General features: G+C 37.6%; 3 protein-coding genes across 14 annotated transcripts; 1 reads left to right on the top strand and 2 right to left on the bottom strand.

Moving 5' to 3' along the window:
• Nucleotides 1-36,656: 36,656 nt before the first annotated feature.
• On the bottom strand, nucleotides 36,657-51,408 carry UCHL1 (ubiquitin C-terminal hydrolase L1). The gene is made up of 9 exons (XM_051964471.1): nucleotides 51,273-51,408; nucleotides 51,135-51,146; nucleotides 50,430-50,558; nucleotides 46,639-46,789; nucleotides 43,804-43,889; nucleotides 43,679-43,726; nucleotides 42,910-42,976; nucleotides 41,800-41,858; nucleotides 36,657-37,140 (listed from the first exon to the last, which is right to left on the bottom strand). The coding sequence occupies exons 1-9, from the start codon at nucleotides 51,303-51,305 to the stop codon at nucleotides 37,054-37,056; spliced, it is 672 nt and encodes a 223-aa protein (XP_051820431.1). The 5' UTR covers nucleotides 51,306-51,408; the 3' UTR covers nucleotides 36,657-37,053.
• A 55,511-nt stretch (nucleotides 51,409-106,919) lies between these two features.
• Nucleotides 106,920-481,553, top strand: APBB2 (amyloid beta precursor protein binding family B member 2). 9 transcript variants are annotated; one of them, XM_051964457.1, is made up of 18 exons: nucleotides 106,920-107,284; nucleotides 175,247-175,365; nucleotides 210,246-210,354; nucleotides 272,325-272,393; nucleotides 286,764-286,826; nucleotides 287,470-288,288; nucleotides 355,704-355,912; nucleotides 360,891-360,953; nucleotides 361,357-361,442; nucleotides 361,530-361,590; nucleotides 399,143-399,289; nucleotides 409,436-409,563; nucleotides 470,518-470,632; nucleotides 473,123-473,210; nucleotides 474,569-474,652; nucleotides 476,300-476,415; nucleotides 478,733-478,912; nucleotides 481,263-481,553. In XM_051964457.1, exons 4-18 carry the CDS (start codon nucleotides 272,375-272,377, stop codon nucleotides 481,428-481,430), a joined length of 2,346 nt encoding a protein of 781 aa, XP_051820417.1. In that variant the 5' UTR covers nucleotides 106,920-107,284; nucleotides 175,247-175,365; nucleotides 210,246-210,354; nucleotides 272,325-272,374; the 3' UTR covers nucleotides 481,431-481,553. The 9 variants fall into 9 exon arrangements, with proteins under 9 accessions (XP_051820417.1, XP_051820419.1, XP_051820420.1 ...); XM_051964459.1 differs by lacking the exons at nucleotides 272,325-272,393; nucleotides 286,764-286,826 and adding an exon at nucleotides 244,318-244,435 and having other exon boundaries at nucleotides 106,923-107,284; XM_051964460.1 differs by lacking the exon at nucleotides 360,891-360,953 and having other exon boundaries at nucleotides 106,924-107,284.
• Nucleotides 481,554-481,642: 89 nt separating this feature from the next.
• NSUN7 (NOP2/Sun RNA methyltransferase family member 7) lies at nucleotides 481,643-554,702 on the bottom strand. 4 transcript variants are annotated; one of them, XM_051964470.1, is made up of 13 exons: nucleotides 554,558-554,700; nucleotides 553,813-554,329; nucleotides 532,153-532,211; nucleotides 531,665-531,795; nucleotides 520,486-520,638; nucleotides 519,096-519,279; nucleotides 517,234-517,444; nucleotides 509,425-509,568; nucleotides 507,082-507,183; nucleotides 502,531-502,648; nucleotides 492,334-492,457; nucleotides 482,777-482,963; nucleotides 481,643-482,098 (listed from the first exon to the last, which is right to left on the bottom strand). In XM_051964470.1, exons 2-13 carry the CDS (start codon nucleotides 554,168-554,170, stop codon nucleotides 482,094-482,096), a joined length of 1,776 nt encoding a protein of 591 aa, XP_051820430.1. In that variant the 5' UTR covers nucleotides 554,171-554,329; nucleotides 554,558-554,700; the 3' UTR covers nucleotides 481,643-482,093. The 4 variants fall into 4 exon arrangements, 3 of the variants coding, with proteins under 3 accessions (XP_051820430.1, XP_051820429.1, XP_051820428.1); XM_051964468.1 differs by lacking the exon at nucleotides 481,643-482,098 and adding an exon at nucleotides 489,224-489,752 and having other exon boundaries at nucleotides 482,865-482,963; nucleotides 554,558-554,702; XR_007948074.1 differs by lacking the exon at nucleotides 481,643-482,098 and adding an exon at nucleotides 489,050-489,752 and having other exon boundaries at nucleotides 482,879-482,963; nucleotides 554,558-554,702.
• Between the last annotated feature and the right edge of the window lie 18,714 nt (nucleotides 554,703-573,416).

Below are 573,416 nucleotides of genomic sequence, written 5' to 3'. Positions count from 1 at the left end.
ATTTGCTCATAGCAGGTCCTCAATAAATACTCCTCACATAGTTAAAGTTAGGTCTGTTGTTAAATTTATCACACAGTCTTCTTATAATTACAATTTTTCACCATGTGGAACCTTTCCATTTATGATCCTCAGTTTGCTCATCTATGAAATCAGCTTTATATGATGAAATTGATTATGCTCCATCAATCAACAATTCAGCAGCAATCATCCAATAGACAATGACATTTATGAGGATAATATTATGTCCTATTAAAATGGAAAAAAACAAAGGAAGATGAATCAAGATGTTATATTCCAAGAGATAAAAGCATTGATAATTTTGGTGAACTATAGATAGTTTCCAAGGCCCACTCTAGCTCTAAAACTTGATCTCACATACACACATCTCTTTCAAAACAATTCCTTTAGTCACACATGACTACTATTGTGCACATGGCAGAAAACAAACAAAACCTCTTTATATATACAGTTTTCATATTTCACAAGTTTCAGTATGATGTTATGGATGAGACAGAGAAGAGAGGCACATTTGTCCACCTAACATGTTTTTATATGATGTTGATTTTCCAAGTACAATAATGAAAATCTTGAATCTTCAGGTTTTTGTTGAATAAAATAGTAACTTTGCCTGTGTTCTGTTTCCTTTGGTTAAAAAACAAGTTGGGGACTAAGGGTGCAAACTGAAGAAGAAAAGGACAAACTACTTTAGCATCCTTGTCAAGAAGACCCCAATCAGGGTCATGAAGAATCAGCATGACTTAAGCGACTGAACAACAACAATGTGGGTATAAGCTATGTATGCTGTTAGAGGTAATGGCTGTGCCATAAGATCACCGATTTAGCGATGAGAAAGATTAGATTAAGGGGTCTAATTAATTTATTTTATAGATGAAAAAACCAAAGTTTAGAGAGTTGAGGGCTATGGTCACACAGTTAGCAAATAGCACAGCCAAGATTTGAATACATATCTTCTGATTCCAAATTCAACATTCTATTCCCTAAAAGGCTGGTTTTACTTAATGATGTAGTCCATATAAGACCGAAGGACCCTTATCCCAACTCCCACTCTCACAGAAAGCTGACCAACTAAAGAAGGCTATATCCTTCCTAAGGAACCTGGATCTTTAGGTTCTAAGAGTTCTAAGAATCTAGAGTTCTAAAAGTTACTTCTAAATGTATCTTTCTCTAAGGTTATTGATTCAAACTCCATGCAAGTTATGTTCTCTCCAATATCAATTGCCAGTTATAGTTAGTACCTCCTTTATTAATACTCCTCAGTAATTAGCATCTAAATGTCATCTAAAAAATTGACAGTCATTAACTTTTAGAAGGGGATATTTGCTAAAGATGTAAAAAGAACAGCTGAACATTTACCCCCCAATGCCTGGAGACATTATATGCTAATACCACGTATGTTTGTGGGAAGAGTGGGATCAAACTTACAGTTTCTACAAGTCATTTGTCCCATCAAATTCACTTCCAAAATGAGACGTGGTGGATTGATGAAATTACATAAATTGGCATTCCAATTGCCAGTCAAATTCAATGGGAGGCTAGGTAATTTAGGTCATTCCTTGGAGGTGTGCTGGTTACAAACTCTGTTTTTTTGTTTTATTTTGGGTTTTTTTGCTGAGGCAATTGGGGTTAAGTGACTTGCCCAGAGTCACACAGCTAAGGCGTGTTAAGTATCTGAGACCAAATTTGAATTCAGGTCCTCCTGACTTCAGGGCCGCTGCTCTATCCACTGTACCACCTAGCTTCCCCTGGTTACAAACTCCAACATGGACTTTCATCCTTGGACTTTTGATATTTCACAAGATCATAATGCAGTATGTTCCATTTTCAAAATCCCTTCATCTAAGATAAAAATAATAGACACAATAGAGATAGAAGCAAAGGATATGAAACTCAACTTGGAGGAAAAGAAAATTGTTGCTACTAACCATCTCCACCTGGAGGCTTACAGCCTCCTCTTAAATGCAGAAAAGCAGGAAAATAGGTCGGAGACATCTAGTTAGTGCTTTTTGATTGAGGGTATTCTCAATTTCTGCTCAGAAGCCCCTCTCAAAACTCCTCTTCCTCATTTAGTAAAGCTAAAGGAAACGATACTTGTTCTCGCTCCAAAGTCCCCAAATTTCACCTTGCTAGAGCACATTACCTTGACTCATAAGGGCTGGGCTTACCGGCCATTCCTCTCTCTTAAAATTGTTTTTCTACAAAGGAAAGCTTCTTTATAGGGAATGAGATAAAGAGGGGAAAGGAAAAGTTTTAACAGTAAAACTTCAAAATTTTTCAAAGTGTACTTTGAAATGTATATGGAGCATATATGCTTTATAAAGCAGAGAATAAACCATATTTAACCCTGTGTCAACCATGTTTATTTAGAATTTTTGCTAATGTTGATATGATTCATTCAGGAATATAACTCAGGTTTAGGTTCAGGTAGACATAATTTGTCTACAAAATCTGCACTCTGTGAGTTGCTCATACAACAAGACAAGAAAATAAACTGATATTATAACATAAAATTAATTAAACATTAATATATCTAAGGGCTACAAATAATATTTTTGAAAGCACGAAATAATGAAAGATAACCTCGTTCTTGCAAACAACTTCTTACCCCACAAGGCTTTGACCAATAGTCAAAAAGAGATATTAAAACGGATAACACAAAGATTATAGTGATAGTCTTTAAAAATCTTCCCCAGCTTTTCAAAATCAATTAAACTCAGCCCATGTAGTCAGTGCCACATTAATCCCAACCAAAAAGCCCTTTTCTATTTTGAAAGTGACAATATTCTTTTGTGACATTATATATAACATAAAATCATAAAGCATCTATCTTTTTTTAGCCCGGGGACTGACAATATTTCTTTTGTTAATTAAATTATTTTTTTCAAATAACCAAAATATATTTTCTTTTCTTCTCAACCCTTCCCAATGGGGAAAAAATAAAAATAAAATTCATGTAATAATGTACATAATCAACATAACAAAATTTCACATTAGCTATATCCAAAAAGTATGTCTCATTATTCACTTAAGTAAGAAAGCTTCATAATCATTCTTCTAAGGATCTTTCAAACCCTAATTCCTTTGTGTCAATAAAATGGAAATTTGATGAATTTCACAAATCTCCCTTCTCCAAAATTTCATCAGGATTTGGACACTAAACCGATACGAGGCTCATTAAAGGACCTGCTCTAACCACATTTAGAATGTGTACTTTAAGGTTACTCCTTGAGTAGTATGTATTTATGGTACTTTATAAATCTAAGATTTGATTCAAAATCAAGCTTTGGCTACATCTCTTAAAATATAGAAAAATTGATCCATGGCATAGTTATGAGATGAGCATAATTTTATTTTTTTTCATTAAAGCTTTTTCTTTTCAAAACATATGCATGGATAATTTTTCAATATTAATCCTTGCAAAAACTTGTGTTCCAATTTTACTCTCTCTTCTCCTATCTCCTCCCCTACATGGCAAGTCATCCAATATATGTTTAACATGATAACCATAATCTTACCTTTTCCAAAACCTCAGCACTGGCACTATGGGAATTCCTGCCTATTGGCTGAAACAACCAGATGGAGTTTCCCACATCAGAGGCCTAAAACTTTCTATACCACCCTGGATGCCCTCTAAGATAGTAGAATTAGACTGTTCAAACAGAACAGGAAAGCAATTTCTGCGGGTTCCTGTGCCAGGAAACAGAGCCCTGAGCCAAGACTGATACTCCAGTGCCAAGATACTAGTCATATGAAGTTCCAAATTTTGGGTCTGATCTCACTGCTATTAAAGGAACAATAGGGTAGCTGGTATGTTGCTCTGGGTAACTGCAAATCTAAAATATATTCTGTTTTTGCTAAAATCCTTGAATCAGAACTTTTGTCTGCTTTTTTATATCACATGGCAGGCTATAAGTTTCCACGAAGAAATCCTCATAACACAGTTATTCCAAATCCATTTTAAAAACTGCCAAGAACTTAAAAAATATCACATTGGATCAGAACAATTCCACGGAACTTGGTATTCTGCCTCTGACAATTACAGAAAGGCACAATTATCTTTGAAAATACTAACATGGGACAAGTAGAAATGCAAGCCTAGGGTTTTTTCTAATTGCTTTTAATAACCTGGATCAGTCACTCACAAATTATTTTAAATCTGTCTTGGACTTCTTTTTCTTTGTAGCCCATTTCCCTTTTCCGTATAATGTTTGATAATTTTGCTATCCATTCTATAAATGCTCTTAATTACTGAATCAACCACTTAGCCTGAACGATGTCTAAAATGAAGGATGGAGAAATTGGGCAATTTTAAGCATTTCTTTCACTACCCTACTTAATCAATTAAAGTCCAGTTTGAAGAAGGGGGTGCATCCTGATAACTTACTCATTTCCAGGAAGTTTGTGGCTAAAGGTAAAAAAAATCTCACTGATTTTTACAATCCCACATACTGGGATGCAAGACAGGGTGAGGGTTGACTTTAGAGAGAGCCTTTACTGAGATGGAGTTTGGGGGAAGGGTTCTGAGCTTTGTCTCAGGGCTATATTTCAAGTGTGCTGAGGGAAACTGCATTTAAAACCTAGTTAGCAAGAATAATTAGTTAAATGGCTCAGAAACTTCTTTACCCCAGGTCATGGGCTTAGTGAGCTCCTTCCCAGCCCATCCTACCAACCACATCCCTCCCTCTTCATGTGGCTTATTCCATGCTTTGACTTCAGACAAAGCAAAATGTGGTTCCCAGGACCTCTTGCTGATTGCTAGAGTGCTTCCTGTTCTCTGAACCAACTCCCACACAATGGTGTGGACTACACCATCCATGGCCCCGACCTAGAAAGCACCTTTTGTTTTGTTGTTCGGTCATTTCGATCTGACTCTTCATGACCTCCTTTGGGATTTTCTTGGCAAAGATACTGGAGGGGTTTGCCATTTCCTTCTCCCTCTCATTTTACAGATGAGGAAACTGAGGCAAGCAGAGTGAAGTGACTTACTGGGGTCTTTCTGACTTCGGGCCCCCCTGTGCTCTATCCACTGTGCTACCTAGCTACCCCTGCACCTTCTCCAGGTAACTGAGCTGTGGTAGCCCTGGGAATACAGATTTCTCAGCCCGGGACCACCCACAAGACTCTGCTTGAGTTATTGTGGCTACTTCCTTTTCTTCCTCCTTTTGCCAATCCGGGGCCTAAAAACAGGAATTCCTCCCAATCCTTTCATACTCAGCACAACCCTGTTAAAAGGAGTTCCATTCCAATGTCAGGAGATTCATTCTGGAAAGTATCACTGCAATGAACTGAGTCAGGCAAGCTAATAACTGGATTTCTAGAAGATGATTCATGTCCAGACTCTTTTGGCATTAACCTACATGTTTGCAAATCTAATATCTGTATTAAATGTTATCGATTTCTTTTATTTTTGAGAAAAGACCCATAACCTCTAACAGGTGATCGATCCATCCCCAGCCAGACATCTATTGTCCTCCTCCCCATAGCTGAGATTTTTTTAGTAGCTTTGTTCAAAGTCCTTCAGTTCACTGGCTTTGAAGACTAGAACTGTATTGGGGGAATTATTCATCATGTCTTCTGCTTTCATCTCAGCAGGGTACACTTCCACCTCGAGCTCTGTGTCTGGATGTTCCTGGGGCTCCGTTTCTGAAACTCTCGATTCATTGAAATCAATATCTAAATCTTACATTAAAAATGATGATGACCCTAAGGTTTGAAAGCCTGTTTTCTTTTCTTTTTCTTTTTCTTTTTTTAAGTCTGTTTTACATGGTAAGGGAGGTCAGAAAATAAAGAATGCTATTCACCAAAGAAAGAATTTTCAGAGGGCATTATTAAGATGTTGATGCTGGTGAGGAAGAAAATGATTCACAGATTTTTTTTTTCTAGCAATAATTTTAAAAGATCTTCCAGAAAGAAAGTAGATGTCTCCAGAGTAGCCTATGTGAATACTGGCACATTGCTCTGAGACAATTATCTACTGAAACCAAGTCATAACACTAAAATTCTAATTTCCTAAGATACTCATTTCAGAAACTCTTGTTGTGTTGTATACAGGGAGTTTCCTGTAGATGATTAAGCTGATCGTATATTCCTTGATTCATTTGTTCTCTTATTCATTCATTGGTTTACTCACACAATGGGAATTTACTGGGTAACTTCTACCTTCAAAGCCCTGCAGTAGGTGCTGTCTTATTTTTATTGATAAAATTCCCTGGCTTCTCCCACTGAAAGGCTACTTAGAATTGACTTAGTGGCCCTTTTGATAATAAAAATATTGTAGACTTAGAAACAGTGACAGTCTGGCTCACTGTGTTAATATGATCTGAGCTAAAGCACAAGTAGAATGGACAGAAAGAATAAGTGAGACAATCTGAAACATCATGCTACTCAAACCAAAGCAGAGATGAATGTGACAAAGTCCTTTGCCCGTGAGAAGGAAGGACTCGGAGAGGCAGCTCTGTTATTCAGTTATATCAGTACTGTCCAACTCTTCATGACCCTATCTGGAGTTTTCTTGGAAGTGGTTGGCCATTTCCTTCTTCAGCTCATTTTACACATGAGGACACTGAGACTTTCTCAGAGTCACACAACTTCTAAGTGTCTAAGGCCAGATTTGAACACAGGAAGAATAAGTCTTCCAGCATTTCATCCACTGCACTCCCCTCGCTCTTCTCAGGGAGAACTCTAGTTACTGCTAAGCAGGGCCAGCCTATTAGACAATTGGGACTGAGGAGATTTTCTCTGGAACCTCTTGCCTTTCCTTTCCGTGCTTTGTCCACTTGTCAGCAATGCTGGTATCTCTTCCTTTCAATGTATTCCTGTTCTCTCTCCCTCACCTCGATCTGTTCTGGATCTAATTGATCCATTCACATTAAAAAGTGCTCTTTATTGTTGGTGATTTTGTGTGTGTGTGTGTGTGTGTGTGTGTGTGTGTGCTTAATTACACATCAATAATTCCATACTCTGGAAATCACAGATTTGGATCCAACTGACAAATACCTAACACACTCATTATACATATTCATAGCAATGAGTGTCTGTTTGTTTAAATTTGTGTGTGTATATACATATACATTTATATATGTGTGTGTGTTTACTAGGAGAAAGAAGCCCCTTCTCCTCCCCTTATGTCCTGAGAGAATTGTCCAGAGCACTGAGGGGTTAAAAAAAAAACCTGTCTCTGAGTTGCCCCAAATGGTGTTTGAGCCAGGAGGGTCTGAAGCTCCTCTTGGTAGTTTTCAGTATATTGGGAAGGTACATCAGCTGCACACACTTTGAGTTCCTGAAGCCAGTGAAGCCTCAAGGAGAGTTTTAATCCCTATTAGGACAACCTAGCTTTCCTTGCCTGAGAGTTTGGGTTCAGGAAGCTCCAGTTCCTCTTCTTTCTTCCAGCCTCAGTTAAAAAAAGATCTCTCTTTCCACAGAGAAACTGAGTTTCAAAGTTGCATGGGAAAAGAGGGATGGCTTTGTGACATGATGAGGGCATAAGGCTAGTCTTATAAGATATAGAGCATTTTGTATTTTGAAATTTTCTTTCACATTTTCTTCCAGAGCTCTTAAACATCCTTCTAGGAGGGAAGAAAAAATGGAGAAGAAAAGGGAGGAGAGGAGGAAAAAAGATGTACACAATAATGGGGATGAACTAGGTGGAAGAGCAAAAGGGCTTGGTATTAAGGGTAGCAGGATGTTGTGAGAAGGATCCTGAGTTGGAAATTTGGACACACCGGGCTTGAGTCTGACTCCACTACTAATATAAAGCAATAGCTCTCAAAGTGTGGTCCAGAGAATCCTGGGCATCTCTGCAATCCTTTCAGAAGGTCTACAAATTCAAAATTAGTTTTTATTTCTAATTTCTATAAATTTAACTTACATAAAAGCTTTTTGGACAGAGCCTCAACAGTTTTTAATAATATAAAGGGATACCGATTACAAAAGTTTGAGAACCACTGCTATATAGGACTATAACATTCACATGGAGGCAATCACAACGCCTTGCACATACATACATTCAAGAAGCATCCATGATTAATAGATGGAGTTCTAGGCTTATAGTTTCTCATTTCTTGTCTTTTACTATACTAAGGACTTGATTTGGGTTATTCTTTTCTCCTAACAAATTATGCTTGGGTCTGTGGTTGTTTCTTTGCATAAGTCAATTCATTTCAGGAGAGAAGAATATCAGATCATGTCCAAGTGAATAATAAAACAAAAACAAACAAACAAACCTATTAACCAAGGGAGCAAAGAAGATTGTGGAGCCAAAAGTAAAAAGTAATATGATGAGAAATACTAGAAAATAGATGGGGGAAATTCAAAGTTGGAAGAAAGGAAGGAAGGAGGGAAGGAAGGAAGGAAGGAAGGAGGGAGGAAGGAAGGAAGGAAGGAAGAAGGAGAGAAGGAAGGAAGGAAGAAAGGAGGGAAGGAAGGAAGGAGAGAAGGAAGGAAGGAGAGAAGGAAGGAAGGAAGGAGGAAGGAAGGAAGGAAGAAAGGAGGAAGGAAGGAAGGAGGAAGGAAGGAAGGAGGGAAGGAAGGAAAGAGGGAAGGAAGGAAGGAAGGAAGGAAGAAGGAAGGAAGGAGGAAGGAAGAAGGAAGGAAGGAAGGAAGAAGGGAGGGAGGGAGGAAGAGAGGGAGGGAGGGAGAGAGGAAGGAAGAAAGGAAGGAAGGAGGGAGGGAAAGAAGGAAGGAAGGAAGGAGGGAAGAAGGGAGGAAGGAGGGAGGGAGGGAAGGAAGGAAGGAAGGAAGGAAGGAAGGAAGGAGGGAAGGAGATAAGGAAGGAGGAAGGAGGGAGGGAGAGAGAGAGGAAGGAAGGAAGGAAGGAAGAAGGAAGGAAGGAAGGAAGGAAGGAAGGAAGAAGGAAGGAAGGACAGAAGAAGGAAGAAGGAAGGAGGAAGGAGGAAGGAGGGAAGGAGGGAAGGAAGGAAGAAAGGAAGGAAGGAGAGAAGGAAGGAAGGAAGGAGGGAAGGAAGGAAGGAGGGAAGGAAGGAAGAGAGAGAGAGGCAGGGAAGGAGGGAAGGAGGGAGGGAAGGAGGGAGGGAAGGAAGGAGGGAAGGAAGGAAGAGAGAGAGAGGCAGGGAAGGAGGGAAGGAGGGAGGGAAGGAGGGAGGTAAGGAAGGAGGGAAGGAAGGAAGAGAGAGAGAGAAGCAGGGAGGGAGGGAAGGAGGGAGGGAAGGAGGGAGGGAAGGAAGGAGGAAGGAGGGAGGAAGGAGGGAAGGAAGGAAAAGAGAGAGAGAGAGAGAGGCAGGGAGGGAGGGAAGAGGGACAGAAGGAAGGAAAGGAAGGAAGAAAAAAGTATTTACTAAGTACTTACTATGAGTCAAACATTGTGTTAAGTGATGGAGATACAAAGAGAAGAAAGAAAAAAGGAAGATTAAGAAATCCAAAGAAAAGGAAATCATGGGAGACAAGGGAAAGAAAGCATGCATTTAAGAGAAACAGAAGACTAAGACTCAGAAGAGTAACTCAGAAGAGAACCAAGATCAGGTAAGGTTGATCACTGAGAGAAAAACAGTCATGGGATCCAGAGACACTGCCTGGATAAGCTAGAATTCAGCATAGAATGGAAGCATCCTTCCTTTAATTATTTTCCTTAGTTCTCAGACCATCGCCCTGACTCATTTTTTACACCAGCCTTTAAGATTTCATAGAAAAGGGCAGAATGCTTTGATGTCACGCTTGCTCAATAGCACCGATTTTCTCAGACTCGGGCAGGGATACCAGATTTCTAGATTTCATTGGCTCATGGAGGTGCCAGATTGGGCATCAGCCTTGCTATGACTAATGTTTTCAATGCCATAGCAACAAGCATCCTTATCTCCCATGATAAACTGGAGACATTTCCTAAGCACTGGGAGAATATATGTGTTTGTGGTGGAGGCCAGCATCTGGTGCTGTTCCCAGGAATTCTGTGTTTTCCTTGGTCAAAACTTCCCAAAGGCTTTCTTTTTTGATCTTCTTGTTGTTGTTGTGAAGACATGTCATTTATGTTGGGAAAGGGTCAATGCTTGCCCTAGAGATCTTTCTGCCTGAGCCTTGGAGCCTCCTCTGGAAGAGGTGTTTGGGGGCACCTCTGGAAGAAAGCATTAATGGAAAAGAATCCACCAAGCTCAGGGGTGACCTGAAAGGTTCAGATAAAAGAGGTCCAAATTTACCCGGCAGATATTACCCATAGATACTGACCATGTTGAATCTGTAGCAGAGTAGAATCATTTCTAAGGTTACATCAGTAAAGTAAAATTCATGTAGACTATCATCCCCACTGGACTGCTTTTCTTCAGTTCATTATTTCTTAGATCTAGAACTGTAAAACACCTCAGGACCATATAGTTCATCTCTTTTCACTTTAGAAATGGGGAAACTGAGGCACTAGTAACTTGCCTAACACTACAGAGATGATGAGTATAAGAGGTAAAATTTTTGAAGTCATTCTCTGGCTCCAGAGATAGTAAGTACACTTAACTCTATTTTAAGACTAAGCAGGATAGTCTTCAGGAGTAGAACTCACCATGTAGATTCTGGCTACCTTCAGGTAAAAGATGATTTCTTTAAGTCAGTCACTGAACAGTAAGTTTCCTTCAGAGTCATTTGTACAGGTAACCTGACCAGTTTATCTTCTCTTACCAACTGAAAATTCTTCTTTTACTTTGTACAGCCTGTAAGTCAAGCCCCTAATCTTGTTCATTTGTCTTCCAGCTCTGCTGCAATCTCAGTTTATAATGATTATGTCCATAGCCTGGGTCTTGCCAGTGACCTCAACATATATGGAGTGAATGTGGACCCAAACCAACTACATTTTCATCAACATTCCAAGTATTCCCCATTTCTGCCTAGACTGTGATCCATTGAGTCAGCCTGAAAGTAGCATCATTGAAAAGAAAAGAGAAGAGAAGAAAAGAGAAGAGAAGAAATAGAGAGTAAGGAGAAGGAAGGAGAAGAGATAGAGGAGAGGAGAGGAGAGTAAAGAGGAAAGGAGGGAAAGAAGAGAAGGGGAGGGGAGGAAAGGAGAAAGGAAGGGAGGAGAGGAAAGCCTACCCTAACACTTCCCCACATTCCCATGAGAATGCTTAGTATATTCAATCTATCACTCTCCAAATGTCTTTCAGTGAATATTAGTGAATTGGCTTTCACTCACATTTCACCTAGCTATCACCAAGTAATTAACTTTTCCCAAGATTTACCTGATTAAAAAGAGAAAAAAAAAATTGCATTAGTTCATCCTTGAAGATCAAGACATCTGGAAGCAAGACGTCTTGCTCTCCCCACTGTCTCTTTACTATTTTTTTTCTTCTTCTTTCCTTTTATATAACTTTGTACTAGGATCCAAAATAAGAAAAATCGAGCATCTTTTCATACTACCTTCTTTGAAATTCCCCTCATTACTACTTTCCTAATAATATACGCTTGTCCTGGCTACAGTTCTTATATACCAATGGCTACCTACATCCATGGTAGGAAGAATGGCTTAGTGAGATAGTGAGAGAAGAGAAAGCAGGAAAGGTCTTCAGGATCATTGAGTCTAATCCTCTCAGTTTATGGGTGAGGAAATTGATATCCAGAGAAATTAAATTATTTCCTCAAGGTCACAAACATACTAAATATTAGGGGATTGAATTACTCTTATTCAAGAGTTATTGTCTTGTACATAATACTAAAACTGATAGTGATTGAGAAACTACAAGTCATGGAGGATATAGAGTTGTTCTTAAAGCCAGGAAGATCTGGATTCAAATTCCTCCTCTGACGTATTCTGATTATATAACCCTGTGCTAGTTGCTTGAATTCTCATTGTTTTGAAAAACTTATACTCGATTTGCTTTGGTAGAAATTTCCTTATTCAAGAGTTCCCTATGCCAATGAAATCCAAAATCTAATCCCCATCCTTACTAAATAGACTGTTCCATTTAGTAATCCAATTATTGTCTCTAAAGCCATTCATTCCTTTCTAGTGGGACAGTTCGTGGGCTTACTAGTATTAGGAAGGGACAAAGTGGGTTCAACCCATGGCAATTCCAACACATTCATATAAAACAGGAACACGGAAGGCAAATACCCACCATTAAAGACAAAAGTTTTGGAAAGAGTTTAATTCATACAAATGATCATCTCCTTTGACACACTGTCATATCTTGCCTTGACCAAATATTAACAACTCAGTCTGAATTTCTTCCTTTGTTGAAACCATTTCCTCACTCCATCTCAGCCCTTTAAATTCTGGCACTGTGTAGAAAACCTGGTATCAAGACAATCTGCCTTTTTGGTTTATACTCGCTCAGATCCAATTCAACTTTTGCTCCCTTTCTCAGCCTTCTCCCACCTGAGTCTTATCTCATCAGTGACATATTTTGGCCTTAAGATCATAACTAGATTCAATGATTTCAGCCAGCTTCTTTATTTTTATCTCACTCCCATTAGAACCTGCATTTTACTCCTAGAACCCTGGACCCTGAAACACCTGAAAAGTGAACCTGTTTTTGCCTGAAACAATCCAAGTCATGTTGCTGTTCATGTACCAGCCACTTGTCCCCGTCTCTATTTCTGACTTCTTTTTAGAGGTTGTCTTCCCTCATTAAAATGAAAGCATCTTGAGGGCAGGGACTGACTTGTATATCGCCAACATTTGGCATAGTGCCATTACTAAATGCTTTTTCTTTCATCCATCCATTCATTAATTTGTACATTAATTTAGTGAGTTGAGGCCTTTGTGGCCAAAAAAAGAAAGAAGGGTTAAACCAGTTCTAAAGATTTGTAGCTCTTGCCCACATAACTTGTACACTGTTTCACTGGAGAAAGAACACTGGCAAAGAAATAAGACAATGAGAGGTTATATTGTATACTGCTAACTATAAATTCAATAGGAGTTCAGAGAAAGGGACATCAGTATAGGTCCCAGAATTGAGCAAGATTTCTTAACAGAGAAGACAGTTGTGGAAAGGGAATTGGAGAAAAATAAGAGAGGGAAAAAGTGGCTAAGCAAGGAGAAACACCAGAAATGGGAAATACTTTAATCATTAGAATACTCTACTTCCTGACCATATTGGATAATAGAGTTTTAAACACCCAAAGCTAGAGAAATTACTATTAATACCTTTTTTGTGGCAATTACTTTTTTGCATAACAAAGAAAAATATTCATATATTTGAAGTTTAGGCACAAGTAGGTCAAGAAAAATTTAAAACTAAAAACATATTCTATATCAAAGATAACATTATAATATATCCAAGATAGCATAAAGAAAGAAATTGCTTCTATTAGCATAGACCCTCTCATGTCTTCTTACAAGATTCTATCCTAAGATGATTTGAGGTAATATTTATAGAAATCTTGAAGAAGGAAAGAACAAAATATGGTAATATGAAGTCTGGAAATAGTTATTACTCAGTTTTTCCTGGACCACTTCACTTAAGGACTGAAAAGATTCTCTTTCCATCCATTCCCCTCACTCCCATCAATACCTTAACCAAGGAAAAGATGATCCAGTCCTTAGGTGAGTCTTGGTGCCAATCATTTCAGACAATAACCTCGTCCAGACAAGAGTTAATTATTTGTTTTATTACAGGATGATAATTGAGTTTGGTTAGACTCTTAATCCATTTAATCCCGAGAAAGGTCTTAGCTTTTGTTCTACCCACTCCCCTCAAATGAAAAACCCGAAAAGAGTTTTAGGATGGGGAAGTATTATTTCTTAATGTTTTCCATACAATTGAAAAGGAAATTTTAAATGTTCTTCGACATCCATTAATCAATGAAAGCAAAAACTAGACAAACGATACCAGCCAGTGCCATGTAAATACAAAATTGTATGGAATTGCTTAAAAAATCACTACTAATCCCATAAAATAGGTACTGAAACACCCTTCCCTCATTCTGGCAGAATATTGTATATATTATCACATATGGCCACCTCATGGAGGTTAGTCTTTAACTGTTTTTTTGTTTGTTTGTTTTGTACTTGTTTTTGTTTTTCACAAGAGAGAGTTCCATATTAGAGGAGAGGGGAGGATTATATTTATAGAAATGACTAAAATTTGTAAAAACAAAAGGCATCAATAAAACATCTTAATGATATATATTCTTTTTTTAAAAAAGCTAAGCAAGCAAACCAAATCTTAATTATTTGGTTCCTGTGGTCTTTTAGCTTAGAATATAGTGAAAATGAAACCATGGTCTTGGGTTGAATCTATGAGAATTTGTTCCAAGAGCATGGATAGAAATTGCATTCCTCAGTGAATCTGATTTGTCACCAATGTTGCCATTAATTGGCAAGAAGACTAGGTGAAAAGATATGGATAGGTCTGTACAGCCAAAACCACTGATAGAAAAACAGTCCTGACACTTAACACCTGTATGGCTTGGGCCAAATCACTTAATGTCTCCTGGTCTCAGTTTCCTAATCTGTAAAATGAGATAATTGATGATTCTTGTGGTTCTTTCCATTTCTAGATTTATGATCTTACAATACATGAGCTCAAGTATAATGCATCAAAGCTGCATCAAAATCATTTTATCTGTATGTGGAGGTTTCATACACTCTGTCTTTCCTTTGAAATGATAATGAAGACATCAAATCAGATAACAGATTCAGCTGAATCCATTCAATGAGTATGTATTGAGAACCTACTGAGAACAAAGCTAAGTACTGCGAACTAAGGATGTAAAAATGAAAATAATCCCTTGGAAGCAGCTAGGTGGCTCAAGGATAGAGCACCAGCCGTGGCTTCAGAAGGACCTACTAGTTGTTCCCAGAGATCAAGTCATTAATCCCAATTGCCTCCAAAAGAAAAGAGGAAAAAAAATAGAAAATAACCCCCGGCCAGAAGAAATTTAAACTTAAATTCCACAGATGAACTAAACAATAACAACACCTTTGAAGAAAATGCAATTGACTGGAGGGGCCAGAGAGGACTTTGTGGAGGAGGTAGGATCTGTAGAGCCTTGAAGGAAGATGAAGATTCAGATAAGTTGAGGGAACACTTTGCAGATGCTAGAAGACAGGCACTAACAGAAAAGATGAGAGATAGCATTCTAATTTAATTCAAAGGATATTGATTAAGCATCTATTGTATAAGGTCCTGTGCCAGCCGCTGGGGAGGTGGGAGGAAAACTACTGCAATCTGGCTGAAAATGAAAGGGCAGAAAGGGAAGTTATTCAGAAATAAGACTGATGAAGTAGGCTGGAGCCTGCTCCTGGAGGGCTTCAAATGATAGGGTGAAGGATTTGAATTTTACTCAACAGACAAAAAGGAACTGCTAGCCAAAAAAAAAAAAAAAAGAAAGAAAGAAAGAAACATAGACGTATAAATCATTTGAATACTTTTAGGACACTGGAAATCCCTCCGTAAATATCCTATGCAAGTTTATTGTTTTTGATTTATAAGCTGCCATTAATAATTACATAATAGGGGAAAATAAAAAAATTGCATCCAAAGCTCATCTTAAAAATTAATAATAGCACCCATTGGCACAATGTTTTAAGGTTTACCTATTATTTTCCTCACAGCACCCTTATAGCTATTTATTTGGTTCAAACTATGGAGTACAGAGTTCCAGGAAGAAGAAAGTCTATCTACCAATGAGAATGGGCAGTTTAGGGGTTTTGAAAGCAGCCTGGGGAAGCGACAATTAAAGGACTCAATGCAGAATCTCTGGATCAATTGAAGTCAATGGGGGAATATAAAGCCCCATCATCTTAACACCTGGCCCTTTCCTTAAGCTACTGAGTCCTTCACTGATTCATTAGAACTGTCATTCTACAGATGAAGCAACGAGCCTCTTAGAGCTGAGACTAAGGACAAGCAGCTGTGATGAAAATGAAAGACCCTCTCATAAAAGAGGGGAAAAGACCTACATGAGCAAAAATGTCTGTGGCAGCCCTTTTCGTAGTGGCCAGAAACTGGAAACTGAGTGGATGCCCCTCAGTGGGAGAATGGCTGAATAAGTTTTGGTTTATGAATGTTATGGAATACTATTGTTCTATAAGAAATGAGCAGCAGGATGAATACAGAGAGGCCTGGAGAGGCTTGCATGAACTGATGCTGAGTGAAGTGAATAGAACCCAAAGAACATTGTACTTAGCAACAAGATTACGCGACGATCAATTCTGATGGATGTATTCTTTTCAGCAATTAGGTGATTCAAGGCAATTCCAGTAGACTTGTGATAGAGACAGCCATCTGCATCTAGAGAGAACTATGGAGATTGAATGTGGATGAAAAAGTAGTATTTTTACCTTTTTTCCTGTTGTTTGTTTGCTTGGTTTTTTTCCCTTTCTCATTTTTTTTTTATTTTTATAATTTTTTTTCTTTTTCTTTCTTTTTTTCCACAGAATGACAAATGGAGAAATATGTTTAGAGGAATTGAATGTTTAACCTGTATCAGATTGTTTGCTGTCTTGGGGAGGGGGAAGAAGGGAGGAGAAGGAGGAAAAAAAATGAAATACAAGTTTTGCAGAGCTAAATGCTGAAAACTATCTTTGTATGTATTTGGAAAAACAAAACACCATTAAAAGAATAAAGAAAGAAAAGAACCATTCTCCTCTTTCAAAATAGTGGAAATAGCTGACACCTGAATGCTATAAAGATACTAGGATTGAGCCTCTGGCTTTTAGGTAGCAATGTGATGGGAATCTAGCATGTCCTTGGGCAAAAACAAACCCTTCCGGGAGCATCCCTCAAAGAAAGTCTTGCTCTTCAGCATATTTTTAAGTCATTTCAGCATTTAAAGACCTCTGACCAGGGATGTTTATTCTCTGCCTCTCAGTCTGCCTATTTTGGTTTTCTAAGAATTAGAGAGCCTCTTATCTTTAGCCTCTTAAATGATTTCTATGATGCTTTCAGGAGTATTTTTTTTTTCAACTGAAGCTGCAGTGAAAAGAAAATCTTCTTTTCCTTATTGTTTTTCCTTACAGGGCTGACTTAAATTCTCAACTGCCAAGTTTTCTGAGCTTTTCCCTCTCTCCTAAAGCTTTCCACATGTGACAGAGAAGATGCAAGGTGAGACATCTGTGGCAATTTCAGAGAAAAGCAGACCAAGATCTCCTCATGCCCTGGCATTTTAAGAGATGTCAGGCCTTTTAAATGTTATCCAGCAGATATCTGGGCTTGCTTGTTTAGGTATGTTTGAGGCAGAGGGCTTCAACATCATCTGTTCCCCCCTCCCCAATCAAAATCAAATTACTGAAAGCCCCCGGGAGAGGAGGAGATTGGGGAGGAACGAATAGCCAAGGTAGACCTGGTGAAACAGAAGTGACCCCAGCACAAGCTTCCTTTGAAAATGAGCATTTCTGTAGAGTGCTGACTCAGGTGCTCTGTCAGAAGCATGCAGGCGCACACAATGGCCTGCCTCTGCATTAACTAGGTCACAGACTGTAATTCTAGTGGGTACTAACATTTGCAACTGATTTTTTTTTCCTCCTGGGTACAAAGAACTGTGTTTCCATTCAACCTGATCATGTTATGGGCTTGTGAAATTCTTCACAAAGTAATTGTAGTTTTAGGTCCAAAACGATGCTGTACCAGGTAGGTTCATTGGAAGGGCCACACAAGGGCATAAGCTGTCCAAATTCGAAGAGCAAGGGAGAAATTGCATTCTGGATCTAGAGATACCAGAAGAGTCCATGACCCAACAAGAGATGGGGAGGAAAACGGAACGGAAAATCAACAAATTTGATTACATACAATTTTAAAAGTTTTTGTATCACACAGATTTTCACATGAATAAATCAAAATGCCTATGAAATGGTTCTTTCACTTGCAAAGTAGAGAAATTCAAAGAGTCATGAAGTTCAAAGTCAGTATAAAGATTATAATGCCATACTTGATGAAAATTTAAAATAACCAGGAGTATAAATAGAATTTGATACTTGCATATAAATTAAGTGTGATGTAAGTAAAGGGCATTTCAGTGTTGAAGGACCATGGAAAGATAGAATTACATAAGAAAATTCACTCAGCTGTTCATACTCTTTGGCTGGCTATGCTGTTAATGGGCCTGATGGGGAAAATCCCAAGGAAGTCAAAGAAAGAATAGTCTGGTGTATATACCAAAATATCCACATAGCAGCTCTTTATGTAGTAGCAAAAGAAATAGAATAAAATTGGATACACATCAACTGGGAAATGACTGAATAAATTGGGATATGAATGTAAAAGAATATTATTGTCACATAAGAAACAAGGACCTAGGAGGATACAGGGAAACGTCAGCAAACTTATATGAACTGATGTGGGGAGAAGAAAGGAGATCAGGTATTCAGTCAACTTATAAGAATTTATTAAGGCACTGTGTCATTTTGGGCATTATTCTACTCCCCCTCCAAGCCCCCGCCAAAAAAAAAAAAAAAAAAAAAAAGGTTTCCCTCCTTTAAAGGAGAACATATTCTAAAGGCAAAGGCAACGTGTGTATATATGCATATATATGTGTGTATAAAAGGAATAGAGATACACACATATGAATGTACGTACATACATTGTTGTTTTGTGATTATTTACCTTTTGTTCTCAAAGAGGACCCTGACATCCAGGAGATGACGCCATGACAAGCAAGTGAGTTGGATTTAAACAAGAGCTGGGCAAGGTCACCTGCCTCACTTTCCCCTCCAGAACCATCTGGGACCAGTGGCAAGATAGAGATCAGGAGGAAGAAGATGGCCCCAGATGCAATGGGAGACTTTTTAAGCTAAGATCTGTGATAGGTCTCAGTTTGTCTGAGGGAACACCCATTAAATGATTAAGGTTAGACAATAACTGAGGTAGAGAATGGCTTTTTAAAAAAATATATCTAATCAATCAATGAATCAATAAAGGGGGATAAATCTGGGAGGGGAAACCTTTCCAGGGTTTCTGGCCATAAAAACAACTGCTATTTGCAGCCAAAACAAAGACAAGTGATTTAGACTTAAGGTGTGGTCCTTAAGAAAGAAATTAGCCAAAAAAGGATTGTAGAAGGGAAGAAGGAGAAAAGGAGGAAAGGAGAGAGGAAGGAAGAAAGAAAGGGAGGGAGGGAGGAGGGAAGGAAGCTACATTATAGAGAGTAAATAAAGATAATTTAAAAGGGGAAAAGTAGCTAATCAGGGTGTGGAGGAAATTGGGAAAGGCTTCCTGCAGGGGTGAAAAATAATCTGCCTCACTACATACAAATGTTCCCATGTATACCTCATATTCATCTCCCAAATCTGTGCCTTTATATTTGTTCCCGTGCCTGAAATGCTCTGCCCCTCCTCTGCCTCTTAGTTTTCCTGATTTCTTTAAGAATTGTTAAGCACTATATGAAATGGAGCTATTATTATTATTAATTCAGAACAGCTAGGTAGTGCCGTAGATCATAGAGTACCATGCCTAGAACAAGATTTGAATTCCAATATGGCCTCAGATACTGGCAAGTGACTTAGCAGTAGCATCACTATGTTAAAGTTAACACCATTTAATAACTTCTGAACCATAGTTTCAAGTTGCTTTCCAGAATGACTGAACTAATTCATAGTTCCACCAACAATAGTCATTTGCCCATTTCCCCTCAGTTACAATAGTTGTCATTTTACTTTTTGGATCAACTTTGTCAGTCGGATAGTTATAAAGTAGAACCTCAGAATTATTTCAGTTTCAATTTTTTCTGAGTATTAGTGAATTGGAACATTAACAAAATTAAATAAAGTATTGACAAATGCTTCCACTAAAAGTTATACTCTGAAGCTTTATTGTGTCGTAGAGGTGACTGGTTTAATAAAGACTGTGCTAAGTGAAAATACTGGTGGGTCTTGCTAATCTGGAAAGACTTCAAGAATCACCTCCAAGACACAATAAGGCATCAGAGCATAACTTTTAGTGAAGGCATTTTTCAATAGTCCAGTGGTCCTCAAATTTTTGTTCTCAATATTTTTATCCTATTAAAAATGATTGAGGGTCTGTCCAAAGAGTTTTTGTTTATGTGGATTATAGTTATAGATATTGGTCACATTAAAAATAAAAACCAATTATGAATTTGTAGAAAGAAAGGATTTCAGAGACTCCGAGAATGCTCTAGACCAGACTTTGAGAACCACCGGTCAATACTTTTTAAAGTTTTGTTCTGATGATCTATCCTCTGCGTTGTGAAAGTCTAGAGATACAACATGGTATAGCTTAGACTCTTCCATAGCACAATCGGAATGTCTTCAGGATTTTGGTCCCATGAATTTGTTATCTTATAGGAAGGAAACATCTGTGGTGGTAAGAGAAGTAAGACCTGTCTGGAGACTAGGTTAGTATAATTATTGTTCATAAGAAGTCAGTGGGACCAATGGAACAAGCAGAATCAAGGGTCTCAAGTGAAACTGAAGGACAGAAAACTGGATTCCATAAAGATCAAAGGAACAGAACTTAGTCTGAGTGACAAATTTATACGAAGTAATTTGCTCAGTAACATGATTGCACCTGGGCAATTTTAAACTAGGGTGTATAAAACTAATCCCTTCTCTTTTTTACCTTCCTGACTTTGTTCTACCAGATGAGCTGCAGCTGTGGACAGCTCCTGCATACTATTACTATCTCATGAAGAGGCGGCAGTTGTATCAGAGTGGTAGTGGACTTCAAAAAACTGTAAAATCCTCAAAGACAATGATCATACCTATGATTTCCATATGCCCAGTGCAATCTTCATCAAAATAGCAATTCCTCAATTCTGATGGACGTGGCTCTTTCCAACAATGAGATGATTCAGGCCAGTTCCAATGATCTTGTGATGAAGAGAGCCAGAGAGAGGACTGTGGGAACTGAAAGTGAATCACAATATAGCGTTCTCACACTTTTTGTTGTCGTTTGTTTGCATTTTGTTTTCTTTCTCATTTTTGCCTTTTAGATCTGATTTTTCTTGTGCAGCAAGATATTTGTGGGAATATGTATAGAAGGACTGCGCATGTTTAACATATATTGGATCGCTTGCCATCTAGGGGAGGGGATGGGGGAAAGAGAGGGAAAAATTAGAACATAAGGTTTTGTAAGGGTGAATGTTGAAAATTATCCCTGTATATATTTTGAAAATAAAAAGCTTTAATTTAAAAAAATAGCAATTCCTCATTATATGAATAAATCAACTGAAGGTAACTATAGATGCATTTATAATAATGCTAGCTTATGTTGGTATGGTCTTGTACATAGTGGTCACGTACTGAATTTGTCTTGATTATAGTATTTAATTTTTTGAAGCAATTTTATATCAATTATCTAATTTTCTCTTCATGGTGACCTTATGAGGTAGAGGCTTTGCAATGAGGAAAATGAGGTCTAGATTAAATGGCTTGTGTAAAATCACAAAATTAGCATCTGCAATACAAATTCATTGCAGTGAACAACAGGAAAATGCTCTGGGGCTCTTAGAAACAAGTCCTTGGCAGGAAGTTAACTGACAGGCAGGCTCAGGCAACTGAGCTACTCATTATCCTGCAGAACCAACACAGATCACAGATACAGTCACGTGGCAAGGGAAAAGTAGCCATGGAATTGGCCCAACTAAATTATATTCTCATTAGTGGCTGCCCTTTTGGAGGTGGGTAGCTTGAGCTTATATTTGCCAGCATGAAGGATCCCTCTAATGCTGATGATCTGATCAGCCATCTTTCCAAACTGGCTGAGAAAAGTTATTACTGATAATGATTTTTTTTGCACAAATGCCCATACAAGTCTATGTCCATATACTCTGGCGTCTTCCTTTCCTATTAAATTTAAGGCCCTTTCCTCAAAAGATCTTTTGTGGAAGTTTGTAATTCCTTTTTCATTAACCCACTTAATATCCTATCCTTATAAGACAGTGGAAATTTCTGGGAAGAGATACAATGAGTCTGGTTTTGTTCATGGGTATAATAAGGACAAAGACTAGGAGGTAAAAGGGAGCACAAAGGTTACCATGTGAAATGTTCCCTAGACTACTCTTAGGAGTAATTTAAGGGAATAGAAAATGATGGTATTACACTAAGGAATGGATGATTTAATTTTAATATGCTAATATCACACTTACAGAATGGATGGCTTAATTTTGGCATATTAGTTTTGTACAATATTTACTATAATCAAAGATAAAATTAAGGATGCAAAAATATGGAAGGACTTCTACGAAGACATAATATGTGAAAATAGAATCAGAATGTCTTAAATAATTGGCTATGGTTATATATAAAAAATAACAAAGTTGAAAAATATATAGAAGAAAAAAGGGAATGCAGAAGTAAATCATGTGCTTTATTATTATTTTGTGAAAGTACAAGTTTACATATGTACATCATATGTATTATGTATACATGTACATACATACACATATCATATCTATATGTGTATAAAATATATGATTAGAAAGGCCCTTGCGGTATCCATCCTTTCCTGCCTAATCTCCAGTTTTTGGAGAAAGAGGAATACTAAAATGAGGTCTCCCATGTGATTGTCTGACCATGTCCTTTTATCTCATACTGCATTTGTCTCCAGCCCAATCACTAACCTCCTTTAGGAATAATAAATATTTTCACACTTGGTCATACCCTACACATGCTGATGTTTCAGAACCCCTACAGATCATCATCCAAATCCCATTCTCCATATTTCACCAACCAGTTCTTTATTCTCATCCCCTTCAAATCTCTTCCTACAAAATTCTAATCAAACACTCTTCACCCCTTTCCGTTGTGCCCCTTGGAATGCTTGCTCCATCAGCAACAAACTTTCCTTAAATATTTTCCTTGTCTGTTCTATCTACTAGCTACTGCTGAAAACTGGCTCCCTCCATGACACAACTTCTCTGGGAACGCTTCCCAATATTGGCTACATCTTCATTCATTCCTTTCAGCTTACTGGTTGAAGTGGGAGAGTTGTAACACTCCTGCTCCCCATTCCAAGTCCTATCTCTATTTCCATCACTCATTAATCTCTCCTTGTTTGAGATTCATGCAATCCATATCCTTTGCCCAAAATCTTGATAGGTGTTGTCTACGTACCTCCAGTTCATTTCTATTTCTTTTTCAATAAGTTCACAGTCTTTTTCTTTTCTTCTATATTGTTCTTCCCTTTTGAATCCCAACTTCCCCTAATTGTGTCATTAATTGCTCTGTCAAGCCTCAGTCTTGGATCACACCCTCCATATGAGACCTTAGCTCCAAGCTGTTGAATGAAGTTGGAGAAAATCATGTAACTGTTTTGACTAGGTCCATGCAACCTCAAATGGGCCCCATCTACTGCCAGACAATCCTTCTACATGTACCCTATTGACTATCCCACTCTCCATAGCAGATCTTCCAAACCTTTTATCTCTCCTTAAATTTCCTCTCATAGATTTTCCTCCCCACCCCACTCCCTTTGAGGTGATAACTTTGCCTCATTTTTTTTTCTTCAAGGTTTTAAAAAGTAATTTTGTTTACAAAAACTTTTTCTTTATCAAAAAATCCTTTCATGTATTAAATGGTTTTTAAATAATAATAGCTTTTTTATTTTTTAAAATACATGCAAAGATAGTTTTCAACATTCACTCTTGCAAAACCTTGTGTTCCAAGTTATTCTCCCTTGCTTCCCACCACTTCTCTTCCCTAGATAGCAAGTAATCCAATTCAGATTAAAAATGTCTTGTTCCATATTTAATTTTTTTTTTTTTTGCTGAGGCATTTGGGATAAAGTAACTTGCTCAGGATCACACAGCTAGGAAGTATTAAGTGTCTGAGGCTGGATTTGAACTCAGAGCCACCACTCTATCCACTGTACCACTCTATCTAGCTGCCCGTTGCTTCACATTTTATTTATTTTATTTTTTTAAAATAACTTTTTATTGACAGAGCCCATGCCAGGGTAATTTTTTACAACATTATCCCTTGCACTCACTTCTGTTCCGATTTTTCCCCTCCTTTCCTCCCCCCCCCAGATGGCAAGCAGTCCTTTACATGTTAAATAGGTTACAGTATATCCTAGATACAATATATGTTTGCAGAACCAAACAGTTCTCTTGTCGCACAGGGAGAATTGGATTCAGAAGGTATAAATAACCCGGGAAGAAAAACAAAAATGCAAGCAGTTTATATTCATTTCCCAGTGTTCTTTCTTTGGGTGTAGTTGCTTCTGTCCATCCTTGATCAATTGAAACTGAATGAGCTCTCTTTATCGAAGAGATCCACTTCCATCAGAATACATCCTCATACAGTATCTTTGTTGAGGTATATAATGATCTCCTGGTTCTGCTCATTTCACTTGTTGCTTCACATTTTAAAGAAACATCAAGGTCCTTTACTATGAACTTCTTATTTTCCCATCTTCCTCATCTCAAATCACCAAAACGTCTTCTGCCACTATCTCCTCTCTCATCTTTGTTTCACCTGAAAAACTAACATTTCTCCCATTTATTGACTGACTACAATTGATCTCAGAGTAATATGATTTAGATAGATATCAAGCCATTTTCTTTACAGGCCCATTTCTTATTGACTATTTTTACATGTTCTGTGAGACAATATTCTTCTCGGTTCTCTATGGACATATGGTCACAACCCTTTTGGTAACTCCTTAGTATTTTATAAGTAAGCTTGTATCCTGAAAGAAGTTGCCCAAAGCTTTTGTGGTTTTATGTTGGCCAAAGTACTGAAGAAAGGACTGGAACAGGCAGAACAATGATTGCCAGTTGGACTCCGCCACTCTGGAGCTACTTAATAAATATTTCTTGAGTCGAAGCTTATTCCATATGCTCTTTGTTATTATTTCCTTCAAAGAAGCAAAATGAACTTAACAATTTTCTTAAAATAATTATAATAGTTTATGCAGGTTAGATTTTAAAAAAAATTGTTCTTTTTGTATTTTTTTCTGTTTCTGTTTCACATCAATTGCAGAGATTAAGAAAGAGCCTGAGTTAAACTTATATTAAGTTACTTGTGACAACTGCAGGCTGATCATGAGGACACACTAGATAGAATGTAAGCTTCTTGAGGGTAGCATGCATTAAATTTTTTGAGTAGCACAATGCTTGTCATATATAGTAGGAGCTTACTTAATAAATGCTTGATGATTGATGAAAATTTGAGGAAAGTAGCTTATATGAAAGAAATTTCAATTATTTAAAGACAAGTTTAAGTTCAGTTTCCATAGTTTATCATATTATCCTATTCATAGTTCCTATGAATAAGGTAAATAGTCACCTATGCATGGCTATAAGACATTTAGATTGATTTATAACCTTGAGTTGTAGAAACCATTGGCAGTACTATGTAACCAAAGCATGGAAACTTGAAAGGGATCAGAAAAGCCGATCGAAATAAAAAGAAGGCACTGGTTAAAATGTAAATATCTTTTTTTTTAAATATATATTATATTTATTTATTTTTCTTATAATAACTTTTTATTGACAGAACCCATGCCAGGGTGATTTTTTACAACATTATCCCTTGCACTCACTTCTGTTCCGATTTTTCCTCTCTCTCCCTCTACCCCCTCCCCTAGATGGAAAGCAGTCTTATACATGTTAAATACGTTGCAGTATATCCTAGGTACAATATATGTGTGCAGAACCGAACAGTTCTCTTGTTGCACAGGGAGAATTGGATTCAAAAGGTAGAAATAACCCGGGAAGAAAAACAAAAATGCAAGCAGTTTATATTCATTTCCCAGTGTTCTTTCTTTGGGTGCAGCTGCTTCTGTCCATCCTTGATCAATTGAAACTGAATTTGCTCTCTTTATCGAAGAGATCCACTTCTATCAGAATACATCCTTATACAGTATCGTTGTTAAGTATATAATGATCTCCTAGTTCTGCTCATTTCACTTAGCATCAGTTCATGTAAGTCTCGCCAGTCCTCTCTGTATTCATCCTGCTGGTCATTCCTTACAGAACAACAATATTCCATAACGTTCATATACCACAATTTACCCAGCCATTCTCCAATTGATGGGCATCCATTCAAAATGTAAATATCTAACCTTGGAGGATTGACACACAAACTACCATTATTAGTAGTATTATGGGATCTAGAGTGCTAAGTCTGAAGTCAGGAAAGCTCTTCTTCCTGAGTTCAAATATGGCCTCGACCCTGAGCAAGTCACTTAACCCAATTTGCCTCAGTTCCCTCATCTGTCAGATGAACTGGAGAAGGAAATGGCAAACCACTCCAATCTTTGCCAAGAACATTCCAAACAGGATCACGAAGAGTCAACACAACTGAAAAATGACTAAGCAATAACCATTAGTTTATCAGTTTTATAATAGAAAATGGAGCCTTGAGGGAATGGGACACAGAAAAAGGCATATTTTTGTGAGAAGGATGTGGGATCGGGAATAACCAGAGAATGGAGCATAGTTCAGGTAGATTGCCTAATGAACGGGATTCTGAAGAGCCAAGTCGAAGCAGGAGAACAACGGACACCTTTCTGAGTAGAGGAATACACTCAACCAGGAGCTGAGTTTAAAGGGCTATTCCTCCTCATTCATACTAGCAAGATAGCTTATTCTTATTACATTATAATGGAGATTGGGCACATTCCCAAATCATCCAAGAAGAAGTGAGATTTATACCGGGGCTGATTTAATATCAGGAAAACTATCAGTATAATTGGCTTATCAATAACAAATTATCTACGAAGGAGTCAGCCCCTTGGGATATACTGGGGATCTGTTTCTGGGAAACAGAACTGGCACATTCATGGACACTGGCCCATCATATGCTAGAGTGCTTTTCCATTGACCAAGTGAGCCTAAACTGTCTTTTAATTTGCCTGACTGAGCACAGTGCCTCAATTTCTGACATTCATATCGAAGGATGAAAAACTCATCCACTCATTGCAAGTTATTCCATGCACTAAGAGAGGAAGATCTAAAAGTTTCCTCCTCCTGAACCCCTTTGTTTAGGTCATGTGGGACCAAGAAACAGGTTTGGGGTTTTTCAGTTGTTCTTTTTCAGCTGGAGGTACAATGAAGGGAAATTTTGAGCCAGGAGACTGAGCCGTGGAGATCCCAGATCTGAGAGTCCAGGTCTGATGTTCTAGCCAGACTAGCAGGGAATCTCGAAGAAGCAAGAACCAAAGATGCTAGCCCAGGTGGACTTCGGACTTAAACCTGGTGAGACAAAGGCTATATAGGAGCTGCATTAACCTGCATTAAACCTCTCTCTTCCCCAAAGAGTGTTGATTTCTATGTTTGTCCTAGCTGTATTTTTTGGAATCAATATTACTTTGTAAAATCTAATCTGATGTCAAATTGTTAAATGGAAATGGTATTAATCACTGACCCTTAAAAAAAGGGAGGGACACAAGCAATGGATGCTTAAGCCAAGAACAAGAGAAGAGAGACAAAGAAAGGCTAAAGAAGAGTGATGGAGTGGGGGTAACAGAGAGGACAAGCTTTTGGAGGAATCAGGATGAAATAAGATCACTCATGCAGATAGAAAGGTTAGCCTTGGAAAGGAGTTACATCATCTCTTCATGTGAGGAGATAGTGATAAAAAGCCATTTGGGTGACATGAGATGAGGAAATAATGAAAGATCTTTTTTTTCCTGTAAAATATAAGATAAAGTTCTTAGCCTAGAGAGTGGAAGAGGGAGAGCTATGGGAGACTGGAAGAGGGATGACTTGTATAGAGCACAAATTGTTCTCCTGTTTCTACCCACTTCACTTTGCATCTGTTTGTACAAGTTTATGAGATCTCTCTGAAATCATCCCTTTCTTCATTTTTTATGACAAAATAATACATATTACATTTATATTTTGTAATTTGTTCTATTATTCTCCAATTGTCCTTTAGTTTCTAGTTCTTTGCCATCACAAAAAGAAGGGTGAGCTCTTGTGGTAGCAAAGAATTGGAAATTGAGGAGATGCTCCTCAGCTGGGCAATGGTTGAAGAAATTGTGGTGTATGATTGTGATGGGATACTATTGTGCTATGGGATATGATGAGCAGGAGGATTTCAGAAAAACCTGGAAAGATTTTTGAATGAATAGAACCAGAAGAATATTGTATATAATATCAGTGATGATCAACTATGATTGACTTAGCTATGCTCAGCAATACAATGATCCAAAACAATTCCAAAAGACTCATGATAAAAAATGCTATCTATATTTAGAGAAAGAACTGATAAGAGTCTGAATATAGATGAAAGCATACTATTTTCACTCTTTATGGTTTTTCATGTTTTTTTTTCCCTTTGGTTTCTTTTTTCACAACATGACTACAGTGGAAATATGTTTTACATGATTATATATGTATAAAATATCATATTGCTTGCTGTCTTGGGAGGGGAAAGGGAAGGAAGGAAGGCAGACACATTGGGAACTCAAAATCTTTCCAAAAATCAATGTTGAAAATTGTATTTATGTGTAATTGGAAACAATAAAATATAAAAATAAAACCCAAAAAGTTACTATAAAATGAATCATGAAGTAGGAAGGGGGAAAGAAATAAGAGAATCAGTACATAAATTTATTTTCAAGTCACTACCATCTTTGGACAATTCTCTTAACCTTTCTGGATTTTAGCATCTTCACATAAAAAAAAAAATTAAGATTCACATCACCTTCAAGGTCCATCCTCACTGTAATAACCCACGTTTCAATTATTTCTTTCAATTCCTTTTTGAATGAACTGATACATATCTTCCCAAATGAATGACAGTGGAATCAGAACTAATTTATCTAGTTTAAGAACTATTACTAATATGAAACTGTTTTTAATTTTTATAATGTCAATTTTCTGACGAACAGGAATACTGCAGAAAATATGTATTTTCCTGATGACGAACCTCAGAGTTTGGTACCCCCCTACTGGTGGGAAGCATAATCCATTTTCCCCATTCAGGATTCAATTATTAATAGTTTTTCATCTGGTTCATTTTTTAAAAATATTTTTTATCTTTACCAGTATAAATATTGTACCAATACAAAATTGTACATTGATGTTAATGAAACATTTTCTGGTGTAATTCTTAACAATTTAACTCAAAGAAAATGAATTCGCCCAATTCTAGTTTGTGTCAACAAGAACTTGAAAATTTGCCCGAACACTATTTGGATATCTTAATTCCTTTATCTCTCTTGGCACTGTGTATGTAATTATCCATCAGCAGTGGGAACACGTGTTTGCATTTGTTCTGATGTATGATTTGCATTCATTGCTATTGATTTTCCCCCAATTTTGGACAGGCACAAATCAGTCATTTTTAATTCTGGTGCCTAAAATTAGCTATAAAAAGAAGCTGACTTCACAAACTAGGTAAAACTAATGAGATTTCTGAATAACTTAAGACCAATATACAATCAATGTGTATTTAAGGGTTATGGCTTTTTGTAGTTACTAGCTGTTACCAAAAGTTTTCCAATGCTGCCACCTACAGAATATAGTTGGTATAGATAATAAGTAAATGAATTACAAATTTTAAATTGTTAACAACAGTAATATTACATCTGTACACTTATCCAACTGTAGGGAACAATTCTGTGGATAATCCGATTACTTGGATATCTAAATATCCAAGACAATGAGACAAATCGAAGACACTTGTCATCTAGATTTAGGGTCATTGTAAATCTCCGCATCGACAGAAAGGATAGGTAGTGTCCCATTGCCTAAAATTCTAGATTTGAAATAGGTCATAAAGGGAAGGGATGCTCTGAAGAACAAAATTCTGAAGACCCAAACAAGTAGCATAGATACTCTTGAAAACTTTTGTAAGTCATAAATCGTATCAATATCCATTTTTTGTTCTTTTCTATTTATTTTCTTATTTAATATTTGTTTTTTTAATTACATGTAAAAACAATTTTTCACTTGAGCATACATATTTATTCAGTATCAACTATATTAAAGACTGTAGCTCCTATTTATAAGTTTTACAGTTTACAAAAAAGTTTTCCTAACAACTCAGAAAGGTAGACAATGCAAACATTTTACAAGTGAAGAAATTGAAACTGTGAGAGCGTCTTGCCCATGGTCACATCACTAACAAGTGACAAAACTAGAAACAGATTTCCTGGTTTAACATCCTGTGTCTTTCAGCACATTACAAGGGAAAGTAGAATGCAACTAAAATTATTCTATTGATCTAAAACCTAGCTCTGCCCCTCAGAGCCAGGGGGAACAGTGATGAAATTCTAGGCCCGCGGCAAGAAAAACCTGAGGTCAATTTTAGCCTCAGAAATCCACAACTTGTGTGACCCTGAGGAAGTCACAGTCTCCGTTTGCCGCAGTTTCCCCATCCAAAAATGAGAAAAATAACAATACTACATACCTTCCAGGATTGTTGTGAGGATCAAATAAGATGATATGCACAGTTCCTGATACATAGCAGGTGTGATATAAATATTGTTGTTACTACTACTACTGCTTCTTCTTCATCTTCTACTGCTTCTTCTTGCTTCTTCTTCTTCTTCTTCTTCTTCTTCTTCTTCTTCTTCTTCTCTTCTTCTTCTCTTCTTCTTCTTCTTCTTCTTCTTCTTCTTCTTCTTCTCTTCTTCTTCTTCTTCTCTTCTTCTTCTTCTTCTTCTTCTTCTTCTCTTCTTCTTCTTCTTCTTCTTCTTCTTCTTCTTCTTCTTCTTCTTCTTCTTCTTCTTCTCCTTCTTCTTTTTCTTGTTTCATCTTTTCCTCCTCCTCCTCTTCCTTCTCCTCCTTCTTCTCCTTTTCCTCCTCCTCCTCCTCCTCCTTCTCCTTCTTCTTCTCCTTCTTCTCCAACACTACCTCTACTGCTACGTGACAATTTACATGTACATTAACGATATCCTTGCTGTAAATATGACAAGGGAACAGGCAACCTTTCTTTTTTCTCTAGGGGTGGGGAAGAGTAGTTCCCAAAATTACTAGAGAGAAAGCAATGACATATAGCTCTTTTTTCCTTTTTTCCTGAAATCTGATGGCTATAATTCTCTGTTCAGATGAGTGACATCTCACAATCTTCTTGAAGAGTTTCTGACGGACGATGGTAGCCAAAGAAACACTCAAAGATTTGTTTATGTGGAAATCATCTTCAGGAAAGTATAATACTTTTTGTTAATAGTCTTAATCTAGGCCTGGATGTGATTCATGTTGGCTTCAGGAGCAGAAAATTAGGAAACCTTTCACAAATGATGTTCTAAAGCTAAATAGGTCTTTGTAGTCACACAATTGATAGGAAGGTACCAAGAATACAAAATCACTCTTTTATTATTGACAGTGGCAGAAGACTTAAAATAGGATTCCATAAATAATTATTTTTATATTCTCCTGGAAGAATTAATATAAAAATACAAACTCAACAAACAAGTATTTATTATGTTCACTATGTGTTAGACACTGGAGTTACAAAGAAAGACAAAAAAATATGGTTTCTGCCCTGAAGACATTCATTCTAATAGTGGAGAAAGTATTAAAAAAAAAAAAAAAACTATGTACATATACTAGATACAGAATAAATGAAACGTAATCTCAGTGGGAAGGTAATAGCAGGAAAGCATTTGAGGGATTGCAAAATCAGCATTTCCTATTTCATCTTGACTCTGCATTGTCCAAAGTATTTCCTCCAGATGCATCTTTTGGCAAGCCAAACTAGGTATTGAGCTTCTCTAGCTACCAGTGAAGGAACAAAGAAGTCCGCCCCAAACAAGGGACCCAGCCAGCCTCTCAATTGACAAGGAGGCCTTCAGAGCTGGAAGCATCTATCTCAGGATCACTGCTCTCTCCTTTACAGCAGCCAGCTGAGATTCTAAAATACAATCACAGGTTCATGCAAGCAGAACGTGGCTTTACCTACTCTCTGCTCATAAGTGCAGGGTCAAAAAAGAGTGAAGTTCTCTCAACCCTTATGGAAGAGGTTCAAATATATATATGATTAATAAACATTTATTAAGCCCTACTATGTGCCAAGTACTGTACTAAGTATTGGGGATACAAAGAATTGGAAAAGAAGTCACAATCCAATGGTGAGACAACCTATAAACAACTATGTATAGACAAGATTCTTACAGGATAAAATGGCAATAATCAACAAAAGTAAGACAGTATTATTAAGAAAAGTTAGGAAAAGGCTTCTTGTAAAGGGTAGGATTTTATCTCATGATGGAAAATGCTCTCCACATCCAGAGAAAGAACTGATGGAGCCTGAATGCAAATCAAAGCATGCTATTTTCAGTTTCTATATGTGTATATGATTCTTTTTGTCTGTTTCTTCTTTCACATGACTAATGTGCAATATGTTTTACATGATGGCACATATATGATTTATATCACTTATATCTGCTTGCTGTTTTAAGGAGGAGAAGAGAGAAAAAAATGAAACACAAAATCTTATAAAAATTTAATATTGAAAATTGTCCTTACATGTAATTGGGAAAAGTAAAATGCTATTTGCATTTTAAAAAGACTTTTAACTGAAATTTGGAGGAAGGCAGGAAAACCAGGAGGTAGCAATGAATAGGAAGAGAATTCCAAGTGTAGCGGACTGCCAGGGAAAATGCCTGTCGTGAGAGATGGAGCATCTTATTTGAAAAGCACGTAAGCCGACTTACATGAACTGATGCTGAGTGAAATGAGCAGAACCAGGAGATCATTATACACGGTAACAGCGAGACTATAGGATGATCATTTCTGAGTGATTCAGTGAGGTGATTCAGTTCCAATGGTCTTGTGAAGGAGAGAATCATCTGCACACAGAGCAAGGACAATGGGAACTGAATGTGGATCACAGCAGTGTTTTCACTCTTTGTTGTTGCTTGTTTGCATTTGTTTTCTTTTTCATTTTTCCCCCTTTGATCTGATTTTTCTTGTGCAGCCTGATAATTGTGGAAATATGTACAGAGGAATTGGACATGTTTAACATATATTGGATCACTTGCCAACTGGTGGGAAGGAAGGGGAAAACTAGAACACAGGGTTTGTAAGTAAGGGTGAATGCAAAAAATTATCCATGTATATATTTTTGAAAATAAAAAGCCATGATTAAAATAAAGAATGAAGAAGATCTAAATTTGAACCCTGCCAAGAAAGAAAAGAAAAGAAAAGCACGTAAGTCAGTGACTGGATTGCAGAGTACTTGATGGAGAAGGTAGGGGACCCCTGGAAGGAAGCTTTAAGTTGGAACTGGGAGCGAGGCAGGTTATGAAGGGTTTTGAATTCCAGAGAGGGTTTTTGGGTTGATCCTAGAGGTTTATCAGCATTGGAATTTTTTCCTAGTGATATGATCAGATCTGCCCTTTAGGAAACAGCTGAGTGGAGATGGATTGAAGTGGAGAGAGATTTGTGTCAGGCAGACCCACCAGCAGATTATTACCATAAACTAGGAAAATATTTATATCAAATAAGACAGAAATCATGCTTGTATGTGCTTCTCATAGGTCTTTGTCATGGACTTACCCATTTGTAGGAAGAATTCCTTATAAACTGAGGGCTTGATTCTCCATTTTGTAGATAGCATTATTGTTTATTGATCGTATTAAGCATCAGAACATATTCTAAATGAGATTTATACCCATTTAAAAGAGATTAGTCAAATTATCTGCAAAGAAATAACCAAGTAAATGAATGTTTACAGCTCAGACTATGAAATCTGGATACACAAATCATCAAATTGGCTCATCACTATATGTGTGTGTATGTGTATATGTGTGTGTGTGTGTGTGTACACACACACACACACACACACATATATATGTATGTATGTATGTATGTATCTACCTAGCATCAGAAGTTAGAAAGTGGAGAAATTATCAAAGGACATGGAGTAGTGTTTCATGGTGTGAATGGGTTGTGATCTGCATCACTGGCCATACAATCTTAATTTATCAGACCATAAAGCTGCTAAAATAGCAACATATGAATTTCCAGAATTAGTTTCTCTTAATTATTCTTTCAGGAAATTTGAAATTATCCTATGGAATCAAGTGTCAAGCAGATTCATATTCTTTGACCAGAGTTCTTACTGTTAGATATATATCTTTAAAAGGTAAGGACAAAATAGTCAAGGCAACACTTCTGTGGTAGCAAAGGACTGACAAAAAAGGGAGGGTGCCCAAGAATTGGCAATGGCTCAACAAATTGTGCCACGTTAGTGGAATATTACTGACAGAAACTCATGCGAATTCAGAGAAGCCTAAAAAAAATAGTGATGAATAATAACATAGAGCCAAGAAAACATGACTATGGATAGATATTAAAAACAAAGGCATGTATCACTGTTGTGATCAATAGTCATTCCAGCGAAGCAACAAGAACTGGACCTCCCTTCTTGTCTACAAGAGCTATGGGATTTAGGGTACAGAGCATGGGATACAATGTCAGACATGGTTGCTGTGTCAGTTGATTTTATGTAAATATTTTTGTTACAAGGGGAAGCCATGGGAGGAGGAGGAGGTACTATGAAGTGAGATGGTAAATCTAGAAATGTGTTTAAAAATATAAAAATAAATCATTATTAAGAGCCGGTCTGCTTTGTTCTCTTTGGGATTTTCATCTCATAATTGGTTTTATCTTTCAGATATGCTATTCATTAAGAATCATGATAAGAAAGTAATACCATTATAGAAGAGGAATAATTTTGGATTAATTAAGTGAGTGGTCTACTTTCTTAGGAAATTGGAATCTCTCTAGTGCATATTTTGCTTATGATCATTGTAGAGAAACAGCATCGGTGAAAGTGATAGATCCAATAATGTAGATATTCTCTAACTTCATTTTTTTTTGGTCAGGAGAAAAATCTCCCACTTTATTCTCTTCCTTGGGTTTTTCCACACATTGTGCTCCTTATTCAAAGAGCATAAAATTAGAAAACCTTCTACCAGTGGAAATACTAAATCACAGTGCAAAGTGAATCCTAAACATGTCATATAATTGAGTCTTTCTCTTAAGTTTAGAACATGTTAATACACCTACATGGATAGATATTAGCTCATTCTTTCTAAACCTGTTGCTTTTCCTGATTTATTATTTTGTCTTTGGGATCACCATTGATTCACCTTATCTCCAATGAAAGTGTTTTATTTTTCCCCTTCCTTCATATAACAATGATGATAACTGGCAGTAGCAGAAAAAACTTCAGGTCAAGAAGACCTGAATTCAAATCTGAACTCAGATGTTTACTAGCTGGGTAACTTTGGGGAAGTCTCAAACTGTCTGCTTCAGTTTCTTCATCTAGAAAAAAAAGGAATATTTTATTTAATTTTTAATTTTTATTAAAAAGGAATATTTTAGCATCTATTTCCTAGAGTTGGTAAGAGGATAAAAAGAGCTATTTGTGCAGCACTTTACCAATCTTAAAGTAGCACATGAATTTAGCTACCACTATCTATTGTACCTATCATTTAACGTTGCCAATTCTTCTACAATCTCTCCTGAGTCCCCTGAAGTCCTTTCTATTTCTACCCTACATAACCCAGAAAAGAGACTGCTCCTTACCATCCATTTGGACTGTTAAGGAACAGTCTTTTTGCCATCTCCAATTTAAAATGTAACTGATAGTTACATGGCACATTTAATTTTGCAAACATATTAGCCCCATTTTACAAATCAGTTTAATTAGGTAAATTTTCTTCAGGAAGGAATTTGGCAATCTAGGAACCAGAAATTAAACGGTGCAGGACACGTAGGGATTAATCACCAAGCACTTATTAAGCATTCACTACATGCTAGGCACTGGCACAAGAACAAAGACCAGCAGGTTAGAATGCAACAAGGAATCCTAGGGTAGTTAAGCCAGTGTAATGGAATTAAACCTAGGGTTGAGGTTGGATACAGAGATAAGGGGAGGTAAAGTAGAAAAGATGGGGACCCACGACCAAAATGAGACCGATATTGGGTAGACATGGACAATGATTTTTAGGTTTATCTTTATATGGCACGATACCACAAGATGAGATCCCAAGAATGATTGCCTACCTGTAAGTGAAGTGACGTGAAAAAATGGATCATTGGAATCGAATATGAACAGTGTAGGTTATGATTGTGATGCGGGCAATCAGGATGATAGGGAAGATCATAAGGGACGAAAATCACATGGGTGGTTGAAACAATCACCTGTAGGTGGGATGGGGAAAAAAGTGGCACCTACTTAAAAGTATTTCAAAATTAATATGCAATACAATGAACCATCCCTCAAACCATCCTGGGGAATAAGGGATTCCCGATTCTTCTCTTTGCTGCATCAAAAATGGCCTTCAATGAGAGAAAATCAGATTTCAGTTCAAAGGGATAGATGGGAATGCTAGTTGTAAAGTTTTAGAATATTTGGAAGCTGGTGAATATATAAAGACATATTAAATAGGCATAGGGGGATGGGTGCAATAGTTGGAAGTAGGGCCTTTTACAATCATCTCTCCATTTTTTTCATAGATCATAAGTATGGCTTAGAAGGAACCTCGGATTAGTCTACTGCTACTACTTGTCTATAAGTGATGCAGTGACTTGCCCAACTTACCCAATTCACCTGTCAGAAAAGTGATTTTTAAACTTTCAACTAAAATGCAACTGTTTTCTTATTCTCACCAGGAAGTACTTATCTGAGAGTTCCAGAAGAAGAATAAAATGCTTATGACAAAAAAAAGATTGTTGATTTCAATGGAGAAATACTTAAAATATAGAGTCAATCTAAACTGACCAGATATGACAACATAACACAAATTATATAACTTTATATCTTAACACCTATTAATTATCCAATAAGGGTTCTCAGTGTAGTCCATTATGCTAGTTTTAGAGGGAATCACCAAGACTTTTTTTTTTTAATCAGCAGAAAACTTTTATTCTTTTTTATCAGGTACATGTAAACCACAACCAGGGGCTTAAGTTACAGGCACAAGTTAAACTAGCTATAGAAAGCATGAGATATTCCTAGGGCACAAGACATCACAATATTGAGCCCAGGGAAGGGGGAGAAGGGAAATTCCCTCAGACATATGCTGCGTCTTAAGAGTTCCTATCAAACTTTGCTCAAAAACTTAAAAAGTTAACCTCTGACATTACTTGGGTGTGGTTGGGGCAGGAGCAATTCTGCAGAACCAAAAAGATACAACAGCTGTGCCATAAGTATTGAAGCATCTTTGACTGCACTGTTAGGCATGTGCTTTAAAGCTGAGGAAAGGAGTGAATTAAATCCTTCCTGTGAGGACATTAGGCGGCCTTGCAGAGGGCCACGGCAGAAAAACGCACTTCTCCTTCCTCACGTTCTGTGAACTGTCTACAGATTTCAGCAGCTCCCTGCAACAAACAAATGCAGAGTTAAGATTCAGCAGCAGAGCAGATAAATCATCAAAACACTACCCTGCAGTTATCAGTAGGAGAAAACAATATTAACGGGATCTACTAATGTCTCAAACACAATACAGGATTTATTAATTTCTCAAACATTCTACCAATTGGAAGTTTAGATTGTTTTCCAATGAACAAACCTTACAAGCTGAGCTCAAGATGAAACCATATAGTATTTTAAGCTTCTTTAAGGAAGTTCGTACCACTTGTCAGATCAAAAGGTTCCTTCTCCTATTCCCCTTTGTATTTTACACCTACATCTACATTTATAATTTGAAGTTTTTGTGGTGTTCCTATGGATAAGGTGAGAAAAGAGAGTAGCAATGTCTCCACTTTTCAGCTTTATAACAATAATAAATGGCAAAATTAGCTTCTCTCTCTCGAGATGCTAATAAACAAGAGGCCTAGGAGACAAGTGACTAAATACCGTTTTCCAGTTTGTCTAGATCAAGATTTCTCTAACTCTCTCAAATTACAAGTCTTCTAAGTATCTCAGTTTTAGAGCAAGAAGGGACCTTTGCAAGAGAATATAATCCTGTCAAATCAAAGGATGAGGAAAATGAAGACTAGAAAAGTTATCATTTAATTATGCACTTGAGTAACTTATGTGCTAGACATTACAGAGTAAAAAGATGAACAGAACAAACCCACCCATTTTAAAGACCTTATCTGGTACAAGAGAGAAACAATATAAGACATGGGACAATGTGCTGTTAAGAGAAATTTAGAAGGAAAATTTACTTAGTGACATTACAATAAAGGTGGTAGGTAGGCTGCAGCTGGAAATTAGAAATGGTAGGACCTTCACCAAGTAGAAATATTAAGAAGGAATTAAGTTACTTTCCTAAATATGTAACCAGTCCATTATTCTTATGATTTCTTTTCTGTGTCATAATTTGGTCAAGTGTTGTAAGAGAAAACTTACTACTTCCTCCCTAACTAATCTGGATGTGTATTGATTATTCTGGTTGGAATCACCATGCTTGAAGTTAGGAAGACCTGAACTTGATTCCTGCCTCAGACACTTACTAGTCATATGACCTTAGACAAATCACATCCTCTCTGCTTCAGTTTCTTCATCTGTAAAATGGGATAATAATAACAATATCTACCTTAACAGGGTTGTTGAGGATAAAATGAAATAACATTAAAAGTATTTTGCAAATATTAAGCTCTGTATAAATGCTGGCCATTATTATTTTTGAGTAATAAGATATCAGTAAAATATATTTAAAACAATAATGAACTGATTTAAACTCACTTCAAGATGTATAACAATAATAGATATGATATATAGTAATAATAGATACATAAGAATCACTACACTTAAGTCACAGTTGTAAGTAAAGTAGTGCAGATTTAAGGAAGCAATTACATCTTGTGTCCTCCACGGGACTATAGTAGATTGGAGGAAAATAAGTGCATCTATTGTTGGACAATTCTTTTGTTTATACATTACTTCTTAAAGTTAAAATCTTCCTCCTCGCATCCCCCATCCCTATTTTCCAAAATTCTTTTAACTCTACCCTCCAGGGTTAAAAGAACAAGTCTGCAGAGAATGATCCCTGCCATGTGAAGGACCATCAGCTATTTGAAATCTCATCACTGCAGTTTTTCTGGATTTCCATGTCTAAAACAGCAAGGGAGGGGGGGAGAAGGAAAAGGTTGGAGTCCTTTTCCGCTCTAAAGTTATAAAATATTGCCAGCTGACATAAGCACAAGCATGGTTAAAAATCAGTGATGAGATTAACTATTTCTGATTTTGTCCTTGAATATGTAACATTCTGGATATTCCATTTTACAGAACTAATTTATAATTTGTTCTATTTCAGTGATTAAACGCTTTCTTCCCCATTCCATCTTGGTTTTATTTACTCTGACCATTAAATTCTTTATAGCAAATAGTTAATATTTCAGTGATTAACCTCTTTTATCTTCTTTGTATGTAATCTATTTATACTGTATTTTTCCTGAGTTAGCAAAGTAGATGGACACTCACCGAATCTGTACTTTAAATAAAATATCTAACTTTTTCAATAAAAGAACAACTTCCTAAATGAGCCAATATACAAATATTCCAAATTTTTAACTAATTAATTGTGCTGGGTAATGAATTAGTACACAACTTGTTAAATAATCTTTTTACTAATTATAGAGTGCTCTCTTATTTAGGATGATAATTTTCACCGAGACTTTTTGGTTTTCTTCAACTCTAGACTAATCATTTTTGTAATAAATTTATTCCATTGAGTCTAGAGAAGCTTACATAGCAGCATTTGGTATTCTATTACTAAAGGAATGATTATTTTAATAAGAGACAATCCATAGAGTTCAACAAATGAGCCTTTAAATAAAATGTTCTCCCATTCCATAAAATTGTATGTAATGTTTCAGCTAAAGTATAGCCAGAGATTTATTACTAAAAAGCCTACGTACAATGAAATCCAAACATGTCTTTTTTGAACTGGGCTATCAGTTCATAAATTACAAGATTTCAAAATAGGAAATCATCTGAATATCCATTCTAGTACAAATGATGAAAAGAATATCACTTTTAATATCTACTCTTAATCCAAATTATTACAATGACTCAATACTAAACATTTTTAGAATGTAAGAATGAATAGGGTGGAAAACAGGAAAGAGGACATCTTTACCTGTTTATTTTTTCTAATAAAAGTGAACCATTAGTGGGGGTATGTATCAAAGAATACAGTGAGGCAGCTAAGTAGAGCAGTATAAACAATGTCAGCTGAGTCAGAAGGAACTGAGTTCAAATGTGGCCTCAGATATTTACTAGCGATATGATCCTGGGCAAGTCTCTTAGCCCTGTTTTCTTCAATTTCCTCATCTATAAAATGAGCTGGAGAAGAAAACTCAAACCATTCTATTATACTTGCTAAGAAAACCCCAAATGGCGTTATAGAGTCAGACATGACTGAAAAACAATGTATTCAAGGAAGAAATCTCATCCAGAAAAAATCAGAAATAGACTGTGATATTTATTATTAAAGCGTAGACAGTTTTAATTTTCAGGCTTTGTTTCAAGTTTTATTTCAACTGATTTATTTCTTTTAATATTTGTTAAGAATAAAATAAAAATTAAAATAGATTAAAATAGTCTATAGTGATTGGGAAGAGTTAATATCTAGATGATTTCTAAACTTAGCATCACCATGTTGTGGTATATTCATAAATTTCAACATATTAGAATCATACTATAGTCTTAAAAGTCTATGGCAGGGGTCCTCAAACTTTTTAAATAGGGGGCCAGTTCACTGTCCCTCAGACTGTTGGAGGGCCAGACTATAGTAAAAACAAAAACTTTGTTTTGTGGGCCTTTAAATAAAGAAACTTCATAGCCCTGGGTGAGGGGGATAAACGTCCTCAGCTGCCAAATCTGGCCCACGGGCCGTAGTTTGAGGACCCCTGGTCTATGCCATAAGTTATAAACCTTCACAACTTGATGTCTTTAAATAATCCCCTTAAAAGTGAATGGATGCCCCTCAGTTGGGGAAATGGCTGAATAAGTTATGGTATATGAATGTAATGGAATATTATTGTTCTATAAGAAATGATCAGGAGGCTGATTTCAGAAAAGCCTACAAAGACTTACATGAATTGATGCTAAGTGGAGCAAGTAGAACCAAGAAAACATTGTATTCAGTCATAACAAGATTATATGATGACCAACTATGATGGACTTGGCTCTTTCCAGCAGTAAGGTGATTCAAAGCAATTCCAACAGACTTGTTTTGGAACGAGCCATCTGCATCCAGAGAGAGAACTATGGAGACTGAATGTGAATCAAAGCATAGTATTTTCACCTTTGTTGTTGTTTGTTTGTTTGTTCCCCCTTTGATCTAATTTTTCTTGAGCAACGTGACAAATATGGAAATATGTTTAGAAGAATTGCACATGTCTAATTTATATCAGATTACTTTCTGTCTAGGAGATGTAGGGAGGAAGGGAGAGAAATTTGGAATACAAGGTTTTTCATGGACAAATGTTGAAAATTATCTTTTGCATGTATTTGGGAAAAATAAAAAGCTATTATTATTTTTTAAATGGTTCCCTTAATCTCATAGGGAAGCAGACAGATAATTTTCACATCAACACTATCTTTAGGTTGTGGATACAGTACGATAAGCTACTAACCATTTAATAAATGCTCATCTTTATATATTCAAGCGATGTCATAGTCCTGCTACTATGGTGTAGTTCAGTTCGGATAGTGACAGAGTTCCTTCAAGACTTCTTCTATAAGTAAGCAAGCTCAGTCTCAAAGGCTAGAAAAATCAAGTAGACTTCCCAAAACTGAAGTGGAACCAGAGGGAATGCTGCACTCATGCTGACGGCCAGGGTCAGCAGAGTGTTAAGTTGTTTTTGTGTTGTTTGTTTTTTTTTTAAACAAGGGACAGTTTAAATAATGACTATGGCATTAAAAAAATTCAATAGAACTTTTTTTAAAAAAGACCTAATGTAAAATAAATGTTTTTCTAGACTTCTACCCTAATGTGGTCCCTAATCCATAAAATGTTATTCTCTTTTCCATGTGAAAAATTCTATTGAAGGTAATTTTGGAGTCTGGAATAGCTTAGGACATACCTTCAGTACTGAGTCATCTGAAGTGGACCCATGCTTTATAGGAAATGGCATCCGTCCATCTAAAAGGAAAAAAAAACAGCCAAGTTAATTTGTCATATATATTAACATATTGTGTGACCACAGGCACAATTCTTAGTCTTATAGTTGCCTGGCTTCCCTGAAATGTTAAGTCTAATTACCATCTGCATCAGTAAAGGGAGCCGACTATATCAATGAAGTATCCAGGTATATGAAGGCTCTTCTTAAAAAGCAATCATTTACTAAAAAAGGAAAGGGACCTGTATGTGCCAAAATGCTTGTAGCAGCCCTGTTTGTAGTGGCTAGAAACTGGAAATTGAATGGATGCCCATCAATTGGAGAATGACTGGGTAAATTGTGGTATATGAATGTTATGGAATATTATTGCTCTGTAAGGAATGACCAGCAGGATGAATACAGAGAGGCTTGGAGAGACCTACATGGACTGATGCTAAGTGAGATGAGCAGAACCAGGAGATCATTATACACTTCGACAATGATATTGTATGAGGATGTATTCTGATGGAAGTGGATTTCTTTGACAAGAGACCTAACTGAGTTTCAATGGATAAATGATGGACAGAAACAGCTACACCCAAAGAAGGAATACTGGGAAATGAATGTGAACTATTTGCATTTTTGATTTTCTTCCCGAGTTATTTTTACCTTCTGAATCCAATTCTCCCTGTGCAGCGGGAGAACTGTTCGGTTCTGCAAATATGTATTATATCTAGGATAGACTGCAACATACTTAACATATATAGGACTGCTTGCCATCTTGGGGGGGGGGGGTGGAGGGAGGGAGGGGAAAAAAACGAAACATAAGCGAGTGCAAGGGATAATGTTGTAAAAAAATTATCCTGGCATGGATTCTGTCAATACAAAGTTATTATTAAATAAAATAAAATTTAAAATTAATAAAAAAAAGCAATCATTACCTTCATTTCATTAATATGAAGCATAGTACTAATCAAATACTATAATAGGATTAAATCAGTCCACACAAATAAAGCTTCATTTCAGGGGCAGCTTACGTCATCAACACTTAGTCCTCAATTTTTTAAAAGAAGCCTATTCTTCTGTAAGACGTACCAAGTTCATAAAGATGGCCATCCACATTGTTGAAAAGAATGAAATGGAAGTTCACTTCATCATCTACCTAAACAAGTAACAGATAAAAATGAGAATTTCACAATTTAGGCTTAAGTTTTGATTTTTAACCAACAGATTTTCTATATCATCCAACAGAATTCTGGTCAAAACAACTGCAAATATGTTAAGATATTTCAATATCACCAAAATTGAAGGGTTTTGTTTGTTTTTAGCAAAGGTGTGCTTTTGAAAAAAAAAAAAAAAGCAAAAAATAATCTTAGGAGCAAATTAAATTTTACCTGATCTTGTTTTAAAGCTATGTTGTGTCTAATCTCTTTATAAAATGGCATTTCTTCTTATACTATGATTAAAGGCTTTACTGCAGGGACAGTCTTGTTGGATATCACATTAAGGCTGATATTTGAAAAGATTAAATTCTAAGCAAAGTATTCTACTAAGTAAATTTGCTAAGTTCCTTCTACAAGGAACTATACTGTTTACTATTCAGAAACTAGTAGTTCCTAGTAGTACTACAATTCTAGAAACTCTACCTAGACTTTGAATTAAAGTTCTCATTTTTAAAAATGTGCAACTTTTTTTTTTTAGACTTTTCCCCCTCTCTTAATTTGCTTTGGATGAAAATTAAAACTGCCTAGGAGACATGTAAAAATGTTTTGAACACAGATTCCCATGAATTACATAATTGCAGTGGAAACATAAGTAGAATCTGGGTAGCCTAGAGATTCTTGATTTGCAGATCTGAGTTTACCCGACATTGGCCTTCCTGGGCAACAGCATCATGGGCTGCCTGGATTGCCTGCAAAAGGAAAAATTCTATTAGCTCAGCAAATAATCAAAATTCACATGCAGAAGTTGTTGTTTAGTTTCTCCTACCTCGTTCTTTTCAAAGCATTTTGCTTTATCTTCAGGAGATAGCTTTGCTGTTTCAGAAATAAACTGTTTCAAGACCGACCCATCATCTAAAAATATATAGAGATACACGTTAGTGCTTAGTAAGAGAGCAGAAAATGTGCTAGTCATAACAGAAACACTAATTTTTATATCAGCCCTTTGATGAACCTGCTGAGGCTTAGAAACATTAATTAGTAATGTACTGCCTGGGTCAAGTGCTGAAGTCTAGCAAAGCGCCAACCACAGTAAAGATAACATAAGACTGGATTTTCTTCATTGACAATTAAACTTCAGTTTAGTTACCACAGAGTAGAGTCCGACTAAAAGGCCACATCGGCTAGCTGTTCAGTTAATGACCTCAGATGTCTCCCCTGTCCTAGGACTTATTTGGGCTGTAACACATTGATTCTCCAATTGGAGAAGGCCGGGCTTGCAGCTTCAAAGCGTCTTCCTTTTATATGCTTTAATCTAATGCATTCTCTCTACCACTACAACAGTCTCAGGAACATCATATGCTCAGTCTATTAGAACTTCAGAAATGGAAGGAATCATAAAAGTTGGAAAGATTCTCCCTTTCCCTGAAGAAATTTCTATAGAGCTCAGCTCCCTTGTTACCCAGGTCTCAACTTCTAGAACACTTCCAGAAAAAGGGAACTCAGTACCTGGAGGCAGTCCATAATTCCCAGACACCTCTAAAAGCTATGTGCTGAGAACTGGAGAATGCATGCAGCCAGAGGAGGTTAGGGAAACTGTTAAACCTAAAGGACTTACTCTGGAAAACAAATGGTGCCAAACTATAGCTTTTTGTTCTGTTGATAAGCATTTATTAAACACTGTGCTAAGCATTGGGTATGCAAAGAAAAACAGCCATCAATCTAGAGCTTATAGTATAATGGGGAGATAATATGCAAATAGGAGAGACATCAAGAGGGAAGGCAGTTACATTAAGGGGGGGGATTACATAAGGATTCTCGTTTAAGGTGGGATTCTAGGTGGGATTAGAAGCAAGCCCCGGATCCAGGCGGTAGAGGAGGGAGAAAATTCCAGACACGGAAATCAGAAATAGGAGTGTCTTATGTAAGAATCAGCAAGGTGGCCAATATCATTGGATCATGGGGGGCTTGGTGGCTTAGGAAGGGCTTTAGAGGCCAAACAATGGATTTTTCTGTTTTATCCTGGCAGTTTCAGGGACTCACTGCAGTTTACTGAATAGAGGGTGACTTGGTTAGATCTTTTGAGAAGACTGAATTGTGAGCTAAGTGAAGGACAGACTGAGAGAAGAACATTGAGGCAGGAACACTTAGAGTAGATTACTGTATTAGTGCAGGAGTGAGATAAGGGTTTTTACCACAATAAAGGCAACGTCAAAGGAGAAGATTGGGTGTAAAGGAAATAAAACCGATAGGATTTGACAAATGATCGACTATTCAGGGGCTTGTGATTTGGCTTGTGATTTAAGAGTTAACAGTGACACTTGAGTTGGAAGCCTATATGACTTGGATGGTTGTAGTGCTCTTGAGAATAAAAGGAAAATGACAAAAGGGAGAAAGCAATAATGAGTTTGCTTGTGGACTAGTAAAAGTTCCACTTTTTAATCTGTTAAGAGAGCTTTGGGATCAAACTATTCGTTTACAAGATGAACCATTTGTCCCAGTATTTCCAAAGTTATAACATGGATTATACTTACCAGCAATAGCTAGCAGCACCATAAATGAGTAACCTAAAACACAGGATTAATGGCTTTCATTCCTGTATCTCCAATGCATAGCACTGTTCCCATGCACAAAGCAGGTGATCAATATTCAACTTGCCAAATTTTGTTTGAAAGCCTTCCATTATGAAATTCTGCTCAGCTCTTGTTAGTTTTGAATCTCCAACTGCAGCAAGCTCAAGATAAAGGACTGGGTCATGCTTCATATTCCAACCCTGGCCCAAGACAGTATGGTGAAGATGGGATTGCAGTGTCAGAAGGAAGCAGTTAACAAGTATTGACTGTGCTCAAAGCTTAAAACCTTTCAAAACTTGGACCCAAAATAGCTTGCAAAGCCATTACTGAAGAACAAGAGCTTTTAGTCCTATATGGATCAGGGCTATTTTACTTTCATTAAATTTAGTTTAAAGCTTCTGTGTTGCTATTTCCCTAAGTCCCCAAAGAGGAGTTGGTATACTAAGATAATGCATTACCTCATCCAGCTTTTATTTTTTCTATATTTCCTCAGCTAGTTACTATGGTTACTAGCAGCCAAGTCAGTTTTACTGGGGAGTATAAAACATCTCTCTTGCCCACTTCAGTCTTTAACAGCGTCTTCTATCTTAATTACCTTTCACTATCTCTTGATGCCCCTCGCCTAAACTCCTCAGCCTAGGCCCCCAAAATGCCAAATAATGTTTACATTAAAGCCGAGTTTTTGAAGGAATAAGCTACAAGCTCTCATTTGTAGACTGTGCCAAGGCTAGCACTAGTTACCAATAAATTCTATACTGGAATCAAATGCACTATAGAGGTCACAGATTAGTTGCCAAGTCATGGGCCTTCTTGAACAGACCTTGGGAGTTCATACACAAGATTTCTGGTCAGTAAATTTAAAAAACATAAATAAAATATGCTCGTAGTCTTTGTTTCAGAGGTTCTTAACCATGTTTTAATGTCATGGATTTTTTTGATAGTCTTATGAAATTGCTTTATGTGTACAAAATAAAATGTAAGATTACAGAAAACCCAATTATATTTAAATTATTAACATTTAAAAATGCATGGATGCCAGGCTAATTCTTCTAGATTAAGGAAGAAATATTTTGAGGGTGAGCCCCACTTACCAAAGTTGAGTTTGTCTTGATTATTAGCAACTGCATGTATGAGGCCAACGGTACCACAGGAGTTGCCTACAGTCTGCTTCATGAAGTACACCTTAGAACTAACTTCTTGCCCCTTCAGCTCTTCAATCTGTTTTTTCCTGAAGTTTTCATGCTATTAAACACATTAAAATCAACATCTGTTCTTTGTGCACTAAATATTTCAAAATTAAGTCACAGGTAATGGTATTCAGACTTAAACTTGGAATTTTATTCAAAGCCTTTGTTTTAAAGGCTGGGTAGGGCCTTGGGAAATGGATTGTCTCGAGTTAATCCCCACATCAGCCCTCTCCTCAGCCCAGATTTGACAGCATCACTCAGAGCCCCACCCTGATACTGCAGTGCACCATCTGCGTTAGACAGAAGCCCAAGGTTTTGTCTAGACACCACTGCCACCTTTGGCCTGGAATTTTAGCTACATCATGAACTCAGAGTAGAGTAATTCCTAAATTCCTAAAGATCTCTCTTCACAATTAAAATCCTATGCATATCTTTAATTCAGTTTTAAATATATATTTTCTATTTGATGTAAAGTTATTAATTTTGACAAGTGAATAGATAGAAATATTACCTATTAGAAACATGCTAATTCTAGGAGACAACATTGTATGAGATGGCAGCCCATGAAAAATTGCAATTTTTACATTAAAACCTTTGATGTAAGATGATTTTTTCCCCTTCTCTACCCACATCATTTGTCTTAGACCACTTGGAATTCAGAATTAAATTAAACAAAACTCAGAATTTTTGAGTGTTTTTTTTGGGGGAAGGAGTAGAATGGAATTGAAGAAATTTACTCTACCTCCATGTAGAACTCTAAAGTGAAAGTTATCTATTCATTAACTATTGCTTTTAATTTTTTATCAATAGATGATAGATTTTGCTGTCTGGATCTGTGATTTCTTTGTTGGGGGAGCTTCTGGTGAGAAGATACTTCTCTATAGTCTTAGAAATATTTCTGGAGGCATCAAGAAAGTGACTTCCCTAGACTCAGACACCAAGTGTGGGATAGAAGCAGCCCGTGAACACAGGTCTTTGTGCCTAAGTGGTCAGGTTAGCTCTCCATCAACCATGCTATATACCACCCTCTCAAATAGACAGACTATATCACTTGTCTCAGAAGTTTTAGGCTATTAAAGATAAAAAAATATACTGACTTGTCTACATGCATATATGGGTATCTACACGCTTATAAAAGTACATATTTTACTAAATCAGTAAATCACATTCATAACAAAATGGATTTTCCAAGAACAAAACATTCTTCCAATGTTTCAAGTTTACAACTTGTACCAGAAACATTTAGCCTTATTTTGTGAGATAAGGACAAGCTATTTCTGCAACCAAGTTAATATTTGTTATCTGTTTCTTGGTTAAAATTACAGGACTAGGAATTGGCTTTAAGAGTTTCTCATAGTAAGCAAGAGTTTCTCTTTCTAAGATTCAGGCTTAAAAATCCTCATGGATAACCTGAAAGTCAAGAGTATACCAATTAATATTTTGTCACTGATTCACATGAACTTAATTTTAGAGGATTTTGGATAACACCATCCTATTTTGACTTTTTGAAGTTTTGCAGCAGACAGGATCACTTAGGGACAATATGCACGGTGTTATTTCCATTTTCTAAGTTGATATCAAAGTACATGGATCATAAATTTCCATTTACAAGTGATCGAATCCTAGTCTAAAAACTAAACTTTTATCACATTTCATAACAGAATCATTACTATTTTTAGAACCGAAAAGATTCTTAAGAGTTAAAATCTGACCCCATCATGGAGAAGAAGTGAAGGCCTACAAATGGGATGTTGCTCATTTAAGATCTAAGTGGATCCAAGACAAATCCCTATCTCGAATTTAAAATTTCACTTTCTGCTGAAAGGTAGATTGAAAGCTTTTGAGTAATAGAGGAATCCATGCCTTTGAAGAGAAAAGTTGTACCCCTAAGGTGTATCTCTGAAGTACTTACCAAAAACCATGAGTCATTACAGTATCATTGATCTAAGGCCTAAAAGTTATACCGCCATATTGAAAGGGCAAGTTACAGTTTTGTGTTTCAAAAATCAACTCAGAATTTGTATTTGGCAAGCTCCTTTTTACTTTAGTTTTGCATCTGGCAAGAAACACTGTTTTAGCAGTACCACAAAAAATTCTCCATAAGGCTATCTTATCTTCACAATGTGCCAATAATAGTAACTTTGTGTAATCAGAAACACTATTTGATGCGACCATTTCTCAGGCAGTTAGTACAGCAAGTTTGGTGATGCTGAATTTGTAAAGGCTCTACACGTTTACCCTTGCTATCAGATTAGGAGAGGTTTGAGTGTGGACCCACATCAGAAGGTTGACTTAAGGATTGTCACAAGAAGCTTGTAACTGCAAGTCTGACCAGCAAATAACATACCGAGGCCACAGCCACCCTACAAGCCAAACAAGCATGGAACGGCTGCATGCACATGTGTAGATTATCCACACAAATGAAAATTACGGACCCTTAATGGCTCACCCATTGATTATAGTGAGGCAGCAAGAGAGTCACTACAAGTTTCATGCAAACTAGTTTATTCTAAGTTTTTTTTTTTTTTTTTGGGGGGGGGGATTATTCTGAAATCTTTTATTCCACTATCAGGACCTGTAGAAAGTAAGCCGTAACAAGATAAACTGCAGTACATAATGAGAGTGCACATTTTCCTATGCTATGAAACAACATTATTCAAAAAGTGCCTTTTCAGCCTAAACCGTCAGGTGACAAGTTTATGTGGGAAAGAAGATAATCAAGACCTCAACATTGAGGGAGCAAGAGAATTTCAGACACAAAGAGGTACAGTTGAGAGCTTATATATGAAGCTGAGATCTCACACTAAGACTATTTACCCCTTTGGTAATCTAGTGAGACCTGTGGATCCCTTCTGAAAATCATATTTTTAAATCTATAAAATCCATAGAATTTCAAAATTATATTGAAATAGTTACTTTCAAAGTATTTTTTTAAAAAAATGTTCATGGACCTCAGGTTAAAAACCACGGTTTCAAGCTGAGTTCTGAGAATCGGCCCTATGATTCACCTATCTTGATTTTGCTAAGTAATGACCTTCCATTTTGTAGAAAGAGAAAGCCGTTCCATTCACAGAGCCAGCTAGCAATTATGTTAGCATAGACATTTTCTTTATTCATTGGACCACTGGAATTAAAGAAGATGGTTTCCCCTTCCATCTGGGGAGGGTTACAAAAATCAGAAACAGACCTGAGTGATGTTACAAGCTTTAAGACAAAACTAGTCAATATAGATTTTGAAAGAATGGGGCAAAACTACTTTGAACAAGTTATTTTTCTGGGTTGGCCCTCGCATTTTAGAGTTGATGATGCACCTCGGAGACAGAATTGTTAGACATTGAAGGCTTTGATCTAGTTCGACCCTTTTATGTGACAGAAGGGGGAAACTGAGGCTCAAAAAGTGGGCTTGCATTTCTCACTCTTGCTAAGGAAGCTCTTGATTCTGGGCTAGCTTACCTTTTAGGAATGAGGAGCTAAGCAAGCCCTTCTTCCCTGGGAAGGCCAGGCTCCTCCCACCCCAGTCCCCCTTCTCGAGCTGCTCCCTCCCCCCAGGGCACACCCTTTGTTTTCGCCAGCCTCGGGATGACAGCTTCTCCTTCTCTGAGTTTCTAAGACCACCACCATCCTTTCATTGGCTAGGACCCCCGCCCCCCTGCCCAATAGTCCTCACTTAGAACCTCGGCTCCCCCATTTCCTACCTGGGCCGTGAGGGGGAAGAGCAGAAGCAGCGCACAGGCCGGGGAAGGCACGGAGTTCAGAGATTCCTCTTCCAGCCCCAGCACATCCACGAATTTCCAGTCCCCCCCGACCCCGAGGCGGGTCAGCACCTGTGGGATACGAGACCAGAAACCAGCCCAAGAGCCCAGGCCGGCTTAGGGGCTGGAGCGGAGCCAGAGAGCCCAGGGCTCCCTCTCATCTTCCCTCCTCACCCACTGCCGCCCCCCCAAGTCCAGGCTGGAAGGAGGGCCCCGCCCTGCTCCGCTCCCGGGGCGCAATGACACAGCACAAAGCTCCGCGCTTCCCACACGTGTCCTGCTCCAAGCTGTTGCATCCCAAGCGCCCCGGAAGATTCCGGAGTGCATCTTGGGGGAGGGCGTCGGCCGGCCCCAGGAGGGTCCTCCCCCGCTAAGCCCTCCGCCCCGTTCGGCTGCCCCACCTTCCCCTCTCCTAGGCCGTGACATCGCAGTTACCACCTGGGGTCACGGGGAGCCGGGCGGGAGGGGGGAGGGCGGACCTCGGTGGGGCCGGGAGGGGAATAGCAGAGGGGCGCCCCCCTTCGCCCACCTCCGGAACGGACAGGGCGGGGCAGATTGCGGCTATTCTGCGAAAATAGCCAGACCCAGGGTACCGAGATGACTGCCCAAGATGGAGGAGGAAGAACCATAACGGGAATCACCACTCACTTTGTTCAGCATCTGAAACGCACAAGAAAGAGAATGGGAATGGGAGAGGGCAGGGAGCGACGGCCGAGAGAGCGGGGCGCCCCACCCCGCCAGCCCGCCCCTCTCCCCGGCCCGAGACGCTGTGCACCTGCCGCTAACCTCGGGGTTAATCTCCATCGGCTTCAGCTGCATCTTTGCACGTTCCGGCCCGAGTCTCGAGCGCCAGCTGAGCGCAGAGAACAACAGCCAAGTGCGAGCGAGCGAGGAGCGAGCGGACCCGCCCGGCTGCGCCTCTTTATATCCCGCTGGCCGGACTCATTGTGGGCTACTGCGGAGGGGGGGAGCAGGGGCAGCCCGACCGGTGGGACACGGGCGCGCCGCGGCGGACGGCGAACGCACCCCCCAGCGACGCAATGGTACGGCCGGCCCCCCCAAAACCGTGCTCTGTCTGTCTCGGCTGGTGAGAGAGCATGAAAGCGGAGGAGCATCCCCGAGGGGCTTAGTGCTGCTGGGGGCGGCCTCCCCTCATCTCGGAGAAAGACATGAGCGCGTCCGGGTACCATCGTCTCAGATACGGGTTCGGACGGTCACATGCCCTCATGCTGCCGGCAAAGGTTCAGAGTCAACAGGTATTTACTTCTTTTTGTAAAGCCAGCCGGCGGCGCGGCGAGATGGCGCAGCGGGTGGAACCCGGGGCCTGCAGGCCAGAACACCTGAGTTCAAATCCGCCCTCGGACCCTTTGCGGGGCTGCGTCCCCTTGGACGAGTCGGTTAATAATCTGTCTCTGTTCCTCCAACTGTAAAGCGGGCTGATAAGGGCACCTACGATCCAAGCCTGAGGGCTGGACACATCGGTTAATCTGTTTGCCTCAGTTCCCCCGCCTGTAAAATGGGGATAACAACGACACCTCCTTCCCAGAGTGAACTTGGACAAGTCAGTTAATTTCTTTGCCTCAGTTCCTCTAATTGTAAAGGGGATAAAAACGACACCCATTTCCCAGGATTGTTGTTGTTAATCTGTTTGCCTCAGTTTCCCCAACTGTAAAATGGGACTGATAATAACAGCACCTAATTCCCAGGGTTGATGTTGGACAAGCCAGTTCATCTGTTTGTTTGCCTCAGTTCCCCTAACTGTAAAGGGGATAATAATGATACCTACTTCCCAAAATTGATTTGGACAAGTCAATCTGTTTGCCTCAGTTCCCCCACCTGTAAAATGGGGATAATCATGACAACTACTTCCCAGGATTGATGCTGGACAAGTCAGTTAATAATCTGTTTGCCTACAGTAAAATGGGGATAATAATAATAGCACCACAGGAGATATTTGTAAAGTACCTGGCTCATATAGATGCCATATAAATACTAGCTTTTATCATCATTATTATTAATTATTGTTACATGTTTTCTTTTCCCACCCTCCCAATTGTAAAGCCATTTCCACTACCTACTCCACATTCAAGAAGAAAGTACCTGGTATCTCCTGAAGTGCTCTTGGTTTTCTAAAAAAAATTCTCATATTCTTAGGTATCTCAAAGATAAAAGTGTGGATCTCTTCCTACAATTGAAACTGAATTGCTCCTCTACTGTATTTCCCAAACTGAACTGATAATGACATTTTTAATCCCTCAATCCTGCTTTAAAGAACAAATGAAAAGTACATTGCTGTCTTAGCATTGAAATGTCAACTAAACCGAAGGATCTCAAAGTGCTCCCTATAGGTGCCATTTGGTGATGAATATTAATAAACTTATTTTACATGTGAAGCAAGAGAGTAGGAAGATGCTGAAAGGTTTACCCTCCAGTCTTCCTGATTTTTTTTTTTTAGAAGCTCTTAGAGTTGATGATTGGAGGAAGAAGACCTTAGAGCCTGTGATTCTCTATCCCCTTTTGATCCCTTGGATGGAAGAGATTTTCTAGGAAAAGAGAATATTATAAGCAAAGGTATAGAGAAGGGAACATTTATTGTGGATTACAGATGGCAAAAGACCTATTTGAATAGAGAAATTTACACGGGAGTGGAGAGGAGGGAATGGTGGGAAATGAAATGGGAAAGACTGTGAAGGGACTGGTTTGTCTAATGTGTGGAATATTTTACCCTGTAGATAGTTGGGAAGGTTTCTTGGTCATATGGTGTTTCAGGAAGATTCATTTGAAAATGTTTACAAAATGTGTTGTTGGGGAGATAAAATGGACCAGAAAAAGGTAGAATGCAGTTGAAATTGTCCAGCTGAGGTAATAAGAACTTGTAATGGGGCAGTCAACGTGGAAATGGAAAAGGACAGATTCATGAGACATTATGAAAAAAGAATCAATAGGATTTGCTGCCTGGTTGGATACTGGGGGTGAGGGTGACAGAGTAGTAAAAGAGGATTAAATTTTATGAGTCTGAGTCGCTGGAGCAGTGGTGGAATCATTGATGGAAAATGGGAGGGAAATCCATAGTCCTTGATATCTGTGCATTTTTTCCCCCTTGTATTACAATAATTCTTTAAGGTTAGATCCTTTGAAGTTAAAGGGTTTTTTTCCCCCTTAAAGGTCCAGTTTTTTACTTTACCTCATAAGCTTTTTCAGGACAGGAATTCATTTGTACCTTGTTTATAACTCTTCATGAATCTAGTGTATTGCTGTTTACATGATGAGAAAGGTGATGGTGAAGTGAAGGAAGAAACAATCAGCAGATATGAGTTTGATCCCTCAAGCTGGAAGACACATTGCTGGGGATGACTTGACTAGGAGTAGGTTTAGTCAGAATCTCGTAATAGTCTAGTAACTCATCAGATCCAAACTCTCTATCTCTAGGCGAATAATTAATGGCGAAATGTTTTGACTTGATACCCTTCTCAGTCCAAATAAAGTGATATTTGAAAAAAAATCTTTGAAACAAAAAATCCTATAGATATATGACAAACATTATTTTTTTTTGTTTTTTTTTCATTGCATACCCTTATTTGTTTTTTTGTTTTTTTTTAATTTTTTATTTAATAATTACATTATATTGACACTCGTTTCTGTTCCGATTTTTTCCCCCTCCCTCCCTCCACCCCCTCCCCTAGATGGCAAGCAGTCCTTTATATGTTGGATATGTTGCAGTATATCCTAGATACAATATATGTTTGCAGAACCGAACAGTTCTCTCAAACATTATTTTTTAGAGGGTAATACCTTGGTAATTTTTTTTTTTTTGCAAATTATAATGGGAGTTCTGGATTTTTTAAACCTCCCTAACATGTTGAGTACAGCAGTATGCTGTAGTGAAAAGACATTGGCTCTGTAATCAAAAGATCTGGATTTTAATCGCAAATCCATTATATTATTATTTGACCATCGAGTAAGCCATTTGATCAACATATTGGTTTCCTCTAGTCATTTCTTAGTTTCCTCATGTATAAAATGGGTTGGAATAGATGAAATCTAAATTCTCTTCCAATTTTAGCAGTGTAAATTGTCCCCAAATAAAGAATAATTGACTTTCATTTTCCATTGTCCAGGAAGGAGCATGCTAGGCGAAGAGAGAGGGGTTTATTTTGGGAAAGGACCTAGAGCTGAGATTGACAATACATCCCCTAGATACTTGACAGAAACTAAAATACTCTTTGCTCATGCAAATGGTTTTAATATCCTCCTTACACTCCTACATTTATTGCTGTCTTCTCAAAATCACTAATGTTCTACTCAATCTGCCTTGATAAATGTTGTCTATGTAGTAAGCATTTATGTGAACGAACAACCAGGGTATAGTTCTTCATTGCTATTTTGTGAATCTTGTGAACTAAATAGGGCATTACACAAACTGGGATTCGTCAGATTGTTTGATCCTCGGCAGAAAGGGAAGGAATTTTTCTGGTAATTTGGAGGAATATCAATATGACTTATGTAATGCTTTAAGTTTTACAAAGCATCTTCCAAATATATCATTTAACTTTTGCAACAACCTTAGGAGATAGGAGCTATTAATTTGCCCATTTTAAGATGAGGAAGCTGGGGCAAAGTAGTTCACCCATTATCGCACAATTAGAAAGCCAAAATAAGAGTGGGCTTGAAAGATTTACGTGGAATAAAGATACGGGAGGGCCATAGAGAAGGAAGCACTGGGTACAGGTGAATGATAAATTCTCTCATGTCAGTCTCCACTGGAGACAACATGGATGCTAGTGCGTTAGACTGGCTCTTTCCTTAGTCATTTGTGGCTGTTCTGCCATTGACCTAGTAATATTGTGGCCTAGTAATATTGACATCAAGGCTTTAAAAATTGTAGAAGTGATTACTAAAGCTTAATCATTAGGAATCAGTGTAGGTAGTGAAAGGAAAACTATACTGAGAAAAAGAAAACCTGGATTCACAACCCATCTCTGCTACTTACATATCTTTGTATCTTTTTACAAATCTCCACCTAGCTGGACCTCAGTTTCCTCAGCAGTACAATGGGGAATTTGACTTGATCTCTGAGGAATCTCCCAACCGATAAGCCTTTTATCCTAAAGGAAGAACAATACTTTTCTTATTTAAATAATGTAATAAATTAATAAATCAAAATTTCTTAGTTTCAGGCAAATGTTTGAAAAGGCTTTTTGTCCACTGTGGCTTAAAGAAATCTCTTTTCTAGAACAATAATTATGCCAACAGCAGAGGGAACTATCTAGTGCTGGGGGGAAGATGGAAATTGGGGAAAACTCAGAAGTAGGGCTGACTTCTTATGCTCTGGCATTAAAAATATGTGTATACCTATGAAATGGCATAAAATAGCCTTGGACTTTTTGTAGAACTAGAACTTCTCTTCCAATTTCTTAAATCTTTGCTTAATCTAGAACACCCTATCTCCCAAATCATGTGGCTCCCATGGCCTACCTTGAGCTCCTTTGTATAGAAATCCATACCTTGGATAACTTGCCCCTGGCTTGGCATTATTATGTTCCTGGCTCTTCCTTGAGTAGGGGTCTCGAAGTGGTGATCTTTTGTTCCTGATGCAAAAAGCATCACAGGGGATCCCTAATTCCAATCCATGGTCTTTTCTGTTCCTCGGTTTATCTAGAGATGATCAATGTTATACCCAAGATATCCTTGCATTCAAGATGGAGAAGTGACAATAATTCAACTGGGTAGATGAATGGCTGATAGAGTACCAATGCATTTAATGGATTTATAATAAGTGTTAAAGTACAAGAGACCTGTCATTTGTCCTCCCTCCAACCTGCTTGCTAGCACCTTTCTTCTTGTGTGTATATCTTGTATATGCATTATTGTCTCCTATTTTAAGAATATAAACACCCTGAAGGCAGAAACTATTTTTTAAGAAACATGTCTTTGTACCTCAACATTTACCACTGTACTTACCACACAGTAAGCAAGAAATAAATGCTTGTTGGTTGATTATAATCTATTTACTACTTAGTTCACCCATGATTTTGCAGAAGAGGAAACCGAAGTCCAGAAATATAAAGTGTGACCTTGCCCAAAGTCACAGAAATAATAAATGGTGCAGTTAAGATTAGAACTTAAGTCTTGCAACTCCAAATCCAATGCTTTTCCTCCTATACCTATTAAGGACCTTTGAAAAAGGTCAAGGTCTCCCACTGCATCGGGGGCCATCTCTGTTGTCCTGATCTGTATCTGGCCACTGGATCCAGCTGGCTCTGAGGGAAAATGGGGTTGGTGACCTTGCACAGCCCTCCCTCACTTAAATCCGAATCACTTGCATGTCATGGTATTTCTCCCCACTTTGGTCCTCCTTGAGAAGGAAGGACAAACAACAACCTATGGGAAGTCTTCCGTAGCATGCCACGAGGCTCCTTTTCCGGCCTTGTTAAAGACACATCACAGTCTCGTACAAAAGAATTTCACGATTCACAACTTCTCCCCAAATGAGAATTCGGCAAACCTTTCACATGCTGTTTCTTCACAGCTTACCAAAATGAAGTTTTGGATCCGAGTTCCGGGGAGACGCCGCCTGTTTCAGTGTCTGGATCAGATAAATCCCAATCCCAAGATAGCAGTAGCTAATTTTCCCTTTCCCAGCAAAGCTCTTCAGAATCAATATTGCACCACAATGACTTTTCCAGTCTGCATGTCCATTGCTGCCGCAGAAATGGTGCCCAGTTGGGGGCTATTCCTGGGGAGGGGAAGCCCACGCTTACCCGCCGAGGCCATCAAAACCCTAGCCATTGTCCCAGCCTGGCAGATCTTTAAATAGCCAACAGGAAGAGAGGTTGCTTCAGGGCTGTTTCTAGTTCCATTATAAGTGAAACAGGCAAGAAGGATGCTTGTTAGGAATAGATGTCAGCTAAAAAGCTATGGCTGGGTGAAAAATACTGCCTATAGAGAGTTTCTTTAATTAATAAATATACTGGAGGAATGTGGTTTCCAGTAAAACTCTTCTGAATCCTGATACCCTCCGAAGCAATTAATAGAATAGTTAGTGCAGGAGCCATTAGCCAGAAATTATTTCAGGCGATTTGTGCACTTGGATTAGGGGGAAATTACATCTTTATTTTCAATAATCTTTAACTGAAATTGATCATCTCTTTCACATATGAATTTAATTTTAAAAGATCTTAATTTCGAGAAGAGATGATAGATTCCACCAGATTGCCAAAGAAGTCCAGGGTACAAACAAGGTTATAAACTCCTGACTTGGAGGGAATCCCTTCCCAAAATCCTTTTCTAATACCCCAGACAGGCCTAGAGGTGACCTTAGATTTTCAAAGCCTGTGCCAGCAAAACCCAAACTCTGTTAGCTCCTACCACACTGGAACAGCTTTGATTAAGGTCCCGACTACAGCTTGTGGTGTTAAGGAATGAGTCTGGCCAAATAGGATGAGATCCATCCTTGGCAGAGGGGTGACTGGAGGTGAATGGGACAAGATGTAGATACTTGCATATGTCTTGGGCCCTTTAAAGTAACCTGTGATAGACGAATTCTGTCTTGCAATTCTAGGAAAACTTCTTGATGAAAAAATAAAATTAGCAAAAGTAGAACAAATGAAAACAAACCAACCACAACAACAAGAACAGATTTCAGGTCTTGAAGGGGGTTTCTACTGACTCCTAGCTAATTTTTCAGTTCATCTGCTCAGGAGGGAGAAAAATGATTCTTTGGTCTGTGTAAGCAGTATAAGTTGATTGATTTCCTTCCCATTTTAAACAAGTTATTTTTGTATCAGCTAAATGGACATAGGACCAGCTTTGAAGTCCAAGAAGACCCACCTCTGCTGAGTATAGCCGAGGGCAAATCATTTAATTAACCTCTTGGTGTGCTGGGAAGTTTTCTGAGATGTTTTTCACAGCGGAAGTTCTCTCCATCAATGAAACACCAACTCCAGACATTTTGAGGGGCTATCTCCATTAATGAAACTCCAACTCCAGAGTTTTTTGGGGGGTTATCTCATAGACATCTCCAGAGCTTAGAGGTTTGTTGGAAGATCATTAACTTCTCACCTACTTGTTTTTGTGAACGGTACCAAACCTTAAGGACGACGTTTCCTTGAAAGCAGTGGGTCTGTCTGTAATGCTCATGTAAGGCCTTTGGCCACAATTTTCCTGGGAGGTAATGCACACTTTGCTTGTGTCAGGCGGTTAAGGTAAATGCTGGTTCTAATGTGTTTCCCTACACACTGAATTTTGCTCTAGACTCACTGGCTGGGATACTATGTGAGTCACTCCATCCCTAACTTGTGTCCGGATTTTAACAAATAGGTTTCATATTACCTGTTCGTACTTTACAGGGATTTTGAAGGATTAACGAAACAATGTCCATCAGGTGTTCCAAAGTCTTTGCATGAGAGAGGCTTTCTGTAGTACAAAGCAATATTATTTTAAAGTGAAGTGTACTTAGGTATATGAATACCTAAAGAGCAGGAATAGCATGATGATAACTTAAGGCAGGATTACAAGATGGTCTCATTCATACCTTTCCTTTTAGAGTTGAGAAAACAGAATAAGAGAGATTGAGTGGTTTATCTCAGGTTACCTAGGGAGTAAATAGAAGAGGTGACAGTGAATGGAGGCTCTCTAATGCCAGAGCGAGTACTCTGTCTCTACCACACTGCCTTTCATTTCTAAATTTCCAAAAATATGACAATAACTGGATTGTATATTTTTGTATGACTCCACAAAATGTATATATATACATATATGTGTATATATATATATATTTAAAGTTGTAAAGCTTAAACAAAAAGATAAGTCTGTCCACTACCACACTGCCTTTCATTTCTATTACAAAAATGTGATAATAACTCAATTGTATACATTCTTATGACTCCACAAAATGTATTTTTTTAACTTATAAAGCTTAAACAAAAAAGATAGAGTGGGAGGAAATAGCTATGTTTGCCTTTTTATTATGGACTGTGGCCAGCAAGAGGCCAGAGCTGGCCAGGAATCAATCAACAAGCATGTGGAAACTCCAGGAAGCACGCATTTGAGAGTTACGCCAGGCAAGAGGAAGAGGAAGAGTCTAATGTCTAAGCTCTAGGTTGGCATGAGCTTCAGAATTCAAATGCAAACAGAAAACCCAGGCAGCTGTTCTGGGTGTAGGTGAGTAGATGGAATCGAGAACTCAGTAGATCACAATCGAGAAAGGCAACACTGATGGGTTGCTGGGTTCATGCCTTTCTGGCCATTGATGATGATTGCTCAAGAAGAATCAGTGGTTGAATATGGCAGCTCTTTTATTTTGCTCCAACACTAGGTATACCTTTTCTCCCCAAAATTCTTTTTTATGGCTACACAAAATTATTTGAAAGATATAGAAGTTATTTTTTATTTCTTTAAAGTAAGCTATAAGATTTTGATAGAAAATATAATACATTTAGCTTTTAGGAAAATTATGCCTTTTGACTCAATTAAAAAAAATGTTTTTTAAACTGTCTTTTAATTCCTGGAGGAATTAGGTACTATAGTGGTTAAAATACCAAGTCTAAATTTAGGAAGATTCATCTTCTGTGAGTTCAAATACAACCTCAAGTACTTACCAACTGTGTGACCCCAGGCAAGTCACTTAACCCTATTTGCCTCAGTTTCCTCATCTGTAAAATGAGCTGGAGTGGGAAATGGCAAATCCTTCCAGTATCTCTGCCAAGAAAACTGCAAAGGGGATCCCCGAGAGTTGGACATGACTGAATGACAGCAACTTTTATTTCCATTTAAAATAATGTTCTTTAAAAGAGAATGTGGGGGCAACTTGGTGACTCAGTAGATCAGAGTTTTAGAGTCAGGAGGAGTTGAATTCAAATTAATCTCAGATGTTTCCTAGCTGTGTGACCCTGGACAGATCACTTAACCCCAGCTGCGCACGTACACACACACACACACACACACACACACACACACGCAGAAAGACAGACAGACACACAAGTAAAGAAAGATGAGACATTCATACAGAGAGACCAAGACACACCCGCAGAGACACACCCACACAGAGACAGACCCACAGATACACCACACACACACACTCACGCAGAAAGACAGACAGACACACAGATAGAGATAAGACACATACACACAGACAGACGGATCTATAGATACACACACACACGCACGCACACACACATTACTAAGCAAAGGAGAACTGACAGATTCCTGTTGCTTTATTTCTTTTGGAGACAGATTCCCTCTTGTTAGAAGAAAAGCCCCTCTGCTTTTCCATGTCCCCTATTACACTAGGTCTCCGGACGACTTAGCTCAGAAGAAAAGATCGATTCTTACTGTTAGAGTCTTACCGAATTCTTGGTTTGCGGCTAATTGTGTTTAAGTGTAATGATGAGGAAAGTCTTGCCATACCGCCTTTCTTTACTTTAAAAAAAGTTTAGGGGCAGCCCGGTGGTGCAGCGGATAGAGCACCAGCCCTGAAATCGGGAGGATCCGATGTCTCAGACACTTAACACTTCCTGGCTGTGTGACCCTGGGCAAGTCACTTAAACTTTTCAGCAATATTTATGCATGCATACACACACACACACACACACACACACACACACACACACACACACACACTTTTTGAAATTTTAATCTCAATAGACTCCTCACTGACTCCTCTCTGGCAATAATGACTAGCAAAACTGACCACAAGGGATGGTGTAGGCAACACTGAATAAATTAGACTTTATCTTCTCTGCTGAGAAAAAAGAATTATGTTTGATGTTTTACTGCCCAAAACCTATATTGGTGGTTGCAATTCATCTGAATCCAGTTGCCTATTAGTGTTAGTTCCTTTTACATTGTTATAGTCAGTATATATTATAATCTTAATTATGCTGATTTCCTTTACAATCAGTTCATCCAAGGCTTCTTATTTTTCTCTGAATTCTTCATATTCCTTATTTCTTTTGGCTGGGTAATTTCCCATTCTGTTCTTTTACTCCCATATGAACAACTACCCCCAGTTGGCAGACACATACTTTCCCCCTCTGGTTTTTTGCTTCCACAATGCAGTGAATATTTGGGCATACGTGAGATCTTTCTTGGAATATATGCCCAGGAGAGTCACCTTTTTTCTCATGAATATATTTATATGGTTTACATAAAACCTCTCCTCCCAAGAGTTCATATAGTACTTTAAACTAGGGTCTTTTCTTATTTTCCAGTGTTTCCTTGGAGGGTCTCTGATCTTAGCTATATAGAAATATAAAAACCAATGAATATAAAATATATAAATATAAAACCAATGAAAAATAAAATTCTGTATCTACTAGCAAAAAGGCTATAAGAATATACAGGAAAGGACTGACTACAGTTTCATGGAGGATAGAACACTGAGTGTGGGGTGGAGGCAGGAAGGGAAGAAGGATGGAATGTTAACGTGTGCATTCATTGATGCAAGAGACAGATTATGAAACTGCAAAATAAAAAAGGAAATCATTCCTAGAGTTTGTCTACATGTGTCTCATATTTCAGGATTTATGTCTGGCAACTCGGCAAATAAGGGAAATACTAAACAAGATACAGAATAATTATAGTGAGAGAGTAAAAGCCTGTGGTAGCATTCCCAGTGAAGTTATTATAAATTCTAGGTAGGGCTTTTTTTTTCCTTAATTTTTTGATTCAAATTTTTTTTAGATCCAAATAAATATAGGCACACAACTGAAATTTTTTTCTTTTAGGAAAAATCAAGTTTTAAAATGATACTTATTGATATATTTTTTGGCTAAATATTGTCTATTAAGCTTTATAGTAGCTTCAAGGTCATTTTTAATCTTTTCTTTGTTCTCTCTTAAATATGCCATGTCATTATTGCTTTATTATGCTATACCAGTTCTAAATAAAAAAGTTTTTTTTTACCAGGTGGTAGAAACATTTTCTGAGTATTATGCCAAATTGAAAATTAGATAAAATTAAGAAAAGTAAACATAAGAAATGAATTCACGGGATTATAACTTGAATCAGCCAAAGTTTTAGATCTCTTTTGATTCAAAATATATTTTCCCTATAGATGTAGTTTCGGCCTTTGTTTTTCTTTCAGATTTTTTTGTGTTTCTATTAAGCAGACTTGTGATTCCATTAATGGAAAGAACTCCTGATATGGAAATTCCCAATACAAATGCAGCTCAGTAACTAGTTTCTAGTCTGGCAGTTTCTAATGATGTGCCGGGGTTTTATTTTTCATATATCCCCTTTATGTTCCAATGCTCCTTTCCACTCCTGAATATTAACTTGTATCAAAGCAAAATAAACCAATTCAGTGACCATTATATTAATCTTAAATATGTTGCTTTTTAATTTTGATTAATTAAGGTTACAGAAAATTCAGGACAAACCATGATCCCTCTAGATATAAAGATGATGGATTTGGGGTATATTATTAAAACAAAGATAGAGGTAGATAAGACAGGATATGACCATGCAGAACTTTATTTTACCTGACTATGTACATTTACTTTTAAGATTTTGGTTGGTCTTTTTCCATTGAATAGGGAGAGTAGTGGAGATCAGGAATGAAAGGAATAAAAAGGTAAAATTTTTCATAGAAAAAATCAGTATAGCTTTTTTTTAAAAGTGGTGTTTTCCTTTACATTATTGTGGTTATTTCTTATTCATTATTTTTATGGCACAATAATATTCCATCATATTCATTGCTACTATTTGTTTTTATTCATTTTGTTTTTAATTAAATTACATTAAAATTTTTAGTTTGAATTTAATAGGCGACTCATACAAAGAACAAAAAATTTAGACGAATCTTTGAATTTCTATTTAATAGTTTGTTTTTTTAAGTATGCATTAATTTAAATTTAATGAAACTAACAAAATTGCCCTTGTTTGCATCTCTGTTGTGATATGGGAGCCACCTGCCAGTGGCTGCTGGAGGTCTAATTCAGACCTGTAGAAGGGATCTCTTCATTGACAGGAGGAGGAGGAGGAGGAGGAGGATGATGATAGTGATAGTGGTAGTGATAGTGATACAAGGAAACTGAGAAGCAGTAGTTCTCTGACCTCTGGACCAGAGGCCGTTGCGTTGTCTGACCTCTCTCCTCTTCCCTCTGCCTCCAGTTTATTTCACTCCCAGTCCACAAGCAACACCTGTGTCAGCAAAGGCAGCTTTGCAACTCTTTCAGGTGTTATGATCCACAGCTGTGGAGGCTCTTAGAGAATTGACCTGTCCCTTCATTTAGGCATGGTGCTTAACACATCTCCTTGTGATTTTTTTTTTGTTTTCTTCTGTGTATTTTTACATTTCCTTCCCTTTAATTTCTTTTTCTTTACTGATACAGTTTTGTTTTTTTTTGTTTTTTTTGAGACTCTTATTACTTCTCATCCTGCAACAGATTGAAGTATAATTAAGAGAAACAGATTTAGACCATGTCTGAAAACATATGTCTCATTCTGTCCCTCTGGGTTATGGGCTTCACCCCATTTATGTCACTATGGGGCATATACTGCAAGGAGATTAAAGGCATAGAGAATGTATATGTATACACCAAAGTACTCAAAGCATTGCCTTTTGTGGTATCACCAAAACTTGGAAATAAAGTGAAGAAATGCACTCTTGCTAGAGCTATGAGTTGGTGAAACCATATTAGAAAACAATTTAATACTATATTCTAAAGTCCTTAAACTGCACCATTAACTCACCAATACTATTGCCAAATACATGCACCAAGGAGATGAAAAAGAAAGGGAAGGCATCCATCCATATACAAAATTTACAGAAGTACTTTGGATTGTAGTAAAAATTACAAACATATTGGGTAAACCTTAGTTGGGGAATGACTGAGCAATTTGTGGTATATGAATGTAATAAAAACTTATTGTACTATAAGAACTGATGAATTTAAAAGATTCAGAGAAACTTGGGAAGAATTGTTATAAACTGGAAAAGCAAGAAATGAGCTGAATAAGGAAAACGATTTAACTGATCTTAACAATAAAAATAAAAATGTATTTCAAAAGACTTTTTGAACTCTGATTAATGCAGACATCAGTCATAACTTTGAACATATGATGATGAAGTATACTTTCTATTTCTTGGTAGAATAGTGAAGGCCCACAGATACAGAGTGAGACAGAAATTTTTCAGACATAGTCAATATCTAGATCTATTTTTCTAAAATATACTTACTTGTTGGAAGACTATTTTCATATGGTGACAATAGCTAGAAACAATTCACATCTCCATGTTACAAGAAAAAGCTACAGTTATGGAATAAGGTGTGAATTAACCACCCCCCCCCTTTTTAGGAGAAGACATATAAGACCAAAATGATGGTAAGTCTTGCTGGAAAGGATTGCCATTGTAGGTTAAAGTGTTAAGCTAGAACAAGATTTTAATTAGAAAATCAAGCCACTGAGATGCTCTAGTTGTTCCAAGGATGACTTAGACTACCTACATAGTAATATAACCTTTTCCCATCTAGTCCATATACATTGAACCATCAATAAACCAATATATTAAAATTTTTCCTCCCATTGTATTATCATAGTTCATTTTTTAAACACGCTTCTTTTTGAACATGCTAATCACAAAAGATTTGTGATGTAGGGGATAGGGAGGCTTATCTATATATCCAGTGTTTAATTTTTAATTTGAGCATGTGATAACAGGCGACATTCTCATTTCTTGCCAGTTGTGGTCCTTAAACCACTTCAAAAGTCTTAGTGCAGTTTTAAGCTATTAAAGCTATTAAAAGCTTATTTATGGTATTGATGCTTAAAACTGCTAAGCAGGCTGACTTCTGAAAGGCCTGGGAAAATCTACATGAACTGAAGCTGAATGAAGTGAGCAGAACCAGGAAAACATTGTACACAGCAACAAGATTATGTAATGATCAACTATGATGGACTTGGCTCTTCCCAACAATGTGGTGATTCAAGGCAATTCCGAAGACTTGGAATGGAAAATGTCAGTCATCTCCAGAGAGAGAATGAATGTGGATAGAAGCATAGTATTTTCATCTTTTTGTTAGTTTGATTTTTCTTTCGGTCTTATTTTTCTTGTATAACATGACAGATATGGAAATGTTTAAAAGGATTGGACATATTTAGCCCATATCAGACTGCTTACTATCTTGGGGAGGAAGGAGGTAAGGAAGGGAGAGAGAAAAATTTAGAATGCAAAGCTTTACAAAAATGTATGTTGAAAACTATATTTTATATATATTTAGAAAAATAAAATGCTCTTTTTGAAAAAGGAAAAAAATTGTGCTAAGACTGAGCATTTATAGTGTGTATATATAAATGAATACTTACATACATTAAGTACAATGCCCAGATTACTTATTGAGCATGACTAAATCTTTTCTTGCACTATTTATTTGATTTTTAGCATGTTCCATATTAGATATGTGTGTGTATTTGTGTGTGTGTGTGTGTGTGTTGTGTGTGTGTGTGTCTGTTTGTACATCTATAAATGATTTTCCCATTTAAACTGTAAATTATTTGAGGGAGGGGTCAAGTTTGTTTCTATGAATCACTTCCTCTGGTTCAATGTCTTGTACAGAGCAGATACTCAAATATTTGTTGATTTAATGATGAATGTTTCTTTTTTCCTCCTGAGACTTATCATTATTTATGTCTTATATCTTTTCTCCTTAAAAAATGAGCTTAATTACAACCTGTTCCATAATTGTCATTTTTCTGGTAACATGAAGATGTAAAATTGTTCTAGCTACTGTCATCACATGAAAATAAGTTGAAGGGTAGGAGAGGTTATCTAAGAAGGCTGACATTTTTATGTTATTAGTGGAAATCTGAATTGGTCCAGCTGTTCTGGAAAATAATTTGGGAACAATTTAAAAAAAAGCAATTGCTCATACCTTTTGATCCAATGATCCATCAAATGGAATCAATGACAGGCATAAAGGTCCTTCATGGACCCAGTTGCTCACATTAGTACTTTTTCTAGTAATGCAGAATTGTAAACAAAGTGAACACCCATTAGTTGGATAATGGCTGAAGAAACTGTGGTTCATAAATATAATGGAATACCATCGCACCATAAGAAATAATACATGTGAACACTTCAGATAAACATGGGAAAGCATATGTGAGATGATACAGTCAAGGAAGCAGATCTGAGAGCATAATATGCATGATGACTCTGAGAACATAAATGAAAACAATGAAAGGCAACTGAATTAAGAATGTATTATTTTGTTAGGCTTTAATACTTTTATTTATTACAAAGGAGGGTTTCATGGAGCTAGAAAATGACTTATGTAACAAAAAATGAAATAAAAGGCATCAATTACAATGGAAACAGAAGTAAATGAATTGAAGTAGACTGGTTGAACTGTTAAAAAGGATAAACTTTTGTTTAAATTGCCTGCCAGCTTAATTTTCTTAAATATCTATTCTTGCTGGGTCATGCACAGGCTTCTAAATATCTATTCTTGCTGGGTCATGCACAGGCTTAGATGGTTGTTCTTGAAAAAATAAGTAATATAGTAGTGTAGGACATAGATTCAATATTATACGTTTGAGGGATGTTTAATTATCCACAATTTATTCTAAAGCACATCTGGTTAGAAGCTCACCTTTTAATAAGACTGAACTTATTTCCCACTCCAGCCAAAGAGCATGGATTGCCCTGTAAAAATAGATTACATTATGCAGCCTATACCGCTGAGAGATGACATTCAGCAAACCTTAAGATATTTACTGTGCTCATTTTGTGACTACAAATCATATTTGTAGACTTCATTCATCAAATTTGCTTTGCATTCTGCATATATGACAGAATCAATACCAAAATAAAACGGGGTGAAATAAGCCTCCATACATAACTTAGGAGTTTTCCCAGTGTCATCAAAATGTCATCCTGTAGTCAAAACTAAAAGATGACATTGCTTACCACCCTTTTGGACTTCACCAACTTTTTACCTTTGCTATGCACTTTGAAGCTTGATGAAATTACTTGGACTTATAGAATGCTGCTTAAAATATTTGTATTCAACAGAGATTTCACATGCTATATCTCTCTTATTATAACATATACCTACTTTCAAGGGAAATGTGCCTAAAATAGAACTGCATCTCACAAAATGATATCTTTGAGGCAGCAAGTTAAATGTCAAGGTTGCCACATGAGTTTGTGGGCCTGAAAAACAGAACTGGTTATAAAATAGCTAGCTCTGCCTCAGTGTTATGAGACTGGGGATGCTTGCTCCCCAAAGTCCATTTTTAATATTAGAGAAAGGAAAACTGAGCAGGTAAATATTCTTCTGAAAAACATGAGCCATTCCATTCCATGATGGGGTGGTTTCCTATCCCCAAAGGAAGCTGGAAATATAAATTCACAGAACACTTTGTCATCTTGCTTTGTTATGCTCATGAGAAGCAGGAACAAAAGACCACTGTGCAGATTAATTGCAGCTTCTGTGCCAACATCTGTTGCAGAGGATAGAGAAGTAGAGAACTTTTATTTCATATTTGCCAAGATTTGTCAGACTAAATCAACCTGTACCTTAATGTCTTGTGGCTTTAATATGAATGTGAACAAAGGAGAAGGTAGGAAGAAAATAAGGGGGGAAATGAGATTCAAGGCTTTTTCATTATTGGAGCTGTAGAGGGACCTCCCACAATGAGGAACCTCCTGCTGCCAGTGGTCCCCATGCAGACTGGCAGCTTTTCTTTATTGGAGACTCGCTGATTTGCCCAGCGGTCATGGAGCCAGTCTCTGAGCTCAGATCGTCCTGGTTCTGTGGCCAGCTCTGGATCCATTACATCAATGTGAATGGCCAGAGATTTCCAGACCCCGCAGATAACACATACCCATGTGGTAACAATAGGAAGACTTGCTTGAAATGTTGCTGAGCAATGAAAATGGAACAGAGAGAATATGCAAGATGACCACGATAATTATGAGGAATATCTCATGGCAAGAGGTAGACGATGAGTGCACAGTGAATAATATGCTGTCAGATATGACCAATGTATTAGGGCTTTTTTGTGCTTTACAATATACTTCCTTGTTATGAGAGGATTCTATGTCAGGAGGAAGGAAAGTGAATACTGGGAAATGACATTGCTTTTTTTTTTTTTTTTTAAGCTAAGAATAAATAAATATTTTTAAGAGTTACAGAGAAGGATCAATAACTATTGATCCGTAGGCCTACATTCTCATCTATATAAAATCTTTATGAAAATGGTCTCTGTGTATATGGAACCATGCCATGTGCAATCTAGTTCTCAGATTCATTCCCCTCCTTCCCCTCCACCTAGAACCTGGACTCTATCCCTCGGACTGTCTTAGGCTATGATAAGAGCACTTTGGCTTTATACTTCTTGGAATCGGGTCTCATTTCTAAACAATATTCCCTCAGTCATAACATTCCATTTCTATATCGCACTTCCCATTAAAATGTGAGCTCCTTGAGGGCTTACTTTCATGTATTTGTATTCGCAATGCTTAGCGCAATACTTGGCGAAAAGTAAGCTATTAGTAGATGCTTTATCATTCATTTAGAAAGGGTATCTTGATCAGAGTAAGAGAAAATAACAGGAACACTATCACATATATTTTTCTTGTTTTAATAATAGCTTTTTATTTTCAAAATAAAAGCAAAGATAGTTTTCAACATTCACCCTTGCAAAACCTTGTGTTACAGATTTTTCTCCCTCCCCACCTCACCTTCCCTTAGATAGCAAGTAATCCAATATAGGTTTAACACGTGCAGTTCTTCTCAACATATTTCCACATTTATCATGCTACATAAGAAAAATCAGAGCAAAAAAAAAAAAAAACAAGAAAGGAAAAAACACAAGCAAATAACAATAACAAAGTGAAAATATTATGTTGTGATTATATTCAGTCTCCATAGTCCTCTCTCTGGATGCAGATGGCTCTTTCCATCACAGATCTATTAGAATTGGCCTGAATCTCCTCATTGTTGAAAAGAGCCAAGTCCATGAGAGTTGATCATCACATAATTTTATAGTTGCTGTGTACAATGTTCTCTTAATTCTACTCACTTCACTTAGCATCAGTTCATGTAAAACTTTCCAGACTTTTCTGGAATCAGGCTGCTAATCATTTCTTACAGAAAAATAATATTCTATAACATTCATATACTATAACTTACCCAGACATTCTCCAACTGATGATCATCCACTCAGTTTCCAGTTCCCTGCCACTACAAAAAGGGCTGCTACAAACATTTTTGCACATGTGGGATCCTTTCCCTTTTTTATGATTTCTTTGAGACTTTCACATATATTTTTCTACAATGGATCACAATCACGCAGCTGACTGAGAGGCACAGAATATATAACATCAAACTGTGTTTATTCCTTATTTAGTAGAAAAAAGTCATTTGATCTGGTAGAACTAAAATCAACCCTGTGGCTTTTTTCAAAGAATCACCCATTAAAATGTTAAGCTCATAGCATAATCCATGACAGAACTATAGAGATGTTTAATCATCTTCTGAATATCATTCTTACAAGAAACATATAAGGGGGAAGTAGTGCTTTCCTAAAGTGTATGATGGCATCATGGAAGATAAAATGTGTACAGTCCAGATACAAGAGTGATTAGAAAAGATGTTGAAATTCCCTAGATAACAGCTTTTTTGAGGATAATATTATGCTTATAGCATCAAGTTTCAGGACACTGTTGGAAGTCATTAGTGAAATTCACAGTCACTCAAAAGAGTTTGGGTTAGTAAAGGAAAACCCCAAAGAAAAAACCTGTGTTTTGCTCAGATAAGAAAGAGTTGAATGGACAAGCTCGTGAGCGAGTCTAAAGCAGATGAATGAGGCTGAGTTTAATGAGAAGAGATTGGGCAGTACCTTGTAAAACTTAAAGATCCTTCCCAATTCAACAACTCACTTTTTTAATTTTGATTTTTCCAAGTAGTAATGCCGTGGGGCTGAGAATATGGAAAAGCTAGTCTTAGAAAAACCACAATTGGAGGTAGCTCAAAAACCAAGGAAGTGATAGATGATAGCATTAGTAGTTCTTAGTGTATTGCCAGTGATTTGTTGCATGAGAAATGGCAGAAAAGATATTGAAACTATGCATTGTGGTCTAGTGGAAAGTCCATTGTTTGGGGAGAAGATCCATGTTGGAATACTAACTCAGCTGCTTATTGCTTGTGTGATTTATCTCTTTTCTTTGGTTTCCTTGTCCTTTGAACAAGGAGTTTGAAATAAAATAAGATCTAAAGTCTTATTTTCAATCCTTAGTTGAGGCAAGTCCTTCTGTATATCTAGAAAAGAAGGTGATTCAGCCATGAAATTAGAGAGATGACCTCATAATAGCAATAGAATTCACAACATCTTAAAGAATTGGTGTAAGGTCTCAAGTGTTACAGATGTATGGAAGATTTGTGGGAGGCTTTTTCTGATTTTTCTCTGTTTTTAGTCACTTCCCTCAAAATAAATATATATTTGTTTGGCATGAAATCATAATTACATACTTGTGATTATATTATATACCTTGACTATTAATAAAATATAAACTCTTTGATGCAAGAACTCTCTTACCCCTATGAGAATAAATGAGATCACTGAATCATTGAATAAAAATACTATCAATTGTTTTAGATTATTTGCACTCTTGTATTTCTGTAGCACTTCCATATTTCTAGGCTCTATGATTTAATCATTGTGGCTGATCCAGGTCACACTCCTTTACATCTTAGTAAATGGTCTTTATGAGTTCTTGTGACAAAAACAAAAGAAAATAAAACCAAAAAATCCTACATATCCTCGGGTGGCTAATTCTTTGGTGAAGAGCCTCTCTTAACTTACCTTGGATGGTTGTCAGACAACATCACCAGGATTTATTTCTAAATTTTCCAACTTTGTAGGAGCTACCAGAGATTGTTCTCACTGGCATAGTGTTCAGAACTCCAAGATGGATTCCTAACCATGATGAGGCAAAAGAGTGATTAAGAAAGCAGCAAGGATTTATCAAGTACCTTCTATGGGCTGGGCAAAGTAAAATTAAAGTAAAGCCAAAATTTGACCCCAGAGAAGATCTCAGAAAATGCCTGTCCATGCCCTCTTTGCACTTGTGGGGAGCTGTGATTATGGATTGCTACAAATGCTGTCAGATGCGGTTGATATTATTTGATTTTTGCTAAATTTATTTTCTTCCTCTTAAAATCTTGTAATAAGGTGTGCCTCACTGGTGGGGGCAATATCCAGAAATTAAGGTAATATAAAAATAAAAGTAAGACTAAAAAAAGAAAAGAACTATGCTTTTAAAAAACTTCTTGTAATATAAAATTGAATGATTTTCCTATTGATCATTCTTCATATGAAATATTCCTTCCTCAATTCTTTCTCCATCACATGCCCCCTCATTTTTTTATTTTCTCTCATTAATTGCTTTTGTAAAATACTGTTTTTCATACATAAAAATTTTTTGAGGATCTTACATTGTATTGGTATATTTAGTGGATGTTACAGGTTCTTTTTTTTAATAATTTATTTTCTTTTTTTTAATTTAAATTTTATTTTATTTAATAATAACTTTGTATTGACAGAATCCATGCCAGGGTAATTTTTTACAACATTATCCCTTGCACTCACTTATGTTTCGTTTTTTCCCCTCCCTCCCTCCACCCCCCCCAAGATGGCAAGCAGTCCTATATATGTTAAATATGTTGCAGTATATCCTAGATACAATACATATTTGCAGAACCGAACAGTTCTGTTGCACAGGGAGAATTGGATTCAGAAGGTAAAGATAACTTGGGAAGAAAATCAGAAATGCAAATAGTTCACATTCGTTTCCCAGTGTTCCTTCTTTGGGTGTAGCTGTTTCTGTCCATCATTTATCCATTGAAACTCAGTTAGGTCTCTTTGTCATAGAAATCCACTTCCAACAGAATACATCCTCATACAATATCATTGTCGAAGTGTGTAATGATCTCCTGGTTCTGCTCATCTCACTTAGCATCAGTCCATGTAAGTCTCTCCAAGCCTCTCTGTATTCATCCTGCTGGTCATTCCTTACAGAGCAATAATATTCCATAACATTCATATACGATGTTACAGGTTCTTAAGATCAACAGGAATATTGTTTAGGTGATGAGGATGATTAATAAAGCTTTTATATTTAATTGACTCTTACCTAATTCTATTTTATAGTCAGTAGACTTCTTGCTTCTATTTTCAAAAAAAAAAAAAAACAATGAAGAGACTGATGTTACTAGTTTAGTGAATATATTTTTAATATAATGTATTTAATTTTCTTGATGGGGGAAAGGTTTAGTCCTTTCTGTTCATCTTTATTAACTTTCTTTAATGTGTTTAACTGAGGAGCTGAAGAAATGCCCACAAGAATAGCCCTCTCCTGTAATTATAGTACTTAAAATGATTTCAGTACCAGGGAAAGCTCCAAGCCAGCATACAACAACAAATTTAAGTGAAGTTGGCAAATACTGTTACAACTGATGAAAGTAAATAAAATTGTGCTCTCACCGTTAAGATTTCTTGTCTTAGTTGTGTGTGTGTGTGTGTGTTAACAATAATGCAGACAAGGCAATCATTTGTAGTAAATGGTTATTTTAAAACTTTTAAGTGACAATGCAGAACAATTGAAAGTTGAAAATGTCTCAACTTAACATCACAGGTAGAGTCCTCCAGGTTAGCTAGTCACATTTTGGAAATTGGCTGTGAACTTCCAGAACTATTAGTTCTGTCTTTATTTTCTTCTTACTTTCTGACTTATTTACTGCCAGTTGATGTATTACACTGACATTTTTTATAAGGACAATGTTATGATTTATGATTCCATCAATCATTGCTGTAAATTTTCTTTTATGCCAATAATGGCTCTTTTAATCTATTTCTGAAAAATGACTTGTGTTCATAAGCATTATGGAAGCTTAAGTTATGCCATAGTTGCACTATTTAAAAAGTGTCGACACTGCTCTTATTTTTAACTTTATTTCCTCTGTCTAAAAATAAAGTCACACAATTGTCTCATCAAAAATGTTAGACCACCTTTTTTTTTAATTGCTCAATCACAGAATTTTGATTAGAAGGAATTCAACAGCTGCTGAGTCCAACTCAAAAAAGTTTTCCAACTAAGCACTCCTTCTCTCTCCCTCCTTCCCTTCCCCTCTTCTCTCTCTTTCTTTCTTTCCCTCCCTCTCTCCTTCCCTCCTTTTCCCCCTCCCTTTCTCTCTCTCATTCTCCCTCTTTCCTCCCTCCCTTCCTCCCTTTCTACCTCCCTCTCTATTTCCCTTCTTCTCTCCCTCCCTCCCTTCCTCCTTCTCTCCTTTCTTACCTCTCTTTTCTCCTTCCTCCCTTCTTTCTCTTCTTCCCTCTCTCTTTCCTTTCCTCCCTCTCTCTCCTCTTTCTCTCTCCCTCCCTCCCTTCTTCTTTTGCTCCCTCCCTCCTTCTCTCTCTTCTTCCCTTTCTCCTTCCTTCCTTCTCTCCCTCCCTCCTCCTCTTTTCTTTCCTTTCTCCTTCCTTCCCTCTCTCCCTTCCTCCTCTTTTCTTCCTTCTCTCCTCCTTCCTTTTCTCACTTTTTCCTTCTCTCCCTCTTTCTCTTCCTCCTTCCCTCCCTTCCCCCTTCTCTCTCTTCTTCCATCTCTCCCTCTTTCCTTCCCCCCTCTCTCTTTCATTTACTTCTTACACACATAAAACATCTACTAACTGGTCGTCTGGCCTGTCCTTTCAGATCTCCAAGAAGAGGGAACTCACTACTCCCTATACTACCTCACTCAACTCTTGAGAACACTCCTATTATTAGTATTTCCTGATGTCAATCTGAAATTTGTCTCTTTGCAATTTTCAAATCTTGTTTCCACTTCTGTACTTGGAGCCAGACAACTAATTCCTGACCAATATGATTACCCTTTAAATACTTAAAGACAGCCATGATTTCCCTTTTGAGTCTTCTCTTCTCTAGTCTAAGCCATACTAATTGTTATTTTATTTTTTTATGTACCTTTTTTTTTTCTTTCAGAAAATCTTTAAACAATCATTGAGCAAATGATAGATAACTTTGCATTTCCTACTGTTCCTTCTATACTTTTAGTTATAGAGATTCTATTATTAGCATTATTTTTAAACAACAGTACTACACTACACTGATTACTTTGGGCTTAAAATTTATATCTTCTTTATCTCCCATACTACTTCCCATGACATTTCTTTTATTATAACTTTGTCATCAATGGTATTTTAAAATTCAATTTCAATTCATATCTATAAAATAAATTCTTTCTCATACTCTCAGGTTGGCATCTTTATCAATTTTGTGTTATTATTCACATAATACTTTTCTTACAATTCATACAATAATTCCAATGATATCGTCCCTCTTTTATGAATGGGTCCAAAGAAATGTAGTGAATTGTATACTTGTAGTCACATAGATGCATGTGATAAATTTAATCTTCTGAGTCATTAACAAAAATATTAAATAATATGGGGCCCAGATATGACAACTAGAGAATACCACATGTAGTACATACTAAATAAACATTTCATATTGATTGAACTGATGTATGACTTTCCACCTGATACAAAGTCATTGTTGACACAATTTTGAGCATAATACTATAACTAGTTGTATAAGCAACTGATGGTTGTTGGTCTATAGTAAATCACATTTCCCCAATTTATTGATGTCATTCATTACAGAAAAGTTAGTCTTGCTTGAGTCAATTGACATAATTTTCATTTACTTCTTACACATAAGATTTATTACATTATAGATCTCCTCAATCAGTCAGGATTCTGTGTCATATATTAATTTAGGGCTGCTCCATAAATCAATCTTTTGTCTAACAATTTTGGTACTTAGCATAATATCTTGCATGTAGACATTTTTCCCTCAGATTTATCCATTATCATTACAAGTTATTAAATATCTGTATTTATTCAATACCAATATCATAATGATTGACATTTATATAACACCTTAAGATTTCACAAAACACTTTATATATATATAGTTCATTTGACACCCCCACAATAATAAATCATTATTATAATTCTCACTTCATTTACATTTAAAAATTAAATTTCATTTTTTCCATTAATCAAAATCTTCCTTTTTTGTCCCATTTACCAATTTCAAAGGAAAACAAAATTCTTGTAACAGATATGTCAATTCAAGCAAAACAAACTCATGTTGCCCTCTCATATGAGTCTTTTTAACAAATGTTTTCAGAACTTGGCTCTCATTAACCAGTACTATATTATACTTTGAGCCTACAAGACAGAAAATAGGAATATTGACAGTTAAAAAGAGATATAGATTCTTGGACAATTTTACAATGAAAAAAGTTAAATAAAATATTTGCATCGTATGAAAATGTTTCTAGTGAGTCTAATTTTTCTCTTGATCATCAGAGCAGAAATCAAACTCTCTAAAGGGGGAAGGTGGGTCCATACTCACCTCAAAACAATGACCCTATACTTGATTCCACAATCAGGCATATCCCTGGATATATGCCTGGGGTTGGAAGTTATGCATTGCTCTTCCCCACTCCCTCTCCTAACTCCTTCCTCAGTCCTTTGCAAAGTACTCACTATTTTTTATCCATACAGATATTCCTTGGGCTGATTACACAAGCATGCAAGCCTGCATCCCAAAGACCTGAATTTCTGGGGAGAATCCAGAAAGAAGAAGAAATGAGTCTTTCTAAAACTATCTGGCACTAGTTAAGAAATTGAAAGGCAGATTAGTGGAACAGATTAGATATATAAAACACAGTAGCAAATGAATATAGTAACTTTATATTTCACAAATGTAAAGATTTAAATTGGGGGGATAAGAATTCATTATCTGGTAAAAATTGTTGAGAAAGCTGGAAAGCAGTCTAGCAGAAATTAGGCATAGACCAATATCTTACACACTTACCAAGATAACATCAAAATAGATACAATGTCTAGTTGTAAAGTGAGATCACAAGAAAATTAGAAGAATATGCCACATATTACCTATCAGTCTTATAGACAGGAAAAGTTTCTCAGATAAAAGTCTCATGTCTCAAATATATTTAAAAAGTTGACAAATCTTTAAGAATATAAGTCATTCCTCGATTAATAAATGGTCAAAGCATGTGAACAGTCAGTTTTTCAATGAAGAAACCAAAACTATATATATATATATAGATATATATATATATAGTTCTCTAAATGGAAAAATTCTCTAAATCACTATATATTAGAGAAATGCAAATTAAAATAATTCTAAGCTACCACTTCACATGTATCAGATTGGCTGTAATGATAAAATACAAAAGAGACAAATGTTGGGGCGCATATGGAAAAACTGGGATGCTAATTCACTATTGATAGAACTATGAACTGATTCAACTATTTTTGAGAACAATTTGTAATTATGTCCAAAGAGCATCAAACTATACAAACAATTTTATCCGAAACTACCAATAATGGGTCTGTTCTGGGGAAAAAGAAAAATAACTTATGTTCTAAAATATTAAGAGCAACTCTTTTTATGATGGAAAAAAACTGGAAATTGAGAGACTCTCCTTCAGTTGTGGAATGACTAAACAAGTTGTGGCAGATGATTATGATGTAATACTACTGTGCTATAAGGAATAAAGAAGTGGTTGATTTTTAAACAAATATGGAAAGACTTACATGAAATAATGAAAATGAAATGACCAGAATCAAAAGTACATCATACACAATAACAAGTGTTGTCATAAGAACAATTTTGAATGATTAATTCATTTTGAGAGTTGTAAATACTTAAATCAACTACAGAGGACCTAGGATGGAAGATGTTACCTACCTCCAGAGAAAGAACTGATAAATGGAAGTATATATAAAATGATTTTACACATACACACACACACACGTACACAAAACCACATACATTTGTGTTGAATGGTAGCGTATCTAGGATGGGGTAAGGAGGGATGGAGGAAAAAAGTGCACAGCAGAGAACAAAAGAAAATTTAGAAGGGAGCACAGAATAGCAGGGTAGCTTTAAAAAATAATGAGTAGTATTTATTACATAATTTTTAAAAAACAAATATTGTGAAATGGAAATTCATGGTTTTATATAGAATACTCTTTCTATGTTGAGCTGTGTATGTGGAAATGTTTGTGTGTATTCATTTTTAAGTTCAAAATATTTTTTAAAAGAAATCTTTCTTTTGTCTATGACCAGGATAAAAGTAAGTAACATGCTTTCTGGACCCAAATGGGAGAGTGGACAATGATATAAGTGCATTCATAAAGGAGCTGAACAAAAAAAAAAAAAAAGGGTCAAGTTAATTGGAAGTCCAGGTGAAAATGGGGCAAATCATCACTTTCCATGAGGCATTGCCTTCAAACAATAGCAGTTTTTTCATATAATTTTAGTAAAACTCCTCATGATGCAAGGAAAAACATTCTGCCTGACATTTTGGTAATGTGAAAAATTAATTGTAATCTTAAATTAATTCCCTAATTGACTTTTGGGATGTTCCTTTATAGTTAATAGAGTTAGTATAGAAGGAAAGGTGCCTATTTGTACATCATGTTTTTCCCTTTGCAAAATCCTAGCTGGATTCACTTGTATTAAATTTCAGAGTTCTCTCTTGATACCTCAAACTTTTTTTTTTTTTTTTGATATGTAGAATTTTTTTATTTCCAAGGCACAAATGCTAACTACAACATTGGTTCTTTTTTTTTTTCTTTGTAGAATTTTATTTTATTTATTTATTTTTTTAAAATAATTTTTTATTGATAGAACGCATGCCAGGGTAATTTTTTACAGCATTATCCCTTGCATTCATTTCTGTTCCGATTTTTCCCCTCCCTCCCTCCACCCCTTCCCCCAAATGGCAAGAGTCCTTTACATGTTGAATGGGTTGCAGTATATCCTAGATACAATATATGTGTGCAGAACCGAACAGTTTTCTTGTTGCACAGGGAGAATTGAATTCAGAAGGTATAAATAACCCGGGAGGAAAAACATAAATGCAAGCAGTTTATATTCATTTCCAGTGTTCTTTCTCTGGGTGTAGCTGCTTCTGTCCATCTTTGATCAATTAAGGCTCTCTTTATCAACGAGGTCCACTTCCATCAGAATACATCCTCAAACAGTATCGTTGTTGAGGTATATAATGATCTCCTGGTTCTGCTCATTTCACTCAGCATCAGTTCATATAAGTCTCGCCAGTCCTCTCTGCATTCATCCTGCTGGTCGTTCCTTACAGAACAATAATATTCCATAACGTTCATATACCACAATTTACTCAACCATTCTCCAATTGATGGACATCTGCTCAGTTCCCAGCTTCTAGCCACTACAAACAGGGCTGCCACAAACATTTTGGCACATACAGGTCCCTTTCCTTTCTTTAGTATCTCTTTGGGGTATAAGCCCAGTAGAGACACTGCTGGATCAAAGGGTATGCACAGCTTGATAACTTTTTGAGCATAGTTCCAAACTGCTCTCCAGAATGGCTGGATGTGTTCACAATTCCACCAACAATGTATCAGTGTCCCTGTTTTCCCACATCCCCTCCAACATTCCCCATTATCTTTCCCTGTCATTCTAGCCAATCTGACAGGTGTGTAGTGGTATCTCAGAGTTGTCTTAATTTGCATTTCTCTGATTAATAATGATTTGGATACCTCAAACTTTTACAGTGAGTAAAATGAGCAAGCATTCTGACAAAGGGCACTCTGCTCCTCTAACTGCTCAAGTTACTGATTTTTTTTGAAGTCTAGACTGATAACTATTAAGGGTGGAGTTGGAAAATTAATGGAATCTTATTAAGGATTGTAAGAACAGTCAACCTAGTAATGTACGTAGGATAAGATGAAAGAAGTCCTCTCTCCATCTTCCATGACTCACGTGTGCTTTTTTGGCACTTAATGCAATATCATTCTTTTCCATTGAATAATAGCACTTAGTTATTGCTACAAAACTATGAATAAATAAACCTACCAGAATGGTATATAAAATGAATTTGCATTAGGGAAGAGTCAGGCTGGTCAATATTTTAGTTACATAATCTTAGGGAAGTCATTTAAACTCTTTGGTCCTTGGTTTTTCTACCTGTAAGAGAGGGATGGTGATATTCACAGTTCCCATCCCACAGGGTCCTTGTGAGACAAGCACTTCGTATCCATTAAAATGATTGTAAATCTGAGTTGTGATCTAGAAAAGTAGGTAAGATTCACCTTTATTCTTTTAACATTATAAATATGAATTCTGATTACTAATCAGAGGCATAGCATAAGAGAAAGGCGGTGGAATAAATCACTCTAGTGAATGATGTCAGACAATTAGTCTTTTTTTTTAATTTTTTATTTAATAATTACATTAAATTGACACTCGTTTCTGTTCCGATTTTTTTCCCCCTCCCTCCCTCCACCCCCTCCTCTAGATGGCAAGCAGTCCTTTATATGTTGGATATGTTGCAGTATATCCTAGATACAATATATGTTTGCAGAACCGAACAGTTCTCTTGTTGCGTAGGGAGAATTGGATTCAGAAGGTATAAATAATCCGGGAAGAAAAACAAAAATGCAGATAGTTTACAGTCGTTTCCCAGTGTTCTTTCTTTGGGTGTAGCTGCTTTTGTCCGTCATTTATCAATTGAAACTCAGGTCTCTTTGTCAAAGAAATCCACTTCCATCAAAATATGTCCTCATACAATATCGTTGTCGAAGTGTATAATGATCTCCTGGTTCTGCTCATTTCACTTAGCATCAGCTCATGTAGGTCTCTCCAAGCCTCTCTGTATTCATCCTGCTGGTCATTTCTTACAGAACAATAATATTCCATAACATTCATATACCACAATTTACCCAGCCATTCTCCAATTGATGGGCATCCATTCATTTTCCAGTTTCTAGCCACTACAAACAGGGCTGCTACAAACATTTTGGCACATACAGCAGACAATTAGTCTTAATGGAATGTGGATTCCCTATATATGCTCAGACCCCTTTTGAGAATGCCATTGTATTGATTCTATCAAGCCTGGCAAGAAATAGACACACACACACTCTCACACTCACATTAGTGGATGATGATGATCTGTCGCCCACTTTTAAAAATATATGTAACTTTTATTTTATTTTTGTCAATTAAGAAACATTTATTTTCTCTTCCTTTCACTTCCCCCACTTAAAAAAAAACTTTTGCCATATGTGCACACTAAAACAAAAGAAATTCTCACAATGACTATATCCTGTATTTCTCATTTTGCTCACTTTTCTGTCAGAGGTTGGGGAACATGCTTTGTTATTATACCTCTGGAATTATGATTGATAATTATATTGATAATATGTTTAAGCATAATAGATTTTGCTCCTACCTCTTATTTTTAATGCTGTAAATTTTTATGTTTGCATGTTTCTTTTTTTAATAGCTTTTTATTTTTCCAAATAAATGATAGTTTTCAACATTCACCTTTGCAAAACCTTGCATTCTAAAATTTTCTCTTTCCTTCCCTGCACTCTCTCCTCTAGACAGCAAAAAAATCTGATATAGGTTAAACATGTGCAATTTTTCCAAACATATTTCCATATTTATTGTTCTGTGCAAGAAAAATCAGATCAAAAAAGAGAGGGGGGAAAGCATGAGAGGGAAAAAAAACCAAGTAAACAACAATAAAAATCGGTGAGAATACTTTGTTTTAATCCACATTCAATCTACATAGTTCTTTCTCTGGATGTGGATGGCCCTTTTCATCTCAAATATATTGGAAATGTCTTGAAATCACCTCATAGTTTAAAAGAATCAAGATCATCTCAGTTGATTATCACATAATCTTGTTTTTGCTGTGTATGATGTTCTCTTGGTTCTTCTCACTTCACTTAGCATCAGTTCATAATAAGTCTCTCCAGGCTTTTCTAAAATCAGCCTGCTCATCATTTCTTATAGAACAATAATATTCCATTACATTCATATACCATAACTTATTCAGACATTCCCTCACTGAGGGGCATCCACTCAATTTCCAGTTCCTTGCCACTACAAAAAGGGCTGCTACCACATTTTTTGCATATGTGAGTTCTTTCCCCTTTTTTATGAGCTCTTTGAGTTACAAAACCCAGAAAAGGTACTGCTGGATCAAAGGGTATATAGTTTTATAGCCCTTTGGGCATGTTCCAAATTGCTCTCTGGAATGTTTGAATCATTTCACAATTCCACCAACAATGCATTAGTGTAGTTTTCCCACCTCCTCTTCAACATTTATTATCTTTTCCTGTCCTCTTCCAATCTGAGAGGTATAAAGTACTACCTCAGAGTTGTCTTAATTTGCATTTCTCTAATCCATAGTGATTTAGAACTTTTTTTTCATATGATTAGAAATGGCCTTAATTTCATTGAACTTGTCTTTTAACCATTTATCTATTGGGAAATGGCTCATATTCTTATAAATTTAAGTCAGTTCTCTATATATTTTAGAAATGAAGCCTTTATTAAAAACACTGGATATAAAATTCCCCCCTCCCCAGCTTTTGGCTTCCCTTGTAATCTTGGCTGCATTGACTTTGTTTGTGCAAAATCTTTTTAATTTAATGTAATCAAAATTATCCCTTTTGTATTTCCTATTGTTCCCTAGTTGTTCTTTGGCCATAAATTCCCTTCTCTACAGATTTGAGTGATAGATTATCCTTAATTCTCTTAATTATTCTCCTAATTCTTCCAATCCTTATAGCATCATTCTTTATATCTAAATCATGAACCCATTTCACCTTAACTTGATAAAGGATGTTAGGTGTTGGTCAGTGCCCAGTTTCTGTCATTAAGTGTGTTTCTTGTAAACAACATACTGTTGGATTCTATTTTCTCATTCATTTTGCTATCCTCTTATGGGTGAATCCATGCCTTTTATTACTTATATTTATGATTATTAATTGGGTATTTCCCTCTCTCCCATATTCTTATGTTTTTCTTTCTCTTTGTTTCTCTCTCTCTTTATAAAGAAAAAAAGGACAGTGAGAGAGAGAGAGAAAGAGAGAAAGAGAGAGAGAGTGTGTGTGAGTGAGTGTGTGTGTGTATGTGTGTGTGTGTGTGTGTGTGTGTGTGTGTGTGTGTGTGTGCTTAGTAATAGTATCTAAGTTTGGTTCAATCTGCTCCTTTTTTTCTATCCAGAATCTAATTACAGAATCTTAAACTCTTCTTTGTTAGTTAACTCTCCTTGGAGTTTTCTTTGCTTACAATAAATCTCTCTCCTAACTTTTTCTCTTTCTTCTTTCTTTGACTTGCCTTTCCCTTTAGCTTTGCAATTGAATGAAATGTGTTTCTGAATCTGGTTCACATATTTCCTAGGGCAGTTATAAAGATCATACCATAAAATATTTGTGGATACATTGTGTAAATTGTAAAGCACAATATAGATGTGAAATGTTATTAATATTATTGTTAAGAGAAAAGGAAGGGTTAGCATTTATTTAATACTATATATCAGATATATATAATGCCCTTTACAATTATTATTTGTTAATCAGTCATCAAGCTTTATTAAGCACCTATTATGTTCCAGACACAGTACTAATTAAGCTCTACAAATATAAAAAAAGTCACCAATAGTGGGACTCACATTCTAATGAGAAAACATACAAATAATTATGAAGTGCTGGATCTATGCAGTGTAGATGGAATGCAATTTTAGAGGGAAAGCATTATCAGTAAGGATTAGGGGGAAGAGAAGACCTGAAAAGGTCTCCTACAAATGGTGATCAAAAATCAAAGAGTGGAGAGGAGGAGAGAGAATATTCCAGGCAAAGACTTATAGTACTTGATAATTTTTCCAAGACATTAAAGGGCATTGGACAAACTTCTCCACATTTCTCTAGTTGTCTTTTTGTGATGAAATAAGACATCATTAAATGTATCCTCAAACTTAAAGTCATCATAAGAAATTTAAAGGGGGTTCAAAAAAGAATTTTAAAAGACCAGTAAAGCAAGAAGTCTTTACAGAAAAAAGCACTATGATTATAAGAACAAAGCTTCATGCTAGAAAAATGTTATATGAGAAAATTTACCTGCCTCTACTCTTTCAGAAGTAGGTAACTCTGAACATGTAATATTACATGTTATTGATATGTCATGTGATTTTCCTAAACTGCCTTTCTTCCCCCTTTTAAAATTTTTGTTAAAAGAAATGTTACAAGGATAGGAAAGGGGAGGGGCACATATTTAGAAATGAAGATGATATTGAAAACAATATATCAGTAAAAACAAGATTAAAAAGTAATAGGTCTTTTTTCATTAAATTTTTTTTCAATTACCAAGCATTGATTTTTTTCTTCCTTCCACTCCACTGAAAAAAGAAAAATAAAACCCTTGTAGCAAATATGCATAGTTATACAAAACAAATCCACACAATAAATATTCATTTCATCGATCAGAGTTTTCAAGACTACCACAATTGTTTATTTTTTAATCCGTGTTGATATTATAATATAAATTCTTCTCTATGATCTACTCTCAATAGTTCTTTTATTTTGATAAATATAACTCATAAAAGGGGAGACTCAGGGGAAGATACAGAGCAAAGATGAAAGGTTTTAGGAGAAAGGATACAGCTAGGAGGCAGTTACTAGACCCCTATGTGTGATGATTTTCAGCCTATGACAGGACCAAGGGAATCATCAATGTTCCATCACTGACAGTCTCACAAGGTCTCCCTTATTCCTGCTATCTAACTTTTAAAATTACACTCACCTACCCATCAAGGCAGGTCAATAAGTCAGATGAAAGTTATCTACTTTATAGGAAAGATGGGTTCAATATTAGACCAGTCTGCTATCACAGATAGGTTTCTGCTAGGCAGTGACAGGGAGAGCCCAGCTGTGAGTGAATACACATATGGGGTATGAGAGTTTCCAGAAAATGGCAAATGAGAGCATTAGGCACAAAGAGTTCAGTGTCTGGAGCAGAGACAGCCTGCCACAAACAAATCTTGCAGGTCCCAAGGTGACCCATTATAAGTTAAATTTATCTAAGATTTTTTCTCATAAAATGGTATGACTCACTTCCCTCCCATCCCAAATGACTGCTCTAACTTGGAGGGATTGACTTTAATATGCTAACATGTTGACTAACTTTCTTTATCCTTGTGTGTTTTTGAAACACAAGATCCCTGAGGTGAGAATTTGCATTCTATTTGCTGATCCCACTTTCTCCATATAGTTGTTTTTGGAATGTGTCATTACTCCTGTGTTCCTCTGTAATATTTAATCCTAAATATCTTGGCAGTGTTAAAACAGGTTGTGATTTATCATGTTTACTAATGTAAGGGCATTGATTTTTAATTTTTGTAGAATATATCAGTTAGAAATATTACTTGCAAAGTCACTGGTTTGGAAACTACTTCCAAGAGAAGGTACTCATATCTCATTTGGCCAAAATATAGACAGAAAATTCATTTTCTACAGGAAACCAATTTGTCTTCTAAGAATAGCATTTCAGAGAATCAAAGAAATTAGAGGTGGAAGAAATCAATTAGAGCTAATCTACTACTTGTCAGAAAGGGATTGCTTTCTGTGGAATATTTTCTAGTTTTTTGTCCACTTTAATTTTAAATGTCCCAGGAGACAGAGTCTGTGTTACATCCCATTGAAGTCTCTCCTTTAATCTAATTAACCTCTTCTGAATTCTTTTTTTGTCATGCTGAGCTTTCATTCTGTCTTTCTTAAATCTGTACCATTACTTTTAATCAGGCTCCCTTTTCATACTAAATAATTCTTTTTCTGGCTGCTGTACTTATACTCTGAGAAATTTTAAAGAAGTTAGCTTTTATATAATGAAGCTATGTATGTTTAATTCTTATAAATTTTATTTCCTTCTGGTGCTTTAATGCTTTCTCTTAACAATCAAGTTTTTAAAAGAGTAAATGTTTTATTTTTTAATAATAGTTTTTTTAATATATATGTAATATATATGTATATTATATATATGTGTAGTTTTCAGCATTCATCCTTGCAAAATCTTGTATTCCAAATTTTTCCCTCTCTTTTCCCCTTCCCCTTCCTCTAGATAGCAAGCAATCCAATATGTGTTAAAACATGTGCAGTTCTTCTCATAGTCCCACATTTATCCTGCATAAGAAAAATCAGATTAAAAAGGGAAAAAATGAGAAAGAAAACAAGAAGCAAGCAAACAGTAACAAAAAAGGTGAAAATCCTATGTTGTGAGCCACTTTCAGTCCCCATAGTCCTCTCTCTGGATGCAGATGGCTCTCTAATCTAATGGAATTGGCCTGAATCACCTCATTGTTGAAAAGAGCCACGTCCATCAGAATTTGATCATCACATAATTTTGTGGCTGCTGTGGACAATGTTCTCTTGATTCTACTCATTTCTCTCAGCATCAGTTCCTATAAGTCTCTCCAAACCTTTCTGAAATCATCCTGCTGATCATTTCTTATACAACAATACCATTCCATAGCATTCATATACTATAACTTAATTCAGTCATTCCCTAACTGATGGGCAGCCACTCACTTTCCAGTTCTTTGCCACTACAAAAAGGGTTGCCACAAACATTTTTACACATGTGAGTCCTAAGTTTATATTTTAATAAAAAAGAAAACTTTTAAAGGCATCATGAATATAAGCAATTTCAAGTGCTTAATAACTATTTACATTTGAAGTAATTAATATTATTTCATCATATTTGTATACTATAGCTTCTTTTTTTTTTTAATACTATAGCTTCTTTAGCCATTCCCCAATTGATAGGCAGGATCATTCTAGGAAAAAAAACCTAGAAAGACTTATATGAACTGATTCAAAGTGAGTCGAATAGAACAAGGAAAACATTGTATACAGTAGCAGCATTAACGTTCAATGAAGAACTGTGAATGACCTAGCTATTCTCAACAATACAATAATCCAAAATCACCCCCAAAAATCAGAGTAAATCATCCTGCCCATCACTCGTCTGCTGGTAATCAGGATTCTTTGTCCATATACCATATCATCATTCACTTTTCCTCCTGTATGATTACATTTACTTTGAGTTTTGTTCTTGTGATTGTTATTTTTAAATTTGTATTATTTCACAAAGTTCTTTACAGATTTATTTGCATCCCCCATACTTGTTAGGTTTCACTGCAATATTATATTCTTTTTTTTTTTAATCCAGACCTGTGATTTTACTTATATAGGGAACTCCCATCGAGGAAAACTTCCTCTCCCAAGGTAGAACAGCACCAATCCTAGAACTGTCCAAGAACATTGCATAGAAATTCCAAAAGATGGATGACTAGCCCTATGAACACATAACTAGAAGATTTGTGACTTGAACTCAGGCTAATGACAACAAAATTCAGCCCTTTATCTACTATGTGACAATGTTTAGATTCATGATTCCCAATTCATTTACTCATTCCCCTATTATTGGACAGAGTATATTCTGAACAATGGAAAATTTCAGTTAAAGGATAGGATTATTTTTTACAACTTTTACTCTATTACTTCCAGATTTCTCTCCATTCAGATTCTGCAACTTTGTAATTTTGCTAGTAATGAATGACTATATCTTTTCTTCTACAACTCTACCAGAATTGATTTTTATTGCTTTTAATCTTTTTTTTTTTTTGGCCAATTTGATGGGTGTGAAGTATCTCAAAGCTATTTAAATTTGCACTTATTTGAATAATGGTGAAGTTGAGCATTTGAATGTGATTACTTACAATTGGTGTTTCATCTTAGGAAACTGAGTTATTTGTAAAGTGCTTAACACATGCTTGGAACATAGTAGGCAGTTAATAAATGTTCCCTTCCTGTTCTTCTCTTATGTTTTAACTATCCATTATAAAGAAGGAATTATCTCTGAAATATACTTTTCTTATATTATTTTAATGTAACAACAGCTGAGCACTAGCCTGCGGCACGTAGTTTCCATCTTTCATAAAGAGTACCCTGTGGTTCTGATATTACATGCAGAGTGGGTTAAATAGGGGAGAAAAATTGGCCTCTAAGAAGAGAGGTCACTCTCATTGTCAATCAGTAAGCATTTATTAAATGTTTATATGCAAGTCATTATGCTAGATATCGGAGATAAAAAGAAAGACAGAACACAGAGTCCCTACAAACTCACAATCTAGTGGAAAAAAACAATACTAAAACAATTATGAACAATAAGATATAAATGGGATAAATTGAAGATAATCAAAAGAGGGAAGGCATTAAAATTAAGGGTCATCAGAAAAGGCTTCTTGTCGAAGATGGAATTTTAACTAGGATTTGAAGAAAAACAAGGAAGCCCAAGAGGCAAAGATCATGAGAGAAAGAATTCCATGTAGAGGGCACAGCCAAGGAAATTACCTGAAGTACAAAAATGCAGTGTCTTGTGGGAAAAACAGGCAGGAAATGAGTGTCTCTGAGTTGCTGGGTGTGTGGTGGGGAGTAAGGTGCAAAAAAGACTGGAAAGGTAGAAGAGGAACAAGTTGCAAAGGGGTTTGAATGCCAAAAAAATTTTATATTTCATCTTAGAGGTAATAGGGAAATAATAGAGTTTATTGAACAGGAGAACTGCATTTTAGGAAGATTAATTTGACAGATGAGTAGAGGTTAGACTGGAGTGGGGAGAGATTTGTGGCAAGGAGACCACCCAGCAGACCATGGCAATAGTCCAGGCATGAGTTATCTCCTGGCTTTTTAAGCCTTTTCCAGAGCACTAGAGAAAAATCACTCCAAAAAATCTTAGGGTTGGGTGATATTTAGGGTCTCTCCAAAAAGCAACAGGAAGATATTCAGTGCAGAATACAGGTAAAGCATTGGAAAGTTATCTATTTCCATGCCAAAGAAATCACCAAAAACTCATCAGCGTGCATTGATGGTGATTTAAAACTTGAAACAGTAACATGACTCCTTGTGAGGGAACTAATATTCTAGTAATGCAAATTAGCCTATTCCTTAGGACTTGAAGGTTACAGGGGTCGAAAACTCAAGCTGCCCCTCTCCAAATGCAACTTCTTGGTATTGTCGAACTTTATTAGTGGGGAAATCCATTGTGAAGTGCAGAAATCTGTCATCACCCAACTCAGGAACTAGACTGTTGAGATGGAGAGGAAAAGCTTGAGATTTCTATGTTTGGTTCTCGTCAGTGTTTTTTGGCCACTTTTTTTGGAAAGAGACATGAAAATCTTCTGTGTTGGTGGTTTTGTTTTTCCTATCTTTTTAGCCCAGTTTTCTTTTCCCCCCTCCTTTGTACTGCTTGTGCCAGACTCCTTGAAAGATTAAGATTGCTCAGTCACAGTCCTATGATCATTCAAGTGATAGAAAGTCCTCCAGAAGATCTGAAGATATAAGAATCGTACATATCTTTCTGTCAAGAAGTATTACTGGTAGAAGCCATATCCTAGCCCTTTCCCCATTGCAATATAGAGTGGTTTTCCTTGGAAAGCAAAAACTCCATTCCTGAGACTTGATTGGCCAGGGTCTGAGGCCCAAGTTGTACGGAGAGGAAGCTGCATCTTTTACTGTCTTCTAAGAGGACTGCTTTTCCTGGCTCACTGATTAGTCCTCTTAGATGTAGCCTCCTCCCCACGTCATTGTCACTTGGGCCATTCCAAAGTCATTCAACACCGTCCCTGAAAGTGGGCAGAGAAGGAGTTCAGCACCACATATGCTCCAGTTCTCACCAGAGGAGAAGAGGGGAGAGAGCAATCGCCCGCATTATATTGGTGCCCAGTTGCAAGATACCTGTTAGCTTACTTGTGCAGAATAAGGAGATGCTCTATTTCATATGCATAGACATATGTAGTCAGTGTAATTCGTGCGTGATTTTGGGGAGAAATTCAGCACTCTAATTTTCATTTTAGGTTTGCCTTCTTCATTTAATTGTTTCTTCAATATTTTAAATATGTATTTTTCCGGATTAAATTTATTCATTGTTTGATACTTTTTTATTTTTTTTTTTTGCTGAAGCAATTGAACTCAGGTCCTCCTGACTTCGGGGCTGGTGCTCTATCCACTGCACCACCTAGCTGCCCCTGTTCAATACCCTTTTATGTGAAGCTGAAACTGCTGATTGCAAAAATTAAATTGTCTGCTTGTAGCAGTAACTGAGAGACACAATCCAAATGATCTGTAAACTTCTGTCTCATAATGAGCAAAGCAAGACATTTGAAAGGAGTTTTAAAAAGTTAGTTATCATTACTCGGATAGTATATATTGATGGAAGGTTTGTAATTGAGTGGATGAGTTAAGATGATTCTTGAAAATGTAAAATTACACCAGCCCTGAAGTCAGGAACACCCGAGTTCAAATGTGATCTCAGACACTTAACACTTCCTGGCTGTATGACCCTGGGCAAATCACTTAACCCCAGTTGCTTCAGCAAAAAATAAAATAAAATAAAATTAGTAGAGAGGTAAAATGGATAAAGAAAGAATAACATAAAAATCTAGAAGGGTATAAAAATCTTGAGGGGACAGGATAAGGGAAGGACTTTTAGAAGGCAATGCAGATTGAGAAGTAGGAGGATGGGGAATGTGCATTAGGGAGATATTGATTAGAAATAAAATTGTGAGAAGGTATAGGGTAAAAAGAGAGGGAGAGAAAAATAAACAGTGATGAAAAATAGGATGAAGGAAAATGCACCACTAATAATTATAAAATTTAAATGTGAATGGGATGATCTCACTCATCAAATGGAAATGGACAGAAGAATGAATTTTAAAAATGAGAATAAAAACAATATTTTGTTTACAAGAAACACATTCAAAATGAGAAATATGGAATTAATAGGTTAGAGTAGAATTTACTATGCTCCAGTTAATGTAAAAAAAAAAAGCAGAGATAATGCAATAAAAATTATATTCAATAAAGAACCATGGAAACATAGATTAAAAACTAATCTAATCTGTTTTGTTTTGTTTTCCCATTTAACTCAAAATCTTACAAAAATGAATGATGAAAACTATCTTTACATATAATATTTTATTTTTATTTTTCCTGATTATATTTTATTATTTATTATATCATATTTTATTCCTCCTCTCTCAGAAAAGAAAAAGAAATCAGAGGAATCAAAATGGGCAGTAAGATATTAAACTATCTCTTTTTACAAATGCTATGATAATATACTTGGGAAAAAGATTCAATTAAAAAATTAATGGAAACAATAATTTTTACCAAAGTAGCCCAATATAAAATAAACTCATATGAATAATTAGCATTTCTGTATGCTACCAACAAAATTCTGCAAGAAGCGGTAGAAAGAGAAACTCCATTTAAAATACCTATAGCCAGTATAAAATACCTAGGAGTATATCAAAACAAATCCAAGAACTACATGAGCATAATTATAAAACACTTTTTATACAAATAAAGTCAGATTAAAATATTTGAAGAAATATTAATAGTTTATGGATAAGCAGAACCAATATAATAAAAGGGACAATTTTACCTATGCTAATCTATTTATACAATGCTATTTCAATTAAATTACCAAAAAATTATAATAAAATTCATTTGGAAGAACAGTCAAGAATACTAAAGGAATTAATGAAAAAACTAAAGGAAGGAGATTTAGGAGTACCAGATTTTAAATTATGCCATAAGGAAGTACTCATTGAAACTTCCTGCAACTGGCCAAAAAAAAAAAAAAAAAAAATAGAAAGGTAAATCAATGAAACAGAGGAAACATAAACATACACTGCAGAATAGCAAATGATTATAGTAAACTTGTGTTTGAAAATATAAAGATTTAAACTTGTGGGATAAGCATTCAGTTTTTGATTAAATATGTGCACATATAATGACAGACATAAATAATTGAAGAAACATTCATTGTTCCTGTGAAGGTTAAACCAATATAATAAAAATCATAATATTACTTAAATTAATTTACATATTCGGTATCCCCAAACTTCCAAAGGAATGTTTAATGGATCTAGAAAAAATAAAATCCATATGGAGGAACAAATAATCAAGAATTTTAGAAGTAATAACTGAAAAAATGAGAAGGAAGAGGATCTATCAGTACTAAATTTCAAGCTATTCTGAAAAGCAGTAATCAGTAAAATGATTTGGTACTGTTTAAAAAAGGAAGAAAGTTTTGTCAGTAGAACAGATTAGCTATACAACATACAGAACCAAATTGAATCTTATTTGATAAACTCAAATATGTGCATCACTTGGAGTATAAAAATATTCCTTTGTGAACGGATCCAACCATTCTGGAGAACAATTTGGAACTATGCTCAAAGGGCTCCCAAACTGTGCATTCCCTTTGATACAGCAGTGTCTCTACTGGGTTTATATCCCAGAGATTTTGTTGTTGTTGTTGTTGTTGACTTTGTTGAGGCTGTTGGGGTTAAGTGACTTGCCCAGGATCACACAGCCAGGAAGTGTTAAGTGTCTGAGGTGAGATTTGAACTCAGGTGCTCCTGACTTCAGGGCTGGTGCTCTATTCATTGCACCACCTACTGCCTCCCAAAGAGATCTTAAAAGAGGGAAAGGGACCCACATGTGCAAGAATGTTTGTGGCAGCGCTGTTTGTAGTGGCCAGAAACTGGAAAATGAAAGGATGTCCATCAATTGTAGAATGGCTGGGTAAATTGTGGTATATGAATGTTATGGAATATTATTGTTCTGTAAGGAATGACCAGCAGGATGAATACAGAGAGGACTGGCGAGACTTACATGAACTGATGCTGAGTGAGATGAGCAGGACCAGGAGATGACTGTACACGGCAACATCAATTCTGATGGACTTGGCTCTCTTCAGCAATGAGATGATTCAGGCCAGTTCCAATGGTCTTGTGATAGAGAGAGCCATCTGCACCCAGAGAGAGGCCTGTGAGAGCTGAGGGTGGACCACAACATAGCATTTTCACTTCTTTTGTTATTGTTTGTTTGAATTTTATTTTTTTGTTTTTCTTTTTGATCAGATTTTCTCATACAGCAAGATATTGTATAAATACATATGCCTATGTTGGATTTAACATATGTTTTTATCATGCTTAACATGTAGTGAATTGCCATCTAGGGGCGGGGGTGGGAGGAAGGAGGAGAAAAATTGAAACACAAAGTTTTGCAAGAGTCAGTGTTGAAAAATTTTCTTTATATATGTTTTGAAAATAAAAAGTTTCAATAAAGACATTCCTATTAATTGGGAGCCTTACTATTTTACAAAAGCTACTCAGAAAATTGGAAAGAGTATGGCAAAATTTAAGTTTAGATCAATCCCTCATGCCCATAAACTAAAATAAGCTTTTATTTTTACATTAATTCATACTTATGGAATAAAACAAACATTTCCATAAAATAGTAAAATAAAAAGATAATTGTACATGAAAGTGCAAAGCATGCTATGTGGAACTTGTTATTTCTTTCAAATAAACAAAATTTATTGTGTATATTTTTCTCCTTTTTTTCTACCCTATTCCTACCTTGCCCTAGATATGGCTACCTTTAGACACAAACACACACACATACCCACACATATATATGGAAAATTATTCCATACTTCTATTTCTCTGGATGCAGATAGTGTCTTTCTTCTTATATCAATAAGAAGATATTTGTTATTTTAATATTTATAATAGTCAAAATAACCTTTTCATTCAAAGTTATTCTTAAAAATAATATTGCTGTTACTGTATACAATATTTTCCTGGTTCTGTTCATTTCACGCTTCATTATTTCATGCAAATCTTTCCACATTTTTTAAAGATCATTGAGCTCATCATCTTATAGCACAATAGTATTCTATCATAATCATATACCATAATTTGTTCACTTATTCCCCAATTAATAGACATTCTTGAAATTTCCAGTTCTTTGTTAAAGAGAACCTTTGCACAAAGAGAGCTGCTATAAACGTTTTAGACATATAATCATGTTTGAAAATAGAACTAGTAGAAGCATTATTGGGTAAAGGGGTAGAAATAGTTTAATAACTCTTTGAGCATAATTCCCAATTGTTCTTCAAAATGTTTGGATCAACCAACAATGAATTAATGTCCCAGTTTTTCTCCATCTCCTTCAACATTTGCTTTCCTTTTCAGTTATTTTGGCCAGTCTGATAGGAGTAAAGTGATATTTCAAGGTTGTTTTAATTTGCATTTCTGTTATCAATAACAGTTTAGAGCATTTTTTCACATGTCTGTAAATAGTTTTGATTTTTTCATTGGAAGAAATAAGCCTTAAATGGATATATGACATAGAGGTCATATCATAAACCAATTTTAGGAGCAAGAAAGAGAATATCTTTCAGATTTATGAATGAGAAGAGTTCCTGAATAAACAAATGATAAAGAGGATTATATGAGATAAAATGGACAATTTGGTTATCTAAAAGCTAAAAGTATTTGCACAGGGGCAGCTAGATGGTGCAGTGGATAAAGCACCAGCCCTGAAGTCAGGAGGGGACTTGAGTTCAAATCTAGTCTCAAACACTTAACATTTCCTAGCTGTGTGATCCTGGACAAGTCACTTAACCTCAGTTGTCTCAGAAAAAAAAAAAAAAGATTTTGCACAAAGAAATCTAATGTAAAATAAAAAGTGAAACAGGTAACTGGGGTAGGCAGGTGGATTGGCGGGGAGGAGGAGGAGAAGTAATGCAGTAATTTTCCCTGATAAAAGGCCTTATATCTAGGATATATTCAAATTTCTAGAGCCAGTTCTCAACAGATAAAGGATCAAAGGATATGAATAGGTAAATTTTAAAGAAAGCAATCCAAGCTATCAAGAAGCATATAAAAATACTCCAAACATCACTAACAATTAGAGAAATGAAAACTAAAGCAACACAAAATCCACTTTACATCCATCAGATTAACAAAGAATAAAAGAGGAAAATGGCAAATGTTGAAGAGATTCAAGGAAAACAGATCCCCAAATGCATTCTGGTGGAGCTGTGAACTGATTCTGCCATTCTAGAAAACAGTTTGGAACGATGTCTCCAAAACTTTATTAAACCTTCATATCCTTTGCCCAGTTAAATCAAGCCTATACCTATATATCTACACACACACACACACACACACACACACACACACACACACACACACACACACATTCCTCTATACATGAACGAAATGAGACACTGCTGGATCAAATGGTATGTCTTTTAGATACAGTTCCAAATTGCTCTCCAAAATGGTTGGATCAGTTCACAACTCCATCAACACTGCATTAGTGTAGTTTTCCCACATGCCCTCCAACATTTATCATTATCTTTTCCTATCGTCTTAACCAAGCTAAGAGGTATGAAGTGGTACCTCAGAATTGTCTTAATTTGCATTTCTCTCCTTGATAGTGATTTAGATCATTTTTTCATGTGACTAGAAATGGCTTTAATTTCTTCATCTGAAAATTGTCTGTTCGTATGCTCAAAGGTCTTTCAAACTGTGGACACCTTTTGATCCAGCGGTGTCTCTATTGGGTCTGTATCCCAAAGAAATCATAAAAACGGGGAAAGGACTCAAGAAAATGTTTGTAGCAGCCTTTTTGGAAGTGACAAGGAATTGAGAACTGAGTGAATGCCCACCAATTGGAATAAGTTATGGTATAGAAATAGAATCTTAGTCTTCTATAAGAAACAATCAGCAGGATGATTTCAGAAAGACCTGGAGAGACTTTCATGAACTGATGCCGAGTGAAGTAAATAGAACCAAAAGAACATTTTCACAGCAATAACAAGATTATGTAATGATCAATTGTGATGAACTTGAACCTTTTCAACAATGAGGTGATTCAAGACAATTCCAACAGATTTGTGGAGAGAATCATCTGCATCAAGAGGGAGATTTGTGGGGATTAAATTCAGATCACAACAGAGTATTTTCACTTTTCTTTTTTTGTTGTTGTTTGCTTGGTTTTTTCCTTTCATTTTGTTTTTTCTTTTTGATCTGCGTTTTCTTGTACAGTATGATAAATGTGGAAATATGTTTAGAAGAATTGCACATGTTTAACCTATATTGGGTTATTTGCTTTCTAAGGGGGAGGGAGAAGGGAGAAGAGAGGGAGAAAAATATGGAACGCAAGGTTTTGCAAGGGCAAATGTTGAAAGCTTTTTTGAAAATTATCTGTTTATATCCTTTGAGCAGAATGGACAATTTCCAAGGAAACTGGAAAGATCTTTAAGAATTGATGGAGAGTGAAGTAAAAGGAACTAGGACAATTATTTCTATAGTGATAACATCACAAAGAAAAATCATTTAGAAAGACTTCAGAAATCTAGACTACCTGATGATAAACCACAGGAATCAAAGAAAGACCTCCTAATGATATTCTTAAATGTGGGAAAAGACATAACTTTTTGAACATGACCAATGTGGAAATTTTTTTTCTTGGACTATGAGTTATGTGATTAATATTTTTTAACTTTAAAAATTGATTCTATAAAGGGGCATTGACAGGAACAGATTATTGGAAAAATCAAAATAAAAAAGATTTTTTATGATTAAATGTCATTTATTTCAAATTAATTTACTTCTTTGCAGTGGAAGGGTAAAAATGAAAATAAAAACTCTCCTGGTACCTTGAACAAATATCATGTAGGTCACTGTCTTTTCAAGTATTCATAAGCTCAGTTCTAAGCTTTGGGAATAGAAATCTGGACTGAAACATAATGTATGAATCTCTGAAAGCTATTTTTCTTTGCTGTGGATGTTAGTAGGCAGATGATATATGACCCTTTGGACAAAAATAGATTAGTTTCACAAAATCTTGACACCTTAGCAGGATAAGGAGGAATATAATATGTTTCCTTTTTCAGGATTCAAATCTTGAGAAATCACTTTTCTTCAACTTCAAGACTTAAAATTAATTTTCATTCATAATGAATACCAAGAAGATTTTTTTTCACCGTGGAAGGTGGAAGGGGGATGGAGAAGTTTTCATGAGACGAAAACAAAAGGAGGGTGCTAGGCAAAGTTGTCCCCAAGGCAAGGTAATAGTAGTTCCAAGGAAATAAATGTCACACTTTGTTAAGATAAGTGTAAGAACTGAACTAATGTCTTAAATTTGTAAGCCTCATCCTTATTATTTTGCCAGACTAAGAAGATCTTTAAAAAAAGTTCTAGGTCCTATAACAAAACCATGCTTTATTCTCTGTAAACTTGTTACATTTTTATCTTTGTGGTAAAATAATTTTTTGAAAAATTTTATTTCTGAGTATCAAAACGAATTTATCCATTCTTTTAAAAAGTTGCAAAGTTAATAGATCAGAAAATATCATGAATTTCTAGTTTATTTAGATTTCATCCTGGCATTTGACAACTGGAGTATATTTGTTGGCAAAGTGAATAGATTTAGATGAGATATAATGTAGTTAGAAGGATTTAGAACTGTTTGAGTATTGATTAATATATGGAGTGAATTAGTTACTAGAACTCTATGTGATTTAAAAAATCAGCATTTTAATTAATGATTTAGAGCAACAATTTAGAACTTTTTTTGTGTCATGGCTGCCTTTGGCAGCTTGTAAACTCCTTCTCAGAATAATATTCTTAAACATGAAACAAAATGTAAAGAAAATCAATTCTGTTGAAATAGTTATAAAAATATTTTTATAAGTTTCCAGGTTAAGAACTCCTAATTTAAATGGAGATATATCAAACTTATCAAATTTGTAAATGGCACACACCTGGGTGATATTTCTGATACACTGACTGATAGAATTGAAACCAAAAAGATCTCCCTAGATTAGTGCTGTGTACTGAAGCTAAGTGGATGAAATATAGATAGAAACTAGACTGGTGATACACTGATTCATGACCCATTCGGTCATCTTGGCAAAGTTACAGGAGTGGTTTGCCATTTCCTTCTTCAAGTGTTTTTATAGGATGAGGAAATGAGACAGAGTTAAGTGACTAGTCCAGGATCACACGGCTAATAAATCTCTGAGGCCATATTTGAACTCAAGAATATGAATCTTCCTGACTCCAGGACCAGCACTCTGTGCAGTATGGCAATATCTAGCTGCCCATTTTCTTTGATATAGGAAAACTCCAAATGAAGAAACTCATCAATGCAGGGTAACACATTATAGTCTTAGACAGTTGCCTAGATCTACCCAGGATATAGATTCAGTATGTGTGAAAGGTGTAACTTGAATCCACATCTTCTTATGGAAAAAAGATTGAAATGTCATAGGAATAAATGTAAAGTCTTGCTTAGAGGGTTTAAAAATGATCAATTTTATATTCACAAGATATAGAAGAAGACAATTCAGAAAACATTTTGTATGGAAAAGACATAGGGGTCCAAATATAATGAAAACTAGTAAGAGTCAACAGTTTAACATGGAAGCCCAAACTAAAAATAACCCAAGAATATGTTTTCAGCTGGAATTGAGGATCAGTTGATCCTTCTGTATGATGCCGTCATCAGAAATTAATGTTGAATATGTTGGATTACTTGCCATCTAGAGGAGGGTGTATTGGGAAGGAAGGGAAAAAATTTGGAACACAATGTTTTGCATGGGTGAATGTTGAAAATTATCCATGCATATATTTTGAAAATAAAAGGGTTAATTTTTTAAAAAAGAAGTTAATGTTTAGTCCTGAACACTACATGTTAGGAAGAAAATTGAGAAATTGAATTGCATCCATAGGAGATCAGAATAATGAAAATTAGTGTAAGGCATAGAGGGGAGGGAAGGGAGATGGTTAATCTCGAGAAAAGATAAAGCATATATGTTCATTATGCCTCGTGGAATTGGGGTTAAAATTGTTCTATTTCATCTTAAATTGCAGAATTAAGAATATTAGGTGCAAACTTCAGAGGCAGATTTAGACTCTGTGTGAGAATAAACAACAAATAAAGCTATCCAAGAATGGAATGGGATGTCTTGGGTAGGCAGATGGGTAGGTGATAGGTAGATCAAGCAATAGATAAGTTAGAACATTTGCTAAGCATAACTTTATGCCAGACATTGTGATAAGTAGTAGGAATATACATTTTAAAACCCCAACAATTTGGTTAGTCCTGGCTCTCAAGGAGCTTTCCCCCCCTAATTATAGAAGACATCCCCAAAAGGGGAAAGATGTAGAAGAGACACATTATGGCAGCGTGACATGGACTTGGTTAGAAAATGTCGTAGAAGACTGATTATTGGCAGAAAAAAAAATAAGAAAGATCAATGTTCAGAGCTGGGAGACTAAGGAACGGAGTCTGACTTTTTGTCTTCTTGCTCTCTTTTTCCCCTATCCACAAACATACGTGTATATGAATACCCATGCACACATACACATTACATGCAGACACAAATGTGTGTGGAGGTTTCCTTTTCCAGCATGGCTAAGTGCTCTCCAGCTTTTAATCTCCTATATTTCCAGAAAATTATATGCATATAAATTATACAGACATATATTATGCCACATTATAGATAGATTCTATATATATACATATATATGTACATACATATATATTTGTGTGTGCGCATGTGTGTGTAAATTTTGGTCTAGACCTGTAATGGCTAATGAAAACTGTCCTCCTTCTGGAGAAGGAAATAGCAACCCCTGCAGTGTCTTTGCCCAGAAACTCCACGAACGGCCCGGTGTGCTACAGGCCGTGAGTCACGGAGAGCTGGATGCGACTGAGGGAGCAGCAGACCTGTCCCTAAGCGGCTGTCGGGTGCACTAGACGGGAGTTAGAAAATCTAGCTCCTTGTCCTACTTCTGACCCAACTAGCTCTGCTGTCACATCCAGGGCGCTGAGATAAAGACGTTTAAAGTTACCATGGCGGGTCTGAACCAAATTAGCCCCCACTCCTCCCCTAACACCCCCAGACATGTGTATCTGTATGTATGTACACCTAATATGTATATATGTGGAATACTAGTTTGATAATCCATCGACTGGCCTCTAGGGGGCACAGTGCACAAAGTGAAAGGCAGGAAACTTCTTGAGTTCAAATTTGGCCAAAGACACTTAACTAGCTGTGTGACTCTAGTTTGCCTCAGTTACCTCATTTGTAAAATGAACTGGAGAAGGAAATGGTAAACCACTTTAGTATATTTATCAAGAAAACCCCAAATGGGGTTGTAAAGAATTAGACGAGTCCTTCGGTCGCCATGTCGGAAAAATGAAATTCTAGAAATAAACTGTGGTTTGAACCTGGCAAATTTTGCACAGAATTGGGGTCATATCCTTTCCATGCTTAAGCAGAAGAGTAATGTAAGATATTATTATCTCTTCAGAAATATTCTTTTTCATTCATTATTCACTGGGAGATGGTGTGACATAATTGAAAAAGTGTCAGACTTGGGATTTTTAGCACTGGGAGCCAGCCTTTAATATTTAACTAGATGTGTGGCCCTGGACAAATTACTTAACTTTTTTTTTTTTTTTTTTTTTTTTTTTTTTTTTTTTACCAAAAGACTCCGTGGAACTCAGTAGGGTTGGGGAATAAGCCAGGGTGAGCTGCCTACCAATTCCCCAGTGGCAAGTAGGTCTAGTAGTGTTATAACCAATGCTCTTTTTAGGGTGAGAGACCATTCAGCAGTTCTCATGAAAGGTGGATTTGCTCACTGACAAGACTCACACCGAATCACTGAATGCTAGCTCAGGATCAAGCTTTATACTCTTAGTTCTGTTCCTTATCTCTCCCTTCAAGGTTCAGATTGGTTGGATTTTTAACCCGAGGTAGTTACAATTGGTCAGATTTACAATCATCTTTATTTGTCCATTCCATAAGTCAAAAGGTTTGTGCCCTGTCAGTTCCTAGCCAGTTTGGGCATCCTGGATCCCTTTGTCAGGAATTTTGTTGGTTAGCCAGTTCCTTGACTAACACGGTGATTGGTTGGAGATATATTAACAAAATATTTCACTCCTCTGTTCATCGTGTTTTAACAATATCTGTGGAAACCTGATTTTTTCTTACTCCTCACAGCTTCTTTGGCCCTCCCTTACAGTTTCTTATCAGTAAAATTCGGATTGTAATCGCACCCACCTGACTGTATTGTGTCAAATGAGAAAATGTATAAAAAGCACTCTGCAAATTTTAAAACTCTATGTAAATGTTAGCTATTAATATTTTAGCATTTCATTTTTGTGGTTTCTGTTTTCTTAACATGAATTAAGTCAACATTGAGCTAAGCCATGATTTTCTTACGTTTATTCAGACTTTCTACTTTATAGAATCTTAAGCTAAGGTTCTATACCATGTGATCTAAAGGGAAAAATATGTAGCTTTCAAAAAAAAGAAAGAAAGAAAGAAAGAAAAACCTAACATCACATGCTAAAAAATTTTCTTTAATGGTTTACAATTAGCCTGAATTTCAAAATGGTTTTAAATGAAAATCAGTCTTTCTTTTTTTGAATAGTGGGACAAATCCTAACTTGAATTTCCTCATACTGGCTACAAAATCTCAATTTCCCTGTACCATCACTCCGTATATGGAGATTCTACATCTTTCTCCTGGCAATAGATGTCGGATGACCCTAGCAAAATTTCAAGTGACCACAAGTGACTTAAAGAGTAGGAATAGGACCTATCATATACCTTTTACTTTTGGATTGTAAAGTACGGTAATAGTGGGACTAGTGCTGCCTACTTTTCCCACAGAATTTTAGAGCTCATAGTGACCCTATAACAAGTAAACTAGTCATCATATCTTCATTCCAGTTCTGGGCTTTATAAATGCTTAGAGAGATTTGGAAAGACCAACTAGTTGTGCTGATCTTAGGCAAGGCACTAAACTTCCTGACCTCTATTGTCTCCTCTTTAAAATGAATTTAATAATAGTTCTTATCTTATAGTTGTTACAATAACCCTGAGGAAATTGAAGGTAAAAGCTTAAATGGTTCAACACTACACAGCTCATGCTTTGTAAAAACCTTAAAGAACTACATAAATGATAACTATTATTATTATTATAACACATTTAATTTCTCATTAGAATATGACTTTTCCAGAGTAAAATAATCCAAGAGTTAGACTAGGGGAAAAAGTACAGACACTTCAAGAATGAATGAAAGGCATTGCCCATGTCATATTGATGAGGTTCTGGGTATCAATCAAGTTGGGGTTCGCAGAGAAAGCCTATAGTACTATTAGGATTATAATCCCTGAGGCAAGCAGGGAAGGGCTCCGATTGGATCATCTCAGGCCTTTTGTTCTTAAATAGGCCTTTTGTTCATGTGGACTTTTGAGCATAGTCCCACTCCAGAGATCTCTAATAAACCCATCTTACTGTATGCAACCAGACAGCCAAGTTAAACCCCAAAGGTTCTATTTCCCCTATAAAAAGATCTTTTCATACTGTAGATCCTTGCTAATTTTTTTATGAATTTAGTCTGTTAGTCAACGATGGCACCTTCCCCCTTATTGGCATTTTTTTTTCCTCTGGTTGCTCTAGGGAACTTGTCTCCCTTGTGAATTGCTAACCTCCCTTTTCCTTGCTAAAGACCATTGTGGATTTGGCCCTCTAACAGCCTAATAAAGTCTTTATTTGGAGGATGAATAAACCTACACATTCTTTTGAGAAAACCCATGACACTGGCCCGTAACCCCCAAACAGTATTTTGGGGAGTATCCCATCGTTTTGGTGGTCTGGTACAGGACACTGGCTGTACCCCATAACTTCAACACTGTTCTCCTGGTTCTGCTCACTTCACTTTGCAGCAGTTCACGTAAATCTATCCAGGCTTTTCTGAAATCCTGCCGCCTGCTCATCATTTCTTATAACACAATAGTACTCCATTACATTCATAAGTCACAGCTGGTTGAATTTCTCCCTTGGAGGGCATCCCCTCCCACTGCAAAAAGAGCTGCTCTAAATGTGCACGTAGGTGCTTTCCCTTTTGGATGATCTTTGGGTTACAGACCCGGTACTGGTGTTGCTGGATCGAAGGGTAGGCGAAGTTGTATAGCCCCTTGGGCATAGTTCTCCAGAAAGGTTGCATCCGCTCACAACTCTTCCAGGAAGGCCCTAGTGTTCCGATTTTCCCACTCCCAGCATTTATCGTTTTCCTTTTCTGTCATATTGGCCAATCTGACAGGTACGAGGTGATGTCCAGAAAGGTTGCATCCGCTCACAACTCTTCCAGGAAGGCCCTAGTGTTCCGATTTTCCCACTCTCCCAGCATTTATCGTTTTCCTTTTCTGTCATGTTGGCCAATCTGACAGGTACGAGGTCCTTTTAATCTGCATTTCTTTAATAATGATTTCAGCATTTTTTTCAAATGACCATGTAAATAGTTTTAATTTCTTCACCTGAAAACTGCCTGTTCATATCCTTTGAGCATTTATCAGTTGGGGAATGATTTGTGGAATCACTTTGTAAAAATAAATGATGAAGCAAAGAGAACCCGACTATTTGTCAGCCGCATATGAGCGGGGCGGGGGCGGGGCGGAGATAGGAGGGGGGGGACGGTGTTGAGCCTGGCTGCCTGCGCTTAGGTGGTCCTTAGCGGGGGAGAACAGCCAGATAATGTCCTGAATTAGGTGGATTCCGGCCTCATTCAGGCAGTAGCCTGGCCGGGAGGAAGGAAGGCTGGGCGGGGGAGCAGGGGATTAGATCTCCGTCCGTCCGTCCGCCCGTCCTCCCCACACCTTGCATCTCTACATCTCTAAAGGGATCAGCTCCTGGCCGCGGTCCCTCGGTGACAGCTTCCTCCCCGAGCTGCCAAGCCGAGGTCGGAAGCTTGGCCCTGGCGCTGCGGCTTGGCCCCGGCTGGCCTGGCACGGGGGGTGGGACCTGCCCTCCTGCCCACAGCCCCCTTGCAGAACTTCCAGTGAACGCAGGACGTCGCTCTCCCTCCCGGGCGAGCTCCCCGGGCACCGGCGCCACGCCTGGCTCCCCCCCTGCTCCCGGCCCGGCTCCGCGGTGGGGTGGGGGCGAGGAGCGGGAGCAAGACTGGCAGGAGGAGGGGGAGTGGGAGTCGGGAATTGTTTCCTGGGGTAAGCGTAACAATGTGGGAAAGCGTTTCCGGAAGGCAGATTGCATCAGGTGTAGAAGCCGAGGCTTCCTCGTCTCCACCAAACCTGCGCTGCCTCCGGAGCATGCCCAGTGCGCGAGGAGGGAGCCCCGGCGGATCTGGGCCCGGAGAGCTCCACTTCAGGTTTTAGCGGTGGTCTGGGAGGAAGAAGGCGGCCGGGACCGAGCCGAGCCTCTCCCGGCCCCGAGCGTTCCGGAGCCAAAGCTTCGGGGACCCCGGAGACCCCCCAGGCCGACCCCCTCGCTTCCCGGCAGAGTTAACAGACAGCTGCCTCCCGGTGGCCGGAGCCGAGACGGGGTCCCGGGGGGTCGGCCCCGCGGCCGCACTGCGTCCTCCTCCAAGTCGGAGACTGGCAATTTACTCGGAATCGGGCGGGAAGCGGCCCGGGAAGCAGCCGGAGCGGGCTGCGGGGCTCCGCCAGGTCCGAGCCTCGGACTGCTGCTTGCCGGGACGTTTGGTTAGGGGGCGGCGTCCCCAGCGACAACAGCATCTGTCATAGCAGGTCTCCTGCAAGCAAGGAATAAGGCTACTTCCAAAACCAGGGTCCTCTCCTAGCCCCATGGGGAAAGCCGGAGTGGAATTCTGGGTTTTTAAAAGCAGAAAGAAGTTTCCAGCAAGCATGTTCCCCCTTCCCCCCCCCCCCCCATAATACCTCGGGGAAGGGGGAGAAAATGAAACACCTAGCAGTTATAAAGATTTATTCACATTTATTGGGAAGGGGAAGGGGCAGTATTGGAGTCCCCCATGGGAAAGCCTGTCTCTTGAATCGGTACAAATTAGCAATTGCTCAGAGATTTGTGGTCTCTGGGTGTGTGAGTATGAGAGCGAGAGAGAGGAGGGAAAGGGAGAGATGGGAGGGGGAGGGAGTACTGAAAAGTTTAAATAGCTTGCCTAGAGTCACGTAGTCAGCGTGGCTAGACCGAGGCAAGTTGGTGGCGGGAGTGAAATAATCCTGCCTCAGACATTGGCCAGCATTGTGATCCCGGCCACTTCTCTCTCTGTGCCTTAGTTTCTCCATCTGAAAAAGGAGGAGGGCTGGACGAAGCTACCTCTTTTCCAGCTCTAAATCTAAGATTCTGTGAAGGGCACAGGTTCTTCTACATCATTTGCTTCTTAGATGTTCAATTTAACTTTCACTCTCCACCCTCCCTCCCCAACTAGTAATTCTTTTTCTCCCTTTTAAACGTTTTATTGATTGTCATTTTCCTTTTTTTGATGTCATTATTATTTGCCATGACTCTCTCTAGTTGTCCCCCTACCCCAGTCATAGGAATAGAATGCATTTAAGGAAAACAAATCAACATATTGTCCGATAATTCACCTCTCTGCCACGAGTCGAGAGGCTTGGGTTTTCAACAACTCTAAAAGGCACAATTGAGCAACAGCTAAGTGACAAAGTACATAGAATGCCAGGCCTAGAATCAGGAAGATTCGTCTGCCCTCAGACACTTTAGTTCTGTGAACCTGCGATAGTCACTCAACCATGCTTGCCTCAATTTCCTCATCTGTAAATGATCTGGAGAAGGAAGAGGAAATCACTCCAATAGTTCTGCCCACATGGGTTTGAGAAGTCAGACATGACTGAACAATAACAAATTGATGCATGTCCTGAAGAATTTTGATACTCTTTTTCTTTTTTCTAATTGTCCACTAGTTCTTAATAAAGATCACCAGGAATAGGATTGGATTAGATACCCATTAAACTGGGGTTGGAGAAATAATTCTTCACAGAAAATGGCACTTTTCATCGATCAGGAAAAGGAGAAAGTCAGTGTTAATTTCATTAATTCAACATTTATTTATTCAATAGTGGAAGTACTGCCTGCATTAAACCTCCAAAAGAAAGTAAAAAACTTAAGATTTAAGATGCTAAAAAACATTCTCCTCCCCTCCCCCCCCCAAGAAGACATATTTTGAAAGAGAAAAGGTGGGGAAGAGAGGACCAAAAGCAAGGTCAATAAGATGTTTGATTTTAAAATGTCTTTATTCACTTGTTTCTAGAAGCCATTTTGGCATGCTCCAATAAATAGGATTCTCTTTATAGAGAGAACTGCAACAGTTATTGTTGTTGATAGGAATGCTGCCCCCTAATAGAATGTCTTAAGAGCACTGGAAATCACAGTGGTGTAGTTCAGGGCTTCTTAAACTTGTTCCACTTGAAACTCCTTTTGGCCCAAGAAATGTTTACACACCCTGGGTATATAGGTATATAAATAAATCAAACAGTTACTGATAATAAGTCATAATTTGGTGATCCTCACTTAGAGTCTCCAATCACAGTTTAAGCAGCTGGGCTGCAGCGGGGGAAAACCAAACAAACCAAGTCTTTTTTTAGATTCTAAACAAGTTTGCATTTATGGTCACTAGTTATGTGACCATGGACAAATCACTTAACAGCTCTGAGCCTCAATTTCTTCACCTGTGAAATATATTAATACCTATGTGATTTGCCTCCGAGTGTTCTGAGGTAGAGCTTTATAATCCTAATAGAGCAATAATAGGTACCAATGATATGCAGTTTGCTCGAAATGTATGTTATTTCACTTGGTCCTCATCACAACAACCCAGGGAAATTGGTATTATGATTATCCCCTGAGGCTGAGATTGATTTACTCAAAGGTTACACAGCTGCTGAGTGTTTGAGGGAAGATTTGAACTTCGGGTCTTCTGGTTTCAAGCTCGTTTTACTCACCCTACCACCTATCAGTCCATATACAATAAAACTGATAAACATAAATACTATTGGTATTTATTTAAAACTTGGCTTGTATTGCCAGAGTGCCTGGCAGGCAGCAGTTATTCATTGATTTTTGAATGTTATTCATTCTGTAGTTAGGTGGCACCCTGGAATTAATTCTAATTTCAAATCCTACTTGAGACACTTTACTAGTTGTGCAAGTACACCTGGGCAAGTTACCTCTCAGCATCATTTTCTTTATCTGTAAAATGGGATTAATAATAGCATTTACTTCCTAGAGTTGTTGTGGGGATAAAAATTTGCCCAGTGGGTTTTTTTTTTTAAATAAACTTTAAAGTTCTTTATAAATGGTAGCTGTTAGTAAGAGCTAATCTTTTGAAAACTTGTTTATTTCAAAACTGCTACGTTACATTTCATGAAACTTAGGTTGCGTTTGAATGAGAATATTCCTGTTTTTTCTTTACTCCTCGGGTAATCTTTTTCTCTCCTTGTTTTGTGATTGGCCGCAGAAGGAAAAGGAAAATAGGATAAGGAAAATGTATGGTCACTGAACCTTGGAAGGATTGAGTGGTCAAGGTGGAGAAGAGACTTAGGGCTGATGGGATGTACACTCTGGGAACGATTTCTCTTAGAAAGTAGAGACATCAAAGAGAAGAGATTGATGGCAATTAAAAAGTAACAAAAAGATTTGCTCCCCAGCCTCCTGGGCAACAAATCGCAAAGGAAAACACTTTTTCTTTTCTTCTGGTAAAGGCAAAGCGCTGGTCTGGGCGGGGTCAGGAGTCCGTGGCTGGGCCGGTCCACTAGCCCAGAGGCAGTCCCTCCGAGCCCGGAGTGGCCTCCGGCGCATGGGGGACCGGCCGAAGGGGGCTGTGAATGGCAGACTTTCTCCCGGCGCCTTCCCACTCGGCTCCCGGCCCCTCCCTCTTCCGTGCTCGCTCTCTGCCTCCGCCTTTCTCCAGTTCCATCCCAGCTCTGTCCGGCTCCCTCTATCCTCCCCTTCCCCAGCTGCCGCCAAATCCTGGAGAAGTGGAATTGCGGCCCCGAGGCTCCCGAAAGGAGAGTCCGGGAGCGGAACCGGGCATGCTCAGTCGGCAGAGCCCGTTTTGGTCGCAAGTAGGAAGCTTTGGCGCTACACCCCGCAGCTGATCTCGGCGCTGCTCGTTGGGAGACCGGCTAGAGTGGCCAGCGGGGTGCAGGAGCGAGAGGCTGCAGCCGCATGCCGAGCTGGGTGAGCCCCGCCGCTTTCTTCTCCCCGCCTTTCTGCCCCCCACCCCCGTCCTTCCTCCCTTTTCGTGAGTAGGGGGTTGAGGAAGGAGTGAGTGCTCGCGGGGAGAGCCCCAGGAAAGCTGCCCGTACGTCTGCGCTCCCGCCCGGCGGGGCTGCTGGCTACTCCCGGGCTCTGGCACTGCTGCCGCGGGCAGCCCAGCCGCAGTCACAGCTGCAGCAGCTGCCGCCGCATCTGCAGCGGGGCTCCCTGCCCCGACTCCGGACTTGGGGAGCTACGTGCCCGGCTCCGCTCGCCCCTTCCCCTAGCCGCCGGCGCCACTGCAGAGCCTGAAGCCTCAGAGTGGGCACACACACATACACACCCCACACAGACACACGCGCGCGCGCGCACACACACACTCACACACGCACACACACACACTCACACACACACACACGCACACACACACGCACACACACACACACACACACACACACTCTGCTCCAGGGTTCAGAGCCATCGGCTGCCCCCCCACCCCTTTTCCTCTTTCCCCCGGCAGCCCGAGCTTTGCGGAGAGATGGGGCGGTGGGGGGTGGAGGGGTGGGGGAGGAGGGCTGGGCAGAGAGGGGAGAGAATGCTCTGGGGGGTGGGGGCTGGGGCAGGGAAAAGTGATGGTGAGCCGGAGCGCAGCCCCGCGCCCCCTGCCCCCCGCCCGGCCCCGGCCTCCGCTGTGTCCCCCGGATGCCTCCCCCTCGCGGTGCGCACGGCAGCGCTGTCCTTGCCGGGAGTTGGGTTGCGGGGCTGGGTTGGGTTGGAAGGAAACGAATGCGCCGGCTCCGGTTAGCCCTGACCCCGAGCCACGCGAAAGGCTGAGGGGGAAAGTTCATCCTCCCCCCGGAGGCATTTCAAACTAGAAAATGGCCGAGTGAAAGGGAGCAGATTGGAGAAGCCGCCACCTGGCTGGAATTACCTTTTGATCCCAGCCGGGGAAGACGGGGGCGGAGGCAGAAGTGGAGATGTGACATTGGGGGGATCAATCCAGCAGCGATAGCCGCGGAAGGGAGAGATTGTCTGGCCCGCCGCGGGGCCCGCCCCTGACAAGGCGAGGTAGCCTCGATGCCCGTGGAAAGCGGGAAAGAGCTTGGACTTCGGTCGGGTTTCCACGGTTTGGATGGGGGTGGGGAATGAGCCTTTAAAGTTGGGGCAGCTGAACAGTCAAGTGTCAAGTCATCTTGGAGACGGGGCTGCCGCGAAGGTCTTTGGCTTCTGGGTAAAAATATAAAAAATGAAGTGGGGGAGGGAGATGGGGAGACCCGCGGTGGGGGGATTGTGAGAGGGTGGGAGAGTGGATTGGGCACCCGAGAGAATTTGCTTGAGAGACCCATCCTAGCCGTGATGATTCGTTTCTTGGAGATGCATCAGGGCAGCTACCCGCAGCATTGCCCAGACTGATGCCAGAAGTGTCACTTCCCTGAAATGGGGCAACTGTTCGTGCCAGCTGGCAGTGCTTTGTAGCCACTTCCTTTTTTTTCTCACATGGACCGATTTTTAAACTCCACAGGGGTTGCTGTTGGATTTGGGATCTTTGAGTCTTTCTTTTTCTTGGTGATTGGTACTTCACATGCTTCCCCAGAGTGCCTGGGATACAGGGCTTCTTGAGACTGGTCAAGATGCATCGAGTGGGCGGCCTTCCAGGAGTGGGAGCCCTTCCCAGTTTGGGCTTTTCGGTGCTGCTGCGTTTTAGCCTCTGATTCCAAAGCCAGCTCCTCATGATAGACCACGAGGGGCGAGGAGACATAGAAGAGGTGCAGTTTTTCATTAGGTGAAACTTAGCAAAAACACAAGAAGAGGTTGGAGAAAACGGGTATTGGGGAAACTTCGAGGAAACACAGGTGGCAGTAGCATACAAAGGTCTATGAGCACTCGCCAAGTGCTTCATTGAGGCAGGAGGCTTGACTTCCCATTATTCTCTCATTATTATTGTTTTTACTCACTGTGACCTGAGAGAATCACTCAATCTCATCATAAACTGAGGATGATTCTGCTGAAGAGATACCTCAAAATGTTCTTTACTTTCAGCTTTTGAGAAAAGTCTCAAAGTTGCTTCCCCCTCTCCCCCAGGAAACTCACTTTCAGTATATTTCTTTATAAGTTAACAAATCATTCTTATTGTATCCCTCAATTCTCTTGATTTCTCAGAAGCAAGTATACAGTTCTTGCTAGCTGGATGGATGGTACAATGTTTAGAATGTTGGTGTTGGAAGAAAAAAGGCCTGATTTCAAATTCAGGCCCACATTATTTCCTAGCTGAGTGACCCTGCACAAGTCACTTAACCTATTTGGGTCTGTTTCTGGATCTAAATAAGAGAGGATCACTTGGGATGGTCTCTAAAGTCGATTTTAATCTGTCTGTACTGGATTTAAGATTTAGAGTTATAAGGAAAGTAATACTCTAGTACTGATCCTTGATGGTGATCTAGGATCTAAGCCCTCTTTTTTCTGAGGCTCCAAAATATGAAATGATTTATCTAAAACCTTATTAGCAAATGGTAGATACGGGTTTGAAATCGGGGTCCTCTTACTCCCAGAACTGTGTGCTTTCGGGTAACAAGGACAAACCAAGCTATTCCTTTTAAGTGAAACTTAAATTAAATTAAAGTAATTCCAACCTTGACCCTACAAAATTGTCTAAAAAAGACTTCATACTTTCAATGCAGAAGCCTTCAAGACAAACTATATGGCTAAACCCCAGATCTAATGCATAGTAATGCCTTTTATTCACACCAGCTTATGTTAAGGGAGGTTTTTACCTAACCTAGTGCTCCAGCACACACATTTACTTATAGATAGATATTTTTTACATACACACACGTATATACCTATATATTTAAAGATTAAATCTTTTTTTTTTTTTTTTTTTTTTTGCTCTGACAGCAAATAAGGCTGAAAGCCTATTTTACCATAGTGTTACATTGATACCATTGATTGTGGATTATGTAAAAAGATTAGATTTTCTAAAAGGTGAACCTCTTTAACTTGTTGTTTGTTTCATGAGGACAGTGTACATTTGCTGTAACATTGTTTTCCAGGACTTAGGAAAAACTAAAACAAAATACTCTCCCAGGATCTCTTGTATAAGAAGATGTGCAGTGTGGCTATAAAGTAATAACTCCTTAAAAACCAAACATACATCCTACAGTCTTCTCATTAAGAGAGATGGTATAATTCAAAGTTGTCATTTTGGGAAGCTATATGTTATTCCATTGCTCCAAACAATTTTTGGAGCTCCTTTGGAATCGTGTACAATTTCATAAGAAATGAGAATAATCCATCTGATTTGGTTTGTCTCACTATTTAAAAAACCCAACAATCCCAAATTGGTCTTATTTATGACTTACTTTTAGAAGCCTTTTGGTCTGTCCCCTCACCCAAAGAACTTGTTCTCAAAAGAAAAGAATTTTCTTTTATTGAAGATGTTCCAAAAAATGTCTTGAATCCCCAAAGCAATTATCAAAAAAGAATTAGATCCACGACTGTTCTGAGCAATGATGGTATCATTGGAATGAAGGTAAAGATGATTCTTTAACAGAAGTTAGCTTTTATTTAGATATCTAATCTGTGTTTTGCATGTGCTGGCTCTAGTAAATCAATTATTCTTTCACTTTTGTATCAAGGATATGTGAAAATCTTCTAAACAGATTTTACCATCATTGAACTCCCCCCCCCTCCCACCACCACCACCCCCACCACTTTTTTTAAACAATTTGCTTTGATTTCCTTTGTTTCGGGTTAAATTTGAAACATCAGATCTTCAAAAGGATTTGAATACTTTGGGGTTAAAAAAAAAAGCTACATTTCAGGCAAGAAATCTACTTTGTTTTCAATTGCTCAGCAACACTGTTGTATTACAAACAGGGAAGAGTATTTAAAGTAAATTCGAATGATTCTTTCAAATATTTCTGTTATTATTATTAGATTGAAAGATTTTTAAGGGTAAGAGCAAAATCATTTTAGTCTTCCTGTTACTTCTATGCCCAGGACAGTGCTCTGTATGGAATAGATGATAATGAATGTTGGTTGGATTGAGTTGAATTTTGGGTGTTCTGCACTTAAATATATGTTGGTGGAGGCTTCATTTTCTGTGTTCTGCATGCCCTAGGACAAGCCACTTATTCTTTGTGGACCCAAATTTGCCATGAATAATACCCAGAGGAGTTAGAATAGCTAATCCCTTAAATTGTCCTCCCACCCCCACCCCCCCAGCTCTAGATCTGTGATCTTTCTGGGAGTGAGTGACAAGGAAGAAAAATTAAGAGTTCAAATAGTGTTGAATAGAGAGATTTTCTAGAGCAAATGAAGAAATATTCCAGATTTCCACATTGGAATGATCATTTCTTTATTCAAAGACTTAGACCTGCAAGGGACTTTAGAAATCATCCAGCCCAAGCCACCTAATTTAAGGATTAGGAAACTGAGGCCCAAAGAGGTCAAATAATTTATGTGAAGTCACGAAAATTATAAGTGACAGCCAAAATCGAATATAAATTCTATGATTGCTCTTTTCCACGGAACATCATCCCTGACCTCGGTCATCTTAGCAAATGCCCTTCTGTTGGCTAATAACACATATACAGTTATTTAAGCAGAATGACATTTGCAAAATTAATTTTTACTGGGTCAGATGGTCAGATTTGGGTTATATTTCACTGAGTGGTATTTTCCTTAGATTTTTCTGGAGATCACAGCAAAAGAGAGAGTTTTCTGCTGTTTGAAATGTTGCTAAATAGAAAAGGAAATTCTTCTACCAACAATGCAGAGGAGTTTGTATGTAGGTTGTTTTAGGACATGGGGGACTTTTAAAGATTCTGTCTCTTCTTTTCTTTTCTCTCCTTTCTCCAGCATGTCTGAAAATGCAATGATTAACTTCTGAAATGCAACTATTAGTAGTATTGTTTCACATGAATTCATTCCCCATTGCATGTAGGGCTTCTTCCCCAAAGGCTCTGTTTTACTGTATTCTGCTGCAGCAATGGTAGTTCTTGCCATGGGAATTTGCCTACTCATCACTGGCAAGAGGAGGTATTCCCCCCCTCCCCCAAAGCTATGATGATGGGGCAGAGTAAAGGAAAGTGATCCTGTTTTCATATTTTTAGATCACTTTGCTTTCAAGAAGTACATGTTCTTTTTAGCTCATTAACCTTCAATGAGGCAGGCTGATGACGAGTTCTTTTCCCCATCTAAAATATTTAGACAGTAAATGAAATAAAATTTTGGACTCCTGATGGGTCCTAGAACTTAGAATATACCTGGTTTCTGTAAGGAAAAGTGCCTCTGTAAGAAAAGTTTTCATGGACTGTGAAAATATATAAGGAAAAGTTTTCATGGACAGGAAAATTATTGAGAGGGTCAAACCTTTAAAAGTGAAGTCACTGTCTTAAAAAAAATTTTTTTTAACAAGAGACCTAGAAGGACTCCATCACCTGGGACTGTTATCTTTTCCTGGCGGATAACTCTATGTAGAGCTTCCTCTAGCACCTCAGAGTTGACATATTTAAAGCTAAATTCATCATTTTTATCCACCCCCCAAAAAACTTGATGCTTATTCCTATTTCTGTTGAAGATATCACTATAATTTTCTGTCATTCACATTCCAACTTCAAAGTCATCTTTCACTCTTCCTGTCTTTTCCCTCCAATAACAATTCCAACAAATTGAAATAAATCCGTATTGAACTCAATCAGCTTCTAAATCCTGCTAATTTCACCATCACAACTGGTTTCTCACTTTGACTTCCCTTTTCTAATTTATTATTATCTTGGTTGAGAAAAAAGAATTCCCGATATCCTAATACAGAAGCACTGACTTAGACACTGATTGGATTATTTGGGGCAAAAAATGAAAGGACAACATAGTTCCTGCCCTTAACCTGCTTACTTTCTGAGGGGTAACAAACAAGGGATCAGATTTTATATTATCTACAGTTATTTTTAAAGGGATTTCTCTTTGTATCTCTTTGCCCAATTTTGATGGTCACATAAGAAAAACAGATGATTTCTATGGATTTACTTTGTATCCTACAACTTTGCTAAAGTTGTTGATTGTTTTAGTAGTTCTTTTTACTTGATTCTGTAGGATTCTCTAAGTATAACATCATATCATCTGCAGAGTTATAATAATTTTGTTTCATGAGGAATCAAATTGTATGTAAATAAATACAAAACATATGCAAAATATGTGGCTGAAACAGTGACTAAAATATTGAATCCATGGATCAGTAGGACCTGATTTCAAATCCTATCTTAGAAACTTCCTTAGCAATTTGATCCGGGGCAAGTTTTATAACCACACTGGGCTTTAAGTTCTACATCTAGAAAATGAGGAGCTTGAGCTCAGTGGGGGCTAGGGGCATCCCTACCTCTGAATCTATAATTCTTGTATGATGTCGTTTCCAAAGGGAGAGAATACTAAGTGGTACCATCATGAAATGCCTTGGATAAGGGGTGGTATCTCAGCTGTGCTTGGAAAGAAGTTGTTTTTTTGTGATATGGAACTGAAGAAAGAGTGCATCTAAAGTATGATACTATGTGGGCAAAAGCCCAAAGGCCAGAGAGGAAATGTTTTGCATCAGGAAGTTGCACGTGATCCAATTTAATTGGAACAGCCAATGTGGAAAGGGAAGAAAAAGAACTAAGACCAGAAAGGTCTGTTGGGCACCAGATTGTGAAGGACAGCTTACAAAAATGCCCACATCTCCTATCCTGGGACACAAGAACACCACCACAAAAATCCTTCCCTTTATCCGTCCATCCCTTCTGGCCATTATCCTTTAGCTTTCCTTTTATAGTTAAATTCTTCACTTTCTTTCTTCTCACTCATTTTAACTCTTTGCTATCCTCTTTCCAACATCATCATTCAACTGAATATTGTCTCTCTGAAGTTACTAATGTCCTCTCAATTGCAAATTGAATGGTCTCCCTCAGTCATCATTTTCAACTTTTCTCCAGCCTTGGACCTTATTGATCCCCTTCTTCTCCTTGATCCTCATTTCTCTTTAGGTTTCTGTGGCACTGCTCTCTCCTGCCTGACTGCTCCTTCTCTGTCTCTTTTGTTTGATTTTCACCTGAGTCACGTTTCCTAATGATGGGTATTCTCCTAAGACTCTGTCCCTGGGCTTTCCTCTGTTCTTCCTTTATCTTATTTCCCTTGGTGATCTCATCAGCTCTGGGGATTCTAGTATCATTTCTATGCCAATGGAATTTCTTAGATCTCTCCTTAGCCTTAACCTTTTTCTCAACCTCCAATCTTGTGTCTTCAATGACCTGAGGGATATCTATAACTAGATTTCCTGTAGACCTCCTAAACTCAACCTGTCTAAAACTCAACCTCCTGTCTCCTTTTCTCTCCTCTCCCCCAAACCTTTCCCTCTTCCTAATTTCCTATTACTGTTGAGGATACCACTGTGCTCCCAGCTTCCCATACCCAGTTGGTTATCAAGTCTTACCATTTCTATCTTCATAATTCTCTGGTATAATTCCCTCCTTTGACACAACAATCACCCCACTGCAGATCCTTATCACCTCCTATTACTGCAGAAGTCTCTGATTGGTCTACCTGCCCCAAGTCCCTCAGGAGAGTCCATGTAGATGTCAAATGGATTTTCTTAAACTTCAGGTCTGATCATGTCATTTCCCTGTTTGATAAACTCAAGCTTGTTATTGCTTCAGGATCAAATATAAAATCCGGTTTTGTAATTTCTTCTTTGGATCCTCAGAGCCTAGCACAAGCTATAAGTAGATAGATAGTATATGGTAAAATTAGATGGAACAGTGGCTAGTGCTTGGAGTCCAAAGTCAGGAAGACCTGAGTTCTAATTAGCCTGGGACATTTACCAGCCGGGTGACTCTGGGCAAGCCACTGAACCTCTGTTAATTAGTTTTAGTTTCCTCAGCTGTAAAATGGGGATAATTACACCTACTTACCAGGGCTATTGTGAGGATCAGATAAGACAGTAATTGTAAATTGCTTAGCATTATCTAGCACATAATACAATATAAACTTTGGCTACTGCTGCTTCTGCTTCTCTTCCCCTTCCTAGTTCCTTCTTCTTCCTTTTCTTTGTCCCTATAGTCCTCCTCTTCCTCATCCCCATTTTATATTTAATGCATTTGCTGTATTGGACAATTTTGCAGAATTAGACACCAGATAGGAACTCGGGCTTTGGAAGTATAATGCTCCCAATGATTTTTCCCTGAGGAATGCTGAGACTGAGGTGGTTCATTTATTCAGGAGGCCTTTATTAATTGCCTAGTCATATTCCCAGGATGATGCTTTATCTAGAGACAGACATTAGTATAAAATACTCCCTGCCCTCAAGGACCTGACATTTTGTTTGGAGGAAACAATTACACATAAATAAATAAAAATAGACATAGAAGTAATTTTGGGGTGGAGATGAGAGAAAATCAGGATAGGTCTCCTGGGGTTGATAGCACATGAGTGGAGCCTTCAGGAATCACAGAAATTCTGAGACAGATGAAGAGAAATTAATCTTTGTTTCTGTTCAAAGATGCGGAGGTGAGCTATGAAGCACTCTGTATAGAAATAAGCCAGGGATTGTCTGTTCAAAGGAAAGGCAAAGGTTTGGGGAGAGATACAATGAGGAGTCTTATATCATGGGTCCAGGGGGGTGAGAGTAGAGAGGAATAGGGGGGAAAAAAGCCATAGTAAGGGCTAGATCTCTCCTCCAATGTCAGGAGCCTCTTGGGTGTCCTCGATTCCAGACTGGCACTTGTGAGGTACCTGGCTAGACTCTTTGCTGTTTTAAAGGCATTGAAATTGGAAGATCATTGGAATAGACTCATCATTTTAAGAGCTGAATAGATATGTTTGGGAGTGAAGGCAGAATTTGCTTCAGGATGAAAGTAATTTTCTAAGTGCTTTGGGAACAAGAGAGCACTTACGTGGGATGAACTCTAGCCAAGGAGAACCAGGAAGGTCTTCAGTGTTTAGAATGGGAAGTCTGAAATGTGAATGAGGATTTTACTAGAGTTCAGGTCCACGCAATGGTAGCTCCTGGCATTTGTTTTGTCTGAGGCAGCCATTGACTGTATTGTCTTGCTCAGAACATCCTTGAGATGAGTTTGTGATTCCAGGAATTGCTCAGGAATTCCCAGCCAGGGAACTGAGAGCTGTGTACTCTGTAGTACCACAAACATGTCATTATGTAAAATATCACATCCAGGGTGAGCCTTCGCATAACCAGGGAAAACTAACTGGATCATGGAAGGCTTTGTCATGGATCTGTGATTGTTTTGATCCTGTCTTTTTTTTTTTTAAAGGTCAGAATCAGCAAAAGAAAAAAGAACTGGTATTAGACTTAAAAGGACAGCAATATGTAACATGGTAATGATGTGGAATCACTTTTTATGGACTGAGAAGTGCAAAATGCACTTGTTTTGGCATCTAAAATGATCTAGATTCAAGTCTAAGCTCTGCTAGTTATTTTCCACATGCCCATAGGAAAATCCGATCACTTTTCTGACCAATAATTTCCTCTTCTGTGAAATTACAGGGTGGGCTAGATCAGGGCTTCTTAAATTTTTTCCACTGATGGATAACTCCTTTTTGCCTGGGAAGTTTTTACACAAGCCTGGGTATATAGATGTATAAAAGAAGTATAGAAGTCAAACATTTATTGATAATAAATTGTAATTTTGTAACCTCCCTCACATTGTTACAAGTCACCATATGGGATCTTGAACCATAATTTAAGAAGCTAGGGACTAGATGATTTTGATATTCAGTTGCTTTTTAAAAGAATTGGCCAAATTAGGGCAGATAAATGGTGCAGTGGATAAAGCAGCAGCCCTGAAGTCAGGAGGACCTGAGTTCAAATCTGGCCTCAGATATTTAACACTTTCTAGCTTGAGACCCTGGGCAAGTCACTTAACCCCAATTGCCACAGGGGGAAAAAATTGGCCAAGTCTTTTCACATTGTCCATTAGAGACTACCCAATTAGAGAATTTTGGCAGAAAGTTGCAGATGAAACTCTTGAAATAGAAACTAACAAATCAACAGTGAGAGTGAGATTGATTAAATTCCAATTTTAGTATATATGCTCCCAAAGCAAGCACGAGATTGATCTCCTTGTATCTGGGGACAACTAGGAGCATTGGACTTGAAGTGAGGAAGGCTCATCTTCATGAGTTCAAATTTGATCTCAGACCCTTACTAACTATGTGATCCTGGGCAAGCCATTTAACCCTTTTTGCCTCAGTTTCTTCATCTGTAAAATGACATAAAGAAGGAAAAGATAACCTTTCCTGTATCTTTGCCAAGAAAACCCCAAAAGGGGTCATGAAGCTCCTCATGAAGAATCAGGCATCCTTGAACTACAGTGCCTTACCCGGGTTTTATAAGTTCCAGAGAGTATGAGGGCTTCCAAATCTCACAGACTGAGTGTTTCCCTTAAATCTCATAATCAAGAAGAAAATCATCTTTTGCTGAACTGCTTTTTAAAATTTTATTTTTCATTCTTTGTTACAAGGGATCGTGGAAGGGGTGGCTATATTTACTCTCACATTTGCTATCTTGGGCAAATCAGTTACCTTTCCTAAACCTTGATTTCCTCATTTATCAATTTAAAGGCTTTTGGATCAGGAGTTCTTAACCTTGGATCCATGGAACAGTTTGTGTGTTAAATTTTAGAAAGAGAAAAATGACATCTTTATTTTCACAGACCTAATTGAAATTTGGCCTTTCTTTTGATTATTAATTTAAAAAATTAACAAACAAAATATCACTCTGAAAATATTATATGCTTTCCTCAGACTGCCAAAAAGGATCATGATATTAAAAAAAATGCTTGGACTACAATTATTTCAGAAGTCCTTTCTCATTTTAAATCCATGATCTTTTGAAAGTAATAACTCCCAAGCCTCATCTTGTTTTGATCAACTATATTCTAAATCCTAGAAGTTTACTTTCTTCCTCTAGGTTTTCATGTTCAATTCTCATTAAGGATAATCTCTGAAGAAATTCAAAGCCTCATGAATGTAGCTAGCCACTGCCCCAGGGTAGAAGTTTTTAGCTGCTCACTAGGAGCTTGGGAGAAGGGAGTTAGTTTTGGAAAAGCTAGAGGAGGAGGAGCTTTATTTATTTATTTATTTAAAGCTTTTTATTTTTCAAAACATAGGCGTGGACAATTCTTCAACATTAACCCTTGCAAAACCCTGTATTACAATTTCTCCCCCTTCCCCCATGCCCTCCTCTAGATGGCAAGTAGTCCAATATATGTTAAACATGGTAGAAATAGGTTAGATACAATGTATATATACATATTTATACAATTATTGTGCTGCACAAGAAAAAAAAAGAGAAGCAAAATAAAATTCAAGCAAACAACAACAAAAGAAGTGAAAATGCTATGTTGTGGTCCACCCACAGTTCCCACAGTTCTTTCTCTGGGTGTAGATAACTCTCTTCATCCTGAGACCATTGGAACTGGTCTGAATCATCTCATTGCCGAAGAGAGCCACGTCCATCAGAATTGATCATTGTATAGTCTTCTTGTTGCTGTGTACAATGATCTCCTGGTCCTGCTCATTTCATTCAGCATCAGTTCATGTGAGTCTCTCCAGGCCTTTCTAAAATCGTCCTGCTGGTTATTTCTTTCAGAACAATAATATTCCATAATATTCATATACCATAATTTATTCAGCCATTCTCCAATCGATGGGCATCCACTCAGTTCCTAGTTCCTTACCACTACTAAAAGGGCTGCCACAAACATTTTTGCACATGTGGATCCTTTTCCCTTTCCTTTTAAGGTCTCTTTGGGATATAAGCCCAGTAGGAACACTGCTGGGTCAAAGGGGATGCACAGTTTTATAGTCCTTTGAGCATAGTTCCAAACTGCTCTTCATAATGGCTGTATGTATTCATAATTCCACCAATAATGTATCAGTGCCCCAGTTTCCCCACATCCCCATCAACATTCAGCATTATCTTTTTCTGTCATCTTAACCAATCTGACAGGTGTGTAGTGGTACCTCAGAGTTGTCTTAATTTGCATTTCTTTGATCAATAGTGATTTAGAATACTTTTTCATATGACTAGAAATGGTTTCAATTTCTTCATCTGAAAATTGTTCATATCTTTTGACCATTTATCAATTGTAGTATGGCTTGAATTCTTATAATTTTGAGTCAATTCTCTATATTTTAGAAATGAGGCCTTTATCAGAACCTTTAAATTAAAAATATTTTCCCAATTTATTGTGGGAAGGAGCTTTGGAAGGAGTAGGAGCTTCAGAAATCTGAGGGAGGACCCTCAGGAAAGTTCTCCAGGAAAACACCTGAACTTCTGCCGGATACTCAATATATGGTTCAGAAAATGTTCTGGTCAGGCTTGCCCATTTCTCTCTTTATGCCTTTATACGTAATTCTTTTAGATCCTTTTATAGAATATTATTGACAGTAATTTCGTCTCAATTCTACTCAAGGTTGAGAACTGATATCCTATGGCAAGGTGCTACCTTTTTTTTTAAAAACTGAAAAATTGGTCATGTCCTACATTTGTGGGGCTAAATAAATTGTTGTAGCTTTGTTCTAATTAATTGTACCCTAAGTTCATAGGATATAGTGTGGGAAGAGACTTTGTAATTATTTCTTTTGGCCCTATTCAATGTTTTGGTAGGGCACTAAATAAGTAAATTAATTCAGTTATGAATGAAGTGAATTGTGAAAGCTATCTCACAAAATGGACAGTGTTGTAAAAATTGAGTGAAGGTCGGCTATGTCCAGGGCCAGGTTTCTTTCTCCAGAAATCACGTAGTTTACAAGGAGTGGGACTTTTCTTTGGGAGACCAAGTTGGGGCCATCTTAGCACTGAAACTCCCATAGAAGATAATTTAGTAATCCTGAACATGTGGTTGGGTTGCAAGTTTTTCCTCATTTATGACTTAGAATGTGAGGTCATTTGTTCCAACTAATCAGGGCAAAGATCCAGCCTATAGGGAGTGTTAGCCCAGGCCCCTATATAATTTTTGTCTGGTAACCGGGCTTAACCTTTCCTTGCCTAACAGCTTGGGGAGAGAGAGACACCCTTCTTGCGAGATCCTAATAAAATTCCTTTCGGCTTTTGCATTGAGAAATCTCCTTAATTTATTTGATTTATTATTATTATATTGATTTATGCTGATTTATTTTATTTATTTGACTATTTATTTGTGGTCTTGTCCCACAAAGATAGAATTGTTATTTTTGATTATATTAGCTCTGCCTACCCATGAGCAATTGATATTTTTTTAGATTCAACTTTATTTGTGTGAAGAGTTTTGTGATTGTGTTACTATGGTCAGGAAGGGACTTTGAAGAGAAGCTGCAAAGTGCTGAGGAAGACCTTGATCCAGATTCTGCCTCTGACATTTACTAGCTGTGTGACTAGGAACAAGTCACTTAATTCCCCTGAGCATCTGCTTCCTCTTTTATAAAATTGAAGAGCCGGGTTAGCTGACCTCAAAGGTTCCTTTCAGTTTGAAGTCTATGATCTTATAACCATATAAAGACCATCTAATCCAGCTGCCTGGTTTTACCAAGGACGTAGTCATCATGCAGTTATGTTGTATTTGTCTTTATGGGTTTTAGAAAACTGAGTCATTAAACTTGACGTGAGACAAAAATATGGATTTGACTCATTTTCGATGAAAGAAGTTTGAGTCTCAAATGATCTAGCTTCTTCATCTGAATTTTCGATATCATTTTGCACTTAGCTACAAATGGTGTGTGTGTAGAGAGACAGTATCGTGCAATGGAACAAACACTGGATATGAAATCAAATTCTAGTGCTTTCATTTTTCTGACTCTGGGCCTCAGTTTACTCACCTATAAAATAAACTGAGTTTATTCAATTGCAAAAAGTGTCCTCTGTGGACACTTCTAGTTCTAAATATGTGATCCAATAAGCAGAACTCAATTGAAACAGAAGGAGAGATTAACCTCTTGAATCAGTTAGTGACACTTCCTTTAAGAAACCTTTTTGACTGATAAACTCTGAGTGTAGAGTGAAGCATACTTTTAAAACTTTCTTTTTTTTTTAATGTGTTTTCTTTTGCAATATGGCTAATAGGAAATATGTTTTGCATGACTTCATGTGCATAATAGATTGCTTGTCTTCTGAATGGGTGAGGAGAGGTATGAGGGAAAGAGAATTTGGAACTCAAAATGTTAAAAAATGAATTAAAATGTTTTATATATAATTAGGAAATTTTAAATGAAATACATGAAAATATATTTTTTGAAAAAATACACTTATTGATTCCAGTAGTTTCTGGTTTCTCTTAGGCCCAGTCACTGGACATTTATTTATTTATTTATCTCGTATTCACTTATTTGTGAATATTTAGATGTTCCTTTCATTTGGAATGTAAGCTCCTTCAGGACCATCTCATTTAAAAAAATTTTAACCTCCATGTCCAATGCAAAGTTGGGCACAAAGTAATAATAATAACAACAATAGCATATTACGTATTATTGCTGCTCTCTTAGAAGCTTGCTTTAAGCACGATGCCAGTGATTGAGAATAGTGTGCCTCAGTTTCTGTATTTCTAAAATGGGGATTAAAATAATGATAGTGACTTCTGTTTACCAGCACAGTATCTTAAACATCACGGGCAGTGAATAAATGTTTGTTGAATTAAATTTAATGAAACTGCAAATAATATTGTAAAGTAATTTTTAAAAAAACAAGCACTTCTTTAGATATAGGAAAGATCATTCAAGTAGATTTAAATTGGCACATAGCTGTGTACAGATTGCTGATTAAGCAAAATAAATAATAAACATATTGAGCCAACATGGCCTTGTTTGTAAATCTGGTAAACCACCTGTATCATTAAACAATCAATTTAAAGACCATTTTGGTTTGAAGGTAATTGTCTCCAAATTATCCAGTGACATCAGTCTATGTTCTGAACCAACATCCTGCCCAATTATAGTCTTTACAAAATGCTTGAAAGCCGTGATGGGCTTTCATGGCTAGTACTGTTGGACAAAATGCAGGAGATGTTAGTTAAAACAGAGGCGGGCATCTCCTGAGTGCTCCAAAAAGGATGGTTTGTGTGACTGCTGCTGCTGCAGACTCAGGGCTCTAACACACGGGGAATATTCCAACCCGTCCTTTCTTAGATGGAGAGCCAACTACGACCAGTGGAGTAGCTTCGAAGCTGGGGAGGATCCTGGGTAGCTTTTGGAGACATGCTGGGAAAAAAGTTCAGTCTGTCACTTATAGATAAAAAGAGTATTAACTCACGTATTCAAATGCTTTAAAGTGCTTTTTTTTTTTTCAATTAATGCAATGAAAACTTTTTAATGTAATTTAAAAAAGGAAGAGGGCCTCCCAGATGGGACATTGGTATCTCCCTGACACTAAAGGCACAAAATGGAGCCTTGAGTGCATTGAATAAGTTTTCTCTGGATGATTTATGGGCAATTTCCTAAGATAAGAAAGTATGGAAGGCTGTGATCTGTCTTACAGTGGGGATGGGGAGGGAGAATACCCTTTTCAGTGACATCAAAGAAAAGATCTTTCAGAGTGTTGAAGTAATGGAGAGGAAGTCCCCTGTAAATCTGTGTAAATATAAATAAACATTCTATACATCAATAAAATGCATATGCATCAAATTGAATTTCCCAACATTACATGTTGTTGGGATAGCATTTGAATGTTGCTATATGTAGTTCAGAATTGTATTTCTTTGAAGACTTCAAAGATTATTCCATGGTTTTTCTATTTAAAAAAAAAAATTCATCTTCACAGAGTCTCTTTGCAGTTGGTAATACCATATTGCCTTGTGTAATTTTCCCTCTCTCTTAACTTTGACGAGGAAGTAAATCATCCTCTCCCCTCCCAGGCACCTCTCCCACACTATCTTTTAGGGATGCTGGGCCTGTAGCAGTCTTTAGCAGAGGAAATGGAGACCCTGGATTCCATGGGAGGAATGTGAAAGTCTTCCCCTGAGCAGAGTCCCCCCATAAGAAATCTGCCACACAGCGGCTAGTTTGGGGAGCAAAGGGATTCCTAGGCAGTATCCCAGAAGTCTTGGTGCAGCTTTAAATGATTAAAACTTCAGTAAGACTTGTAGTACATTCTATGCTTAAAGAGACTAGATCTGCCACTATAAGGAGACAGCTGGACTGTTTTAATTTTTAAAAATATTGGTTAAAAAATGAGAATGGAAAAAAATTATGTGGATAAATATAGTACCCTGTGTGAAAAATGGGGAAACTAGGAGATATTCATGGAATGTTGTGGTTGACTTGTGACTGGAGTTCTGTTCTGATATCCAGCCCGAGTTTTTCTGTTAATAACACATTCAGGTCCTGCAGCTAAGACAATCCCTTTCTCCCAGCCTTGAGTTTTGTGGAGAGGATAATGATTTGACCTTTTTAAAAATCACAACAGCATCTTATTTGCCTTGTGTACATTAATTCAATTCAATAACATATTAAGTGTCCACCATATGCTAGTGACTATGCTTGGCTCTAAAATACAATTGCCCCCCCCCCAAAAAAAAAGGAAATGGTCCTTTCCCTCTGGAAGTATATTCTACTTGGAGTAACGTATTGTTATGTATAATACATGGTGATTTTAGGATGGAGAAAGTGCTAACAACTTGGGGGAATCAGTAGACCAACAAGCATTTTTGGAGGGGCTTTGGAGGGGGAATTGAGTATTTTCTGTGTGTCAGGCAATCTAAGAAAAGGGAAATGACAACATCAAATTATTCCCTGGCCCTCCTCTCTCCCAATAATGGCCTTACATTCACTGAGAATAAAAATAAAAAATGAAAAATGAAAAAAAGGCAGATATCGGGGAACTTTAGCCTTTGGAAAGGGGTGAGAAATAGACTGTGTCATCAAAAGCCTTTTGTTTGAGACATTTGAGCTAAATCCTATAAAAACTCATAAGTAGAACTGATTGTAAGGAAAAAGCACATTTCAGACATAAGGGACAGCAAATGTCAGGGGATAAGAGATGTGTCCTATATACAGCGACAAGGAGGCCATTAGGGCTGGATCATGGAGGAAGGGCCAGGTTGGTAACTGATTTTAATGCCCAAGTACTTTCTTTATATGTAAGTGTAGAATGTTGGAATATATTGAGTAGCAGGGAGGCATGTCAGACCTGGCTTTAGGAAAGTCACTTCAGTATCTATGGAGGGTGGACTGGAAAGAAAAAAGCCTTGAGCAACTGGGATGCTATTTCAGCACTCCGCCAATGGTGACAAAGCCCTCCATTAGTGGAGAGAAGGGGATGTACATGAGACATGGTGGGAAGATGGATCTGTAGGATGAACACAAGTGGGGGTTCAAAGATGACGCCAAAATTGGCTGGTGGTGGTTCTTTGTTCTTCAAGATGTCACCAAAATGACATCCCTGTGTTAGAATCAACTTAGCGTGTGTCTGACTGTGGTAATCAGACCAACATGAACTCAGAATGCTGTGCCACAGTAGACAGAAACGGTCCGCAGGATGTTGGGGGTGAATTATCTAAATCTGTGCGCCCCGCGTTGCTTCTGAGCGGCTTCGATTCTGTTTTGCTCCTGAGCACAGCGCCTTCTCTGATAGGGGCACGCCATGCTGGGCAGCCCAAGATTATTGATTACTTCGCACTAGATATTTCAAATTCAGCATATCGAATGCATTTGTAATGTAGGACTGGAGCCCAGGAGAGAGACTGAGCTTGGATACATAGGTCTGTGTAGAGTCATGCTCATAGAGATGACAGTTGAACCGTGGGAATTGATTCCATCATCGAGTGAGAGAGAATATATGGGGAGAAAAGAGAAAGCCATTAAAAGAGACTTGGGGTAAATCCAGGTATAGGGTGTGATGGGGATGAAGATCCAGCAAAGGACACAAAAACCTAAAAAGTATTCAGGAGAATGTGATCGATAATATCAAAGGCTGCAGAGATTGAGAAAAGACTTTTACATTTGACAATTAAGAGATTATTGGTAACTTTGAAAGGGCCAGTTTCAGTGGAATGATGAGGTCAGACACAGCTGCAGAGCTGAGACACTGAGTGTTGTAGATGACAGCCAGGGAGTTTAGATAGTTCAAATGAGTAGTTTTTTATTAAAGCTTTTTATTTTCAAAACATGTGTATGCATAATTTTTCAACATTGATCCTTGTAAAACCTTGTGTTCCAAATTTCTCCTCCTTCCCTTTATCCCCTCCCCTAAATGACAAGTAATCCAAAATATGTTTAACATGTACAATTCTTCTATACATATTTCTACTTATCTTGCTGCACAAGAAGAACCAGATCAAAAAGGAAAAAAAAAGTTAAAAACAAAACAAAATGCAAGCAAACAACAACACAAAGTGAAAATGCTATGTTTTGATTCACACTCAGTTCCCACAGTCCTCTCTCTGGATGCAGATGGCTCTCTTCATCACAAGACCATTGGAACTGGTCTGAATCATCTCATTGTTGAAAAGAGCCCCGTCCATCAGAATTGATCATCACATAATCTTGTTGTTGCCGTGTACAATCAAATGGGGATTTTTAAAGGGTGGAAGAGATGTGCGTTGGCAATGGAGAAAACGCTGTTCTATAGGAGAGAAACTGAAGATTGTAGTGAATTGGAGATATGTGGGAGAAGGAATAAGCATTTATAGAATATCTACTATGTGCCAGGCACTGTGCTAAGCACTTTATAGATATCTAATTTGATTCTCACAGCCCTTTGAGGTAGGTGCTGTTCTCTCCATTTTGCATCTGAATAAACTGAGGCAAACAAGTTGTGATTTGCCCAGGGGTCATGCAGCTAATAAGTATCTGAGGCTGTGTTTGAACTCAGGTCTTCATTACTCCAGGACCAGTGCTGTGTCCACTGGCCACCCTGTTGGTAGGAGCAGTTTACTAGAGATGACAAGAAGGGGAACCTTGGGAAGAAGAAGGGCTACCTCTTCATCAGAGAATGGGGTCAGTGAGATGGGGGGATTGGAGTTGAGAAGACAGAGCTCTCAGTAACTGATATCAAATTTTTTTGGGGGGGTTGAAGTATGAGGTGAAATGCTCAACTCATGGGTTTGTGGAAAGGAGACGAATGAGAGGTTTCAAGGGAGGAGTTTGGAGTAGTCTCTGGGGTGAATCAGAGAGAGAGTTAGGGAGGGAGAGAACAGAATGATTGTTTTGCTGCACTGAGAGCCCAACTGAGCTTAGAATATCACATTTTTCGGGGATGTAGGCAGCAAGATTTCATTATTTCTTCCAGCTTCATGTAACAGCAGTAGGAGCAAAGGGCATAGATGCTACAAGTAACCCAGGGTTGAGATTTAACTCGGGATGAAAATGAACAAGTCAAGGGCCCAAGGGATTCAAGAATTTGAGGATAGTGTGGGGTCAGACATGTTTCCTAAGGGGTCAAGATTGAGAAGTAAGGAAGTATATAAGCAGAGCGATGGTGATACCTTCCTAGAAAGTATGAAGAGGTGGTGGGATTAGAGATGAGAATGTAGATGAAAACTGGATTTAAAAGCAGCAAGGGATGGGGGGGGGGAATGGAATGCTAAAATATTATGATGGGATAAAGGAATTTCAGAGTTCTGGAAAAAGGAATTATGACCATTACTAATCTGTGCCCCCAATGCCATCCATGTGTGTTGTTGTTCTGTCTTCATTCTGGAAGAGGACTGATGATATCACAATAGTGATGTCTTGACGTGTGTGAATTTGAATTTATGGCTTTTGTCTTGTTGTTGGACTCTGTTGTATATATAGCTATATCTACATATAGCTCTCTCTGTCTCTGTCTCTGTATCTTTCCTCTCTCTCTGTGTCTCTGTCTCTCTCTCTGTCTCTGTCTCTCTCTCTCTGTCTCTTTCCTCTCTCTATGTCTCTGTCTTTCTCTCTGTCTCTTTCCTCTCTCTGTGTCTCTGTCTCTTTCCTCTCTCTGTCTCTCTCTCTCTATTTCTCTCTCTCTTCCTCTCTCTGTTTCTCTTTCTCTCTCTCTCTCTCTCTCTCTCTCTTCTCTCTCTCTCTCTCTCTCTCTCTGTCTCTGTCTCTCTCTCTGTTTCTCTCTCTCTCTCTCTGTTTCTCTGTTTCTCTCTCTCTGTCTCTCTCTGTCTCTGTCTCTCTGTCTCTCTGTCTCTCTGTCTCTCTGTCTCTGTCTCTCTGTCTCTCTCTCTCTCTCTCTCTCTCTCTCTCTCTCTGTCTCTCTACACACACACACACACACACAGCTACATAGAGCTATAGCTAAGGTGGAGTGGAGAAACTGAAGAACAAGAGTATCAAAGTCTTTGAGGAACATCAACATGTCTGTCAGTGCAGTAGTCAGGCTGAACTCTGGATCAGGAAGGGGTTAATGTTCCTCTTGGGTAAAGGGAGCAAAGTCTCAAAAATCTCGAGGGTATCCAGGAGAAGATGATGATCATCCTGTCAAAGGACTGAAGGGCTCGAAGAAAGGCCATTACATTTGGTTAGCAAGGGATCATTGGTAGCCTTGGAGAGAGCAATTTCAGTTGAGTAACAAGGTCAGAAGCCAGGTTGCAGAGAGTGTAGAAGAGACGGAGACAAGTTAAGACCAAATCTTTCAGTCAGTTGCCAAATTTTGTCATTTCTACATCCACATCTTTTGCAATTTTGTGTGGCCACCACATTAGGGCAAATCTCCTCAGCTTTCCCATTGGTCTTTCTGCTTCATTTCTCCCCTCCCCAGTTCATCCTCCTCAAAGCCGCTAAAATAATTTGTCCTGAATCCCTGATGGACCGGGTCACTTTCCAATTCAGTAAATTTTGTTGGCTCTCTGTTGTCTTTAAGATATTTGTTGTTGTTGTTGTTGTTGAGAAAATTGGGATTAAGTGACTTGCCAGGATCACAGCTAGGAAGTGTTAAGAATCTAAGGACAGATTTGAACTCAAGGCTCTCCTGACTTCAGGGTTGGTGCTTCTATCCATTAGCCACCTGTCTGCCCCTGTCTTTAAGATCTTAATAGAAACTCCTTTCTTGACATGTAAAACCTCTGACCACCTGGTCTCTATCTCCATCTGCAGCTGCCTTCCCTATCCATGATTTTCCTTTCCCCATCTTGCCTTTGCTGCTCCTTAGCCCCGAAGCTCCATCATTGCCCAGGCTTCTCACTCTTGCTTCCTGGAATCTCTAGTGTCCTTCAAAACTCAGTGCTAGCACCATCTTTCCTGCTCTTTTTTAGTTTTCTCCAGAAATTACCTTGAGTTTACTCTGTGCCTTCTTATAAACTCTGTTTCCCCCATAGGATAAGTTCCTCTGTGGCAGAAATTACTTTCCTTTCATTGTTGCATCCCCATGACTTGGCACAGCATCTACTTTGCTGATTGCTGAGGGTAAAGGTAGAGAATTGGAAAAACCTTGTAAACCATCCAGTCCAACCTCTTCATCTTGCAGAGAAGGAGACAGGCATTGAGTGAATTGCCAGAGATGACATGGAATTTGAAGTCATGCCCTCTGATCGCAAATCCAATACCGTTTCTCTGTGAGATCCAAGATTGATAACTTGTGGTCTGTGAACTTGTCTTCTTGCTGTATATGAAGTTTTTAAAATCTGTTGGTGACTGCTGTATAATCCTATATGGTTCATATTAAGCATTTAAAAACCTTATTCCGAAAAAATATCCATCACTGGATTATGGACAAAGGGTTTTATGACCCCAAAAGTTAAGGACCCTTGGATTAGATATTAAGTAGTGTGGTTCCAGCTGTCATCATTGGATCACTCTGCCCGTTGACACTAGATGTGGTTGGGGAGCAGATAAGTAATGGCGGCCACTGAAATAGACTGGCCGAAAGGCAGGGAAATTGTTTCCTTCATTTTAGGCTGTTTGTTAGTCACCTAGTATTTAACAATGAGGCTTTGGACTCTCCCTTCTTTAGATAAGGGAACTAAAGTAATTAGGAGATTGACTCAAAAAGCAGAGGCATTCCAGTGGCTGAGGCAAGAGGCAACTCGGCTCTGTTGGGAACGCTCCCATCAGTCAGCTAACCCCATGTCAGCCCAGCCTCCTTCCCTCCGATTGCATCTGGCAACTGACTTGTCTTTTGTATTTAGCTTTGCTAAAGGAAGCCTGGGAAATAGGAAGGAAGGATGTCTCAGGCAAGTTCCCCTAAATTCTTTTTGAAATTGGGAAGTGACTGTATTAGTGGGATCTTCCAAGTGAATCATGCTGAGTTGTAGGGTGTTGAACAAGTTGAGTAATAGCTCCATTTTGTAAAGGATAGTTGAATAGGTTTAGAGTCGGAAGGGACAAATTAATTCAACCACATATTACAGTTGAGGAAACTGAAGTTCACACAGAAGCTGAGTTTCTTGTAGCTAAGTGGTGAAGTGCAGAGACTGCTGGACCCAGAGTCAGGAAAAACCGAGTTCAAATACTGCCTTAGATACTTATGGACTATGTGAGTCTGCCTGCCTTGATTTCTTTATCTGTAAAATGAGGACTTTAATAGCACCTCCCCAGATTGTTAGGATGATAAAATTACTTGCTATTTATGAGGAAGAGGCTTACAAAAACTTATGTAAATGCTAGTTTTATTATTATTTTTATTTGTTATCATGCACAAAGGAGTTTCAGTTCAATTCAGCACAATTAACACAGTGAATCATACTCTTTGCTTGGGGTTCAAAGATAAATCTTGCCTTTGGAGGAACTTGCAGTCTAATAAACAAAATGGTAAAAGTAAAAGTGAGTGGCAAAGAATTAGATAAAGAATATTTACAAAAGAATTATGAAGGCCTTGAGGTTGGCATTTTTTGGTGACCATACCATTCAAGAAACACAAATTTAAAACATTCAGTGTGTGTTGAGGTGTCCTGAGTGCATTATTTTATCATTATTTATCATTTTATAGAAAAGAGCCCCACTGAGTCCTAAGACCCTCCCCAAATATGCTGGTTGAGACATATTAGTTGTTTCTGTTGAGTCCTGCTGACTCTTCATTACCCCATTTGGGATTTTCTTGGCAAAAAATACTCGAATCATTTGCCATTTCCAGTTAGAGGGAGAAGATCTATTTTCCTAACTTATGTTTCGTGGGATTCAGAATTTATATTTATATACAGATGCTCTATACCAAACATAACAATTAGAGACAACCTATAGAGTTAATAGTTTAGTCATAGACCTCAGAGAGCCTGAGGAATTTAACCTGTTTCTGTGAATCTGAAAGGTTTATATTTGGTTAAATTTTATATCCATTATTGTTGAACTCTTTTCCCCCTTCCCCTAAAATGTTTGCTTTCTTTCTTGGAGGGGTGGATAGAGAGCTGATCTCAAGATTCAAAGCCAGCTTCTCTGACACTTTCTGTCCCTCATTCCCTTGAAAGGCAAGTCATTTAATCCCCAAATGCTCTAAGTATCCAAAACGGGATTCAAACTCAGCTCTTCCTGCTATCTTGATATTTATAGCCAGTTCATCCAACTATTGACTTGAACTTTGGATATTCTTGGGTGGTTTTAGTTAGCAGACCAACCAGTCGCAGGGATTTCATCAACCTCATTGTACTTTGAATTTACATTTTCTCAGTGGTGCCAGTTCCAATTTCTGTCTTCAAAAGGGGGAAAAAAAATACTGATTGGTCATAGGTTCCACTTCTGGTTTAATCAAGGTTTTATTGCACTCAGGTGGCTGGACTGTGACATCCTCAGGTTAAGTAGTTTTGCACAAATGGTATCAACCAGGAATATGGCCACATTCAGGGGACTAAGGGCAAAATTTCTAGTGCTAATGAAAAAGAATGCTTTGTTAACTTTGCCTTTACAACTTAAACAAATGAATACAAAATCCACTATTATGGAGTCATTAAATTTTTACATTTGATTTGCTGTCCCACAGGCTCATGAATCTCAAATTATGAAGCAATTTGTTATTACTGTTGTGCTTTTCCTACTACAAGAAAGGGCTAGTGAGGTCACAAGTGGACAAAACATGGCTTTTCCCCAGTAAATCTGCAATCTTGCTTTAGTGAGAAATGAACAACCGGAGGGAGAGGGAAGGGATGTTTTTTGAGGATTGTAACTTTTAGTTCAGTATATTTGAAAGCTGCATAATTAATCTGTCATTAGACTTCAATATCAACAGGGTGCAGCTTGGACTCTCCTCTCTTCTCCTTTACGCCTGTCAAGAAAACTTGATTTTTAATAGACCTGGCTTCAGCTGCCAGCTGCCACCAGTCATGAGACATTAAATAGAATATACCAAAGTTAATTTCACTGTTCAACTGAGCAGCCAAGAAGTAGTGATGAATTTGGTCATCTTTTTCTATTTATTGTGAGATGTCCTTATCCTCTATCCTATTATATCCAATTCACCATTTGATAAATAGGGTGATTAAGAAGTATTCCTAGAGTTGATAATGGCTCTTTGTTGGAGCAAATAAAGTTTTATGCTAATGTTGAAAATTTCAAGTCGGCTGATATCAACTTAGAAATCTTTTGCAAGGGCAAATATTGGAGCTGTGATGGCTTATGGTGCCTCTGTGATTAGGAAGGATTTGTGGACAGTTATAAAGAATTTTTAATAAATTGCTTTAAAGCATATTTGATGCATAAAATGCAATGTATGTGTTAAAAAGGCTGTAGGGAGAAGACCGCATTGTATTGGATAGAAATAAAGAAGGTGTTTTTGGGCTGCCAAAACCAAAATTGGTAAGAATAGGAGGATTGTATCTTGAAAGATTACATAAATTCATAGATTGGGACATGGAAAGGACTTTAGAGATCATTTAATCTGAACCACCCTTGATTCCCCTCAAACTAAGTGATCTTGTAATCTCTTAGTCATGGATTCATAGCTAAGGAAACTGTGTTAGAAGCAGGATTTGATCTCAAAGCTTCCTGGTTTCCTGACTATATTATACCATTTTGCCTTTCTTATGAGATTAAAAAAAATTCTTTTGTAATTAAGACCTCTCCCCCCACCCCAGTTAAGTTCCCTGCACAAATACCCAATGAACATTTGTTTTGATGAGAACATTTGTTTTCATGAATGAACAAGAAAGGAATTACGTTTCTCTTGGTCTTTAAGGTTTACAAAATGACCCGATGAGGCAGGTAATACAATAATTGGGAATTTGGGCATCTCGGGAAAATTGGAGGTGGACTCATGGGAATTGGGGAGATGGAGCACTGCCCTCCAAAGCTAGCCCTCTTAGTGGCAGCAGGACTGGGGGAGGGGGAAGACTGGGTGGGAGGAGAAAGTCATGGCAAGTTGGGAGTCTCAGGGTGATGATGGCTGTGTCAGTATGGTTCATTTTATTTTCTTAATAGCAAAAAAGGTAGTAGTCTGTTCTTCATTCTGGAACAGGACCCTGGTACCCGGGAGGTGATACCATGACTTGCAAGTGAATTGGATTTGGGCAGTCACTAGCCTCCCTTCCTCCTGCAGAACCACCTGGGTCCAGTGGCCAGGTATAGGTCAGAACCATTGGAGATGGCCCTGGGGGCAGTGGGGAGACCTGGACCTTCTTAAGCCAAGGTTTTTCCCAGGTCTCCATTTGGCTGGGGTAACACCCATTCAGTGCTTAAGGTAGAGCAAAAGGAACAGAGGTTATCTGGGCTAGTCATCTGAACTTCTCAGTGCCCTGGGCACTTCTGTAAGTGGCAGGAGTCTCCTGTGTCAGGGCTGGTTGTTATCCTCTTCCTGAAGAGGGAGGACCAAAGTGATAACTGTGTTAGACACAGTTACAGGGTGTCCCCCTGTGGCTGACCAGACATTGTGAGCTCCGAGTGCTCTGCCACAGGTCGGGCACAAACAAACATTTGGGGCGGCCTCTCTAACTTTGTGCATCCCCCATTTCTTCTGGGCCCAGCCCCTTCTCTGAGGAGGGCTCCCCACGCCGGGCGGTCCTGTGCCAGCGTCTCCCATGTCCCACAACCCATTCTAACATCCTTGAGAGAGCATCCTTGTATCACTTTTTGTGGCCACCTCGTGAGCTCTTGCCCTGTGTGAGTTCTCCATAAAGTAATTTTTTGGGCAAGCTGCATTTGAACAGTGTGTCTGGCCCAGCAGAGTTGGAACGCTTGGCGGGTTAGTTCCAGAAAGCACCTCGGGGTCTGGTAGCTTATCCCTCTGATGATCTTTGTGATCTTCCTCAGACAAGTCAAGTGGAAGAGGTTCAGTTTTCTGGCTTGGCGCTGGTCAGTCCCCTACCTCTCCTCTCCCACACTGAGCCTCCCAAACGCTGAGCTAGCTCTGGCAATGCGGTGCCGGTCTCGTTATCCATGTGGAAAATACACCGTCAAGATGAGAGGATTTACCCACAGCATTTACTGCAGCTGCTGGCTCCACACATGGAGGGTGGGACGTGGGCTGATGGAGAACCTGTGCTTTCTTGTCCAATCCCTGTTGAGAAAGCGTGAGAGGTCAAGGTCACACAGACAGTGTCAGGGCTGTGAATTCTTGTTCTCTGACTGAATCCGGCTATCACACAGGTCTTAACTTGGCTTATTACATTTTTTCTTATTTTCATTTTTGGTGCCTTTGATCGGATAGAATATTTATTTCTTAGCAACTGTATTTTTGCTATTGGGTAGACACTGCATCTTACCCTGAGGGCAGGGGTAGAAAAGGGAATTTGACTTTAAGGATCAAGTGATCTGATTCCCATCTGCAGTTTGTCTGTGATAAATACTTCATATTAGCTGGGTTTCACAGGAGGAACACTTTGTGTGAAAATTATTTATGCCAATATAAGATATTCCTGCTAACTTGAAGGAGGAAAAATTTCCCCCTTGCTAAAAATGAATCTTTTTCTATTTTTACTACACAAAGCCTACATTTTATTACGAAATAAAATTTTACCTCAAGCTTTTCTCTGTTCTGATATAATATCTTTTTGTTGGCTTCTGTAAGTACATTTTCCAGTCCACAAACAGCTCTGAAAGAAACCTGGCGAAGTAAGGGACAGATGGAAAACTACCAAGTCTGTTGAGGCAATCTAATACAAAGCATTAATAGCAAAAGGGATAAAATGTAAACATTTTTTCTTTGCTTTGTGATATTCTTTTTTCTGAGGAAGCCAAAAATACATGTATTGACATTAGTAGTCATCAGAATTTGCTTTTTGATTGAATTTTTAAAAAGAAAATTTGTAGTTCCTTTGTGCTTCATATCAATGATTGAGACCTGAAACTTGGGCCCAGAATAACAATGATTTCCTGTTGGGGTTATGATGGGACTATCTTTTTTTGGACCGTGAAGTTGTCGAGAGTGTATATAGCGCATTGGGAAGCCACTAATTTGGCTCTGCTAGAACTGCTCGGGGAGCAAACCCATTTTGAAGAATGGAAGCTCCATTAAGCATACATACATAGCCCGGGCAACCTGAGGTGGATAGCAGACTGGGGATAACGCACTAATAATAATCATGCCTCGGAAAAAAGCTTCACAATTACAGTTTCTGGGTACAGGGTAAGACCTCGCTTCAAAAGTGAGCAAAATGGTGGCTGCTATTTTTAGTTCCCTTTTTATGTGATTTTTCTGCAGTTTGCTCCTTGCTACTCCTGGATGGTTTTTACCTATTTTAATTAATGTTATCTTGTGCTTGGGCCCTGGGGCTGCCTTAGTGAAAGGTGTAATTTCAGAAGCCCAATAAATAAAATAGCTCTGGTGTGGGAAAACCCCATTAATCACATTTATGGTTACAAAATATTCAGGTACATCCATGTAAAACATTCCTGGGCAGTGAATTGTACAGAAAACATTTAGAATTCTTGCTTTTCAGTATTTCAATTGGCTGTTGTCACACAAAGACTGGTGCCGTAAAGCATCTACAAAATGTTTTCAGAAAAGGTTTTCTGTTTAGTATAAATTAAGTAGAAAAGTCAAGAAGGAGAATGTGTATCTTATATAGATTTATGTGTATATGTATGTGTGTATATACATGTATCTGTCTCTGTCTTTTTCTCTGTTCAGTCATGTTTTTTAGTAGTATCTGATTGATTCTTCATGACCCCCTTTAAGTCTTTTTGGCAAAGTTATTAGAGTGATTTTCCATTTCCCTTTCCAGCCCATTTTACAGATGTGGAGATTGAGGCAAATAAGGTCAAATGGCCCGCTCAGGATCACACAGCTATTACATGTCTGAGGCTAGATTTGAATTAGGAAGATGGGTCTTTCTGACTCCAGCTTAGTGCTCTATCCACTGTTCCACCCAGTTACCCATACACAAAGGCACACATTTAGATGGATATTATTTACTTGTAATATATACTGAGAGATAGTATGATGTGGCAGAGAGCTGATTTGGAGACTTGGAAAACCTGGGTTCAAGTCCTCCTCGAGTGACATATACTAGTGACATATACAATAATTGTTCTGGGATTCTAGGTAGCTCTAAGGAACTAAGAGGAAGAAAGGATGCTTTCTTTGGTAGAAGCAATTTGCTCACCCAGACAGAAACTTTCCTAATGAACTCACAGGTTTAATTCCTATATTTTACTTCGTATCTAGATTTCTGCATCTGAATCTATACATTTATCCTTCCAATAGAATGTAAATTTCTCGAAGGCAGTGACTTTTCATTTTTGTCTTTGTATTTACAATGCCTAGTATAGTTTCAATAAGTACTAGTTGATTTGAAGGAAATAGGTTTTTCAACATAAAGCTGGCAATATTTTTGCTAATTTCCAAAATAAATTAGTTGGAAAATCCTATCTCGTGAATCCTTCTTTTAGAATCTTATGATTCCATGTACTTCTACCAAAATTTGTCCCTGTAACTTCTAGCTCTAAATATATTTGATTGAATTGTTTGGAACCTATCCAAGTAGATTTCTACTTTCTTGGAGATAACTTATGTCAAAGTGTAGCCTAGTGAACGTGCAATTATTTTTAAATTCTGAAAGCTCCTCTGTCAAGATAGAATAGATTAAAAATTGTGACTATAATATGAAATGAGTAAGTGAAGTTGAAAATGTCGGCAATTTCAAATCATAAACCTGGAATAGTGTTTTGTTTTGCTTTTAATTGGGAGCCAGGAATAATCCTAAAGAATAGAAGAAAACAGACTTTTTAAAAAAAAATCCTTTTACAATTCTTAAAAAAAAAAAATCTTTCCCTATTTCCATAATCTTATTTTTATCATTTACTCAACCTCTTTTTACTTATGAACACCATTCCTGAAATGTAATTTTCTTCATCTGTGAGTTTGTACGTGAATTAAGTGAAGATAGTCTTAGTATTTCCCATCTTAGGAACATGCAGATTTTGCCATAGTATTAATTCATTTTATCAGCAAGCATTTCTTGAGTGTTTATGGAGAAAGTGATCTTGGCCAAATCATTTAAAATCATAACTTTTTAAAGTTACATGGAATCTTGAGGTCAAGTACATGACATCCCTTTCATCTCATGGATAAAGAAAGTGAGAAACTTAAGTGAATTGTCTTATGTCACACAGCTAGGACACATCCACATTGGATTTAGAATTTAGGTCTCCCTGATTGCAGTCCAGCATATATCTCAAATTTACCCTCCCTGGATCTCAGTTTCCTTTTCCATAAAGTGAGAAGGGATAGATTAGATGATCTCCAAGATTTCATCCAGCTCTCACTCTATCATCCCATGATTCCCTAGCCACGTAATTTCTCTTATAATATCTTGAGGTGAATAAGAGTTGTACAAAATGGCAGAGGAGACTTTGAAGGTTTAGTAAGAGCAGCAGAAGAGATGTAAACACGGTGGAAGACACTGAAAGGAAAAGGCAGTATACCAAATGATGTTTACACGGAAATTGTTCCGGGGCCTTTAAGCTGGAAACTGCTTATAATAAAAATAGGCCTGGTGGCCCTTCAAGGTTCACCTCTGGGACTGGGGAGGAGAGAACATGAATCTTGGCAGCCATAGCAACATGGAATGATTTACTTGGATAATTACTCCCTCTACTTTGCTCAGTTTAAAATGCCCATAAAAGGGGGGAGGGGAATGGAGGAGCCTCCAGTGAAGACTTGCATATTTATCTGCTTTTAAGAACCTTTCCTGGAAGATAACAGAAGAATATGCTAATAGCTTACTAATTTGAGAAAATTGAGGGAAGTCCACTCTGAACTGGTGAAAAGCTTGAATTTTAGAATAATATTTTGTTTTTTGAATGCTGAGTTTTCTAGGTGTTGTGTTAAGTTACAGACTTTAAAAAAATTAAGGAATCTCACAAATATATCTCATTATTTGGAAAACTACATAATGCTATCATAGCATGTTAGATCGGGAAGGAAGCCCTCCTTTTATAAATTTAAAAAAAAAAGCAAACTTGTAAGGAAAAAGTGAGTTACTCAAAACTACACAATTAATAAGCTGCAGGTCCAAGCCTTGTTTCTTTTTTATCTCTGATGCATAGGTAACATAGAATAATTTTAACATAGAATAGTTTTTAAAGGAAAATTGTATGACTTTCTGAGTACATATAGGGTGTCCCAAAAGTCTTAGTGCCATTTCTAGCTTTAATAGCTTAAGATTGTTCTTAGACTTTTGGGATCACTTGTATAATAACTCAAAAGTTAATACAGTTTTGCCAAACAGCGGGCCTTTCAGAGCTGCTTTAAGAAATGGAAGCAAATGCTTTTTGTTTTTTCTCATTTTTTCCTTTTTTGATCTGATTTTTCTTGTGCAGCATGATAAACATAGAAATATGTATAGAAGAATTCTACATGATTACTTACTGTCTAGGGGAAGGGAAGGGAGGGAGAAAATTTTGGAACATAAGGTTTTACAAGGGTGAATATTGAAAAGTAGCTTTGTATGTGTTTTGAAAATAAAAAGCTATTATTAAAAAAAAGAAAAAGAAATAGAAGTCAAAAGATTTGAATAATTTGCAAATGGAATAAGCCGTTTCTGAGCTCTAGGGAGTCAATTGCTATTATGTTGTTGTTGTTTTTTTTTTTTTTTCTTTCCACCTGTACAACAAAAAGAAATGTAACTTTAACAGATAGAAATATTATCTTCTTAAAGTTGGGAAAACAGAGAAACATTATAGTACCTACAGTTATCCAAACAATTTAAATAAAAGTATCAGGTTATATTTATATAGAGCTTTAGAATTATAGCCCAGAGATCTTGGGGAGGATTATTCCTATTTTCCAGGAAAGGATACTGAGCTTTAGAGAATCCATTTCCCACCCTCTCTTCCCTTCATATGGTGAGTAATAATATCTTAGCACTTGAACCCAGGGCTTTTAATTTGAAATACCAGAATGGAAGTTTAAAGAAAAAATAGAAAACAGCCAGCAAGTTTAGAGATGTCTTTCTCCCTTAGCCTGGATTCAGTGCTGGATTTCAGTTCCTCAAAAAAGTGATTATTCTCTTTGATGGCCCCAGTGGCAAAACCAAAACACGATTTTAAAATTACTTCACAGCATCCTCTCATAAGGCTTGTAATAAATAGTGCCTCCTTGTTCGCCATTTACAAGAGCTTTACTCATAACTTCAGGTGAGTAATACAAGTATGAGAGTGCCCATTTACAAATAAAGACTGAATAAACCTCCAGAGTCTAGACTTGGCTCTACATCTACAGATGCTCCGGAGCTGGTTCTGTTGTATAACCCACTTGGGACAGTAGGAGTATCTGCCTGCCTGCATTTCTCCCTTGCTATTTTTGTACCAGAATAGGATGTAAGCATGGACTGCTGAAGTCTAGGGGAATACACAATGTGCTACATAAGCAAGCAAGAAACTAAAAGTCTTTTTCTGGTAGATACACAGCAGTTCTGGATTCTAAGCGTTATGTTAGAGCAGGATTCATTCTGGCCTTGACTTCAGAAGAACAGGGTCTAAGATTGGAACGTTTGCCAGCTGCCCGCCCCAGAGAAGGAAGAAATCCATGTTTTTTTTCTCCTTGTACTGGAAAGAACACTTGACTGGATGTCGGAAAACTAGGGTTCAAGTCCCATCTCCGATAATTCAGAGACTGTGGGCAAGTTGCTTAGTCAAATTTTCTACTTGTAAATTAAGGATGGTAATATTTCTACAAAAAACATGAATTGTCATTATGACATTTTAAAGGAAAAGTCAGACCTTTATAGGGAAATACATTCTTTTAGAACAGAGATGACAGACAAGTTTCCCCCTGTCCCCCTCAGATTAAAATGTAATTGGGAAACTTTAAACAAAATTTAAAATTATAGTAGAACATAGATAATGTTCATATTTGGTTTTCTAAGTCAATATACTACTCATAGGCATTTTTATGGTTAGTTACGTCCCTCCCTTTCTATTTAAGTTGTCGCTACTCTTTTAAGACAGACACAGCCACAAGCACAGATAATATCCACCCACAGAAAGATAGACAGACACAGAGAGTGAGACAGACAGACAAGCCCTGGGAGTGGCAGCATCCTCTAGGTCACAAATTGAATAACTGTAATACCCAGTTTTGGTCCTGGAAAGCAGATAATAAAATGTTCCTCCTTCCTCTGAATTAGGATTATTGGGTACTACAGAAGCAGAGCGCGCTCACATGCGCTTGCTCTCTCTCTCTCTCTCTCTCTCTCTCTCTCTGTGTGTGTGTATGTGTATATATATATATATACACATATATTTTTTTTTACTTTGTTTTAAGAAATGATTTACTATTGTTGGCGTTAAGGCAGGGAACATCCACAGATAAATATTTTCAAAATAGCATCATGGCACTATATTTTTGGAACTTGGATCTTTTATTTCTTCTTGTTTTCCCTGAGGTTGACCTGATAGTCAAGGAGAGTGGTCAGTGGTATCCAGGGCTTGGCTGGTTTTTGAGAAATGGGTCTTTTAAAAAGTATTAATCCTCCAAACTTCAGCCAGGTGAGATTTGCCCTAGAGATGATGAGAACATCTTTTCTGGGATGGAGGAATAATGGAAATAACGATGTGGAGTATTGTGTTCAGCTCTCAGCACTAGATTTAGGAAACACATGGTTAAATTGAAGATCATCCACCAACAGGGTTAAGTCTATAGAAAGAAATCATGTCATATGACAATCATTTGAAAGAGCTGTAGCTCTTTAGCCTGGAGAAAAGAATGGTAGTGATGGGGCTGAGGAGACATGACAGATGTCATCTAGTATTTGAAGACTCTTATAGGGAAGAGGGAATAATTAATTTTGCTTGATTCGGGAGGACAGGAGTAGGAGCAATGAGTGAATGTTCCTCTCAAAAAAACCTCCCTAATAGAGTTGTACATAAATGAAATGTACAGCCTTGTGAGATAGCAAATTCCCTTTGGAATTTCTAAGGTTTTCAATAATAACAACAATTATATAACACTTTAAGGTTTGTAAAGCTGTTTACAAATATTCTTTCATTTGATCCTCACAACCCTTGAAAATAGGTGTTATTATTTCCCCCATTTTATAGATGTGGATTAAGGCAAATAGGTTAAATGACTTGCTGAGATTTCCATAGCTAGTGTGGGTCTGAGACTGGATTTGAACTCAGTTTTTTTTTTTGTCTGCTGCTTTAGCCACTGTGCCACTGAGTTGTCTGAAACCGGCTTCCTGTTTGTGATCACCAGTTACTAATTCTATATGTTTCTTAACTGAGGTTGTCAAGAGATCTTTGTGAAAATGAATTTAACTTAAGTCATTAGAAGGTAGAATCGCATAAGAAAAATTGTATGCTCTCCACAAAATATATCTACTTAACAATAGACCAAGTTAATAATTCTTTTCAAGAATAAGGACTCCCATATACAAGAAATGGAAATGAAAACAATAGATGTGGAGACTTGATTCCTCTGAATTACTATCATAAGACCATGATTCCAAAAAGTAGTGATATCCAGCAGGAATCCTTGTGAAATATGGCATCAATTAAATTTTGGTACAATAAATGTAATACAGAATTACTGCAGCCTTATTACTCCCTAAAGATAGAGCAAGGAAAACTTTAAAGCAAGTTAAAATAAATTGAATGAATATTTGAATACATGTTGCTTTTATTTAAAATTTCCAAAAGCAGATTTAGTCCCTTCTCTGCCTCCTTACAAACTGAACCTAAGGTCTTAATTTTCATCTCCATAGAACCACAGATGATGGCAAAGTCAGGAAGGACCTCAGAAGCCACCTAATCCCTATAAAAATAATTAGGATTTTGAATATCTTCTTTACAATATAAGGAATATATCTAGCTTTTGCTGAAGTAGCTAAGTGTTAGGATAGATAAAACACCAGACCTACAGTCAGGGAGACTAGTTCAAATCCAAGTCTCAGACACTTATCTTGGGCAAGTCATTTAATTTATATCTCTTCAATTTCCTCATCTGTTAAAAATGAAGGTAATAATATCACCTACTTCTCTCCAGTGAAGATCAAATGAGATATTTGTTTTTGTTTGTTTGTTTGTTTTTTATTTTTAAATAATAGCTTTTTATTTTCAAAATACATGCAAAGATAGTTTTCAACATTTACCCCTAAAAAACCTTGTGATCCAAATATTTTTTTCTCCCTGTCTTTCCCTCACCCCTTCCCTTAGACAAAAAAATAATCCAATATATGTTAAACATGTGCAGTTCTTCCATACATATTTCCACATTTATCATCAAATGAGGCATTTGTAAAACACTCTGCAAACTTTAAAGTGCTACCTAATAATTACTACCATTATTAACATCATTGTGATCATTAATAAAGAGCAGGTGGTACCATACTAACTTCATTTCCTTTGTTTTGACAGGGTTATTAGACCTAATAGATGAGGAAATTACTGGATGGAGTTACTGAGATTTTAGCAGAGTATTTGACAAAGTTTCTCATGTTATTGTAGAGAGAAGGGAGTAAAGAGTGGCTTCCAGGTTTCTTAATTGAATTCATAGCTCCAGGGTCTCATTGGTGTGTGGTGTCCCTATTACAATGAAGTTTTGGGGTTGCTTTTTTTTTTTTTTTTTTTTTTAACTCCTTTCTGTTTTCATTGGTGTTCTTCACCCATTCTGTATCTAAGCAACTCTCTCACTTGGTGACCATCCTTCTGACCATGGTACCTTTCCCTTCCAAATATAGGAAAGTGGGTCTGTGGATGGTAGATATACACTAATCCTTTCTGATTTGTAGACCTTCCTAAAGCTTCCCAAGTGTCTTCAAGAATCCAAGCCATGGTGAGACATCTAGGCAGGGCACAGGAAAAGAAGCAAAGGAAAAACTCTGGATAATATCAGAAAGGATTGTGTCTTCTAATAGTAGAGGATGCGAGAGAATCCATCCTGCTACTTTTTCCGGCCCCAGCTCCGGGACAAGGCGTTACCACCAGTGATTCTTCAAAAGTGCTATTAATACATTCCTATCCTGTAGAACCAAGTTTTAAAATAGACTTTTGTCTGGGAATAATAAACATAAAGGGAGCTACTTTTATTTAGCCTTTTAAGGTTTGGAAAACACTTTATATGCACTAGTTAGGTGGAAAGCCAGTTAGTATAGAGAAATGAGTATTGGAAAGTCTTGATTTTGAAACTTGCTTCTTATCTCTTGCCTCGTTTCCTTATGGGTAAAAAGAGTATAACGAGGCCCCTGATGGCACAGGGTTGTTATGAAGTTTAAATGAGATACTGTTTATAAAGTGTTTTTGCAAGCCTCGAAGTTATGCTATACAGATGTCAGCTATTATTATTGTGAATATCATTACTTGTAATGCTTTTTCTATGAGTAAATGCATTCAGATTTCTCTGCAGCAGATTTCGAAGGGGATTTTTAACTGTGACCTGTATATAAGTTGAATGGCCTCTATCTTGGTATCTCAGGATTTTTTGTTTTAAGACAAGCCAGATTCATTGTTGGTCTGTTAATCCATATGATCCTTCCCTTTCTTCTTTGAGGTACCTGAGCCAACACAGGCGGCTGAATAGCTGACTGCGATTTTCTGCCAAAAATGGAAATAAATATACTGATATTAAGACCATCTATAATTTCCTGGAAGTAAATATACTGATCTTAAGACAGGAAGATTAACATTGTTTTTCCCTCTCAGGAACTTTTAGCTAACTTCTCCAAAGTCAATATATAACACCTTAAAAGAATCACAGATTCCTGTTTTAGTTGAAAAATAAGTAGTTGTTTTTCAGTTGTGTTCTATTCTTTGTGATCCCATTTGAGGTTTCTTGGCAAAGATACTAGAGTGATTTGCCATCTCCTTCTCCAGCTGATTTTATAGGTGAGGAAACTGAAGCAAACCAGGTTAAATGACTTGCCCAATATCACATGGCTAGTGCCTGAGGCCAGATTTCAACTCAAGATAACTTCAAACTCTGTGTTCTATCCACTGTGCCATGGCTGTGAAATATAGTGATAGGAAATTGATACTGAATGTTACTTGCTATTCCTTTAATGTCAGAATTTCAGTCATATCTTTATATTCCTATTCTTAATATATTTTCTCTTGGTTAGGTTAAGCTGAACCCCACCAAGTCCTCCCCATCCAGAGATTTTATCTTGTAAAGAAACCTAGCTTGAGTTGGATCTCAGCTTCTAATGTCTTTGTCCCCTTGGGATTCATGCCATTAAGGTCAAGATAGGAAGAATGAAGCAGGTTTTCCTTGCCTGGATTGCCAAGAGACACTGGGGTCTCATGACCAGGTCTTGCTACTTCATACTACGTCCTTCCCCTCCGCTCCTAAAGGTATAAAGAATCTTTCACGGTTCTCTGGATCGGGAAATCCATTGTGCGCTGCACTCATGGGATGCATCCCCTTGGGTGGCAGGTTGGCTTCCCTCTAATCTCAATTAAAGACACTTTATTCCTCAACTCATGGCTTTGGCTTATTCCAGGACTTGAGGTGGTTATTTACTTGGGAAAAGGAGAGGTGCCCATGACATTCTTGCTTGCATAGAATGGTACAAGGTACTCTTGGACCCTGCATTATCTGCCTTTGTCAGATAGGATTCCAGGGACACAGGAGCCATTAAATGACTTGACCAGCTTTCTTGGCTTTTGGTCCAATATTCTTTCCATTCCACTGCTTGTCACCAAACAAAGAATGGATCGGTTCCAGTCTTATGACTTCATATTCCTGATATTATCACACCTTCATGCTATTTCATTTGTGTTTATTGTAGTGCTTTGTCTATGAGGAAAGTGCACGGCGAATGTCAGTTATGATGGTGGTGCTATTATTATTGTGTTCCAAAGTCTGATTGTTACAGTGTGGGTATGACTAGTTTCTTGAAGCCTGTGCCAGCATGGGTAGGGATTGTCAAACTGTAAAGCTTTCTAGTCCAACGTCTGGTGATGGATTGTGTGTCTGTTCTGAGAATCGGCTTAGTTTGGAGAGGCTCTTACTAAAAAGTAGCCAGGGGGCAATTGATTTCTTGGCTATAGCAGCTCACAAGGACTGTATACCAAGTCATATTATATTGTGAATTACCGTGGCCAATATTCCCATATTATTCAAGGAAGGGTTTTGTAGTCCTTACAACCTACTACATTTAGGTCACTTTCTTGGGCCCTGACTTTGCCCTCAGCATTCCTTATACTTGCTTCCTTTCTTCTTCTTTTGCCTGGATGTTTATAATTTTGAATACAGCTAAGCTGCTATTTCCATGTTTTCTTCCTCTGAAAGTCTTAATTTTAAAGCTTTAATCTGTTGTATCTTTTCTGAGGTTAACATTCTGCCCCTCACTTTAATTTAGATCTTTGATTTTAGCCTTCTTTTAAGCTTAGGTTTCAGCCAGGAGCTCATTTATCATGTTTTTTAAAGCAAAATGATGAGATATTTATTGTAACTGAAATGTTTCTCAAGTTTTCACCCCCTTTCTACCTCATCCCTCCAGTTTCTTTGATGCCATACTAATGCAGATATTCTTCCGGTAGGAAAGACAACATTTTAGATAAGCAAGAGCTCTATACTTGTAGTCAGAAGACCTAAATTCAAATTTTGACATTAGCTATATGACCCTAGATAAATCACTTTGCTCTCTGTCAGAAAAATTGAGCTTCTACCTGGTTAGGTCGTTATGAGGATGCCATTAAATGAGATAACTCTTGTAACTCTAAAGCCCCTTAAGTGGTATCCTCAAAGCCTTGCTGCTGTTTTGTCTTAATAGCATAATATTTTAGTTTACCGTGTGCTCAGTGGAAGCAATTGAGAAGCAAAAAACAACATTGAGGTCTTGTTGGGGCTAGTGATTATCATTTCTACAAACTTACCTTGACCCAAATCACTGAATTTAGTTAGAAATTGAAAAATAATATCAATTTCCGATGTGCTTCCATTTTCCATGGTACTTTGCAATTTAATATTTTTATTATCTTTATTTTTTTAGCAAGGAAATTGGGGGTCACACAGCTAGTAAGTGTCAAGTGTTTGAGACTAAATTTGAATTCAGATCCTTCTGACTCCATGGCTGGTGTTCTAACCACTGTGCCACTTAGCTGCCCCTTCATTATTTAAGAGTGCTGATTTGGTGAGTCTGAGAGAAAAAGTAGCAAATTTAGAGTCAGAACACTTGGATTTTTGAATCCTTTTTTACTACCCATGTAACTTTAGGTAAGACATTTAACCGGGGAGAAATGTTTCCTCAAATGAAAAGAGAGAGGGAGAGGGGAGGGGTGGAGAGAGAAAGAGAAGGGGAGGGGAAGAGAGAAGGGGGGGGGGAGAAAGAAAGAGAGAAACAGACAGAGATTGAGAGAGAAACAGAGAAAGAGAGAGAAAGAGAGAATGAGATTGAGAGAGAGAGAAGAGAGAAGAGAAAGAGGAGAGAGAGAAGAGAGGAGAGAGAGAGAAAAAGAGGAGAGAGAGAAGAGAGGAGAGAGAGAGAGGAAAAAGAGGAGAGAGAGGAAAAAGAAGAGAGAGAGAGAGAGAGAGAGAGAGGAAAAAGAAGAGAGAGAGAGAGAGGAGAAAGAAGAGAGAGAGAGGAAGAGAGGAGAGAGAGGGAAGAGAGAGGAGAGAAGGGAGAGAGAGGAGAGAGAGAAGAGAAAGAGAGAGAGAGAAAGAGAGAGAGAGAGAGGAAAGAGAGAGGAAGAGAGAGGAGAAGAGAGAGAGAGAGGAAAGAAAAGAAAGAGGAGAGAGAGGGAAGAGAGAGGAGAGAGAGGAGGAAGAGAGAGGAGAGAGAAGGGAGAGAGAGAAAGAGAGAGACAAAAGAGAGGAGAGAGAGAGGGGAGAGAGAGGGGAGAGAGGAGAGACAGGGGAGAGAGGGGAGAGAAGAGAGAGTAGAGAGAGGGAAGAAAGAGGAGAGAGAGAGGAGAGAGAAGAGAGAGAGAGAAGAGAGAGAAAGAATGAACAAGAGCACATTACATTAAACATATCAGATAAGGTGTCTCCTAGGAAGCCAGGAGAAATCCTTTGAAGAAATGACTGACATTTTGGAAACTTTAATTATTCTGCGCTCTTTTCAGGTTACAAGGGAAACCAGTGTAAATTTCAGGAGTATCTCAGCCTTGTCACTACATAAGTTTATCCGAGCTGTTTGGGGGTTGTTGATTTTGTTGTTTTATCTTGTTTGAAGTTTGAAGTGGGTTTTGCATTGGCAATGTAGCTCCTCAGAGTTAAAGCTTCTAGGTAGCCCCCAGATGTCTGTCTCAGTACTTTGTAGGGGTGGGATGGGAATAGAGAAGTATTCAGCTGCTTGGGGAATTAATGAGTTCTTCCTCACTAAAGAGCTATAAACAGAGACTTGTCACTATGAATAGGCTACCCTTCCTCAAAGCTAACTTCACTACTGCCATCATCTGTTAGCACTTCAAGATTTTTATGTGCTTTATATATGTAATCTCATTTGATTCTCACGACAACCCTGGGAGTAGATGCTATTATTATTCCCATTTTGCAGATGAAGAGACTGAGGATGAGAGCAATTAAGTGATTTACTTAAGTCACTTAATTTATTAGTTAATATAGAAATTAAATGATACAGCTGGAAATGTCAGAAGCTGGATTCCAACTCAGATCTTCCTGACTTCAAGTCCATTGTTCTATCTTCTGTCCCATCTAACTTCTTGATAAAAATCCCTGTCCCTAAAGAGCTTTATAATTTTTTTTTGCTATTTTCTCATTTTAGTGTACTTCTTTACTTTAGTGTACTTTTAGTATTTTTATTCATATTTATATTTAGTATATTTATTTTCATAAATATACTATATATATTATTAAATTTATTAAATTTATATTTAGTGTATATTAATCTGAAAAAAGTGACTGAATATGAAATTCTTGAACTACTTTGAATTTTTGGGAAAGGGATACAGTATGAGCTATATTGGCAGTAGTTATAAGCTTTTTTTTCCAGTGTAGCCCATGGTCAGAAATTTGGATTCTCTTGTATTGATATGAGTCCCATTAAGAATTGTCAGCTATCTCTAGTATCATTGAATTGAGCAGTATGTTTATCCATTTGGCCATTGTTATTATGAGGTTGAGTGTTTTATACACAGGAAAGTATGGTCAACATTTAATCAGTGGTGTAAAGAATCTTACAGTAGAGATTTTTTTGTTGACCATGAGTATCAAATTCCTCCACTTAAATTCTACCATTTTGCCTCATCATGATTTGGAGGTGACCCAGAGCTTTGGAAGAATATGTTTCTGGTGCACAACCATTTATTTATTCTCCCAAACTCATCAAGCTTCAAGTAAGCCCCTACAAAAGACTTTGTGGCTCAGAGAATTAGTAGAACTGAGGTTACCAAAAGATTGGGGACTGAATTACTTTTAACATAGTTATGAGGAGGAATATCTCCACTTATAAAGTTGAAGAATCTTTGAAATTTTTTTTAAAATTTTTTGTTTAGTCTAGGTTATCACAATTAAGTTTTCTGTTAGGTCAAATTTCTTACAAAAATATTAAACTAATGCTGTTTAACTTGAATTAAAGTTCCAATAAGATTACAGTACCCCTTGTTGATTTTTTTTTTGAAGTGATCACCCAATTAGTAGTCATACGTTTCCTATATAAGCGACTATATTTTTAATGTTGGCTTAAATGATTTCTTAAGTACTGACCATAACTTAAAACTTCAATGACTAGTTCTTGGTCTAGATGGCTTATAACTAAGAATATTTTGCCTAGGAAGATAGATTCAAACAAGGTATCATCCATAAAAAATCATGACCTTATGTTCAAAGGCACAAAGTTTATAGTTAATAAGCAAGATAGAGTAGGTACAGGTCAGCAAACTATGGCCCAGTCCGTTCTACCCACTATTTTTGTTTGGCTTGGGAACGAAAAATGAATTTTACATTTTCCATATAACTTTTTTGAAATGCATTTTTCAATACAAATTTATTTTAAAATGTTAAAATTATTCTTGGCTCCTGGGCTACACAAAAACTGGTGGCTGGCCAAGATTTGGTCCAAAATCGGTAGTTTGCTGACTTTTCCACCAGCATTTGTAATACATGCTATCAACTTTGACTTGGTGGGATTAGATCTGTAACTCTGAAAAGTTATGCTTTATTAAAAAAAAAAAAAAAACCCAGAATAGATAAAATGGGAAGGGTGGGAAGTTGAATTCTATATTAAGATAGACTCATGAGGAAATCCAGGAAATGGAGAGGAAATATGGGGAAAGCATTTGGATTTAGATGAATGGAGACATAAAAAGAAGTCATACTGTCATTGGAATACACCCCAGGCCACCTGGTTAGAGAGAGAGGAAATATACAATTTTGGGAAACGCGTCATAAGCCTGGCATAGTCATTATGTGGTAGGAATGGGGAATTTCTATTATCTGGACAGAGATGCTAGAGCTGCCTCTGTGTTTCTATCCTTCTGTCTTTTTGCTTGGCTCTTTGTCTCCCTAATATTTCAGTTTCCCTTAATGATAATTTTTTTCACTCAAAATGTAGAAAAATTAGTGAGAGGAATTTCTATTCTGGACCTGACTTTTGCAAGGAAGAACGCTGTTATAGTGAACATTATGGTGACATCAGTCACTCCACCTTTCAATTTGTAAAAAAGAGAGGAAACTTAGAAAAATATTCTCGATTTTGTGGATCAGATTTAAAAGTTCAAAGAAGGGTTAGGTGGTATCCCAAGAACAGGGCTTCTTAAGCTTTTTCCACTTGAAACCCCTTTTTGCCCAAGAAATTTTTATGCAATTTTGGGTATATAGGTATATAAGATATACAAATCAAACATTTACTGATAACAAATCATAATCTCACAACTCCCTAATTCAATTATGAGATCCATGAGGATTGAGAACCACAGTTTAAGAAGCTTTGCCATAGACAGATTCTATAGGAATTCATCCCAAGAGAAGATAGAGAATACTCAGGAATAAAATATTGAAGACATAAAGAGCGACAGTTCTGATGTGAAGAGATCATTGTCACACAGAAAATTCATCAACCAATCTAAGTTGGTTTTAAAAGGATATGCATGTAAATGAAAGCAGGGACAAGAAGCAAGATGGAATCTTAAGTTTCCTCTAGGTGTGTGAACCTAAAGTCAAGAGTGCTAAAGCTCAGAATGAGCTGAGGTTGCAAAGAAAGCCAAGTACCCCTTCCCCCCCAAAAAGGTCTTTTAAATAATAATAATAATGGCAAATATCATAGCATTTATTTATATAAAGCACTTGTAAAGTGCTTTTTATAAATTATCTCATGCTTAACTATATTGCAAAAAAGAAGATCAAAATAGGGCTGGCACTTCTGCTTGGAATGGGTGATCACTCTCAATAGAGAGGAAGTGCTTTGTCTGTTATGAAAAATTATCCTACAATTGGAAAGTGTAGAGTAATGATGATGATGATGATGATGATGATAATGATAGCTAGCTTTGATAGAACATTTGCCAGGCAGGGAGTTAAGCACTTTACAAATCATATCTCATTTTATTCTCATAACCACCCTGGAAAGTAGGTACTATTGTTATTGTTTGGTAATGCCCTTCACACTTTAAGACTCTACAAATATTTGCTGCTATTATTCTATTCAGACCATCCTTATATTATCTTTATCTAAATTTTTAGACCATACCCAGTTGGGGATGCTCCATTTTAGGAAGGGGATTGACAAACTGCAGAGGATCCACAGCAGGATAATTAGGATGGTTACAGAATTTGAGATTGTGCCATTGGAGATTAAGTAAAGGAATCTGGCGTATTTAGCCTGGAGATTAGAAGATCTAGAGGTGACAGATATTTATTTGGAGGGTCCATTTGTGCTCACTCCTAGCAGAGCAGAACATACAGTGGATGAAGTTTGAAAAGGGACAAATATGTAATTGATAGCAGAAAAAATTGCTTAACAACCAGTTCCAAAAACCAAGTGGATTGCCTTAGTAGTTTTTCTGTCTGTGAAGATATTCAAACAAATTCTAGGTTACTGCCTGCCAAGTGTGTTTTGGAAGGAACTCACTCTGGAACAGAGGTCAGACTTATGGCATTGGAAATTTCTTCCAATGTTGAGACTGTGATTTAAAAAGAAAAATTTTACAATTAAATTTTATTTTTCTTTTTTAACAAGCATCTTCTCTCTGCTCTTTGCCACATCTCCCTACCCATGAAAGGAGGGAAAAAAAGAAAAACAAAACACCTTCAACAAATAAACATAGTCAAGTAAAACAAATTGGCCACATCCAAAAGTGCATCAGACTAATTTTATGAACTACTTGAAACCCCAAGAAGAGGAAGCCATGTTGTGCAGGATCTGTGTTCAGATCCTGAACCTACCACTCCAAGATGCTAGCTCTACAACCTTTGGCAAACCTTTGCGCTCTCTGGACTTCTGAAACTTTAAAATGATTAAATTACCTTTTGATCAGTTTTAGCTTTTAAAACAGTCATCCATTATATGATAAGTTCCTTGAGGACAGGTATTGTCTTGCTTCTTTTTTGTATCCTCCATGCTTAGCACTATGCCTGGCACAGTAGTAGGTGCTTAATAAATGTTTAATGATTAATTGATTGAGTCTGTGATCTTTAATTTGCATTGACAACTTAGCTGTTGAAATTGACCATTCTTTGAAAAGTATCTTTTAAAAAAATTTTTTTAAACTATCTTTTAAAAAATATCTTCTAATGGTGGCTTAGATGAGTTTCTAGCTATATAACACTTGACTGCAGCTTAGCCATCAATGAAGTCCTGGTTTCTTTAAGCGTACAGTATTATTTGACATCCTTAATTGCTATGTGTAGTAGAACTTGAAATTGCTGTCATTAAAAAAGAAATCAGTGATAAATTTCCCTATCAGTGGTATCAGAAAAGAAATAATATTTGGTTTGTTAGAAGGATTGTGAAATGCTAGTTATCTCCCCCTCCCCCCAACAAAAATACGTAAAGAATATTATTAACACTTGTTGCATTTATTTATATACTTCCTTTTTTTTTTTCCCACCAGAATTGTTACTACTGCCAAAAAAAATGGCCTCCAAGACAAGAACACACGACTAGCATAGCTTTTAGTAAAATGGGTCTGGTTAATAGTTTTGTTCCTAAATGTTGCTCATCTTGCAACATCATCTTGCAATCCTTGTTGCTTGTCTTCATATATATAATTTATCTCTACTGTGAAACCAAGATTCATGTTCTTTTTTCTTGCCATCTGCCCTGCTGCATTGCCTCCCAGCCCCTTAACATCTCCTCCACGACCCATTATCAAATGTAGACCGACATTGCTACTAGAAAGGGTATTTCAATCAACTCCTCAAAGGCTCCTTTGACTGTGCTTCCCAAAGCAAAACTGCTTCCCTCCACTTGTTGTCTTCTGCTTTTTATATTAACATCCCCAGTGCTTAATGGAGAGCTTGGCATATGCTAAGCATTTAATAAATGCTTTTCCCTTCATTTCTCTTTCTTTTATACCTTCTCCTAGGTGAAATATTAAAAAGAATAAATTGTCTTCATTTCATTTTAAATGGAATGGAATCCTGTCTTTTAAAAAATTAGAATATAGGAAATGTCAAGTGTTGAGCAATAGATAAAAGACTGAACTGTATTACAAACTGTTCTTTTAAAATAAATCATTTCTTTCTGAGCTCTAATTCGCCTTTCTCTTCTACCTTATCTTTTGGGAAAATGAGCAACTTTTTTTTTAAAGCAACACATTAAACAATGATTTGGGGAAATGAAATCACTAAATACCATGCAACATTTGCTTGAAGGTAATTGTTTGTAATCAAAATAGGCTGCAGTTAAGCCTGGTGGAACAAATGTCCTGTTTGCATGCTTTCATTGTTTAAAGGAAGGAAATCCTTCAAGGTTACAAGTTAAATACAGAGCTGTGAAATATCTCTCTCTGTACTTGTTTGAATAGGTTGATTTTTTTTCTTCTCATCTAAGTTTCATATCTGCTTTGATGTAATGTTTGGAACCCCATCCAAGGTTCCTCTAGTCACTGAGGTTTTACTCCTTCATACTGTTGGTCATGTCTCCATTGTTCTTCCATTCCCCATCCCAACCCCTCTCTCCTTCAGAAACCCAAAGATTCCAGGTCCGAGGATCTGAGTTGAGAACGCAGTTCTGTCACTTACTTACCTGTATGGCCTTTGGCTAATCACTTAGCTATTCTTAATTTGGGTTTGCTCATCTGTAAAAATAAAGACAGTTTAGGAACGCCATAGTGTAGAGACTGCCAGGCCTGGAGTCAGGAAGATGAGAGTTCAAGTGTGCCTTCAGACACTCCATGGTGTGTGACCTGAGGCAAGTTACTCTACACTATTTGCCTCAGTTTCCTCATCTGTAAAATAAGCTCCAGAAGGAAATGCCAAATCACTCCACTATCACTGCTATGAAAGAGTTTAACATGATGGAAAAACCGACTTAATAACAAAAATCAAAGCATTGGACCTGATAATCTCTAAGTCTCCTTTTTATCTATGATCCTAAACTATAATTCTAAAATCATACCTTCTCCATCACACCTTTTGATTTTGTCTCTATCTTTTTCAGATCCTATAATGTCTTTTTTGTTGTTCTCGTTCAGCTGTTTATCAATTTCTGACCCCATTTGGGGTTTTCTTGGTAGAGATACTGGAGTGGTTTGCCATTTCTTTCACCAGCTCATTTTACATGTGAGGAAACTGAGGCAAACAGGATAAAGTGATTTGCCCAGGGTTACACAGCTTGTAAGTGTCTGAGGCCAGATTTGAACTCAGGAAGACTACTGACTCGAGACCCAGTACTCTACTCACTATACTTCCTAGCTATCTCTTTATAATGTATAAGGTAATTATATTTCTTGAGCTGAGCATTCCTGATGTTTTCTTATGTACTGCCTTTGAGGCACAACTCAGGTGATACCTCTCGCTCAAATTCTTTTCTCCTTTCATATTAGTTTTTTCTAACTCTTGAATTTACTTTATAACATGTTACATAAGCTTTAAATTTACTCATCTATATTTGCTTTGAAGTTCTCCAATAGAGTGCAAAGTCCTGATGGGCAGTGGCTGTTGTTTCTTGTCTTTTAGATTTAGGCTGGTATGATGCTTTGTGGTTATGCCAGCTGCTTAATAAATTTCTGTTGAATTGTATTTAAGTGTGCTGGTCTTGCCTTCTGGACTATATTGTCAGCTTCTTGAGACACAGCAACACATAGTAGACTCACATTTAGAACTTGAAGGTGTGACAAAAGTTTTGAAGGTCAGCTTCAATTTTTATTTTTATTTTTTTATTAAAGCTTTTTATTTTCAAAACATGCATGGACAATTTTTCAACATTGACTCTTGCAAAACCTTGTGTTTCAAATTTCTCCCTCTTCTCCACTTCCCCTACCCTAGATGGCAGATAATCCAATATATGTTAAACATGTGCAGTTCTTCTATACATATTTCCACAAATATGCTGCAAAAGAAAAATCAGATCAAAAAGGAAAAAAAATGAGAAAGAAAACAAAATGCAAGCAATAATAAAAAAGTAAGACTATTATGTTGTGATCCACATTCAGTTCCCACAGTCCTCTCTCTGATGGCTCTCTCCATCACAAAATTATTGGAATTGGTCTGAATCGTCTCATTCTTGAAAAGAACCACGTCCATCAGAATTGATCATCATATACTCTTGTTGTTGCCTTGTACAATGATCTCTTGGTTCTGCTCACTTCACTTAGCATCAGTCCATGTAAGTCTCTCTGAAATCAGCCTCAATTTTTAGACCAGAAAACTGAAACCTAGAGAAGTAAGGGTTGGCCGCTTAGTTAAGGGCAGAGCCAGGATTGAAATCTAATTCTCGGACTCCAAGAGCGGTGCTTGCGCCATACCCACATTGGGACTCTGGGGTGTTTGAAGATCAATGCTTCCAGTCCCTTATGTGTGAGAGCCTAAAACCAAGGGGCTGGAACAATTCTTGCTGTTTCTCAAACTTCCACACTGTCATGTCCTTGCCTTTCTGGTGGCTGCCTCTTGTGTCTTGAATGTGCTCTCTCTCCTTCAAACAAGCACTTTGCTAAGTTCCCTGTATGTGTTAGGTACTGGACCAAATGCTGAGGAGATAAAGAAAGGCATCCTGGGATCTCTGGTTTCCTTCAAGACTCATTTCAAAGACTACCATTTTTATGGGAACTTTCCAGCCTCAGCCAATGCCGGATGCGATACGTTGTATCTGCTCTGTGTGGATGTGGATGTGTGTGTCCTGTATACTTTTTATTTGTGTATGTTCTTTCCTCCTTAAGCACTTTGAAAGCAGGGAAGGAGGTATTTTGTATTTGTATCCCCATTTCCTAACAGAATGGTCGATACATAGTAGGCTCCTCACAAATGCTTGTGGATTGATTGATTTGATCAAACAGTGAAACTGGCAAACAAGTGATAGATACACTAATTCAAAGTAACTGCCAAATGGGAAAATGATGTTAACCTCTATGTTTTGAGGGGTTTCCTCCCAGAGCTGGATCTCTCATCTGAGTCTCTGAGAAGTTAACTTATTTGCCTAAGCAAGCAGAGAAACTTAGATGCAAATGTATATCTTCTTCCAAATCCAGCTGCTTTTCCCATTATACTACACCCACATCAGGGTCATTTGTGATTTCATTGTCAGAATTTCATTTTTATTTATTTCCCAAATCTTCAAGTACTTTTCTTTCTGATGCCTCAAACCACTGGGTCATATCGATGTGTTTTTCATTATATCCTTCTTTTGTTATTATAAACTCTAAAGTGATTTCTTGATTTCCTCCTTTTCAATACTTGTCCCAAATTTGCTCCAGATCAGTGAGTCCAATAGAGAAGTAATGGTTCACTGGAGTATGGGAAGAAAATGTCAGGTCTTTAATTACTTTTATTAACAGTTTATATAAATGTGTGTACACACATATATTTAAAGAAAGAAATGAAACTTTATTAACAGTTATCTTATGAATTGGTATGGATGTCATAGGTCCAAGTCTCTGCTCTAGTGACTTGTTTGCTTTTAGCATATTGAAGCACTGCCTGATTCAGTAGGATTACACATTATAACTTCTAATATTACTATTAACTAACCTAACTCCACAAATGGACAAATGGCTTATAAAAATTAGCTTGAAGAGAATATGAATTAATGTTAATTAATGGGAGCAAAAATAAACCAGAAAATGACCCAACTGGCTTTTATTTCTAGTACAAGCTCTTTGTCACCTATACCTCCAGACAAAAACAATGTTGATCTGATCAGATCTGACAATGGTTGGCCAAAAAAAACCCTGAAATTATCAAGATTATTCAAATAGATTTATATCTGTTATCATTAAGAGTGAATCTAGCCCTAGGTATATATCATGCCTTGAGATATCAGCTAATAATAGTTTGAAGTTATCATGATTATTTTTGTTTTAAAAAACCAAGTTTTTGCTGTCAAAAAAATGTCTAATAAAAAAACATCTACACAGAAAACTGGAGGACAGTGTGTGTCTCTACTAAAAAAAAAAAGTCTTATCTGCACACTTAGAAAACTTGGGAAAAGAATTTTCTAACCTGTTTAATGGGTTTTAAAATTTGTTTTGTTAACAACTTAAGAAAAAAAAAAGGAAAACCTTCCTATTAATTTACATACTTATTCCTAGACATTTTGTGTATCATAGATGCCTCAGTCACTCTAGACTTTTTCACAAATTAAAAAAAAACATGAAATAAAATACATAGCATTACAAAGGAAACCAATCATTAAATATAGTTAACAAAATTTTTAAAAATTGCATGAACATTGCTTTACATATCCCTGCTCTATAACAAATTGATGTTAAGAAAGATGGAAATTTAATAGCTGAAATTTTAATCCAAACTTTTGGATGGCTAGTGAATAGAATAGAAAAAAGCATAATGATTTTCTACTTACCATCATTGATGTATTTCTTCTTTTTGGCCCAATGTATCTCTGAGTTCTCTCCCCCCCTCTCCTCCCTATTGAAGGCTAGTAGTAATAATAGCAGCACCAGCAGCAGCAAAAACAATAGCTAGCATTTATTTGATGCTTTAAGGTTTATAAAATACTTTATATCTGTTATCTCATTTTGTTCTCCCAATGACCCTCTGGGGGAGGGGGGCTATTATTTCCTCCATTTTATAGATAAATATATAGAGTGATTGGCCAGTCACATACTATTTGTCTAAAGTAGAAAACTTTTTTTTAAATCAAACTAAATATCAGCATAAACTCAGTTTAGAATCAAATGTTCAACTATTGCATCACTCAGTGATTGGAAAAAAAAAAAATAATGAAACGTTAATAGGAACAGAAATAACATCCCAGATTTTTTTTCTGGTTCACTCTCTAGAGTTGTCAGTATTATTAGTGAAAATAGCATTTCTATTGAAAGCAAAACAGTTATTTGAATCTAAAATGATAAATGTGTTAGATAGATGCTAATAGTAACACATCTACTGGTTATCACGTGTTAAACACAAATTTACTGATGAGGTATACAGCAAGTTAAAAAAAAAAAAACTTTGGAAAATGCATAATTTGGTGTAAAGTGAATGTTTGCCCTGGATGCCATGAATGTTCCTCAGAATTTAATGCATGAAAGCTGCAGTTGAATAAGCCAATTTAAAATTAATCTTAGTGAATTAATCAACAAGCATTTATTAAGTGCTTACAATGTAAGCTCTTAATATACTTATATAATATGCTAAGCTACGTGGTTGGTGGTGTAGATATACTCAGAAGGGTAAAAGCAATTCCTGGGCTCAAGGAGCACTCATATTCTAATGGAGAGATAACATGCAAATAACCATGTACATAAAAAGTGTATCCAGAGTCAATAGAAAGTTATATGAAACGGGAGTGCAGTGGCAGCTGTGGGGAGGGAGAGGGTTAGGATAGGAAAGAGTTTCTTTATCAGATGAGATCCAGCTGAATCTTGAAGGAAACCAGGAAGCTGACAAGGGAGGTGAGGAAGAGAGCATCTTGGGTATGGAGGACAGTTAGCACAAAAGCTTAGATTTGAATGTAAGCCAGGTAGCTGCTAGTTGGTGTGGATAGAGCACCGGCCCTGAAGTCAGGAGGACCTGAGTTCAAATGTGACCTCAGATACTAAACACTTCCTAGCTGTATGACCCTGGGCAAGTCACTTAACCCCAATTGCCTGGGGGGGAGGAGAGAAAGAAAGAAAAGAAAATAGAAGAGGTAGGAAAAGGCTTTAAAATGATAAACAGAGGACTTTATATGTATCTTGATAGGATGAAATAATGTTCAAGAGTCAATTGAAAAGGAAATTTTTGTTTTCAGTTTTATGGAACTGTTCTTGTTGAGATTTTTTTTTTTTTTAAAGCCCATCTGAATTGGATACTAATTGGAAACTAAAAGAAAAAACCAAACCAAACCAAAATTTGGATAACTCCATGCCCACTTTCTCAATCACTGCATGACCTGGGTGAGGTTTTTTTGTCTCACTTCTTTACCTTTAATCTCTGTTTCCTTACATGTAAATAAGTTGTTTGAGCAATGTTCTTAACTTAGGGTTCATTAATTTGTCTTCTAAAATAATTATTTTGATAACTATTTCAACATAATTGTACATATTTTATTAAATGCATTTAAATTTTTTTATTTTACATGATTTTATTCATTTCCATTTATTATATATATATAATATTATATAATAATATAAATTATTGTATAAATAATAAATTAATTTATTAATTTCTATGTATTGTACATTATTTTACATGCATTTAAGACATTCTAAGGAATCCATAAATTTCACAAGACTACCAAAAGGGCTCCATAATAAAAATAAAAATAATTTTTTTTTTAAGTTGAGAAATTCTGGGCTAAATGATCTTATTATCCTTCCAGTTCCAGTTCCAAGGTTTCTATTTTAGTTGCATTTGAAAGACCAGTATTTTAAAGATTAAAACCCTAACAGTCTGTATTCAGGTATTAATTAAAGGTATTCTGAGGTTAAAAGAACAGAGGAGTTCCTGATTGCCCTGAGTTAGTGCTGAACTCCTCCAACCAAGATTTTGCTGGTTATTTGTCATGATGTGTTTGTGGATATTAAAACCAGTTTGATGGCAAGTTTGAAATGCCAAGAGAAAAATACGCCTTTTGAAGTGCTTAGACTATGTAACATTTAAAAGATAAATGATATTAACTTGCAGTTTTGAGAGATCTGAGTTACGGGGTTTTTAATATGTAATCATCTCTTTCCTTAAAAGAAATTATCATCAGGACACATTTATAAAACACTTAATGGTACATGGATTTGCGTTTGTATGCTGCAAAGAGAAACCTTCTCATTCTATCATTTTGATAATAGGAAATTACATGGTTTTTACTCTTTTGAAAAAAAATAAGTCTACTCATTTGGTCTTGAAAAGTTTGTACCCAAAACAAACAAACAAACTGATGATGATTTTCATGTATATTTGTATTCAGAATGAAAAGTAAATGTAGAGACTTTTTCTTTTGCCCATATTGCCAACTGTCTGTGTGACTCTGGCACAATAGCACTCACATATGTATTTATATATGTATTATATAGTTCTTTTAAGTTGGAAAGATTATTTATGTATATTATCTTTTTTGGCCCCTCCTAACAATTTGGCCAAGTGCTGTTATTATTCCCATTTTACAAATGAGAAAACTGGGGCTTAGAGAAGTTGCGGGCTCAGTGTCACACAGATAGGTAAGTTAAAAATGTGAACTGTGGTCCCAAGTCTAAGACAGCTCTCCATCTGTAATACCTCATTGCATTATAGCCCGAGAGTTGCAGAAATTATTTTTCTTTTGTTCTCATCATTCTTATATCAGAAAGCCTGATTTAAAAAAAAATCATGTTTGATGTAGGTTATATTTGGAAATTCATCAAAATAAAGTATTTTAGGTTAATGTAATTGTCCCACTATTTTTCTACTTTTAAAAAGCACAGGGGAAAAATGTTATTTCGGTCTTTATTCATCAGCTCTGCATATTCTTCTGACATTTACTTTAATAAATTTATTTACTTAAAAATTTCTTCCTATTTTACCTCACTGTGAAGAAGGTCAGGACATGTAGAAGATTAAATGCCATGTGTGTTTAAAGTAATTTCCAGATTGGAGGGCGACCAGCAACTGGGGGATTGGTGAGGGGAGGGTCAGGCTAGGCTACCTGAAAGAGGGATTTTGGGGTTGAGCTTTGAAAGAATTTGAAATTCTCTTCATTGGCAGTGGGGGAGGAGGAGAAGTTTGTGCAGAAGTCAGAATTCTGACTGTGCAGTGTCCTGTAAGAGCTAAACCAAGTTTGGTTGAATTAAAGACTCATAAATGAGAGTGGATGATGTTCAAATGATTGCCGGGAAAGGGAGGCAGGAGCCAGCAAGTGAAGAGCTCTTTACTCTATATAGAATTGGGTAATTTTTTTCTCTCCAGAAGCAAGAGTTACTAGAACTTCTTTAGTAGAAGAGTCTCCTGGGCTTTAGAGAGAGATACTTTGGTGGCTGTGTGAAGGTTGAATTGGAAAGGGGAGACACACTTGGGCAGAGAACTAACCTGGATGGGATTGTCATAGTTCAAGTGACTGGTGATCAAGTCTTGAACTAGAGTGGGGAGGAGCACACAGTTGTAAATATGGATGTAAATAAATATCTGTGGAGTTTGAATCTATAAGAATTGGCAACTGATTAAGTATCAGGGAAAAGATTAATGCCGGCTTTGGGATTGTGAACATGACTGGAAAGATGGTGATTTTCTCAATCCAAATCGGATACTGAGGAGGAAAGATGGATTTGGTTTTAACTCTTAGTTTCAGATCCATCGGCAAGTACTTATTAAGTGCCTGTTATGTGTCAGGCATGGGGAATAAAAAAGACCAAACTGAAATGGTCCCTGCCCTCAAGGAGCTTACGTTCTCTCAGGATGCTTCGAAATGTCCGAATCGGCAGTGGATGATGTTGAACTGGGACTGCATGGAGAGAATGGGGCTTGATGTCCAGTTCTGGGAATCTGCAGGGAGATAGCTGATGAATTCTTCCAGAGAAGGCATGAAAGCAAAAGAGAAGAGGGCCCAAAATGGAGCCCAGGGGAATGATATCATGGTCTGGTCTTCTTGAGGCCTTCTTGCTCATTGTCTAGGCAAGCCCTACCTGTTCAATTATTTCCCTCCTCTCTAACTTAGCAGTCTCCACAGGCTTAATCATTTTTCATTTAATGGCTGTGGACTGAGCCACCCTGTGTTTCTGGAAGCCTCCCCAGGGCATCAGGCATTCTAGCTATTGTCTCAGCCTGACCCACAGTAATATATATTTTTTGCCAATCTAGTCTTTCCCGTGTAATGTTGTGATTTCTTTGTCTCTATTTGCTTTCATTCCAACCAATTATTTTCTTTTTATTGAGCTAGAAATAGTTTTACAGGCAGCTCTTAAGCCTGTTACATGATCTTTGCTTTTCACCGTGCTAAGTCTGCTCATCTTGGGGGCCGTGTGACTGCTTTTTATGTCTTTCCTTGGGAAGGTGGGAGTATGAGGGAAAAACTCACAGGATTTGGGCGCAAAAGCCGTGCAACCTTATCAAAGTCTCATAAGCTCTCAGAGGCTCAGCTTCGTCTCCAAAATAAGGATAATGAGGCTTTTGCTTCACTGAATCATAACTACCTAGGATGAAAAACAGATTTAGAGGGAAAAGGAACCTTAGCTAGATGTCGTTTAGTCCAGTTCCCTCCTTTAAAAAAAAAATGAAAACAGAGCCCAGAGAAGTTATATATAACTTGTTCCAAGTCGCTTGTAATGGTCAGAATTTGACCCGGTTATATTGGGGAGGGGCAGGTAGGTGGTTCAATGGGTCAGTTGCCAGAAGACTCATCTTTCTGAGTTCAAATCTGGCCCCACATGCTTCCTAGTTGTCTCTCTCAGATGCTTCCATAACATGGCCAAGTCACTTAACCCTGTCTGCCTCAGTTTTCTCATCTGTAAAATGGGCTAGAGAAGGAAGTGCCAGATTTTGGTGGTCTGGAATGGAACCCTCGATATCTTTGAGGTATGTGTGCACGGATTTGGGCTGAGTGCTACTAATAACCAAAGTGAGGCTCCAAGAACCTTGCTGATTTGCCTGTGATGGCCTGGCTATGACTGGACAGAGCGTGCTTTGTCTACGACACCACTATACCTGTTGTTTACTTTATCACGTACCAGGAAGAAGATGGCGGCTGTTTGATCTAGGATCGTTTATGGATGGTAGTGGAGGATTTTAATTCCTGTGCCCTTTTAGGTCTGGAGAAGGGGAGATGGAGAAAAGTGTCATGGGCAAACTGGAAAACTGCAGAGGCTCCAGGTTCTGCTCTGTGTGTAAAGGATAGAATCAGCATTTCACTAGGCCATTATGTAGTTAATGAGTGGTTTCTTTTGAAAAAAAAAAAAAAACTGCTAATAAGTTACAGTCTCCAGATGAAAAGAATAAAATAAGATTTTTTGAAAAGATGGAATAGGTGAAAGCTACGTAGGGGCATAGCGTAATATAATTTTAAGAGTATAATCTACCTTCATTTTGCATATTATTTTCAGGAATGAGCTTTTCTCCCTTTTGCCCAAGTAGAAGCTATTTAATGGATTTCAATTCAATATGTGTGATAACCCTCTGGTTAATATCCTTCCTTTTTAGATTGTAATCTTTTTGAGAGCCAGGATTGTGCTTTAAAAAAAAAATCTTTATCCACTTTGCCCAGGTCAATGACTGGAATATAGCAGGCACTTAATAAATGGCAAATGGAATTGAAGCAGTGTTTGGTCTTTTTCAATTTCCTAAGGGATCTCTAGTGGCCACCAAGTTGAGAAAAGAAAAATATATATAATCCCAAATCCATGATAGGGCTTCCTTAATTATAGATTCACTCAACTTCTGCCACTCTGTGGTAAGAGAGGTTTCTAACTTAGAATAGGAGTGGTTAACCTCTGGCTCATGACTTCTTAAAGCATTACCAGGAGATGACAATCCCATTGATGCTTATAGTGGTGAATATTCAAAGAAACTAAAAACTTTGAGTAATGGCCAAAGGTTGGATGATGGCTTGGAGAACCAAACTAGAAACTCTGGACAACAGAAACCATTTGTCATCGTGTGGATATCCCCCATTGCCTGCACAGAGGAAGCACCGAACAAATGCTTCTTGAGTGATTGAATTAAATCAGAATACAGTAACAAAAGGATATGGGAGTATCTAAGAGTCATTCAGAAATAAACAATACTGTACCCCCAAATGGCTTTGGTTATTAGAACCATATCCTGGAAATAAACTTCCTCTTGGCAATCTCTGTTCTTTGTTTGCCACATTTCATTTGTTTTCTTGTGCCAAGTACATTTGTGCAGTTTTACAAATTAGAATTAAAAGCAGATCTTTGGTGGAAGCCGAGCAGAACAATATTTTATTTTGCATCTGATCTATGTGAAAGCCAGTCTGTGTTAGAATAGAAAGAATAAATTGCATTGAAGGGCCTCAGCTCCTCAAGATAGTACTCAAATACCAAGAAATTGGAATTTAATGGGTGACTTTTTTTTTTTAACCAGACTTGTGATTTTATTGGAATAGGGAATTCCTAGTAAATAAACTCCTTTTACCAATATAGATCAGTACTTATTTTACTAGATAGGGTACTACCAGGTACTATAGTACTATAAATTCAAATTGTCAGAGGTATATCAAGGTGAAACGACTTATCAAGAGTCATACAACCATTTTGTGTCAGAAGCTGCCCTTGAATCCAAGGCCACTTCTGTTGCCAAAGAGTGTGAAATACTTCGTCTCTGATAGATGATTATTTATTTGTCATGTGGTGATCTCTGACCCCAATACAACTGTATTCAGAGAATGGTAGATTGTTGTCTGAGGAGGCAAATTGTTGCTGTGTCTGTTAACCAGAAATGAAATCATTTGATAATAGAAAAGTATCTTATAATAGTTATTATCTCTTTTAGGTGTAAAATCTATAACATGTAAACCACATATAATGTTTAAGTGCTCTGTGTGTTGATCAGTCAATATTAATACATTGTGCTGAGTCTTAGGAATACAAAGACAAAAGTTCAATAGTTCCTGTCCTCAAGAAGCTAAATTCTAGTAGGTTCTTAATAAATGCGCATTTATTGATTTTGATTTAGTCCAGTTCCAGTACTAGAGCATCTTATGCTTAATCAGAGAAGAGACAAGTGGGATATGGTGCAGTGGAATTGGAATGGAAAACCATTTATTGAACATGTACTATGTGCTGAGCACCTTGCTAAGTAAGAGAGCCCTTGTGGTCAAAGAACTCAAATTTTAATGGGGGTGGAAGGTATATAGGAGGGTTCAGCTACAAGGCAGGTCACCTCTGGCCTTTTAGAATGCAGGTAGTGGGATTAAGGGTTGAAATGGAACCAGGACTCCGGGTTGCCTCTGAATGGACTAAAAGATGGAGGTGATCCATAAGTGCCTTCTGGGAATTGGGCAGTGGGGGCTCTGAGGCAAGAGGAGAAAGACTCCCTGAGGGCTGGTCCTGCTGCCTCTAAGTGCCTACGGGTACTTGGTCAGGCTTGGGGAGAGGTCTCTGGCTCCCTACAGTGGCAGCTCATGCTGGACTCTGAAAGGTAGGCAGCCTGGGGAGGGGAAGGTGCCAAGAAGAAATAGGAGGAAAGTACTTGGTGAGTCACTAATCCTGGGTTCTAGTCCCCGGTTCTGTTACTGACTAGCCATTTGACCTTGGATTTAATTTAATCGCTTGAATCATCGCTTGAATCATCAATTAAATGAAGTAGTTTGACTAAATCATTCCTTGGATCCTTCCAGGCTCTCAAATGACATAAATTGAAACATCTAAAATAATTCTTCCTTGGGCTTTAAAATTTTTAATATATTCTAGTCAGAGGATGAGAAGCAATAGAGATTTTTAAAAAATCATTGTGGACTCCTTGCTCTTATCATAATCTATTTTCCTCCAAGTTTCTTTGTGTGGATGGCCATGTGGACTTGATTTCAACCATTCACAGAACTATTCTAATAGTTCTTATTTAATTCAAAGTCTAATAATAATGATTCAGACATTTTTTTTACTAGATATAACAAGCATCTATTAAATTAATACATGAAGAACTTGTAGAAATATTACGATTTAATTTCCCTATCAGATGAAGAAAATGCATTCCCTAAAAACCTCAAAGCATTATGGGACAAACAGACTGAAGCAGCAGTTTAGTTGAGTGGCTGGCTTTGGAGCACCTTCTGTATTCTGCTCCCAATTGGCAATAATTCTTAATGGGCCAGATCTCACAGGGTTCAACTTCTCCCTGGGTAAAAATTAAGGATTTGTGAAGGAGCATTTGTTTTGTGAGGCTACCTTTTAGTGATCTGCAGCAGTAATCTAATTAAAATCGCCCTGTTGGCCTGACAGTATACCTCCCAAAGTGCTTACTTTACTATCAGGGAGTGCCTTCCCCACATGCAGCCACAGCATCTGGACCAGTATTCATTCTGCATTTAGTTCGAAGTTTCCACAACTACCTCCAAGCTGAGGGGAGAATGTGTATGTGTGCATCTAGACCGAATTCAAACTTTTTAGAAGCTTGTAATGAGTTATGAAGAAAATTATTTATTGAACTTCTTTAATCCAGGTAGCAAAAAAAGAAACCTCGAGCCAGTTGGATTATTCCTGCTGGTTAATGTTTTCTAGTTCAGAGAAGTGAGGCTAGATTTCTTAAGCTTTAAGAAAAAAAAAAAGCAGCTATTGGCAAGTCATTTGGATCCCTTCTACCTTAATCATTTCCTCCGGGCTGTTCAGATTTGACATTCTGAACAATGGACATATGTGTCTTCTCTTAATATGTGATTTTCTAATTTCCAGTGTCCAGAGAGAGGGAGATTGGGAGCTTGGACTAGGGGTTGGGATGCCAGTCATGCATTTTCACATGCTCCTATATATACCTTCTATTGGGGAGAATGGCCAAGCTTTCTGAATTATTTCTTTGAGGATTTTTTTAAAAAATGAATTTTGTGGAGACACTCATTTGTCTTGATAAAGAAAAATGGTTTTGGCTTCTAAAATTAAAAAAAAAATCTGTTTTTCCAACTTAAAAAAAAAAAAGCGCATGTGTGCAGGAAATGCTTCTAATGTAATTGATATTCCCCTTGTTAAAACTGTATTGTTACTGGATGGATTCCAGCATGTGTTCTTTTTCTTATTTTTAAGAAAGTATTCCACTCTCTGCCAGAATATACACAAATATAATTCACTCAAAACCAGAACAAGGACTTAAAATAAAAACAACCTTAGCTGCAGTTTTTCATTTTGTACAGTGTAAAATGTACAGTTGCCTTCCTTGAAGAGAATTAAAATAGAAGTTCAAAATTACATTTGTAGAAATTTAAGTTCAATTTCTCTGTTATTTAAGTAAAATAAACATGTTTAAATGATTTGGTTAATTTGAAAAATTCATGATGTTAAGCATCCACTCATAGAGACAGGTGAAATTTATCAATAGAATAGAATTTTAGAACTTTGAAGTCACGTGATAAAGGGAGGGTCACATAGAAGAAACAGGTTCAAAACTGCTTCTTACTCCCTGTAATCTTGGGCAGTCTCTAAGTTTTTGTAATCTTCTCTGTGACATGAGGAAGCTGAGTAAAAGAATCTCTGAGATCCCTTCCCAAAAAATAAAAATCTGATTTTTTTTTTTTTTTGTGATTCTCTGATTTAGCCTGACCTCATTTTATAGATTAGAAGACAGAGACTGCAATCAATCAATTAGTCATTCAATCAATGCTTTTTTCAGTGTTAACCCAGGTAGGCCCATAGATCAAGACATATCTTGTAACTCACTGCTAGTTCAGCCTTTTGACTGTATGGACTAATACGTGGAAAACTTAATCAGTTAAAGAGTGAGTTAAAAATAAGTTTTGGGTTTTTTTTTTTTCAATTTTTGCTCCCATTCCATAAAAGTTTTTTTTTGTTGTTGTTGTTGTTGTTCCATTCAAATTTACAGACCCTCTGAAATCCATAGATTCCTTGAATTCCAGGTTAACTCCCCCTCCCCTTCTAAATAGCTATAAAGGTCCTTTCCCATTTTAATCATATTTCAATTGGCACTACTATCACTCTTGAGTAATGCACTGTGATTTAAAACAGGATGTCCAGAACTAGAATTTTGGAGTTTGTTGTGGACTGTGCCATTACTCAACTTGGGCAAATCCTAGATTTTTATCTCTTTCTCTATTATGAGAGTTTGGACTCAATAATCCTGAGATTCACTTCCATCTCTGAAGTTTATTATTCTGTTAATAGGAGTGATTATTAAGATATGTGTGTGTGTATATATATATATACATTTTTTAAAATAAAGATGAACTTTTAAATTTTGTGGATACTTTTTGTTTTTATACAAGTCATTTTCTGATGACTTCTATAGTGGCAAATAAAACCAATGCAGCTGTTAGTTGTAGATATTTTTTGGGAAAAACACCTCCAAATTTATATCTTATGGCCATGTTTCAAGTAATTAAGCACTTGCTTTTTGTATTTTGCATGTGAGTTTATCAATAACAAGCCAAGTCAATAAGTACTTAAGTGTTTGCTTTGTGTTCAGCATTGGGAATACAAATACAAGTAGAAAGAAAGATAGTCCCTAATCTCAAGAAGCTTACAAGAAGACAGCATGTAAAAGCACCAAGTGGTCATGGAAGGAGAGATTGGAAGGGAAGCCTGGAGAGGAGCCAGCCAACCAGAGAAGAGGGCCAACGGGGCATTGAGTAACTTCCAAAGCATGAATTCCAGGGCTAGAATGAGGCTTCAGAAGAACTAGGGCAGTAGGACATGGTCAAGGAAGTCTGAGAAATATCTGGTCTCTCTGGGAACTTTTTTCTCTGTAGTAATTTTGACCATTTATTCAGTTTTAGAGGTTTAGTCTTCAAAATTCCTAGTAACTGTTTTAAAAATATCTTTCAATCAATGTTAATTTGAGTCTGAGTCTGTAATTTTGGACACGTTATTCTAATTACCTTGTTCAAACATCTTAAACCCACGGTCAGGCTGCAGTCCCATGAAACTGGTTGGGATGGAACATTTGGCACCTGAACTTGACTTGAAGTAAAAAGTTAGCCAGATGCCAAGGACTTTCAGAGGATGGCAAGGTTTTAATTAACTTTGGCATCCTTCTTTTTTCCTAGCAAAGATGTTTAAACTAAAGATCAAACAAAGAACGGCTCCAGTCCCCAGCAGGAAAGAAAATGAGGAAATTCATGAATCTAGATTCTGTCGAAGTTTCTACTGGGAAAGATAATCAATCATTTGGTAGCTTCGCTGAGACTTTTGTGTCTTGATTGTAGATGTCAGTGGATCAATATTGACCGAACCTAAATTCCTTCTAGCTAATTCAAACACATTATCAGTTACGAACTAATGATTTACCATGGCAGTCCAAGTCCTCCATGCTAGGTTTTCAGCTGCTCTGTTGTGTCATAGTCTTCTCCTCATACCTGGACTACTACTGGTGGGTCTCTTCCCACTCCAGTCCATTTTTCATTCAACTTTTACTCAGTCAACAAAGTTATTTTCCTAAAACAGGTCTGACCGTATCACTCCTCTGCTCAGAAAAACTCCGCTGGTTTCCTGTCACCTCCAGGATTAAATGTAAAAGTATTGGTATGACATCCTTCATAATCTAGCTGCCTCCTCCTCCAGAATCTAGTTTTTTTTACCTGCTCTCCTTCAACCAGGGACACCAGGCCTTCTTACTAGTTAATCTGCCATAGTTGGGATGTTTTTTCTCCTCTTCTTCACCTCCTGGCTCCCTTGGCTTCCTTCAAGTCCCAGCTAAAATCTCACTTTCTTCAGAAAGACTTTCTCAAACCCTCTTAGCTCTAGTGCTGTCTCTCTGTTGACTGTTTCCTTTTATAACTTGTGTGTCCATATCATTGCATATTGTGGGCCCCATTTTTAGATTGTGAGTTCCTCTAGGGAAGGGACTGGTTTTTGCCTTTCTCTGTTGTATCCCCAGCACTCAGCACAATACCAGGTACATAATAGCCGCTTAATAAATGCTTACTGATTGATTGCCTTCATGCGCTCCATGGTCAGCTAAACTAATCTCAGTTTCCTAAATTTATCCCGGGCCTCCTCCATACCATTTCCACATTCCTGGAATGTTCTTTCCCTTTTCTTCTCTGATTTTGCCCATTAAAATACTTCCCATTCCTTAAGATGAAGCTCAGGGACAGCCTCCTTCATGAAAAGCTGGCAATAATTATTCTCTTGGAGTATATCTTAGAACATTCTGTACTTTTATGTACACTTAACATTCTAATTTTTAAAAATAATATTTCTATACTAGTAATAAAATAATATAGCCCTTTAATATATCTGAAACATTTTCCTTCCAACTTTGGGAAGGAGATAATAGAATTTTTATCCCCCCCCCTCTATTTTATAGATGAGAAACAGGGGCTCTGAAGAGTTAAAAAAAATTACATTCTGCAAATAGAAACAATTAACAATTGCTTATTGAACAAATGGTGAACTTCTTAAGGACAGAAATCAAGTTTTTATCATTGTATTTTCATTGATCTTGATCTGTGCTTTTTCCTAGTAGTCAAGTCTTTCGAACTTAATTGAAGGTTACTACAAACCTTAGTCGGGCTTGTCTTCCCTGTGTAAGGACAAAAAAGACATCATGGTAGAATTGAAAGCTATCTCAGATACCATCTAGCTAACCCATACTTGAATGATGTCACCTACTTAGCATTGACTTCAGAACAAGGAGAGAGAACCCAGTACTTTTTGGAGCAGAATTTATTTCACTTGTGGTTGGCTCTGGTTTTGTTTTGTTTGGTTTGGCTGAGGCAATTGGGGTTAAGTGACTTGCCCAAGGTCACATATGTATCCAAGGCCAGACTTGAACTCAGGTCCTCCTGACTTCAGGGCTGGTGCTCTATCCACTGTACCATGTAGCTACCCTGGTTGTCTCTGATTTTTAAGAAGTTTTTCTTTACTTCAATCTGAATTTTATTTTTTAGTAACTCCCACCCACTAAATGTAGTTCTGGCCCTGTGAGCTAAGCAAAACCAGATCTAAAGAATGCTCCTTCCATTTTGTGTCCTCTTAATATTTCTTTCCTTTTCTGCTATCTCCAGGTTTCTATAAGCTAACTATCCTCAATTTCTTAACTGGATAGTCCCTCATATGACATAGGACATGGTCTCAATGTCCATTACAATCTCAATTATCTTTCTCTGGATCCTCTCCATTTTATCAAATGTTTTTCCTAAAATATGGCTCCTACACATATAAACAAGATGAGGGTTTTTTTTTCCCCCCTCTAATACAGATACTTGGCAATACAAATGGCTAGAACTTTCATTACTGATTTTGTCCCATGTGTCTCATGGAAGGAAGACAAAACTTAGAAACATCAGTTAAATAGCAGTAGTTCATTTGTCGGTTGTGTTTCAGCTCATGACCCCATTTGGGGTTTTCTTGACAAAGATACTGGAGTAATTTTTTACATATGAGGAAATTGAGGCAAATGAGGTTAAGTGACTTAATAAGCATTTGTTAAGTATCGTACTGTGTGCCAGGCCCTGTGCTAAGTGCTTTACAAATGATCCTCACAATGATCCTGGGAGGTAGGTACTATTTTTATTATCCTTATTTTTCAGTTGAGGAAACTGAAGTAATAGAGAAAAAGTGAGACAGACAGCTAGAAATGTCGGAGGTCAGTTCTGAATTCAGGTCTTCTGCCTCCTGGCTCCGAGCTCTACCCCTTGCACCATCTAGTAGTGTTTTAAGGAGGTCGTTTTCCTCCTTGGTTTTGAGGGAATGTAAGCTTTGGCAGTTTTTTTTTTCTTGATAATTTTTCAAGTCTATTAACAGACTCTGTCTGTCGTCAGATAGCTAACCTAGCCAAGTTTTGAGATACTCATCACTTGAAGGTTGGCCACCAAGCAAAGAATGTTTTTGCCCACAAAACTCCTGAAGACTCTTCCAAGTCACAGGGGGTTCGTGATTCTTCCTGGGAGGCAAAATAGCCAAACTTATAAAATCTCAACCCTTGAAATCTTGAAGTAACAGCTAGAGCAGAATTCTTGGAGAAGTCTTTTTCCCAAAGGATTTTTTTCTCCCTTTAATACATGTCTCCAGATGGCACAGGGCTATTGTTATTATCCTTGTTGATCCTCTCACGAAATGTGGCCCCAGCATCATGAAATGTGGCCTTTTTTCATAAGCATTCACGGTTCACACCATTGTTGTTACTCATGCTTTTCCCTGCTGCCCAGCGGGGAAAGGATGGGCTTGTTCAGGGACATGAGCGACCCCCTTTCCTTCAGGGATGGCTGGGTTTCTTTCTCCCTGTCGTGTGTTGGCTTTCTTGCATCTGCATCGGAGTTTCTCTTCTTTTCTGCTGCTTTTTCAGCTGCTCCCATCTTCTCTGGTGGAATTGGGTGGGTCTGGCCGGGATTCTGGCTGATCTAGGTGGTGGTGCCCTAAATCTGGACGGGTAGGGAAGCTTTACAGAGAGAAAATCTAGAGGAATGGAGCCGCAGAACTCTGGGGCAAATGCCAGATTTGGGATGTTTCTTTCAAAAGTAAATAAAAACCAGCCTTTCCATTTGATGTTTGCCAAAACATGGGGAGTTTTCTTAACCTCCCATCTCTCCCCAAAGATTTGGATGTTTTGGAAAAGAGCAAGTCAAAGCTTGAAGGCAGAATTCAATGGCACCTAATTAGAGATGGGAATGGATTTCTCATTTGTCCTTGCTGGTGGTCAGGTAGCAGGTGTCCTTTTAGCTTTGCTTTGGCTGGTTTGGCAGTTGGGATTAAGCGACTTGCCCTTCCTTCCCTTCCTTTCTCCTGTCCTTCCCTTCCTTTCTCCTCTCCTTTCCTTCCTTTCTCCTTTCTACTCTCCTTCCCTTCCTTTCTCCTCTCCTGCATCTGCAGTCACATTTGAATTCAGGTCCTTCTGCCTTCAGGGCTGGTGCTTTAGTCCTTTACCATTTCCCTCAGATGTCATTTTATCTTGTTGAAAATTTGATCCCTTCTTGCCTCTTTTCAGATGATTTTCTTTCCTCCATTGCTTTTGAAAACCCTTTGACCCCAATATTTGAGTGCTGGGGATTGTGGAGAGAGAGCGGGGTTTCACCTTTTCTGTTTCCTTGCTGTGGATAAAAATCTTTTGCTTCGGGAAATGCCTTTTTGGTCATTCCATTACTCTAGAACTCTGCTGGTCTCTCACTCAGCATCTGTAATTTCAAAAATGACCACAGGACGAGCCTGATACCAAAAGGAATAAGGGAAACCCAGGAAGCGTTTGGCGTGATGGGTACTTTCCATTCAAGATGCCCGCTGCTGAGCGGTCACAGGGCAAGCATTGTAGCTGAGGATCCAAGTGCTCGGGGCAGACAAAACATGTGTTGTGATGGGGCTGGCCCTTCTAGTTGTGTCCAGACTTTATGGACATAGTTAGAAGGAAAATATCCCTGGGATATTGAGGGTGTTAACATAAGTCCAAATAAAATCCCTGGAAGAGATTTTCTACTAAACTATAGTTTGGCTCCTCAAATAAATACCTGTGGAATTAATCCATGTGGTGGAAAAAGGAAAAGGGAGGGATGAATTCTAGTGCTGGATCTCATTTAACTTCCCATGTCAGCTCACTTCTCTCTGAAATGAGGGGTAGACTGGATTTCTAAGGTTTTTTTTTTTTCCCTATCTCTCAAATGCCAGTTAGATGGTCCTTGCTTCCCAGCAATACTTAAGCATATTAATATATGCTTAGGTATTGCAAGAGGGCAAATAAGTTTGGGCATCAAATAATTGTTGTTGTTCATTCATTTTTCAGTCATGTCTAACTCTTCATGACTCTGTCTGGGGGTTTCCTGGCAAAGATATTGGAGTAATTTGCCATTTCCTTCTCCAACTCATTTTACAGATAAGGAAACTGAGACAGATGGGGCTAAGTGACTTGGCCAGGGTCATACAGATAGTAAATGTCTGAGGCCAGATTTGAACCCAGGAAGATGAGTGTTCCTGACTCCAGACCCTACACTCTATCCACTGTGCCACGCAGATGCCCTTAATACCAGCCAGTAAATGATGAAATACCAAAATGAGTACAGAGAAAAGAAAAAGATATGGAACCACAGGAAGAAAGTTATGTCACCTTCTTCCTACCTCCTTTCAGCACTGGGAGTTGTTGTTCCTGTGGTGGTTAGTGATATATTCAGGTAGAGGACAGGTAAACGGAATAAGTTGGGCTCTTAGCTCCCAGGCTTTCTTAATAGTTATGGATTAGGCAAATGCCATATTTTTCAATGCTAGGAAGGAGGCAGGGACTGGACCTGTTTTGTCATTATATAGGGGGTTTTCAGGTAAGGAAACTTACTGACACAGATGGGCCTCTTCTTTTCCTCCCTCCCTTCTTTCCTTCTTTCTTTCATTTCTCCCTCCCTTCTTTCCTTTTTTTTTTCATTTCTCCCTCCCTTCCTTCCTTCTCTTTCTCCCTTTCCTTCCCTTCTTTCCCTTCTTTTCTCCTCTCCTTTTCATTTCTCCCAGGAGACCATGAATTAGTTTGGGGGGGGGGGAGTGGGTGAGAAGGGCATGAACTTGAATGGGGGGAAAATGACATCTTGAATTTTCACTAATCTTCACATGGAGTTTAGCATTTCTCTCCCCCCCCCCCCATTTATTTAAGAAAATTCTATGAGGAAATCCAATGGCTTCATCACACTGCAAAAAATGGAGACCCATAGGAATCTAGTGATTTGCCCAATTTACCTAGCTGGTGAGGGTTGGTCAGAGCCAGCCTGGGAGAGTTAGATGGTCCTTGCTACCCAGTCAGTGTTCTTTCCATTCTTCTGGGCTAATAATAGGCATGGCATGGTTGTATACGGGTCTATTTTGAGTTCCTGAAACCCTGAGAGCTTTGTGGACTTAGTATCTGAAAATAACATCATTTATTTCATTTAGTTTGTTCTAAGTGGTTTTACAATATGCTGTGTGTAGTTTATTAAATGAAGGCTTCAGGCTAGTTGGTCCCTATTGGGCACTGATGGCTTTAATCAAATGTGGAAATTAGAATGGCTGCCCATTAGCCTTTTTTGGTTTTGGGGTAACTCTAGCTTTAGCATTCTGGATCAAGAATGTGTTTTGAAGAGGCAGAGAAAGAACGTGTTTAACCACTGTATTTTCCCTGGAATCCCTGCGGCTCACCAGGTGCACAGAATGTGCTCAAGGAGCAGTTGTGATCGATAAACTTGGAGCAGAGATGTCCCTTGCCTGGCTTTTAAAGCCATTTATCTAAAAAGTGCACTTGCTTATAACGTGGAGGAGGCTTGGTATCCTCCATTCCATACAATCATCTGTCAGAAAATGAATGAATTTGCTCGACTTTTTTTTTTTTTTGGAAGATTTCATCCGTAGCATCCTCCCAAGAACTTCCTACTCTTCCTTTTCTTTCCTTTTGGTCTTTCTCTATCCCCACCTTAAGCTCTGCTTCTGTCTCTCCTCCTGTTTCTTTCCTCTTTTCTTTATTCTCTCTCCCCTGTGCTGTCTCCCACTCTTGCTCACTGTCTTTCTTACTATATATATATGAGATTTCTGGGGATAGTGGAGAAAGAACTGAGCTGGAAGAACTGTGGTCATTTCCTGCCTGTGACAAGAACTGGCTCAGTAACCCTGGGCTTGACCTCTCAGGGGTCCCAAGCTTCTCTCTAAGACTTTCGAATTTCTGATCTGCATTGCTGGAGGTAGTTTTGTCACCTTTATCAAAGCACTCAGTGGAAGTTCCCTTCCTCCCTTCACCACCTCAAGCTAAACACCTACTGAATACAAAGCACTGTGCTAAGTGCTGAAAATTTTAGCCAAAAAGAAAACAGTTCTTGCCTTCAAAATACTTACATTTTACTGGATACAACTTTCTCTAGGAAAACTCAAGCATAGAACATGCCCTTTGGGATCTAAAGCTGACCAACCCCCTCCTCCACAAAATCTGGGGATGAGCGGAGACTCCAAGGACTGCCCCAGGCATTACTTTCTCTTCCTCTCCACACCTCCCACCTTCGACACAATTACCCTGCATTGACAGTAGGCTGACCTCAGTAGATGCATCCAGTACACACAAGGAACCTGCCACATTCACTATTTCTTAGCCCCATACCAAATGAAAACTTTTTTGGTGACCATTGTTCCATATTTTTGGAGCACTTTGAAGTTGTGAAATATATTTTCACTCTTGATGCTGAGTTTTATTTTGTTTTTGAAACACATGGAACAAGTTGATTTTCAGCCCGCGTTCCTGTGGGTGATGATCCTTGCTTGCCATGTCCAAAGAATTCAGAACAAGCTCTCTGCCAGAGCATTCTTGTGGTTTTCCATGGGGCAGATCTGTGTGTTCATGAATTTTTCATTGTAGCTGCTGTTTTCCATGGCTAATTAAAACATCTGGCTTACATTTTCTGGGAACATAGAATTTCTCTTCTATGATAGCAATGACCTTGGCCCCTTCCTCACTATTAGTCCAGAATGTAGATTTTCAGGGTCATTTTTTGAAGGCGGTCGTTGCTGTTTCTTGATCACAAATATTGTATTGAAAAAACGTCTAGTTGCTGAACCGCACATTTATGTATTCCACATTTGTATTTTTCTGTTGTCTATAAATGTGAATTCATGTGATTGATTCTGGCCTTTCACCTTCAGGTCAGAGCTATGGGTGAGCTGCTCCTGTTTGAAGGCCAGCGAGTTGTGGTTGGACCTGCCTAGCTGTGGAACAGAAAGAAAGCTGAATGGGAAGTCCGTAGGAGAAAACTACTGAGAAAGTATGTGAGTGAAGGAGACTTAAATAATGGGCAGCTGTATATAACTATACAAAATAGATTGTTCTAAGTATAGAAGAGTTACATGTTCACAAATGCTATTAAGTTATCCCTTTCCCCATTCCTTTCCTTTCCCCTCATCTTCTCTCCCCTTTTTCTTCTTTCTTTCCCTTTTCTTCCTCTCTTCTTCCTTCCTTCCCTCCTCCTTCTCTCCCTTCCTTCCTTTTTCCCTCTTTCCCTCCCCCCTTTTTCTCTCCTTTCCTTTCTTCCTCCTTTCCTCTCTTCCTCCTTCCCTTTTTCTTCCTTCCTTCCTCTCTCCCTTCCTGTTTCCCTCTTTTCTTTTCTTCCCTTCCTCTTTCTCTCCTTTCTTTTCTTCCTTCCCTCTTTTCTTCCTTTCTTTCCTTATCTCCTTTCTTCTCTCCCTTCCTTCTTTTCCTCCCTTCCTTTATTTCCTTCCTCCCTCCCTTCCTTTCCTTCCTTCCTCCTTCCTTCATTTCCTCCCTTCTTTCCCTCCTTCCTTTGTTTCTTCAACAGGAAATCCACTTGTATAAATTGCAACATATTCCCTCTGAGTCCAAGATTCTTTGTCTGTATAGTCAATGGGGCTAATACCATCTGACACAGTTTCATTAGAGCCTGGATTTCTAGTTTTAAAAGCAAGAAGGGATCTCAGTGACATTTCTTCTTTTTGAGATGTTCTTATTTGGGGAATATGGTCTATATCAGGTCCAACCTATCTTCTGATATAGTCCTACATAAGAACTAGACTTATAATAGCCTACATACGAAAATGATACAATAAACAGACCCATGATAACTAAAGACAGCAGTCTTGTCTTTGCCTAGAAAAAAACCCAGTGTCCCACCATTTCAGAAATTTCAACTAAAGTTGAAATGGCACCTGAGCTTTTTCTTCATTCCATTTTATGTTAATAGTGGCCATAGAGAGATGCACCTGGCACCATGGAGTGATACCTGGTTCTCCTTCCTTAAGTTTGCTTAGGAACATTCCCCTCCCTCCTTTTTTTTTTTTTTTTTTCTATCAAAACAGTACACTGTTGACATTTTCAAGGAGATTTTCTTTTTCCTGGAGAGGCCCACACATGAATTAGGAATGTTCTAAGGACACAGAAGCATGAGCAAAGAAAAAGCAGCATTGCTAGGACTGGGAGAAAGAAACCACTTGAGAAGCCAACTTTACAAGGAGTCATAAGAGATCCTCTGACTGCTACCTCCTGCAGCAGCGGCTGGGCCTGCAGCATGCTGTGATTATTCTTATTGCTTGTGGCTACCCACCCTGCTAATAATGCTGTACCCTTTGAGCTTCCACCAAGGATATCTCAGGCAAAAGCTAGGTCTTGACTTTGTAACACAGCGTGGAAAGGTTATGTGAGTTTACACAGGTGAAGCAGTCTCACATGGCCAGCCTCCTCTTGATTGAAGCCTTTGGTTATCTCAGACTCTACTTTTGAAGTTTCATAAGCACACGTTTGCTTTTGGCTCCTTTGTGATTAAGTGATGTTTAAAAAGAAAGTGAAAGAAATTGTCAGTACAGAATGGAACACAGGGGGATCACCTAGATCCTCTAGTATTTGGAAGTTTAAAGTTCACGTGGAAAGTACCATAGCTGGCCATGAGACTACTGTTGGTTTAGATAATTAAAGAGTCCTCCCTCTCCAAAAAAAGAAGAAAAAGTCTTTTAAAAAAATTTTGCAGTAACTTTTCAATTTATTTATTTTTAATACACATTGCTTTATGAATCATGTTGGGAAAGAAAAATCTGAACAAAAGGGAAAATTTTGGAGAGAAAAAAATAGAAAAAAAGGTGAACAAAGCATGTGTTGATTTACATTCCATCTCCATAGTTCCTTTTCTGGATTCAGATGACATTTTCTGTCCAAAGTCTATTGGGATTGCTTTGGATCACTGAACCACTGAGAAGAACCAAGTAAAAGAAACCAAAAGAAAGAAAGTGAAAAAGAATCTTTTATGGATGGGTGGAACAAAGTGCACTTGCCTCCACCCTGAATGCCAAATTCTGAATGTCCTTTTGTAAGCATTTTAAATAGATTCTGATTTGTCTAAAATAAATGGTTATGGTAATTCATAAATGTGGTAGATAGAGTAGATAACAGCAGAAACTTTTAAAAAAGTGATTAGTTTGGATGACATCTTAATTGTCATCATCATTAATTGATGCCTTTTTTTTTAAATAACTTTTTATTGATAGAACTCATGCCAGGGTAATTTTTACAGCATTATCCGTTGCATTCACTTCTGTTCCGATTTTTCCCCTCCCTTCCTTCACTCCCTACCCCGGATGGCAAGCAATCCTTTACATGTTGAATAGGTTACAGTATATCCTGGATACAATATATGTGTGCAGAACCGAACAGTTCTCTTGTTGCACAGGAAGAATTGAATTCAGAAGGTATAAATAATCCGGGAAGAAAAACAAAAATGCAAGCAGTTTATATTCATCTCCCAGTGTTCTTTCTTTGGGTGTAGCTGCTTCTGCCCATCTTTGATCAATCGAAACTGAATTAGCTCTTTTTATCGAAGAGATCCACTTCCATCAGAATACATCCTCATACAGTATCGTTGTTGAGGTATATAATGATCTCCTGGTTCTGCTCATTTCACTTAGCATCAGTTCATGTAAGTCTCCCCAGTTCTCTCTGTAGTCATCCTGCTGGTCATTCCTTACAGAACAATAATATTCCATAATGTTCATATACCACAATTTACTCAACCATTCTCCAATGGATGGGCATCCATTCATTTTGCAGCTTCTAGCCACTACAAACAGGGCTGCCACAAACATTTTGATGCCTTTTGTTTTTACAAGTTGAGGATATTATTCCCACCTACACACACACATACACACATATGTATATATACATACACACACACATGTAATTGAACTTTCTCTTGTAACAAAGAGAAATGGTAAAGCGAAAGCAGTGATAAAGTCAGTGTTACTGATCTATACACAACAATCTGCCCTGGAGGACCCCATCTCTCTGCTAAGGGGCAGGAAAGTGCATTTCACATAAAGAAACTTTTCAAGCTTCCTACTTAGTTACCTGCTAAGGCTTGTGGTAATTCTAAAATTTATGTTTTTAGAAATTGTGTCTTTCAAAGCATCTTAGGAGATAGAATCATGGACCTTAGAGTCAGATAGATTCATGTTCTTCAAACCTGATCTCAGACACTAGTTGGGTGACTCTTTTTGTCTCACCTTTCTCATCTTTAAAATGATCTGGAGAAGGAAATGACAAACTATTCCAGTATCTTTGCCAAGAAAACACTAAGGGTCAGAAAGAGGTGAACGTGACTGAAAAATGATGGATGAAAATAAAGGTTTAAAAAAAATTACCCCTAAACCCCAAATAAAATAAAATAGTATGATTTGATCTGCATTCAGACCCCATTAGTCCTTTCTATCTTAAGTCCTTCAGAATTGTCTTGGATCACTGTATTTCTGAAAATTGTTAAATCATTCCCAGTTGATCATCATATGATATTGTCATCACTGGGCATAATGTTCTCCTGGTTTTGCTTATTTCACTTTACATCAGTTCAGGTAAGCCTTCCTAGGTTTTTTTAGAAGACATCCTGCTCATCATTTCTTATAGCATAATAGTATTCCATCACAGTCGTATATTACAATTTGTTCAGCCATTTCCCAGTCGATGAGCATCCCCTCATTTTTTCAATTTCTTGTCACCACTAAAACAGCTGCTACAAATATTTTCTGTACATACCTGGTCCTTTTTTTTTTTTTTTAAAGTCTCTTTGAGATACAGACATAGTAAGAGTGTTGCTGAGATCAAAGGGTATAACCGTCAGACTTTGAAATCCCATACTTTGCTTTAAGATTTGTAATGAAAAATTCAGAGGAAGAAAACAATTCAAAAGAAAAAGTGCATGTGTGCGCCAACCTGTGTATGTGCATACATGTGTATTATAAACAAATATCTTCTTGTAATACTCATTACATAAATACATATGTAAGTTTGCATGTACATAGGTTTTAAATCTCATGTTCTTTGCAACAAAAAATTCAAAATCTTAACTATATTGAAAAAGTAAATGAATTTAGCCAGCTAATATATATCACCCATAAATAAATTGCATCATGTGAGAAATAGCTCTCTTACTGATAATATATGTTTATATTTTTTCCTTAGAATTGTTTTCTTAGCAGGACTTTTAAAATTTCCTATTTTCTGAATCTTCAAAAAAAAAAAAAAAAGAAGTCCCCCCAGAATTTAGATTTAAAAAAAAAGGACAAAAAAATTTATGGATGTCAAAGCGAAGCTGCTGTTGGAAGAAGAGTATTTACTGTCATTATAGTTGTTTTGACAGCAAAAGAAACACGAGTAGTTATCACAAAGTTTCTTTGAACATGAGGTTATAACAGCTGATAGTCTCTTCAATGCCTCAGTTTTCCTTTTCTAACCAAAATGCAAAGAATATATGTCCAGAAATCTCAGAATTTTAGTCCTTCCTATTACTATCATGTGCTGTATAAATATATAGTTTTGTCATATGTGCAACAATGAGAATCTTCCAAAAGATAGGGAACAAGTGTTTGTTCTTCTTGGGGTTCATAGCCAAGCTGAATAAAGGCATATGAGGGAGGTTAATTGCTTTTCTTCAGACCCTCTCCTTCCTACTCCCTTAAGAACTATCTGTTATAGGGTTTCACAAAGATCAAAAGGCCATAGGTTTAGAGTTAGAGGGAAACTTAAAGGTCATTTAGTCTTTTCCTTCCAGTTTACAAACTTGTAAACCAAGTTATAAAGAGGCTAAATTACTTCCCCAGTGTCACCCAGGTTCCAAATGATTCAGACTCAGGTAATTGGACCCCAAATCTAGCCGTCTTTTCACTGTACTATTGTGATATATTAGGGTTCTGAGTTTGGGGTGAGTAGTAGATATTAGAAGGAAGGGTATTAGAAGTAGAGAAATTTGCTGACCAAAGACAGAAAAACAAGAACAAAAATTCCTGGAAATTCAATGCAAATTGTTTTGATTGGAACCATGGATTTAGGGAGGGAAATGATGCTAAAGGAAATGAGATAAATGGAGTAAATGTTTTTCATGATAGCCTATGGAAGACCAAGTTGGCTAAGGCTAAGAAGGATAAGCCATAGGGAACCAATGCAGGTGTCTTAATGGTGTTGGAGGAAGGGTCTTTTAGCAGTTCTATGTTGTTATACGGATTAGAGTTGGGAGAGACCCAAGACTAAGAAAGAGATCAATAAAGTGATTTTGGCAATAATTTGAATAGAAGGGTTTGGAGAATTAGATTAAGGTGTGGTGGTTATGGGATTGAAGGGAAAAGACCAAGATGAGGAATGCCATGGGAAGAGAATTGGAAAATAGGGGGTAGCCTTGGGGCAAGGACGCAGGTGAAATTTGTTGGCTTGGACTTCCCCAACATGACTCTGAAAACTTTCTATGTCTTAAGAAGCATCCTCAGACTACTGTGGGGATGGACCTCCACTTAAACGTGATGTCACTGACTGGCTACTCTTGCTTCTTCATTCGGCACTAATCTCTGATGATGATGGCTGGTCTATTATACCTCTCTGCCAAATCACATTGTAATAGTGCTTGTCTTTGGTGATTCTCAAAGAATACATTGTGGAGCAGATTTGGGACAATCAAAACACGTTTTCAGATCTGTTGCTCGAGAACCCAAACTGAGGGGAATAGTTTTCTTTAATCTCTGTAATTCTCCATTTAGCCAAAATAGACTTGATTGGTATTATGAATACTAGATTTCCTGGTAAATTAAATGAAGAAGGTTAGACTTGGTGGTCTTGAGGGTCCCTTCCATTTCTAGATCTATGATCCCATGATCCCTGTTAGAATTATAATACATCTTGAACATACTAAAAGCTTGATTATTTTGTTTAATGCTGAAGTCTTACCAGTATATCTTTAAAATAAAATTGTACAAAACCCCACCCTGCCATTTGGATTACACTTTAAGGTCTGGGATGCTTTTATATAAATGTTGGTCTTTGATCCACACAATATTTCAGGGATGATATTGGCCCTTTTTTCCAGATGAGAGAACCAAAGCTTAGACAGGTGAAGTCATTTGTCCATATCACATAGAGCTGGTGTTCCCAAGAGATGAAGCTCAGGTAATCCCTGAGTCTAAGCAATTTTTCCATCATATGCCGTCTCCGGCAGACTTCAGCATCTGTTTGGAGCATCAGAGTTCTCACGAAAGTATTATTTAATTTGAAAGGGAGGCAGATTATAGCAAGATAAAACGACAAGCCCAGGGAGCAAATGAGTGGAAAGAGGCTACTTTCAGCTAGTTTTTTTTCTGATCTCTTGCCAATCATTTTTTCTTACTTTGGGAATTTTTCATGATAGCATGCACAGAATGCAGACTTGCCTTTGGAGCTCTGTCATCTGCTAGGACAGCTGATAAAACCTCAAAAACAAAACCCCCACTGTCATGAAGGTTAGAGGTGTGCTGTCTCCCCTACAACCCAGCTACATTGGCTCTGTTTGTCTTTAATGTGGGATTAAAAATCAAACTTTTACAATTTTCAATGTTTTCTATCTTTCTCTAATAGCTTCCTTTTTGTTCTTTTTGCTTGTGACATTGTTGCACTTTCTGCCCCTTCTTTTTAATCTTCTTATTTGAACTTAGTTTGCCAAAAGGCAGGTTTGCTGCCAGTTTTTCCTAGGTTTTAAATGTGACAATGTGACAACTGATACATTTGTTAACTGGGTATTCTGTTGTTTCTATAATGTTCTCATAGTTTTAGGAAATTGAAATGTGTATATAGAGTTAACTAGATATGTTCTCATTCTCTCTGTCTCTCTGTATGTTTGTCTCTCTGTATGTCTGTCTCTCTGTCTCTTTTCTCTTTCTGGCCCTTTGTCTCTGGCTGGCTGTCTTTCTATGTCTCTCTGCTCTGTGTTTCTGGGGGTCTCTGTTACTTTTCTCTTGCCACTCTCTGGTCTTTTGTCTCTGTACTCTGCGTGTCTCTCTGTCTATGCACTCTCTCTCTCCATGTCTCTTTTCTCTCACCTCTCCCTGGCCCTTTGTCTCTATCCCTTTTTCTCTCTGTGTCTCTGTCTCTGTTATCTTTAACAGATCAAAAGCTGGCATCCTGTGTCTTCCTCAGCTATAGACCATTGTGGTATATTGTAGTTGTTCTTTTTCTCCTTCTTTTTTTCTTTTTCGTACTACTACTTTTCAATCTTAGTGACCAATTTAAAATAAAAGTTATATGAGAAATAGGGTGTTATATACCAAAAGGATATAACCTAGGTTTTTTTGCTTTGAGAATTGAAATAAAAATGACTTAAAAATTTTGTGTTTGAATAGAATCATTATGTCTGAAGATATTGGTATTCAAAAGGGTACAGCTATTAAGGAAGGCTTACAGTGAAATTTGTGATAAATATAGACTCCTATTTGCAATTAAAGCTAAATTCAGTTAGGACAAAATACAGCAACTCAGTAGCTTATAGTAATTCCAGGAGGAAAAAAAAAAACAGTGAGAATCTTTTGTATTTCCTTTCTTCAACCAAAGTTATATTTAATATTTGTTAAAAAGACTCCTAGCAAGCGTATTTGAAATATTACATGTTTTAATTCCTAACCTGCTTATTCATACCTCGACGCCTATTAAATTGTCTAGTTTCTTTTAAACAATCTCAGACATAATATCTAGGTGACATACAGCCAAAATAGTCTATATTTTAATGTAATTACAGACATATTAACAAGCTGTTTCCATCTTTGTTCTTTTCATGTTCTGTAATAAAACATTTAGATTTATAACATCCCAGATATAATATATATTCACAATTGGGCAGCTGTTTAGAACTTGTCTAGTTTTCAACTATCAAATGATTTTCAGCATCTATTTAAATGAGGATTAATGTTTTACTTTATTCATGAGCAAAATTACATTAAGTCACTCCTGAAGAACAACAACCAAAAAAAAAAAAAAAAGATTCTCTTTGTAGAATACATGTAAGTCAGGAGTTTATGAGAACTTAGTATAAACATCAATCTAATTTCTATGCCTAAACTACTTTCCTATAGTTTACAATAGACTTATTTAGGAATCTAACTTATATTTATCCTTCATGTGACTGATATGCCTTCCACAAAGTTGTATTCTTATATCTCATGATAGTATAAAGGTGATCTTGGTTCTTAAAAGCTGGCGCTCAGCTGGTTAGCTAGTTTCTAACAAACTAGTAGGTTTTGAATTAGCTCACAAGCATATCTGTTGTCAAGGAACCAATCTACCTAAGTCCAGAGAAGTTCTTCAATCATGTAGAGTGATGAATTTTTCAGCCTTGATACCTAGAGAAGACCACGTAGCACAATTTGCCGCCCAAAGTAGGTACTTAATAAACACAAGTTACCTAACTGACTCAGATGAGAACTGTAACCTATGTTAGTAGAAATAATTACTATCTTGACAAAATCAAAGATCCCTGAAAGATAAAAAAAAGTGGCTGATACCTTTTAAAAATGGAAATACCTTTTAAAATGGAAGCATTAATCTATCAGTTGAACACCTGATTAAGTAATGTATTAAACTATTATGTTGATTAATGGTTAAAAAACAAAACCCCTAAACAAGACTCCATCTATACTCAAGCATCTGAAAGAAGAAAACTTCTACTGGCTGCAGTGGAAGGGTGTGTATCTTTCTGCTTAGCTTTTTGACAGTGTTTGCTTAGCAAACCACATAACTGAAAGTGCCCATAAAATCCCCAGAAGCTGATCACTAATCAGGAAAGTTGTTTGCTAAGAAAGGCCTGCTTAGACTTGAAATAATAGCAGTAGATACTAAGAGAAAATTCGATTTAGCCTTTCAATAACTTTAAAATTCTGTATGTCACTTTTGCTTTTCTTCTAATCAAAATTCATGGGAGCAAAATTTTCAAAGGAGATGGAAAGAAACTTTCCTAACATCCTCAAGAACACTATCTTTTTCAGTTTTCATCTCTTGGAGGACTTAATTGGAAAATAGTGTTTCAGTTTTGTCTCTATATACTTTTAAATAATTTTAAATTTAGTTTTTGAAATTGTCTGTGATGGTACTTTTTGGGGAGGAGTAGTTATGGGATGAGGAGAGACTATTTAGTTAGAATAAAAAACAAAGGGACTTCAGTTATCATGAAATGTATCTACTATTTGTTCTGAAAATGGAGAAAAAAGAACTCATCTTTTTTTTTTTTCCCCTAAGCAAGATGGCTCAAAATCTACAATTCACTTTGTTTAGAAAACATCTGTAGTTTTAACTAACTTTGCTAAAATTGCTGTTAATAGCTCTTCAGGGGTTAGCAGTGTGATAGCTTTTCAGACTTTTTCAATGGCTTTTTGTTTGGACAGATGTTAGCCATGTGAGATTTTTTTTTTTAAAGTCTGCCCATTCATCTACTGTACTTCTCACCCTGTTTTACCTTCTCTTCCCCATGAGAATTATCCTAATTCCTGGTGCTCTAAAACGTCAGTAATATCAAATTTTATAACTCCCAGATTTCAAGGTTTGGGGATGGAGTAGACAACCTGTAATCTTTAATGGAATCTGATTTGTTAGTTTCCAAGTTCAATATATAATTAACTGAGTGTAGCTATGTCTACTCCCTGAAATATTTTTGTTAAATCCGGGAGTATTGATTAATCTTGTATGTAATATAAACCGTGCTCTGCTATATGTGTGCCTGATAAAATAATAATTCTAAACAAACTGATTAATAATAATAGCTAGCATTTGTAGAGTGCTTAAAGGTTCACAAAACATTTCATTTGGCTTAGGAGGCAGGTGCTGCTATCTTTTGTTATGTGTATCTGGGACTTTAAAAACAAATAAAACTGAAATGGAACATAGTTCACCAATTTTGAATGATACGATCCTTTCCTTTCAAGTCAACGATTATTAAGTAATTACTCTATGCCAGTTTATAGATAAGAAAACTGAGCAAAAAGGATTTAATTGCTTGCCCAGCATCACACAGTTAGTAAATGTCTGAGGTGAGATTGAAACTCAGATCTTTATGACTCCAAATCCAGAAATCTATGCATTGCTCCAATTAGCCATCTCGGATGCATGATAACCAGTTAAATTTAATAGTTCACATAGCCCTATCATTTTTTATTCTTCTGTGAAATAGGGCTTTCTGTAATTCAACTGAAACCACATTTATTGGATTGAGATCATCCCTCTGCTTGATTCTCTGGATGCTACAAAAAGATTATAAATGCCAAGATGAGTGATATACATTTTCTGAAAAGGAGGAAGTCAGAATGAGCTAGAATAGCACAGTCAGATTCCAATTTGGAAGAGTCCCTAGGGATTGTTTTATGGATGAAGAAGCTTAAATCTTGAGTAGATGTCTGACCTGCCAAAGGTAATACTGCTAGCAAGTAGCAGAATTGAGATTTTATCCCAGTACTCTTTCTACCATTCTATTCTGATTAATTTTTTTTTTTAAACAGGACCTTGTAGGATAGGTAGGATATATATCCATAAAAAGAGGGTATCCTAGGCAGGGAGAAAGGCATGAACAAAGGTAAGGAGATGGGAATGTGTGCAAGTGGTTTATGGAAGCATGAGGAGATATTCTAGTTGGAGTAGGGTTTCCCTCAAGAAGTGCCCCTTGCATGTGATGAATAGAACCAGGCTGTGAATGCCCACGTCTAAGATTTTGGGTTTTTTCTACTAAAATAGATGAGTCACAGAAGCGTTTAGAGCAAAGGAGCCACATGATCAAAGTGTTGTGTTATAAAATTTAATTTAGCTTTAGTTTTCCAGCTTGATTGAAGAGAAGAGACTAAACCCTGAATGTGAGGAAAAGTAATCACAGGAAGACAGGCACATAAATTACCAGGCACCTGGATGCGGGGTATTGTCACTGGAAGGCCAGAGCCGTGAAAGATCTAAGCCCTCGCCCTTGCTGATGTTGGTTGGTTTCCCAGAAATTCCATCACCTCTTGGAACTGGTTTAGGGGGCTTTGCCATTGGCCCCAGGCTTTTACTTTTCACTTTCCAAAGCTCATTGATTGTTAATTCCCAGCTTGAAGTGATCTTCATGGTGCTCCAGCCTGCTGGACTTCTTGGGCTCAGAAATCTGACAGACCTGATCATTAATTACCTTTCTCCCATCTGCCGCCACCCACAGCCACAACCAAGTATCTGATTCAAGTATCTTTTACCCATTTCTCTTCTTTTCCCTGCTAGTCCACACTCCAGACCACAGGAATCCATTTAGTAAGGCTTATTAACAAAGGGAAAGACTTTAGAAAAAAAAAATAAGGATAAGATAATTGGAAGTGCTTGTAAAGGTACCTGCCTGGCTCTGTTTTATTATTAACCTTTTAGAAACAGTGTTCCCGGGCTATTGGCTTTTGACCCTTTTTATTGCCTACCCTTTTTGGTTCTCTCCCAAGGGAGGGATTTATCCGATCTAACTGCTCTAGACCTTGATTCTTTGCCCTGTCTACAATTCCTGGATGATCCAGCCATTTGGGAAGATTTCTTTAGGAAAGCATAGTGGACTTTACCATCCCGCCCACATTCCTATGCGATTAATCCCTTGGCTTCCTTTATTCCAAAATGGGGGATCAAATAGAAGTATGACATGTAATGAAAGGTTTCAGCATTACTTTAATCTGAAAGTTAAACAAAGACAAAACCAGAGGTCAAAATGGTTATACATGTTTCCAGCGTAAAAATAAGATTTGATGATGAATTAAAGGTCAAATGAAAAGAGCAGAATAAAATGACTTCAGGGTTTGAAAAAGTCCTGAATTTTGAGCATAGTGAAGATCTTAGTAACTGAAATGTGAAATTTGATCTTATATCATTTTTTTCTTTTTACATTCTCTTGATGATTTCATGTACTCCATTATCAGGAGAAAATGGATTATGGCTAAATTTTTTCCCTAATGGAATATGAATCAAAGTAATTTGAAGCAGTGGATGGCCTTGGTGGTGATTCTAGCAAGTTTTTCCAGTTCCCTTTCAATATTTTTCTCTTTTCCATCATCTGCTTGAGATCTTTTTTGGTTAGGGATTATGAGACGTTGACTACATTTGAATAAGATCATAGAACTTTAGACTGGGAAGGACCTCGGAGATCTTCTGGACCAGGCTCTACTTGAACAAGAAACCCTTTAATATATATCTGATAAGCATTCATCTGGACTTCTGTGAAGACTTGTGAAGGGGGAACCAGATTAAGTCACAAGAGACGTTATGGTATGGTGGAGAGAATGCCAGACTTGGAGTCAGAAAGATATAAATTCAATCCTACATGAAACATTAAATGTGTGACTATGGGCTGATCTTGTAACATTTTTAAGTTTCACAATCAAAGGAGATAGGTTCGATTCAGCAGTCTCCAAGATCCCTTCCAGCTCCCACGTGATCCTATAATCTTGAAAGATTCTTAATAATAGTATATGAGTCAATGTAGGGTTTTTCCCTGAGAAAATCAGAATTTGGCTACAAAAGTGCCCCCCACTCCTGTTTATACCTTCAGGTTAACAAAGCATTATATAAAGAACAAGAGTCTTGTTGAGTATTTTTTTTTCCTGTTTGTTTTGTGCTTAAAAAAAAAAAAAAAACTGACAGAAAACCACAAGCACTTAAAGGACTTATGCTGTAGCCAACACAGAGTCAAGACAACTCTTTGCTCTGGTGAAATGTACCTATTCCAGAGAGCTCTCATAGAGTTTCACTTCTCCAATGCAGGAAGACTTCTTAGTCACTCAGAGCACTCTCCTTCTATTGAGCCCCTTCTGTACACAACCCAGGTGACTCCAAATCACAGAACTCAGAAGAGGCCTCTGTAGCAATCTCTTCCATATTGTAGCCTACAAGTCCCTGTCCAACCTGGGCCTGTGGGCTCGTTTAGTTTAGGGTTCTTTGGCTTCCTTGATTTCTTCATCATTTCAGTGACAGATTTCACATTTTTAGTAATGTAAGTTCTGTGTCCTGTCTACCAATTTTATGTTTCTCAGAAAAAAGCAGCCAGGAATATGTGGTAGTGAGCTTTCAAAACACTTCAAGAAGAGTGCTTCTTCAGATTTTCTACTGATGTGAAAAGGGATAATAGCCACAGCTTAAGAAGCCCAGTGTCTCCGGCTGCATCCGGGGCCATCTCCAGTCCCCCTGATCTGGTCGCTGGACCCAGATGGCTCTGGAAGAGAAAGAGAGTGACTTTACACAGCCCTTCCTCACTTCAGTCCAATGCACTCGCATCCCATGATATCATCTTCCTGACGTCAGGATCCTCTTGGAGAACAAAGGACAATCAACAATATCAGTCGGACATTAGTGTTTTATAAAAGGCAAGGAGCGAAATTGAGGGGTTTGAGACGCTTCTGCCTCAAATTAGAACTTAAATCTTTTGGTGACTTGGTTACTTTGGAGAAAATTTTATGGCTTCTGGGGAAAATGACCCTGAATTCCAATGGTGTCTGTGACCAAGATAATTCTCATTCCAAGCCTGGTATAATAGGGTGTGTCTGAAAGCCCTAGAAAGAAAAAATAAGCGACACGACTGTGTTCATTGTGAAGTATGTGGTGGTTTATAGGAAAGCACAGCCTTGGAATGAGCCAAAAGCTTGAGAAGTCAGTATTCTCTGAAGGGTTAAAGTGTCCCAGAGCATCTTAGCTGAGGATGGAAGAGAATCTGAGTTGAGAAAGTGCTGAGTGGGGCATTTGAAGAGCAATAAAGCATGAGGGAATAGTGATAGAGGGAAGGGTAAGGAGGGGATTTTGAGGAGTGGTGACATTCACTCCAAATAAACTTTGTTTATAGCTGGCTTGCAATGTTTAGCAAATATGGTGGCTTCCAATCTGATAGTTCTGAAAAACTCAACAGACTGATGGAATGGGACATATTTCTGTTGCAATGAGACAGCCCACCTTGGAAATGGCTGCTGTTATGATTTGTAGTCGGGAAAATCTTCTTTCAAGGAGGCAGTTAGACCAAGGTGGCTATTTAGATCATTGAAAGATTTGCTGCATTCATTAAAAACTGGAGCAGAAGTTATTTTTTTCTAGCTGAATCAGCCTGAGAGAGAGTACATTTTCTACCATGTGGTCTGTGGCAGACGATGGAATTTGTGGGCTTTCTATAAAACTTGTCACTACATTGGCAGCAATTGCTACCCCAGTAAAAAAGCTCCGCAGTAAGAATTTGAGAGAGACTCTTTGTCTTAACTGATTTGACTTTCACATTTTAATATGAAATAAGTTATCATTAAAAAGGGCTTATACTTTAAGAGGATATTCTTAGTTTAATGGAAAGAAAAAAATTTTGGCCTTTTTTTTGGGGGGGAGGGAGGGTTATGCTCTCAAATGTTATCCACCTTCAAAGACTTCTCTCTTTTGGGGTCACCAGATACTCTCTGTGCTATTCTGTGATCATGAAAGACGGCAAGCTTGCAGGAAGCTTGGGAGGGGTTTGTGCATACGTGTATTTTTCTTCACTTTCCTAACTGATTAATAATGTGCTTGTTAAACTTATAATATGTCCTTGATCACAAAGAGGGACTGGCAGTGTGTGGCTGGTGCCCAAGACCCTCCCCATCCCCAAGTTGAAAACATGTGTGTTCCTTAAGGTAGTTTAATAGGATGCATTCAGCATAAAAATGATGAATTTTTTCTGAAAATATAGATACTTGTCCAAATGTTTAAAATAAAATTGCGTGGCTTGACAGGAAAATCAGAAATGTTCTAAAAGAGTGTTTTGAAAAAGCTCTAAAAGAGCTTTTCTTTATTAACATGTACAGCTTTTCAAGAATGTTCTGTTGAAAAAAGAAATATTTTCTCTCCCCCACCTTTACAGTTATAATAATTACAGCAACTAGTATTTCAATAGCACTTAATAAATATTATCTCCTCACAGTCCTGAGAAGCAGGCACTATAAAATTCCCAATTCCCTGTTACTTATAGGGTAACAGAATTCTCACAGTGATTTCCTGTTACTTATAAGGTAAAATACAAAATTCTCCTAGTGATTCCTTATTACTTATAAAGTAAACTACAAAATTCTTCTAGTGATTCCTTATTACTTATAAGCTAAAATATAAAATTCTCATGATTCTCTGTTACCTATAGCATAAAATATAAAATTCTCAGCCTGATCTTAAAACAATCCATAATCTGGCCCCTGTTGTTTTTTAGAGTTGTTCATTTGTTTGTCATTTACAACTCTTTTGGGAGAGGGGGGTGTTGATGGCATAGATACTAGAGTGCCATTTTCTTTTGCAGCTCATTTTACAGATGAGGTAACAGGGTTAAATGACTTGCCCAGGGTTGTACATCTAGTGAGTGTCTGAGACTGAATTTGCACTTAAATAGATGAATCTTCCTGCCAAGCCCAGTGCTTTATCCCCTGTATCACCTACTTGCCCAATCTAGGTCCTTGTATTTACCTCTTTATCTGGATCCTCAGGGTTGGTGCATCCTGCCTGGTGTATAGTTGTTACATAATTGTTTGTTGACTTGAGATGAAAAGATCATATCATTTGACATTGGTGAAATATGTTCCATTTTGGTTGTATCTTTTTTAAACACCCCGATACACATGACAAAAGAGATTAATTCACTGATTTCTCCTCCCCATTCCCTTGAAAAAATTAAAAGGCTGAATCACCTATTGAGAAAATTACTCTCAACTTGGCAAAACTCACTTTAATTTTTTTGAAGACACAGAAGTGCTATTTAGTAAATTGCTCTACACCGTCTGGTTGTTCTTGGAAGGTTTGTTCTTCTCACTGGCACGAAGTTTATTCCCAGAAGAGAATTTATTCCCTATAGATTTGAACCTTTTTGTTTAAGTACCTGAGGGGATAGATCAGTTTGTTCAATATTTGATCTTTTTGATGTTTGACTTTTCCTTTGCTTTAGATTGCTTTAGTCTCTAAGGCTTATAAGTTCAGAAGAAATCTGAACTCAGGGGGAGGGGGGGTCAGCCTGACCTTTGAGTCCTTCTTGCAGAAATATTTTTTCTAAGTTATTTTGAAGTAGAAGAGAGAGAAGGAGGGAGGGATAAAAGGAAGAAGGGAGAGAGGGAGAGAAGGAGAAAAGGAGGGGGGGGGAATAGTTAAGAGCAACAACTAAAGACTATACTAACGTTTAAAGTTTACTTTTTGGTCCAAATTTCTGCAAGGTGACTAAAACCAAGTATACTTACCCCAGCAGACAGATACATACATACATACATACATTCCTATATATGTTTATATCATAGATATCTTTATATGTCTAGATATATCCATTTAATGTAAATACATCTATTTATCTCTATATACCTATATCTATATATTGTGATGTATGTATATAGATCTAGATATGACTCTTGATAAATATATCTATAAATATCAAGAGATACCTATATCTATTTAATATATATGGTTTATCTATCCAAGTATGTACAGATCAAGATAAATATATAGAGAGGTAGATATCTATATCTAGATATTTATAGCTATATCTAAATATGTATAGAAATACTTCTATTTAATAGAAATATATTATGTATATATGTCTATCTAGATAGATGTATATAGATCTAGATATGTGTGTGTATATGTATATATATACACATCTAGATTACATATCTTTTTTATCTCTTATCTACATATATGTAGGTATGTATAGATATATACCCAATATATGTGATATATCCATATAGATAGATACCTAGATATATACAGATTTATATATATCTAGATATATATAGATGTATATCTATTTGATATGTGTAAAATATCTGTATATCCATAGACATATTTATAAATATATCATATATATTAAATAGATACCTATTTGAGGAGCTAGCTAGCTTTTTTCTCCTAGGTTTCAATAAATGTGAAGGTCTGATGAAAAACAGAACCTTATTTATATTTTTATTGGTCTGTTTTTAAGTTGAAAGTTATTTTATATGAGTTGAAATTATTTTTTATTTTATTACATATTAATATAATTCACTTAAATCTATCTTTTATAAATCTAACTTGGAATATCTTCTTAAATTATAACATAGCCAAAGAGATTCTCTTTTGCTTTTATGTTGTTTTTCATTTATGTACTTATATGTTTGTGATTTGTATTGAATAGAAATAAAAATGAAAGTGGTATAATTTAGGTAGAATGGGTCATCACCCATATAAATGTTTTTATTAAATACTCATACATTTATAGCACTATGCAGGGCAATCTACAGGGAATAACCTTGTCCTTGAGGACTATAAAATGAAAGGTAATTAGTGGCCTGTGGTTTAGAAATATTTTATCTCTTATAGTGCAAGCACTCAAGGATGGTTCTGAGCTTCTGGAATTCAAATAAGACAGAGTAATTTAATTGGAAAGAGAGGGATAGTTGGAGTTAAAAGACCAGGATTCATTTTTTACTAATCTCAAAGACTAGTTGTGGAATTTAGGGTGAACCACTTAACCCCATCCAGGTCTTAGTTCCCTTATTCATGAAAATAAAGGAATCGAGAGGTACCAACTCATATCCATCAAATTGGCTAACATGACAGAAAAGGAAAATGACAAGTGCTGAAGAGGATGTGGAAAAATAGATATACTAATATACTTTTGGTAGAGTTGTGATTCAGATATCAATTCTGTAACTAAGCCCAAAAGGCTGTGTATGTCCTTTGACTCAGAAATCCCACTACTAAGTCTGTATCCCAAAAAGATCAAAGAGAAAGGAAAATGACTTATTTGTACAAAAATATTTATAGCAGTTTTTTTTTTAATACTCGAAGAAGTGGTGTGGGGATGCTCATCAATTGGGGAATAGCTTGACAATCGTGATATGTGATTTTGATGGAATATTATCATGCTATAAGAAATGGCAAGTTTCAGAAAAATCTGGGTAGACTTATATGAGCTGATGCAAATTGAAGTGAGCAGAACCAGAGACTATTGAACGCAATAACAGAAATAATATGATAATTAACTATGAACACTTAGCTACTTTGTTGAATACAAATGATCCATGAAAATGCCAAAGGACTGACTCATGATGAAAAATGCTATCTACCACCAGAAAGAGAACTGATGGACTCTGAATGCAGATTGAAGCATTTTATTTATTTATATTAATATATATTTATTTAATCATGGTTTATATGCTGATAGGTTTTATTTGACGTCATATTTATCATATTTGTTTTCTTCTTAATAAAATAGGAGAGACAGTGAAGGGCTATAGAGAATTTGAAACTGAAAATAAAAAATTTAAATAAAATAACTGGAATTCTAAACCTCTTACTTAAATAGATGCTTATTCCTTTGTAGGCTAGAGGAATTAAATATTTTATTTGTTCTAGAGAGTTTAGAATTTGCTGCTTTTTAATATAAAAATGCAATTGTAATAAAAAGTCTTGACTCTAAATCAGGTTCTAAATTATATTATATATATTAATACAAGTGAATTTATTTTGATAAGCTTGAAATTAGTGTTTCAGTACAAATGTATGTGTGTGACACACACATAAATATTTGCTTCTCTTTAGTTATTGTTAGCTATTTAAAATTTCAGTTTTTCATTCATTGATGTTTACACACACTCATATATATATATAACACATTTATAAATAGTTGCTGCTATTTAATTATTGTTGATCTCAGTTCCATATTTAAAATTTCAGTTTTTCATCCATTAATGTATACATTATTGGTTTGTATGTGTTTTTTTTTACATTATTTGCTTATTATAAAACTATGATATATCTTACCAAGGATTAAAAAGGGAAGAGGGGGAAGGGAGAAGTTAGAGAAGATGGTCTCTTAGGCCTCTTCAAATTAACTCTATGACCCTATTTTCCCTTGTTGCTTGGAAAAAAGAGAGGTGGGTTTATCTAGTTAAATAAGTGATGCATTTTGTGGTTGTCTTGTAAAGCCTAGAAAATGATACTTATTTAATTAATACCTGGCTGAGACATTCATAGGGTCTTTCTTCCTAAGAATTATTCCATCTATCTAAAATAAGTAAGAAGGCATAATAAAACCTCCTTTCTGGTACATAATAATAGCTAACTACTAAGAATTCACATTTATACAAGGTGTCCCAAAAGTCTCACTGCTTTAATAACTTGTAATAAACCTTAATGGCTTACAACTACACAAAGACTTTAGATACGCTTTCTATATGGCATTTAAGTTTTGCAGAATACTTTACACATATGCTCTCACTTGATATATTGTTGGAGAACAGAGATCACGATGTATCCCATTCTGTCTGAAATGTACTTATAAAGGGGATCTACAGTGAAGGTGAATACCAAGATTGACTTTTTTTTTAAAAAAGCATGAAAACTTTGCCATTTGAGTTTTGTCCTTCAAGGCAGTAATCATCTTGGGAGGTCAATGTCATAAAGTGATTGCTCAGAACACCTTATTTGGAATCATCTTTGTGGTATTCGGAGAGATCTGCTTGGAAGATGGAGGCAAAGGGATGCTCTTGTGCTCTCTTCCTGTGATTTATTTTAACTTGGGTCAGATCTGGCTCTCAGGCATGCACTTCCTGAAATGATCAGCCTTTCTATCAGACTGACTCCTAACCCACTGGAATACTGATAAGGTTCACATACTCAGGCAGGTGTTACTTTTCTCTGACCATAGTGACAGATAGACTTCTGAGTCTGCTGGCAGTTTTGTGTTGTGAACCTGGCTGGCCACTCACTGAAACTCAGTTTTCTCATTTGTAAAATGAGGTTGGATTTGTGATCTCCTCCTGCTCTAAACCTGTGAGCCCTTCCCCGGTATCCTTTTCTGGGGTTTGCCCTTGGCAGGGTTAAGATATCTGGGTTAATTGTGGGCATGGAATGCAAATAAAGGCAGTTTGGTGATACTGAGGGCCCCGTGTTTATTGTAGATGTTAGCAGAATCTGTGGAATCGATCTTCTTCCATTATAGAATTTTCCTTTCTGATATTTGAACATCCTACCAGATAGTGCCATTATCTCTTGGATGGTACCAAAGAAACAGCATCTTTGATTGTGCCTTCATTTTAAGCTACATATTATTTGTCTACCTTTCTAAATGTCATTTTTTTGTGCAGCAGATTAACAATTGATGTTTGTTATATTGATTCAAAGTTTGCAAAGTAAGTCTGGAGGACCCGAATTTAAATCTTGCCTTGGACACTCAATAGTTTATCTAAATCACTTAATCTCTTTAAGTTTTTGTTTCCTTGTCTGGAAAATGGGTATAATAGATCTACTGAGGATCATAGTAAATGTTGTTATGAGGATCAAGTGGAATAATAAATGGAAAGCATTTCACAAATCTCAAAGTATTTTATAATAATACTAATGATAACTTTGTCTTGTTTGATCTTATGACAAGAGGTAGTTCATACAATGTTATGATTTTGATTTTACAGATGAAGAAACTTGGGTATGTTACTTTCAGGGGGGATAAGTGTGTGTGTGTGTGTGTGTGTGTTTAGGCAGATAGTGCTGTGGGTATTGACAGACCCTGGAATCAAGGAGACTTGTGTTAGATTTTGCCTTAGATAATCACTAGCTGAGTAATGCTGGATTTTGCCTCAGTTTCTTCATCTGTAAAAAAGCAGATAAAGGAATTTACTTCTCAGTGATTTTGTGAAAATCAAATGAGATAGTATTTATAAAGTGCTTTGTAAACCTTAGACCCTTGTATAGATGCTGGCTATTATTATTGTTATTACTATTACTGGTATGATTTTAACATTAAGAGCCAGTTTAGGAATTGCACAGGCCTTCTTCACAGTGAATTTAGCTTTCCCACTTTGGCACTTCTCACCTTGATTCTCCATCTTCCCCAGAATTAATTCAAGAGAGGAAGTTTCCAAAGCAATTTCTCAACACCTCAAAAGACAAAGATTTGCCACAGTTTGGGAGGTTCAAAAGAATGTTTCCCAGCCTCTGAAGACCATACCAAGAGCTAAGTGTTTGAGCAGGGACAACATTCTTGGAACAAATGCCCCTTTAGTCTCTTAAGGACACCACTTGGAAGGCAAGGACAATCATTTGGATGATATGTTTGTTTTAAAAAAAACTCCATGACTTTATGGTCACACCTCATGTCAATTTGCAGACTTCTTTAAATAAGTAATGTACAGCAATTTAATGCCCTTTATTTTTTTTTATTTGGTTCAGGCAGCTTAGATTGAATACCCCCAAACCACCTAGGATTACTTGTGGCCTCGACTGCCATATATAAATGAGACAGTTTCTGCCTTGGAGAATTTATAGTCCATCACAGGCCAGATAAACGTATGTGGTAAAATATACTACTTGTATTATATTGAAGGGGTTAAGAACAAGGATGAAAGAAAACAGCTGACTTCCCTCTCTAGCCAAGGAAAGTTTTATAGACAAGATGTACTTTCCTGAAGAATTTCTAGAATCTGAAGATTTGTCAGTGTGATTTATTCCTATTGATTCTGTCACAATTATCCATATAATCCTACTACCAGGAAATGTTTTTAAAAATTCATACATAAGAATATATTACTATAAGCCTATATATTTTTCTTTTTAAAATTAATTTTATTTATTTCAATTAACAAAAAATATTTTTCCTTCTTACCTTCCTTTCCCCATTGAAAAAGAAAGAAAGAAAAAAAAAAAAAAAACTCTGGTAACAATTAGATATATTATTCGAGCAAAGTAAATTCCTGCTTTGACCATGTCCAAAAAGAAATATGCATTATTCTGCACCCTGAATCCATCACCTCTTTAGGAAGTAGAAAGCATGTTTCAACATGAGCTCTTGGAATAGTGATTGATCATTTATTTCATTAGTCAGAGTACTTAGGTTGTTTGTCTTTATAGAGACAAATGTTGCATGCACACACACACACACACACACACACACACACACACATAAATGTTCTATAAATTGTTATACAAAATGTCATTGCATAAATTGTGTTCTGGTTCTGTTCATTTCACTCTGTATAAGTTCATGGAAGTCTTCTCAGATTTCTCTGAAATTGTCTCCATCATTCCGTTAGATTCATGTCAATTCATATATTTCCTTATTCTTGGTAGAGAGGGGGGTGACTGTGGAAGAGAAACGTTCCATGTCCTCTCAGATGTGATCATTTTCTCCCATCAGTTTTACTTAACTAGGAAACTTGGCTTAGTGGATGAAGCACTATATTTGAAGTCAAACCTCAATTTGAATCCTGGCACAGATATTAGTTCTGTAGCCATAGGCAACTCACTTTTCCTTGTTCAGCCTCAGTTGGCCATCTGTAAAATGGTGATAATAATAGCACTTACCTCTCTGAGTTGTTGAAGAGATGGAATGAGACAATGTACCTTAGAAGGTGCTTTGCATAACTTAACAGGGCTTTACAGACATTAGGGATTAGTAGCTGTTTTTTCTTTGTTACAAGGTAATTCTATGATGGTGACACTTAGAAATGACTGTGGTATAAAGAAACAATTTTTCAATATAACTTTTTAAAAGCTGGATACTTATGTTTTTCTAGGTTTGTGCTTTTTTATCTAGATAAGGAGAGAACAAATAGATGTGATTCCTTTTCTTTTTAAAAAAACTTCAGTAGTATTTCATTTTTCTACATACATGTAAAGATAGTTTCACCATTCATTTTTCTAAGATTTTGAGTTCCAAATTTTTTTCTCCCTCTCACTCCCCAAGACTTCTCTGATTTGGATTATACACGTACAATCATTTTAAACATGTTTCCATATTAGTCATGTTGTAAAAGAAAAAAATCAAAACAAAAGTGAAAAATCACCAGAAAAAAAAAAGGAAACAAAACAAAACAAAAGTAAAAATATGCTTTGGTCCACATTCAGTCTCCATAGTTCTCTCTCTGCATACGAATAACATTTTCTATCCCAAGTCTATTGGAATTGTCTTGTATTACTGTATTACTGAGAAGAGCTGAGTCTATCAGAGTTGTTTATGTGATATTTACTCCTCTCCGAATGCCAGGGTCAGTGTTCAACAAAGGCCCCCAAAAGTTATTAATATACTAAAGAGAATCATGGCGAGAACATCTTTCAGCAAGAACTGTTATATTTTTTGCAAGTATGTACAAATTCTATCAGTAAACTGTGGAATAATAGAATTTCAGCAAAGGCAGCGAAGGCCATATTGATATTCATTAAAAAATAGTGATCCTACATCTGTACCAGTATTATATTTTGCTCTATTGTTCAATAAGTCCTAGGTAATTTTGGTGTTACTTTGGAGTAGTTACAACTCTTCTCTCATATTTCATTAAACTGAAAATCACTTGATATTTATAATGGAATAATTATGCAAATAGAATCGCAATTACTATTCAAATATCAGAGCTCAAAAGTCTGTATATTTTTGGCAGGTGTGATAAAGACCGAAGAACAAGTTTACATTTATATAACTTTAAAATGAAATGTGGCCTAGGGATCCCAGGGGTCAGTTTTCTGGTAGCTACCAGAATCTTGAATTATTCATCGCCATCCCTTTCAGTGCTGTGATGTGGATATGTTTATCAAATGCAAGGTACCTTCCATTGTTGAACTGTCACAGAAAAAATGAATATGACCTGAATATTTATTTCCCAGTACCTCCTTTTACCAAAAATTCATCCAAATGTAATCTAATGATATAGGTCTCAAGGTTTTGGACCAAAGGGGACCTTCCATAAGTGTTTCGATTTGACTGCCTCATTTTACAAATGAGGAAATAAAGGTCCAAAGAGACAAGGTGTCACTTGGTTTACAGTTCTATGGAAGGAATTACACTCTTAATGAGTGTTTCCTTTGCAAATATACATCCCTTAATTACCTTTTCCTAATTAACTTTCTCTAATATGTTTTAGTTTGGTAAATCCTCAAAGGATTATTTTTCCTTACCTCATTGCCAAGTGCATAGTAAGGTCTGCTTTTCATTTCTCAGTTTGGACCAGTTCTTAGCCAATTAGATCTCTGGTTACTTTTCAAAGTAGGAGAAGAAATTTGTCACTGCCAGAATATTGGCACAATTCTTCTGACCCACTTGGACTGAGACTCCCATTATATCCTTGCCATTTTTCCTCTGCCAACAATTCTTTTGGTATTCCACTGAGAGACAGGGTTTCTGAGTTGGGCTCCTGGTATGTGTGTGATTATAATTATTATTGTTATTATTTTTTTGTGAAGGATTTCAATTTCTTTTAATTATTGAGTGTAGATAATAAAAGGGTAGCTAGGTGGTATCGTGGATAGAGTGCTAGGTTGGAATCAGGAAGATTTATCTTTGTGAGTTCAAACAGGCCCCTACCCAAGTTACTTAACTGTTTGCCTCAGTTTCCCCATTTGTAAAATGAGATAGAGAAGGAAATGGCAAACCATTCTGGTCTTTGCCAAAAAAAAAAAAAAATACCAAAAGGGGTTACAAAGAGCTGGACATAACTGAAATGATTGACAACAGCAAAAATAGATAATAAATGATGTTTTGTAGTGCATTTTGAAATTTGCATAGTTCTTAAAATATATGATCTCACTTGATCCTCAGATTAATCTGTGATATAAGTACTATTAGTATTGGTTTCCCCACTTCACAAATAAAAAATCTGAGATTTAGGGTGATTTAAATGACTTGGGTAAGACTATACTGCTAAGAAGTAATAGGAGGCAAAAATCCAGGCTTCTCCTGCCCTCAAGTCTATTACTCTTTACATAATATCATAGGGCTACTGAATTCTACCAGGATATTTTCTCCCAAGTCACATCCATTGAGTATTTGTGTGTCATGGTTTTGAGTCTAATTATCATTCTGATTGATGTTCATTAATAGGTAGGAAATATTATTTCTAAAATTTTGTGTCCAGAACTGGGCACAGCACTTGAGATATGTTTACACTAAAGACAAGAGCCCAGTTTCTTTTGATTTTGGATAGTCTTCAATTTAATTTTATTTGAACTGGTAGAGAAGGTGGTAAATTTTATATTGGTAAATCTGGGTTTTTCCTATACCAGTGAAGGGTTATAAGTCTACCCCCATCCTGATTCTTGATTTGGTCCATTATATAAACCTATTGAGAAAGTTTGTGTTCATGAACTACTTATCTGACATTAGTTAGCCTTCTCATCTGATTAAAAAAAATCAGTTACTGATAAAAATTTTGAATAGAGCTGGGTCAAAAACAGACATTTCTGTGGCACTCTGCTACTGATCTTTTCCCACTTAAGGGGGGATTGGTTTTCCCAATTAATTCCCAATTCATATCCAAATAATTGGATATTGATTCTTAATATCCAAATAGGGTATTAACTCCCATTCTTTGGTTGTTCTTGAAATACACATCATATAAAACTTATCTCTAAGCATGAAGAATAAATGTTATAGGAGTTCTGAAGAGAGTTTATCCTTCAGCTGCTTAATCCTGTAGTCCTTTTTGTCCTTCTTGTATAACACTGATCATACTCTGCCTTATATTATCGTTATTTATGTGCTTATCTTATCCTTTCTTCTGGGTTGGAGTTTTGTGTTCAGTTTTGGGTGCGATAGATTAGGAAGAACATTGATAAGCTGGAGGTCATACAGAGAAGGTCAAATAATGTTGAATGGACTGAAACCCATACTAGATGGGTACTGTTTGAAGGAACTGGAAAGCCTGGAGAAGAGTTTAAGGAGAGCTGCTTTCAAATGTTTGTCATATTGGGAAAAGATTTGGTTTGTTCTGTTTGGCCCCAGGAGGAAAACGTGAAATATTGGGATAGAAATGGAATAATGGAAAATTTAATTTTGTCTAGAAAAAGCTTCCTGGACTTTAGAAATCTTCAGAAATGGAATAGTTTGCTTTGAGTGTATTGCATTCACCCTCATTGAGGTAGAAGATGGAGAATCTCATACTGGATATATTGTGCCAGGATTCTTGGGAACGGGAGGGTGTACAGGTTGGCCTAGATGTTCACTGAGATTTCTTTTAACTTCCCTTTTTTTTTTTTCAGTTCTATGATTGTAAGATTTTTGAACAAAAGAACTGTTTTTATCCTTCTGTCTCAAGAATAACTTTGCCCACAGTGGGTATTCAATAAATATCTGTATAATTACATAATGAAGAGATGGTTGAAAAATAGGTGAATTTTTCATGGTTTATAGAGAACATTAACTATGAGGATTTCAGGAGAGGTATGAGTCTACTTAGACTTTTCTATTCCAAGTCTGAATGACTGAATTAACAATAGAAGTAAGAAAATGAATGTGTCAGTTTTGAAGGGATGAATTAATTTATAAATTTTGAGTTTGAAGAGTTTGCAAAACATCCAATGGGGGAAAAATCTAATAAATAGATGTGTAAGTTTGAGTGAAAAGTTAGGCCTTTTGATGTAAGTTAGGGTGCCATCTTTGTGAGATAATTTATTATCTGGAGTCATGGGTGCTTCCGCATTGGAATCTCCTTGCTTTGTATAGCCTCTTTCTCTGAGTTTTTTTTCAACTCCCTCTTTTCTACTATACACCTTTCCCCAAAAATGTGAGGATTATGTTAAGAATCATGAATATTTTATGCTTTATTGGTCAATATAATGCCAGATGGTGGAATTCCCTACTGCCAATATTCTGTATGTAACTTTGGATTTTAATTTAATTTTACTATAACTATTAACAACTCACATTTACATAGAACTCTAAATTTGTAAAGGACTTTGTATACATTCTCATTTGATCCTCCCAATAATCTTGTGAGGAAATTGAGGCCAGAGAAGTTAGTGACTTGCTTAGTCATACAACTAAGATTTCAAAATCACGTTTTCTTGACTCCAATGATTAGTGTACTCTTCATTTTTCCATGCCGATTCTATCAGGGTGTTGAGTGTCTCACTTGAAAGTGAGACCTAGACTAGATTTTCTTGACTGCGAGACGCATTCCTTCCCCTCTCAAATAGCAGATGGGAAGAAGAGATGTCAGAATGCCAGTTTTTGCCCACTTATCAATGTCATTTCCATTTTTTCCTGATACTTATTTCCTCACAACCTAACTGCAAAAAAAGATGAGAATTAGAAAATTTTGTTATATTGTCTTTTCAGTTTATTTTTCAAATATTTCCCAATTAGATTTTATTAGTTTATATATATGTATTTTGTTAAATATTTCTCAATTATATTTTTAATATAAAATAAAAATAGAGCTCTCAGTGATTTCTTTCACATCCCTCCCTCATTTATTGAGAAGACAAACAATATGAAACCCATTATACATGTAAAGTCAGACAGAACAAATTTTCATATTAGCCATGTTGCAAACACACACATATTCTCCCCACCCCCAAATACACACACACACACACCCACGCAAGAAATATGAAAAAAGCTTGTTTCAATTTGTACCCTCTCTTTGGAGGTGGATACTATTTTTAATCATGGGTTCTTTGGAATTGTCTTGGATTATTGTATTGATCAATGCAGCTAAATATTTTACATTTTTCATCATTACAATGTTGCTATTATGTATAATGTTTGTCTGATTCTGTTCACTTTGCATGAATTCATATGTTTTTCCAAGTTTTTCTGAAACCAGCCTATTTGGTATTTCTTAGAGCACAACAGTATTACATCACAATTATATTCTACAACTTTTTCAGCCATTCTCTAATTAATGGGCGTGCCTTAATTTCCAGTTTTTGCTATCCCAAAAAGAGCTGCTGTAAATATTTTTGTACATATGGATCCTTTCCCTTTCCTTTGATCTTTTTGAGCTATAATAGGGGGATTGCTCGGATATAAGATATATATGGGTTTATAGTCTTTTGAGTATATTATGCTAGTGTTTCTATTGGGCTTATACCCCAAAGAGATACTAAAAAAGGGAAAGGGACCTGTATGTGCCAAAATGTTTGTGGCAGCCCTGTTTGTAGTGGCTAGAAACTGGAAAATGAATGGATGCCCATCAATTGGAGAATGGCTGGGTAAATTGTGGTATATGAATGTTATGGAATATTATTGCTCTGTAAGGAGTGACCAGCAGGATGAATACAGAGAGGCTTGGAGAGACCTACATGGACTGATGCTAAGTGAGATGAGCAGAACCAGGAGATCATTATACACTTCGACAACGATATTGTATGAGGATGTATTCTGATGGAAGTGGATTTCTATGACAAAGAGACTTAACTGAGTTTCAATGGATAAATGATGGACAGAAACAGCTACACCCAAAGAAGGAACACTGGGAAATGAATGTGAACTATTTGCATTTTTGATTTTCTTCCCGAGTTATTGTTACCTTCTGAATCCAATTCTCCCTGTGCAGCGGGAGAACTGTTCGGTTCTGCAAATATGTATTGTATCTAGGATATACTGCAACATATTTAACATATATAGGACTGCTTGCCATCTTGGGGGGGGTGGAGGGAAGGAGGGGAAAAAACAAAACATAAGTGAGTGCAAAGGATAATATTGTAAAAAAATTATCCTGGCATGGATTCTGTCAATACAAAGTTATTATTAAATAAAAGAAAATTTAAATTAAAAAAAAAGAGTATATTATGCTAAATGATTCTCCAGAATAGTTGAATCAGATTACACCACCAACAGGGCATTAATGCCCCTATTTTTTCAAATCATCTCTAGTATTTGTTCTTTTCCTTTTCTGTCATATTAGCCAATATAGATGGTGTGAGATGGTACTTCAGAATTGTTTTTATTTGCATTTCTCTAATAAATAGTGATTTAGAGCATTTTTTTCATGTATCTATTGATAGTTTTGATTTCTAATTCTGAAATCAGTTTGTTTGTAGTCTTTGACCATTTGTCAACTAGGGGAATAGCTCTTGTTTTTATAAATTTGACACATTTACATATAAATATATATGCATATATATGCATATATATGCATATATATATGCATATATATTATATATATATATATATATAGTGTGTGTGTGTATGTGCATGAAATTTCTTTTTCTATCTCTTCCTGATGGCTTTTGTTAGTAGTATATAGAAATGCTAGTGATTTATTTGAGTTTATATCATCTAACTTTCTTAAAGTTGTTAATTGTTTCAGTTTTTTAGTTGATTCTCTAGGGTTCTTGAAATATACCATTATAATATCTGCAGAAAGTTATACTTTTGTTTCCTCATTACCTATTTTTATTCCTTTAATTTTTTTTGTCTTATTGCTATAACTAGCATTCTTAGTATGATATCGAATAATAGTGATGATAATGAATATCCTTGCTTTATCTCTGATCTTAACTGAGAGGTTTCTAATTTATTCTCATTATAAAGAATACTTACTCATGATTTTAGATACATACTGTTGTTCATTTCAAGAAAGACTCTGAAATAGAATATTTTGATTTGAGTGTTTTATAGCAAACAGAGCATAAATGTCCACATTTGTATGTTGTTTCAAGTTCCTAAGTTTTTGTCAGATCTATGTTGATAGTGTATCTATTGTCCTCTTGAGCTATCTGCTTTTAAAATTTGTGCCATTGAAAGCATTATAACTGGGACTGGAGGATAAAAAGGGAATTGATATGGAGCTTAAAGCCTGTGTTTTGCAGCACAAAGAGATCTGTAATAATTTTTTAAGGACATATTCAGATGTCTTCAGTCTTGCTAACATTGTTTCAAGAATTTTTTGTATTTGAATTCAGAAAAGGATTTCAGAATAAATAAAAGCTTCATTTCAGATATTGGAGTTTGAACAAAGGAATATGATGATTTTATTTTGTAGTTGTTGACATTCTCCTTCAGTATTTTAAATAAGTAAACATGTACACATTTTAAACTATATGTTTAAATGTTGCTCTGTGTTTGGGCAGGGCCAGTCTCAAGAAATTTGTTCCTTAACTGAAAGGTATTTAAAATGACAGGATATTTTTTTCAGAATCTAAGAACAGTTTGCCTTGCCAAATCTTTTTCTTTTTAAAGTTTTCCTAAGTAAAAGTAGAAGCTGCTGATGTAGTCAAAGATCACTTTGTTTTTTTTTTTTTCCAAATCAAAATATGATTCTCTCTCCCCTCCTTTTTGTGATATCTTTGAATTGGCGACTACATGATGCTTTTTTGAGTTTTTTTTTCCTTTGGCAATCTAGATATTTTCTTCAATCAGTCAATAAACATTTATTAAGTTTTTACCCTGCGCCAGGTAGTATTAATAGGATCACTAACATTTAAAAACAGTAACCAAAAACAATCCCTACCCTCAAAGATCTTACTTGTGAAGGAAATGGCTATTAAAGTTTCAGGTAGGCCATTTTGTTTGTTTGTTTTTTGAAAAAAAAATTAGTTATGAAAAAAGACATCTTCCAGGAGTTTTAGGATTTTAGCTAAAGAAGTTGGAGGAGACCTTATCCTACTTGCTATCATATTATCAGATACTATGGTGACCCATGATAAATGTTCACATTTATTTGGCACCTGTAGTATTCCATTTGCTTCTCTTCACTACCTTTAGTGATATCAGCATTATTGCAGTCATTTTACTGATGGGGAAGCCTAAGTGCCTGAAAGTTATACCTGAGCAGGATCTCCGAGTTCATCAGTGGTCCCATTGATTTACATCCTCCACCCCTCTTACAGGACTGCATCCCCATCTTACCTGCCTGCTCAGCCTTGAATTTTCCTTTGTATCACAGATGACCGTGGACTAAGAATTCATCGTTATTTGGCCAGCTTTCTGGTAATGAGTTCCTTGGTATTTAGTGAGCCTCGTCCCTGAAAAGCAGACACCGTCTGGGACCTGAGCCATCCTTGAAGTCTTTTAAATTTGGTTTGTGTTCGGCTGACGTAGTAAAGTTTTCTCCTATAGAAAATTGCTTCCTTCCATCTTACTGACTAGAGATTTGAATGGATATACCCACTTCTCTTTTTAAAAAAAGTAAATATCATTTGAGAAGGAGACTGTTGGCCTTGAACAACTTCATGTGCATTCTTTTAGCTATTATTTCAACTTAATTAAAGATGAGTTTTTAAATTCGAAGACTGAAGGGCTAGGACGTTTGTTTAAAGAAGAAGCTAGGTTGGGCCGAATGTGATTTTTGGGTACCCAGAAGGTGGTATAGGGGTATTGGCTTTTGGGGGAAATGAAAATAGGAGATGTGAAAGGGACACAGAACAGAAGGAGACTGGACTTGAAATTTTGCTTATGGTTGTCACTGTGGGGTGCTTCTAAATATATTCTCTCTACTTGCCTAATAAGTATCTGTGTTTTATATGCTGGCTCTGTTGGGATAATTCATCCCTTTTGGAATATAACTACTACTTAGAGAGGTATTTTAAGAAACAAAGTTTCATTAGTGGAGCCTTTTAAAATAGGGATTGTAATAGATATTATATATATATATATGTATATATATGTCTGTAACATCTATATGTATCTGTCAGAAATAACTCCTAAAGTTATTGTGAGGATCAATTGAGATAATAATTATAAAATGCTTAGCACATTACCTGGCATATAATAAGCATTATGGAAAAACCTGGAAGGACTTATGTGAACTGATGCTGAGGGAAGTGAGCAGCAAATCCAGAATATTGTACACAACACAGCAACATTATGCAATGATCAACTATGATATGAAATTCCAAGAGACTCATGCTATTGACATCCAGAGAAAGAACTGTGGAGTTCTTACAGATTTGCAGATGCAGATTGTAGCTTACTATTTTAATCTTTTTTTGTCTTTTTCTTTCTTGAGGTTTTTCCTTTTTGTACTGATTTTTCTTTTACAACATGACTGAAGTGGAAGTGGAATTCATATGATTGTCTGTATTGTCTATATGATTGCCATCTTGAGGAGAGGAGAGGAGAAAAGAAAAATTCAGAACTTAAAATCTTATAAACATGAATGTGGGGGAACTATCTTTACATGTATTTGGAAAAAAATTACTAAATCAAAAATAAATGAATAAAATTATTTAAGTGAGACCTGGGGTATTATGAAAGAAATCTAATTTCTCATTGTTTTCCTAAATTCTTTCTTCATTTATATTAACCTAATGTTACTCTTGTCCAAAAGAAGTATAACCCCTTATTTGTTCAGAACTTAATTTCTTTCATATTTGATAGATGAAACACCACCATTTAATAATAATCAAAATCAAAGTTCCACTAATTCAAAATTTGGCATTATTTGGATTAGGGAACCAGTTTAACACAATGGAATGAATGTTAGACTTAAAGTCTCAGGACTTGTGTTCAAATTCCAGCTCTGCTACTTTGTCTTAAGGAAGTTATTGCAGTTCTGAAGTTTTATTTTCTACATGTATAAAATGATAGGGAATTAGATTAGATGATGTTTGGCCCCTAAATGGCTTGATGTTTAAAACATTTGACCTGGAGACAGGTAGACCTGAGTTAGAATCCTGCCTTAAACATTTAACTAGTATCTAAGACACTTACTCATGGTAAATCACTTAACCTGTCTCAGCCTCAGTTTCCTCATTTGTAAAGTGGAGATTATCATAGCACCTACTTCTCTTGATTTTTTTTTTTGAGTATCAGAATAGTATATTATGGCCTAGTAAGTGTTGGTTACTATGCAAAGCACTGGGAATACAAAAAGAGGCAATCAGAGTCTTTATCCTCAAAAAGCTTATAATGTATAGGGGGAGACAACATACAAATAAATACATAGAAAGCAAACTATATGCAAGATAAATAGGAGATAATTAAGGGAGAGAAAGCACTGGGATTAGGGAAGGCTTCCAGTAGGAGGTGGGATTTTAGTTTGGGACTTAAAGGAAGGCAGCGAGATCAGTAGTCAGGTAAGACACCATGTACAGTTCTTTGCAGATCTTAAAGAGCCAAATAAATGTTAATTGTGATGGTGGAGGCTGCTGCTGCTGCTGCTGCTACTACTACTACTGCTACTATTATTATTACTTACCACCACCTCCACAATCCCTTCCAGCTCCATGATACCATAGTTCTGTTAGATGTTTCCTGTGTGTAAATTACTTAGGCCTTTCTTGTGGGAATATGAAAACAGAAAAACATCTTCTTTGCCTTGAAGGAGTTGATATTCTCCTGAAGTATATGGTATGTATAAAGCAGAATGTGATAAGAGGAGGGAAAAGTAGAAAAAGAAAGATGTTAGACTGGGAGAGAGGGAGGGGATATCTGGGAAAGCTTCAGGGAAGAGGGGGACCTAAGCTTTATATGATCAATTATTGTCCATTGTTCCATAAAGAGAATCTTAGAGACTAACCTCTCGTTTTATAGATGAGGAAGCTGAACTTAAGTCCTGATTATTTATCTTCAGAACTCCTCCACATATACCCATTTTATCAGACATCACTGAAGACTATTCTGAATCACTGATTTTTTTCAAGTAACCAAAATATGTCATATTTAAATATAATCCTTTTCTTAAACTGTTTTAAATAATCAATCAATTGACATTTATTAAATGTCCACTACATGCCAAGTCCTTTTTTCAAAATGTACTATATCCTTAATTGTTTTGTGCAAATTAAACAAAATTTATCTAATTCTGGATGATTCAGTGTCTCCATTTTTTCTGTTTGTCATTTGCAAAACACTTTGCTAAAACTGATGAGAAAGAGAGGAGGATACTTCTATTACTTCAAAGGACTCACAACTCTGATTATAATTCTACTTGACTTTCTACCATAGTATTCTGCTTCTTAAAGAAAGGGACAAAGGTAGTCTGTACATAACTGTACATGCATACTGTACATAACTAAATACAAACAAGTATGGAAAAACTCGACTAAGTTTCTGTCATGAGGATCATCCATAATTACACTGTATTTTTATATTCACATGCCCTCAGGGACTATTAAAGCATATAGAACATTTTTATCCTTTCCTAAATGCTCTTCTAGTTCTCTGTGCTATTTTATAGTTGTTTTGTTTCCTTCAATGTAAGTGATCAGTATGTCTTCCTTATGTAGAATGTTTCCTCCTGATTTGAAATTGCTCATCTGATAAGAGGCTAGGAAAATAAACTATAATAATTGTTAGAATTTTACACTGAATGGGTGTTGCCTCAGACAAAGTGAGACTTGTTGAAGACCTTAGCTTAAAAAGGATAAGAGTTTTCCCTGCATCCTGGGCTATCTCCATTTATCCTGACCGATATCTGGCCCAGATGACACTGGAGGAGAAAATGAGGATGGTGACCTTGTACAGCTCTCCCTTACTTCAGTCCAGTTCACTTGCATGTCATGATATCACCTCCCTGATGTCATGGTCCTCTTCAAGAACTAAGAACAAGCAGCATACTAAAATCAGTATAATTTTGCCCCAAGTTTTTTAATATATATTTTGATTTCTCACAATCCTTATATTGTATCCTTTGATGCAGAGTCAGGTTTCTGAATACTCGCAGTTGTTTAATAAATGTCTTTTGAGTAAATTAAGTATTACCTGTATTTTGTTCTTGATTTGTCTTTGTTATTTCTAAAAGAATTTGTAATTAAAAAAACAAAATTATAGATTGTGTACCGATTGTCTAATAAATGTTTAATCTTTATTTCCATTTACAACTGTATCTGTCTTTGTGGAATGAATTCCTCTTTAGGATATAGACTGACACATTTAATTTCAGAAACCCATCACCTCCAAGCTATGGTATAATTAGAAGCCTAGATCTGGCCATCTCATTTCTTTTTTTTGACTCCTGAGTACATTTTTACCATGGAAAGTTTCCAAGAAGCTTGTCCCTGGCCTTTGATGCCTTATTCAGGCAACAGAACAAACTACTGTCCAGATTTGAGCAGGGGTTATTGACCTAGTTTTAGGCTTAGGTGTCTGGTCATTTCAGTATTTCAAAAATACTTTTATTTCACTTGCCCTGGAATGTTATGAATAACTGGTGACTTTGTTTGGATTTTTGTTTCGACTTGGGGTTTTAATTTTTGTTCCTATTCTATTTTCAGACTCCTTTGGTCTGTCTGACCTACTTGAGTGAGTGCTATTAGTTGACAACGTCTTAGAAGGACAAAAGGAACTTTACCATCTGTACTTTCTACCAAAGACCTGGGAAAAGTAAGTTATTTTCTAACTTCCCTTAAAAAAAAGCTGTTATTATTTCTTCAAAGTTTAGGGTGAACATTGTTTCTGTGACATCCATAGCTCATTCAACTCCTAGGGTGGGACTTTCTGCCTACACTGTGATTTTTTTCAAAGCCAAGAGGGGAAATCGGTGAATCTGTTCTATAAAGAATCTCCAAGACACTGGATAACCTTTTACAGCAGGCCATTTCTGCTGGGTTTCACACATGGGGCTTTTCGCATCATGAGCGAACCTTTATCTGGTTTGAAATGGATGGATTATACTTCCCAGGCAAGCTAGTATCCTGCGGTGCAAGAGAGGACAAAATCTAAGCCTCCTTTTTCTGTCTCAGGATTCAGGATACCTCATGTTTGTAAGAAAAATATAGTAGTTGCAAGTGATTCTTCTTAATTGAGAAGGAACAAAAATAGGATATGGAAATACTGAATTGCTGATTCACAACAGATTAATCAAATGATTTAATCCTGGGAGGAAATTGATGATCCATTCAGACCCATGGTTTTTGCATCTATTTCTGATATTTTGAGTATACTTTAAAGTTAATGCATAAATGTTTTTTACTCTCCTGAAAAAAAAAAATGCTTTCCTGGCAGAAGTTTCAATTCTGCCAACTGAGAGTTCTGATAAGACGGTGGAGTGAACATGAAAGAAAAATTATAAGATAAGTTATGCAGTTTGAAAGTCTTAATTTACACAATTTATGACTGAAACGTGGCCAAATGCTGGGAAAAATGTAAAAAATCATTTCTGACATTTCCCAAAGAATCCGTTGTGTATCTATTTTCTTTCCAGCATAAAAATACTTGATAACTAATTAAATTATGTAATAGCTTGTCTTGTGTTTTCTATTTCACCCATGGCTTCTTGGATCCAGAAGGCTTCTCATAGGTCATTTAGTCAAACCATCTTTTCTAAGTGGGAATTCCTTTTGCAGGCTCCTTACCAGATTGTCCGTCATCCAGACTACCTTAAATGACAAAAATGTCCCTTCTTGTGAGGCAGTTCATTGGGAGGAGGCAGCGATGATTATGCAGTGACAGAATACTGAAATAATTTTTGAAAACAGACACCTATACTATAGAAATCGAGCCAGGGACACTGAATAGTAAAAAGGTAGAATCAGTTTTTATGGGTTACATTTTTATACATCACGTATTGTTTTTGTCTTATATTAGGCATTTTGTAATAATTATAAAGAAGCAAGTGTTTTTAGTTCTGAAATATCTTTGAAGGTAAAAAATATGTCTGTGTGTAACGAATGCAAATGAAAGTATAAATGAAGCTAGATTTATATTGCCAGGCATTCTGGAATATATTATCGCTGAAAGAGATTCATTGGTAGTCAGATTTGCTTCAAGCAATATTGAAACTCCTTAGAATTTGTCCATTTTTTTTTCCATGACTAGAGGTGATAGTCTTTCTACTGGATAATAATGCTGTTGAAATAAAGACTTTGGAAATCTTCCCTGGGTGCTGGATCCCTTTTATAATCAATAATATTATCATATAGAAGCACTAGATTGGCAATAATCCAAACTGTTGTCAAGGGAATTAAAAAAAATTCAGGGATGCCTTTTAAAATCCCGGGATGGGATGGACATGTAGTTTTTTTTTTTTTTTTCCAATGCAATAAAGAAAAACTTATGTAATTTACTATTTTGCCTTTGGTACATCTTTGAATCAGGAATAAATTGATAGAATCCTGTCTTCCCCCCAAAGAAGGAAGCGTGTTGCCCTCAAATTCTTAAGAACAATTGAGTGTTTAGAGGGTGCTTACTCCTGTCTGATTGTGGGTAATTCGCTCCTCCTCTCGGGGTCTCAGTTTCCTCAGCTGTAATAGAGTCTAGACTAGATTGCCTCCCAGCTTTAGATCCGTGATACCATGAAAATGTCTGTGACTCTCCAGTAGCCTGGCACCCTTGAAGCTTAATTAGAGCTTTTCCAGTCCTCCTCCTTTCTTTGGCTAAATTGCCTTTCTCACTGCTTTTTTGTTTGCCTTTCTTTGGTAGGGAGCTAAAGTGGGATATTGCCAAATCTCATAACACTATAAATTCAGTGACAAAAATGAAATATCTTTAATTTACTGTCCTCAGGAAAAAAATATTTTCCATGACTAAATTATTAACTGTATTAAATGAGATTACTGAATCAAGTAAAAATCCTTTTGGCTGGTGGTTAGGGGGTGTAATTGTTCTGTTGTGAGATCTAGCCCTTCTTAGCAACTCTGTCCTCCCTCTTTTAAAAACCCTCTGCACAGGTATGGAAGCTGCTTGACTCTTGTTGACAAATGGAGCCCGAGTAAGCAATATATCACGGAGAGGCCTGAGAAAGCAGGGCTCCCCTCTCTGCTGAGAAGCTGTTTATTTGTCGGTTCACAAAGGGTGACAAGGGCCTTTTCTGAAATTTCTGTTTGGTGGCCCAGTATTTTCAAAAGTAATCAGTCATCTGATCTTTCTTCTCCTGTTTGTTTTTGCTTTGGAGGAAAAAGGAACCCCTCTATAACGTGGATCCCCAAATAATTTGCCTTCACATATTCAAATACTCCTTCCCTTGTTCCCTTTCAACCTCTTCCAAGAAATATCTTGAAAATTTTCCTCGCACACCTAGCTGGGGTTATTTGAGGTGAATTCAATCACTCAGCAAGCATTTATTGAGGAAGGAAGAAGGGGACAAGCATTTACATGGTGCCCATTATGCATGGAGCACTGTGTGAAGTGCTTTTACAAATATTTTCTCATTTTACAGTTGAGGAAACTAAGGCAAACAAGGGTTAAAGCGGTAACTTAGTAGTATCAGAAGTCATTTTTGAACTTGGGGCTTTCTGACTCCAAGCTCTTTCTATGGTATTCTATTTTGAAAGTGGGATGGTCTTTGAAGGGCAGCTTCATGGATGGAGGGACTGACCTTAGCATCTGGAAGAAAGTCTGACACATATATGGGTGAGCAAGCATTTTAACCCCTCTGTGCCCAGGCAATTCCTTGAGACTCTTAAGGTACAGAAGAAATGTTCTGTATCAACGGGGAACTTCATAAAAGAAGTTCTTGAATAGAATGTTGGATTTAGAGAATAGCAGTTATAAAATGAAAAAACAAAAACTTTGTCGCATCTGTCTCAGGAGGACATAAAACTCAAATGAAGTAATATATGCTAACGGGCTTTGCAAATTCCAAAGTACTAATAGAAAGGCCGGTTATTATTTGGGGGTCTGTTATTCTTCTTGCTTTATAGTCAGTTTATGTGTGTGGTCAAGTTTTTGTTGTTTATTTGTATTAATTTAATTGAGTTTGTGCCACAAATGACATTTTAACTTATTGAAATAAAACATTATTTTAGAAAAATCACTGCCAAAATTAACACAAGGCATTGATTTTTCTCTTTTCATTAGAATACATTTGATTATCTTCAATTTCAAATTGCTAAGCTGCTATGGACCTTGAAATCCTTCCTTATACACAATTGATTATGTCCTTGGTAATACTGGTCTACCATAAACCAGCATAAAACAACTGGTTCTCTGAGCCATAGACTTTCTATAGTGTGTCATATTTATCTATCTCTTCTTTTCATATACTAAATTTAATTTAAAAGTCTTAAAAATTGCAGAAGACATGACCTCTTGAGAACTTTTGCCCCTTATCAGTTCTGTTTTATGATAAAATATTTATTTTAAGTTCAAATTAAAATGTTCTGTACTTGAGTTTAAAAATGATCAAATATTTAGGGATAGGCTAGAAAGGGCTAGACAGAATTTCAGGTGAAGGAGTCCTAAGGAGGGATTTTCAGTTGATTGTAAGCTCAATGTGAATAAGTGACATCATTTTGCCAATATGATGGTAAGGGGGTCTTCTGAGCTCTGTGTTCAGCACTCTTGTCTTTTATGTCACACTGCCTCTCCATTATATTGCCATTGTACATCCTAAGCAGCCCTCAGTTTCCCCATTTGTAAAATGAGAAGAATTAGATTAGATGGAGATCTCTCATATCTAGCTCTAAAATGATGTGACTGTGTGATACATGCAGAATTTCCATTTCATTTAGAATCAAGTGGACATTTATAAATAGCTCCTTGATTTCAGGGAGATAACCAGATTGATTAGTTTCAGGAAATTCCTAGTTGTCACTCTGAGTAGCTGAACTAAAATTAAAATTAACTTCTCACTGGCAATTTTTGGAGATAGAAGGCTTTATTTTGCTGATTAATTACTGTGGCATAAAACAACACAATCTCTTGCTTATAAAATGCATGCTATGTAATTTCTTCCCCTTTTCCCAAAATAAAAAATCAGTGCTTGGAATTGAGGTTCATCTATACATAAGTCTTCCTTCTTCGGGCTTAGGAAGGGGACAAAGGAAATGATTCCCCCCATTTAGATACTATAATTGTTAAGCAGAACTTTGGATTTACACTAATGATAATAAGTACCACATATATGCATTTGTATATACATATTTGCACACATGTATATGGAAAAGGGGGGAGAAGGGAGAGATGGAGGGAGTAAGAGAGGAAGGGAAGGTGGGAGGGAGGAAGTACACTTAAGGTTTGCAAAGCACCTTGCAAATATTATTTCATTTATCCTTATAATAGTACTGGAAGTTAGTTTCTCTTAGTGTCTCCATTGGGAGAGGGATATAGGAGGTGAGGCAGTTGGGGTTAAGTGACTTGTCTAGAGTCATTAAAAGTAATATCTATATATCTATTAATATCTAATATCTAGAGTCATTAAGTGTAATACACTTAATCAGTGTTTGTTGATTGCTTCCAAATTTAGTAATCTTGCTACTCTGTGGGTCATAAGTAACAGTGCTATTACTGAAAGCTCTTTGTGGGTGAGGTGATACATGAATTAATTAATTCTAATTAATGCAGTTTATTTTAATGAATCTGTTCCATGAGATTTTGGTTGTAAGCTTCCGGAAGCCAGGCATTTTCCAGTGACTCTGCCTGTTGTAGGAGGTGTCATGCTTTGTGTGCACATGAGTACCTTGCTACCCATTTGGCCATGAGATTTCCAAAGTCATAGATCCTTCCTTTCTGATAATGGATCGGGGAGTTTTTTGTGAACTCTATTAGATATGAATATTCAGGAGGTTTTGTTTGAGAGTGAGGTGATGTTGGGAAATGGGCTCCTTCACCTTTGCCCCATCATTTGTAAGCTTTTAGCAGTATTGATCTGCAAGCCCCGGCTGTGCTGAGCAAATGTGAAATTACACTTCCCTTTGTTTCCACTTTTTTTTCCTGCATCGTTTTGTTCTTTGATCACCAAGTTTTGAGAGATAGCAAGACGGAGATCCAACTGATTATTGATATTTGCCATCCTTGCATAGGAGCCCCTACCTGAGATTGTTACAATCCTATAACGTGTGAGAATGAGGAAGTCAAAGGACAAAGCTGAGGAGCCTTGATCACGGATGCCAGTCCTGCTTTTTTAGCACACATCCTGTAGAGAAACTCTAATGAGGACTATTAGGCAGCATGCTGAATGATAGAGTTTTAGATTGAAGACCTAAGTGCACTTTTTGGACCCATTATTTACCAGCAGTCATTGAATAGCTTCAGCCTGTAAAGTGAACATGAACAGATTTCCTTTCTCTACCTCACATAGCTGTAGATGGTTGGTTCATTATATTAACAGTTGGTTCATTCTAGGGAGAGGTTGATACTTGGGATTTGATCGGTGTTGGGGAACTCCCAGTATGAAAATCTCTCCTTCCATCGGAGATGAGTGTTTTATCTATAAATGGGGGTTGGGAGGGAAGGAATCACAAATTGGCTGGGGTCATCTACCTCGGTTTGATGAGTTACCTCTCTCATGAAGGATGGGTGAGATATAAAGTCCATGGAGGAGCACATTGCTTAATTCTATTTGTATTAATTGGTGCCAGACTCTAGGGTTACCCTCTTCTGGATGGAATTGCCTAAAGATACCTGCCTGAAACTTCAAGGTTGGCCAAGAGGAGTTACTTTCAGATGCTATGTTTCAATCAATAAATCAGTCTTGTGTCTTGCCGAGCTGGCACTGGGTCACATATATCCTGGGGATCTAAAGTCTCAAGGAAACAGAGTTTTCCTCAAGAGGCTTTAATTCTATTATGAGAGACTAGATAGCACTAGATAGGTATACAAAGAATAATATTAATAATAAGGGAATTTGGAAGAGATGAAAGTCCTAGAAGTGGAGGTAGGGTGGGAATCACATCAAAACGATACCAAGGAGAAGATGGTGTTTATACTAAGTTTTGGGAAAAAACCAAGAGGCTAGAGTCCAGGCCAAGGAGTGGGGGTACAGAGGGGCACATTCCAGGCCGGGACACAGAATTAGCACTTAAATTTGTCCAAGTTGAGATAATTCTAGTGAAAATGCAAATTGTCCAGCTATTCTGGAAAACATTGCTAGACGTAGAGAGTGTCGAAGGAGAGGGGAATTTTAATTATTGGGAAATGAAGGTGACATATTATTTGAAATTCAAATTAAAAAACAACTAAAAGATAAGTGGGATCTTATTTTGAAGATTCATTCTGGATAAATTCTAGTTTTGAAGGATTTAGAACCAAGCTTCTCAAACTGAGGATCAAGTAATTGTGGAGGTAATGAAAAATTTGGCAACAGTAAAAGATATCAAATATTCTGCTAAGGTTATTATGCTTAATGTAAAAATAAACAAGTATTATCTTTCTCATTAATATGAAAATTTGCTTTCATTTTTAATAAATGATAAAATCATATGTCTACCAGAGAATTATTTTAAAATAAGTTTATGATTTACTATCAATAAATGTTTGAGTACTTATATACCTCGGATTATGTAAAAATTTCTTGGGTGAAAAGGGATCCCAAGTGAAAAAAGTTTAAGAAGCCTTGGGCTCAGAGATGGAATTGGCCCAAGAAGCCTCATTAATGGAAGGCTGAAATGAAGTGCTAAGGGTGATTGTGAATTGTGAATCAACACTTTCAGATTCTGTTGTAATCAGTCTATCAGCTTTTATAGATTTTTATTTTTTGTGTTAACTTTTTATTTTTCAAAATACATACAGAGATAGTTTTCAACATTCACCCTTGCAAATCTTTTGTTCTAAATTTTTCTTCCTCCCTTCTCTCTACCCTAGACAGCTAGTTATCCAATATATGTTAAACACTTGCAAATCTTCTAAACATATTTCCACAATTATCATCCTGCACAAGAAGAATAGGATCAAAAAGGAAAAAAAAGGAGAGAGGAAAAAAAAAACCAAGCAAGCAAGCAGCAACAATAAAAGTGAAAATGCTATGTTGTGATGCACATTCAGTTCCCACAGCCCTGTCTCTGGGTGCAGATGGCTCTCTCCAGTTCCAATGTGCACTTCCCCATTGTTGGAGAAAGCCACGTCCCTCAGAATCGATCATCACATAATCTTGTTGCTGTGTACAATGATCTCCTAGTTCTCCTCATTTCACTCAGCATCAGTTCATGTAAGTCTCCTCAGGCCTCTCTGACATCATCCTGTTGATCGTTTCTTATAGAACAATAATATTCCATAACATTCATATACTGTAACTCATTCAGCCATTCTCCAACTGATGGGCAGTTCCTTGCCACGATAGCTCCAAACATTTTTGCACATGTGGATCCTTTTCCCTTTTTTAATGATATAGATCTTTAAAAGAAGTTTTGCTTTTGCTTTGTACTCTATGCTGGCTCAGAATTGGAAGTGATTGTTCTTTTAATGGAAAGTATTATTCAAGAGGATCATTACTTCTGGCCTCTGAAATACTCTGGGGTATTGCTGCAGAGCAGTGTTCCTGGGCTGTAGAACTCAAAGAGTTTCCCTGGGGCTTGATTTCCTAACTTGCATTTGTTGCTGTGTCTGGAAAAAAGAACTAGGTGAATAATTCTTCCTAATCCTGCATAGGAAGCCTTGGTGTGTACAGCCAGATGAGAGACTTTCTTATTTTTATTCTATACTGTCTCTCTCGAGGTGGAAGGAAAAGACAATCACTAAGAAATATTGGTATTGTGCCAGGGCCAACAAGGAATAGGAATGGCTCTTCTAGGTTGTTGTTATTCAGTGAATCACCAGGTTTAGACTGTCACAGGTTATTTATTTTTCTTTAAAATTTTAACACAAACCCTTTTGCTCTTTTTCCCTGGAAGGTGTTGTGTGTTAAGTTGTTAGCAAAGTATCAATGAGATAAAATATTTTTCTGGCCAACTTTTTTTCTTCATCATTGTGAAGCTGGGTGTGGGGCCCGTTTGCTTATTGGAGAAAATTGGGGCTGAGATTTTCTGGAAATTGGGGAAATTGGGGAAACTGGAAAAATGGGAACAATAAAAAAAGTTAAACTGTTTTCTTAACTCTGGATGGAGTTTGTTTGTTTGTTTGTTTTTTTAATGTGTGCAAAGATAATTCACTTTGATTTAAATCGGCATTACCTTAGGGATTTCACGGATCATCCCAGGATTGATAAAGCACATTCCTTGGGGATGCGCATGAATTTTAAGGCAAATATCAAACTCATTCTTTTGATGGTACTTTGTGAAATGGACACTGAGACCCGACTGACCACTGAAAGCAAGCAGCAAACAGTTGTAGAATGAGTGAGTGCGTGAATAAATCAGAGAACAAATGAAAATCAGCAAAGTCAAGGTATTTCAGCCAGTAAATACAAATTGCTTAAATGAAAAGCCCAGTATTTTCTTCTTTTCAAGAGGTCCCTTCCAATGCCATCTCTTGAGCTACATATAAACTTAGCTAACTTTCTGAGAAATGTTTCAGGACTTCACTTTGTAATTCATTCCCACTTCCCCAAACTCATAGTTAGAAAAACCCATAGTAAATGGCAATCTCTTGATTCAGAAACTGGAGTTTTGATGTATTCAAAGACTGGTTGTCCCCTGCTTTTGAACACTGAATTTAGAAAACATCTCTATATGAGAACATCCATTTTACTTTCTGCCCCATTGCTGTTGACCATAATGGCTGATATCTTCCATCTGAACCCTCTCTTGTCTCAGTGGTAATATCGGGAACTACTGCCACCCCGGGATCACTAATTGAAGCTACTTTAGTTTTTCTTTTTTTCCCTTGGAGGAGCAAATGAGCTTAAAATCTCTAGACACCCCATAAAAGTGAGAAGTTTACAGATGGTTGGGAAAAGTCTCTGTATAGAATTATTGACAGTCTCTTTGCAGTTTTACTGTTTACTAAATCACTGACCATGACAAATTGACTCTCTGAAAAATCATCATTGGGTCAACAGAAAGCAGGAACATTCTCAGAGATGTTATGGGGGCTAAAACCACACAGAGTTTCATATTTTAATAAACCTGACCCATATTTCACATGCCCTAGATTCGTTGAGAATTCTCATCAAGCATTTGTTGTTGCCCAGTTCAGAAGTTTCCTGGGATGGTGGACTTGGGCGGCTTTCACACGGGTCAGGGGAGGACCTTGGAGCTCTGGGTCAAGGATGATGGATTGGTTGCTTGCGTAGTATTCCACTCGGTATATAAAATTATAAACTCTCCTTCCTTGCTCATCAGCGGTAGAGTGATAGCCTGTGTTTCTACTGGCTTGCATAAGACCAAGTACAAGCCAGGTATGGGCTGCTATTGATCTGCTAACAGCACCTGGACCAAGGACAAATATGATTGCCACAAGTCCCCACCTCTGACCTCTTTCTTCTTTTTTTTCCTTCAGGCCTTTCTGGACTGTTGTAGCTCTCAGTTAATTTCCGAGACTTCTGAACTCTACAGCATTTATTGTTGTACCTTTCTTTTAGCTCATTGTGATTTTTTTTTGGGGGGGTGGGGGCAGTCACCATCCCAGATGGAAAAGCAGGTTTTTAAGGACAAGAATCATGGCCCCCCCTTTTTTCTTTTGGTATAGCTCTTCCCCTTCAATCTCTAGCTCTTAGGGTAATTGCTTAGAATTATAAGACTTGATGTTTTTATAGTGCCTTCACATTTACTAAACACAGGCAGGTACATTCTTTCATTTAAACCTCACACCAGCTCTGCAAGGCAAGTACTACAAGTGTTATTATTTCCATCTCACTAAGGAAACAGAAAACATGTGATTTGCCCATGCTCTGATAAGTGTCAGAGGCAGAATTTGTTTTCAGGCAGATCTCTTGATTAAAAGCCCTGTACCTCTCTACTTTATTAGAGGCAGCCTACTGAGGTGAGCAAGGAGCACTGAACCTCTTGTTACTTTCTGCCAATGGAACCATAGCCATAGCATCGAGCCTGTTTGTGCCTCAGTTTTTTCCACTGTAATATGGTCCTGATAATATTTGTAGCACCAACCCATGGAGCTGTTAGAAAGTTCACATGAGATAATGTTTATAAAACCCTTTACAAACTGTAATATGCTGCATAATCTCACTTGTCATTGTTACTCTTATTATTACAGCATGTTTCTTCTCATATAACACATTGTCTCTCACTAGTCACTCAATAAATATTTGCGGACGTATTGATTGAGCATACCCAGGGATATATAGTACTCTACCAGCCAGTTATTATCCTTGAGATGCTTCCAATAAAAAAGAGGACAGTGATAGAATAATCAATATAAAATATATATTAAGTGGAAATAGAATAGGAGAAGAGAAAAAAGGTGGATTTTGGTGGTATCAAAGGGGAAGAAAGTGAAAAAAGAGTAGTAAAAAGGGAAATCTAGAGAGTTGAATGTCCTATTCCATTTCATTATTCAGCCAGCATTTAAAAGCTTAAGAGAGGGTACTTCAGTTAATCTATAATTATTCTATGATTTAGATTATTCACATTTTTATTTGTCTGAGTTAGTTTATTGTTGTTGTTTGTTTGTTTGTTTTTAATTCATTTGAGAGATTGCCCTTCTTTCATATCATAGTAATTTTGACTTTCATCGGCCTGATCTGGTTTTTTTGCTTCCCACCTTTGCTATTTGCTACCTGTTTGACTTTTGACACTTCACCTGTCTTCATCTTCTTAATTTCTTAAAAAGGAATTGCTTCAAGTTATCTTTAAGGTCTTTCACTGAGTCTTATGATACTAGCAAATGTTTGTGTTTTGAGGGTCAAAATAAGATAGTGTATTTTAAGTGCTTTGTATTAAAGTATTTCATTGATATAATGGAATATTATATTAGCATGTATTAAGGATTATGTATTATATAATTTGACATATATATTTGGAAATGTATTTGAGAGACATCATTGTGTAATGGATAGAGTTGGATTCCAGTTCTACTTTTGATAGCCACTGACTCTATGACTCCTAGGTAAGACACTTGAGTTCTCAATGCTCTAAGCAGCTTTTTAAGACTCTACAATCAAAAAAGTAGAGAGCTGAATGGGTAAAGGAAGTTTGTTATTGGGTGCTCCATAAACCAATGAAATCACAGGTACTAATGTTTGGCCCCCATAGGAATATTCTTAGACTAATATATTTATATAACAAATGGCATCCTCCTAATAGAGCATTATTATTTAACCCAGTTTCTATTTCTTGTGACTATTAAGTACAATTTTAGGTGCTTTTCACTGGAACTTGACAATGCTGTATATCTATCTTACCAACCATCCTGATTATGCTAATAAATAATTTAATTATTATGGATTTGTTGCCACAGAAAATATCTATTTGTCTGTTGTACATGTTGCAATAAGCAGAAAGAAGGGAAAATGCTCATTAGCTATTTGGAAAGTCAGATCAGTAGGCATTTATTAATTTGTTTCAGCAAGATAAACTTTGTTAATCGCAAGCGATGGCCCATATAGTGGTGACTTAGAATGGGTAATCATAGATAAATGTGATAATGTGCATGTTTATAGAACCCAACAGCTTTTAAAGCATTCATAGCATCATCAGTAATTTTTATCTAAAATATCAGTGTTTCTATGGCAATAGCAATTTAATTCAGATGCATTTCCATTTAATCTGTAAGCAGAGAGAAAAATACATTATTTTCTAAAACATAAATTTTTATCATAAATAGAAATGGTTTGGGGGAAGTTACAGAAAATTAGAATTTGATATTTTTGTTGTTGTTTAGTCATTTTTCAGTTGTGCCTGACTCGTCATGACCCCACTTGGGGTTTTCTTGGCAAAGGTATTGAAGCGATTTACCATTTCCTTTTCCAGATCAGAAAATGGAAGCAAATAGGGTTAAGTGACTTGCCTAGTCATAAGTGTTTGAGACCAGATTTGAATTCTTTCTCACTCCAGGCCTTATACTTTATCCACTGTGCCACTAGCTATTTCCTCCCGCAACTGATATTAAGTTTATTCAATAACATCTTCAAAAAGACATTCTAGGTGATTCTTAAATTAAAGACATTGAGTTTCCATTTTTCATTCATGGTAGAAACCTAGAACAAGCTTTCCTGGTGTCTTTCACATAAATTAATATAAAAGATGAACGCAACTATTTTGTCTTGGAAATTTCTGTGGTTTATTGTATTGTTAGGATGATTGCAGTGACAGTGTAGCAGGTGGGGAGTGATGGCCAGCATTTTGTTTTAATTTTCAGTTTTTATAGCTATGTTTTGTTTTTGCATCATCTTCATTCCGGAATCTATCCTTTTCCCCCTTTACCCAGAAAAATATTCCTCGTAACAAAGATTTAAAAAGCGAGGGGAGAGGAGGAGGAGGAGAAAGCAGTTCATTCAGATAAAAGTAGAACACAAATCAAGTCTGACCACATAGACAATGTTGTAGTTACTGTATATATATTTCTTCGCTGATACAAATCTATGGTTTTTTTTTTTCTGAATTTCTCATTCATCCTTTCTTATGGTGCAATAATATTTCATTACCTTCATAGGCTACAATTTGTTCAGAAAAGGGCCTACAAGCAAATACAGTTTCGATCTTTTTACCCTGTTGTTTTTCTCAGAACTCCCTTTTACTTCTCCTAGATCTCTCCTGGCCAACATTCTAGTCATTGTGTCACTGGCTCTCTTCTCTCCCCACTTTTCCTAAGCTTTATGTCAATTAAGCGTTTTCTCTTTTGTGACTCTCCTTCTCCCCTACCATCCCTTTCCCGAGTAAGTGATCACTGCGGTGAACCATCATTGTTGTGAAAAAAGGCTGGAGAAGAAAGAACATATTGTATGGAAGACTACACTGCCCTCAGTGATCCTAGGGCTGTTTGAAATCTGCCATTTGCCTTTTCTGCCAAAATGACTATTGTTGTTTTACACACACATTTTATGTTTTCCTCCCCGTATAATCTTTGTTCCAAATTTATCAATCTCTTATATGCAGGTGAAATTAAGGATATGGACAGGTTAACATACTCACAAATGAAATGACTGATACTTTGAATGTAAAATTTATGATTTAACATCCTATTAGAATCCAGTTGTAAAAGATCTCCCAGAAAAGTATTTCACTGCTCAGTGTAAAACATAATTTTGGATTACATAAATGGGTAAAAGGAAAAAGATGACACTGAAGAAATGTTAGCTGGAGACTATGATAATATGATAATATCTGGGTAATTACTGTCAATAATATCCCTATCCACACAAATTTCCATTGAAAATATGTCTTTTTAGGTAGTTTGCTTTTTATGAACAACATTGTCAAGCTATCCAATTATATGCCACTTTAGTATGGACTTTCTAAGTTTTATAATGGCAGCTTGGCAATAGAAAATAGATTTTCCACTTGAATGTGTAAAAGAATCCTGAATTTAAAGAATCAGCATTTTACAATAATTTTAGAGAGAATCACTTTAACTTTTCTGTTTTCCATCACTGCTTTTCACTTGTGAAATGTTTTAATTGTTCCCATAAAGTTAAAGCATGTTTTACTGGTTTTTTTTCCCTCCAATTGAAGAATTCCTCCCAAATTCTTCAGTCCTAAACTACTACAGCCAAATATTAGGGATTAAATTGAACATTAAAAAAAAATAATAATCTGAAACAGTGGAAAACCCCAGGATTTTAAAGGAATAGCTGATTAAGATTGAACATTAAAAAAAAATAATCTGAAACTTTTAAAGGAATAGCTGGATGAGATTGAACATTAAAAAATAATAATAATCTGAAACAATGGAAAATCTCAGGGTTTTAAAAGAATAATTGAAACCCCGTACATTTAAGATGTAGTCTTTGTGTTCAGGTTTATTTTTGTTTATTCTTAACTTTGACTTTCTTTGTTTTGCTATGTGACTGTTCAAAACTATTGACTGTTGGATTGCCAATTAGATTGCTTAATTAGCTTAGGAGCAAATTAGGAAACACTACAGGTATTCAGGAAAACTTTATCCTACTAATTTTTTTAAATTTAATTTAATTTTATAATAACTTTTTACTGTCAGAACCCATGCCAGGTTAATTTTTTTTTTTTTTTACAACATTATCCCTTACACTCGCTTCTGTTCCGATTTTTCCCCTCCCTCCCTCCACCCCCTCCCCTAGATGGCAAGCAGTCTTATATATGTTAAATATGTTCCAGTATATCCTAGATACAATATATGTTTGCAGAACCAAACAGTTCTCTTGTTGCACAGGGAGAATTGGATTCAGAAGGTAAAAATAACCTGGGAAGAAAAATATCCTACTAATTTTGTAAACTATTAGGTTCTTTACAAATTGAGTGGCAGGCCTGAAGTGAGAAAGAATTCAAATCTGATCTCAACCACTAATTAACTGTGGGACTCTAGGCAAGTCACTTAACACTCTTTGCCTCAGTTTCCTCATCTGGAAAAATATTAGGTTCTTAACATCTCCTCTGAAATGATCTTCATTTTTTTCCAGTAGTTATACAGAGTTTTTTGCATGTTGTCTCCTCCCATTAAATTGTGACCTTGTAGAGGGCAGGGATATTTTTTGCTTTTTTGTGTATTCCTTGCCATTAGTACAGTACAGTGCCTAGTACATAATAGGCAATTAATAAATGCTCGTTGCTAATTTGGACATACAGTTCCAGATTATATTACATAAAAATCAACCAATAACTCATTAAACTTATTTCCCAAGAGCCCATACTACTATCTCTCCTGCTTCATTTATACTAACTCTTTGCTGCTCATATTTATACCAAGGCTGCAATGGTGCTCCATTTGTAGATGATCATATTCAACCTGTCCTGTCACATGCCAAAGCTTGGAAAATAGGGATTTTTCATTCCCTTGGTTCAGTATACATTGTTAGACATATCTCTTTTGTGGAAGAAAATCTCCTACTGTTCAGGAGCTCCATGAAATTTTTAACATCATCTGTGACTCCATCTCACTGTTAAAGAGAATCCTAAATGGCTATTCCTATTTCTTATTGTGGAGAAGGGATAGACCTAATTTTTCTTTTTTCTTAATTACATTTTTTCAATGAATAACAACAACAAAACCTACTTTCTCTTTATCCTATTTCGCCCCCTCCCCTACAGTTGAGAGAGAAAGGGAGAAAGAAAAACAACAAACACACATGTATAGTGGAGCAAAATAAATTCTCACATTGGCTATATCCAAAGCATGGACTCTTGTCATTTCTCTATCTGAAAGTGGATTTATTGCTTCATCCTCAGTCTTTGATCTAAGTTCCCAAGACTTCAAATTTGTTTGTCTTTACTATGTTCTTGCAGTTTTAAAAATTGTTCTGGTTATGCTTACTTCACTGTGCATCAGTTCATGGAAGTCTTCCTGGGTTTCTCTAAAACTCTCTCTCTTTTTTTTTTTTTTCATTATATGGGTATAAAATAATTTGTTTAGCTATTCCTCAATTAATAAGCATCTCCTCGTGCCCTAGCTTTTACCTATATAAAAGAGGTCCTGCAAATATGTTGGTCCCAGGGCTGGAGGAGACTGTCATCCCAAAGAATCCAGCGTCCAGCATACAGCCACCAGCCGCCAGCCTCCAGCAATGAATGGAGGAACCCCAACTTTTTAAATACCTTTTCTTTAACGAAAGGAAAGAGTAAGAAGTGAGGGAAAACCTCTATCAGGATAGGGAGGCCATAAATCTTAGAAAACCCAGAGACAGGATGTCTGAATACAAAGAAGTAAAGATATCAGTGAGATATCTTGGAATATTTTAGAGGGATATTGTAAATCTTTGAGGACAGAAAAGAGTCAGGAGGCCTACTCTCTTGTTTATCTTGCTAATTTATAACCTTTGAACAAATAGTCCCCAGTCTTACTGGGTCAGAGGGAGATTTACAACTAAAGAGATTGAGACAGAACGGTTAAGGAAACTGAGACTTGTACAGGGAAACTGAGTCAGGACAGTTAAATAGAACTGTGGCATAACCCTGTCATATGCCCCCAAAGGCTGGATGACCACTTCTCTTCTATGCTGTAGGTATGAGTTGTACCCGGTGGCCTTGGAACCAGGCGATTTTGTGGACTGATGACAGTAGATTAGTGGACTCCTGGAATCCCAGAAGTATGATGTGGATGGGAAGGAGAAAGCAGCCTAGCTGAATGAAAGAGCAGCAGAATGATGTAGGGAAGGCACGGATTGTGGCTTAACTGCCTGAATGACGGATTTGGATCGGGTGGCCTTTGAGATCCCCCTTGAAAGAAACCCAAAACGTGTCTCAGTCTCATGCCTACAGCTTTGGTTTTTATAGTGATGGTGCCATGAAAGTTGGAAAAAGGAGGCAGAGAGTGCTAACAATCAGTTTTTATTTAGTTTAGCTATATCAGTTTGCCAGTTGGTGTTTTGAATATGCTTTCTGGAGTTTCACTCATTTCACAGCCTGAAGGTAGGATACCTATGAATTTGCCTGCTTTGTACCCAGTGATTACTGACCTGGAGTTGTGGTTTAGTCGAGTCATCTTTTTGTGGCCTCATTTTGGGGTTTTCTCCGCAGAGATAACTGGAATGGTTTGCCATTTCCTTTTGCAACTCATTTTATAGGTGAGGAAACTGAGATAAGCAGGGTTACGTAATTTGCCCAGGATCACATAGTATCTAAGGCTGGATTGGAATTCAGGCCCTCCTGATTCCAAGTCCTTCACTCTATCCACTCTGCCACCTATCTGCCCTGACCTGAAGAGACTCATTCCTTAATATATTTCTGGAAAACTCACCTTTAGAATGGCCTTATAAATCCTCAGAAGACTTCTTTCATTTTTTGCATCTCTCTCATCTAGGTGGCCATATTACCTCTCTAGTGCTATGATGATTAAATTGCTTGGTTTTTTTTTTTTTTTTTTTTTGACACATTCCAGCATGCTGTATGGGAATCAGCCTCCTATTGTGATCTCCAGATGAATCATAGCAGGGTATGGGGGTGCGGGTGGGGGAATCCTTAGATTGGCTGAGATGAAATTATCTCCTGCTTTTTAAAACCTAGTGCGATCACAATATAATTCACTTGTACAACTAGAAAATGAAACTTTTATTTTAACTGCTCTTTGATTTTTCATGAGGACCAGTAGAACAAAGAAGAATCTGGGAGCTTATGGGGTAGAGAAAGCTTGGGGAGTGGATAGAATTTGAAGCAGAGCTGACATCTCCAAACTGATGAATTTCTTTCAAGGTGATTTATATTTTTCCAAGGAAGCTAAAAGGACTGGGTGATTGATTTCTACATTTGACTTTATGAAATAACTCCTTCGGGCAGGCAAATGGTTTGCATCCCCTGTTCTTGCTTAGCATTTGTTGGTAGGCATCCTTGATGTCGGGCACATTAGAAATGCTCTTAAAGTGCGGCTTTAAAAAAATTATTTGTTCTTTTGTCATGAAAAACTTGGTCCATTCCTGGCGACAGTGGGGTCCAGTTTGGAATTTTTGCTCGACTTTCTTACAGTATTTGACTCTTGTCCAGAAAGCCTATTTGTATCCACAGCCCAACCAATACCATCTATCTTAGTTACCACCCACACCTGCCAAATGCATGTGGATCACCTGAGATATATGCAGATAAATTACCTAACACTCAGCCTCCTCAAACCTGAAATCTAATTGCTGCAGTATATAGGACTGATTGATGTATCTTTCCTCCAGTATTGATATTTTCCTTCATTTATGTGCAGACTTTTAGTTTCTGTTACAGTCTGATTTTGCGTTACTTTCTCCTTCCCCCAAAAACACATTCTGCATTTCAGCAAAGGGGGACTTGTAATGTTCTTTTTGGCTTTCTGGAGGTCTTTGGACCAGCCTTCGTTTCAGCAGAGTAATCACCATGAGAATAGCCAGGGATAAAGTCCAAATTCTTTATTATCTCCTTGACAGTCTAGTTTCCTTGCCTGGGGCCGGGCCTCCAGAATATGTCTTGATTTCTGTGGGGGAGGCAGGAGAACCACCACACGGTCTCTGTCTTGAAGTCTATCTCTGTCTGGGAGCTTGTGCTTCAGCTTCCTGTCCTCTGTCTTTCCCCGAGTCTGTTCCGGTCCCCCAAGGTGGCAGGAGATGGAATGAATATTGAGTCCGGGGGCTTGTGCTCCAGCCTCCAGCCACCAAAAAGGTAAGTAGATTGTCATCTATTCCACAAGATTCACATCTAAGATGATGTAATTATAATAGAGCTTATAAGCTGGGACAAACTCAGCCAGAGACATTTATTTTATCTCCCACCTTTGTGGCAGCTGGAGGCTGGAGCACAAGCCTTCGGAGTCAGGGAAACTTCAAGACGGAGACCATAGTGGTGGTCCTCCTGCCTCCCTCCCTGAGACAAGCCTGTCTGAAGGGCCACCAGAAAGCTATCCAAGCCCCAGGCAAGGAGACAGACTTTAAAGGAGACAATAAAGACTTTTGGACTTTATCTCCTGGCTATTCTTGTGGTGATTATTCTCCTGAAACAAAGGCTGGCCCTAAAATCTCCAGAAAGCTAATCAGAATACTACAGGGAGGGACTAACAGCTAAAATTATAATTTCATTTCCCACCATAGCTGTAGAAGCCAGTTTCCATGCCTGGATTTCATTCCTTCCTCATGTCTACCTCTCAGAATCCTTATCTTTCTTTTAATATTCAACTCAGGTACCACTCCCTCTGTGAAATCTTCCCTGATTCTTTTAGTTAACAGCCACAATAATCATTTATAATAAGAAAAAGCAGGGAAATAATTCAGATTTATGAAAACACAGGGTCTTATAATTCTATTTCAGTATTAGGTTGTCAGAACCCGAATTAACAGAAGGGTGGTTGTTTAAAGAGCCTGAACTTGTTAAACTTGGTAGAAATTATATGATGCTGCATTGTCATCTGTAAAAAGTTAGCAACTTTTGAATTCCTAGCAAGCCATGACTAGAATGAAATTTTAGTCATTGTTATTCACGGACTGACAGATGACAAATCTCTCGTACTATCAATATAGGACTCAAATCTTTTTGAAAACTCAATTAACTCTTGAACTAGAGCATCATCACAGGCCAAACTGTTGCCTGTGATTGCCTGGATAGGGCACTGAATCACAGAAATATAAAAATGACATTTCTAATAGAAGTTACCTTACCACATATTTATAAACCACAAGCTCCATGGAACAAATAGCTCTTAAAATATAGATTTCTAACAGAGGAAACCAAAATCACATGGGAAAAAGATGAGGTAGATATCATCCCTATTGTGCTGTCTGCTACTGGAATTATACCAAAGTTGCTTTCAGTGAGCCCACAGAATATGAGCTTATATCCTAATACTTTTATTCAACTGCAAAAGCAGTTATTTTTATCTATCCTTAAGATAGTTCAGAGAACATTAAATATAAAAGTAATTTGTTCCCGATTTGTTTTGGCAGGAACTTTGTTGAAAAGATGAGTCAAATTAATTAGAATAATATTAATCACTGACATTCATACAATTTATTTATTTTTTGCTGAGGCAATTTGCTGAGGCAAGTGTGACTTGCCCAGGGTCACACAGCCAGGATGTGTTCCTTTATGCAATTCTTAAAGCATTTTGAAGCCATATTACTCTCTCCCTCCTTTAGCTATCTTGTGTTTGTTTAGCTGTATACATAGTTTCACCCTTTAGTAGATTGTAAACGCTTTGAGGTCAAGGTCTGATTTATTTTGTGTTCTTATTTTATAGCATAGTGCTTTGCATATGCTATGATAAATGGGAGGTTTTGGTTGTTTTTCATACCCACTTGTAACCTGGCACTAATGGCTTTTGAATTTTTTTCTTTTTCAACTTGTTTTCAATTATATTTGTATACCTCTTCCCCATTTACTTCTAACATAATAATCACAAATGCAAAATATAAGTCTAACATAATTTGCAAACAGATTGAGTTCTGAAAGTTTATGAGTTAGTTATATATAAAAAAACACTTTCCCCATCAAAATAGCGTTTTAAAAAGGTGGCCACCCTGCTATAAGAGACAGCTAGATGGTTCAGATAGAGTGCTGAGTCTGCAGTTAGGGAGACCTGAGTTTAAATCTGGCCACAGACATTGGGCAAGTATCTTATCCTCTTTTGCCTTAATCCATTGGAAAAGAAAATGGCGAACCACTTTTATGGACAATGTGGCACATGGGGTCAGAAAGGCTCAGACATTCTGAAGAGCGATAACTCTTTGCTGCTAAATGTTAGATGGGGGATTCAGACTCGAGTCTCCTGAAGCCAAATCTACCTTTTCTTCTGTCTCGAGCAGCACTTTAAGCTTTTTATGGCTAATTAGGGAAGGAAAGGTTAAAGAAATCAGTGACTTTGGGAAGTACTTGGGGGAGACTTTTAGGGAGGCTGCCTATTTCTTTATAGTAAACAGATCCATTCTTCAGAGCCCTAAAGGCAGGTGGGTAGCCATGGCACATCCTCGAATCTCGGTTAACCTCAGCTACCTCATCTAAAAATGGATATAAAGATGCTTCTTCCTCCACAGAGAGCTTAAGATTTTCAAAACTCTATATAAGTGATGCTGCCACTGGCCACTTAAATGTGCCTTGGGGTGGGAGGATGTGAAGGGAGGCTGACCACTTAAGTGCACTGATGTCTCTGGTCCTCTCTTGGACGTCTGCCTTGGGCTAAAAGGTCACTCCTGCTCTGGCCTCAGTCTGGGATGCATGGAGGAGCCTTCAGGAGGTCCCCCAGGATGGGGAAGTTGTTCCGGTGGCTCCACTTGTCCAAGTTCTCACCCTGTTCCTGGTCGGCTTTTTGTTTTCTGCTTCCTCAGGATGACATCCCGCCAACCTCTGAGCCATCCTTTTCTGGGTTTCTTTGGCGATAAAAGCAGCCAGGGTCGCTGGCCCTCAATTCCTCATTTCCCAGATGCACGTTCACAGGATACAACTAATGCACTCCCTTCCTGATTCTTTGGAGTAGAATCTTATATATATTCTCTTCTGTCTCTTTATTTTTCTTCTTCTTGAACCATGTTCAAAAACACACCTCAGGGTCTCAGAAAAGACCACTAGTCCCTCAAGCTTCCATTTCTTTCCTTTGAAAGCTGCCAGCTAGTTAATACATAAAGTCATCTCTTTTGGCGTGTCAGAGATATGGCTCCCCATCCTGTTTACACTTAATCATGCATTTTCATAGTTGTTTTCAGATAATAGCACGTCCTTAATGCAAAGGAGTAACAACAGGCATGAGAATGTTGGGCTTCACAGAAGGGCCAGATAGTAGCAGAGTAGATACTGAACCTTGTGCTGTCCCTGCCATCAGTGTGGGATTATTCACGCTTCTCCCTGCAGATGGATGGAGCGCCCGTTCCAGATAGACACATGCACAATCATGTTTGCATTTGTCTGATAGGCTGGAGTTCTTTTAGTGAGAAATAACTTCTCCAAGTGTTTTTGTATATTCTTTTCCACTTTATTTGATCTCCTTGTGGTGTAGACCTAGTAAGTGGTGTCATTTTTTGGCTAATGTTGTAATGAGAGGGAGAAATGAAAGGAAACAGTGAAAGTAGAAGGGTTACCATCTAAGTGTCTAATTTTAGTTAAAGTAGAGAAGCAGCACAAATTTTGATGTGCCTCATCTCTGAAACACACTTCCTTCTTATTCATGGCTCTGCTCAAGTGCCATCAAACCTTTCCTGATTGTTTCCCTATTCCCCCCTCCATCTGCTAGTCTTTCTCCACTCCCAACCCCTAGAAAAATGTGGTTTTCAATCATTTCATTTGTGTCTGGGGGCCCTTTTGGAGTTTTCTTGGCAAAGCTGCTTGGAGTGGCTTGCCATTTCCTTCTCCAGCTCATTTTATAGATAAGAAGGAAAGGAAGGCAAACAGGGTTAAATGACAGCCAGTGTCACATAGCTAATAAGTATCTGTGGCCACATTTGAACTCAGATCTTCTGATTCCAGACCCACACTCTGTTCCCCCATTCTCCAATCGATGGGCATCCCCTTAGTTTCTAATTCTTGGCTACTCAAAAAGAGCTCTAAATATTTTTGTATATTCTTTTCCATTTTATTTGATCTTATAGCCCTAGTAAGTGGTATCATTTTTTGGCTAATGTTGCAATTGTTTTAAAATTTCCCCCCATATCAAGTGATTTTTATTCTGGAAATTGTCTATGAGAAAAATGGGACAAACACTGCCTCTAGTGCTACTATGTGGCTAGTCAAATACAGATTAGATTTTTTATGTCTTATTTTTGATTGGAGTGTGTGTGTGTGTGTGTGTGTGTGTGTGTGTGTGTGTGTGTGTGTTTGTACCCAAGAAGAAAAAAAGGGTTTTCGTGGAATTCTTTTTCCAGAGTTTTAGATCTAGGTTCATTTATTTTAAATTGTTATTTTAAAGAATTTTTGTTTCCAAGGAGTTATTTCATATTTTCTAATGCTATGTATGTATGATTATGACTCTAGATAGTAAACTTGCTAATATTCATCCAAGCAAAGTTGATTGGCCAGAATAAAGAACCTACCAACTATTAAGAAGGTAAAACTTTTGGCCAAAAATAAAGGCTCTCAACCCTAACTCCCTTCCCTGGCCTGGCCCTAGGCATATTCATAATGATTCACAGAATCACAGTGTTAGAGGAAGAAGGGGCCTGAGAGGTCAATCAGGACCACCCCCTCTACTTTGCTTTACTTATAAGTAGATGTAACCAAGATTATGTAAATCACATAGCTATTCATACCACAACTTTTATAATTGATTATAAACCTAACAAATAAATTGTTAAATAGATGTTAGAGTGCCATGTGAGCCCAGAATCAAGACCCTTCATTTTGGCATTTCTGAAAAATATGTACTTTTCTTTTAAGACATTTGTGTCCTGTATTTGTAAACCAAGGTTTAACATCTGTAGGAGTCATCTCAAAGATAGCATTTCTTCCTTTGAAGCTATTCAGGCCTTGTATAACCATGGCTTTTTTGTGTTTACAGAATTAGAATGCTTCTGCTTTATGACAAACTAGAGCCAGAAATTCAATCAATTTTGAGTAATAAGCAGTGAACTACTTATGGATATAAAACCCAATATAGGTGCTGCTCTAATTGCCATTACTGGAAGGATCATCCCCTGTAATGAGGAAGACATATTCCTTCCCTTGGGGTTTCCACAGGTTAACTGATTAAATTGTTGCAATCTTCAATTGGAAGAGGAGGAGAAAGGGAAGGAGGGAGGGAAAGAAGGAAGGAAGGATGGTTTTTTATTATTATTATTATAGCTTTTTATTTACAAGATATATGCATAGGTGATTTTTCAGCATTGACAGTTGCAAATCCTTTTGTTCCAACTTTTTCCCTCCTTCCCTCCACTCCTTCCCCCGGATGGCAGGATGACCAATACATGTTAAATATGTTAAAGTATAAGTTAAATACAATATATGTATACATGTCCAAACAGTTATTTTGCTGTACAAAAAGAATGGGACTTTGAAATAGTGTACAATTGGCCTGTGAAGGAAATCAAAAATGCAGGCGGGCAAAAATAGAGGGATTGGGAATTCTATGTAATGGTTCTTAGTCATCTCCCAGAATTCTTTCCCTGGGCGTAGCTGGTTCAGTTCATTATGCTTCATTGGAACTGATTTGGTTCATCTCATTGCTGGAGATGGCCACGTCCATCAGAATTGATCATCATATAGTCTTGTTGTTGAAGTATATAATGATTTCCTGGTCCTGCTCATTTCACTTGCATCAGTTCATGTAAGTCTCGCCAGTCCTCTCTGTATTAATCCTGCTGGTCATTTCTTACAGAACAATAATATTCCATAATATTCATATACCACATGGGCATCCATTCAGTTTCCAGTTTCTGGCCACTACAAACAGGGCTGCCGCAAACATTCTTGCACATACAGGTCCTTTTCCCTTTTTTAAGATCTCTTTGGGATATAAGCCCAGTAGTAACACTGCTGGGTCAAAAGGATATGCACAGTTTGATAACTTTTTGAGCATAGTTCCAATTGCTCTCCAGAATGGCTGGATGTGTTCACAATTCTACCAAAAATGCATCAGTATCCCAGTTTTTCTACTTCCCCTCCAACATTCCGCATTATCTTTCCCTGTCATTCTAGCCAATCTGACAGGTGTGTAGTGGTATCTCAGAGTTGTCTTAATTTGCATTTTTCTGATTAATAATGACTTGGAGCATCTTTTCATATGGCTACAAATAGTTTCAATTTCTTCGTCTGAGAATTGTTCATATCCTTTGACCATTTATCAATTGGAGAATGGCTTGATTTCTTATAAATTAGAATCAATTTTCTATATATTTTGGAAATGAGTCCTTTATCAGAACCTTTGAATGTAAAAATGTTTTCCCAGTTTATTGCTTCCCTTCTAATCTTGTCTGCATTAGTTTTGTTTATACAAAAACTTTTCAATTTGATATAATCAAATTTTTCTTCTTTGTGATCAATAATGATTTCTAGTTCTTTGATCATAAATTTGAAAGAAAGAATATTAAGGACCATGCCTAAGTGAAGGGACAGGTCAATTTTCTAAGAGCCTCCACAGCTGTGAACATCTGAAGGTGTTTCAAAACAGCCTTTACTGACACAGGTGTTGCTTGTTTACTGGGGAAATAAATAGGAGGCAGAGGGGAAGAGGAGGGAGGTCAGACGACATAACTGCCTCTCGGTTTCCTTGTGTCACCATCATCGTCTCACAGGAAGAGAAGAAAAGGTCTATCAGAGGTAAAGCAAAGTCACATATTGTGTTCCCAACAGAAGGAGAAAGAGAGAGAATGAGACAGAGAAAGAACTTTTACTAAGCGTTAACTTTCACTTGTTTTTTTCTTTTCTCTTTCCTGAATTTCTTTTTAATCCAGTTTAGTACTTTATTTTTAAAAGGATTGCATTTTGTCTTGAGTCTAAACTTCCAGAGAACACTAAAAAATACCAAAACAGAAACAAAAAGAAAAAAAAAGAGGAAAAATGTTTGGAGTATGCTAAGTTTTAGCTAGATTATATCTATATTAAATCAAATTGTTTTGCTCATGACCCTGAAATATACTGGACTTGCAGTGAGTTGAGCTGAGTTCAAAACTGTCTCGAGAGATTTGCTAAGTTTTATAATTATCAGATCTCTAATTCTTTGGTCTTCTCAAATCTGCGCAGTGGGGGCAACATTTACATTAACCCAGTGGCATTGTTGTAAATTAAAGTGCTTTAAAATTTTTAGGAATTATTATTTCTGTGGAGGTAGAATACATTTCTCTTGTGGAGAAAGGGGGGAGAAATAATACATATATACATAACAAACTATTTGCTTAATAACAGGTACTAGAATTTTGAGAGAATTTTAAGAATATTGGTCTGGAAACTATATCATAGTTTCCAGATTCAATTGTCTTTTTTTTTTTTTTTTAAAGACATTTGTTCCTTTTCATTCAAACTTTCATGTTATTTTTTTATTTTTGTTTATTTTCCCCTCCCTTCTGATTTGATTTCTGGAAGTTTGGGCTCAGGGAAAAATGTGAGATTTTATTAATTTAAGGGGTAAAAGTCATGAATTAATCCTTTCCAAAATAAAGTGCTATACATTTTAACAGTTATATTTTCAAGTTCTTTTGAGTACACTGATGTGTAGTTCTACTGAATCTGGGACTCTTTTAGGACAAACAGGTACCCTTGGCCAAGAAAATGGTCTTTGACACCTTCTTTCTGTTATTTATTTCATCACTCCATACTACTCAACAAACAAAAAATGTTCTTTTTTTTTGCTTTTTTCCTTCTTTGCTCCAATAAAGTTAAATTAAAAAACAAAACAAAACCATAAACTAGCCTAATGGGTCACTGGCATTTGTTAATATCATAAGTTTTTCTTGCCAGCTCATTCTGAGCTGTCCTTAAGACCACAAGTCACACTTTTGTTTTTATTTTTCATTGTCCCATTGCAGGTGCCTTCTACTCTTTGAAGGATGAAATTATAAGTAAGGCAAGCCAGGAAATTATTCATATCCTTGCTTTAGATAAAGGCCTTGAGGAGATGTCAAGATAATTAGCTTCCCATAGCTAGTCCTTCATGCCTTCATGCCAGACTTGTGATCTCTTCCCCAATCTTTTCATTTATGTGCATTTTCTTTTTTTTGTTTTCTGTCTAGGTGGACTGTACTATGTAATCTAATGACAGGATTGGTTTTTTTTTTTGTTTGTTTTTATAACTTCATCAATCTTCATTTAATTTCTACCTTATTTTCTTATTTCATATATTTCTTTATACAAATATGCTTTTTGATATACATGTATGATATATAATTTCATAATAGAAAATGTATACCAAAATATGTAGTTATATGAAATTATATGTGTATTATAGAATGCTATTTATTTTATGTATTATGACATAGAATATATTTAATACTTATATTTGTGTATTATATATATATAATATTCCCACTCCCACTGTGGTTCTTATTGAATAAAGAATATGTTTGCAAAGTCATAGTCCAGTGATAGATCCCACTCACCAAATGGGATGGGATCCTGAAGGGCTAAATTTGCCTTCTTTCATCAACTTCTCTAGCTCATTTTGCTGTACTTAGGTTTTGAACACTTGAGTGACTATCTCAGACTTTGCTTTTATTGATGGTTTTGCATAGGCAGTTAGCTGGCCAGTTGGGATATCCCAGAATCACTGGGATAGAGAAAATATCAGGGTTGTGAGAATATGCTAAGGGATTAAGTTTTAGAAAGGTGTCAATGGTTGGAGAAAGGACTGACTGAGCAGTCGGATTTCTCATGGGGTCTGTCCTTGAAATCCAGCCTTAGGACAGGTGTCCTGGGAATTTTAGCCGGCCCACTCATGGGATCTGGCTTGGGGGAATTCGTTTGGAAGGCAGCAGGTGGCAGTGGAAGATGGGTCGGGTCAGGGATGACTTCCGGAGCCCTGGAGAAGACCCTGGGGTGAGGATCTGGGCAGAAAGGGGCGTGGCTGGGAAGAGGCTGACTCAAACTCTGGGGTGAAGACAGATTCTGGAGGCAGGTGGTGGGAAAGACCCAGAGCTTGCTGGGAAGGCCCTAAGGCAAAGATAGAATCCCAGAGGCTGGTGGCAGGGACCTGAAATTGTCTGAATCAAATGTGATCATATATGGAAAGTGCTTTGCAAACCTCCAAGAGTTATATAAATATTAACTATTATTAGAATTGATATTTTTTAGCTCGATGGCAAATTTGAAAATAATAATATCTCCGTCAGCTTAGGAAAAATAACCACTATCCACTTGAAATAGCCAATTTAGGAAGAAAAAAAATGTGTTAGGACAGGATTCGGGTGAGGGCAGAAGAAAGGGAAGTTTTCAGAAAATGAGGAAAGAAAAATTGAAAGTGAAGAATGGAGGGGGAAAAGCAATGATGATTTTTTTGGAAATTGTTTTAAGGGAATTTGCAAAGGCTGTATTTTGATTTAAGAACTCTACTGAAGACAGTTCTCAGATTTAAGCTGCTTGAGTTGGAACATTTTGTGTATTAAAAAGAGAAGCTCTATAAAAATATTTGAAAGCAAAATTCTTCTGTCTGGACTGAGCAGCGTGTCTGGCAGAGAGAGAGAGAGCAGAAAAGCCAGTTGACCTCCCCAGCCCCGAGTAAGTTTACATTTTCCATCGAGCAGTGGAGAACACGTTCCCATTCTAACCACATTCTCCACATAGTTCTGTTTTGCCTCTTGACCTACTCCCTTAGTTAAATAGTTTGCTATTTGACAGCAATGAAACCACTGATTGGCTGCCCAGGTCGTGGATCCCTCTGTCTGTGAATGTAGAGAATCCCACAAAGACCCCACAGACAAGCTCTTTGGTGATGTCCATAGTTCTTGTTCATTTCACCTTCCCTCTACTGGTTTGCCTTCTTTTTATTTTGAAATAAAATTTTGTAGCTTAATTGCCAGACTTGCTAGTGTGGGGGTTAGGTACATCTAGATTTTAAAAAATCTTTATTGCAGTAACATTGTTCAGGAATAAAGGAGGAATAAAGGCATCTGGCAACTTCAGCTAATTAACAGGCAGGCAAGAAAGAGGAAGGGGGGGGGGGGGAAAAGGCTTTCTTTGGCTAATTCAGGCAGCGAGAATCTTGGGCATAGAGACCGGAGTCTGGGATTGTGTCGGAGCCAGTTGGGACCCGACATTTTCCTACCTGAGTACTTAAATTCTACCTCATGCACAATCTAGTTTATGATCCTGAACAGGGCTTTTAGTTTCTGTTTGCCTTACTTCTCGCATTTGTAAAATAGGGATTATAATAGTACCTACTTCCTAAGGTTGAAGGAAAATAGAATGAAACTGTATTTTAAATAGTATCATATTAATGCTAGGTGTTTGCCATGTGGTTATCTCAAAGCTAATGCCCCAAGTATTTAAGGACTTTTATCCAGTACCTATTTACTTATGTTTACTTTTTCCCATATGCAGTGCTAAGAAATTTTTATTGTTTGGTTTCTAAATACGTGGGAGGAGAGGGAGTTGGATGGGGAGACACAGACCGACAGAGATAAGGGCAGAGAGAGGATAGATAGACACACAGAGATAGGGACAGAGACAGAGAAACAAATGCAGAGAGATAAACAGAGAGAGAGATAAAAAGAGACAATGACAGAGATTTTTTTTTTAGGGTCTTTTTTTTGGGAGGGGAGGGGAGATTCCCTCCTCTGAAAAGAATTTATTTGTTTTGTTCCCTTCATTGATTTTCATTCCATCTTATCACTTCTAAAATGTTATTCTGTGATTTCTGGTCAGTATCCTTATTTGTTTCTTTTTAAATTTTTTTTGTGTTCCTCATGGAAGTAGAGCTTCTGAAGTATCAGGTTCAAGTTCCTTCCTCCTCTCTTCCCCCTCACCCCCACCAAACAAATTTTTGTGTCCTTGCCTTAATAGATCTAGCTTACTATTGTTCTTTTCTGTTGTGCTTAACTCTTAAAGTATTTGTGAGGGAAGTAAAATGGATAGAACAGTGGCCCCCATGGGATAAAGTGCCCAGTGTCTCAAATCCTGTGGTCCAGTTCCCTGGACAGGAGTCGTGCTCATTTGGGGAAGCCTATCTTGATGTTGCTCGCCAACCCCGCTTTCGTGTTGTTAGTATTTCCTCAGAAATGTCTTTCGTGTGGTTGTTACACAATTTTGCATGTATGTGTTATTTCTCCCAGTGGAATGTAAGAGCTTGAATCTGGGATTTTTGATTGGGGAATCTGCTTTTTGAATTTTAACTCGAGTGAGTAAGGCAGTGGTGATTAAGATATCATTTGTGAATTGATTGTGAAACATTCCCAACATATCTTCCCACCCATAAATCACTACCGATGACCCTACTCCTTTCTCCCTTCACTCCTTTGCCCTTGACCAAAATAAAACACTTAGGTGGGAAATTCTTTGTTCAATTACCTTCTGATTAATTCTTAATGGGGGCAGGAGAAGTAAACTGATCAAGGAAAAGAGTCTGAAGAACCATATTCTCCTAATGGTTTGAGATGGTCATAATATTATGGGAGACATACAGAATTGGAATTGTATAAGTTGTATAATATATTGTTTTAAATGTTGTTGGTCACTCATATCTGATTTTCTTGGTAAAGATGCTGCAGTGGTTTGCCATTTCTTTCTCTATAACTTATTTTACACATGAGAAAACTGATGTAAACAAAGTTAAGTGACTTGCCCATGGTCACACAGCTAGTAAATATCTGAAGCCAGATTTGAATTCAGGAAGAAGAGTCTTTGACTCCATCCTGTCATTCTATCCACTTAACCATCATCCTTCTTTTAAATGTTACAAAATCGGTTTGTAGTAAGTGATTTTAGCTTTTATCTACTTTTAAAGAAGCCCAAACTAATTAAAACGATAATCTTTTTGTTTATTTATCAATGTTCTCATAAGTTTCCATTTTGGAATAATAGTAATGAATTTAAGAGTAATAAATGTTAAAATGAGAAATGCTCTGGAGAAGGTGATATAAGAAACTAAAAAAGAAGTGGATTATTGGTGTTTGATTTTTTTTTTTTTTTTGGCGGGGCTCCTCTTCCCTTTTACCCTGTCATCATATTGGGGATTCTTGGAAGAAGTGTTAATGTATTTGTTAAGGATGATTGTTCTTATGAGCCATTTCTGGTCTTGAATATATTATTCCTAGTCCCATAAATATAGTGATAAAAAGTTGCAAAGTAAACACTTCAAGGCCTCATAAATACATCTCTTGCTGCTTACCTAAGATGTATGCCCTGTTTATCTTGATCTCTCATCAGATACCTGCCCCAGGAAAAGAATGAGGTACTGCTTTGTTCATTTCCTTGAATGATTTGTTTTTCCTTTGAGATACTGTGTAGGTTAAATGGAGAGAAATATTTTTTACTTTTATAGAGATTTTATAAAAATGTTTACTTTTATTTTCCTTTAACAGATGGAAAAAATTACATTTTCACCGAAACGATAAAACTTGCTCATCAGTGTTCTTGTCAAATAGTATTTCTTGACGTCCTTATGCTGTACAGACGCCTCCGGCACGTGCTTAAATGAAATGTTACACCTGATGAAGACTGCATGGAAATTTATATCCTAGTATAAAGGTCCCTAGTAATGGAATCCCACATGAATTAGGACTTCATTGGCCATATTGGTGGCTATTCTACTACATGATTTCATGATTTTTAAAAAGTCTATTAGTATGATTCTGAGGTGTGTTCTAAGAGAACTCTGTACCATCCATAGCTTTAGGCTTCTTTAGTCTATGATTTTGTCTGTGCAAGGAGAGTGATGTGGAAACATTCTGCACCAATGAAAATTGGCAGTTTGTCAGCTAAAGTCTGCCTGGAGTCCTGAGAAGTTAATTGAGTTTTCCTAGAGCTCATAACTAGTCTGCACCAAAGGCAGGGCTTGAACTTGTCTTTCTGATCCCAAGGTTAGCCCTCTAACCACTCCACCATGCTGTCTCCCAGTCAATTAATAAAATCACATCATCTCAGAGTTGAAAGGATTAGGATTACATTGTTTTTGGCTTCTCCATTTAAGAAGAATTTTGTTTCTTGATTCCCTTCATGAATTCTCTCATCTTGTCTATTTGAAAATTTTATTCTTTTACCCTCCCCAGTTCTTCTTTATAGATAAAATGAACAACAGTAACATAGCACCCTCCTTTTAGTTATCCTTAGTCTTCCTCACCTTGGGGCAGCTAGGTGATATAATAAATGGAGTCTGATCTTAGTCAGGAAAACTCATTTTCTGGAGTTCAAATCCAGCAGCAGACACTAGCTGTGTGACCCTAGGTTAAGTTACTTGACCCTGTGTGGCTCAGTTTCCTCATCTGTAAAATGATCTGGAAAAGGAAATGGCAAACCAGTCCCACTGCTGAGAAAACTCCAAATGAGGTCGTGACTGAACAACAAAGCCTTCCTTAAAAGCCTTCCTTATGTTTCAATTCATTTTGGCTTTCAACACTGTAGATATTTTTACAAGTCAGAACGGTGTTTTTCTTCTTTCTTCCATTATGTCTTCTTGCTTCCAACCTCTGTTTGTATCTTTTAAAAATTTAAGCGTGTCAGTGAGTTCCCTGTGTGTCCACATCTTGTTTTCTAAGCAGCTCCCTCCTATCTATGTCAGAATCTTTGTATCTTCAGACTTGTGTTTGACAGCTTTCCCTACTTCTTACAAAATTTAGCTCCTGAGAGCCTACCTTCTATTTCCTTCAGTTCTTTTGAAATTTGATTTCATATCTGCAAGTGAATGGAAAGATTTTCTAGTGCAAAGGCAATAGGCAAGTTTTCCCTCTTTCTACAAATATTTTTTTCATTTAAAAAGATGGAAATGTCAGTTTGATTTAAAGGAAGACTTAAAAAAAACTATTCTGATTGCTTTGTTTTCATAATAACAGCTAAATTGAATAGGTTTTTGTGACAAGCACAGCACTGTTAGACTATGTTGTCTTGGAAAGAAGAGAGGAAGAAAATAACTACTGAATTTGTTTTTCTATGTTTAGAAGTCATATCCACTTATTTCTCTATTTAAATAGATCTTGTTTACTTAAAATTTTATGATTTTTCAAGACTTCCTTATCAACAAATAAGTCATTTATGTTCCATCTGCTTTAGTATTTTCCATCACTTGGAGGCAAATGAGTAAGTTTGGTTCATTTTGGAACCCACTGGGAAGTGAGGAAGTCACTGTCTCTTTCACCACCCACAGGCAGAGAGGGAAGCCATTTTTCAGTGCATGTTTCCAGTGTAGGCAGTCAACTTGTGACAGTCTAAACTCTTCTGGTTCACTTCACTAATGAAGCTCTTGAAAGAGCTGCAGAATCAGGAGCTGACTAAAGCCAATGATTTAATGTTATTAAGTGAGCTAGAGCATTAGGACCAGTTGAAAGGACTCATGCTAATCACCTGGACTACCTGAAATAAAGGTCAGAGTTATTTTTTTGGTAAAGAAGCATTGATGTCATGTGTTTCTTTAACTTTATTTTTTATCAATTTTTTTGTTTTGTTTTGTTTTTGCTGTGGCAGTTGGGGTTAAGGGACTTGCCCAGGGTCACACAGCTAAGAAGTGTTAAGTGTCTTGAGTTCAGATTTGAACTCCAGTCTTCTTGACTACAAGGCTGGTACTTTATCCACTGTGCTACTCCCCCTAGTATGTCATTTTTATTATCTCTTGTAACAAAGAAAAGAAACAAGGAAAAGAAAAAAACAATTCCATTAAATCAACTACCACATCAGCTGAGTTTTGAATTCAGGTCTCCATCACTCCAAGTCCAGCGCTCGATTCCATAAACCACATTGCTTTTGTTTGATACACTCAGTGAGAAAGCATTGTTGAAAAGCTGTTCATCTTGGTGATAGTTGCTGTTTTCTTGCCTTCCCCCATCCCCTTACCATACTGCCCTGACCTTATAATGCCGTACCACTTCCCCAACCTCCCTGTCACTACATACTACATCCCCAACTGTCATAGTCTTGTAGAAAAGGCTTTTTCATCTAAAGTCAAAATAAAGAGTATTTCTGAGCTAGAATGGGACAGTGTTCTTTTGAATCTGTGCTGAAGCTTGGAGTATTTTTTTTTATGTCCTTCTACAGGAAAATGTAAGCTAAAGAAGAAGCCGGGTTCCTTACTGCTCTCCTGTCTAGACCCTTTAGCATTCTCTTGTGCGGCAGACCTCCTTTCTCCCTGCTCTGTTTAGGTTTGTTTATTTACCTCATTAATTTGGAAGGGCACCCTCTTTAATGAATTAGCGGGAGCCCATGGGCTCCAAGGGCGGCATTGGTCTGATGTCCGCCATCCACGCTCCAGAGGGTTTGTTCCCCCTTCTCTTTAAGAAAGCACTGAGGTTTTTACCAGCCTGTCACATTATTGGCAGCGATGCCGTCTGGGGCCTGAGGAGAAAAGGCAATGTGGACTGTATTAAACTAATGAGGCCGGGCTGGCCTGTTCTGTCTGCTCTATCTGCTGCAGAGAGACCCTGAAGTCTGATTGAGGACTTTCCGGGTCCAGCCCAATTCTTTACGGCGGCCACATATTAATTATCAACATTTGTTGCCTCGCTTGCCTGTAGCTATCTAGAGGCTTCCTCTCTGCTGATGTGACTGAATAATTTATAAACATGGTTATGGTGAAATTTGTGGTGGTCATTAGCATTTTAATGAAAAAAATGCTGTCATTATCCTAAATCTCCCTTTTGTTTCTACTTTTTTCCCCTCTCCTTTCCAGCTTAACGGCCTCAGTCTTTCCTAAGTACTTGGAAAACGCTGACAATTCCGGGTAATGTGCTGACTGGCCAGTATGGGCAGGCGATACCCAGGGGCTCACTGCCATCCGAGCAGCTCATGTATGTACCTTTCATTTTTATTAGAAACGTGTAGTGTGCCGAAGGTAGCGGCCTGTGTTGGGAGAGCTGAAGGCTGGAAGTGCTAAAGAAGAGCTCTTGGAAATGCAGAGAATGGCTTTTCCCGGGGCACCTTTTAATTTTTAACATTATCCTTGGATGGAGAAACTGTTTAAATGGGGGTAGTATCCTGAAGTCCAATTCAGATTAGCCTTGTATTAGCAATCGCCTCTCTTCTTCCATGTCTCTGTATGTGTAGAGGCATCTTTTAATGAGGCGTTTAGCTTCCCAACAAAGAACACCCCTTTCAGACAGAGGCTGTAATGAACTCCATTTCAGAACATTTTCTTTCTTTCGTTCTTTCTTTTTTTAAGATTTTCACAAGGTTTATTCCAGTCCCCCATGGATCATAAAATCATATAGCGCCGAGTCCAGGACAAAGGCCAGGCCGTCTCACCTCTGGACAGAAGAGTGTTAAGCTTCCCCAGGGAGAAAGCTTTTGTGTTTTCCAAACAAAGGGAGTCTGCAATCTAGTATTCTTTGGTGAGGAAATACTGTATGTCATAGTACTCAAGCTCGAGAAGCTCATCCAAATTAGAATCTCTCTGGCTACTTTTTGGTGTCCATTCTTGATCCTTTTTGGTTTTATTCTTTTTGGTACCCACCCATGCCAGTGATCATAGCTGCCCATCCTTCATTACTATTTGTGTCTTGGATAGAACCATTCTTTTTCTCCAGAATTTCCCTTTCTCTCAAACGTGCCTGTTTCTGTCTAGGGTATCGCCATCCATCTAGTTACCTGTTCAAAACCTGGAATTCCTTGTTCACGCTCTCCTCCCACATCCAATCCATCTATATGTCTTGTCAGTTCTGCGTCCATAATCTATCTCTCACATCTTGCCCTTCTCTGTCTCCACATCTCACCCTCATGCCTTGGGGCCTGCAGTCATCTCTTAATTGTTCCCCTGCCTCAGATCTCTCCCCTTTTGACCCACCTTCCTGCCAAAGTGATGTTTCTCTAATTCATCATGTCCTTACCCTGATGGGTGAGTGACTCTCTGTTATCTCTGGGAGCAAATGCAAATTCACTTTACCTCTTCCATCTTATCTGTGATTCATGGATTCCATGGTTCGGTCAGTCTGGTCTTCTTCCTCTTCCCACACACAGTACTTTCTTCATTTCTAGGCTTTCCCGCAAGCTGTTCTCCAAACTTGGGATACACTGCCTTCCTTCTCTACCTCTACTAAGTATATTTATTTTTCTTCAAAACTCAGCGTAAATGACACCCTTTAGCACCCCCCTGCTGCCTTCCTCTGTAAAATTAACTTTATATATTCTGTCTAAATTTTTATCTGTGTATGATAGAGTGGAAGCTACTGAGGGTAAGAACCATTTCATTTTTCCTTCATATCTCCAGTGCCTGTCACAGATAAGCTGTTGAATAAATGTTTGCTTATTGATTGCTCAACAACAATTTTTCTTTCTTTTCCTCATGACTTCTTTCTCTCTCCATCACTCCCAAAGGAAAATGACTTCTTTGGCCAGCAAACCTAGCACTTAGTACTTTAAGATTTGCAAAACACTTTACATGTATTTTATCCTCAGAACAGTCCCGTGAGATGTTACCTATGCCTCCATTTTACTTTTTTTAATATACCATTGCCTCCCATTTTACATATGACAAAAGTAGAAGCTGGTAGAGTTTAAGTGACTTGTCCAGCTGCTAAGCATCTGAGACAGGATTTAAACTCTGTTCCTCCTAACTCAAAATCCATCACTCTATTCATTAGTCACCAGTCTAATTCCAGTCCATGTCAGCTTCCATACTGGGCATATTGGAGAACTCATTACTTCATAGCTCTAAAGCTATGCAAGGCTCTAAGGCTTTTAAATTAAATTCCCTATTTTTTATTTAATATTTTATTTCCCCAATTACATGTAAATCAATTGTAATATTTTTTTTTTCAAATTTTGATTTCCAAATTCTCTCTCTCTCTCTAAAGGCAAGTAACTTAACTGTACAAGTGTGGTCATGCAAAATACATTTCCATGTGAGTGATTTTGTGAAAGAAAACACAGGCAAAAAACAATTTTTAAAAACCCTAGAAAAATACAGAAAAAAAATCTCTTTGATCTGCATTCAGACTCTACCAGTTCTATCTCTGGAGATGAACAGACCTTTCATCATAAGTCCTACAGGATTATCTTAGATAATTTTATTGCTGAGAATAGCTCATTCACAATTGATCATCATACTATATTGCTGTTACTGTGTACAATCTTCTCCTGGTTCTGTTCATTTCACTTTTCATAAGTTCCTGTAAGTCTGTTCATGTTTTTCTGAGAGCATCTGGTTCATCATTTCTTCTTCTTCTTTTTTTTTTTATCAATAGTATTTTTTTCCAATTATATGTAAAGATAGTTTTCATTGTTGATTTTTGTAAGATTTTGAATTCCAATTTTTTTCTCCCTCCTCCCTTACTTCCCTCCTCCCCACAATCTGATATAGGTTATACTTATACAGTCATTTTAAACATTTTCATATTTTTCATGTTGTGAAAGTAAAATCAGTACAAAAAGGAAAAAAGCACAAGAAAGAAAAAGAAAATAGATAGCAACAGAAAAAGAAACTGAAAATAGTAAGCTTTGATCCACATTCAGTCTCCATAGTTTTTTTCTGGATATGGATGGCATTTTCCATCCCAAGTCTGCTGGAATTGTCTTGGATCATTTCATTCCTGACAAGCTGCTCATCATTTTTTAAAGCACAATAATATTCCATCACAATCATATATAACAACTTGTTCAGCCATTCCCCAATTAATAGACATTTCTTCAATTTCTAGTTCTTTGCCATCACAAAAAGAGCTGCTGTAAATATTTTTGTACACATATGTCCTTTACCTGGGATTTGGATGTAATAGTCGTATTGCTTGAGTATATGTGGCTTTATATCCCTTTAGGCACAGTTCCAAATTGCTCTCCAGAATGTCACCTCTCTCATTTTACATATGAAGAAACTGAGTCCCATGGAGGTTTATTTGAACTTGTGTGCTCTGACTCCAGAGATGGTGTTCTTTCCACTGTCCCGTGCACTTTTCCATCCCACCCCTTCCATTGGGATACCTCTAATTGTTAGGATGTTTTCCCCTTTTTTTGATATGAATCCTGCTTACCTTTTTGCTGGTGATAGTAGCTGGCAATTGGGCAAACAGGGCAGTTGTCTCCCATTAGATAAACTTTCATATTTTTGGAAACTTCAGGTTTCAAGTGTTTTTTGGTATGACCTATTACATTACTTGTTTATGATTTTTTTCTCTCTCTTTTTTTTAAATTTAGAGAATCCCCAATGACGAAACTCAATTTTTAATCTTAGAAAGTTGCCTGGGGACACTGAAAGTTGGGTGATCTTACCTACAGTCTCAAAGCAAATTAGGATTAACTATGGGTGTGACTGGATCCCAAGATTTCCAGTTTTCTGTCTACCACACTAGGCTGCCTCTTATTCTTTGTTTCTAAAATAGAATTGTAACATGAATAAATGAATAAGAGATAAATAAAAATCATGACTCTGAACAGACTGCATTAATTCCTATTCAATTGCCTGTGTGTTTTCTAACTTTCAGATGATCTGTAGCAAGTTTAAGAAATTTTTGTCTTTTTTTTCCCTCTCCCTTCCCCATTATCAGTTGGTGTGTGCTTAAGGAAAGTTAATTTTTATGTTAGCCCAAAGCATAACATAAATATTAAATTCCAAGAAAGATATCACAATATATTCTAAATTTGAATTTAAAATGACTTCTTTTTTACCTTAATTTCACTTTACCTGTTCCATTTATCTCATCATTGAAAATATTAAAATAAAATATATTAAGTGTTGGTCCACTGTGAGCCACAAATCTTTCAAAATTCATTGTATCAAGGTAGTCTGGCCTAGCTTCTCAGTTTGTGGAGATTTTTTTTTTTCTCCTGAAGAGAATTGCTTATGCTTATGAATAATAGCTTTATAGAACTTCCACAATGAGAATGGTTCATAAGAAAATAATCTGTCATTTTATCCCTTTCTATGATTTTTTTCCTTTTTCCTCCCTCCCAATGTTACCATTTTACTTGTGATTTCAAGCTCCAATAACAAGGACTCCAGTATCGTTGTTCAGTGGTTCCAGCCATTATCTGACTCTCTGTGACCCTAAGGTTTTGTTAGTGGAGATAAGGGCACGTTTTACCATTCCTTCTCCAGCTTATTTTACAGATGAGGAAACAGGGTGAAGTGACTTGCCCAAGGTCACACAGATAAACATCTGAGGCTGGATTTGAACTTGGGTCTTTTTGAATCCACTTGTGGTGCTCTATTTACTGTGCCATTTCGTGTATCACATATATAAACACATGACACTGGTCCTGCCTGACCCAGGAACTCCTGGCAGTTCCTCCATCAGATGCTTGACTTTGAACTACTTTTTCTGAGGGGAAAGGAAGAGTTAGGTTCTTCCTTTGAAGCCCCAGAATTCTGGGTGCCATCTCCTGGCCCCTTCCAGACAATTGTGTACAAAGTAATGACACAGATTTCAAGCCGGTCTGCTCACAAAGTCCTCTGAAGGCAGAGACAAATTAAAGCTTCAAAATATCTTTGATTTCCATTTTGATGACTGGGTTATCTGAGAGAAGTCAAACTGCTCGTTGCCTTTTCATAATGATGGTGATGATAGCTAGTATTTAGAGAGCACCCACTGTGTGCTAAGCACTCTATTAAGGGATTTACAAATATTACCCAATTTGCTCTTCACTGCGGTCCTAGGAGGTGGGCGCTATTATTATCCCCGTATTGCATTTGAGGAAATTGAGGCAAACAGGGTGTTGCAGGTCACATTGCTAATTTATGTCTGGACTTTTTAGAGCATCAGGAAAAATGTAGCGCAACTTAGAATAAATTCTAATAATAATTAATATGACACAATTAATAACATAATTAATGTTTTGGGTGTATACAGAGAAGTTTCAGTCACTCAGAAAATTAATTTCTGGGAAGTAGCTTATTGCCCAACAAGCTGAATAAATGTTATATATTAGCCTATGTCTCTATGTCCACCTGAGTTTAGAGGCGCTTTACTTGATATAGAGAAAAAGTTGGAAGGGATCTGTTCTTTCTCACTTAAATTATCTCTTACCAAGGGCTCTTATGACAGAAAATGTCTTCTTATCTAGCAGTGTAGGTCGAGGTCATAGATACTGAATAAAATAAGGTTCCGGAATTGTCCCCTGGGCTCGCAAGCTGAATGACCTCTGTCAAGCTCACCACTTCTGCCTTTCAGCGCTGGGGAAGATGAGGAAGGCGAGCCCTGTTCTCACGATGAGTGGAGATCGTGGCCTTGGTCTCTAGAGCCGACGTGTCCTGGCTGTGGTTGTCGGTCCTCCCTTCTCCAAGAGCCCCGGGACATCCAGGAGGCAGTGCTGTGATGTGACAGTGAGAAGGAGGGGGGGCTGGGCAGTCACCAGTGGCCCAGTCAGTCATGAGGGCGAGGGAAGAAGGAAATGGATGAGGGAAAGAATGGTCTCTTGTACTAATCAGAAAAAAGTTTCAGAGTGGCTGGGTTATCAGTTCTAGACAGTATCTACCTGTGTTTTTCCTGGAGTTAGAGAAATGCTTTGGAGTCATTGAGTGACTTTGTCTCACCGTCAGTCTTCTTGAATTTCTATTTATCCCTTAAGGCATAGAGTTAAGGTTAACTGTATATATGTGTATATGTGTGCATGTGTGTGAGAGAGAGAGATAGAGAGACAGAGAGAGACAGAGACAGAAACAGAAGGAGAATTTTCTTTTTGTGAATCGATTCGATTTGAAGGAGACAGATTATTGTGGATTTGTATGTGGGCAATTTTAAGTAATGTTTGCTTATTGAAATGTTGAGTCTTCCTGGTGTCCCCTAAGACAAGAAGTGTAAGATGATCTTAGGTCCTCAGTTAACAGAGTCAGAATGAACTTGCCAGCACAGAATTAAACTCTTCTCTGCGGAAACTCGACTCATTCTTGTCCATTTTTTAATCTGGGGCATATCAGTCTGGTAGAGAAAAGTCCTTCCGCTGGTGCAAGATCAGCAGCTGATCTGTACCTTATACCAAGGTGTTGCCCATGGCTCGGGATCATCACTCCAGAGTCCTCATTCAGCAGTTAGATTAAAATATATCTGGGAATTATGTAGCAAATAAATACAGTACAACAACATATAGATAATATCACATTTTAAAGCTGAGTTGACATGTGGCCCCCCAGGCACCCTTAGGGACTGATTTGTGATCTCCGTTTTGATGATTTTGGCACTATTGACTAGCAGCTAAAATGGAATTGTCCAGAGACTCACAATTAATGTGTCAGCGACCCTCCCGCCTGCCAGTCTTTCCCTGTCTCCTCTAGACGAGGAGCTCGTAGCTTTGGTGTGGGCCATGGGCCCCTTTTTGGAACAATGTTTTTAAATAAATGTAGGAGATGCTAATTTTCAATTGGAGATTAATGGAGGAAAAAGATATAAAGCTTGTGCCGGGCGGCCGTGTGCTTCTCTGTCAGAACTGGTAGGCCGTGTTGTCAGCCAACCAAGGTGCAGGGGGCCGTTCACAGGCTGTAGAGCGAGATGGGAGGACAGGTGCGGTAAAGGTAGGCAGGCCAGGGGCGGCGTCCAGAGCTCACACTGATCTGTGGCCACAAGGGGGAAGCCGATTTGAACACGTGGGTCTGAGGTCCGGCTTCATAAAGAGAAGCAAAAATGGAGTTGGGAAGTGTTGGCAGAGGTCAAGCTGGACAGGAGGAACCGTGCAAGGGATGGCATTCAAATCAGGAGACTGGTGCATTGTGGGATCTGGAATAAGCAGGCAAGTCCAACTGATAACATCGCCATAATTTGAAGGGGTTATCTCAGCTGAGAGGCAGTCTGCTTCCTGTCCTGACCCTCAGCAGCTTTCCTGGAAAGATGCTCCTTGGAAAGGGGAAGGCTTCTATAAAACAAGTTTTAACCTGGAGTCTGTATTTTTTTTTTTTTTAACAAAACACTATGTTTTGATAGCTGAATTTCAAAATAAATTGGTTTTCTTTCCAGTTCTGTGTATTTGGTTTTGTGGATTTAGAAACATCATTCTGAGAAGGGCTTTGGCACGTTGAACACTTGCTTGACTTCCTGATTGCAGTCGATGGTCACCTGGGGGTGTCCTATAAATAAATGAACAAAAGAATAGGAGAGGGCAGTGAAGGGAAAGGAGGGTGCAGCGGGTCACAGCAATCAGAACGACCTGGTCAACTTGGGATGGTTTCACACAAGGGCTTAACTAGGTTGGGTCTGTATTGATTGTAGCATAGAATCTGACTCTTGAAACCTCAGATGGTTGAGTCATTTCCTCCAGTAACAGTGGGGCCAGGAAGGTGTTAATTGAAAGCAGCCAAGGCGGTGTAGCATCACCAGGGGCGTCTGGCCCACATGCTGGAGCTGATCCAGGGAATGGAAAAATGCATGGGAAGCGGGCTTGGTATCGGGAGACCTGGGCTTAGTCTCCGATTAGTGGGGGTATCTTAGACAAGTGAATGGGGGCAATCGATCTGGACTTCATTTTTTTTTTTTTAACATGTAATGAATCTTTTATACGAAGCCAAGAAAGGCTTCTCATAGAAGACATTGTTTGAAGAAGACTAGAGATCCAAAGAGGAAGAAGTGAGAGTGTTCTCAGGCATAGGGTGGGGAAAGTCATACCACTGTGTCTGAATTACTGAGTGTAAGTAGGGAGAAGGAAAGAGTAAAAAATTGGAAAAGTAGAAAAGGAGCAGATTGTACCAAAATTTTAGACGTCTAAAGATTTTACATTTGATCCTAGAGATAACTGGGAGCCCCTGGAGTTTATTGACTTAAACTTAAACTTAAAAAAAAAAAAAATCACTTTGCAAATCACTTTATGCACTCTTGTGGTATTTTCTTAGGGCCATGTTCTCTAAACCCTATCTTTTTAAACTGTGGTTTTAAGACTCCCATATGGAGTCTCATAACTGATTGTGATGGTGGAAAATTATGGATGATTATTGGTAAATTTCTAATTTGTTTATCTATTTTATATACCTATATACTCAGGGCCAGGTAAAAATTTCTTATGCAAAAAGGGGTCACGAGTGGAAAAAATGTAAGTAGTCTTGCTTTAAGCCTATTAAGCCTTTAAAAATGATCTTTAGCCAAAATTTGATTCTGAAATTCTGTCCTGAATCTCCTCAGTGTTCTAATCTAAAAGATCCATGCTTTACCTCTTATGCTGGCTACTCATGTGACACTCCCTGGTCGTAGAGAGTAAGAAATAATGATATTGTATAGATATAGAACATACTCCTGCTCCCTTAGTCAGTGATGGCTATGTTATATAGTTAGAATACTCAGAACACTAAAAGATGAGAAAACTCCCATATTTGAAGCTATTATTGCCACAACTTACTGGTAAAATCCAAGAAAATATAAAAACATGTTGTGATCCAGAACTTCTGTAAAGACCAAAGTAAATATCCTATTCACTCTTGGAAAGACCTAGAGCCTTGTTGTCTTGAACCATTTGCTTTTAAGATAGATATGTTGTGTCGGGGAGAGTTGGATTTGGAGTTGGATTTACTGATTCTAATGTACAAAATAGGGATAATCATATGTAAGAGATCCATATCTCACAGGAAAGTTGTGAGAATCAACTGAAATAGTCTATAATATATTTTGAAGATTTCAAAGCACTAGATGAAAATGTTGGTTATTATTCTGTTTACTCAATAGATATAGTTGCCCATTTAAATCTAGAAGTGCATTGGATAGAGTCCTGGGCCTGGAATCAGAAAGAGCTGAGTTCTGAGTTTTCAGAAACAATCTAGCTGTACGTGGGCAGATTGTTTAATCTCTATCTGGAAAAAAAAAAAAAAAGGAGATAATAATGACACTTTCTTCCTAGGATTATTTTGAGGATGAAATGAGAAAATTTTTATAAAGCATTTGATATAATTCCTGGCACTTAACAGTTTTTAATAAATGCTCATTTCCTTTCCCCATTCCTAGGAGTGAACAAGAAGAATTTTCTTTTTGTAATATTTGTGACTATCTGTGGTTGACCCCTTCCTTTTGGGGCATCCACCTACAGTGGCTCTTGTTTCATATTCCTGGTAGAATGGCAACTTGTCTAGAGCAACAACAAAGAAAGATCGCTTTTGTTTTTTCTCTCTTTATAAAAGATGAATTTAAACTTCACTGTCCAGAATAACCAACCTTTTGCAGTTTGGCCTTTGACTATTTTTCTTCTTTTTCTTGTCCTAGAACAGTGTTCAGTATGCATCTTTTGTAGAGGAGAGGTAAAGAAATGTCTTTCCCAGTTACGTACCCCTCAATAGTGCCTTCTCTTCTAAGTTTACTTTGCATTTACTCTGCTTATATCTTATGCATGATTATTTACCAACATGTTGTTTCTCTAATTAGAATTCATGCTTCCTGAGAACAGGATCTGTGTTTCTTTTTGATTGCCAGTGATTAACACTGCCTCTCATGCATCAAGAGCTGAGTAAATGATTATTGATTGGCTCCCTTCTTTGGTTGGTTGATTTTCATCTTGTGAAAAAGTTTCCTTTTTTCTTTAGCACAGAATAAAACAGTGCTATGTGAAATTTCTTGAGCAGTAGGAATTTTTTAATTTAAAAAATTTAATATAGAGTTTAATAACCATCGACAAAGACAACTAATGAAATAAACATACACAATAAGCAATCAAATTCTTTTTAAACCTCTTGGCATTTGGCAGAGTAGAACCAAATAGATTAACAGACAACAAGCAAACAAGAAATTCATTTGCTCTATGCTTTCCAAATCAGTTTGAGTAGTTTTACTCAGTGTGTCTGTACACTAGGGATCTCTAGCTCGGGAAAGAAACCTGTTTGACTCCTGGCTATATTGCATAAATAAAATTTAGGAAGATATGTCCTCTGGGCACCTGTGAAGAACTTCTCTGCCTTCTTGTCACATCAGGCTTTTATGGAAAGGGATGGGACCAGTAAACCTCTTCTCCCACTATTTCACATATGACCATGAAAGAAAATGAGCCTCAAAGGGTAGGAAGAGTAACATGGTCCAGAGAACACTGGATCTGCATGTAGAGGACCTCATTTTGTGTCTTGGTTTTGTGTCGTTGAGGAAATCCCTTTTCCTTCTTGGACTTCAGTTTACTCATCTGTAAATTGAAGGGATTGGAGAAGGCAGCATAGTACTGTGAAAAGGATACTGACTCTGACTTCATATGACCCTACCTTTGACAAATATTATAACAACAAATTTATTATATTGACAAATTATATTATATCGACAAATTATATTGACAAATTGTGTTATATTGACAAATATTATTTTTTAATATTTGTGTGACCTTTAGACCTCGATTTCCTTATCTGAATCAGAAAGAAATTGGCTAGATGACCTCTGAGTTCTCTACAAACTCTAGGTCTTTGATTCTGGGATCCTCTGTCTCAGCTAGCTTCCAAGATTCAATTCTAGCTCAAAGAATTGTGATCCAGCAATCCCAATTTTCTTCCCCTTCTCTATTATGAAGTCCCTGAGGTAATAGAGAAAGTTTGATGGAACAATCATAAAAGTTTTTTAATTTTTGGAGGAAATTCTTTGCTAGAAAGATGTGCTTAACAGAAGATTGAGGTGAAGCAGATGTGTTTTCCCCTAGAAATTGGCCAGAACAATTTTTGCTAAAAGATGTAGCAGAAAGAGCCAAGTAGGGAAATACTGGGAAGTCCCTTGCTTTGAACAAGGCCATTAAAGAAGGTAAAAAGGGTGAAATTTTGTGGCTTAGGTTTGTTTTTAATGTTTAATTGATTTTTTTAAAAAATCATTTTCCTTCCTCAAAATCCCTAACCTCTCCTTTGTAAACAAGAAGTACAGTTAGATTAAAAAAAAAAAAAAAAAAAAAAAAAAAAGGGCACATTCACCATGTTCAACACTTCTCCTCTAATATACCCTCTCCCAAACACCACCCCTGACCTCTTTCTAATAAAGGAAACGCCTTCCAGAAAACAACCACGTGTCAGCTGAATTTGTGCATGTCTGCTGCATTTGCTATCCCAAGAGAGGAAGAAGGAGGATTTCCTCATTTGTCCTCTAAAATTTGTGGTGGCCATTTCCTTTTTGTGACCTTTCCATTTACATCCACTGTATGTCATTCCTCGGTTCTTTCTTTCTTTTGTTTCAGTTTATACAAATCTTCCCATGATCCTCAAAACCCTTCAGCTAAATGGCCTCTTTATATCCAATACTGAGGTTGCAAAAGGTGTCCTTGAAGAACCCTGAAGTCGGAGTTAGGAAGACCTGTTTTGAATGCTGCCCCATATGCTTATCAGTTGCATGACTGCGTGATTTAATGAATTTAAGTCACTTCACCTCTCAGCCTCTGTTTCCATCTGTAAAATGAGGCTAGTTATAGCAACCACTCCACAAGGTGGTTATGAAGTCAAATGAGATAATGCTTCTAAAGTACATTGCAAATCTTAAAGGACTATTTATATATTAGTGATTAATATTTGATGATCTAATATTAATATTATTGTTATATATTAGTTATGATTCCTTTACATCGAGATATACTGCAATTTGTTCAACCATTCTCCAGCAATGGAGACCCACTTTGTTTCTCACCAAAAACTTGCTATGAACATTTTATTGTAGATAGATTTCCTTTTTGCCTTTGTCTTTCTTAGAATGCATGCCCAGTAGCAGGATTACTGGGTTAAAACTTATAAGCAAGTTAGTAAGTTTTCTCAAGTGATTCTGAATAGTTTCCCAGAAGGGTTGGGCCACTTTGCAGTTCCATCATCTACGTATTAGCGTGTCCACATCTTCTCACAATGTCTCCTCCACTGACTATTTCTACCCTTTATTCTCTTTACCAGTTTGATGGGTGTAGACCGAAAACTGGGGCTTGACTTTTCATTTCTCTGATTAGTAGTTTGTTGCATTTTTTGTTGTTCTTATTGTTGTTTTGTTTTCACCTATGGTGGTTTGCAGTTTGCCTTTCTTCTTTTGAAAACATTTTGTTTTTCTCCTTTGCTCATTTATTTCCCGGGGGATTGTGGGGCTCACTTCTGGAAAATAGACCAGATCGACTTGCTCACCAGGTATGCTGGACGTTTTCTCAGTTTTTGACAGACCTGAAATTCAAAGCTGTCCCCAGGGAGGTGAACTCTTGGTGAACTGAAATAAATTCATTAAAATACTTGCAAAATGAGACCAGCAAAATCTTGAGAGGAATGACTTTGTACAATTGGAACCATGACTGAAGTCTATGAGCTATTTTTCCTCCCTCATCCTCCTCCCTCCCCAGCCCGCCTCCCCCCACATGATTTATACAGTCTATTTGCTTGCATGGCAAATCTGTGGTAGTACATGGTTAGTTGATCAGTTAATGATGACATATTAAAGGGATTATCTCCATTTGAGTCTCCTCCCTCTCACTGTGTACAAAGAAGGCTTCAGTCTGTGCCAGATCTCCCTCTCCCTCCAATGTTTTTCAGTTTGTATGTGAAAACTGTTCCTCTTCTCCTAGGGCTTAATAATAATATGACAAACAACTCAAATTACATATTATTAATCTGGAAACTGTTGGCAAGACTCCCCAGAGACTCGACAGTGTTGTTTTTTTCTGTCATGTCCAATTCTTTGCCTTCTCCTTTCTCCCTTGTCTTGGGACTTAAGAGAAAGAGGGAAAGGAGAGAGAGAGAGAGAGAAAGACAGAAGAGATAAGGGAGAGACACAGAGAGAGAAAGAGACAGGGGGAGAGAGAGAGAAGAGAGACAGAGAGAAAGAAGCAGAGAGACAGAGGGAGAGGGGAGAGAGATCTAATCAGGAGTGACTTGTCCCCTACATCTCCTTGAAAGTCTGTACGTAGAAGATAGATATGGTGATGGGTTGAAATTCATTCTCATGCTCTGCCAGCCGGTGGAGATGGATAGTACTTAGAAAGGCTTTCCATTTTTTTTTTTCCTGTGGGTTAGGATTTCAAAGTACTTGTAGTAGGAGACAGCAAAGAGTTGCTGAGTAGCACTTTCATACTAAATACTATGTACAGGGTGCAGAAGTAGTCTAAAATAGGGTCCCTTTACACAAGTAATTTACAGTCTTCCTATTGGGGGGATAGGACTAGCAGGCATTAAATATCAGTGAACACTGAGACGTTCTATAATTAGTCACTGAATTATATAATAGAACAAATGAGAAATAGGTAGCTAGAGAGTTTTGTAGAGCTTACTTGGTAAGGGTAGGAAAGCATATGATCGGGGAATTGTGAGCAGAGACATGGCTAACAGTGAAGAAGAGACTTTTATCGAAGCAACAGGAGGCTGGCGTGGAGAATGAAAATGCATTGTGATGAGAGGCAGACTCCAGAAACATCTAATAAAAACTTGGATATTGGGGTGTTGTTAATCTTGGGGAAAAGTGACACGAGAATAGATTTACCGTGGAAAGTAAGGGGAGAAGGTATTAAATGGCCAATCAGATATATACTGTGCTGGGTCAGGTGGTCCAAGTGGATATGATCCAGTCCCTGTGCTGGGAATAGATACTAATTATCCCAAGGAAATGAGGCAAGAAGGGAGGTCAGTCCAGAAGCTGACAAGCTTCTGTCCTGTCTGGTGTTGTCCAGCTATATATACCTGGTATTGAAATGACAAGGATCTGACCTCAGACCCACTGAAGTCTTCCCTACCTCCTTGGGCTATGAGTCAAGGAGATGAAGCAATAAGGTTCCTCTCCTGCTGTCTAGTCATATTCCTAGTTTATACTTGGGCACAGAGGAGAAAGTGATAGTAGATGTTTTAAAAATGTAATTATGGGCAGAGAGTTTCAGCTTTTATAATAAAAAACATCCCAAGTTAATTGATGTGGGGAACTGCTCTTTGCTTGCAAGGACAGCGTACACCATTACCTAAGCTAGCATGATAGAGTTTTAGAGCACGGATATAAAAATGGCGATAATCTTCATTCTCTGCAGGGTTTGACACTTTAATGTACACTTCTATCTGGAATCACTTCTTAAAGTATATAAAAACAGCTTCTGGGAAGTTTTAGGATAGCCTGTGAAAAGAATATCTAACTTGTACCAAACGATTTTCATAAATGAAGGCAATGAGTTGTGGACTTGAAGTTTAATCCTTAGTATAAATGAAGTCGTTCGTGCGCCTTCGTTGGAAAAAAGTGCGGGTGAACTGTACTTCATGGACAGTATCTTCCTCATTGCCATTTTTATGGTAGCCTTAGTCAGGTTACCGATGAAGTAGATTGTGTTTATTTACGGCTTCATAGGAAGCCAGAGTATTACTGGCAGGAGATAACGTAAATAGCCTGGGATCTTGAAAATGTAAAAGTTCAAAGGTCTTTATTCGATTTGAGGATAATAATAACACTAAATTTTCTGATTCCAAATTGTTTATGGCCAAATTCTAAGCTTCTAATTTTAGAAAACTTTGTGTTCCCTTCTACGGTTTGAGAGTCAGAGGACATCAATATTAAGAATTGGAAAGGGGCTTTGAGGGTCCAATCCCATTATTTTTGCAGATGCGACAATTGATGGTCTTGAGAATGAACCTGATTTGAACTGAATCTGATTTCTTATTCAGTGACTTTTCCAGCACTGTGCTATTCTGTTTCCTGGGCTGTTCTGTAAATTAGAGATCAGAATGAGGATTTGGAGTTGGATAAGAAGTTTCAGTCTCTGTCCACTGGACTGACCCAGTTTCATGATCAATAAATGACCTCATGTCCTTCATTGAATCCACAGAAACATGATGTTTGGAGATAAATATTGTAAAGGGGGATGTTGTGCCTCAGAAACAGTATTTGGGATGAGGGTATTGCAGGGGAGTGGTGATAGTGGATTGTCCTGACCCTCCATCGAACTGAGTTGATGTGATTGGGAAATGTTGGATGTAAATTGGAAGGTGATAGGGGAATAAGCACACTTTAAAAACATGGCTTCCTCTGAGTACCTCAGTGAAAAAGATATGGTAGAAGACGCTTCAGTCAGAGGGAGCAGTATAAGTAGGAGGAGGAGAAGCAGTGGGAGTGTTAACATTGACAATGGTCAGCCCAGTTTGTGAAAAACATAATATATTTAAGGGCAATAATAGGATGGTCTCATATGGAGGAGGATCCTGAATGCCCAGATGAGACATTTTGATCAAAATTTGATAGTCAGTGAGGAACCGTTGTTCCACATGGTCACAGGTATTTTGTGGGGGAGGATGTGATTGAAACTGCACGTTAGGAAATTTAATCTGGCAGTAGTGTAAGAATATTTTGGAGTAGAGAGCAAGCGTGACGTGGAGACCAAATAAGCTTTGGTAATAGCCTTGGCTCAGGTACTCAGTTCCAGATCCTCATGAGTGAGAATAGGAAGAAGGGGAAAAGAGATGGACAAGAGAAACATTTGCAAGGATAAATTGACAATTAATCCAATTAACATTAATATTAATCTGCCTCCCTCATTCTACTCCTTGTTAGCTTTAAGGGCTGTGACTTTTTTGGAGGGGGGAAAAGTTACCTTTCTTTGTATCCCCAATGCTTACCTCAATGGCTGGTACATAGTATATGAATGTTTGTGGCAGATCAGTGGATAGAGCACTGGGCCTGGAGTCTTAGGAATAACCGAGTTCAAACCCAACCTAACTGTGTGACCTTGAACAAGTCACTTAACCTCTGATTGGCGATAAAGGATCCACTGGAGAAGGAAATGGCAAACCAATCCAGTGTCTTTAAGAAAACTCCATGGAGAGTTGGATCACCTGGTCATGGGGTACCAATTAGAGAGTTGTCAAAGACAGTCCTGATTTTTTTGATCTTGGTTGGATGGATAACTCCAGGGAAGGGCTGATTTGCTGGGTGAGTGGACTCCCTGACATCTATCTGAGCCTATCGTGGGCTCCATTTTAAAATGCTCTGGATTATGCATCCAGGGAGAGGACCACAGAGACTGACTGGATCACAATATAGTATTTTCACATTTTGTTGTTTTTTTGTTTGCTTGCTTTTTTCATTCTCCTTTTTCCCCTTTTGATCTGATTTTTCTTGTGCAGCATGATAAATGTGGAAATATGTTTAGAGGAATTGCATGTGTTTAACCCATATTGGATTACTTTCTGTCTAGGGAAGGGAGAAGAATTTGGAAGACAAGATTTTGCAAGGATGAATGTTGAAAACTATCTTTGCATGTATTGCATGAAAAAAAAAAAACCCTTAGAATTATAAATCCAGAAAGGATCCGTCCTTTCTGTCCAATTCTCTCATTTTACAGATGGAGAAACTAAGGCCTAGGGATTGTGATATAATTCAGACAGGCAAGCATAGGCACAAATCCCTATTAAGCACTAAAGTACCAGGCTCTGTACTGAGCCCTGAGGATACAAATGCAAGATTAAAAGCCCCTACCTTCAAGGATTTTAGATTTTAATAGAGCACGATGTCACATAATTGGGAGCTGAAAGGAGAGGGGTGAGCAAGGAAAGGGTAGAGAGTTTTGTCAAAGAGAGAAGGTGTATAGGAGAGCTTCAGAATGAGAAAGCCCAAGCACTGAGGGCTCATTGTGAAATCTGGAGAGCCAGAAACACACCTGGGAGGGGAATGAAGCTTGTCCTGGGCTGAGATCATCCTGGTAATAAGTAACAGGGTCTCGCTTTATATTCAGGTCTTCTCCTTCCAGGGTTAGCGCTCTTCCCTGTACAGCCTGCAGCAAAGTGAGTTGAATGCCTTAAGAATCTGTGTTTGAGCCCTGACGGTTTAATAGTTTTATCAGTGACTTCAGTAGATCTATCTTGTGCTTATCAAATTTACAGTTAACACAAAGCTGGCTAACCACATTGGATGGCAGTCTGGATCCAAAAAAGGTTTGACAGACTCTCATGTTGGGTTGAATCCAATAAGACGAAATCTTACAGAGGGAAATATAAAATCTTACTCTTGTGTTAAATGAAAAAATCGGCTCCACAAGTGTAAGATAACAAAAACATAGTATGAGACGTGTGTGTGTGTGTGTGTGTGTGTGTGTGTTTTACATTGTTCTGATACCAGTTTGGGTTGTTGTGGTCAGTTCTGAGTGGGATACTTTAGAAGCACATTGATAAGTGGACAGCATTCAGAGGAGGTGGATCAGATTGGTGGAGAACTCTGAGATCGTGCCATCTGGGAATCACTTGTACAAACCAAGAATGTTCAACCAGTCTTAAGAAAAGCCTTCAAAGATACCTGATTGCCTTTCTTCTCCCTAAGGATGTAAAGTTACCTTGTAAAAGAAAGATTAGATTTTTTTCTAAAATGAAAAGTTTTCTGACAGAGCTAAACTGGAATGAGCTGCCTGGGCAAATAGGGATGACCCTTGATGACTCTCATTAAAGGTTATCAAGCAAAAGGAGGGTTTTCTCATTCAGGGACAGGCTGGGCTGGGGAGCCTCTGAGATTGCTTTCAGCCCAGGTTCCGCCACTTGCATGTGGTCTCAGAGCTCATGAGATAAGAATCAAAATTATCATTGTTGCTGCCATTTAAAAATTCTGGACTTATGAAATACCAGTTAAAACACATATTTTTTACATCCAAAATAGAATAGAAAAAGAAGATTGTGGGACTTCAAATTTTGATCATGTTTAGTTTGAATTTCCTTTTACGCATATAATAAATTCTACATGCAACTTTCATTGCTGATCCATTCATCTTCTTTTCTTCTGGCTTTCCTTCTCTCTGAGCACCCAAAAAACTTTTTTTTAAATATTCTTTTTAAAAAATTTTGACATTGAAATTCTCTCCCATACCTACTGAGAAGGCAAGCAATATATGTGTGAAATCATGCAAAACATTTCCATATTATCCATCCTGCAAAAAAGCAAGAAAATCAAAGAGAGAAAATTATGCTTCATTGTGCTCTCAGAGTTCATCAGTTTTCTCTGGAAGTGGAAAACATTTTTCATCGTGAGTCCTTCTGAACCGTCTTGGATCATTGTCTTGATCAGAGCTAACTAAGACTTTTACACATTAATCAATATTGTTGCGATATTGCTGCTACGGTATATAATGACTTCCCATTTTTGTTCACTTCAATTCTGTATCAGGTCACATTAGTCTTCCCAAGTTTTTCTGAAACCATCCCCCTCATCATCGCTTACAGTACAGTAAGTCGTATTCCATCATATTCATAGGCCACCACATGTTCAGCCATTTCCCAATTGTTGCTCATCCCCTCAATTTCCAAATTTTTGCCACCCCAAAAAGAGCTACTATAACTATTTTTGTTCAAATAGGTCCTTTTCCCTTTTCTTTGGTCTCTTTGGGATACAGATTTAGAAATGGTATTGTTGGGTTAGAAAATATGTACCATTTTCTTCTGAATATTTTAAAAAGATTTCTTTCTCTTTCCCTCTTTTTTTGTTTCTCTTTCTTCTTTCTCTTTTCTTTCTTTTCTCTTTTTCCTCTCTTTCTCTTTCTTCTCACTTTCTCTCCTTTTATTTCTTTTTTCTCTCTTTCTACCCTATAGTCATCCCCCTTTGATCATCCCCAATTGAAAGCCCAAGAAAAACAACCCTGATAATAAACATGCAAGGTCAAAGCTTTATATACCTTGAAACATCACATAAATATATTATTAACACCTAAAAGGTGCCAATATTTAAGCAATTTGGTTTTTCTAGTCCAGAGCTTCTTTGGTGGAATCTTTACTAACTGCTGACTCATTAGAGTTGATAGATTATTGATCTGATCTTACAAGGAGATGTTTTGGGCCAGAACCTGAAACAAGGTACTAAGTAGAACTAATTGATAAAATGCTTGTGTTCACACCTTTACTCATTGGAGTTCACACGTTTGGGAGATTTCAAGGTTTAGTATGAGATGTCCAACCTCCCTTGAAGCTCTTAGGGCCAGAGAGCACTCTGGAAGAAAACCCATAATTCCACTCTCTGATGTATAAGAAGAAAGCAGAGGCCCAATTAGGAGAGTTCAGCTGAATTAGATTGGAGAGGAGCACTCTGGGACAGACACAGAGCACTCTGGGAGATTGAGAGCCAGAAGCCCTCTCTCAGAGGCAAGATCGATCCATTCCATTTTCCACTTGGCTGGCTGGAGGCTGGAGAAAGCAGAGGCAGAAGCAAAGGACAAAGCTGCAAGAGCTCTTAGAACCAAGCAGAGAGAGAGGCCTCTAAGCTAACTGGGCTATTTTGGTAGGAGAAAATAAACGTTTGCATTTTTGTCAGCTGGCTGCATTTGGGTGATTATTACTTTCAACTGAAACTAAGGCTGCCTCCAGAAAACCTCCCCGAGAAAACTGCTCGCTCCCAGAAAGAACCATTCTTATGCTATATTTTAAAAGAAGAAAATCATCACACTTCTTAGTCTTTTTTATGTCATGTTCACTTTTGATGAAGCCTATATAAATATTTTTAAATAAAATATATAGGATTACAGAGAAAACCAGTTACACTGAAATAGTGATCAAATTTTTTTTTAACTTAATGGACCCCAAGTTATGAATCTCTGATTTAGTTTGCATGTTAAATTGTTATTTTTTGTACATATATCGTAAACTGTGCTACCTGTTCTTGTGTGTGTGTGTGTGTGTGTGTGTATTTAAAACAGTGTCAAACTTAGGTCTTGAACAATAGGTAACGCTTAAACATTATCAGAATATCGTAAATGTTAAATTTTTGAAAGCCCTGAGTTTTGATTTACCTGAGTGGTTTTTCTTTACACCTACTCAGTCTTGCTCTTTTTTCAATGCCGAGGCCAAAGAGATAAGTGTTGGAAATAGAGTTTTTTTCCTAATGATCAAAAGGAAGCATTTTTAAAAGCTCATATATAAATAATTAACTCGGTCTTTAAAAAGCATATGTCTTTCATTTTTGTGTGCGTGTTATTTGTTGCTGCTGTTGTAAGACACTTGGGGTTAAGTGACTAGTCCAGGGTCATATAGTGTCAGATTTGAACTCCTGACTGCAGGGCTGATGTTCTAGATGTCCCCCTTTAAAGGGCATCTAAAGGATTCCTTTAAAGAATCCTTAACCTAGGAATTAATGTGTAAGTGAAACTTTCTGAGTCCTTTAGGAGTCAAGGCCAGGCTTTTCTTTCCTACTCTATGTATTCAATTCACAGGTATCCCAATCTGGTAGAACCTCCCAGGCCTTTGGAAAGGCCTTTAAATAAATAAATCGCCCCACAATGAAACGCACAATGTTAGCCAATGATGTAGTAGTCTTCCAATAAACATCATGTACTCAGTGCACTCAAAGCACTTTACTAGATGTCAAGACAGATGCAAACCCTAAATAAGACATCTTCCTCTTCCTCAGGAAGCATCTACTCCAGTGATGGCATAAGACACAAACCCAGATAGCTATAACACAAAATATTGTATGAGCTCATCAGTAAGAAGTATGATTTTTATTATCATATAATTTATTAATTATAAGTAGTTTTATTATTATATAATTTACCATAAGAAGTATTTTATTGATATAATTTATCAATTATAAGAAGTATTTTTATTATTATGTAATTTATTAATTATAAGAAGTATAATTATAATCACCTCCATACCATCATTTTTTACTTCCCTTTTCCCCCCTTCCCATTAATCTTATGTTTTGGGTTATCTAGAGTTTTTATGAGATGGAGTGACCCGAATACTATTTCATTTTAAGATATGAAATATTGGAAGACCTGGTCTGATAATGGACTGTGAATACCATTGAAATATAATAACCAGATTAGCTCTTCTTCTTCTCAGACAATAACCTACTATTGAAATTCAATTATTTAGTATTCTTTTTCTTAGAATAATATTCTTCATCTTCAGCCTGGTGTAGAAGGTTCTCTGAGTTCACAGAGCAAGCTCTGAAAGATATTAAAATTATCCAAAGATTTCTTTATTTCAAAATGAAAGGCCTACTCTGTGTAGTCTGGTGCTCTCTCTGAATTTAGAGAGTTTTGTCACTAAATTTTTGAATGGTGGATGAATCTTTTGGACTCTGCCAAGAACATTTGACTAGTTAGTAGAAGAAGTGCACCACATCAAAAGAGCACCGATCCTGTGATAGTAAGCAAAAAAATGAAAATGAATTTTAAAAATCTGATGGTTTTCATTGTGTTTAATCTATGTAATTAATTGCAAATTAAATATAAGATCCATCATAATCATATATCATTACTGTGTTAAAGCACCCTGAATATAATAAAGTAATTATACTTCGCGCTTATTTCTTAAAAATACATCTTGGCCAGAGGTTTTCCTTTGATACTAAAATGAAAACAGCAATTATTATTAAATGACATTTAATAACTAAATATATGATGCTTGCTAAATAATAAAAGTGATACAAATGAAGTTGGGCTAAAGTATGAAACACTAATTACTTTAAGAAATTGAATTGTTTCAAAAAGAGGTTATTTTATAAACTAGGGACCATTATCAGAGGGAGAAGCTTGTAAAGAATAGTATTGATTATTAAATTGACAAATGCCTCTAACAATTAACCTAGTTCCAAGCTATCATTAAATGACAGGAAAAAATTGTAGCAAATAAACATAAATTATTTTAAGAAATTTTATGGTGAAGAACAGTATTGATTATTAAATTAATAAATGCCTGTAATAATTTGCCAAGTTCCAAGCTATCATTAAATGACAGGAAAAAAATGTGGAAAATTAACATAATGTAAATTGTTTTAAGAAATTGTATGGTGGGGCAGATAGGTGGCACAGTGAATAGAGAGCATCAGCCCTGAAGTCAGGAGGACCTGAGTGCAAATGTGACCTCAGACACTTCATACTTCCTAGTGTCAAGTGTGATCCTGAGCAAGTCTCTTAACACTAATTGCCTCAGCCAAAAAATAAAAATTGTATGGTGAACTTGATTTAACAGCTTTAAGGAGGTTTTATTTCCTTGTAAGAATAATGTAAAATTCAGAGCATTAAACTTAATATTTAATATAAGTTCTTCCATTTTTCTTGGTGACTATGCTTCTTATGTCTGATACATAATGGGCTTTTAACAAATATTTCTTAATAAATTTGAAAATAATTAATTTGGTATGTCCTAAAACAGGCAAGAAAATAAATGGCCAGCCATTTGAATGTCTGTGTCACAGTTCGATTGAATGGTATGATTTCTAATGAATTTTTCAAAGTATTTTTTTAACATCTACTTTTATAATATTATGATTTCCATTTTTCTCTCTTCTTCTTTCTCTCTCCCCTCCCTAGGATGGCTATCCATCTGATATAGGTTGTATACAGACAAGAATATTAAATATATTTCCACATTAGTTGTTGTGAAAGAAGAATTACAACAAAAGGGAAAAATCATGCGAAAGAAAAATAAAAGTAGAAATACAATGCTTCAATCTGCATTCAGACTCCATAATTCTTCCCTGAATGCAGACGGTATTTTCTGTCATGAGGCCTTTTGAATCATCTTACATCATTGTATTGCTGAGAAGAGTTAAGTCTATCATAGTTCGTCATCATACAGTGATGCTGTTACTGTGTACAATGTTCTTCTGGTTCTGCTCACTCCACTCAGTATCAGTTCATGTCAGTCTTTCCAGGTTTTTCTGAAATCTGCCTGCTCATCATTTTTTAGACCACAGTAGTATTCTGCTACATTCATATACCCCAACTTGTTCAGCCATTTCCCAGGTGATGGGCATTCTCTTAATTTCCAGTTCTTTGACACCATAAAAATAGCTGCACTATATATATATATTTTACATATGGATCCTTTTCCATTTTTTATGATCCCTTTGAGGTGCAGACCTAGTAGTGGTATCCAATGAATATTTAGCTACAAAATATTCCAACTTTGAATTACTTTGTCTTTAATTCCTTTGTAATATAATTACATGTTTATTTAAGAAAAAAATAGAATAATAATAATAACAGCCTACATTTACACAGCCACTTATGGAAAGGTTACAGCTTGCATTATTGGAAAGCATATCCATGTCAGCAAAATCACAGATTCATTTGAGTCATGATATATATGGGTAGTATCATCCATTTTACATATGAAGAAATAGAGATTGAGAAGTTAACTCTCCCAAGATAATAGAGGTAATCAATGACAGAAGAGGAATTTGAATCCAGAACTTAGAGATAGCAATTTTAACTTTCTGTTCACTATGCCATATAGTCTAGGGATAGTCAAAGATGCAAAAAACAAAGTTAGAACATACAGTTGAATCTCTCCCATGAAGAATTTTTTAAACACCATTTCCACAAGTTGGCAACCTGTCTGCTTTTGAAGAATATATTTCTGTGCTAGATTCATGGAAACATCATTTGGAAAAATGTTTCTGTCCCAGGAGTAAACCCCTATGACAAGTATATTTTCTGAGTTTTATTCATTTAAATTCAGCATCTGCTGAATGCCAGGTACTTTCACTAGGAGAAGGAAAACAGTTACTGAAAAATCCCCCACCAAAAATCAGCCTGGACCCTGCAGGAGCCTCTCATCCATTTAACTACTGTTAGCTCACTGGGACTATAATGAAAGATCTTGATCATAACATTGAGTTGCATTGTGGGTAAAGAGACTTCAGTTTCCTTGCGTTGTATTCTTCTCCTTTGTTCTATCCTCAAGTACTAATTACTTTTAAATTCCACCATTTGGTCTTTCTTTTGCAGGAAGGCAGCAAAGAAACTTTATGGTGTCATTTCTGGTTTTTCAGATAGGGAGATGAGAGAAGTCGGTCAAAGTCACAAGCCATTTTGTAGCAGAACCAGGAAGAGCTCAAACCCATGTCTGACCAACCCTTTTACTCTTCTGTCTGTGGGGCTATGTTAATCCCTCACCTCCCACCCTGGCTCGTTAGTGTGGTCTGCCAGATCGGTCCATCTTGCCCAGGAAGCAAGTGCCCTCGGAACGGCTCTCTTTCTTGATTTAGATGTTGTCAAATGACCTGTGTCAGTTTTATGGGGAAACTGGAAATCCCTTTTTTAGAAACTCCTACAGTCTGGTTCAGATTAAATCATTTTCCATGGTCAATTTAGCAGATCCTCGCTCTTTAGTTTCCTTTAATTATCTTGTTAAGAAACTAGAGAAGACCATCTGCTTTATGAGGCAGTTCATTTCTTATGTTTTCTCTAATAGATAGATAAGAGGCCCTGTTAAGCAGATTAAGCCTTCATCTCGTTCTTGTTTGTGACCATTTTAGTCGGAGCTGTTGAATGGCTGCTATCAGTATTTCTTTGTCCTGCTGTGGTTCTCAGTAAAACACAAAGACGACGTTCTGTTTAGTTCACGAAGTGTACGTGTGGTAAACTCTTTTTAGAAGTAGTAATCTATCTGGCAGGAGTGAGTATAAGCCTTATAACTGGATCATGTTGTACCCAATGCAAGAACATACAATTGTACCAATTCCCCTGTTCCCTTGGAATAACAAGTGCACATTTTCTGTACCTCTCGCTTTTGTGCACCTAGGGCCAGTATCCTTGTTCGTAGCTGTTTCCTTCATCAACGTGAAGGAATCATCTCTTGGAGCATGTATTTCTATCTTAACAAAAATTATCGAATGGATCCCTGCTTTATTTTGGTCCTGTCTTGTATCTGAATGCATCTTCACGAGAGAATGGGAGCCCCAGAGAAGGGAGATAAGAGACTTCTCAGTATTATCAGATAACATTTATCAAGTATTTGGGTACTGGTAATAAGAAGAACATGAGACACTGGTGATCTAGTCCTTAAGAAACTTACGGTTTAGTTGGGAAAACAAATAAATGAGTGTACAGAGAATATCTGCTAAGTGACTAAATAGGAAGTGCAGTAGTGATTGGAATAGAAGGTATTGTGGCCAGATCCTTGGGGACTCGAGGAAGAGTAAGGACTTCAATGGAGGCCCATGAGGAGAGTATTTTAAGTAGAGGGAGCAAAGGGAACAAATTAAGAGGTATTCTAGAGACTCATGTTAACAACTTTTACATATATACATATACATATATATATGTATATGTATATATATATATGTCTCAGATAGAGGACACATTTTGAATCGAGAAAATCTGGGTTCAAATTCTACCTCTCTTATCTATTAGCTCTGTGAGCTTGTTAGCTTCTAATCTTTTTGAATGTCATCTCAGGTCCTTGTATATCAAAGCAGGGTAATAATACTTTTATTGCTTACTTCACAAATTGTGAGCTTCAAATGAAATAATGTGGAGAAAATGCTTTACCAGTGTTAAAATGTTGTATAAATGTCTCTTATTTTTACTATCTACTCACAATGTCATTGTATTTAATAATAATTTTTAAAATTCTATTACATAGGTAGCACAAGTATATTTTGCATTTTACAGGGAGTCAGAGTTTATTGTCCAGGGATGCTTTCCCCCAAGTCCTGTGAGTCATGTAAGGGGAGAAATACAAAATATTATTGTCAGCACAGAGAGGGGCCAGATTGTGAGTCTCTTAAAGGCTGGATGAAGGAGCTTATTTCTGTAGACAACAGGGAGCCATTGAAAATTCTTGAGCAGATATACCCATTGGGAAGTACTTTGTGCCAAGTGTTATTTTAGGAAGCAATGTGTAGATTGAGTTGGAACAGAGACAGACTGGAAATAGTGAGGCAAATTGGGATGCTGTTTAAAACATTATATCTTTGAGAGAATGAAGGTGGGATTAGACTGGCAGCATAGAAATGAAAACTGTATGTGGAGAAGAGGAAGGAGTCTGTCAGTTTATCTCAATTTTTCAAAGAGTTTTGATTGGTCAGGAGATTTTGATGAAATTTTTGGTGGCCAGTGTCCTATCCACTCGTGAATACACGTAGCTCAGTGCTTGACACATTTTGGTTGCTTTCAGTCTGATTCTGTGACCCTACGTTGTATTTTCTTTTTTCTAGCTCATTTTACAGAAGGAGAAACTGAGGCAAGCAGGGTTAAGTGACTTTCCCAGAGTCTCACAGCTAGTGAATTTCTAAGGCCGTATTTGAACTCAGTAAGGAGAGTCTTCTTGATTCTAGACCAGGACTCTATCCACTATGCCATCTAGGTGCTCTTTCCTGGCACATAGTAGGTGCTTAATAAAAAACTTATTGTCTGGTTAAATGGAGGAGTGCTCTGCTGTGTATAACATCAGCCTCTCCTCATGTAGCTTCATTAGGAGGATGGAGCTGCTTTTCCTGACTTAGAATGTGTGTTTTTTTCCCCTCTTTGTTTTGTTTAGATCTAAATGTCCTCATGTTTTCACATGAATGCTCTCATCTCTAGCCAGATTGGAAGTTTATTTAGCCTTAATAGCATCATCACGGGGCATATCAGCAATATGGATTTTCATTAATAAGCTTTATGAGAACCCGGCTGGAAGGAAGAATAGTTGCTGCCAGATAGTTTGCAATTAAATGCTTTTATATTTTGCTTTAAAATCACGACAGGATTTTTAAAATATTGGGTAGTGGTCCTGCCTTCGAGCTCAGCATTGGGTATCATTACTTGAAAAAAAAAAAAATATGGATACCAGTGTGCCTTACGTGTCAGAAAAGTTGAATTTGAATCACATTCTATGTCCTCCCATAATGTAGAAAATGAGAGAATGTTTTGATTAGGAGTCATAATTTATGGATTACTATGTTTTACTCTAAAAGTCTTTAAACTCAGTTGCAAAAATAGTGATCATATGAATTATTTTATAATTAGGGTTTCTCCAAACACTTTAGATTATATAACATTCTCACTCATTAGGAACAAATTGGGCTAGCCAAATGTATCTCACTTTGTGCCTCTATTTTAGAATGCATAAAACAACAGGAAGAATATTGTCCTTGAGTTAAAATGTGTTTGTGGAACAATCTTGGAAAATATGAGGAAATGAATTTTTATTTTCATCTCATTAAAAGAAAAAACTTTGTAAGAGCTTGAACTTATCAATTAACTCGGTTTCCCATGAGAATTGTACATTTTAAAGAATCATCAGAATTTTGGTATTCTAACCTTTCTAAATTTTCCATACAAACACACTCAGCTCCATGCTCCTCTCTAGCTCTCTGTTCCTCGATAACAGGGACCATTAAAAGGTGAATTTTAAAAAATGACTAAGTTGCTCTAAACATCCATAAAAGGGTATAGAACAAGTGAGGAGGCAGGCCCAGAAATCATCATGGACGAGCAACCCATCGCTGTTAGCTGTTCCTAAGCAGTTTGGAATAAGCCTGTCCTTTTAATTATATCAGAGCAATGAGCCTTGCCCTCCATGTATGAAAATATAATTAAAAATATATTGTGGGTCAATAGACCAGATTGTCAGGCTGTTATCTGAATTGTAAAGTAGGAAACAATGCTCATTAAAAAATTGCCAATTTGGAAAGGCATAGACTAGTTTTGAGAAACATAATCTTTCCAGGTGTTCAGTTTTTGGATTTGAATATAATTGAAGAACTATGCCCAGTGTTTTTACTCTGTTATAATTACTGTGCTAAATGGCATCTTTGTTGTTAACTCTTGCTGGGAAGGGAGGTTGAATGAGGACAGTTCTTTCTAATCTGTTGTTGTGCTCTTAAATTGGATTTTATTTAATTTTTTAAATTTTGCAAACTATCGGGTATAGGAATTTTTTGTCTTAAGATAAAAAACTGGAAACATTAAAAAAAACAAAAATTCTGTTATACAATATAATTTATGTAGAATTGGGAAAGTGTGGTTAGCAGACTTTGGGATAATTTAATTTTTATTTAATATATTTAATATTGACATGCTATGAAGGCTGAAAGAGTATATTTAGAATGCCTAACTATTTTAAGCAAGATTTTTAATGAGATGCTTTTTTTTTCCTTTCATGTTTTTGGTTATTGGGTTTTTAATTTCTTGAATGATCCCTCTTTTCAGATTTCAAATTATAACCCATTTCCTGATCCATTGCTGGCGCCCAGTGATCCATGTCAGAAGTACTTCCAGGTCAGATACCCTTACCCTTTCACGTGTTTCAATGCGGAGAAGCATTTGCCTCTTAAAAATTTATTATCTGACCTTGTTTGTTTCAGCCTTATACTTGTGATTTGAAAATATTTTTTTTTTTCTTTTGGACTATGGCCTTTCCCGGGTAAACTTAGCTAATATACTAATTCATTTCCTCAATTGCTTTAGCACATCAAAAGGAAATGTACAAAACTAGAAAAAGCATTCATACTAAATTGTAATGCTCAAGCATATATTAAATCATAAAAAAAAGCTTAAGCTAAGTAAAACAGAACATGTACAATGATTTCAGAGTTTATTAAATGTTCGGTGAGGCTAGAAGCCACAGATGTTAGTGTAAGTCAGCTTTGATTTTCTAACGTAGCTCTAATAATTATGTGTATTTTGTTGCCTTCAGTCATAAGTTGAGACACTCACTAGTAGGAACTCCCACTTCTTCTTCATGGGGTGCTTTTTATCTAGTTCTTTTGGCAAGTCTTTGAATGCTATAGCACATCCTGTTTGTTAGGTTCTTGGAAAAGACACTGTGAATAGGTTTTTAAATTTTAATTAAGTTTTAGTTGTTGACACTGTTGAATAAAAAAAAAAAAAATCTGATTAAAAAATCACTGAACTGTAATGGTAACCCATTTGGTTCTTTTCCTTTGAGGTAGGTACAGGGATATGTTATTCAGCATGTTTAAAGCCTCAACTAGCTGAGCTTATATCATCAAAGATGCTTAAAGGGAACTATGGTTGGCTTTAAACTACTATGCTAGCACTGACTTTGAAAGCAGGTCAGTTTCATCTTCCCTAGTGATACTTTGACTACTTCATTTCCATTAAAGAAGCCAAAAGACTATATGAGTAATAAACCCCCTACTAGGGTACTTAAGTAACCAACAAAACAGCCTATTTTTTATAGCTGGAGATGAGAAAGGACTTGAAATGATGAACCCAAGATCACAGTTCTAGAGAAAGGATTCAGTCACAGATAACTCTGCTGAGATGATTAGATCATAATATTTCATTGTTTAAAAATAAATTAACAAATTTGGCACAATGAGTGTTTGAGTATTGTGTTCTGAAAGAGATAGAGGGTCTTTAAATGTCAAGAATAATTTTGTGAATTTTAAAAAATGTTTCATTTTCATGATTTAAAAAATTTTTTTCAACATTCATTTTTGTAAGATTTTGAATTCCAAATATTTTCCCTCACCAAGACAACAACAAATCCATTATAGGCTATATTATAAAACTTATGATATATATTTTATTTTTATAAAGTTTTTTATTTTCAAAACATATCCATAGATAGTTTTCAACACTCACCCTTGCAAAACCTTGTGTTCCAGTTTTTTTCTCTCTCCCTTCCTCCTACCCCTGCCCCTAGATGGCAAGTAATTCAGTGTATGTTGAACATGTACAATCCTTAGTTCCACAATTCCATGCTGCACAAGAAAAAAATCAGATCAAAAAGAAAAAAAAAATTTGAGAAAAAACAAAATGCATATGACTGATTTTATATATATATATATATATATATATATATATGATTAAAGCGGAGAAATTGTACCCTAGTAGACATTTGAGGATATATAGGAACAAAATATGGGCCTCTGGTTCAGACGTTTTTTTAAAAGTTTAAAAATAAACTTTATGATATGGACTTATTTTTAGAAATAATTATTGGAAATGATGAAACACAGTCTTTCCTAGAAAGAAACCTGTTAGACCAACCTGAGACTACTGTTGATGGTTTCTGATTCTATAACTTTAATGTATTCATTTCATTTAGCTCTCTCACTCATTGAATCCCCTGATAGCTGTACAAAAGATATTAAAAACAATTATCTAGTGCTATATTCCTGGGTCCCGTTGTTTTACTAGTAATTAGACAGTGCAATTCCTTTTTAAAATTGCCTATCTCATTTGTCAGTATTCCTTTGGAAAATAAAAAAGAGCTAGATCATTTCGATTACCATGGAATTATTCTTTTGCATATCTCGTTAACATGAAAACTTGAACAGACTATGAGAGGATGTTCTTCAGCCTCCATCTTGGCAGATCTTCAAAAATAGGCTGAGTATCCATCTGTCTTGGGTGATTTCAGTGTAGACCTATTTGGAGATAGGAAGACCAAATCTTGAGAAGCCTTCTAGCTCTTTGATTCTAAAACTCTTTGGTTTTTATTATCTCGCTAAAAGGGAAACTACTCTTACTTATGTTGAAAGAAAAGTATGCTATGCGTGTCTGATCACATTGTGTGTATTGCTTTATTTCTGTGCTAACTACATTAAGTATTTCTTACTACATCACTTTTTGTGTTACTATGGCAATGAAGACAGAAGGGTATTATTAGCATGTGGACGAAACTCATTATATACTGTCTTAGCTTTGTTTTTCTCTTTTATACTTGGGAGGGATGGCTGTATATATTATGGTATGTTTCACATTTTTTAAAAAGAGGGGAAAACTTTGAAATGTAGTTATCAGTAGCATTATGTGTATTTATTGAAAGGAATTTTCTGTCGTGCATCCTTCTCAAAGGTGACTCCTTTTACTCAAGGATCCAGTTACACTTTAAGTCAAACCATGTGATTTATGATGGACTTCCCTCATCACATCATAAATATTATTCTTTTCCCACCTAACACCAACATTATAACAAGGCTCCCTTTGTATTTTATGTTTTATTTTATAAGTACAAAATGGTGTCATTTAAAAACACAGACTTGGTAGGTCAAGTCTTCAAGGATTTTTTTTTTTTTTACCAGCATGGGTACCTCCTTCACTGACAGCTCACTACTCTCTGGTGATATAGTGGAAAGTTTTTTGAATATCACTGTGACCAAAGAATTCAAAATCTTGTGACCTACTTTGTGATGAGCCTCTCAATGTGATTTAATTACATTTTTGGATAATAGATCCTTAGCTGCTCCCTGGTCCCAGACTTTAAGACTTTTGACTTCTGATTCAACTGGCATGGTCCAATACCCTGGTGATGCCCCAGAATAATTAGAATTTTAATGAAAATCATCATGATTCTAGGATCAGATCTGGGGGGGACCTTGAAGTCCACCACTCCAACCTTGAGGATGAGGGAAGTGAAGATGTTAAAATCTATCCAGGATCATATAGCTATTATGTCCAGAATCATATAGCTAGCCATAAAGCATCTGAGGCAAAATTTGAACTCAGATTTCCTAACACCAAGCCCAAGGCTAATTCCACTTTGCTAGGTAGAGACTCTTTAATTATGAGAAAATTGAGGTTCACCATATTCACCATGATTTCCTCCTAGTAAATTAGGACTTCCTGTTATCATAGAGTTCCATTTGATGATGATAACAGGGTTCATGGATCCCGACTTACAGTTTAGAGGGTAACATACAAGATAAATGAGAAAAATCTGATTTGTTTCTTTCTGTGGCAACTAAAGCCTTGATTCATTAGCCAGGAGAGTAGAAGCCACTGCTAGGTCTCCCTTACTTATATAAGGTTTATCATGGGAGAGAGACCAGGAAGAGTAACTGGCAGAACGTCTACCTAGCTTCATCCCATACTTGTAGGTATGTTAGCTATAAAGGACTAAGCTTTTTATATATAAGCTTTTTACATACACACATACATATTTTCTTTTTATTGTATTCATCTTAAAAGATTATCCATCCATTCCAATGATAATGCTTTTTTTTTTCCACAAAATTTTAGGAGCTCCTCATTTGGGATTGCTTTTGGACCTATTTTGAGCCACACAATCAGTCATTAAACATTATGCACTTAGTGTATATCAAGCACTGCTCTATGACCTGGTGATATAAAGAAAAAGCAAGACAATCTCAAAGAGTTTAGATGAGAAAATTAATCTTAATTCCCTTTGGTCTATTGCCTTAGTAATGACATTGTAAGGTCAGAGGAATATATATACCAGGTAGTAACTTTTTCAGCATATTTCAGATTGTCTTCTAGAATGGTTTGCTAAGAGTTCATAAATGTTCCTGTTTCCTCCGCAGCTTTTCATTCCTACCCTTCTGTGTGGAAGTTTATATAATTCTTTCTTTCTTGGAAGTAAAATAATTTGGCCAAATAAAGAAAAGTTTTCTATCCATGCTGCATTTTTATTAGCCCCCTTATTGCAGACCTTATTCTGATATTTTTTTGGGGGTGGGATTTTTTTTCTCATTTTTCCAAAAATTAAGTCCATTTCAGTATTGAAGAATGGCAAAAGAAAGGAACTGCGGGACTTCCAAAGTAGTTATGTACATATTTTGACCTCTGGCTACATTATTGCTGTATCTAATCTACAAAGAATATTATTTTGAAGTTGGATATTTTGTTATGATAAACAAGGCAACAAAAACAAAAGTAGTATTAGAGATAAATCTCCTATATGATCAATATTAAAAGGCCCAACCAAGGTAGCCAAAGTGGAATAAAAGGATGTCGAGAGGAGGATGCCGAAATAACCTACATCATTTAATTCTGGAGAGTGCCAAAAGATAGAAGAGATGTTGTGCTCCCTCCTGACCACAGAAATTCTTTTATTTTAATCCCATTGTAGCCTTTGGTCTCTGACTGAAGCTATTGCTATGATCTTTTTCTTTTCTTTCTTCTTAATTTTCATCAATATTGTTAATTACTATTTCCCACTATATGCTTCTTCCCTTCTTCCTCTCCCAGAGAGCATCTCCTATAACAAAGAATAAAAAGAGGAAGAAAAAAAAATACTATAGGAAAACTAACCATCAGATTAGCCAAGTCTGACATTGTATGTAGTATTCCACATCCCTTGTCCCCAACCACTGTGAAGAAGGAAGGGAGTTATAGTCTTGTTTGTTTTGGGTCAAGTTGCATCATAATAATCTCAGCATTCAGTTTCAATTGTTTAAAAGTTATCCTTTTCATATACATTGTTGTTGTCATTCTATATGGTGTTTTCCTGATTCTGATTACTTCACTTGGGATCAGTTTGTATCTTTATTTCTTGTATTCATCATACTCATCCTTCCACTTTTTTTGTTTGTCTTTTGGGAGGCATTTGGGAGTAAGCTTGGGTTTATCCAGCTAGTAAATGTTTGAGACTGGATTTGAAATTCAAGTCCTCCTGACCTAAGGCTGCTGCTTTATCTAGTGTATCACCTAATTATCTATCCTTGCATAGTAACCTTACATTACATTCATGTACCACGATTTGTTTAGGCATTTGACATTCATTTGTTTTCTTTCTAGGGTATGGGGATTTTTTCCTACTTCATAACACATTAAGAATTTTCTACTGTTTAAACTATATAATGATTTTTTTTTTTTTTGCTATTTAAAAATGCTTTGGGAATTTTCTACTGTTTAAAACTGTATAGTAGTTTTATAGTATTTTTCAAATGGAGAGGGTGTGACCACTTGGCATTTGCTTTCCTGAGTAATGTCAGGAAACCAGACACATTTCACCTCTCCTTCCTAAGAGGAAAAACTTTAATTCACTTTACTTCCTTAAGACTGTGAGAGCTAGTTTCTAACTCATCATTCCCAAGACTTCATACAACAATAAGGCTCTTAACTTTTTTTTAAGGGAAATTAAATTGCTTAGCAAAAACAAAGAAAACATAAGACTTTTGAATAGGTGGAACTCTGCAAAATACAATTCAACCATTAACCCGACTAACCCAAATGTGTGTTGGGATCACACTACTTTTTTTAATTGGAAGTTTTTCCATATCTTTATTTTTTTCTTTTTAAGTTTTAAACCTGTATTTTTGTAAGATTTTTGAGTTCCAAATTTTTCTCCTTCTTTCACTTTCCTCCCCTCTTCCCCAAGACAGCAATCAATGTGATAATGAATAATCATTTAAATCATATTATTCAGATTGTGAAAGAAAAATCATAACAAAAGGAAAAACCACAAGAAAGAGAAAAACAAAAAAAAAAGTGAAAATACCATGTCTGCTTCAGTCTACATTCAGATTTCATAGTTCGTTCTTTCTTTGGATGTGGATGGCATTTTCTATCCCAAGTCTATTGAAGTTGTCTTGGATCACTGCATTGCTAAGGGTTAAGTCTATCATAGCTGATCATCACGACTGTTGCTGTTAATGTGTACAATGTTCACCTGGTTCTGCTCATTTCATTCCATATCAGTTCATCTAAATATTTTCAGTTTTTTTCTGAAATCCACTTGCTCATCATTTCTCGTCCAACAATAATTACTATTCCCATACCATAGCTAGTTTGGTCATTCCCCAATTGATGGGCAAAAGATCACAATTCTGGGGGAAAAGTTAAGAGCTAAGTCTTTTAAAGAGATGGGTTTTTCAATTTTAAAGAAAAGGGAGTGAGACTAGCAAAGGGAAACTGAGAAGAATTTGGTAGTGATGGTGATTCATGTACAGGAGAGGTTCAAGCTGCTAGGTCACTTGGTTATGTTTCAATATGCCAGTTTAGTCTGCATGTGACAGATTGGTATTAGAAGACCTGGGATAATTTTGTGGTGTTCAGGGTGATTTTTTTCCCTTTTTACTCAAAATTATTCCTGTTCCATGGTTTCAACTTAGAATCATTCCATATTCTTTATTTCTTTTTTTGTTTGTTTGTTGTATTTAGAGCTAAATCTGACTTTGGAGCTCTTTTAATACTATAAAATCATTCTTATGATCACCCCAGTATTTGTACAACTCAGGCTAAAGACTCCACTGGTGTAGCCAAAGACCCAAGTCCACAACATTGTTAAGTGACTGGAAACTAAAAAGATGAGAAAAGTAACAAATCTTCATGTTGCCAAGTTACTAATATTAATACTTTGTCCAAAGTAGAGAGGACACTGAACATAAGCCTGTGCTGATTATCAGCCAATTCAAATTTTTTAAAGATGATATGTACAAAATAACGAAGCAAAGGCAGATAATTTGAGGATTAATTAAAAAAAAAAAATGACATGGCCCTCTAAGAATTTTGTGATGTACTCAAGCTTAAAAATGAGCCAAGGGTCAGGAAGAGTGTTGTGAACCAAAAAAGTGTTGTTGTTGTGTACATTGGTGAAATGAGTAAGATTATAGAAGGGATGGGACTGCTGCTCAGAGTTAGCTGATGACCAGTGAACACAAATGACTGAGAGAAGGCGAAACTATTTAACTCTTACCCCTCCTTTCCCCTTTTCTCTCCCCAGTATTCTCTGCCAAGGAAAGTTGCATTTGGACTAGAAAGGGCAGGATTTTTTTTTTTTTTAATGATTAATAAAGAGTGGAAACATTAGGTAGAGATGCGAACCCAAGAGACCAGAAGGAGTATATGCCAGTATTTTACCTCCTTTTTCAAAACTCTTTTTCCAGTATGATTCCCCTTTCCACCTCTAGTTTCTTTTTCATATTGTCATAATAAAATCAAATTATACTTGCATTTTCTGTGTACCCATAACCGAAATATAGTTCTCAAAAGTTCTTTTCTTTTTACCTTTTTATGTTAGGACTATATTCCAGAATTTTGAAAGAGGATATGATCTCTAGATTACTGTCAGAGATCTTTTATCAGAAATTAAAGGTGCCCTGCACAGCTGGAGGAAAAGGTGATGAGTTTTTAGAAAATCTTCTGATCCTCTTAGAAAAATGAAGAGATTCTGTATTATCTAAAGGCTCAACTACCATTTCTGGGATTGTTTTTGACTATATTGTCAATAGGAGAACAGTTATTGAAAATCTTGTACATGGAGGCCCAGCGTGGCTTTGTTTAAAACAGATCATGCTAGACTATCTTCGCTCCTTTCTTGGCAGAGATCTGTGACAAAGATTACTTTTATGGGGAAAACATTTGAAATTTGTGACCTCAGCTGCAGTCCAGTTGAGTGGATTTGTAACTGTTTGAATCATAATCATGAAAGAGTAATTATGGATGTGATCCTGGAAGTGTGTCTCTAGTGGACTGCCCCAGACATCTACCTAGGTAATTTAAACTTTTTTGACAATTGCTCTGGAAAAAAGTCATTGATGGCATACTTATCAAATCTTCAGAGGATTCAAATTTAGGAAGGACATCTGACACATGTTAGGCAAAGTCAGGTTAAAAAACAGCTTGACAGGGGTAATAAGATGAAATTTAATAAGGCTAAGTATAAAGTCTTACATTTGGTTTCACAAAAAAAAAAAAAAATCAACATCACAAGCACAAGATGGGCAGAGTATGGCCAGATGGCAGTTCATCTTTAAAGAGTTGGAGATTTAATGAACATGAAAGCACCATATGATTCAGTAGTATGACACAGCAGCCTAAAATAGCTAATATGATCTTAGACTGCACAGTATTCAGTATGAAGGAGCCAGAAGTGCCAGTGGGCACTGTCCCATTTAGACCATAAATGGAGGACTGTGCAGAGTTCTGGATGTCCCACTTTAGGAGAGAGGTTGATACATAGAGCAGCGAGGATGGGGAAAGTGCCTTGGAATCATTTCATATATGTATCAGCTGAAGGCATTGAGGGTTTTGGCTTGGCTTAGTACAGACTATCAGGATTGAATTTATTCTGTTTGCTTCCATAGGAGAAATGGGTGAAAATGTTAGAGAGAGATTTAAACTTGATAAAAGGGGAAATTTTCTAATAATTATATAATATATATCATAATATATTAAATTATTATATAATATTGACAACACATTATGATATTTATTAAATATATCAACATATATTAAATATGTAAATATTTAATATAATTTTATAGTTATAAATTATATTTATATAAATAAATATAATAAATATATTAATATATCTGTATAATTATTATACAATTATATAAATTTTATTAACATGGAGTGGGCTGCTTCCTAATGTGGTGGGGTTTCTTTCTCTCAACTCAGACACTGCCCTTCTTCAGGCCCTTACTTACTTTCTCTCTGGCAAATTGTTCTGGTAGCTTACTAATGATTTCCCTGCCAGAATTGTCTTCTCCTTCTAATCTCACTCAGTCGGAAGCATTTATGAAGTGCTTACTGTGTGCTCAGCACACCCTCCATTCAGGCCCCCAAATGATTTTCCTTTAGCAAAGATCAGCTCTTGTCATTCTCCTTTTAACTTTTGTAGCTCCTGGCATTCTTCTATAGCCTGTTCCCTTTCAGTCTTTCTAGGCATCTTGGACTTTTTGTCCATCCCCTCATTCCCTGATCCACCTTTGCATTTCTCACCCACAATACTCTCTGTACCTTTGTTCTGATGGTCTCCCATGCCTGGATCATCCTTTGTTTGCCTCCATTTTAGTTTCCCTGGCTTTCTTCAAAGTCAACATGTGTGAGAGGCTTTTCTAGGCCCCTTCTCCTCCAGCGTCCTCTTTGAAATTATGTCCTACTAATTCTCCTTATATCTTTTATATATGTGTGTGTGTGTATATAACTTTATATTTATATGTGTGTATATATGTATATAAATATATATTTTTTTATATCTGTGTGTGTGTATATGTATAATTTACATGTTGTCTCCCAGATGTAATGGGAGCTCCTTGAGGAATGTTTTGGCATTTCTTTGTACCTCGGGGCTTAGCACAGTGCTTGGGTCTTAGTAATGCTTGATGAGTGATTGATTCCTCATTAGAGACTTCAAAGAAAGGCTGGATAATCACTTCTCATGCATTGGCTAGTTGTGGTATGAGACATAAGAACTTGCTTCTGAATTTCTATCTCTTTTTTAAGATTGTGAGACTATATTTACAAAACCAATATAAACCCTGAGCTAAGTCTGATGAACTAAGTTGGAACAAGCTCACAAAATTAGACTTCTTTTTTGCTCCGATTTGTACCCAGTTGTTCCTTCTATCAGTTTAGATCCCAGTTCCTCCATGCCTTCTTTTGTTGTATTCATCCTCCCAAGAGAACCCATTCTACACACTAGATGATCTTTTTTGGTCCTGTGTTATCTGTAATTGTTATCTGTAATTGTGGCAATATTGCTATTATTAAAATATATAAGGCAATTTCACAATCATCAAGAATTTATTAGATGATTATTATGTATCAGGTATATCATGCTGAGATATGCTAGAGATATGAAGCAAAAATTTAATAGCTCTGCTAGTAAAAACTGTATATTCTGTTGTACAGGATAGCATGTCCAGACAGAAGTACTCACCAAACAAACACAAAATAAAGATGAGGTACTGTAGAAAATGAGGGTTCGAGTAGTTGACGGCAAGGAGGGAAGAGGTTCAGAATGGACTTTATATGCCAAATGATACTTCCAGATGAACCTTGAAGGAAATAAGTGATTTTACCAGGCTATATGTGAGCAGGAGAGTGTGCTCTAGGTATGGCGAATGTTGTGGAATTGGGGAGTTTAAACATTTCATCTCACTTTAGAGTCTTCTTGATTGATGTAGCCCCAATAACTGTCTCACTACTGAGCTGCTGACACCGTCCTAAGTGATAAAAGTCATTATCTTTTCCAAAGATATATGGAGTGTTTAAAAAAAAAAAAGGAGGAATTAAGGTCATGAGAAATGGTTGAAAGGGATAAAATTGAATCTTAGGATTTACCTTGCTGCAGGCAAGAAAAAAGAAACAACACAACAATATGTTTTAATAATTTTTCCATCTGAGGGTCTCCATTTGAGCTAAAAACAGACTAAATGTAACCCAGATTTCACATGTATGGTGCTGAAAGGCAAATCCAGAGCAACTTGGGCTTATCTATTTTTATACTTATCTGTCAAAGAGGTGGTGATTGAGGTGTTCAGTACCTCTTTTATAAGTTATCAAAGGGAATTCTGGGATTTTTAAAAGTGATTGGTAGTGGTAGTTGTCCTATGTACTCAGGACCAAAACTACATCACTATATTAATCAAGTTGCAATGTGTCCAACTGTGGCTGATCAGACCAATATGACCTTAGAATGCTCTGTCACAGGTTGGATAAAAATCATCTCATAAACCTTTGGGGTAGCTTCTCTAATTTTACACATTTCACATTTTGGGGGGATTAATGCTTTTAAAAATCTTAGGACAAGGACTAAATGAGGAAGTACAATTCCAGAATTTTATAAATATTCTTTTCAAGAACAATTTTGTATCCATTTAGGATTGAATTACAAGTAAATCACCAATTTTTAAGAAACTTTTTTTTTCAAACATCATTAATTTTTGTGAAGAGTAAAAAATAAAATTGTCAGATTTTAATATTTCAGCAGTTGAAACTGTGGCTTCCTAATCTATAATAACCTATTATCAGGTTATTCTGTTCAAACATTTAATGAGAGTAAAAAAAATTTTTATTATTCGTAGATTTTTTTGTTTGTTTCAGACACTAATACCAAATATTGTCAAGATTAGAGGTTGGTAATCCTAACTATATTTTATCTATATCACTAAGAGTATCTAAATATCTAAATACATTTTATGCATAATTACTCCAGACTCTATATTCTCTTTTCTAACCTTTAGTCTGTCTTTTACCAAAAAATCATCCCATATCTCTTCAAATAGATCACTGCTTTTATCATGTAGGTTCCTGTCAATGTGGGATTATAATCCCATTGCTTGAACAACAGCTGGAGCTACATGAAATCAATCAAAAAGTATTTATTAAGCACTTATTATGTGCTAGATATTGGGCCAAATGCTAGGGATACCAAGGAAAGAGCAAAGTCAGATCATGTTCTCAAGGAGTTTGCAATTAGTTGGGAAATTCAAGATAAAAATTAGCATATACAAAGCAAATGCAGCACAGATAGTTAAATGGTCAAGTTTTTTTATGAGATAGGATTATTTAAGTTTTCTATTTTCTCTTCTGTTAATGTGGACAGTTTATATCTTAGTAAATGTTCATCCATTTAATTTAGATTGTCAATTTTGCTGGCATGTAATTGGGCAAAATAATTCCTAATAATAGCTTTGATTTCATATTCATTGGTGGTACATTATATTTGATACTAGTAATTTGGTTTTCTCCTTTCTTTTTTAAGTTACATTAACCTTGGTTTACCTATATTATTTGTTTTTCCATAAATCTAATTGCCACTTTTATTTATTACTTGATTGATTTTTTTTTTAAACTAAGTTTATTCATCTATCCCATTTCTTTCAGGATTTTCATTTTGGTTTTTAATTGGGACTTTTTAATTCATTCTTTTTTTTTTAGTAGTTTGACCAATTCATTGGTTTGCTCTTTGTGTTTTTGATTGATGTGTTTACAGATAGAATTTTCCCCCTAAATATTGCTTTGACTTCATCTCACAAATTTTGGAATGTCTCATTGTTGTCATTTTTTAAAGTGAAATTGTCTGTTTCTGTGATTTGCTCTTTGATCCACTTATTCATTAGGATTAAATTATTTAGTTTACAATTAATTTTTAATTTATGCTTCTGCAGTCCTTTATTGAATATGATTTTTATACCATTTTGATCTGGAAAAGGTGTAACTAACATTTCTGGGTTTTTTGCATTTGTTTTTTAATGACCTAATACACAGTTTTTTTGAAGGTGCCATGCATATTTGAGGAAAAGGTATTTTCCTTTCTATTCCCATTCAGTTTTCTCCTGAAGTAGATCATATCTAATTTTTCAGATATTCTAATCATCTCTTTAACTTATTTATTTTATGGTTAGATTTATCTTGCTCTGAGACAGGAAAATTGAGGTCCTACATTAGTATAGTTTTACTATCTATTTCCTCCTATAATTCATTTAACTTTTCTTTAATAATATAGATTCTATGCCATTTAATACATATTTAGTATTGTTTTATTTCACTATCTATGGTTTCTTTAGGGAGCTCAAGTGTCCCTGCTTATCCCTTTTAATTAAATTAATCCTTTAATTTAATCCTAATTAATTGAATTACCTTTAAATTGGTAATTTCTGCTTTTGCTTTGCCTAAGGGTATGATTTTTTGCCCCGTCTTTTATTTCAGCTAGAGTATAATAGATTCTGCGTTAGCCCCTTATTTAACTCTGTATGTGTCTTGTTTCAATATGTTTCTTGTAAATGAGAGATGGATTCTAGTTTTAAATCCATTCTACTGTGTCCATTTTATGGGGGAGTTGATGCCATTTACATTCATGATTGCTAGCTGTGTATTTCCCTCCATTCTGCTTTTTCTTTAATTTTTCTCTTTTTTGTATCTTGTCCCTCTTTCAAAGATTGTTTTGCTTCTGATCAATGTCTTTTTATTTGTCTTTCCTTTTATCACATCTTCCCTTCTTTTCCCATTCCTTTCCCCTCATACTTCCCTGTTGAGTGAGATTTCCAATTCAGTGTGTGCGTTCTCTCTTTGAAGCAATTTAGATGTGATATTCAAACATCACCTTCCCTGATCCTAAGCATTTTTGTCTTCATTGTAAAAGCTTTTCCTTACACACCTCTTTTATGTGAAATATTCTTCCTTATTCTTATTCTGCCTTCCCTTTTTTTCCCATTGGTATCCCTCTTTTTTCATTTATCATTTTTAAATATTGTCACAGCATAATTAATTCAAACCTATGCTCTCTTTCTATGTAGAATCTTTCTAATTATCCAAATGTAGTGATAAAGTCCTTTTAAGTTACATATATCATCTTATTATACGGAAAGGTAAAATAGTTTAGCTTTTTTTTTTTTTGAACTTCATAGTGAGCTCTAATTTTTCTAAATGTTCCTCTCGCCTGCTTTTCCCTCCCCCCTCCCCAAGACAGCAAGCAAGCAAATAGATATAGCCTATACATGTATGATCATGTCAAACATATTTCCACATTAGTCATGTTATAAAAATAAGCAGAACAAAGAGGGGAAAATCACAAGAAGAATAAAAAAATTAGTGCAAATAATAATATGCTTAAGTCTGCATATGGTGTTTGTAACTGTAGTAGAGCCTAAACGCTCTTTACTCTTAAGGACCATGCATTTCAGTAAGACCTTAACATCCACTGGATGAAATTCAAGATTGATGTTCTTTGGAATAGATGTCCCAGCTTGAGAACAAGCAAAATCTTCCTCAGAATGGCAGTAGGAGACCAAAATTGCATCTGCCTACACAGGGAAAATTCCATGCACACTTTTTCATGCCTTTCTGCTTCTGTTTTGCCCGAGGAAAGGAAAGAGCAGTCCAGTCTCTCACAGGTATTTCAGGAATGCCAAGGCTTCATTCTGTTTCTGCTTTCCAGTTAGTGGGAGCAATCTAAAGAAATATTCACAATGGATCAGATAAGAATATAATAAGAAAAGTAATTCCCAACAAGCTGCAGAAAGCTGGCTATTTGCTAATTCTTCAATAGCCTATTTTCTTCTCTCCTATCCTTGTAAAACACATAGAATAAATCTCAGAAAGCTTGAGCCATATTTGAGATAAATGCAGCTGTCAAGTTGTTTCTTAGGAGTTCTGAGGGGGCATATGATGCCGGCAAACAGCTGAGTCTGTATTTCATTTCAGGAGTATATTCAAATTCTGTTTGGGGAGCTACCATATCATCCATAGCCAAGGACACAATACATGGTATGATTAGTGTGTGTCTATGTATGTATGTGTGTGTGTGTGTGTGTGTGTGTTTACTCCCAATAAATTTAATCAGTTACTTCAAAATAGATCTGAATACAAGAATAATGTCCAGGTCAGATATATAAACAAAAATATACTAATAAAGAACTCTGTGAGACATTACTTCTCACTCATTCATCAGGTCCTTCCTAGGCAGAGTTGAGAAAATTGCTGATTCTATCATTGAGTAATGACCTCTCGGGCTAATTAGAAAATAGAGTTTCTTGCCAATTTTCTTATACCCTGGAGCATCAGAAGAAATTTCCCTTAAAGGTGAGCAGCAGTTTTCCAGATTATAAAGAGGGGTTTTATTGTCTCGGGGAAAATGCTTAAAATGAAAGAGCAACGTTTGGTATTTGATTGAGATAACAGTGTCTAAGTAGCCTTGTGTAAATCCCCTATTTCTTTGTGTAAATTGAATTGACGTAGAAATTCTCTAACTCGGATCCACCTGAAATGTGAACGGTAGGGGAGGAGGACGCCAGTGTGCCAGGCAGAATCAGGGTACATCTTTTAAGGAAGCCTCGTCCTTGCGAGTTAGCCTAGGGAGACGCTTGCTCGCTGAGCCCTCACCGACGTCCCTTCTCCTTTTCTTTCCCAGTTGACTCCGGCGCAGACACCTTGGCAGTGTTTATGGCCAGCAGCAACACCACGGACGTTGTGAATAGAAACAGCCCGGCCACCCCACCGAACACCCTTAATCTCCGCTCCTCCCATAACGAACTGTTGAATGCCGAAATAAAACACGGCGAAACCAAGAACAGCACCCCCCCCAAATGCAGGAAAAAGTATGCGCTGACTAACATCCAGGCGGCCATGGGGCTCGCGGATCCCGCCGCCCAGCCCCTCCTGGGGAGCGGCTCCGCCAACAGCAAGCTGGTGAAGAACGGCGAGAACCAGCTCCGGAAGGCGGCCGAGCAGCAGGGGCCCCAGGACCCCAACAAAAATGGCTCCCCCTCGGCCGTCATAAACATAACTTCTGAGAAGTTGGAGGGCAAAGAGCCCGGCCCCCGCGACTCCTCGGGCTGCGAAATCCTCCCGGCCCGGCCCAGGCGGACCAAGAGCTTCCTGAATTACTATGCAGACCTGGAGACCTCCGCCCGCGAGCTGGAGCAGAACCTGGGCAACGGCCACGCGGGGAGGGAGGAGAAATCTGCCGGGAGTCCGGGCCAGGCCGCCCCCCTGATTGGGAACGGGGACGTGCTGCCAAGGAAGCCAAGTAAGCCCCAGGCCAGTCCGGAGGACGGCCAGGTAGCCACGGTGTCCTCCAGCCCCGAGACCAAGAAGGATCACCCCAAGACAGGGGCCAAGACTGACTGTGCGCTCCACCGCATCCAGAACCTGGCCCCCAGCGACGAGGAGTCGAGCTGGACCACGTTGTCCCAGGACAGCGCTTCCCCCAGCTCCCCAGACGAAACAGGTACCGGGAGGGGGGGGGGGTCGCGTGGTAGAGTAACTCCGCTCGGATGGAGAAACGTACTTCTGCTTTTCCGCAGCTGAAATTAGACGAGATGATTGGTGTATAAAGCGAGGGACAATCAATCAATATATTTATTTATAAAGCAAGGTATAACAAACAAATAAAGCAAGAGTGCAATAACACCTTTATGCTCCCGTCTGACGGAGAAACGCACTTCTGCTTTTAGCAGCTGAAATTAGATGAGATGATTGTGTATAAAGCGAGGGACAATCAGTCAATCAATATATTTATTTATAAAGCAAGGTATAACAAACAAACAAACAAACAAATAAAGCAAGAGTGCAATAACACCTTCATGCTCCCCTCGGACGGAGAAACGCACTTCTGCTTTTAGCAGCTGAAATTAGATGAGATGATTGGTGTATAAAGTGAGGGACAATCAATCAATATATTTATTTATAAAGCAAGGTATAATAAACAAACAAACAAATAAATAAAGCAAGAGTGCAATAACACCGTTATGTTCCCAGATTCACAGAGAAACTCACTTCTCACTTTTACTCAGCTGAAATTAGATGAAATGATTGGTGTTTATTTTATTTATTTTTTTTAAATAACTTTTTATTGACAGAACCCATGCCAGGGTAATTTTTTACAGCCTTGCATTCACTTCTGTTGGGATTTTTCCCCTCCCTCCCTCCACCCCCTCCCCTAGATGGCAAGCAGTCCTTTACATGTTGAATAGGTTACAATATGTCCTAGATACAATATATATGTGCAGAACCAAACAGTTCTCTTGTTGCACAGGGAGAATTGGATTCAGAAGGTAGAAATAACCCGGGAGGAAAAACAAAAATGCAAGCAGTTTATATTCATTTCCCAGTGTTCTTTCTTTGGGTGTAGCTGCTTCTGTCCATCTTTGATCTGAATTAGCTCTCTTCATCGAAGAGATCCACTTCCATCAGAATACATCCTCAAACAGTATCGTTGTTGAGGTATAGAATGATCTCCTGGTTCTGCTCGTTTCACTTAGCATCAGTTCATGTAAGTCTCGCCAGTCCTCTCTGTATTCATCCTGCTGGTCGTTCCTTACAGAACAATAATATTCCATAACATTCATATACCACAATTTACTCAACCATTCTCCAATTAATGGGCATCCTTTCATTTTCCAGCTTCTAGCCACTACAAACAGGGTTGCCACAAACATTTTGGCACATACAGGTCCCTTTCCTTTCTTAGTAATGATTGGTGTTTAAAGCAAGATGCGATAGATAAAGATATTTGTTTATAAAGCAAGGCACAACGAATAAATAAATAAATAAAACAAGAGTACAGTAATACCTTTATGCTCCCAGTCTCACAGAGAAACTCACTTCTCACTTTTAGGCAGTTGAAATTAGATGAAATGATTGGTATTTAAAGCAAGGTTGTGTAGTCTTTAGGCTAGCATTAGTTATTTGGTGTGTTTGTGGAAGAAACAGGTCCTCAAACACAAAGTAGAGAGCAAAACCTTAATTTTATATTTGTGATGGTTTAGATGGGACCTGAGCTGGAGTTTATCTTGGTGCCATCCATGAAAGGAGGGGTTTTTGCTAAATATTCTAATAAGACACATAGAACTAGGAGGGAAATCTGTAACTTGTTTATGAGAACAGACTGTTGTAAAATCCTTCAGAAAGTTGCTTTAATGTTTAGTACACTAATGAGTCAATTTCAAACTATTTTATTCCTTCAGGACTACTTTGAAGTACTTCTAATGAACTCTTGTCATTCTTAGACTTGCTGGACCAATTCTAATTACACTACTTTAAAGCAATATGATCCCATTTATACTTAATAATTTAGATTTTAAAATGAATTTTACATGGTTCTTCCCAATATTTAGTTTAGAATGGTGAGAGTTTTACCGTTTATGAGTAAGGTAGCAAAATTGTACATAGAAGGAAGTATCCTGGCCCGGGTGGGTACTCTCTTCAGATTCTTATCTTTTTAAGAACTGATCATAGAATCTAGCAATTCAGAGAGGAGGCTCATTCAGATATTTAAGGGATACATTTTTTTTAAATCTATTGTTATTTTATTCTTTTTAAAAATTGATTTAGCATTTTATTGTCCTCCATTACATGTAAAAACAATTTCTAACATTCATTTTTAAAACTTTGAATTCCAAATTCTCCCCCATTCTCCCTCCTTATCCTGCCTCATTGAGAAGGCAAACAATTGTATCTAGGTTATATATGTGTAATCATGCAAAACATTTTCATATTGTCATGTTTTGAAAGAAAACAGACGCAAAAAAAATCAAGAAAAAGAAAATTTAAAAAATGTTTCAAATTGTATTCAGATACCATCAATTCTTTTTCTGGGAATTGATAGTATTTTTTTTATCATAAGTCCTTCTAGGTTGTCTTGGATCATAGTATTGTGAAGAATAGCAAAGTCATTCAGAACCGATCATCTTATAATATTGCTGTTACTTTGTACACTGCACATGTCACTTTGTACCAGCTTCTGGCTTTGCAGGTTTTTCATTCCTTATAATACAACAGTATTTCATCATAATCACATACCACAATTTGTTCAGCCATTCTACAGTTGATATGTATTCCCTTAATTTCTAATTCTTTCCATCCAGAAAAAAGCTGCTATAAATATTTTTGTACATATAGACTCTTTTCCTTTTTGTTTTTTATTTCTTTGGGGATATAGATGTAATAATAATATTGCTAGGTCAAAGGGTATGCATGTTTTAATAGCTCTTTGGGGCATAGTTCTAAATTGCTCTACAGAATGATTCAATCAGTTCACAATTCCACCAACAGAGCATTAACATGTCATTTCTCACATATCCCTTCCACCATTTATTTTCCTCTTCCATCATGTTAGCCAATCTAATAGGTGTGAGGTAATACCTCAGAATTGTTTTAATTTGCATTTCTCCAATCAGTAGTGACCTAGAGTATTTTCTCTTGTAGCTATAGTTAGCCTTGATTATTTCCCCTTCATTATAAAAGCTTTTTCTTGTCTCTTTTAAGTGAGAAAATTTACCCTATTCCACCTCTCCTTTTTCCTTTCTCCCAGTGCATTCCTCTCTCACATTTTTATTTTATTTTTTTAGATACCATATTCAACTCATACCTGTACTTTCTGTTTTCCTTTTAACTGCCCAAATAATGAGAAAATTCTCATGAACTACAAGTATTATCTTCCCCTGTAGGAACGTAGAGTTTAACTTTATTAAGCCCTTTATGATTTCTCTTTTCTCTTTACCTTTTCCTGCTTCTTATGAGAATAGTATTTGAAAGTCAATTTTCAGTTCAGCTCTATTTTCATCAATGATGCTTAAAATTTTACTGAATGTTCACTTTTTTCCTCTGAAGGATTATATTCACTTTTGCTAGATAGTTGATTCTTGATTGTAATACTAGCTCCCATGCCCCTTGGTATATCGTATTTCAAGACTTCCAAACCTTTTAGATAGAAGCTGCTAAATATTGTTATCCTGACTGTGACTCCATGATGCTTGCAGTGTTTGCTCCTTAACCTGAAACCTCTAGCATTTGGCTGTAATATTCGTAGGACTTTGCATTTGGGGATCTCTTTCAGGAGGTGATCAGTGGATTCTCTGTTTTTTGCCCTCTGGTTCTAGAATATCAGGGTAGTTTTCCTTGATGATTTCTTGAAAAATGATGTCTAGGCTCTTCTTTTTAGGTAGTCTAATAATGTTTTAAATTATCTCCCCTATCTATTTTTCCATTTTTCAGGTCAGTTGTTTTTCCAATGTAATATTTTATGTTATCTTTTTTTGGTTTTGTTTTATTGTTTCTTGATTTCTCATGAGCTCATTAGCTTCCTTTGCTCAATTCTGATTTTTAAGCAGTTATTTTCTTCAGTGAACTTTTGTATCTTCATTTCTATTTGGTCAATTCTACTTTTTTAAGAAGTTTTTTTCCTTTGGTGAATATTTGTGTTTTTTTATCCATTTGGCCAATTCTACTTTTTAAGGCATTCTTCTCTTCATTGTTTTTTGTACCTCTTTTACTATTTGGCCTAGTCTGTTTTTTAAGATTTTACTTTCTTTAGCAATTTTTTGTCTCCTTTACCAAGCTGTTGACTTATTTTTCATGATTTTCTTCCACCATTCTTATTTCTCTTCCCAATTTTTCCTCTATCTCTCTTACTTGATTTTCAGAGTCCTTTTTGAGCTCTCCTATGGCTTGAGACCAATTCAAATTTTTTTGCTGGTTTTGGATGCAGAAGTTTTTGCTGTATTATCATCTGAGTGTATGATTTAATCTTTTATGTCACCATAGTAACTTTTCTATAGTCATAATTTTTTCCTGTTATTTCCTCATTTTCCCAGACTATTTCTTTATTAAAATAGGGCTTTGCTTCCAGGGTGGAGAGCATACCGTCTCAATCTCCAGGGGTTTTGTGCAGCTGTTTTCATATATACTTCTAGGGACCTGTAAATTTTCAGTTCTTCCAATATGGTTTGATTTAAGGAGAAATGTATCTACTACTCTATCCTCTGATCTATGAGCAACCACAAGCACTCTTGTCTAACCTGTGATGAGAGTCTGTGCTCCATTATGGCAGCCAGCTGTTGTGTTAGTCTTCCTCCTCACTCTCACCCTTGTGCAACAGAACTTTTCTGCTGACCTTTTAGTTGTCTTCGGATGGAAAATTATTTCACTCGTCCTTTTGTAGGTTTGGCTTCTCCAGGAATTACTTTATGGCATTAGTTACAATTAGTATTTAGAGGAAGATCATACAAGTTGCTGACTTTTCTCTGTCATTTTGGCCAATGGGTACATTTAAAATATCAAGTAATAGGTGGAAAACACTCGTGGTTTGTAACATAAATCATCCTTAATGAATTTTTTGTGATCATTTAATTGATCCATCATTTCTAACTCTTTATGACCCTGTGGACCAATTGTCTGAGTATTTTCTTGGCAACTCTACTAGAAGGGACAGTCGGACAGTCAGAGATTAAGGGACTTGCCCAGGCTCACCTAGCTAGGAAGTGTTTGAGACTGGATTTGAACTCAGGGAGATGAACCCAGTGCTCTGTCCACTATACTACCAGCTGCTTGTTCTTAATGAATAATTCTTTTAAAATGATATTTTCAGGCACACAGTGCATACTGTGCCACAAGAGTGTTTAGATCTTCTTTTTGAAAATCATTTTTACACTGACTTTTGTCAGTGGCCAACTTAGAAGAGATATCGTATGCCCTAGGCTCATCCATTGCAAGTTACAAAGCATAGCAGGGGAGATTGATTATTCTTTCCTCCAGCTTTTTCATCACTTTTTTTTTTTTTACCCATTATGCATTTAATGCATTATATTTTTCTGATGCTTGTTTTAGGTAGTTTATATTGGATCATTGAACGATAGAAGATGAAAATTGGAGGCCTTTGATTCAGCAGGAAGAGAAATCACTGGATTGGCTCCATGAATCCCAGCTTCTAGTCCAGGGCTTCTTTTTATCTGTGATCTTGAGCAAGTCGTTTAATTTTCAGACTTCTCATTAGCCCACCTGCCAAATGAGGGAAGGGTTGGACTAGATAATTTTGCCTTCCTTTTTTCAGTCTAGAAAGATAATGTCTGGTGGATAGAGAGCTGGCTTTGGGGTTTGGAAGATCGGAGTTCAAGTCCTCCCTTGCAAGTCAGTCTCAGTCCTGTAGGCAACTTTCTAATAAAATAAGTTACAGGTTGTGTCTGGTTACTGTGAGTATCCCTTAAGATTCTGCTCTGAGCTCCATTCTTTTCTCCATCTATAGTGTTTTTCTTGGTGACCTTATTGGTTCATGATATTTAATTATCACTTATGCAAATGATTCTCAGTGCTACTTATCTAACCTTCACCTCTCTGACCTTCAGGCTTAGATCTCCAAAATGCTGTTGGACATCTTCACTTGGCATCCCATAGTCTTTTCCCCCATTTTCCCTTTTTACCCATTACTTCTGATAGATCATCACCTTCCTAGTCACTGTGTGTGTCCTTCCCGACTCCTTACTCTCTTCTACTCCCCTGCCAGTCTTTTTCTACGTTCTGTAGTTCCTTACTTTCATAGCATCGCTCGTATACTCCCTCTGTCCCGTGACACGGCATCACCTTGGGGAGAGCCTTTGTCTCCTCCTGCCTTCACTATGGCAACAGCCTGCTTGGTCTCCCTTCCTCCAGTCTCTCCCCACTCCAGTCCATCCACTTAGCTGTCAAAATGATCTTTCTAAAGATCAGACAAGTCTAACCACTTCAACCCCATGTTCAGTAAACTTCCCGTTATCTCCAGCATTAAATGTAAAGTCTTCTGTTTGGTTCTAGAAACCATTCATAACGCCTTCCTTTCCAGGCTCCATAAATCCATGGACACTGGTTCCTTGCTGCTTTAATGGGACCCTCTGCCTTTTGACTCTGGGCTTGCCTCCATTCCCAGAATGCTCCCCCTCCTCAATTCCCTTGAGCCTCAGTCCAAACCCCACACTCTGCAAGAAGCCACCAGTGGTAAAGTCTTCCCTCTGAGATGTCCCATCACCCCATACACATCATGTAGGTGGAGTTGTCTGCATCTTTAGACTGTGAGCTCCTTGCCTGCAGGGACTGATCTTTTTGCTTTTCCTTTTTTTACCTTTCTTTGTATTCCCAGTGCTTAGGAGAGTGTCTGTCACTAGTAGACAGTTAATGCTTGTGGAGTTACTTGGTGAATTGCAGAGAAGTTACTTACCAGGTTTGGTAGAAGAAATTTCCTTATCTGAGAGTATATACCAATGAAATCGCATGATAATTATTCCTGTTCCAAAAATCTATGATTTTAAGAAATAGTAGTTGTAAAATGGTAAATGTACTGAGAGCTTCAGAACTGATAGAGGGAGGAAGGGAAAGAGAGAAAAAAAAGCAAGGGGGAAGAAAAAGAAAGAGGAGGGGGGAAAGAAACAGAGGTAGAGAGACAGACAGACGGAGAGACAGACAGGCGGAGACACAGACAGGCGGAGACACAGACAGGCGGAGACACAGACAGGCGGAGAGACAGACAGGCGGAGACACACACAGACAGACACAGACAGACAGAGACACAGACTACAGACGACAGAGACACAGACTACAGACGACAGAGACACAGACACACAGAGATAGAGACCTACACAGAGACAGACAGAGAGAGAGACACAGACGACAGACACAGACACACAGAGACAGAGACCTACACAAAGACAGATAGACAGACACAGAGAAATAGACACAGAGAGACAGAGACAGAGAATGTGTAAATATGTGTGTGTGTGTGTGTGTGTGTGTGTGTGTGTGTGTGTGTCCCCTAAACACTTATTTGTATCATTTTGCTATGAGGGTGATGGCTTGCCAGAGACACACCAGGCTGTTCTAGTAATAGCATAGAATGCATCAGATAAAAAGTTGTTGATTAGACTTAGGGGTGGTTTGTGTTTCAGCTTGACTGTTGGACATTTGTCCTGTGATCCCATTTGAAGTCGCCGCAAATTCCAGAGAAATCTGGTCCGTGGTTTGAGGTTACAGAGAGATTATTCTAAATCTGCCTTCATTCAGTGAACATTAATTGGTACATAATAGACCTTCATAGATATTAGCCGTTAATTACAATTATTATGATGTTGAGTGTCTTTGTTATGCAAAGGTGCCGAGTGCTAGGAGAGATCTAACTGTGATACACTCTGTAGTTCCCAGTCTCAGGAAGCTTCTATTCCTGTAGTTCAGGAATTCTCAACCTGGGTTTGCAAAACTAAAAGCATTTTTTGATAACTATATTTCAATATATTTTCTTTTCTTTGTAATTCTATGTATTTTACCAGACCATCAACAGTCTCCATAATGTAAAAAAAGATTTAAGAATCTCTGCTTAGATATGTAAAATGAACCCAAGTAATCTAACTCATAGAAATAGAGTTTGAGTGCCTAGGGAAGTTCAAGCAGAATGGTGGAGCTTTGAGGAAGGGAGAAGTCTCTTCTACCTGAGGGCTTCATGGATCATTGCTTAAGAGCACAGAGACCTTAGAAGTATTCTGGTCCAAAGCCTGGTTTTACAGGTGAAGAAACGGAGGCCCAGGGAGGTCCAAGGTTTGGTTATCACGAGTCAGGATTTGAAGTCGGGTTAGTTCAATAGGCAGAGGCGGCTTTGTTGCAGGTATGGGTATTAAGCCCATAGGGTCGGTGAGCCGGATGAACGAATGGAGACAGTGCTAGCGTTCTGGGGAAGTGCGAAGACAGACTTCCTTAGGAAGTAAAAAAGCACAGACACATCCGAGCGATATAAAGATATAAAATAGACGCCCACTGTGTTCGTTTTCACTGAAGAGACATTGGGTTCCACTTTCGTAAACACAGCCCGCCGGCGAGCCAGCTGGTGACGGGGAGGAGAACCAGCCAAACCTGGGGTCCTTGGCGGGTGAGCTTTCGCTTGGGCTCCCCAGATGATCCCCTTATTGAGAAGGTCACGGGGCTTCCTAAGGATGGAGCTGGATGCTTCCTGGTGGTGTCCCTCCTGTGATTTCCCCATTTTGTCACGACTTGCTGTGACATGGACACTAGTGCCCCCAGATTAATTACAAGTGTGCAAACTCTCTGGGCTGCCGAGACATGCAGACTTTTTGTCTCTTCCCTCTTAGAATTTCTGTTCTAGTTCTAAGAGTAGGCTAGAACCAGACCCACATAACTGCAGTCAATATTACTGCATTAAATGCATTAAGCTACCGGGTGCCACAGTGGTAGGAGTCCTAAGTTCAAATCTGCCCCCAGATACTTTCTAGCTGTGTGTCCCCGGACCAGTCACTTAACTTCATTTCTCATCTTTAAAATGGGGAAAATATAGGACATCCCCACGTTGTGGGGAGTAAATGAGAAAATATTTGTGAAACATGTTGTAGACCTTAAAGCACTCAGTGAATGCTGGCTATTAGTGAAGTACATCTTGCTGCCCTTTGTTCTCGCAGAGAACCAGAATGACTTCACTGAGTCCAGTTACAGCGCGTCCGACTGGCTGATCAGGCCAATAGGAGCTCGGGATGCTCTGCCCCAGGTCGCACACAAAGGGTCCCTGTGGATATTAGGGGCGGCTTCTGTAACTTTGCACATCTCGTGTTTCTTCCAAACTACTTCTAGTCTCCTTTGCCCCTTTTGTGGGGGTACACCACTGTGGGCAGTCCTGTGCCTTGTCTCCCATGTTATACAATCAATCCTAAAGTCTCTTTTAGGAGAGACCTCGAGGTAACCCATGGTACCGCTCCGTTGTCATGTGGAGAAATGTGTAAAATATCTTGGATTTTACTTGACTAGACTGACCATCTTTAGTGTTGTTGGGAAATGTAAAGAGCCTCACATTGATTTATACGAGAGAATCATTTCCCTTGTAAATGCTTGTAATTCATTATTCTTGTCTAGCTGGATGAAGAACCTGTAAATTTCATATAATGGAATATGTTAGCACATCAGCGGAAAGAGAAGTAAAAACAACGTGTATTATAAATGAAATCTAGATGGAAGAAAACTTTGAATTTCCTAATGAGTTACTGGGGCCATCGAATTCATTTCCAGATGGCCAGGAGATGATGATGATGAACCTTTTCATCCTCAGCTCCATTGGTCCTCAGAAGGAAGACATTGCCTTTTGCTAGGAAGCTTTTGTAGACTAGGAGAATTAGATGGGAATTCTGTCCTCACCTCACTTTCCACAACTAACTGGTTGGTTTTAGGTTATCAAAAGATTAAGAGAAACCCTTCCCTTGTCTGACATGAATGAATGGCACATTTATGGGAGAACAGCAACAGCAGATGGGCAAGCATCTATAAGTTGTCATATGAATCGTTGCTAATCACCCTTATTGATCAGATCACTGATCGATTGAATTATTGCAGTTTGCTCAATTACAATCAGAAAATTAATGCAGTTACCAACTTATTTGATCTAGCAGTAGGATCAGAGGATTTCAAGAATTCAGAAACTTTAAAGGTCTTCTGGTCCAAGTTCCAATTTTTTACAAGTAAGGAAACTGAGGCTCAACAAAACTGAATGATTTTTCTAAGATCAGAATTAGATGGAAATGATCTGAAATCTTGCTTCAGGTATTTACTAGCTGTATCACAAGTCATTTAGTCTCTCTGTGACTCAATTTCTTTATCTGTAAATTGGGAAAAAGTAATAGCACCTCCCTCCCTCCTTCTCAGGGGTGTTGGGGCAGCTAAGTGCCACAGTGTTTGGAGTAAAGAAAAGCTGAGTTCAGATCCAGACACTTACTAGCTGGTTGTCCCAAGACAATGTCTTCCTTTTTCAGGACCAAACTTCACTAAGGACTCTTCATCTCCTGGCCATCCCAAGGTGAATTCTGTGGCTCCTGCACTGCATTTTAAGGGAAACTTAAAATTTAAAGGTTTTTTTGAATCTCAATTTCATTTATAATACAAGTTGTTTTTACTTTCATCTGTTTCGACTGATATGCTAATGTATTCTGTTATATGAAATTTATAAGCTCTTTGTCCAGCTGGACAGGAATAATGAATTACAAACATCCTACTACTAGATTATTTGACTCAGTTCCTCATCTGTAAAATGAACTGGAAATGGGAAGGAAATGGCCAATCTCTCCAATACTCTAGCCAAAAAAGCCCCAGAAAGGGTATGGATACATTTAAACAACTTGACAATAGCAGGATTATTGTGGAAATCAAAAAGTTAATATATGTAAAGCACTTTGCAAACCTAATTGTTAGCTGTTATTACCTGGGGGATCCTTGAGCAGTAGTAAATTCTCTTTAAAAAAATCTCAATGCACAAATTTTCTTATTTGTAAAATAGGATTAATCCTTATCATTGTTAGGGTCAGATAATTATGCAAAAAGTGCTTTGTAACCTTAAAGCTATTTTGTGAACTATTAATGATAACAGTAACAGTAGTATGTATAGTAGATAAGGAGTTAGCTTTTGAACCAGAGAGCTCAGAGTTCAGATTTTGTCTTTGCCCATACACTGTCTATGTGATCCAGGATAAATCCTTTCACCCCTTTCTTTAGGCAACTGGAGGATTATATATTGTAGAGAACTTTGCATCCTGTATTTATGGGAAGTTTCCTCATCAGGGCATTCAGAAACTATAATCAACTCAGAAATCCAATCCTACCCTTCAAAAAAAATATACAATTGCTATCAGGGCTTCTTAAACTTTTTCCACTTAGAACCCCTTTCACCTGAGAAATTTTTACTGAGTCTTGGTATATAGGTCCATAAAATAGGTATACAAGTCAAACATTTACTGGTCATAAATCATAATTTCATGACCTCCATGTTCAGCTATGTAACTTCATGTGGGATCATGGCCTACCGTTTAAGAAGCTTTGATCTATATGGTCAGTAGAATGCTCTGCATTTTTAGTCTGTAATTGTGTTAACACTTTGAATTTTTTTTTCCTAATTAGTATTCTCTACTCTAAAAAAGGGGGGGGGGGCTCACCATGGAATAATTATAGAGCCTTTCTTTAAAAATTCCTTTCCCGTTCCCTTTGATATTGGGCAAACTTGCTAATGTGCCCTGCAGAATTTATTTTAATCTCCAGAGTGCTCTTGTAGAATCATTTGCCTTCATGCCATCACAGTGGATAGTTCCCTGACATGACAGAAGGAGTTGAAGAAGACAGATGTGATAGGTCCTTAAAATAGCTCTCGTACACAGTGTACTTGTGTGATACAAGATGGGCTATTTTCTCAAATGAATTTTTATACCTTAAGGGTAGGATGCAGAGTGTGCTGCTTTAAAAAAAAAAAATGGCACCCTATGAGAACATGGAGGTGGTATTATTTTGCTGAATTAATATTACCTCTTGGAGAACTCCAGATATATATATATCATAAGCAGTCACCAGGTAGCCATAAAAATCTCTGCTAAAATACAAACAACAACAATAACTTTGTGTTTATTTTATAAAAGAAATGTTTCAAGTTCTTTTTTCCATGTTAGGGAATAAACCATAGAACAGCAGAAACTGGCTTCCTTCTCAAAGAATTTTTGGTATATTAAAAATAAATAAATTTAAACACAGGTGTTGAATTCAACAAACATTTATTAAGTCCCGCTGTGTGCAAGATTAAAGTAATTTAGTTCATGCTCCCAAGTTGTTCCCACTAGTTTTGAATGGTTCAACTAGAAATAAGTCCCGACTCCTAGCAGGCACACGCATCACATGTCACCATGCCCCCCCCTTTTTTTTAAATCAAGGAGAGCAAAGTAAGAATCAACAAGTAATTTAATGCTATCAATGGAAACGTTTATTGGCTTGCTCAAATTCAGAATTGAAAAGGGACTTTGCTTGTAATGGCTGTCTTTGGATTAAACATTTTGAGAGGAAATATGTTCTTTGAACTCATAGAAGATAATATATCAGCTATCAACTTTCAGAGCTGCTCCTGGTACAATTATCTTTTTAAATATTGAAGGCTTTCATTATCAGCTGCTTGCTGCTTCTCATTATCTTGACAAAAAAAAAAACTGGTGTAGGACATGTTGCTTGAATTAAGAAGCATATGTAAGTAATAAATGAAAAATCCAAAGAGATGGAGGGCAGTGCAGGCAATTGCCAGATATAAACTACACGTAATATGGACAGTTATCCATTCCATATTGTGACTTTTTCAGTATCTCACCGGTTAGCGGAAGAAGTTAAATGGGAAGATTGGGGGAGTTTAGTGGAAGCCACAGAGTCCGGCAGATGAGGCAGAAAAAGTTTTAGAAACTCAGAAATGCATAAAATGTGTGTAGAGTGTTGTAGGACATGAACGTGTTTTATATTTTCATGCCATAACCATTCAGCCTTCTCTGATCAGCGAGAGAACCAAAACTTTGTAGGACCGCTGGGATGCCTTGCCACTAACTCCATGAAGTGGAAGGGATGATTCTACCGGGTTTCCCCCCAAAGCCTTTTAAGCTTTAAAAGCTTAGAATTGCCCTCTGACTAAGCAGAATCCCGGCCTTATGCCCCATCACCCTTCTTCCGCATCCCTCATTGACTGGCAACAAGCCTTCAATTTGCTCAGTCCATTTTCCCTCCCTTTGAATGATGTCACGACAAAGATCCCAATAAAACTCTTATCGAGGTGCAATGCTGAGCCTTGATTCCGCTTTGAAGAGAAGTCACCACTTTAGCAAAAGCAGCGAAGGTGGTCCAAGTGTCCCGCCTCTCTCTGAGGCTCACTGCAGCTCCAGCCGTCTCTTGGGGAGAGCATTTTCTCATTCTTCCCTGAGAGAAGGGCCTCTTTCCTCCATCACTTTAAATTTGTTTTATAGATAATTTTGGCATTTGGTAATGTAGCTGAGAGGGAGGAGGGTCTCATGTTTCCTGTGATAAAATTGAGGCTTTTGGAGGACACGGACTCATTAAATTTTGGTTTTGTATCCACAACATTGATCGTAGTACCATTTAGAAAAAAAAAAAAAAAAGTGTGTGTGTGTGTGTGTGTGTGTGTGTGTGTGTGTGTGTATCCCTACTAATACTATTGTTGTTGTTATCATTCCTATAATTCAAATGAGGAAATTCATACTCAGAAGTAACATGACTTACTGATAATGACTTACTATCACTGTCAAATGTTGTACTTAAACTCAGGTCTTCTTGCTCTTCTCTAAAACTTTTACATGAAAATTCCATTTTCCTTCACTTTTGCATACACATCATCCCCCAACATGGACTCCTATGTTATAATGAAATATCAACCAAACTTCCTCTCGCTGCCTTTCCCTCCCTTCCTTCCTCCCTTCCTCCCTCCTTTCCTCCCGTTCTCCCTTCCTCCCTTTCTTTCTTCCTCCCTCCCTTCCTTCCTTCCTCCTTTCCTCCCTCCCTCCTTCCCTCCCTCCTTTCCTCCTTTCTTTCCTCCTTTCCTTCCTCCCTTCCCTCTTCCCTTCCTTTCTCCCTTCCTTCTTTCCTTTCTCTTACTCTCTTTGTTTTTGTCTCTGACTTTCTGTCTCTCCTCTCTCTTTCTCTCTTCTCTCTCTCATATAGCCATGACTGGATATAAAGCATTCACTGAGAGACCTAATCCCAGTCCTGACTGACATGGAAGCTTTAATCCGTATTTTAATTTTAATCAATTTGCCCTTTATAGTCAGCCTACTGGATGTGCTATGCGGGATTACCATATAGGGTGTCAGACTTAGCATGGAGCTCTCCTGCAGTTCAGAACTCCAGCATCAGCCCCACTTGGAGCAGGAGCTCCAGGCCTGTACCACCAAACTCAGCCATTCATTCACATTTTAAAAAACATTTATTATGTGCAAACCATTGAACTAGGAGCTACAAGGTTTATTAATAAAATCACTGCTTTCAAAGAACTTGTAGCCTAGTTTTTTTAAAGACATATTACAACAAATAAATAGAATACAAGATAATTTATGATAAGTACTTTTAGAGGAAGCCAGCCATGTTACTGAAATGTTCTGGGAGTTTAACAAATGGAGAAATCAGAAATAAGGGAAGGCTTCATGAAGGAAGTAACATCTGGAATTTTGAAATTTGGGTAAAATTTCACCAAGTAACAATATAGTGGGAGGTTATAAGTAAGAGAAAGAACATGGGAAAGTCTGGACATGGGGAATGGTCTAGTTTTGCTGAGATTCAGATTATATGGCTACAGAAGCAGATGATCCTCTTGTGTCATTCCCTCTGGGTGGATAAAGAAGCAACATCGTTGAATATGAAGGAGGATGTGATATGGGGTATCTATGGAATTCCTTATTCCTGGTTGTCTGAGATCAGCTCAATTATTTAAACTTTTCCAATTAAGAAAAAGAAGTCATTATCTAAAAACTTTCTACTCTTTTCCATCAGTGATATGACTTAAAGAATGATCTAAAGTGAGGGCTTTGAATCCATTATATATCAGTAACGATCTTGGTCATAAACTTCAAGTCAGCTTATATTTGAATTATTTTATAATCTACCAAAGATTCGTGTATTACTTTTTTTTCTTTTTGAAATTCTAGATTCTGACACGTAAAATAGAAGTTTAATTTTTAAAAGCTTTAACTAGAAGGAAGGAATGATTTCACTATTAAAGTAATATATTATTCATTCCATCTGAGCATTCATGTTTCATTTATGATAGTTTAGTTTTCATTAGTTTTATTCGTGAACATTTCATTTGAGAATATCAAAGATACTGTTTTACTTGCTTTTGAAAGGAACATTCTTTAGCTTTTTTTTCCTCTTAAATAAGAATTGAAGAATAAAAGTACCTCTTCTTAAAGAGCTCCTTGTCATTAAGCCAAAATCTTACATAGGGCAGAGGCAATAGGGGTGGAGGGAAGGGTAAGATAGGGATGGCTATTTTCTTATTTGTTCAGACAGGGCAAAATTGTTATTTGTACAGTTTTACTTGGAACAGATTTTAATCCTGTGTGCTTTTTTTATACCAAGGAACATTCTGACCAGTTCGGTTGCAAATGTTTCACGATGGAGACAGATATTCCAGTCCTTAGTCTCCTCTCTTTTTCCTATATTTAAAAGGGAAGTATTGATAGAAAATTGTCCTGGCTTCTTGTTTCTTAGCATCCTTCATGTAAAAATACCAAAAGGCAGAGAACTGAGTCTTCTTGTTTCAGGTGGTCACAGAAAGGAATTTACTTTTAATCTGTAGAGGCCATTTAGAATGTTTCATACTCTACTTAGTTATGATTGATAATTAAAAAAAAACATCAAATTTGAGAGTTGGGTTTAAACCTCCTGCTCTTGTTCCTGAAGTTACCATAAGTATGGCTTGGGATGCTATCCTTCTTTCAATTTAGTTCAAAAACAAAGACTTTTCCATGGCCTGCAAATATTTTAAATTGTCGTGTGGGAGAAGAGGTCAACAGAATATACAGATTTATTTCCAGCACCATACTCGGAGTTCTTGTCCTTTTTTTGCATGCCATAGACCCTTTGGGTTGCCTGGGGAAACCTATGGACCCATTTTTAGAATAAAATTTAAGAATGAAATTCAGTTCCTCCTGGCAAATTGGGTTGATTAGAGTACGAGCCTGGAGTGTTTTACTGCCAGATGCCATTCTGGATTCAAGAAGTAGGAGGAGCAGAATGTACCTCCTTGACCAGAGGTGATACAATAGTCAGTGTTAAGACTAGTTCAGAGAACAAAGGGCAGAAGAAGGTTCCTCCTAAAATTAATAAAGAATTAAACAGGGGGAGAAACGTCAAAAGAAGGTATATCTCATCAGGATCCTCCTTCTACCCTTGAATACCACTGGGAATTTTAGATGTGAGCCTAAGACAGAGCTTCTTTTTCTTCTTTTTCTTTTTTCTTCTCATAAACCATTTTTGCCCAAGAAATTGTTTTTATTGACGGGTATGTATGTATGTTAAAAAGGTATAAAAATCAGACATTATGGGTAATAAAGCATAATTTCACAAACTCTACAGTAAGAATTCATATGGGATTGTGACCCACAGTTTAAGAAGCTGGGATCTAGAACACTGAGAGATTTGATGACTCACAGAGGCAAGATTTGAAGCTCATTGTTCCTGTCACATTGTTTCTCCTCATCACTGACAGTTAATAACTAATAACCATCCAAATTCAGACAGAGCTATCTTGGAAGTTAGTGTTGCTAGGGGCTTCCAAGCAGAGTCTTGAAATTTTTGGAAATGAATAGAATCTCTACAAAACTAATGATAGTTTAAAATTATCTTTCAGGAGAAGATTGTCTAAGCTATAGTAAAACTTAAAACAATTCAAAATAATTAAGTAGAACAACATTAATTTTTGGAAACATTTTTATTTTCTCCAGTCATATGTAAGACGATTTTTTACATGTTTTTAAAATTTTGAGTTCCAAATCCTCTCCCTTCCTCCTCTCTTCCCATTAATAAGGCACCTTTGAAGTTATGCAAAACATTTCCATAAAAGTCACATTGAGAAAGAACATATAGATCTCCCCCCCAAAAAAAACAAGAAAAATAAAGTAAAAAAAAAAAAGAAAAATTAATTTTTAAAAGAATCATCATAAGAGATTTTTTATTAGTGCATGGAAATAGGCAGCAAGACTCTGAAATGTGCATTTATATTTTTATCCTCAGCAACATGTAACATAGGAGTTAGCTGTTTTTGTTTTTTTTTTTAATCTGAAAAGTCTTATAAAGTTTGGTGTTTGGCTAGAGTTCATTTATATTAAATGTTTATCACTGAAATTTCTTTCAAATTGATCTTTTAATATAGAATTACTAGATTATAATTCAGAGATAAGTTGTTCATTTGTCCTTGTAACTCCAGCCAGGTCCTTTTTTCCAATGCAACGACATACTGCTGTGCTGCTCCAGAGCAGTCTAATTCAGAATGTGAACCTAATGATCTCTCCATCAGTGCATGCAGATGAGATCCGGTCATTAAAAAGCATTTATGATAGGTGGGTTACCACACTCTTGTGGGAGGGGGAAGAGAAATAGGAGATTTCCAATAGAAGACAGGCTGGGCGACTTGTTTCACAGCTCCCCAATGTGGGACCTTATTTCCTTTTCTTCTTCCTCATCCTATTTATTGCATGACCACATCTGCAGACTTACTCTCTACAGTCTCCACGTACGATTTGTTTTGTCTTTCACTCAGCTGCCATTTTGACTTCCTACTCTCATCTAAAGGGGAAGCAAGTGGTTTTCAGCTCCAAATCAACGGGGTGCCATCTTTGCCGGCTTCAGCAAGGAGCCCATTACAAGCTAAATGTAGAGCAAAATGGATACTTAGATGATTCTACCCTACTGAATCTTTTTCCATGGGTCTCACAAGGATAAGGCCATTTTCCTGTATGGAATAGCAATCGTTATTGAGTGAATTAACAGGCCAGGGAATTAGTGAAAGTCTGAGCAGTTTGAAAGAAATGCAATTTTTTGACTTAATCACATACAACTATTGACAAATAAGGGGTCCCTTGGAGCCCACCTTAATGAATACATAATGACAGGTATAAGTTTATTCAATAAGCAATGCTTCTAAAAGGTTTTGAAAATAATTTCTGATCTCAAATAAACTAGATAGAGAACTTCCTACTCCCAACCACCATAATTTAGCTTTTACTGTTTGCTAAACATAGCCTTTTCTTGTAGAGCAAACAAAATAAACACAAATTTCCAATTAGTGTTGAACAAGTTAATGAGTGTTATTATCTAGGAGAATAATAAGTCACTGTGAAGAATGCGATAATGGTGGAAATGAATGGGTACTAGTGAAATAATCTCCAAATTTAAATCAGCCTAATCTTTGTGGATATAAATTTTTCTAAATTATAATTAATCTCTATTAAATTAGCCATACTTCCTTTTCTGTCTCAGATTTTCCAGATAAGGCAATAAAAAGGTTTAGGTTTTTGTTATTATTTTTTGTGGTTGTTTTGCTTTTTAACTACATCAATGACAAGTCAGCAAGACGTCTAGGATATTTTTCTTCCTCATTTGAGTTTTTACTCTGCTTTTCATTCTACTGGTATGGTGGGGGGGTGCGACAGATATGAAAGAGAGTCTGTGTTAAAATGCAATACTTATGGTAAGATCTTATTATAGAATGCTCTTAGATCATTGCTTAATGGTAGAGAGTTGTGAAGATTTAGTGATACCCTGAGATTGGAATGGATAGAGCACCCTGGAATCAAGAGGACCTTACCTTAGTTCCAAGTGTCAAATTGACACATAATCAGCTTTATGACTCTGGACAAATCACTTAATCCTCATTTCCTTGCAAAACAAAATAGCAACAAAAAAGTAATGTCTTGAGATCCATTGTAAAACTATCTGCTCAGAAGTTCTACCCATTTAAATTGAGCTTTCCTAAAAGGATAAACAAATAAACTGAAAATATTGATGTAATAGTTGGAAAATTGGAACACCATTTCGTGGGAAAATAGGTTTAAAAGAGCATCTTAACAACATATACCACAATAAAAAATTTCAAATTAACAAGTAACCTAGATATAGAAAAGTAATGCCATTTAAAAAAAATTAAAGAAAAATGGGAAGTTTTATCACTCACAACTACAGGGAGATGTAAAACGTATGTATCATCAAAGAGGTCTGGCTTGCCTTTTATAATTGATTACTTCCAGAATATATGACTCTCTTCAGATAGCTAAAGGATGGTCATGTGGTTAGATTTATTTTGGTTAGCCCCCAGAATTGGGGACACTGAATAGAAGTTGCAGCAAGGTAGACTTATCTATATGTCAGGAAAAACATCCTAACAATTTAGAACAAAACCTCTAATGAGGGATTGAGTTCTCTTTCATGGGCAGTCTCTCCATTAAAGCTGAATGACCATTTTTCAGAGATGTGTAGATGCTATTTCCCAGCTACTCAAAGGTTGAACTAAGATTACTTCCAACTCTGAGATTAGATGGCTCTCCTCCCATCCCTCAATTTAAGCAATCGTACAGTAGTGGATTATAGCAAGTAGCCTGTTTGACAGCCTGGTACATTTGAAAGAGCTTGGGATCTGGGATCAAGGGACACTTGCCTCCATCACCAAGTTAGCACCCTGGATACCTTACATAAACCTTCAGTCAGGATAAGCAAAAGTCCTGGGTCTTTATTCTTGGTCTTTAGGGATAGAAGTGAACAGGATGGATGCAGAATCTCCACTCCCTCCCTTCTCCTCGTCTACCACCAAAGTGATTCTGCCTTGTCTTACTCCACCCCCTAATCCTTCCCACAATTCTCTGTATACACCAAAAGATGGAACCAGCACAGAATAGTGGGGAGGGCCATTTTCCAAGCATATGCTAATAGAGTATTGTCCAATCGGTAATTATCCTTAAGTGCTCTGTTGTCCAACCTCAGTGCATCAAGTCAGAGTTTCAGCCCTTTACAACCTACTACTTGTGTGATATACCAAGTGTCTCAACTTCTCTTGGTTTCAGTTCCCCTTATGTTAAATGAAAGAATGGAATGAGATGGTCTACAAGGGACCTGCCATTTCTAAATGTCTAATCATTTAGTTATACTAGAGCTCCTTTTGTTGTCTTCTAGATTTTCCACAGACATTCTCATAAGGTGATTTCTTAGGTTTGATTGATCACTCCAGATTTGCTTTTTAGTATGGATATTGGTTATTTAGATCACACACAACTGCCTCAAGTATTTGAAAAGTGGAATTTTTTTAATATGTTGTTTAAAAATGTAATAGATTAATAAGGCTAGGATTTGAGTTTTAAACTATCCTGTCTCAAAGATGAGCACCAACTGATAGGAACATCAACTAGAGGTTTTAAAAACAAAAAAATAGCCCCAAACTAAGATTTCTGTGAAAACAGATAACTAGCCTGGGAGTTTTAAGGTCAAGCTTCTTCCTGCTTTTTCTCCTCAAATGATCAGAAAACAACAATAAGACCTCAAGTATTGCATTCACTGGACTGCACTACCTTTGTGGCTGAAGCCTTGTACTTCTAATTTCTTGGGCATAAGAGGCTGAAATGCCTCCTGTATTGTTGGAAAAAGAGTGTGCTGAAATGAAAGTTTAGACATGACATTGGAGGTTTGGAACAAACTAAATTGTGATTTCATTCCTTGTTTTTGTGCCCATGTGGAGACACTTAAATCTTCTGAACCATTCCTGAATGATGATACTTTTAGTCTGGATTCCAGAGCAGTGACGGGATTCCCACAAAACTTCTTCATAAATATTGTTGAGTTTTCTGGAAATAATGTGGAATACAGAATCATAGGATTTGCAAATTCCAAGATGTGTTTAGCATTCACTCTTAAGTTAAAATCATGGTCATCGCATGAATTGTTTGGAGTTTCTTTTGGAACATTTGGAGTGTAATAAAAGAGTATTGCATTTGGAATTGAGACCGGAGTTCAAAATCTGGTTCTGCTACTTCCTCCCTGTGGGTCTGTAAATTGAGGAATCCAGATTAGCTGTCCCTTGAAGTTACGTTCCCACTCTAGGTTTTTGATCCTGTGTTCCATTCTAGTATGTGTCAATCCACCAGGCACTTGTTAAGCTGTGCCAGGCCCTGTGCCCATTGCTGGGAATTGAGCAAAAAGGGCTGCTGACCATTCCTAGCATTCAGTTCTTCCTCACCTTCACATCCTAGTTCCTCCACCTCTCATGTCTTACTCTTTATGGCTGCGTTGCATCTACTAGATTTATATGGCTGTTGTTTCCCCTATTAGAATGTAAGCTCCTCCAGGGAGAAGACTAATTTTTTTTGCTTTCCCCCCAAGTCCCAGCACATAGTGAGTACTTAATAAGTGCTGGATGGACTAACACATGCTAGTTATGCATCTCCATACTGTCTCATTTCTTAGAGACTCCAGCAACCCCCAAAATGGACGTTTCTAGACGTGCCATATCCCTGGAAGAGTTTCCACTCCAGTGAAATGACACACCCAGCAGAACAAAACAGCAGCCTTTGGCAAATGCCCTAATGAGTTCCTTCAGTCTCTTGAAAGTGAAATGAGATTCAGGGATATGTCCTGAAATAGTGTTTTCCTGCTTTCAGAGTGAGTTTAGAAAATAATCATAATCAATAGGGGGAATGGACAATAAATAAGAAAACAAGAAATCGATTTGTATTCCTTATACCTCTCTTTATCTTTAAAAATCTATGTTCATAAAAAAAAAATCTATGTTCAGAGACATCAAATACCTCCAGCTTGCTGTAAGGAGAAAATGAGGTGAGCTATATATATTGGGCTTCCATTTTCATTCCTGTCGGAGTACACAAATGTATATAACTACAAATTGAGAGGCAGCATGGCCTAGTAGACAGAAAATCAGCCTCAGAATCAGGAAGACCTTTCTCCAAGCCTTGCCTCTGGCACATGTTGGCTGGATGACAAGCTCCAAGCAACTATCTCAGATTATAAATTATAGACCATATCAAGGAAATGATAGGTCTACTGTCAATAAAAAGTTATTAAAAAAAAAAGTAAAAAAGAGTTATAAAAAAAAAGAAATGATAGATCTATGAGCACACTACAGGACATAAAATACTTTTTAGTGACTCTTGACTTTATGAAAGCCATTGGAAATTGGTTTACCACTGCAAGGAGACTTTGAAATCTCCATCAGACTTAGCTTCACATAAATTGTCCAGAGCGAGATTCCAGTGGGCATAAATGTCTTGTTACCAAGTTCATCAGATAAAATGCCATCTTGAAATTGAAGTTTCTTTCCCCCCATATTGTATAGACCCTCAAGTCTTGGAGTTGGAGGGCACGGCAGAAGTATTCTCCCCCAACAGTTCTCACCAAGCAAGAATCATTTAATAAGGCCGACAGATGGTCAGCTAGCCTTTCTATTAGTTCAGATCAGTGGGAAATTGGACAGATGCCTGATGGCCCAGAGACTAGCTGGCACTTGTGTTAGGGTTGGGTGTGGAAACAGAAAGCAGGCACAATTTTCTCTCCAACTCCAACCCAAAGCTACCATTTCTATTCCCTCAAAAAGACCATCCATTCGTTTGGAGGATTTTTTTGCATATAATTTCCCCTATCCACACAGATTTTATGTAGAGGAACTCTGCGTTAAAGGTGATACCATTTTGAGGGTGTTACGATTTGGAAGAGAAGATGATGGTAAAGCTTTGGGAAAAAAATTGAACCCTATTATTACCAAAAATAAGATGACCCAGAGTCTCACTGGTTTCCAACCCATGGACCTATTTCTATCAAATTTTTATGGTGACAATCCAAGAAGATGATATGGTAGTTAAAGGGAATAAAGCAAATGGCATTGAACAGCAGACCACACCTTTACAGTTATGTCGACTGAAAATTGAAGAGCTTACACAGTACAGCATACTTTTTATTTGTTGAATATTAAAGCATTTGATTCAGCCCACCATCCTGGATCAGAAATCTGTAGCGCTGATCAGTGTTTCTATCGGGCAGATAATTCTGAGCAATTAAGGAACTAAGCTCAGTTTTGAAAGGGCTACAGAGGAGCAGAGAGGTCTGGGATGTCGTAGGGAAATTGTATGATGCTTTTGGTGACCCCCCCCCAAGATTCTTCCTAAAACTAAGGCCCACCAATTTAAAAGCTCCTTGAGGGAGGAGATTATTTCTGGCTTTACCCCAGGGCCCCGCACATATTGAGAATTGAATAGGTGTTCCTCTACTTTTTTTTTATGGCTTCTAGCTGTGAAATGTACCATGGTCTTTGAAGAATTAAAGGTGAATGAACAATAAGGAATATACAGGAACTTGGTGGGGATGAGTAGTCTTTAGTATGTTGATTAGTATAGTCTTTAGTCTAAAACGTTAGACTGTTTTAATTGTCTCTGATTCTTTGGATCCCATTTAGGGTTTTCTTGGCAAAAATACTGGAGTGGTTTACTACTTCCTTCTCCAACTCATTTTATAGAAGAGGAAATATAGGCAAACTGGCTTAAGTGACTTGTCCAGCATCACCCAGTTAGTGTTCAAGGTCAGATTTGATCTCACAAAGATTAGTCTCCCTTACTACAGACCCAGTACTCTATCTCCTGCAATACTTAACTACTATATATGTGTATACACACACACACACATATATGTGTACATATACACACATGTATACATATATCTACCATCAAAATGCAAGAAAAACAGCGTACTTAAGATCGTTAGATAAATGTGTGACCAGAAAAAAACATTAGGCCAGTCATGTGCTGAATATAAGCAATGACCACTGGACAGTCTGCAGGCTCATAACCCAGTGTCTCCGTAGGATTTGTGATGCAAGCTAGACTACAAGAAAATGTGGGCAGGATGAGAAGGAGTAGAAGGGGTTGTCCTCCATTTCACTGCGATTATAGACCCATTAGTGCATGACCCAGACAGACATGGTCCTCCTAGTCCATGTCCTTACAGATCTTTTAGTGTATTAGAGAAGACTGTAACAGACTGTTTAAATACAAACCCTTATTATTATTTCATCCAAAAGACTCAAGTTCTGATGAGGAGCCGATATTTTTCTAATAAGCACTAGAGCTGCAAAGGTAAAATATAATGCCAGAAGTACTATAGCCAGTGCTTACCTAGCACTGTAGGATCTTCAGAGTCCTTTACAAATAGATCATCCAATCCTCAGAAACCCCCCCTAGGAGGAGTTAGGCGCAATTTATCACTCCATTTTACAGGTAAGGAAACTGAAGCTGAGGGACGTTAAGTGGCTTGTTTGTGAGGTCACACAGCTGGTCTGAGGCTGCATTTGAAGCCAGGATTTCCTCCCTTAAAACCTTTTGCTCTGTCTACTGTCTTCCTTCCATAACTCAAAAGTCCCAAAGCCTGGGTCTGAACCTTGTTCTGGGCCTGATAACTGAACATTGTCTGAGCATCTGTAATGTCGGAGTGATGTTAGTTACCCCATGTACCTGCCCGGGTTGTGGAGAGATCCAGAATTGAGGGGGAGTCGCTGTCATTGACAGTAATATCCTGAGAGTGTATTAAGACCCACAGACAAATCGCTTCAATACAAAACGGGATAAGAGTTATCATCTGTAATAGATGTGTGGACAGAGTGCTCTGGGTTGCTGGTCAGAAGTGGGTGAAGTGACTTTATGGGAATTCTCCTGATTTTCTTAATGGAACCAGTCAGTCATGCCCTGATTGTGTTTGGTCATTTTATTATAGAAAGTGTACTTTCACCTAATTAAAAACAATGTTTTGAGGATTTACTCCAAACATTAAAATGTCAAACCCCTCCTCCCCCCAAAAAAGAAAAAATCAACAAAACCTAATCAGATATTAACTGAATTTTCAGCAGGAGCACATGAGGTCCTTGGTCAGAAACCAGCTGCTCAGGAAAAAAAGGGAGGCACCTTTCTATTTGTCAGCCAAAAATGTGGATATTAGGAAGGACCTCTCATAGTATTTCCTGCCATTTTTCAAAGCAGGGCATCTCATTCCTTTCAAACCCTTTGACAAGGATTTGAAAACAGCTTTTTACAGTCAAAATGTTAACATCTGACTGTGAATTGGGAAGATTTTGACTCGAGCATTTTTAGCCATGCCTTTAAAACAGACTTGTAGATAACCTGTTTATTCTTAGGTAGGAGCTGCAAAAGAGCTCTCTGTAACTCAGCTGTTGGCACCAAGATCCCATCACCAGCAGTGAGACTTGAAAGCTCAGATGATGAGAGATCATAATGCTTAAATTCCTTCTTCTTTTTTTTTTTAAACCTGAGCTCTGCTTCAGTTCTTAACATAATTGAAAATGCAAGTTATTCGTATAGTTACCATTTCCAGCTAATGTATGGATTTCTTAATCACAATAATTTATTGGTCAGATGTTAATTTAATTTTACTCCTACTCTGTGCAAAAAAGAAAAATCTGTTTCCTGGGTCATTTTGGCTGACATGATTTTTGGCTTTGCTTTAAATTATTGATTACAGTTCAAGGGGAGGGACTTTGTGATGAGAACAGCACTCTCAATAATAGCCTTTCACTAAATCAATGTCTCTTATTGCTGCAGTACCCCTTTGGGGAGTTGAAGGTTAGTTAGTAATCTCAAGCAGAATTTTGCCTTCAAAGATTGCATCTTTGTAAATAAAAAAAAAAAAATCAGATTTTCCCACCCTTTTGCTGCTCTCTCTTCACCTCCTATTTGTGCAGGAGTAAGACAGAAAATATTTAAAGAAAGAAATCTTTCTCCTTTGGTTGGAGAGAGGAAGAGAAGAAGTTGGATTGGTTAAGTCAGTGTATGATTGATACCTCCAAGCTTGTAGCCTGAACATACCATGACCAGATCTTGTCTCTTGAATGGATCGACTGAAAACATGCATCAGTGTCTTGCAAAGAGGAATCAGCTCCAAAGAGAATGCACACACAGCTTTAATCCTATTACCCAGGGCTTGTTTTTAGCTTCTTAGGATGGGCGGTCATTTGTATGACCAACATGTGGAGCGTCAGCTATGCAGTGGTGCACAAGCAGATGTGTGTGTGGGAGGTTGCTACTTTCTCCCCACAAAATTCATTTCCAGTTAAGCTAATTAAGTAAATGCTTGTTTACAAATGAGGTTATTTGCCTTGCTTTGATTGGGAAACTGATTTGGAGGCACAGTAGAGAAGAACAAGAAGCCTCCGGGAAATGTATCTGAAAAACTCAGAGGATGCTGGTAGCGGATCAGCCGGGAGTGGAGTGTTCAGAAACAACTGGAGGTTGTAAGTAATTCCTAATTGCGTGTTTTCCTTGGATTAGCCGTATCCATTGTCTTTGTGGCCTTTCAGATTTGGGGGTTGTCATGGCTTTACTGGGAGGATCAGAAAGATGTCAATAAGCAGTTGGTTGGCAGTTAAGTACTTTGAAATTTGGCTTATGAGTGATGAAATGAATTCTTGGCTGCACAGAGGTGTCATGCTGTTAGATAGTATGGTGACTGGAACTCGTGATCCCTGAAGCTTAAAGGTTTTCATAAAGAACTAGAATTCATCAGAGAGCTGCTGTTTTCTCCTTCACATGTCACTGGTTTCTCCTCTGGAACAACTCAGTAAGCCGCTCAAGTAGAAAGTCTTTGCTCTAGATCCTATGAACCAGAAACGACATTCCCACCAAATCTTGGAGTTCAAGGTAAAGTGACTTTTAATATGATGAAATAGAAACTGGATCTGAAAAGTTAGACTTAGCATTTTCAGAGTTTCTGGCCCAGAGTTTGATTGATGTTTGGAAATAGTACAGGGCTCAATTTGCAAGAAACAATCCATGTCCTCTGTCTAAGCCCACCTCAAATTAATTACTTTAGCTATTTGTGCTGGGTTTTTTCCCTTGGTTTAGTCCTTAGAAAATTAATGTAGCAAAATTGGGGTGGTGTGAAAAAGCTTAATTCTGGTGCATGTAAAAAGAAATATTTTTTTAAGGGGATTGAATTTACCCTGTTTTTGTCTTCCCCAAATTATAGTTTGTTGATCAGTCGATATGTTTGTCATGAAATGCAGTTGTTATTGAAGTGGGTTTTTTAAAGTAATGAAATCAATACTAACCTGAAATGACCTGCTTCAGACTTAGCTAACACAGTATTTTTTGAGCTGTATTATTCTCAAGGTGTCTGACACTTGCATTTAAGTCACTTCATATAACTTCCTAAAGAGGTCAGTTTCCCTGAAAAATATTGCTTTTGTGAAATGTGAATTAATTCAATTGAACACAACCAATTCAACTCGGTAAACATTTTTTAAAATTCTTAATTCTTTTTTTCATTTTAATATGATCTGGACTTCTGAAAGTTTCTCTTCACCCTCCTCTTCCTAATAAACTATCTTTTATAACAAAGATGTAAAAAGGCAGAGAGGAAAAAAGAGCAAAACTAACCTACAAAGCAACTAACTCTGGTAGAATATACAGCTGTTTTATACTTACAGTCTCCCACATTTGCAAGGAGGGAGAAAGATTCATTTTTGTCTTCTCTTGTACTAAGCTAGGGCATTGTAATTCTACAGCATCCAACTTTCTCTTCTTTCTGCTTACAGCTTTGTAGATATTATCTATATCATTTTCTTAGTTTTTCTGATTTCACTTGCATCACTTCATGTCGTTCTGTTTCTGTTTTCTTCAGATTCAGCATTTCTTAAGAGTATAACATCTTCCCATTATATTCACGGACCTCCTTGGTGTAACCATTCCCCATCTGATGATCAGTGACTTTGTTTCCAGTTCTTTGGACCCCTCAAAAAGGGCTGCTAAAAGAGTATTTTAGTGTATATGAAACCTTCTTGTCTTTGATCTGTACTTTGTAGTGTAATCTGCTCAAAGAGCGCCGACATTTAATCATTCAGTATAATTTCAGTTTGTTTCCATAATGATCAGACCCTTTCAATTCTGTCAATTACATTTATATATTCTAACATAAGTCGTTAGCCAACAACAAGCATTTATTAAGTAATTGTGCTAAGTGTTAGGTAAATAAGGAGAAGCAGCAGGGTAGCCTGGCTCTTCAAGATACTCGAATTCTCTTGGGGGGAGAGAGTAAGCCAAAATTGCACATACCATATATGCGGTATATGTGGAAGGTGACCCCAGAGGGAAGGTACTATTTCCGAGTGGGGAAGGGCACTTTGGAAAAATCTCCTTCAAAAAAAGCCAACAATGGGTTGGCTTAAGGAAGGACCTTTTTTTATTCTAGGCTCTGACATTATGTGATCTGAGATGTTTTAAAGTAAACCAGGATTGGGGATGAAGAAGGGCTTTTCAGACTTGGGAGATGGGCAGTAAAGAAGCCCAGAGTGAGGAAATGTTCCTCATGTGTAAGGTCACATTGCTTCGTCAGAGAGTATGTGGAGAGGAAGAAAATTTTGAAAGATGGAGTGTCTTGTATGAGAAGCAGCAAAGAGACCATTGTCACTGGAACTCAGTGTTTGTGGAAAGGAGGAAGTATAGGAAGATGTAAGGTGGCAAGGGACCAGGTGAAGAGCTTTAAAAGCCAATTTTTATATTTGGTCATTGAGATAATAGGAGCCAGTGGAGATTATTGAGTAGAGAGATGACTTGGCCAGAGCTGGGCTTGAAGAACATCACTTTGGCAGCTGAGTGCAGAAAGTGGGGGGAGACTTGAGGCAGGGAGAGATCAGCCAGATGACTTTTCAGTAAATCAAGGATGAGGGGATGAGGGCTTGTATAGCAGGGTGAGGAAAATGTGAGCCGAGAAGGGTCCTCCCTGGAGATTTATTGTGAAAGTAGAAAGGAAGAGAGTTGGCAACAGGATAGCACCATATTTGGAAGTCGGGGTGATTGGAAGGATGATGGTGCCCTGAAATTGGGCTGAGGGGTGGCTGATGATAGTGGGAGGAGGTAATGAATTCTGCTTTGGATGTTTTGCATTTCAGATGACTGAAACATCCAGTTGGGGATGTGGATGAGACTAGAATTCAGGAGAGAGAGAGATTAGGCTGGATATAAAGATCTGGGAATGATCTGTATTGAGATAATTGAATCCCTATTCAGTATTCTATTTATCTTTCCCCCTACAATACTGTTTCCATGTTCATTATCTTTGTTAATTTGCTGGATGGGAGGTAGAACTTCAGGGTTGTTTTGATTTGTACATTTCCTTTATTATCATTGATCCTGCTGTTGCTGTTCAGTCCTTTAATCATGTCTTGACTCTTTGTGATCCCATGGACATCAATACTGACCATGGGTTTTTTCTTGGCAAAGATACTGGAATGGTTTGCCACTTCCTTTTCCAATGGATTAAATGACTTGCCCAGGGTCACACAGCCAGTAAATGTCTGAGCCTGGATTTGAACTCAGGTCCTCCTGCCTCTAGGCTCAGTACTCTAACCACTGATCCCCCAGCTACCCTTAATTGGAGTAAACTAATAGATGATTGTTGATAGTTTGCCGTTTTTCTTATAAAGAACGATTTATTTATATCTTTAGACTATTGTCCCATCCCAGACTGGCTCTTGGTCCTTTTATATTTGTGCTAGTTTCCTATATATTTTAAATATTAAATCCTTTTCAGAGATATTTGATATGAAGATTTTCCTCCTCATTGACAACTTTCCCCCTTGGAACTCCTTTTTGTTAATGCCAAAGTTTTTCATTTTTAATACACTCTGAAAATTTCAACTACAAATAAATCAGATAAGATTAAGGATAGATGTTGATAGAATTTCTTTGGCATGATTCACGCACTTAGATTAAGAGCTGGACTTTTCCTTTTTGAGATGAATAAACCTAATGACATTGAAATCAAGTGACTTGTTTAAAGTCATACAGTAATAAGCGGTAGACACCAGATTCAAATTCAGATCTGAGTCCAGATCTTGTTCCTCAGGGCCCTGATGTTTTCCTACTTATTCATTTAACCTTCTCTGTGGAGAAAAGGGCTTAGCTGTTCTACCTGGTCTGTATCTAGTAGATAGACCCTCCTAATTTTAAACATAATAAAAAATGACATCAGTGAGATCAAGTGATTACCCTAAATGCCCCCAATATCTTACTTCAGACCCAACCACTCCCACTTTAGAAATAGGGCTCTTTCCACAACATCACATAAGCTAAAAGACTGAGTGTTCCTGGAGAGAAGAACCTGGCTTAGTGTTTTCTTTTTCCTCTTTTTCTTTTTTTGGGGGGAGGAAGGGGGTCGAAGGGAAATGTTGGTGGTTGTTTTAGTTTGGTTGATTGGTTTGTTTTTGCCATTCTCTATATCCATACCACTTAGCATAAGTGCCTGCCACATGATGGGCTCTTATTAAATGCTAGTTGACCGACTGATTAAAGGCTTTCAACTTTCAAAGGCCTGGAATGTCATTCTAAGTACAAAAAAAAGCAACCTACTGCAAAAGAAAAATGCTGATTTGTGGAAATCACTATGCATGTCTTTAAATGCCTTCTTTCTTGGACTGTGAAAGATCAGAGTTTTAAAATCTTACTGCATTTTAAAGCTCTTTTACTGTTCATCACACACTTAGCAAACCTTACAGCATTATATAAACGCTAGCTATTGGATAATTTTTGTAAAAACCACTTGGAAACTCGAAATTGCTAAGTAGATGTAAGTTATCATCATTATTATAAAAGTTAAAGCATGTACACTCTCGCCTTCCAGATGACACATCTTAACTTAAGGAGAAAAAACAATGGGTTGGTTTAAGGAAGGACTTTTTTTTTATTCTAGACTCTAACATTGCATGACCCTTGAAAAGGAATCATAGATTTTGAGTTGGAAAGAAATCTTCGAGGGCATCTAGCCTAGCCCTTTCATTTTAAAGTGAGGAAACTGAGTCCCAGAGATTTTCAGGGACTTGTTAAGATCCTGTGATTCTTAATTCCTTTAATTGTCTACTGCCCTGCCTCCCTAAATCATTTAATTTCTCTTAACTCCATTTCTTTCATCTATCAAATTGGGAAGATGAGAACATGACCATTATTTACCCTGCAGGGTAAGAAAGAACTTTAGGAAATGTTAAATCCCTAAACAAATGATGGAGGTGACTTTTAATAGTAAAAGTGCCCATAGTGCCTGTTGGTCTCCTTGTATGTGACCTCCTACTTTCTACCAATTGGGAAAAAGCCAAGCTTGGTACTCACTGAATAGTTGACAGAAGCTGCTCTGGTCCCTTTGCTCTTGACCTTAGGGAGGAAGAAGATGTTCAGTGTGGCAGTGTTGTAGCCTAAAACTATCTGCTCACAAAGTTTTACTTGAATTGTGTTTGTTTGGGATTTTCTTTGTTGAGAGGCTATCTTGGAGTTGCTTCCATTTCCAACGGTATTGATCTCCTGTGTGTGTTTAGTTTTTATCTATTCTGTTAAACTACTGAAACTGCTGGAGATCCGATCGATCCAGAGGAAACTCTAACTGGCTGTTGTGTTATTTTTGGCACGGGAAGAGGAAATTTCAAGTGGTTATCAGCTGTCCGGTAAATAGAAGAGCCGTGGAAATGTAGCCAAAAGTTAGCATATTTTTGAGCAACAACCATATGAATTGAGTTCTTCACATTCCACTTTGTTTATTATTTGCTTGCTTGAAGAAATGTTTTAAAAGGATATACTACATTAATATGTCACTTAAGTTGTTTTTCAGCATATGAAAGCACAAGTCCATTGTGCATTTTATATTTTATTTTTATTTTTTATGTTTATTGCTTGAAAAATCAGTTCCTATGTGGCTCTCTTCAGCAATGAGATGATTCAAACCAATTCCACTTGTTCAGTGATGAAGAGATCCATCTACCTCCAGGTAGAGAACTATGGGGAACTGAGTATAGTTCACAACATAGCATTTTCACTTTTTGTTGTTGTTTGCTTACATTTTATTCTGCTTCTCTTTCTCCTTTTTTTTTTTTTTTTTTACTGATTTGATCTGATTTTTCTCATGCAGCATGATAATTGTATATAAGGATGCATATATTGGATTTAATATATATTTGTTATGTTTAATATATATTGGACTACTTGCCATCTAGAGGAGGGCATGGGGGAAGGGGGGAAAATTGGGACACAGGGTTTTGCAAGGGCTAATGTTGAAGAATTGTCCACGCATATGTTTTGAAAAATAAAAAGCTTTAATTAAAAAAAAAAAAAAGAAAAATCAGTTCCTATTTAATGTATCATTATCAAAATTAGCTTCTGGCTGCCCACAAGTTCAGTAAGAACAGACAATATTATGTGAACGCCTAAAAAAATTCCTACTACAGTTTGAGGTTGTGTTAATAGAAGAGTAGCCTCCTAGTCATGAGGTCTAATTGTTCTAAATCAGGGGGTCCTTAAACTATGGTCGCGGGCCAGATGCAGCAGCTGAGGACGTTTATCCCCCTCATCCAGAGCTAAGAAGTTTCTTTATTTAAAGGCCCACAAAACAAAGTTTTTGTTTTTACTATAGTCCAGCCCTCCAATAGTCTGAGGGACAGTGAACTGGCCCCCTATTTAAAAAGTCTGAGGACCCCTGTTCTAAATACTCTGGATTAGAACAGACCAAGTTGGGTGTTAAAGGAGGATAGCAAGCTATATAATAAAGTTACATTCAGTCCTAGGAGCCAGTAATAGCACCTCATATTTATAGATAGTACTTTTTAGGTTTATAAATCCTCTTTCAAATTAAGTCCAGCATCTATAGCCTGGTACTGAAATTTGCCTTTCATATAATGTTCTCCCATAATAATTATTATTATTATTATTATTGATGTAATAATAAATTGCCTCGATTTTGTATGCCTCCTTTTACATTAGGCAGTATACTAAATGTTTTATATATACTATTTCATTTATCCTTGTCCTTTTACGGTTTAGGAAATTGGAAATTGAGGCAAACAGCCATTAAGTGATTTCCCCAGAAATTGTACAATTAGTAAGTATTTGAATTGAGATTTGGAGTCAGATCCTTCCAATTCCAGGCCCAGTGTTCTATCCACTGCACTATTGCAAGCTGCCCAGTGCTTTGACAGTTGTCATTGATATAATGTCTTCACATGTTGAAAATACTGCCATTACCGTTTCTCAAGTAGATAAAATATAAATAATAGGGAAACTGAGGCTCAAAACTGTTTTTCTCTAATCACAGATAGTAATTTTTGTGCTGGAACACGAACAGAGTCTGACTCTCAATGCAACATTTTCTCTTCGTTTCATATAATCAACAGGAATTTATCATTTGTCTGCCATATGCCAAACATGATTCAAGGTTACACAAGTGAAGAATGAATAATCTCATAGAGCACTGGCATAGATATGTATGTATGGCTGTGGTATCTGTGTATATTTATAGAGAAGAAGTCTGAAGTTAATACAGTAGTTAAATTGCAGAATAATTAGTCAGGGTTAGCACTAGAAATGGTTTATCCTTAGGAAAGATTTTATGCAAAAAAAAAAAAAAAAAGAAAAGAAAAAAGCTTGAAGAAAAAGAGGGATTCCATGAAGTAGAGGGAAGGAGGGAATTCATTCCAGACCTTAGTGGTGCTAGGGTAACTAGATGGGAATTAGAGGACATTGCATGAGTAATAGAGAGAAGTCCACTTTAGTTCAATCAGAGTGGGGCAGGGGTGATGGGAAAGTAATGTCCATTAAGGGTAGAAAGATAGGCTGTCCAAAGTTACATAGGGCTTTTAAAAGCTTAAATAGAGGAGTTTGCATTGGGTCCTTGAGGTGACAGGGAACTAGTGGAATTGATTGAATAGGAGCGTCATGTGGTCAGATTGACAATTAAGGAGAATTGCCTTGGTAGCAAGGTGAGGGACGACCTGGAGTGGTTAGAGGCTTGGGTAAGGAAACCAATTAGGAGATTGTTGTAATAATCTCGATAAGAAGTGATGTGGGTTTTAGCTGTGTGAGTTGAGAGATGGGATTGGATGTGAGAGATGTTGTTTTTATATCCTCAGTGGGTTGCACAGTGCTTGGAACATAGGCACTTAATGAATATTTATTGATTGACTGATAGAATTGATAAAAAATCTACCAACTCAATTTTATTGTGTTTTATTTTTTCCAGTTAATTGTAAAAGATAAATTTTCTCATTCATTTAAAATTTTTGAGTTAAAAATTTTCTCCCTCCCGCCCCATCTCTTCTTTCCTAAGTCATTAACCAATTTGTAATAGGTTTTATATATACATATATATATATAAAATCATGTAAAACATATTTCCTTATTAGTCATGTTGCAGAAGAAACAGATACTTCCCCAAAAAATAACTAAAGAAATAAGGAAAAATAAAGAATAAAAGAAAGAAAGAAAATAAAGAAAAAATAAAGAAAGAAAATGAAAACAGTCTGCTTTTATTGGCATTCAAACTCCATCAATTTTCTCTCTGGTTGTGAGTAACCTTTTTTCTCATGAGTCCTTCGGCATTGTCTTGAATGATTGTATTGCTAGATTGTTCATAGTCGATTATCATTCGTTGTTGCTATTACTATATACCAGGGCATCTTGACCCTTATCTACCCGAGGGATTTTTGTGAGACCCCAGGTATATAGATATATAAAATAGACATACAAGGCAAACATTTACTGATAATCATAATTTTGTGTCCCCCCCCCCATTCAAGTTACAAGACCCACAGTTTAATAAGCTTTGTTGATGTATGGTGTTCTCCTGGTTCTGCTCACTTCAGTTTGCATCAGTGTATGTAGGTCTTCTGGTTTTTCTGCTTGTCATTTCTTATCAGCTCTCCTATTTTAAAGGTTAAGATTTTTACCAAATGATTATGTGGGTGAGGGAGAGTTAGGAGATGAAAATAATGCTGAGATTATGATCCCAGGAAACTGTAAGGAAGTGGGTTAGTGCCTTTGACAGAAATAAAGATGCTTAGAGAAGAGACTTTCTGGGATTAAAACCTCAGTTTTGAACATGTTGACTTTGAATTTGAAATGTCTCCAGGACATTCTTGGCACATTCATTTGATTTAATAACCAACATCTCAAGGAATGAATTTTAGAAAAGAAAGAATTAGATTATACTTCTCTGTTATGGGTTAATAGGTCTTGCTGAAAGTGTAGCAGGGGAATCAGAGAGATCATCAGAGAAATGAAAGTCACTGTACAAGTCATATTTTTTTAAAATTGATATCTTGTTTTTACCTTATCTACAACTTCCAACTTAAACTACTTTTCCTATCCATTATCCCTTAAATAAAGATGAACAACAAAACAGTTCAGCAAAACTAACCATGTGGACCAAGTCCATCATTTTAGGATTTGCTCTTATTGACCCCTCACCTCTTTCTTTTTTTTTCATTTTAGTTTTTCATATTCCTTGTTTTTTCTAGCACAGGAATTTATTTTACAGTTCAGTAAAGCATGCCACCATGATTAGCCGTGTCCCAATTGCGGTCATCTATTTTGTTTCCAGATTTTTATCACCATAAAAAAATTGCCATACACATTTTGGTATATTGGCAACTTTTTTCTTTATCCCTAACCCCTTTGATGTAAAAACCTAATCACAGAATTTCTGGGCAAAAGATAATGAATATTTTAGTGACTTTCTTAGGTGTGATTCATTTTTAAATTTAAATACAAGACTTATTTTTTATCCATTTTGCAGCATATCTTATAATTCATTTTGACTTGTTATTTCAACCTCTTAAGATGCTTTTATCTGATTCCATCATCCAGCTCACTAGTTATTCCCTTTCCATGTTTCTATTATGTGCTGATGCACTAGCCAGTGTTTTCTATACATTTAATTATGGATCTGGACAAGGCAACAGCTACCATCTGTGAGAGCATTAGAGAGCCTTTCAGATTCCCAGAGCAGTAATTGTTACCTTTGCATCTACTTGCGGCCATGCTACTTTCTCTACCACATCCACAAGGCTGGCGGTGAAAGACTGTTTTCCCTCTGTTCCCTGTTACAATTGTATCCTTTTCTCAAGTAAGAGTCTCAGGTTTAGGAAATAAATTGTGTAGAATTTCTTCTAAAGTGAAAATGAATGCCACCTAGTGGATAGATAGATCAGAAGAGAACTAGCTAATGGACACATAAGGAAACAAAAGCATTGATTTTTTTTTTTTACTCAAATTTTATAACAAATTAACTACTTCACAGGAAATTTAAATAATTACATAATTACCTTCATTTCAGAATTACTACTGACTTTATTATATAATTTTAAAAATTTTTCCCAAATAATATTTTTTCCAGATGTTGGAATTATTTTTGAAAAAAAAAATTGCCTGTATTTATTTTTCCTGCATTTTAGGAGAGGAGAAATAATATTTATTTTATTTAAAATCAAATGATTTTGTTATTCAGCTTTAAATAGATCATTTTGCAAAATTCAATATTGATGAGCTTCCTCCCCTCAACTCCTTCCTTCCATCTTTCTACCTGTTTCCTTCTTTCCCTCCCTTCTCTTCTCTCTTTTATTTCTTCCTTTTCCCTTCTTTCTTGTTTTCTTCCTTCTTTTTTCCCTTCCTTTCTTCTTCCCTTTTTTCCTCCCTTCCTTCCTTTTCTTCCTTTTTCTCTTCTTCCTTTCCTTCCTTTCTCCCTTCCTTCTTTTCTTCCTTTTTCTCTCCTTCCCTTCCTCCCTTCCTCTATCCTTTTTTAAATTCACCAGTCTCCAAAGAAAGCCTTTTAGAGAACACTTGGGATTCTAGACCATTGCTGTTATTTGCCTATGGAACATTGCTGTCTGACCCTGAAGCATATCTCCTCTCACTCTCCCGTTTCTACCATTCCCCCTCCCTCCCTTTAAAAAGCAAATCTTAGCATTGTATCTCTTGTGATCCAGACACTGTTTAGTAACTCTGGCTTATCATATGATGTTTCTGGCAGCCATTCCTTGCCCCCAGCCAGTAAAGTTTCAGTCTATACCATTGAGAAGTCTCAGATTGGCTAGATAGCAGTGTGTGCCTGAAAAAGATATGGGTGTGTTAGTGAATTGGATATTCTTTTTAAGTCAGCAGTGTGTACAGCAGCCAAAAAAAAGAAAAGAAAAAAATATCCTTGGCTGTATTAAGGAAGTCCAGAAGTAAGAAGATGATTCTCACTTATCCTAGTCTGACAATATCTAGAGCAGCAATTCTTAACCTTATCTGTGTCATGGACCTTAATAGGGTGAAACCTATTGACCTCTTCTCAAGGAAAAAAAATGTTTTTAAATGCTTAAAGTCAAATCCATAGGATTATGAAAGATGCCAATTGTACTAAAATACAGTTATCATAGTACTTCAAAGGAGGAAAAAATTGCTGGGCCCAGATTAGGAACTTTTGATCTAGAATATGATGTTCAAGTCTGTATGCACTGATTTTTGTAATTGGAGTGAAGAGTATCTGCCTGAGAGTCCACATTGGTGGAGGCAGTAACCCGGAGGGAGAAGGGCAGAGGGACCAGAATGGCTGAGATGATGGGTGGCTCCTTGTCTAAAAAGCTACTATTAAAGCTAATGGCTGAGGTGGCTTCCTTTCAACCACAGAAGCCCAACTGTCTCTTCTTCTTCAGCTGTCTTGTCTTGTACTTTGTAGAATACATGTCCCTGAAAAGTTATGGATGTGTATGTATATATATATATATATATATATATATATATATATATATATATAAAACTATATCTATATCTATATCTATAACTATATATAGTCATATGTATATAATATTATAAATATATTAGAAAAATTTACTATCTTAAAGAAACCTTGTGGTAAAAACTTGTATGATGCAAACTAGTCTTTCCCTATTTTTTCCTTTTATAAGTCTGAATTTTTTCAGATTGTTGTTATGTATGTGTGTTTTATTGGAACATATCTGTATACAATTTTAGTGAATGAAACAATATCTTGGGCTCTTTTTCCCTCTTTTATTTCTGATCATTGTTCTATGATTAATTTTTTTTAAGTACTGAAGTTAGATAGAATTTTTAAAATGTAAAAGGATTTCTCATACAACATTTCTGGGTTGAAGTCTTTGGTTTGAATATATTACTAATTCATTAGTAATCCAAAAAAAAAAAAAAAGCATTTATAAGATAGGGTCTATCTTTCTCTTTAATTAAAACATTCCATGATTTTAAATTAATGGTGTTAGCTTCTCTATATCCACAAGGTGCCATTTACTAAGCAAGATAGATGCTTGGGTTTTTATTATTATTATTATATCTTTTTATTGACAAAACATAGGCATGGGTAATTTTTCAGCACTGACCCTTGCAAAACCTTCGTTCCAACTTTTCACCTCCTTCCCTCACCCTCTTCCCTACATGGCAGGTAGTCCAATACATGCTGAATATGTTAAAGTGTATGTTAAATGCAATATATGTATACATATTTATAAGTTTAGATGCTGGTTTTGATGGATTTCTATGGAAAGAGGTACCAAATATCCATCAGAAAACCCATGGATGATTCCAATGGGAAGCTTCAGTTATAATTTTGAAAAGGGTAGATAGGAACATTTGGGGGTTTTTAAACCCCTAGATGAAGCTTGCTCAAGTTTGGGGTAAAGATGTGTTTCCCTCTCTGTGAACATTTGTGCCACAGTGATTTTTTAAACCCCTTTATGAGAAATTGAGTAAGTGGAGCATAATAGTTTATACCTTGTCAGAAATGCCAACTTTCTGAGCTTAAGAGAAAGGAAAATAAATTAATGGCAAAAACAGTTTTAGCAATGAAAGATCTAGGTAGGAGGGAGTTGAGAATAACTGGTAGTTTTCTGAATATAGGTGTAGATTTTTAGGGTGACAATTTCCTCTCTTACCTTTCCTTTGATTTGCTGCATCCTGTGGTGAAGAGAATTGAGTGTTAATAGCTACCCACTGCTGCACTCTGATCAAGCTCATATCTCTTTGAAACCCATGCTGCATTAGGTGACTCTCTTCATGGCCTTGATTGAGGAGATTTTACCATATGTGCTAATCAAAGTGTTGGTTCCCTTATATTAGCGTCTTTGTAAGCAGGTCTGTTTGTCATTCTCTTCAGCTGAGCATCTAAATGTAATTGGGTCTAGTAGTAATTTGGAATTTTATAAAGTAGGTAAAGCAACTAATGGGCTGATAAGGTACACAAGGAAGATATGTAAAGTTATAAAATAAAAATGTGGCATGCAATGATGAAGACTGAGTTGGCACGTTAGAAAATGTACTGAGTAAATCAGGAGGACTTTTACAAATAGTATAGATTTTGCCATGTCAGGATCTATTATTGCCACATGTTGGGCAGGAAAAAGGAGGCTACCTAACATGGGAGGAATAGTGCAAACAGAATGGGTCAGTAATGTCTGAAAGAATTAATTGAGGATTAAAAAAAGGAACCAAAATTTAAGATAATCTGTTTTTTTCTAGCCTAGCTCATATCAAAATTATACATTATATTGAGAGGATTGAGAAAAAGAACATGAGATTTTATTGATCATAGTATAAAAGAAATTAGAAAACCATATGAACATTTGCCCAAATTCTCATCTTCTGTAAGATTTTTAGTTCCTATTAAGTTGGAAAAAGATTATCAAGTGCCCATGGGTAGGCTGAGCAGATATAATAAAAAATAACAATACTATCTAAATCTACCTATTTAGTGCCATGTCCATCAAATTCCCAAGAAATTATTTTATAGATCCAGGAAAAAAATAACAACAAAGTTCATCTGGAAGAACAAAAGGTCAAGAATTTAAAGGGAATTAATGGGGAAAAAATGCCAGACCTAAAATTATATTATAAAGGCAGTGGTCATCAAAACCATTTGATACTGGCTAAGAAATAGAGTAGTCGAAGAGTAGTTTAGGATCATAGGACAAAATCGTCAATAATTATAGCCATCTAGTGTTGGACAAACCCAAAGACTCCAGCTTTTGGGATAAGAACTCAGTATTTTGACAAAAACTGCTGGGAAAATTGGAAACTAGTATGGCAGAAACTAACACCACATACCAAGATAAGGTCAAAATGGGTTCATGATTTAGACATAAAGAATGATATTATAAACTAATTAGAAGAACAATGCATAATTTAACCCTCAGATCTGTGGGGAAGGAAGGAATTTGTTTCCAAAGAAGAACTGGAACTCATAATTGAACACCAAATAGATAGTTTTGATTATATTAAAAGATTTTTGCACAAACAAAATTAATGCAAACAAGATTAGAAGGGAAGCAATAAATTGGGAAATCATTTTTATATGTAAGGTTTTGATAAACGCCTCGTTTCTAAAATATATAGAGAATTGACTCAAATTTATAAGAATTCAAGCCATTCTCCAACTGATAAATGATCGAAGGACATGAACAGACAATTTTCAGATAAAGAAATTGAAACTATTTCTAGTCATATGAAAAGGTGCTCCAAATCACTATTGATCAGAGAAATGGAAATTAAGATTATTCTGAGATACCATTGCACACCTGTCAGATTGACTAAGATGACAGGAAAAGATAATGATGAATGTAGGAGGAGATATGGGAAAACTGGGATCCTGATACATTGTTGGTGGAACTATGAATGGATCCAGCCACTTGGGAGAGCAATCTGGAACTATGTTCAAAGAGTTATCAAAATGTACCATAATACCCTTTGACCCAGCAGTGTTTCTAGTGGGCTTATATCCCAAAAAGATCTCAAAAAGGGAAAGGGACCCACATGCACAAAAATGTTTGTAGCAGCCCTTTTTGTAGTGGCAAGAGACTGGAAGTTGAGTGGATGCCTATCAGTTGGAGAATGGCTGAATAGGTTTTGGGATATGAATGTTAGGGAATATTATTATTCTGTAAGAAATGACCAGCAGGAGGATTCATAGAAGCCTGGAGAGACTTTCATGAACTGATGCTGAGTGAAATGAGCAGAACGAGGAGATCATTATGCACGGCAACAACAAGATTATACGATGATCAATTCTGATGGGCGTGGCTCTCTTCAACAATGAGATGATTCAGACCAGTTCCAAAGATCTCATGATAAAGAGAGCCATCTGCACCCAGAGAGAGGACTGTGGGAACTGAATATGGATCACAGTGTAACATTCTCACTCTTTTTATTGTTGTTCACTTGCATTTTGTTTTCTTATTCATTTTACTCATTTTCTTTCCTTTTTGATTTGATTTTTCTTATGCAGCAAGATAATTGTATAAATATGTTTACATATATTGGATCTAACATATATTTTAACATGTATAACATATATTGGATTGCTTGCCATCTAGGGAAAGGGGGTAGGAGAAAGGAGGGGAAAATTTGGAACATAAAGCTATGCAAGGGTCAATAATGAAAAATTATCCAGCCATATATTTTGAAAAGAAAAAGCTTCAGTCAAAAAAAAAAGATATTTAGTTCTTGTTTGTAAACATCTTTGAAAGAGTTTACAAATAAGACCGAAAAGGACCAATATTTAGGTAACCATATTATAAATAATTAGTGAAAGACAGCTAGAGAGAATGATAGAATGTCAAATTCAGAGATAGGATGATTAAATTCAAATATCACTGAAGACATAGCCCACTTTAGGTATACTTAGAGAGAGCATTATCAGTTCACAGATAGATTCAATTACACATCTGTGGAAAGTTGATATTTAAAATAAATTCCTGCATCGACAAAGGTAATTAATGCAAGGAATTTTTTTTAATAAACTCGATATCTTTCTGTGCTAGCAAATATGTATGATACTAATGGCATTTAAAAATGCTTATTAAGCGCCTGCTTTGTATATGTGTACATTTGTAGTGGGTTCTCCATCCCTGGAAATCATCAAGCAAAGATTGTGTGAGACTTGAGTGTATTGTACCGAACCTCTTTCCCAGGTATGGGCTGGATAAATTTAAAGTGCCTTTCAGCTTGAAAATTCGGTGATTCTATCACTTAAGAGTCTCAAAGCAGCTTAGCTTTCCGGGGTTTCCATTTGTTTGTGATCAAGGGTGGTGCTGGTACTTGCTGTTTCTGATTGGCCTATTCCTTTTTTCTTCAGGGGATTTTAAGAAGATTACTATGGTGACCTTGATTTAAACATATTTCCCATAGTATTTCAAACTTGGATAATGTGTTCTGCATCCTGATTGAGTCTCCTTGTCTTTTGGTTTAAACGTGCATGTGATTTTTTTTTTTCACAGAGATATTGTAAGGAAGATCATCAGGTTGTCATGACAACAATTGCATACTGTGAGAAAAAACTCTGTAAAATGACCGGCTTCTGGCCTCTTATCATTGATGTGTAATGATACTAAAATTAAACAAGGCTACCTAATTGCAAATATTATCTTGAGCCTGTCTTTTAAGACCTGTCATTTCTAGGTTACAAACCATACTTTTTTGGAATAATTCTACAAATGCACAGCTGGATAGGAGATTGCATACAGCTCAGGACTATACTAGTAGGGGATTGTTAATTGGCTAGGGGGAGGGTAAACAAGAGTGTAAATCAGTATAAACTCTTCATCTTGGAATGCCTGGGTGTAAATTCTCAGGATAACTAAGGACCACCATGAAGAAGGTTTGATTCCAGTGTCTAGGATTCAGGCCATTCACCAGAGAAATATTCAGGTTAAAAAAAGAAATGATTCATGTTGATGCAGGTGGATTCTCTCCATTGCTTCTTTTGGGCTTTCTCCTAAAACTTATAATTAAATTAGGCTGGTGACTTTGCTCAATCCTCCCTCATTTCAGTCCAGTTCATTTGCATGTCATGATATCACCTCTCTGCTGTGATGGTCCTTTTCAAGAATGAAGGACAAACAACAATAGCTGACGGAAGAAAAGGATTGCTGATTTATAAGTCTAAATTTATTTTTAAAAAATCCCTGTGGTACACAGATATTATCCCTCCTGCCCCCACTACACACATATATACACACAGAGAGACAAATCACAGCCTGAAAAATAAATAACCTCCTAACAAATATTGCATTATACTTTTAGCAGAAATAACTAGATCGTTTGGAACTTAAAATATTTTTCTAAAACTAATAAATATTTATTCAGAAAAAAGGTATTATGTTAACAAGTTTTGCAAAATAGATAATATATATATTAATTATAGCTTTTTATTTACAAGTTATATGCATGGGTAATTTTACAGCATTGACAATTGCCAAACCTTTTGTTCCAATTTTTCCCCTCTTCCCCCCATCCCTTCCCCCAGATGGCAGGATGACCAATACATGTTAAATATGGTAAAGTATAAATTAAATATAAGTGTACATGTCCAAACAGTTATTTTGCTGTACAAAAAGGATCGGACTTTGAAATAGTGTACTATTAGCCTGTGAAGGAAATCAAAAATGCAGGTGGACAAAAATAGAGGGATTGGAAATTCTATATAATGGTTCATAGTCATCTCCCTGAGTTCTTTTGCTGGGTGTTGCTGGTTCAATTCATCACTGCTCTATTGGAGCTGATTTGGTTCATCTCATTGCTGGAGATGGCCACGTCCATCAGAATTGATCATCATATAGTATTCTTGTTGAAGTATATAATGATCTCCTAGTCCTGCTCATTTCACTCAGCATCAGTTCATGTAAGTCTCTTCAGGCCTTTCAGAAATCCTTCTGCTGGCCATTTCTTACCTAACAATAATACTCCATAACATTCATATACCACAATTTATTCAGCCATTCTCCAATTGATGGGCATCCGTTCAGTTTCCAGTTTCTGGCCACTACAGAGATTCTTGCACATATAGGTCCCTTTCCCTCTTTTAAGATCTCTTTGGGGTATAAGCCCAGTGGAGACTCTACTGGATCTAAGGGTGTGCACAATTTGATGACTTTTTGAGCATAGTGGACTTAAAATCTTATAAAAATGAATGTTAAAAACTATTTTTACATGTAATAGGACAAAATAACGTACTATTCCAAAAATAAACAACTAGATGAGAATTTTGTAGAGGAACATATTAGAAATAACGAGTTTTGAATTTTTCCTATTATCAAATTCCTAATCAACAACTTTTCCTGTTTCTTTGTCATAGTGCATTCTCCAAAGACTAAATTTAGAAAAAGGGTTTGGAGATAATAGAGGGAATATATATATCACCTTCTTTATGTATCCTGCTTGGTTATTCCTTGTTGAGAAACTGGATTACTAGACTGTCCACTCTGGCCAAAAGGCCAAGAAGTTTCTAGTATTTTTTTTTTTTTGGACAAGGATTACTGATGAATATTTCTGCCCAAATGGCCAAGAGAAGGGAATGGGGGAATTGTCTAGGGGAAAATAAGTGCCTTCAACTATCTAGAGGATCATCATGTGGAGAAGATATTCGATTTATTCCATTTGGTCTCAAAAGATAAAACCTGTAGTGATGATAGACATTGAGCAGAGACCAATATGGTCTTAATGTCAGGAGAATCAAATTGTATTGGAATGAGCAGCCTCATGAAATGGGGAATCCCTCTTCCTTGGAGGTCTCCAAGCAGAGGCTAAATGAAAGACCTCTTGTCGGCTGTGTTCCAGTAGAAATAACCATTAGGTGGTTTAGTGGATAAAGAGAGCAGTGGGTCTGGAGTGTGTGAAATCAGAGTTCAAGTTAGTCTGATATGTATGAGCTGTATAACTCTGTGTAAGTCACATAACATATGTCTGCCTCAATTAACTTCTCTATAAAATGGGGATATTAATAACAGCAACCTTCTAGGATTGTTGTCAGAATCCAATGGAATAATATTTATAAAGTGCTTGTTAACAAAGTATTTTAATATTTAACATTTTAATCTCAGCAGCAATACAAATTTTAGTGGAAATTTTCCTTCACTGTGTTTCAAGGACTGAACAGTAAACTCTAAAAGAGTTATGGTACACGGTAGACTATCAGTTTATCATCCCTGTCCTTGTAGACTGGGTAACAATGAAATCATTGCAACAGATTTTCTCAAAAAATCAAATAGGCAACAAATTGGAGATCCAAAATGGAGTTTCAAATTGGTTTATTGATTATATTGATTAATGCTAAAGTGGACTAAGGTAAGAATAGATATTATAGTGTTCAAAAATTATGTGATCCAGCCTTGATTTAGGGCACTCTGGCATTATTTCCAATGATTTTAAAAGATTTGGGGAAACTTTTCAAAATGCAGTTTGTTTTGGTTTAAAAACAAATATAAAAATATCTACCAGTTAGGATGCTTAAGTAGTAATCTGGATGTGAAATAGGATAGCAGAAATAAAGTGGTAACAGCTCAAAAAAAAAAATAAGATCTCACTGATGTATTTGCTTCCAAATTTTTCCAAATGCTTGCTTACAAATTTATAATTTTACTTATTTTGATATTTTTCAGTTATTTTAATTTGACTTCCAAGGTTCAGAGGAAAATTTAACTTGTTGTCTCATGGAAGGCTATTGTTACTCACCCTAAACATTCCCACCCTTTCTCCCCAACCCCTTTGTGAGTTCCCAAGCATTTCAGAACATTATATTTCTGAGTTATCACTATACTTGGTGCTTTTATGAATGAGGAATAAATGTAGATTAAGAAAAACACTACTTACAATTGATACTACATATATTTTTGTTTCCTGTCACCAATTTTGGTTATGAAAGAGAAAACTTTTGATGTACTTAATAACTCCAAATTCCATATTCTCATTTCTAAGAGGAACATCCAATTCTCATCTACATGAACATTTCCAAGATAGTAATTTCCAATGTACTGTTGTCTTCCTTAAGCCATTGGTTGCCTCCATTGAGACCATTTGAAAATTCTCACTAGTTGAATAATCGTAGTGTTGATTTGATATGGGATATGGGATTAGAAAGGGTCCTGGCCCAAATTGTCTCAGAATCTAATATTTCTAAAGAAAACATCGCCATAAGAACAACAATAATGAAACGTTTCCTACTCAGAATTAAGCTTGGGAAAAAAATTCTGAAACTTAAATTCTGTTTTTTTCTCTTTTTCCATTTGGATAAAACGACAATGTGACTTAACAGGTAACCTTGCGGTCAGTAAATGACTCAAGAGTTTGCTGGGTGATGGGGGACAAATTACTAATCCTCTCAAGGCTTGGGGCAAAGTTTAAAGCATGTAAATTGAAAATGGAGGAGATGGCTCAATGGATAGAATGCTAGGCCTAGATTAAGGATAACCTGAATTCAAAGCCATTCTCAGATACTTACAGGCTGTGTGACTCTGGGTAAATCATCTTAGTTTACCTCAGTTTCCTCATCTGTAAAATGAGCTGGAGAAGGAAATGGCAAATCACTAGCATCTCTGCCAAGAAAACCCCATATGGAGTCACAGGGTCAGATGTGAGTGAAATTAAATTGCAGAGGAGTTTCTAGTAAAGGAAATTTCCCAGGAGAGTTTTCCAAACTGATGAAATTATAGGTATATTCTTTCCCCTTGCCTCTCCCCCCCAAAAAAAAACTATGAATATGAAAACCCCATATTTCAAAGTGTTCAGGACAGTTCTGATCTTTCTCTTTTTTTAATGGGCTTTTTAGTGAGACTTTTGAAAAAGAATTTTCTTTCTTCCACTGTACCCCAATTGTGGTTCAGAAGATATGTCAATCATGCTTAAGGAGAAATCAAAATCAATGCACCATTTTAAGGTCATTACCCCTTTTGGCCAATCTGTTGGTTTTTTCCTTTGCACACAACCTCAGAAAATACAAACAATTATTGATATTGTCAGCCTCCTAGTCTTGGGTCAGATTTTTCTCATAGGTGGACCCCTGGTTCCCACTGCCTTTTCAATAGATTTCATCTCTATCAAAGAAGACTTTGATGTGCCATCTTATTTAATTTCCTTCCAAAGAATTTGCCCAGCACTTGTGAGGTCTAAGGGTCATTTGTATGGCTTTAGCAGTAATATTTCAAATGGCTTTTCAGATGATTTTATTTCTTTTATTTAAAGAAATAATCAAGGACATTGTGGAGAGGAAGATTATCAATGTGCCAAAATCAAATCCCACTCTTGCTTCCCCCTAAAAAAGGAGGGTGGGACTCAGGAAGTTCTCATTTTGAAATGTAAAAATTTTTTAAAGAAAAATAACTACTTACCAATTTGTGAAGAATGAATTGGCTCAGCACATAGCAAAAATACACCTTTTGAGAATAGAAAACCTACTTGGGGACACGAAAGGACATTTCTGACGTATAACAAACCTATATTTCTCTGACATTGCATCTGAGACTTTAAGAGCATTTTTCTCCCAGACAGTAATTATCACAAATCAAGGTGGCATCTGAAACTGTCATTTAATCAGTAATTTGTGGCTAAACAAATCCACAAGTTCATCAAATTTTCTTCTGCATTCTTTCCTTATAATTTATTTCAGTGGGGTTTTTTTTGGGGGGGTTATGTTTTTAAAAGAAATATTTGTTGATATCTTGTTTTTACATCATCTGAATTTCACCTTGATTTCTAATCTCTTCCCCTACCAAAGAAACATCCTTTATAATAAATAATTTTTTAAAAGAGGAAAGAAGTTAAAAAGTGTGCTCCCAAAGTTACAAAATCACTTATGTCACTTGACTCAGCTCTACCACTATTAGGTTTATGGTTCAAAGAAAAGGCAAAGAAAAAGAATTTATTTGTACAATCATATTTATAATAGTTTTTTTTTTCTGTAGTAGTGATCACAAATTGGAAACTGAGGGGCTATTCTATTGGCAAATGAAAAAGCAAATCATGGAATATAAATTTAATGGGATAGTTATACTATAAAAATGGTGAAATGAATTGTTTCAGAAGAAACTATCTGAATGGATTCGAAGAGAAGTGAGCAGAACTAAGAAAGTAATTTATACATATTAAAAAAACCAATTTTGAAAGATTCATCAGTGTAGTGATTTGCACAGATCTGGAGTAGTGCAGATGAAACATGCTGTTCACTTTCTGCCAAAGCAAGACAATGAAATTCCAAGACTTTAGAGTCCTATAATTTCAGGCATAGCCAAAATGGGAATTTGTTACTAGTCTATTCATGTTTATGATAAAGGTATTATTTGGGAGGAGGGAATTTCTTGGGGAATGGGGTAGCAATGGGAGGAACAAATTATAAATGCACATAAAAATAAATGTCAGTGTATTTTTGAAGGTAAAAAGTTTCCCCTTAAGGGAAAATATGTGGAATTATATAAGATTATATTGTTGAATGCAAAAAAAAAAGATTAAAGAAAAAAGGAAAAATAAGCAAAATTTATAAATACGTTGAAAAAATATGCAATATCCCATATTGTATCCCTCCCGGATAGTGTCAATACTTTTCATACTTCTTCTTTGGGACCAAACTTGTTATTTCTAATTTTGAAACATTTGATCTTAGTAATTTTATGCTTTTTTCCCACTTATGTTGTCGTAATCATGATGCATGTTGTCCTCTTGGCTCTGCTCATTCATTTTGCATCGATCCCTCTTTTCATCTTCTCTATTGTCATCATATTTGTCATATTCCATTACATTCTCTGCATTGCTTCCATTTGTTTGGCCATTCCCCAATTTATGGCCACCTGCTTTGTTTCCAGTTTTTGCTGTTATATTTTTGTGTCTACAGAGGCTTTCTTTTCTTTTTCTTTTTTTTCTTTTTTTTTTTTTTTTTACAGTGACCTACTTGGAGTATATATCTAGCAGTGGAATCTTTGTGTCAAAGGTTATTTGCTTTATTTGCATAATCCAAAATTGCTTTTGAGAATGGTTATGCTCCTTCACGGCTCTACCAGCAATTTATTAGTACATCCACCATTTTTCCACATCTCCTCCATCATTGACTGTTCTCATCTCTGGTCATCTTTTGCCCAGCATAGCACTTGATCTGCTAGGTAATTATATGCATTTATTACATATAATATGCATTATACTTATCTGTATTTATATCTTCTCACTCTACTAAATTGGATGCTTCATGAGGACAGACTCTGTGTATTACCTAGAATTTATGTCTTTCTCCAGAAACTTGCCATGCTACTGTTTCCCAAATTCCTGTTGATTTTAATTTTGTATATTTTGTAATGCATATTTTATGTGCATTTATTCATACTTCTATTCTCTCTGTCCGTCTATCCATCTGTTTATCTTTTCTCAGAGGTATATGTATATTGCCCAAGTACCTTTTACATAGGATGAAGGAAAACCATAGAATGTACTTTCTGGTTGAAACAATTGTTGATTTGTTTATTCAAGATTCTGAAGCTTTGATTTAGGAGTCAGAATGCAAAGAGCATCCATTTAAATCGTTCCATCTTTTGCTCTCTCTGGCAAGAAATCCTTCCCAATTTCTAGGATGAATTTGTTATTCAAGAATAATTATCCCATGTATTTTCACTTTCCTGGAATTTCTTTTTGAAGATGTTGAGCTCCCTAATATTAGCTGATGCCAGAGCCTCTTTTAGGGAAGCTTAAAAATAAGGACATACATATCACTATATATGTAACCTGGACAGATGGAGTCTCTAAATACCCTCTCTCTGCTTTGCAAAGAAAATTCTGAGCTTTGCATCTCTCTACCTCTCTGATAAATAAACACTCTTGTGGCTTTCTCTGATGCATAAAAAGGACCAGATCATCCTATACAGGTGCAGCCCCTAAGTGTGTCCCTTCTTACATCTCTCGGTTACTAATGTGGTGAACAGCACATGTTTATATAGAATTGTTTGCCATTTCCCCCCGGAAGTATATATACTAACTTGAATAAATATCCTTTTCTTTTTCTAAATTTAATTAATACTATTGTTATTTTTATTAGTTATAATTATCATATATTACATTTTATTTTCTTATTCTGCTTTTTTTATTTGGTATCACTTATTTGGCTTGTCTTTATTAATAAACTTCAGAGTTGTCCTTTCTTTTGATAGAATGATATTCTGTTATGTTGATATTACGTTGTTCATTCAGCCATTCCCCAATTGTTAGGCATATGACATTCTGAATTTTTTGCCATCATGAATAAAGCTGCTATGAACATGTTTATACCAGTAGTATTTTGCTGACAAGAAAAATATACCTTAAGAAATCATAGTTGTGAAATCATTAGGTCAATTTTTTAAACCTATTGAATCTTATTATGTTTCTTTCCAAAGAAATTGTACCAATTTTCTACTCTGACAGTATTCTTTATTAACGTGTTTTTTTCTCACAGCTCTGTCAATGTTTAATTTGGTCATCTTTAACTAGCTTAATTAATATTTTTCATCTGAATATTCCAAAAAGATTATAAATCAGACCACCTTATTGAAAACTGCCAAATTTATGACCTTTGGGAAAGTCGGAACGACTAGACAAATACTGCCCATTCTGTGATCTTTGGTCCTATGCCCGTGGCTCTAAAGGAAAATTATATTCATGACCCTGAAGAAATAATGGAAAAGAAAATTGGTTCCATGTAGTCTGCTGTGAAGTCTGCCCACCATGAAAGAATCTACTGCCAGTTGTTCTTCTTATCTAAATGTATAGGAGAGAAAAAAGCTTCATGCTATGGTTGTATTTTGTTTAATCCTCTTCTGCTGTCCCTCTGTGAAGTAATAAAAAAATCGAGTGAGAATAGTAGGCTTATTGAGGATTGTTGACTGCATACATTTTACTTTTTATAGTATGGTGCAGTTATGCTCTAGTTCATTTCTATATTGGACTTTGATAGAGTGTTGTCAGGTGAGGATTCTGGGTACTGGGATGCTTTAATTTGAATTAAAATTAAATTCCTGATTTTGCTAATCTCACCAACTCCAGCATCTAAATTATAGTGCATGGTATTGAATGGAATTTATTGCTGTAATATATCTGGTTAGTAATAGAGGCTGATGGATGGAGGATAATGTTATAAAACCTTGACCACACTGTGTTATATAGGCTTTATTATGAGCCACACTGGAAAAATACAGAATTATTTGTTTAGAGACACTCCATCCTAAGAAAATATTTCACTTTTAATTTAAATGAATCTTTTTAATAATTGAAAAAAACACCTAGTTAATTATTAGAGTTAATCAATTCCGTTAGCAGTAAAGATGACTAAAATCTTGCTTTACACTGTGTAGTGTAGTAATAGGGAAAGTGGTCTGTCTGGATCAGAGCCATGAAAGTGACTTAGATCAGATAACAAAATAGTGGAACTTTATCAGCCAAACAAGGCTCCATGTTCTATGGAGGACCTGGAAGCAGCAGGCTTTAGACCCCATTTTTCATGATAATTCTATAATTTGAACCTTTTTTCTGTTTCTGTCTCTTAATAAAACTCATAATGGTCCTGTGTGTTAAAATGGCTTCATATGTTCTGTCATCATCCCTTTCAGCCCTTGTCTTTGGTTGGGATTCCATGTGGTAGAACTTACCCTGAGGTGTCACATTCTCAGAAAAAGAGCTTTCTAAGACTTGGCCGGGCAAGTAGAAATGAGAGAGGCAGCGATGGACATCTTTCTCCATGGCAGCTTATAGGAGATATAAATGAATTGATTGGGATTTTTGAGTATATATGGTGCCTGTTTAAATACCAGTTCTTACTTTACTATTAATTTGTGTCCCTTAAGAACAGCCCTGTGAATGGGAGAGCAAATTGGAAGTGAAATCATAATTCCTTTTTATTATTTTTCTTGTCCTGTGACCCATGCCCCAAAATCTTAATATCCAAAATGCAACTATATCGCTATTCTAAGCAGCGCAATAAAGTCCAATAACTTCCTTCAGAATAAACTGGAAAATAACATTTGGTTTCTAACCTGGCACTTTTGTACCTTTCTACTCCCTTTACAGCCTCCTCTCCTCGGCATCCTGCATTGAGTGACCTCCTTTCTATTCCTTGCATACATCTCCTGACTCCAGGCAATGTGACTGTCTGTACCCCATTCTGGAACTCTCTTCCTCCTCTTCTTTGCCTCCTGGCTTCCTTAGGTTCCCAGCTCAAACCGCTCCTTCCACAGGAAGGCTTTCCTGATCATCTTCCAACACTTATATCTGTTGTCTGAGATGAGCTTCCTTTTCTTTCCCAGGTGTTTATATATATAATATATATTATTATATATTATTATATATAGTTAATATTTTTATATTTATGTATATTTTGTATTTTATATAATTTATTATTTATATGTAGTTACTTCCCCCATTAGAATGTCAGCTCTGTTAGCACAGCACATTCCCTACAAACACCAAAACAATATCAATTATTAGAAAAATAGAGAGATGTGGTCTTTAACTGTGGCATATGGGACTTCTGGGACATAGTTCATTGCACTGGCCGGAGTTTTGTGGCCCCTCCGTGTTAGTTTTATGTACGCTTTGTCGGTCATGTTGTTGATATGAAAGGAGTGGCGCTAACGTCGGGGGCTTCCCTGTATCTCCTCCTTTTTTATCATTCTCCCACTAGGGCAAGCCAGGGCTAGTACTGATACAAGGTGACTTGAGATCCACCTATAGGGATTTGTCCTAGATCCCCTTCCTTCTCCTGCCTCGGTTGGCTTCTAGACAGAATAATGGAGTTTGAGCTAACTTCCATGGCACTAATTCCCTCAGGATTTGCCATATTTATAGACCACTGGCTTTCCTTGCTTGAGCTTCGCCACTAAGTCTCCGTCCCTTTCTCATCTGCTTTACGGAGTTCAGAGCTCAATAAAGGAATTTGCTTTCTGGGGTTTTTTGGTATTTTTCGTTAGTCTTTCGTGGTTTCTGTGGGAGAACTGGATTTCTCTACATAAGCATTTTAATCGTAGCCAATTGAGGAACAATGAAGTAGAGAAGAAATGGATGGTAGTCAAGAACAGAATAATGCAATTTAAAGTGAAGTTGGATCCTGGAGATAAGAATTGGGAATAGGTAATGAATTCATGATGTCTCATTTTCTACACATTAGAAAGTTTTCAAAATTATTCTGCTACTACTCAGTTTACCTCCCTTTTACAAAATCCATTACAAAAAGGGTTAATTAATATGTTTGAGATTCTCTTTGATATAGTTCATTTGATAGATTCATTGCTATTGGAATGATTATTCAGAGCACATACTCTACTAACGATAGGTCACCAATCATTTTTGTGTCTGAAATATGTTGTAGATCATTATTGTTCATACTAAATGCAAAGAAAAATAAGAATTGTCCACCTTAATTTTTTGATTGGTTCAACAAAAATTGATTGAGTACTTACAACATTTAATACCTGTTGCTAAATATTATGGGATATTAAAAAAATGAATAAGATATATTTCTGATCCTCTACAAGTTTACACTCTGATTGAATATAATTATCACCTTATATAAAGTTTGAAAATACCTCCTACATTCTCAAACTTAGATATTGGTGAAGAAAGAAACTTTAAACATGGCTATGGCATCTTCAAGTTGAATTATAGCCTTTCTTTAATAATTTAACTTTGAAGTCATATGAAGGATTGTTATTTTGTTAACAAGAGTTTTATTGTGTAAAGGGTAGGACCTGGGATTTCATTGGGAAAGATCAATGCAGAGATGAGCATTTCCTTTGTATTTTTCAATAATAAAAAGTTGCCTGGAGCAGCAAAATCCCATGTGACATGCCCAGGGTCTCACAGCCGATATACATAGACTATACTGTGTGAGGTGACCTTTTTGAAAATTAAGCATTTCAATTGGAATAGTTTTAAAATCTTTTAAAAGCACGTTCCCACCATCATCCCTGAGCCATGAAATAGAGACCACTTGCATGATCGCTGATGTTTTTATACGATGATCATAGGCAGAAAGACCCAGGTTGGAAGCCCACTTCTTACATTTATTAGCGATGTTACCTTGGTAAGTCACTCATTCACTTATGAGATGGGCTCACATGATAAAATCTCTATAAAAGACTTTGCAAACTTTAAAGTATTAAATGAATGGCCGTCATCATCATCATTAACAAAATGTACCTTTGGGGGCACGATGTTTGTGTGTTTGTGTGTCTGTGTGTTTGAGTGTGAGCAGACAGATTGAATGGTATGATCATGTTGCATGATTGACTCTAGAGAATGAATGGATTTAATTCTTACTCCATATTTTCTAATCACCTTAAATGTTTTGGTTTCCAAATTTTACATTGTTAGAGACACCATTTTCCCTCCTCCAGGATCTTTTATTTGAATCTAATTTCGGTGAATGGTACTATGAACAACCATATATAACTTTCTTCTTCTCTTTTCCAATAATGGATCATTTTATATTTGCATATCATTTAGTGAACATTGGCTAAAGCAAAAATAGTCTCCAGACTATTGTAGAGAAATGTGTTGAATAATGCAGCACATTTAGTCGATAGTTTAGCTTATATCAGTCCTGTTCCATTTAATTGTTAAGTGTTTTTACATAAAGCACCCAAAAGCCATTTGAATGAAGCCATTTCCACAAATGAGTTTGTTCAAATGAGATAAAATATGTAAAACACTTTGTAACCATAAAATACTCAATGAATGTGAATTCTTTTTATATAATACTTTGTTCTGAAAATGATAAGTGACCATTCTTTCTAATCAGTTTTGCTGACATCCTGGAAATTACCCTTTTGGTTAACTTATTTTGGCATCTCAAACCATGAGATAAATGACAATCTTTTAAAGAAAGTCCCTTTTTTGTTGCTTATGGGATTTCATCAATGTTTTGGTCACAGAAATTTGCTGGAAGTTTCATTTCAGTGAGCCAAATGAAAAGGTGCTGAAGTTGTAAAAGGAGCCCCAAAAAAGAATGTCTTTTTGTAATTTTGGTAATATTTGTATACATGATTTGGGAAAGAGGAGGAGGAGGAACAAAGAGAAAAAGGAGGAAGGAAAAGAACAAAGAAGAAAGTTCACTATCACTCGATTTGGGAAGAAGACATTTAAAAGTATTAGATATAATGTTGAATAGCTTAGGATCTGAAACACATCTAATTTTCTAGCTGATGGAAAGTTTGAAAAATTTTAATAGAAAGGCCAGTTGCAAGTAAACTCATTTTAACTGCAGTTAATATAAACCTTCCTTTTTAAGGAAAAAAAATGTTTAAAGCAGCATCAACATCAAAAATGGCACTAGAATTTTATCATGACTGTTCACACAGTATAACAGCAGGGAAACCTTGGCTGAGTAAAACATTTTACTTTTCACTGTCTGGACAGCTGGATGGCTAAAACTTCAAGAAGTATCAAGAAGTTTCAAAAAGCTATTTTTAACCAACTTTCCCAGCATAAGATACTCATTCTCTAAGCACACAATGATGATCACCTGAGATAGTCCTGGCTATTCTCTTGGACTATGTTTCCTTGTTACTTTCTTAATCTTCCTTCAGAAACAGTAGGGTCAAGGGAAAAAGCCCTTACAAAATCTGAGCAACCTGCCTTGTCTGCCATTGAACTTTCTACACGTTTACCTCAATTCTTACCTAGCTTTAATCACTGAATCAAACTGAAACTTGTTCAAGATCTTGGTTTTAAAAGACCAAGGTCTCCCGTTTCATCTGGGGCCATCTTTAGTCCTCCTGATCTGTATCTGGCCATTGCCCCAAATGGCTCTGGAGAATAAAAGGAGGCAGGTGCCTTTGCATAGCCCTCCCTCGCCTTAATCCCATTGACTTGCATGTCATCTCCCTGATGTCCTCCTCAAGAAGGACAATGATGAACAAATAACCCCAACTTTCCATGGATTTGCTAATAGTTCTCTTGGTTTCATGACCCAGTCAGGGCGCTATCACCTTCATGAGTTAAAGCCAGATCAGCCTATTAAAATTGATATTGAAAATGATTTTTGAAGATATGGTAGTGATATGTCCTAGCTGGGGAATGGAGAAACGACGTGTAGTAGTGGAAAGAATTTGCGGTCCAAAGATCCCACCTTTGCTCCTAGCTACTTCTGAGATTTTAAATCACTTTTCCTCTTTTGGAATCCTCATCTGTAAAGTAGGGCACTGGCCTAAATGGGTCAATCCAAGTCTAGCTCCTGTGAAAAAATTACATGTAAGAAAACTATTCTTTGTTACAAGAGAAGTCTCATTGTTGGAAAAGTGAACAAGACTATATATTTGGAAATAAGACTGATGTAGAAACAAAAAAAAATTGACATTAAAAAAAATTATGAGCATGGAAGATATAGAACCAGGAGGGAGGGTGAAAGAAGAGGAGAAGGAGGAACCAGAAGGTCAAGAAAATGAATTTGTGAAATTCCCATTTTAATAAAGCAGACATCTGGCTTAGGCAAGCACTTGCTGTTTAGTGCTGTAAGGTGCTAGTACTTAGGACAGTTTTTCCATCCATCAGAGAAGGCATTTCTTCTCCACCCTCCAGAGAACAGGAGCAAAGTGTGGCCTGTAAGTCTGATCAATACAAGTGTCTTTTCCACAAGTTGTCAGAAAGCAATTGCTGATGGTGAAACATTTCCTCGGCTGTGGAGGGCAGGGACCAAATCTTATTAATCTGGGTATTCTCCATGGTGCTTAGCATAGACAGGGGCTTCCACATCATCGGCTTTCTGTATATTTTTATTTATTCAGGGAATGTGATGCTGCTTTGAAGGCCTTTGGAGAAGCTGCTGCATCCGGAATTTCACACCACGCATCCCTTCGGGCCTGTGGGCTCCACTGCTGGGTGGAGAGTGAGGGCTGCTTTTGCATGATAATTGGCTTTTCTGCTGATCCTTTGCCCGGATGCAGTGCCCACAGGGGCCCCTACCTTAGCCGGGCTGCACCTTTTGGCAACCCGCACTCCCTGGGGCCAGACTAGTAGCACCCCCCTGCCTGTGGGGAGATTAGAGAGGGCAGGACAAATAATCCTCCTGTTCTGTAGGTCTTCACAGATGTGTTTCTGTTTTAAGTATTGCTTTTGGCTCGAGGTGGCTATAGCACAAGGGAGACTTTGTTATGCTCCCAGTGGTGCTATTTATACTCTCTGACTTCCCAGCCACTGCTTCCTGCTCCCTCGGAAAAGAGCCACAAAAACAACGCAGAGCTTTGGAGTTGTCTCAGAAGATACTATGGATTTCAGAATCTTAGGATCAATGTGGAAAACGGTACCGATGTTTTCTCCATTACGTCTAAGCCTTAGGTGGGCCATAACTTTGATGCCTTCAGGGATTGGGGGAGTTATGATCTTTATTAGAGAGTGTCTCCTAAAGTTGATTACTACCCTCGATCCATTTTCCAGAAGCCATAGGCTTTTGTTTTTGAAGTTTAACACATTTTAATATTCTCAGTTGCCTTACATTTCCCTGAAAAAATTGAAGCCATTTGCCTCTTCTCCCTTCCTTCTCATCCTCGGATATCTTTTGCCACTATCTTAACCAGTCTCTCATGAATAGTTGGTCCTTTTCCTTGCCAAGGAAAACTCCTCTATGTGGGGAATTTCCCCATTGGTTTACCCATAATTCCATTCGATCCTGTCTTCTTCAACCTCTCTTTCAGCTGCACTGTGGCACTGTTCTTCAATTATTCCTTGTCTAATGCTTAATGGTTCTCTTATTCTCAAACACCAACATCAGCCTAAACAAACAAAAAATAAACCAAACATTTTATTCAATTTATCCATACCCAAGCAATATGGCTTCCAGCTTCATCACTGAATGGAAGCTGTTTGTTCCAAGCTTACTAATGATCTCTTTTAAAATATATGTTATTTGTTGTTAACATGTGTCTAAAATTTTTTTTGAGTTCTAAAATTTTCTCCCTCTATCCAATCCCTCCTCATCCTTCTGACTAGGCAAGCTATATCAGTTTTACATGTGAATTCATAGAAAATATTTGTTGTGCCAAAAAAAAAAAAAAAGGCAAGAAAAACAAACTGATAAAATTATGCTTCAGTCTGCACGTGGAGTTCGTCGGTTTGTTCTCTGAAAGTGGATAGCATTTTTCTTTATGAGTCCTTTGGAATGGTCTTGGGCCAATGATCTCTTAATTACAGCTCTAATAGCCTTTCCTCAGTCCTTGTCACTTTTCTCCTCAATTTATTTTTCTCTAGCTTTTTATGACACTGCTCTCTTCCAAAGGTTGCCCGGCCTGACTTCCTTCTTGGTCTTCTATGGGGGGGATCTGTATTGTGAACTGGACCTGTACTGGCCATTAACTTGTGAGGGACTAGAGCTGCACAAAGCGGGCTGGAGATGGGAGAATCAGGACACAAACTGGAGCGTCGCTAATTGCAGTGAGGAAAATCTCACTGCGGCAGAAGCGGCTCCTCCTAAGCAGGCGGGCTTACCGTGCTGGTAAGGTCTTACATTCTGCAAGGGGGCTGGACTATGACATGATCATTTTTAGGCCTTTGTGGGAGGATCTGCCCACCCTACAGGGAACAGAACCAAAGTTCTGGATGGGAACAGAACATTCACTTACTCCCTATTTTCTCCAGAACCAAGTAAAGCTCCTTGCTTTGGTTTTTAAATCTGCACTAACTTTCCAGATTACAGCTCCCTTCCTTCCTGGCTCCTGATGACCCAGAGATGTTGGCTTTGATGCTCCTTCCTGTTCCTTCCACACAAGGCTCCGTCTTCTGTGGCTTGTTCGTTCCCCATGTCCTCTCCCCTCTGCCTTCTGGCTTCCTCCAATCCTTCCTTCCCCAAGAAGCCTTTTTGGATCTCCCTAATGCTAATGACTTCCCATTTATCACATCTTTATCTTGTCTGCACCTGGCTATTTGCATGTTGTCTCACTCCATTAGTTTGTGAGCCCTTTCAGGGCAGAGATTGTTTTTGCTTTTCTTCTCAGCCCAAGGGATTAACAGAGCACCTGGCATGTAATCAATGCTTGTTGGCTTGACTTTGACTGTAAGAGAATTTTTTAATGTGCTTACACACATAGGTACAAGCCCTGCCTCTGATACAGACTATCTGTGTGACTCTGGGCAAGTCACATAACATTAAAGTTCTCAAAGAAACTCAATGAAACTATTTGTTATTCAGAAAATAGTGTCTTGCATTGTTAGGAGGTTATTAGCCTAGGAGCTCGCTATTCCAGCAAAGACCTATCCTGTCTTCATCACTACTGAGCTTTACAATTTTAAAGGGCTTTCCTCACAAACACTCATATTGGGGGTATATGATTATTCTCATTTTGTCGATGAAGAAAATTAGACTCGGGGATTTTGACTTAACTAAAGTTGTGCAGTCAATGTGGATGTTAGGATCCCATTCATCTTCTGATTATTTTTTCTTGTGAGTTCACCCTATATCAGATTGTCTTCCTAATAACAAGAATAATAACTACTTAGGCTTATATAGTGCTTTGAGGTTTATAAAATATTATCCTCATAGAAACCAAATCCAAACTAAAAAAATACAACAACCCTGGTGGATAAGTGATAAAATGAATTAATAAATATTTATTAAGCACTTAATGTTTATCAAGTACCGTACTAAACATAGGTGATTCAAATAGAAAAGCAAAGATAGGTCCCTATGTAGTTTGTGTTTAATAAATATTTTTTGAATGTTGAATGAAGCATGGGAACTTTATTTTTTAATTATTACCAAAGAAAAATCATTCTAATAGGAAATAAGAACTTCTCTGCCTTCTTAAATAGAGTATGTTGAACATCATTCATTTGTTCTTTTGTCGCATTCCTCTTTTTGAAACCCTTGAAAATATTTGATTCAACAAGATCCCAGAAATGGTAGGTGGGAAAAGAGCCAAAAAAAGCAGATTAGCATGGAAAAAATGAGATGGGATCCTTCTTCCTCCCATACATGATGAATGGAAGAGAGAATGGATGAAGATTCAGAGATATTTTGAAGTATGGAGGAGTCTCCAGAGAGACATTTTGAAGAGGAAATGAGGGATAATGCAAAGGTTCACACCAGATAGTTTCCTGTCTTCTCAGGACAATAAAATGTGAGGTCCTTTCAGAATAGAGAAGCATTTTCTGCATTATTGTGTATTTTTTTGTTGTTAAATATTATGTGTTTCCAGAAACTTCAACAATTAGTACTTTTAAAAATTGATACAATTCAGTTCCAATTGATCAATGATGGACAAAACCAGCTATACCCAGAGAAGGAACACTGGGAAATGAATGTGGACTACTTGCATTTTTGTTTTTCTTTCCAGGTTATTTTTACCATTCTGAATCCGTTTTGTGTGTGTGTGTGTGTGTGTGTGTGTGTGTGTGTTCAACAAGAGAACTGTACTGATGTGTACACATATAATGAATATACTTTAACATATTTAACATGTATGAGACTGCCTGCCATGTAGGGGAGGGGGTGGAAGTTAGAACAGAAGTTATTGCAAGGGACAATGTTGAAAAATTACCCATGCATATGTTCTATCAATAAAAAGCTATAAAAAATAAAAATAAAAATTGATACAAAATTTAAAAGCTGTTCATATATTTTCATATACTTAGAATGACAATCTTTTAAAATCTTTTATCTTTTATGTAACCTATTTTTCAATGTTTGGAGTTTTTTTTTTTTTCTTGTATCTATGATGTTGATTTGGCCTTCTCTGATATTCTGAGATATAGAATAGTTGAGTTATTTCTAATTCATGTTGATCTCTGGTTATCCCTCTTTTCTGGAGACTTAAATTTCATTATGCAGTTGGTTTGTGGTGCTTTTCTGTATTGAAGCATCTTGTTTTCCAATCTACTGTTCTAGCCATCATATCCAACTACCACTTAATTTGATTTAGGATACTGTGGCCTTTTAGTCTTTTACTTAGAAATCTTTATACTTCTTTCTTTGTCCATTACTTAACTTGCCAAAGCTTTTAACTTGACCAAGGAGCTTATGAATTATCGATGCTTATACCTTGAGACCTGCTGAACAAAGTGAAGCAAATTAGGTACATAGTGAGTAAAATATTCAGCTCAATGTAGCTTCTTTTTTTCTCTGAGGCAAGGGCCCTACTCTTAACACCTAGGAATATTAAAATGAAATCCTTAGGGTCTTAACCTTGAAGTCTGTGAGGGAAATTCTTTCTGAACAATGTACCCATAGATTAAAAGAACTGGGAAAATTAGTTCCTCTTCTCTTTCTCCAGGGAAGAGATGGCTCAAGTTGAAGCTGCTTATTTCTTTCCTTCATACTCCCCCACTTCCTTTTCCTTTCTATGTCCTCCCCTCAGATCTATGATCTTTCCACTGAGGATATTCATTGTTTCGAATTCATTGGGAATGTTCTCTATCTCTGATAATTTAACTATTCAGGTAACATGAGGAAAATACGAGAGGCATTGTATATGGAGAGCTTGTCTCAAAGTCTTGGAAGAACCTAGATTGAAATTCTGTTGTATACTGGCTGTTAAATCTTGGGCAGATTATCAGTCCTTTCAGTGCCCCAGTAAATTTTTTCAAAATAAAAGTTGCAGCGCAGGTTATAATGGTAGAGGGAGTTATCCTGTACCATTGAATATCCTGTATCCTAGGAAATCTAGAATCATCAAGGAAATAACAGACCTAGTTAAAAACAAAAACAAAACAAAACAAAAAAAAACTTAAGGAAAATTCATCCAATCTTCTTTACCAAAGTATCTCTTTAGTATCTCTTCAGAGTATCTCCTTTTTTCTTTCTTTTCTATTAAATATAGAGGTGACCTTCCTCATTTCAGGATTTGAATTATACTTTTTCTTTAAAGCAAAATTTTATTTATGGTATTTTATTTTTATACACCCTAAATTTTATCCTATATCTCTTCTTTTTGCTTTCTCAGAGAACCATTCTTTATAACAAAATTGTTTTTTAAGAGGAAGAGGGAAAAGGGGAGAAAATCAGTAAAACCAATGAATATATTTTTTAAAAATGTGACAATATATGTCATTGTTTTATATCATTCATTCCACCTTTTCTGGAATTCTGAAGTGATGTTGCCATCTTTTATTTTATAGTCAAAACTTGTCTCTTTACTACCAGTATCCAGGAAGCAGCAACAGCTCCATCTTTAATAACTGAAAGGAAAAAAAAAAGTAAAGAAATAGGGCTCAGTACAGCAGAGCTCCTTTATTGGAGGGAAGAGGGAAAAAACTGCCATTGATATGTGGCTAAAGATTGTCTTGGTTTCTGTGTGCTGATTTTTCCTGTTCTTATAAATCCCTTCTGTCTTGAAGCTCCCTGGTAAATTTCTTAGCTTTAGACTCTCCTAAGCAAAAAACAAAACAAAACAAAACAAAACATTTTTCCAGTACCAGACCAGTAATGCTGGTGTCTTGCCTCTGAGATTATCTTCCATATCTCCATTATACAAATATGCTTGTCTGATGCTGTTGTTTGTTGTTGCCCTTAGAACAGGAGACTGAAACCCTGAAGATGGATTGTTTGCTTAACTCTCTTTGTATCTCCAGTGTCTGTCTTATAATAGGTGCTTAATGAATAAATTGTTGACTTAATTTGATGCAATATGTAATTTAAAAAACAAATCCTGTTTTGTAGACTGTCTAGAGACATTCTGGTACAGCTTTTAGAATTTTTGTCCTTCCTTTGGTTGTGTAGATAAGAGGATTGAAAAGTGAATATCAGGGATCTATGAATAATAACTGATCTTTTCAGAGAATGAATAAATATTTTCTTTATAGTACCTATTATGTTCTAGGCACTGTGCCTGTAAATACAAATATTATTTCATTTCTGTAGGGCTTTTGAAAAATATATTGTTTATTTCATCAAAAAAAAGTTCCAAATTCTCTTTTTCCCTCCCTTTTCTCTCCCACCCACTGAGAAGGCAAGAGTGCATTATTAATTATATGTGTGAAGTCATGTAAAACATTTCCATATTATCCATGTTAAAAAAGAAAACCCAAGAAAATAATTTTTAAAGGTATGTTTCAGTCTGCCCTCAGAGGTCACCAATTCTCATCTCTAGAGAAGTAGATCCATCTCTAGAAATGGATGGTTTTTTCATCATGGAGCCTTTGGAGTTGTCTTAGATCATTGACTTAGATAGGACTTTTGAAGCACATTGCAAATATTTTCACATTTGGGACTGTCAGAAAAGCCCTATGAAATGGGTACTAGAGATACTGTCTTCATTTTTTTTTTCAGATAAGGAATGAGTTAACTATTTTAATGTAGATCTGGTCTTAAAATAACACTCTTTAAACTTTAGTCCCAGTTAGTGAAACCACATTGGCCCTTTCCCTAAGTTCCTAACAATTTCTCACTTTGGGCAGGAATATCCAGCTGTCATGCACACATGCTAATTCTCCAGCTGTTTTATACAACAGGGATAAATGAATGATCCTGGAAATTTGAAAAGCTTCAGAGGTTTTTGCAGATGATTGCATTCAGTTTTGTGCCTAGGTCGGTAGCTGTGTTACACCTAAAGGGGGAAAAGGTCTAAAGCCTAAAGGGAGAAGATTTTCCTAAGTTCTTCCTGGAAGGTCTCCATTACCTCCCTTCCCCCATTGGGAAACCAAGAAAACCCCCAACTGATCTAATAAACAAAAAAACCTAATGAACATAACCACATGTTTGTTTCAAGTTGTTTCTGCAAATTTTGGGTGACTTAAAATTATTTAATCTTGCTTAATTTCCTGAGGAAAAAAATTTCCATGATAATTTGAGACACATGGCAGTTCGGCTGTTGCCAAGTTTAAACTAGAAAACTGAATGCTGATGTCAAGTGATTGCATGAATACACATCTGTGCCCATAGTCTCGGTGAAGTTTAATCAACATCTTTGTTTGGTTCCTTTTTTCCTTGTTGTGCTGCAGTAATAGCTCCAGTGTTGCCTGCCCACATAATGTGATGACATTTGCACATGGAGATAAAGGAACATAAACACATTTTAATTTTGATCGCATTTCCAAATTGGCTGCAGGCTCTCGCCGCACAGAGCTGCACCTTTGTGCTCAGAGGAAGGCGATTCCCAGTTAACAGCTCGGTCTTATCGCTTTTCTAGCTGTTGAAACCCTTCCACCTGCCTTCCAACTCTCCCACTTCTCCCCTTCCCAATTTGTATGTCCTTTTCTCCTCACTTTCCAATTCAGCTGATGTTTTGAGTTGCCCGGTGTTGGGCAAAACATAACTAGATCCTGTCTTCATGATACAAGATCATGTCGCCTTCTACAGGCAGACTTTGCCAATCTTCCTTTTCTGGTGTCTTCTCTCTGTTGGTTATTTCCTATTTTCCTGTATATGGCTTGTTTCCGCATGGTTGTTTCAGATTTGAGCTATCTATTGTCCTTTACCCATCACTTGGCGTAGAGCCTGGCACACAGTAGGTACTTACTAAATGTGTAATAATGATTGACTCATTTACTCACATACATGAGTAAATAAGTAGAAGGCAAACATAAAATAATAGAACATAATTTCAAGAGGGAGAAATGGTTACCTAAAGGCATTCGTAAAGCCCTCCTGTTTAGGCTGGCACTTGGGGAGTGTTTGAAGGGATTTCAAAGGAAGGAGAGAAGTGTCTAGTGTCTACCACAGATAGGGGAGCTTCTTATTCAGAAACAAGGTGGGAGAAAATGCTAGGTGAGGGGAAAAACTAGAAGGCCAGTATGGGTAGTAAAGAGAATAAGAAGTAGCTAAATAAAAGTAGATGGAAGCATATTATGAAAGGCCGTAAAGGCCAATGTTGTGGCAGATTCAAAACTGTGCTTTAAGAATATCCTTTTAGAGATTTTAAAGGGGGGAAAGGGAACCATATGTGCAGAAATGTTTGTGGCAGTCCTTTCTGTAGTGGTAAGAAACTGGAAACTGAGTGGATGCCCATCAGCTGGGCAATGGCTGAATAAATTGTGGTATATGAATGTTTTGGAATATTATTTTCTATAAGAAACGATCAACAAGATAATTTCAGAGAGGCCTGAAGTGACTTAGATGAACTGATGCTGAGTGAAATGAGCAGAACCAGGAGATCATTATACATGGCACCAACAAGACTATATGATGATCAATTCTGATGAACATGGCCCTCTTCAACAATGAGATGATTCAAACCAGTTCCAGTGATCTTATGATGAAGAGAGCCATCTGTATCCAGAGAGAGGACTGTGGGAACTGAGTGTGGACCACAACATAGCATTTTCACTCTTTTTTTGTTGTTTGCTTGCATTTATTTTGCTTTTCATCTTTGTTTCTGGTTTGATTTGATTTTTCCTGTGTGACAAGATAATTATATAAATATGTATGCATATATTTAATCATGCTTATTTCTATCATGTTTAATATATATTGGATTTCTATTTCTATCATGTTTACTATATATTGGATTACTTGCCATCTAAGGGAGGGAGTAAGGGAGGGGGGAAATTGGAACAAAAAGTTTTGCAAGGACTAATGTTGAATAATTGTCCATGCATGTGTTTTGAAAAATTGAAAACTTTAATTAAAAAAAAGGAAAAAAAGAACATCCTTTTAAAGTCTTTGTGGAAGGGGAGATTGGTCTGAAAGAAGGGAGACCCATTCAGAATCCATTGCAGAAGACCAGATGAGAGGTAACAGTAGCTTGTACCGGGTTAGAAGGACGAGGGATGGGAGCAAGCATTCCTTAACCCATTTTGTGCTGAATTCTTCACAAATAATAACTGATTTTCTCCTTACAACAAGCCTAGGAGACAGATGCTGTTATCATCCCAGTTTTTACAGATGAGGAAACTATGACAATTTAAGGTTATTTAGACATAACTGATGAATATCCGAGACAAGATTTGAAGTCCAGCATTCCTAAGTCCAGGTTGAGCCCTTTATCTACCATGCTATTTAACTGAGTAGAGAAAAGGAAAGACATAGGAGAGATGTTTATGAAGTAGAATCAATTAGGCTTGGTAGCTGATTGCATTTGGGAAGTAAGGAGGAGAAAAGAATCAAAAATGACTTCAAGACTGGAAATATCCATAGCTGTAAGGACAGTAGTAGGATTTAGCTCTGTTCTGTGCTGTTAGGATTTAGCTCACAATGTCTCCTAAAGGGCTAAGAATACAATTTCTTAAAAATAAAGATTTGACAAATATACAAATTCCTCATTAGCATGGGGTGAGTAGGCCTCTGTCGTATTAAGTCTGAATATTAGTGTTTTCTCTTTTTATGATTCAAATTACAGCAGAGCTTCAGTGCTGCCTCTGGATAGTAATATAGATTTGCCATTTTAAAATAAAGGAAGGTACAGCTTTCAGAGGTGGTCAGAGAACGTACAATGGCCTCAGACCAGTTTGCTAGTCTACATTTACTGAGAGGCTCCTGGAGGAAGGGGCAGTCTTCTGGACAGAAGAAAAAGCCAAGAAGACATTCCTTAAAGATTAATGGGAAAGATAAGATGAATACTAATAAAAGACATTTTGGAGAGTCAAATAGAAACCTATAAACAGAACCAGAATAATTCATGTGGGTGCTCTAGGCCAGATTTGAAAAATCACCTCTTCTTGCATTTGAATAGAATATCTGCCCTCTCTGTGTTACTGCCCACTAGAACAGGGCTTTTTAACATTTACTGGGGGTCAAGGAGCCCTTTGGCAGACTGCTGAAGCCCGTACACCTCTTCACAGAATCTTTTAAATACATAAAATATATACTTAGGATTACAAAGGAAATCAATTAGATTGAAATACATAACACTTTTTTTTTTAAAGTTCTTATATCCCAGGTTAAAAATTTCTGATTAAGGGCTTTGAGCCTTTACTCAAACACATGAATACATCACAGAATACAGATGCTATGAAAAGTGCAGTTTTCTGGCATGAAAGTTTAAAATTGTATTTAAAATTGTAGGATGATAGATTTAGGGCTAGAAAGGTCTGGAGGTTGTCTAGTCCATCCCTAAGAATCAGGAACTGTCTTCTGTCTATCTTTGTATTCCCAATGCTTAGTAGAGTACCTAACACATAGTAGGAGCTTAATACTAGTTGACTCCCCTAGAGTTGTTGTTTGTTTGTTTGTTTTTTCCGGCAAGGAAAAACCCACAAAAATGAATGATCTGCCTGAGATCACCCAGTCTATGACTTGCAAATTCAAACCCAGAGCCTCTGTTTTTCCAAAAATATGACAGTGTCCCTCATTGTGGCCCCCTGCCTGTTTCTCCCTAAGTGACTCTTTGCTAGCATAGAGAGTGAAAATGTTGTCCTAAGGAGGGTTAGGAAATACAGTATCACTGGACTATCTTAACATAGTTATCAGCAGTCAAATGATTTGATCCATTTAAAAGTTTAATATGTTCAATGTGTCATTTACATTTAAAATAGTTAAAGGCTTGTAAATTGTTTACATTTTAATTGCTTGGTTGTATTATAGTTTCATCACATCCAACAACAGGATCCTGATTTTAAACTCAATAAAATTTGAAAACCTCCCTTTTGGCTTTCTATTTTAACATTCATTGCTACGTTGAGAGGTGTGTGTGAGTGAGTGAGTGATTTGTACTTTGCTGAATTATTTAGTTAAAATTCTAGCTAATCAGGCTCATGGTGATTGACAGGTTACCTGTACTTTGAATACGCTGAGCTTTTGATGGTTCCAATTATATAAAAAGTGACTAGAGCCCAAGACAGATGTTTCCAGATCTGAAGTGTCATCTTCTAGCTGTTCATTTCTCCTTCTTTCTCTAGGTTTGCCTTCTGCGTTCAGATATTTTCCCTAACTGACTTGTGTTCTTAGGATGACAAGTACTTTCTGTCGCAGATACCTAGTCTATAGGTTTGCTGGAGATGTAAACTTGCATAGGATTACCTCTCCTGTTACTAAAACTGGAAGGAAATGCTGTGTTTTTCCCCTTTTAATAAACCAACTTTTATTTTTTTTTCTACTTCCCAGCGGACATATGGAGTGATCATTCATTTCAGACAGATCCAGATTTGCCACCTGGATGGAAAAAAATCTGCGATATTGCCGGAATCTATTATTGGCACATACCAACGGGAACAACTCAGTGGGAACGGCCCGTGTCCATCCCGGCAGATCTTCAGGGTTCTAGAAAAGGGTCCCTTAGTTCTGTAACTCCATCTCCCACCCCAGAGAATGAGGTAAATCTTTCAAATAGCTTATACTCTTGATTATAACATGGTACATCTCTTTTAATCAGTTGCTCCTATTCAAACAGATCATTGAGGTAAGCTTTTGTTATAATATATATTGGATTTAAAGTGAATAATGTTCCCTTTTTGTGAACACACTGTCTATTTTCCATAGTTTTTGTTCTTAATGACTTTGTTTTATGAAATAATATGGCAGATACAATGAGTATAGTAAAGTGATTATTTTCCTCGAGTATTATTCTACTCTACAGATAACAAGCTGCATTAGATATTTTCATGCCAAATAAAATTTCTTGGCTAAATAATTTATAATTATTGTGACCTTTATCAACTTTTGGTTGGTAGGGATAATGACTGAAAATGTGATAACACTTAAGATTCTCCAAATCTCTAGTTTTCACCAAAATATAAAGAAGTTTTTACAATGATAGAACCAAAAATATTTTGACCACAAAGTTTAGTATCATAATCTTTTAGTGTTCAACTTCAGTTTGGTCTTAAAAGAAGATGTGAAGATTTTTAAAATCTATAAATGATATGTACATTAAAGATTACTAAAATACTACTGAGAGGAGCGGTACAGAAAAATGGTTTTGTAATCAAGATAATCTTGAGGGTAGGAAGGCTTCATTTTAATACTATTTCCAGCACCTTGGACAGTACCTGGCACAGAGTAGTTGTTTAGTAAATCCTTGCAATCCCCACCACCACTACCGCATGTTAGGAGACTGACAGAGTCCTAAGTCTGTCTTTTTACCACCATACAAGATTTTATCCTTCAGGAGGAATCCAGAAATAGGGTATCCTCTGATTTCCCTTGGCAACAAGATTTATTTTGTGGTGATAATTGGATGTTGGCCATTATCTTCTTAATATAATTATTTAATCTCTAAATTGCATCATAATACAACTTGTTTAGAAACTCAGTCACTTAAGGGAAATAATAATGCCTAGAATTTATATAGTACTTTAAGGTTTGTAAAATGCCTTGCACATATTATCTCATTTGACCCTCTTTATAACCTGATGAGGTAGGTGCTGTTAGTCCATTTTACAGAGAACGAAACTCATACTGGTTGAGGCCAAGTGACCTGCTCAGGGTCACACAACTGTTAAGTGTCTGAGGTCTGATCTGAACTCGGGTTTATGCATAGGAAAAATCAGGAGGAAAATTGAATTCTAAAATAAGACATTCCATATTCCATTTAATATTTCCATGAGTTATTGAAGCTTAGTGAAATACAGTACAGAAGGATTCCTTGTCAGTACGATAGCTCTACATTTCACATTCAGAAGTTTATTTTGAATGTGTTGATGATTTTTCTATTGCACATTTTTTTTAAAGAAGCATTTGGGGAAATTTATAAACTGGACGTGAAATGTTTCTTTCTGAAATCTGACATGCAGTTTCTTCCCTAATACATTTATATTAAATGATCCCCCTAAACTACTTGGATCCTGAGTTTTAGAAGCAGAAAGGAAAGAAAATAACATAAAATATCTTTATCTTTGCTTTTTTATCCTTGCCATTTATTTACTTTTATTGATTTAAGAAAAAACTGAACTTTTTTTTGATCTTTGAAGCTGGATATTTTGAAGAGGGGGTGATCAGTTTTGAATTGCTTAGGAGACTTAGTCCTCTCCATTTTCCTCAGTATCTTAACCACTGCTTGGTGTTAAGTTACTGTATTATTATATTAACAAATTGGTATTCCAGCAGCCTAAAATTGGGCTTCAGAGTATTTCTAGGACGTGCCTTTATCCAGGCACAGGAAAAATAAAAGTTATTGATTTCTGATGTTAGAGATGGGAGATGCCTTCTGTTATTACATCTGAAACTCCAATATCAATGTGACATCTTAAGGATTATTGATTCATCATTTGAGAAGATTCATGGCCCAGATGGGAGTGTCGATTTACTTAGAATTTCTAGAATCTTTAGAGCTGGAAGGCCTTAGAAAATAGCGAATCCAGCTTCTTCACCTTTCAGATAAGAAAATTGAGTTCTGTAAAACTCTAGCAGCTTACTCCTATAGTTGTATATAAGACTTACATAATAAGAAGTTCAAGGCAAGTCTAGACTGGAGGATTCCTGCCTCCTAATTTAAAGTTCATTCTGCTATTCCTTAATGGCTGCCTCTCCCATTGAGAGTAAATTAAATGAATTGTTCTTCTGTTCACTGGTCTGCTTCTTATTATTTCTTTGAATTATATTTGTATGATCTACTACCCTCTTCCATGGTCACGCAGTAAAATGTGAGGAATCCCAAAAGGTGTCACGGAAGAAGTATATTAGCATGAGTAAAATGTCCCATAGAATTGTGTCTGTGCTGTGGGTATTTATAATGGCTGAGGCTGGTAGTCAGAGAATACTACCTTCTGCCATGGAGACCGTGAGCAGAATTCTCTGAAGCCTTAGCAGAGTCTGAAGCTTCAGTAACAGAAGGAGAGAGACTTTTAGAGCCATCAACATTTATCAAATCTGTTTACTAAATCAGTGCAAGAACCTTTTCTTTTCTTTTTTTTTAATCACATTCCTGAATTGTGCTAGCAGTGAGTATTTAGTGCATGGAAATCCCTTCTAAGATTTCAAAAGGGAAAAAAATTAATTTTAAAAGCACCCTAGAATTCCATTATAACATTGTCTGTGCTAGCAGATGGGAATCTAGTGGGGGGACATACTTCCCTACAGTACTGAGTCCTGAGTGATTAATATTATAAAAAAGTTCTAGTGTATCTGTGTATGTTGACATGTATATATGCATTTGTGGGAATATATATATAAATATATGTATATATATTTATATATATATATTTGAAGGCTTTACATACAAAGCACTATTCTAAAAATCATAAATTTTATATCAGGCAGCTAGATGGTGCAGTGAATAAAAAATTGGACCTGGTGTCAAGAATACCTGAATATAGATTCAGCCTTAGACACTTGCTGATCAAGTCACTTAACCTCTGTTTGCCTCAGTTTATCATAATAGCACTACCCTTCCCCTGAGTTGTGAGAATCAAGTAAGATAATATTTGTAAAGCACTTAACAGAGTGCCTGGCACAGAGCAGATGTTTAATAAATGTTTTTATCCATCCTCTCTACCTTTTAGGCAAAGGACTTTGAAATGAGTTCTAATGATTCACATGTTCCAAGATGATCTCTCCCACTCCAAACCACTTTTAGAACTAAGTGCCCTGACTCTTTAGGGTTATTAAAATCCTGTTGCTGACACTACTTGAGTGTCCATGGATGAACCCCATAACCCCCTTACTTTTTTTGTTTCTACAATTTTCCTTTCTCCATTCTATCTTGTTCCCTCTTACCTTCCATATTAGCTTTTGAAACTATCATCACTGCATTCATTTTTGCCTCTTTATTTTCTAAGTCCTATTAATCATTGGCATCTTTTTTTTTTTTTAACATTTGGCTTAAGTCACGCGTATTTTTTTCAAAAAACTTGTGATATTTTGATCTCCTAATATTTTCTTATTTATAGAGTAGCATTAATTTTCAATTTTTTTAGTCCATAGTCAACAAAGCATTTAAATGTTTGCTCAGTGTATGCTTTTCAATGATGTTAGAACATTTCAGTTTCTTTCTCAGTTGTTCCTTCCTCTACCACCTCCCCCTCTTTTTTTTTTTTTTAGAAAAATCAGATTCAGAAAGTAAATGCAGTGATTTGAACTCTCTCATGCTTTAAAGAGTTATATGTTCTACGTACCTAAGCAAAAGTAATAAACAAAAATAAAAACTTGTTGAATTGAATGATACAAAAATAGATTCATAGTTCCATATAAGCCTAAACTTTTGCTTGTTTCGTATTAAGGAACATTGATTTTAATGATTTTCACTTTCAATATCTTTTTTTTAATCCTGTAATTTTTTATAGCTTTGAAAATTTGTAATCACTGTTATTTTTAATGCTATAAAGAGACAAAAATTCCCCTTTATTTTAATAAAACTTTCAGAAATACTCAATTGTACATTGGGCACTCAATAAAATAGTTTTGTTTTTGTTTTTTTTGAGGTTCTGAGATTTTAAGTGTCCAACTTCATCAAAGTATCCACAAGTTTTATTATTTTCTATTATTAAGTCTTGAAGAAAACATCTGTGTATTTGTTCAAGAGTTGAGTGGAAGGCAAAAACATTGGGTGTTCTGAGATTTGGGAAGGAAGGGGCTGTTTGGATGAAGCAGCTGTTGTAATAGTTCTCCTGACAGACCATTGCTTCTGGCTTTTGTAGTGTGCTCTAAGGAAATAATTTCATAATCAAAAAATGTTTGAAACCATGAGAGCCTGTTGTATTGCATGAGGAGAGTGCTTTTTTTTTTATCAGTTGAAGGAAGCTGCCTTACATTATTTACAGCTATTTTTGTTGCACCGAGTTGCAGTGAGAAGTCTGTTTGTGTTCCCAACTAATCATCTTTTCCCCTTCATTGTCTTTTTTCCCCTTCTGTTAATGTGAAAATAAGTTGATTTCAGTATCCTATTTTCTTTTACTTCAGTGTTGCCAAATCTTACAGATTTTCAAAGGCTCATTATTAATGCCTACCCTACTCCCCAGTTAAAATTCTGTTTTATAAAGACTAAGTTTGATGAAGGCTTAGATAGGGATAGCATTCATACCTGGAAACATTGATTCTGTTCGATGTTGAGATCACATTTAGAAAATATCTTCATTGTCTGTTTCTAATACATGTGGACTTTTTCCTTGTTCCAATCATTTGTTTTGGTAAGTAGTTGTAGAACCATTTCCCCCTTTTGCCCCCTCCCTCCCATTCTAGTTAAATTCCTCTTAGAACTGACTAACTAGTTAAAATTAGAGTTGATCTGTTCCCTAACTCATCCCGTGAATATCGATGCTAACAACAGTGTCTTGTGTTTTTTTTGTTGTTGTTGTTCTTTTTTTTAATTTTATTTTATCAATGTGCTTCTTCCTATGTGAATAATTACATGTCTAGAAACAGCCATGGAGTGATTTTGCTGTTCTGAATGGGGGAAAGATTAATAGTGACATTTGGAAGGCAAGTATATTGTCAGATTTTAGAACATTTAATACTGCATATTTTTTCCTTTTTTTTTATTTTTGCATGGCTGTGGCTGTATACCATTCATATTACAAGGCTAGAATGATTGGGGTTCTTGCTAGGGATGTCCAGCTCACAAACATCTGTGTGATTTTTTTTTTCCTCTTTCAATGAATTTGGTCTGAAGTCCACAGGGTAAATGTGTTAAAAGAACCAGGTGCTTGCACTGAATGACCACTAATAATAGTCTGACCACCCTCTGCATGCTTCTGCCTAGCTTAGCTCAGCGTATATATCTGCTTCTGTGCAGGGAGGATGGTTTTTCCATCTGGTACTAGAGGCTTTGGTCATGGAAAGGGCGCTTGGTTCCATAATAATGAATCCCAGCTTTTTCTCCTAGGATTTGCATGCAGCCACAGTTAACCCAGACCCCAGTTTAAAAGAGTTTGAAGGAGCGACCTTACGCTACGCATCTTTGAAACTCAGGTAGGACGCGGAAGCTTGTGCTGTCTTTTGGCTGTATCTGGAGTTAGAACTTTGGCAGTAAACCCAGTGTGCTCTCCCCCGTTACAGACATGCCCCGCAGGCTGACGAGGAGGACTCGTGTAGCATCAACAGTGACCCAGAAGCCAAGGTGAGTAGGAAACCTGCGGCCGTAGGAATTTCTCTGTTGTGAATTGCAGCCTTTGTGCTCCCTCCGTTGGGTTTTGTGGTTCTGATGGCTTCACGTCGGCTGTGCTGAAGTTGTCAGACCGTTGGTTCTGCTGCTTCACGTTCCGGTTTCCCTGTTTCCTTTCTGTCCGTGTCCTTCTTGTCCATCCTTCTTGTCCACCTTGGGAATGGCGGCGTCTCAATGGGCAGCGCTGATTCATAGAGTCCTTCATTGGAAGGGATGTCAAACCCGCACTGGTCCAAGCTGGAAATCCCTCTGCAGCATGCAGACCCAGTCGTCGTCCAGCTTTTCCTTGATGGAGTCCGAGTCCAATGGAAAGGAACCTTCCTAAGGCAGCTTTGTTCCACTTTTGAGTGGCTCTGATTACAGTGACCTTAAAATATGGCTCCGAGAAATGTCTTTCAAAGACTAGTGTTGTTTATTGTTGTTCGGTTGTGTTTTGGTGACTCCGTTTGGGTTTTCCTGGCAGAGACACTGGAGTGGTTTTCCGTTTCCTTCTCTTAGCTCATTTTACAGATGGGGAAACTGAGGCAAGCAGGGGTGAGTCCCAGAACTAGTAATTTTGCACTCCAAGAACATGAGTCTTGCTGATTCCAGGGCTCGGGCTCTGTACTTTGAACCCACTTAGCTGCTTATTTGAACACTACTAGTCTTGCTCTGTGGAGCCAACAAGATAAATCCTGGAGATAGACGCTCTAGCTCTTGAACAACCATCATGTCTTCTCTGTTATCTCTTCTCCACACTAATCTTCCTCAGTTTCTTCAACTGTTTTTTATCATTACAGCACCTCCCACCATTTTGATTATGACCTTGCCAATATCCTCGTTAGAATAAGATGCTGAGAACAGGAAGAAAATCCAGCTGCATTCTGACTAGCAGAGCATAGCTTAACTCTTTCTTCCTGTGTCATGTTTCACCATATTTCCTAGTGTACCTTATGATTATTTAGCTTTTTAGGCTGTTATGTCATGCGTTTGGCTCCTGTTGAGTTAGAAGATCCAGTAAAACCCCTAAATCTCATGTACTAGAACTGTTCTTTAAACACCCACAGCTCCCCCATTCTGTGTTTCCAAGTGTCTGTCCCACTGCTTTAATCATTTGGGTAAAGTAAGAATTCAAAAATTATTTTCCTAATAACCCTTTTTTAGCTTGACTAATTATCTCATTCTTAATGGAGAAGGCAGGAAAAAGTTTGGTTTGTTTTTAATCATAGCTTTTTATTTTTCCAAATACTTGCAAAAATAGTTTTCAACATTCACCCCTGCAAAACCTCATGTTACATATTTTTCTTCTCCCTTTCCCACTCCCTTCTCTCCTAGACAGCGAGTAATTCAGTATAGGTTAAACATGTGCAGTTTTTCTAAATATATTTCCACATTTATCATGCTACACAAGAATAATCAGATCAAAAAGGGAAAAAAATGAGAGGAAAAAAAATAAGCAAACGACAACAAAAGGTGAAAATACTATGTTGTGCTCCACATTCAGTTCCCATAGTCCTCTCTCTGGATTCAGATAAGTTTTCAGTTCTTTATCAAACAAATATAGAATAGTCTTTGAGTCATAGAGTAGGGATTTTGAGGGGGTTGGAGTTGATTATACTCATTAATTCCTCCTCTCTTCTCCCACTCTCCTTTCCTAATTATCTTCTTTTCTCCTTTCCTGAAGGAAGGATTAAGTGCCTACTGTCTGTGGGTGCTTTTCAAATATTTCATATGATCCCCATGATAATTCCGGGTGATAGCTGCTTTTATCATCTTCATGGAGACTGACTTGCCCAAGATTGCCCCGCTAGGAAGTATCCGAGGGAGGATTTGAAATTGTCTTCTTGCCCCGGGCTTTATCCACTGTGCTGTCACCTACCTGGCTCCTAAGGTAAAGACAGCTGGCCTTGACTGGGACAAGAATGCTGGCCACAGATAGACTTCCCCCCTAGACCCAAACCCTGCAGCAGTAAGGCTTCTTCATCTCCAAAGAGCCTTCAGAAACTTTACACTGAGTGGAGAATACTCAAAGCCGATGAGCATCCTGATCCTGCTCTCACTCAGAATTTGGGTTCTTCATATTGCTGGGATTCTCCTAAAGGAGAATAGGATGAAAAGCTCTCCTGATCCCACTGACCACAGTGAAGGAGCAGGTGGCCTTCTGAGCAGGTCTGTGCAGTCCTGCAAACATGCTGGGCTTTAAAAAGAAAATGGATGGCCAGGAAGGGATGCATAAAACAGGCTGTGGGGGAATTATTTGTTTCGCTACCAGGGGTTTTGCAAGGGCCATCAGCAAAGCCTGCAGGAGGAAGGACTTGCAGCGGAATCTGTGTCAATGATGGCTGGGCTGGATGAATCTGTTAAAAAAAAAAAAGTCTAAAAGGCAATGGGGAATTAGGAGAGGTCTTAGGAGGAGTGGAGAGGGAAGGGCTGACAGAACAGGAAGGATCAGGGGAAAGATCACCTACGCTGTGTGCATTTGGGCTTTGTCCCCCCAGGTTCTCTGCTATGGACCGTCATGCTCTCCTTAGCCATTTGTGAACCAGCTTAGAATTAGCAGGCTTCCTTCAGAGGCAGTGGGAGATGCAGTGCACCATGATGTTCTTCTTTATTAATATTCTATTTCGTGATCAGTCGTTCTCTAGTCATTGAACGGAGGTATCAATAATGATTTCACTGAGCACGTTTCTGTAGGCGAGGAGCTGAAGAGAAAAAAATGAACAATTGTTTTTTCCCATCCTGCCTTCAAGGAGTTCCCGGTCCAGTAAAGCTGACAAAGTGGATGGAAAATAACTATAAGGGGTTTAACTACAGATTTAGAAATAGCGATAGAAATTAGCAGGGATGTAATTGATTCAGGAATGGGAAAATCATTTCTAGATCAAGGAATCAGGGATGACTTTGGCTTCCTGGGACAGGTGGTAACTTCTGGGCGCTGAAGGAGCAAATCTCGGTGGCCAAAGATGTTCCCCCTTTTATCACATTCGATGGTGTGGTAGATTTCACTCTGAGCCTGAAGTTAGAAAGAGTAGATATGTGATTAAGGAAGTCAATTAACACATCTACTTCCAAGAACATGTTGACTTAAAAAAGCACATATTAACATTATCTATGTTACGTTGTATTTTTATTTTGTTAAATATGTCATATATTTAATTACATATGATATACAATTATCTATTTATATTTAATATTATATACAATTATACAGAATTAATTGTTTAGATTTAATACTATATAAAAATGTGTACTATAGATTAATATATTTTCATCTGCCTCCTGAACACTTGGAGGAAGTGTTTTCAGAAGCTTATGTGATACCTCTGTCCTAAACCAATTGCATGGAATTTCTGGGAATCTGATCAAGAGGAGCAAGACTTAAAGCCCAGGAGGAGATCTTTTGTCACTACACCTTTCTATTCACTGTGCGCTACATCCATATCCTTGGATTATTGCAATAGCTCCCACCTGGTCTCCTCGGTTCTCTTCTTTCTCCTTTCCATGCAGCCTGCAAACTATGGCTAGATTCAACTTTATGGTACTTTTATCACCTCATCCCATTGCTTCAGTGACAAACACCCATTTAAAAAACTCGTTCCTATGGCCAATGACTTAAGTCAAGTCACCAAACATTCATTAAATATTTACTACGGCCAGGCGCTGTGTTAGCCTTACAAAGAAAGAGAAAACTGGCAGTTCTCAAAGGAAACTCAGCCCAACCCAGCAGGACTGGAAGGGACACCTCAGCTGTGAGCCAGGAGGATCCCTTACTGCCCCACCTCTGGGTGACCTCCCACCTCAGCGCCTTGGCTCGTGCATTCCCTCTTGCCGGAGCCCTCTCTGTTTGCCACGTGGGTGTTTGATCCCGGATTCAGAGGCCCAGGGGACTCCCAAGGGCACTAGGCCCAGAGGTGGCAGCCACAAAGAGAAGTGGAAACCACTAAGCCCTCGGTGCGCATCCCTGTGGACTTAGAAGGCTACACACGTTTGTGTATTTGTTTTTTAAATCAAAGCCTTGCCCCAGTAAATCAGGACTACATCTGGTTGGGAGGATTATGGGTCACGGAGGGTCTACGGGCCGTGTGAATCACACTGATTTGGACCCAATCCCCTATCGTATCTCGTAACTGAATGCGGGGGTCACAAAATTATTGTTTATCATCAGTAACTGTTTGATTCATATGCTTTATATGCCTCTATACACAGTCAGGTATAAATTTCTCAGGCGAAAAGGGGTCTTGGGTGGAAAAAGTTTGAAAATCCTGGTCTTGTCAGGTGCCCTCATTTAAAGGTACAAAGAGGCTAAGTGATTTCTTCAAGACCTCAAATGGTCACAAAAGGCTGAAGATTTAAACCCAGGCTTTGGAATCCAGATCCAGAATGCATCGTGCTCCCGCTTGTGCACGTAAACATGTCTCTCTTGCCCCCACTGCCTTGTTCTCTCAGCTCCTCGCTTGAATCACTGATTTTCTTCCTCTCTATCAATCTATCTCCTGTTTCTGTCCCTTCCAAATGTGCCTAACCTCAATAGTAAAACAATTTTTCTTTTGCTACCAGAAAAAACCTTATTTTCTCTCTTTTACCTAAATGGCCTAAATAAATCTCTCTGTGTGGGCAGGGACCGTGTCGTTTCCTAATTTAGTCCTATATGGTGCGTTTTGTGCGCGGGGATTGATCTTGTGCCCCACCTAGCATCGCCTGGGATGGGGCCTGATCAATGAGTGTTGTTAAAAAATAAGTCGCTGGTAGGAAAATAACAAAGTTAAAACTGGGAAAATCTATATGCTTAAAAATATTAAACATGTGTAATACAGAGACTTATCTATTTGTTTGTTTTTGCATCATCCCTGGGCCTAGCCTTAGTAGGCTGCTAATAAAGTTTGTGGAAGTGAAGAGAATAGACTTTATTAAGAAATTGATTGCTGTCTTTGATGAAGTGACACGTTTCTACAAAGGAAATAGCCTGCCACCTTGTGGACGGCTTTGAAAAATACATTGAAAAAGAAATGTATCAAGGGTGTTTTATTTTTATTTTTCCTCTAATTAGAGAAATAGGAGAGACCTCGCTTGTGATTTAAGTGATTGGAAATCCCCTTCTCCTGGGCTGATTTGTACGTCACTCACGTGTAACTTGGCAAATTGCATGGGACGCTAAGATTAACTATTTGCTCTGAGTTCTTCAGCTGGTATTTTTCAGTCAGGTCTTTCTGATTCCGAGACCTGCCTTCTCTCCACTTCTCCCTTCTACATCTCTCTTTTTTTCGTAATGTTGTAATAAATTGTTATTTGAAAATGTCTGAAGAGAGGATGTCAAAGTAGCCTTGAAAGATGTCGTAAAAATTATACCAGGCAGACAAGCACGAGCCTCTTTTGCTGAGGTTGAGAAATTGCCAGTGTGTGATGTTGAGGACAAGAGTGCTAGACTTGGAATGAAAGGAACTGGCTTTGAGATCCTGGCTCTGAGACTCACAAGCTCTGTGCTTTCAATAACTTGGCTTAACATCAGTTTCCTCATCTGTAGAATGGGGATTTTATTAGTTATCCCAACCATCTTCATAGGATTATTAGTGACAGGTGAGATAATAACTGAAAGCATTTTATAAACTGCAGAATCCCACAGAAATATCAGAAGCAACTATTCTTATTAATGAGAGCCTGCTGCATCATTCTAAAGTTATTCATGAAACGGTTTCTTAATGAATCTTTAAGAGTGAACAAACACGTCTGATAAGCAACCTTCAGTAGTAGGTTTTGGAGAAGTCCCAGGAAATAGGAGATTTCAATACTTGACAGTCCCCATAGTGAGCAGTGATCAACTTATTCTTTATGTTTCTTTTCACTGCTATGTGCGGGAAACTACAAAAAGAGGCAAAAAACAAATCCTCCCCTCAAAGAGCTCACAGTCCAGTTGGGGGAGATCCCGAGCAAATAAATATGTACAAATCAGCTACACACAAGCTAAGTAGGAAGACATTAAAAGAAAGAATGGGGTTGGGAGAAACTTCCCATAGAAAGGAGATCTGGGATTGGAGGGAGCTAAGGACACCAGCAGGTGAGGAAGAGGGAGAGAATTCCAGAGATGGGAAATGGCTCAAGAAGATGCCTGGAGGCAAGAGACAGAGGATCTTATTCGAGACACTAGATCCATGAATCTAACTGGAAGGACTAAATGGGGACAGCCCTCCATTCAGAGCCGAGGTTCAGCACTCAGAGCTGTCCGCCAGAATAGGAGTGAAGGCTCCACAGTGCGCTCGGTGCTCTTCTCTGCAGGTGAATGTAGGGGCAGCTAGCTGGTACAGGGGAGTCAGACTGATTTTCTTGAGTTCAAATCTGACCTCAGACCCCCATAGTAACTATGTGACCCTATGTAACACTGTTTACCTCAGTTTTCTCATCTGTAAAATGAGCTGGAAAAAGATATGGTAACTACTTCAGTATCTTTGCCAAGAAAGCCTCGAAAGGGATCACAGAGAGTGAGACACAACTGAAAAATAGCTCAACAACAAAAAGATGGAGGTTCCTCCAAAATGAATCTTCATAGTCTGCTGTAATCTGTATTGAAGGAAGTTCTCTCCCCAGTCCTTTCCAAAGCAGGAGAGTCAGTATTTGCCAAAATGTACATGGTTCTAGCAGAGAGCTGTGTTTGTGCATGTGATGTGAGCCAGAGCTAAGGGCACCACGATTCTGGATTAAGTGGAGGAGTTCAGGAAAGGGAGAGCTGGCCTGTGTGGTGAATCTATCGCCATTGTAGCCCTTGGAGTTGGTACTTATTTTGATTTGGATTCTAAGTGTTTGCATGTTTCTCATAAAGTGGGAGCAATGACTGGTCTTGCAGTCAGGAAGACCTGGAATTCAAGCCTCACTTCTGACAGACCCTGCTGATCCTGATCTTGTCATAAGTGCTCAGGGACCTAGCCAGCTTTGAAGGACTCTAATTACAGAGGAGGTGATAGACATCTAGCCACCATCTATGTGTCATAAGAAGGAAGGAAGAGCACTTTCCCTTTTCTTAAACCTTTCCCTTACAATGTCTGTATTCCCTTCTATTTATCCTACACCTTTTTGTTTTTCCCTTCCTGTAAATCAAATATATCTAATATTTTCTCTTTGACCCAATTCTGATGAGAGTAAGAGTCATACTATGATCATCCCCCTCCCTTCTTTCCCTCAGATATAATAGGAATGGAATGGGATGGAAGGAAGGAAGACGGAAAGGAAGAAAGAAAGGGAGGGAAGAAGGGAGAGAGGGAGAGAGGAAGGAAGGGAGGAAGGAAAGGAAAGGGGGTGGGAAGGAGAGGGAGGAGAGAAGAGTAAATGAAAGGAAGGATGGCTGGATGGAAAGGAGAGAGGGAAGGAAGGAAATATGGATGAAATTGAACAAAGGGCAGCAAGGAAGGAAATTAAAAAGGAGGATGGAAAACAGGGAGAGATGAAAATGAGGGGGGGAAGGAAGGAGAGATGGATAGAAAGGAAGGAAGGAAAGAAGGGTGGATGAAAAGAAGGAAGGAAGGAAGGAAAAAAGAATGGAAAGAAGGAAAGAAGAAGGGAGGGAGAGACACTCACCTTAAAAGCTTTACAAAAAGCAACCATTGCATTTAAAATGTGATTTGAATACAGACATTCAAACTGCATGCAATTTTTAGGAAGGCATTTCTTACATAAAATATACATCCATTTGTATCACAATTTTGTATCACAATTATAATAATGTTCTTGCTGTAGTAATGTATCACTTAAAAATATTTCTCAAAAACTCTCTTTTGTAATTATTTCTGTTCAAGAAGGGGGGAAACTGCCATGCCTTGGACTTCTGTGGGAGGCAGTGATTATTGTTAACACCATTTAGTTAAGGGACCATGAGACTGTGTGAGCTCAATTTATTTACCCAAGTTGACACTGCGGGTCTTGGCAGAAAGAGGCTTCTGACCTGAAGGCTTGGGTTGTGGGCGGCCATTTGCTCCAACATGCCCTGGCTGACACAAAGCCCGAAGTAGAGCAGGGCTCTCAGATGCCAGCTTTGCCATTTAGCGCCGATTACAGCTTTGACCTTTCCCAAGCTGGTTGCCCTTTGGTGATATCCCGGCGGGGATTGTGCTGCTGCTGTTGCTGAGCCGCACACTTGCCTCCTTTATTGTTTTCTTACAATGACATCTACCTCAATGAGCCAGGTGTGGAAGTGGCTGATTTTTGCAGAATAGCTTTTTAAGGGTGATGATGTGCTTAGTCTCTTGTGAGGTACATAGTAAGCGCCTAATAAATGTCCATAAATCGACTGACTGATGGATGTCCCGGGATCCAGTGTAGCAGCATCTGTGGTGAGCAGATGCCTTAGATGGCTCATTAGGGAAACTCCAAAATTCTCTCTCCCCTGAAGAAAGGTACCCAGGAAACAGTCGAGACAATGGGTCGGCTACCAAGGAGAGCGGCAGAGGGGAGAGTCTGGGCAGAAGGTATGAGAAGAGAGCACAGTTCGGTCCTGGCAGTGGGAATAGCTCAGCCTGTGGGTAAGAGAGAGTGGCGTCGCACTCCCACAGAAGCTGAAAGCCAAACAGAAACGCGTGGGAGCAGCAGAGCGACGCCAGTAGGGACTGTCCCCCAGGGCCTTGCCCGCTACGCCAAGGGTGGACACCGGTGCACACTTGCTTACCTATATATGTGCAGGTGCATCCCTATGTATGTGCTCACACACATATTTATATATCCATACACAATCACACTATATATCTGTATTTATCTACACACACCCGTGCATACACACACATTTATATATCCATACACAGTCACACAGTTATATCTATTTATCTACACACACACACATACTGATACATAAAAAAGCTAGCAAAAACTAGAATATTTGTTATTGTCAGAGTAATCGGTGCTCCTCCAATTCAACAGGTATTCCTAAGCTACTTTCATTTTTGCTGTTGTATTCACAATTGCTACCTGTTATATGTCAATAACTGTGAATACAACAGCAAAAATGAAAGTCCCTGTCTTGATGGAACTTATATTCTACTGGAATGTTGGTGGCTGTGGCCGTGACAGGCTAAAGATGGATGGGTAGATGAGTGGGTGGGTGGCTATCTTTGTGATTTTATGCATTCAGTTCAACCTGAATTGAAGGTTATTTGCTGTATGATAAGAGACGTGACATAGTGGATAGATACTGGACTTGGGAATTGGGGAGAACTGAATTTGAATCCCTTCTCAGTCTCTACTTGGGTGACTGGGCAAGTCAATGAAAAATCTTTTTGCTTCAGTTTCCCCATAAGGAAAATAGAATTAATAATACTACCTACTTAAGATTGTTGTGAAAACTAAATGAGATGTTTGCACTGTGTTTTGTGAACTTTAAAGTAGTATATACATGCTAGCTGTTACAAATAGGACAACCTACTAAGTAAAGATTAAATACGGAAAACAATAATAAGAAAATATCATCATATAGAAAAAATTCAAACAGAACTCAGTAAGAAATCAAGGGAGAAAAAGAGTACTTCCTGCTTGGGGGGTTTCAGAGATTTCATTGAGAAGGTGATACCTAGGTGGACCTTGTTGAGATTTCAGCAGGTCTGGATGGGAATCAGGGAACGTTCCAGGCATAGGTGACTCGGCAGTGGGAAATGGAGGAATGTTGAGTACAGGGAACATTAAGTGGGTCAATTTGAGAGAAGACTAGAATATTTAAATGGTATTAGTGTCAAATAAACCCAGAGAACTAGGTCTGCCAGATCATAGGGATCTCTTCATTGAAGTCTAGCTAAGGAGTTTGGGATTTATTTGGGAGGCAGTAGGGAAGTTGTTAAAAACATTCGTTTTTTAATTAATAAAAGAAACTGAAAAAGAAGTGATTTATTCTTACATGATTTTTGCTAAAAATGGTGACATGGGGGGAGGGGTAAAGAAGAAGAGAGAAGACAAGGAAGAGTTAAATTATCCCATTCTTAGCCTTCAACTTTTATATGCGGTTTAAGTGCGTCTCTTATTCTAGTGGAGGAGGTGAAAAAATTGAAATAATAATTTTGCATAAATTTTAATAAAGCACTCTGCTTGATTTTTATTTTTCTACTGTTGTTTTAATAGTTACCTGGAAGAAATTGTTAGATTTGGGGCCCTGAAACTCTGGAAAATGGTGCAGACATTTTTCACCTCACCATACACTGTCCACCACAGCATTTGTAAATGGCATTTCTAAAAATTAACTCTCAGAATCATCTCCTGAGAGATACTGACTTCTCAAATATGTCTGAGGACCTGATTGTGTCTCTTTGGGCCTTTTAATTTATGGTAGATTATTTCTGTGGCTTCCCATGATCTACAGTTTGAAAATAAGTTGAGTTTCAGATAATAGAATGTTAAGAGTTGAAAGGAAATGTCAAAATCCTTTCTTCCAACTGTGTCATTTGACTTAGAACACGTGAGCCCAGAGGAAGTGAAATAACTTGCCCAGGGTGACACAGTCACATACATACCAGTGACTAGCCGTCCCTCCCACTCCTTTATTCTTTCAGTTGTGACTTCATATTCTTAAACCAGAACTTGTTCTGGGTATTGTCCTAGCTTTCCATTGCAAATATGCTCCTATGCGTATTGCTTCCTCCCTTAATTATCCTTGAACAAATATTTCATGATAATTCACTGCCCATTCACGCATGGGTCATAAATTTCATGGTCATAAGTGTTGGTCATATGGATTATCTGAATATCACCTCAGTGTTGGAATAAAAAACGCTGGGATGTTAAATGTCTAACAAAGTAGTCCCTGAAGCGGGAGCAGGTCTGGGCCTGAAAAATGAAGCATTTATTAAGTGTTTATTGACGAAGTTGATGCTCTCTCTGTCTTCTTCGGTTTGAAGTTAATCATTCTATTGATTTTGACTGGCTTTTAAATAACTTTGTAAAGATGTTGAATGCATGTATTATGAGGTAGTAGTCGACACCGGGATTTCTCAGAGAACCTTCTCCAGGACTAAAATACACAGGAAGCATACTTATTCACTGATCATTGATCATTGAGTTTTGAGTTAGACAAGCTCTTAGACATCATGAAGCCCAACCACCCCATTTTACAGATGAAAAAGTTAAGGGACTTTCCCCAAATTACATGGATAATAAACAAGAAAGCTAGTTTCTGAACTTAGCTCTTCAAACTGAATCTCTTTCCCCAAATGAGGATAGTTGATACTCTGCCTGTCTCTGCCTAAATGTGAAGTTTTAATAGGGGATTCTATAGCATCACATCATTATGTGATGGAAGATAGGAAGAAGATTCAAAAAGCTGGGGAAAAGTTAAAAATCTTCCCAAAACTTTTCTTCAGTCGCACAAATGGTCTGTGTCCCAGTTCTTAGAGAACGTGGGTGGAAAAGTTGGTTCAGCCAATGGTTTGGTTGGCTTTTTCTATGGCATCAGGAGAGGTGGTACAGCTGTGTCCTGCTTTTTCCAGAGGGGAATTTTAAATTATTTTCATTTGAGTAATGTAAGGTAGCCCAGCTGGTATCTCCATGGGTACCACAGACAAATTTGCATAAATGAATAAGCAGCTCTTCAAAAGCACAGTCACTGGTAGAGGAAATGTGTTCACTAATTCCCTTAATAATTTAGCACGTGCGACAGCTTGGACCTGCTGATTTGTAGAGCTTGGGGTTTATAGGTATTCCCTCGCCTCCCCTAAATGCAGAGCTGTTCTGGACAAAGACTCACCCTGGCTTATAAGCAGAGGAGAAAAGCTGGATAATCTGTTCCCTCGTTCTTTCTAAAGATGAAATTTGGATAGTTTATTTAGCAAGGGAAGAGTGAGAGAACCATTTATTAATGTGTGATTTTGTTATATCTTTTGTTCATTTATCTTAAAAGTTTTTCCCATCCTCTTTTGCACAGAAATCTCCCCTACAGTTCCTCTTAGTTTAGGGCCCAGGAAGAGTGAAGGGATCTCAAGAGATTTTCCAAGAAGTCATTAGAGTAAATTAATTCAAATCAAGGTTTTTAGAGTATTATCTCAGAGCTCTATGGTTCCACAAAAAATACAATGTTTGCTTTTAAAACTACTTTTAATATTTTTAAAGACATTTTCCAGTTACCAAAGATGGTTTTCTCAATGTTCTTATCCTTAAGCACCTCCATGTTGCCACTGAAAAATTAAAGCATAATTAGCAATAACGTACAACTTTGAAGTTTCACAAAAATATTGGGTTTATGTGTGTTATTTCATTTGATCCTCACAGTAACCCTGTGAGATGTGAGGTACAATTTATTCCCATTTTATAAATAAGGAAGCTGAGGCTTACTCATGGTGCCATAATTTATGTGTCTGAATCAGGACATGGGAATCTTCCTGACCTAAAGTCCAGGGTTTACTGCACCCCTATATAGCACCAACATGAATAAGAAAGTTTCAGATGTGTCCTTTTTCCTCTTTTTATACACTTCATCAACCTATCCCAAATAAAATTAGGAAAGTTAGAGAAATAAGATTAGGAAGGGGAAAAATGACTTTTAATATGGACATATAAAATTGGAAATTCTGAGCCAACATGGAGAAATCCAACAAGCAACTGGAAATGTAAGTCTAAAGTCCAAGGAAGGGATAGGGGGTTTGTGATAGATGTCTGCAGATCATCCACATTGAAATGATGATTGACTATTGAGTGTACATCAAATCGTCAAGGTGAAATTTATGAAGGGAGAAAAGATGACAACAAAATTAGATCTTTATGGAAAGGCAACATTGAAAGGATGGGGGAGGAAGTAGCCAGCCAAGACCAAGGGTTGACCCCCAAAGGAGAAAAGTATCATGAAGTGGATGGCTCCCATCGTTCAGATGGGCGGAGTGTTCGGTAGCATAGAGTTCTGCTAAGATATTGAAGCAGCTGAAGAATGTAAACAAATAAATAAACTTGAATCTGGGAAGCATTGGTGACCTTTAATAGAAAAGTCACAGTAATATCTAGTGGATGATAAATTGTAAAAAGGAGAAGGAATGAATAGGTGCTGTGGACATGGAGACAATAAGTTAGATTGAGAAGTTCTATATTAAAATAAAGAAGAATGGCTGACAACTCAATGGAGTTGAGTGAACAGAAAGATTTTCCAATAATTTTTCCAAGATAGGGAGACCTGAATATTTTTGTTGGCAGAAAGAGGAATCAGTAGAAGGAAAGACCAAAAATCAGGGATCCTTAATCTGGTTTTGAGACATGGACACGTGGTGAAGTCTTCCGAATCCTTTCTCACAATAATATTTGTCAATGCATTGAATGCACAGTATAAAGAAAGCCAGTTCTATTGAAATACAGTTCATCAAAATATTTTTAAGATCTCCAAATTGCCCAGATCCCAGGTTAATAACCCCTGCTGTAGATGAAAGAGGAACAAATGGTGCTTCAGGATCAGAGAGGAGAGAGCTAGTGTAAGGTTCCAAGAGAAGAAGTTGCCTTGGATGGTTATTCATGTGAGAGGAAGGAAGCAAATGAAATGGGTGGCGCTTTCAGATCTCTTGTGGAGATCATATGAAGAAGAGGAACAAGACTCCCGTGGAACAACCTCAATATTTTTTAGCAAAATGGGAATTGAGGTGTTTTAGTAAGGGTCTTAGGAGTAGGATCAGGTAGAAGACTCAGGTGGAAACAGTTGCTGTTGGAATTTGAATTATAGCTTATTAACGATTAGCAAAAAGGATTTCTATCCAGTAGTGAATGCCCTGCCAAGACTGCCTAGATCAATCCTGGGTTGGATCCATTGGTTTGATTTGGTGACTTGCTCCAAAGGTGTTCAGCAGCAGAAAGAGAAAAACAAGAATAAAGTGAGCAGCCGTTTGTATTCAAAGCTAGAGAGTTGATAAAAGTGGTATAAAGACTGAAGGGACAAGAGAATACTAATAGTAGTAATAGTAGCATAGTAGCTGTTCATATTCCTAGAACATTTTCCACAATTTCAAAGCACTTTCCTTGCAAAAAAACACTGTGAGATGGAGTAGGACAAATATTATGTTCCTTTTGCAGCCCAGAAAAGCAGTGGTTTGTTCAAGGTGGCAGACCTGGGACTTGGCAAGGCATCCTGCTGCCATGGTCAGTACTTTTTCTGGCAGACAGTGTTGCCTCTGGGGAGCTAGGGCGTGAGGAAGAACATGGCTGAAATGGGCTGACCATGAATAACATTCAAGAAGAGAAGTCAGAAATCACTTGATGAGCTGGAAGGATAAGGAGGAATAGGGAAGAATAAAAGCTAAAGGGATATAAATAAACAAAAGTTAAAAGTTAAGGGATTGGAGGTGATAGTGGATATAATTAAGGTTTGGGTGCAATAAGGTGGCTGTGATTAGAGAGAGAAACAAAGGTGGGACATTTTCAGCTTGAAGGATGAGGTTCAAAATGTCTGGGGTAGCAAAAGTGGAACGGGGATGAAGGTCCCTGAAGTTGTTTAGCTAGAATGCTGGATTGTGTGAGAATTAGTCTCAGAAAATGAAGATGAAGGTGGAGGTATAGGAGTCAGATAGTGAATTATTCGAAGAAAGTAGAGTGAGAGGGCAGTGGTTCCTGAAGAAACTACTTCAAATTTAAGGGATTTGGAGGTCCAGCAGCTTTCAACGCAGATAAGCAACTGAAAAGAAGTAGCAGGCATTTATTGCTGGGAGGAGAGGTTCCAAAGCTGTAAGGACAGTGGCTCAGTGCAGCAGAGGGGGGAGTTAGGCTGAGCTGGAGAAGGAAAAGGGGGGATATGCTGAGAGAAGTGCTGACTGAGCATGAGAGGGACTAAAAAGATGGGGTCTAACAAGGTTAGTAAACACTAGCGCAGGTGCTGGCAATATAGCAGAGCCTAAATAGTCTGTGTCCACAAGGAACTTCCCTTCTACTGGATGCATCTAATGCATACCCAGAAAAGCAGAGTGCCCTGCTTATTAATCATAGGGCAGGGGACAGAAGAATGGCTTATAGAACAAACCCAAGTCCAAAATGACAAAGGAAAGTCCTGGTATAATTTAAAGCAGGTGGGGGTATACAGGAGGAAAAAAATTTCTGTGTTTAAAAAAAAAAAAAAAAAAAAAACAAATCTTTGGATGCGAGAGGTGCAAAGATTGGGGAAACAATGACCCTAATCTCAAAGAATCTACAATATACATCTCAAGTGATTCTGATCCAAGGGGCTAAGCACATCTAAGCTATGGTGTTTATATTAAAGCTCATATAAATCAATAAAATATGTATCCAAAAGAGGGCGATCAGTATAGTGAGGGAACAAAACCATGGCAGGAAAGAAACATTTTGTTTTTTGATGAGGAGCTTGGAGTTAAGTGACTTGCCAAGATGGCAAGGCTTGTGAGTATTAAGTGGCTGAATTCAGATTTGCATTCAGGTCCTCCTGACTCCAGAGCCAGTGCTCTATCCACTCTACCAGCTAACTGCCTCAGTGAAGAGCATTTGTAACGCTTTAGCCTGTAAGACTAAAAGGAGACATTGGAACTGTCTTTATTTATTATAGAGCTCTTTTGCGGAGGAAGGATTAGGCTTGTTTTATTTGGGAAAACAGTTTTCAGCCCAATAAAAAGAAACATTTCCTAATTATTAGAACTGCCCCAGGGTGGAATGGTTTGCTTTGGGCACTTCTGTTTGGTCCTAGAAGTAATAGGTGGCTGCTGGTGTTTAAGTAGAAGATTCCTGGTCAGCTCTGAACTTAAGGAAATCCCTTTGATTACAGTGGGGAGGATAAATTGGAATGGTGAAAGAAAGGAGGCAAAAGACACCAATTAGGAGAGGCTATTATCATAGTGTGGCGACAGATGATGAGAGTATGGTAGCTGTATAAGCAGAGAAAAGCAGAGAAGAGATGAGAGACGTGGAAAATGAAATTGTAAGGTCTGACAACTGATTCAATATGTGAGGTGATGGAGATGAGGGACAGAATTGGACCCGGCCATAATGTGCAGAATCAATGAAGCAGGAAACCAATTAGGATAAAAAACCTAGATAAGCAGAATGTTGCTGCGTGTTGCCTCATCTTAAACATCATGAACTTTGAATTGAATTTCTGAATGACATTTTCATTTTTCCAGAGAAATAAATGTGAATTTCCTTTTGCCAAGAAGGGAGGAAAATTTCTCCTTTATATCTCAAGAAATGCACCCAAACTGCTCATGTTATTAGAATTACTTTGAATAAGAATATTCAAAGATTATTTCCAATAGTGGAAGCTCTTCCTTCTCCCAGCACTCCTAGTCAAGGCAACAGTTCTCAGAGCTGGATTTGAAAAAAGCATAGATTTTGATATAAAGACCCTTTTTCTGAGTTTTTATTACTCTTGGGTCACGTCAAAACTGTTGACTGAAATTGGCGTCGGTCACGCAGACCATTCAAGTGTCAGAGAGAGGGAATTGTGTGTGTCCCCGGCAGCCATCAGTCTTTGTGGCTCCCCGGGAATGACCGGGACTGCCTAAAGTGGTTGTAGCACAATTGGTGGGCCTCCATTAATAGCATGAAGGCATTTTCACTGCTGAAGAGGCAGACTGAAGATAAATAATGCAGCACCTAAAAAGCATTCTTTCCCCAAAAAACCCTTTTTTATTATTAAAAAGTGAGCTGTGGTCCTTAAACATGCATTTAGGGATTTCAAAATGACACGTAAACATCCTTTGGCTTAACATTAAGCCCACTGAGTACCAGGCGGATTGCAGATTTTATTGAAGGATCCAAAGCAAAGTACGAAGTTGTCTCAATGCAAAGACAGGCTCTGAGCTAGAATGTAATATCCCCAAATTAACTGCGGTGATAACGGGCGGCTTGATGCATTTCTCCTTCTAACAACCGCAAGTTGTATGAAGGAAAGATCATTGTGTTTGGTCAGCGTTGGGTCCTGTCGGACGATTAATAGATGCAGAGAGGCTGCAGGCAGAAAACTATATTTGCATCATGCAGATGCAAATATTTTTAGCTTACATATGCCAAGTTGTGAAATGCCATATTTTCCCACAAGAGAAAAACTTTATTAGAAACATAATTTTCAAAATGGGACGCTCAAGTCTCAAACACATTTTTAGGAAGTAGAGAATCATAGATCCTGCCTTTCTCTGGTCTCCTCCCTTTCTGATTCTTCCTCTGACAGGAGCTCCAAAGGTCATCTGGTCCCATCAGTCTCAGAGTGGGCTTAGGCTTAGGCAAGAGCTGTCTCCCCTGCTCTGGAAAGATCGATCTCCTGATAGAATTGAGCATTGCCCTTTCCCTGCAGAGATGTAGGCCAGATGGAACCTTGTCTGACTTTTGTTAAAAACCAGAGGATGCTATTTGCAAATAAATGATATAAAAACACTAGGATTCAATTGCTTTAAGTTAACAATTTAACTTTAAAAAATTTAAAAAGAATGAAATCTCTTTAGGTACTGAGATTTCCAAAGCCTTTTTTTGACTATCAATTTCATCATTTAAGTATAAGAATAAGAATATGAAAGAATACTCGGACTTTGCAATATGAAGACTGAGTTCAAATCCTTAGTCCTATTCTCCATGAATGTGGCTAAGACAATTAATCATTTTAGACTTTAGTTTTTTCATCTGTAAAATGTGATGTTTAGACTAATGGCTCTAAGATCTCTTTCAGAGACCAAATTAATTCTTTGCTCTTCTTAATTGCTCCTCTAGTGAAGAAGTTCTAACTTTTGCCAACTTAAACTCTCATAATTTTAAGTCTGCCTTCCTTTTGTTTGATTTCCTGTAGATAGAAAGCATATGCTTGAAGACACTCATACATTTTCATTCTCTGCCTCTATTATCATTCACTTATTTTTTTTAATAGCTTTTTATTTACAAGTTATATGTATGGGTAATTTTACAGCATTGACAATTGCCAAACCTTTTGTTCCAATTTTTCCCCTCCTTCCCCCACCCCTTCCCCTAGATGGCAGGATGACCAGTACATGTTAAATATATTAAAGTATAAATTAGATACACAATAAGTATACATGAACAAACGGTTATTTTGCTGTACAAAAAGAATCAGGACTCTGAAATATTGTACAATTAGCCTGTGAAGGAAATCCAAAATGCAGGCGGGCAACAATATAGGGATTGGGAATTCAATATCATTCACTTATATTGTTTTTTTGTTCCCCTTCTAGTACTTTCTTCATTTTATATATCATGTGTTCTTTTTTTTAAAAGTGAATCTGCCGTTTAACACTTAATATTACCCCAACATTTCTATATTCCTTCAAGGTTTGCCAAGCACTTTGCATCTGTTATCTCATTTAATCCTCACAACAAGCCTGTGAAATAGGTGTTGTTATGAAACTCATTTTGTAGATGAACAAGCTAGTCTATGTTTGAGACTAGATTGAAGCTCAAGTTCTTCCATTTCCAAGCCAAGTTTTTAATTTCTTTATTTTTAACTACCTATTCTGAAATAAACAAACTCCAGTTTCTAAGACCTGGAAATCTCTGGGTATAAAAAGCTAAGCAAAAAAAGCACGAAATCATTTGATAAAGAACAATATTATACAATATGTTTAATATATCATAATAACATGATGTAATGTAACATGATAATATGACAGTATTAATCAATGTTATTTTTAATATGTGATATAATGTAATTGTTATTCAATATAGTATGATGTTATACAGTATCGGGTCATTCAGCTAAGGGAGTTGGTTGAAGCCCTCTTATTTAAAAGGACACTCTCTAACATTTATGAATAAAGTCTCTCAGCTAATACTGTTCTAAACTTGGAGGCCAGACTCTAGAATTGTTGGCTGAGGAAATTGCCATTGGCATTCAGAGTTTGAATCTCAGAGCTTCCAGACCGCTCATGTTCCTCTAGCCCAGGGGTTCTCCGCATCTCTTGTGACCTCTGGGGTTGTCCCTTTTCACTCATGTTTTTCTTTAATGTGTAAGTTAAAATACTCAGGATTACAAAAAAATCAATTGTAATAAAATAGTTATTGACATCTCTCCCCAAAGTCCTTGAACTTTAGGTTAAGAATATCTGATCTGATGAAATGTAGACAGTGTAAGCTCCTTATGGGCAGGGCTGACTGGCCCTTGTAGTTGTATCCCTGGTGCCTAATAAAGTGGCTGCCTTGTGAACACTTAACAGATGCTTGTTGATTGATCCAGTCTGTCCCAAAGCTCCCACAAGAATCTCTTCAGTACCGTGTCAGGATAGATCACCTCCTGGAAGAGAGAGTTTTTACCCCGTGATGGAGCCCAGAAAAAAACCATTTTGGACAGTTTTGAATATGAGGAAGTTTTCTTCTGCAACTTCTGAAATTTTCCTCCTCCCTCCTTATCTGTCTCTGCAACTTCCACTCATTGTTCCTGGTTATGTCCCCTGAGTGCGACCCTGCAGGAGATTGAGAGCTGCCCCTGAAAGTCAAGAGGATCTGAGTTCAAATATAAGTATATGTGTATAAATATATAAATATATAAATATGTAGTATAGTATTTAAGTGTATATATATAAAAGATTATATACTTCCAAGCTGTCTCACCCTGGGCAAATCTTGTAATCTTGTCTGCCTCAGTTTCCTCATCTGCAAAATGGACAGGAGAAAGAAATGGCCAGCGTGGCTGAAAAATAATGTTTCCTGATCTGAAAAGGGAGCCCAATCCTCCTCCTGCATTATAGCCACTCAAATGCTTGGAGACAGTCATTGTGTCTTCCCAAATCATTTAGTCACAAACCAAAAAGTGTTGTAGATAGCTGTTCCCTAGGAGTCGTTTGGAAAGGGAGGTAGAAAAATATCTTTGTGCGGTATTAAAATAATGAAAAACTCAGCATCTGTTCCTTCTCACTAGATTGATAATAAGAGTGATGATAGTGGTGGTGGTAACCAATATTTACATAGGGAAGCACTTTAATGTTAGAGCAGTTTTTAAGTATTTTTTTATTCTCACAAGTTTTTTCATATATCAGGAAATTGAGATCAATGTCAGCTGACTCTCCTGGGGGCATACTACTAGTGAGTGGGTCAAATTTGAACTTGGCTCTTCCTGTTCCATTTCCAGGGCATGATACACTATGTGGACCGGCAAGCCTTCGTTCTCATCTTTTGAATAAACTTACCTTTTTCTAATACATATTCATAGCCACACCCCAACAGTTCCACAGTTGACACCATGTGACTAAGTCTGGTTAGTAGAAAATAAATGATTTTTTTAAACTTAAAAAAAAATCACTCTGTCTTTTTTCTTGAATGTCTCTTAATCTTTGCCCGGACCTTTGAAGTAGCCAGATAGTGTGGTTCCTGGTCTAGAATCAAGAAGACTCATCTTCCTAAGTTAAAATCTGGCCTCAGACGCTAGCTGTGTGGCCCTGGGCAAATCACTTTGCCTCATTTTCCTAATCTGTACAACGAGCTGGAGATGGGTCACGGAAGAACTGGACGTGATCGCACACCACTAACACCTCTGTCCTCATTTCCTCAGATTGTATATTCTTTGAGTAGGCGACATAGTTCACCATGTTGAATGAGCTTTTGAGAAGTAACTAGGATCAAAAAGTGTACTTGAGCATGTTTGATAAAGAGGACTTTACAGGGATGATGTGGAAAATATCCTGTCTTGACCCCTCTTCAAGAGGAGGCCGTTGGATTGTTTTTGGTCTGGTTAGCATGGTTATAGGTCATGCTGTATCAGTAGCTGGATGGATCCACTGCAGGACCTTGCAATGGAAGCCTTCTGCAATGTTGATAATCGACGTGCACGAATTTGTAACGGGGCTCTGGAAACTTGAGTGTTTTTCCAAATACATCCTTTGATTTCTGTATTTTTTTTAAGGTTTTTATTTTCAAAACATATGCATGGATAATTTTTCAACTTTGACCCTTGCATAGCCTTTTGTTTCAGGTTGTCTCCTCCTTCCCTCCCCGAAGTGGCAAGCAATCCAATATATGTTAGGCATGTTAAAATACGTTATGATTTCTGTGTTTCAGTAGGATTGCTTTCCTTTGTAGTCCTAGTTATCTGATCTACAATGCTATTTTCTAAGTGGTCCAGAAGTCCACCAGACTATAAAATAAGACTCCGACATATGTGCATACGTACGCATACACAAATTAAAGGATGAAGATCTTTTTATCCATAAATGGCTATTAGCCAACCTCACTATTTTAAGCAAAAGTCCAAAACATAAGACACAAAATGTTAAAGCAGAAAAGACCTTTACGGATCATCTAGTTCAACTGCTTTATTTATAGATAAGAAAACTGAGGCTCGTTAAGGTTATAGAAATTATCATGGGTTACAAGGTTCTTTCCACTAGACCACAAAAGGAAAAGGGGTCTCCTTATTGGCTTTGTGTTTTTAAATTAATTTTTAATCGATGATTTTTGTTTATACATCAGCTTCTTACCTAAACATAGCTCCTTCCTCCCCTACCTGGGGAGTTGTCTCTTAGAGCAACTTTTTTCCCTGAGGCAATTGGGGTTAAGCGACAGGGTCACACAGCCAGGAAGTGTTAAGCGTCTTAGGTCACATTTGAACTCAGGTCCTCCTGACTTCAGGGCTGGTGCTCTATCCACTGCGCCATCTAGCTGCCCCAACAGCAAATAATTTTAAAATGGAACATGGGAGCAAACAGTTCAGCAAAACTGATCCATATAAAGCAGATGAGCTTGAGAGTGTATGTGATGGACTCCCTGAAGAAAGGATCCAAATGTGTTTTTTCATCTTCTGCAGGAAAATGCTTTCCCTGTTAACATCAAGTGCCCTTGTGTTCTAGAAATAAGCCCATTCTGAAAAGTTGTCTGAAGAGTTTAAAGGTCATTGCCAAAAGGTAGATCTTGAATCTCCTTTTTTTCTTTGCAATCCACTCTGACCTCGAAATCTATGTAGAGCTCCAGAAATATAGAACTCCATCTGTGGCTCCACCTCTGTATTTTTTCCCCCGACTAAGTTTGGATCGTTGGCTTCTGAATGACTTTAAAGCCGGGCACAGAATGAAAATTGTCCAGGAGATGACCGAGATAAGACAGTCACTTGTCAAAAAGGCTGCTTTTTAGTGGAGTCATGGGTGACTCTGAATATCCTTTGAGGACTATTTTTATTCATTATAATAGCTGCAGTTATGTAAGGCTGTAAGGTTTTCAAAGAGCCGTGTCAATAATCTCTCATTTTTATACTTGGGAAGTCGATGTTACTATTATCTCCATTTCACAAATGGGGAGACTGAAGATGAGGAGTGTTACGTGACGTGAATCTGGGGAGATCCTCCTGAGTCCTAGATTCAAGTTCGAGCCGTTGCACCAGCAACTGTCTTGTTAATGGATGAAAACTGTGAATCTTAAAAGGAGTCTTAGGACTTTGCAATAACAATAACGGTAGCCAGATCTTACATATACATAGTTTGCATTTATATTGTTTATTTTCTATGAGGTAGCAAGTTATTCGTTTCAATGGTTTTCCTTAAAGGGGGGAATATTTCCAAGTAGGATGATTTAATGAAACCCCAAATTAGAAACCTCCTCCTGTTGCTGACTCACTGATAATACTTATTTTACTTTAATTTTCTCATCAATAGGCAAGATAATACAAACAGGCTTCCCAATATAATAAATAACTAATAAAATGAATATGAAGTACTTTTCAAAGTGCTTTTCTAAATGCCAAATTAGAACCCTAGGGTTGACTCTAAGATGAACAAAGATCTTCTTAAGAATGAATTACTTCAGGGCAGCTACTGAGCGCAGTGGATAGAGTACCACCTTTGAATTCAGGAGGACCTGAGTTCTAATCTGACCTCAGACACTTAATGCTTCCTAACTGTGTGACCCTGAGCAAGTCACTTGACCACAATTGCCTCAGCAAAAAAAAAAAAAAAAAAAAAAAAGAATGAATTACTTCACTATTTCGAAATCCAATTCTTTTTGTACAGCAAAATAACTGTTTGGACATATATACATATATTGTATTTAACTTATACTTTAACATGTTTAACATGTATTGGTCATCCTGACATATAGGGGAGGGGATGGGAGGAAGGAGGGGGAAAATTGGAACAAAAGGGTTGGCAATTGTCAGTGCTGTAAAATTACCCATGCATAGAACTTGTAAATAAAAGGCTATTAAAAAATAAAAACAAAAAACAAACAAAACAAAACAAAGAATGAATTACTCGTCATATTGAGATAAATCAATCCTTCCAAAACTTGAATCTTAAAACGTGAATCTTACAATGTCATTTTGTTGCCATTAAGGCAGAATGAGGGCACAGTGGGTGGGTTTTAAAAAGCTGTGGGTGATAAGGTTTCACCTGATGGGTCCCGACTACTGCCACTGTCTGGAGTGGGGGAGAAAATGGAAGAGAGCAGCCAGGGATGGAAAAACGAGCCAAGTGAGCAAATCTTGGACCGAAGATTAGCATTCTAAGTGAGTAGGAACGTATAATTTCACAGTCTCTGAAGCTAATGGGTGCAGGTGCCCATAAGGTTTGGCACTGCCCACAGCCGATGACCCTTCATGGCCATGGAAACCCCCGACCATCTTGAGATGATAAAGCAAGGTCCAGTGACTGCTGACTAACTTTGCCCTTTGTTCTAGGTCCCCTCTCAGATTTTGTGTGTTCCTTGGAAGCTCATTTATGCTTACATTTTCTTGGAACTTTTATTGGACCTCCCCACCCTCAGGGACTATCCTTTCTATATCTCTTTCTAAGAGAGACTAAAAGAATCAGGGGTGGAGGGTGGGAGAGAAGGCAGCAGAACTAACCAACACATTGACTGGACCTGCTACAATAGGCGTCGGTAACTATATATCTCTGCAATGGGGGAAGGAAGATACTTTTTCCCCCAATCCCTTTCTGGGTTTATGCTCATTCAGCTTCATTTTTTTCCTTTTGCATTGCTACCCCTCCATTTCATATGAGGACATCAAGTCAAAGAGATTTGGTTATCGGTCCAAGGCCATACAAGGAATAAATAAGGGACAGAGCCAGAATTGAAGCCATGCTCTCATCTTTTCAAGAACCATCCCATTTTTAGCATTGCCCCAAATCACATGATTAATCTCTAATACTAAGCTTAATTACTTAGTAAAAAGTACCCTGAAACAATGGTTTTCAACCTTTGTTCCATGGAGCCCCAGACTTCTGTAGAATTTTTCTTGGATTTAATCATAGCCTAACCTTGGATAGAGATAGTAGGAGAGAGAAACAAAAGTAGGAGCGATGAAACTTGAACACATTAAGATTTACAGAGTGTTGTTCTTGCAACAGTTTTGTGAAGTAGATGGTGCAAAGTAGTACTGTCCCAATTTTATAGGTGAGGAAACTGAGACTCTGAGAATTAAAGTGACCTAACCTTGGTCAAACATGTGTTGTTCTACAGACCACTCAACCAGAAGGAAGCAATGAGTAATGTTTTCCTGATATCACATTGAAAAGCTGCCTTGGAGGACTTCTACTATTTTGTTTATATCCATTGTGAGTCTTACTTTGTTAAAAGCAGAGAATCTGATCATTTGTCTTGCCTGACATTTCTGAAGGAAAAGGTGACATTAGTGACAGCGTTTCTCAGAACTTAATTTGGATGAGCAAATGGCAACTTACTGATAAATGAAAAATGAAAAAAACCTTCAAAGAAAATAATCTTGTAAACAGAAAGAGTCCAAAAAGAACTGGCTTTAGTCAGCTACATAGACTAGAATTTGAGGGGATGTTTTAAAATAGTCAAAGAAATCTGATAAACATGATCTCTTGGTTTAAGACTAAACAGGAGAGTAGTTAAGGAGGAGTGGCCAACACTCAGAATTTTATTTATGATTTATTTATGATCCCAATGAAATAAATTTTATTTATGTCTCAAGTGACATAGGGACTTCTTAGATGAGCTCATGTCATATAAGGCCGTCTCTAAGAGATGAAAGAGGGGGAATATAAGCAAGGATAAGTACAAAATAAATTATAAGGTCAGTATTGGTAAGCGCAGAATTAGCTTAGACTTGTGACAGAGTTAAGGTCAACCAAAAGGATGTCTCATTCTTTCTTCAGAGCAAGAGGAACAAGGAAAGAGATATAGGGTTGCTTCTTAGAGTGAATGATGTGCAAATACATGATAGAAATAAAACAATGACATAATTGATGCCAAAATAAAGACATCTCTTCCCTTCCTCTGTACCCCACCTGTATAAAAGTTAGTTGGATTTGTAACTAATCTCCAAAAAATGTTGCTTGCTGATTGATATAATCCTTGGAGGAGGGCTTTAGGAAGGACGTAGAAACAGTCATTGTCCTTAGCTTTTCCCTGTTAAATATTTTCATAAGTGCCCTAGTTGAGGGCACAGATTGTAAGATTTTGAGTTTGTGTATCTAATGTAGAGGAGATAGAAAGAGCCAATTTTTTGGATAACAGAATTAGGATATGAGAAGTTCTAGATGGGCTAGAGCCAACTCTTAACAAAATGAATTTTAAGAGGAATAGTTATAAAACTCCACTTTGGGATTCAAAACTTAACTTTACAAGCACAAGAGGGTGAAGTTGGGGCTTAACTGTTTATAGGAGGAAAACTTAGGGATAAGTTATTTCATTCCTAGGCTTTAATTTTCTCATTAATCAAATGAGGGGAGCGGATTTATAATTTGCTAAGTCTCTGCCTAGTTCCAAGTATTGAACTGGGAGCTAAGAAATATAAAGACATAAAAAAGAAACCATTCAGGCCCTCAAGGAGCTTGCTATCTATCGGAGGAAACAGTATGTATACATATACACAAACACAAGCTATTTGTAAAGTGCATATCCTGAGTAATTTTTTTTCCATGGGAGTTGGGGAGAAGCTACTATATAACTTATATATAATTTGGTAATCAGTTAGGACCTAGGTAACAGATAAGAGAGTTTAGATGGCTCTCTTATCTGTAACGTGGGTCCTAACTGATTACCATCTTAGTCTATATTAACAGTGTGACATGGTTATAGAAAGCTGACTTGAGCTATTTAAGAGCAAAGTACAGAATTCTGAATTAAAGAGATAAAAATGTACCCACCGTACTAGACCACATCCATGATGATGGTATTCATTCTGAGGCACTAAATCTTTATTGATTTCCTTTGTTTTTGTATCACTTTTATTCTGAAATTGGCTCTTTCCCTTCTTCTATCCAGCTATCCATTTAAACTAGAATCAAAAATAGATGTTAAAAAGCAGTTCAGAAAAATTAACTCATCCATCAACTGAATCTTACGGTATATACAGGGTCTACTGCCATAGTTTCTGATTTCTCCAATGAAGAGAAGGAAGTGAATTTTCTCATCTTTGTGTCTTAACTTGTTCATTATAGTTACAAAGTTTTATTTGCTTTTTACATTTTTTCTGTTTTACATTGCTGTAGTCATTTGGTATGTTATTGGCTTCCTCCACTCACTCAGTTCTCAGAAATCTTATATCTCTCTGAATTCCTCATATTCCTTGTTCATTTGTCATGAAATTCCCTTGAAACTATATGCCAGAATTCTCCAGTCATGAACACACATCTTGCTTCCAGTTTGTTGTTAAACTATCATTAAAAGTACTACTATATATGTTTTGATTAAATTCAGGCTCTTTCCTTATACCTTTGACTTTCTTTTGATATATATTCCTTATGGAAATACCGAGTTGAAAGATGGAAACAGTGCAGTGAATTTTCTTGTACTGACAAATTGTTTTCCTCAGTAGCTTTATTAGTTCACAGCTCCACTAAGACTATATTAGTGTAGACACAGCATTTGGGGAGAAATAGCAACAAATCGAGCTTATCCAGAAGAGGATTATTAAAATAGGGCAGGGACCATAGTGAATGAAGTCTGTAGAAGGAACTGAGGGTATTTAACCTAATGAAGTAATAGTTGTCTCTGAGTATTTTTTTTTAATCTCCAAATATTTTAAAGGGTGTTGTATGGTCAGGGGATTTGCATTATTCTGTTGGATTCTACCTGGCCTAACTATGGTCAATTAATAACAGTTTAGTGAAAGAAGATATTAACTCTATAAAAAAAAGAACTTTCTAACATCTGGGGATATCCCAAAATGCCATGACACTTGCAAGAGGAAGAATTTCCCATTGCTGGCTGTCTTCAACAAGAGTTTAGAACTTCTTGTGGGAGATATTATAGGGAGAAATCCTCTCCCTGATGGGAATTTAGATCAGCCAGATGACCTCTACAATTCTCCCCAACTTCAAAACTACGATATGTGCATAATAAAACACAATCAGTGCACAAGTGATGTACTGTTTCATTCTTATGTGTGTGTGTACATATACACACCCACACATATGTATATGTTGCCTGGCTTTAAAAGGTTTGAGTATCCCTGCCTTAAGACATATCTCTAAGCATTTAATGCCGGGATATGAGGAGGTAGAACAGTTCGGTAGAAAGAACTATCAGATTTAATCCCATCCCTGCTTAGTTTGTGATCACAAACAAAAACCCATCTTGAGCTATATGTCTGACAAAGACTCTTCTAGCTCTGAAGCCTTTATTTCTTCCTTTAAGTTACTGGGGGAAATGCAGCCATTTTACTTCGCTTCAAAATGATGGTCTTTATAGAATCTTCTGAAGATTCATTGGCCAACTGAGATAATGTAGGTAAGGCTTTTTCCAATCACCAAAATACTACTTCAACGGTCGGCATTGTGATTATTCCTCGATAATGTCAAAGCTGTTATCCAGATGTGTTTCTACAAATTTAAAAAGAGGAGGAAGAGAAGAAAAGAAAGTGAGAAAACTTTCAAATTTCACTGGAACAAAGCTGTAATATTCTCCAGCTTTGGCACGAGGAATCCAGTGGCTTCTTTGGCCTCCACCCAGACTTGTGGCACCAGAGAAATAAAAGAAAAGCAAAGAACTCTTCTGGAAACTGAAGATTTTTAGTCTTTTGTGTTTACTTGTGTAGCTTTCTCAGTGAGGGATGATAAATGAGTTGACAGTCACCCCAAATGAAAACAGGAAGCTAAAGAGTCCCCAAAGAGAGTTGGCTATCATATCTGGCCAGAGTACCACCATCCCACTTCCCTGCAGAATAACTTTCTTTACATATATTATAGCTTTTTATTGACAAAACAGATGCATGGGTAATTTTTCAACATTGCCCCTTGTAAAAACCTTCTGTTCCAACTTTTCCCCCCACAGAGTAACTTTCCTTATGCATACAGCTCATGTTGCTCTGCTTCAAACCCAAGTTTTAGAAATTGTTCCAACCTGCTCTTCTAGTATAGGGACCCACTGCGCTCCTCAGACAGAGGAATGACATGAATTTGGAATATTCTCCTTAGTACAAGAATGGCACAGGGAGAAAAGCAGTGACAGGCTTTGGAAGACCTGACATTTTCATTTGGTGATGAACTTGACTTTTAAATCCCTGAAGACATTGTGAAACTAGGCCAGGGTCATAATCTGTGCATGTCGGAGAAAGAAATGGAAGCATTTGCCTGCTTTATAATGGCACTCGATTTTTTTTCTCTTTCCTTCTGTTAAATAAATTGTCTTCGATTTGCTCTAATTGGTAGAAGGTTGAGGAATTTCTGTATATGGGAATTTGTTTAAAAATGGATGTTCATTAGGCTACTAATAATTAATACATTTTAACAGTTATCAATTGGCAGGCATTTGTTAAGTGCTTGCCGTGAGCCAGAAGCTACATATTAGGTAAGGAAAATAAAAAGTCAAAATGAAACAGTCCCTGCCCTCAGTATTTATTGATTGATAATATATTTCTTAGATTTAACTTCTATATGTAGAGTCAGTAGGTAGCCCAGGTAGAGAACTGTTCCTAGAGTCAAGAAGACCTGAAGTCAGCATTTCGAGAGAGAATTATGGAGACTGAATGTAGATGAAAGCACGTGTTTTCAGCCTGAATACACATGAGACATATATTAGCTGTGTGACCCTTGATAGGCCACTTAACCTCTGATTGCCTGTAAAATAGGGATGATAGCTTCTACTTTCCAGAGTTATTGTGAAGATCAAATGAGATAATAATCCTAAAGTGCTTAGCACAGTGCGTGGCACATAGTAAGTACTTTTAAAATGCTTGTTTTCCTATCCCTTATCTGAGCCTTTGACAACATCTTTTATGCAACCCGAAGAAAAATGTGCACTTGATTTCTCCTTGCAGCAGAGGACATATTCATCCCTCCTCATCCTGAGCCCCACTCATCACTCTCCCTTTGTTGACAGTGCACATGGCATCGCCGTGATCAGAGGATCACCGCTTGTCCTCCATGTCTGTTTAATACATAAGAGAAGATTGATTTTGTGACAGAACTGGTAAACTGAGTAGAAAGTCTTTCACTTTTCTCTGGTAAAAACCACGTAGACTTATTTTAATTAAATTTAAACTGTATAAAACTTGACTTAGAGATCAGATTCTGACTGCTGCTTTACTCCCCATAAGTAATATTTACCTCTGGATCTTGAATTCCTCATCTGTACAATGAACGGATTTTACAAGATAGCCTGGAAGATCTCTCATACCTTTTGACTTATGAGCCCATGATCCTCTGTTTCTACTTTATATGCACAGCTGGTTATAATCATCTTACAATTGTTTAAGGATTTGCATGGAGTTTTTTTTTTTTCCATTTCAGTTTTCTCATTTGATCCTCTCAGTAACTCGAGTTTTTTCATTTGTCTTTGTACCTTCAGCACCTAGGACAGCACCTTGCAAATAGTAGCTAATGAATTTTTATAGAATTGAATGGGTATGGTGGGTACCATTAGCCCCTTTTTGTCAATGAGTAACTGGAGCTCAGAGTGGCTAACTTGTGGTTAACACATAGCTACAAAGAAGTACACTAGAAACATAGTCTTCTGATGCAAAACACAGTATTCTTCCTAATGAATTCAGCATTTTTTGCCTTATTTTTATTAATGTTCTCCCTTGTGGTAAATGCGTTAGATGTTAGTCCATTGTACGGTTTACATTTGAACTGGCCAACTCCAAAGATAATTGATAGGAGACTGGCATTAGTGGGCGTAAATATATATATATGTATATGTATATATGTTTATATATTTATTTATATGCCATCATACTCCCTCCCTCAGGGCTCCATACCTAGTCTTCAGCTTGGCTGCCCATGATGTTACAGGCAGTTGAAGGAAAAACAGCATGAACAGATGTACAGTAGCCCATTGAGGTCAATGTAGTCATGCTGCCTTTGGTTACTTAGAAAGCAGGGAGATGAGGGTTTCTTACCATATAGGTCATTAGCATAGTAAATAATTAATCTGGTTTATCCTTCTATTTCAGCCTGACTTACCAATTAGGTCAACCTCAGTTTGAGATTCCCTGTGAACCTCTTCCCTGGATCCTTCCAAATGTGTTGGAGTTTATGCAAAAAAGCTGCTCAATCTATGGAAGTACAATAAGTGATTGTTTATTTCAGAGAAAACGTTATGTGCATTAAAGGTGAACTATTATATGTGTAATAATTTTTTTTATTTAAATAGTATCTTATGTTTCCAAATATATGAAAAGATAGCTTTGAAAAAGCCTTTGAAAAACCTTGTATTCCAAATTTTTCTCCCTTTTCTCTCTTCTTCCCATCCCCAAAACAGCAAGCAATCTGATATAGGTTAAATATGTACAATTCTCCTAAACATATTTCCATATTCATCATGCTGTGCAAATAAAATCAGATCAAAGGGGAAAATACAATGAGAAAGAAAAGAAAAAGAAGCAAAGAAACAAACAAAAGGTGAAAACACTATGCTTTGATCCACATTCAGTCTCCACAGCTCTCTCTCTAGATACAGATGGTTCTCTCCATCACAAGTCTATTGGAATTGTCTTTAATCACTTCATTGTTGAAAAGAGCCAAGTCCATCGCAGTTGATCATCACATAATCTTGTTGCTACTGTGTACGATGTTCTCTTGGTTCTGCTCACTCCCTCAACATCAGTTATATGAAGTTTTTCCAGGTTTTTCTGAAATCATCCTGCTCATTATTTCTTGCCAATCCAAGGCACCAGACTCACAGGGTCCCATCCTCTATTTAAAAATAAGTTTCTACTGTGAGAGCACACAACTTTGTCAGTTGACACAAGATGAGCGTCAGACTCATCTTGCTGAGTTCGAATCAAGCCTCAGACACTAGCTGTATGACTCTGGGCAAGTCACTTCTCTCTGTTGACCTCAGTTTCCTCATAGGTAAAATGAACTGGAAAAAGAAGTAACAAACCACTCCAGTGTCTTTGCCAAGAAAACCTCAAATGGGGTCAGGAAGAGTCAGACATGACTGTAAATAATTGAACAACAAAAGTATTTGTATAGTTTCTAGTGCTGAACACTTTACAGTATCTCATTTGAACCTCACAACAATCCTGGGAGATTGATGTTATTATTATCCCCATTTTAGAGTTGAAGAAACTAAAGGAGAGATTAAATAAGTTTTTTCTCTCTGTAACCCCATAATGAACAATCGCAATAATAATGAGTGTTTCTGTAGCTTTGAGGTTTTTGATGCACTTTCCATCTGTTATCTCATTGGTTAGCTACTCTGCAAGGCAGGAATGCCATAAATGCTTGTTGAATTAAAAAAAAAAGTAGTCTACACATTTAATCATAATGGTTATTGTATTGCCTAGTAATTAGAAATAAATTGTAAGCAGCTCCCTCAAATGACTGTAATTAGCGCTACTCTTACAGACCCAAAGCAGATTGTAGCTTTTCTCTTCACACCGTTCTTACTGTGGGTAACTTTAATCAGTTTTCCCTGGAATCCCAGGCCATTAAACCATCACCACCATCCTCATCATCTTGATCACCACCTACAAACACCCCCATTTTGACTCTTGTAAGGACTTGCTGCCCTACACGTGGTGCTCTCATGCTGGAGTTTCCTGTCCCCTCCCTATGATTGCCTGTATTTACCAAGCCCTTTGCTCTATTCTTCTCTTACTCTTGGACCCACTCAGACATCTGAGGGGATGAGTCTTTGAACACCTGACTGCACTGAGGTGTTCCCGTTGCTGAGAAGTTGGAGGCCGACAGAAGCCCCGGGATACGAGGCTGTGACTCGTTTGCCTTGGGTTTGAGTGTGATCGCTCCCTCGCAGTGGAGCGTGGCCAGCAGCTCTGAGGCTCGGGCTTTGGGAGTCTTGGAGCTGGGCAGGTAGGACTGGGGGGACAGCCAGCGCTGCCTCTGACCTCTCTGGCTCCCACACACTAAACAAGTTCCCAAAAAGTGGCTCAGCTGGGCTCAGGGAGACAGCCTCTCCTTGTCCCTGCCTAAAATTCTCTTAACTTTCAAAGCCTCTTACTCCTAAATTAGAAATGGAAGACTTACAGAGAAATACATACGAGTTAACACAGTGACATTGATAAGTTTTGTCGAATCTAGTGATATCGATCCAATTATTTTTTACAAGAATTCAGGATTAGGAAGCTGGAGGACAATGGCTCCCTAGAGGAATCCACCTGCTGAGGGGGATTAAGGATGGTATTCCTTCAAATGTTGTCTTAATCATTTTTCCCTGGGTGGCCCTAAAGTTCCTCTTTGTCTGGATCTTTGTGTACTGATAACTGGAGAATGGTGGGAGGGGGAGTAGGAAGAGAGCTCTGTGCCTCAGTGTCCTGATCTGTAAAAATGTGAGTGATCATACCCTATTTACCTCCTAGAAATGTTGTGAAGATCAATGGATGCTTTTTATCATCGCTATCTCTGTTAGGTTAGCTTAAACTTGCATGTAGACTTTCTCTATCCCAGCCACCCCCCCATCCAGTTTGGCCATAATTGACTGTTTCCTTGAGCCTCTCTGAAGCTTCAAGGAAGCCACATGGCCCCCAGATCCTCCAGCTTAGCCTGAGACCCTCCTAAAGCCACGTCTACGTGGTGCTGTTTCTCTCATTTAAACATGGCAGTATGTGGTCTCCTCAGCACAGTACCCATCTTCAGAAACTAATCCCTTCATCTGACCATGTAGTCTGAGATGTTCCATCGTTATCACTCAAGAATGTAACTTTTTTGACACAGGAGGGCAGCACTGAACAATGCATCTTTCTTTGTTTCTCTCTTTCTCTCTTCCTCTTTCTTTTTTTCTCTCTTCCTATTTTCTTCTTTTTCTTTCTCTCTTTTCTTTCTTGCTCTTTTCTTTCTTTCTTTGCCTTTCTTTTCTTCTCTTCTCTTTTCTTTTTTTTTTCTTTTCAGTTTCTGTACCAAAAAAATGGTGAGGTATAATATTTTCCTTTTCATATGACCATACATGATCATATGATGGGGATGAGGTTTTTCATATTGTTGAAAAATCAAAGCAATGGCCTAAGCAAAGGAAACTTTTTTACCACTTCATTTGATGTACTTATGTCAATTAAAAAGAAAGAGGCTTCTACTTAGGCACTGGACTGTCCCTTGTGGCGCAGCCCTTCTGTAGGTACATTCTAACAAACTGAAAAGCTTTGTTTTCTGGACTAAGATGGAATGTACTATGATTTCAAGACCGAAAATGAGTCCTTAGATCTCTCCCTCAGCTTCTCAAAATAATGTGGAGAGCCACAGATGAGCTAGAAAGGAATCACAGACATATGCATCCCAGTGCCTTCGTTTTACAAATAAGAACATTAAGAAGCAGCCAGATGATGCAATAAATAGAGCACTGCCCTGAAGTCAAGAGTACCTGAATTCAAATCTGGCCTCATATACTTGACACATTAGCTTTGTGATCCTGGACTAGTCATTTGACCCCATTTACCTTAGAAAATAATAATACAGAGCATTAAAGCTCAGTTAAGGAATTTTCTCAAAATTAACCTTAAAAGTGCTATATAAATATAACTATTATTATTAAGAAGTAGAGCCAAAATTTCCTTTTTTTCATTTATTTTTAGCACACATTGCTTTATGAATCATGTTGGGAGAAAAAAAATCAGAGCAAAAGGGAAAACCATGGAAGAGATTAAAAAAACAGAAAAAAGTGAACATAGCATGTATTGATTTACATTCGGTCTCCTTAGTTCTTGTTCTGTTTGCAGATGGCATTTTCTATGGCAAAGTCTATTGGGATTGCTTTGGACAGAACCAAGATTTCAATCAGGTTCTTTCCCTCTTGATTCTAGACTCTTTCTACATCCTCTCTTCATATAATAGTGATTCATTATATCTTACATATTGCATCTTTATTAAATACACATCTTGTCCAGGAAGAAAAATTATTCTGATTCCAAATGAGGTTTTATTTGTAAAAGCTAAGGAAATGTCTTGAGGATAGGGCAGGGAATGAGAAACCAGTGTCCTTGTTCATTTTCTTTCTTAAGTGATTCTTTTGAGCTGAGCTGGGATTGGGCTAGGCGGCAGCATGGAACACAACCAGGGAGTGATAGAGAGAAGCACATTTTAATATTCCTTTTCCCAAATGCACAGATTTTCAGTGTCGGCCAGTTCTGCTCTCTGTAGCCAGTAGTTTTGGGCAGAGGGCAAAAATGAAATCTAGGGTCACACTGAAGTTCCAGATTGCCCATGTACCAAAGGAGCAATTAAGAAGAATCCAGCATATCCTGTGCTGACCCGGTTCCCACTGAGCTTTCAGAGCTGAGTATGTCTGGTCCAGCCTCTTAATAGTTCACATCTTTGTTATCACAATATACGACCTCCTGTTCTTTCCTTTACCCTTCCCACTCAGAGAACCCAATTATCATCATGTGATAGCATGGAAGATTATTGAAAGGCCATTGGTGGAGCAGCCAGATGGTGCAGTGGGTAGAGCACCGGCTCTGAAGTCAGGAGGACCTGAGTTCAAATATGGTCTCAGACACTTAACACTTCCTGGCTGTGTGACCCGGGCAAGTCACTTAATCCCCGTTGCCTCCATTGGTACACAGTGATGATTGGACAGTGACTTCTCCTATAAAACCTTGTCATTGGAGGCCACAAATTAACAAATTAGGAAAATCCTTAAAAAGATCAACCAGGAATTGTAGAAAAAGGAATTGAACCTGTCTCATCACCAAGAGTGAGAGAAAAATACGATGGCCAGCCCAGGTGTTCTACTATTAGCCATAATTACAATGTTAGCTTTGAAAAGCCCTTGATCTCACATTTTGTAAGTGTAGGAGTGGGAAAAGAATAGAGGCTCAGAGAAAGCCTATGACTTGATGTTATCAGTCAGTCACTTTTTCTTATTTGGAAGAGTGTAAATGCTCCCGATAGCTAGAGAATACTTTAAATCCACAGAAGTTGGAAGGGGTTAATGACAGTGTTGAAACAGTCAGAGAAAAAGAAATTTAAAATGAACCGTGTTATTGCTGACTTGGAAGTGTGGTAGGAGACTGAAGTCAGTCAAGACACGGAAAGATGAAAATTAGAGGAATTTAAATTCTAGAATGAGCACAGTGTTTTTCCTAAGTATGGCAAGGTGTGTGCCATGAATATATGGTATATCTAAATATGCACGTGAGGTAATTTAAAAGATATTCTGGGTTCTTATTCAGGAGTGAGACAAGGGAGGAGGGTTTCGAAGTAAACAGCTCTACAAAAATCACTTGGATTGATCACAAGAAGGCAAATCATAAACTGTGAGCCACAGAGCAAACTTGATGTTTACATTTTTTGCATATGAACAACAGCATCTTGACTTTATATATAAATATATGTATATTTATATATATGTATATATATGTGTGTGTGTCTATTATACATATATTTATAAATATACATATATGTATATATGGAGAGATGTAGATGTATATTCCAGTCTACCACAAATGTTTTGACACTTGGAGTTTCTCTCTGAAAATAAAAATGGGCTAGTGATGCTAATAGCTGTAGTCTTTTATCACAAACATATTATAGTGCTCAAAAAGAAAGGGAAGGGAGTAGGCAAGGGTAATAGAAATGCACCAAAGCAGTAAGAGCTATATCAAATTGTCTAGGGGGAACTGAGGAAAAAACTGGGTGGGGGAGCAACAGTTAAGGATGTAATTCGAGAAATTGCCAGAACTTTAGATCCGATGCCCTTCAGTTTTTAGCAAGAGGAAGGGAGTCATGATCCCCAAGAGGCTACCTTCTGAACCTGGCACAGAGGGGTTCCACCAAAGCTCTCCTGAGTGCTCCTCTTTGGGTATGGGGAGACCTGATCTTTTCCTTCACTCACTGGGGCTAACTCTGCAGGCTTCCTGGGGCACCAGTGAGCTAGGCCATTGGTTTTAGAACATCAGGCAAAATCCTACTCAAATGTGCCAGCTTAATTTTTATCTTTTTTTGATGGCACACTGGGGACTGGAGAAGTGTCTGGCCGAGAAGAATCTAGCGTGAAAGATTCCAGAATTGGGCTGTTTCAGAAAGGGGAAGAGCCAGGTGTCAGGCAGTATAGGGGAGACCTTCTGTAGAGACTTTCTGACACACAGGAGCCTTATGGATGCCATAATACCAAGGAGTTTGGGAAGTCTTAGGTTATGCACATATGTGACTCATAAAGTGTAGAGTAGAATCCTGTAAATAATAGAACATGGGTAATTTTTGAAGTTATCAGAACTTTCTTCTTTTTTCTATTCTTTGTAAGAGATATCATATGTAGATATGTTTAAAAAAAAAAAACAGACATGTTTTTATATACACAACTCCTAGGCTACCTTCCTTTGTATTTTTTTTCCATTAATTCTCTTGATATTCCTGACTTTTTGATAGACTTGATTCTTCTCAACAACACAGTTATCCAAGACAAGTATAAAGGACTCATGAAGGAAATGTTTTTTGCACTTTATTCTTTCTTGTGTTTTTTCTCTTGATCTGTTTCTTCTTTCACAACTATAGCTAGTATACAAATATGTTTTACATGATAGCACAAATGTAAACTAGTTGAAACTGTCCACCATCTTTATAAGAGGTGAAGGAAGGAGGAAGAGAAAAAAATTTTGGAACTTAAAATCCCCAAAAATGAATGCTATAAATTTTCTGGTTATGTATCTAGGGAAAAATACAATTCTGTAAAAAATGGCATTTTCTATCAAATGAGTGTTCTGGTTGGTTAAACAGCCTTTCTGCATTCTAATATGATGATTAATGTATCATTTGGTTTTTATTAATTTATTTTTGCGAATCTCCGTCTCGCATCTCAGAAGGAAAAGAGACTGGCTGGGCAGATAAGAGAGTTTTTAAGAGTTCCCGTAATTGCTTTAACTTGCTTATGAAAATTCACTTTGCTAAAATTTTAGAAAATCAGATTTGTCATACTCTGACCTCCTCCCTCCTCCATCTGGAGCTCTGACCTAGTAGGGAAGGAGTTCTGAATTTCACAGTTTGAAGACACAATAAATGTTTTAGAATGTAACTGCTATGATGTCTACCTCTGGAATTCAGGATACAGGTATATCTGTGCAAGAAGAACAGTGTGTGAATTGCCTATACTGACCCTGCCTTTTCTCTCTCTTTCTAACTTGTTAATATTGTGGCATTCTAGGAAATATTTTGCTTGTGTATAAAAACAAATGATCATTTTCACAAAATACAATGATCGATAGAAATGGACAAATGCCATTTTGTCCAATGAAATTTTGAGTTTTTAGAGGAAATACGAGTTCTGTCCACATGTTGATACATGTGTAACTTCTCTGTTGTCTTCCTGTGTCTTCCAGTGCTTTGCTGTCCGCTCTCTGGGATGGGTAGAAATGGCAGAAGAGGACCTTGCCCCTGGTAAGAGCAGCGTGGCGGTGAATAACTGCATCCGACAGCTTTCGTACTGCAAAAATGACATCCGAGACACAGTCGGCATTTGGGGAGAGGTGAGATCACTTGGCAGAAGAAGTTCCCAAAGCCTTCCTTGTAACCCCAGGCTTCCAGAAGGCAGAATAATAAATGATGCTGCTGCTTAGATCACATCCCCAGGGATTTTCAAAGCATTTCTCACGTGCATTTATTGGAAATCCTTGAAAGAATCTGTTTTCGGTGTTTGCCTTCGATAATTAGCTCGTGCTATGTTTATGTATGTTGTATGCTTTCTCATATTGAGGTCCCACTCAAGGTGAGGGCTAAGAGTTCCACGGTTCCTAGAGAATTGAAAACCTCCTTTGTATATAATCCCTCCCATTGTCTTACATAGGCTGTTAGCTACCACTGCGAATAAAGAAGCCCTGGGCTTGCCTCAGGAAGATCTAGTTCAAACCTGACCCCAGACTCTTACTAGCAAGTCACTTAACTTCTATTAGTCTGAGTTTCCTCAATTGTAGAATAGGGATAACAATACCACTGGAGTCATTGTGGGGATCAAATGAGACAATATCTGTAAAGTGCTCAGCCCAGGGCTGGCACATAATATGCTCAGAATAAATACCTGTTCCCTTCCCCCTTCCATTCCTGTCATTTGCCTTAATGTTCTTTCTTGAATTCAACTCCCTGAGAAACCACTTTTTAAATCACTGGTTGGTACCATTTTAGAATGGAGATTAATCAATAACAAATTTTTAAAGATTTATGAAGTCACACAATTTAAAAAAAAAGGCAACTTCCTTTCCTTTCCCTCCCCCTTCTCCTCATATTGTTCTGGCAAAGTAGAGTAAGGCTTTTAAGAACAGCCCCACAATTTTCTTTTCTGCTGGCCCTCTCCATGGTGCTAGCCGTGAAGAAACTCCATTTCTGGTGGGATTACAGAAAAACAGGCGTGCCCTTATAAAACATCAGCCCCCAATCCGGAGGAAAGTTTTCTCTTGAGATATAATCCTTCCCTTCAAACCAGAAAGTAAAAATCTTATCGTTAGATATTGAGACTGACAGGAAAAACTGTTAATTGACTTAGAGGCAAGTATGTTTTCTATCTTTTACACAAATGTTTAAAATAAGCAAGCAACCTCCCCCCTTCCAGTATTTCTACAGGTTATTACATGGTGAACTGTGTGTGTGTGTGTGTGTGTGTGTGTGTGTGTGTGTGTGTTTTCAAAAGGTGGAGAAATATAGAAAGGATACATTCCAGCCCCGGGGGAGGGAAGATACCAAGGAAGGAGAGTTCAGGGAGGGAGTGCTCCTTTGTGCTGGTTCATACCCAAGATGGTTAGAAATATTAACCAAGGTGGATCTCCAAGGTGTTGAGATATATTTGGTGCAGTCTAGACTGCAGGTGATCTTTAACTAGCAATGTGGGCTTTCAGTGCTTTGGGGAAAGCCCACATTTTCAAGAAGGTCTGAGATGGGGGGTGAGGGGTGAGGGATCAGAATCAAGAAATGATGGATCTTGGTGCTGAGCAAACGCTTCCAATGTCACAACCACATGCCTGCCCTGGGGGCTCTTTGCTATTCTCTCTGTGAGTTCGTTACCAAAATATATTTGTTTTTCATTGATCAGATATGTGAGATAGAACATCGCTGTCACAATCGTATATTATATAAGAAAGGATTGCAGAGCCGATGGACACTGTCCCAGAGCTCAGCAAAAGGGAGAGCATTTTGTTCACACCGGGACTGTAAACTGCCATCCCCAAAGTGCCTAGCACAGAGATACGTATTCATAGAAGGTGGTATTCGTTGCCTTTATCCACAATGTTGGTGTGATTCATATTATTGAGGCAGATTTATCCCTGAGGGATGAAGCCCCCCTTTCAGCCAGCATTTGGTGATTGGAGCTCATTTTAATTCTTTGTGTCCTTCATTGCCATCTGCATAAGGGCAAACCATACTGGCCCTCGGAGCCTTGTCCAGTTTTTGAGCTGCTCTCACCAGCTCGCCCTCTGCCCCAAAATCCTGGGATTCCCTCCTAGTGGACTCCCTGCCATTTCCCCCCTAGTAGTTATGTCAGATTTTTTACAGTCCTTAGCCCCCTGCTCTTCCTTTACTCCCTCATTCTCATCTGTGGCTTAGTTCCAATCTTGCTGTGAACATTCGACAAATGCATCAGTGAACATTTATTAAGTGCCTCTTGTTTGCCAGTTATCCTGGCAAGTGCTGGCAGTACACAGATAAACAATGACACAATCTCTGCCCAAGAAGAACTCAGAACATGATGGGGAGGAGGGGGGGAGATGTTTTATGTACACAAATGGGTGTAATACAGGACAGAATGCGGTAAGAGTGATCCAGATAAAGTGCTCAAAAGTCATGGGAGGAAGGAGAGATTGCTTTAGCTGGGGAGATCAGGGAAGACTTCCACTTTAGGTGAGCTTTAGAGCAGAAAGATTCTCTGCTCTTGGGTGTCATTCTTTCCATCTGAAATAAGGAAACCTGATTTTGACACTTAGTCACAGCCAGACTATAGGCAAGATCATTAACCTCTCGCTGCCATTTCCCTCATATCTAAATCATCGATAATATATATGGCATGTACACGTCAGGGTGGTTGTGGAAGTGGCAATTTTGATGCACTGGGTAGTAACAACAGCAAAAACAACAACAATAATACTAAATAGCAGCTATATTTACAGTTTGTATAATATTTACAGTTTGAGAACCACCTTGTATATGTGTGTGTGGTTGTATGTTGTATATATTATCTCCTTTGCTCTTTGCAACAACCCTCGGAGGTCCGTACTGTTATTGCCCACCATGCCTGATTGCAGTCATTGCTCATGACCAAGCCTTCCCCTCTCTGTGCTCCCCCTTCCCATCCCATTACCTCTTGCATCATCAGTCTCCACTGGCTCCCTTGCTCTCTCTGCCTGTAAATGTTTTAGAATGCTAACATTCTGCACAAAATTTTTTCCTCAGCTGTGTGGTACCTTTCTCCCATGAGCCCTCCTTCCCTTTTCCACCTCTGATTTATGAGCAGATAGCATGGTCTTTTCTCAGTTGTCATCCTGCTTTATCTCTCTATAGAATTTTCTACCATTAATCAGGCAGCTAGCTATGTGGTGCATTGGATCGAATGTTGGACTTGGCGTGAGGAAGACCTTCAAATCCAGTCACTGTGACCCGGGGCATATCACTTAATGATCTCGGTCTCCCAATTTGTAAAATGGTGATAAAAAAAATGATACTTCTTACCTTCCAGGGTGGTTATAAAGATCAAATGAGACAATAGATACAAAAATAGTGTGTAAATCTTAAACACTCTGCAAAGTCTCAGTTTAAAAGTCTCAGTTAAGTTTTACACTTAATAGTTTAATAGCTATATTCCATCTCTAGCTAAAGATTGAAATAAAGCTTTGGGAATGCCCTAATATATTTATCATTCTTTTTATTATTAATGACTTTCTCTGCCTTGTAACTCTCCACCTTGACTCTGTACTCTCCTTGTTCTCCATCAACCTCTGTAATCATTCCTTTTATCTTCCTAAAATTCTCCTTCAATTTTCTTCCAGCTTTGGAAATTCTCCAACATTCTGCCCTTAGCCTTTCTCTTTTTTTCTCTCTAGACTCCAGCTTCTTAAGCTGTGCTTTGCAACCCTATATGAGGTCTTGTAACTGAATGTGAGAGCTGCAAAATTATGGTTTATTATCAGTAAATGTACCTATTTTATATATCTGTATACCCAGAGTCATGTAAAAATTTCTCTGGTGAAAAGAGGTCATGAGTGGAAAAAGTTTAAGTAGCCCTGCTCTGGACCACCGGTAGTGATGCTACATATTCTTGAGGCTACAATTATCAGCTCTTTAAAGGTGACTCTCAAATCTATGTCCTTATCCCTATCTCTTGTCCTTAGCCCTATCTCTTGTCCCAAGCTATCCAGACTTCTATTTCCAATTGCCTGTTGGGCATCTGTATGTGTTATGTATATCCACCGTATATGTTATATATACATCCACTGTCAATTCAAGTTCAACAGATTTTCATCCCCTCCCTCTCCTTTCTTTTGACTTCTTCCCTCTCTCTCTTAATGACAAAACTGCCTTCCCACTTACCTAGACTTGAAGTTTCAGATCCATTTTTAACTCTTTCTCCCTCTATACCCAATTAGTTGCCAAGCACTGTCAATTCTACCTTAAAAAATGTCTCTAGCATTTGTGCTGCTTTTTCTGTTGCCATGACCACCACTCAGGTTCAGGCTTGTGTTATCTTTGAACTGAACTAGAGGAACAACCTCTTAACTAGATTTCTTACTTCCATCTTTCCCCATCCTAGCTCATCATTCATACCCACTGCTGCCAGAATTATATTCTCCCAAGCACATCACTTCTCTGTTAAAGGCTACAGCAAATCTATACTTTCCTGAATAAAATTCAGATTACCCACTGGGCCCCTGAAGATCTTCCATCAGCAGAATCCTCATAGGAGTTTATTTTCAGACATGTCAGGTTTGAGATGGTGTCAGGACATCGCACTGGAAAGATCAGCCGTCAGGACTGGGTGATTCATAGAACAAACTGATAGCATTCAAAACATTTCGGGGCCATTGTTGCAAATACTCAAGAGAACGCAGTGTTTTTTTACGCACTTTCAGGAATCTATGTTCAAACATTTGATATGCTAATCGCAAGGCATCTTGTATTCCTAAGGATTTTTACTATTTCTCAGCTAAAATAAAAACATATTTTTTTAGAAATTTGCATTTCACTATTCCCACTCATTCAGAGTAGCCTTTTTTTGGCTTGGTTTAAATTAATAAGGTTTATTACATTGTTTAGCCTTATTGGATCATCCTCAAAATAATGTCTTCGGAGTCTTGTCTTTCTAGTAAACAAGTGTGTAGATGTAATAATCAAATAGATTTATCAGTGAAGTCTGTCTTTTCTCAAAGAGAAAAGGGAAATGTACTTTTCGGTAACGTTAGATATTTAGGAAGTTTTGTCTGAAGCACCCCTGGGCGGTGTCAAGGTTCTTATGATACTGTTACTAACATGAATGAAAAGAAGTAAATGATCGTGCAAAAAAAATTGTAAAAGTGTTCAGTAGAAGAAATTAGGTTAGAGAAATTGCTCTTATGAAAAGAAGTAAATGATCATGCAAAAAAAATTGTAAAAGTGTTCAGTAGAAGAAATTAGGTTAGAGAAATTGCTCTTGCAACTTGATTTTCATTCTGGGTTTCCATCTGCCTGGGGACCTTTAGCCCTTTTCATTGTCTTCACCTTGACTTCCGATTCTTCCTTCCCTCAGTTCTCTCCCAGGTCATTCCCACTCTTACTATACTCTTATTCCTCCTGACCTCCCCAAGAGCCAGTTCAACTCTGCACCATTCTTGTCTCTTGAGTCCCTTGGCTCCCTTCCTATCACTGACCGTACCGTGGCAAATGAAAGTGATGGACCAATCCCCCAAAACCTCCTCCCCCCTCGTACTGTGGAGGACATGGTTGTGTCCTAGTGACCCGGGCTCACGACTTCAGGAGCATCCCCAAACCCTCCCCTTTGTAAACTTCTCCTAGACAGGCTGTTACCAAGTCTTGCTTCCACCTTCACATCCCTCCCAAGTGTCCCTTTTACCATCCTACCCTCCCAGTCACCCATATCTCTCCTTCTGCCTTGGCTAGCCTGCTCTCAAGTCTCTCCCCACGGCATGCAATCCTTCCCTCCCCAGCTGCCAAAGGGACTGTTAAAGCCATTCCTTGGCTGGTTAAATGTCAGAATTCCTTATTCTGTCCAGAAGCCAGGAGGAATTCTCTGCTGGCATTTAAGGCCCTTCTTACCCTGGCACGGTCTCCTTGAACTTTAATCTCCTCCGGATGTATGATCCAAGGACTGTGGCTCTTCTTGCTTTACCTCATGTACAAGACTTCATCTTCCCATTTGATGCCTTTTCACTGGTCACCACTCATGGCCATGTCGCTTTCTCTCCTGATCTCTTAATCTTGCTTTCTTTAAAACTCAGCTCAAACCTCCCTTCTACAGAAGGCCGACCACATCTGGCTCCTGGCTCCCTCTTTTAGCACAAGTGGTTCTTTGGGTTGCTCCTTCTTTACCTTCATCTCCAATCCAATTCAGGTACTGATTTCTACTTGAAGCCTTTCCTAATTCTCCCGAATTACTTTGTCCATACTTTTCATTTATTGCTATGTGTATATTTTGTTTTCTCCACTACCTTCCAGCCTCCTCTAAAAGCTGGGGGATATTTCTTTTTTGTTTTAATGTCACCATCATCCAGCATGATATATTGCATATAATTTGAGCTTAATAAATATTTTTTGAATTGAATTGCTGCCCCCTTGAGTTACTATTAGTCTTCATCTCTGACATTTGCATTCATTTTCATGATTGTATTTGTAAACAAAAATCTCTGTTATAGTTCTTGTTGGATTATTTTAGCCTCCGGTTTTTTTCTTATTTTCCCAATTTGGATCGTTGGCTTTTTTCTTAGTTGCTTATTTTTATTTTTCTAAGAACATCTTATTTTTCCTTATTTGATTTTTAAATTCCTTCCTTTTTATCTGCATCTCACCACGTCCTTCCTCTGCCCTGAAACCTCCCATGACTCTTCCTAACAAAAATAATAAAATCCATATTTGCTTAGCTAAAATTTTAAGTCCCTCTGAAATAGGGCCTTAGTATCTTTTTTATTCATTTTGTCTCACTATTCTCCTACTCAAACCATTCGATTTTACGACATTGACTATTTGTTGTTCCAAATCTCACTCATATGACTGTACTACCAGTTCTGCCCCTTCTACCTACTGAAAAAAACAATCCCATTACAAGGTTCTTTATGACTAAAAAAATGATCTAAATATATTCCTTGGAACTCTAGAACAGGAGGAGGTAGGTGATTCAGAGCACTGGCCCTGGAGTCAGGAGGACGAGTTATGGCCCCAGACACCCGGACATCCACAGGTTATCAGGTCATCAGCTCTTCCCCCCACCAGTCATCCCTCCTCATCCTCTGTGTGGCAGGTCACCAAGTACAGGGAGTTGGATGCTGAGAACGTGCTCTAATCTTGGTTCTGTTCTATTGGCTCTTGGTGTAATCCCGGTTAAATAATCTCTTCAGATTTTTGTTTCCTCATTGGACTGGATACTCCCGAGGTCCCTTTTGCCCTGAAGTTTTGGACCCTTTAATTCTAGGACCCTTCGGACCCTTCCTCCCAGCTTGTCGGCTTCTATCGAAAAGAGAACCCAATCTTCCCGATGGCATCTCCATGATCTTTTAAAAGGCCCAGTATGATTCAACAGTCACATCTTTCAGTCCTTTCAGTGTCTTGGGATGGAATTGATCACCTGGGTCTGGTGACTCAGACTCTTTAAGAGCTGCCGGTATACTTGCTTTGGGTATCATGTCACTCTTTGGGGGGAAAAGGGGAAGAAATAGGAGAGTGAGCAGCTCAGCCTTCTCTTCAGGATTCTTTCCATCCATTCCACTCCCCCAGAGCCTCAGTATCATCCCTTCTTTGACTCTCCCCCCTTTTTCTGAGACAACTTTTTAAAGAATGCTCTTGTTGTTCCCTTTGGCCCACCCTGAGCTCTCTCCCTTGGTACTATTTTCACAGAACTGTCTCCCCAATTCTGGCTCTCTTTATTCCTCTGATTTCCTGTAGATCCCCACAGACCAGAAGCTGCTTATATAGAGGTGGGCACTATGTGACTTTTTACCCTTGGATAAAAATTCCCTGGTCCAAGCAGAGTGTCCTGTCCCTGGTGGAAGGCTAATCAATGTCTGTTTTGTTAAGTGACTCAGAGCCTTTACACATTGGCTCAGATTTTGTTTATTTGAATATGTTCATTTTCCCAACCATATTGTGAGATCCCAAGGGAAGGGATGGATGGCACACAAGGATAATTGTTTTTTATAGCATTGCATCCCCACAGTCCCATGATAAGGCAGTGGAGACACAAGATAAATGTGTGAGGGAACTTAGGCACATCATAAATATGTGAGCGAACTGGCTGCCAACATTTATCTTGCTCATTTCCTGCTGGATATGGAGCATTCTTTACCTATTAGGCATCTTTAAAAGCTGTCTTCTCACATAGAAAGGAGATTTTACTTTGGGAGGATCCCTTAGTCCAGTAAAAGGATTGTAGCCCTCTCACAAGCCGGAAGGGATCTTGGAGAAACTATTGACTGCAAGCACCTTATTGTACAGATAGGGAATCTGGGGTCTAGTGACTTGTCCATCACGTAAGTAGTAAGTAATCAAGCCAGCTGCTCTGACTCCAGATTCAACTTTCCTTCCATAATAATTGGAATAGGGATTAGGGGAGAGGACATTAAAAAGGTTAAAGATAGATTGCTTTAAAATACACTATTAATTTACTTCAACAAAATTATAATAAATATAATTTTAAGTAAATAATATTATTAAAAAAACAAAGTAAGCTTTAAAATGAGAAATAATGGTTCCTTTCCCCAAGTCACTCTTATTTCCATTTTCTTCTCACTCTTATTCCCATTTTCTTCACTAGAATTTTTATATTGTTATTGCACGTTCACTATATATCATTCCTCTCTTCTGAAAGAGGGATAATAGTCCTTGTGTTACCTTGTTACCGTAGCAGATTTGTTATGGAAAGCAGCCGCCCCTCATTGTTGTGAGGGCTCTCCCTCACTCTGCTTTCTGATCGTCTTCCAGAACTTCATAAAGTGCTTTGTCAGTCTGAACTGTTCCCAGTGGGGCAAACTTGTACCTTCGCATCCTTCTCGCTCATTTGTGAGTTTGCTCAGGACCAAGCACGTTCTGCATGTTTCTTCTGGCACTTAATAACTATCTGCATAATCATTACACAGATAGCAGTTGAATCAAAGGCAGACCATCCAACACTGGACTTGTAATAAGGGGCAATTGCAGAAATCCTGAAATTGGAGTCCAAGAGCCTCTTTTCAAACATGACCTCTGCAGCTTAAGTACCCATGTAACCTTGGGCAGTGAATTCACTTCATCTCCCTTGGTCTCATTTTTCTGGGTTATCAGCGGTTGGACTAGCTCCTTCCTTTTCTTTTTTACTTTTAATAATATTTTATTTTTCCAAATACATGCAAAGATAGTTTTCAATATTCAGCTTTGCAAAATCTTGTGTTCCAAATTTCTCTCCCAGCCTTCCCAAGGGAGCAAGCAGTCCAGTATAGGTTAAACATGTGCAATTCTTCTAAATGCATTTCTGTAGCCATCAAGCTATGAGAAAAATCCCATTAAAAATGGGGGGAAAGAACGCAAGAAAGAAAAAAACAAGCAAACAATAACAACAAAAAGGCTGAAAATACTAGGCTTTGGTCCACATTCAGACTAGCTCTTTTCTCAGGGCTTTTGATTCTTCCCTTCCAACTCCCTTTATCTTGCACATCCAGTTCCTTGTCCAGTCATGTCTTCCTTCTCTTGAATCCCATTTTCTTTTCTCTTTCTATTATTAACAGCATAGGACAAGCACTCATTACCATCCACCTTAACCTTTAGCCTCCTAATTGATCTTCCATTTCCTTCATTAATCCATCCCTCAAACTTTCCTCTGTCTTGTCATCCTTCAGGGCCTCTGTTACCTCCCGAAAATCATTCACACTCACTATTTGAAGCCCTTGGAATATTAGCATTAAATTGAAAGCACTCTCTAATCTTCCTCTCGCCCTAGACATTTTTCATACAGTTCTCATATGTACCCTTTAACCCGATGAACGACTGGATCCCCTCTATTCATCGCCCATATTTTCCCACTCTGCCGTCTTTTCTCTTCCTATCCCCTTTGCCCGAGATGCTATTACTTCACTCTCTACTTTTTGAATTCCAAGCTTTGAAGTGAAACACAAATGCCTCTTCTGCCAGAAATAAATTTTTGTTCCCTGCACTTGGGCATCAAACAGAATTGTGATTGTCTATTATGTATCATCTTGTTATAAAATTTTTTGGTCATATTTAATTTCAATGATGGTCAGGGACTGTTATTTACTTAAGTCTGATTTAAACTATATCTCTTTCAGCACCTAGCTCAGCACTCTATTCAAACTGGGTCCTTCAAAAATGATTATTCTCTGCTTTTAGAATAAACTTGACTATTTTTTGCAGAATTATTACAAAATAACTCCTCTCCCAGAAACTCCTCTAGTTGTCCAGGAAGCATAAAGTTCACATCTTGCTTTCTCATTGAATTCTAGGGGAAAGACATGTATCTCATTCTGGAGAATGACATGCTAAATCTGGTTGACCCCATGGACCGCACTGTCCTTCATTCTCAACCCATCGTGAGCATCCGTGTATGGGGCGTGGGCCGAGACAATGGCCGGTGAGTTATGCAAACTGTTCCTTTATTATTTTGAGTCTAGCACTGACTTCTGATTTATACCAGTCATCACTGTACTTAGTGCCATTGGTGTGGGGTTGGTTTTTTTTTTTTTTAATAAATAAATTTTGTTCCTATATCTGCACTCACTAAATGAAATCTGGGGATATTCTGAGTTTACAATCTTTAAAAATAAAAAGCACTTTCTAATCTTTATGGGCAAGTGTGCATGTGTATAGACATACCTGCATGCATACACATGTATATATAAATATGTCATACATATATCATTATACAGAAATACAGGTACATTTATATGCATATATGTACATACATGCATAAACACTTCCCTGCCTGATGAATCTTCTAGGCTTTTCACTTTCCAGGTCAAAAACTCATTCAGTGTTCTATGTTCCTGTTCTACAAATTCTCCTCTTATCTGGATCCACAATGCAGGCCCAGTTCCAGGCTGATCCATACTTTCTCGAGAACCCTTTCTTTTCCTCCCTTCCCTTTTCTGTAATTCTTCTTTTATTCTTTATTAGTATAATATTATTATTATTATATTCCAATTATTATTATCATCATTATTATAATCCAATGAGGGGGCTTGAAAATAGGAGTTCGTGTAATATGGAGTCATAGTTCTTGTGTCTGTAAATATTATGTTTTAATAAACATGTAAATTATGTTTTAATAAACTTGTAAATTATGTTTTAATAAGCATAATGAGGTAGAGATTAAATGGATACTTTCAATTAAAAATTTGTATGCTATCAGTTTGTATTCCCAAATCTTCATATTCTAATTTCTCTGCCAAAAATTCTTTTCAATGTGTATTTCTGAACAAAATCTACCATAATCTATTTTTTTCAGCTTGAATATAAGTTCCCTTATCTTAACTCGAGTTTGGGTTTTTCTGGTTACTTTTAAAAAAAAAAAAATTTGGACTAACTTTCTATATTCCCTAATATAATATCCCAGTGATCAAAGAATTAGCATAGAATTCAATAAGTAATGTGAAAGATATTTAATTTACTTTATTCTTTGTTTTGGAAGGCCTTTCCAGGTTGTCTCAGGGATGTCACTGATAGTCTGAGAATGACCACTGTGATGTGGATGTAAATCTGTGTCAGTCCCTGGTGCTTGAGAGAGGGTGTTTTAGCTAATGTCCTATGGAATAGACAAAGGACCAAGGCTCCCATTCTTGACCTTCTTTTGTCATTTTAGAAGGAATTAATCCCAGCTTTTGGCCCTTCTCACAGTCACGCTGGCCATTGACATGAATAGATCTCTTGGCAGTGGGAGTTAGGGAGAGGTACAGTCCTCCAAATTATGGTCCTGAAGGAAGTGTGATGGGAGGAGAGAAATGCTCCGTGGAGGAGAGCCCCGAAATGCGCTCTCTGCCTGCTAATTAGGTAGATCTTCTTGGAGGGCTGATGGCTTCTTTGAACTGTCATGTGTGAACCGGGAAGCCGGCCAGGGATGTCGGGCACTTCAGACAAAAGTGAGCCGATTCCCCGGCAGGCTGCGGACTCACGCTCTCAGACTGGAGGATGTGGAGGGAGTTTAGTGATTTTATAAAGTGCCAATGTATTTTTTAGTATTTTCTAGCACAGACTTGACCTAAATGCTCTGCCTTCAATCATTCCATCCTCTCACACCTTGAAGTGGCTGCTCCTCAGGAGCATATATCATATGTCTATATTGATATTATATATCATATTTTTATTGCTATAGACATACCAATATAGAGAACATTCTATATTTCCAACTTTTGAAATTAGTTAGGAATTGATGACTGCAGCTTTGAAATGACTATCAAAGGAAGAGCTTTTGTTAGCTTCAGTCACAGGCTTGCAATTTCTAGTTATCGAAGATTTCTAATTTACTACAAAACAGGGAGAGGTTTTTAAATGGTAAAACGGCTTACTCCTGGAGCCAGATGGATTACTCTCCTTTTTGGTGATGAAGCACGAACGTGGGTCTGGGGAGGGTTCAGAGATCCTGCTGCTCTGTGGCTTGGAAGGGATTTTATTACCCAGAACCTCCATCTACAGGTGAATGGTTTTAGGCTTCTCCGGAGTGACATACTCTTTAGTCTCACCCAGTCCCTACAAATAAGTACACCGGTGGAAGTGGGAGTTGTTTTTGGAGGGTTCAGGAACTTGTACTTGAGAACAAAATTGAAACCTAAAGTTTCCAAGGGCTGCTAGAGCCAGCTTCAACTGTGAGCCACTAGGTAAATGTTCAGGGGGAGCACTTTTGCTTTGGAAATCAGTGAATGCTACAAATCTTGGTTTATTGTTCGGTCGAGTGTCTAGACTTAAGAAAGCGATGGCAACAAATGTTAATCACCCAGATTAAATTTAGAAGTGTGCCATGTATCATTTTCTGCTGGGTCGGTTGTTAAACATTTACCAGCACGCTGCCGCCAATAACTTTCCATACCGGCTGTCAGAATGCGGGATTTAAATGCTGGCAGCTCTTGGGCTGAGCCACCTTTTGAAGAAATGAATTAATAAGGAAGAAGCAGGAGAGAGGAAAGCAAGTTCTCTCTCCCTATTGGTCCCCTGAGCTTCGGACTCCCTAGAAGAATGTGTCTCTGAAATTACAGTGTTTTTAACTTCCTCTGCTTCCAGTTTTTATTTTTCTTTTAAGAGCAAATGTAATTTGAAATGCTGAAAAGGAAAGGGGTTTTAACTTTGCCATGAATAAAACATAAAAGTGTTTCATTTTGCTCGAGAAAATGAGCCCCATTTCCCATTTTCTTTAGTAGCTTTCCTTGCTGAGCAAATGGAGTATCTTTGGGGACTTCTTCATAGAATTAAAGGGAATAGTAAAATTCTGCTGTGCCCAGGGCTTGAAGGACAGAAAATCTTTGTCAAAATTCAGAACAGTTCCCTTAATAGCGTAGTTTCAAAATCAGCAAAGAAAGTTTAGTGTTGGCAGTTACTTCCTCCAAAGGAGTCTTGCGATCTTCATGGAAATTCTTTCCGTGGAGAGTCCCTGGGAATCCAGTGATCTCGGCGATCTTTCACTGGGAATGACGGGATCAGTTACAGGAGCTCCCAATGGGAAATGGTTGCTCGTTTTACATCTAGGTCCTGATGAGTGCAGCTAACCCATCTTGGGAAGTGGTCGTGTTATTTAAATTTACACTACATATTTCCATCGGGCTGGAACCAATTACCATATTTTACAGAAATGTAACTGCACGTAATGTGAATTAAAAACATGTTACCTCTAAATGGATTCATTATTCACACCAGTTAGGATTGAACTGTTGCTCCTTCATGTAAAAAACAAACCAACATCTACAAAAAGTCTATTCCTATATCATAAGAACGGTTAACAGAATAGCCATAATTATGACTAAATGAAATTTTGAAAACAGATGGACTAAGCTTGTTGAGTGAAACATGATACAAGAGTTTTATGCACACATAAGCTCCAAAATAAAAAAAAAAAAAACCTGTTCCCTTTTCATGTATTGGAGAGCATGGTCTGAGATCCTGGGTTCTTCTCCCTTCCTGACTCTGTTTATCCTTAAAGGAAAGAGGACCATGTTCGTATGACTTACTTTCTAGGACTGTTGAGTTCGGATGAGATGATCGATAAAAAGCGCGTCATTGGTTCAAGGTATCGCGTTAATTAAATCATTTCTGGAGCCAAATGATCACTGCTCTCGTGGGAACCGCTGGAGGCCGAGGGAATTAAAGGAGCATTGGACCTCTGTGAATTCTTATCACCCAGAGCCTGGCCGTGAGGCCTTACACCTCAGAGGGTGGTGACCTGTTTGAGAAAAGCAAGATCAGCTCCAGGCCGGTGAAGCACTCGGCAGTCTCCCTGGCTGCCTCGTGGATACCCTCCCTCCTGACCAACACACGCCATTACCTGAAAAGTGAGCCGGGAAAGCCCGTGGCTTGGAGGGAAGGTACCTCCCAAAGAAGGTACCTCAGCGACTGCGTGGAGCTTGGATCTGGCTCTTCTGTCCCTCGACACCGCTTTAACTTCATGGGAATATCTCATCAGATTAGTAGTGAAAGAGCACAGGCTGTAAAAACTCTGATGACAGGGATTTTATACATAGATGTCGTTGTAGAATTATGAAATCGAAATAGGGACAGAAAGGGAAAAGGTTTATTGGAAATTGAGACTTCGGTGCCTTTTTAAACTTACCACTGTTGACCCACAGGCCATTGAGCTCCTGAGGTGAGAAAATTTGATATTTGAAAATACATAAGCAGTCCTGTTGAACCAGTAAAATCTTATTCATTTGATCGTCACTAATTAAGATGCAGCCCTATCGTGAAGAAAGAATTTTCTAAGCAAACTAATAGTAGACACGTAGCTGCTGCCTAAAGACAGAAACTTTAATCTACAAAGAAATGTGTTGGTTTTACTTGAAAATATTATTTACAACAAAGGTTAAAAAAAAGAAAATATTGTTTACATATAAGCGAATTCTAGAAAGTTCAGCATTTCCTTTACTAAAGCAAGACCAGCCAGATAACCCTCTAAAATCCTTTGTGACTAACCACCTGAGTTCTCCTTGCCCCTAATCTGGAATATACAGCAGTACGGATGCCATCCATCGAAGGACTGGTCACTTTTCCCCCTGAGGCAATTGGGGTTAGGTGACTTGCCCCGGGTCACACAGCCAGGAAGTGGGAAGGGTCTGAGGCTGGATTTGAACTCGGGTCCTCCTGACTTCAGGGCTGGCCAGTTTTGCACACCCCACACACTCACCTGTGCTGTTCCTGAGCCTTGGAGCTCAGCCTGCTTTCTCCTTTGACATCCCGAAGGAGCTGGAGTTCTTTTACAAATATTTGCACTCGGCTTGGGCCTTTCCAGGCCCCTTGGAAAACGTCCAAAGTTAGCGACGTGCACAAAGAAAGTGCATTTTTAAGTGACTGTTGGGCTCCTCTCTGACTTTCAGTGTTTCTGTTTGTGTCTGGGGCACAGAGCTTGGGCTGATCCAGCCGCTTCCTCGTTTGACTGATTAATTAGAACGTGAGGGCTCAGATTTCAGATTCATTCCCTCCTCCCCTGCCTACCATCTGACCCTCTGCTCAGCCAACTATATAATTGGATGACTATGAATTATTGAAGAGACAGATTTTGAGAGTGTGACCCATAAAATAGTGATAAGAAAGATGCAGGTGACTTAATGGGCAAGTGAGAACTTTAGATGGAGGGTTCGTAGAAGAGCAGGATGGAACTCAGACTTGGACAGCCAACGTGGCTCTGCTGACCGCCACGGCTGCCCTCTTTGTCCACCCTGAGCTCTTCAGCTCTTGCTCTGAGAACAGAAATTTGTAGATTGTAATTCCAACCATGTCGTATCGAGCTGTAATTTTGTCAGGACGGGCTAAAAGTTTCAAGCAATCATCTGCACCAGTGAAATGTAAATGCTCTTTTTTTCTTTCCTTTTTTTCCTGTTGCTTTTAATCACTTTGGCCAAGACCCTAATTGCTCCTGTGCTTGTGAACTTGCTTTGTATATTGATAGAGCTTGTGTTATCAGGGATGAAAAGGTGGGGATAAGGGAGTCTTGAATCATTATCATGATATACGTCTCTAGATTGAGCAAATCTAAAAGTCATTACAATTTTTGCATTGCTCTTTTTGAGCTATATTTCTCCCCACTTTGGTGGGGTCTAAGTTTGGAAGTTGGAGGTTTCCTAATGGTACCTGGCCAGATGATTCTTTAAGCCATGCAATAATGAAAGATTGATGAAATACTGAGATCTGCTGATGAAAATTTAATCTTTGGATATGTCTGCTAGTTCACCTCGTGCAAAAAAAAAGAGTCTTCTGGGAGATAGCTATAATTCTCTCCATACGCTACACTATTATCTTGACCTCTAGAGTTAATTTCTTTTTAATGCACTCCTGTGATAAGCAAAGTCTTCAAAATTTACTTGACCATTTTGCTGACTTAAACCATGGTTATATTTTATATCTTTAAAAGTGACTTTCTTGTCTCCTATTAATCGTACTATGATGCTCCCTACTCCTTTTTTTAGGGGGGGCAGGGTTTGCATAGAATGACCTTTAAAGGATGACATTATAAGTCATTATCCAAGATCATTTCCCATGAGAAGACTATGAAACTTTTTAAACAGCGATCAGAGCTGCATTAAACTACCTGTTTAGGAAACTCTTCAAACATTTCCCTTAAATGGTGATTTCCATACCAGCATTTTCAGCACTCTTTCATGTATTCTCTTCCCCCATTAGGACATAAGATCCTTGAGAGCAGAGATTTTTTTGTTTGTATTTGTAAATCCAACACTTTTAACAATCTGCCTAATAGTAAGCATCTAAGAAATGATTAGGATGCCTTCCTTCCCTTCCTTCCTTCCTTCCCTCCCTCCCTCTCTTCCTTCCTTCCTAATTCCTGAAGAATTATCAGTCTGGTAAGAAAGGTAGTGATCATCACAAAGAGCAGGTTATGATTGTGCTGTAAGAAAAGATTCGAAAAACATCTAAGTCGAAAGACTTACATGAACTGATACAAAATAAAATGGGTAGATCCAGGAGAAAATTGTATATAGTACCAATAACATCATAAGATGATCAGTTGTGAATGACTTAGCTATTCTCAGCAGTTCAGTGATCCAAGACAATTCTATAGAATTTACAATTAAAAAAATGCTTTTAATCTCCAGAGAAATGATGAAGTCTGAATGCAGATTGAAGCAATACTTTAAAAAAAAAAACTTTATTTTTCTTGGATTTTTTTGATCTACATTTTCTTTTATAATGTGATTAATATGGAAATATATTTTCCATGGCTCCACATATATTACCTATAGCACAATGCTTGCATAAGAGAGTTTGGGGAGGAGGAATAGAATTTAGAAACCAATTTTTAGATGAATGTTGAAAATTGTAACTGGGGGAAAGCTGATACTAAATTTAAAATAAATACATATGTGTTTGTGGGTGTGGGTATGGTTGTGTAATAGGAAGAGGAAGGGGAGACCTTCTGATCACTGAGGTACACTCACAGCATTTTTTTTTTTTTTTTGCCATGCTCTGGGCCCAACCCTTTAATCATTGGAACACAAAACTCCTAGATGAAATAACACCTTCTCACAGCACTTGTTAGTGCTGACTCTATAATGGATCACTTTAGAGTATTAACTGGGACTGAGAGGTTGATTTGTCCATGGTCCCAAAACCTGAATGTGTCAGAGATGTGACTGGGACTCTAGTTTTCCAGACTATTAGGTACCGTACAGATTATACATTAACTTGACTTAGTATCCTCTTAACTGTCTCAAAATGGGAGAAATAACATCTGGATTTCTCAGGTCTAAAAATGATGGGAGATAAAAATATTGAAATAGAAATAATACTAGGGCATAGAAATGACTTATAGTAACATAATCACATCATTATTATCCAATAATATTTCTTGCAAATTTAGTTGTAGGTCTTTAGGTATTATTAATATACTGACATAATTATAAATATAAGAGCAACAGAGCATTAAATAATTGGTTTTTTTTCCTTTTTTATATAATTTATTTTATTTTATTATTCTTTTTTATTTAATTACTCTTATTTGGTCTAACATCCACTGAGAGATAAGGCAATTCTGTGTAGTCAATGAATCTACAGCAGGGAAATCCTTATACCTCTTCTGATCCTTTTCCCAGTCCCAGCTGACACACACCACAATAACAATAACAATGATTAAAAAAAAAAAAACCAACTGATTCAATTTCCAGAAAACTTGGATTTTTCTTCTTAACTTTTATTATTGCCATGAATTTGGGACTTGAAATCACATACTCTTTTTTAAACCATAAAGCACTGTGATTAAAGAGGAAAAAAATCATGCTCGAATTTGATTCTTGGTTACTATGCCTCTGCCGTGGGCTTGGATATAAAGGCCCCGTGGCTGACGTCCACCTGGCAGGCAATAATCAGGATGTGAGAGAGCTGGAGTGAAGGTGGGAGGATTTCTTACTGGGATCAATATTTTCACTCATATTTCTTTTTCCCTTTGGTCTCTTTTCTTAGAGAAGAAGAAAATAGATGAATGTTTTCCACCCTATCTCCCAATGGCACGAAGCCTTTGGATTCAGTTCTGGTTAGAAATACACCATTCTTTCCATCGCTTGTTTTATTTTCACTTAGGATTTACTCTCTTGGGGGCTGCCCTTCCCTCCTCCCAGGTGTAATCAGAGGGAAATGCACATTAGAAATGGCAGGAAAGATTTAAAGTCACGATCCCCGAATAAAGACTAAACCACTGACAGAAGGAAGATGCTGGTAAGAGAATTATGTATGCTTAGGCAGTGCAGAATCAGACATATGTTCCAAATATCAATAAGTAAACCAAATAGTTATTTTTAAAATGGAAACATTAAATCTCATAAATCTCACCAAGAGTCATTTAGGATATAAATAAAGGAAGGAAGAGTGGGTGAGAGACTAAGCTGCATTAATATACATGCTATGAAAATGCAATGAAGAAAAGGAAAAAAAAACAGGAAAAACTTGATTTAGTCTGACAATTTACATCCAAAACGGGATTTGGGCATAGGGGAGGGAGAAGGGTCAGTGTATCAAGAAGGAAGAAATATCTTGTACCTAGAAATTTTTAACAAGGTAAAAGGAAAAGGTTCAGATCATTATGAGAAAGTAGTCCAGTTTCTTGCAAGATTGAATAAACTGTCTCAGAGGAATCAGACATGCTAGCTATTAACACTCTTGAGTAATGTAGCCCAAACCAGATTATAATGTCATTGGAGAATTCCCAGTAAATATACCACAAAATATACATGAAATTGCTCCACAGGGATCCTCGTGTAAGGATTAGTGGCCTCCATTTTTTTCTCTTCTTTTTTTTTCTATTTTTTGATATTTTGAGTTCTGAATTTTTTCCCCTCCCTTCCCTAACTCACTGAAAAGGCAAATAATGTATCAATTATATATGTGAAATCATGCAAAACCTATTTTCATGCTAGCCATGTCACAAAAGAAGCTAGAATCATAAAGTGAGGAAATTATACTTCAATTTGCACTCAAAATTCATCGGTTCTGGACATGGCTCTTTTCAACAGCAAAGTGATTCAAGCCAGTTCCAATGGTCTTGTGATAGAGTCATCTGCATTCAGAGAGAGGACTGTAGGAACTGAGTGTGGATCACAACATAGTATTTTCATTCTGGTGGTTGTTATTCGCTTGTATTTTGTTTTCTTTCTCATCTTTTTCCTTTTTGATCTGATTTTTCTTGTTCAGCAAGATAAATATAGAAATATGTATAGAGGAATTGCTCATGTTTAACATATATTGGATTACTTGCTGTTAGGGGAGGGGATGAGAGGAAAGGAGGGAGAAAAAAATTTGAAGACAAGGTTTTGCAAGAGTGAATGTTGAAAACTATCCTTGCATATATTTTGAAAATAAAAAAGCTTTTAAATAAAAAGAATTTATCAGTTTCTCTCTGGAGTTGGATAGCATTTTTCATCAAGAAGCCTTTGCAATTGTCTTGGATCATTGTATTGATCAGAGTTGCTGAGTCTTTTCACAGATAATCAACATTACGATATTTCTGTTACTGTGTACAATGATTTCCTAGTTCTTTTCACTTCGCTTTGTATTGCTTCATATATATCTCCCTGTATATTTCTGAAATGAACCCTTTCATCATTTCTTATAGCCCAATAATAGTACTCCATGACAATCATATGACAAATCTTAAGTCGTTCTCCAACTGACAAGCATCTCCTAAATTTCCAATTCTTTGCTACCCTAAAAAGAACTGCTATAAATATTTCTGAACATAAGGATCCTTTTCCTTTTTCTTTCATCTTTTGGAGTACAGACCTAGTAGTGGTCTTTTTGGATATGTCCCAGTTTTATAACCCTTTGGGCATAGCTCCAAATTGTTCTCCAGAATGACTGGAAAAGTTCACAACTCTACCAACAGTTTATTAGTGTATTTTCCCTTATCTCATTTAACATTTATCATCTCTAATAGGTATGAGGTAGTATCTCAGGGTGATTTTGTATTTTTTAAATCAGTAGTGATTTAAAGAGTTTTTTTATGTGATTATAGATAGCTTTGATTTATTCTTCTCAAAACTTGCCTGTTAGAGAATTGTTCCTTCTTTCTAAATTTGACTTAGTTCCCTGAGAACTTAATGTGTTTGAGAAATACTTTTTCAAAGAAACTTCCTGAAAACGTTTTTGATGATATTTCATTATCCGTAGTACCATTTATATTCTTTCTCTGATTAAGTCTATTTTTGTTTTTGCTTTGTCTAAGATCATGATTCCTATCCTTGCCTTTTTTTTCACTTCAGTTGAAACATAATGCATTCTGCTCCAACTCTTTGTTTTAGCTCAGTATGTGCATCTTTCTGTTTCATATATGTCGCTTGTAAACAGCATATTGTTGGATTCTAGTTTCTAATTCATTCTTCTGCTTCTGTTTTATGGTTGACCTCATTTCATTCACTTTTTCAGTTACAATTATTAACTGTGTATTTTCCGCTATCCAGTTGGGTAGGTTATTCTTGGTCCTAGCTCCTTTGCCTTCTGGAATATTATATTCCAAGCCTTTGGATGAGAAGCTGCATTTGATCCTGACTGTGGCTCCGTGATATTTAAATGGTTTCTTTCTGACTTAGAATATTTTCTTTTTGACCTGGGAACTCTGGACTTTGGCTATGACATTCCTGGGAATGTCATTTCCTAATTTTATCTCTATCATGTCTTAAAAGGAAAAAAAAAACTTAACTTCCAAAAATTATTTGGCTTGTGTCTAGTGAACTTTTTTTTTTGAGGCTTTGCTTATACTTCTTTTCACATTGTTGTCTTCTTCTGAGTTTGTGGATTCTGAGTGCCACCGTAGTACCTTTTTGTAGTGAAATTATTTTGTTATTTGCTCTTTTTTTTAGCCTATTTCTTGATTTAGCTCTATTGACCAGAGAGTGGGGATGCATGATTTTAAGTTTCAGGCTTTTTTTGTGCTGCTTTTTCAGATCTGGTGCTGGGGTCCCATGTTTTGGGGGTTTCTAAGGTGGTTGAGCTAGAGAGATACTGCTTTCCTAATTTGTCTCCTGGTCTCCACCCAGAAATAATTACTTGTCCTGCAGATGCAAGCTCCAATTTTCCTTTCTTCTTTGACTGTGATTCAAGTCCTTAATTCCTTGTAACTATTCACAAGTGATTTTTTCCTGAAACTGCAAACTCCATATGGCCAATGCACCAGGGTCCCGCACCCAGAACCAGCAAAGGGCCCCTGTGGTCCTCATTTGACAAGTTTTCTGGCCCCTTTACCACCTCTGGGCTGAGAGTTCTTGTAGCTGCCTCCAAGGCTCATTGCTACTGCTGCCGCGGCAGGTGCATCAGGTTGGCCCATAGGCTGGATTCATAGTCTATATGACTCCTGAGTTATCTTAGACTGGAAGAAATGTGAAATTCAAAATCTTTTTTTCCTATTGTAGTTTATTTTTCTAAATATATATAAAGATAGTTTTCAGCATATTTCCTTACTTGTCATGTTATGCAAGAAAAATCAGTCAAAAGGGGAAAAAACAGTAGGAAAAAAAAAACAAGTAAACAAATAACAAGGTGAAAACGCTATGCTTGGATCCACATTCCATCCCCACGGTCTCTCTCTCTAGATGCGGATGGCATTTTCCATCCCAAGTCTATTGGAATTGCCTTGAATCACCTCATTATTGCAAAGAGCCAAGTCCAGCACAGTTGACCGTCACGTAATCTTGTTATTTTGTATAATAATAATCTGGTTCTGCTCACTCCACTCAGCATGCTGAAACTCAAAATCTCAGAAAAATGAATGTTGAGAATTCCTTTTACGTGTAACTGGAAAAATAAAATGCTGTTAAGATCCTAGCAGCAGGTACATATTGCCAGAGCCAAGTTCTCTCGCGCTCGCTCTCTCTCTCTTTCTCTCTCTCTTATTTCTCTGTATGTCTCACTCTCTCTTTTTGTCTCTCTGTTTCTCTCTGTGTCTCTCCTAGTTCCCCATTTTTACTACTAGCCCCAGTGCTATCATTTGTCAGACTAAGTGACAGTTGGTGAAACTCATGCTTTCCGTGGTCCTTAAGGTCTTATTTCCTTTATCTGACTTACTTATAGAGAGAGACAGAGAAAGAGAGAAAGAGAGAAAATAGAAACAGAGAAAAGGGAAAAAGAGAGAGAGAGAGAGAGAGAGGGAGGGAGAACGAGGAAGAGGGGAAGGGGAGGGGGAGAGGGAGGGAGAATATTTGCACTCCCACTTCACAGGGTTGTCCCAGTGAAAGCACTTTGGAAACCTTAAGTGTACGGTAAATACGTGAGATATTATTGCACATTATGTATTCGAGGAAGGTGGTTTAACATGGAGAAATACAAATGTTCAGTTTTAGGACAAGCAGATTAAATCAAACTAAAAGGTCAAATCCAAATGAAATGATGAAAAAGTCCGAGAGCAGACTTTTCATTGGTCTAGAAGATAGTTTGCCTTCTGCTTGAGCAATGTCGGGAGAATGGCTGCCTTTCTTCAAAATATTGGCGCTTCTGCAAGAGGAACAGCATTGGAAATACAAATAATCTCAATAAGTTAATTTTCACTAAGCAGCCAGAGGGTTTCAGGAGCACTGTATCAGGAACCACAAGGTTCAAATGGAAATAACGCTGTAAAAGAGAGTGTATGAGGCCCTCAGGGTGCTGACCCAATTATATTATCCTCCACCATAAAGAGAACAAGCAGTGATTACAAAAGACTTCAGACCTAATGGATGGCGTGGCATCTTGTAATATATTTTCGACGCAAACATAGTAGTCCGGAACAGTTGACTGTGGCACTGGCTGATTTATGGCTACATGGCTGATAGCGTCAGAATTGCTTTGTCTCTTTTGGTGACATAAAAAGAAGCTATAGAAAGATATTTATTAAGAAAGATAAAACCTGGTACTATTGTTAAAAATTTTAAGGCAAGGGTTGAAAATAAAAAGGATTTAAAGACTGTTTTTTATTATAGCAAAAATTATAGTGTTCTCAAAAGTATATAATATAGTTTGAGTCTTTAAATCTTGGCTTGCCAGTAGCGAGACCATTATTAATCATTCATTTAGGATGGACGGCCTCGCTCTTAAAGCAGACTCTACCCAGGAATTACATTGATCAGGCCAGGGGAACATGGAGCGCTGCAGTGTGGGAAAGAAAAGGAGCCAGCCCAACTTCTTCACTGCTTCCTGAGAGCCCATCTCTCTAAGGTCCTTCTGGCCAGCTCGTGGTGGGGCACCAGGGATGCAGCGCTGCACTTGGAGTCGAGAAGAATTGCTTTCAGGTCCCCATTGTGGGACCTTGCACAAGACAAAGAACTTCAGGCTAATTGAATCTGCCTATTCTAAAACTGAGCATTTGTGTTTCTCCATGTAAACCACCTCCCTTGAATACATAATGCACAATAGTATCTCACGTATGTACTGTACACGTGAGGTTTCCAAAGTGCTTTCAGTGTGATAACCCTGTGAAGTGGGAGTGCAGATATTTTTCACTCATTCTCATTCTTTCTCTCTCTCTCTCTCTCTCTCTCTTTCTCTCTCTCTCTCTCCCTCCCTCCCTCCCTGTCTCTCTCTCTCTCTCTCTCTCTCTCTCTTTCTCCATATATTTCTCTCTCTCTGCCTCTCTCTTTTTCTGTCTGTCTCTCTGGCAATTCTGAGACTGTGAGGTATCTCAAAGGAGGAAGCTGCGGAGGGGAGGTCACCTATAATGCCCATGAAATCACAAGTCCCTGATGAAGTGACATGGCATATTAATAACACTACTATTATAATTGTAATGTCAGTACCTTAATTTTATCATTTTATAGTTTCCTAAGTACTTTTTTATACATTAACCCATTTAATCTTCCCAACAACCTAGTGGAGACCACATGGTTCCATAGAAACAGAGTTGATTAGACTTGGCTTCTCTTTGCATTAGTAGCATTTACTACCCATCTGACCTGAGATAACTGATTTTTACACTCTGGGTCTTCATTGGTTTCACTGTCTCTAGAATGGGTATACTTATGGACTAAAAGAGCTCTGCCATCTCTTCCAGCTTTAAATCCATCACCCTATGAAATCAATAGTACAAGTATTACCCCTATTTCACAGATGAGGAAACTAAAGCTGAGATCGCTTAAATAAAGTGGCCAAGACCACCGAGTTATTCCACAATGGAGCCAGAGTTGAAACTTGGTCTTTCGATACCAAATTGCTTCTGACTCCTTGCTTATCCCTCTCCACTCTTCCTTGTGCTGTATTTCCTGATAGGGGCTGTTTCCCCCATCTTCTTCTGTGTTTCTCTAACTATCGACCATTCCTCAAGGTCCCAGTCCCACCTTCTCTGCAAATTTGTCACTGATCGTTGTGGCCCTCTCTGATGCTTACAGACAACCTTCTGTCATCTACCCTGTTCTTCCTGTTTGACTTCTCGTGAGAATGTGACATGGCTTCCCCGCTTCTCCCCACTTGAGACAGGAAGCACATTAACTCCAAGGATGGGATCTTCTACAATAACCCTAAGGATTGGGAATGACAGATCTTATCCCGGAGGATAAATTACTTGTTCAGAAAAGTAATCTGAAATGAGATGCTTCCTGACACCAAGCCCAAGAGATTCCTCTAGAATTACAGAATTTCTGAGTTGGAAGGGATCTCGAAAGCCCTCTAGACCTTCCTGAAAAGGAATACCTTCCAGAATATACTTTAAAAGAGGTCACCTAGCTTTTGCTTAGAGCTTTCAAATAAGAGGGAGACCCACCATTTTCTAGAGAAAGCTCTTTCACTGAAGGATGACTATTGAGTTGGGAGGATTTTTCTTAAATCAAGTTTAAGTTTGTCTCAACTGTTTCAAGCCAGTGTTCCTAAATCTGCCCTCTTGGAACCAAGCAGGACAACTCTGGTCCCTTCCAAATGATAACCCTTCAGACATACATAGTTCTTCTGTCTTCCTAAATCCCTTCTTTAGACTAACTTTTCCCAGATTCAGGCAGTATCTAACTGAAAGGTTTTTTTACTTCCTTTCTCTGGATGCCTTTCAGTCTATCAATATCCTTCCTAAAAATTGGTATTCAGAGCTGAAAATATCTATCTATCCCTTTCTGGTCTTACAGCAGAGCTATCCCCTTCTTTTTTCTGGAAATTGGCTTTCTTTTAATGTACCCCAAGATCCCATTGACTTTTTTGGACTCCCTACTACATTTCTGACATTGAGCTTTCAGCCTGTGAACACCCCCAAATCTGTCTCTCTGATCATACTTGTGAACTGGATTTTCCCAGCATCCTGCACTGAGGAGATAATTTTGGACCTTGCTGTTAGCTGTGCTATCTTTTTGTCAAACAAAGATTTGATTAAGATACTATCTATGCCTTTATCTAGGTCATTAATTACACTGTGAAGCAGCACAGTTGGGACAAACGGATTCTAAGAACTCCACTGGAGACCTTGCTCTGACACTGAACTGTTCGAGCTTTCTTTTGAGGTCGGGCTGTACCATGGTATGGTACCATGTTTCACGGTCCCTCCCTGACACCATCCCCACTCAATAAACTTTAGTGACTCTCTACAACCTGCAGGACTGAATAGACAAGCATGTCTGGCATTTAGAGCGCTTCATAACCTGTCCCCCAACCTTCAAGTCCCAGGTAAAGTGCCACCCTCTACAGGAAGCCTTTCCCAGTCCCTCTTAATTCTAGTGCCTCACCTCTGTTGATTATTTCCAAAAGTAAAGAGAGCCTTTGACAAATGTTTCAGTAAAGTCTGAGTAAACTATCTATGGCATTTTCTTAATTTGACAGCTTAACTCTGTCCCAAAGGGAAATATTAGTCTGCCATGATTTGTTCTTGATGGAATCATTGGGGGTCACTTTTTTTTTTAATAATAGCTTTTTTATTTTCAAAATATATGCAAAAAGAATGTTTGTGGCAGCCCTCTTTGTAGTGGCCAGAAACTGGAAACTGAGTGTATGTCCATCAGTTGGAGAATGGTTGGATAAATAGTGGTATATGAATATTATGGAATATTATTGTTCGGTAAGAAATGACCAGCAGATGAATACAGAGAGGCCTGGAGAGACTTACACGAACTGATGCTGAGTGAAATGAGCAGGACCAGGAGATCATTATATACTTCAACAACAATACTGTATGATGGTCAATTCTGATGGACGTGGACCTCTTCAGCAATGAGATGAACCAAATCAGTTCCAATAGAGCAGTAATGAACTGAACCAGATACACCCAGAGAAAGAACTCTGGGAGATGACTATGAACCACTACATAGAATTCCCAATCCCTCTATTTTTGTCCGCCTACATTTTTTATTTCCTTCACGGGCTAATTGTGCACTATTTCAAACTCCGACTCTTTTTGTACAGCAAAATAACTGTTTGGACATGTATGCATATATTGTATTTAACTTATACTTCAATATGTTTAACATGTATTGGTCAACCTGCCATCTGGGGGAGAGAGTGGGGGAAAGTTGGAACAAAAGGTCTTGCAGTTGTCAATGATGAAAAATTACCCATGCATATATCTTCTAAATAAAAGCTATAATAAAAAATATATATATATGCAAAGATTTTTAATATTCACCCTTGCAAAACCTTGTGTTCAAATTTTTCTCCCTCCTTAGACAGCAAATAAAAAAAAAAAATCAGATCAAAAGGGGGAAAAATGAGAGAGAAAAAAAAGCAAAAAATAACAAAAAAGGTGAAAATAGTATGCTGTGATACATATTCAGTCCTATAGTCTTCTCTCTGAGTGCAGATGGCTGTCTCCATCACAAGTCTATTAGAATGGACCTGAATCATCTCATTATTGAAAAGAGCCACAACCATCAGAGTTGATCACATAATCTTGTTGTTGCTGTGTACAAAGTCCTCTTGGTACTACTTACTTAGTATGAATTCATGTATCACTGCTCTTCTTCACTAATTATTTAATCATTAATAATTATATATCATTAATAATAATTAATTTCTAGAATTTTATTAATTCTAGAATTAAAATTAAATTGAATTAAATTGAATTAAATTAAAACTTGTTGGCTTATAGTTTCACTCTTTTGTTCTTTTCCCTTTTTTCAAAATTGGGGCATTTGTTCTTTCTCCATTTTTTTCATGCTTCTCCCATCATGTTCCATGATTTTTGAAATATTTCTAGTAATAGCTCAGCAATCATTCATAATCTCTATACTAGACATAGTATCCTAGAAATGACCTCTATTGAGACATGAGTCCATTGTCCTTGTGCTTTTGCTTAGAGTAAATGATGCTTAAACTCCTTGACTTCTATTATTTTTTTTTCATCTCAAAAGATGTTATGACATCTGATATGTTAGTGCTCAATAAATAATACGAATTTATAATTATAAAAAATAATTATGTCTCTCTGGCAAAGAAGCAACAGCACATATGGAAACCGAGGGATATCAAAGTAGAGCCTGTCATCCCAAGAACTGGAGAAGATTCATACATACTCATTAACTGTCCAAAGGCCCAGGGAACGATAGTTTGGCAACAATTCAGAAAGCAGCTCATCTAGACAGTTGCCAAGAATTCTAGGAAATGTAACCATAGATTTTTGGAATGAATTTTGCTTAGCCTAGGACTTACCCAGTAAGATTACAGTAGATTTATCTATTAGAGCATCATTATAATAAAAAACATTGTGGGAACTAAAGAAATGGCTCAAAAATCCTAGAAAGTGCCTCTTAGATATCCGCCCTTAGGGCTTAGTAGCACAGAGTAGTCTGTTGAACATTTGTTGAATGGATGAATGAACAAAACCAGCATTCTCAATTTCTTTGCCTCCAAGTCGGTATTCCAAAACAAAATTCATTATCTTTCTCTCTGTCCCCACCCTTGCATTTTCCTAACTTCTGTGTATCTCTTGAAATCACCACTATTATTCCCTTTAAAAGTTCCCAACCCCAAAGGCACTCTTCCCTTTCCTTTGCTCTCCTGACTCCCTATCCATTTGTCTGTTAGCTCCTTCCCTTCACTTACCCAGTCACCACCCCGACTACTCAAGCCCACATCTCCTTTCTTCTTAGAGAATTGCAGTGACCTTCTCATTGGTGCCCTTTTCTTGGGAGTTCTCCTCTTCCATCCATCACATGACCATCAAACAGATCTCCCAAAAGTTGATTCTATCTGGCTTTGTCGTTCCATATTGTTCTTGAACAATTCACCCAATTGGCCCTCTTGCCATTCCTGTATATAACGTTATCTCATCTTTCTCCTGTTCTTCCTAGAATATACTCCTTTTACTCCATCTCCTCAATCTGTTAGACTCTTCAAGTCAACACCAAAAGGTGATCCCGATTTCCCTCCTGTTAATTTCTAGACCCCTATCTTGCAGATATTCGGTATTTTTATTTTCATGCATATGTTGTTTCCTGTGTACTTTTTTTCAGCACCTCGAACAGCAGCAGGCACATAGTGGGTACTAATGAGATCAGTTTCCTTCCATAAGGTGCAGCGGCCTGAAGGAAATGATTGCTTCAGATATTTATGGGCCCAATTTGGGGCTCTTTAGTAAGCAGTGACAGCTCCTGTCACAAGTCAAGTTATTCAGGAGAGCAGACAACATTCTCGTTTGTATGTAAACAGTGTGACTTCCGTGTGCTGGAGTGGGGACGCTCTAAAATATTGACATTTCCTAACAAAAGGCTTATAGTGCTAACAACAATGTATCCTCACATTTCCGAGCCCGTTGCCTGAGAGAAAGAGGCAATTACTCCTCATTTGTGCTCAGTAGAGCTTGTCTTCTGACAGACGAGCGAGCCCCTGCTTGGACTGAAGTCTCCTGGGCTCTAGCCCCATGCCAGATTTAGCATCTCAATTTAAGCATTAAAATATTATTTGGAGTGGTTAGTTGATAAAGGATCATTGGCTTTCACAGTCATCAACTCTGCTTCAAAAATCATATTATTGGGTGTACCTGTAATGGTTGTACTAGTCTGGAAAACAGATACTTCGCTTCTCTGAAGCGTGATAAATCCTGCCTGGCTAATCCTTTTAAAGCAAAAGTGCTTAATCTTTTTGGGGGTCATGGACCCCTTTGGCAGCTCAGAGAGACTTGTGGAACCCCTCTCGGAATGATTTTTTGAAATGTATAAAATCCAATACATTGGATTTCAAAAGAAACCAATTACATTGAACTCCATTTATGAAATATTAATTTTTGTATAAACCAGTTCACAAACCCCAGGTTATGCTAAAGCTAATTTGGTAACAGAACCCATGCACCATGGATAGACCCATGAATCTGTCTATGGAGGGTTTTTCAGTAAAGCCTCCCTTTATAATATCACAATGGGGAAAGTAAGTTCAGAATATATAAATAAGAAAGAATTACTCTCCACTTTATTTTAGTAAATATTACATCTCAGAAGAATCCTGGAATAATTTTTAAGCATTAGTCTCCCTTAGCTAGAGTATTTAGAATATTTCACTTATGGATTTATCATCACGTTGCACACATTGCACCATGGAAATGATCTGTTGGTATTCTTTTGTATTTTTAATATCTGATGTTCCAGGAGCAACGAGTTCTTGTCTCTCTGAAAGGCAGAAAAACTCTCTGAGGCAGCCAGCTGGGCCGGTATGGTTCACAAACATTCAGAGCTTTCCAAAGGGAAAGCTGTCAGTTTCCACGCTCTCCTTTCTTGGTGAGCAGATGTCCACGCTTCTCTGGATCCTCCTGCTCCATCCCCTTTGTGATTATGTATTCCCTATTGACTTCTTTCTTTAAGCCTCTCATGAGCTTCCTTATCTTTAAAATCAGACTCCAACCTACCTCAGTAGCCTGATTCTCTCCTTCCCACCTTCAAACCCCATCTACCGCTGCTGTAGCCAAACCAGGCTAGCTGCCATGCTTAGAACATACCCCGTATTTTCGCACATGCACCCTTAGTTCCCAAATGCTAGCAATACTACGCTCCCCCACCCCCATCTTATGTGCTAACTATCTCTTTTGATTTCTTTTTTTAATCAACCAGCATTTCTTTTCTTTCGCTTCCTTTTTGCCTCACTAGGAGGGGGGAAAAAAAAGCTTTGTAGCAAATATACCCATTTTCTGAAGTACCAGCTCAACAAGTCCCCTCTTCCATGAAACCGTCTCCAACTTTTCCCCCCAAAAGAAAAGCAAACAAACCTGAAAATAATCTGTCACCCATCTGTCTTAACACGACTTTCCATTTTTTCCTCTGTACATAGATCCTAGATCTAAGTTGTACTCTGTGAATGTATGTGGTTTACAGTCCTTCCAGATTATAGGTCCCTTAAAGTTATTTGTCTCTCTACCAAAGCAAAGGATAATGCTCTGTACATATAGGCGCTTAATAAATGTTGGCTGAAGGGCAGTTAGGTGGTGCCGTGGATAGAGCACCAGTCCTGAAGTCAGGAGGACCTGAGTTCAAACTTAACACTTCCTAGCAGTGTGACCCTGGGCAAGTCACTTAACCTCAACTGCCTCAGCAAAAATAAGTCAGTGTTGGTTGAGTGTTGTTGAATGCCCCCTATCATAAGAAAAAACAGAAGTCTTTCTTGAGAAAAGAGCCTGGAGAGGAAAGAGAACCAGTCAGAGGGAGAGAGCTCACAGGGATGGAGGCTGTTTCCCTCACGCGGAGTCCAGTGTACAATGAGCTTCCAAGATGAACAGATTTTCTGGGACTTTGGAGAGGAAAGCTGGGATTCAGGAGTGCAATCTGAAGAAGAATGAGGCCACCGGGTGGGGGGCCATGCCAGACCTAGAGTGAGGACGCCCTGGATCCAAGTCCAGCCTTAAGACACTTAATACTGTGTGACTCTCGGCAAACTGTCTGCCTCAGCTTTCTCATTTGCAAAATGGAGATGAGATAGCACCTAGTTATTGTGGGGATAAAATATAAAGATTTTTTAAAGTGCTCGGCTCGATAAACGTTCAAATGGCCAATTTTTTTTGTCATTCCTAAAATAGGCAAAATAGAGTAATCCTCCATTACTCTGTCCTTTTCCCCACAATCGAAGACTTCAGATGCATCTCCTTTTTATTTTTCTCATTGGTTGCAATTTCAAGAGAGTCACAATGAACGCCATTCATGGTCATATCAAGAGAACAATGAGTATCGTGTAAAAAGCAGGGCGGCGAATTTTGAGAAATTTGATACTTGGAAGTGGGTTCCAACAGAAATTGGTTTGACTCTTTTAATTAAAACAGCTTAATGTGGAAGAAAGGTGGCTGATCTTGCAGTGAGAACTGCGTGCAAGGCCAAAATCTTCCTCTAACTGGATAAATCACTTAACCACTTTGGCCTTTGCTTTCCTCATCTGTAAAATGAATCTATGCAAGCTGTATACATGTGCTACCTAGCTCAATCAGCTGCTTCAAGGAAAGTGTTTTGTAAACCTCCAAGTGCTATATAAGTCTGTTATTGAGAAAAATAATACATTTATTGATTGGATCAATCTAGAAGCTTGGAAATCCATTTAAAAACAGGTCAAATCAATAGTATTTTTGAATAATCAGTCCAGATATCCATCCAATAATCATGTGAAGAAACCCACATCCACGCCAAATAGTTAAGAATAACACGCTTTGTATATGTAAAGTGAAATTATACATTCCAGACAAACACTTGATTTCCTAGATGTGTAATAAAGTAGCAGAAATATTCATTGGATTTAGTCCTCTATAGATTTTAAAACTCTTTTGTCTCAAAGCTTACTAGAAACATGAAAGTATGTCTGGATCTCTTCCTGCTTGTAATGGTACCATTAAATAGTTGTGTTAAATCCACTTGTACTAGGGGTAGTTACAGAGTCCCTGGTCCTTGGGAGCCAGACGCATGAGTGGCGGGAGGTAGTCTGTTGTGCTTGGGGCTCAGTTGTATGCTGGGGCATAGTCAGCAAAACAGAATTATTTAACACCTTAAGAGAAAGACCTGCTTCCATGTGTGTCATTTTCAGTTTAATGATTGTAGTTTAGGATGTGTTAAAACATTAATTTAGATACTACTAATTTGGAGTTTTGATCATTTCAGACAAGAAAGCAAACTGCACTCTTAGCAAGATCTGGGGACGAGGATCTTTTTCTAAGCAGATTTGTAGCATGAACAAGATTGAGGAGGAGGAAGAGAAATGTCTAAATTATTCAAGAGAACTCATCTTAAGGAGCTTTCAAATACTTGAGAAGCATTCCCTTGTGTGCCTGCTGTGGATTTCCCTTCCCTACTATATTCTTTCCTTAAACACTTTCTCATGTTTTGTTTTTCTCTATGGAATATCCTCTCTCCTCCTCTTTACTTAACAAAGCCGGGTCCATCTATTAAAGCTCAACACAAACGTCACCTTTTCTGTGACGCCTTCCCTGATTTGCCTTTCCGTCTGATCTCACATAGTAATACTATCAGGCAATACTAGGCATTGTAACTCTAATTTGCCCTCTTGCTAGATTTTAAGTTTTAGGAAAGAAAAGGAGCTGTCTTTTATAAATTTTTTATCTCCCCCAGCTCCTAAACATTCATTTTAGTTTAAACTAATTCATTTTATATTAATTCTAGCAACTTCTTGACTTGTCATCTAGCTTAATGAAAAATATATCATAAGCTCTGTATCCAGCAAGTACTCAATAAGTACTCATCAAATGAATGAATAAAATGTTAAAATTTCCCTTTGGTAGCATTCACTGAATGCTTGCTGTGTGTGTGTGTGTGTGTGTGTGTGTGTGTGTGTGTGTGTGTGTGTGTATGTATTCTTTGTATACCTTATTCCTTTCCCAAAGGGAGGTATTGCTTGAGATCCATTGGCGTTAGCACATCGCTCACAAGCTACCACTAGTGCTTGTGCTCTTTGAATGGTATTTGGGGTCTCTGCTTCAGCATTCATGGGTCTAATTTCTGAATTTAAAGGGCCAGGCCATTCCATTGTGGTAAACAAGAGCTCCCTGACAATGAACACTCCCAATGCATGGCTTTCTCTCCACTATCTGGACTTTTGCTCATAAGTCATAGATGGAGTCGGGAAACCCGGATTCTCCTTCGGTCTCTCCTAATTAGACCCGTATACACTCCAATATAAGAAGGTACCTTATCTGTCCCATTACTCAGTATAGCCCTCTGTACACCAGGGTATTTAGTGAATTTTTAAAATTGAATTAGAGGTGAGGGAGCATTTCTTTTAGACCTCAGTTTCTTCACCTATTAAAATAAGATTAATTTCTACTTTCTTCTAGTGCCAGAAATCCGATCCCAATGAGAACTATTACGTATTCAGAAAGACTATCGCTATCGTGATTTTTATTAGATTTCCCAAAGCTCTAACACTGTCTGCATTTGGAATTACCAAGTCTATCTCCTGAGCTTTTCAAAGGTCTTTAATTAATGAGGAATAAATTAATGAAATTATACCATAGCTTTACACCCACTAATTAACAAAGCAGGTCTGAAATTGAGTGGGTAGTGATTCTTCTCCTTTTTGTTACTTCTGTATTAGCTGAAATTTCTTAAAATGCCAAAATGGAGTTGTCCTGCAACTGCCCGACTCCTTGTAATGCTACCAGAGAAAAAGTTGCTTGGATCGAATGACCATCTGACCCTGAGAAGTCACGTTAACCCGTTCCCACATTGGTGGAATTCCCAGACTGAGAGATAAACCTCAGAGACCCTCAGCCCAGCCTCCTCATCTCAAATATGAGGACAAACTAAGGATCAGTGGGAGCCGAGGCCTGGCTAAAGTTACCCAGGAAAAATGGGATTCGAAACAAGGTTGGGAAAATCCATTGATGGATCGGCTCCCGAGTTGTCATGGTAACCTTCAGAGAAACTGGCAGGAGATTTGATTATCTTTGGCCAAGTTCATTCAGCTAGCACTGAATCCCTACCTTGGACTGGGCTTTTACTAGGAACAAATGAAGTATGTGTAGACTTGGCGCCCTTTATTCTAAACCCCCAAACCGAGCGATACTGAGTAAATCTCACGTTGTGAACTTGTGAGGGACCTGCATGAGAGAGAAGGCATGAGAAGGTGTGGTCAGACGCGATCAGGGAACAGCCATATCTCTGAAATCCCGGGTCCGTCTGGGCCTTTCAGGAATTTGATGAGATTCAGACACGCAAACGTGTGTGGTCCATGAACACAAACACACTTATTTGGCGAGGTGTCCCTGAAAGCATACTGGCTTTTCTGGAAAGCAGGAAATCGAGGCCATATGCTTTCTTTGTATGAAAAATATATTTTTTCATATTTTATATATACATTATTATGAATATATTATATGAAATATACATAATTTTCATATATTTTGCAAATCTATTTAATCTTAAGTATTATTAGAGTAAAACTAAGGTAGATCTTGTTTACTTTGTCTGTCCCCCATTGCTTTAGTAGATACTCAATGAACATTTGTTGCATTGAGCCTGTTATAGAGACGGCATGTTGGTACGTTTAAAAAAAAAAAAAAAAGCTTCAAGAACAGAGGATATAGCAATACAAGGTAGGACTAACTTCAAGTCAAGGAGGACATCCTGGGGGAAGTGAGCTCTAGTGTCTGTCTGCAGTTTACTGATTGGTTAGTGATACATCAAAAATTAGAAAGCCTAACTCCTGCTTCCCCCTCCACTGTATTTCTGCTTGAATTTCCCCACTTGATACTTTATTTTTTTCCCAATTACATGTTTAAAATAATTTTTAATGTTCATTTTTAAAAATGAGTTCCAAATTCTCTCCTTCCTTCCCTCCTTTCCCCCTCCCTGAGATGACAAGCAGATTACACATGTGCAGTCATGCAAAACTTATTTCCTAAATATTACTCATGTTTTGAAAGAAAACACAGATCTTCCAAAACATACTGAAAAAAACATAAAATGAAAACTAACATGCTTTGGTCTGCATTCAGATTCTGAGTTTTTTCTCTGAGGATGCATGGAGTTTCTTATCCCGAGTCCTTTGCCGTTGCCTTGGATCCTTGTCCTGCTAGAATGAGTCAATTCATCTGATCGTGGCACGATACTGCTGTCCCTCCGTGGAAAGTTCTCCTGTTCTGCGCACTTCACTTCGCAGCAGTTCACGTAAATCTTTCCAGGGTTTTCTGAAATCTGCCGCCTCCTCAGTTCTTACGGCACAATAGTCTTCCATCGTACTCACGTACTACAGTTCGTTCAGCCATTCCCCAATCCATGGGCATCCCTTCACTTTCCAATTCGTTGCCACCACAAAGAGAATTGCTAAAATTATTTTTTAATTCAGAGTGGCACTGTCTCACCCAGCTGGAAGTTTTAAATCTAATGCAAAGACACGCTAGATACCACACTTTGATTAAAGTACTAAAAAATGGATGTTATAAAGATAAAGGAAATCAACAAAATCTATTTTTAAAAAGAAATTAGGAAACAACGAATTGTAATAAGAGCCTTGGACTTGGAATTGGAAAGATGTGAATTTGAATCCAACCTCAGACACTTCCTAGCTGTGTGACTCTAGAACTAAAGTCATTTCACTTCAGTGTGCTTCAGCATCCTCATCTGTAAAATGGGGGTAACAATAGCATCCACCTCCCAAGGTTATTGGAACGATCATATAAAGTAACAGGTGTCTTCCTTTGCAAATCATACAGCATTATGTAGAGGTTAGCCATGATTAGCTTAATTAGACTAATGGGTTTCATGTGTGGGTCTGCCTGCCATCTTGGGGGGGGAGGGGAAGAAGGGGAAAAGTTGGAACAGGTGGTTTTGCAAGGGTCAGTGCTGAAAAATTACCCATGCATCTGTCTTGTAAATAAAAAGCTTTAATTAATTAATTAATTTAAAAAAGATTAATGGGTTTCGTTTTACTTAAAGAAGGTTTTAAAGAAGGCAACTCTTTCACTTTACATTTGTCTGTGGCAGTTGACAAAATCTGGGTGAATTCCATTTACTTTAATAAAAAAAAAAGTGCTTTAAAAAGTTAATCCAAAGTGACAGTGCCTCAAAACTAGGAGTTTGAAGTCTGACGTGAAGACAAAGAAAATCCCAATAAATAAAGAGGACATAAGGCCCCATTTCTTCCCTACCTCTGCCCCCCCCCTCCCCGGAAACCCAAGTTTTCCTCTCTAATGCTGACGGCGGTACTTGAGTCCTGGGTATACCCAAAGCCTCTCCCATTATTTTACCTTTTTGTGGTTCTTTATCCCAATTTGGCCTAAGTCAATAAATAGGGAGACGGGACTTAAGGGAGGTAGGGAATAAAGGGAAGCCCCATTTCCTGTCTCTCTTACCCCTAATAATGAAAAACCCCTAGGAAGCCTCATAGAAGCACGGAGGTTAAATTTGTAGGCACCCCGAGGTCAGGATCCTAGAACTAAAAGCTGCTACTGAATTTCCTGGGGGGGCTTTAGGGAGGTCCCTTTGGCCGAGGAGTGAACGAGGAGCCCAAGCTGGGGCGATCAGAGGCCGGAGTCCCGACAGCTATTGCAGCGGGGCAGGGAGGCGGTGGCGGGTCTGGACAGCGTCGGGGGGAGGGGATGATGGGAAAGATCCGAGATAGGAGTCTCCAGAACTTGGCCCCGGGTTGGAGGCGAGTAGTGGATGCGGGACGGAGGATGACCCCTTGTTTACAAAAGTCACAGGAGCGCGGGCTCTGGGAGGAGGGATCCGGTTTGAAGGTGTCTCCCATGGAGCAGTCGGAGATGGGGGGAGCGAGATGGAGCTGAGCCGAGGGACCACGATTGCTTAAATGGGCCTGTTTAACCTGAGGCTGTTCTGAAACTGCGGGCTCAAAACTTGGGAGTGAGCCCGGAAGTAGTAAAGGCGAGAACCCGGCTCGGAGGCGTGAGTCGGGTCAGAGGCCTCCGGGCTGGGGCTCTCTCGGGCTACCATTTGCTAGTTCTGTGATCCTGGGGCATCCGTGAGGATCAGCTTCCCCCCCTGTAAAATGGGCATTAGAGTAATAGCCTCCATCCATCTCCCGGGGCTCTGACACCACACAGGAAACAGCGTCTCACAGTGGGCTTCTGCTGTGACCGCTTTTATCCCTCCTTTAAGCCTCTGGCCCTCGGGCCAGTGACCACCTGCTCCTCCGGGACGTTTTCTCTCTCGCTTTCCTTCTCCTCCGGGTCTGTGCGGAAATGAGACTGGCCGTGGTCATTCTGAATGTCTGTGAGGGACCAGCAAGCCGCCATTAAGGGACCGGATCTTTGGGGCTTGCTCAAAATCACTTTTGTTCTTTTAAGAGAAAACCCGGGAGCCGATGGCGCGGTGGATAGAGTGCCGGCCCCAAGTCAGGAGGACCCGAGTTCAAATCCGGCCTCAGACACTTAACGCTTCCTAGCTGGAGTAACCCTGGGCCAGTCACTTAGCCCCAATTGCCCCAGGGGAAAACAAAACCCATAGGGAAAAAAGCCCTTGCGAGCCAGCCATTCAATCTTAGGAAGCCCCGGCCCGGCCGCCGTGGCGCGGGGAGCCTCTGGCAGAAAGCACGGATCCCACCCTACTTAGCTGGGCCCACGTGTATGGAGGAAGGAGGGAAACTTTCTAAAACTGAGCGGCTCAGCGGGGAGGAGACCCCCGCCCTCTGTCACCAGCCCCGCGCCTGGGGAAGCAGGCGGCTCCGCAGTAAGAGTCCCTCCCTTGCCCGATCTCGGCGCACTTACGGTTCTGGCCCGGGGCAGCTTCGCCGGCTGATTCTGAGGGGCTCCTGGTGCTCGCCTCCGGCTTCCCACAGGCGGGCGGAGCCCGGGGAGGGTGGACGTAGGCGTGGGGGTCCTCGCGTTCATTCCCCCGTCCTGGCGCCCAGTGGGATCGTCCGCCGGTGACCGTTCCCGGTGGCCGTTCCCCGCCCGCCCTTCTCGAGCGAGCGCCAGCGCTCGGGGTTCGCCGGGGTAGTTGGGCCGGCTGTGCGGGCTCCCGCTCCGTGCAGGGCCGGGCTTCCGTCCGGTACCGGACGCCACAGCGAGGGGCGCGGGAGTCGGTGAGCGGGCGTTGGTGTGGCTAAGCCTCCGGACCCGGAGCCTGGAGTTGGGCCTCGGCGGGAGCCAGGCTTCCTTTGAGGTGAGGTAAAGGTGGAGACCTTAGGCACAGGCGCCTGGATCTCAAGCTGGAAAAGGATCCGAGGCCTGGCCCGGGATCTCCACGCCAGACTCCCCAGCTAAGGAGCTGCGGCACCGGGATCGGCACCGGACCGGGCTGCCAGAGCCGGGCCCTTTCCGGCGTGACCAGCTGCGTCACGTAGCGGCCGTTGATGGCCTCCGTAAACCGAAAAGGCTTTTTGCCTTTGGGTTTTCCATCCCCTCTGGTTCACGTTTCCCCATTCAGGTACTGCGTCGTGTTCCCTAACGGGTCGGGAGCGTGAACGCGATCTCGTGAAGGCCCCGTGACTTCCTTGCTTAAAAGTTCATACCCATCTAATCAAATTGAAATTGGATTGTGGCTGTGGTCCACGCCCAAGGAAACAGAACGTAGCCCTTATTGTCCGGTTAAAATGCAGGTCTGGAGGAGCTACAATGGATTTTTCTGAGCTATTTGGGGACATTGGAGGTGGATTGTATTTTCACTTAGGTTTTCGAGAAAGGGGAAAGGGCTTTGATTCATTTCTTGCTGATATCGTTCTCTAGAGGTGTTCCCCCCTCATTCGGACTAAAGATAACTTTATACGTGGAGGTTTTGTCGGTTCGTTATTTGAGATCAGCACACACCTGAAAGCTGCTGACAGTTTAGTGGCGAGGAGGGCAGGAGAGGGACGATAATCAGGTACAATCCCGTCATAACAGAGACTGTTTCTATAGCAAAGACATCGCTGATGTAGTATCAGGGAATATGATTTTTGTATATAATTGAATTTTCCAAACAGCTGAGGGTTATTCCTTCAAGCTCCATCCCTCTAGTTTTAATCACTAATGATAGAAGTCTTTCTAAAATGTGTTCCATGCTCTAGCACCCTCTCACGCAGAAGAGGCAGGGCCCGTGGCTTTAAGAGTCTCATCTGATCCAAACCAGGTAGGACAAACAGAGAAAGAAAATTACAGACCAATCCCCCCAATGAACGTTGATGCAAAAATCTTAAATAAAGTATCAGCGAAAAGATGACAGAAAATCATCCCCAGGATAATATACCATAACCAAGTAGGATTTATATCAGGAATGCAGGGCTGGTTCAACAGTAGGAAAACTATTAACATAATTGACTATATCAAGAATCTCATCTGAACCTTACCCCGTATGCAATGTTCCACACCCGCAGTCCCTCACTTCTGCACACATTGCTGAGCTCTCTCCAGTTTTGGGAGAACTCTTCACGGCGAGTCTCTCTGAATTGCGTTAGGAAAGTGCTTAGCTACCAGACGCTCAGTCTGGGCCCATTCTTGAAGCCTTTCCAGCTTACAGGACCAGCTAGAGTTTGGACTCTGGAGTCATTTCTCGGCTGTGAGAAAATGCTGGAGGGGTTAACGGAGCATCCAGAACATAATTGGATTTTTCCTTGATTTTTAAGAACAATTGTAGTGTATCAAGTGATAACCCTTATAAGTCACTGAAGCATGCAGGGCTGTTTGACCCTGAAATGAGGTCTCCCCTCCCTCAAATCACTGTACTTTTAGCAGGTGCTTTTTATAGTTTTTGCCTCACTGACAGCTGTCACTGCTCACTGCTGTCAGTGTGCTTGCCTCTGTCAGCCTCATCTCCCTTCCTAATCTACATTTTCTAAATCTGATTTATCCTGAGGAAATAGATAACATCTAAGTTCATTACTAGTTCTTTTAATTTTTGAGTGTGATTTAACACAATTTTATTAATATCTTTTGTTTGCAGATCACCTTTATCTTTAAGAATATTTCTCACCATTTTCCTTATCTAGCAACCCATTCCTTCTAACATAGATTAGGAAAAGAAAAAGAAGTCCTGCAATCCAGCCACTGTATCCCATGCTCCCCATTCTTTGGTCCCCAATCTCTGAAAAGAAGGGAAGGAACAAAGGACGTCTTTCTTGCCCCCTTCCCCCAATTCTTCTTCAGGGCCAAAATGTTTGGTCATTGCAATTTCACAGAGCTTGGTTCCTTTTGTTGTTGTTGTTCTTTTCATTCACAATCTGGTAATCTTTGTGTAGATCATTTTCCCAGTTCTACCTACTTCACTCTATATTTGTTTCTATCTGATTCCATATATCTCTGAATATCCTTTCTGGCAAAGCTTCTTTACGTTACTAACCAACCCCTGGTTAGTTCAGCAGTTCAGCAGTTCACCAGTCAATGAACATCAGCTTTGTCTCCAGTTCTCTGCTATGAAATAGTTTATGTGGGACCTTTCTTTCTAACTTTGACCTTATTGGGATCTAAGCCCAAGCAGTGGGATCTCTGTTAAAAGGTATGGACATTTTAGTGACTTTTTAGCATAATCCAAGTTGTTTCTAGAAGTATTTGGACCAGCTCACAACTTCATTAATAGTATATAGATTATACTTACCGGTCGTTCCACAGCCCCTCCAAAACTGACAATTTATATATTTTGTCATCTTTGCCATTTGTTCGGATGAAAAATGGAATCTCAGAGTTATTCTGATTTGCATTTTTCTTATTTTTTAATAATTTGGAAGAAACTTGGCATTTGTTAATAGTGCAATTCTTTTGAAAATTCTTAAGTAGCTATGATCTGTCCCACAAGTGAAGTTCATGAGCTTTTAACACGTGGACTTTGAGACATTTGCTTTGTCTACTGGGATATCTTTTGCTAGCTTCTATGCTTGGGACTGTTTTCTAGTTAGGGTCACTTCTGCACAAGTGATGTATTCTGTATGGAAACAGATATCCCATAAATCAGTAATTCCTTTCTATAGAGCACAGATCACAAAATACATGATTCATAACGATCCTTTGAGCTTCTTCATCGATAAAAATGAAGGAGTTGATTTGGCTCACATTTAAGATAACTTCCAGCTTTCGATATATGATTCTGTGCTAGGTAGTACTGCTACTATTAGCCCATTTTGTAGATGAAGATAGCAAAGCTAAGGAAAGCTAAATGAGTCAGTTGGCTAGAATCACACAGCTAATGAATGCTGGAATGAATACTTAGGTACAGCCAGATTGACTCAAGAGTCAAGGCACTTTCTACCACATTATGCTGAATTGAACATGAAACAGCCAATTGTTTTAAGATTGGAAAAGGAGTACAACAAGATTGTATGTTGTCATCTTGTTTATTTAACTTATATTCAGAATACATTGTGCAAAAGGCTGGATAACTCAAAAACCAGAGTTAAAGTTGCCAGGAGAATTATCGACAATCTCTCAAATCTGTACATCTGATGGCATAAAGTGAAAAGGAATTAAGAAGATTTTTGGTGAGAGTAAAAGAAGAGAGTGGAAAAGCTAGCTTGAAGCTCAAGATCAAAAAAAGTAAGATCTTGGCAACTGGTCCCATCACTTCCTGGCAAATAGCGGGAGAAGAAACAGAAGCAGTGTCGCGTTTCATATTCTTGGACTCAAAGACTATTGAAGACGGTGACTGTAGCCATGAAATTTAAAGACACTTACTCCTTGGAAAGCAAACTATGGCAAATCTGGATAGCAAACTGAAAAGTGGAGACATCACCTTGCCAACACAAATCCCTATAATCAAAACTACGGTTTTTCCATTAGCAACGTATGGCTGTGAGAGTTGGAAAGCTAGGCGAGGCTTTGGAATTGTGGTGCTGGAGAAGACTTTTGAAAGTTCTTTGTACAGCAAGGAGAACAAATCGGTTAATACTTAAAGAAATCAATTCAGGCTATTCGCTGCAAGGCCAAATAATTGTTTAAATACTTTGGCCACATAATGAGAACTCGGGACTCACTAGGAAAGACCCAGATGCTGGAAAAGATTGAAAGCAAAAGCAAAAGGGGATGGGTAGATGGTGTCATGGAAACAATGACAATGAACTTGGATGGACATTTAAAAGTTAGAAAGGCCTGGCTTGCCGTGGTCTGTGAAGTCCTAAAGAGTTGGTCATGACTGAACAACAAGATCAAATCATGTTTCTCCCGGCAAACACAATTACCCAAGCAAAAGCTAAAAATAGCACAATTGTAAACTGGGAGTTAGTCACCTCTCTCTGACAGTGCAAGAATTAAAAAGGGAATTTTACTATGCCTTTCCATATGCTCCTTGTGGGTGAAACTTGGCAGAAGTTTCTTATTAGCAGAATTCTTCCACTAAAGGTCTCTTCTGATAGCTCATCATTGCTTGTAGGTCAAGCCAGGTTCATGAAACCCACACCAGTAGAGTACAAGCCCAGGCAGACCCTTCTGAGCTCAGAAAGGTTTAGACTCCTGTTTTTCATCTGAGGTGAAAAGCTCATTTAGAGGCTCATTACCAGGATGGCCACGATGACTCCATGATGAATGTTTTTTGGACATAGCAGCTCTACTCAGGATTGTGTCACCTAAAAGTTTGCAAAGTGTTCTGGGTATCTTTATTTCACTAGATCTTCACAACCTCCTGAGGGTTGTTTTTACAAACAACCCTCTGAGGTTGGTTACTTCAGTATCTTTATCCCCATGAAAGGAAACTGAGACTTGGCTAGGTTAAACAACTTACTCAGGGTCACATTCCCTGTCTACTACATGAGGCTGCATTGTCATAGGTGCTCATCAGGTTGAAATTAATAGATTTTTGAAATAGGGAGTATCTCTTTGGTTATTTACATATGTTTTTGCTCCTTTTTTTAAACAAATGAGGTTCAAATCCAGCTTTGCCATTCTCAATGGTTCTGTTGGCTGGTAGAAGCTCCCTGAGATTTAGAAATGGATGGTTGAGTCACTAATTCCTGCATAGAAACAAATGAATGGAGAAAAAAAATGAGAGAGAAAGAGCTCTCAAAAGAATAAAGTCAACAATTGGAAGGGGAGCTCTGAGATTTACTTTTTTCAGCCTTTCTTTTGGCCGTGTGGAAGCATTTTTAAGGCTTCTCACTTGGCCGGTTTTGCACTACTTTGTCACCACTGGCACTGGAGGGAGCCAACTCAGTAGCAGTATCCTGATAAAGGAAAAGTGTTGTGGGGGTAGGCACTTTAAATCTGGCATTGACTCCACTGAAAACAAAGGATGCCTTCTCTGAAAAATGGGCTTGGCAGACAAGTACAAGATCAGACAGGATCCTTTCTTTGAAAAATCCCACCTCGGATGATCCTGAATTTGCCCATTATTAGAATCTCATTCCTGGGAATTTATTAAATTAAAATTCACATTCTGATTGTTTCGCACAAAAGCTCTCTGGTAAGAGATTCTAGCTGCTTCTGTTGAAGTGACAGTTGGATATTTTTAGGAGCATAATCCCAAGAGCTTAACTTGCAGGGGAAGCTATTGCCTTTGATCTGACTGGAGTGCACTTCTGAAGCCCCCCAGAACTCAGAAGGGAATGCCCCAGAAGGTAGACGGTTCCAGGAAACATCCACTCTTTCCTCCTTTTCCTGAACTCTGTAGTTTTTCTGCCTTTCCTCCTTCCCAGAGCCATGAAAGAAAACTCTGGCTCTAAGGCTGGAAAAAACCTGTCTGGTTGGCTCCCAGCTGCACCCAATCAGCATGGCCCCTCCATGCGCTGAGTGGGGAGGGCAGGAGGAGCCCCCCACTCTTCCCCAGGAGGAGAGCCGGAGCTGACATGGTTTTGTTTAACTTGCTACAAGATGAATGAGGCGCTGTTCTCTGGGGGGAACCGGAGTGGGGCATCCCAGGCCCCGGAGAGGCGGAGAAGCGGGAGCAGTTAGCGTCCTCAGCCGATGGGGCTGCCCGCCCAGTGACCGAGGACTAGGAGCGGGCTGGACCGGGCAGTTAAGAGGGAGGCGACCCCCACTTTTGCGAGGTAATTGTCTTTGTCTACCGGTATTTTGTGAGACAGAGCAACTTGGAAAGACTGGGAGCTGCTACAAAGCCCCCGTCGGGCCATGTGTGACAAAGGAGTCTGGCTTTCGCCTCTCCAAGGTTGACACTTAACTATCTTCTCTCTCTCTCTCTCTCTGTGTGTGTGTGTGTGTGTGTGTGTGTGTGTGTGTGTTTCCCCATCCTACTTTCTTTTACGTGGTACAAGAATGAAAAAGTAATTGAAATCCTCACAGGAGTACAGATAGCAGAAGTATTCATCTTTGCTTCTCAGCCGCCTCCCCAGGAAGCTGGGGTTACTTGTTTTATTGTTGATTGCTTCTAAATGGTCATTTCAAAAGGTCTGGGAGTTCTTATTATTTATTGGCGGTCCTTTTCATTTGGGCAAACAGATACATAGATGTAAAAATGGCAGAAGTGATTGCTCAGAATATATGCATCTCCAGGAAGCTTTGGGGAACAGGGAGGGCAAGTATTATTTTGGCAATCCATTCTTTGGCTTTGTGGTGTATTTAGATAAATGATGAATGTTTTGGCAAAAATAAATTTTGGTAAGAGCTGTGTGAGCACTAACAACAAAAATCTGATTTGATTTAATATATTAATAATGTGGCTACCAAGAGGGGAAAAAATCCCGAGTGCCAAGAAAAAAGCAGGTTTATAATGTTTCTTACATTTTCAGTGCACGTGAACCAGGTTAGCTCTTGTAATAATTGAAAAAGCAACTTCAAGCTTTAAACATTGCTTAAACACCAGTTCAGGTTCCCAAGAGACCTGCCCCTTTTCTATCATCTTCAGATCCCTCTACTGATAATTACAACCTGGTGCACATATTGATTCACTAATTGATATATAGCTGTGAATCCTCATTACTGAGCTGGGTGAGGGAAGGCGGAAGAAGCAGCCCCATTAATCTTTTCTTTGCTTTTTATAACTGCAGCTGCACACTTGGGTTTGATTTGTAACATGAATGGCCGACTTCTATCCGCTTCCCTTATTCCCGTACTCATTCTTTTTTCTGAGTACTAGAATGTTAAGCAGCCTTGATCTCGTGCAATAAAAGCAGTTCATAAGCTTTACTACATTTCCTTGTAGTTGCTACTTTTAGTTGGAATTATCGAGCTCTTCAGGCATTTCCAAAAATGTTATTTGGAAAATTGTTGTAAACGACTCTTTGGAAACGCCGCCTTCATTGGATAAATAGTGAAGCTTTTGTTGTCAGAATGATTTGTATCAAGAGCTTAGTTAAATGACGGGTTTCCACAAAGAAATGCGGTTTGGGGTTGCCTTTGGTGAGCGAAAGCCAGGCTTGCTGCCCTGGCCCTCTGACCATTCGCTAGCCAGATCTCGTTAACAACTGGATCCCCTCATCCTCAGAGCTCCGAGATCAGTCACTGTACGGGGTTCTCATCTATTCAGCTTGCTTGTCGTTCCGACAAGCTCTGATTTTCAGGATTGGAAAAGCCCCCAGAGATCTCAGTCAGACTCGGGAAGGAAGCACCCAGCTTCCACTCCTCAAGCTCTTGGTTGTTCCATGTGGGGGAATTCTGAGAAAGGTGTTCCTCCTGTCAGGCTAAAGTTGGCTTTTTCACCTCTGCCCATCCTGCCCAGGTGAAAAAAGGTGACCTTACTCATGTCCATGACAGCCTTTGAAGGCTGCCATCATGTATGTCTTCTCTTCCCCTCCAGGCTAAAAAGTCCCTAGTTTTGTGGGGTCTGTTTTGGTTTTTGTTTGTTTGTTTTAAGGCGAGAGCAACAGGGAGCCATCTTAGGAATCCTGGAGACCATCTCGTGCTCCCCATGCTGAGACAGGATCCCCACTACAAGCTGCCTACTTTTAAAGACCCTTCATGCACAATATAGACAAGACCCGTGGGTCAAGGAGCAGCCTTTTGCATTCATGGACTCCTCCTCCTCAGGAATTGTTCCTTCTGCAGTTCTCCCCCGTTGTCCCAAGTCCCTGTTCTTGGAGATCAAGAAGGAATCTAACCTCTTCTGTGTGATAGTTCTTCAAATTATTGAAGACAGCCATCTTGTCCCTCCCCCTACTCCCACTGATCCACTTTCTCTCCAAGTTTGAACATCCCAAAATCCTTCAGCGTAGTTTCCTACATTTATACTCCATTAGATACTCCATATACATGGAGTATTAATACTACATTTATATTCCATTAGAGTATAGTGGACAAGGCCCTGACTATAATTAGAGGACCTGGATGGACCCAAGGCCCACCTCTAATAATCATGATGTGTGAGCCCAAGCAAACCTTGCTGTGTCTCAGGTCCCTCTTAGGAAACATAAGAGGCCCGTGGAGCCCTCCCGAGTCCAGATCTGTGCCTGATCGCCTTGCCTCCTTTGCCTTCAGTGAACCCTCTGCAGCTTCTCGGTGCCCTGCCCAGAAGGCACCCCCCAAAGTGAGCCGACCCCCCCAGACTATGATCCGATGAGTGTAGAGCACAGCGGGACTCCCCTGTGGCACCCGGCCCTTACTCCGAGGGGTTGGGCTTCTCTGCAGCACAAAACCACCTGGCACTCAATGGCTTCCTTCGGACAGAAGGGAAGGTGACTGCCCTCTTAAACCCCCAGGTCTTCTTTAGATCAGCTCCCCTCACCCAGTGCTTCCAAGACTTTGGAAGTTCCAGCTCTTGGTGACTTTTCCCCTCATAAAAAGGTTTCAAAACTTTTTAATTTGCCTCCTCAATCCTGTACTCTGCAGTTAATTGATTTGAACCTAACCTAGGGCTTGCCATTTAATTTCTTTAACCAGTTTCCTTAATTCCTCTTGGAATACTGAGTCTGGAATCAGAGTTCAAATGTGACCTCGGCACTTACTAGCTGTTTGACTTAACCCCTGCCTGCATAAAGCTGGAGAAGGAAATGGCAAACCACTGCAGGATCTGCCAAGAAAACTCCATCATGGGGTCGTGAAGAGTTAAACGGGCTGAAGGTGCTGTCAAAATGCTGAGGAGACAAATAGAGGCAAAGTTCAGCCCCAGGACTCAAGGACCTCCCTTTCCAAAGGAATTTGGGGATGCTCTCGGAGGAAGGCACTAAGATTAAGGAGGTCAAGTGGCTTGTCCACAGTCTCACAGCCAGTATGTGTCAAAGGCAGGACTGGAATCCAGGTCTTCCTGATTCCAAGCAGGATCTCTCTCCACTGTCACGCTGCCTCTCCGTACCGCATGCTGTGAGCCTACAAACCACTTGCGCTGGCTCTGTAAGTGGAGGGGGCCTGGGACGCCCTCTGGCTATAAATGGATAGTTTATAGAGTATATTCGTCTTGCCAGAGGTTCCACGGGGGAGAAGGTCTTCATTCCTCTGCTCATAAGCCCCCTCCCAGCAGCTCGGCCAGGATGTGCTTCACCTCTCAGTACTGTTGTCCAAACTGGGTTTGAACTTCTATTTTCAGACTTGCTGGTTCTATGTTTTAAAAGCCCTGGGAGCTCTCTCCTCCTCTGGTGCTGATCATCCAGCCTGGGGTTTCCCAGAGACTCCCCGCTTCTGTGTCTCCTTTACCAGCTCCCTCCTGGCCATTCCTTAGCGCAGGGAAGGCTGACAGGAACTGAAACTTCTCTGTGCTACTTACTAGAATTTCTGAAAAGCTTTTGGTGGGGGGAAGTCTTGCATAATATAAGGTTAGGTTTTAATGTTCCTTACTTGAACAATCAAGAGATGACTTGAAATTTTCATTTCAATTTTTTTAAAAATCTCTATCCAGAGTTTCTAACAGTGACCAATTATAATAATAGCACTTGTTATAGTACTTTAAAGTTTGTTAAGTTCTTTACATTTTTTGATCCTTGCCAGATATCCTGGGAAACCATAATCTTATTATCATTATTATTAATCTGGGAAGTGTTGTGATCCCATTATAGATGAGAAAATTGAGGTGGACAGAGATCAAGTGACTGGGCCAAAATCACTCAGCTGATCAGATGAGTTGGATCTTCCTGACTCTAGGTGTTTAGCACTTTATATAAAGAGTTGCCTCTAGTATGATATAAATGCAGACTGCTAGCTTGTCATATGTCCTTTGCTTTTTCTTTGTATCACTTTTAAACAGTTTAGACTGAGATGGATAAAACAGATGAAAAAATACAATTTAGCTATTTGGAGATGGGTAGGTAGGGAGCATGAAGCATGAAAATATTTAATTTTCCATTTTTAAGATCTAGATGATAACTTCTGCTACAAGTCAGATTTCTGTTTCCCCATCTGGATTGTTAATACACATTTTTGCAGTATTGTCTTCACGTAGTAAGTACGCAGAAATAAGGGTACAGTGGGGGAAGGTACAAGTTTTTGACCCGAACATTTCCTGTGCATGTACATAAAAAGATTCCCGGGAGCAGCAGCTGGAGTAGGAATAGCAGACATTTCTAGAGTGCTTTGAAGTGTGCGAAGAAGTTTATGTATTTTAGGTTCCAAACTGATGTCTGTGCATTTGCCCATTCTTCTAGTGTGCTGAGGTTATTTTGAAATCTCATCAACTCAGCTTAGTGTCATATAGAAAATGAATAAGGGTTTCTTCATTCTGTTGTCAGCACAATTTTGTATTCATGTTTCACATTTTACAAAAGCGCTATCTTGTGCAAGTCTTGGAAGCTTCACAACAATACTAGGTGGTATTCATTCCCCACATTGCATATTTGAAGAAGACACTAAGGAACAGCAAGAGAAGATTTCTTTCTTGGGGTCACATAGTCACCATGGGAGAGCCAGGACTCCGGACCTCAATTTACTGGCTCAGTTTCTGCTACTTTTCCCACCACATCTCACAGCTTCTTCACTACTGGATGGATGGAAGGAAGGAAAAGAGAAGATGTAATTGTTTCATGACTTAAATTGTGTGGAATCATCCATGCATTTCCCAGTTGGATGATCAACCTTTTGTAATTTACAAGTTAATTTTCCTTTAAAATAGCACTTTTTTCCCCGGGATGTGGCAGAAACTGGATACTATGGTACTAAGACTATCAGAGTAACAGCTAAGGTTGTCATAAAACTTACTCTTTAACTTAATCATAAATATTCTTAGTACCTCTGCAAGTAGTAGTTCTAGGAGCCATTGAAAAAAAAAAATATATATATATATATATTTTTTTTTTTCCTGGTAGCTATTTTAAAATTCTATGCCTTCTTTCCTTATATCCACAGTAAACACAAAAGTATTTTAGTTCTTGTTGTGTCTTTTTTCCTTTCATAATTCAAAAGTGCTTCTATTTGTAACTTGGTAAAGCTTGTGAGATTCAAATGCTTTCATTTTTATGGGACCCTAGCCTTGAAACGTGTTGAATACTTGCAAAATTTGTTGAGGATATTATATGTGTTTTCCTTTCTTAGAAACACTCATCAAGGTAGCCCACTATAAGTTATGTAATTGGTATCATAAGCAGATGAGGAGGAACAAAGAGATTGCACTTGCCAGTCTTTCTGAAGCCTTGCCTAGTTATCTTAGAATATTTATTATACGTGTATAGGAATGAATAAGTTATGACAGCCTAGATAACTGCAGGGGAAAAGAGCAGCAACAGGACATTTGTGCCCTCAATTAGCCCGATTCTGTCATTTTCAGGTTTGGATGGGTTTGCTAAGTTACCTGAAAATGGTCCATTTCTGGATGTTTGGATTGCCTTCTTTCGTGGGCTGTTGGGCTTTGAAATAGACTTTAAGCTATCTTATAGTTGATGGTTTCCCAACCTGAACAAATGATGTTCTAGATGGGTAACGTGTCAATTCTCTACTATGGACTGATCAGCCAGCACTCTGTAAGCTCAGCTCCTCAGAAGCTCAAGAAGTGAGACCTGGACTTCAAAAAAGTGCCTGAAAGACTTGAGACAAAGAAGAGGTCATCAGGATTTAAATTTTTAAGATGTTTAGGTTGTATCCTAAAAGTAAGACCTTTTGTTGGAAAACTTTTGCAGACTGTTAAAAATTTGCTGGAGATTTTAGGGACTATATATCTAGACCATATATCTCCTCTCAGTAATGTAAATAAATCCAAATTTTTACCTGGGTTTGGCTGCAATCTCAGGGGCTCCAGTGAAGTCCACTTTCTTTAGGCTACCCAGCCATCTTCTGGAAAACCTGGAAAGATTCTCAGAAATCGGACTCCCAAAAATCTATTCAGCACAAATGTAACTCATGACTCCCTTCTACTGAGTTTTTCCTTTAGTTCTGTGGTTGAAAGCTTATTCTCTTAGCATTTTCATATTCATTTATTTCTTCAAGTTGGTATGGGAGGAGAGTGACTGGAAAAAAGTAAACTTAATAAACAGGGAGGTTACATGTTTATTCAGAGCAAGCCCAGAGACTAAGTCCTTCCAAGACATTATAGCAACTTTTAACTCCATGGGACCTTTGGTATATGTGTTATAGTCTTTTTTATTATATAATTTATTATATTTATTATTGATTATATAATCCAGGCTGATACATTCAGTTGGTTTTAAATGGTAAGCGAAAAGTTGCTTTCTTTTAGGGTAGACGTCAAGAAGACTATCTCGGAAGTCAATTGTGTTATTGATCTGCGTACTGAAGGAATTTATAGAGCATTTTCTTGAGGAGGAGAGAAACTGTTTTTCACTTTGATAAATGTTTCGAAAAAGGCATCAACTTTTAAAGCCCAGGAAAAGCTAATGTTGTTTACCATGAGATGATCGGGAAACATAGATTTGCGCTGCTTTCAAATAGACTCTCAAGAGAATAATAATGTTCACTGAGCTCAGTTGCTGTCCAGAGAAGGGAAATATGTTTTACTAGTATTGTTTCAGATCACATGATAACTAAAAATCATTTTTAAAGTGCCGTAGCAAATCCCTTAATGTAGTTGGAGAGAAGAAATATAGTCGGCTCTCATTTATTCGAAATTGAGCATGCTTTCAAGTTCCTGTTGTCATAACCAAAAGGAATAGGTGACAGCTTCTTTGTTTTCTGGTATCCAGTGTCTATTATAGTATTTAAATGCACTTTTTCATTCTATAAGGTTGTTGAGGCAAATGGTTGGTTGTTCTAGCCCGTAAAGATGTCTAATTTACTACCCAATGGAAAGAGCTGGCTTAATGTCTTCAAGCAAAGACTAGATGTCCTCTTTGGGTGCAGAATGTAGTTTAGAATGGATTCTTATTCAATGACAAGTAGGACTAGATCACCCTGGAGGAAGTTCCATTGCACTCAGAGGTTCTGTGACATCATTATTACTTCTAGACCAAAACATGGTTGATTCCATGAGCTAGAGACAGCATGAATGTGCGTTCAATGAAGAATTGATAATCTAATTGAATTTGCTGAACAGAATGGGAAGTAGGGAAGAATCATGAGTTAAGAGATAGAAATAGGGATCACACTGCTCAATTCACTCATAGAAGGACTCCCAGATAAGGAAACCCTCTCCAACAATACACCAGGGCACGTTGGCACTTTTCTTCCACTTAGACTCACAGTCCTTGTGAGTTGTTTAGAACACAGAGAAGCTAAATGACTTGTCCAGGATCACAGCTTGAATGCAGGTTTTCCTGGCTTCAGCAGCTAGATTCTGGTCTGCTCAGTAGGATAATGACATATGGAAGTTAGGAGAATTTCCTAAACCGAATTTTGATAATTTGGCTTTATAATTCCTTGAAGTATTAGGAACTCACAGAATATCAGACATATTTGTACTCAAATATAAGTACCAAAAAATGAGTAGGAAGAGAAAGAGGAGGAGGAGGAAGAGATGAAGAGGAAGGAAAGGAAGAGACAGAGGGGGAAGGAGAGAGGAAGGAAAGAGGGAAGGAGAAGAAGAGAGAAGGGGGGAGGAGGGAGGGAAAAAGGAAAGGAAAAACCAAATAGAAATGATTTGAGGATCTCTGATCATTAAAGATCCTAAACATTTTTCAGTTGACCATGTAGTAAAATAGACTGAACAACTGAGAGAAAACATGAAGGAGGAATAAAGGAATGGCAGTAGGATTTGGAACAAAGTCCTGAAGAATGAAGCATGCTCTCTTGGTTCCCTTTAATTGGCTGGACTCTCTTTCGCTTTGTCTTGGGGAGCCTCCCTGGCAGTGTGCCCCAAGGTGCTTTGCCAGGTGTCTCTGCCTTCGTGACAGTCTTCACATCCTCCCAAGTCCCTGTTGCTTTGTGAATTATAGACAGTTCTCTCTTCTGTAGATCTCTACATAAAGTGAATTAGCCCTAGATGTGAGGGAGAGAGGGAGGCAGGCACATAGTTCAGAGATGGTGATAGGAGGCAGAATGTGTCAGGGGATGGGCTGGACTGACTGGAATGGACAAGAGCATGGGGGCAGGAGCCAGGCAGTGGGCGCCGGACATGACCCATGGAAACTGGGACAGACATGTAGACTGAGTGCTGACCGATACAAAACAAGGTACATGGAGCCTGATGTGTGGGTGGGCGGCAGCTTGGGGCAAAGCTCCCTTCTCACCTAAAGTCTCGAGCCCAGCCCTGGTCTAGTGGCCGCCATGCCTCCACGTGTCCATTCTGCTTTCGCTTGGAGGGTTTATTTTCTTAATTTTTTGTTTTGTTTTGATGTGAGGGGTGGAGGCCACAGAATGCTGAATGGAGAGGCAAAAGCCAGAAGAGAGCCCAGTATAGTCAAGTCATTGTAAGTGGGGGTTTTCAGAATGTGGATTTTTCAGAATTCTTTATATAAAGTTAAATTTGTAGAAGACAAAAGTGAGGACCGTCTATGAACTTATTTGGCGTTAAGTGTTTGTTTTTTTCCACATCTCTGCTTTCTGGAAGCATAATCTCCCAGTGCACAAATAGGGCTTATTTTTACCAATCTTACTTTTTCCATGAGTGGAAGTTTATACACCCCTTGAGAATGAATGAAGAACCGTGGGTTTGCTTTTGTCTCGGGTAGTCAGAACACCTTTCTAATCTGGCATAATGGAAAGCTGACACCTCCATAAATTCCCTTCCTTTCAGAGATATCTAGTTCCTGCTAGCTCATGAGGCCCTTCACTCCCTCCCTGTCTCCTCAGGAAGCTCATCATGCAGAGATCCCCACAGGTGTGCCCAACTGAGTTTTCAATGTTTTGCATCTTGGTGGACTTTGTTTTTACTCAAAATTCTCACTGTTTGGGCAGGATGTACTAGCCTGTTCCCTGGCACAGTCAAGGGATAGCATGATGTCACAGAGAGGGTAATGCTTGGAAAAGTAGAAAGTGACATTAAGGGTTCTGTTTTCTACTCCTCACCGCTTGTCATGTTTTAATGCTTTCCTAAATCACCCACCCTCATTTGTACCTCTCTCCAGAATTCTCTTCAGTCATAGTAAGAAATGATATTTATAGAGGAAAGTTCGAGGAAAAGAAATAGTTTATAATCTTTTTCTGGTCAGGGACCCCTAAGAAATTCTGTGGAAACAGGGATCTCTTCTCAGAATTGCATTAAGTATATAAAATAAAAGCAAAGGAGTATGAAGAAAATCAATTCTATCAAAGTCAAGTTAGCAAAACATCTTTTTGAAGTTCATAAATCTCAGGTTAAGAATCCCTGGCTTATAGATTTCACATTTGGCCCGGCAGACAAGCCCAAGAGTGCTGTGTCGATGTCTTTTTCATCCTCCTCGTTGTTATTAGAAAGCACTTTTAAGCATATGTGTGGTGCTGGACTGAGCTCTGTCCACACAAACGTAGACTTAATGTCCTCAATGCTCCAAAAGAGAGAGAAGTCATGGGTTGAAGTTGCAAAGAGGCTGCTGTGGGCATGACATCGTGAGAGAGTTCCAGAAGGGGAATGAGCTTCCAGGGGAGGCAACGGGTTCTATGTCATCAGGCAAAATTGGATCAGAGCCTTTGTTGCAGGCTTGTACGGAGCTAGAATATGGCGGGGAAGAGGGAGGAGAGGGATTGATGTTCTGGTCCGGACTTCGAAGGTTCCTTTGAACTAAAGTGACAATACTCCAGTCAACAGCAGGCAGACTCAACACTCAAAGAGTCTGTCGGCCGAGAATCCACTGTGGTCCAGACAGACTGGTATAAGCCAGTACGCAGAGAGTGATGGAGATGGAGAGATCGGGTTTTTTACCTAGTAGTGGAAAGCACTGGCTAGGAGTCTCGTGGTGGAGTCGGGGGCTTGGAGGCTCAGAGGAAGTGGAAGGATGGGGCATCCGCTTTGTTTCCAGTTGGCTGACGAAGGTCATTGTCATTCTGGTGCTTTTACGAGGAATTACTCATTGGGATGTACAATAATAGTGTCAAGCATTTCTTTTCTTTCAGGTAAGAGGGTTGGGTTTTTTTTTTCCCCCAGTGGAAACATTGCAAATTATATCTAAATCCCACATCCCAAGCAGCTACCAGGAACATCCTGATGAGGCAATCATGAGTTATTCAGCCTTAGCACAGCATCACTTTCATTTTTTGTGCTGGATTCTTACATGGTAAAGGAAAAATAAGAATATATTTAGCTCTAAATTTAACTTCCCTTAGTCTCAGCTTTTGCACGGAACAAGTTTGGGTTAAGGAGTTTCTCTGGCAGATATACATGGGGAGCTAATTATACAAGATGGTTGTAATCTTGATGACTTTGATATTTTAAATATCTCTTGGAAAAATCTTTATTAATAGCAAGTTTTCTCTGGGGCATTGAAACTGTGTCACCTTCGATCAAAAAAGAATCTCCCTCCATAAATTTGTCACTTAAGGGCATTAGAAACTTTTTTTTTTTTACTTTTTTTAAGGTCTGCCTTCAGGAAAGAATGTTCCTGCATGTGTATCGGTTAGATCAGTGAACTTGTCGCCACTCTAATTTAAAATTTGCATCAATACTGGGTTTTTCACCATAAAGTGAAACATAGAAGATGTTTTCCACAATGTAAGCAAAAGAACCTGGATCAATCACAAAGTCCAGGAAAGGATCCCAGATCATCTTGAATGAAGGTTAATCCAAGGTCCCTTCTCCTTCCTTTTTTGTGGCTGCTCTGATGAGACCCCTAAGAGGAGAGTGTTAGATTTGGGTTGTCTCTTGATGGTTCCCGAAGTTACTCTAGTATATCAATCTTGTCTCTGAGTTTCGCCCGAGTTAGATGGTCTGGGGGTGTTTGTGGGAGCAGCAGAACGGAGCTCTGGGCGGACTTGGGCAGCTGGGTTTATAACGGTAAGAGATGGGGGGTAATCAATCACACATTGGTCCGCTCAGGTTCAGTCACTGTTCCTAGAGACGATCAGAGATACCCTCGGCAGAGGGAAGTGGGTCAGAGGAGGAAGTCTCCTTCGCTCTTTGGGGCTCAATGTCTGCTGGCCCAGCGAGGGATTCCAGGTTCGGCCAGTGAACCCCGCAAGGACTTCGCACGTGTCCGGCTCCAGTTTGCCCCCGAGCTGGTTCTGATTCCCAGATGAGTCTGGCCTCCTCTGCATGGTGCTCAAGCACATGGAGCCACGGCTTCACCCGGCTGATGGAAGAAAACATGGAGTAGTAGAGAAAAATGCTTCAGCTGCCCAGCCCTGCCTCTGTGACCTTGAGCCAGTGTCATTTCTCTGAACTTATCACTAAAAGGAAGTGATTGACCTAGATAACCTCTAATTCAGGGGTTTTTAACCTGAGTCCATGGACTTTTTTTTTTTTAATTCTGATAAGTATTTTTATAATTGGTTTCCTTTGTAATCTTTTTCTATTTTACTTTATCTGATCCTGAGAAGGTCCATAAGTTGTGGGGGTCTGTGACACAACACAAGGAAAGATTTAAGAACCCTGTTCTGGAGTCTCAAGTTTTATTTTTCACCTTGTGAAATGAAGATTTCTCCCCCAGCCTAGGGGATCAAAAGTACCAGAAGTCCCCAAGGGAGGACCTTGTTGGAGAATAACAGGGTCCTGTGGAGAGATTCCAGCCTGGGAAGAACCAGTCCCAAGCACAACTCCAGAAGCTCTGGAAAAACACGCTTTGTAGCCCCTGGATGCCCAGCGGCCCTCCTGCAGTACTCCCCCACTGGGAGGTGACAGCTGGGGGGCGGCGCCCTGTCAGAACTTGAAAACAAAAGCCCTGTTCTAGGCCGCTGTCTCTGCCCTGGTCCCCGCCCTGGTCCCCATCTGTTCAGCTGCAGCCGGGCTGACGGGAGAGCCCAGCAGAGGCCCCGGCCCCTGGACAACGACCTTAGATGGGAGGGTCCGTGAGCAGATCGGTCCGGCTTCTGCTGGGTGAGGCTGGACGAGTCACTTCTCTTCTCTGGGATCTCAAACCTTGGGGGCTGGACCAGGCAACCTCAAAGACATCCTACCAGCTGCAAAGCTGGGATCCCCCGAAAACAGAGCTTTTACTGCATGTCCAGCAGGATGCCCAGCTCTCTTCTGCTTGTTGGAAGAGAGGATCATGAGGCAATAGGAGCAGAGAGTTTGGTGGGTCAGTGAAAAGGGTGGATGCTTCTATGACACAAATAGGGCACTTATATCTAAACCAGGAAGAGCCAGAACAGAGAAAGAAAATTACCCATCTCCCTAATGAATATTGATGCAAAAATTTTAAATATTAGCAAAAAAATGGATGTTCCGACATTAGTAACACCTCTCGTTTACTTAGGATTTTTAAAGTTTTTTCCTCAGAACAACCTTAATAGATATTTAATAATTCTCATATATCTATATTGGAAAAAAGTGAAGTCAAAAGTAATGAGTTGACTTGCCCATGATCCCACAATTAGCCATAATTCATACTCTTGAATTTTAAACTCTTTTTTCCCCATTGAGCTGCCTTCTCCTCCAGATTCTGCCCTGTAGAAGCAAAGTACCATCATGTTCACCAGTAAGCCCCAGAGAGCAGGGGTCCTTCATGATTTGGGGGCCATGGACTCCTTTTCTCAAGATCATATTTTGAATGCAAAAAATCAATTATATAGGATTACCAAGATTATTAATCTTTTGAAACTATTAAAATATATTTTTTAAAGTTCTCACCATAGAGGAGGACTCATTCAGGGGTCTTGCTCAGTCTGTGACATGTGGTTGAGATATACCATTAAGAGGTGCTAATATTTACCTTCTGCTTTAAGTTGAGAGCCCAGAAGTCTAATCTAGCGTGGGGGCCACAGGTGCGTGCACTCTCTGAAGGACAAGTTTGGTACAGAAGAAAAAGCTTTGCCTTTTCCTCATGTGTTAATGGCATTTGCTGATCCTCTTAGCTGCTCTCTGTAGAAAGTATTTTATGTGACATACTTTTGATGTCCCAGAAGTTGCTTGTCCTTCATCATCAAAAACTACCAGGACATCAGGGAGATGACGTCGTGACCACAAGTGAATTGGATTTGAGGGAGGGAGACTGGGCAAGGTCACCCATCTCACCTTCCCCTCCAGAGCCATCCGGGGGCCAGATGGAGATCTGGATGGGAGATGGCCCCGGATGCGGTGGGAGACCTCGGCCTCGCTAAGCTAAGGTCTCGGGTATTCTTCCTTGTTTAATGGTTGTCAGGAACAGAATAAGCCTGTCTTTACTATGGGTTGGTGAATTAAAAGCCTCTTCCTCGGACAGTGAGTCTCTGGTGTGTCCTGAGAAGGCTTTGCAGGGTCCAGGAGCTCCTCCCTGCTCCATAAGTGTCCTTTCTCTCCCTCAGTCTTGTCCACTTCCTGTCTCCTGCTCAGCCTGTTCTGGTCTCCTGTTGGCAGTTCTTTCTCTCTTGCCCTCTCTCCCTCCTTCATTCCTCATCTCCCTCCTATCTCGTCGTGACTTGGTCAGACTCTGCTCTGTCCCCAACACCCCATTTGGAGAACGTCTCCATGAACGAATGGTGATCGCACCACTCTTTACAATCCACCAGCAAAGAAAATGAAAAATAGACCTAACGGAAGTGGCCACGTCTAATGTCTGAAAAGGCAATAAAACCAACTCAGCCGTTGGTGACGGCGTGGTGCTCAGTGGGTTGAGGTCTGAGCCTGGAGTTGGGAAGACCTGAATTTAAATCCAGTCTTAATTGTGTGATCCTAAACAAGTTAACTTATGTTGCCTCGGTTTCTTTACCTGTAAGATGGAAATAATATTCCCTCCCTTCCAGGGCTGCTGTTAGATCAAATGAGACAAGATCTGTAAGATACTCGGCATGGAGCCTGGCACGTAGTGGGCACTAGATAAATGTTAGCTGTAACTGTTACCATATTTTACATGATTATTATCCCCACAAAATTCATCTCATGAGTCCCTTTAAAATATCAGATTTTTTCTTTTGAGGGGAGGGGGAAACAAAATGAGGATGTGTATGCAGTATGGGAATGTTTACTGCATGACTTTGCCCCTCTTTGCCCATGATATTTTAAGCCAGATTACTTTCCCACGTTGGTATGCTGCCTTGTAAATTTAGCTGATCTCTCTTGGCTTCCTCGTACACTGCCCAAAATACACACTTAGGTGTGATTGAGTTCAGCTGAAATAACTAAAGGAAAGGGGTCTGATCGCAGTAATTAGCTGGGTGAAAAAGCCTGGGTGGTAAATGCGATTTTATTATATGCCAAAAGCTGCCCTCCCTGTGAATGTGAATGCTAACGTGCTGTTTTTGCTCTGTTCCTTCATGCTGTCCTGGATTCAGAGAGAGGTAAATGATCTTTTTTTTTCCATCTTCGGTGTCTATTTGTCTGGCAACGCTCACTTGCTTTCTCCATAAAGTCACGCCATGATCACAGTCATCTTTGTCTCCTAAAAGCCGGGCATCGTTGGTTTTCCTCCCAAGCCGTCCTTGGAAACCAATGCCTCGGACGGTCTTCGTTGTCCATCGCATTTCAGTCTGTTTGGCAGTGTGGTCCTGAAGGATTAAACATGGAGGGGAACTTGCTAATTCATGCTAATGACTAGGAGGATCCGGATAAGGTGTTTGTGAACAAACATGGAGGAAATGCTTAGGCTGTGCACCATATCATGTAGCAAAGCGCCTCTTGCTTTGAGATGTTCTAGTTACTTCTTCAGACAGCATGTAAGTCCTCTGAGATCATAGTGAGTGGGTCCTGGCCAAAGACTTTGCTACTCCATTCCTTTGTTACCCTGAGTTCTGAGCAGATCATCTAAAGCAGAGTATTGAAAACTCTTTCTCCAGTCATCATCCTTCTCTTTTTCCTCTCCTCTCCTCTTGCCTCTTTCTTTCCCCACTTAGTCTCCCTCCTCCCCATTTTTCCCCCTCGAGTTTCCCTCTTTTCTTTTTCTCTTTCCCACGTTTCTCTCTTTCTCCTTTCTCTTCTAATTTCCTCCCTTTCCCCATTTCTGATATAAAAAGTTTAGTATTCTTTAAAACCACAACCATTGTCACTGATATGTTTACACACAAGTGAATATCTCATCTGGCATCATTAGCCAACCCCTTGGGCTGCAGTGTACGTTAGCTTCTTTTGTACTATTTAGAATCCAGAGAGATGGGCAAATTACTGTAAACTCTGTGCCCTGGGCCAAAGGCCAAAGCTGGCTGCCTGTTTTTGTACGTTCAGAAAGTGAAGAATGCTTTTTAATTTTTTAAAAAAAAGAATAAGTTTGTTTACAAAATTTAAAACCAGGGCTAATCTAGGAGAGAGGGTGGGAGGAAAGAGGGAAAATAGGAACACAAGGTTTTTCAAGGGTCGGTGTTGAAAAATAATTCTTGCATATGTTTTGAAAATAATTTTAAAAAACTTTTAAAAAGTAATTTTAAAAACATAGCTAATATTAGTCAATATTCTATCAGGAGTCTATAATACATTTGTTGGGGGAAAAAACTCTCCTCCCGTTCCCTCTCTCCCCCTCTTCCTCTCTGTCTGTCCCTCTGGTTCTGTGTGTGTATCTCTCCCTCTCCTTTTCCTTCTTCCTCCCTCCCTCCCTCCCTCTCTCTGTCTCAGAATGAGGATGACCAGGTTTATTTCTAATTTTAGTCAGAATCATCAAGGTTACTTGCCTCTGTTTTGGAGTTGATCACACATAAAATCATGAGATTTTTCTTAGTATGATTGAAACTGAGCTGCCAGTACAATGGCTATCCTAGAATGACATTTCCCTGATGTTAGGCTGTGCTTCTATGATCCCTCTGCCCAGTATCCTTTGCTTTAAATTTTAAAGCTCTGGAGTTCTGGTAGGACTGAAAGAGAAGGTGTAGATTTGTGGGCAGTTCCTGGAAAGGAGGGAAGTTTACATACTTGACTGCTTTTTAATCAATTCTTGAAAAAGAATTGCTAGCTGGGGAGGTGAGATGATGCTTCTTGGTAATTATCCAGAGCATCTTAATACCACCTCCTGGCTCCTAGGAGCAAAGAGATGCTTAAGTCAGAGATGACATCCTCAGCTCGGACTTGGTCAGGCTAGCAAGTGTCCATTTGATGATACAGCTTTGTCTAATTGCTCTAATTAGGGTGAAATTGGCCCTGAATTACCACACTCTCTTTCCTCCCACCTGAGTCTCCTTGAGTATTTCCAGGTGCTGGAATCTTTAATCTTCAATTTGCATATTTCAAATACTGAAAATGTTTTGATGAGAATTGACTTAGCATAATATATATATATATATATATTAACCAAGGTGACTTCACAGGGCCCTCTTACCCTCTAGAGCCCGTGATCCCTTTTCTGGGCTTGCAGACAAAAAAACACAATTGTGAAATGAGAGAACAGAACACTGAACTTTGAGAATTGTCGGAGTGTACATTTGGCATACATTCCGTGGGATTAGGTTTTTAAAAACAAGAAGAAAACAAAGAAAGTCTTATGCATTTGGGGAAGGTGGGAGCCAAATGTTGGAGAATAAAATTTCCACCCCTGCTGTTGGGGAAAATTTTTATAAACAGAGAAAAGGAGGAGCGAGCAGTATCCTGCTAGGGGAGGAATAAAAATTGCTTACTCCAATAGGATCCACTGCATTCATAGTATAAAGGAAATTTGCTCTCTGAGGTGAATGTTCATTTCTCATGATCATTACTGCCAAATGAGCTCATTTCTCCTTAGCTTTGGTGCTACATCTGCATATATAGTCAATAGTTTCTGCCCTAAGAAGTTAGCTTTGTTTTTATTCATAATTCGGAAATAAAGCATTTCAGAGAGATCATCACATTCGCCTTAATTATGGGTTCCTCCCCTTCCCCCTATATATTTTGCTTCCATCTTGTTAATTGATGGGGAGATGGGTAAGGATGGAGTTGTGGAACATGTACATCAGACATGTAGTGATCACATGGCATTCTCATGTCTTTCCCATCTGGCTAAATCTCCACCTGTTCCTCAACAGTGTCTTCAGCAGTCCTTTAATCCTCAGGCTAATCAGGTACCACTGATCACATGAAAGGTTTGGGCCCAAGCTTTTTGCTACTAGTCCCAACTATGAATATGATTGCTCAGCAGCATATGATTTACAGTTCTAAGGAGATCAACTCCTATATCTAAGTCGAACTTAACTATGATAAAACTGATTTTAAGCCTTTTATCAAGTGCCTGTTGTATTATAGACACTGTACTTTGGGTGAAGGATAAAAATGCAAAAATAAAAAACATTGCAGCCCTCAAGCTTATATTCTACTACTTTCTAGAAAGAGGATAGTCTATCTCTTATTGGCTATTTTCTTCCTAAGGGTTTCCTTTCTATTCCTAAGGGTCACAGTGAATAGAGTGCTGACCTGGCACAAGGAAAAGATAAGCTTCAACTCTGCCTTATTTACTACTGTGACCCCAGACAAGTCACTTAATATCTGCCTGCCTCAATTTCCTCCTATTTAAAATGGAGATATTATAATATCATCCACTGCTCAGGGTTGTTAAATGAGATAAGACTTGTAAAGCACAGTGCCTAGCATATAGTTGGCACTTAATAAGTGCTTGTTTCCTTTCTTCTTAACATTTCTCTTCATCTATACCCACCTACTGCTCATTTTCTTGTTTTGTTTAAAAGCTACATGGTGATTCTTCCTTCATTGCTCTGAACATATCTTCCCACACAAAATTACATCCTCTCTTTCTCCTTCTGGTCAAGTTGACAAGCATTTACTGAGTACCTACTATGATGATCAAAAAGTTCCAAAAGGCCAAATTTGGAGGCAAATTAAAATCACTTTGTTTATTATGTTTAGAAAGCAGTCAACAGAAATTGGCTTATTGTCTTCTCTGCAGCCAAAGAGATTAAATGTCTTAAATTTTCAATGTTTATAAAGTCTTTTGAAAGGGGACTTCATCTGAGGATGAAAGCAACTTCTGATTAGTTGAATATTATAGTGGAAGGTGAGCTATATAGTAAAATGGGGTATGGGACTTGGCTCACCTAAATCTTGACTTAAGGAGACTGAGCAAACGCAATGAGCAGAAATGTACCCAATAGCTTAAAATTAGATTTTTTTTTTACTGTCTGATTAGGTCTTGACCTAGGCAAATCTGTAAGAGAAATTTGCCACACTGGTTGGTTTTTGGATGAGGATGTAGAAAAAAGAAAAAACCCTGGGTCCTGATTCAATAATTAGTTATTAAAAACAAGAGAGAAATAATCCTTTCCTAAACTGCTATATGCCACACACTGTTAAACTGGGAATAATGAGACAAAAAAAAGACAATCCAGAACTCACAATTTAATGGGGAGGACAACTTGGAAACAACCATATACAAACAAGATATGACACATGAACTCAATTGGAAATGATCAACACAGGGAAGCCACTAGAATTATGAAGGATGGGGAAAGGTGTCTTGTAAGAAGGTAAGATTTTAGATGGCATTTGAAGGAATCAGGGAGGTAGAGATGAGGAAGGAGAAAATTCCCAGCATGAGCAACAGTCAGTGAAAATGAGAATTAAAGGGAGAATTAGAATTAGAATGAAAATAATGAGTTTTGGCTGATAGAGTGTCACAAGTGAAATCTATGTTACTGGATAGTATGTAGGAAAGAACCAAGTGGAGAAGAGTAGGAAGGTAGGAGGGGACCAGGTTATAAAGAGTGATGAATGCCAAAGGTCTCAGATTTGACCATGAAGATGACTGAGAACTCTTGCAATGCATTGAGGGAGGAAATGGTCACCTTTAGTAATATTAATCTGATGGTTGATGGAAGATGAACTGGAATGAGGGACAGACTTGAAACCTGAAGACCACCCAGCAAACTATTGTAATAGTTCAGACATGAGATAAGTCACCAGAGTGACTGAAGCACCAGAGGAGAGAAGAGGACATGTTAGGGCTATGAAAGATTATAGGAAAATAAAAATTAAGGCAATTTAAAAAACATATTGGATTTAGGAATGAGAAAGAGGGAAGAATGATGATGACACCAAGATTTCAAGTCTGGGTGATTAAGAGGAGGGTGGTACTTTTGACCTTAATAGGAAGTTCAGAAGAAGAGAGGGTTTGGGAGAAAAGATGAGTTCAATTTTGGCCATTTGGAGTTTAAGGTGACTTAAGTGACATCAAATTTCATCTAATGGGGAAGCTGGGGAGTAAAACTAGAATTTTGGGAGAAAGGGTAGGACTAGATGAGTATATCTGAGCATAGAGATGATGATTGAATCCATAGGGACTGATAAAATGACTGAGAAAAATAGAATAAAGGAGAAAGGACTTTGTCCTAGGCACTCTTCTTTATCATTTGTGGGTTTGACCTAGATGAACGTCGGTGAGCAGGTTCCATATTAAGGTAAAGGGAGAACCAGGATGCAGTAATATCATGGAGACCTAGAGAAAGAAAGGAAAGTGTTAAGGAAAAGAAAGTAATTGACAGTGTCAGAGGGCAAGAAGGGTGAGCATTAAGAAAAGTCCATTAGATTTTACAATTGGCGACTTTGGAGAGGGCAGTGTGGGTTGAATGACGAGCTCAGAAGCCAAACTATAGAAAAGAAACTCTTGAAGAGGTAAGAGAAAAGAAAGTAGAAGCATTGATTGTAGATGGTTTTCTCAAGGAGATAAACCACAAAAGGGAAGAGAGACATGGACAGTAGCTAATGGGAATGTATGAATCAAGCAATGGTTTTTTGAGGATGGAGAAAACATAGACATGTTTATAGGCAATAAGGAAATAGCCAGTAGAAAGGGGGCAATTTGAAGATAGGAGAGAAATCTTAAAGGTCACTTTCTCTAGGGAAATTTCCTTACTTCATTCCTGCTCATTGCTGAATGTTTTCTTGCTAGATGTATTACACACACATACCCCATACTTACTAAAGAACTACCCTTCTCTATACTTATACATTTGCACTTATTTAGTGAAGGCTTTTTAAAAGTCTTTTCTCCTATGTAATTTTACTTTTCCTTGTTTATGGTGTGAATTTCATAAGGCAGAGATTACTTACTCAATTGCTTTTTTAATTGCTTCGTATCAAACTTATTTCAGAATAATACTGCCTTAGAACAAACAGACCTCAGCCAAGATTATAGAACAGACAAGTTCCCTGAATTTTGACCTTTTAAATGTATTTTTTTCTTTAATAATATACTTCTTCTGATCTTAGTGGACTAGAGTCCTCCTAATTCCCCATCTTGTTCCCTATCTTCTGTAAAAATCAACAGCAGTACTAAGAAGAAGGAAACATTCAGTCATGTAATGGACTGTATTTAAACCAACTCCCATATTAGGTCATTTTTATATATAATTGGTCTTTGTTTAGGGAAATGATATGAGATCACTTTCCATCCTACTATTGGGGAAGCCTGGCTTTGGGCAACAGTACCATGGACAGCAGAGCTATTGCTGGGCAGAAGATTGTGATAGGCAAGGAAGACACCCAGAGAAGTGTCTATTCTTGTGGCAGTATGTTTAGGGAAGAAAAGTAGGATGCAGAAATTATTGAAGTGATCTTAAAAGCCAGAAGTTGAACAGAGTTTATAAATAAGATCCTCTAAAATGTCCTTATTCTTTTAGAAGCAACAAGTAGTGGAAAGAACACTAGATTGGAACTATAGAGAAAATGTAATTTATTTGTAATTCTGCTATTTATCCCTTTACTAATGCATTTGACAACTTTTTTAAAATCTTAAACTCCTTTTATGCAAAATTAGCTTATAAGTATTATTGGAATATATTATTACATTGGATTAGATGATCTTTAATAGCTCATCTAGTTCAAAAAGTCTATAATTATGGAAATGGACCAAAAGAATCCAAAAATAAAAATTATATTACACACTCAGATGAACCAGTGTTCTTTGAAAAGGTTTTGATCTTGAACGCTGGACTTAATATAAAGAACTCAATGCAGAAAATACCTCTTTTAACTGTAATGTGCATACAAAATTCCAGAGTTTTAGTCACTGTTATCAAAGTAGCACCTTGAGAAAACATACATTATGAAAGAAACAAGCTAAATTTCAATAAATTAGAACATGACCAAGATTTGGTATAAGATTTGTAATGTCAGGAGGAAATGAGAAGGGGAAGGGAATAAGCATTTATATAATGCCTATTATGTGCCAGGCACTATGCTAAATGCATTCACAAATATTATCTGACTTGAGATAGAAGAAACAGAGATGTGTGATGACTATTGTATAGGACAAATTGAGTAACAGACTAGTTGAAGAAAGATGAATATAAGGTGCATAAGGACCCACATTTCTTACTTTAATCAGTAAGTATTTAATAAGTGCCTGCTATTTGCCAGATTGTAGATGAAAATGACAAACCACTCCGGTATCTCTGCCAAGAAACCCCAAATGGGTCACAAAGAATCAGACATGATTGAAATGAATGATCGAGAAAAATTGCCAGGCACTGTGGATAAAATCCACAAAATAAAATCGTTCATGCCCTTATGGGGCTTCCATTCTATTGGAAGAAGGTAACAAAAGATAAATATATCCAAAATCAATTAAGCTAATTTAGGGAAGGGAGCATTAGTTTAATGGTAGATTAGTGTTAGGATGGTCCATTAACAAAACTGAATGAAGCCGAAAACAGGGAGAGATTTCAGAGAAAAGGCAGACAGATCAGTCATAATCATCTTTAGCTGGAGTTAGAATTTCCAGTTTGAGAATCAGTAGGTGAGAGTGCTGTGAGACTGAAAACCCTTAGTTAAAAGTTTACATAGAAAGATTTCATCTCAAAAGGAAGAGAGCTTTAGCCATTAATGCTTTTTTTCTACAAGCAGAACAAAAATTACTCTAGGAGAAGAACTTCTAGGAAAGCTTGACTATAGAACACAAAAGCACCAAGATGAAGAAGGACAGATGCATCTTTAGACAAAAGAATCAAATCAACTGTAGCTGCGGTTTAATGAACAGAAATAGAAGGTTCCAATGATCAAAGCCCTTTTTGGTTTTTTATGAAGAAAATACATTAAATTCATTGATTTAAAAAAAAAAAGACAATGAGAGCCTGAGAAGGAAGCCACAGAAGCCTCATTACTTTTTTTAAACATAGTTGTTGGTCTAGCCATGGAGTAAGACTGAAAAGTGACCCTTAGTCCATTAGTCCACCATTGATAACGAATTGTGAATTGGTCCAGCTATTCTAGAAAGCAATTTGGAATCATGACCCCCAAATTATTTCTGAATTTTTTTGGCCCTGCAATAACACTACCAGACCTATTCCCATAAAGAGGTCAGAGAAAGAGCACAGAAACATTTACAACAGCTCTTGTGGTGGCAAAGAACTGGAAATTGATGGGAGGACCCATTCACTGGGGAAATGAACTGAGAAAATGTGATATGTGAATGTAATGGAAGGCTTTTGTGCAGTAAGAAAAGATAAAAAGGGGGCTGTTTCAAAGAAACCTGGGGTGACTGAATTAGTGCAAAGTGAAGCAAGCCAGTCCAGAGAACACTATACAATAACAATGTAAAAATGTTTTTTAAAAACTAATTGAACACAATAACTATAATCCAAAGGATAGATGATCAAAGATGTTAATTTACCTCTCTCTATACAGAGGTGATGGTCTCAACAAACATAATGGGACATCCATTTATAGACAGGGTCAGTACAGGAATTTTTTATGAATACTTATTTTATAAGTGGGTTTTTCCCTGCATATTTTACATGATTGAATGACAGTTGGGCAGGAAAATGATCTTAATCTTTCCTAAAATGTAAGGGGCTTTAAGGAAAAGAGCAAATTCCTCTTCAATGCTTCTCTGAAATCTCTTAATACAATGCTGACTTAATCAGAATATTTAACACAATTTAAATCTGACCTTCTGGTTTTATAATCTATTACTAAGTGTACTTGCTGTTTAATGATAGGGAAACACAAGTCTAAAGCCAAAGAATTTCGTTGGAAGGTAAATGGTAAAAACTCAAGCCTTATTTTATGAAATTTAGTTGAGAATTTTTTGGATTCTGTTTGGAATAATAATTGGTTGGGATCAGCCATATGTTTTCACACTCTCAGAGGAAGCCTAAATTTTGGAAATTCACACTTGTGACCTATCTTTTTGCAAATCCCTATTTTGTGGGTTTGCAACTATTTTAGGTAGCAGCTCCATTGTCAGTCTAGGCAGAATTAATAGCCATATGTAAATGTTTTAACCTTCGAGGTGACAGAGAAAGAGAAAGCTAGTTTGTTTTTTTGTTTTTTTTTTTTTTTTTGGCAGGAAGGAGTTAAATCCCTGATACATAAGAGTCCCTCATTATTCTTCAGTCCCCAGATCTGTTCTAGCCTTCCCACTGTATTTTCCTTTCACCTGGGAGGGAATTTAGAAAATTGAGACTGAAATTTTGTCAGATTCTTCCAAAGGGAAGTGTGTGACTGCTGCATTTGGAAAGGGGCATGTTCCAGATGGTTATACTTTAAACATTAATCATGTTTCCCTGAGGAAGAGAAAGATTAAGCTTAATAAAAGAAATGAGTCCAAAGAGATGCCCCATGTAAGAATGAAGGGCATAAAGTTGAGCTGTGATAGCTTTGCTCTATTGTTTGAGTAGATATTGTTCCAGGAAAATTTATCCTCAGTTGTATAACTTGGCTGTTATTGCATTTGTAAGCTTGCCAACTGCAATGGTGAGGAAAATGAAATGGAAAGTTTGCATCTTTCCTGTTTCTTCATGCATGAAACATTTGACTTTTGTTAGAAATTGGATATTCTTCTATAGAGTCAAGATCAGTATTGAAAGGAGATAGAGGTCAAGAACAGGGTCATTTTTTAATTCCCACCTGACATAATGCTTTGCACATAATAGCTTTATAGTTGCCCAGTAAATACTTGTTCAACCACTAAAAGATAGCAATATTTTTAATGAACATTGACCACTAGCACCATAAGTATCATTAGCAAAAGAGACAGCAGGTTATAGAAGGCTGGATTAATGAATTGAGGACATAGATTCATATCCTGCCTCTGATAACATACTAACTTCACGACAATTCAAAAAACACTTAAGCTTTCTGTGCTCTCACTCCCTGTTACAGAAGAGGTGAGAAGGAGGGAGCTTTCACATTGGAAGTTTCCATGAACCAATTAAATTAGCAAGAATTATTTGGATATTTAAATTTGAGTTCTTAAAAACAGTTTATTCAGTTAACAAATAAAACATATTCCCCCCAAAAAAAAAATATTCTTTACAGTAAATTTTCTTAAACATTTTTTTAATTGTAAAGTCAAACCCAGCCCAGTTGTATTTTCATATATTCTAGATAAGTGGAGGGCAAAGTAGTGAGTCCCAGATATTATATAAGGGTCCGATGCTGAGGACCAGCGAGCAAGAAAAAAATGAGAATTTTATCTTAGACTTGCTTACACTTACTCTTGCAGCCCATCATCAATGTGAAGGTCACGGTGTCTTGGTGCTCTGCCCTCCAATAGGGAGGAAATGTTGAAGCCACATGAGATCCCACAGGAATTAGGCTTTTTGGTCCCAAGGATTGGCTTGGGCTTGGCTATTGGCAAAGACTAGGGACCTCCTCTCAGAGTCATACTTTTTCGGTGCATAAAATAAAATACATAAGATCACAAAAGAAACCAATTATAGTGAAATGCGGTCATGAAAACATTTTCCTAAAAAAAAAGAAGTTCATGGATCCCAGGTGAAGAACTGCCTTGTGGCGGAAGCAGCCTTGGTAGTGAAAGGGCTAGCTCGGGATTTTGCTGCCGCTCCGAACTAGATGATCTTGGCCAGTTCCTGTAACATTCCCAGGCTCCGGCCTCCTCATATGTAAAATAGTTATTAGACCAGGTAATTTGTGAGCTGTCTCCCCACAGTGTCAAACCTCCCGTGGTCTCTGTAATTCTCTGTATGTTCATCGTCTCGAGTCTAAGCCAGAGAAAGACAGTAGAGTGAGCAGTGCGGCTGTTCCGCCACGACAAAGGAGACCAACAGATACTTCCGTGTGTGGATGCCAGGATTAAATGGGGAGGTGGTCATACAATAGATGGTTCCTACTCCAAAGAGCTTAAAATTTAGTTGGAGAATGATGTGATTTTAGAACAAGAAAAGGGAACCTGTTGTAAAACTAGACCTTCTAGCTCAGGCTCCTCATGCTACAGAGAAGAAATTGAAATCCAAAGAAAGTTCATAATTCATTCAAAGTCACACACAGTTGGGAGCCCTGGCTTTTGATTCTGTCTGAAATTCTTTCTGCAGCCATCGTGGTCTAATAGAGAAGGATAACATAGAGCAAACACTGTGAAACAGCGCGATTTCAAATTGTGCTGTAAATGGATCTCAGTATTGTGCAAGTTCATAGGGAAATGAGAGTTATGGACAGGAATAATGGACGAAGGAATAGCATGAGCAGGGAAGGATAACTTCTTCCTGATGCAATGAGCTCCTCTGTCTTTGAGAAACAAGGATGGAAAATAGAGCAGATTAGGGGGAGGGGTTTAGATGCTTCACGCAGAAGTGCAGGCTGTTTTCAAGAGGATCCGGGTTCTAACTTGGCCTTAGGCATTTGCTAGCTGTATGGCCCTAGGCGAGTGATTTTGCCTCAGTTCCTTCATCTATGAAGTGAAGGGTAAGGATGGCACCCATTTCCAGGGTTGTTGTGAGGATCAGATGAGGGAATGTTTGGAAAGTATGATCCGCAGTCCCTGGCACAGTCTAAGTATTATATAAAGGCCAGCTGCTACTATCATCCTCATCTTCATCATTCTATAGGAAGGGCTTGTGTTCAGAAAAGCCAAATAGTAATGGAGCCGCTGTGGGAAAAATAAGAACTGAACTTGCTAGTGCAAAGAAAAAGACTTTAGAACAGCTTGCGAGTAACTTGAGATTTTCTTTCAAGCTAATCTTACCGTAGTGTAATGGGGACAACTGGCGGAGGGTCATATTTAAAGGAGGATGGGCCAATCCTACGAAAAAAGTTGGAAAAGTGACGAGAAGTTTGCCCTGACTTACTCACAGCTTGCAGAGCCGCCTCCCCAGTTGGTGCCATAATCGGCATGTTCTGGGAAGGGTTCTGTCTCAGACAGATACACCGTTTTACCAGGGAGGCCTCTGTCCGTTCCCACGTGGACAACGGCTCCATCCCCTTGCCAGCTCACCAACAGTAGCAAACTGCAGAACCCAGAGGTAGCTCTCCCCAGGATCGTTTTGAATTATGAATCACAAAGTCCAAGTTATTCTCTCTTAATAGAATTGTTTTCTTCCGATTGCACCCGTGATATTGCCCGGTACAAATGGAAGAGAACCAGTCTGCTGGGCGAGCAGCTCGTAGCTTCGCTAAAAGATAGGAAACTTAGTTCATGTAAGTGCTAGGCTGGAGACTGCCTGACCGTGGCCTGCCGGCCATGCTGTTCTGATCAGTAAAGCGGAAGCTAAAACCAACTTCAGCCTCGTGCTCATGGGGCATCCGAGCCGGCCCCGCGTCCGGGCGGCCTGGGGTCTTTCAGCCAGAGCAGCCTTTGAGAAGCCCCCGTTCTCGGGGGTGTCCGCTGCGGTGTCTGTTCTCGGCGCTCAGCTTTCTGCCATGACCATGTCGCTCTGTCTCATCTGCGCTGGCTTGCCTGTCTCATCACTCATGCAAATTCATGTGCGAGACTGCCATCCATTTAACGGTCCTTTCTGTGCCTACATTAGTAAGGGTTGTTTTCGGTAGGAATCTTCATGGAGTCCCCGTGGTTAGGAACAGGCCATCATTTGAATCCTAAATCTCCTTGTAATGTGATTCTTCAGACTGTCCCCCTGCTTCAAGGAGCCAGTTAAAAAATGCTGTTTTTCTAACCAAGACATACATCCTCTTCGCTAATGACTCAGACGTACTGGGCGCTTGCTCCATTAACTTTAAAATCGGCGGCACTGGCAGAGAATGACCTTCTAATCTGTCGACAAATTTTGTTTGCACAGAGATTTTGCTTATGTAGCGAGAGATAAAGACACCAGGATTTTGAAATGTCACGTGTTTCGATGTGACACGCCAGCCAAGGCCATCGCCACGAGCCTTCACGAAATCTGTTCCAAGGTGAGTGTGTGCCCCACGCTCCCCAGGGAGGCCGAGGGCAGGGCGCCCAGGATCATGCAGACAGAGACGAAGTTACAAAGTCTTCCTGCCTTGTGCCCTCCTGGGGCACTGGCCGTGAACACCGCGTCAGTGCTCGGGCTGGGGGCAGCGATGGGCCAGAGGGGAAAGGCGGCCCGAGGAGACTGGCCAGGTAATTCGGGTTGGCTCCCCCCACCCCTGCAGACAGGCACGAGAGCCCCTCCTCCGGCTCCCCGTCCTAGCACAGAGATGCCCCTTGGCGCCTCCCGGGACAAAGCTCCCCAGCTGGCCCGGAGCCGGTGGCATGGACGGGCTCGTTCCGTTCCCTTGCCCCTGTAACTTTTCCGCTGCTCTGGAGCATCAGAGCGTGTGCGCTAGCGAGAGGAGGGGCCGGGCGTTTCCCCACTGCTTTGCTCCAATTCCGGCGTGATCCGTTCCAGGTCTCCTCGTGCTCCTGCTCCCCGCGCCCGGATGCACTCTGGCCTGTGGCTGTCCGGCCCCGGGCCGCGTGAGCCTGGGCGCAGCCCCTCCTGTAGCTTCTGTCAGCCCAGGCTCACCGCTCAGGGCCAGCTGAGTCCCCGGGGCTTTTTAATGGGAACTCTCTGCTTGCCAAGTCTCCCCTACTTGTGACCTCTAGGTCAGGCACCGTGTGCTGCCTAGAGAAGACCTGGAAGATGGGTATTTGGGGCCTGTAGGGGGGAAGATGCTCCGGAGGCTGCTCAGACCATTGCCTGGCAGCGGCAGCTGGGCAGCAAGAGGTGTCACCCTGGGCCCGTGGCAGCCCCTTCATGAGCTTTGCATGGGGTTGTGTGTGCTTTGAGCCCACGAGCTGCTCTCTCAGTGAGGGCCCTTGTTTGAACAATAGCAGCCATTTCCGAGAGGACCACGGAACCCCTGTTCCTCGTCATCATTATCAATGACCACTGAACCTTAGTCCCAGACACCTAACGCAGTGGCAGGTGATGGGATGGTACGCGGAACTTAAGATTAGAAAAGGAACTAAAGTCCACGGGGCCCTGTAGCCTATTTCACCTTAACAAAGCTGGCTCTTTAAGGAAGCATCGGACGTGTTGTGGCTTTGAGTTATTCCATGCTTTGGAAAGGAGTGTCCACACGGGTCTGCAGAGAAGAGGAGCCTGAAGCCCTACACTGGGCAAAGTACACAAAGGCTGCCCCTCAGTGAGGGACCATCCGTATTTCAGCTGTCCGACCCGGCTGGCCCACTCCTCCCGAGTCTGCATGTCGTGGGGCCCCGGTCACTTGCCTGGGTGGGAGGTGCACAGATGCCTTGTAAGGTCCCTCGCAGCTCTAGGAATCTGATTTTGTGCCTGGTGGAGCTAAAGCCTCCTCTCCAGGAGCATCCCACATGTAGGGACCTAAGCCCATCCCAGTTCAGCCCATGTCCTAACTCCTGTCCAAACAGTGGCTGATAAACTGCAGATAATGCCTTTTCAACACGGCCCAGGCAATCCGTAGTAATGAAAGCTGGGCTGCCATCTCGCTTCCTCCTCAGCCTCCACTCCCGCTGCCCTGGAGCCCACATGTTGTTTCTTCTGGAGCAAATCTCAGGGACCAGTGTGATAGGAGACACAGGCCCTCTAGCCTTCCACCATGAGACAGGGATTGATACAGATCAACTGGGAGAGATCCCAGAGGCCACGGTGACTGACTTAATTTGGGACTTGACTTCCATTCAGCCACAAATAATTGGGCCCATAAGACCCTTAGTCAAAGGAATGACAAAACTCAAAATCTCTAGCTGCCTGTAGTACTTAGGAGCTGCGTTGTCCAAGAAGTTTTTCCTGAGCTTTGAGCACTTTAATACTCAAGACTTCCTCCTCCAAATTATCAAGCCTTAATTTGTTTATATGGCATCTTCCCTCTCCTCCCAATAGAACATGAGCTTCTCAAGGCCAGGGACTGATTTTTGTTCTTTGAATCTCTAGAACTCATTGCATAGTTTTGCACGTAGCAAGCCCTTAATTCTTAGTTCAAATGAAATAGAATATAAAGGAAAGCAACAGTAATTCTCAAAAAAAGAGAAGGTAGTTTGGAAATCACGGATGAACGTAGTAGTCTGCCAAACTTGATCATTTTGAACATCGACCTTTTTGATACACAAAAAGTAAGCCAGCAATTAAGTGACATTCATGGGGATAAATGTGTAGTAGTCCCAGCGGTCACTGGCCAGAGTTTGCTGACCAGCTCATGTGTAACACAAATATACTGGTTCTGGCCACCGCTCATATTAAAGATCAGTTGAAGGTTGAGGGTTTGAAAGAATTAGGAGACTGTCATTCATGGAAAATAATCATTTACACATTGTCCCTGGGAATGAGTACAAAATCTCCATCAAAAAGATAGCAAAGATGGAATCCCAAACTAAGTAGTAGAGAAGAGCTTTATGATTTGGAACACTCTCTGCGTTGACCGGTAGCCAAGCACACATAGAGTGTTTTTGCTCATCTCCAGATCATGGCCGAACGGAAGAATGCCAAAGCTGTCGCCTGCAGCTCATTACAGGAAAGAACTAATGGGAATCTCGACGTTCCTTTGCAAGGTAGGTCAGCAGGCCTGACTTCTTCTGTTTTCTTCTTAGAGCAGTTAACCTATCATTTTTTAAAGTATATCAAACCGGAATGCTTCATGGGCCCCTCACACTCAACATGACCAAAACCATTCCCGTTCTCTTTCCTCTAAAATTCACCCTTCTCCTGGTCTTCCCTATGACCACTCCCACGCTTCCTGGTGTTCAGGTTCAGTCTTGGTATCAGTCTCAGTTTCTCATTAATTGCCAAATATTGTCATTTCTGCCTCAATGTTTAAAGCTTTTTTAAAGCCCATCTCCATCCTATTTTTCCGACCCTTATTTCACATCCCTCCTCTCCATAAACTTAGTATCCAGCCAAAGCAACTTTTCTATTCCTCACACAGCCCTTTATTCCATTTCTGGACCTCCCATTAGGTTACCTTCCATGCCCATCATTTTTTTTTTAAGTTCTTATTTCAAAATGTCAGAATTCACCCATCTTTTCTTTCTGCCTGAAGCATTTCCCGTTTCTCCCCAACTTCTAGACTGTCCCCCAGAAAAGTTACTTGTAAGCAGCCGAATGTGTGCTAAATATGCGTCTGTGTATTTTGCATATAACTATATATTTGTGCAGTGTCCTTTGTTCAAATGTAAGCTCCTCTGAGGGCAGGGCCTGGTTGCTTGTGCCTTGCATTCTCTGGGCATATAGTCGTTAAATACTTAGGGATTTTACTGCTGCCACCATCATCAACCTAAATCTGGTGATACTTCATAGTATTTCCTCTTTAAAATTACATTCAATTTAATTCAGTTCAGCATTCATTGAATGTCTGCCATGGGGCACTCAAACTCCGTGTTCCTCGGGGGCGTATGCTTTAAATTCTCCGTGTCAGTGGGATAGGATTTTTTGCTGGACTAGTAGTAAAGAATGTTGATTTTCTTGCCCTATGAATCATGTATTATTTCAGGGAAGGCAGCCCGCATGGAGGGAAAGAAGTTGTGGGTGGTTACATTTTTGTATGTATAGTTCGTTATTTCACATCTATGATTCTGCTCTTCATGATTAAATAGCCTCCAGACCCAAATATAACCTAGACAGCAAGCTAGCAGACTACAGCAGTTTTAACAGTGGAGAGTAAAATAATGCTGCCCCATCTGGGAAGGCCAATTTAAAAGGCTATGACTGACTTTGTGGCCTTAAAGTAGTTAGATAAGAATTATAATAAACAAGCAAATGGTTTAAGTTGGATTTTGAGGAAGGGGGTGTTTTGTTTTGTTGGAGTTTTAAACTCTTTGACATAAAAGTGTGAGGGCCTTTAAAAATTTAAGTTGTAACGTGTGGGCCTGTAAGTGCCGATAAAGAGCTGTTATTTTTTATTCCCATGTAGTAGATTTTCCAACACCAAAGACTGAACTGGTACAGAAGTTCCACGTGCAGTACTTGGGCATGCTACCTGTAGATAAACCAGTAGGTATGTATCCCATTACGTCTCTCCTTATGTGTATGGGAGTCCAGGGGAGGCCTTGGTTGGGGAAAGGGGGCGTGCTGCCGTATGACTGTCAGGCTAGGGAGGATTAGCATGATTCCTGTTGTCTCTGTTCCTTTTGTTGAACTCTTTCATCTTGCGCTAAAGTTTACCCAGCATCCGTTTTTATGTCTCCTTCCCTTAACCCTTCACTCACTCCATCACAGCTTAGAGCATTTCTGAAAGGGACAAAGCATTTTGGTCTGCTTTTCTAGAAAGAGGCAGCAGGCATGGCTGGAGTTGGGATACTTTTGCCACATTTCTGGCTTGCAAAGCCACATCTGGGATGTTGTGTTTTCTTCTGGCTGCTATGTTTTCAGGACAGCGTATGTCCAGAGGCGAGTGATCCAGTAGGGATTTTGACCTACCAGAAAAGAATTAGTTTGAAAGAAATTGAGGTGTTTAGATAGGAAAATAAATGTCTTCAAGTATCTAGAAAGAAATAGGATAAAACTTTTCTGGGAGGGCAATTGATAGAAGCTGCAGAGGGACAACCATAGATTTGATGTCAGGAAAAACATTAGAGTGGCCCCAAAGTGTGATGGACTGCCTCACCTGGGAATGATTTTCCCCTCCCCCCCAAGAGGTTTTCAGGGGAAAATTGGATGATATTGGGTATGTTGTAAAGGAGATTCCTGGTTCAGGGACAAATTGAATTAGGGGGCTACTGAGGTTATTATTCTCTAAAAATTATTTGGTTTTGTTTTTTAAAAAAAAGTCCCAGAAACCATCTGGCTTAAGAAAGAAAAAAATCAGTCCTTTATAAAAATAAAAACTAAATGATCAACAGATCTGAAGAACTGATAAAGAATTCTGCCCACTGTATGACAAATGATAGACTAATATATAGAATAAGAAACACATTTTTGGAAGTAACAAATATTTTCATTTGTTTTACTTAACTGTGTTTGTGAAATTAAGAAAAGGGAGGGGGGAAATAATTGATAATTAGAAAAATAAAAATCAAAACCCACAAAGCACCTTCCCTGGGTCTCCATGTAAAAGGAAAGAAATGATTCAGTACAATGCCAACATTACAGTGTGATGCTAAAGGTGACCAATATGGAGGAACAGGTCATCTCTCTGTAAAATGTGTTACCTTTGACAGATTTGATCTAAAAAAGTAAAGCTGAATGAAGGTAAAATCCCTATCAATACATATTGTTCCTGTGTCCTTGTTAGTTAGTCCCTAAGACCTTTGGTCTGAATAATGTGCTGATGTTATTTATTTGTAAGATTTATTTTGTTTGTATATTTGGAGTCCAATGGATTTGGGAAGAGTAGCTAACAGTAGTTAGTTTGATTGCTGTGATTAGTTATCTTCTTGTTTCCTCTTTCAGAATCTTAGAGGGAATTTATGTTCCCTCCTGATGCTAGAAACCAGCCCTCATTTTTATCCATGATAGAGAAGCAGCCAACATAACCTTATCCAGAAACAGTTTTGCTTAGATTTCCCTCCTGGATAACTTGAGACTTATGATCTCTTGGGTTTCTTCAGCCACTGGACTTGTCTGAATCTTCCTCTGCAGACTAGGGTTGACAATGAAGGATTTTCTAGAGTTGCCTCTGCCCTTATGCTGTTTTCCACCATAGGTATGGATACCTTGAATAATGCCATAGAAAGTTTGACGAGCTCATCGAACAAAGAAGATTGGCTGCCAGTTACCATGAATGTCGCAGATGCGACTGTGACCGTCATCAGCGAAAAGGTAAGGAGGACTTAAATGCATGTGCTTTGTTTGGATCCAATAGTATTTAAGGCAAAGACATTTTTAACATCTGTTCTTTGAATCTGTGTTGACTGGAAAAGATCATTTGGTGAGAATGAGAGGCAACAGATCTGTAGCCTAAATACTGCAGCAAGGAAGACCTCTAGGTTGCTGGGGTGATCTTCCTTGGAGAATGAGAGGGCACAAAATGAGAAGGATGAATTAGCTGGGATCTGCATTTAGTGGAGGAGATATACAGGATCACGAATGCACTATTTATAGCATGCAAATATATACATATATAACACATATAATGCACTATATACATGTAATCAAAAACAATGGTATGTGCTACAGAAACCATTCTAGACAATTGGTTTGGTTTCTATCAAAAACTTAAACACTTAAAATTTAGCTGATTTTTGATAGAAACCAAACCAAGTGTTTACTACATTTTCTAGTACAAAGTTTTATATTCTGCATATCTGTGTCCTTGAGATTGGATTACACGTACGCTATGTCAGATCTGGTTTTTTTGTTGTTTGTTTTTGCAGAGAAGCATTACTTTGGTTTCTACTTTTTATAGACTCAGTCATAGAACTAGAGTTAGTTCAGACTTTTCCCAGGGAAGATATCCTGCCAACTAATATCACAAATATATAGCCTCTATCTCCACATTTTCAATATTAACTTTATCTAACTTCACTGTGCTTTGTTAAAAGCCTTATGTGACTAAAGGATTGCATATCTTCACTTCTCCGGGTCTTTCACACACCCTCAGATGGCATGATTTGTAAGCCTTTGACTATCTTAGTTTACTGGTTTGGGGCCTACTTTGTTTTGTCTTGTCATCCAGACAAGATGGCTAGGTCATGGCCAGACCTAGACTACATAGAGAAAAGGGCACCAAGAGATATGGCAAATTATTGGTAATACTATTTTGATCTCATTAGCTTTTCCAGTTCTTATCTACAACTCCAGCCTGTACCTATCTGTGGGCTTTTAAATCCAAGTTTATGATTTTACATTTTTCCTATTATTAGTTTGAACATACTTTTCTTATCACTGATCCTTTTGGTTCTCAATTCTATGTTCAAACAAGTTTGATGGAAAACAAAAATGTCAGCCATGCATGCCAAAAATTATCTGATTCTGCATCTCGAATTCATCTTTTTGTTGTGAGTAGCTTAGGTCATCATCATTCTGAATTATTGCCTTTCAAAGTTGTTCGTCAGAGCCAAATCTTCATTTACTTTCATTCCTTTCAGCCTTGTTCTAGGAAGGACACCAATTAAAGTCTCTTTGGGTCTATGTTGGAGAACAGTGATATTATATGACAGTTAATATTCACATTTAGAGATCTGCTTTAATGAAAATATTAACTGGCATATTTTGGTGTGATTATTTGTGTGTCTGTTGAAATGTAAATTTGACCAACTGCTCTGAAGTTTACACAGAAGTTAGATTCTGATTAGTTATGGTAACTGCCCTACCTTTTGATTCTCAAGTGCTGAGAGTCTTTGATCTTTGAAAGATGAACCTCTCAGAGTCTGGGGGTTCTACCTTTTTGTTGAACTTGCCTCCACTGGGTAATATGGGGGCTGCTTAAGAAGTATATTACCTAAGTTCTCCCCTCCCCAGTGATCACGTAACCTTTTTGGGGAAAGAAGATTAACTTGGACCTGTAAAATACCAGTAGAGAAAGAGGGATTAATTCTTCTCAGACCTAATAAGAAATGGAATCAGATTGGCAAGTCACATGGCAGATGATCAATCAACAAGCATTTAAGACACTAAAACAAATCAGTCCCTGCTTTTAAGAAGCTTCATCCTAACCTATTTTAGTATTCTACAATATAGCAATCATGATTGAGCGTAATATTACTCGACAAATTGTATTGTCAGTTAAAATACTGTATTCATGTGAACTTGATAACAGGAAGAGGGTAGATCAAGAATAATCAAAATATCTAATAGTTTCCTTTTTTTTTTTTTAAGTCCTTTGTACTGATTGCACTGAGTTGCTAATAAATTACTAAATAGCTCAAAAGATAATCCATACTGACTAAGTGCATATCGATTGATTTAAGCTCCTATTATTATTCAGTCTAGATCACTTTAGACAAATCTGGGGGTTTCTAAGAGTTTTTTTTTTTTTAAATGGGTTTTCCAAGTTAAATTTGGCAGCTTTTTCATGGTTTCATTTCACTGTGCTTTGTTAAAAGGCCTTTCTGAAAGTTAATAGTTCATACACTGTCAGCCACTTTAAGCAGATCATAAACACTTGCTGCATTTGCTGCATTGTCATTTCTCACAGAATGAAGAGGAAATTCTGGTGGAGTGCCGTGTTCGATTCTTGTCTTTCATGGGAGTTGGCAAGGACGTTCATACTTTTGCCTTCATCATGGACACAGGGAATCAGCGTTTTGAGTGCCACGTCTTCTGGTGTGAGCCTAATGCAGGCAATGTATCAGAAGCTGTACAAGCTGCATGCATGGTGAGTAACCTTTCTTTGTCCTCTTCTTCCTTTCCAATAATTTTCCTCCAAAGCTACAGCGTAATGGTTAAGTTGTTCTCTTGCTCTACTACTTGTACTCTCTTCAAAATAAATTCATACTATGAGCTTTCCATTGATACAAGAATTACAAGTAACAACTTGTGGTCCTTAATGCTGTGAACACTGAGATCATGGTTCTTTTGGTTGCTTTAATGGCCTTGCTAAAGGATGCCACTTAGAATCAATTCCTTTGAGCTGGTTCAGTTCAGCCAGCTCTTCAAGATGTTTAATTTATATGAAAAACGATTAAAAATCATGGGCAAGAATTAATTAATTAATGCTATATGTAAAATTAAACTCTGATTTAAGGATGATTTAAACAAAGAGCACAATTTACAGATTTAAATTTTACAGTGTTAAAGTGGTTTCTAATTGATAGCAGCCTGGTGGTAAAGAAGCAAAAGGCCTGAGTCTGAAAGATCAGTGAATGAATAATTAACTGGCATTTAACTGCAAATACAGGCTTTTTCAGTCATGAATATAAAGTTTTTATTTGCTAGTTTAAAATAACGTTTAATTTTCTAAATCTAGTATAATTGTACATCTTGGCTCTCTCCCTTCCGTGGTGTTTGGCATTCTGGGAGAGATATTTGGTTTTAGTAACAACTTAATTAACAATATTTAACATAAAACTATGTTGTATGATACCAAACTGCTAATACATTTCTCATCCCAACTGGTCACTTTTTCCATTCTTCATCCCAACTGGTCACTTTTTCCATTCTTCATTTTTGATCAGGGAGATCTTGGGGTTGCTTAGTTCTTTCCAAAAGATAATCTGTGTGATTAATTGGTGGGAATACAGTTAGTATCTAAAACAAGTGCAAACCTGAAAATCTGCAAGGAGAGGAGGGAGTCATATAGGGGCTCATATGGGGCCTACGTCTGTTTTTCTGATAAGGTTCTTCTTGGCAATGGTTAAAAACACTGATTTGGTGCTTCTTACTCTAAAAGAATCCGCTGGGGAGAGGGCAAGGAGGGAGGAACCAAACTAGCCAGCCCTTCTAAGGTGGTTTATCCACAAATATATTGAGGGTGGTTTTCCTCCTTTTTCTGCTATTTTCACCTCAGCATCTCCAAGTCAGCCATTTTTCTATTGATGCAAATGAGAGACAATGTAGCTCCATGTCCATTTCTTAATTTAATTAAGAGGTAATACATCTTACCAGAAACTTTTATCCTACAGATGCTAAGGTGATATGTCAGCTGGTTTTGCTTTTTTTTTTTTTTTAACCACATCAACCATGTGATATATACCACCTCTGAAAATTTTGTCCTTGTAGTATTTTTGTGGTTGTACATTCTTGTTAGAATTTGGTAAAGAAAGAGATACTGAATTTGTTTTTTTTTTTTTCCTGGATCCTTGGAGCTAATACTTTGTGAAACCCCAAGCTTAGAATGTCTAGAAAATAAATAGTAAACATTTGATATTGGTGGAACTGGATTAGAAGTGATACAGGGTGATCTCTTGATAGTTTCAGGATTACAACATGGAACTTTGGAGCTATCTAGTTCCAATTCCTTATTTTACAGATTTCAAGTGATTTGCCTGAAATTACCTGCCATCAAGTCCCCAAGCATCTCTCTTGTACTCTGTACTTTGGCTCTTTAGACCTTCTCGACCTTCTCACTGTTGCTATAGGGAACTTTGTCACTCAATCTCAGAGTTTGCCTTGGGCCCCGAGAGCCCAAGTTGCTTACCTATGGTCAAGAAGTATGTTTGACCATAAACTTGAACAGTGATCAAAATCAAATCCTTATTCTGATGTTTTTTAAATTTTTGTTTGGCCAGCACTGCATTGTCTAAAAGGTAAACTTTCCCAGTTTATTAATTTAACCTAGCTTTAAAACAAAACTGTCACTATTTAAAATTTTATGAATAAGCTTTTTATAAAACTTTTAATATGACTATTAAGATGCTAAACCACAAACTATTCCTTGTTGAACAGTGACATGCTTCAAGCTTTGTAGACCTAATGAAAAACTCTTCCCTGTTTAATAAGTATCTACCATCTGAAATACTGGTATTTCACTGATCCAGGAAAGGTGGCTATATTTGCTCATGGCTATATTTGCTCAAGCTAAGTAGAAATGAGTAGGAACCATAATTATCTGGGCCATAGTGTTGTATCAAAAGAGCTATTCCACAATTCTGGGAACAGTAAAACTGGATGGGTTGCCGGGTTGATGAGGGACTGAGGGTGGATTACTTACGGTGCATTTAAAATATACAGAGGAGATGTCTACACATTACTAACCATCACAGCACATCTGTTTTCCTTGCTTGCAGTTACGGTATCAGAAGTGCTTGGTTGCCCGACCTCCTTCACAGAAAGTTCGGCCACCCCCACCTCCAGCAGACTCGGTGACCAGAAGAGTCACAACCAACGTAAAACGAGGCGTCTTATCTCTCATTGACACTTTGAAACAGAAACGTCCTGTTACTGAAACGCCATAACCGCACACATGCAAGGGTTCTCTTACCTGAAGAGCTCGTAGCTACACACACTACAGAAACATGAACTATTTTGCCTTCCATTCAATTGCTTTGTCTTCAGAAAATAAAACAATGTTAGACAAGCATGTTCTCTCGTCCTTGCCACCACCATGTGATATGAAAAGAAGCATGAGTATTGTGTAAGTGAGTTACACCATGAGCGGTGGAAGGTCGGTACTGTAAATATTCTGACCGGGACCTACATTCACACACACCCGAGAAGGTGACCATTCCCCCTCCCCCAGTGAGGGAAGGAGGCCGGGGGTCACTGTCTTTTTGAGCGGGATTTGTCACAAGCAACTTTTAAGTCCTTCAGCACTTTGCCCTGTTTGCAACACTGGAATAGATACTACATGATAGTTAGCATTGAATTCCTGTAGGCTAGAATAACAAGGATTTTTGTTTGGTTTTGTTTCTTACAAAATAACATTTGTTGACAAAATTGTTGACGTTGGTCTAGAAACCACCTGACAACTTTGTTTGACATGCTTTTGAACCATGGACACCCTTTCATGTCGACTACTGTTTATGTATTATGATGTCAGAGGGGAGAGGGAAGCATCATTTTGAGGAATCAAAAAAGTCATCCTTTCACTTCAGACAAGTAGTTCCATCAGATGATTTTCAAACTAAAAAATGAGAAACAAATGAGTGTCACAAAGAAAGTATGATGCATTTTGGGTGGGACGTATTCCAATACTCTGCCTTACATTGAACAATGCAACCAGAGAATGTTAGAATGTTAGTTAGCAATTTGCTGTAGCTCAATGTAAACACCTAAAGTGAAAAACACCAATCTATACCTTTCATCCTTAAAAGTTTGATCTTGATCTCTTATGCAATACCATTTATAATTGAAGCAATGCCATTTACACAATGTCAGTCACATACATTTACATTGGTCACTTGGTGACATCTTCTCTGCATTAGCCATCTTTTAGTTGAGATTCTGCACCTGGTTCTTCTCAGTCTAGTTGATATTTTACTCTACCTGAGTTTGTCTATCACATTTTTTCTTAATATCAATAACAGAATAGGATATATCGATTTCTGTGCCACAGAAAATTGTTTTAAAATTTACAAAAGCAATTTAGAACAAAACAAAATAATGCAAGATAATATGGAGGAAATATTCTTATTTTCTGCCCATTTGTTTTCTATCTAAATATGTGACTTAACAGGAAAATCTAAACTTACTGAGTGTTATATTATCAAGATCATCTGTGTATTTAATTTTTCCCGCTTCTAATATTAATCCTTTTACATTTATAACATACCTAAAATGTAACAAAACTAAAAATCATTACCTCTTTTGAGCATCATTAACCTTGTGAGATAAAGTTGGTGGCAGATTGGGAGAAAAGACCCCTCTGAATTCCAGTTAAGTTGTGACTTGCCTGAGGTCAACTTAGAGAGAGAGCCTGGACTCCAATCCAGGTCTTCCTGACTCTCATTTCTTTCTACTCTACAGGCTCCACACCAGTCATGAGAGTCCTTTCAAAAGCAAAAAAAAAAAAAAAAAAAAATGAATGAATGGAAAAATTCATTTTCAGGCAATCCTGGAATTCTTATAAACACACAGGGGGTGGGAAATATGTCTGGATGCTGCTGAATATATTCATGCAGAAGAATTCTCCCACCCCACAAAAATGTGTACAACAGAAGCAGGAGTTACATAAATTTCCCTAGTCACCCATATGCCACACATATGTGACTTAGTGAACTGAAGTTGGTAGTACTTCATTCTGCTGTTTACCACATTCTGACTAGTTTTTAAGGCAACTAGTGATTGGTCTCCTAATGTAACTCTGGAAAGGGTGAATTTTCTTCTAAATCCTCAACTAATGGAACTGCTGAGTTCCAGGGTCACTACTACACTTAATATTCTCACCTCTACTGGTATCTACCCCCTGAAATGGCCAGTGCATCTGGAAGTAAATGCTAAATTATGAAATCCCTATGTCCTTTTAAGAAGTTCCTGTTTAAAATTCCACCCAGAAGTCTACATTCCATCTTGGTGATTTCCAAGGTAAAATGACTAAAACAATAAAAATAAAAATCAAGCCACTTTCATTTAGAAAAATTCCATCAGAACCAAGAGTTCATTTTTATTTTTTAAGCTATTTGTTTTGTTGTCAGGATCAAGAACACTGAGCTAGCTTTGAGCAACAAATTTATATATGTGTATATATGCATATACATATATGCATATATATATGCAATTATAGGAAGCATTAAGACAAATAAATAGACGTTACATATGAAAACATATTTGCAGATATTTTGCTTTTAAAATAACTTTGCATATTTACCTAAATGCTAATTAATTTTATAAAACTGATTATTTTAAACAGTATGTTCAGACACTTTCTGCCATGGCCAAAAAGTATGTATGAAGTGTATGTGTGTGTGCTTGTACCTGCGAGTGTGAGATCGAGAGAGAGGGAGAATACCAATGTTTTTACCCAATGTTGTAGTGACACTTCAGTTATCTATGCATTCTTTCTATCTAGTGATTCTGTAAGCAGGCAGCCATGTGCACTATTTGCCTTGTATGTCTTGTGTCATTTTTGAATTAACCTGTTAAATACAGCTTAAAATATTTTTATTTTATTTATTCTATTTTTACTGAAATATACTGCATTATTATGTTATAATCTTTACTGGACATTATTTCACAATGTATCCAGTTCTAAGTAATCTCCGTGTATTATAGGTTACCTAAAAGGTGGTTTTGTAATGATTTGTAGTCATATTTTTATTGGAGTATGTAGAAGAAATGGCAAAATGTGTAAAGTTCATTTCTTTTATTTTTTAAAAAGCAATTAGAAAGATAGATGCAGACATACCACCTCATAATATGCTCCTTGAGAACAAGGAAAATGTAGCCAACACCGTCTAGCTTAAGCTTTTACTTTGCAGACTGAAACATTAAGTTGTACTTTTTAATGTCCTTTAAAATTCTTGCTGTTTCATTTATTATTGTATACATATCCCCTTCCCCCCACTTTCATATAAGACCATCTACAACTAATTAGAATACTATTTTAAAATGCATGATGGGTTATCAATCCCACTTCCATTAAAATGAGTTCTTAGATGATAAACTGTGGGCACAGCAACCTAGAGCTTAAAAAAAAACTCCCCTCTTTTCAGTTTTGAAAATTAAAAGTTCTAAGACTGGATGAACTTGCTACAAACCCTAATTCTATCTTCTTTTCCCGTGTAGCAACAAAATGTTTCTTTTGCCTTTTTCGAAGATCTGATATGAGTTCAGCTTTAATGTTAAAAATATTTTTAGTTCTGTGTTCAATAAGCTTAGTTATCTTAATATGTGGCTCAAATACATGCTTTACAATCAGCAAAAGGAAATTGAAGTTTGGCGGAAGGATACTTGCTCCAGGTTTATCATGTCAAAGATCTCAGTTCTAATCAAAGCAGCTTATTCCAAAAAGAAACTTTTGTTTTCCTTTATTTTTCATTTTGCTGTTGACCACTTTTACACATTTAAATGTAATTTGTTGTGAGAATAAACTTAGCTGAATAAAATGTTTGACTCATTTATCTGAAATAACAGTCATATTTGGGGGGACAGAAACTTAAATACATTTATTTGTTAGCTGTTTTACTTCAAAATCTCCAAAATTGAACTGCCTCTAAAATATCAATTTAGCCATCTAAGATACAGTTATTACAGGTATCAGCTTTTTTTTCATATTTAATTACAGATTAAGGCTTTGATTAAATTGGCTCTCACCACTTTTCCCAGATAAAACTGGTATTATTATTGGCATATTTAAATTCTGAATAAAATGCCAGTGTGGTACACGTTTAGCAACCAGAAGAGATACATCTGGTTCTCTTGCCTAATCAATAACTCTTCCATTAAAATTCTACAAAAATTCTCACCTCCCTCTTCAGGGGATAAGTATTCTAATGCAAACTTTTTATCTGCAAGGAATATGGTCATCTTTTAATTGCCTTTATCTAAATGCTTACATTCTTAGAGCCATTTATAGCTCATAAAACTCTTGGGAATGAACAAGAAAAGATGTCATCTTTATCCCAGCTTCAATAACATTTTTCTAAACATCTAGCTTAACTTTCTCAGTTTCTTCTGGTTCATTCTTTTTCTTTCCTGCCTAAAATGTATTTCCCACCCCACCCCCCCCGAAAGATTCTGTCCTGGGGCCTCTTGTCTCAGCTGTACACTTTCTCCCTCGGCAATTTTGTCTCACTGCTCAGTTATCCCTTTGGTAGACTACCAAATCTAACCAATCCTGGGTTTTCTATTGAGCTCCAGTTCTCTATTTTCAGCTGATTGCTAAACATCTCTATTTTTGCTAATTAATGGCTATGATCTCCCAGGCTTAAAGCAGTCACTTTTGATTCTTTCCTCTTCCTCAATCCCTATGTTTGACTGCCAGAGTAGTTCTCACATATGACCTCTTAAACTGCCACCCTTTTTCACTACATCAACAGCCTCTTAACTGGCCGCGTCTCTCTTTTTTGATCCATCCTTCATTTGCCAAAATAATTTCTTTAACAGCCAAGTCTTACCCTGCTCAAAAACCTCTGCTAGTTTCCTATTGTCTATCTGACACAATATTCCCTGATCACTTCTTGCCCTCTCTCACTTGGCACGTTCCCATAGACTATCTGTCCTCCACGTTAGGATTATATCCCTCCAAGTCTCCATATGCTAAAATTTTCATTTTTGTATCTCATTTTTGTATAGTTTCTAGAATAGGGTCATGCAGTTAGTAGGGGCTAAATAAAAAAAAAAAACTATCAAACTGGTCTCGCTAAAGAATGGTTATATCTAGTTGAGAAAACTTCCTTCCCAATCTTTCACTTACCATAAGAACCTGATATATCCAGAGCAACTAGCCTTTTTTGAGCATTAGATATATGTAATTTGGGGGGGGGGAAGGAAAACTATTAGGTTTCCCACTTGGGTAATTGTGACATCACACTGTGATTAAAGAACTAAGGGACTAAGATAATCAATAAAACAATTCATACTTCTGTATCTTTCTAAGTTACAAATATTCATTCCACAAAATGTCTTCTGAAAACCTACTTCTGATTACAAATGCAGCATATCATCTCATCTTTGGCCTCAGAATTCAACTTTTGTTCTCAAGAAAATTCAAAGGAAAACATACCTCACACCTCCCAAAAGAAACAACTGACCAAATGTGACCAGGATACTATCTTTCAAAATGTTTTCACATTTAACTAAGTAGTCATGGTTCAGTGACTGGCTACATATAGTCTGATGTAACACCAAATCCAGATTATAAAACCACTCAGTCAAAACTCTTACCTGAGGGCTGATGGGAGGTACGCTAGACATCGGTCACTCTATGAACATAGGAGCACCTAAGGTTGAACAGCACAGTTCTCATAAAGGACCAAGAAACCTGACATATATTGACTGAAGATAGCAACACAGCAATAGCTTCATAATCCAACATCATAAACTAGAGCGTGCGGTCCAGTTCTAGACCATCAAGATTCAATCGCAATGGCTAAATCCCTGCTTAGCCTTAGGTAAGATATATAATTCTAAGTGGTATTTTCTTTCATTATGAAAAAAATTATAAATGATTGATCATTAAAGCCCTATCATGTTCTTATTAAAAGTTTACATTAAAAAGAAGCTTAATTGGACAACTGTTTAATTCAGAATGTTCATATTATGCTAAATGTAAAGAAAAAGTTTAAAATAATTTAATGCAATAATTTATATTTGAAATGCAAGTTCTAACAGAACTACAAAAACCAAATGCAACAGAGTGGGGAAAAGTACACTAAATTTCTTCATAATTCTAAAGTTTTTTCCCCCCCATTGGAGTAAGAAGACATACACAGTCTTAGAACTACTTCTAGTAGAAAATGGAATACTGCAGCTATGAGAAATAATAGTCTTTTTGCTGTCAAGATGAAATATGGTTTTTTTAAGTAGAACAGGTTCATGGAAGCATTGTGAATTCTAAACCAGCTGTAAATCAGAGATGATGATGAACATATGGCAATTAGATAAACTATAGTATTTGTGGCTCATGATTTATACATTCATAAAGATAAAAAGAACACTGCTGTACTCCTTGACAATTTTAAAAATCATAATTAGTACATAACAATTCTTCTTTTGAGGATTCCAAGTAACATAACTTTTCCTGTGTAAAAACAGGAGTCTTTTTATTCCTTTTTTCATTAATATTTAACCTATGAGACAATGTAAACCTCCAACTAAAATAGCAAACAATTTATTAGTTAAAATGAAAATCACAATTCCTTTTTTTCAAATATATGGCTAAGATTTCATTTTTTAACACGTAAACATGCTACTACAATTATACTAAGTTATTTTAAAATTTTATCGTGTATAGACACCTGAATTAAATATTCAGAAATGAGTAATTTATACAACACTGTTCAACACTTCAACACTACTGAACTTTGGGTGTAGAACATCATTTAAATTCAAACTTTATGAAACTTTTTTGAACAGTATTTTTAAAAGACACTAAAGTTGTAACTAGTTCTACTTACTGTCAAACAATTTCTGTTGCCATGATGAAAAGAGATCAGTAGACCCAGAAATGACAATCAAACTAATTCTTAGTAGGCAGTTGATAATACTTAGAAGATGAATTGGTATTTAATATAATTAACAAAATGCTAATATATTTTAGCAGATTGTGCAACAGAAATGATTTGCCAAAGTGTGATTACTGTTTTCAATTTGAAATGACTTGTAGCTTTTCACACTTCACCTGATCTTTTTAAGTGGAACTAGAAATCTTTAGGGTTTCTTCAACCACTGGTGTTACTTGGATCCAACGATTTTTACATCTTCTTGGAACTGATAATACTCAGGACAAACTTGCTTTCAGTCATTATTTTAAAAAGCACTTGACTTAAGTGGTCAAAAAATAGCTGTGCTCACTTCTCCTGCTCAGGACCCTGGAAAGCTCACCCTCAGAGAGGTATTATCACTAGATAAAAGAACAATTGTTCTGTACAGCCCATGGGGTCCTTAGAATCTCCTGTTTTTCTACTTGTAATCAGTCTCAGTATCAGTATAAAGCAGTCTCCCTAACTTCTGTATACTAAAAGTTCAGCTTAAAGGCTGAACTGGACAGGCTGTCTTACAATGTTAGTTACAACAAGATGCGTGCTAAAATAAGAATATAAACTCCATCTGACAAGGCCAGCATCTTTTCTCAACTATGTTCCTATAGCTGTCTTCTTAAAAGTTAAGTTCTTAAATAAACCTGGTGGATAAGATAAAGATCTATCTTTAGGTAAGACGCTACCACTTTTCTTTTAAAACTCTGATGTCCTATTGACCAAGTAATAAAAGTCTAACAACTGATAGTGAATCTACAACTGTTGCATTCTAAACAGAGAAAGCACCAAGCTATCCAGTTTGGTGAACTCCGCTTTGCTTAGTTTTCTGGACTACATTATTGTCACTTATCTTAATCCTCTGAATGTAGTGTCCCATTTAGATTCACAGTAGAGGCTTGAGGACCTAAAGGATAAATATCTATGTTAGGATATTTAACCTTTAGAGAAGGGTCAAACGTGGTAGAAAAATACTCTGCCCTTTGACCCCTGGAAAATAACAGGTGATGATCAAAGCCATGGTTGAGGGTGCCTCACTGCAGTGGAAGGTAAGTTTTCTTTAGGTTTTTCTGTTTTTTTGGATGTCGAAGGTGTCCCTAAGCTGCCAGTCTTGCCTCCAATCCAACGGTAATAGAACTGTGGTGCTGGAATCTGGCTTTTGTTGGCTTGGGCACCAGAGTACGTCACCATCACCGGAGGCAAAACAATCTCTACGGGTTTCAGGGCCACCATTTTGTCCTCTGGGCGCGGCTTCATGGTGATCATCTGCCTCTCGAATCCCTTGGATGTGGAAGGCAAGTTCTTCATAAGGGAGGGCACCAAGGCGTTAGGCGGCATCTTGACAAGCTTTTTCTGCGGGGGAGAACTTGACGGGGCTGTGCCTTTCTGTGGAGCAGGTGCTTTGGCTGTTAGCGTCTCTGAACTAGTCTTAGCGTGTGGTTTCATCTCTCGGCTCAGGAACTCTGCAATTTTTATTTGTGTGCTCATGCCCTCATTAGCAGAAGGTTTTACCAGTGACGTTTTAGATTTCTTTTTCTTTTTCTCCCTTTTCGATGTTTTGGCTAACTCAATACCATCTAGCAATCCCTTTGCTGCAGCACGGGCCAAAACGTCTTTGACAGACACTGTCTCAGAAGGGTCCCGCTGAAATTTTTAAAAAAATGTTCTATTAAATGATGCCCCTCTAATATTTTAAATGTAGCATTTCAGCAACAATTTTAAAAATCCGTATCTATATTATATAGACAAGACTAACAGAAGTGTTAACAGTAATTGATCGATTCTACTTATTCACAGCCTTGCCTTAATAGTGTACTCCTCCTCAGTAAGTGACTTGGACTATGTTACCCATTTCCCAATCTGTGAACTAGACACAACATTCCCATTGAATGATGTGCTGCAAAATATAATGGATGTGTGCTCCTCTCTCTTTCCCTGCAGGAATTCTGCTGTCTATACGCATACTGCTCTATCCATTGAGCTAGGAAGTTTATCAAATATTTATAAAATATCTCGATTGCATTGGAAGGCTTTTTTTTTAATTAAAGCTTTGTTTTATTAAAAAGCAACTGGGTCATATACAAGATGTAGCCCCTTCAAGAAAGGCAGCATAATTTAATAGAAGCGATCTGGGAATCAGACATAGCTGACTCCTAATCCCGGCTCCATCAGTTATTCACTCTGTAAACCTAAGTGTCTTCACAGGCCATCTCACGGAAGGCTATTGAAGATACTGGATACAAAATTATAGCTATAAGAGCTATTTTTTTATAGTTAAGACAAGTCATAATGGAAAATAATAATGATGAATGTTGTTTCAATAGGTTTTTTTTTGTTTGTTTTATGGGAAGTTTAGTAGTGAGGATATGTGATAAACAAGAATGATCAAGTGACTACATAAAAGCTGGACAGGTTTGATGAAACAAATGGACACTAACGCTAAGGACAAAAAACAAATAACCCAACGCTAAAGCTAAAAGAAAAGCTAAGAAGAGTATCACCAGATTAAACTATGAGAGACAGGAGATGACAAGTTCTTTAATATAATTCATTTTGATAAATATTAAGAGCCAACCAAGCAACCAGCAAGGTGCTATTCTAGGAAATGAGGTTGCAAAACAAATATGTCACTGCCCTAAGAGCTTGGGATATAATATATACACACAAGTCAATACACAAAATAAAGGGTGTTTCATAAGTCTAACAATAGTCTTAAGTTTTATAGTTTAAAACTGCCCTAAGATTTTTGGGACACACTATATGCAAAAAATTGGCAAGAGGGAAAGATTACTGGTAGGATGAAAAAAGACCTTGTGTAGAAGCTATGCTTTGAAGAAAGCTAAAGAATTTTACAGGTACAGATAGGGGAATGAGTGCATTCCAGATAAACACTGGAAGCAGATTTGTAATTTATGAATTTGTTCTCTCTCCTATACCCCAAAATGTAACTCTCAGATACTATGCTTCTCCACTAGTAAAAAAAAAAAAAAAAAAAAAACTGCCCGTAATTTCATTTCCTACTTTGTTTTTTAAAAGATGAGAAGACTAGTGTAAAGTCTCCTCAGTTTAAAAAAAAAAAAAAAAGGCACTATCCTTACACCATAAAGGCATTTATACTCTTACAAAGACTGAGACACGAAAATGATAATCAATCTAAATTAAGTAGGTATAGTAATTATAAAAGTAATAAATTCATCTATGTTATGAACATTAGCTGATATAGAAACACCACTGTCAGGAGAGGACTGACATCACAGAGCGTCATTGTCAGAGAAAGCAGAAGTTGAAAGTGGGGGGAAGTGTGTCTGAATTCTACTTCATAACATACCATTATTGATACCAACATCTAGTTCGGATGTCATGTTAGCCAATCATTTAAAACTCTAAAAGAGACTTAGTGATAATAAAAATGGAATGGTGAACTTTCTGTAGCAGCATTAGCTACCATGCTTTCAACTTCCCTTTTTTTTTTTTTTTTAAAAGAGCATAACAGCAACAATCAGTGCAACACATTGAGCAACTCTTGTGTACTAAACAATAGACCTGAAAGAGCACTGACCTTGGAGTCATGGGGCCTGGTTTCTACTCTCTGGTGACCATGGTCAAATCACCAACTCCCTGGGCCTCATCTATGAATCTATGATGAGTTTCCTCATCTATAAAACAGGGTTGGTCTTCTAGGTTCCCTTCCAGCTCTAGGCTCAATGAACCTAAGAATAAAACATGGCCTCTACCCTTAGACGTGATAGTCTAACAAATATAAGACATGTACACACATATAAGACAAGCTCCAGAGTGAAAAGTGAATGAGACATAAATTATTATGTGATTCTTAGGATCTTGGGATCTCTTCTGAGTGAAGGAATTTTTAAAAAATGAAATTTGAACTGACTCTTTAAGGACAGATAAAATTTCAACTGGCAGGAGTGTGGGATTGGCATTAATTTTAAACTATGGCCATAGTTTTGGCAAAAATATGAAAAAGTGAGGCACTCGTACTGGAAACAATGACCTAGACCAATATGTCTGGAGCCAAACTTACTGATAATTACTGAAAACTTACTAGTCTCAGAAGAAGGACCAGCCCTCCATTAGAATATCAAGGGAAATAAGGATATAAACGGGAGTCAACAAATAAATTCAAGAATAATTAAGAAAGCTGAATTTAGTCATCAGGGAAATTTTCTACATGAAAGTATAGGGTTGGGGTCATTTTTAGACTTACCTCTCTTGTTAGGACAGCAAGGAAACAACCATTGGTAATTTCAGATGGTTCTACTTTGAAAAATTTATCAATAGATGAATGGATTTCTTTTGCAGAACATAGTGGAAGTACAGGAGGACTGAGCCTGCAGGAGATATTGACAAAAACAGTCCACAGTCAGAAGAATTTAAAATCTGAGGGGAAAATGAATTTGCTGCTAATAATAGTAATAAGCCATTGTTTTTCAAGGCTTACAAAGTACTTTCTTCATCTCGATCTTGAAAGGGAGGTAGCAAAGATATATTTATCCCTGTTTTGCAGCTGAGAAAAGTAAGATTCAAAGAGCCTGGTTCATGGTCACAAAGTAAATACCAAAACTAAAATCTGAACCCAGTTCTTCTGCCCCAAGTTGAACATTTTTTTCAACTACATCATTCTACTCTTTCAACTAAATTTCCATTATAAAATAAAAACAATTTCATTATGTTTTACTGATCTAAAAATTCCTACATGGTTTAAAAAAAGACTGTAAATTTACATCACACTTTACAACATTTTTGTAACTTCATTCTCAGTATATAAACTGCCTTTTTTTAAACAAAATAATTACCAAAGGCAAATATAAAGAACTAATATAAGAGTATAATTCAAGAGTTCTTCCCTTCCTTCTTAATCTCACTCTCAAAGCATAGTATCTCAAAGTTAAATATAGTTTATAGACACAACTATTCTACTGTATTAGACATTTAAATAAGAAAGTGATCCTCTCACTTGATATCTGAGTATTCACATGGATTGAGTACTTTAATGTTACATTAAAAGGCAAATAGGGAAGTTTTAATCAATAATAGGAAGCATGGCCTAATGACAAGAGATCAGATCTTGGAATCAAGAAAATAGGTTAATCTAAGTGTCATCTCTGTGGCCACTGGCTATAAGTTTAGGCAGTCACTTTATCTAATCAGTGCTCCAGACTTGCAGATCTGTCTTGGCAAAGAATTTCCTTGCATATAGGCTCTATATTGCTGGAATCACAAGGCTTTTATTATTGTTTTAAATACTAAGAGACTTTTAAATAAAAGCTCCTGTTTTTCTTATTTACTATCTTTTTTAATATAAAAATGGATCATTTGTGAACAATAATTACTTTAGTACCTCCCTTTAGGATTAAAATATTTAATAAGTCAAAGCAAATAATCTTTTGATTGAATCAAAATTTCGGTGCTAATACTTTTGTACGTTAAATTTTGAAAAGCAAAGCAAATTCCAAATTTGTATTGGTGCTTTGCACTTCAATTCCAGGCTTCAACTTCTTATCTGAGACCAAAGGGAACCATGTATGTGTGAGGGCATCGATTGGGCTAGAGGAGTATTCTAGAGTCTCTGAGAAAATTCAATATGGTTAATCTCAATCTTATTAATAATGTGGAAGGATGAGGGAACTTGGAGATTGGAGACTTAAGAAAAAAAAGGTACTCGGAGACGTAAGGAAAAAAGGTACTGGAACCAATATTATGTGGCATTATCATTAAAGGATGAATAAAAACATTCCTTTGTAAAGGGCTGAAACTCTTGAGTTCATGCACTGAGGTTGGACAACCGAGCACCTAAGGCTAATTACCCACTGGACAATACTCCATTAGCATATGCTTTGAAAATGACCTGCCTCACTATTCTGTGCTGGCTCCATCTGTTGGTGTATACAGAGAATTGTGGGAGGGATTTGCGCGTGGAGTAAGACAAGCCAGAGTCACTTTTGGGCGGGAGAGGAAGAAGAGAGTGTGGAGAGTCCTGTGTCCATTCCTCTCATTTTTGACCAAGAATAAAGACCAAGGACTTTTGCTTATCCTGACTCCGGCTGATTCTAAAGTATGCAGAGTGCTAACTCAGTCTTTACTTCATCAGTATCAGGCAGTTTCAGGAAAGAAAGGAAGGCAGATTTAAATGATACTTTCCTCTTTACAATACTATCACTATAGTCTTGATCCTAAATCAGAGAAGATTTCCCATATTTTTCTTGTATTTCCTCACTTTCCCCCTGCTTTTACTCATGCTATCAATATGTTCAGTTATTTCTTATCCTAAAAAAAAAAACAAACAAACAAACAAACAAACAAAAAAAAAAAAAAACCTATTCTTGATCATGCAGTGCTCAAGTTATTGCCTGATCTTATCCTCCTTGCTGCTAAAATTTATGGAAAAAGAAGGATCTATATTTGCTGCTTTAAGTTTCTTTCCTCATAATCTTAATATATCTCATATAATCTGGTTTCCAACTTTCATCATTTTACAGAAAAGGCTCGCTCATTGCTACTGATGAACTCCTTATCACCTACTCAGATATTTCTTCTGTTCTCATCCTTGATTCCTCCATGGCTTTTAACACTGCGCACCATTCCACATTTCTTAATATCCTCTCTTCCAATGATGTCTTGTGAAGGAAGCATTCTCTTGTACCATCTTCCTACAACTCTGACAGATTTTTCCTCTCTTCTTCCTCCTTTCTCCTATCAAATGATTATCACCTATAAAACTTGGCTCTCTTCTCTTTCTTGATGATCTCCTCTACTTCCCATCATTTCCAAATCTCTTCTCAGAACTCAGGTTCTGTATTTCAATTCCCTAATGGCTATCATTATTTGCATAAGCTAATGACACCTCTAACTTGACATATACAAAATTTAAATCACTATCTTCCTTCCAAAACCTTTTTTCTCTCAGTTTCTCTGTTAATAGTACCACCATCCTTTTCATATCTCTGGCTTACAATTTTTAACTCTTCCCTTTTCCCCTCATCCTACCCATCCAGTTGCTAAATCTTCTTTATTTTACTTTCATACTATTTCTGTATCCATCCTAGCCTTTCCATTTCCCCATTTCAGTAAGTTCTGATAATAATTTCTTGTCACCTCTAGACTATCCCCTCTCTTATCCAGCCTTTACATATCCGTTCTTAAATAAGCTTTATAATATATCAACTGAATTATGGTACTTTTCTGCTTAAAAGTCTTTAGTCATTTCTCATTGCTAACTTATGGTTGTCATTAAAGAAGGCCTCAGACTTTCTCCAATCTACATTCTACACTATTCTACTTCCTAGCTATACTAAATTACTCTGTTCCCCATACTCATACTACCCTTTTCCATGTTTATGACTTCCTTGGGGATATATTCCCATTCCCCTATTTCTACCCCATCTATTTCTGTTAAAGTCTTTCCCTTTCCTTAAAGCTCAACTGAGATTCCAACTTAGGAAAAGATAATTTAAGAATTATTGCAGTAACTGAAAATCATGAAAAAAGAAACCCAAATACCTTGAATACAGTATTTCAAGAAATCACAACTTTAAACTGCCCAGGTTTCTTAAATCCATAAAAACAAAGACAAAAAGAATTCACTGGTTACCTCCCAAAACCCCAAAATGAAAATTTCTATGAACATCATAACAAAAATCTAGATTTGTGGGATCAAAGTAAAACCACTGCAAATAACCAAAAAGAAAACATTCAAAAACCAAGGAGCCACAGTTAGGAATACAACTGCCATTATAAAGAAGAGATTTTAAAATGAATATTCCAAAAGGTAAAAAAAGGATCTAAAATAAGCAGAAAATTTTTCTATCATTCCTGAAAAAGCCAGTTTTAACATTTTAGGAAACAAAAGATTCAAGAAAAAAATCAAAAGATTACATACAGGCATTTAAATATTAGAAGAAATTATATAAAAATGAATTGCTTACAAGCTTTTAAGAGGATAGGGAAAAAATTCTTAGGATCCTGATATTTTGAAGGGCCATAAAAAATGATAAATAAGAAACATGATTAGGAGGTAGTTTTAAGAAACATGATTAAGAAGTAGTTTTGTTCGATTTTGGTAGTCACAGGAGAAGACAAATGGGAGGGGGATAGAGGATTATACTGAGAAGAAAAAAAAGAGGAAAAGGAAGGAAAACACCATTACAGATAAAGAGTAAAGAGTATTCAAACAAAAAGGGAGAATGAACATTACATAAATCTCACTTTTATCTGAATTGAATAAAGGAAGACAAATCACAAGAACACAGAGGTTATGGTACAGGAAAACGAACTCAAAAGAGATATTTAAAGGAGAAATTAAAAGGAAACTAAGAGTAAAAATCTGTAATTGGAAAGAAAGTAAATGGAAGAGAAAAGAAGCAAGAGAACAGAAAAGACCTCTATCAATGATAAATGTTGGGCAAAGTCCCTGTTGTTGTTGGTTTTTTTTTTTTTTTTAAGCTACCTACTGGGAGCAAAGAAAGGCAAAAAGCACAAGAAGGGAAAATGGGATGACATGCACAATGAACAATCATAACTGTGAATGTTAATGTTAGGAAATTATCTATAGAACAGAAAAATATAGCAAAATAGATTAGGAAAGAGAATGCAACAGTATATGAGTTTACAAGAAATATACTTGAAATAAAGATTCACACAGAGTTCAAATAAGGGACTAGAGCAAAATATTATGCTTTAGTTGAAATTTAAAAAACAAACATATATCAATCATGATTTCCAACAAGTAAATTTGGCATGATAAAAAGAAAAGCTAGTAACCATATTATGATTCAAGGTATCACAGATACCTAATACATCTACAACCAAATAATATAGCATCTGAATACTTAAAAGGAAAAATTAACTGAATTGTAGGAAAAAAGAAATACCAAAAGTATAATAGTGGGGAATTCATTGTACCTTTGTCAAAACTAGAAAAGTCTAATTAAAAGATAAACAAGAAAAAAGTTAAGGGCCAGAATACAATTTTAGATGCTGTAGAGATCTCCACTTCCTGAAAGGGAACACAAAAAAAGCTGATATGATCATCAGCAATTTATAGCACCTTTAAAAAGAAAAAAAAAAAAACCTTGTCTTTTAAGACATAAAAACCTCCCACCCACCCCCAACAAAAGACAAAATAATAATAAAGAGGGAACCCTCAAACTGACAGTCCTTAAAGGAGAAAACCTCCTTTGTCTCTGCTTCAGTCAGGGGACTCCACCCCAAACACAGTTTTATCTTTGTTATCTGGGTGGGGCCAGCTCAGTCCCAAAACCGATTGAATTTGAGGAGCCAGCCTGGGACTCCACCCCTTCAGCTTGTAGCCAAAACCTCCTATCATAAAAAAGCCAGACTAAACCCTCTCTTTGCAGAGGTTCCAAATATGCCAGCTATGCTATACTTGGCATCCCAAGGAGCTTGAAGTCCACTGGAACATTTCCAGTGCCCCTTCTCTCTTTACTCTCACCTCTTTCCTTATCTAGACTTTAACCTCACTTCCAATCCCCATAATAAACCTCTTTTATCAATCTAGGTTTTCAGGTCTGTAAATTCCTTTACAAGGGACTCTTGCAGTGCCAGAAGGGAATACCAGAACTCCCTACCCTTGCGCCTCCACAAGACCTCATTTAGTTATTTAACTCCCTGATCACCAGTAACTCTAATTTGATTTGGGTACCCCAAATCTAAATCTCATCAATACTAAACATGTCATTTACTATTCATAATGAATTTTTAAAATTTTATTTGACAAAGAGCTTTTTTAAAAAGAATGAAAAATTAATTGGAATACAAATAATTCTTTAAAAAAAACTTGTTAGTAAAAGAAAAAAAATAATAGGAATAATAGAAAATTTCATCAAAGAAAGTGACAATGATAATGAGACAAACAAAATGAATGGGATGCACCAGTTCAATCCTTGGAGGGAAAATTTACATCTCTAAATGCTTTCATCAACATAACAGAAAAAGGACAAATAAATGAACTGGACATACAACTGGGTGGAAAAAACACAACAAATGAAGTATCTCCCAATTAAATGACAAAGAAGACATTTGGGAGATTAAAGAAATTCTATTAATCAAAATTAATTTTAAGAAAAAGAGCAAAAATTAACTGAATTGTTAAAACCAGGAGCCTTTTTAAAAAATTTTTTTGAACAGAAACAACACTAACAAAATAGATTAATAAACACAAACAACTACTTAATGTGATCTTTAAAAGGAAAAGGAAAACTAAATTCTATCAAAAATGAAAAAATTCACAATTGAAAAGGGAAAAAAAGAAAATTATTTTACTTAGTTATATGTCAACAAAACAGTTAAAGGAAATGGATGAATAATTTTAGAAATATACCAGATAATCAAAAGATTATTAAAATGACCCAATATCAGAAAAAGATATATAAAATATGCCATAAATTCTTTGAAAGAAAAAAAACCTACAGGATTTACAAGTGAATCAAACATTCAATGAACAATTAATTATATTTTGCATAATCTGTTTACAAAAATAAGAAAGGACTTTCCCAATCTCTAGGATATAAATATGGTTTGGATCCCTTAATAATAGGAACAAAAGTGGAAAAAACCATAGAATGATATCTCTAATGAATATATATATATACAAAAAAAAACTTAAATAAGATATTGGCAAAATAAACTACAACAAATTTGAAATAGATACTATGACCCTGTTAGATTTATAAGAAGAATGCAAGGTTGTGATTGAATATAAGAAAGATTATACATATGATAAACCACATTAATAGCATATTAATGATCACTTGAAAACATCAGGAGAGTCTGAAAAAGCTTTTAACAAAAAACCAACAAGACGTCTTTTCTGTAAAGGGTAAAAAAAGAAGGAATGTACATTATGACCACTATTCTTTAATAGTGCTTAGAAATCCTAAGTATAAATGTGGATATGTTTCTATGATTGTACACATATTACCTATGTCAGATTTCTTGCTGTCTTGCGGAGGGGAAGAGAAGGAGAAAAAATTTGGAATTCAATCAAAATTTTCAATGTTATAAAAATTAATGCTCCCTATTATGTAATTGGGGAAAAAATGCTATTTACAAAAAACAAAAAAATACTAAGTATAGCAGTAAAACATTTTAGAAAGATAAATTGAAAGAATAAATATAGGCAAAGTAGGGGGGGATTACATCTTTCAAGTAATAAGAATCCTAAAGAGTTATCTAAAAATTAACAATAAAATCAACCAATTTGCAAGACATAAATTATCAGCATTTCTACATATTACCCAAAAAACTCAAAACTCAGCAAGAAGGGAAAGAGAAATTGCATTCAAAATAAATATGCCATGTATAAATAGTACACGTACTCTACTACACATACTCAAGAGCTATATGAATGCAAGTATAAAGTATACTTTACAGAAATAAAAACAGTATCTTAATCAATTTACTTATACAGTGTTATACCAAACTACAAGAGATTTGATTTATAGAACTAGAATCATAAAATTCATCACAAAAGATCAATAATTTCAAGGAAAATGATAGGAAAAAAAACAGATCTCAAAAAGACAGCAAACAGACAGAAAACATCAAAATAATCTGGTAATGTTTAAAAAATAAGGGTTACTCAGTGTAAAAAATTAGGCATATAACAAAGATGAAAAGAAATATGGTAACATGTTCATTAAAACCAACCAGTAACTCAGTAACTAGAGGAAGGTCTCACTCTTTGACAAAAACTGGAAAGTAGTCTGGCAAAAACTAGGTATAAACTATCATATTACATCAAATAAAGTCCAAATGGATTTATCATACAGATATAATAGGGCAAATTATAAACTGACTATATAAATCAATAGAAAAATGAGGAGGAAGGAGAAAGGTGAAAAAAATATATCTAGAATCTATTATCTGCCAGACAGTATGCTATGCATTTTACAAATATCTCATTTGATCTTCACAACAATCTTGCAAGATTGGTGCTATTATCCCCATTTTTAATATACATACATGTGAGTATATATTCTAGTAACTGGGGTCTGTAGATTTAATTAACATTATGTTTACTTGTTCCTTTTCTTCCATTTTATGTTCGATTTGGCCCTTATTTTTTAACCAAGTGATTCCTACCTTATAGTTTGAAATCTGGTACCACCTTCTTTAACACTTTTAAAAATGTATATTTTCTTGAAATTCTTAACCTTTTGTTTTTCTAAATGAAATTTATTATAAATTATGCCTATAAATTAATTTTTTTAAGTTTGGAATGGCACTAAATAACTAAATTGAATTAGACACTATATATGTATGTATGTATGTATGTATGTATGTGTATAATTATATAGAGAGACATATAAATGTCCATACCCTAATGTATCATTATATGGATATATGGAACTGAATCAAATTTTGAAGAATAAGTTAATTGTTCATAATTGCAATAATCATAAATGGTCAAAGGACATGAATGGACAGTTTCCAAAGGGAGAAATACAAGCCATCAACAATTTGAAAAACTGCTCCCTAAATCACTAATAATTATGAGAAATTTAAAAGGAAGTAACTTTGAATAGCCACCAAATTATCTACCCAGCTTGGCAATGATGATTTTTTGAAAAAGGAACATGACAAATGTGCTACAGGTTTTGCAAAAAACAGGGGAAGAAAAGGGAATAATCACTTATATAGCACCTACTATGTGACATCACATTTTGCTTAAGAACTTTTTTTTCATAAAAGAGATTCTCATTTGATCCTCATAATAACCCTGTGAGAAAGGTACTATTTTTATCCCAATTATTGAGGAAACTGAGGCAAAGAGAGGTTACTTACTTGCCCCCGGTCATACAGCTATTAAGTATCTCAGGCCATTTGCAGGTCTTCCTGACCAGGGTCCCAGTGCTCTCGCTACTGCACCACGTAGCTGCTCAAACGGACACGCTAACACACTTCTGGGGCATCTGTCATTTGGTCTAATCATTTTGGAACTATGTCCCCCAAATCACTAAAGTGCAATGAGTAGGCTAAGCGAATAGCTTGAAAGTATGATCAACTGTTCGGATGTCCATCTTCATTCTTACTTTCGATCATATTTGGTTGCAGAGTTCTGTGAAGTTTTTGTGCATCTCTCATCTGCTTTTAACAGGACTGCTGTCACAATGTAACAGTAATACATATTGCAAGAACTTTTATGTAATATGTTTGGTCCTATTAGAAAGGAACAACTACTAAATTGTGCCAGGATAGTAGCAGAAAAGTTCAACCCTGGATTAAAACAAGACAAAACTTCAAAATACTTAAGAACTCTGAAATAATGAGGGGCCCTGGCTCCAGAGGAATGATGAGGGCACGTGGTACAGGCTCCCCTCACTCTCACAGCCTCAGTCATGGTTGTCATTTGTCCTTCATTCTCGAAGAGGTAACAGATTAGAGATATGGAGTGAGACACAGCCAATGTGTAGATTTTCTTTGCTCAACTGCGCTTATTTGTTACAGGGGAGGCATTTTAAAAATTGAGAGGGGAAGGAAAAGACAAAGGGAAGAGAAGGTTGGGAAGGGACCTGGAATAGAAATTCTAGAAGAAAGAAAAGAAGGAATAGAGGGTGACTGAAACGTAAAATAAAGACAAAAAGCAAAACTAAACTCAGAGAGTGTGTCAGGATTGACAGCTCTGATACTAACATGCTTGATTAATTATATATATATATATATATATTTTTTTTTAAAGAAGCATTTCATAGATTCATGGTTTCAGATGCAATCCTCCGTTTCTGGTATTTTATATAAGGAAATGTTAATATTTGTAGGAGTTTTCAAATTCGGTTTTTTAAAAAAAATATTTTAAGTGTTATATGTAACGAAAATTTCTCAAACAGAATAGAATCCTACAAGATTCTACAATGCAAATGAAAGTTAGAGAATCTTCCAGTAGAACAACAAATGCAACCTAACATTATGAGAAAAACATTGCCAAATTGATACAATGGAAAGAGCTCTAGAAAAAGGAATATCCTGGTATCAGATCTAATAGGCTTTTAAGGGCCAATTGTTAAATTTTCAATGTGAACATTTATACCTTGAAAATCAGCCAACTATGACCAATCAAATCTTGATTTATTGTTTTATTCATTGTCTAGACATCAAAAAGTGATGGAGAAAATGTCAATAATGCAAATTAAACTTAAAAGTGTATCCTATGTACTTAAAAAAAAAAAAAAAAAAAGCTGATCATTAAATATTTACCAAAACACTGCTCCCAAGATACAGGATTTTAGAGAATTGAGTTATATAAGGTATACTATATTTAGTCATTTTGAATTCTCACAGAAGGTTCTAAGCTCCTTTTATACAATTTACTATAAAAATCAGATTTTTACTTTATGAAGACACTAAATTACTCAGATAGATTAGAAGAATCCTTTTCCCCTCTTACCTATAAGGTTGTACTTTATTCCCTTCGACTCCAAGTTCCAGTGCTTTTTTAACGACAACTTCATTTTCTTCTGGATAAACTGAACATGTGCAGTAAACAATTGCTTGTGCTTTACTAACTGTATTTAATAGAAAAATGTGGTCACAGTTCATGTTAATAATCCTATACAAATCTGGTACAACTTAACATATCTTCATTTTCTTTTATTTAGAATAGTAACATTGTCCTTAGTATCCTTTGATAATTGTTGATATGCTATTAAATTAAATTCAAAAATATATTTTAAAGTACCCATTAAATATAATGTCACCAGGCATTTATTTATTTGTGCTAGATAATATGGCAGAAGCAGGAATTGAAAAACAAATAACAAAACAACCCTTACCTTCCTTCAAGGAACTTTAAATGGATAAGATGTGTACACAGAAAATTAAATACAACATGTATACAAATCAATTTGGAGAAATACTAGCAGTTCAAGGGATCAGAGAAGACTTCAGATAGGTATAGAATTTGAATCTGCAAAGGATAACTGAATCCATAAGAAGTGATGAAATTGCTCAGGAGTGAGAAACTGAGATGAATGATAAAAATGATGATGAAATTATGAAAAACAACCAAGTTCCTGTCCCCAAAGAGTTTACAATTTATTAGCAAGTTTGAGACAAGCACTAAACTATAATACAAGTAAATAGGAAGATTCAGAGGAGCATGAGTGATTCCAAAAGAGTTTAGGATGAGGGAAACCTTCAAGGAAGAAATGGCACTTGATCAAGGCCTAATTAATTGAATATGAACTCAAATATTTTTCTAAGTGTAGGGATAGTGATAAACCTGAGTTGAGCCATATGTACTATCTTGTTGCCTAACCCCCTTTAGAACCAACATGCATATTTTTAAAAATGTTTTATATAATAAAAATATCAATAAATATGAGTATACAAATTAAATAATCAAATCCAAAATAAATCCATAATCTCTAATCTAATCTCATTTTAAGGTAAGAAAAATATAAGCATATAATAATCTGTTCTATGCCTTTTTCTTTAAGGTTTTGTTGCTATGAGGGTTTTTTCCACACATAATTGTAATCAACATGTGTGATACAAATTTACCTCTAAATAATACTTGGGCTGTATTACATAAACTTTGATAGTTTTTTGCTATCATTATTTTTAGGTAAACTGTAAATTTTATAATTTAATTGATTTAATTTTTTAATTTCTTCTTTAACCATTGTAGAATAAATTAATTTTAAAATTCTATGTAGACATTGTTGGAATGATCAATAAACATGCTATCTATAGTTATGTCTGTTTCTCTAGGACAATAAAAAAATTTAAAAATATATGTTCCACGTAAATTGAAAATAAGTGAACTTTCCTTTTTATATTAATTTTTTCTTTTTATTATTTTATATATGGAGATAAATTATCTCCATATAGCTGCTAAAACCATGTGTTGCTTAGAGGTAAAGATTTTAAAATGGGGGAAAAAATTAATTAAAAAAAGAAATTGGTTTGATTACTTTATTAGAAATTAATTTTTACAAAATTCTTTTCCTGTTTATACTGGAGGTCATGTCATTTACATTCTCTATTGCAAATTATTCAATTTTTAAATGAAAACATCAACGTTCTCATTTTATTAATTCTATTTGTAAGTCAAAAATACTAAAGAGAATTCCAGATTTTTACATTAAAACTTGCACATCTCTAAAACTTAACACTACCAACACCTTTGTAAAAAGTCCTTCACTTATCTTCTCTCCTCATAATTCCATTGACCTGCCTTTTTTTAAATAATATCTTGTTAATTGTAAAAATCTAATTTCTTCTCTTTTTGCCTGTTATTCTTTTTTCAACGCAAATTATATAATTCAATAATGTAGCCAAGATAATAGTATTATAATGCAAGGAATTATCTTATACAGACTCATGACATTATGATAAAAAATTAATCACAGCTGAAAAGTATATATTGTTCTAAATTCTTAATCCTTTAAGCTCTCTCTCTTAGTTCCAAAAACTTTTTTAGGAATGTAATTTTTTTGCCCCAGGAATTTTTTACACTTCTCTTGTTTGTTAAATGTCCTTTAAACATACTTAAGTATGCTGGTAATAAGTGAAGGAAGAAGGCCTAGAGTATTAGTTCAATTTTAGGGATCATTTTTCTTTTAGAAAAATCTTGTAATTCCTTAAGAGATTCTTTTTTTTTAAATCAAAAGGTATGTGCATATCTAATACGTATGCCAAGCATTGACTTAGGTACGTTAGGAATGAAAAGCCAAAAATAAAACACTCTCTATGCTGTGAGTTTTTAAATAAAAACTTTTCTTTCTGGAAGTTGAGAATTTTGTCTTGTCTTTTTTTGCCCCCAGAGTTCTGAAGTCTACTAAATGATTCACAAATTTCATTTCTCTGTCAGGGATTATATAGATTCTCTGTCTCTCGGCAGAATGTTGCTCAGTGTTGAGGCTTTTTTATGGTTCTAATAAGTTTTGTCATGTGATTTCCAAAAATATAACAATTTTTTTTTTAACAATTTCTGGACTCCACTAATTCTAAGGTTTCCTTGCCAGTAATTCCATCACTTTGAAATCCTCTTAATTGTTTTAAAATTATTTTTAAATTATTTAGAACTTGTTTCAATATTATCTGCCATTTAGTTTCCATTGTATTCATCATTTTTTTAATTTATTCACTAGTATTTTCAGATTCACTTTGCAGAGTTCTGTCATAATCTTACCACATTTTAGCTACACTGCTTTTACTTGAATTTTGCCTAAACTTTTATGTCCATGTTCAGTTCTATTTTTAATTTTTCTTATTTTATAGAAATGCTTTCAGTTCTTCCTTTAGTTCCTTTGGAATATCTGTTTCAAGTCAGGGTTGGGATTTGGTGGGATGTGCTTTGCTTCTAATGCCTTTTTTAATTGTTTCAATGTCCTTCTGCCGTTTTGCCTTTTTATTCTTTTACAGGATACACAATTTTTTGAGGTCCATGTCCCTTAAGCCTTTTACATAAGCCTTCTAATACCCTTTATTTGACGATATGGTCTCTAATTTCTCTGCCTTTTGGAAAATCAGCCTGTATTTCTGGCAATTCTTGGTTCACGTACTGCTGAGGCCTAATAGATTCTTAAGTATAACCTTAGCATGTTCAATAATCCCAAATGTTTGGTACTTTGAATATTCTTTGGCAATGCCCTTTTTTAGGACAGGGTTGTAAACTGATCTTTTCCAATCCAGTGGCCACTGTTAAGTTTTCCAAATTTGTTGCCATATTGAGTACAGAGCTGCCTCACAGTCCTGAGGTGAATGGCTTCCAAGTACTTAATTAATCTGATTGGATGTTGATAGTCTGGTAATATCCATGTCAATCAGCAAGTTACCTTGACAAAAACTTTTATCATTCATTCTCTGCCCTGCTTCGTTTTGTACTTCACTTTGCACTTTACACTCTTGCTTATTATTACTGATTACCTTTTGATTTCCTGGTTTAGCATTCCAATCCCATTAAGATGGATGTGTCATATTTTGGGGGGGTATTATTTGTAGATGATGTTGTAAGGCTTCATAGAAATGATGAACTTTGGCCTTTTCAGCATCAATGGTCAGAGCACACACTTGTATTACTGTGATGGTGAATAGTTTATCTCAGAGCTATTTCATTTCTTCTAAAGGATTCTTCTTTCTTGCCCATTCCTGCTCATTTGACTTCACTAATTCTTAGGATGCTGATGTTTAGACTTTCCATCTTCTGTTTGTCACATCTAGCTTGCCTTGATTCATAGATATTACATTCCAGGTTTCTCTGCAGTACCAGTCTTTGCAGCATCAGACTTTCCTTTCAGCTTTGGCTCAGTTGCTTCATAGTACTGGAGTTACTTGGAGTTGTCCCCTCTGGTGAGGAAATTCCCTTTCCTACCACAGGTCAATTAGTACCTTCTCTGCCATTTATAATCAGAGTGCTGCCTCACAGTCCTGAGAGATTCAAACAGAAACAGATCCCAGCCCCTACAGGCTGAAGTTAGACAACCACAAGCTGGAAAACTTAGCTATAATTTGCTCTTATTTATTCTTCCTACCTACTCTTTGATAAATGGTAGTTAAGTGGAACAAATGGTTTCATTTAAATTTAGAATTTAATAATTATTTGGAGTAGGAAGTTAAACTCAAAGACTAAAAATCCAAAAATAAAATGACCTGATGATGGGATAGTAGAGTCAGCACTTTTTATTGCTCACCAAAATTACAATAACATTGCATTTATATGGCAATCACTCTTACAACAACCTGATCCCATTAAAGGTAGCCCTAAACCTAGAAACAAGCAAAAACAAGGGCTATAAGCAAACAAAATAGTTTTTAACTGACCCATGTAGTTTGTAACTTATGCTCAATCTGATGTACTTTTGAATATATAAAGTTTTATATAAATATATAAGTTTTAGCATATTTATTTTAACTGAGTATATGAGGTACTGAGTATAAGGTAATAAGGTATATATTTGGAGGCAGAACATGATTGAGATGAAAGCTAACTTACACTGCATTGCATGTTTCAGTTGTTCATATTGCTTTTCAGCAAGAACGTGAAGTTTATCTTTTGCAATAGCGCCTTGAGAGTGATCTTTAAGTAAGTCTGCATCTAAATAGGAAAAGGAAACAATGCATCTATACATTTTACATATTAACAGCATTTAGTTATAATTATTTCTATTACAAGTTAGAATGGTTTGGGAGTAGAATATATGACCAAAGTTAAATTATGTTTAATTCCCCGGTTAATATGTTTTCTTTTGAGATTCTAAGAAATGACTCTAAGCAAACAATGTAAAAATAGCTGAAACATACACAGCATTTTGTGTTTTTAAGAGTGTCTCCCATCTATTAAGGTGTGTTTCTTACAATTGTGTCACTGTCTCCATGTTATACTCTGAAGCTCAGAGATGAAACATCCTGCTCTGGAACCTTGGGTCTAGCTTCAGTTCCTTCCTCAAACATGGGGCACATGCACAGCTTTGCCTGCCCTCCTCCTTCAGGAGCCATGCTAACATTTTCTGCATTGTTTCAACATTCTGGCATAAAGGAAAAAGAACTAAGGCTGGGGAAAGGGAGAGGGGGGTGTATTATTGGTACGACCTTGGATGTTTAAGCAATCAACAATCACTTTTTCCTTCCCAAAATTTAATTTTTCCATCTGTGTAGTTTCCTACATTCTAATTCTACGTAACAGCAAAGGGACAGACATTTCCTTTAACTATATATTGTCTACTGACTCAATTACATTCCTAAACAATAAAACATTTTCATCAATGAATAGCTTAAAGTAATTAAAACAGAATTTTTCTAATTATCCGGTAGATTTATTAACTTCACATGGATATCAAGGGAGCATACAGAGTGCCCTTGCTCTTGCTACACGACTTGCCTAATTCCTTTTTCAGTCATGTTATTGTTAAGTCATTTTTCATCATATCCAATTCTCTGTGACCCCATTTGGGGTTTACTTGGCAAAGATATTGGAGTATGATTTACCTCTCCAGCTCATTTTACAGATGAGGAAACTGAAGCAAACAGGGTTAAATGACTTGCCCAGTGTTACGTAGCCACTAAGTATCTCCGGCTGGATTTGAGTTCACAAAAAATGAGGCTTCCTAACTCCAGGTCCCATGGTCTGTACACTAGGGAGCTCCCTAGCTGCCCTATATTTCTCTGATAACATTTCATACCATGTATCAGTACTGACTCTTTAAGGACCTGTTTCTTTAATTCTTTGAAACTACCCATTAGTTAACAAATCAGCTCTATGGGTTTTCCTTTCAATGGAATTATCATAATCTGAATTACAGGCATTCTTTATTCTTAACTCCTTGTTTTTTTTCTACAAGGATAATCAGGCCAAGTTATTTTGAGTGACTACGGATCTCATTTAAGGGGCTCTGAAGTATTTTGGGGTTGATGAAGTTAGCACCAGTACCATTAGCAAATATAAACAAATGAAGAACCTCATCTTGCTAGACAATACATCTTTCATTTGTGTTCTTCTTGATCTCTTTCATGACAATGGCAAATGCATACATCTTCCTTGAGTTATGTGTGTGACTTAATAATCAAAGGTAATTATCTATGCTATTACATTTGTCAAGGAATCTTGTAAAATCTTAACAAGTACACGTGAGATACTTCATTGATAGAAACTCTTGAAGATAGCATCTTGTTCCACCAAATTATTTTTTAATAGTCAAAATAAGCAGTGCAGTAAAATCATATTATATGTACCTTTCAGTCAATGTTGTGACTATAAACATATGGTCTACTGTAGAATATTGTTTTTAAAAACCTGCAACATTTTTCTCATACCTTCATTAAGGATGCCATTAACATGTATAATTTATTCTTATAGAAATATGGAATTAGGAGAGTAGACATATATTCAGTTATTATTTGCTTGTAATAACTGATTTTTTCCTAATGTTTGGTATATGTTAGGTCTTTTGAGAATTAATCACTCCCACACAATTGTGTCACTTCCAGCAAAGAAAAAAAAAATTCTATGTGTTCTTAAGGAAAAAAATTTATGTTTTATTCAGTGCATTTCTATTTCCTCATGTGGAATATTAAGGACTGTGATAGATCTTTCCCATATTTTCTCTGTTTACTATTTTCTTTTCAGGATCATCCTTAAATTCTCCAAGGATAATATGGTTTAACTGGGTATGTAAACAAGCTTTCAATAAACTTTCTTCTATCATTTCTCATTACTTTATGAGATTATAAATTGCTTATAACTTTCTCTCATGTCCATTAAGATACAAGGACTAAGGATAGAGAAGAGAATAATATTGAAGTGCTGCCTTGCACCAGGCATCTTGCTAAAGACAATTACCTTCATTCTCATTTAAAATAAATTCTATTGGATTGCTAACACCCAATCCAGAACAGCGAGGTAGTAGAAGAATAACTTTAACTTTCTGTAATCTTTGATCTTTTGCTTCTATGTCTGTAAAATTTTCATTTAACACCTCAATGTCTGGGAGGAAAAAAGGAAAAACATAAGAAAAATGGTTATAAAAGCACTGCTAAAAATGCCTATTACCACCACTATTACTCAATATTATGACTATAGTAATAAGAGAAGAAAAAATTTAGATTTAAGGAATGAGAATAGGTAATGAGTAAACAAAACCATCACTCTTTGCAGATGATATGAGGCCATACTTAGAGCATCTATTAAAAAACTAGTTGAAATCATTAACAACTTTAGCAAAGTCGCAGGATATAAAATAAACTCATAAAGATTAGCCTTTCTATTTATTACTAACAAAGTCTAGCAAGAAGAGATAGAGAAATTCCATTTAAAATAACCATAGATAACATAAAACATTTGAGAGTCTATTTGCCAAGGGGGAAAAAAAAACAGGAATCATTTGAACACAATTACAAAATACTTTTCATAGAAAGTCAAATCTAAACAATTAGAAATATATCAATTGCTTATAAATTAACACAATAAAGTAAAAATGACAATTCTACCAGTAACATATCAAACTATCAAAAGTTATTCTATAGAGCTAGAAACAATAATAATAGAAAATTCACCTGGAAGAATAAAAGGTCAAGAATATCAAGGAATTGATGAAAAAAATGAAAATACCAGATTTCAACTTGTATAATAAACCAATAATCATCAAAACAATCTGGTACTAGACAAGAATAGTGAATCAATGGAATAGATTAGGTACCCAATTCACAGTAGTAAATAACCATAGAAATCTACTATTTGACAAGCCCAAAGACCCAAAGGCTTTGGAGATAAGAATTCACTATCTGACAAAAACTGACAAAAACCTAAAAAACAGTATGGTAGAAACTAGGTATTAACCAATACCTTATACTATCTACTAAAATAAAGTCAAAATGGCTACACAATTTAGACATAGGATGGTAACACAAAGAAATTAGGAGAAAAAGAAATAGTGTACCTGTCAGATCTGTGGAGAAGGGAAGAATTAATGATCAATAAGAGATAGAGAACATTATGAAATGAAAAATTTTGATATTAAATTTAAAATGTTTTACACAAACAAAATCAATGCTGTCAAGCTTAGAAGGAAAGCTGGGGAAAATACTTTCATAGCAAGTATCTCTGATAAAAGCTTTATTTCTCAAACATAGAGAACTAAGTTAAATTTATAAAAATACAAGGCATTCCCCAACTGCTAAATTATGAACAGTAGTTTTCAGAAGGAGAAATCAAATCTATCTAGAGTCATATGAAAAAATGTTCCAAATCACTATTAAGACTTAAATGTACAAAAATATTTATAGCAGCTCTTTTTATGGCAAAGAATTGGAAATTGAAGGATACCCATTAGTTGGGGAATGGCTGAACAAGTTGTGGTCTGTAATTCTAATTTCCCATGTTTCCTCCAACATTTATCATTTTCCTCTTCTGTCATATTTACCATTTTGATAGGTGTGAGGTGGTATCTCAGACCAACTCTGAAGTTCTTTTGAGTCTCTAAGTTCATTCTATAGGCCATGGAAAGTTAGTTATAAAAACTTTTTGAGCATGGAGTGATATCTTAAAAGCTAAATTTTAAGGAGATTAAGTCTAAAAATTAAGCTTAATTTATCATTGTGCTGATTATCAAAACAGAGGTTGGCAAATTCTAGCCCACAGGTCAAATCAATCTTCATGTATGGTTTCCTATGGTCTTTGAACTAAGAATGGTTTTTATTTTTTAATTAAAACCATAAAAAGCCTCCTAAATTAATGGACCATACAAAATAGGTAGAAGGGTTGAATGTTCCCCATAAGCCAAACTTTGCCAATCCTGGTCTAGATTTAAGAAAGTAATGGAGAAAATCTTAATAATGCAGATTTTAAACTTAAAAATGTGTTCTGTTTTAGAGACTTTTAAAAATATTTATCAGTACATCCCTAGCTATACTCTTCTTTTACTTCCTCTAGGAAAGAAAATTCCTTTCTAATGATACAGGGTAATGTGGGGAAGTTTATATGAATCAATTCAGAAAGAAATAAGCAAAACCAAAACAATATAATCAGTAAACAGTTAATAATCAATAGGTAAATAATGATAATATGACTACAGTATTAAGTAATGATTGCTGAAAGGAAACCAAATTCTGAGTAAGTGGAAAAAACAATGATGGCTCTAGAGGATGTAGCTTCCTCCTCATAGCAGAGAGGTGAGATAGTAACTACAGCAGGTTTTGTATACATTGACAAATACGATCACTGTACCTAATGTTTTTAATTGTTTTTGTGTGCTATAAAGAAATGGTCATTCTAAACTGAGGAAAGGAGTTTTTCTAGTCAAAATGACTTTGATGTAAAATCAAAAGGCAGCAAATAAAACATTTTTAAATCCTCTAATCCAGGGAGAAACTCCCAGACATCCAGGGAGAAACTTGATTAAGTATATTTCCAGCCTAGACCCACACAAAGAGAGAGTCAGAAGGACTGATTTAGGGAAAGAGTCCCGTTAGAAAAGCCTGGCCCATAACTTCAGCTCAAAGAAGCTTCCCAGCTTAAAGATCAAAGGAAAACCTGAAAGTGTGTGAAGAGATTGGAGCCCAATCATAATGTAATCAAAGACTCCTGAATTTGTGGGTATATTGTTCTGATCCTGAACATTTCAGGTTCAAGAGTCTGCAGGTATAAGATTATTAGGAGGGCATCAATCAGGATAGGCTGTGAGCAAACCTCTCTGATAGATGAGGCTAGAACTATAGATACCCCTAAAGTCTTTGAAAAATACTGTATGCTTAAACAAAACTCAAAGTAATACAGATCCGAAACAAATAATGCTGTACCATTCCTTTCAGAAGTGTACAGGACCTGACCCCAAGACAAAGCGCTAACATGGGAAGTAAGGTTAGAAAAATGAACAATAGAGAACAACAATAAAGAATACCCAAGACACAATCTTAAAGAAGAAAGTAACCTTACCCATTTGCAAAGATTCAAAGAAAATCACATATCTACCACAAGCCCAATTGAAATTCCTAAAGGGAAAAAATGAAGCAAAAAAATTTTTTAAGTTTCATTATAAATGAAACAACAAGAGGTCTATAGGAAGACTGGGAAAGAAAATGAGAGCTCCAGAGGAAAGAACAAGAAGAGTACACTATTTAGTACAGGCCATTCACAATCTTACTCAAGCAATATACTTACTAAATTATGAATATCCTTTAGCGTAGTGATACCACTTCTAGGATGGTAACTTTGCACAGCCCTGAGTCACTTAAGTCCAATTCACTTACAAGTTATAACATCTCCTTCCTGATTTCACGGTCCTTTGAGAACAAAGGACAAACAACAACCTGTGAATAGAAACAACTGCCTCACTGAGGACCCAACTGGCCAGTTCCACATGGACAACACAGCTCCCTCTTTCCTTCCTCTGTCCCTTCCTCCTTCCTTCCTCCCCTCTTTCCACACAGAGTCTGCAGATATTCTGCCCAAAGGAATATATTGATCACTGTAATCACAAGTTATCTGGGTTTACAGGCTGGATTTCTTTTTCGTGGACGGCGCCTTAAACCCAAATCACTTTAGCCCTCATTGGCCAAGAATAAGTCCTGGTCAAGCCTCAGATGGTTCTTGTTTGAATTATGATGTTTCAGGGTAAACAGAAACAGCAATAGTTTCTGTTTTGGCCAGAAACCCTCAATCTTCCTCTCTTCTTTTAAAAAACCAGCAAACTACTCCAATATTTGTCAAGAAAACTCTAAATGGAATCACAAAGAGGCAGACCTGACTGTAAAACAAGTAGTCAACAACAACAACAAACAGAATGGGGAAATAAGTACACAATAGTAAATAACCATATTATTCAGTATTTGATAAACCCAAATATCAAGCTTTATAAGGACAAGAACTCAGTATTAGGGGAAAATTACTGAAAAAACTGATAAGCAGTTTGGCACTAGGCATAGACCAACATCTCATATCATATACTAAATAAGATATGGTCATAATGGGTACATAATATAGCTATAAAGGGGGATACCATAAATAAATTATGGGAGCATGGAAAATTTTATCTGTCAAATCTATAGAAAAGGAAAGAGTTTATGACCAAACAGAACCACAGGATTACAAGAAATATAATAGAAATTTTTGATTCCATGAAATTAAAAAGGGTTTGCATAAATAAAATCAATGCAGTCAAAGTTAGAAAGAAGGAAGCTGATTTTAAAAAATTCTTTCACAGTTAAGTTTTCTCTGATAAATACCTCATTTCTCAACTATATAGTGAAATGACCAAATTTATTTTTATAAAGAGAGCATTTCTACAATTGATAAAGTGAAATAATTTTGACTAAACTGAATTGAAATAAAACTGAATTAAAATAAAACAGATAGCTTTCAGAAGAAGAAATCAAAACTAATATACTCATAAGAAAAAAAATTGCTCTAAATCACTTCTGATTAGAGAAAGGCAAATTAAATCAACTTTGAAGAACCACTTCACACCTCTAATACAACTAACATGACAGAAAAGAAAAATAACATGCTGGAGAGATGTGGAAAAATACATACACTAATGCACTATTGGTAGAATTATAATTTAGTCTAATTATTCCAAACAACAATTTGAAAGTATGTCCAAAGGGTTATAAAACTACATGCTCTTTGGCCCTGAAATATCACTAAAAGGTCTAAATCCCAGATACACAAGAAAAAGAAATCCAAAATATCTGTAGCATCTCTTTTTGTAGTGTCAAAGAATTGGAAATTGGGGGTGTCTATCAACTGGGGGAATTGCTAAACAAGTTGGAATGTTATCCCATAAGAAATGATGAAAGGGATGATTTCAGAAAACCAGGAAGATGTATACATTGCTACAAAGAAAAATGAACAGCAATATTGCAAGCATCAGGAACACCAAAATTGTAATAACAATGAACTACTTTCATCAATACAATGATCCAAGACAATTCTAAAGGACTCATGATGAAAAATACTATCCTACATCCAGAGAGAAAACTGATGAACTCTAAAGTACAAACTGAAGCATTATTTTTTTCCTTTATTTTTCTTTATTTTTTTGTGTGCAACACAAGTGATATGGAAATATGTCTCATATTGCTTGCTTTCTCAATGAGTAAGGGAAGAACTAGAAGAAGGACAATTAATGATTTTTACTGTTTTGATTTTTCCAAAGGACACCAGACTGAGCTGGGAATCAGAATCAACCAAGCAGACAGCAAACTGAGCAAGCCTTAAGCTGGACAAATCAGAAATCCTTTGCAGTATTCACTTACTGAATCCAAAACTCCCTCAGTTATGCTACAGATCCGACTCAGGACAGCTCATGTTGGCCCCTAGGTCCGATGACTGAACCTGATAAGCCACCGTCTGTTTTCTGTGACCCAGGGGACCCATGGTTAAACCTGATCAGACCACTGTACAAGTACTCCTGTCCCTGGACGTGAGGTTTTGTTTTTATACTCATGCATACACACGCGTGCACACACACACACACACACACACACACACACAACTCTCACACACATAACCGGGTAAAGAAATATATTTCATTCAACAATGAATCTGGAAGGAAAAGGGAGAAGGGGGAAGAAGAGACGTCTAGGCAAAGGGAAAGATTCATCCTAAACAAAACAAACTCTTCACCTGCAATGAGGGATCAGCAAAGAAAAAGGCAAGCCAGAAAACAGACGGCTCTGCTCTCAGGAAAGAAAGGAGCGGGAGCAGGAGGAGCCGGCATGGCGCTGAGAGCGACAGCGCCCCAAAACTCATCACCACAAGGACCACCTCTGATTCCAGAGACCTCATGATGAAACACATTCTCCACCTCCCTAGAGGAAACTGACAAAGAGTAAAAGCTTAGGAGTCTATTTTCCAGACGTGCCCTATGTGGAAATTTGTTTTCTTTTACTATGCATATTTGTTGGAAGGACTTTGTTCTTATTTTTTTCAAATGGGAAGGGAGAATTTTGATCAACTGAAAAAATAAACATGTTTTTCTTTTTAAATCAAGGTGTAGACTGAATATAGTTAAGATTAAAAAGGAAATAGTTAAATGAAAAAAAATTGTAGTAATAAGGTCTTCTAAGATACTAATATTTATTTCCAATACCATTATCTTATTTCCAAGATAAAGATCATTTAAGCAATTGACAAATGCATCAAAGGTTATGAAGAGACAGTTTTCAGAAGAAGAAATCCAAGCTATTGGTAGCCATGTTTAAAAAAAAAAGTTCCAAATCACTAATAATTAGAGAAATAAAAATTAAAGCAATTCTGCATTTCTACCTAACATCCATCAGACTGGCAAATATGACCTCCCCAAAAAAGGGAAATGACAAGCACTTGGTGGCTTAACTTTTGTTAAATACTCTTAACCTTCTCAATTAACAGATGAACAACCATGCACTGAAACATGAAGCAACTTATCTTAAGTCACTGATTCTAGAAGTAGTATTCTTTCCATTTTAATATGTTCCCTTACATTTGGAACTCCAAAGTCTATTTCAGCTCTCAAATTCTATGATTCATTGAGATTTTAATTTTTTATTTTTGTACTTAAGGCAAGACTAACCATTTAAAATCACAAGAGATTTGTTAACTAAGTTGTTCTCACAGAGAGATTAAGGAGAAAAAAGGAAAACAAGACACATTTGAATTTGGAAATTAAGAATTTTTAGAGAGATTAATTTTTACAGATATATAAAAAAGCAGAAATCTACCAGTAATTCAATTCTCGTAGAAACTCTTAATGGAGAGGGTTATAACACTTCATTTAAACCAAGCTGTACCTGAATAGGAGTCACCAACCGACACAAGAAATTCAAAGAATTATCAAACAGCCTTCACTTGAAGACCTCTAGACCCCGAGTTTTATACTCATTACCTCCTGAAACTATTCATTCTACCTTTGAACAGCTCTAATTAGAAGTTTTTCTATGCATTTAAAAAAAAAAAAAAAAGCTCTCTCTTTTTCAAACTTCCTCCTTGCTTCTGCCCACTTGGATCAAGAAGAAACAGATCCATTAATGCCTCTTACTACCTGCTAACCCTTCAAATATTTGAAAACTACTATTATGTCTTCCTGAAATGTTCTCTTCTAGAGGACAAATATTCTCAGTTCTTTGAACTGATTCTCCTTAATCTCTGCAACTACTCTGGTTGCCCTATTCTGCACTTGGACAGAACTTGTCAATGTCTTTTCTAAAATGTAATTCTTAGAAGTATAGGAAATCATCTCCCTGTTTCTGACAACTATACCTCTTTCTTTTAATAAGGTATACAATTGGATTAGCCTTGTTATATTTGCAATCTGAAGGTTCTGATTGTGTAACTTGTGACCCAATTATTTAATCTCACTTTTCCTAAATTCCTCATTCATTCTGTGGTGATAATACCAACTCAATGCTTGTGATGAGAATCAAATTGGATTTACAGCTAAGCTATATATTCATGCTGCTACTTATATAGAGCATTAAAATTTTAACCTGTAATTCAACCAATATACAAAATTCTACTACAACTACTTTATATACCAACATACAGATATTGAAAAAGATTATCTTAAGAATATTTCATAAATAGAAATAAAATTAAACTATATTAAATTAAAATATCAGTTTTATAACATGAAAGAACACTAAATTCCAATGGAAATTAATGTTTGACACATACTTCTACATCCCATATTTGTAAAAAGATCCTGCAGTTCAGATTCCTTAGTTTGTGCTTTTACTCCACACACATATATTTTTGAAGTATTTTGATTTGTCAATGTTGACATATGAGCAACAGTATACCAGGAACCCATGTTGACCAGTAATATATCATCATCCATATTCAGCAGGGTCTTTACAGAATGGACAGCAAGACTTCGAGATTTATCCTACATGGGAACAGTGTAATTAGAAATCACAAAATATTCAAATGATTTCCTTTATTTGTTCTACATTAATGAAAATATTCTTAATTTTTTAAGTATCTTAATTTTTATTTAGCCAAGACTCTGAATAGTGAATAAATCTGACAACCGAACTTAACCTAAAATATGTATATTGTGCTTTGTCTTTAACATAGTAAAATAAGACAAAAGAGGTAGCACTGACTTAATATATAATTTAAAAAAAAAAAAAACACATAGCCCTTGTCCAGCCACAGGAACCCATGCCGACTATACTATACTCAGGACACCCTCTCTTGCTATCTTTGCAGCAATAGCTCAGGGATGCTCAAGGTTCAAAGAGCACAGAGCAAGGGATTTGGGGCTCAGAAACCAGGAGTCCTGAAATGTAGTTTTCAACTACAATATTTAGGTTAAATAAACTTTTGTTTGTTGGCGTGAGAATTGAACGATACCTTCATGGCTTGCATGGTACCTGGCACATAGTAGATGCTTATTAGATATCTGATTGACTGATTATCCATTATTTATGATGTTGCTTCCACAGGAAAAAATATATTCTAATCTTCAAAACACTGGCTTACAATTGGCGTTTTGGAACCCCTCCAAGCATTTATAAGTTGGGATTGCCTTTGACTATAATTTAGGGATAGGGATAGAGTCTGTACATTTCATTACTCTTAGTAAGTTTCCAGATGAAGAAAGCAATTCAGGATAGCATCTTCTCTGCAGTTATAGTCTTATAGATTAGCCCAGAACATTGATTTTTAAAGTGTGATGCAGAGAATCCTGAGCAGGGGATCTGAAATCCTTTTGGAGGGCCTACAAATTCAGAATTCGTTTTTATTTCTAATATGATAAATATCTGTAAATAAAATCCATATAAACAAACTCTTTGGAAAGATTCTCAATAATTTTTAATAGTATAAAGATCCCAGAACAAAAGTTTGAGAACCACTGGCCTAGAAAACTGAGAGCTTAAATTACTTTGCCAGATCCTAGATCTTTGTGTCAGAGAGCTTTAAATCAAGTCTTCTTGGCTCTAAGTGTAACTTTCTAACTACTCTGCTATGTTGTGTCATTTAATTCCTATTTAATTTTCTGACAATGATATATTAATCCAAATGTTAAAGTTAAGAAAAATTTTTGGATTTTTTTTTAAACTACAGAATCCTGATCTTAGTTAAGTCATAAATGGCATTTAAACTTCAATACCTTTTTGAGAAAGCTGTGATCTTGGATATTCCAAAATCACTCAGCAAAAATGTCCCAAGGTAAGTTTCTTAATCCAAATGAGATTAACCCATTCCCAGATGGCAGTAACACAAGAATAAGTTGTAGGTATAAGGAAAAAGAAAGCATTGCTATCCTGTTTCACAAGGGATTAAAGTTTGATAAGTTTTTGGGGTGTCAGGTTAAATTATATTGAAGTTGAAATCAGAGAAAGCTGTAAATCCTCCTGACAATCCATAAAAAGGATGAATAGCAAGTCAGCATTTCACATTTAATATTTGGATGGGATGTAATGGTGAGGTTTACAATTCCTTGAGGAGGTTGACTCCAGAAAATAAAATTAAGATTACTATTAAGACTTCTTTTTGAGAAGGAAAACCTTTAAAAGCAAATGTGAGCTCACCTGAAACAAAAGTTTATAACCTGTGCAAAGCTCTATATTAAGAAGTTCACTTTTCAGATGAGATGGGAAAATTATAACATCACTGCAATGTTGGTCCATACAAAAAGATTTACAATCAAAGTCAAGTGCAGATTTGACTCTGGTGTATCCTTCTTTTTTCAAATCATCGCAGATACCTTCAGGGCTGTTGATATAAAATTCAGTTATTTATTTTGGCCACAATTATGAGATTAAATGTAACTTTAACACATTGTTATCCTATTAACATGAAAAATAGTCACTATCACTCAAAAATTAATCTGGATAATGCAAAGAATTTTCTTACAGCTATCTACTCCAATTTTGCAGAGTTAGCCTGCAGAAGCATTGATATAATTTTCTTTTTCAATTTAGAGTAAAGAACTTTAAATTAAGCCAGGAACCAAGATTTAAAATACGACTTAAGAAATACATTAATTTTTATGCCAATATTCTTCTTCAATAAAAGATTAACTCAAAATTATACTTAATTTACTTTTTAAGTTTTACCAGGAGCAAAGTAGATGTGATGTGACTGATGTCACTAGATAGGGTTATTTAGGAGAACATCAAATAATTGTTGGGATTCAGTCATGTGAAGAATTCACAATGGCCATTCTCTTAGGTAAAAGGTGAGTTTACTGAGAAGAGGTTTCAGAGATATAATAACACCAGAAATAGTAAATGGTTAGCAAAAAAGGAGTTTTAATAATTAACGATGGAAAGGTAAAGTTCCTAGGGGAATTCACAATTAGGCAGGAGAAAGGAAATACCCCAAAAGCCCCTTCACTGGCAGGCTAAACCCTAAAAAAAGTTAGTTAGCTGTAAGGAGAGATACCAGAAAGCATGGTGGAGGTTACAAGGGGAGACACTACATGACATAAATCCCACTGTGCCACCATCAGGAGAAACACCACAAGGCAGAGGGTCATGGCAGACTGAACCAAAGTGTGGGCTACCAACAGACCGTACAGGGCAGAAGTAACCTAAGGAACAGCCTGGGACTCCCGACAGAGCATAGCTGGGCTGCCCACAACCTCCCCAGAGGGAGGGCCGAAGGGCTTCACGTGGATTCTGTTCTGGACCATGACCTCCCCAGAGGGTGGGACCAGGATCTCTGCCAGAGCCTTTTCCCGGCCTGCCCAGGGAACAATTCCCTCGGTGCTCCAGCTTCTCTCTGCCAACCACCAGCTGCTGAGAACCTCATCAGGTGTATCCTGGGGAATGATTGCACCTTTGATTGCATTGGTACATAGGCAACTGCTTCTACCAACACAGGGTGACATTTTCTCTGACACAGCCTTAGAGTTACTTAAAGAAAGGAGAGGTTAAATGACTTGCACATAAGAAAAGGATATATTTGAAATCTTACCTGATTTTGCAAGTATTTACCCAAGCATAAAGTGGCAAAGTTGAAGCTCTTTGTTCCTGTTTTCTAACAGTTTCTGGTAGAATGTGGTAAATTGAAAGAGCATCATGTTTAATTCGACATCTTGCCAGTGCCGCAGCCAATTTTGTTTTAAAACTAAAAATATAAAATCCATTTTTTTAAACTGAAAATTACACTTAACAGATAGGGCTATCAATATCCTATTTAAAATGTTAATAAATTCCACTCTTGAATTTTAGTAAATGGTATATAGTAAATTTCTCTTCAATCCCACTTCATGTTTTAAAATAAATTTAATAAAATCTGTCAAACTTTGAAATGGAAATCTAGTGATCTTCTTACTTTCCTGTTCTTCTCCCTCATCTCTCTTATGTCTTTTTGCATCTCCTTAGGTCTCTATTTCAGTATTAATTGCTAGTGTGGATTTCAACATTATAATCTATTTCTCTCTCTCTATTTTTTTTGGCAAGACAATTGGGGTTAAGTGACTTGTCCCCAATCATACAGCCAGGAAATGTTAAGTGTCTGATTGAATTTAAAATCAGGTCCTCCTGACTCCAGGGCCAATGCTCTATCCACTGCGCCATCCAGATGCCCCAACGTTATAGTCTTAAGGCTAAATTAATTTTCATGAACTTCATTCAGGCCCTCTTCTCTCCTAAATACCTGTAATCCAAGAAGTATAAAACTCCATGATTTTTATTGATATCTCAAACCCAAAAAGCATATTTGTTTTATAAAAGCCCAAATTATAATGATTCAATTTAGGCTATTTATTCCTAAATATAGGGTTGTCCACATTATATAATATATATTACACAGCATTCCAGGACAGTTTTGCACGTTAAAATCTCATTTAGAGGAATCACAAGACAGCCTTGAAGACAGAAAAATGTCACAAAACATAAGGGTAATAAGCTATCTCAACGTGTTCAATAGAAAGGGATGAAATGGCAACAAGAAGAGATACCAGACACAGTCCCAATCAGGGATGGAAAATAAGTGGTAAGCAGACAGAGGAGGAGATTTTCAATTTACACTGAAGGTATTCATTTTTATCAACTGTTTGCGTCAATTCTTTTTTCTCCACTAAAGGCCTGAGTTACTACTTAGTCCAATATACCACTACTCAACCCTCACCCTGATCTATCAATTCCCCCAAAAGCATGATCTCTGAGGCTGCTATCCATGACAAAGGCTCTGACAGCACAGCAAAATCAGATTAAATTCCTGTGTCTAAGAGTTATATAATTCCACTGCACTGAATGATCGATATGTGTATAGTAAACTGCTGAAATTCAAACAATGAAGATTTTTGGTTCATGTTTCTAGCTCATAAAGTTGTAAGCCACAAACTATGTATTTTACAGCAAGAGCTCCTCCTGCTGGATAAAACCATCCTTAATTTTTACTGTTTGCAAGCTCCTTGTTAACATGACATGTCTGTATTTAGCAAGCATTGTATCTTTGGTCAAGTGAAGGAAAATGTTAAGTACTGAGGAAAAACAACCAGGGAAAAAGATTATAAATTTCTCAGGTTTCTGTTTGGGTGATTTTTTTTCCTTATTCTTGAAAAATTTTATAAATTTTGATTACATGATTTTAAATACTGGTGCATAAAATATTTATGATAAAGATATTCATCCATTGCTTGCTGGCCTTCACTCCCTTAAATAATTCTTTCAACTAAAAAACTAGGAACTTATATATAATTCTCAGTAGTTGAGCTCATCATAATTCCTTTCAAACCAAAAACCAACAAGAAGTTCAGGACAACTAGAGTTGCACAATGTTGCATAAAGAATGATTCATCTCTGCTCAGTCCTTTTTCTATGAATGTGCAGCATTTGAGCAATCTCAACTTCTCCCAGCCCTTAGTCTCCTTAATTTGCCAGGTTAAGAGATTTGAACAAGTGGCTCAGAGGTCCCTTTCTGTCAACTCATTTAAATTTAGATATAAAACTATGTTTTAGAATGCATTGAGGGAATTTCATAAGCTATATATCAGAAAGAGAAATTCCTCAACCCATAAAAGGCACTGTGTGTGTTCATTTATTTATTTATCTAGATCATTTTTGAACTAGATGAAAGAAGAGATTCTTTGCCTCACTTGCTACCAAACCTTAGTCACTGAATGAGGGCAGTCTCAGTTAAAATGAGACCTGTGGAAGACCTTAGTTTTCAAGGGCCAGAGTCTCCCTGCATCCAGAGCCGTCTCCATCGGCCTGATCTTTCCCTGGCCACTAGTCCCGGCTGGCTCCAGAAGGTCAGTGAGGCTGGCGCCCTTGCCAGGCCCTCCCTCCCTCCCTGAAACCCAATCCGGTCAGAGCATCGCCTCCCTGATGCCCTGGCCCTCTTCACCAAAGGACAAACCACCACAACACTCTAACCAGCAAAGAGCAGGACCCCCACTCCCCAACAAATATTGAGGGAAGAAGAATCAGCATCAAGGCCTGACCCTTGGGAGCAGCCAAAGAGCCAGAGCCCCCAGGAGGACTGCAGGACTTGCCCAGCAGAGATGGCGTGCCCAGGAGGAAGAGGGCAAAGAGAAAAGCTCCCAAATGGCCCTGGTCACATGTGGCACCTCCCCACCCCTGCCCCCTCTTCCCAGGAACACGGTGTAGCCGTGGGAGAGCAGGCCTTTGGCATTTGGGAGGAAGGGAATTTCCCTTAGCTACTTTTTTTTTTACCACAGCATTGTACCAAATGCCTTTGTAAAAAGCTAATTGGTTGATTTAATGGGAAGCAGGAGTAGAAGCCAGTGAGGAGCTTGGCTAGCAGGAGGGGCTGCCCAAGAGTACTGTGTAACCTGAAGAAGCAGCTGCCTTCTGGGGACCCAGCCTGCAGGTAAAGGCCAGAAGAATAGGCCAGAGGAGATGCTACATGTGTAAATCTTATTTTAAAAAATATGTTTTGATGAGGACCCTGAATCAAACAGAAGGAAAAAATGATGCACAATCACATTTAGGAAACTGAATTACTTTTTCAAAGGATCAAAGGATACTATTTGAGATCACCAAAGGCCATCTCTTGGACACCAGAATTCTCCAAGTTATCCTAATTTATTGCCTAACAGGGAACATTATAATCTAAGAATCAAATGCAGCAGAAAGGTACATGACCGATATTATCTAGGAAGCAGGATAATACTAATGATGACTAGCATTTAAGAAATATATAAGTGACATTAAAGATATATATATAAAGGAAATAGGCTAGTTCAACAGTGTGAGGGAAAATAGTAAACTTGAGCACTATATTGATATTCACAAAATAATCAAAGAACTATTAAACTAACTCTATCATATGGATACATCCTCAAGGGAAAATTTCTAAGAAAATGCAGAATCAAAGGGAATGAAAAAGACATAATTGATTACAATTAACCAGTCAGGTTAAGGAGTGCTCATATCCATGAGATTTCAGATCCTACAAAATTTTTAAAATTATAATTGAATCCCTACTAATTTAATATGACATTATATTCAAACATGCTTAGTTTTAACAGTGAGGAAAAGCCTATAGGAGTTACTGTTTGCTCAAACTTAAAGGCAGCTCTATTACTAAGCTTCCATATACTATAATCTGGATACCAAACATTTTTAAATTTTTTATTCTCTGCAAAATTTATAAGACCAACTTATAGCATGTGGGAACATTTTCTACCAATTTTCAGAGGAAAATTTTTCAGAGTAATTTTCAGAAGAAAAAAATTAAATACTATCAAGTGAAACATACATTTCTAAATGCCCTAGGATAAACAAGCATATCTTTACATAAAAGTAATATATTGCAAACACTTAAAAATCCTTCCTATGTAGGACTGTAGCTATTTAAATTTAACTGATCATCAAAGAAATGATGAAAAGGAAAATTTCAGAGTAACCTGTAAAGACTTAAACAACAGCAACAACACACTAAAGACAAAGAGCCAGGAATAACTAACAATTCCAGAGTAATTCAACCCCTGAGAGAAGAAAATGTGTAAAATTAAATTTAGTTTGGGACACTGTCAATTCAAGAATTTGTCTTGCTTAATTACAGATTTTTGTTACAAAAGTTTTCTTTTTCTTTTTTTTCCCCAATGGAAAGAACACATGAGGGAGCCAAGACATTTATTTTTAATTGAAAGAAATCAATTTTTTTAAAGTGTTCTTACTTCTGTTTATACAACAATGACATTATCATTAGTTTTCTTAATACAATAAAATAATCAACTTATTATAAGTTACTAAATACCCCCCCCAAAAAAAATCCTCAACAACTTCATCACTGAAAAGACTGCATCCAAAAAAGGGATAGCATCCACATGTGCAAAAATGTTTAAAGCAGCCCTTTTTGTAGTGGCAAGAAACAGGAAATGGAGTGTTCTTCAGTTAGGGAATGGCTGAATAAGTTATGGTATAGGAATGTGATGAGAATGTAACGGGGACAAACTGCAACCATTCCCAATAAGATCAGGAGTAAAACAAGGGTGCCCACTATCACCGTTACTATTTAATATTGTATTAGAAATGTTAGCTTTGGCAATAAGCGTTGAGAAAGAGATTAAAGGAATAAGAATAGGCAATGAGGAAACCAAATTATCACTCTTGGCTGATGATATGATGGCATACTTAGAGAACCCCAGAGACTCTACCAAAAAGTTATTAGAAACAAACCACACCTTCAGCAAAGTTGCAGGATATAAAATAAACCCACATAAGTCATCAGCATTCTTATATATCACTAACAAAACCCAACAGTTAGAGTTACAAAAAGAAATTCCATTTAAAGTAACTACTGATTGTATAAAATATTTAGGAATCTATCTGCCAAGGGAAAATCAGAAACTTTATGAGCAAAACTACAAAACACTTTCCACACAAAGTAAGTCTGATCTAACCAACTGGAAAAATATTAAATGCTCTTGGATCAGGCAAGCAAATATAATAAAGATGACAATACTACCTAAATTAATCTATTTATTTAGCGCTATACCAATCAGCCTCCCCAAAAACTACTTTGATGAACTAGAAAAAATAACAAAGTTCATATGGAAAAACAAAAGGTCAAGAATTTCAAGGGAATTAATGAAAAAAAAAAATCAAATGAAGGTGGCCTAGCTGTACCAGATCTAAAATTATATTATAAAGCAGCAGTTACTAAAACCATCTGGTATTGGCTAAGAAATAGACTAATTGATCAATGGAATAGGTTAGGTTCAAAGGACAAAACAGCCAATAACTTTAATAATATAGTGTTTGACAAACCCAAAGACACCAGTTTCTGGGATAAGAATGCATTATTTGACAAAAATTGCTGGGAATATTGGAAATTATTATGGCAGAAAATAGGCATTGACCCACACTTAACACCGTACACCAAGATAAGGTCAAAATGGGTTCATGACCTAGGCATAAAGAATGAGATTATAAATAAATTGGAAAAGCATAGGATAGTTTACCTCGCAGACCTGTGGAAGAGGAAGGAATTTATGACCAAAGAAGAACTAGCGATCACTACTGACCACAAAATAGAAAATTTTGATTATATTAAATTGAAAAGTTTTTGTACAAACAAAACAAATGCAGATAAGATTAGAAGGGAAACAATAAACTGGGAAAACATTTTTACAATCAAAGGTTCTGATAAAGGCCTCATTTCCAAAATATAGAGAATTGACTCTAATTTATAAGAAATCAAACCATTCTCCAATTGATAAATGGTCAAAGGATATAAACAGACAATTCTCAGACGAAGAAATTGAAATTATTTATAGACATATGAAAATATGCTCCAAATCATTATTAATCAGAGAAATGCAAATGAAGACAACTCTGAGATACCACTACACACCTGTCAGATTGGCTAGAATGACAGGGAAAGACAATGCAGAATGTTAGAGGGGATGTGGGAAAACGGGGACACTGATACATTGTTGGTGGAATTGTGAACACATCCAGCCATTCTGGCGAGCAATTTGGAACTATGCTCAAAAAGTTATCAAACTGTGCATACCCTTTGATCCAGCAGTGTTTCTACTGGGCTTATACCCCAAAGAGATACTAAAGAAAGGAAAGGGACCTATATGTGCCAAAATGTTTGTGGCAGCCCTGTTTGTAGTGGGTAGAAGCTGGAAAATGAAAGGATGCCCATCAATTGGAGAATGGTTGGGTAAATCGTAGTATATGAATGTTATGGAATATTATTGTTCTGTAAGGAATGACCAACGGGATGAATACAGAGAGGACTGGCGAGACTTACATGAACTGATGCTGAGTAAAATGAGAAGAACCAGGAGATCATTATATACCTCAACAATGATACTGTTTGAGGATGTATTCTGATGGAAGTGGATCTCTTCGATAAAGAGAGCCTTAATTGATCAAAGATGGACAGAAGCAGCTACACCCAGAGAAAGAACACTGGGAAATGAATATAAACTGCTTGCATTTTTGTTTTTCTTCTCGGGTTATTTCTACCTTCTGAATTCAATTCTCCCTGTGCAACAAGAGAACTGTTCAGTTCTGCATACATATATTGTATCTAGGATATACTGTAACCTATTCAACATGTAAAGGACTGCTTGCCATCTAGGGGAGGGGATGGAGGGAGGGAGGGGAAAAACCGGAACAGAAGTGAATGCAAGGGATAATGCTGTAAAAAAAAATTACCCTGGCATGGGTTCTATCAATAAAAAGTTATTAAAAAAAAAAGGAATGTGATGAGAAACTAACATGAACTGATGCTAAGTGAAGTGAGTAGAACCAAGAGAACACTATACTACAAGATTATGTGATGATCAACTCTAATGGACTTGGCTCTTTTCAACAATGAAGTGATTCAAGCCAATTCCAATAGACTTGTGATGGAGAGAGCTATCTACAGCCAGAGAGATAAACTATGGGGACTGAATGTGGATCAAAGTATAGTATTTGCATCTTTTTATTGTGGTTTGCTTGCTTTTTTCCCCCTTTTCATTTTTTTTTCCCTTTCTAATTTGAACTTTTTGTGTGTGGCATAATAAATGTGGAAATAGGTATAAAAGAAATGCATATGTTTAACCTATATTGGATTACTTGCTATGTAAGAGAGGGAGTAGGGGGAAGGAAGGGAGAAAAATAGGGAACACAAGGTTTTGCAAGGGTGAATGCTGAAAACTATCTTCGCATGTATTTTGTAAATAAAAGGCTATTATCCAAAAAAGAAAAAAAAGCATCCAAAAAAATCAAGAACAAATGAATGAAATCTTGTAAAACATTCTTCAACACCACCATATTCTCAGTAAATGGCAGTCTTCAAATTATTAAGATCATCAAGCCATATCCTAACAAGTATTAACTGAACAAAAATTTCAGAGACAAGTTGTGAATAGGTAATGTAATCTGTAATCAATAAAAGATGACCTGTGACTGTCTGAATATCTGAACAGTGATATTCTTTGAAATTCAACAAAAAATAGAGACCCTTTACAAAAGAATAATAGTTGAATATATTTATATATATATATATATATATATATATATAATATATATATATATTTAGTATTTACAATATATAAATTTTAATAGGGATATTAAAAGGATACTAAATTCATGCTGAAAGGGAGAGTAAAGTACAATGGTTCCTCATTACTGCTGTCCATTCCACAAAAGCTGAACTGCCAGCATTACAGGACAAGAGTGCTGCAAACTGGCCAAGAGTTATCCAGCTACGTGAGGAAGAGCTCTTAGCTCTCCTAAAGAGTCCAGAGATAGGATTCTAGGAAGATAGAGTAGGCTGACAAATTTTAAGTTCTCCTGATTTCCTTCACAAATAAAACAAATTTGTGCCTCAGAAATCAAGAAAATAAAGAAGATCTAGGGCAGAACAGGAATCATCCAGATATAATCCAAGAAGATCTAAAGACAGACTCCAGGCTGGGGATTGACCCGTCTGAAGCCTAAACACCTCTGGGCCAGCAAAAACACCAAGAAGAGACTAGCCCGGGGTGAGCTGGGTGGTCTGGAGCTTCAGCAGGAACTACAGAGACTTTCACCTCCCAGACTGTTTATGGAGTTGGGGTATAAGCCCCTGGAAGACTGAGAGAACCTCGGCCCAGCTGAACTGCTGAGCCACAGCCCTGGGAAAGAAACCAGCACGCTGGGAGTGTGGGAAAGGATGCTGTGCCAAGGAAAGCTGGAATCATCAGATGAGGAAAAAAAAAATGTTGGTTCTATCACTAGTAGCAAGGTCCTAAAGATCTTCTAAAAGGCCTTCTATCACTTGAGTTCTCCCATCATAAAAAATACCATGAAAGGAAAAAGCAAAACAAAAACAAAAATGGGAACCAAGTCCCAAATCTTTAAGTGAACAAGGCTCAGAGCACAAAATAAAAAAACCTCTAAAAACTAGAAATAAAAAATTAGGTAGAGTAAAAACAAATATTCTCCCCCATCAAAAAAAAATAATTTAAACTTAACATTAGAGGAAAAGCTACCACAATGGGGGAGAGAGGAAATTCTAGTCCTATACCACACATGATTTAAAAAAAAAAAAAAGATGAAAATTATAGTAATGCATTAGAGAGGTCAAAGACTTATAGTCCATATAAAAGGTTCATATCTATCCATCATAAACATTCTCTTTGAGAAAAGAATCAGAAATCACCGAACATGACATGTACTGAATAACATCACAAAACTGAAATTGGCTACATGAGTCATTCCTAAAGCAGTTATATTTGTAGTCATACCACTGCCTTACCTAGAACAAAGATAAAAATGAATACAAAACAAGAATAAAGAATTAAAATTAGAAAAAAAAGGATGGAATATAATTAGAAACAACTCCAATCTGCTCTATTCCAATATGTTACTGATGCTGAAAGTAAGAAACGGATTCAAGGCATTGTCACTAAATAACTGAATACATTTATTTAAACAATACAAATCAATGACCAGAATTAGAAGACCAGAAAAGCTTAAAACACCATCGTAGTAATCAGATGCTTCACTTATTTATCAAATAAAATATGCTAGACAAGAACAAGATTGGTCTAAAGCATATGGAGATATGCACTGGTCGTGTGATTTCAGTGGTCTAAATACATCCAGGGCAAGGAAACATCTACCAACACAAATCAGCATCTTCTCTACAATTTAGGATTTAAAGAGCTACCTCCAGCACCGAAGGTGTGTCATTTCCAGTCATTACATGCCAGAAGCAAGACTTAAATCCCAGTTTTTTCTGGCTTTGAAAATAACTCTCTAATCATTGTCAAGCTGTCTCTTGGAATATATACCTTTTTATCAAATTTCACTGAAAGGTATGGTGAAAAAAAGCTCTTTGATCACAAAGAATATTTTTTGTCTTTTTTTTTTTTTGGTAGCCCTAACATTCAGCCCAGTGCCTGAAACATACTAAGTGCTTAATAAATGTATGCTAATTTTGAGCAGTATCAACAGGGAAGAGGGAAAAAAAAAAAACAGTTTAAAGATAACTTGGTCAGAAATTCAACTAAGCAAAGTTATCCTCTGCATTTAAGGCTCAATCTAAAAGGAGAACTAACAAATTAAACATAAAAAGATTTGCAAAGATTTGATAATATATTTTCATTATTGTACACACTGAAACTACCACATTTAGACTATTAACATCATGGCTCTAGAAAAAAAAGCCCAGAGCTTTAAAAAGCACTTAAAAAAAGAAAAATGGGAAAAGCATCTGAACTATCAATTACAGAGATGAAGAAGGAACATAATTTTTAGGGAATTAAGAGATCAATTCTGAAGGAAGGAAAGTTATTAAAGGTGTAGAGAAAAGCCTCAGTTTATTTCAAAAGTTATCATAATAATAATAATAATAATAATAAGTGAACTAGAGAGCAATAATAATTACCAACTCATAAGCCTAATTTCCCATCTATGTAAAATTTTTACGAAAATAATATTAACATGGTATTGAAGGCATCTATGAAGAGGGTATTAGAAGAAAATAGGTAGCTTTTATCAGTGACGGTCTATAACAAATCACACGTTAATAATCACATAACTGACTAAAAGCAGAAAATAAGATCCTACTGTGCTTATTGTTTGATAAATATTAAAAAAGCACTTGATTTGCCAAAGCAAAAGACATTAATGTCTTTTTCTTCTTCAAAATAATATCTTCCATACAAGTGACAAGATTCCTTGAAAGATATAACAACATATTTAGAATAAATGGAAAACACTCGAAATATGTTGGATCACGCATAACAGATGTTGAAAAAAAATCTTCAAGCTTCAAGTTTTTGATATATTTCAATTTCCCATAAAATCTTCACTCATTTTTAAATTCCAATGGAAATAACATTTGTAAGCATCAGTAGCCCTAAAAAAGATGGCATTCATTCTAAGTATCACTATAAAATTTTCATGGAGAAAAAATACCAGGTCTACATTCATGACTGTTAAAATATCTCTGGCATCTTTGTTTTATTTACAAAGGGAAATTTTTGAGCCTTTTGAAATTTGGCAATTAAACTACAGTCATTTCACATATTATCTATATTATACCTTAAAGAAAACGAGCTAAAATCTTTTAAATGCCACTATAATTTTCTTTGATTCTCATCATGGTATAATTTGTTATTTTTAGTAGAGACTGAGAACATAATAAGTGCTGAATTATATTAATGTTTAAAATAAATAATTGGCTCGATCATATAATCTAAGTCCTAACAAAACTATATAAGTCCTTATATATAGTTGTGATTTTTCTTGTTTGATCCAACTAGATTTTTCTATAACAAAAAGTAGCCTGAAAAAGACTCTGGACATAGATATGAACATATATACATGTGTATAACTGTTTTAATTTGCTCATAATAGACTAGGGAATTAAACCAATTTTCATGCTTTCTAATAGAAACAAGTATAAAAATGTTCTCGTTACGTATTACATAAGATCTGATTTCCAAACTAAACTTTCAAACTTTTAACATTTGTTCAATTTTAAAATAATCTTTTTAATGAACTTGTTAACAAGACATTTTTTAAAAAAAGAAAACTCAACAACCTGCAAAAGCTATTAAACATCACTCAGTAATATCCCCAGCAGACTTCTGACACTTATTTACAAAGATCAAGTATTTTCTTCTGTCACGAAAAAATGAACTTTAAAGAATTTTGTTTTCCTTTATTGTTGTTATTAATACCTGTTAAGAAGATTCTCTACTTCCTGAACTTCTGAAATTGACTGTTCCACATCTGTAATAAGTCGACTTTGAAACTTTCTGTCTTGGAAGTCATACAGCATCACAACAACAAGGCTTGTCAAAGCATCTGGCTACCAAATGAAATACATGCAAAGAAAATAAAGTCACAGTGACATACAATAGTAGTATTTTCCACTCTTCGGTAATCATGGGGTTATTTAGAATAAAGAAGCAGGATATTATTTTAACATTTTTACTCCCCAGAAAAAATACTTAGTATAATCTTTTAACATAAAGAATGATTATAACTATTTGTATTCAAGGGGAATAAGCATGAAGTTAATTTTAGAAGTAAAAAAAAGAATTTTTAGCAGATATTTCCCAAAATCTCATCCATCTTTATTTTTATTTTTAAATCATTAATGATTATACAGGACTCTAAAAAGACCCCAGAACGATCCCAAATGATATAAAGATTATCTACTTACTATTGATACATTTGGATAAAAACAGCTGTCTATTAATATATTTTCCAAAATATCTTGATCTAAAGGACAAAGAAATATTAGTGAATATGAATATCATTGAAACTTTACAAATGTTAAACTTGCAAGAATTAGACTTCAAATAATCTCATTAAAATCATTTATTGACATTTTCTTACAAAAACCACTCCATTTCTACACAGATTTAGAAAGAGATGAAATCAAAGCTTTCTATTTTGAACAGAATAAATAATTTAAACTAAAATATACTGAATGAGCCAACACATCCATGAGTAATTCAGAAACTTTCTGACCCTATTTTATATATTTTAAATGAGTATATCTGCATTATGCAACTTATAGTAGCTCATAGTGCTTTTGCAAACCTTAAAATTGTTTTTGTGTAATCATTTAACAATCTATGACGAATCCAAATATTTCAATAGAAAGTAAAAAATTAAATTGCCATATTATGAAATCTCAATTACACCTTGAAAGAAATTTGTACAAAATCAAATGTTCAGACCCATCTATTCAACTTTTACTCTACTCTATGTCTTTATGAAAAGGGGAAAGCTTCAGAGAAGAGTTGACTTCTGATTCTAACTGATCCTTTATATACTCATCTCTAGCCAAACTCCCTGGGTTCACTTGCTAGGACCCCATTATACCCCTTCATTGGTGAATGTGAATAAGGGGAGACACTTCTTACTTGCAAAAGCTAAATGGTACGGATTCCCTGACCATAGCCCAAGGAAACACGACAAGATAAATCCCACATCTGAATGATTTCTCCAACCACAGACAGTAGTATTTATCAAAGAAACAGAAAGAAAAGAATTCAAGCCCACAGAACTAAACTTTCATGATGATGCCCTTCCAGATCTCTTGAAATAACACTCTATTTGACCCTCCAGAACGACACCAGATGTAGAATCACTTAAAGAACCTGCCTTCCTAGCATATTACCAGAGAACACTCTTGAAGCACAGAGTTCACAAGTCCCATCTCCTTCCTCACTACTTTCCCCTCCCTGACATAAGTACACTGCAATATTATCTAGGATGCTATGGACAGAAGCAGGAAGATGAGGTTTGGGGCTTTTTCCCCTTTACCCCATCTTCCGTGAGCTCATTACATTGCCATAGTCCCATGCGCCCAACAAACCTCAAATGAAATTGGTTTGGAGTCGACAATCTGGAAGTCTTCACAGACTATCTAGATTGTCATATTTGGGATCACGTCTTATAATCGGAACATGCAAATCGATTATACAGACATCCTAGAAGGATCTGATTTCAATTAAATTTGATCATAGATAACTTTTAACCCTAGTGACTTGGTTAAGATCTCAGGAAACAAACTATGAGAATCACGAAATATAGTAAGAAGATTTTTAGAAGAGCAGCTTTTTGGCTGGTGGCATTTGTTTTCTTGAAGTCTTTACAGGAGGTGTTCTAGTGGGATGCAAAGTGCGATGGGTTGGATGACAGCTCGAGTCCCAGTGCTGGCTCTATCATTTATCAGTTATCATTTATCAGTTATGGTGCAGGCCCCCGACCTCTGTCTCCAATTCTCAGCCTGGAGAGCTCGCAAGGTTTCTAAGTGGTATTACATAAACGTCACAGATTTCTAGCTGGGCAGGAATTCGGATGATCCATTTCCCAGCTGGAGAACCTCTGCTGCGAGACAGTCACGGATGCCGAGCCGGCAGAGCCCGCGCCTGAACCTGGGTTTCTGAGGGTCTCCTGCCAGAGGAGCCTCTGAACTTCTCCCACATTGTTGGGCGCTGCTGCCCTCTCGCTCCCAGGTAGTCCCTTCTCTCTCCTTATCCCCAGCAAGTCCTGCGTGGTCTCAGCTTAGCCCGGAACCTCCTCTCTCCCAACTCTGCCTTCTTCTCTGGGCCTGAGCTTTGAGGGAACCACACAACGCTCTTCTAGCTCTAGAGCTCTATCATTTTCTTCCGAACTGTGATCACATATTTTATTTTTTCCTGGTAAAAACTAAAGATACAGACTTTCATTCAAATGAAATTGAAGGGGGAGGAAAATAAATCAGATAAAAAACATTTATCAGTGAATTGTCAGTAGGTCTGACACTGAGCTAAAGACGCTGATGAGGAAGAAAAAGCCAAAGAGTGCCTTTGCCATGCAGGGGCTTCTATTATAAAGGGGAAAACAAATCAGAACAAAGTAAATATAGCAAAGCTGAGAGGTAAGCACCTAAGAGGAGGGGGTCTGCCGGACCTAGAAAGGCTTCCCGAAGGAGGTCCCAGTGACAAAGCAAACCAAAGGCTCCATGAAGAAGAGATTGGGAGGAGATTCTTGGGGAACAAAGGCACAAAAGGTGCAGTGGTGAGGAGGGAGGACAGCAGCCAGACAGGGAGGCAGGATTTAGACTACAAAGACTCGGATTGTAAAATAAAACAACAATACTTATTAAGGGAACAACGCAGTCTGCATTTTAGGGAAATTATTCAGTAGCTGAACATCCACACAGAGAAGTGTTTTTACAATGAACTTTTCGCCTTCTCAGAACCGCTGTTCCCCTTCCCAGAAGGCTGCTCGCCCTTCCTCTAGGTCACTTCCTTTAACCAACTCCGCCCTCTACAAACCCCAGGCCCAGTGGGGACTGGCAAACACCAGGAACGGCCGAGAAGCTGCAGCCCCTTTAGCGGGGGAGGTCTCGTCTGGGGGATGCACGGGGGTCTGTGGCTGTCCAAAGCCCCACCAGTCTTCATAGGAGAGAAGGCAGAGAGAAGCAGCAGCAAAACCAGGCCCTGGCTCTCCACCAAGGGAACGTGTGGGTCTCTGTGGAGGGTCCAGGCGCATCCTCTCATTTTCAGCAGACGTCCACTCCCTAGAATGGTCCCCTCCTGGACTTAAGGACAGACAAGACCAGAGCTCAAATCTGTCTCAGGCACTTCCTGTGTGCCCTGCGCAAGTCACTTGCTCTCTCTGCCTGTTTCCTCATCTGTAAAATGGGGGTAATAATGACCCCTCTACTTCACAGGCAGCACTGTGCGGGCCTAAAACCTTCACGCTCCCCTCTCCTACTCCCCACTTCCCCGAGTAGCCCCACGGAAGGCAGTGAACCATTTACAAAGGCGAATAAATAAGGAGCTGATTTAACTCCTGCCAGTGTCCATGTGTTAAATCTTGACCCATTTAAGCAAACATACTTAGCTAAGAGGGCATCCATGGATTTAAATCCAGACGGGGGAAGCATAACCAGGACAAGATAAGAAAAATGGTTAGATGCAGATGGTGGTGTTGTACCTAAGTTATTCACCACGTGAATCCGGACAAGGTCCTGGCGGGAATGACTACAATCTTGTTGTGATCCTTTATGCACTTGGTGACACTGGTCCAATTCTTTGTGATCTCTGTGACCACAGCACACTGAGCCCTTCTAAGCCTCCACTATCACCTGAAGTCTGTCCACGTTCCTGTTCATTGTTTCCTTATGCTTCCTATTCCTCCCAATCTTCCCCAACATCGAGGTCGCTTTCACTGAGTCTTATCTTCTTATTATAGAACTAAAATATTTAAGCTTCAGTTTCAGTATCTAACCTTCCAGGCAATAAAGTTAAATATTAACTGGTTTGATCCTCTTACTGCCCAGGAGATTCTCAAAAGTCTTCTTCCGCACCACAATTCCACAGCATCAATGCTGCAGCTCTCAGCTTTCTTTATAGTCCTTATAGTCCAGGTTTAACATACACTGCTACAGGAAAATGCATGACTCTGACCCTACAGACCACCTTTGGCAGCAGGGAGATGTCCGTTTTTCAGTAAGCTGTCCAGATTTGCCATAGCTTTCCTTCCAAGGAGGAATTGCTGTCTGCAGTGATCTTTGAGCCCAAGAATATAAATCTGACAATGCTTCTATTTCTTCTCCCTCTATTTTCAGAAAGTAATGAGACCACTAGCCAAGTTCTTCACTTTTTTTTAATTGTCAAGCTTCAAGCCACTTTTACCCTCTCCTCTTTCACCCTCATTAAGAGACTTTAATTCTTCTTCACTTTCTGCCGTCACAGTGGGTATCTGCACCACTGAGATTGTTGATGTTTATCCAGGCAACCTTAATTCCAAGCTTTGGATTCATCCAGCTTGGGAACCTGAAGTACTTGGCAAATCAGTTAAATAAACAAGGAGACAATATACAGCTTTGTCATACTCCTTTCCTAATCTTTTTTTTTTTTAAGCTTTAAGAGAAAATTTAATCTATTTAGAAAATCAAAAATAGCACTAAAAGCCACAAAAAAAGCTTATCTGGTAATAGGTACAATTAATCTATTAACCAGGCTTCCCATTTCTTCCCCCCCACCCCGATAAATTTATTTGTTTTTAATACACATTACACTTCATGAATCATGTTGGGAGAGAAAAATCAGAACAAAAGGGAAAAATCATAGGAGATATGAAGAAAAAAAGTGAACATAGCATGTATATCATTTACATTCAGTCTCCTTAGTTCTTTTTCTGGATGCAGATGGCTTTTTCTGTCCAAAGACTATTGGGACTGTTTGGGATATCTGAGCCACTGAGAAGAAGCAAGTCTTTAATAGATAATCTCTGCATATTCTTAATTATAATGGTTCTAATTAGTGCTTCTTGGCCTGAACAAGGTCCTAAGCAGCCAAATTGGATGATCTGGTCCCCTCATGTCTTGGAGGACTTGCCCCATTCTGTGGAGATCCACATGGTCAAAGGCTCTTGTGTCTTCAATGAAGACGTTTTTCTGGAACTCCTTTGCTTTCTCCATATCCAATGAATTTGGTCGCTAGTTCATCTGCCTCTTTGAAAAGCAGCCTAGCCTTCTGGTAATTCTCAGTTCATACATTACTGAAGCCCAGCTCCCAGAAGCTGAAGCATAATCTTGCTGGCCTGGGAAATGAGCATAGCTGCTGGGTAATTTGAACATTCTTTGGCATTTCCCTTCTTTAGGACCGGAATGTAAATTGATCTTTTCCAATTCAGTGGCCACTGTTGTGTTTTCAAATGTGCTGCCATACTGAGTGCAGAACTTCAACATCATCATTTTTAGGGTTTTAAATAGTTCAGCTGGAATTCCATCCCTTCTACTAAGCTTTATTGCTAGCAATGCTTCCTTGCTCATTTGACTTATTTCACAAAGATATTTGGCTCTACCTAGATCAGTAACCACACCATCAAGTAATCAATGTTAAAGCTTTCTGGTAAAGTTCTTTTGTGTATTCTTACCACTTCTTCTTAATCTCTTTTGCTTCTGTTATTCCCTACCATTTTTGGGGTTTGTTTTTGTGCTTTCAAGTAACCAATTTAGATGGAAATATTACAAAGTTCAGTTCAGCTGTTTGAAATAAAGTTTTTGAAGTTTTATTACTTCAAATAAAATAATATCAACACTTTTGATAAATGTTTTAATTTTTTTTCTAAATTACAAGATGAGAGTCACCTCATCTATGTATGGAAACATACAAACTTGAAAGGGGAGCAATCTTGGAAGGTTTTCCAGTGAATCAAGAAAATTGAATATCAAAGTCTCCTATGACAGCTGAGAAAACTATTATTTTGTTTTCTCTCCCAGGAAAACTTATTTTCAAACCAGAAAGGATAGAACAAAAATCATTAGAATAGAAGACCCAAGAGACTGCTTACTATATTTAAAAGCTCAATACCAGTCAAAAATGAGATACAGAAATAATATGGCGTCAAAATGTAAAGAGTTAACAGTTCAGGTTAAACCATGTATAAAATACCATGTTCATGTTTTGTTTTGTTTTGTTTTTCTTAACAGTATTTTATTTTTCCAAATAAAGATAGTTCTCAACATTTTTTCGAAGTCTTTGTGTTCCAAATTTTTCTCCTTTCCTCCCTTATCTCCCACCTCTGCAAGACAGTAAACAATCTACTATAGGTTAAATATGTGCAATCCTCTTAAACATATTTCTATATGTTACGTTGTTGTGCTCATATTTTTTATAAATTTTCTTTTCTTGGGCTTTTTGCCTGTTTTTTCACATGATTAATATGGAAATATGTTTTCTATGATTGCATATGTAAAACCTTTATCAAAATGCTTGCATTCTCAGAGTGGTCAAGGGAGAAAAGATGAGAGAGAACTTGGAACTCAAAATTGTAAAAATGAAAATAAATTGTTTTTACATGTAATTGGAAAAAATAAAACATTAAAGAGAAAAATAGTAGAGGATATTGTAGTTGGTAGTCATCTTGAATATTCAGATTCTATGAAATTAAAATTCTACTGCTTGGAATAGTGGCTGGACAAGAAAATCACTTCCAATTTTAAATTTCAGGATCTGACTAAATTGGAACCCAATAATAGTCCTCATCCCTACTCAGCCTCTGATACAATCAATTGCATTCCTGGTCTGTTCTGGTTCTCTTGCTGATGCTCTGACCCTTCTTGGCTTCCATCCCTGGATGTGCATCCAGGTCATGCCCATTCACTGTGGGTACCACCCCACCCCGACCTGTGCTGGGACTCCCTTCTCTTCCATTTCAGCTGATGATCTCACCAAATAACTTTCTGGTCCACAGTTTTGCCGCTCTCCAACTGCCTCCTGGATATCTAGAATTAGACCCCACGAACACCCTACACACCACCTCCCCTTGCAGAAATTCACATCTAGGCCATCTTGGGTATTAGTACCACAGGTATTACTTCCCAGTCCCTTGGTGCTACTCACTACTTTTTGTGATCTCTGCCTCCCACACGGCCAACACCTTGCTATAGGCAGCCTTCACCACCTCCCACCTGGACATCCTCCTTGGATATTCAAGACCACCCCCAGTTTCCCTGTTATTCCCCCACATAGCACTCTCATGACTTCTCTGACTTCTTTTGGGTCCCAGAAAAAAAGTACTACCTTCTACCAGAAGACTTTCCTGATTCCCTCTTAATTCGAATGTCTCTCCTTCTGCAATTATAATTATTTCTGATTTATCTTGTATATATCTTGTTTGTAGAGGATTATTTTCATATTGCTGTCCCCATTAGACTAGAAATTCCTTGAAAGTAGGGATTGTCTTTGCCTTTCTTTGTATCTCCAGTTTTGAACACAGTCAGCAATTAATAAATGTTGATTTGACTTGATTTATGTTATTTTAATCCTACTGCTTTCAAAACAAAATTGTTCAGGAACTGTCCCTGCTTCTAAAGCAAATGCTAACATCAGTTTTTGGTTTTACCAAATAGTTGAACATCCATTATACAAACAACCTTTAGGAATAATAAAGTAACTTTTTAAAATGCATTCTTTAGTCAAGGTTGAAGAGATTGTGAAAAGAAAGACACAAAAGTAAACTTGATGAACCTGGGAATTGGTCCAACAATTCTGGAGAGTAATTTGGATTACACTAAGAAAATGACTAAAATGCCTATATCTTTTGACCCAGAGATCTGGCTATTAGATACATGCTTCTAAGAAGGTCAAAGATAAAAATACACAGTATTAAAAAATATAAATATAGGGGCAGCTAGGTGGCGCAGTGGATAGAGCACCAGCCCTGAAGTCAGGAGGACCTGAGTTCAAATCTGACCTCAGACATTTAACACTTCTAGCTGTGTGACCCAGGGCAAGTCACTTAATCCTAATTGCCTCAGCAAAAAAGAAAAAATATTTATTAAAAAAATATATATGCATATATATATATTTGTATTTGCAAAAAAATACGCAATACAAAAATTTTAAATGTATTTGTACTTTCAAAGAACTAGAAGCAAATAAGATATCTACAAGTGGGTAATGGATGGACAAGCTATAGTACATGACTATAATAGAAGATTATGCTGTAAGAAACAATTACTATGAAATCAACTGAGAACCCTACACACACCTCCTCAGATAAGATCATTTCCATCCAGCTGATTTCATTTTGCCCCAAGCCTCGGTAATCTCTCCTCCCCTCTTTTTCAGCTGCTTTTAATGTACTGTCACCCCTTAGACTATAAGCTCCTTGAGGGCATGGATCGTCTCTTATGCCTTTCTTTGCATCCCCAGCTCTCAGCACACTGTCTAGCACATAATAGATGTTATTATCAGAATTGCTAGAATACTGACAAAAGAAACGGGGGAAGACACATGAATGGCTGCTCAGAGCAGAAGCAGTAAAACAGTTTAGTCAAGGACAACAATATGATAGATACCGTGTACAGAGGACTGAGCCTGGAGTTCGGGTGACCTGAGTTCTAACTGAGTGGCTGTGAGTCCCTAGCTAAATGATCACTTCTGTTTGCCACAATTTTTCCACCTGAAAATGGGGATAATTACAGCACCTAACTCCCAGGATTGTTCTGAGGATAAAATAGAGCATCATCTGTAAAGAACTCGGCACATAAGGCTATCTAAACTCTGTTATTAAATAGAAAGAACAACAAAATGGAAACTAAAGACTGTACTTCTAAGGAGAAGTTTGGCCCCAAAGCGGAAACAAGAATATACTTCCTCTTTCCTAGCCTAAGTGGAGGGTTATGAGTATGGAACACTTCATGCAATGTTGGACTGGGCAGTATGTTGGTTGCTCTGGCTGAACAGGTTTCCCCACCCTCCTTTTTTTTCTGATTCTTTATTATATGGAATAGTTCTCATATAGTGATTAAGAGAGATATGTTTGGAAATGTAGGCAATATAAAAACCAAAAGATGTTAATGTTTTTTAAAAATAAAATAAAAATACATTTCACATCAGGAAAAAGTATTAACCAAAAATTAGGATTAATAATTTTATGTTAGATTGAAAGGAATTTTCTAGTGGTGTGCCCCAAGGATTTATGTTTAGCCTCAGTTACTTAACATTTTTATTAGTGATTTGAATAAAGACATAGCATGCTTACTAAGTCTGCAGATGACAAAACTGGAAAGGAAAACCAACAAACCAGATGACAATCAAGGTTCCAAAAAATGTAGAAAGGTTGGAACACTGGAGCAAATCTAATAAGGTGATACTTAACAGAAATAACCATGGAAAGTCCAGCTGGGTTGGAGAGTAACTCATCTGACAATGGAGGTTTGAGGGCTGCAGACTCGGTGAGCCGCTGCGATATGGCAGGACTCTCAGGCTCGGTTGAGAGGCCTCACAGGAGGCACTAGAGAAGTGGGAGTCGTGCTGTATCTCAGCCTGGCGAGAGCACATCTGGAATACTGTCTGCAGTTCTGGAGCCCTGGCTCAGAAAGCACATGGATAAACCCCAGAGATCCAGAGCAAAGCCACCCGAGTGCTCACGAGAGCAGGCCGCGTGAGAATCGTGAAGCCTGGAACCATCCAACCAATATGACTGGGGAGAGGAAAAGAGGGCTGTCTTCAGTATCTGGAAGATCCTTACAGGAAAGGGAGAGTGAAGGCTGCGTGGGCCCCAAGGGCACTACACCCCGTAGAAAGAGCATGGGACAAACAGAGAAGGGGGGAACCTGGGTCCAACTTGCTGCCAAGATGGCTCGGGGAAAGCGATTCAACCTTCCCGGACCCGAGTTTCCTCATCTGTAAAGCCAGGAAGTTTGTCTAGATGGTCTCCGGGGAACCTTCCAACTCCAGGTCTCTGAGCCTGTAATAAGGTCTGTTTTCCATGTGTAAAATGATTGGCTACATAATCATTAAGCAACCCTTCCAACTCTCTAATCTAATCAACTAGAAGCAAAATTTTACAAAGGGATAAAATGGACATAAGGAAGAACCTCTGAATGACCCAAAAACTGGAAAGGGCTGCCTCAGGAGAGAGAGGGTGAGCTCCTCTTTGGGACCTTCCTTCGAGCAAAAGCTGGACTTACCATATGTTATTTGGGGTTGGGGAAAGGGAGGAGAAATGGAAGATTTCTGTTTGAGAATTTGTTAGACCACATGAGCTCAAAGGGCTGCTCCATTCTCACAGACATCTTAAAGTAAAAGTGTAAAATCAAAGTAATCATCTTTGCCCCAAACCCTCTCCCTTTCTCTTATTGTTTCCAACTCTCCCTGACTCCATTTGGGGTTTTCTTAGCAGCGACACTGGAGCGGTTTTTTGCCATTTCCTTTTCTTGCTCACATTACAGATGGGGAAACTGAGGGGAACAGGGTTCAATTACTGAGGATCCACAGTTAGTGTCTGAGGCTGGATTTGAACTCAGAAAGACGAGTCTTCCTGGGGCCCAATTCTCTATCTGCTGGCTGCCCTCCCCTTCTAAAGTTCCCACTCATCTCTCAGCCAGACCAACTCCCAGCCTCAGTGCCATCCCCCATGTCTCCGCCTCTCTTCACATAACCAATCTGTTGCCATATCTAGTTTTTAATATCCAAACTCTCCTATGCTATGTCTCCTTTCTCTACTCATTTAACCACAACCCTAGCTCAGACCCTCACCAACTCTCACCTTGAAAACTGCAACATCCTTCTCCTAGGTCTCTCTGCTCCAGCCCTTCCTCCACTTAGCTGCTCAGGTGATTTGTTTCCTAAAGCACAGGTTGCACCATTTTTCTTCCCTGATCAGTAAGTGCCACTGACTCCCTATTACTTCCAAGATCATTAAGTATGAACTCCTCTGGTGAGCAATGAAAGCTTTTCACAGTCTGACTTCTATCTGCCCTTCTGGGTTTTGTACACTACAGTACTTCCTCCTTCCTCCCCACTCTCCCTCACCCCAACAAACTTCATGACAGTCACACATGGCTACTGGCAAATCCTGGAGCATGGCACGTCAGGTCTATCTCCATGCCTTTGTGCTGGCTGTCCTCCCTGCCTAGAATCAGGTATACTGGTTTTAAAAACCAGCATGCCAAGGGGAAAAGCTATGTACGCACAACATTAACTAATAATTTAATTTAAATTTATATCACTTATAACTTCATTGCTTTTTAAAGTCTCAAAGTTCCTTAAACTGTGGGTTGTGACCCCATATGGGGTCTTATAACTGAATGTAGGAGTTGCAAAATTATGATTTATTATCAGTCGAAGTTTGATTTGCATACCTACTTTATAAACCTAGATACCTGGGGTTATGTAAAAATTTTCCAGCAAAAAGGGGCTTGCAAGTGGAAAAATTTTAAGAAGCCCTGGTCTAGATGATCAACAAAATAATAAATCAAACTCTGATTTGTATCATTTACTAATTGTCAAATTTATCTACTCACACTGAAAATTTTAACAGTTGTCTTTGTTGAGTCCAAACTGATCTGTTTGTGAAATTATGCATAGCAGGGGATAGCTGAGCAGCTTGCTTAGAAACAGCCAGGAACACATGTAGCCTACAAGGTACTGTGTCCGTACGCAACAGAAATGAAAGACTCCCCTGGGAAAGCTCCAGAGTAGTCAGAAAACCCCAGGATAATGAATTCAAAAGTGACCAGCAAAAGATCAGGCACCCAGGTCTCCATCTTGAGATCTCAGAGAGACCCCTGAAGTTCCATCATTTTGATCTTCCAAGTTTCAATTAAGAAAGAACACAGGGTTTGTGGAAGCTGGCACAGGGAATCGGGATCCATAATAAAAAGGGCCAATTGCTCCACTCAAAACTGCACCAGCATAATTTTACAGTGGCCCTGGCTCAAAGCTCCAATTTCAGAACCAAAGCTAGAGATGAGTAAATCAAAGAAAATACTGCCCATTATCAAAAATTATTCTTAGTAAAGGAAGAACACTGTAACAAGTGCAAGCAGAAATTCGAAGGAAAAAAATGGATTTTCAACAACAACTAAATGAATATCTAAAAAGAAATGCCAAGAAATTACTTTATAGGAATAGAGAAATTACTTTATAGGAATAGAAAAAATAATAACAAAATTCATCTAGAAGAACAAAAAGTACAAGAATTCCAATTTTCATTAATTAATGGAAAAAATGCAAACGAAGGTGGATTAGCTATACCAAACAAAAAATTATATTACAAAGCAATGGTCATAAAAACCCTTTGGTACTGATTAAGAAATAAGAGTAGTGAATTAAGAGGAATAGGTTAGGTTCACAAGACAATAGCCAATGACTACAGTTCTATTGTTTGATAAACCCAAAGACTATACAGCTTATGAGATAAGAACTCACTCTGATAAAAACTGCTGGGAAAACTTGAAACTAGTTATGGCAGAAACTAGGCAATGACCAATACTTAACACCCTATACCAAAATAAGGTCAAAATGCATTCATGATTTGGGACATAAAAGGTGATACTATAAGGAAATTGAGAGAACAAGGGATAGTTTAACATCTCAGATCTATGGAGGAGAAGGAATTACTTTTATTAGCTTTTTACTTTCAAAATATATGCAAAGATAATTTTCAACATTCACCTTACAAAACTGTGTTCCAAATTTTTTTCTCTCTCTCTTCTCCTTCCTCCCTCCCCTAAACAGCAAGTAATCCAATATGTTAAATACGTGCAGTTCTTCTAGACATATTTTGACAATGATCAGGCTGCACAAGAAAAATCAGATCAAAAAGGAAAAAAAAATAAGAAAAAACAAAAAATAAGCAAAACACCCAACAAAACAGGTGATTTATGTTATGATCCACATTCATTCCCCACAGTCTTCTCTCTGGATACAGATGGCTCTCTCCATCACAAGTCTATTGGAATTGCCTTGAATTCCCTCATTGTTGAAAAGAGCCAATTCCATCACAGTTGATCACCACATAATTTTGTCTTTGCTGTGTACAATGTTCTATTGGTTCTACTCACTTCACATCAGTTCTATAAGTCTCTCCAGACCTTTCTGAAATCATCCTGCTGATCATTTCTTATAAATACTATTCCATTCATATATTCAGTCATTATTATCCGGCCCTTCTCCAACTGATGGGCTTCCACTCAGTTTCCAGTTTCTGGCCACTACAAAAATGGTTGCCACAAACATTTTTTACATATGTGGGTCCCTTTCCCTCCTTTAAGATCTCTTTGGGGTATTAGCCCAGTAGAAACACTGCTGGATCAAAGGGTATGTACAGTTTGATAACCCTTTGGATAGAGTTCCAAATTGCTCTCTAGTATGATTGGATAAGTTTATAACTCCATTAAGAAGGCATTAGTGTCCCAGTTTTCCCACATCCCCTCCAACATTTGGCATCTTTCTCTGTCATCTTATCCAATCTGAGAAGTATGTAGTGGTACCTCAGAGTTGTCCTAATTTGCATTTCTCTGATCAATAGTGATTTAGAGTGTTTTTTCATATGACTAGTAATAGTTTTAATTTCTTCATCTAAAAATTGTTAATGAGGCCTTTATCAGAACCTTTGGATGTAAAAAAATTTTTTCCAGTTTTCTGCTTCCAAGAAGGGAAGAATTTATGACCAAAGAACAAGAGAACATTAAGAAATGCAAAAATGGATCATTTTGATTACATAAAATTAAAAAGGTTTTACACAAACGAAACCAAATCAGCCAAGATTAGAAGGGGAGCAGAAAGCTGGGGCGGGGGGAGAGGGGGAATTTTACATTCAGTAAATTCATTTACATTCTGGAGAGCAAAATGGAACTATGTCCAAAGGGCTCTCAAACTGTGCAAACCCTTTGATCCAGCAGTGTTACTACTGGGCTTATACCCCAAAGAGATACTAAAGAAGGGAAAGGGACCTGTATGTGCCAAAATGTTTGTGGCAGCCCTGTTTGTAGTGGCTAGAAGCTGGAAAATGAATGGATGCCCATCAACTGGAGAATGGCTGAATAAATGGTGGTATATGAATGTTATGGAATATTATTGTTCTGTAAGAAACAACCAGCAGGATGAATACAGAGAGACCTGGAGAGACTCATATGAACTGATGCTGAGTGAAGTGAGCAGAACCAGAAGATCATTGTACATGGCAAAAAGATTATGTGATGATCAACTCTAAAGTTTTTGGCTCTTTTCAACAATTAGGTGATTCAGGCTAATAGACTTGTGATAGAAATAATAATAATAGACTGGGCTGTGGGAACTTAATGTCCACCCCAACATAATATTTTCACTCTTTTATTGTGGTTTGGTTTTTTTTTTCTCTTTTTTATCTGATTTTTCTTGTGCAGAACGATAAATGTGGAAATATGTATACAAGAATTGCACATGTTTAACTTATATGGGATTACTTGCTATCTGAGGAGAGGAGGTGGGGGGAAGGGAGGGAAAAAATTTGGAACACAAGGTTTTGCAAGGATGAAAGTTGAAAATTATATATGGAAAGGGAGGGAAAAAATCTGGAACACAAGGTTTTGCAAGGATGAAAGTTGAAAATTACATATGGGAAGGGAGGGAAAAAATCTGGAACACAAGGTTTTGCAAGGATGAAAGTTGAAAATTATCTATGCATATGTTTTAAAAATAAAAAAGCTTTAATAACAATAATGTATTTTAAATGTTCTAAATCATTTTTGATTAGAGAAATGAAAATTAAGACAACTCTGAGATATCAATATCACTTCACACCTCTGATTGGCTAGGATGACAGGAAAAGATAATGATGAATGTTGGAGGGGATATGGGAAAACTGGGACACTCATACATAGTTGGCAACAACAAGATTGTATGATGAGAAACTGTGATGGACTTGGCTCTTTTCAACAATGAGATAATTCAAAGCAATTTCAATAGATTTGTGATAGAAAGAGCCATCTGCATCCAGATAGATAACTATGGAGATTGAATATGGATATAAACATACTATTTTTCACCCTTTGTTGTTGTTTTGTTGTTAGCTTGGTTTTTTTTTTTTTTTCCTTCCTTTCCTGTGTTTTTTCCTTTTGATCTGATTTTTTTTTTTTTGGTCTGGTGTTGGAATCTTTACAAACTGCTAACTAATGAGTGTTGATCTGATCTTACAAGATATTTTGGGCCAGAACCTGAAACAAGGTACTAAGTAGAACTAATTAGTACAACGCTTGTGTTTACACCTTTACTCATCCAAGTTCACAAGTATGCCAGCTTCACAGAGTAAACTTTGTAACTTTGTGAATTCACACCTCCCTTAAAGCTCTTAGGGCCACCAGAGAGCACTATGGGAGAAACCCATAATCCCTCTCTAGTATCCCACAATTCCTCCCTCTTGTATAAAAGAAACAGACAGAAGCTCTTGGACAGATTTCAGCGGAGTTACGCCAGAAGCCCTCTCTCCGAGGCAAGAAGGAATATTTTCCACTTGGCTGGCTGGTGGCGGAAGAAGAGTTTTCAGAGGAAGAAGCTACGAGTGGAGAGTTCAGTGCACAACCAGATTCATCTTCATCTCACACCACTGTGGTAGGTGGCTGGGCTCCTGCACTTCCCCCACTGAGACCAAGCTGGTCTGAAAGACTCTCCAGAAAGCTAGCCGAGCCCCAAGTGAAGGAGACAAGAGATTCATTCCATCTTTGTGCTGGCTGGAGGCTGAAGAAAGCAGAGGCAGAGGCTGAAGGACAAAATCCTTGGATTTGGCGACATTCGGAGGGAGCTCTTGGAACCAAGCAGAGAGATAGGCCTCTAAGCTAACCGGGCTATATTAGAGACAATAAAAGATCTGAACTTTTATCACCTGGCTGCGTTTTGAGGTGATTATTACTTTCAACTGATACTAAAGCTGCCTCCAAGAAAAACCTCCCCGAGAAACCTGCACCTCTCCCCCAGAGAGAACTATTCTACTTATTTTAAAAGAAGAACATAACAGTCTGGTATGATGAATATGGAAATGTATTTAGAAGAGCTGCACATGTTTAACCTACATTGGATTGCCTGTCTTGGGGGGGGAAGGCGGAGGGAGAGATGAGGAAAGGGAAAGGAGAGGGAGAAAATTTTAAACACAAGGTTTTGCAAAGGTTAATGTTGAAAACTATCTTTGCATATATATGGAAAAATAAAATACTATTTAAAAAAAAAAAAAGGAGAACGTATTGGGATTCCTAAAAATCAAGATGTTTTTATAAAGCCTGAAAATACTAATTCAAGAAATCATAAGTAAAAAAATTACTCAAATCTATTAGAACCAGAGTAAAGTTAGAAAGAATTCATCAACCACTTCCCAAAGTGGATCTCTATATAAAGCAAAAGGCTGAGAAATGTCTTAAAGAAAATCCAAAGCTCCATTTACTTTTTAAAGAAAAAAAATGTTTTAAATGTATATAAAAGAAGTCAAGTACCAAAGAAATTAAATGAGGAAGATAGTTTCTACTCAAATTCAGAAGAAAATCTTGGAATTCAATATTCCAAAAGGCAAAAAACAAAGTTTAAAATCAAATCAAGAATAATTTATTTTGCAAAGATGAGCATTATCCTATTGGGGGGAAGAAGAAACAGAATCTTTAATGAAAATATCTAAGCTGGAAATTGGAATTCTGGAATACAAACATAAAAGTCCATAGAAACCTCAAGTAAGTTTATTTAAGTAATCGGAACTGAAATTTCAGTACTAATATTCTAATAGAGAGAAATGTGTCTTTTAAGAACCTTAATTATTTCAAAGAGTATTGAGGGAGTTAAATAAGAAAAACAAAAGTCATGAATGTAGACTAGGTCTGAAAAGAAGATACTAAAAGGAAGACTATATTGATATAAAAAACAGTAAAGAAGAAGTACAACTTATTTCTCATAATTGGGGTATATGAAAAGGAGAAATAAGGGTTGGGGAATTGGGCATCAAATGAACATCACTCTTATCTGAAAAAAAACAAGAGGATTGAATACACATACAGTTTGGTGTAGACATAATACATTGGATCCAATAGGGAAATAAGCAGGTATTGGGGGGTGGGAAGGGAAGAGTTAAGAGGGAAGTGAATAGCCATCCACAGAAAAACCAATTTCTTGAAATGAGGAATTAAAAGGTTAAAATGAATAAAATTTCCTGAAATGAGGAATTAAAAGAGAGAAGAAGGAAAGAAAGGAACCAACATCAATTGGGAAACAGCTGAACAAGTTGGAGACAAACAGTCCCAGAAAACCTATGCTGAAATATGTTCCTTGCCTCCTGACAAGGAAAAAAGCGTGAAGAGAAACATTTTAGACATGAATTTTTCTTCCTTATGATTTTTTTTGTTGGACAGATTTATTTTCTTCTAGATTTTTATTTGGAGGAGGGATAGTATGAAGGGAAAGGGTTAGCAACAATGATTACTTTTTTTAAAAGAGGTACATATTTTGTAAAATATAAAGTTGAGAAAGAAGCATAATGAGGATAGTTTTTAAAGTAGCATGTATAATTTGTCATATGCTTTTTTCAAAAAGTAAACAGTATAAAAGAAAATCACAGTTTCATATAGAAATGTAATCTTTTGTGTTCTGCTGTGAGAAATGTTCTTTTTTAGAGTTTATGTTCAGAATAATTTTTTTCCAAAAAAATCAGAGCCAAAATCTGCCTCTCTGTAATTGCCCCCCATTCCTCCCAGTTCTGTCATTAAGGCTATAGTTGTGTAACAGTTCTGATCACATTTAATAGTTCATATCTAATAACTCCATGTGACAGCCCTTCAAAGACATAAGAGCCAGCTTATCCCACTCCCAGTCTTGTCTTCTTTAGCTTAAAGATGTTCAGTTCTTTCAACTGCTCCTCTTTAAGCAAAGGTCTTCATATTCCTACTGCCTCCCTCCAGACATTACCCACCTTATTAATGTCCTTCCTAAAAAGTGGTAGAACCAGAATGGAATACATTACTCTAAATGTGGTCTGACTAGAGTAGAATACCAAATCTTAGAAACTGCCTTTCAATTTAGGCTTAGATACCATTAGCTTTTCTGGTTGCCATATCATACTGTTGGTTCATACTGAGTTTACAAACTAAGAAAATCAAATCAAATTATGTCTAGTCAAACTTTTTCTATCCCCTACTTAAAAAGTTTATTTTCTGAACCCATCAGTAAAATGTTACATTTGTCCCTACAACCTAAGCCCAGCACATCTCTGTCTTTAAAAAGAACTGGTTCAATTTTAGAGACTTTTCACACAAACAACTGCAGCTTTTATCCCTCTAATAACATAAGAATTTGTGTTTTTGTCTTGATGTCAATAGAAAAGGGAAAAAAGTCATTACATCACATTCAAGTACCTAGGCTAAGGAAAATAGACATCACACAGGCTCTATCTAACTCAATTAAACATGTATCCAAACTCGCCACAAAATCAATTCTCCTTTCTAGAGTCCTACACTTCCCACAGGAACCCAAAGTCTGCTATACTTAGGGTTTTAACTGTCTAGTAACTCAATGTTACTAAAAAGCACAAGCCTTTAAAAGATGATAAATGTCGGGAAGGGATGCTGGAAAATTGGGACACTGATGTCAACATTGCTGGTTGAGTTGTGAACTGATCCAGCTATTCTGGAGAGCAATTTGGAACTATGCACACACACACTCTTTGATTCAGCAGTGCCACTGCCGAGTCTGTATCCCAAAGAGATCATAAAAAGGGGAAAAGGACCCACCTGTGTAAAAATGTTTGCAAGCTTCTCTTTCTGTAGTGGCAACAAATTGGAAATTGAAGGGATGCCCATCAATTGGGGAATGGCTAAGTAAGTTTTGGTATGTGAATATAATGAAATATTATTGTTCTATGAGAAATGATCAGCAGGATAATTGCAGAAAAGCCTGGAAACTCTTACATGAATTGATGCTGAGTAAAGTGAGCAGAACTAAGAGAATGTTGTACAAAGAAACAAGATTATGTGATAAACAATTGTCATAGACTTAGCTCTACTCAACAATGCAGTGACTCAAGAATAGACTTGGGATGGAAAATGCCATCCGAATCCAAAGAGAGAATGATAAAAGCTAACTGTGGATCTAAGTACACTATTTTCCACCTTTTTTGTTTGTTTCCCTTTTTCTTTCTCTTGCTTCTTTCCCTTTTCTTATTTTCCTTGCACAATATGACAAAAATGGAAATGTTTAAAAGGACTACACATATTTAACCTATATCAGCTTACTTTTTATGAAGGAGGAAGAAAAAATTGGAACACAAAGTCTTACAAAAACAAAGGTTGAAAACTAACTTTAACTTTATGTTATTTGGAAAAGTAAAATACTACAAGAGAAGAAAATAAAATAGATGCTCTTTCCAGGACTTATACATGCTACATAAATCATATAACTAGTAAAGGATAAGATTCAAGTCTGCTGTTCTAAACCATTGTTAGCCTTTATTGTTCCTTAGATCAGGGACCTTTATGTGGCTTTAAGGTTTGCAAAGCACTTTACAACTTATTGCTTAATCTGACTCTCACAATAACCCTCTGAAGTAGATGCTTCTTTTTAGCTCCATTTTACAAAAAAGGAAAAAAGATGAAAGAGGTAACTTGCCCAGAGCTACACAACTAGAAAGTATCTGAGGTAGGATTCCTGAATTGAGATCCAACACTATCAACTATGCCACCCTGCTGCCTCTCCTCCATCAGTCAGTCACTATCTTGATGCCATTCCTGAGGCTATGGGAATAGCCACTCTAGTCTATCCTTATGGGATGCTCCTCCAAGGAACTCCATCCAAGTTTTCAAATAGTCTTTCTCTCCTCTGTCCCCATATCTCCCTTCCAATTTCCTAACTCAAAACCTCTTTTAAAATTCCACATCCAAGGACAATGACTTGCTCATTAGAGTTATATTAATCTTGACATTGACAGAGTACTGCCCAGCAACTTCTGATCTGAAAAATCTTTGCAATAAATTTTCAAGTAGTGCTAAAGTGCAAAGTAGTATCCAGAGAAGGTCAGTTCATACTTAAGCAAAGAGTCATTAAGAATCAAATTTTTCCAGACAACTGGGATTCAGACCTATCTTATCGTGTGCATATCTCACCCTGGGCACCTAAACAAACTTTCTACATCCCTATTAAGTTTCATCTTCTTAGACTCGGGTAATTCTGGACAAATTTTTAACCTGCTTCTGTCTCCGAGTCTTTTCACAATTCTTAAGCATCACCTGCAAATCACCTGTAAATATACTTTAATCCAAGTCAATGAATACACGTTAAAGGGCACAAGATCAAAGAAAGATCTCTGTGGCACTGCCCTAGAAATAAATCATCTAATCCAAATCTCTCCAAATATTCAGAGTAACAATGATGTAATATGACTGATTAAAAAAAAAAAACAAAACCAGAAACGAACATAACAGATATTATTGTTTTTGTTGTTCCCTTCTTTGTCCAAGAAGACCAAGGTGACATCATTGTTAGTGTCGGTGTATCCGACACTGATTGGACACAAATAGTCTACATGAACATTTCAATAGCTTCTCTTAATTTTGCACATCTCTTGTTTCTTCTGGGCTAATTCAATTCTGCTTTGCTCATAGAGCACAGCACCTTCCCTGATGAGGGCACGCCATGCTGGGCGATCCTATGCTAGTGTCTCTCATGTCATACAATCAATTCTTAAGTTCTTAAGAGAGACCTTGAGAGTGTCCTTGTATTGTGTTTTCTGACCACCTTGAATTCTCCATAAAATATGTATGTATTTTTAAATATACATTTCGCCAAGCATACATTTGGCAAGCAATATGGCCAGCCTAATGGAGTCGTGACCTCTGCAGCAGAGTTAGAATGCTTGGCGGTTTAGTTGGAGAAAGGACCTCATACCTTATCCTGCCAGGTGATCTTCAGAATTTCCCAAGACAATTCAAATGGAAGCCATTCAATTTCCTGGCATTGACTGGTATAATGTCCAGGTTTCACAGGCAAATAATAATAACAATAAGTCAACGCCATGGCTCTGAAGACCTTCAGTTTGGCATTCAAAGATCTCCTCTCCCACGCTTTTGTTCTGAGACTCCTAAACACTGAGCTAGCTCTGACAATGCCTGTGTCAATCTCAATCTCAATGTGGACCCCTTCCCTGGAAAATATAATGCCAAGGTAAGAGACAGCATTCAAAACTTCACCATTTACTGCAACTGATGGTTCCACATTTGGATGGTGTGGTGCTGGCAGGTGGAGAACCTGTGTTTTCTTGGTGCTAATTGTTAGGCCAATAGACCTCACATGTATAGATAAATGTGTCCTTCAATTGTTAGTTTGGAAACTTATTTATTCCAACAATATTATTTTGGATATTTTTGAATATCAATTCCAAAAATGTTTTTGGACTATAAATTTGCTTGCCTTCAAAACCAATTTCATTACTTTTGCAATTACCTTTCCATCGAGATCCAATACAACCAGATTTGTCTGGATCAAAGAATTTAGCATTCTGAAAATCAAATTCACATTCGAAGAACCAAGATTTGCACCTACTGATGATATTTTTAAAAACACAACCACTGGTACTATCTTTTTTTTTCCTTATGATACTTAAAAGACCACATTCACTGCTGATATTTAAAAGAACATACCCACCCATCACTGGTGATATTTAGAAAAATAACTCTGAAGACCATTCAAAAAAAAAAAAAAAGATGCTGCCAAAATAAAAATTAAAAAAAAAAAATGGTATTCCATGATTACACGGCAGTGTGGAGTTATCTGGTAGGTGCACTGCCGTCTGTGTGTGTAGTTCTTGGTATACATTTATGAGCAGAGAAGGGGAAAACTTTCCTGGGCCAGCTGTTACTTAAGTTTCATTTTTAGGCTACCTTATAACCACTACGTACTTAAACGCCCAGCAAGGAAAGTCGCTGGAAAGAGTAGGGGATAAGCGGGCTACACCCTCGGGTGAGCCACCAGGAAGGCGCACAGGAAGGCAACGTCCACGGGAGCTGCCCCCAGTCCTCCCGCGGGCACCGTCCCGGACCCCGCAGCCTCCTCCCCTCCCCGGCGGCGCCCCTCCTTACACTTCAGGGCGCTGAAGGCGAGCTCGTAAGACAGACGAAGGTTCGTCTCGTCCTCGAAGTCGGGCAGGTCTATGGGCGGCTCTTCGCCGTAGCGGAGCACCACCTTGTCCGGGTTCTTGTCAAGGCGGATGCCCTGGAAGATGTGGGCTGCCTTGACGTACACGGTGTCCCGGTAGCCGCTCTTCTCCGGCATGCAGGGGTTCTTATCCTTGGGGCCCACCATTTCGGAGAGCTCCAGGGCCGACAGCTCCGAGAGTTCATGTTGGCTTGAGTTAGGGGAGAACTCCAGCTCGTCGGGCGAGCTGAGCGTCCTCCCCTCGGGCCCTGAGTCGGGGCCCGGGTCGGGGTCCTCAATCATGAGTCCGCGGGCTTAGCGGGCTCCGCGGCCAGCGGCGGCGATCTTCGTTTCCGAATCATGGTTTCTGAGGGGATAAGGAGCTCGTGGGGCTGAAACGCCCTCGGGGCCGCGTGGGCGGAGCTCGGCAGGGGCGGAGCCTCGCGGGAACGGGGAGAACACCTGAAGGGGGGGAAGGGGACCCTTGGAAGACAGGCACACTTGGGGGGGAGGGGGGCGGAAGGACGAGGGGGCGGGGCAAGTCCTTCCCTCCCGCTCCACCCCCTTCGCCGCGAAGACTACCAGAAGGAGAGGGTCTCCCCGCCCCCAGCCCCTCGCCCCGAGGGCTGTGGAGGCGAACGCCCCCAGAACGGCCCGCGGCGAACGTCCCGGGACCTGGGCCGCCCTTACCCGAAGCTGGCGGGTGATGACGCTTCCCTAGCCAGGAGGTGGATGCCGCACTAGGGGACGGGGCCGGACACTAGCTACAACACGGGAATCGCGGTCACAGTGGCCGCGGGACGCGTAAGAGGCGGGGCCGCGAGCCCTCCCCTCCGCGCTGCACGCGGCTCCACGCTCCTCCCTCCCCTGCCCCTCTGAGGGGGCGGGCGGGGCCCGGGGGCCGTTTCATTCAAATATAGATGGCGCCACCGCGCCGCTTTAAATGGGGGGAATTCCCCCGAGCTTTCACCTGCGGGGGCCCTCTGCCGGGCGAACCCCCAAACTTGAGAGACAAGTCCTATATCACAATTTATCTGAGTGGGGGGAGGCTGAAGGAGACGGAAGGAGGAGGGGATCCGGCGAAGAAGAGAGAGCCTCAAAGAGGCCGTTCACCCCTTCTGCAGGAAAATCGTCCCGTCTGGCGCCGGGATCTCCATAGTAACTGGGCTCCGCCCGCGCCGAAGCGTCCCGGGGTGCTCGAGGTTTTACGCCCTCTTCTTGCTCTGCCTCGCGGCGCCTCGGCCCCTTCTCCCGAATTCTCCCTTTCTCTTCCTTTCCCTATCCCCATTTTCCTTTTCCCGCCCCCTGACCTTTGGGGGATACCTTCTGATGTTAGCAGCCACCTGCGCGGTGACCTCCGACCTCCCTTTTCCCAATAAACAAGCAAACACGTGCGCCCCTCGTCCAGCCTCCAGCTTGGGTTCTACTCGCTTCGAGTCTGTAAACCCGCAGTAGGGCTGGACCGAATCTTCAAAAAGCTAGTGCACTGTAAGGCGTGGGGAATACTTAAATCAAGGAGCACTGACTGTTTTTCACTTAACATTATTTTATTTTTTCCAGTTACAACATTTATTTTTGTATGATTTTGAGTTCCTTTTTTTTTTCTCCTGGCCCCTCCTCAGAGAGCACGCAATCTGATAAGGATTACATATGTAAAATCATGTTAAGTCTCAAAACAAAAGGGAAAAGCCACAAGAAAGGAAAAGAAGGTGAAAATTGTAGCTTTAATCTGCATTCAGACTCCATTGTTCTTTCTCTAGATGTGGGTAGCATTTTCCTCGGCAATTCTATTGGAATTGTCTCGGATCATTGTACTGCTCAGAACAGCTTAGTCATTCACAGCTGAGCATCATACATCACATTTATAATAATGTTCTGGTTCTACTTAGGACACTCAGCATCCGTTTATAGAAGTTTTTCCAAAGGAGGAAAGACGAAAAGGAAGGGAGAAAGGAAGAAAAAGGAACACAAATCATGAAAAAAATTCTATTTGTCGCTGTTTTTCCTTCCAAAGGAATATTAAACAAGTATTCCAAACCCTACACATTTAAGAACCCTTCCCGATTTCCCTAAGGACCTAGTCCTTTGCTTCCTCTATAACAATCTTAAATCGGAAACTCACCATTAGATAAGGTCTTTATCACCTCTCACCTATATCACATCCTCTTAGTTGGTTGTATCTCTCACTTCATCTCTTCCCCATTGCAATTCACCCCTTGCAAGGCTGCAGTACAAAGCTATATTGGTATTTCCAGGTCCTAATTCATTATCTGGGGCAGCTGGGTGATGCAGGGCATAGTGTTGGGTCCGGATTCTGAAAGACATCTACCTGAGTTCAAATCTGGCCTCCGGCACTTACCAGCTGTGTGACTCTGGGCAAGTCACTGAAGCCTGTTTGCCCCAGTTTCCTCAGTGTAAATGAGCTGGAGAAGAAAAGGACAAGCCACTCCAGCATCTTGGTCAAAAAATCCCAAATGGAGTTACAAAGAGTTGTACGGGACTGAATAACAGCAAATTTGTTATCTGGAATATAAAAGGAGATTAATAAATGCTTGATTGATTCACATTACCACAGATGTCTAAGGCATGAAGATTTATGGTACTAAAAATTAGTTCTTGTCCTCCAGGAAATCTCTTTTTTAGGAAGTTCAAGGGAAAATGAAACTACTCCCCCACCTCAAGGAACTTATATTCTCCCAGAATGTCACAAACCAGATGTTTTCTCAATACATGGGCATTTAAAAGAATTACACATGTTCTATGTATATCTTTTAATATTGGAGAGCTTTTACTATACCCAAAGAGCTATAAAATTGTGCATACCCTCTGATCCAGCAATATCACTACTAGGTCTGTATCTCAAAGGGTTTAAAAAAAACAAAAAAGGAAAAGCACACACATACACACATTTTTGTAACAGGTCCTTTAAGGGTAGCAAAGAATTGGAAATTAAGGCTCTGCCCTTGGCTGAACAAGATATGGTACATGATTGTGATGGAATACTATTGTGTTATCATAAGAAAGGATTAACATCATGCTCTCAGAAAAACCTGGAAAGACAAGAACTGATGCAGTGAAGCAGAACAAGCAAAACAGTATACACAGTTACAATATTGTATGATGATAAGCTGTGAATGACTAAGCTATAAAATGATCCAAGACAACTCTGAAGGACTAATGATGAAAAATGCTATGCATCTCCAGAGAAAGAATTGATGGAGTCTAAGACTGAAGTATATCTTTTAAAACTGTATTTTTCTTTGTTTCTTCTGATCTTTTGATTTTCTTTTACAAGCTTATATGGAAATATGTTTTGCATGACGGCACATATATAACCTATATCAAATCATTTACCTTCTCAATAAGGAAGGAGAAGAGAAGGGAAGTAGAAAGATAATTTGGAATTCTAAATTTTTTAATGTATGTAAAAATTGTTCTTACATGTAATTGGGAGAAAGTAAAAAATTAAATTTAAAAGTTATATATATGTGTGTGTCTATATATATATAGACAAACATATGTGTGTGTGCGTGTATGTGTGTGTCCATGTGTCTGTATAGAAAAGCTCTTGATCCAAATCTGGGTTTCTTAATACCATTAAAGAAAGTTGATACTGATATAGATGCCTCAGTGAACGACTTTTGAAAACCAAAACAAATGAATATTTACAATTTACAATGGAACATTTTGTAAATTGAATGTGGAAGTTAATGACTTCCAATTTATAAATCTCAAGTTACCTATTCAAATATTCAAAATTACTTTCTTTTCTCTTACCATGTATCAGTTTTATCAATTTTTGATGACCTCCAGATAGATGAACTTGAGTGGCAGGAATCATCAAGAGTCTATTAAACTGATTTTCATACTGCTTGTAATACTTAACTGATTTTATAGGTTCTCCTTAATTTCTCTTCAATCTCATCTGTGCAGCCATGAAAATGTGCAAGATCATATACCAAAAACATAGAAAAAAATGTAGAAATAATGTGGGAAAATTAGTTTTAAAAATAACACCTTTTGTCTTAACTACTAAGACTTTATCTAAAATATACTTTTTCAAGTTAGAACTAAAATTTGTGAAGATATAGTCAATCACAAAGAAAATATATTATTTGTTTTAAAAGAAAGAGGCTTGGGAAGATGTAGGAGGTAGTAAACACTTGTCATCCCAACTATTAGGGAGACTGAGGCTGAGTAACAGTTTAATTAATCACTTTTAAAATGATTTTTGCAAATTTGCAAACTGGGATTTCTCCTGTGCAGGAGATCTTCACCTGTTACAGAAAGGTAGAAATTTTATACACAAATCCTAAGTGGGAAAGGGAGGGAGGGTGGATTATAATGCAATCATTTTCAGGTTTTGATTTCCCCTGACAAGCATAGGAATGGACAACAATTCTCGGATTGTTTCAGATCTTAAGGATCATGACCATCCTCTCCCCAGGGAACAGAAGCAGAGTTCTGTGATGGGCAAGTTTTCTGTAATTCTTGATTCACTTCACTTATTGTATACACAGATACAGTACAATACAAGAATATAGATATTTGTAATGCTCTCTCCAAAATGTAATGTTCTCTGTTGAAGTTTTCTTGGGGTCTCTGGAGGCAGCTTTTGTTTCAGTTCAGTAATCTCCACACGAGTAGCCAGGGGTTAAAGTGCAAATCCTTTATTTTCTCTTTCAAACTCTTGTCTCTTTTCCTGGGGCCCGGTTAGCTTTTTTAGAGACCTATCTCTCTCCTTGGTTCCGAGAGCTTGAGCTCCCACCTGCCTTCTCTGGCTTCTGAATTTCCTGAATCCTGTGCTTCAGCCTCCAGCCACCACTGAGGAGGACGATAGAATAAATCTGTCTCAGCCTCCAAGAGTTTCTAGTGCGCTTGTCTCTTCTGGCCCTGAGAGCTTCTAGCTTATATGCTCCACACTGACTACAAACCAATCATTATATCACTAGCAAACCATTATTTGTTATAGGATTAAATCAATGCTAAACTCGATTTAACCACTCTCTCCTCAATCCCACTTACTTAACACCTTGTTTCAAGTTCTGGCTCATAACAGATATTATCAGAATGATTGATAATTTCAAGCTGTATTGTGAGTTTCTGACTCCCAAACAAGAATTTGCAGCTCTGAGAGATCTAAATTATAAGTATATTCATTAAACATATCATATCGATAATTATAAAAATCATGATTTTCCTCATCTATGATTTTAATATTTTTTAGATTTGTTCATAACTTTATTTACAGTAGGAAGACAAAATATATTTTCCTAGCTTTTCAAGTTCCATTCAAATAAACTGGAATTAAGTTTCATGTTTTGTTTAGCAATCTACTCTATAATGTTATGGAGACAGTATTGTTCTGTACAGAATACTCACTTTACACTCTTATGCAACTGGATTTTGTATGTACTAACTAAATAAAAAGTGAAACAAAAGATAAGATTAAGTACCTCAGTAGTCACAGTAAATGCAATTGTTTTGGCTAAATATATCCCAGAGTGCATTAGTGGATGTTCGTATCTAAAATTCTAATTTGCAGAGAATGTAATGCAGCTTTTAGAGTGAGAGTTCCCTCTGATCAATGAAATCCCAGGTCCAGTCTACATCTTTTCTTTTTAATTTCCAGGTGAAAAAAAAAAACCACAATATTATTATGGTTTGACTATCCTTCTAGAGATGCATGGAAGCATGAGAATTGGGGCAGTTCATCCCCACCCTTGGGGGGAAAAAAAAAAGCTACTCCAAGGATTTCTTAATTGCTCCAGTCAAGGGCTTTTAAACTCAGTCCTCATTCTTTCTGTCTTATCTCTAGAATTTGACACATCTTTTACATACTTGGTCTTTCCTGGCTTTTCCCAACTCTGCTAAGTTCTAGTTCTCCTGCCTGTCTGACCATTTCTAGTCTGCTTTGTTTAATTATCTATTATCTTGTCCTCTAAATATGAGTGGTGAAACAACTGACACCACAGTGTCAGTTTGGAAAATGGTGGCAATAAAAAAATATAGTTAGGTCTGAAGCCATCTAGATAATGGAAGGTCTAGTGATACCTCTGCCTCTTGGAATGTACAGCTTTTTTCAAGGTTCCTCTCAGGAATGACCTATTTTCATGGTCCTTCCAGTTGTAGTTTAATTTACCTTATATATTATATTTTGTATTTATCTATGCATATTTTTTTATCTGCCTAATAGAATGTAAGCTCCTTGAGGGCCAGACATATTTGTTTTTCCACAGTGCTTAGTACAGAAGGCCAAAGAGATTGCTTAGGACTGTTTCTTAAACAGTTTAATCAATGACTTAGATAATTTGAATGTCAAGTTTTCAGATGACAAGAAGGCAGAGGAAGGAGAGTTAATGGGCATCTTGGTGACAAAGTGGATAGAACACTGGACCTGACATCAGGACAACCTTAGTTGATTGAAATCTGGCCTCATACACTTAATAGGTGTGTGACCCTCTGTTTGCTTAGTCTCCACCTGTGAAATGGGAATAATAATAATAGCACCTACCTCCAAGTGTGGTGAGGGATCAAAAGAGCTATTTGTAAAGTACTTAGCACAGTGCCTGGCTTAGATAGGCACCTTATAGGCACTTAATAAATGCTGCTTTTTTCCCTAAAGTATTAGATGACAAGATTTGAAAGCTTTTTACAAGTGAGTTGAATATAAACTCACAAAATAAATTTTTTGAGTTGCATTTTTTTGTTATAACGTTTATGGTTTGCCTGTGTAGGGTAGGAGTTTATCCCATTCCATTCAAAAACTAAAGGCCCATACTTTTCAACTAAATCAATCACCCCCTTCCCAATTAATATAACTCATAAGCTTGCTCTCTCTCTCTCTCTCTCTCTCTCTCTCTCTCTCTCTCTCTCTCTTTCTCTCTTTCTCTCTCTCTTTTTCTCTCTTTCTCTCTCTCTCTTTTTCTCTCTTTCTCTCTCTCTCTTTTTCTTTCTCTCTCTCTTTCTTTCTCTCTCTCTCTCTTTTTCTTTCTCTCTCTCTTTTTCTCTCTCTCTCTTTTCTCTCTCTCTCTTTCTCTCTCTCTCTCTTTATATATATATATATATATGTATATATGCAATTCTTCTAAACATATTTCCACATTTATCATGCAGCACAATAATTCTTTTCTCCAATAACTTTTTCATGTTTATCAATAACAGACAAGCAATCACATACACTAATTATTTCAGTGCTTTGGAATGTCCTTGGTCTGTTCTGGACCAAAACAACTGACTAATTGATGAAAAGTAGATGATTTTTCTATCATGCCCTCACTTCAGTTTCAATTCCCTATGAACCCTATTTGTTCTGTACTTTTCTGTCTAAATATTATGGTTCTTGGTGGGAAAACAGACAAAGCAGTAATTGAGTAGTTACACTTTTTCTGTTATCACAAGTACTAACCCTAGAACTTTATTGTTAGTACTCAACACCAACATTATTTTAAAAAGAAAGCCACTAAGTTGAAATAGAAACAGAGTCTACTAAACCATTTTAAGGATCCCTGCAAGCCACATATTGATTTAAACACACACACACACACACACACACACACATACACACACACACACACACTCTAACATTATCTGAAAATAAGTAGATGCCCATCAAATGGAGAATGGCTGAACAAGTTGTGGTATATGAAAGTAATGGAATATTATTGTTCTATAAAAAATGATAAATAAACTGATTTAGAAAGGCCTGGAAAGATTTACAAGAACTGATACTGAGTGAAACAAGCAGAACCAGGAAAAAATTGTACACAATAACAGCAAAAAAGTGTGATGATCAACTATGAAAGACTTGGTTCTTCTCAGTGGTTCAATGATCCAAAGCAATCCCAATAGACTTTGGACAGAAAATGCCATCTGCATCCAGAAAAAGAAATAAGGAGACTGAACGTAAATCAAAATTTAAATTAGGACTGACGCCATTTGCCATTCTAGCATGTCTTTTAAGGCATTTAGACATTCTTCAATGAAAAGTTCTATAAATTTAAATTTAATTTGTTTAAATAGGTAAAAAGTGATTTTTCTGCCCTTTGATTATATATTTTAAATAAAACGCCCAGCTACCCTAACATATTAAAGGATTCATTTACATGGAAAGCAAATGTTTTCATGTATCAAAGATGTCTTATTCTATTGGTGTGCGTCCTCTCTGCTTTAAAACAAGTTATTGACAAAAATGCCATCATCTGGCTATAGCCAGTCTAATCATGACCGTTTCCAATGTTAGCTAGGCTAGTCCTCAGACAACAGTCTATCACCAATACTATACGAAAAACAAATAAAAAACAAGATATAAGATCCTATTCCCCTAAAAGGTATTATGAGTTACCAAGGAGCTAGAAAGAGAAGCCTAAATTTGTGTTCATTGTTCCCATCTGTAAAATTATTTAGAAATTAAGTAGTATCACTACTATACAAAGCATAAGCAGATAATTAATAGTATTAAGTCATATTATTTCCCTGTGGCTGTGTCTATACATGTTTTAGTAAAGTTAAGAAGTCTTAATGCATTAATCTGATCCGTATTAAATGTCCATTTGTACAATTCAAACTCCATGGTAATTTTTTTGTCTGGAATTATCAAGATTCACTTTAAATTATAATCAAATCAAACGGACAAATGTCAAATCTTTACTTTCTATGTACAGACTTGCTTGCTAGAATTGTCCTGATATAATATTTCAAGATATTTCTAGAAGTCTTGATTCATATCAAGAAATTTATTTTAATTTTTGGCCCAAAGGGGAAAAAATATCATTTCTCAAATAAAAATATAATATAAGGATAGCATAGACCTCTTTAAGTAAGTAACCAACTCCAGTTATTTAGGTATAAACATGCTCAGAGTACATTGGTTTATGGACTTGGGTAACGAGCTTATTATTATAAATAAACTACTCATAATAATAACAATAAACAAGTAGGAAAGGAAAATCTGATTATGAACTTTTTCATCATTCTATTTTTAGTAACCACTTTTTAGAAGAAAAAATGTGTTTAATTTGCATAGAAACACATAAGATCAAATTAAGTAAATAAAAGAAAAGAAACATAAAAAAGAAAAAAGAAAAGAAACACAAAATAAAATAAATAAGAAAAGAAACATAAGATCAAATAAGAAAAGAAAAGAAATACATAGGATCAAATAAATAAATAAGAAACACATAGGGTTCTAGATACAAATAATCAATAAGCAATTTGCTTCCATTTTTATTTTTAAGATCCAATACCTTTTAAACACTTATATGAGATATCGAAGAAAACACTTAACAATAAACTAATTAGATCATTCCAACTCTGTTGCATGTTTCAACAATGTTTTATATCTATTTTTGTAGTGAGTACACTGCCTAATTTATTGGATGTAGATATAATTATGAAAAAAAATAGTCTCTTGTTCATATTCTAGTATTCTACCTAGGTAATCTTATAATAGTAGTTGACTATGAATTAGTGAAAAAGAACTGCAGTTTTTAAACATAAAGTAGAAATGATAGAACACAAAATGATTTTTTCATTTGCAATACTTATTAACAAAGATGGTCTTAGTTCTTAGTGAATCATCAGCTAAATTATTTTGGCACTGATCAAGAAAAGAGTTGGAAGAGTTAAATATTTTGTCTTATCTGTGGTTTGGATGTCATCACTCAATGCATGCATGACTAAATATAGACTTTTGAATAAAGGATTGAGGAAAAAAAAGCCTAATGATTAGAGGTATTCAAAAAATGGAATGGGAACCATTTGAAGAGAACTATGGGTTCTTCTTCTTTAGAGGTTTCCAAGCAACTTGCTGAAGATAATTCCTAAGAAATTCTTTTATTCAGGTATGGGTGATTAGAATGGCCTCTGAACTCCCAACTCACAAAATTCAGTGATTTTTGGGACTGTTAGTAATTCCAGCCTTGTTTGTTTGTTTGTTTGTTTTTTATGGAGAGAGAGGCGATGGGCCTTTTACTTATCTGTAAGCCCTAGATCCAATGCCTGATTGGCAAGAACCTTTTCCCCTGCTCTCATGCAAGAGTTTCCAGAAACAGCACAGCTATCTCTGACTCTCTGGCTAAATCTATTATTGAAGAAACCATTTCTACACCAAAGATACCTTATCTACAAAGTTTATAACCTGCCAAAATTTAAAAGCTTCAGCAAAAATAAAGAGAAAAGAAATATTAGATTTTGGGGGGAGGGGGAACCTCCTTTCCACTTAACTCATGAGAAATTAATTATGAATTATCAACAAGTTAATTGAAGATTGAGATTTTGCTTGTTATTATAAGTTAATTAAATGTTGGAATTTTGTTCGTTAACTTGTAATAATAAAAGCTAAATTTGTATTTAGATTTCTAAAAGAAAAAAAAAGAAACAAGTCAAAAGATTTCTATAATTGTAGTCAACTGTTCTTTTCTAAATTAGTTTTAGGGAGCCATCTGCTGGTAATTCATGATATGCCAATGTTAACCATTTAAATTTTAATTTGAAGGAAACTCATTGATAGAGATGCCACACAAAGGCTATTCTTGCTATAACTTTAGGACCCAATTCACTAAATTATGTCTGACAGGTTGTTAATGACTCAAAAAAAAAAAAGATTTTTCCCAATCCCACTTTCTCCAAAAATGAAAGAACTGAATGGTTTATGTAAACTATGAACGTATGAATATACATGAATTGACAGACTGTAATAGCAGCTATAGACAGCATGAGCAATCTCAATCTGCCTTCTGTGTGATTTTTTGCTTCATGCTGTCTTTTTTCTCTGGCTTTTCATTTCACTATTATAACCCTCCACATTTCCCCTCCTACCTTCCAGTCTCCATCACACACACACACTCTCAATCAATCTCTCTCTCTCTCTCTCTCTCTCTTTCTCTCTCTCTCTCTCTCTCTCTCTCTCTTCTCTCTCTCTCTCTCCTCTCTCTCTCTCTCTCTTTCTCTCTCTCTCTCTCTCCTCTCGTGAATTCCTTCCTTTCTCAAGCTTTCAGCAACATGGTCTCAAACTGAAATGGCATATTTGTTTTAAGATAGTATCAATAATTTATTTTTAAAAACTTTTTTTTGCTTCAGAAAGACATTAATCAGATTGTTTAGACAAATAACTGTACCCCATTTGGGCTAGAGACCCCCCAGTGGGTAGCTTCTACTCTCACAAGTTCTAGGGAAGGTAGTACTCACAAACCCAGATAATATTTCCCAATAACAATCTGCCAATAAACTCAATTATTTTTAACAAATAGTTTCTTTGTCTAATTAAATAGTACAGATGGGAATAACAAAACTTTCCTATCCATGAACCTGGAATGCAGATTCCCACTAATAACAATCGTCCATGAAAGAGTACCCTCATCCTTACAGTGGGCTGTTGTTTGTCCATCTTTCTGGAAGAGGGCCAAGACAAGGAGATGGTACCATCACATGTAAGCAAATTGGATTAGAGTGAGGGAGGGCTGTGCAAAATCGTCAGTTTCATTTTCTCCTCCAAAACCATCTAAGTCCAGTGGCCAGATGTAGCTCAGGATGACTGGAGACGGCTCTGGATGCAGAGGAAGGTTTTCAATGGGTCCCATTTTGACTGAGGCAACACCCATTCGGTGATTTAGGTTAGATAACAAATGAGGCAAATAATGGCCTCTTTTACCTAGTTTTTTAAAAAATCAATCCAGGAGGGGAAGATGCTCAGGGTATCAAACCAGAATAGAAATAATTGTTATTTGAATTCCTCTTGAACCAAACAGAGCCCAAGAAATGATGAAGTGAGGCTTGGGCTGGGACTATTGTTGGCCAATAAAAGCCAGAGCGATTTGGGTTTGAGGCATAGTACTTGCTTGTAAACCCCAAGGTTATCTTGCACCTTGCTGGGTTTCTGTGCAGGTCCTTGAGGTCCTGTGTCCTTTCTTTCTTTGTATAGTGATTACTTAGGTCCCCTCCCCACATAGCATCTATGTTAGAACGGTCTGCTCAAGTGGACTCCTCTCAAGACATATTCCCAATCTACTGACTTCACTCATATACAGGCAGCTATCACCTCTACCACCTGTTCTCTTTTACAGAGAGTAGAAATCCTCAGGACAGTTAGATGGCAAAGTAGATAGAGCTACAAGCTTGGAGTCAGGAAGACCTAGTTCACATCCAGTCTCAAGTACTTACTACCCGAATGATCGTGATCAACTCACTTGACTTCAGCCAGCCTCAGTTTCCTCATTTGTAAAATAATCTGGAGAAGAAAACGGGCAAATCACTCCAGTATCTTTGCCCCAAAAATCCCCAAATGGGATTGTAAAGAGACAAGTCACGATGCAACAACGTCAAAGATGTTGGGTAGATGGGTAGATCCATTATGTGGCCATCCCTCACTCCAGAGCTTAGCCCCGAGGCTTGCCATTTTCCTGAAAGAGAAGGACTTTCATCTCTCAACAATTCTTCCCGATAGGATTTGGAGGTGCTTGGCAAGGCGTCGCACCCTAACTTAAGAATCCTACCTGTCCGGCACATCTCCCAGATCTTCATCTCTGCAGGACAGACCGCAGCCAAGCGAGGCCATTCGCCCAACCCTCCCTCGGTGGCTGTGCAGTTCAGTGGTGTCCGGCTTTTGTGTTTAACTCTCTACTTCTCCCATTTGTCTACAAGAATACGCGGCTTGGGGGAAGCTAAAGACACGGAGGGCACGTTTTTGGGTGGGGTAACCAACCACCCGGGAAAGGAGCTCACCCTTGGCACATTTACTAGTGGCATTCAGCGAGGGGGTTGGGAGCCCAGGGGTGGGAGGAAGGAACTGAAAGATGCGAATGAGCCGAGATCCGAGCCCCAGCCGCCTTCCTGGAGGAGTCGTCTCCCTCCAGCACGTGAGTGCTACGCTCTCCAAGGTCCCGAAGATCCGCGGGGGCCATTTTTGCCTTTCCCTAGTCTGTACTGTCCCCAGCCAAGGACCAAGGACCGCCACATCCCCTGGAGCTTTCCCCTCCACTTCCTGAACCCTGGAAGCCCCCCACCCTAAAGCTGAGGCGAGCGGCGGGCTCGGGAGCAGCTTCGAGCTCCCATAAGTTTTGACCCCTCCTCTCCTGCCAGCCTCCTCTCCTACCATCTTCCTCCCCACCCCATAGGAGGGATCTACATCCGCCCAGGCTCGGGGCTGTTTAAAAAAGGGGCGGGAGAGTCCTCTTTGGGTCACGAAAGTTTTCCTGACCAACTCAATTTAGCCTCTTTGCACCTCCACCAACTGCTCCTGATTATACCTTCAAGAAGCATTAGCTCCCGTGGTTCATTATTTTATCTACCTACTCTCCTTCCTCTCTCCCTCTCTCTCTGTCTCTGTCTCTCCCTCTCTTTTGTTTCTCTCTCTCTCTGCTTACATATATATACACACATATGTATGTGTCTATACACACATAAACAATATAGACAAATATGTTTGCATACATATGTATACTTCTAGATATATGCATTTTCTGTGTATGTATGTAAACATACATATATATCTGTCTATCAATCTATCACAATCCCTTGTGAGTTCCAAGCCAATTATCACTGACTTCCAAAGTTGGGCAATATAGTAAGAGTGCTAACATACATACATACAGATAATGACGATATACATTTAAATGTTGTAAGGGCATATGGGCCTATGGACAGATGGCAGGGGATAGAGTTCAGCATCTGAAGTCAGAAAGACTCATCTTTCTGAGTTCAAATTGTCTTCAGACCCTATCTTGTGTGACTTTGAGCAACTCACTTAATCCTGTTTGCCTCAGTTTCCTCATTTATAGAATGAGCTGGAGAAAGAAATGGCAAACGGTTTCTCTGTCAAAAAAAATCCCAGTTAAGAATTGGACAGCACTGAACCATGCATGTCCCATAGATATCTCAAACTTAACATATTCAAATGGGAACTCCTTCGATTTCCCCTTTAGACCTACTCCCTCCTCCAGACCTCACAATATATGCTAAGAATATCGCAGTTCTTTCAGTCTTGCAGATTTGCTACATCCTAGATTTCTCTCACTCCTTTATGCACCAATTAATTGCCAAGTCATAATGATCCTACTGATACAACCTCTCTCACCCAAAATATCCTCTTCTCTCTCCTTACAAGTTTTCATCTTAGTTCAGGGCCTCAACAACTCTCAACTGAACTAAAATAGCCTCTTAATTAGCCTCAGAGCTTCCAGGATTTTATTCTTTCTTTATGTGGCTTCCAAAATAACTTTTCAAATTCACAAGTCAGATTTCTCCCTATTCTAGATGCTTTGGAGGCTCCTATTCTTATTTCCTCTAGGATAGACAAACTCTTCAATTTGGCATTTTAAGCCAATCCAGGCTTATTTCACATAATCCCCCTGTATTCCCTCACTGTGGTCAAATTGGCCTATTGTACCATTGCATAAAGTGCCTCCTATTCCAGAAATTTACTCCCTACTCATTATTACTTCTTGTAATCTCTACCTTCCTTAAAGACAAAATTCTCTCTCTCTTTCTCTCTCTCTCTCTCTCTCTCTCTCTCTCTCTCTCTCTCTCTCTCTCTCTCTCTTTCTCGTTTTTGGATTAAAGCTATTTATTTTCAAAACATATGCATAGATAATTTTCGACATTCACCTTTGCAAAACCTTGTGTTCCAAATTTTTTTCTCCCTCCTTTCCCCCACCCTCTCCCCTATACAGAAAGTAATCCAATATAGGTTAAACACGTGCAGTTCTATGACTATTTCCATAATTATCATGCTGCATAAGAAAAATCAAAAAGGAAAAAAAGAGAAACAAAATGCAAGCAAACAATAATAAAAAAGGTAAAAATACTATGTTGTGATCCACATTCAGTCCCCACAGCCCTCTCTCCAGGTGCAGATAGCTCTTTCCATCACAAGACCATTGGCAAAATTCTCTTATGGGAAATGTTTCTTGATCATCCTACTTGAGTCACCCTCCTCAGATTATATCAAGTATGTCCTTATCTGTTTATACATATCTTTAAAAATGTAGTATCAATAAAACGCATGTTCCTCAGGAGCATGGAGTGTTTCTCATTTTATCTCCATAATTAAAACACCAAACACATATTGTAGTAGGGGTTGAATAAATGCTTGTATTAAATTGGAAGCTACCAGATGAGCCAAAGGACTTTACTTCTTGCTTTATATCTTACACCTGTGTCTTTGGGTTTTTGTTTTCCTCTTTTCCCCCCTTTCCTCCACTTCCAAGGAAGGCATCTTTCTTGCCCCTTGCCTCAGGTGCAAAAATTCCTGTTTCCTCCCATATGTTCTCTTTTCCTTATGGTTTCTTTGATACGATTCTCTCCTGATTCTCTAGCAACTTTGCTAAATCATCATCCATCTTCTATTTTCCAAAGTTTTGTCTTAGACCTTCCTCTTTATTCCTTCAGGTTCAATTAGGATCTCTATGCAGATAACCCGAATAGAGGACACTTGATTTGAGTTCTGAACGCAGAGCATGCAACAAGTAGAGTTGAGGAAAAGCTCTATTGTAGGCAGAGAGGGCAGCCTGTGTAAAATCACAGAGAGGAAATAGAATGCACTATGAGAGAAAAGCAAAAAGGTCAATTTGGTTAGACTGTAGAATGCAGGAAGGGAAGATAGGTATAAGGTTGGAAAGGTAGTTTGGAGCCAGATTGTGATGGTTTTGTTTGTACTGACTCTTAGAAATAATAATAGATAGGAGCCAGTAGAGTTTTTGGAGTAGTGAGTAGTGAGGATACCTGTGTGTTAGGAAAATCACTTTGGCAACTAGGTGGAGGATGGCTCAGGAAAAGAGAAATTTAAAGCAAGGAGCTGCTGCAATTGCCCAAGTGAAAAGTGATTAGGAACTAAAGTGAGAAGCTGGTTGTCCTCTTGTATTCTAGTTGTCCTTGCAAAGTTCTATTTGTAGATCATCTATCTAATGGGAATTTCAAATTCAACCTGTCGGAAAAAGATCTGATCATTTTTCTTCCTAAACTCATCTGTCCTCTAAGCTTTTTCTATTAGGGTTATTGCCATTCTTGCATTTCCTTAGTTTTAAAAAAATATTTTTTTATTTTTTCCAATTACATGTAAAAACAATTTTTAAAATTCATTTTATGAGATGATTTAAGGCAATTCCGATAGTCTTGCGATGGAGGGAGCCATCTGCATGCAGAGAGAGGACTATGGGACTGAATGTGGATCACAAAATAATATGTTCACCTTTTTTGTTGTTTGCTTGCTTGTTTTTTCTTTCTCATTTTTTCCTTTTGATATGATTTTTAATAAGCAGCATGATAAATGTGGAAATATGTTTAGAAGAATTGAACACTTTTAACCTATATTGGATTACTTACTGCTTAGGGAAGGGAGAGTAGGAGGGAAGGAGGTGGGTGGAGGGAAAAGAGAAAGGATAAAAGGGGGAGAGGAAGAAAAATTTGGAATACAAAATTCTGCAAGAGTGAATGTTGAAAACTATCTTTGCATGTATTTTGAAAAACAAAAAAGCTATTATTATTAAAATAAATAGATAAAAAAATTCATTTAAAAATGTTTTTGAGTTCCAAATTTTCTCCTTCCCTCTCCTTCTCCCACATTGAGAAGACGAGCAATTTACAAAATATATTTTCATATTAGTCATCTTGTTAAAGAAAACACAAACCAAAAAAAAAAAAAACCCCACAGGAAAAATAAAGTTTAAAAAAGTATTTTTTGATGCATTTAGACTTCATCAATTCTTTCTCTGGAGGTAGATAGCATTTTACATCATAAATTCTTTGGAAATGTCTTGGATCATTGTATAGCTGGATTGCTGAGAGTAGCTGTCATTCACATTTGATCGTTATACAACACTATGTACAATGTTCTAGTTCTGCTTACTTCTCTTTCATGTAAGTCCACGTTTTTCTGAAAGCACTCTGCTTCTCATTTCTTATAGCACTGTCCCAATTCTGTCACATCATATATCATATATCACAACTCGTTACTCAATTGATGGGCATCCTCTTAATTCTAATTCTTTGCCACCACAAAAAAATTACTATGAATATTCATATATATATATGAATATATAAAGGGGAAAAGGGCATATATATATATGCCCTTTTCCCCTTTTAAAAAAATCTCTTTGGGATACAGACTAAATGGTGGTATTTCTGGGTTAAAGGACCACTTTTTTTTAACACTATACCCCAGATCTAATGGCTAAATCCCATCAATTCCACCACCACCTGTCATAACCATGCCCTGCTCTTCACTCTAATGATTGCCACCTACTTTGGATCATTATTATCTTTCACATGACAGTGGCATTATTTTTTAAATTTTTGTTTGTTTTTGTGTATTTTGGGGGTTTTTGTTTGTTTGTTATTGCTGGGGCAACTGGGGTTAAGTGACTTGCCCAAGGTCACATAGCTAAGAAGTGTTAAGTGTCTGAGATCAGATTTGAACTCAAGTCCTCCTGACTTCAAGGCTGGTGTTCAATTCACTGCACCACCCAGCTGCTCCAATGGCATTATTTTTTACAGAACTGCCAAGATAGTCCTCCTAAAGCAGATCTTCTTAACCTTCTTCCACTTGCAGTCCCTTTTCACCTGAGAAATTTTTATATGATCCCAAATATAGAGATGTATAAAATAGATATAAAAATCAAACATTTTACTGGTAATAATTCTGTGATGCCCCCCCTCACATTCAGTTATAATTTAAGAAGCTTTGTCCTAAAACACAGACCTAAATCAGCTCAAAAATCTTCCATGTCTTCCAACTAGAGAAAATAAATTTCCTCTCTAGGCAACTCGTTTCATTTGGGAGCAGCTCTAATTGTTAGGATATTTTCCACTGTTCTTCTGTAGAGCTACAGTAATTCCTCCCAGCTTTACAGATGCGATAGACTATCATTTCTCAGTACTCTGATCATACGAGGGGGGATTCTACCATAGAATCAAAATCAGTCTCAAAATTGGAAGTGATCTCAAAGATCATCTAGTGAAAAGTAATCTACTCCAATGTTCCTGATCAGTGAAGAACTCCAGTGATTGGGTCTAACTTCCACCTAGGGAATCTATCCTACTTGGGGACAACTCTAATTGTTAGGAGATAGCAAAAATCTCTCTCTCAGTGACTTTCACCCTTGTTCCTAATTCTTCCTTCTGGACATAAGGACACAGACTCTATAACCAGATATTTAAAAGCTCCAACCTAGTAGTAATGAACTGAACCAGCTACGCCCAGCGAAAGAACTCTGGTTGATGACTAAGAACCATTACATTGAATTCCCAATCCCTATATTTTTTGCCCACCTGCATTCTGGATTTCCTTCACAGGCTAATTGTACAATATTTCAGAATCCAATTCTTTTTGTACAGCAAAATAACAGTTTGGTCATGTATACTTATTGTGTATCTAATTTATACTTTAATATATTTAACATGTATTGGTCATCCTGCCATCTAGGGGAGGGGGTGGGTGGAACGAGAGGAAAAATTGGAACAAAAGGTTTGGCAATTGTCAATGCTGTAAAATTACCCATACATATAACTTGTAAATAAATAGCTATTAAAAAAAAAAAAAGCTCCAACCTACCTTTCCAGCCTAGTTTCATATTATTATCTTTCATGCATTCCATATTTCTGTCAAAGTAAACTAAATTCAAGTTCCTGAACTCAGCACTTCATCCCTGGCTTTTAATCTGTTTTAATCCATGTCATACTTTAACACCCAACCCAAAGTCCTTCCTCCCCCTAAATTCTTTTTTCTTTTTTCCCAATACAAATTCCTTTGCATTGATTTATCTGTGCACTTATTTATTGATCCCTCATTACAACAGAGGGCAAAAGGGAAGATAGGTGTAAGGTTTGAAAGGCTGTCTCTGAGGGTTTTATCTTTGTATTCCCATGCACATAATTCACACATTTATCAAATTGAATTATCTTTAATATACCTCACATTGACCTAAATACTTTGAAGGAAACAAATATTTATATAATGCCTACTATGTGCCAGCTGCTGTACAGATATTATTAGCTTTAATCCTCATGACAACCCTAAGAAGGTGATGCTATTTATAATTGAGGAAACTGAGGCAAAATAGAGGCTAAGTGATTTGCCCAGGATTACTTAGCTAATATGTATGTAGATTTGAATTCAAACTAATTTTGAGACTATAGTTCCAGGGCATAGTGTCACTTAACTAAGAGACAGAAGTATATGATCTTGTTGCTACCCAATTCTCATCCCCAACGTTCTTAAAATATAGTTCAACAAATGAATCAATACATGCAAAATGACCACAAAAAAACCAAGTATTAATTTTAGTCATATTCTAATGAATAAACTATATTTTGTGTAATATAAAATATATTACAGAAAAAATCTATCAAAAGAACAAATTTCAAAGACACTTTAGTGTCAGTAAACATTATTATCAGAAGTAGAACTAGAAATTAGAGAAATATATTCCAAGATGTGAAATCCTTTCCCTACTTCTCTTTGGCAGAGTAATCACTTACTGATGAGGGAACTCTCTACCAGGGAGGGATAATCTATTTCTCCTAATTTGACTAACTTTTCCTTCAAGCTTTCAAATAC

Source organism: Antechinus flavipes, chromosome 6 (genome assembly GCF_016432865.1).
Source record: "Antechinus flavipes isolate AdamAnt ecotype Samford, QLD, Australia chromosome 6, AdamAnt_v2, whole genome shotgun sequence".
Lineage (NCBI taxonomy): Eukaryota > Metazoa > Chordata > Mammalia > Dasyuromorphia > Dasyuridae > Antechinus > Antechinus flavipes.
Note: the sequence above shows the minus strand (reverse complement) of the source record. Positions and strands in the feature narration are given on the sequence as shown.

Excerpts from the sequence above, each read along its gene's own strand:
- APBB2 (XM_051964457.1), top strand. Across the intron at positions 473,211-474,568 it reads TCTCGACGTTCCTTTGCAAG|TAGATTTTCCAACACCAAAG; the intron begins GTAGGTCAGCAG and ends ATTCCCATGTAG. Across the intron at positions 478,913-481,262 it reads CTGTACAAGCTGCATGCATG|TTACGGTATCAGAAGTGCTT; the intron begins GTGAGTAACCTT and ends CCTTGCTTGCAG.
- NSUN7 (XM_051964468.1), bottom strand. The coding sequence starts at position 554,170 with ATGATTGAGGACCCCGACCCGGGCCCCGACTCAGGGCCCGAGGGGAGG. Across the intron at positions 507,184-509,424 it reads TATTTTAAATGAGAATGAAG|ATGCAGACTTACTTAAAGAT; the intron begins GTAATTGTCTTT and ends TTTCCTATTTAG. Across the intron at positions 502,649-507,081 it reads ACTGAAACATGCAATGCAGT|TTAGTAAAGCACAAGCAATT; the intron begins GTAAGTTAGCTT and ends TATTAAATACAG.
- UCHL1 (XM_051964471.1), bottom strand. The coding sequence starts at position 51,305 with ATGCAGCTGAAGCCGATGGAGATTAACCCCGAG. Across the intron at positions 43,890-46,638 it reads TCAAGACAAACTCAACTTTG|ATGATGGGTCGGTCTTGAAA; the intron begins GTAAGTGGGGCT and ends ATATATTTTTAG. Across the intron at positions 41,859-42,909 it reads TGGCCATCTTTATGAACTTG|ATGGACGGATGCCATTTCCT; the intron begins GTACGTCTTACA and ends TTTTCCTTTTAG.